At 41.5% G+C, this 550,364-nt stretch overlaps 3 protein-coding genes and 1 non-coding gene across 6 annotated transcripts; all 4 read right to left on the bottom strand.

The window, feature by feature from the left end:
* Nucleotides 1-24,913: 24,913 nt before the first annotated feature.
* On the bottom strand, nt 24,914-46,993 carry FXN (frataxin). 2 transcript variants are annotated; one of them, XM_047767741.1, is made up of 5 exons: nt 46,794-46,993; nt 41,666-41,763; nt 39,704-39,824; nt 30,732-30,829; nt 24,914-26,697 (listed from the first exon to the last, which is right to left on the bottom strand). In XM_047767741.1, exons 1-5 carry the CDS (start codon nt 46,959-46,961, stop codon nt 26,535-26,537), a joined length of 648 nt encoding a protein of 215 aa, XP_047623697.1. In that variant the 5' UTR covers nt 46,962-46,993; the 3' UTR covers nt 24,914-26,534. The 2 variants fall into 2 exon arrangements, with proteins under 2 accessions (XP_047623697.1, XP_047623698.1); XM_047767742.1 differs by lacking the exon at nt 46,794-46,993 and adding an exon at nt 43,370-43,793 and having other exon boundaries at nt 26,230-26,697.
* A 33,649-nt stretch (nt 46,994-80,642) lies between these two features.
* Nucleotides 80,643-430,850, bottom strand: PIP5K1B (phosphatidylinositol-4-phosphate 5-kinase type 1 beta). Of its 2 annotated transcripts, none has more exons than XM_047767738.1 (15): nt 430,323-430,850; nt 299,907-299,991; nt 295,417-295,485; nt 248,150-248,280; nt 233,751-233,868; nt 221,909-222,061; nt 215,471-215,770; nt 189,240-189,451; nt 187,569-187,652; nt 187,396-187,444; nt 182,371-182,455; nt 169,423-169,578; nt 163,505-163,649; nt 104,489-104,606; nt 80,643-81,395 (listed from the first exon to the last, which is right to left on the bottom strand). In XM_047767738.1, the coding sequence occupies exons 3-15, from the start codon at nt 295,483-295,485 to the stop codon at nt 81,393-81,395; spliced, it is 1,623 nt and encodes a 540-aa protein (XP_047623694.1). In that variant the 5' UTR covers nt 299,907-299,991; nt 430,323-430,850; the 3' UTR covers nt 80,643-81,392. The 2 variants fall into 2 exon arrangements, with proteins under 2 accessions (XP_047623694.1, XP_047623695.1); XM_047767739.1 differs by lacking the exon at nt 430,323-430,850 and adding an exon at nt 327,462-327,749.
* Nucleotides 126,430-126,559, bottom strand: LOC125121766 (small nucleolar RNA SNORA18). The gene has a single exon (XR_007133629.1). It is a non-coding gene; the product is annotated as a small nucleolar RNA SNORA18 (small nucleolar RNA).
* On the bottom strand, nt 337,007-339,622 carry PABIR1 (PP2A Aalpha (PPP2R1A) and B55A (PPP2R2A) interacting phosphatase regulator 1). The gene has a single exon (XM_047767740.1). It carries the CDS (start codon nt 339,480-339,482, stop codon nt 338,619-338,621), a length of 864 nt encoding a protein of 287 aa, XP_047623696.1. The 5' UTR covers nt 339,483-339,622; the 3' UTR covers nt 337,007-338,618.
* Nucleotides 430,851-550,364: the final 119,514 nt, after the last annotated feature.

The following is a 550,364-nucleotide window of genomic DNA, read 5'->3' as shown; positions in this document are numbered from 1 at the left end:
AGAATTTTGTCTCTGAAATGAATATGGCAGCAAAATTTGGTGTGAATTGATAATGTAAGTCTATTTATGATCCTTATTTATTCTACTTAGTACAAATAATCACATATTTCACTAGGGATATATCCATGGGTTTAATTATGGGCCCGCCCACCCCAGGCTCTGCTGGGAGTATCATGTAATGTTAATATAGTATGTGCATCGTGTTTCTGAAAAATTCTGAATTCCCAAACATATGGCCCAAGAATTTCAGACAAAAGGTTGTAGACTTGTAAAATTAAACCTCGGAGAGATATGTGTAATTAATTGTGGCTTGTTCAACATATCACATTGTGCTTGCAGCCTCTTTATAAACTGCAGCGTCTTTTTTTTTTTTTTTTTGTCTTTTTAGGGCTGCACCTGTGGCATATGGAGATTCTCAGGCTAGGGGTCCAGTTGGAGCTGTAGCCGCCGGCCTACGTCACAGTCACAGATCTGAGCCTTGTCTTCGACCTACACCATAGCTCACGGCAATGCTGGATTTTTAATCCACTGAATGAGGTCAGGGATCGAACCGCAACCTCATGGTTCCCAGTCAGATTCCTTTCCACTGCATCATGATGGGAACTCCTAATCTGTAGCATCTTTGCTTTCCCTGCCCAAACACACAACATATCTAACTGCTGAATGCTATATCAGCCCAGTGGAAAAATTTTGCAAACTTAATATACACACACCCACATTCTTTTTTTTTTTTTTTTGTCTTTTTAGAGCCACATCCTTAGCATATGGAGGTTCCCAGGCTAGGGGTCTAATTGGAGCTGTAGCCGTCAACCTACACCACAGTTACAGCAACACAAGATCAGAGCCGCATCTGTGACCTACACCACTGCTCATGGCAACACCAGATCCTTAACCTACTGAGCCAGGCTAGGGATCAAACCTGAAACCTCATTGTCGGATTCTCTTCCACTGCACCATGATGGGAACTCCACACCTCCACATTCTTACATGGTGCATTTGTGCTGGTTCTGCCTCTGTTTGCAGGGACCACTCCTCCTTATAGGCAAAACAACTCCATTTCCTCTTATTGCTTCTTATATCAATAAGAAAACATGCATCCACCTAGGGCAAACATAAAGTTTCTCTGCATTCCAAGGAAAGCAAATTTGGAGAGCAACTGAAAGGAGGTTCAGTTTCTTTTGTGTATCCTTTCATTTCCTTTATGTGGCTGTAGCACAGGGCTTGGTTTTGTGACCCCTGTATTTATTACCATAGCAAGGTCATCTCTCAACTATCCAGATAAGTCAGCAGTCATGATTGGGATCTTTCATTGAACAAGAATCAGATGCAGAATGCAGAACACATAAAGGTTTCGTGGATGACAAATTATTAGATTAGCTGAACAGGTTAAGGTCTAAAGGTATTTCTGGGGACCAAGTAGAGGAGACACAGGAATGTCCCTGTTTTCCTCTGTACCTAGAAAAATGGAATGTACTCAGTAATGTATGACTAATTGCTCCTGTCACAGGGGAAACTTGTACCAACAAGCTAAAGGACATTCCAAAGGAAACTCATGACTCCTCACTCATATCTGATGGAAGAAAGTTCTTTAACTCAAAAAGGAAACTTGGTAGACTACACAGCCTCATAAATTTGCATTCACAACCACTACATGCTCTTTGATGCAGGATCCCAGCACAAATATGAAGCTTCTCTCCGTGATCAAACAACTTGTGGTTAGCATTGAAGTGTCTGTCTCTCCGTGGATCTGGGTTGGCAGCTCTGCTAAATGCATTACTTCAGGGAGAATAGTGACTCCCAAACCAGTTCTCTTTTGTGCTCTGGAGGCGGGCTTTCAGCTACACCAAACCTTATTACATCAACTCTCTCCTGGGCTTCTGACGTAGTCTTATCTGTTTCCAGGGCGTGGAGCACACTAACTCAGCTATGGACAAAGCTTGTTCTCTCTCACTTCATTCAGGCTTCTACTCAGATGCTAGTGTATTACAGATGCCTTCAACTACTCTATCAAAAAAGGTCCACCCTTGGAATTCCTGCCATGACGCAGTGGGTTAAGAATCCAACTACAGTGGCTTAAGTCCCTGTGGAGGTGCAGGTTCCATGCCAGGCCTGGAGCAGTGGGTTAAAGGATCCAGCTTTGCCATAGCTGTGGCGTGGGTTGAAGCTGTGGCTCGAATTCAATCAGTCCCGGGCCCAGGAACTTCCACATGCCATGGGAGCGGCCACAAAATGAAAAAAAAAAAAAAAAAAAAAAAGCTCCACCCAAAACAGTTCTAGAGATGGATGGTAATAATCAGTACAATGAGAATGTACTTAATGCCACTGAACTCTGACTTTAAACATGATTTTTTTTTTAATGGCTGCACCTGCAGCATATGGAAATTCCCAGGCTAGTGATCTAATCCAATCCAAGCTGTAGCTGCAACCTACATCATATCTTGCAGCAACACTGGATCCTTGACCCACTGAGTAAGGCCAGGGATTGAACCCACATCCTCACAGAGACGATGTTGGGTTCTTAACCTGCTGAGCCACAGTGGGAACTCCCAAACATGGTTAATATGTCAAATGATTAACATGGTCAATTTTACGTTAGGGACATTTTATCCCAATTTTTAGAAAGAGAAAAAAAAAATCTCCACCCAGCACACTCCACCCTTCTTGCTTGCTTCTTTTTTCTTAGTACAACAATACTGGACACTGTAGATTCATATGTCTATTATCTGTACTCCCCCAGATGAAGCGAAGATCCAGGAGAGCTGGTGCTTCATTTGTTTTCTTCACCCCTTTATTTGTGATGCCCAGAACAGTGCCTGGTGCATTGTAGATACTCCTAAAGACATTCTGAATGAATGAGTAAAAGGGAGTGAGCGAGCAAGCAAGCTAGGTCTGAAACTCATATTCCCACCTCTAGTTTCTCTCCTCTAATCCAGTCCAGCCTAGACACTGACCTTAGAGTTATCTGAATTTTCTTTCTAAAACATAGATCTGATCTCATTATTCCCATAACCCCAAATTCTACACATTTAGAAGAAAAATAAACTTTCTAAAAAGGGAATAAATAATAAACCACAGAATGTTACCTGAACAACCCTGAGAAATAGCATCCTAGTTTCTCTGCATGCTAAAGACTCATTTAATACTTCACATAGGGAATTCTCGTCGTGGCCCAGTGGAAACGAACCCGACTAGGAATCATGAGGTTGCAGGTTCGACCCCTGGCCTCATTCAGTGGGTTAAGGATCTGGCGTTGCAGTGAGCTGTGGTATAGGTCACAGATATGGCTCAGATCTGGCATTGCTCTGGCGTAGGCCGGCAGCAACAGCTCTGATTCGACCCCTAGCCTGAGAACCTCCATAGGGCCTAAAAAGACAAAAAACAACAACAAAAAAGACTTCACATAGGTTTCAGGTCATGAGCAAACCAACACCAAAAATCCCCCAACTAGTTGTGATTTACTTATCGTGCTAGGAGTTCGAAATTTAATAGATAGAATGACATCTTAATTTCTTTGTATATAACAGTTCTAGTGCAAAAATTAGCAAGTCATATAATTTATAAGCATGTCTTCCCTTCCCCCAAATCACTGTGTGGAGCAGGGATACAGGAGCACAATCCAACTCCTGAACTATGGAGTCCTGGCCTCTATAATCCAGCCCCTACCTGTCTTGTTCCATATCCCCTTCACCCCATTATAAAGGAACAAAATTTGCCACCCCAAACGTCTCTTTGGCATGAGGAGTAATTTAGGCTGATTTTTTTTTTTTTTGGTCTTTTTGTCTTTTTGCCTTTTCAGGGGCCACTCCTGTGGCATATGGTGGTTCCCAGGCTAGGGGTCTAATCGAAGCTGTAGCTGCCAAGCCTACGCCAGAGCCACAGCAACGTGGCATCTGAGCTGGGTCTGCAACCTACACCACAGCTCACGGCAACACCAGATCTTTAACCCACTGAGCAAGGCCAGGGATTGAACCCGCAACCCCATGGTTCCTAGTCGGATTCGTTAACCACTGTGCCACGATGGGAACTCCTAAGGTGATTATTTTTAAGAAACAGAAGATTCAGCAAGTTCTCCTTCTTACCTTCCCTCAACTGCCTAAATGAATTCCCCATAAAAGGCTTGTTCCTGGATTAGAGCTCTCACCAGAGATTTCTGCAAAGAATATGGGCTATGTATGGTGGGAGAAACTTAGCAGGGCCTAGAGATCAGGGTCATTGTCTGCACGGCCCAGCAAACATTTATTTACCAGTCATTTGCTTTTCCGTCTTCATGTGTATTACCCTCTTTCTTCCCCTTTGAGTTCCCAAACCACTTAACCCAACATACTCTTTTGTCTTTATTATTATTTTTTTTTGTCTTTTGTCTTTCTTTTTTTTGTTGTTGTTGTTGCTGCTATTTCTTGGGCCGCTCTCGCGGCATATGGAGGTTCCCAGGCTAGGGGTCGAATCGGAGCTGTAGCCACAGGCCTACGCCAGAGCCACAGCAACGCGGGATCCGAGCCGCGTCTGCAACCTACACCACAGCTCACGGCAATGCCGGATCATTAACCCACTGAGCAAGGGCAGGGACCGAACCCACAACCTCATGGTTCCTAGTCGGATTCGTTAACCACTGCGCCACGACGGGAACTCCTCTTTTGTCTTTAGTTGAAGATGACATTTAAGGTGAAGATTTTGGCCATATTGGTGAGTTCCTCGGTTTTCCTGGGTTTCTCCCCGTATGCATGTCATTAAATTTTTGTTCGATTTTTCTCTCGTTAATCTGCCTCATGTCAACTTAATTATTATTATTATTATTATTATTATTATTTTGTCTTTTTAGGGCCACACTTGCAGCATATGGAGCTTCCCAGGCAAGGGGTCTAATCGGAGCTACAGCTGCTGGCCTACACCAGAACCACAACAACGCCAGATCCGAGCCATGTCTGCGACCTAAACCACAGCTCACAGCAATGCTGGATCCCTAACCCACCGAGTGAGGCCAGGGATCAAACCCACAACCTCATGGTTCCTAGTCGTATTTGTTAACCACTGAGCCATGACAGGAACTCCTCAATTTAATTCTTAGACCAGCCAGAAAAACTTAGAAGGGTAGAGGAAATTATCTTCCTCCTTGACACCATGCTTCCCACACTCCAGCAAGAGTAGACTTTTCTAGTCCATTTGTCCACATCCATGTTTCTTCCCTGCTTATCTCTGCTCAAAACTCTCCCTTATCCGGAACACCCCACTTCCCCTCCAGCTGACCCCTTTGCACCCCTCTCCCCTCTCCACCTGCTACAGTTTTGCTCCTCTTTCAGGGCCTCCTCCTCCAGTCTTCCTTTAGATCAAAAGCAATTGCTAATTTCCTTGAGCTCTTTTGGCTTTTTATTTTAAGTGTCTGCATCAAGCAGCATTTTGGATTTTGGATCAAAGTCCCGTATGCCCCTGCCTCTCTTCCCAACCAGACTGTAAACTCTGAGAGGAATGTGGCAGTGTATACAAGAGGCACTCAAAGCACATCTGTCGGAATTGACTTCTTATCATGGCACATTACATTTTTCACAGCTGCAAACTCTACTGGGGCTGTTGTCTGTCAGCTTTAGGTGTGGGTGCCAGTGGCTGTGCCATGCTGGAACATGTGGGGCCAAGGGTGACTTCACTGGCAGAGAGAAGAAGCAGCCCTGTCTGTATTCACCTGACTGAGTCCTTGGGTCTGGTGGAATTTCTGAGGGAGTCACCAGGGCAGATATTTACTGTGTGTCATCACAGGAACAAGAGGGCTTCTGATAAGCGATTCTTGAAACTGTGAAAGCAGAGCTTTGTCAAGTGTTTGCCTTTGAGTCAGCATGGAGGGAGAAATCCGTGTTGACCCACAAACCTCTCTCTTGTCCTATCAGGGGCCAGTGAAAGATCAGTTGAAGGTGAAGTGGAGACTTAGTGTGCAAGCTGCAATTCTCATGCACAAAATTTGGCTGATTTCCCAATTATGAACTAAGAGAATAAACATTTAAAAATTTTTGTTTGCCAAGTTCCTTTGTGGCAGAGTAGGTTAAAGATTGGGTGCTGTCACACCTGTGCCACAGGCTGCAACTTTGACACAGGTTCAATCCCTGGCCCAGGAACATCCACATGTGGTGAATACAGCAAAAAAAAAAAAAAAAATTGTTACTTGAGAATTATGATAGATGGCACAACAAGCAAGCAAACAAAAACAAACTCAACAACTGTCCCAAAGAAACACAATTCTAGGGAGTTCTCATTGTGGCTCAGTGGTTAACGAATCTGACTAGGAACCATGAGGTTGCGGGTTCGATCCCTGGCCTTGCTCAGTGGGTTAAGGATCCGGCGTTGCCGTGAGCTGTGGTGTAGGTTGCAGACCCAGCTCAGATCCCACGTTGCTATGGCTCTGGTGTAGGCTGGCAGCTACAGCTCCGACTGGACCCCTAGCCTGGGAACCTCCATATGCCATGGGAAGAGGCCCTAGAAAAGGCAAAAAGACAAAAAAAAAATATATATATATATATATACTTCTATTTATTGCTCTGGCCACAGCCTGACTCTTTCTTTTCTAAACCCAGTGGCAGTGTCCTAGTCATCTTTCTCTTCTCCAGTATTTCCAAAAGAGCTTCACCAACCCTGAGCAGGAAGAAATACAAGGAACAGTGGATATGGGTATGAGTCCTGTTTTTTTTCTCTCCCATATTTGCCTCTAACTAGTTGTGTGACCTTGATTCACCTCTCTGGGTCTCAATTTTCTAATGTATAAAATGGCAGAGGTGGACTAGAGCAGAGTAAAATACCAGTTTTAGTAGAACTAATAGGTTTTCCCCAAAAGGATTCTGAATCCAGATGTCTAGGAAATTCTGGGCTGGAGAAGTTTCTGTACTGTAGGACTTCTCAGATGTGTGTGTTGTGTCTTTTCAAGAGAGAAGTGCTGGGTGTCCCAGGTTCCTTGGCCACAGAATTCTTTTCTTCCCATAGAACCTATGACTCCCATACACTCACTTGGGAAGATGCTGGAATGGAGAATATCCAAGTTCCCTTTCAGAGCTTACTTGCTCATCCTATGCCTGGCGTCATGGTGACTTCTCTGGATATGTTCTATGTTGTATCCTATTTTGTCCTATTTTGTTCCATCAGCTTGCCTCCCAATGATCATTCTCCCAGTACAATTGGAGTAACTTGGTTCTTTTCATTTCTCTGAAAATTAGATCCACCATTAATTGTCAGAATGTAAAAATAATATAACTATTTGAAAAAACATGCAATACAGGAAAGTACAAGTAAAGAAAATTAAAATTTGCACCTAATTCTTACCACCCAGCAATAATGCTAACAAAGTATTTTTTGAGTTAAAGGATTCTACAATTGGAAGAATGTTGTTATTTAACACTCGAATTACAAATATAATTGAATTACAAATATAAGGCAACATATTTAAAACATATTGATGTTATAGAATGCCTATGTTTCTGAAATACTGAGTGAAGATCTAATAATTGGGGTTGTTGAGATATTTTTTAAATGAGTTTAATTTTTTCCATCATAGCTGGTTTACAGTATTCTGTCAATTTTGTACTGTACAGCAAGGTAACCCAGTCATACGTGTGTGTGTGTGTGTGTGTGTGTGTGTGTGTATTCTTTTTCTCACATTATCATGCTCCATCATAAGTGACTAGATATAGTTCCCAGTACTATACAGCAGGATCTCATTGCTTATCCATTCCAAAGGCAATAGTTTGCATCTATTAACCCCAAATTCCCAGTTCATCCCCCTCCCCCTTGGCAACCAAAAGTCTGTTTTCCAAGTCCATGATTTTATTTTCTGTGGAAAGATTCATTTGTGCCATATATTAGATTCCAGATACAAGTGATATAATAAGGTATTTGTCTTTCTCTTTCTGACTTACTTCATTCAGTATGAGAGTCCCTAGTTCCATCCATGCTGCTGCAAATGGCATTATTTTGTTCTTTTTCACAGCTGAGTAGTATTCCATTGTGTGTGTGTGTGTGTGTGTGTGTGTGTGTACCACATCTTCTTAATCCATTCATCTTTTGATGGACATTTAGGTTGTTTCCATGTCTTGGCTATTGTAAATTGTGCTGTGATGAACATACCAGTGCATGTGTCTTTTACAAGGAAAGTTTTGTCTGGATATATGCCCAAGAGTAGGATTGCTGGGTCACATGGTAGTTCTATATTAAGTTTTCTGAGGTACCTCTATACTGTTTTCCATAGTGGTTGTACCAATTTCCATTCCCGAGAACAGTGTAGGGGGATCCCCTTTTCTCCACACCTTCTCCAGCGTTTGTTATTTGTGGACTTGGTAGTGATGGCCATTTTGACTGGTATGAGGTGGTGTACCTCATAGCAGTTTTGATTTGCATTTCTCTAATAATCAGTGATGTTGAGCATTCTTTCATGTGCTTGTTGGCCATCTGTATATCTTCTTTGAAGAAATGTCTATGCAGGTCTTTTGCCCATTTTTCCATTGGGTTGTTGGCTTTTTTGCTGTTGAGTTGTATAAGTTGTTTGTGTATTTTAGATATTAGGCCTTTGTCATTTGCTTCGTTTGAAACTATTTTCTCCCATTGTCTTTCTGTTTTTCTTTCTAATGGTTTTTTATGCTGTGCAAAACTTGCCAGTTTGATTAGTTTCCACTGGTTTATTTTTGCTTTTATTTCTGTTGCCTTGGGAGACTGACCTGAGAAAACACTTGTAAGGTTGATGTGAGAGAATGTTTTGCCTATGTTCTCTTCTAGGAGTTTGATGGTGTCTTGTCTTATGTTTAAGTCTTTAAGCTATTTTAAGTTTATTTTTGTGCAAGGGGTTGTTGAGATATTGGTGGAGGGGGTTGTCATTGGTTGAAGTGTGTCCCCAAAAAAGATATCTTGAAGTCCTAATCCCTAGTGCCTCAGAATGTAAACTTACTTAGAATTAGGGTCATTACAGAGGTAGTTACATGAAGACGGGATCATAGTAGAGTAGTACAGTGGGCATCTAATCTAATATGATTAGTATCCTTATAAGAAGATGGCCTTGTAAGGACACAGAGACATAGAGAAAAGAATGCCATTTGAGGAATTCCTGATGTGGAGCAGTGGATTCAGAAGTGTCTCTGGAGTGCTGGGATGCAGGTTCCATCCCCAGCCCGACACAGGAGGTTAAAGATCTAGCGTTGCTGCCACTTAGGTCACAACTATGGTTCAGATCTGATCCCTGGCCCAGGAATTCCATATGCCCCAGGTGGCAAAACAAAACAAAACAAAATGCCATGAGATAACAGAGGGAGAGATAGAACAAATTCTACCCTAGAACTATCAAAATAGTATGGCCTTGCCCAAACTATCAAAATAGTATGGCCTTGCCCGCACCTTGATTTTGGACTTCTGGCTTCCAGAACCATGAGATAATAAATTGGGTTTTAAACCTCCCAGTCTGTGGTACTTTTGTTATGGTAGCACCAGGAAACAAATATCAGGATGGCGGTAAATCAAGAGATGTTATGATCAACAGCCTGGCCATGTTGGCCCCTGTCTCATGGGTCAAGACCTCCCTGAGGCAGAGGTGTGTTGGAGTCTGTTCTCTTCAAAGCCTATATCATATACACTTCTCCTCCCTGTCCAGGGGAAGTGTTCATTGATATCATGCTGGGAGCTTGAAACCAGCCATTTGGGTGACCAACCACTCTGTTGCTTGGGAAAGGAAGGGTGTGCAGGGATTTAGGACTTCCAATGCTAAAACTGGGAAAGTTCCAGGCAAACTGGAACAAATTGGTTACCCTATCAGCTATGGTAGAAGTGTTACCACCACAAAGTTGGCAAATCCTACAAACCAGGGCACTGGCCCCTTGGAGAACTGCTGCTTAAATATTTGCCAGCACATTACTTTGGGTGGGTTTGGTTCCTCAGCACTGCTCCATTTTATTTGCACACCCAGCACTGGTTACCTGAAGCTGTTCCAACAGCTCTTTATCAAATCTGGATCGCGCAGCAATTATTGGAAGGGATGAGGACCTGGGAAATTACCCTTTCAGTTAGAAGAGGCAAGCCTTTGCTAGGTAAATTGTATAGTAACAACCCCAGCATTATGAGTCACTTTGACAAAGAACTTGAAGATTTAATGCTCTCTTCTAAATAACTCTTTATTTCTAAATCACTGTTTATTTTTTAAGGCCCGCACCTTCAGCATACGGAAGTTCCCAGGCTAGGGGTCAAATCGGAGCTGCAGCTGCTGGCCCACGCCACAGACACAGCAATGCAGGATCCAAGCCACATTTGCGACCTACACTACAGCTTACAGCAATGCCGGATCCTTTAACCCTCTGAGCAAGGCCAAGGGTCAAACCTGCATCTTCATGGAGACTAGTCAGGTTAGGAACCTGCTGAGCCACAATGGGAACTCCTTTTGTTGTATTTTTAAATTTATGTATTGCATTACCAAAATCAAAGTTGTTCCCAAATAGATACATAGAATTACAGAATCATAGATTTGAACACAAATTGGGAAATGCTAGATATGACAATTTTTAAGGACTTAAATTTTTTTCCCCTAAGAACTACATGACAGAATTACAGATGTTTAACATCATCCTATGGACTTACATACCCAATCTTAAGGCTTACAGCAAATTGTATTTGCCACAATAATTACTGAACACTAGAGCAGTGCTTGGCCCACCATATCTGCAATATAAATAAAATAGCTTCTCGGTGTTGCCCTAGCAGTTACATCACTCCACTTTTCCTCTAGAGAAATGCATGAGGGTGAGTGAATTGTCCATTAGATGGAGCACCAGCCTGGATGCCTCCCACTCCCAACCAGGCATCAATCCATGAAAATTCAGCAATAGCCTGTCCCTTCTTGACTCTCCTCCTAATTCACCCTTCACGGTTTCAGTTCCTCCAACCAATCGCTTGTTTAGAGTCAGAAAATCTGTTTAGAATGCACAGCTACTAGGTACTGTCCTCTTGAAAAGAAGGCATAACATAAGAACTGTGATTTGAGTTTATTCCATGTATTACTGAGGACTATAGCCTTGAGAAGCTTTTCTGAAGAGGTAAGGGAGGAGCCCGGGTGTATGTGAACTTTTTTGCTGAGAAAAACCTGTCAAGCAGAAAAGGTTAGCTGCTAATCACAAAGAACAGACATCACCAGCTAATCATTTTAGTGCTTTTCTATGTATGGGATCATGCAAGAACCTTGGATCATTGAAAAATTTCCTTAGATTTGTATGTTAACTCTCTAGGGGCTGGTATACCGAAAGTATAGAATGCTTCCTGTTTTTCTCTATTCTGAATCCCCCAAGGTGCACTGGAGTGGATAATGGCTTAATCCCTCTGGAACTGGATTGGCAGGGAATATTTTTTTCTTTACAATAGAATGCTTTCCAAGGTATATTGTGCAGTAAAAAAACAAAACATATACACAAAAAACCCCAAAATTGACTATACTTGAATTTTAAAAATAAATAAATCAGCGAGGAAAAAACCCTGAAGAGCTGGGCAGTTGGTATAGTGTAGTACCTTTTATAATTTTCAAATGCAGTCTTACATATATGCTTGTATAAATACAAGGTGGTCTCTGTATAGTACATACTCTATTTTTTCACAATGCATTTCGTTTGTTTACTTTTTGGGTTCTTCCAGGAGACCCTGACTTCCTTGAGGAGATGGAATGCCTTTGTTGACCTTTGTTGTATCCTAGAGTGTGGCTTGGATCCAATAAGCAATCAGTCAAAGTCACTTGAATAAAGGAATCATTAAATAAAGGCAAAAAGCTGCCTTTAGCAATTTCCTGTTCTCAGTTAAATTTGCTAAGCCAATATTTTAATATAAACATAGATACATCAAGGGTGTATGTCAATTCCTACATTTTTAAAGTTTTTTTTTTTTTAATCAGGAAGAGTCAAAGGCCAAAAAAAAAAAAAAAAAAGCCAAACCGTAAAATTAAACACACACACACACACACCCTACAAACATCTAATTAGACCAAAACAAAACCAACTTACAAGCCTTGGCTCATCATCTATGAGCTCTGATAGCTGTGTGCACTGATCCTATAATTTATGTCTACTAAACACTATTATTTTCCTTCTCTTGGCATTAGGCAACTTAGGAAAGGGTTCCAGAAAAATTTCAACACTACTAGCCCTCATGATTATTAATGTTATTAATACTGCTCATCTTTTTAAAAAAGCCCAGTCTTCTAAATCCCTGTATCCAATCTGAGAGAAGAATGTATTTATAGGACTGCAGCCAAATGCAGCCATGAATGTTTTCCGCTGGCAGTCTCCACCTTCCCAATATTGACATTGACCCTAGGAAGCTCCCTTTCCTTTCAAGCTGCCCTGGGGATTCTTTTTCTTGTGGACCTCCTTGCCATTGGCACCCCTAGAGCCAGGCAGTGAAGGTTTTCCCTCTGCTCTCTGGGTTCCTGTGGCAGTCTTGGGGGAATCAAGGCAGAGATTCCGGCCGAGGCAGGGGAATGTTAATAATACCTACTTCCAACTTCCTCCCTCCCTTCCCAGCCTGTCCACTTCCTTCTCCTGGAGTTGGCTGCCACTCCAGGAAATAATTGCCTTTTTTCAGCCCCCTCTCTGAGCAGAAAGAAAAGAAAGGTCTAGATTCTCCTCCTTTTTGGAATCCACCCTATTCTATGGTTTTCCAAATAACCCTCTGAGCATCTCTAAACCCCTTAATTTCTTTCCTGCTGCACTCAGATTATGGCTTATCCAAGAATCCCCCAGGGAGTTGGTTGAAGATGGACTGTTGGTACTGTGTAGTACCGTTTATAATTTTAAAACACAGTCTTACATATATGCTTGTACAAATCTCTGCTCTGCCCCATAGTTTGTCTGGGAGTTTGCTTGGTGAACTGAACGCTTCCTGGGAGTTAGGTGGTTTTACCTTTTTGTATGGCTTGCACTTTTTATCTTGGACATGGGGTGGTGTGGGCAAAACTTTTGTAAATATTGGTGGAAAATCCTGAAGGAGGAAAGAACAGCCATTTCAGAGCTGAAGTTCTACTGAGTCACTTAAGTTGTCCTGAACCACAAAGATGAGATCAGGTTCGTTGTGATGGGATAAATGCTGAGGCCCACTTCTATTCCAATGAGTGTCTGGAAAAACGTCTATCATGATGTTTTTGTGGCATCCTTCAGTCTTTCAGCTTTCTCTTTAGTTATTTTTTCTAAAACTCCTGTAAGAAGTTCCCGTCGTGGCTCAGTGGTTAACGAATCTGACTAGGAACCATGAGGTTGTGGGTTCGGTCCCTGCCCTTGCTCAGTGGGTTGACGATCCGGCGTTGCAGTGAGCTGTGGTGTAGGTTGCAGATGCGGCTCGGATCCCGCGTTGCTGTGGCTCTGGCGTAGGCCGGTGGCTACAGCTCCAATTCAACCCCTAGCCTGGGAACCTCCATATGCCGCGGGAGCGGCCCAAGAAATAGCAAAAAGACAAAAAATAAAATAAAATAAAATAAAAAATAAAACTCCTGTAAGATCCCACCCACCAGGACAGCTGTGGCTTTGGGACCGGGACCATGAGCCTACAAAGCAAGAAGCAAAGTCAGAGCACAAAGCAGAGCCCCCTACTCATCCAGTCACCACCAACAACCCAGAGCAGGGGGCAGGTTTGCTTTTCAGATTACTGCTTCCTCCTTCCAGGGGTGGGCACTTCCTGGTTAGGAGAGAGGAGTCAGGTCCCATCATCTTGTGGATAGCACACCCTGAAGGCAGATAAATGAAAAGGCTCTTCACTTTCTTCCCTCCTCCATTCCATATGCAAAATACATGTGTCCTCTTGAGTTGCAAAGGACTGGCTGTCAGATCTGGAAGAAGCAGGACCTTGCAGGTACCATACCACACAATTGAACAAAAGGACCAAAGAGCCTTTAAAAGGGGAATTAAAAATAGGAAGCCCAGATGGGGAGAGGGCTCTTGGATGACAGCTAGATGCTGTGAGGGGCCTTTGAAGATCTAGAAATTCAGAAAACCTAGGTGGGGTTGTAAGATCTCTAGTAGGATAGGATGGTGCAGTGGTTCCCAAACTGAAAAAAAAAATCTCAAGATTCCCTATACTCTTAAAAGTTACAGAGGCAGAGCACAGCAGGCTTCTAGGATAGTGTGCTACTTTGTATGATCCTGTTGTAGAAAAGGTGTACAGTTTTATTAATTTGCAATATGTTCATGGGGGCAGCATATGAAAAAAAGTGAATAGCCCCCAAAGCAGTGCTATTTGAGAGTTTATACATCTTCACTGGGGGGATGTGTCGCTTAGAGAAAAGCAAATAATTTTTAGAAAAGAATGGGCCCTTCGGAGAAGATATGGGAGGTATAAAAGTGTAGGAGAACAAAATTTGCCACCTCAAAATCTGTCTCCTTGGCATGGAAATTATTTCAAGCTGAAAACAAACATGGCTCAAAAAACTCAGGAATGGAGTTCCTGTCGTGGCGCAGGGGAAACGAATCGGACTAGGAACCATGAGGTTTGAGGTTTGATTCCTGGCCTCGCTCAGTGGGTTAAGGATCTAGCGTTGCCATGAGCTGTGGTGTAGGTCGCAGACAATGGCTCAGATCCTACATTGCTGTGTGGCTTGCAGCTGTAGCTCTGATTCACCCACTAGCCTTGGGAACCTCCATGTGCCGCGGGTGTGGCCCTAAAAAGCAAAAAACAAAATGGAACAAAAACAAAAACAAAACAAAAAACCTCAGGAAGAACTTTTGACATTCCCCCAACTGCCTAAAATAATTTATACAGAGACCCTCTCCCAGGAAGGGAGACATCGCCATAGGTAACTGCAGCACTGTGTGAACTAGGTGTGGTAGACTAGGAAGAACCTAGCAGTCTGGGTTGAAATTCCTCTCTGTGTCCCCTTGTCTGTGCATGGCCCCTGTGAACTGAAGTTTGCACTTGCCTCAGCCTCTACATGAAGTAAAACATGAGCCACTACAGCTACAAACCCGCAGCAGCCCCTGAGTGGAGCTCAGGGTGGAGACCAGGAGTGAGGCACTCTGGGCTCTGGGAAAACTGGAGAAAAAGGCCTTCAGATAGTCAGATATTTTTAGGAGAAGATTTCATGTGCCCAATTCTTGCATCTCCTCATATCTAGAAAAACACTAAAATCCTTCATGCTGAGGTCTGCTCCTTGTGACTGGTAGTAACCTTCAGGAGATCCACAACAAACTTCCGTAAACTGTGTGTGCGCATTGCAAAATGTATGTACGCTGCATGCACCTCCCCCTCACCTTCATCATAACCGGATATTCCCCCTTTTCCTCCTTGGGTGGTATTTCAGCCCAGGCTGTAGTTAAGGATAAAGAATGTCTCCAAGGGTGAGAGCGGGTGAGTCGGGCAGGCTGTGAAAACTCAGGATACTGGCCCTGATAGTGGAAGAGCATATCAAAGGAATGATTTCAGTGAGTCCAGGGCTCTTTTGTTCCTGTTCTCTGCCCTTTGCTGCAAAAATTCCTGTATATCCTAGCTTCTCCCTCTCTGTCTCGGAGCAGTTTCTCTGGGCTCCCTGAGATGCTGTTTCTCGGGCTTAAGCCCTAATTTTGCCCCAAATAAAACTTAACTCTCACCTTTCAGGTTGTGTATTTTTTTAGTCGACACCCCAAGCGTTTGTTTACCAAACACTTGCTCTTCCATCTCCATGTGAATTGCCTTCCTCCCCTTTGAAATCCCCAAACACTTAAGCCAAAGGTAGTTTTTAAGGTGAGGGTTTTGGCCATTAGGCTGAGTTACTCAGTTTTCTTGGGTCTCTCATGACCACACATTATTAAACTTTGGTTTGATTTTTCTCCTGTTAGTTTGTCTCATTTACTTCATCAGTTTAATTCTTAGACCAGCCAGAAGACTTATTGTTTACCTATTCTAAATGTAAGTTTGTATCTACTAACCCCATGCTTTTTTTTTTTTTTTTTTTTTAATTAAGGGACAGTTGATGGAATTCCTGTTGTGGCTCAGTAGAAACAAATCTGACTAGCATTCATGAGGACACAGTTTCGATCCCTGGCCTCAGTGGGTTAAGGATCCGGGGTTGCCCTGAGCTTATGGTTTAGTTTGCTGACACACCTTGGATCTGGCGTTGCTGTGGCTCTGGTGTAGGCCGGCGGCTACAGCTCCAATTCAACCCCTAGCCTGGGAACCTCCACATGCTGTGGATGTGGCCGTAAAAAAGACAAAAAGGGGGGAAACAGCTGAATTACAGTGTTGTGCTGCTAATTTCTGCTGTTGAGCAAAGTGACTCAGTCTCATATTTATGTTCTAGTTCTTAGAATTCTCACTGTGTTCATCTATTCTTTTCCCTAATTCAGTTAGCATTCTTATTAGTAATGTTTTGAGCCCTTTATCTGGTAAATTGTTTATTTCTCTTTCAGTAGTTTGAAAGAATTTTTCTCTTGTTCTTTCATTCAAAACAAATTCCCCTGTCTTTTCATTTTGCCTAATTTTCTCTGCCTCTATGGAATTAGGTGAAATAGTTACCTATTTTGGCCTCGAAGTGATGTTCTTAGGTGGAAGTGTCCCTATATATTCTGTGTCTGCCCCGAGGCTTTGGTGGTAGAGCTCCATCTGATGTTGTTTCGGCAGATACCCAGCAGCCCTGCACTGCAGTGTATCAGCTCTGGCCACAGCCCCGTGGCTGTAGCGTACCAGCCCTGGCAGCTCTGTGGCTGCAGTGGATCAGCTCTTTTACCCGGCGAGAAACCAAGCGAGCACTCGGAGAGTTGGAGAACTCAGGTTTATTACGCCGGCGGGCTCAGAGGAGATGGATCTCGAGAGTCTGAGCCCGGAAGAAGGGTTTCACAAGGCTTTTATGGGCTACGTCTTCCGGGTCCATGCTTGGCTAGTTGGACTGGAGTGACGTCAGGCAAGGTAATAGATGAGGAAACAAATTTACAGAAGCAGATGTGTGGGGGAGGACTGGTTGGGACAGTTGGCTAGACTTTGCTTAGTCATCATGGCCGGGGTCTCTCCTTTCTACATTTTTATTGGGATATTTTCTCCTACAATGTGAGCATAAGTCATATCTTCCCCCAGGGTGTGCTGATAGGTCTCATCTTGGTAGGAGGTGGGATGGAAGATGAAGGGGCTAGAACCAGAGCCAGAGCTGAGGTTTCTACTCTTCTAAGTGGCCTACACCACCCTATTTAGGGTAGGAATGGGTCATAAGCTTTTACTGGAGCAAAAGCTCTGAGGGTTGGTTCTGAGTTGATTCTGTTCCTTCTTGGTGTGCACTGTCTTTTTTACTAGCATCAGCACCCTCACCCCAGAAGGGAGTGGTGATGGAGCAAAAGGACCATAAGTGGGCACTTGGTATATGGGAGGGGAGTGGGCTCTCGTTGTCCTGGCCCCAGACTGTGTCCTGGACCCTTCCTGATTCACTGCCTCTGTAAGGTGCCAGCAATTCAGACCCCAGGCAGATGCTGTTCTGGGTCTGAGCCAACTCTGTCCCTCACAGCTAAGCACTCCCCTTGGCCACTGCCCTCAACCTAGTGTTTAGCTGCACCATGGAGCTGTAGGGGTTGGAGTGAGTGCTCAGTTCAGGTTGAGGCACATGTCAGGGTGGTCATGGGAAAAGGCGAGAGTGTCCAGCAGTTTCAATCTGCTTCCTCTCCCTGGTGTTAGGAATGAGCAAGTGTGTGTGCTCTTCAAGAACAAGTCTAGGTTTCTTAGAGCCCTCCTGTTAGTCCCATTGGTTTTCAAACCAACTAAGGGGATTATTCTTCCTGGTATAGGACCCCAGGGCTCGAGCACCCCAGATGTTGTATGAACTGCTTATTCCCTAGGGAGATTTTCTGAGACCATGCAACGCCCCCTCCTCTTCTGTCTCCCCTCCTGGGAGTGCAGGTCCTGACCTGATCAGTTCTCTTCCCTTCCTGCCCACTTTGGTGTGGATATTTCTTACACCCTTGGTTGTATAAGACCCTTTCTGACCATCTGCATTTGTTCTCAGTGAGAATGCTGCACGTGTAGATGGGTGTTTGGTGTGTGTGGGGTGGGCTCCATGTTCTTTTGCTCCCTTCCTTGGAAATTTACATTTATAAAGGAAATTTCCATGTGTAGACCTTTTTCCCTCCCCTTTGCCAGGAAGAGGGGGACTCTTACCAGCTCTTATCAATAGAGAAGGCAGCTGCTTAAATCTGCATAACAAACATTACTAAACAACCCTTGTTTATCATGCTTCTCTGGTCACTTTCCTACTACTTGTCTAATTACCCCAAACCCCTAAACTCTTTTGCCTTTGTTTGAACTAAGACAGTATGGTATATTAAGTCCCAATTCCAACTACCCTTTTAGGTTGCTCAGTACTGAGTACTCTCATGTGTCCATGTGTGTTGCATGTGTTCATGAACTTTTGTTTGTTTTTCTCAACTTAATATGTCTCTTGCCAGTCTAATTATAGCATCTCGCCTGAACAATCTAATATGGATAGAGGGACAGGATTTTTCCCCTCTCCTATACCCTCAAATGACACCTCCCAACCATTTTTCTATAAAATTAATATTTCTTGTTAATATGTTTAGAGCTGTGTTTATTTGAAATTTACTTGGGCTGCACTACTAAACACATAATACAACATGTTCATTCATTCGACGTTTATGGAGCTCTTAATGTGTTCAAGGAACTGTGTTTTTTACTGGGGCTACAGCAGTAAATGGGGGAGGCACAGTTCAGTCCTCATGGAGTGTATAGTCCAGCAGAAGTTAAAAGTTCTAGACTAGTTAATTCCCATTGCTATCAGTGCTGGGAAGGAGAAACGAGGTGCTGTAAGATTCTGGAACAATCCTGGGTGTCCAGGTCAAGACACTGAGTGGAGGAGAGGTCAGCAAGGCTGTGCCAGGAACATTTTTCAGGTGAAATGAAAGCCTCGGACAGAAAAGAGGGTAATAAGGATAGAAATAGATGTAGGGCTGGGCAAGTCTCAGAACCATGTCAAAGAGCATAGCATCTTTAGCAAGCTGGGGATTTGGACTTGTTTTAGTCAAATGTTGAGAGTGAAGTTTGAGAAAAGCTTAATTATACTGTGGTCTCAGTGCAAGCTTAGGCGAGAGAATTTCACTTTTCATACTGTGATATTTAGACTCGGCCATGTCTGATCTGGTCCTGCTAAGGTTTTTACAGAGGTAGAGATCATATTTATACTTTTGAAAGCTCATTCTGGAGGCAGCATGGATGATGGGCTAAAAGAAAGGGATCGAGGTAGAAGAAAGCTTTTGCAATGATGCAAGTAAGAAATGATGAAGATCTGGGAGTTCCCGTCGTGGCGCAGTGGTTAACGAATCCGACTAGGAACCATGAGGTTGCAGGTTCGGTCCCTGCCCTTGCTCAGTGGGTTAACAATCCGGCGTTGCCGTGAGCTGTGGTGTAGGTTGCAGACGGGGCTCAGATCCCGAGTTGCTGTGGCTCTGGCGTAGGCCAGTGGCTACAGCTCCGATTCAACCCCTAGCCTGGGAACCTCCATATGCCGCGGGAGCGGCCCAAGAAATAGCAACAACAACAACAACAACAACAAAAAAGACAAAAAGACAGAAATGATGAAGATCTGAATTGGGATGTGTAGGAGGGGGTGGATTTTAGGAATGGTGAAGCGTTTGCGGAGACTTGCTGATAAATTGGCAAAAATGAATTCCAGCAGGATGCGGCAGATATTCTCTCAACATTTTGCTCAGCTCTAATGGCATCATTCACATCATATTGTGGTTGTTGTGATCTTCATGAATAGTAATGCCTAATGTTGTGCAGTGCACAGCCTGGGCAGCCTTAGACAGCAACCCTGACTCTAAATTCATCTACTTCTATTACTTTTGAACCTTGTAGGTTTAACTTTTTTCTTTCTCTTATTTAATCCACTTTCTTTTGGAAAAATCTCAGCATTGAAAGGAGGAGTAGGAAATTAATATAATTGGAAGGAGTACTCCTTTATCTTTTATCTTACAACTTAACTACTTTTTTTTTTTTGTCTTTTTGCCATTTCTGGGGCCGCTCCTGCAGCATATGGAGGTTCCCAGGCTAGGGGTCTAATCAGAGCTGTAGCTGCCAGCCTACGCCAGAGCCACAGCAACGCAGGATCCGAGCCGTGTCTGCAACCTACACCACAGCTCACGGCCACAGAGCAAGGGCAGGAATCAAACCTGCAACCTCATGGTTCTTAGTCAGATTCTTAACCACGGCGCAACTCCTACTTTTCTACTTAACATGGTGAAAAAGGAGCTAAAAACTTTGAGGTCAAGATGTAGCATTACTAGTGCTCCTACATTCTTACAGAATAGAGATAATATACCAGAACTAGAAAGGTTAAGCCAGTAAGCCAGAGTAGACTTTTGAACTTTTCTACTGATGATTTATTTTATATGCTGAGGAAAACACCTGTACCCAGCAGGAAAATTGGCTCCAAAGTTCTTCTGCTCTGCAAAGACAGGTCCTTTGAAGTCCTATTCAGGTACAAATATTATTGTAAGATGGGCCTCTACTTTCCACTTGTGTTTCTCTTGTCGTTTTGATGAGAAACTTCTAATACCTGTGAAGTGTTATGTCATTTAATTGGCATTTCTCTAATGATTAGTATGTTGGGCACCTTTTCATAGACCTGTTGGTCATTTTATATCTTCTTTGGAAAAATGTCTACTTAGGTCCTTTGCCCATTTTTCATTGCATTATTTATTTATTTTTGCTATTGAGTTGTATGAATTCTTATATATTTTGGATATAAACTTCTGATCAGATAAGTGGTATGCAAATATTTTCGCCTTTTCAATAGGTTGCCTTTTCATTTTTGTTGAAGCTTCCTGTGTAGAAGCTTTTTATTTTTTATTTATTTATTTTTTTGTCTTTTCTAGGGCTGCACCCACGGCATATGGAGGTTCCCAGGCTAGAGGTCTAATTGGAGCTGTAGCTGCCGGCCTATGCCAGAGCCACAGCAATACCAGATCCGAGCCGCATCTTCGACCTACACCACAGCTCACTGGCAGTGCCGGATCCTTAACACAGTGAGTGAGGCCAGGGATCAAACCCGCAACCTCATGGTTCCTAGTCACATTCGTTAACCACTGAGCCATGACAGCAACTCCAGAAGCTTTTTAGTTTGATGTGGTCCCCTTATTTAATTGTACTTTTGGTCTTTTTTTTTAGCATCAAATCCAAAAATTCATTGCCAAGACCACTGTCAAAGAGCTTCCTGCTTATGTTTTCTTCTAGGAGTCTTATAGTTTCAGGTCTCAGGTTCAATTCTTTAATCCATTTTCAGCTGTTTTTGTGTATGACGTTAGACAGTGGCACTCTTTCATTCTTTTGCACATGGCTGTCCAGCTTTTTCAACATCATTTATTGAAGAGACTATCTTTTTCCTATTGTATATACTTGGCTCCTTTGTTGTAAATTAATTGACCATATATGTGCTGGTTTATTTCTGAGCTCTCAATTCTTTTCCATTGATCTCTGTGTCTAAGTTACATCAGTGCTGTACTGTTTTGATCAGTATAGCTTTAGTAGTATAGTTTGCAATCAGGAAGTGTAATGCTTTTTGCTTTGTTCTTCTTTCTCAAGATTGCTTTATTTGGGGTCTTTTGTCATTCCATATAAATTTTAGGATTTTTTAGGATTTATAGAGATTATATTGAACTTGTAGTTCACTTTGAGTTCTACTGATATTTTAACTATATATTATATGTACTGTGTGTGTGTATATATATATATATATATATAATTATTATTATTATTGACTGCCCCCACAGCATATGTAAGTTCCTGGGCCAGAGATCAACTTGGGCCACCGCAGTGACAACACTGGCTCCTTAACCCCCTGTGCCAGAAGAGAACTCCCACATTTTAACAATATTAATATGTGTATTTTCTTCAGTTTATTTTATTGATGTCTTATATTTAAGAATATAGGTTTTTCATCTTCTTGGTTCAGTTTATTCTTAAGCATTTTATTCTTTTTGATTCAATTGTAAATGGGATTGCTTTCTTAATTTCTGAGAGTTCATTGTTGGTATTTAGAAACACAACTGAGGAGTTCCTGCTGTGGCGCAAGGGCATCGGCAGCTTCTTGGGAGTGCTGGGATGCAGATTTTATCCCTGGCCTGGCACAGTGGGTTAAGGATCCAGCATTGGTTGAAACTGCAACTTGGATCTGACCCCTGGCTGGGGAACTCACATGCCATAGAGTGGCCAAAAAGAAAAAAAAGAAGAAATGCAACCGATTTTGTATATTGTATTCTGCAGCTTTACTAGAATCATTTATAAGTTCTAATAGTTTTTTAGCAGTCTTTAGTATTTTGTATATATAGTACCATGCTACCTGCAAATAGTGACAGCCTTATTTCATTCTTGCTCATTCAATGCCTTTTCTTTTCTTCTTGCCTAATTGCTCTGGCTAGGACTTCTAATATATGATGAATAAACCTGGTGAGAATGGACACTCTTGTCGTGTTCCTGATCTTAGAGGAACAGCTCTCAGCATTTCACCATTGAGTATTTTAGTTATGGGCTTGTCATCTATGGCCTTTTTTATGTTGAGGTACATTCCCTCTATACCCAGTTTGTTGAGTTGAAACAGTTTATACCTTAAATAATACATCCAGAGAAGGTGGACCATGTGAGCTCAGGTTCTGTTCTGTAGCAAATATCAGGGTATACGTGAGCTAAGTTTTATGTATTCCCAAGGGGCCACTATGTGGGCTCTTTAAAATATTGTAATATATTTGTTGTTAAAATAAATATCATAATTTGAAGTCAAACCAAGGATTTGAGGCCATTTCTTACTCTAACAGTAGTTACACAGAAAGACAGCGATGAAGTCATAGTTTTGAATAGCAGGGTAAATTTATGTGAAATTTCATACCTATGCCCTTCCTTCCCCTTCTGGTATGGAGCTGTTTTCATTTGCAAGATAAATCCATGCCAAGAATTCAACTGGACATGACCTAAAATCGCTTTAATCTTCGTGTGTACCTTGGAGGAATGAAGCTTGTTTTCCTTGGCAACCTTGAGTAGCTAATCCACGCAAACCTCACATTCATGAACATGGGTCTTTCTTTAGAAAGAGCAGTTCCTGTCGTGGCAAGGCCATTAACGAACCTGACTAACGTCCATGAGAATGCAGGTTCAATCCCTGATCTCGCTCAATGGGTAAAGGATCTGGCATTGCCCTGAGCTGTGGTGTAGGTCACAGACGCATCTCCGATCCCGTGTTGCTGTGGCTCTGGCATAGACCAGCAGCTACAGCTCCAAATGGACCTCCATATGCTGAGGGTGTGGCCCTAAAAAAAGAAAAAAAAGAAATAGCAATGAAGTTTATTAGAATACAGTGTCAGATACAGCTTGAGAAACATACAGTAAACCAGTTATTTAACACAGATGTCAAACATAAGGCTGGCCTTATTATCTTTAGAAGCTATGCAGAAGATGAAGTAAAATCTAAGTATTGCAGGGGCAAGAAAAATTATTCCAGGCAATCAGATTCTATTACCAGGAGAACCAAAAAGAGCATTCTGACTAAGTTTAGGGTTGATTTATGACTAAGGATGTCATAAATCATCATTAAAAGAAAGCCCCAAATTTGAATATGAAATCATGTTGTGTATGTGTATATTTGTCATGTGTTTGCTTTGCACGGGGCCCAGGTGCCACAGGTTAGGTAAGTCCATTTGACAGACCAGAAAAACGAGGCTGGAGTCAACAAACAAGTAGGTGGCAGAGTCTGGATTCAAAATTTAAAACTAATGTAAAAACTCAAGTAACTTCTCTGTATCTTCAGAAAGAGGCAAATAAATCATTCTGAATAGTGGCAAAGGGTCTACTCATTCAGGAAGTTTAACATATCGAAAGCTTTAAAAAATATTACACGTTTCCTTGCCTCCTTTAACATATGATACTGAACATTTACAATGTTTTCTTGAAAGCTCATCCTTGATAGAGCAATACCATAGGTGTGAAGTTCCCGGGGTCTGAGGTATGGGGACACTGGCCCCAGGCTGTGGTGCCTTTTCAGTTTGGTTGTCAGAACCTGATATTTATTCTTCCCCTGGCTGCTGTTCTTGTGCTTCCAGTCTTTTCCGCTGCCTTAAATGGGAATCTCCCGGGGCCTTAGAATCTAATTAAACCTGTTAGAATTGTATGTAAAGTAAAAGTAAGTAGGCTGGAAGGGCCACACAAGGAACAGCTTTATGAGCACAGATTCCCTGATTTCCATTTTCATGTTACTGCAGCCCAATTAAATGCTTCTTTGGGTAAGCGAGGGACAATGAAACTTTCATTAGAAGCAAGAGATAGACATACACAGTTTTTTTTTTTCCACGGGTACTTGAAAATTTTCCGCTGGACTAAAAAAATAATTTATTTTTGAAGAAAGACTATACTTTAAATACTCAATTAGCATTTGTTTCTATTGTCCTATTTGTAAGCTTTCTTCCCCATAGTGCAATGTGTTTCTGGTTCTCCCACTGCAAGAGCCTTTGCTACACATTTGCATAGACTAGTCACTAACAAACCTTTTTTTTTGTCTTTTGTCTTTTTAGGACCTTACCCAGGGCACATGGAGGTTCCCAGACTAGGGGTCTAATCGGAGCTATAGCTGCTGGCCTATGCCACAGCCATAGCAGCACCAGATCCAAGACGAGTCTGACCTATACCACAGCTCACAGCAACACTAGATCCTTAACCCACTGAGCGAGGCCAGGGATTGAACTTGCAACCTCATGGTTCCTAATCGAATTTGTTTCTGCTGTGCTACGATGGGAACTCCACTAACACATCTTTCCTTAGTAAGAAAGTAACACAATAGGAGCCTAACTTTGGGTGAGTTTGAAAGTTCTGAGCCCTGGTTTCTTCTTGTGTAAAATGCAGGTCAATAACAATTCAAAAGAGGTCATAAAATGCGGTGGGCTGTCCTAGTCCTTATGGATGCTGTAACAGAATACTATACACTGGACACCTTATAAACAAGTTTATTTCTCACAGTTCTGGAGGCTGGGAAGACCAAGATCCAGACCCCACAGACTGGGGATCTGGTAAAGGCCTGCTTTCTGGTTCATACACAGCCGTCTTCTCTCTTATAAGGGTACTAATCCCATTCCCAAGGGCTGTGGCTGGTGGTTGGATCAACAGCTAAACGTTCAATCCACAGCACAGGCCTAGCACAGTAAGGGCACAATAAAAGATGATTATATGAATATGAATTCAACTGAAATTCAAGTAGGAAAATATCTTAAACCATATATTTACTCTGTAACTTAAAAAACAACAACAACAAAAAAAACACTCCTGTTCATTGACATCTCCTCTACTGGAGGGAATTCAAGCTAGCCTGTTAAGATGCCGACGGGACCATTAAATGTCTGAATTGAGAATCAACTATATTTTATCCATTTCAGCCTTCTCAGTTAACATGGAGAGTTGTCCAGGAAGTTGGAAAAAAACTTGCCCAGAGACTGCTACTTTGGGGCTTAGCCAAGTGTAGGACCAGGGTTCCTTTCATTTACAAACATCTTTCATTCATGTGGTCCTTCACAGTTTAAGCATCTCAGCTCCATTACCTTATTATACTACACCTATAAGCTTATGGAGAGGGCTTTCTCCTCTCATCACTGGGAGATTTTTTGCATTTTCAGACCAGTGCTGCAATAGCTTATTGTACACTGACCCTTAAAAAAATATGTATGTATACACACAGGTAAATGTACGTACAAATATGTGTCCATATAGAAGACACAGCACCACATCTCCCTGTGTTACCCCGAGTGGACCACACCCTGCAGTCACAAAGCACAGAGAGAAAATGGTCTTGGGAGTGAGAATTCTCCAGTTGCCACTGATGCTTCAATACTAATGCATTTAGAAGTGTTTACACTTTCAAGAGGAGCAGGAACTTTTTAGGCGACCCTTTTTTTTTTTTTTTTTGCTTTTTAGGGCCACACGTGGCATATGGAGGTTCCCAGGCTAGGGGTTACATTGGAGCTGCAGCTGCCGGTCTACACCACAGCCACAGCAACGCGGGAGCTGAGCCAAGTCTGTGACCTACACCACAGCTCATGGTAACACCGGATTCCCAACCCACTGATGGAGGCCAGGGATCAAATCCGCATTCTCATGGATACTAGTTAGATTCGGTTCTGCTGCGCCACAATGGGAACTCCCTTAGGCCACCCTTTAATGAGTCTCATTTTGAGACAGGATGGCGAGGCTGGCCAGTCTCACTTCCTGCAGTTTTTGTAGTTAAGTCCTTCAAAGAATGAATAGTGAAGCCAATTCATTTCTCCCCCTGGTATTTGTCCTTCTTATTTTTCTTTGTTGTGTGGTTATACATAAAGTTATGGACATACAGACATTACAAGGGATCAGGGGTATCACATGAAGAAGGAAAGCAGACAAATCCAAAAAAAAAAAAAACTCTATGGAAATTAATCAGGGGCAGGGCGAGAGGCCACACAGTCTTTTCACAGAGCAGCTACACACAATATAACTGTCCTCAAAGGCAAGAATGGAAAAAACTAGCCATTTGGCTGAAGGCCAAAGCTGGGGTCTTGGCTGTAGAGCTTTTAATGTCTTTAGCACTAGGCTGGGCAGCAAGTGCCTTTCCCAGAGTAGGCCAGAGAAGATAAGTCCAGTTTGGTTTTTAAGGCCGTCGTCAGCTCCGTGGCCAGCAGCTCGTGGAGGGACACACCGTCGTGGGAGTACACCCAGTTCCTCCCCGTCCAGTCGTAGCGCTTGGGGCCACTGCAAGACAAAACACAAACAGAGTCCATGGGGACAGCCCTTTAGCAGAAGGTGCCACCAAGAAACTGACCGCAGTGAAGACCTAGAAACTTAACGACTGTGTATGTGACTTCTTGTCTTAGGGTCTATTTAAGAATAATTAGGGGCATTCCTGTTACGGCTCAGCAGGTTAAAAACCCAACTAGTATCCATGAGAATGCGGTTTTGATCCCTGGCCTTGCTCAGTGGGTTAAGGATCCATCGCTGCCATGAGCTGTGGTGTAGATCCCAGATGAGGCTTGGATCTTTCCTTGCTGTGGCTGTGGTGTAGGCCAGCAGCTGCAGCTCTGATTTGACCCCTAGCTTGGGAACTTCCGTATGCTTCAGGTGCGGCCCTAAAAAGACAAAAGACAAAAAAAAAAAAAGAATTAGGGATTTTCCTTGTGGCACACACAGCTGGTTAAGGAGCTGGTATCACTGCAGCAGCTTGGGTCGCTGCTATGGAGTGGGTTTGATCCCTGGTCTGGGAACTTCCATATGCAGTGGGTGAGGCCAAAACACAAACAAAAAAAGAGAATAATTACACCATTATCCTCTGGAACAAGTCAGAGGACAGTTATCAAGACCTAAAAACACCATAGCCCCATCGATGAGTCTCCATGTGTCACCTTCTGATCTTTTGCTTTTCCTGATTCACAATGATACCTGCTAAGCCAGAGCTGTGTCTCCTAGGTTATGGCCATAATGGTGACCGTTGTGGTCACCACTGACCTGGTTTGATTTGTCCCTTACCTGCATGATTATCATTTTCATACATTCCTAACATTGTGCAATCACTACTTCAAGCTATTCCAAAACATTTTCATCACCCAAAGGAAATTCCATACCCATTAAGCAGTTACGCCCTATTCACTCCTCTCCTCAGCCCCAGGCAACCATCTGTATTATTATTCTTTTGATAAATTCTTTTGGGGTCTTTTTAGGGCCACACCCATGGCACATGGAGGTTTCCAGGTTAGGGGTCCAACTGGAGCTGCAGCCGCCAGCCTACACCACAGCCACAGCGATGCTGGATCCGAGCCATGTCTGTGACCTACACCACAGCTCACGACAACACCAGATCCCCAAGCCACTGAGTGAGGCCAGGGATCCAACCTGAGTCCTCATGGATACTAGTCCGGTTCATTAACTGCTGAACCGTGACGGGAACTCCTGTATCATTATTTTTAAAAATAATTTCCTTAATTTAATTTTAAATCCATGAAATTGAGAGTGGGACGGGCTAGTTCGTCCACCTCAAGCTCCTCCAGTGAAGGGAGGAGTGCATGCCCGAACCGTCACACTGGGAGCGCTGTGTTTGCAAGGGCCCCGGTGTGCCGGATGTTGCTGTGTCTTGTACACAGCTTGTGCCCATTAATGCCACCTCCTCTCAGCCTAGGGGAGGGGCATGTACCTGAAGTTAATGGGGTACATGATGGCACCATGAGGGAGGGGTGGCAGAGGACACTTCCCAGGGGAAGGGCTTGAGTCTACCTGCACACTCAGGACAGCTTTTCCAAAGTCCACACTGGGAGGGGTTTGCCTGGGAGGAGGAAGACCTAGACAGGAAGCATCCTGGGGGTTATGCAAACATCAAGGATTTCTGTGCGATCAACCAAAGGCTGGGGTTTGAACACTTTCCTAATAACAGGGATGAAAGGGCCAAACCAAAAGGACTGGGCTTTTGTTTAATATGCACAAACAGCTGGACACATAAAAACATAATAATCTGGGCCAGATTTAGAGAACGTTCCCTTGGCTCTGGACTCCAGTTTGTTGCCTGGAGCCAGGCAAGCATGAGAAGCCCCAGGCTCCTGCACGCTGCCCCAGGGCTCTGCGCACAGCCCTGCGCACTGATGTCCAGGTGTCCACCCAGTCCTCTCCTTGACGCAATCCCACAACCTCCTCAAGCAAGGTGGCATTGCCACCGTTCCTACCAGACCTGAAAAGCTATCAATTTAAAAAAACCAAACAAACAGAATATCAGAAATGTAGCCCTAGGAAAGATTATTTTGGACCAAAGTGAAAAATTAAGTGGAAAATATATATATACTTTTTAAGGAACATAGTATCCATGACAGTAAATAGCTGCTTGGCGAATTTTCTTTCCAGATTCCCATCATGACTTACAAATTTAAAAAAAAAATGACAAAATCTTGCATTTCTCAAAATTTATTATGATCCAGAAGTAGATGCTTCTAAACTTGCCTGGGATAGGATCCTAATGCTGATAGGTGAGTCCAAAAAAGACAAGGACTTTTTCAGTCTCCAGATATAACACGAGGGGGCTGTCAGTGGAGCTACCATAGCTGGTTCTGATGTTCACAAAGCTACCGATCCCCAAAGCTGGATTTGAGCAAACCCATTCAGTTTCCCGTGCTGGTTCCTCTGAAGTTGGAGAAAAAGACTATACAGGCCGCATGCATGGTCATAGTTAGGGTCAGGGCCACTATTTAAGGCCAAAGAGAACAGGCTAATTGGCCTCCGTGGGGTAAACACTCGCCCCTCCCCCAGCCCAACTTCAAGTAAACTACCTGGGTCTAAAACGCAAGACACACTCTGTGAATAAGGGCCTTGCTAGAAATGACAGGGATTCCTTGGAGTTGTTTGTGTTGAATTATAACATACTTCCCAGATGAGGATGGAATGAAGGAAGCATAATACTTTATTTATTTTGAACAAAGACTCACATGCCACAGCACCATCAACAGTATATTATGAACTGCCTAAAAATGATGTCAAGATTGGGGCAGGAGAAGAGTTAAATACTTTTTTTTTTTTTTTAAATGCAAATACCATTATCCTTTCAAAGAATTCCTTGCTAGTTATATTTGGGTCTTTCTCAATTCACAGTCAGTGCATTCTCTTAGGAAAGGCTAATGAATGACCAAAAAGCCTGGTCCGAGAGCTTTTTTGTGGGCTTCTCTCTTTGACTTTCTTATAACCACGTCACCAGCAACTAGAGGGGTGAGGGACCCTCTCTCCCTGGCCTGTTCTCAGGCTTTGAGACCCAGCTCAGACCAGCTCCAATACAATCTTTTCTTCAGCTTGATTGAAAGCACATCAATGGGAAAGGCAGGAGAGATTCAATGCTTAGGCATGGCCTTTTAAAATGTTCTCCCACCTCCATAGAGCACATGGCCCAATTCTGCAAATGGAATGGAATTCAACCAACCTTTAACTGAGATTCTCAAAACAAACCAGAGGACAAACGTTAATGTGCTTTGAAGACAAAGTACAACTTGTTCAGATGCTGCAATAGCACAAGTGGCTTTGTCAAAGGGATGGCAATGATTTAATAGAGGAAAAACTGTGTAGGCTAGGTTCCCAAAACTTTTTGCTTCACATCTTGTTCATGTCCCAATATCTGCTTGTGGCAGCCACGTTATCACCAGACGGAAGTTACAAAACCAGAGTAAACTTCCCCACTGAGCCTGAGACATGCTGTAAAACATCAAGAAAGGTTTGCTTACATAGGGACTAACACACAAAGGTGACTTTTTTCTTTTTGGCTGGTTTTTCTTTTTCTTCTTTTTATGGCCATACCTACAGCATATGGAAGTTCAGCTCAGGGGTCAAATCGAAGCCGCAACTGCTGGCCTACACCACAGCCACAGCCACGCCAGACCTGAGTCACATCTGTGACCTACACTGCAGCTAACGGCAACACCAGATCCTCAGCCCACTGAGTGGGGCCAGAAATCGATCCCGCATCTTCATGGATACTAGTGCGGTTCATTACCACTGGGCCATGATGGGAACTCCTTGGCTGCCGTGTTTAGCAGCTTGGTGAAGGATCTCAGTTCCCAGACCAGGGGCTGAACTTGGGCCGTAGCGATGAATGCGCCAAGTACCAACCACTAGACGACCACCAAGGAACTCTCAGAGCGATACCTTTCTTTCTTTTTGGTTTTTAAGGCTGTACCTGTGGCATAGGGTGATACTTCTGAAATAATCCATAAGGTCATGTTTCAGAGAAGCTATACATAATGAGAAGTTTTGACTCCTGAACATACCTGGATGGTGAAGATAACCAGATTTGCTTGTTTGGGGTCTGCTTGTTGATCACGTAGGTTCCTAGATCTCCACCCAGTTTAATTGTTAAAACGCCACTCTGGTGGATCAGGTGGGAAAAAAAGCACGAGGAAAAAAAAAGACAAAGTTAAAATTGTGTCACAGTTGCCTCCTATTTTGTTGTATCTCCACACTCTGCATTTATACCAGTTCACAACATACAACATAAAGGACTGTCTTCAGTGTCTGAATTAGGAGATTAGGCAGAAAGAGCATGGTTCTCGGAATTGGATTATGATTAATCACAATGACACCCACATCGCAGAGGGCTTCCCCTCATTCCCTATGAGGTGGGCAAGGCGAGAATATCCTTATTCACCTCCCAAGGGGAGGTAACAGGAGCTCAGAGTGCTAAGTGGCTTGTCTGAGGGATTGCAAATGGCAAACGGGAGATCCACCTGCTGATTGGTGCCTCAACCCCTCAACTACCCACCAGAACATCCTAGGGACATTTAAAAATGCAGCTACAGCTCCGACTTGACCCCTAGGCTGGGAACCTCCATATGCTACAGATGTGGCCCCCCAAAAAAGACCAAAAAAAAATGTAGACGCCAACTCTACTGGACTCCCAGTCCAGTCAGCCCAATCATCAGGCAGGACAAGTTCATGACCAAAGAAAGGAAAAAAGGCAAGAGAGAAGGAAGGAATCAAACCACTTGCTTTGCCTGTCTCAGAAGAGCAATGGCCTGAGCTCTGCTGATAGAAGGCAGACAGTCCGGACTAGGGTTTTCACCCCAGACCTGGCCCCACTGGTCTCACCAGCTTCTTAGATGCCCCTCTCCAGCTTTATTTTCCTCTCTAGGAGCCTTGAATTCATCTAATAAATGCTTATTTAAATTTGAAAACCCTCTTTCAACAACCAGGACTGAGGTCTCTCTAGAATGCTCAGCTATGAAAGAACCAGCTTAAAGCCAGAGAACTGGGCACCTCTCTGCTCCCCATCCTGTGCATAGGCCACAGTCGCACGGCAGCCTTTCTCTGGGCCTTTTAGAGCCCCCGTCCACCAAGGGGCCCCCAGTGGTTCCTAGAGCATTTTGTGTTTGGTTCGCAAAGGTGGTAGAAGTCAACTGTGGGTTGAAAAGGTGGGGAAAGTGCCAATAATAACATAACTGATAGGCAGGGGATGAGGAAGACACTTTTTTGGGGGGGCACATCCACGGCATGTGGAAGTTCCCAGGTCAGGGTTTGAACCCACACCAGAGCAGTGACAATGATGGATCTGTAACCTGCTAGGCCATCAGGGAACTCCAAGGGAAGACACTATTGGATTATATATATTTTTTTTTCCTGATTTAAAAAGAAATGTAGTGAGGAGTTCCCACTGTGGTGCAGCAGGTTAAGGATCTGATATTGTCTCTGTGTCAGCAGTAGGTTCAATCCCCAGCCCAGCACAGCATTGTTGCTGAAGCTGGTGCGTAGTTTGCAATTGTGGCTCAGACTCTGGGAACTTCCACATACTGTGAGTGCAGCAAAAAAATAAAAAAAATAAAAAATTGTAGAGACAATGGGAATACAGATGGTATAATAAGCAAAATGAAAACATCAGGGAGTTCCCATCGTGGCTCAGTGGTTAACGAATCCGAGTAGGAACCATGAGGTTGCGGGTTCAATCCCTGGCCTTGCTCAGTGTGTTAAGGATCCGGCATTGCCGTGAGCTGTGGTGTAGGTTGCAGACATGGCTCGGATCCCATGTTGCTGTGGCTCTGGCTTAGGCCGGCAGCTACAGCTCCAATTCCACCCCTTGGAGTGGCCCAAGAAATGGCAAAAAAGACAAGAAAAAAAAAAAAAAGAAAACCAATAAAAATAGCATCTACTGGAGTTCCTGTCATGGTGCAGAGGAAACGAATTGATTAGGAACCATGTCCTTAACCTGGACTTGCTCGGTGGGCTAAGGATCTGGTGTTTCTGCGTGCTGTGGTGTAGGTCACAGACACGGCTCGGATCTGATGTTGCTGTGGCTGTGGCGTAGGCCGGCAGTTGTAGCTCCCATTCAACCCCTAGCCTGGGAACCTCCATATGGCGCGGGTGCGGCCCTAAAAAGCAAAAACAAACAAAAATAGCATCGACTATTTTTCATCATCTACTTTGTGCCAGACACTGTGCTTTGCACTTTGTATAAAACTGATCCCTCCGTGACCATAACCACTGGAGGCAGGAATCATTATCCCAATTTTACTGATGGGGACAACAGAAGGACAGAGTAACAAGGAAATCTTAGTAACTGGCGGAGCTAATCTTAAACCCAGGACTGCTTAGGTCTAAAAGATGCTGTTCTTTCCATGAGTCCAAGTGCATTCTCAATTCTAGTAATTAGCGGCAATATAAGCTGTTCACTCTTAGGTATCAGCTGCCAGTTTTTAAATGCATTTTTTTTTTTTTTGGTCTTTTTAGGGCCACACCCACAGCATATGGAGGTTCCCAGGCTAGGGGTCGAATCAGAGCTGTAGCCGCTGGCCTACACCACAGCCATAGCAATGCAGGATCTGAGCAGCATCTGTGACCCACACCACTGCTCACAGCAACACCAGATCCTTAACCTACTTATCGAGGCCAGGATTATGCACAGCTGCACTCAACCATGCCCACTCCAGTTCATCATGTGTAATTAGATTTCTTTCTTATGCATTCTCATGGTTACTAGTCAGATTGGTTTCTGCTGAGCCACAAAGGGAACTCCTTAAATGCATTTTTAAAAAAGGGCTAGGAACACAGTACTACCTAAGTTTGCTTTAAAAAAAATTATTTTCCTGAAACCCACCTGTACTATTTTGTTAGGACCACTTTTCATTTAAAATTTTTTTAAAAAACTATATAATTTAGTAGCTTTCAGCATTTCACAAAGTGTTTTCATAATGTGTGCAAACATCCTCACTATCTACTTCTGGACTATCTCCATCATCCCCAAAGGGCCCTGGTAGCCAGCAGCAGTCACCCCCTCCCCACCTCCGTATAGAGTTTATGGCTTTTCTTTTTTTTTTTTTTTTTTTTTTGCTATTTCTTTGGGCCGTTCCCACGGCATATGGAGGTTCCCAGGCTAGGGGTCGAATAGGAGCTGCAGCCCCCGGCCTACGCCAGAGCCACAGCAATGCGGGATCCAAGCCATGTCTGCAACCTACACCACAGCTCCCGGCAACACCGGATCGTTAACCCACTGAGCAAGGGCAGGGATCGAACCCGCAACCTCATGGTTCCTCGTCGGATTCGTTAACCACTGCACCACGACAGGAACTCCTATGGCTTTTCTTTCCATGTGATCAGGCTCAGGGAATCAAGATAAAATTTCTTCTATTTTGACCTATTTGTGGTCCTTAAATGCCCCACTGTGTGTGGACTCTACACCCAGCAGGTCTGTGACGCAGAGGAAAAGGCAGGGGGCCAGGTCTAAGATGCATGGTCTCAGTCCTTGGGACAACATCTGCTCCACCTCCTGCAGAGAGGTGCAAGGGCGAGGAGTGGGTGAGCTGAGGTGCTTCTGGGACGGTCACCCTGATGCCCCTCAGCTGGGACTAAGGCTTGTCCCCACAGCCTCTGTGCTTTCCTCACCCATCTGAGTTGCCGGCTCATTTGCATGGCCACCTGCCCCTTCCCTCTACTACTTTCAGCACCTTGAGAGCAGATTTGTCTTTTCATCCTAGCACTTTCAGTATATGTGCAAAATACCAATGGATTTTTTTTTTTTTTTAATTGTGGATGAGTGAATGGAGTGCACGGTAACCAGGCACTGTGTTAATACTGGCCAGGAAAGGCAAGATTATGCACAGCTGCACTCAACCACGCCCCTCCAGTTCATCATGTGTAATTAGATTTCTTTCCCCAGGAAGCCAGACACTGTTTCCAAAGGAAAGTGCCAAGAGGAGGAAGAAAACTAGCTGCTTTACCAGTTACCCAGGAATCCTTAATGCCTTTTCTTTTTTTTTTTAAGGGCTGTACCTGTAGCATATGGAGGTTCCCAGGCTAGGGGTGGAATCAGAGCTGCAGCTACCAGCAGTCACAGCATCTTGGAATCCAAGCTGCGTCTGTGACCTACACCACAAGTCACGGTAATGCTGGATCCTTAACCCACTGAACAAGGCCAGGGATTCGTTACCCTTGAGCCATGATGGGAACTCCCAGTTCTGAATGCTCTTGGAACTGTCTGCAGGTAGACCAGATAAAGAGAGCCTTTTCTCTTAGTATTATTACTAATACACATTGCTAACATATACATACTATATTAGTAATATAATTGTTAGTAATTTCTCTGTTAGTATTATTCCTTAAGGGGCAATCTGAGTTTCTATTTCAGGAGAATGGTGCAAGGGAGTGAGGAGGAGAGAGGCAATACTTAGCAGCTGCTGAGACCCGGGCACTGACCAACAGGAACAGCCCCTGGCCACAGCTGGTGAGGCTTGATTCCCCACGGTCAATATCAGTGGAAGCAAAAATAGCGATTTCTGCTGTCACCAGCTCACTTGTAGAAACAGACACATGGGGGAATGGTATGTGGAGTTAGGGGATTTCAAATATACGCAAGTGGCTTCCTCTGCTCCTAAAACAGATGCTGACTTCCCCTAAAGGAATAAGAAGAATGACTATAAATCACTTTTATCTACATTATTTCATGGAATCCTAATATAAACCTGGAGAAGTAGAAGTTACTGTCATCCGTCTTACAGCTGAAGGACCTGCCCTGACAGGTAATTCACTTAAGTTGTCTGGGAAATGGAGTGCAGATCCAGGATGCTAAACAGACCCTCTGTCACCAGATCCAAGAAAGTGCTGCCTCTGAGCTGGGGTCTGTGATCCAGGACCCAGAAGTGGTTTGCAAAGAGCCCTGGAAGCAGCATTTGTACTCATACATATGCAGAGAAGTTTTTCTTAGGAGGGTCCAGAGCACTCAGATTCTCATGGGGAGGGCGTGTATGTCTCCATCCCTCAAAGGTTAAGAAACCTTTGCTCTATGGCAATAAAATGCAGACAGCTAAGTGAATGAAGGATATGGCAGCAAGCAAATTCTCATTAAAGTATCTAAGAGGCCAGGGCTCCACCTAGAAAAAATAGGGAAGGTAGGTTGGAGCTTAACTCTTTAAATAAATAGCATGTTGCTTCTCAGTCTCCAGAGTCAAGTGCGCCAGACTCTGGGGTTGCCTAGTGACAGGAGGGATTTCTGGATCTGGCAGGCAGTCCCCTCTAATGACCAGTACCAATAAGGGGTGAGGCCTAGACCCAGACACTGACACCCACCACGACCTGCCCCCCATGACAGGATGACACAATAGCTGAGAAGCTGCCCACTTTCCCAGTCCACAGGAGGACGCAAAACAAATGTGTCCTGGGTGTGTCCAGGGTCCTGCTTTCATTTGCCTACTTGGCCAGCAGCAAGCTGAAAAAACACCTTTAAGTGCAGAGTGGCATCAATGAAAGCATGTTTTGGAAAAGCAGGTGGGCTCCATTCCATTTACTTAGTCCATCAACATTTATTAAATCCCTGCTGTGTACCTGGCAGTGTTCCAAGCATTGGGATACCAAGAATGGATGGTGTCCCAGCTGTCAATGAGCTCAGTGTAGGAGTTGATGTGTAAACAGATGCCTCCAACACAGGGTGAGCTGTGCTCCACAGAGTCAACCTTAGAGTGCTGGGCAAGGGTGGTGTCTGCCTGGAGCATTTGGGAGGGCCTCACAGAGGGCAGGGAAAGACTATATTCCAACCAAGCACAAGTAATGGTGTTGCAGGTGTTCTACTGTCTCTAATGTAATTTCAACTGATTTTTTTTTTTTGCCTTTTCTAGGGCCACTTCCCGCGGTATATGGAGGTTCCCAGGCTAGGGGTTTAATTGGAGCTGTAGCCACCAGCCTACACCATAGCTCACGGCAATGCCAGATCCTTAACCCACTGAACAAGGCCTGGGATCAAACCTGCAACCTCATGGTTCCTAGTCAGATTCGTCAACCACAGAGCCACAAGGGGAACTCCTCAACTGATCTATCTTAAACATGAAATACTTAAGTTAGCACCTGAAGGATTCTAGTCACCAGAGGGTAAATAGCATTTCAAAGTACTAAGAAGTCTAAACTACAGAGGCAGCCACTATAAGCCATTAGCCTTCTACATCGACACTAGAGAGTTTCCTAATTAGCAAATGATTGGCCAGAAAAAATTCTTCTCTAGTTAGTGGACTGACACCCAAGGTACAATGTATAAACACTCAGGTGCCTCTTCCCTTGCGAGAATGGGTTACAGACTCTGGAAAGTTCAGCAGCTGACTCACCCTTCCGAGAGACACTTGAAGGCAGGACCCACCAATGAGCAGAAGCTTTTGTTGCCTGACTCAGTGAGGTAAGCAGAATCCAGCTACTAGAATACTGACTGGCACTTTGCTTCTAATGAAACATTCTCGCAAAGTACAAGTCAAGCTGGGGCTTCACTCATCCTGTAAGAACAGATAGAGCGCCTGTTTCTGTGGCATGTTAATAACGGTTTGCATGTGGGGCAGAGTTTAGCTTGGACTTGGTTTCACTATAGTTATAGTGCCTGATAAGGAGGCTGGGGGAGAGGAGACCTGTAACTTCCCCAGCCTCTAATCAGGCCACAGATGGTGAGGCTGGGAAAGCCAGTTTGTAATGGTCCCCAAGGAGCTCTGCCTTCTGAGGCTGCCTGCAAAGCATCTCTATAGCCCGGCCTGGACACTGCGGCATTTTCTGCCGCTGACAGGGACCAATGAATCCACCTGGAAGGCATTCAATCCTTTCTTGCCCCATCACCATCAAGTCCCTCACTGTCCTTACAACCAGGCCTGACACTCTCTCCATCTGATGGCACCCCTTTTTTATCCAGCGCACCCAACAGCAACATCCAATACCATTTCTATTACTTTAGCCTGACAGCTGGTTGTCCTAAATAATTCCATGACTTAATCAAAAATGCACACTTCATGACATTTCCTGATATTAATTAATTGCTGCCAAGAGGATTAACCTCTGCAGGGGATTTGCTCCCACTGGCTAAAAAGAGCTGCTGCCTAAGGCCCAAGCAATAATGCTAAATCCAAAGGCAGACCCTTGCTCAAGCCTGCCACCTGGTGGCCGGCTGATACACACCAGCATCTTGGCTTCTAGGATATTGGAAGTTTCATGTAGCCTAGAGGTTCCTGCCCAGCTGCATATTCAGAATCACCAAGGAAGTGGAGTGGTTCTAAAAACTTAAAAAACTCCAATGCCTGGCCTAGGCCACACCCTAGACCAGTCAAATAAAAATCTCTAGGAGGCGGACCCAAGGATGCTTACTAGAATCTCAGGTGAGCTTTTCAAAAACATGCTTCTCAGGAGTTCCCAGATGCCCTAGCAGGTTAAGGATCTAGCATGGTCACTGCTGTGGCATGGTTTCAACTCCCAGGAACTTCTGCATGCCATGGACACAGCCAAAAAAACCAAAAAGCCAAAAACAAATATGCTTCCCAGAACTGCACCCTGACTACGACATCAGAATTTCCAGGAGTTCCCATTGTAGCACAGGTTAGGAAACTGAGTTGTATTCATGAGGATAGGGATTCAATCCCTGGCCCCACTCAGTGAGTTAAGGATCCAGCGTTGCCACAAGCTGTGGTGTAGGCTGGTGGCTGTGGCTCCAATTCAGCAACTAGCCTGGGAACTTCCATACACCTAAAAAAAAAGGAGAAGAAAAAAAAAAAAAGAATTTCCAAGGAGTGGTGGCTATTTCTAGTCTGAACACGGCTTAGGCAATCTCTCACCCTGCTTAACAACCAGGGGTCTAGTTCGTAACAGCACTGTTCACAGTAGCCAAGACATGGAAGCAATCTAAATATCCATCAATAGAGGAATGGATAAAGATGTGGTGTGTATATATATATATATATATATACACACACACACACCCCCATATACATACAATGGAATACTACTCAGTCATAAAAAAGAAGGAAATAATGCCATTTGCAGTAACATGGATGCAATCAGAGATTCTCATACTAAGTGAAATAAGTCAGAAAGAGAAAGACAAATACCATATGATATCACTTAAGTGGGAAATCTAAAAAAAGATACTTATCTATAAAATAGAAATATTCTCACAGACATAGAAATCAAGCTTACGGTTAACAAAAGGGAAAGGGGAGAGGGATAAATTAGGATTCTGAGATTAACATATATATACCACTACATATAAAATAGATAACCAACAAGGACCTACTATACAGCAATACCTTGTAATAACTTATAAGGGATGGAGCTCCTGTTGTGGCTCAGCGGAAACAAATCTGACTAGCATCCATGAGGGCACAGGTTTGATCCCTGGCCTTGTTCATTGGGTTAAGGATCTGGCATTGCCGTGAGCTATGGTGTAGGTCACAGACACGGCTTGGATCGCTTGTTGCTGTGGCTGTGGCATAGGCCAGCAGACACAGCTCTGATTTTGATCCCTAGCCTGGGAACCTCCATATGCCATGGATGTGGCCCTAAAACAGCAAAAACAAAAAACAAAACCAAAAAAACCTCTAAGGGAAATGAATCTGAAAATAAACAGACATATATATAACTGGATTACTCTGCTGTACATCTGAAACCAACAAAACACTGTAAATTAACTACACTTCTATTAAAAAAAAAGAACTAGTGGTCTAGATTAGTATTCCACATGACTGCATGATGAGATGCATCATAGTAGACAAACCTATGCCTGGGTCCCTCCCTGATTTACCTTCACGGATACCGAGGGAAGCTTGAGACTCACAGAGACTGAGTGACTTGCCCAAGGTCAATGGCCTGGTGGAGCAGGGCTGGAACCAGAACCCCCGAGTCTTTTGGGCCCACCCATAACTGCTTGCTGCTAGATGCTTAACTCCACTGGAGAGGAATTCTTTGTCTCAGTGAGTGAAAATTCTTAGGGAGGACAGAAGAATGTACAGAAGCAAAGAGGTACCCCAAAGGAGACATCATAGTCTTCAAATGTGAAAGGTTTGTCTGCAAGGTCTTCAAAAAACTCTGCTAAGGAGTCCAGCGTCTCCTCGGCCAGCCTTTCATAGGTGGTATCATCCAGAGAGCTGCAGGAGGAAGAGAAATAACCCCAATTGTGTGATCACCAAACCACTCCATTTTATTAACATCAATCGACACATTTATTTTTTTACTTACATTTAAAAAATTGATGGCAAGTATCTAACATGGACAGAGTAAAAATGAAAACAGCATGAAAGCATTTATAGAAAAGTAAGCCTTTCTTCCCAGAGAGGCAGCCCCTATCCTCAGAGTCAGCTACAATGAGCAATCTTTTCTGTATCCTAGAATTTTATACTTTTTAATTTACAAATGAAGCACTTTGCAGTTCTCATTTTATGTCTTGGAAATTGTTCTATATTAGCAGTTATGGATTTTCACAGTATTTTATCTAATTAATTCCGCTTTTCCCCTTCAGCTGGACACTGAGGTTATTTCCATTGCTTTTGTTATTAAATTCTTTTTTCTTTTTCTTTTTTGACCACTCTGAGGCATACAGAATTTCTGAGCCAGGGATCAGAGCTGAGCTATACTTGCAACCTAAGCCACAGCTGCAGCAACACCAGATCCTTAACCCACTGTGCAGGGCCAGGGATTGAACTGCATCCCAGCGTTTCAAAGACAATACTGATCCCGTTGCACCACAGTAGGAACTCCTGTTATTATAATTTATTATAATGTGCTAGACAAACCACTATCTAATTCCAAACATTTCTATCACTCCAGAAAGGTCAGAGCCATTCCTAGACCTGGGAGACAGGACCCATGTCACTCGGACATCTCAGCCTTCAAGGAGGGACTAGTAACTGTGTAGGCTGTGGCTGCACCTGGGGGTGTGTGTGTAGAAAGAGGGTCCCTGCAGATTAGGGGCAGAGAAGTGGGCTGCAGCTTGCCTGGCAGCTTCCCCCCAGAACCCATCACCTTCTCTGCCCAGGGCACCTGCTAGGCTACACTTTCCAGCCTCTTCTGCTGTTAGCTGGGGCCCTGGGACCGATTCTTTCCCACTAAAATGTGACCAAGGGACAAACGCCACTTCCAGGCCTTCCAATGCTTTTGTCCCTTTCTGTGGAGTAGAACCTGGAGAGGGTGACCCGGCCTCAACCTGAAGAGGGCAGTAAGGTGCCAATGAGCAATAGGAAAGGTGGAAGGCTCCCCAAACCACTTCTTAGAGGCATGACCAGCCTGGACTGATGGAGAAGAGACACAGACCACTCCTGGTTGGAGCCTTTACAGCTTTGGGTCTACTTGTTACAGGAGGTGGGTCTACCCTAACTCCTAAGACATCAAAGAGAATGACAACAGAACTTTAGAAACAACCTAAATGTCCAGCCATAGGGGATGGGTTAAATGAATTATGGTACATGCATAAAACATACTACTATTTCATTAAAAACAATGTGGTGAGTAGGTAGTGATGTGGAAAGATGTTTATAGAGTTCCTGTCGTAGCTGAGCAGTTAATGAGCCTGACTGGCATCCATGAGGACACAGGTTTGATTCCTGGCCTCGCTCAGTGGGTTAAGGATCTGGTGTTGCAGTGAGCTGTGGTGTAGATTGCAGATGCGGCTTGGATCCTGTGTTGCTGTGGCCCTGGCATAGGCTGGTGGCTACAGCTCCGATTGGACCCCTAGCCTGGGAACCTCCATGTGCCACAGGTACAGCCCTGAAAAGAGAGAAAGACAAAAAAAAAAAAAGAAAGATGCTTATGAGTGCTGCTGCTTAGGAAGAAAACAGATTGTATATGGATGGTTTTTTGGGGAGGTGGTTAAAAGCAAGAGGAAAGGGAAAAAAGATATTAAAGAAAAGCATGTATATGTCTGCAGATGTTATACATGGGGCGGGGGCAGAGGGAGGAAGAGATCTCTGATGTGGAAGGGGTTTTATTTTACCCAGCATTGCCCAAAGTTCCTGTTGTCCTCAAATTCATCAAACAGATGCTCTGCTTTTTGACATTCAGAATCTGGTTGAGGCAGCGGAGGCTCACACTCTAAAAGCCAAAGTGAAGAAGAACATTACCATTTTTCAGTATATTACAGTCCATTAATGCACGGTTTAAATTCCACTACTTCTACCTTCATGAGCAACCAGGTGAAAAGTTTTCAGTGTATTCATTTCTCAGGAATTTTTTCTACCCTCTTCTGGTACATTACACCGAGCTCTCCAGGGGTCTCTTTACGCCTCTGCTGTCCAACTCAGGAGCCACGAGCCACAGGCAGCTATTTAAATATAAGCTTATTGGAGTTCCCGTCGTGGCGCAGTGGTTAACGAATCCGACTAGGAACCATGAGGTTGCGGGTTTGATCCCTGCCCTCGCTCAGTGGGTTAACGATCCGGTGTTGCCGTGAGCTGTGGTGTAGGTCGAAGATGCGGCTCAGATCCCGCATTGCTGTGGCTCTGGTGTAGGCTGGCGGCTACAGCTCCGATTAGACCCCCTAGCCTGGGAACCTCCATATGCCGCAGAAGCGGCCCAAGAAATGGCAAAAATACAAAAAAAGAAAAAAAAATATATATAAGCTTATTGAAATAAGATAAATTTAAAAGTCCAGTGACTTCTGATGGAGCATGATGGAGGATATGTGAGAAAAAGAATGTATATATGTGCGTGTGACTGGGTCACTTTGCTGTACAGTAGAAAATGGACAGAACACTGTAGACCAACTATAATGGGAAAAAAAATCATTAAAAAAAAGAGATAAATTTAAAAGGTAGTTCCTCAGTCACAACAGCCATGTTTCGAATGACCTGTGGCATCCTGTGGCAAAGATAGAGAATATACCCACCATCACAGGAGGTGCTAGCAGGTAGCATTGCTCCAGGTGTGCCAGGGTGCTGGGCACAGGTGGGGTGGGCAGTGTCAGCAGAGCTCTTAGAATTCAACTAAAACCAGCAACAACAGGGAGTTCCTGTTGTGATGCAGCAGAAACAAATCCGACTAGTATCCATGAGGATGTGGGTTTGATCCCTGGCCTCGCTCAGTGGGTTAAGGATCTGGTGTTGCCATGAGCTGTGGTCTAGGTTGCAGATGCGTTGCCGTGGCTATGGTGTAGCTCCTATTCGACCCCTAGCCTGGGAACTTCCATATGCTGTAGGTGTGGACCTATTGAAAAAAAAAAAAACAAACAAAACCAGCAAAAAACGAAAAGCAGGATGTCCAGAAGAGAGGCTCTGGCAAATCTTATTAACTTGATCTGCAGGGGACACCATGACCTGCTGACATCTTTCCATATGTACCTACTAAGCATCCCGGTGCCCAGGTCTGCGGAGTGGGGTCTGCGCTGATGACCGCCAGGCCTGTGGACCAGTCAGAGCCAGCAGAGGGGATGGAGAGAGGGCAAGGAGAGCCCGGCGGAGACGGCAAGGGAGTGATGGAGAGGCAGGCTGTTGGACTCCATCCTTGGAAGGCACCAAAGGGCTTTCAGAGTGGGTGGCCAGGTTCATACTCTCCCCCAGGCACTGCGGTTGCCACTAAGAGAAGGGGGCAGCAGACATGGCTACTCTCTAGCCCTCAGGGCCTCGGGCAAGCTCAGAGAGGAGGCTGAGAAGTAAGCAGAGGAGGGGGAAATGGGGGAGTAGAATGCAGATGGGCTGCTTACCAACACTGGCTCTGAGGGAGAAGTGAGAGAGCGGCCACAGGACATTCTAGAGTGTTCACCATCTGCTGGGTAGTGTTCTCAGCCTTTACAGCAAGGGACTTGTTTAGTCCTCCTAAGAATCCTCTGAAGGAAGTACTATTAGAGAACCCTTTTTGCTAAAATGTACCCCCAAATCAATGCTCAGGGCACTTTCCTGGTCATTCTTGGATGTGCAGAGAGCAACAAAAAACGTGGGTCATCTCTGCCCACTCGTTTCAGCTCCCACGCTGGAAACAAGGGCCCTCTCCACAGTCTGTTTGGTGGCACATTTTTTTCACATCTTTGTGCCTTTTGTTGGTGATTTCACTGTTGAAAGTGGCCATCGAAGTGCTGAAGTGCCGCTGTTGGTGTTTCTCTGTGCAAGAGGACTGTGATGGGCCTTGGGGAAAAAACACGTGGGTTGGATAAGCTTGGTTCAGCCCTGAGTTCTAGTGCTGTTGGCTGTGAGTGCAATGTCAGGGCATCAGCAAAATATATTAACCAGGTGTTTAAAAAAAAAAAAAAAAAAAAGAGGCGTTCCTGTTATGGCACAGTGGAAACGAATCTGACTGGGAACCATGAGGTTGTGGGTTCGATCCCTGGCCTCACCAAATGGGTTAAGGATCTGGCATTGCCGTGAGCTGTGGTGTGGGTCACAGACGAGCTTAGATCCCGTGTTGCTGTGTCTGCGGCGTAGGCCAGTGGCTTCAACTCTGATTAGACCCCTTTCTTTTTCTTTTTTTTTTTTTTTGGTCCTTTTGCCTTTTTCTAGGGCCACACCCATGGCATATGGAGGTTCCCAGGTTAGCGGTCTAATTGGAGCTGTAGCTGCCAAGCCTATGCCACAGCCACAGCAACACGGGATCTGAGCCGTGTCTGCAACCTACACTACAGCTCACGGCAACTCCGGATCCTTAACCCACTGAGCAAGGCCAGGGATTGAACCCGCAACCTCATGGTTCTTAGTTGGATTCGTTAATCACTGAGCCATGACAGGAATTCCCTATTCAGCTGTTTTTATTCACATGAGGAACAGCGCCCCAGGTTCCCTGCCTCTGTCTCTTACCTCTTCTTCCTGATCTAACATTCCCTGGGTAACTGCTAAAAGTCCCAGCTTCTGCTACCTTCTCTGGAGGCCGGGATCATACAGCCTGGTTATGAGGATTCAACAAGAGGACACTGATACTCTTAACACGGGGCCTGAGGGTGTTCAATGTCTATATTTTTTTTTTTATTTTTTGTCTTTTTAGGGCCGCATGCACGGCATATGGAGGTTCCCAGGCTAGGGGTTAAATTGGAGCTGTAGCTGCTGGCCTACGCCACAGCCACAGCCACACGGGATCCTTAACCCACTGAGCAAGGCCAGGGATTGAACCTGTGTCTTCATGATGCTAGTCAGATTTGTTTCCTCTGAGCCACGATGGGAACTCCTTGATGTCTGTTTTGAAGCAGGTCAGCAGAAGTGTGGGGAGGGAAGAGGTCAGAAACGAAAATCTTGTCCTTGCCCCAAAGAGCAGCTGTCTTTCTCTGCCTGAGGGAAGCAGATGGAGTTCATGGGGGGAAGGCGGTATCATGAATGCTTCCCCAAAGCCACCCAGGTCACCCGGAGCCCTTGGACCATGTGTTGGCGGTATGTCTGCCTACTCAAGTCACCAGGGTTCAGTGATGCAGTCAGCTCAGCACAGGGCTGGCTCAAGGGAGACCTTGAAGGGAATACTAGATAGTTCTAGGCCCACAGGCTTGAGCTCAGGCCCTGGAACCACGTGACCCAACAAAGGAAGAATCCTGCTGAGGCCTAGCCTGATGGCCGGCAGGGAGGCCAGCCTTCCCCTGAGGGTCCCCTTGGTTCCCTGGGCCTTGTCAAACCACAAGCTTGAAGTGTGAATGGGTTGTCCTCCAGTACTGGGGAAGATGTATCAGTACAACCACTCTTTGCATCAAGTGAGTGGAACGTTTGCCAGCCCCTCGCTCAGCAATGCCAGGCTGAAGACTTCACCCCAAAGGCGGTTCTGTCCACTCACAGGAATGCCCACTGCAGCACCACTGTAAGAGCAGCCTGAAGGACTCAACCGGAGCCTGGACAAGGTGGAACATACTCACCCCACCGGCATGATCCAGCAGAGAAAGCAAATAAATGGACAGCTGTGTGCATCAACAAAATCTCAAAACTGACACTTGATCACAAGGAGCAAGCCTCAGCAGAATAAACACAGCAACAAGTCTGTGTTCTGCAGAAGGGGAGTGTGGGACCTGTGTGGCTATAACCACCTAGTTTTCCTGAGAAGAGGGGGAGATCCACGATCCCAACTTTGAGTGTTGGCAACCTACCCCAGTGTTTCTTCACAGAAGGCCAAATAACACATGCCAGTGGGAGGTTTAAGCAGAAAGTCCAAATTCCGGAGCTCCACCAACATTGTGTGTTGGATTTCACCTGCCACCTCCATCACCAAGTCCATCTGGTGACCAGCCACTTAGAGCTGATCTCTAGTCCGCTGCCCAGGCCTTTGCCCACACGGTCCTCTCCTAAAGGCCAGCACGGCTCCCTAACATCATCAGACCCGGATTAAACATCCTCCCATGCAGCCTTAATCCCACAGCCTTTCTTTGGGCTTCCTCCTTTTTAGTCGTGGAGTAACTGGGTAAGATATTTCTTTTGTATCCCCGGGGGAAGAAAGTGAACTGCTGAAGACTTTATATATGTTAATTAAACCTCATGCCTGCTTGGCAGAATGGGAATCTCCTCTTCATGGAAAAGGAAGCCACGCCTCAGAGTTCCCAGGGTCCCCCGAAGGGTCACCCACCATGCGGAGTCGAGGAAGGAGCTAGAATTTGGAAACCAGGCCCAATCTAGAAGCCCCGCTGCTCCAGTGACTGTGCTCTGAAAGCCTGACATCTTCACGTCGCTCGATGAAAGCATTTTTGTTCATAAAAGCCCATGCCTAAAAACATCACTCTGATAGTATACATATTTATATGATATACTATTATATTGATATATATTTTATTGAAATAGTCCTATGTACTGGGTACTAATAGTACAGATAATATACATAGGTATATTACAGTAACTAGCACTTATTATTACTTAAGTTCTCGCAAAGAGGTGACAAGCTTAGAGTTACCCCTGGTCCCTAAGAGCCGACCCCGTGCACCTTCCCTGCCTTTGCCCGCGCGGTTCCCGCAGCTGAATTGCAGGAAAAAAACAGTCTCTTTTCCCCGGAAAGCGGAAGCCAGTACAAAAGACTCTCTGAGAAACCAAGACTAGGGGTCTCCCCGCAAGGTGCCGCCGCCTCCCGCCCCCGCCCGAACGCGGCCCCAAAGGAGCGGGAGCGGGCGCGCGTTCCCGGCGTGCGCGGCCTCCTTGTTCCGGCGTGTGGCCCTGTCGGCTGCCTGCGCAGATACTCACCGACTGGTTGCGTGCGCGGGCCGCGGCGGTCCCGGTGCGCAGACCCCGGCAGCCATAAGGCTGGGGACCTTCCGTCGGCCGCGGAGCCCTGGCGCGGGCCTGGGCAGAGCCTCGGGGCCCGGAGCGGGGCAGGAGGCCGGCAGCCGCTCGGCGACCGAGTGTCCACATGTCCCTCGCGATCTGCAGCCGCTCCGCCCTCCTGCTCGGGGGAAGGCAGGCGCCACCTGGTGGTCACGGGTCGCAGCCGCAGGCGCAAGCTCCCCTTTTCTGTGTGCTTGGGAAACGGCCAGATAGTTAGACTTTAGGAAGAACTTGCCAGCCTTGCACTACCTCTGCATTTAACAAAAATAGAGAGGCTGCTTCGTGCAAGGCAGAGGGCTTATCCCTTGGGCAACATAGTGAATGCAATACTAACGTCCCCAACTTCAAGACCAGCTTAGTGACCTGCTGCTCCAGAATTTTATGCAGAAAGGATTTGGGAGCTGCAGTTTTGCTGTGAACTGGACGGAATTCAGGTCTTGAAGCTGCTCGGCCGCCCGTATAAAATACAGCAGAAGAGTGCAGACAGGAAACGGATTGCTTGGTTTAAATTTGAACTCTGCCTACTTCCTACCTGTGTGACCAGTGAGGAAGTTAATTAACCTCTCTGTGCCTCATCTGTAAAATGGGGTATAAAAGTCTCTACTTCATACGGTGGTTGTAAGGATAAAATGAGTTAATCTATGTAAAGTTTTCTTGGAAAGGCCCTTGATCCTGTTAAGCCCACAATAAATATTAATATGTTAATACATTTTAAAAGAAAATTCTAGGAGTTTCCATTATGGCTCAGCAGAAACAAACCTGACAGTATCCTTGAGGATGTGGGTTCAAACCCTGGTTTTGCTCAGTGGGTTAAGGATCTGGTGTTGCAGTGAGCTGTGATGTAGGTCAAAGACGTGGATAGGATCTGGCATTGCTGTGGCTGTGGCATAGGCAGCTACGGCTCTGATTTGATTCCTAGCCTGGGAACTTCCATATGCTGCAGGTGAGGCCCTAAAAAGACCAAAAATAAATAAATAAAAATAAAAGAAAATTCTACTTAGCTTGTGTATTGCAAAGGAATACAAATTATGGAAGTTCTTTTATATTTGAATATATGCTTTAGAAAATGTCAACTATGCATACTAGAGAATATCATCTTTATGGGAAAGATAGTGGATAGAGGAGATACAAAGTGTCAAATTTCTTCCAAAGCCATCTCAGTATTTCATGAACAGAGGAGATAAAACATCTGTATAAATAGGATAATGACAAGTGTTAAAGAAGAACATGAACTATGGGTGTTAGCGTTGCACGGGAGAGCATATACAAGTAGGAGTGGGGGCAATCAAGGACGTCGTCATGGAGGAAGTGGCAGGGCCTTGAAAAAATAGGGTAGAGGAAGTGGGATTTGACTGCCTATCTGACAGGGTATTCTTTTGGATCTGAGATGTTCTCCTGTATTCAATTAATTTTAAGCAGCCATTTACTGAGCACCTGTTATGTATACGCCAGGCATGGAGAAGTCATTTCTCCCCCATAAAGTATGTGGAAATATTTTTGATTGTCACAGTTGGGGGTAGGGTGCATGTGTGTGCTAACGGCATTAAGTGGGTAGAGCCCAGGGATACTGTTAGACATCCTACTATGCATAGGAAGCCCTCCCCCCCCCCCCAGAGTCATCCAGACCAAAATGTCAGTGGTGCCAAGTCTGAGAAGAACCCACTGAAGCCACATGGGAAGAATCCATTGGCGGCAAAGGGAAGCGTGTTGGTTGTTGGCCTTGGCCCCAGGCCCATCCTCACATACTCAGAACGTTGAAATATACTTAGAGAGTTGCACTCTGATTAACCAGCATGCTTAGCATGTTCTGGCATGGAAAGGTCCCAGGCACCTGCTCCAGCTCCTGGCAAAGTTGATACCATCGCCCTTGCCTTTTTGGCCAAGGAAACAGGCTCAGAGGAGCAGAGCAGAGAATATTAAAGCCTCCCAAGAATTTGTCCTTCTCCAGATCCTGAGAGGTTGTCAAAGAGAATTGGGATTACCAGATAAGAGGCTAAAGCCCCATGGCTATACACAGCTGTGGAGGGACCCTGTAGAACCCAGTGCCTTTAGGAATGCAAATTCTCAGGTCTTATCCAGACTTTAGGAGTAAGGCCCAGAAATCTGTGTTTTAATGAGCCCTCCAGGGAAATCTAAAGTGCCCTGAGTTTTGAGAACCCTGCAGTAGAGTACATTTTGAACACAAATGTGAATTAAGCCAGTGTCACAGAGTGATCTTTTTTTGTATGTGTATGTCTGCATCTGTGGCATGTGAAATTCCCAGGCCAGGGATTGAATCCATACCATAGCAGTAACCAGAGCCACCGCAGTGACACTGCCCCATTCTTAACCTGCTGAGTCATCAGGGAACTCCATGAGGTGATCTTTCTAAAAGTCTAAACCTTCAAAGTGAATCTCACCATTAGTTCCCTTTCCCCACTCTAAAGATATGTGCTTTTGGGGTTCCCATTGTGGCTCAGCGGATTAAGAACCTTGACATAGTCTCTGTGAGGATGTGGGTTCAACCCCTGGCCTCACTCAGTGGGTTAAGCATCCAGCATTGCCGTGAGCTGTTGTGTAGGACACAGATGCGGCTCGGATCTGGTGTTGCTGTGGCTGTGGCGTGGGCCAGCAGCTGCAGCTCTGATTTGAACTCTAGCCTGGGAACGTCCATATGCTGTGAGTGTGGCGCTAAAAGGGAAAAAAAAAAAAAATGCATGTTCTTTCCACACCCTTCTGTGTACCCTACTCCCTACCCTCCAGGTAATCTGAGTGCACCAGTTAGGTTTTGCTGAGTATAACAGAGAACAGGAAAATAATGTTTTAAGCAATTCAGAAGTTTATTTCTCTTTCACATCCAAAGATGTTGAGAAATCGGCATCCAGGGTTCTTGGGCAGTTCAGCCAAGTTATGAGAGATCCAGGCCCCTTCCAGCTTTCCACTCTGCCATCTGAGGTGTGGCCCTGGTCCCCATAGTCCAAAATAGCTGCTAGTCGGTCAGCCACCACTTGTGTATTCTAGGCAGCAGGGTGGGGAGAAAGGCATCCTCTCCCATTAAAGGACACATTCTGGAATTTCCACCTAATACTTTTACTTGCATCTGACAGGCTAGAAATTAATCATGTGACCTTACCAAGCTGCAAGGGATTAGGGTCATTTAGCAGCCAATGTGTTCAATGAAATTTTAGAAATCCTGTTATTACAAAAAGGGAGAATGGACATTAGAAGGCATCTGGACATCTTTGCCTTTGCAAACTACTCACAGTTCCCAGAACCTGCCATGCTTTCATTCCCTTCTAAGTCATCCCTTCTGTTGTTCCCTAGTTTTCCATCTCTTTGCCTGGTATGGGAGGCTGGATTTCCCAAGGAGGACCATGTCAATATTTATCCCATTTCACATGGACTCCAAAGGCTTTCATGCACCTCAGAAGGGATGCTGTATATCCCAAAGGATAAAGCTTCCTCTTAACTCTCTGACTTTGGGTTTTTTTTTTTTTTTTGGTCTTTTTAGGGCTGCACCCTCGGCATACGGAGGTTTCCAAGCTAAGGGTCTAATCGGAGCTATAGCCGCTGCCTACACCACAGCCACAGCAACGCAATATTCAGGCTGCATCTATGACCTACACCACAGCTCACAGCAACAGCAGATCCTTAACCCACTGAGTAAGGCCAGGGATCAAACCCGTGTCCTCACGGATGCTAGTCAGGTTCATTAACTACTGAGCCATGACAGGAACTCCTCATTTGGGGATTCTTGCTCTGGGGACCAGCCAATATGTTCTGAGGAAATCCGAACTAGCCGAGGCAGCGACCACATGGAGAGGTAGCGAGACCCCCAGTCAACAGTCAGCATCAACCACCAGACAAATGAGGGAACCTGTGTTCAGGTGATTCCAGCCCCAGCCTTTTTGGGTCATCTAGCCCAGGCTCCAGATACCACGCAACTGAGGCAAGGCATCCCCGTCGGGCCTTGTCTGAATTCCAGACCCACAGACTCTATGAGCATGCAAGATGTGGGCCTGGGTGTAAGCCAGTGTGTTTTGGGGTAACTTGTTACATAGGCATGACAGCTGGATCATGTGACTATCTCCTCCTCTTCCTCTGGGATTCAACCTAGATGTCCCATGTGACCCTTCCCACAGCCTTTTCTGAAACCAGCCTCTCTGTCCCCAAAGTGTGTCTTAGGCGCCCTCCTCTGTGTTTCCATAGCCTGCAGTGTCATTGCGACTGTCCCTTATTTAGCTAATATCTCTGACACATACTAGATACTCTTGGTGAGTGAATAGCCAAAGCAAACCTGAGAAAGAAAGGTGGAGCTAAAGAATAAGGCTCCCTGATTCAGACTGGAGAGAGTGTGGAAAAAAGGGAACCCTCCTACACTGTTGGTGGGAATGTACAATGCTGCAATCGCTGTGGAAAAGAGTATGGAGGTTCCTCAAAAAACTAAAAATAGACCTACCATATAATCCAGCAATCCTACTCCTGGGTATCTATCCAGAAAAAGCTATAATTTGAAAAGATACATGCACCCTAATGTTCATAGTAGCACAATTTACAATAGCTAAGACAGAGGCAAACTGTAGGCCCACAGCTGCAGCTCTCATTTGACCCCTAACCTGGGAATTTCCATATGCTGCAGATACAGCCCTAAAGAGCAGAAGAAGGAGGAGAAGGAGAAGAAGATAGGAGATTTTGGAGTTCCTTGTGGTGCAGTGGGTTAATGATCCAGTGTTGTCACAGCTGTGGGTTAAGTCAATGCTGTGACAGGGGTTTGATCCCCGGTTTGGGAACTTGTGCATGCTGTGGCAAAAAAAGAAAAAAAAAAAAAAAGTCAGGAGATTTAAAAAACGGTACTCAAAAGAGATCAAATAACCACAGTAAAGATATAATGAACATCCTTCCAGACAATGCAGTAGGTGTGTGAACTGGAGTCTGGAAGTTGCCATCAGCTTCTACATGGATTAAATCAGAAGTCACTGCAGCTTCCCACCTGCAGCACCCCCTGAGCAGAGCTCAGGGGGGAGATCAGGAGTGAGGTGCTCTGTGCTCTGAGAAACACATCAGATTGGCCTCTTAAACACTCAGCTCAGACCACTGAGTCTCTTTCAACTGAGCAAACCACAATATCTTTCCATCAAGCCTCCTAGTGTCTCCACTGACTCGGCATAATCCCAAGTACACTTTTTTTGGGGGGGTCTTTTTGCCTTTTCTAGGGCGGCTGCCGCGGCATATGGAGATTCCCAGGCTAGGGGAACAAGAGATCTGAGCCGTGTCTGCAATCTACACCACAGCTCATGGCAACGCCGGCTCCTTAGCCCACTGAGAAAGGCCAGGGATTGAACCCACAACCTCATGGTTCCTACTCAGATTCATTAACCACTGCACCACAACAGGAACTCCAATCCCCAGTATCTTTCAACCGAGCTCCCCCACAGCATCTCCACTGAGGAGGTATTCCTTCCCCTCAGTTTTCTTCACTGAGAGGGTGTTCCCCCTAGTATCTTTCAACCAGAGTCCCCTCAACCTCTGCCAAGTCTCTTTCAGCTGAGGGGGCAGCTATCTGTTACACACTGCCAAATAAAACTCAGGATTATCAACCAGTACGGGAGGTCCGAGATCCAGGAAAGACTCACCCAAGTTCATCTGGACTCCCCAGGGAGGCAGATGCACACAAGGGGCCTCTGGTGGTTCCAAGGCTCGTGTTCCTCCTAGAGTTCAGGCAAAGGAGAGAAGTCTGCTCTGGGTCCCTTGTTTTGTGGTCACAACTGTCGACTCAAAAAAAAAAAGCACAACCTGAAAGTTGAGGGTTAAGTTTTATTTGGGGCAAAATTAAGACTTAAAGCCTGGGAGTGGTTTGCTCAGGGCTACCTGAGATGTTGTCCTAATTTTGCCCTAAATAAAACTCAAATCTCAACTTTTAGGTTGTGCTTTTTTTTTTTTTTTTTTAATGGACAGTGTCCTTATTTGTTCTGTTGAACAAGGATGCAAGGCAAAACGAAGCTTATTCTTTTTTAAATGCATAACTCTACCCAACAAGAATACAAGTTATATGAGAAGAAGCAGCTTGTCTGTCTTTATTCCCTGATATGTTCCCAGAGCCAGATAAGGGCCTGGCATATAGACAGTCCTCTATAAATATCTGTTGAATACATAATTACCATGCACATATTATCCACAGCGAACCAGTTTTTATATTTGATACATTTCCTTTCGTGATCAGTTAAATGTTCTTCATGGAAATTTTAATCGCCTTATCCACACCACCACCACTTGCGTTGTCTGCCTTAATTGTGTTCTTAACATTTGTCAGCTTCCCCAGGATTGTATCAAATCCCTGGAATAGCCTCTTCCCTAGGGGACCCCTCTCTTGGATGGCTTCTTCCTCCTGCTCCAAACTGGACCCGTTCTCTTTAGGGCACAGATTGCATCCTGGAACTCCCCACCTGAATTCTATGTCTTCCCTTCTTCCAGGGTTACTCCCTTGTTTGGAGAACAAACTCCAGATATATCCTATGAAAGTGTATGGGAAAGGAAAGCACATCTCTGTCTTCCTGGGGAACGAGATCTGACCCCTGCTTACCCCTGGAGCTCATCCTGGACCCCTCCTCACCCACCTAACTGCTCTCCTTCCTGGTCCTTCCACTTGCCACACCTTTCCGTCTTTGCGTTTTCAGGCCTTTGCGCATGCTCTTCTTCCTCGATGCTCTTCCTCCAGCTCACCACAGGGGGCGCCTCTCATTCCTCAGGCCTCAGTTTGTGTGTTCCTGCGCTAAAGAGCCCTGCTCTGACTGAAATACCTGGTAGAGACCTCTCTCCCCACTTCTGTCTCCCTCCATCACTTCTCTCCATTGTTCGAATTTGTAACATGTATCCTAACTGGCAAGTATACTGTTGTTTGTGTCTTGCTAGTTCACTGGATGTCTCCCACTCTAGAATATTTTCTGTCCTGTTCATTTTTGTATCCCTTGTGCTAGATAGGGTGCCGGGTAAACAGCAGGTGCTCAGTAATTATTTGCCAAATGAATGAATGGATGAACAGCACCACTCCATCCTCTGCTGGATAAGCTTTATCTGTAGAGTAAGGCTAATAGTGGTATCTAGCACATGGTGTTGTAAGAATTAAATGAAAGGAGTTCTTTATGTGGCGCAGCAGAAATGAATCCGACTAGGAAACCTGAGGTTGCAGGTTTGATCCCTGGCCTCACTCAGTGGGTTAAGGATCTGGCATTGCCTTGAGCTGTGGCCAATCCTGCATTGCTGCGGCTGTGGCCGGCAGCTATAGCTCTGAGTTGACTCCTAGACAGGGAACTTCCATGTGCCTTGGGTCCAGCTCTAAAAAGAAAAAGAAAAAAAAAAGGCAAAAAAAATGAAATAAGGAATACAATGTTTAAAAATTATATTTGCACAGAGTACGATTTCAACAATTAAGATTTTCTTTTCTGTCTCTTCCTCTGAATTCTAGGCTCATCTATGACCCTGCTTGGGCAAACCCATGCTAATCACAGAACCTCCTGGGCTGCTCAAATTTATTCAGTCAGGTTTTTTTTGCTTTTTAGGGCTACACTTGGGGTATATGGAGGTTCCCAGGCTAGGGGTTGAATCAGAGCTACAATTGCTGGCCTATGCCACAGCCACAGCAACACAGGATACGAGCCACGTCTGCAACCTACACCATAGCTCATGGCAACTCTGGATCCTTAACCCACTGGTCGAGGCCAGGGATTGAACCCGAAACCTCATGGTTCCTAGTTGGATTGTTTCCGATACCCCAAGACGGGAACTCCTGCTTGGGTTGATTGATAAAAGAATTTACCAAGTTGTTCTTCTCTGACGTTTGCCAGGGGCAAATTTTTCTGTAATAAGGGATGAGAAATAGCAGTATGTCCCCAGGAGACTGATTATGGGGCCAGAATCTGAATCCCAGCTCTGGAATGCAATTTGATTCATGACCTTGAATTTAATATAGATTAAGTTCATATGATATTCAGCAAATTAATTGATCAATAACTCCAAATTTTTTTTTTGGTCATTTTTTTTAGGGCTGCACCCGCTGCATATGGGGGGGTCCCAGGCTAGGGGTCTAATCGGAGCTGTTGCTGCCGGCCTACACCAGAGCCACAGCAACACCAGATCCAAGCTGCATCTGCGACCTACACCACAGCTCATGGCAACTCTGGATCCTTAACCCATTGAGTGAGGCCAGGGATCAAACCCACAACCTCATGGTTCCTAGTCGGATTCATTTCCGATGCGCCATGACGGGAACTCCCCCAAAATGTTTTTGATGGTAAACAAGAAACATGTGAATTGTTTAAATAAATAATATGCTATATACTGAAATTTTCAGTGGCCAGAAAAAAGGAGATTTGGATTTATTTTCTGAGAAGGAGTCCCTGCAGCGTCCCTTGGGATCATGTGTGATAGTATTTGATCTTTGATCTGACAGATTAAGAAAGCTTCAGGCAGAGGACCCTTACTGTACAAAAAAACTCTTAATGGAGCCTGGCTGAGAGGACAAGAGGAAAGAAGCATATGGGAGTTTCCTAGTGGTGCAGCGAGTTAAGGACCCAGTGTCACTGCAACTGTGGAGCAGGTTACAGCTGCGGCACAGGTTCAATACCTGTCCTGGGAACTTTCACATCTTGCAGGTGCAGCCGAAAAAAAGAAAAAAAGGAGAGACACATATAATATATATGAAATATCACTTTAGAGAGTCATTCTTGTTGAATTTCTGTTCATGTACCAATAGCCTTCAAGGGCTACTACTTGTATGGCAGAAGCATGTAGACTTTGTGGACTTAGCTATTTTAGCAAGGTGTAATTTTTAAAAAGTTAAAAACAATTCTCATGCAAATAAATACTGAGCACGTGTCCAAGATTGATTAATCAGAGAGCTGTTAGGACTACGCTGTGCTCCCCCAAATTCACGTGATGGAATCCTAACCTTCGGTACTTTAGAATGTGACTGTATTTGGAATTGGAACTTTTATTTTTTTTAATATTTAAAATTTTTTTAAATTTTTTGCTTTTTAGGGCCGCACCCGCAGCATATGGAGGTTCCCAGGCTAGGGGTTGAATGGGAGTTATAGCTGGTGGCCTACACCTCAGCCACAGACACACAGGATCTGAGCCCTGTGTGCAACCTACACCACAGCTCATGGCAACGCTGGATCCTTAACCTGCTGAGCAAGACCAGGGATGGAACCCGCAACCTCTTAGTTACTAGTCAGATTCCTTTCTGCTGCACCACAATGGGAACTCCAAGAAAGCTGGAACTTTTAAAGAGGTAATTAAGGTTAAAAGAGTTTTCAAAGCTGGGGCCCTAATCCAATGTAACTGGTGTCTTTATAAGAAGAGAAAGGAGCACAAAGAGACCATGTGAAGAGGCAGCTCGAGGGCAGCTGTCTACAAGCCAAGGAGGGAGGCCTCAGAGGGAACCATCCCACTGGCCCCTTGGTCTTGGACTTGAAGCCTTCAGAACTGTGAGAAAATAAATTTCTGCCATTTAAGCCACCCAGTCTGTGGTATTCTGATATGGCAGCCCTAGAGAAATATGTGAGGGAATAAGCAGGAAGGTAAAGCTGGTTTCAAAGAGGGTGGAAGAGACTGAGCTACATGGAGGGCGATAATGAGTGCTGGAGTGGGAGTTCTCTTCATGGCTCAGTGGTTCACAAACCCGACTAGGATCCATGAGCATGTGGGTTCGATCCCTGGCCTCGCTCAGTAGGTTAAGGATCTGGCGTTGCCGTGTGCTGTGTGGTAGTTCAGAGACACAGCTTGGATCCTGCGTTGCTGTGACTGTGGTGTAGGCTGGCAGCCATAGCTCTGATTTGAACCCTTCCCTGGGAACTTCCATATGCCATGGGTGTGGCCCTAAAAAGCAGCAAAAAAATTAGTGCTGGAGATTGCTAAATTAGATCTATGGCTACTGAATGTTCTTCAGGTCTGTAAAACTAAAACCTTCAGGGGATTTTCCTAGATGAGAATCATTTGCCTTTTATCAGTTTTCTACAAGATGACTTTTTTTTTTTTTTGGTCTTTTTGGTTTTTCTTGGGCCGCTCCCATGGTACATGGAGGTTCCCAGGCTAGGGGTCTAATTGGAGCTGTAGCTGCCAGCCTACGCCACGGCCACAGCAACGTGGGATCAGAGCCTCGTCTGCGACCTACACCACAGCTCACAGCAACACCAGATCATTAACCCACTGAGCAAGGGCAGGGATCGAACCCGCAACCTCATGGTTCCTAGTGGGATTCGTTAACCACTGCGCCACGACCAGAACTCCCAAGATGACATTCTTGAGACCTAATTAATACCAAATAACAAGTCAAACTTGATAACATTGTCCTAGAGCGGAGTTTGTCAACAGTGGCATGATTGACATTTTGGATGGGACGATTCTTTGTTGAGGGGGCCATTCTGCGCATTATAAGATGTTTAGCAACATCTCTGACTTCGACCCAGTGTATAGTAGTAATGTCTGCTCCCCTGTCCACTTTTCACAATCGAAAATGCTTCCAGGGAGTTCCTGTCGTGACTCAGTGGTTAACGAACCCGACTAGCATCCATGAGGACATGGGTTCAATCCCTGGCCTTGATCAATGGGTTAAGGATCTGGCGTTGCTGTGAGCTGTGGTGTAGGTCACAGATGCGTCTCAGATCCCGCGTTGCTATGGCTGTGGTGTAGGCAGGTGGCTACAGTTCTGATTCCGCCCCTAGCCTGGAAACCTCCATATGCCGCTGCCGGTGTGGCCCTAAAAAAAGACCAAAAAAAAAAAAAAAAGCTTCCAGACATTGCTAAATGTCCCTTTGGGGAGGGTATGTGAGCAAGATTGTCCTCAATTGAGAATATACTATTCTAGTATAACTTCACATTAAAGACCCAAAGCATAATCTCATTTGCAGCAAAACATATGGAGCTAGAAATTATCATACTAAGTTAGACAGTGAAAGACAAACATCATATGAAATCACTTATATGTGATAACAGGATAGAAATGAACTTATTTGCAGAACAGAGACAGATTTACAGACTTTGAAAACAGACTCATGGTTACCAAAGGGGACAGTTTGTGGGGAATTGACTGGGAGTTTGGTATTGGCATATGCACACTGCGGTACATGGAATGATTGGCCAGTGGGGACCTGCTGTATAGCACAGAGAACTCTGCCCAATATTCCGTGATGATCTGTATGGGAAAAGAATCTGAAAGAGAATGGATGTGTGTACATATATAACTGAATCACTTTGTTGTACAGCAGAAATTAACACAACATTTTATATCAACTGTACTTAAATGAAACTTTAAAAAATGAAACAGACCCAAAGCCAGGAGTTCCCTTGTGACTCAGTGGGTTTAAGGATCTAGCCTTGTCAGGAATGCGGGTTAGCTCATGTCATGGTGTAGGCACTCCCCCCCCCCCCCACCGCCGCGTGCCAAAAAAATACACCCCAAAGCTATCTTTTTGCCTTAATTCCAAGTTTTAGATAAATGTCGTTAACCTTGTTCTCATCTCTGCTCCTCCCTATCTGTATGACTTTGGTCTCTTTCTAAACCTCTCTAAGTTTCAGTCTCTTTATCTATAAAACCATCTTTACCTCAGAGGTTTGTGTGAGGATTAAGCGAAACTATATGCACAAAACATCTAATCCTAGTCATGCGCTAGGCCCATGGTTGGCCGTGTTCACACACTGCTCACACCCAGAAGGCAGAAATCTCCACTTTGGCGGGAGACATCCAGTACCCATTACAGGGGCCAGCAGCTGATCTGCTGCTGCAGGCAGGGCAGAGGAGTGGGTGAGGAGACGAGAGGGGCTGGCCACCCACCTTTCTTTACCCTGGGCTATCACGATGTCACCTTCTCTCCTTTCCCCCGTAACTGGGTGCCGTTGTCAACCCCTCCACTGTTTCCTGCCAGGACTCAGGCCTGGTGCTATTTCTCAGGCAATCAAGGGTACCAGTATGGGGGCTGAAATTTCATATGGAAGTGTATCTGGCATCTTGGTGGCTATCCTTCTACTTCTGGTTTTCAGAGGTGAGCTTCTTGATCACCTGAATTGAGTTTATGTGTGTATTGGCAAAATATTTTATGTCTTGGTAGGATTTGAGGAAAAAGGGGCTTTAGCGGTCCCAGGCCCCTCTTCCTGAAGGAGGAGACAAGTGATTACCTAGGAAACCACTGTGAGACCAGCCCAGAGCCCTCCATGAGCCGCCGTGGGACTCCACTGTCCAGCAGGGGACGCCTGTGTGTGCGAGGCCCTGGGCTAGGGGAAGGGGTTAGGTGGGGTTCTTTTTTCTTTTTCTTTTTTTCTAAGCTGCTAAATGTGTGGCAACTTGGGCGGGGGGTGGGTGGGTGTTCAGAACTGGTTCATGCTGAGGTGATAGAGCCCTCTGACATTTCTTGGGACAACTGCTCCCCATTCCTTGCTTATGAAGCACCAACCGGGGGCAGCCTGGGCTTGAGGCTCCCTCTGGAGTGGAATGAAACTGCCTGCAGGGAAAGGAGTATGGAGTCAGAGCATTTGGTTGGTGCCTTCTCTTCGGGCTCCTCAGCATGGCCTTTCATTCCCACAATGCCAGGCTGCCTGAGTGAAGGCCATGAGAACCAATATAAACAAACTATTGATTATATGAAGCACTGTGAATTATTAGTGAACCAACCTTTGTGGATTGTGGCTTGTCAGTAAGGCTGAATGCTGCACGGGCCATAGGGAGGCCTTGGAGGGAGGGTGGGGGGGTAGCCAAGGGCAGGGCAACTTGTCCCAGACACATCACACCAATTGCTGACCTGGGGCAAGAAGACCCTTAATCTACCAGTATTTCAGTTTCCTCAAGAATGAAATGGGAAGTGTTCCCGTTGTGGCTCAGTGGTTAACGAATCTGACTAGGAACCATGAGGTTGTGGGTTCAGTCCCTGGCCTTGCTCATTGGGTTAAGGATCTGGCATTGCCGTGAGCTGTGGTGTAGGTCACAGACATGGCTGGGATCCTGCGTTGCTGTAGCTCTGGCATAGGCCGGTGGCTACAGCTCCGATTAGACCCCTAGCCTGGGAACCTCCATATGCCATGGGAGAGGCCCTAGAAAATGCAAAAAAAAAAAAAAAAAGAATGAAATGGGAGATAAAAACTCTGTCTTGTTTTCTTTATGATTGTGAGAATCATGTGTTAGAATTTCTTCTAGTAGGGGGTAGGATGCATGAGCTGTGATATTATGGGTGGGAATTTGGGCCCATTTCTTGTCGAAATGGTGCAGCTGTGTGGCTCATTATTCACCATTTAACAGGTTTGATGAAGCCCTATTGTGTGCCAGCACTGTTCTAGGGGCTGATGATACACCAAAGAGCTAAATAGGCAAAAATCCATCTGTCTTGTATTCTATTGTGAAGAGATTGATCATGAACAAAGCTAGTTAAATCACAGGTTAGTGGTGAGAAAAACACTATGGGGAAAAACAAAGCAAGGACGAGGGAGAGGAAATGTAGTGGCCAGCCCCAAATGGCCCCCAAGGACCCCTCCTGGTATTCTCACTCTTGTAGAGGTCCCTCCACGTTGTACCTGGGTTAGTCTGTGTGAACAATAGAAGATGGCACAAGTGGAGTTCCCTGGTGGCCCACTGGATTAAGGATCTGGTGGTATCACTGCACTGGCTTGAGTTTGACCCTTGGCCCTGGAACTTATACATGCCATGGGCAGGCCCCCCAAAAAAAACAAAAAATAAAAAACAGAGAAAGAGAGAGAATATAGCAGAAGTGATGGAATGCCACGACTGAGATTTGGATTTAGAAGGCTGCAGCTTCATCCTGGGCTCTCTCAGAATACCATTCTAGGGGAAGTTGGTTGCCATAGAGGACAGTCTGGCAGAAGAGGCCCACATGGCCAGGAGCTGAGGTAACCAGTCAAAAGTCAGAGAGGAAAGAGGCTTGCCAGCAGCCTACAACCTCGAGAGAGGTCCTGATGCAGAGCTTGGAGGAAGCCTTTTCTTGAAGTCTCTAGAGCTGAGAAGGTAGATGAATATACTTTCTGTTTGTGTTTCTTGGTTTTCTTTTTCTTTTTTTTTTTTGGCTGCACCTGTAGCATATGGAAGTACCTAGGCCAGGGATTGAACCCGCACCACAGCAGCGATCCAAGCTATAGCAGTGACAACAGTGGGTCCCTAACCCACTAGGTCACCAGGGAACTCCCTGAATGTACTTTCTGCTGTGGCTGCCAAGCCAAGGCTCTGTGCTAAGTACTTTATGTGTACCGTCTCCTCTAAGTCTCCTAACAGCCATACTGAGTGTACTATTATTATCTCCATTTTCCAGACCACAGCTCAGAGGCTAACTCATATGCTGAAATCCTCCAGCTCATGTCTGAGCTGGGACTCACACTTGGGTCCTTAAGCTATCCCAATATTCCACATCTCCTTTGCTCTTTCCAGACCTGGCTGGAGATGTAACAGTAACACCCTTTCCCCTTCCTTGTTTTATCTCTTGTCCTCCAAGCCCTTCCTAAATATTGATCTTTATTGAGCTCTCTGGCTCTCAGGCTACAGTCATTCCTCTGTTTCACCTCTGGGGTGTCAAATGGTGGCTCCAATATTCAAGAAAATGATCTATCCCAATCCAGTTTCACAGTTCCTGGAATCTTGCTTTGTAGGAACTTTTAACTTTTAACTCTTTTGACCATGTTGACGTGCCTCATGCAATATTGCCAATGACGCAGTGTTGTACAGCAGGCCTCTAGGCTTATTTATCGTGCATAGCTAACACTCTATATCCATTGAATAGCAGCTTCCAGTTTCCCCCTCTCAGGCCAGGTACAAACTTCCTTGATTCTGGAACTCACTCTCGGGTGCCATTACATACCTCTCTTTCTCCGCTGTTTTTCTCTGCTTTCTTTTGTACTAGAGAGCTCTCCAATCATTAAGATAATGAGAGGTGGGATCTTTCACTTCTCAGCTCTTTGTTCTTGGGCTAGGAGGCATGTTGGTGTTCCTGCTGGGAAAAGAGGCATTTCAGTGAAGGGCACAGGGCCAAGTGCTGTTGGGGCCCAGGAGTTACTGGAAGTGAGTGCCAGGTCCATTGGAATGCACGGCCCTCTCGGACTGTCTTTCTATGTCCTGCTTCCTCTGGAGACGACACAGAGATAAGCACCATTTCTCGTCTCCTAACATTGATGTAAAAAAAACACAGTGTAAGCTGGATGATAATCACAACTGTCATGGGCCCTGTGCTGAGGTGATAGTGGGGAGGAGGCCTGGGGAGGACTGTGGCATGCAGAGAACATGCTTGTGTAAAGTGTGGCTGCAACTGAGCCTGGTGGAATATGTCCTGTGGGAATGCAGACATGCTATGTACAGGTATCCCAACAGAAGACTGAAATTTGGGGGATTGGAGTATATAAAATTGACTAGGGAATTCCCATTGTGGCTCAGTGGTAATAAACCTGACTAGTATCCATGAGGGTGCAGGTTTAATCCCTGTCCTTGCTCGGTGGGTTAAGGATCTGTCATTGCTATGAGCTGTGGTGTAGGTCACAGATGTGGCTCGGATCCAGTGTTGCTGTGGCTGTGGTTTAGGCTGGCAGCTACAGCTCCAATTTGACCCCTAGCCTGAGAACTTCCAAATGCCACAGGTATGGCCCTAAAATGCCAAAAGAAATTGACTAATTTTTTCTTTTTCAATTGAAGTATAGTTAATTTACAATATTGTATTATTTTCAGGTGTACAGCAAAGTGAATGCAGGTATATAGATTATTTTTAATTTTAGTTTATTATAAGATATTAGAGTTCCCTGTGCTATATAGTTACTAAATCCTTGTTACTTATCTATTTTATGTATAGTGGTTTGTATCTGCTAATCCCTTTCTCCTAATTTATCCCCTGCTAAACCTTTTCTCTTTGGTAACCGTAAGTTTGTTTTCTATGTAATTATGGAAAAGTAATTAAAAATTTTACAAATACTGCCCAGGCCAGTATAAATAAATGCAAGTCAAACAAAACATTTGTGGGCTCATATGGAGTTCTAAACCTTGGCTGTACATTCATGTCTCCTGGGGAATTTTTAAAAGTTCTGATTCCAGGAGTTCCCATCGTGGCGCAGCGGAAACAAATCTGACTAGGAACCATGAGGTTGCAGGTTCGAACCCTGGCCTCACTCAGTGGGTTAAGAATCCATCATTGCCGAGAGCTGTGGTGTAGGTTGCAGATGCAGCTAGAATCTGATGTTGCTGTGGTTGTGGTGTAGACCGGCAGCTGCAGCTGCGATTGGGCCCCTAGTCTGGGAACCTCCATATGCCGGGAGTTCGGCCCTAAAAGGACAAAAGCCAAAAGAAAAAAAACAAATAAAAAATAAAAGTTCTGATTCCAAATCACACCCCTGGCCAATTAAGTCAGAGTCTTGGGAGGCAGAATGAATCATCAGTTTTTGTTTTGTTTTGTTTTGTTTTGTTTGTTTGTTTTGCTTTTTAGGGCCATACCTGAGGCATATGGAAGGTCCCAGGCTACAAAACAGCTCACAGCAACACTGGATCCTTGACCCACAGAGCAGGTCCAGGGATCAAACAAGAAACCTCTTCGTTACTAGTCAGATTCGTTTCTGCTACGCCACAATGGGAACTCCAATTCATCAGTATTTTTTAAATTGTCCCAGGTGATTCTAAAGTGCAGTTAAGGCTGAGAACGCCTGGACTTGATGAACATCAGTTGTGACCTCTGATTTCTCAGGCATGTTTTGGCAGGAGGATGTGGTAGGTGCTCTTTCCCACCTGGGACCTTTTCTAGGGTTAATTGGCAGGTGTGCTTTATCACCAGATGTCAGGGCAACTGGATGGGACATCCAGAGGAAAACATCAAGTGCTCTCCTGTTCTGTTTCTCTCGGGCCCCAAGTCTTTGTCATGAAATGTAGGGTTTTATGGCGATGGCAGAAGAGGTTCCTAAGAAGCTCACATGCTGTTTTACTTTAAATGGTTGCAAAAGTGCTTTTCATTGTCCACACTATCTGATTTAACATCTTGTCCTGGTACAATTTCTTATGCAGTCACCTGGCTGTATTGTTCATATGTTGTATGATAATGACCAGGCATCAGACATGAGCAGTCACATTGCAGCCATGTGACAGTGCCCGGGGCGGTGGGGGGGGGGGTAGGTACGCATAAGAAATTATCTTCAAGGTCTCAGACTCAGTACAGCAGGCCTTGCCATATACTATGGTGGTATTAATGGCAGTGGGCAAAGGCTGGGTCTGATGTTCCTGCCCCATCCTCAGATAGTGGTATTGCCCACAGTCCCATCCTTGACTCTGTCATCTCGTTTTTCTTGGATCACATCCTTTGTCTTTCACCCTCTTCCTTCTTAAATCTGTGTCACCAGTTTTTATTCTCTGCTGAGTTCCAAACCCATATTTCCAACTCTGTTAGACATTTCCACTTGAATGTTTTATAGGAACCGTGGATCCAAAGTGACCAAATCCTGGATTTATTGTTAATTTCTTGTCTTTCTTCCTCCCTTCCTCTCTCTCTCTTTCTTCCTTTCTTCCTCTTTTGTCTTTTTAGGGCCAAACCCGAGCTTCCCAGGCTAGGGGTTGAATCAGAGCTGCAGCCGCTGGCCTATTCCACAGCCACAGCAACGCCAGATCCGACCCACGTCTGCAACCTACACCACAGCTTACGGCAATGCTGGATCCTTAACCCACTGAGCAAGGCCAAGGATTGAACCAGAGTCCTCATGAATACTATTTGGGTTTGTTACCACTGAGCCATGACGGCAACTCCTATGGTTGTTTTCAAAAAATTTTTTACTCTCTCCCTCCATTTGTTTTGTTTAAAAAGAGGGCCTTTACTGAAAAGACACATAAAGAAAGAATTGATAAGCCAGGACTGAGGACAGGAGCCCAGGAAAGTTTTTTCACAGCCTCAGACACACATGGGCAGTCTTTTTTTTTTTTTTTTTGTCTTTTTGCCTTTTCTAGGGCCGCTTCCTGCGGCATATGGAGGTTCCCAGGAGAGGGGTCTAAATCAGAGCTGTGGCCACCAGCCTACGCCAGAGATGGGCAGTCTTTTAAGGTGCTGTTTTTGGAGGACTCATTTACAAACGCCTTCAGTCCCCATGTGTTTCTGCTCAAGGTTCAAATGCCTGAGCGAGATGAACTGATTGGCCTGTCTTGGGTCATGTGCCCGCCCCAGACTTTAACTCAGGTGGGTGGGGCCTGTGGTTGGAGACCCACCAGAATTAGGCAAGATAGGCTTGGTGCAGGCTCGCAGGGTGCTGTTACAAGGAGAAGGGGGAGAACTTGCAAGGAGGGGAAAAAGGATTTTATAAAAATTGTTCTCATCTTATTGATTGAAATATTTTGCAAGAAGCACATAAGTGAATGGGTTTGTGAAAAACCAAGTAATGAAGAATGGAGAATAATATCTTACTCCTCATCTTACTCTCAGCCCCAGAGGTAAGTACGGCCAAGTTATTTACAGGTTTTTTTCTGGTACATTTACATATGTATGTAAATATATATGTCAGCTTATATGTATGCACACAGTCATTTAACTATTTTCAAATGAACATGATGTACTTCCTTCGCTTAATTTACAGATCTTCACCATTTTGAAACCTAGAGCTCTATCTCATTTCTATTTTAACAAACTCATTCATGGTGAACATTAAGTTCAGAAGTTTATGAAAGGAGAAGTAAAAATCCCCCTCCCCTTTTTTCTTTTCCATTTTTGGTTGCCCTGCAGCATATGGAGTTTCCAGGCCAGGGATCAGATTTGAGCTGTGGTTGCTGTGGCAACACCTCCCTTTGTGCCACCGTGGGAACTCCATACGTTCCCTCCTTCTAATCCATGTTTCCCTAAACTCCTAGTGCTATTATTCTTCAGAGGTAACCACTGTGCACAGTTTCTTTTGTATCAGAAAAAGTACTTTCAGGTGAACAAGTGAGTAGGGCCTGTTTCTAGGACTGCTCCCTTTCTGTATCCTAATAACCTTACCATGCTGATGAGCATGTTTATCAGCCCATTTCCAAAAACAGAGCCAAATCAGTAGGATCGATGGATGGATGGATGATTGCCAAGATTTTTGTTAAGATATGTAGTACTTGTCAAATTACTATCAGTAAGCTTTCTCCATCTTCTAAACTTCCTGACACTCCACATATATATGTTTTGTATAAGAGGTCATGCCAATTTTTAAATCAACACTTTATGGATATCCTTGCTGCTGATAAATCAGACATAGAAACTAGTGTTCAAAGACCTTCTTCCACACTATTCTAATAGGAAATAAACTAGAAGCTGGTTTGTCAAAATCCGGTTATGATACGTTTTTCTCCCTGGACCAGAACAGGTGGAATTTCGTAAATAAATCTTGGGGAGATAGACATTTGCAGTCTTTTTCCTTATTTGATTTTGGGAGAGTTCTTTGTTCTCATAAAATATTTTATGGATAGAAAAGAAGTGAGAATTGACTGAGAAAATCCTTCTTAAAACTATTAGCCTTCTGGAAGCAACTATGGAAGCAGGAAGAGGAGAGTCAGCTGGGATGACTGCTAGTAAGCAATTCTGGGGACAAGAAGAATATTTTGATTGGTTTCAGATGGCCGCACAAGGCAGGGTTGGCTCTTACCTCTTCATTGAGCTCCAGAGCCCACCTCCAAGCAGGACATTCTGGGCACAATGAATGCAGGATCTCTTCCAATGAAAGGTTTCTCTGAATGCAGAGGGCTGCTCGTTTCCTTGGGCATGCCAAGAACTCCCCTGACCTCTGAGATCATGAGGAAAAGCAGACCAGAAAGTGGAGAGAAGTAGAGGGTAATTATTCTGTGGTGCGTCTGGAACTAAATACATGATGTTCTGACATGTAAACAGGTATGGAGCTGTTTCTTGTATGCAGCTTTTGCTTACTCTAGACCCCTGTTCCATCTTTCTTTTTTATTTTTTCATTTTTTTTTGCTTTTTAGGGCTGCACCCGCAGCATATGGAGGTTCCCAGGCCTATGCCACAGCCACAGCAAGGCGGGATCTGAGCCGCATCTTCAACCTACACCACAGCTCATGGCAACACCGGATCCTTAACCCACTGAACGAGGCCAGGAATCGAACCCTCAACCTCATAGTTCTAGCCAGATTCATTTCTGCTGCGCCACAACTGGAACTGTTGGAGCTGTTTCTTGTATGCAGCTTTTGCTCACTATAGACCCCTGTTCCATTTTTCTAACTGAACTTCAGAAGGCAGCTTAGTAATTGTTCTTTGTATATCAGTTCTATGGGAAAATCAGGAGATAATTCAGAAATGGACAGAGTTTTAGCAGATTTACTTTGGAGAAAGCAAAGAGGGGATTGCTGAGGTTGTTCTATGGAGAAGACTTAGAATTCCCATCTGCCAGGGCACTGCCTTAACCCAAAAATCCAGAGGGGCAGTTGACCCTCTGCTATATTCTTCTTGAGGAAATACTGTTTCGTTTTTGTGGAAGTTGGGTGGCTCTTGCTGTCAAAACTTGATCTTTCCTCCGTCACTTTCCCTCCAATTGGACCCTCTCTGAATATGTAGTCAAGCCCCATTTACTGGCCCACGATTCAAACAGAAGCTCAGAACCTGGCCTTGCACTCAGTAGACACTTGCTTAACCAACATTTGCAAAATTGTAAAAAAATTCACAGTTATAGTAGAAGCCTTCGACTTAGAGTCAAGCAAGTGGGGGTTTCTCTTTATCTTGTTTGCTTCCAGCCTGCAGGACTGGGTGAAAGGGTGTTGTGTTTACTTGGAATAGCTGGAGGTGTCGTACCAGGGTAAGCAATCACAACCTTGGGTGAGCCGAACAGACTGTCAAGTTTAAAGGGCAGGATGAAGAGAAAATGGGAAAATAGGAGTTTGTGTCGTGGCGCAGTGGTTAATGAATCCGATTAGGAACCATGAAGTTGTGGGTTTGATCCCTGGCCTTGCTCAGTGGGTTAAGGATCTGGCGTTGCCATGAGCTGTGGTGTAGGTGGCAGACATGGCTCGGATCTGGTGTTGCTGTGGCTGTGCCATTGGCTGACATCTACAGCTCTGATTAGACCCCTAGCCTGAGAATCTCCATGTGCCACAGGAGTGTCCCTAGGAAAAGCAAAAAAAAAAAAGGGGAAAAAAAAAGGGAAGATAAATGGCTATGTCTGCAGCTAGGTGTTTTCAGTAGGGGATAATATCTACTGTATGGAATCAACAGGGGAGGGCAGTCAGGACATACTGGCCATTTTCTGGTAGGTGTTCTTTTTTTTTTTTTTTTGTCTTTTTGTCTTTTTAGGGCTGCACCCATGGGATATGGAGGTTCCCAGGCTAGGGGTCGAGTCAGAGCTGCAGCTGCCGGCCTATGCCATAGCAACACCAGATCTGAGCCACATCTGTGAACTACACCACAGCTCATGGCAAAACCAGATCTTTAACCCTTTAATGAGGCCAGGGATGGAACCTGCAACCTCATGGTTCCTAGTCTGATTCATTTCCACTGCACCATGATGGGAACTCCTCTGGTAGGTGTTCTGACATGGTGGCCTGAGGGAGTGATGAAGGGCCCATTACTTAACACACTCTGACTTCTCATAAGTTCCTATAGTATGGTTTTAACCCACTGAGCAAGGCCAGGGATCGAACCTGCAACCTCATGGTTCCTAGTCAGATTGGTTAACCACTGAGCCATGATGGGAACTCCCTCTAATCCTTTACTCTGTCTTTGATCTGCTCTACTCTACTACAGATGATCTCTATTGCATTTTGAATCTCATTCATTGAATTTTTTAACTACAGAATTTCTCTTTGGTTCTTTCTAAAAAACTTATATTTGTTTCTATGAGTAAAGAACTCATTTTGATCGTTTTTTCGAGATTTCATTGAGTTATTTTATTTATTTATTTATTGCCATTTCTTGGGCCGCTCCCACAGCATATGGAGGTTCCAAGGCTAGGGGTCTAATCAGAGCTGTAGCCGGCGGCCTACGCCAGAGCCACAGTAACATGGGATCCGAGCTGCGTCTGTAACCTACACCACAGCTCACAGCAACGCCGGATCGTTAACCCACTGAGCAAGGCCAGGGATTGAACCCTCAACCTCATGGTTCCTAGTCAGATTTGTTAACCACTGCGCCACGACGGGAACTCCTGAGTTATTATTCTGAGGTTTCTTATAGGTCATGAATTTCTTCAAAATAGCCATTTGGAATTCTTTATCAACTAGATGATGATACTTTGTTCTTTTGAGTTTGGTTTCTGGGGAAATACTTATCTCCTTGGGGGCAAAATAATTTCCTTGATTTTTTTTTTTTTTAAATGTTCCTTGTAGTTGTGCATAGCTGTTTTCACAATTTGAAGTAGCAGACATCTCTTTAAGTCTTTCTTGGTTGCCTTCGATGGGGTACTGTTCATTGATGTTGCGGTCTGTGGGGTTTCCTCACCTTTTGAATGGGTAGACCAGCCCCATTCTTCTTGCCTCCCTCTTTGGGCAGAATTCTTAGACTTCTATATGTTTTCTTGTTAGAATTCACAAGGGTGGCTGCTGGAAATGTCTCTTTGGTTTTCCAGAAGGTGGCACTATAGCTCCAGCTTGTGTTTTCTTGTTTGGCCCACAGACCTTTGTCCATTTTTCTGAAAGCACTCTGATTACTGGATCTGCTTCACTGCCACACTCAGGAGCATGCACAAGGATCTTGGCTCCAGAATTGGTGGAGATATAGCCTTAGCACTCAGGGTTTTCGGGGGAGGGGGCATGGACCCCGTGGGAAGATCTTCAGGTAGAGGTACTCCCAGAACTTCCAGATGGCCTTCGTGCTGAAGTCCTTAAGCAGCAGAAGGGACTATGTGCCCTTGACATTTTTCTGTTTCTTACTCTTTGTCCTTGCTCCTTCCATTCATGGAGCTCCCACCTTAGTACTCTGGGTGCAGCTGGAGGAAAATGTTTCTCTATCCATGACGCATATAAGTTTGGGTTGCTGAGCATTAACTCACCAATTTCCACCTCCCTCACAGGAAAGGTCACCACTCTTGCCAGACAGTTATTTCTATGTAGTGCCCCCTTGAAAAGTGGGGCTTTAGCAGAGGTCCCCCATCTCCAGATTTGTATCCTTCCCACTCGGGTGCTAGAATCTCTCCTTAGGCAGGCTGGACTTGTGCAAATTCTCTTTTGCCTGTGAGTATGATTCCAGGTCAGCATATTACAGGTATTTCCCCCCACCTCATCCCCACCACAGTGAGAGGGGGATGGGGCAGGTTCACTGACTCAACAGCCTTTGCAGAGATCATTCTGCCTATTTTTGGATGCACCAGGGGATGAGAGTCCTCCTGGGTCCTTGGCATATGGTAGGCACTGTGTCCCACATCCCCCACTCAGGCAGTTTTTTCATGGATGGACGATAAGCTTAAGAAAGGAGGAACATTTTATGCTTCCATGATGCTGATGGTACCCTCATAAGCTTTTAAATTTGATGTAGTCTGACTCGTTTGTTTTTTGTTGCCTTTTATTTTGGTGTGAAATCCAAAAAAACCATTGACAAGACTGATGTCAAGGAACTTACGACCTATGTTTTCTTCTAGGGGTTTTATGGTATCAGGTCTTAATGTTCAAATCTTTAATCCATTTTGAGTTGATTTTTTTGTCTTTTGTATGAGTGGTTCGGTTTCATTCTTTTGTGTATTTCTGTCCAGTTGTCTTAACACCATTTTTTTTTTTTCTTTTTAGAGCCACACCTGCAGCATATGGAGGTTCCCAGCCTAGGGGTCAAATTGGAGCTGTAGCTGCCGGCCTAAGCCACAGCCACAGCAACGTGGGATCTGAACTGCCTCTGCAACCTACACCACAGCTCACAGCAATGCCAGATGCTTAACCCACTGAGCGAGGCCAGAGATTGAAACTTCGTCCTCATGGATACTAGTCAGATTTGTTTCTGCTGAGCTGTGACTATTTATTGAAGAGACTCTCCTTTTCCCATTGTGTGTGTGTGTATGTGTGTGTGTTTTGGCTGCACCCATGGCATATGGAAATTCCCAGGCCAGGAATTGAACCTGCCACACAGCAGTGACATGAGCCACTGCAATGACAATGCCAGGTCCTCAACCAACTATGCTACAAGGAAACTCCTCCCCATTGTATACTTTTGACATCTTTGTCATAAATTAATTGACCATATATACATAGGTTTATGCCTGGGCTTTCAGTTTTGTTCCATTCACTTACGTGTCTATTTATAAGTCAGTACTATCCTGTTCTGATTACTATAGCTTTGTAATAAAATTTGAAATCAGGAAGTGTGATGTTTTCAGCTTTGTTTCTCTTAAGATTGATTTGGCTATTTGGTGTCTTGTGTGGTTCTATACAAATTTTAGGATCGTTTGCTCTATTTTTGTAAAAATAAATGCAATTGGAATTTTGTTAGGCATTGCATTGATTCTGTAGATTGCTCTGGGTAGTATGGACATTTAAACAATTTTCTTCCAATCCATGAGCATAGGGTATCTTTCATTTGTGTATATCTTCTGCGACTTCTGTCATGAGTGTCTTATAGTTTTCAGTGTATAGGTGAGTTATTCTTTTTGATGCAATTGTTTTTTTGGGTTTTGTTTGTTCGTTTGTTTTTTAGGGCCACACCCAAGGCATGTGGAAGTTCCCAGGCCAGGGGGTGAATTGGAGCTACAGCTGCCGGCCTACAGCACAGCCGCAGCAGTGTAGGATCCGAGCTGCATCTATGGCCTATACCACAGCTCATGGCAACGCTGATCCTTAACCATTGAACAGGGCCAGGAATTGAACCTGCGTCCTCATGGATACTAGTCAGATTAGTTTCACTGAGCCACGATGGGAACTCCAATTTGTTTTAATCCATTCAGCCATCTTACCTCTTTTGTTTAGAGAAATTAGAATAGTTATATTTAAAAATAATTATTGATAGATGTGGACTTTCTGCCACTTAAAAAATTGTTTTCAGGATGTTTTTTATTTTCTCGTTTTTTTTTTTTCTTGCTTTCTTCCTTTGTGATTTAAAGAATTTCGGTATTGGTAGGCTTAGATTCTTTTCTCTGTATTGTTTGTATACCTCCTGTAGGTTTTTGCTTTGTGGTTACCATATGGCTTACATAAAACATCTTAGAATTTTAATAGTCTATTTTAAGCTCATATTTTAAAATTGACCAGTTAAAATTTTTTTAAATTATATAAAGTTGAATCTTATTAACTTAGGTTAACAGTTCTCTGAGTGTTAATACATGTAGTTTTGGTTAACCACCACCACAATCAAGATAAAGAACAGTTCTGGAGTTCCCGTTGTGGCGCAGTGGTTAACGAATCTGACTGGGAACCATGAGGTTGTGGGTTCGATCCCTGATCTCGCTCAGTGGGTTAAGGACCCAGCGTTGCCATGAGCTGTGATGTAGGTTGCAGACGTGGCTCGGATCCCACGTTGCTGTGGCTCTGGCATAGGCTGGCAGCTACAGCTCCAATTCGACCCCTAGCCTGGGAATCTCCATATGCTGCGGCAGCCGCCCTAGAAAAGGCAAAAAGACAAAATAAATAAAAAAAAAATAAAATAAAACAAAATAAATAAATAAAATATATTATAAAAAAAAAGAACAGTTCTGTCACCACCCCCAAAGTTCCTCTTGTTGTTCCCTTTTCAGTTTGCAATCACTGACCTGTTCTCTAACCGTATAACTTTGCCTTTTCCAGAATGTCATATAAATTTATTCATACAGTAAGTGATCTGCAGAGTCACTCAATGTAATGCCTCACTCAATGTAATGCCTATTAGAGTCATCCATAGTTTTGAGTGCATCAGTAGTTCTTTTCTTTTTATTGCTGTGTATCCTTTCATTGTGTGAATAAGCCACAGTTCATTTATCTGTTCACCCATTGTGGGACATTTGGGTTATTTTCAATTTTTGGTGATTGTTAATAAAGCTGTTATAAGCGTCCATGTACAAGTGTTTATGCAAATGTAAGTTTTCAGTTTTCTAGGGTAAGTATAAGGAGCTGAATTCCTGGGTCATATGGTAAGGGTATACTTAATTTTCTAAGAAACTGACAAATTTTTCCATAGTAGCTATAACATTTTGCATTTCCAACAGCAAATATGAGAGTTAGAATTGCTTTGCTTTGGTATTGTCAATTATAAAAATTTAGCCATTTTAATATATGTGTAATAGCATGTCATTATAGTTGTAATTTGCATTTTTCCAAAGACTAATGATTTCAAGCATCTTTTTTTCTTATTTGTTAGCCATGTATATTCTTTGAAGTGTCTATTTAAATCTTCCCTCATCTCTTTTTCAATAAACATTTTTGAGAATATATTAGATTGATAGAGAATTTGCAAAAATAGAACAGAGTTTCTATATTACCATTTACTCAGTTCCTCCTAATGTTAACATCTTATGTAAGCATGTCTCACTTGTCCAAACTAAGAGACTAAGTTTTGTACAACACTATTAATTGTATTCCAGACTTTATTCAGATTTCACCACTTTTTTTTCTGTTAATGTCCTTCCTCACCCCCACCCCTTTGCCCCATGCTCCAAGATCTTCCATTATAGGTTATTATAAGATATTGAATATGGTTTCCTGTGCTATCTAGTAGGTCCTTGTTAGTAATCTATTTTATATATGAGTGTATACATTTTAATCACAAACTCCTTATTTATCCCTCCCCTCATCTTTTCCCTTTGGTAACCATAGTTTGTTTTCTGTGTTTGTGAGTCTATGTCTGTTTTGTAAATAAGTTCATTTGTATTTTTTTTTTAGATTCACCTATAAGAGATACCATATGATATTTGTCTTTCTCTTTTGACTTACTTCACCTAGTATGATCATCTCTAGGTTCATCCATATTTTCCTACATACCATGTGGAAAAATGGCATTTTCATTCTTTTTTTATGGCTGAGTAATATTCTGTTGTATATATGTACCACATCTTCATGCAGTCATCTGTTGATGGACACTTAAGTTGCTTTCATATCTTAGCTATTGTAAATAGTACTGCAATGAACATTGTGGTGCATGCATCTTTTCAAATCATGTCTGTCTCTAGATGTATGCCCAGGAGTGGGATTGCAAGATCATATGGTAGCTCTATTTTTAGTTTAAGGAACCTCTGTACTGTACTCTATAATGGCTGTACAATTTACATTTCCACCACCAGTGTGGGAGGGTTCCCTTTCTTCCACACCCACTCCAGCATTTATTGTTGGTAGACTTTTTGATGATGGCCATTCTGACTGGTTTGAGGTCATACTTCATTGTAGTTTTGATTTGCATTTCTCTAATAATTAGCCATATTAAGCATCTTTTCATGTGCCTTTTGGCCATCTGTCTTTTTTGGAGAAATGTCTATTTAGATCTTCTGTTCATTTTTTGATTGGACTTTTTGTTTTTTGCTTTTTTTGATACTGAGCTGCCTGGACTGTTTTTATATTTTGGAGATTAATCCCTTGTTGGTCACATCATCTGCAAATATTTTCTTCCATTCTGTAGGATGTCATTTAGCTTTGCTCATGAGTTCCTTTGTTGTGCAAAGGAGTTCCTGTGGTGGCGCAGTGGTTAACGAATCTGACTGGGAACCATGAGGTTGCAGGTTCGGTCCCTGCCCTTGCTCAGTGGGTTAACGATCCAGCGTTGCCGTGAGCTGTGGTGTAGGTCGCAGACACGGCTCGGATCCTGCGCTGCTGTGGCTCTGGTGTAGGCCAGCGGCTATAGCTGCAATTCAACCCCTAGCCTTGGAACCTCCATATGCCGCAGGAGCTGCCCAAGAAAAGGCAAAAAGACAAAAAAAAGTTCATTTGTTTATTTTTGTTTTTATTTCCATTTCTATAGGAGATGGATCCAAAAAGACACTGCTGCAATTTATGTCAGAGAGTGTTCTGCCTATGTTTTCTCTAGAGTATTCAGTTTTACATTTAGGTTTTTAATACATTTTGAGTTTATTTTTGTGTATTTTGTTAGAGAATGTTCTAATTTCATTCTTTTATATGTAGCTGTCCAGTTTTCCCAGCACCACTTATGGAAGAGACTTGTTTCTTCATTGTATGTTCTTGCCTACTTTGTAATAGTTGACGATAGGTGTGTGGGCTCTCTTCCGTTGCATTGATCTTTGTGGATATTTTTGTGCCAGTACCAAGCTGTTTTGATTAGCGTGGCTTTATAGTATCATCTGAAGTCTAAGAGCATTATGGTTGCTGCTTTTTTCTTTTTCTTCAGAATTTCTTTGGCAATTCTGGGCCTTTTATGGTTCCATATAAATTATAGGATTATTTGTTCTAGTTCTGGAGTAAATATCATGGGTAATTTGATAGGGATTGCATTAAGCCTGTAGATTACTTTGGGTTATATGGCTTTTCTTTTTTCTTCTTCTTCTTCTTTTTTTTTTTTTTTTTTAGGGTCACACCCACAGCATAGGGGTTGAATCAGAGGTATAGCTGCTGGTGTATGCCACAGCAACACCACATCCAAGCCACGTCTGTGACCTACACTGCAGCTCATGTCAATGCTGGATGCTTAACCCACTGAGTGGGGCCAGCAGTTGAACCCCCATCCTCATGGATACTAGTCGGGTCATTACCACTGAGCCACAAGTGGAACTCCTAAATGGACATTTTAACAATATTAATTCTTTCAATCCAAGAGCATGAATATCTTTCCATTTCTTTGAATCATCTTCAGTTTTCTTTATTAAAGGTTTATAGTTCTCAATGTTACCTTTTTAAAAATAAAAATACAACAGAAATAAAGATGGGTAGAAAGTATATTAAAATATTAGTGGAGGATCTGAACAGACATTTTTTTCCAAAGACATATAGATGTCCAACAGGAATAGCATTAATCAAGCTCTGATGTAGGTATTGCTATAAAAATATTTTATAGATAAGTTAAGGTCTTTAATCAGTTGTCTTTAAGTAAAGGAAATTATCCTAAATAATATGGGTGGGCCTCATCCAATCAAGTGAAGGCCTTATAGCAAAAGCCAGTTTTCAGGAAAAGAAGAAATTCTGCCTCAAGATTGCCCTGTCAACCCATGCCTGAGTTTTCAGATGGTCAACCTACTCAATGAATTTCAGAATAGAGTTTCCTTGCCATTATGTGGGTCAATTTCTTAAAATAAATCTATCATCTATGTCTATGTCTCTCTTATTTGATTTCTCTAAAGAACACTGACTAATACACAGGATAGAGAATTACAGGTTAGAAATACATTTCTCTCAGAATTTTAAAGGCATGGTTCCATTGGTTTCTAGCTTCCAACATAATCTTGAGAAATTTGATAGTTTTGAGTCTTGAGCCTTTATATAAAAATAATTTTACTCTCTGAAAGCTTATTAAATATCACCTTCATCCCTGGTGGTCTGAAATTATGTGATCAGGTTCATTTCTAGCCATTGTATTTGGCACTCAGAGTCCCTTTCATTCTGGAAATTCATGTCCTTTAGTTTTGGGAAGCTTTCTTAATTGTTTGAAGGTTTTCTTTTCTCCACTGTTTGTATTTTCTTTTTCTGGAGGTCCTATTATTAAGATATTGGATCTGGTGGGATGGTCTTCAAATTTTCTTGTTCCTTTTCTCCTATTTCTTTGTCTTGGGGCTTCCTCAAATTTATCTTCAAATAACTCTCTTTTGGAGTTCCTCTTGTGGCTCAGTGGTAATGAAGCTGACTAGTATCCATGAGGATGTGAGTTCAATCCCTGGCCTCACTCATTGGGTTAAGGATCTGGCATTGCCATGAGTTATGTAGGTTGCAGACATGGCTCTGATCATGCGTTGCTGTGGCTGTGGTATAGGCTGGCAACTGCAGCTCTGATGTGACCCCTAGCCTGGAAACTTCCATATGCCATGGGTGCAGCTCTGAAAAGACAAAAAACCAACAAACAACCCCAAAACCAAAAATGAACTTTTAGTTTCTATTTTCTACCACTATGCTTTTAATTTCCAAGCGTTCTTTCATGTTTTCAGAATGTTCCTTTTTGTGACAGCATCTTGATCATGTTTCATGGATGCCATGTAATTTATTATCTCTGAAGATGTAATGGTGATTTTTTGTTGTTGCTATTTCTTGGGCCGCTCCCGCGGCATATGGAGGTTCCCAGGCTAGGGGTTGAATCGGAGCTGTAGCCACCGGCCTAAACCAGAGCCACAGCAACTCGGGATCCGAGCCGCGTCTGCAACCTACACCACAGCTCACGGCAACGCCGGATCGTTAACCCACTGAGCAAGGGCAGGGACCGAACCCGCAACCTCATGGTTCCTAGTCGGATTCGTTAACCACTGCGCCACAACGGGAACTCCTGTAATGGTAATTTTTGTTTTTAAGTTTACTTCTTATCGTCTCTGTTTCCCCCAGTGGCAATTTTGTTTATATATTTCAGTCTCATTTTAGAGAATTTCCTTAGATGTCTTGGGATCCTTGGTTGGCTCTTCAGTGAGTGCGAACTAAATAACTGTGAGCACCATATGAAGGAGGTGTAGCTGAACTTCACTGTAGGGTGCCTTGGCTGAGGTAATTGTTGGAGAATCTCCAGTGTTATTCTTTGAAATCTTCCCCCTTGGTAAGGTAACTATGTAATTTGTAGTCAAAACCAGAACATTTTTGAGAGTGAAAGGATGCACTCTTATTATGTCTGAGTGTCAGGCATAAACTCAGACTATCCTTGGCAAACTAGGTGATGCTCATCTACATCTTGGAAACGATATTTTTCAGAGGAAATTGCTTCATACCCAGTTTCAGGATGCTAGAAGTCAAGTTGTCTGCATTTAGGAGCTAAGTGGAGTTAGAAGTCTGAAAAAAAAAAAAAAAATCAGAGTTCCCATCGTGGCGCAGTGGTTAACGAATCCGACTAGGAACCATGAGGTTGCGGGTTCGGTCCCTGCCCTTGCTCAGTGAGTTAAGGGTCCGGCATTGCCGTGAGCTGTGGTGTAGGTCGCAGATTCGGCTCGGATCCCGCGTTGCTGTGGCTCTGGTTTAGGCCGGTGGCTACAGCTCCGATTCAGCCCCTAGCCTAGGAACCTCTATATGCCGCGGGTGTGGCCCAAGAAATAGCAAAAAGACAAAAAGACAAAAAAAAAAGAAGTCTGAGGGTCTCATCATTTATCTTTCTCTGTGCCTGCTTATGACCCCAAATTGGAAGCTACTCAAATGCCAATCCAAAAAAGAGTAGAACATTGTGGAATAATTACACAATGGGTTATTACTTAGCAACGAAAAAGAATGTGCTTTCACTGTACACAATATAATAAATAAGAGTTCCCATTGTGGCTCAGTGGGTTAAGGCTTAGGTTACTGCAAGTTGTAGCTTAGGTTACAGATGTGGCTCAGATCTGGTGTTGCTCTGATGTGGTGTAGGCCAAAACTGCAGCTGATTCGACCTCTGGCTCGGGAACTTCCATTTGCCACAGGTACAGCTATAAAAAGAAAAAAAATGAATCTCATATAATGTTGAAAAACAATAACACCAAAAGCTAGATAAAGGGCATGTATCAATGACTCCATTTATATGAAGTTCAAGAACTGGCAAAACTAATCCATGGTGATGGGAGTAATAATAATAGTTACCTTTCGGGTATTGATGGGGAAGCATCAATCCCACCATTGGCACTGATGCGTAAGAGGGCATGAAAAGGCTTATAGGTTAGCTGGAAATACTCTGTATCTTGTTCTAGGTGCAGGTTACAAAGATGTGTATATATATATATGTAAAAATCATTGAACTATATAATTAATAATTGTGTCTTCTATTGTATCTAAGTTATACTTCAATTATTCAAAAAATTTACAAAATGTTGGGGTTTTCTGCGGTAAGTGAGATAACTACAAGCTGGCCAAGTGTGATGGTGATAGGGTGGAGGATTGGGAATCACAGACAGCTTCATGTCATTGAAATAGCATTTGTCTTAAGGCTGAAAATAGTGTTTCTTTTTTAAAAAATTATTTTATTTTTTATGGGTATAATACTAATTTATTAATACTTAAAATGCTGGATTCTTGAAATAGACATATGGACAGAGCTTTAAGGGTACAATGTGAAACACAGCATAATGTATAATTATACCTCTGTACACAAGTGTGGGGACAAGCCCTGCAAGGGGAAGAAAAGCTCGGGACTGAACAGAGGTTCTTGGTTGCTGACAGAATCTCCCCTTGACTTCAGACCTAAGACACACCAAGGAGTCTGTCTGACTTCAGGACCAACAGTAACAGGATTGGAAAGAACAGATTCAAGATTGTAGGGGGCCGGTCTGAAAGGAGGTAGGTTAGCTGGGGGCTGTTGCAGCTCAAGTCCAGGATAGGTAGATAGAATGGTTCATGAATTCTGAAGTCGCTCATTTCCAAACAAGTTCCCAAGATGCTTTTCCCCAACAGAGGAAATAGTGTTTCTTCACAGTTCTTGGGTCAAAGTCACTATGAAAAAAATTCACACACAAAAAAAAAATCTTTGTTTTTTTCGGGTCTCTTTTAGGGCTGCACCTGTGGCATATGGAGTTTCCCACGCTAGGTGTTGAATGGGAGCTGAAGCCGTCAGCCTAAGCCACAACCACAGCAACTCGGGATCCAAGCCACGTCAGTGACCTACACCACAGCTCATGGCAACACCGGATCCTCAACTCACTGAGCAAGGCCAGGGATTGAACCTGCATCCTCATGGATACTAGTCAGGTTCGTTAATCACTGAACCACGATGGAAACTCCAAAGTCACTGTGAATATGATGGAAAGTATAACTTTTTTTTTTTTTTTTAACAGAAAAAGCCCCCATATACCCAAAGGCATATCCAACTTGTGTATACTATTTCATGGTTCTATTAATACCCATCTATGATCCTCCTGAGAATTGGTGGGTCCTGGGGTTAAGGACCCCTGCTTAGAGAAATGTGTAGATTTACAAATGGGAGTCGGAAAAATGAGATTCTAGTTAAATAAACCCCTGTGATAAGCACAGACATCTGCTAGCACATGTGGATACTAGGGAGAGAGAGACAAGGAATCCTCCACCATCCACGTCAGTAAAATTTCTGACTGACTTCCCAACCCAGGATCATTCCCAGCACCAACTCTGAAAGTAAAATTACTGCTTGTACTGACTAACCATGCTAAGCTGCATTTACAAAAGTTAATACCATGTTTGCTTATGAGGATCAGCTTGCTTTAACTTGAATTTTACACTGAGCATCTTACTCATCAGGAATGTCTTTTTGCTTTCTAATGACTTTTTCAGCAATGTGCCTCTTACACTTCTTCTGCTTAGGATACTCATGAGATGGTTGAGAGGTCTTAACTGCTTAAAATATTCATTGCCCCTCTCTGCTAAGTCTATTCCCATGTGAAAAGTATACTTCCCAACACTTTGATAATCAGACTTGTTAATGTCACTTGCTTTGGCCTGCAGAATGTCAGCAGAAGTTCTATAAACCATATTTAAGCAGAAGCTTTAAAGCTCCCATCGTTCCACTACTACTTTTTTCTTCTGCCATAAAAGTAGCAGGAGTTCCTCCAGATCCCCTAAGCAGAGATTTGGGGATTGTTTTCCACAACACAATAAAGTGAAAGCTGACGGACACACCAGGACGTTGGGAAAGTCTCTTGAACCCGTTGAGCAGAGGCTGCCATTGAGTCTTTTCTCAGGGAATCACAGACAGCTTCATGTCATTGAAATAGCATTTGTTTTAAGCCTTTTAATTTCTCTCCATTTTCATCTATCATGAGAGTCAGAGTTTACTTAGAATTCCAGAATGTGCAAAAATGAGGCTCTAAGTTATTTCTTTTTATTAATAAAATACATGTAAAGACCAAAAACCATTGTAATTGATGTACTACCATAACTGAGAACAAAATATTTTATTTCTCTCGATAAAACTATAGTTTACAATAGTATTTACTAAATAAATTATATAATTTCTCTTTTACAAGCAATAAACTAAATCACAAATATTTCAAAGACAATATATGTACACGACATAAGGCCTTTTATAAATAGCTTTGCTTTTCTCATTTCACTAGTAAACAGTGAAAAAATCTTTATAGAAGCTAATTTTCTATAAAGTATATGCAGACCTATTACACTGATCTTTATGTGAAACCAATTTAAATTTTTAGTGACATGGGCTATGATTATAACTTTGCAAAAAAGAGCAGAATTTATACTTTACCATTTTGCATGGATGAATTTTTAGAAAATATATAAGCAGATTACATATGTTGCTCATGTATAATCACTGGATGCATGCAAAATGAATTAATGCAAGTGTCAATAGGAAAATAGCACTTCCAAGTTCAAAAAAGGTGATTGGCAATGGTATAGAAAGCAGCTTAAATAGAGTTCATGCAGTTCTTCACAGTTCAGCAAGCAACAGCAAATGACAGAAGAGTGTGGTATTTTTCACATCACATCTGCTGATCAGCCTCTCCGCCAAGGCTCCCTGACATCTCGCAGACTCCACGTCCCGTTGATTATGACCCTGTGTGTAGTGAGGCTCAGCCAAGTTTCCTTTGGGTAATTCTGGAGTGGAGAAACTTCTCTCCCACAACTGTGTTCATGTCTCATTCATCTGCTTAGGTGGTCACCATTTTCACTTACTGGGGGGAGAAAAGAAAACAAATATAAGACTAAGCTTTGGTATCCATTTATAATGGGAACACACTCGAGTTCCCTTCATGGTGCAGGGGAAACAAATCTGACTAGAATCCATAAGGAGGCGGGTTCGATCTCTGGCCTTGCTCAGTGGGTTGGGGATCTGGCATTGCTGTGAGCTGTGGTGTAGGTTGCAGACGTGACTCAGATCCCACAGCTGCTGTGGCTTTGGCCAGAAGCTGCAGCTCCAGTTTGACCCCTAGCCTGGGAACTTCCATGTGCCACAGATGCGGCCCTAAAAAGCAAAAGCTCATGCAGGTGGAAGAGTGGGAGCGCATCGGGATAGATTCTTCTGCAATGATGAGCATATGCTTCTCTGGACCTGCCACATGCACATTACACCAAGGTTTGCCAAGTTGCAACTACATCACAGAGCAGTGCTAGGGACTCAGAAGGAAACAATGCTGGCTAAGACACACGCTTGCCCTGCAAGTGCACAGGGCTTTGCGGGTATGTCAGGCCTGAAGCCAAACAAAGCCATTTGAGCATGGTCTGGAACTCATGAATGCTGTGTTCATTTTCAAATTCTATCCCTGTGACCAGGGGTTAAAGATAGGTCCAGCAAATATTTATCCTAAAATGGTAGCCACTTAAGGTTAGAGGCACTGAACGGGAACTTCTAACAGTCATATCAAGATATATATGGGGAAGTGGTACCATGACACAGACAGACACAATGGCTTAAATCTATTGATTTTCTAATTATTTATAGCTACTGGACACTATGCAAGTTACTCAACCATCTTTGCACCCTATTTTTTTTTTCTTTGTAAAATGAAAGTAATAAACACTATAAGTGAGAAATTTTCTCTGGGGAAATACAGTGGGTTTGTGTGTATACACACACACACACACACACACTATATACCCAAATTCTATATATCTTAGGGTCTGGCATATGCTAGTGTCTCCAAAACAGTAGTTGAGAAGGTTGCAGCTGGGATCGCAGCGATTGTGTGGCCCAATACATTCATTTGGAGGCTGAAAGACCTTGAGTTAAAACATTTGAAATGACTGAAAATTATTTGGAAAGAAACTCTGTCAAAGAGGATCCTGTTTAAAAGTGAGTATTTTCAGGCGTTCCTGCTATGGCACAATGGGATTGGCTGCATCTCTGCAGCAGCAGGACTTAGGTTCGGGCCCCGGTGAGGTGGGTTAAAGGATCCGTTGTTACCACAGCCGCAGCACAGGTTGCAAGTGCAGCCTGAATCTGAGCCCTGGCCTGGGGACTCCGTATGTCTCGGGGTGGCCGAAAAAGAAAAAAAAAAAAGTGAGTATTTTTTCACATAATTCGAGCCTACTGAGTTGTAACTTTTTTTTTTTTTTTTTTTAAATATTTTTAGGGCTGTACCTGCAGCATATGGAAGTTCCCAGGCTAGGGGTCAAATCGGAGCTACAGCTGCTGGCCTACCCCACAGCCATAGCAATGTGGTATCTGAGCCGAATCTTTGACCTACACCACAGCTCATGGCAATGCCAGATCCTTAACCCACTGAGAGAGGCCGGGGATTCAACCTGCATCCTCATGGATGCTAGTTGGGTTCATTTTCACTGCACCACAATGGGAACTCCTTGAGTTGTCACTTTTAATAACTTACGAATTTGTTTCACAGTTGATACTACGCCCTCTTACTAATCAAAATTGGAAATGTTTGCTTGCTTAAATGTACAACATACTCAGACTGTTATTCAAATAAACTTTCAGAAATAGCTTGAGCATTAGATGGTGTGAGCTACAGCAGTGGGCAAAGGTGAAGTGTCTCTGTTCAGGACAGATGTCCTAAATAAGGTGGACTTTATTTAGGCTCAGTCAGTGACCTTAAAGACCCCACATAAAACTAAAAGATGCTTCTCATTAGAGTTCTGCTTTCTTTTTTTTTTTCTTGTCTTTTTGCTTTATCTTGGGCCGCTCCCTCGGCATATGGGGGTTCCCAGGCTAGGGGTTGAATCGGAGCTGTAGCCTCCAGCCTATACCAGAGCCACAGCAATACCAGATCTGAGCCGTGTTTGCAGCCTACACCACAGCTCACGGCAACGCCGGATCCTTAACCCACTGAGCAAGGCCAGAGACCAAACCCGCAACCTCATGGTTCCTAGTCAGATTCGTTAACCATTGCGCCACGACGGGAACTCCTAGAGTTCTGCTTTCTGAAAATCTAAAACCAAAAAGAGGTGACAGTTCTCTACTTGTCCAGTAGATCATGGCTGGAGTTCTCTGGTTTCTAGTGCCAAACTCTGAGAGGGACATTGACCAATCTGAGCCCTGCCTAGAAAAATGTACCAGTGAAGGACTCTAAACCCAAAACCCCCTGGAACTGGCTAAAGACCTGGGTTTTTCGGTCTAGAAAACAGGAGATGCAGAGATGGAGCATGACAGTTGTCTTCCAATACCTGAAGGCTAGCCAAGGGGAAGAAAGGTTTAGGTAACTAGTTTAGCCCTAGGACACCTGAAAGTGTGACAGCTGTAGTGACACAGCTGGCTGTGACCCTCAGGATGGGGATGAGAACATCAGAATTGTGAGGTGAGTAGAATGGTAAAAACTTTACTCTCTCAGTGTCCCCCCTCCATCAAGCATCCCGATAGTCCTGTCCTCCCCTCCCCACCACCAGGCACAGGACCTCAATCTGCCATCTGTTGAGATCCAAGGGGTGAGACGAAATGGTTCCAAACCAGGACTGGGACAAGTTGGTAGAAGCCAGTTTTGATTCAATGAGGAAATGTTTTCTTTTTTTTTTTTTTTTTAGGGCTGCACTGGTGGCATGTATAGGTTCCTAGGCTAGGGGTCCAATCGGAGCTGTAGCTGTTGCTCTACACCACAGCCATAGCAATGCTGGATCCGAGTCGTGTCTGTGACCTATACCATAGCTCAAGGCAATGTTGGATCCTTAACACACTGAGCGAGGGCAGGGATCGAACCCACATCCTCATGGATACTAGGATTCCTTAACTACTCAGCCATGACGGGAACTCCAAGGAAATATTTTCTAACCAGAGTCAAGAGATGAGTGGTCACTGAAGAAGGGGCAGTTACTGTCACCGGGGGTGAGGCCAGGCTGACTGGTCTTTGGGTAGAGCTGAGGCACCCATAAGGTGGAGATGGGTGGCAGTCACAGGGCAGGGCATGTGGGAAGATCACAGGATTCTGTTACAACCGCAAGATTCTATTAAATACTGTTTGTAGATGTGTACCACCAAAGAACTTAGAATATTGAAAATAGTTCCTATTACATAAACCATTTGCTGAAAAGAAATGTAATATTGTGGTGTTTCTCATAAAACTGGTTAAAATCAAACAGGATATTATAATAAAATATAATCCCCTTACTATTAAAAATGAGTCATTTCCAGCTCTGGTCATAAAAAATCCTTTATATTCATTAAGGTTTCTGTTTTTTTTTTTTTTAAATTGAGGGTGTTGTAGAAATTTCTATAAACTTTGTTAAACACCCACTCTCACCCCCAAGGTACAACACTGTCAAAGCTGGGTGAGAAATGCCAACTCTGCATCCATGTTGTAATGTAATCCTGGGAGGTCACAACTGGTCACGGACCTGACCATGGATCTGAAAGCATCCATTTTTGTACTAACTTATAACCCTAATAAAACGGCATGGCATGACTTCTTAAAGTCTTAGTCTTCGGTGGGATCCGAAAGCAGCGTCTCCCAGCTTGTAAACTTGGCCACAGTGAGAAGACTGCAGAAGGGAATTTTATTACCACTTATTTAGTATAAAATGTGCTATAATTTTCCTTGCTACAAATTATAATTCATAGTCCTATATTATCCATCAATGAAGAGACAGAGTGTCAGCTGTTTTGTCTACTTAGGAAGAAAGTCACAGCTTGAGTTCATCCTTCAAAATGTGGCGTATATAGAAATCCCTCTGGCTCCCCAGCACCAAGGTGGGCTCCTCAAGTAGTGTTGGCCTGGATGCTAGCAACTTCTTCTGAGATGCTCTGAGATGCAACCCTCTCCTAACGTGATGACTTTAGAAATAGAAACCAGGAGTTCCCGTCGTGGCGTAGTGGTTAACGAATCCGACTAGGAACCATGAGGTTGCGGGTTCGGTCCCTGCCCTTGCTCAGTGGGTTAACGATCCGGCGTTGCCGTGAGCTGTGGTGTAGGTTGCAGACTCGGCTCGGATCCCACGTTGCTGTGGCTCTGGCGTAGGCCGGCAGCTACAGCTCCAATTCAACCCCTAGCCTGGGAACCTCCATATGCCGCGGGAGCGGCCCAAGAAATAGCAACAACAACAACAACAACAAAAAAAAAAAAAAAAAAAGAAAGAAATAGAAACCAGAACTGGTCCTTTGGAGATCGAACCCAGCCAGATTTCAGGGATGCGATGACAGGCAGAATGACATTTCAGTTCTGTCATCACCTGAACTGCTGTGTGCATGCACACGCACACAGTCATTCATCCACACAGATGCCAGGGTTTCTTCCTATGCATGTGATGCTCTGAGAATCCACGATACATTTGAAATTCTGAGTCCTGAAGGTAAAGGTGTGATAATAGTTGGTATGAAAAAAGGAGAGTATTTAGGTATTTGTGGCCTTAAACCCTAGCATTATTAATTCTACATATGTGTGTTTGTGTGTGAATGTATGAGAGGCTCTTTTTTTTTTTTTTTTTTTTTGGTCTTTTTAGGTCCGTTCCCCCAGAATGGAGGTTCCCAGGCTAGGGGTTTAATTGGAGCTGTAGCCACCAGCCTACACCACAGCCATAGCAATGCCAGATCCAAGCCGCATCTGCGACCTATACCACAGCTCAGGGCAACGCTGGATCCTTAACCCACTGAGCGAGGCCGGGGATTGAAGCCACAACCTCATGGTTCCTAGTTGGATTCGTTTCCACTGTGCCACCATGGGCTCGTATTTTAAAAATTTCTCTATTAAATTTATTATTTAAAAAATTTTTTATTTGATTAGATTACCTCTACGTAATTTATTCTTTTTTATATTACTCAATGAATTTATTACATTTGTAGTTGTACAATGATCATTTTTTATTCAAGTATGGTTGATTTACAGTGTGTTAGTTTCTGGTGTACTGCAAAACACTTCGGTTATATATATATTCAATTGTATTTTTTAAAAATAAAAGGCCCCTTTTTATTTTTAGTGTTTTTTATGGCTACACTACCAACATGTGGGAATTCTTGAGCCAGGGATTGAATCTGAGCCACAGCTGAGATCTGCACACCTGTGGCAGTGCTGGAACTTTTAACCCAATGCACCGGGCCAGGTGCTGAACCTGCACCTCCACAGTGACCTGATCTGCTGTAGTCGGATTTTTTTTTTTTTTTTTTTGTTGTTGTTGTTGCTATTTCCCGGGCCGCTCCCGCGGCATATGGAGGCCCCCAGGCCAGGGGTTGAATCGGAGCTGTAGCCACCGGCATACGCCAGAGCCACAGCAACGTGGGATCCGAGCCGCATCTGCAACCCACACCACAGCTCACGGCAACGCCGGATCGCCAACCCACTGAGCAAGGGCGGGGACCGAACCCGCAACCTCATGGTTCCTAGTCGGATTCGTCAACCACTGGCGCCACGACGGGAACTCCTGTAGTCGGATTTTTAACCCACTGCACTAAAGGGAGAACTCCATTATGGTTTAAATGCAGGATACTGAATATAGTTCCTTGTGCCATACAGAAGGACCTTGTTTATCCATTCTATATGTTACAGTTTGCAACTGTTAATCCCAAACTCCCAGTCCATCTCAACCCCCACCCCCTTGGCAACCACATATCGGTGCTCTATGTCTGTGAGTCTGCTTCTATTTTGTGAATAAGTTCATTTGTGTCATAATTGAGATTCTACAGATAAGTGATATCATATGGCATTTATCTTTGATTAACTTCACTTAGTATGATAATCTCTAGGTCCTTTCATGTTCCTGCAAATGACATTTCATTCTTTTTATGGCTGAGTAATATTCCATTTTAAGTATGTAACACATCTTCTCTGTCCATTTATCTGTCTATGGACATTTAGGTTGTTTCCATGTCTTGGCTATTGTGAACAGTGCTGCTGTGAACATAGGGGTGCACATATTTTTTTGAATTATAGTTTTGTATGGATATATTCCCAGGAGTAGGATTGCTAGGTAATATGTTAGTTCTATATTTAGTTTTCTGAGGAAACGCCATACTGTTTTCCATAGTGGTCGTACCTACTTACATTTCCACCAACAGTGTAGGAAAGTTCTCTTTTTTCCATACCCTCTCCAGAATTTGTTATAGACTTAAATTTTTTTTTTTTATCTTGGTATAGTCGACTTACAATGTTGTATTAGCTTCAGGTTTATAGCAAAGTGAGTCAGTTATACATGTACATATATATCTATTCTTTTTTCCCATATAGGTTATTACAGAACATTGAGTACACCTTCCTGTGCTATACAGTAGATATTCGTTAGTTATCCATTTTATACATATTAGTGCATATGTGTCAATCCCATCCTCCCAACTTATCCTTCCCCACAAGGTTTCCCCTTTGGTAACTTTAAGTTTGATTTCGAAATGTGTGAGGTTTTTTTTTTAATAACTAAATTATTTTATATTATTTTAAATTAGATTACACATATAAGTGATATCATATATTTGTCTTTGTCTGACTTACTTCACTTAGTATGATAATCTCGAGTTGCATTTGTGTTGCTGCAAATGGCATTATTTCATTCTTTTTTACAGTTGAATAATATTCCATTGTGTATGTATACTACATTTTCTTTATCCATTCCTCTGTCAATGAACATTTAGGTTGTTTCTATGTCTTGGCTATTGCTGGGTCATATGGCAGTTCTACGTTTAGTTTTTTAAGGAAACTCCATACTGTTCTTCATAGTGGTTGTATCAATTTAACTTCCCCCCAACAGTGTGGGAGGGGTTACCTTTTCTCTACAACCTCTCCAACATTTACTGTTTGTAAAGCACTTCTTTGGGCTGCACCTGCAGCATGTGTAAGTTTCTGAGCCAGGGCTCAAACCCATGCCAGAACAGCAACTCGAGCTGCTGTAGTGATAACAGCAAATCCTTAATCAGCTGTGCCACAAGAGAACTCCTGTTTGTAGACTTTTTGATGGCCATTTTGACTGGTGTGAGGTGGATACCTCATTGAGTTTTGATTTGTGTCTCTCTAATAATAAGCAGTGTTGAGAATCTTTTCATGTGCTTTTTGGCCATATGTCTAGTTTCTTTGCAGAAATGTCTATTTAGATCTTCTTACCATTTTTTGATTGTGCTGTTTGTCTTTCTGATAAAAAGCTGCCTAAGATGTTTGTGCATTTTGGAGATTAATCCCTTGTCAATTAATCAAATTAATCTTTGCTTCATTGGCAAAGATTCTCTCTCATTCTATGGGTTGTCCTTTGGTTTTATTTATGATTTCCTTTGCTGTGCAAAAGCTTGTAAATTTGATTGGGTTCCATTTGTTTATTTTTGTTTTTATTTTCATTATTCTAGGAGGTGGATCAAAAAAGATATTGCTGCAATTTATGTCAGATAATGTTCCTGCCTATGCTTTCCCCCAAAGAATTTTATAGTATCCAGCCTTATGTTTAGGTCTGTAACCCATTTTGAGTTTATTTTTGTGTTTGGTGTTACAGAATATTCTAATTTTATTCTTTTATATGTAGCTGTCCACTTTTCCCAGCACCACTTATTGAAAAGACTTTTTTTTTTTTCATTTTATATTCTTGTCCCCTTTGTCATAGATTAGTTGGCTGTAGGTGCATGGGCCTTTCTATCCTGTTCCACTGATCTATATCTCTGTTTTTGTGCCAGCATCATCCTGTTTTGATGACTGTAGCTTTGTAGTATAGTCCAAAGCCTGGGAGCCTGATTCTTCCAGTTCCATTTTTCTTTTTCAAGATTGCTTTGGCTATTCGAGGTCTTTTGTGTTTCCATAGAAATTAAAAAAAATTTTTGTTCTAGTTCTGTGAAAAATGCCATTGGCAACTTAATAGGGATTGCACTGAATCTATAGATTGCCTTGATTGGTACAGACATTTTGACAAAATTGATTCTTCCAATCAAATATCATGGTATGTCTTTCCATCTGTTTGTATCATCTTTGATCTTTGATTTTTTCATCAGCATCTTATAGTTTTCAGAGTACAGCTCTTTTGTCTCTTTAGGTAAGTTTATTCTTAGGTATTTTATCCTTTTTGGTGCGATGGTAAATAGGACAGTTTCCTTAATTTCTCTTTCTGGTCTTTCATTGTTAGTGGGTAGGAATCCAATAAATTTCTGTGTATTAATTTTGTATCCTGCAACTTTACTGAATTTTTTGATAATCTCTAACAGTTTTTTAGAGCATCTTTAGGATTTTCTATGTGTAATATCATGTCACATGCAAACAGTGATAATTTTACTTCTTTTTTTCCCAATTTGGATTCATTTTATTTCTTTTTCTTCTCTGATTGATGTGGCTAAGACTTCTAAAACTATGTCGAATAAAAGTGGTGAAAGTGAACATTCTTGTCTTGTTCCTGATCTTAGCAGAAATGCCTTCAGATTTTTACCACTGGGAATGATGTTAGCTGTGGGTTTGTCATATATGACCTTTATTATGTTGAGGTAGGTTGCCTCTTTGCCTATTCTCTGCAGAGTTTTTATCAGAAATGGGTATTGAATGTGGTCAGAAGCTTTTTATGCTTCTATTGAGATGATCCTATGGTTTTTATTCTTCAGTTGTTAATATGGTATATCACACTAATTTATTTTTGGATATTGAAGAATCCTTGAAGTCCTGGGATAAATCACATTTAATTGTGGTTTATGATCCTTTTAATGTACTGTTGGATTCAGTTGGCTAGTATTTTATTGGGGATTTTTGCTTCTGTGTTCATCAGTGATATTGGCCTATAGTTTTCTTTTTTGTGTGTGGTATCTTTGGTTTTGGTATCAGGGTGATGGTGGCTTCACAGGATGAGCTTGTGAGTGTTCCTTAACACTCCAAGTTGGGCTAAGTTGGAGAGTCCAAGTTCACTTTTTAGTGAGTCTCATTTTTAGGGTCATTTATATCCCTCCCCCTTTTTCAACCTTTTCCCTGAAACACACACATCCCCCCTCAACCCATTGTTTAAAAGATATATTTAATCAATAGGATTTCATAAGATCTGGAAAGTGCTGTGAGTGGGTCTTAGGACAGAGCTGAAACAAAGCAGAACTTGAGGGCAGTCAGACTGGCCAAGATGACCACACTAAATAGTCCCTGGGTTCTCCTCATTCTATGAGCTACTAACACTCAGGGGCGATGTTCTTTTTTTTTTTTTTTTTGTCTTTTTGCTATTTCTTGGGCCGCTCCCGCGGCATATGGAGGTTCCCAGGCTAGGGGTTGAATCGGAGCTGTAGCCACCGGCATACGCCAGAGCCACAGCAACGCGGGATCCGAGCCGTGTCTGCAACCTACACCACAGCTCACGGCAACGCCGGCTCGTTAACCCACTGAGCAAGGCCAGAGACCAAACCCGCAACCTCATGGTTCCTAGTCAGATTCGTTAACCACTGCGCCACGACGGGAACTCCGCGATGTTCTTTTTTAACTACAACTGCCTCATGGCCCCATGGAAGAAGACTCTTTCCCTGTCTGGGGTCCAAAGGCAGCCTCATTCTGATTTCAAGTTGAAATTCTTTGCCAGAATACCTCTGAGGAAAACACTGATTTCTCTACAGGCTATCATAGGTGGCAAGGCCTTTATTTTTCTTCCCTATACTGAGGCTGTTTTCCCTGGCCCTGCTCTGTTTTCTTGATATTTCCTATTCTTTTGGCCAGCATCCTCTCTGTGGTCAGGAGAGTACACCAACTCATCCTTCCTCCCTCCCCTCATTTTAGTCTAAACTCACAGCATCACCACAAATGCACATAAAGGCTTCACAATGCCCCACCCTAATCATGCCCTTGGGCCTGGGGTCCCCTCCATCCTGAGGCTCACTAGATGGAATTCTCAGAGATCCTTGAGTTTCAAACACCAAGCAGCCATGATATGTGCTCTGGAAATCTTATTTTGTCTTATTTTTACCTAAGGCTCTATACTTTTATTATAGTTATATATGGGGTACTTCACTAGGCATGATCAGTAAGGGATTTCTCTGTGAACCACAGTAGCAGGCATCCCAAAGCTCACCGTTTTTTAGGAGGCAAATAGATACATAAGCTAGTGCTATAGAAATCAGAGCATAGCATATGTATGGATGGTTTTATATGAGGTTTTTATAGCTGGAAGGAAGTTTGGAGGAGCTTGAGTCCAAATTTCCTAACATGACATTTTAAAAAATATTTAGACTCAGAATCAGCAGTGAAATTATTCTTCTCTAAGAACCAGGGACTGCAGGGCCTTAAGCAAAAAGCCTTGAGGCAGAAGGTGGGATTTAGAATGACCTTGAAGGGTACGTACAGTTTGGATGAAAACAACTACATTGTGCCCAATCTGGTAGAATGTTTGTTGAATTCTGAGGTGTTGGCAGCACATGGAGTGCCAGGCCTGCTGCCAGCCTTCAAATGCCCTATCAGAGCTTTCCACACCAACCAGCAGATAGATGGCTGATAAGATGAGAACAGACCTAAGAAAAAAGTTGGCACTGATCTTGGACGTCTCATGGGATGGATGAGGATTATGGCCTCTCATTTCAAAACTGTTAATGCAGCAGCAATATTTTAACACAGTTCCCTGCCTGATTAATTTGTTTTCCAAAGGCCCAAGAGAAGCCTGAGGGCATCAGTGATTTATACAGGCTGACAATTCTACAGGGGACTTTGCAGCAAGAGAGTGACTTCTGCTAATTGCAAATCTAAATGGCTACCTTATCATCTAATGCATCACAGAGCCCTGCGGCAACAACCACATTCACTCTGAAAAAATAAGGAGAGGAATATGGTACTGGTTTCATTTGAAAAGGAGCGCTGCCTTGGAACAAGGCCACTGGCTTCTCTCTCCCTATGGTGGAAGGGAAAGGGTAAAATGCCAGTGGCCTTAGCCATAGTCAAGAGTGAGGAGCTAAAAGCTGTACCCCCCCTCAAGACTTTCCCCTCTCAGCATGGTACCATTTCTCTTTACAGCAACACAGAGTAGCAGCATGGATTGAATTATCCCCCATCCCCACTCTTCACTCATACATTGAAGCCATAACCCCAAGTCCCTCACAATGTGACATTATTTGGACATAGGCTCTTTACAGAGGTAAGTTAAAATAAGGTCACTATGATGAGCCCTGATTCAGTATGACTGGTGTCCTTAAAAAAGGGAAATCTGGACACAGAGACAGACACACAGAGGGGAGAAACAGGGAGAAGATAGACATCCATAGGCCAAGGAGGGAACCTATCCTTCCCTTACAGTTCTCAGAAGGAAACAACTCTGCCAACCTTGATCTTGGACTTCTAGCTTCCAGAACTGTGGGACAATCCATTTCTGTTGTTTATGCCACCCAGTTTGTGGTACTTTGTTATGGCTGTTTTAGGAAATGCCCAGGAGCCTTTACTGGGATTTGGAAAGTATTTTTTTTTTTTAAATAAGGATCTATAGGAGTTCCCACTGTGGCTCAGTGATAACGAACCTGACTAGTATCCATGAGGATGTAGATTTGATCCCTGGCCTCGCTCAGTGGGTTAAAGATCCAGTGTTGCCATGAGCTGTGGCATAGGTCACAGACACAGTGTGGATTTAGCTTTGCGGTGGCTGTGGCATAGGCTGGCAGCTGCAGCTCTGATTTGACCCCTAACCTGAGAACTTCCACATGCCGTGGGCATGGCCCTAAAAAAGCAAAAAAAAAAAAAAGAAATCTATATTGTACTTAATCCTATCCTCTGTTGTCAGTTACTGCAAAAGCTATAGTCCCCTGGGGTGGCAAGGCTCTAAGGAACAATCTGTCAAAGACTGAAAGTGAAAAACGGGCTTTTTCCACCCATACTTGTTGATACTTCATTAAAGCCGCTGCCTCAGCAGTAGAAATACTGTCTGTCCTAATCCCCAAATGGCCGAGGGACCTTTTCAAAGAGGCTCAAGTGGAACTGGCCCTGATGGGGGAGAAGGGCACGCTAGGATCCTAGGCAAGTTCAGCACTTTCACTGTTGTGCCTGATTGTAACTGCCACCTCCAGTCCACCTTTAATGGTGGTAGATGCTGGGTCTGTCAGAGTGCACATCCTTTGCCACTTGAAGAATGTGCCCTGCTCAGCATGCTACACAGCACTGAGAGGCTACCATAAAGTACCCCGGGGTTGAGACCATCCTCTGAGCCTCGCCCGCCCACTTAATAGGGGATTTCAATTCAAGGACCTCAATCACTTCTTACCAGGTTGGTCAGAGGCGCCTTCCAACCAGCAGGTGGCAGTAGGGTCTGCTGCAGGAATTCAGTCCCAAACCCCGTTCATAAACGTGACTGTGGTAGGGTTCACCTTAGAACCAAGTTCATTTTTCCCCTGATGTAAAGCAAAGCTAACTGCCAACCATTATACCAGGGGATCTTAGGGGTCTGACATAGCTTTCCCTTAAATCCAGCACAGGAGAATTTAACATGCTCAGAGCTCAAAAACCCTGTCAACAAGCTGACTGGATCTCAGCCTTGGACATGTGAGGAGTTTTTAAAAAATACAAATGCCCTGGTCCATCCTCAGGGATTTTCTTTCTTTCTTTCTTTTTTTCTGTCTTTTTGCAATTTCTTGGGCCGCTCCCGCGGCATATGGAGGTTTCCAGGCTAGGGGTCTAATCGGAGCTGTGGCCGCCAGCCTAAGCCAGAGCCACAGCAACGCAGGATCCAAGCCGCTTCTGCAACCTACACCACAGCTCACGGCAATGCCGAATCGTTAACCCACTGAGCAAGGGCAGGGATTGAACCTGCAACCTCATGGTTCCTAGTCGGATTCGTTAACCACTGCGCCACGACGGAAACTCCGGGATTTTATTTCTGTTGCACAGTATGTCCCCAACAAGTGACTGTATCTGTTACAACATTCATTTACTGGACGCTTTTTTGTGAGGAATCAATAATAACTTTTTTTTTTTCTTTTTAGGGCTGCATCCTCGGCATATAGAAGTTCCCAGACCCGAGGTCAAATCGGAGCTGTAGCTGTTGGCCTATGCCACAGCCACAGCAATGCCAGATCTGAGCCATACCTGTGATCTACACCACAGCTTATAGCAATGCTGGATTCTTAACCCACTGAGTGAGGCCAGGGATTGAATCTGCATCCTCATGGATACTAGTTGGGTTTGTTACAGTTGAGCCACTCTAGGAACTCTGCAATAATTTGGAAACATCTACTCAACCTCACAGTGACTTAGCCAGGGAGAAGAGAAGTGAATGGGGCCAAGAGCATGTGTGTCCTTTTCCATGTCCTCAGTAAGACAGTGTAGTTGGTAGAATAGTGTCCCCGAAAATTCATGTTCACCTGGGAATGTGACCTTATTCAGAAATATGGCCTTTGCAGATATAACTAGTAAAGATGAAGTCACACTGGAGGAGGGTGGGCCCTAAATCCAGTCACTGGTGTCCTCATAAATAAAAAGGACTCAGAGAGTCACAGGGAGGAAGGCAGTGTAAAGACTGGGGCAGAGATTAGAGTTTGCAAGTCAGACCACACCATAGACCACGTGGACCACCAGAAGCTGGCAGAAGCTAGGAAAGATCCTTTCCTCGAGGCTTCAGAAGGGGCCGGGCCCTGTGAGCATCTTGACCGCAGAATTCTAGCCTCCAGGCTGGGAGACCTTTCTGTGGTTTAAGCCCCAGGCTGTGGTACTTTGTTGAGACAGCCTGCAGAGCACAGGCAGAGAGAAACCAAAGGGAAGCCAGGTCCTCATGTCCCACTCCAGGCTCAACTGCACACCACCCGTCCCACGTGGGGAGGCCTGAGTTTTTTATGAAGTGGACAGTATGTATGCATTCTCCTTTTCACTCATTTTCCCCATTCCTCCTCAGATCCCAGGAGAGTGAACAGTATAAAAGAAGACAGCCCTGCTCACGAGGTCCACGGTAGGATTTCGACTTGCTTTCCCTACAGTTCTCATGTGTCCCTGACCCGGTTCCTTTTGAATATACTAGCAGTTTCCTGAAGGCTCAGGGCCTGGTGGAACCCAAGTTCATACATTAGAAACTGTTCCTCCTCAAACTCTCTGTTTCCAAGAGTTGGAAATGTTCAGGAGGCTAGCGGACACTGGCTTCCTATGACAAGGGAAAAGATGGAGATGAGGATCAGAAAGAGAAGCAGCAGGCAGAGCCCAGGGAGAGTGGAGAAGGAGAGAGAGGCCAGGGTTAGGAGGTACGGAAAGAAGAATAATGGGACCAGCAGGCTGGGAGCTGGGATGGACAGGAGACTCGGGCAAGCTGGACGCAGAACTGGCCTTGAGCAAGGTGGAAATCCAGCTGGCCCACGAGGCCACAATTCATTGCAAAGCTAGGACAAAACAGAAAAAAATATCCACCGAAACCCTGCCTGCCGTCACTCAATTGTTAATTCTGGGTCTCACCTAACTAAAAAGCCAGTTATGCCTTTATAATTCTGACTCCAATTACCTACGCTGATCCTTAAACCATAGTTTCATACTGTTTGTTTTAAAAAAAATTCCTACGGTGACCTCCTAAATCCAGACAGACAGGTTGCCTCATTAATTTGAAGCTGGCGTCATTCTTGTCTGAGCACAGGAATCCCTTCTAGGTGCCACAGGGCTCAGGTAGCCAGGTCTTTTTCAGCCCTTTCACATGTCTTAGAAACGGTATTTGTTCAATGACTTAAGAGGGTCATCCTTCCTGGAGATTTAAAAAAAAAAAAAAAAGAAAGAAAGAAAGAAAAAAAAGGGTCCTATTTTGCCCTTTCTGAAATCTCTTCATTTCTCGATATGGTCATACCAATGGAAGGGAACGGCATTCTGGTGAAATGCCTTCCAAACCAAAGGCAGCCTCTGCCTCTTCTCTTCCTATTTTGCTCTAAAACCTACCAAAACCTTGAGCAGCATCTTTGGTTGATGGGGAATCTAGCTCTCTGCTGAGCAGGGATAGAATTGCCACTGTTTCGAATAAATATCTTGGGCAGCAGCCAATGCTGGCTCATGCAAGGAGTGATTAAAGAGACTTGATACTTTACATACAGGTCATTAACTTCGATGCCAGCCAAGTCAGGTCGGAGTCAAGTCCAGAAATGCAGTCTGTCTTGCCACAAAGTCTCACTGAATTTTCTAGGACCCCCGTGACCTAATTTAGAGTGTTTTTCTTCTTTTTCTCAGGCTTTTCTCCCACTTAATAGTATGATAAGCTGTTAATTCAATCATTTTCACTTCTCTGCCACCCTTCATCCTATGATCAAAGAGTATTATTAACCACCCTAAAGACACACTAAATAACCAAGCTGTCCAGCAGCTGCACATCAGAGTCCTAATCTCCCAGACTGGCATGGCTGAAAAATAAATGGCTTAACTGTTTCTTTGCTCACAGCTATTTCTGCACTTCAAACAGACATCTTGCAGAAACACTTATCTGGATGCAAGGACATATTATTGCAAGGCTGTTAATATGGAAAGTGTAAAAAGAAAAGGGGCATAACCTCAGGACTAAATAAGAGAAGAAAATCGTTGTTTTCTGGCAGCCCTCTTTGAAATGTTTATATTATTTTAAAAAGCAATCCCATTATCTCCCACTTACCCACCCATTCCCAGCTACTCATAAAAAAGGACATTCTTGCCCACGACATTTTTCAGCTGCAGTGCTTTTTGTTGCTTGTTCCTCTTCCCATTAACACCAAATTACATTCGTATCAGGCAAAGAAGCTGCCTGAGGAACTGACATAACAGCTACAGTGATTGGTGCCTTAGAATAGCTGAGACCATTCAGAAAGTGGAATCTGGCTCTATTATGAAGACTGTGTGATTGCCCATTTAAAATCAATAGAGCCTGCTCATTTCTGTTGTATTCTTTTAAATACCCTCATCTGTGTCGTCAACTCAAAATTCAGTGGAAAACACATCTTTGGTCACTGGATAAAATCATCTTCAAAACACTTCCCTTGAGTTGAATATCTGAAAACAAATCAGATAGCCTGGAATGATTAGTGTGAAGGTGAATGAATGGCCTTTTCCAGGTGATAGCTAGGAACCAAATGCCTGAATAAGGATGATGGAACAATTAGTGGCCTTTTCAGGTAACCTATCCTTTTAATTTCATGTCAAGTCATTGGAAAAAGCAGGAAAGCTGGTCTGATTTACATGCACATAATGTGAGTGGATTTTTTTTTTTTTTTGTCTTTTTACGGCCATGCCTGCAGCATATGGAGGTTCCCAGGCTAGGGAGTGAATCGGAGCTGAAGCCGTTAGTCTATACCACAGCTCACACAGCTCATGGCAATGCCAGATCCTTAACCCATGGAGCAAGGCCAGGGATTGAACCCAAGTGCTCATGGATACTAGTCGGGTTCATTAACAGCTGAGCCACAGGGGGAATTCTGTGAGAGGGTCTTTAAAAAGGAAGTTTCTTATATTATCTGATGTACATGAATCACTTGAGTTTAAATCATATTTTAAAGGGATATATAAATAGCATTGTCTATTAGTATACAAATAATAGCATTACAGGATTCATTGCACCTACCAATTCTTAAAGGAGAACATTACAGGAGAAATCTGATGACTATGTTTGGTTACAACACCTAACACAATGTCACCACAGAAATCTTCAACTGCCCTTTCAGTAAGGATGGCTGTGATAAAGAGGATTCTAACGAGGTCAAGAGCAAGGAGAACAAAGGTACAGGCAAGATTGGTTTTCCCTTCTGACACTTTCTCTGCCATTCACTCTTTTGCAATGTGGAGGCAAATGAAAATATTGAAGGGAAGGCAATGAGCTGTATCTTTTCAGATTGGAAAAGCATGCAAAATAAAAATCTCCAGCATGAAAATACTTCCTGGAATTATAAGTTAATGGGGCAGAACTTCTAGATGTATTGCCACAAAAATTAAATACTGTGAAGGTTGATGGTAGAATATGCGATGAAACAGGGAAATTTGGGGAAACAGCTCTAGCTATTCTGGAAAAAAATCCTTGACATTTAGAATAGGTCATGCCCAGTCAGAGCTGGAGGGGTCTTAAGAGGGGGTTTAATGATCCATTTCATGGATGAAAAAACTGAGGGCTAAAAAGGGTGACTAATACAAGATCAATGATTAATGAGAGGCAGAGCTATAGAATATAGGGTATGTATGTATATAACTTATAGTATATAAAATATATATAGAATATAGAGTATATAGTATATAATATAGAGTATAGAATCCAAGGCCTATTTCTAATTAATTCATGTCCCATTTGGTTCTGCAAGAGGTGAAGAGACTAAGGTAAAGTATTAGAACAATGGTGTGGGGAGGCCCATTTTGGGGGATCCAGGAGGAAAGACTATCTTCCTATAATACTGAGATGTTACTTGCCTTTTGGTCTTTCCCTCTCACAGGTGCACGGTGGAATACAGTGATGTGCCCGAGCACACCAGACCAATGGAGAAGCAGAGCTGAGAATCCAGCTTCTTCTCCTCGGTTAGACAAGGGGATTGCAAAAATGTGAAATGGTGAAATGATGTCACTCTTTTCATTAAGTTTATTTTTGTTATGGAAAATAACATTGTAGAGTTATTATTTTGAAAGAATGAATGACTTTTCTCATTTTAATTTTTAAATTACAAAGTAACCCACATACGCAAAAGCTCTTTGGATCCTCAATTTTTAGAAGGTAAAGGGATCCAGAGATCAGAAGGTTTAAGAACTGCTAGACTAGAACCTCAAAAAAAAAAAAAAAAAAAAAAAGAGAGAAAAATAAATGACGATGAAAGTGGAATTTTATAAAAATTTCTCAAAATAAAACCCTCACTTCTTCCTTTTTAGATCCATCTCTCACTTTCATCAGGAGCATAATTCCAATGAGACCGACTTGGTGGTCAGTAACAACGACAGTGATGAGCTCCCTCCTGGTTAACACTACAGTGATAACTAACACCCTAGTGATAGTGTGTTGAAGTTGGAGCTAGATTTGAATTTTGGCTCTGCCATTGACAAACTCTGAGAACTGATCAGGTAAACCTCAGATTCCTTATATGTATGAAGGGAGACAAATGCAACACCTGCCTCTTGAAAGCGCTAGCATAAGAAAAGCACTGGGATGGTGCCTGCATACCTTATGAGCTCAGTGTGGCCATTATAATTATTATTCAAAACGCTATGTTACAAATGATGTGACCGACCAGGGCTTAATCTCCAAAATATACAAACAACTCATGTAGGTTCAATATCAAAAAACCAAACACCCAATCAAAAAATGGACAGAAGATATAGACATTTCTCCAAAGAAGACATATAGACAACCAAAAAACATATGAAAAGATGCTCAACACTGCTAGTTATTAGAGGAATGCAAGTCAAAACTACAATGAGGTATCACCTCATTGTCACCTCACACCAGTCAGAATGGCCATCATCAAAATACCTACAAACAGTAAAGGCCAGAGAGGATGTGGAGGAAAGGGAACCCACCTAGCCTCTTTATGGGAGTGTAAATTGGTACAACCACTATGGAGAATAGTATAAAGCTTCCTTAAAAAACTAAAAACAGAGCTACCCTATGATCCAGCAATCCCACTCCTGGGCATCTATCCAGAGAAAACCCATAATTCAAAAAGATACATGTACCCCAGTCACTACTGCAGCACTATTTGAAATAACCAAGACAACTCTCTTTCTTTCTCCTCTGTGTGTATGTTGTGTGTATGTAGATGTATACACACACACACACACACCCACCCACCCTGATTAAAAAATGGGCTCACCATCACTAATCATGTGTAAACATCAGGAAAATGCAAATCAAAACCACAATGAGACATCACCTCACACCTGTCATAATGGTTATCTTCAGAGACAACAAACAGTAAGTGTTGGCAAGGACGTAGAGAAAAGGGAACCCTAGTACACTGTTGGTGGAAATATAAACTGGTACAGCCACTATGGAAAACAGTACGAGGTTCCTCAAAAAATTGAAAAAAAAAAACCAATGCAATTATCATATGACCCAGCAATTCCACTCCTGGGTATATACCTGAAAAAAATGAAAACACTAGATCAAAAAAATACCTGCATGTATATATTCACTGCAGCATTATTTTCAATAGTCAAGTTATGGAAGCAACCTAAATGCCTATCAATAAATGAATGAATGAAGATGTCACACACACACACTGGAGTACTACTCAGCCATAAAAAAAGAATGAAAATTTTGCCATTTGCAACAACATGGATTGAGCTGGAGGGTATTATAATTAGTGAAATAGACAAAGAAAGACAAATACTCTATGTTTTCACTTGTATGTGGTATCTTAAAAAAAACAACAACAACAAACAATTGAATATAACAAAACAGACTCACAAATGGAGAACACATTATTGGTTCCAGAGGGGAGAGAGGTGACAGGAGGGACAAGATAGGTGAAGGGGATTTAGAGGTATAAACTACTAGATATAAACAAGTTACAAGGATGTAGGTAATATATATATTGCCCAAGGAATATAGCCAATATTTATAATAACTTTATATGGAGTATATATATCAAATTATCTGAAACTAACATAAGTCAACTATAATTCAGTGAAAAACAAAATCCTGTGCTCTTCCAACAATACCCAACTCTTTCCCTTACACCATTCTTCTTGAACTTTCACATTCTGTATTAAATTTTAAAAATAATCAATGTTTATTATAAAGTCAAATTTGTCTGTGTCCTTTTATCTGTTTTTCTTGCCACATCACCTTGTTGTCTGATCGAGGGCAAAAGATAGTCTCTTCAGCAAATGGTGCTGGGAAAACTGGACAGCTGCACGTACATCAGTGAAATCAGAACACGCCCTCATACCATGCACAAAAATAAACTCAATATAGCTTAAAGACTTAAACATAAGACACGATACCATAAAACTCCTAGAGGATAACAGAGGCAAAACATTCTCTGACATAAATCATACAAAAGTTTTCTTAGGTCAGTCTCCCGAGGCAATAGGAATAAAAACAAAAATAAACAAATGGGACCTAAGCAAACTTAAAAAGTTTTGCACAGCAAAGGAAACCATAAATAAAACTGACAAGACAGGAGTTCCCGTCATGGCTCAATAGAAACGAATCTGATTAGGAACCATGAGGTTGCGGGTTCGATCCCTGGCCTCGCTCAGTGGGTTAAGGATCTGGCGTTGCCAGGAGGTGTGGTGTAGGCCACAGATATGGCTCGGATCTGATGTTGCTGTGGCTCTGGCATAGGCCGGCAGCTACAGCTCCAATTAGATCCCTAGCCTTGGAACCTCCATATACCGCAGGTTCAGCCCTAAGAAGACAAAAAGATGACAAAAACAAACAAACAAAAAACCCAAAAACTGAAAAGACAACCTAGAGAATGGGAGAAAATATTTGCAAATGATGCAACTGACAAGGGCTTAATCTCCAAAATGTACAAACAACTCATATAATGCAACAACAGCAAAAAACAACCCAATTGAAAAATGGGCAGAAGACCTAAATAGACATTTCTCCAAAGAAGATAGATGGATGGACAGCAAACAAATGAAAAGATACTCAGCATCTCTAATTATTAGAGAAATGCAAATCAAAACTATAATGAGGTACTACCTCATTCCAGTCAGAATGTGGCTGGAATGTCATCTGCAAGGAGGCCAGAGTAAGGGAGGTGGTCTGCAGGGAGGCGACCAGACAGGCATAGGGCCTTAAGGACTCTGGATGTTGCTCTGGGAGAGGGGAGAAGGCACTAGCTGGGTTTGGGCTGCAGTGTAACAATCTGGGTGACTGGTGTCCTACAGAGTACACCTGAGGACATAGAGTGTGAGGCTGGGGGATACGGGGAAGCATAAAATGGGGCTGTGGAGATGTGCTGCTATAGACACACACCCCAAGTGGTGGTGATGCCCAAACTTGAGCCTGTACACTGAGAGGGATGGAGAGGGTTTGCTTAGGCTCAGCAAAGCTTTAAAAAGTAGAAAATCCTGGAGTTCCCATCATGGCTAAGTGTTTAACAAACCCGACTAGTGTCCACGAGGATGAGGGTTTGATCCTTGGCCTCACTCAGTGGGTTAAGGATCTGGTGTTGCTGTGAGCTGTGGTGTAGATCACAGACATGGCTCGGATCCCACACTGCTGTGGCTGTGGCATAGGCCAGCCACTGCAGCTCCAATTTGACCCCTAGCCTGGGAACCTCCATATGCCATGAGTGTAGTCCTAAAAAAGACACACACACACACACACACACACAGTAGAAAACCCTCCATATGCCATGAGTGCAGTCCTAAAAAAGACACATACACACACACAGTAGAAAACCCTGAACCAGCACCTCCCATTTCATGAGACTTCGTGCAGCTGTACAAAGAGGTGGAAAATGAGCCTGGGATGTACTTTGTAGGGTAAAATACTCAGTCTCCTCTTTTGCAGTCTAGCCCTTCGGGGGATCTTTCTGGGCCTCATCTTTTCTTTTTTTTTTTTTTTAATTTTTACTTTTTATTTTATTTTATTTTCTGGCTGCACCCACGGCATATCGAAGTTCCCAGGCTAGGTGTCGAATCCGAGCTACAGCTGCCAGCCTACGCCACAGCCACAGCAATGCAGGATTCAAGCCATGTTTTCGGCCTACACCACACCTTATGGCAATGCTGGATCCTTAACCCACTGAGCAAGGCCAGTGATCGAACCTGTGTCCTCATGGATGCTAGTCAGATTCGTTTCCACTGAGCCATGACGGGAACTCCTGGGCTTCATCTTAACAATTTAATCGTGGCTCTATGGACAACTTGACGAGCACTCAAGGGTGTTCCCACATGTGATCACTCAGGATCCTCCGCACAGCCTTGTGGGGCAGTGAGGACAGGTGTTATTTCCCTCCTTTGGCAAATAAGGACAGAGAGTGTTGCCAGGGCTGCTCCAGGACCTTGCTCAAAACTTGCCAACTTCTAACTTTAACAGGAATTAACATAAATCTTTAAGTCACATGGGCCAAGGTAAGAACAGAAGTTAAAAGGAGAAACAAACCAAGAAACTAGATGGAACCAGCTGGGATGGAGAAGGTGACAGATCTGACCTCCAACAGACCCTCAGTCTCCTTATGAGCTGGTTTTACTACATTAACAAATTAAATGACACACTTACTGGCGGCCATGACCAGAAATTAAGGACCAAGAAAAGATAAAAAGAGGGTGGCACCCCGCTCCCTCGGAGAAGCCCCACCCCTTCTCCAGTAGACTAAGGCACATGCCTCCCCATTCTTAGCATCACTCCCCCTCCCTTTGTCTTTACTCTTTAAAATCTAATCCTTCTCATTATGTGGGTTGATCTGTCAACTAAGTTCTTGCTTCTCCATTCTTCGGCCATTGAAGAAAGTTGCGCAGCACTGATCTCAGCTTCGGTTTCATTATTTGGCTCCATGAACCCAAACAAAAAGGATCTTCCCTCGCCAAGGCAGAGGGCGATAGGCCAGGTCAGGGCCCAAGCAGTGTCCACATGGCTTAATTCGATAACATGAGAAATTTCTAAAGAGATCATGCAGCCGATTGGTGACAATTGAGGGAAGGTGGGAGCCATGATTACCTGGCACTGAATTCAGGTTTTTTCCACAGCCTGGTTCTCTACCTCTTAGGCTTCCAGTTTTTCAAGGGAGTAAGCCCAAAGCAAAGATGATTCACACAGAGGTGGATCCAGTTGAGTCAAAGAAGACAGTTGTTTGTGGGTAATGACCCCGAGGAGCCCCACTTGGTTTCAACATTTGGGGATCAGTTCTCATCACATATGGTGATTTAACATTTTATCCTAGATGTTCTGCATGCTGTTCTACAGGAACAGAGGGATGACACACTTGTGAAAAGACACACCATTTGTATAAGTGACAGAGTGCCACTGTCTCTTTTAAAACCCAGGCAGGCCTGATCTTATAGAACCTGTTCTTGTATAAACTATGGCCTGGGTCCCTTTTTAAGCCAGGAGGGGAAGGGGAAACAACGAGAGATTTACTTACTAAATAGACGTCAAGCACAGAAGCATTATCATCCTGCATTTCCAGGGTGTTTGGCTCAGAAGTCAAATAGATGGTCCCCTCTTCCAAGGTAAAGGTTGAACTGGAAGGTAACCCTTTACTGGAAAAAGAAAGAAGAATGGTAAGCCAGTGTCCTTCAGAACAAAATCCTAGGACCCCTCCAAAATTATGGTTAAGGAGGCTGAGGTGGGAAAGCTTTTGGGGAAGAAAACAAATTTGGGGAGTTCGAAGGAGATATGGTGATACCTAGAGGTATGCTCACCTGAGTTGAAAGAATTTGGCCTTATGCGCAGTGCCTTTTCTCTGTCTGCTTCAGCCTATGAGACACTTATTTACATTTCTGAGAGGGGGTTTGTGGGCCCCACTCCTTTTGAGGGTGGACTGCTGGGAATCTCAAGGCCCACCAGTCATCTTTGACTTTGAATAGTTGATTCTTGTTGTTTACATCCTTCTCTCAACAGTATTTGTGCTTTGCTAGTATAGAAGATAATCTTGTGTCTCATTAGCATTGATGACTTCTTTCCATTTTTTTCTTGGCATGAAAGGTTCAGTTACATCCATGGTTCTCAAACTTAAATGTGTGTGGAGTTCCTGATGTGGCATAGCAGGTTAAGAATCTGACTGCAGCGGCTTGGGGCTTGGGTGTTGCCATAGCAGCAGTGGCTCAGATTCCATCCCTGGCTGGAGAACTTCCCATATGCCTTGGGTGTGGCCATAAACAAACAAAACCTCCAAAACACCTAAATGTGCATCAGAATTCCTGGGGTGGGGGGGGGGGGAGGCGGGGCTGGTAAAAGCCCAGTCTCCTGGGCCCCAGCCCCAGAGTTTGATTCATTGAGTCTGAATGGAGCCCAGGAGTCTGCACTCCTAACAAGCTCCTAGGTGATGCTCTTGCTGCTGGTCCAAGGCTGACACCTGGAGTAACAATGAATGACATCAATACTGATCACTCTGTTATGTGCTTTGTGAGAACTGTCTGGGTGTACCTTTAGTAACAAGGGCGACAACATGATATTGTCCTGATATGATTGTCATGATATGATAATGAGGGTTTTTTTCTTTTTTTTTCTTTTTAGGGCCACACCCATGGCATATGGAAGTTCCCAGGCTAGGGGCTGAGTCAGCTACAGCTGCTGGCTTACACCACAGCCACAGCAACTCGGGATTTAAGCCCTGTCTGTGACCTACACCACAGCTCACAGCAACACCGGATCCTTAACCCACTGAGTGAGGCCAGGGATTACACCTGAATCTTCATGGATCCTAGTTGGGTTCGTTAACCGTTGAGCCACAAAGGCAACTCCCGATAAAGTGTTAAGTGTTGAAGTAATGGGTACATCTTGATGGTACTGGGAATTAATTTAGTGGCTCAGGAATGTACACTGAAATAAAAGCTATGTTTTTACCATGTGGAAACTTTCCATGAGATGGTTTTTGTGAGAACAAAATATCTGCAAGCAGGGATGGAAGCGTGTGATGGTGGCATTGTGGAAGAGATGCTGGCCAGCAGACACATAGGACAAGCCAGGCGGTGGGCTTTGGCTTTGCCTGGGCATGAGGCCTGGGAGCAGGAGTGCAGAAGACTGGCTTCAGCTCCGTGTTCCACAGGCCCGCCACCCTTGGGGCTGAGCTCTGAGCTCACCCTTTTGAAAACTCCCCATCTGAAACCATCCTCCGGATCTTGTCTGAGTTTTCCAGCTGGATAGGTGACCACCAAGGGCTTTACACTCCTCTGTCCTCCCCTAGTCTGGGAACTACATCTAATTCTACTTCTGTACACACTGGCTTATTCATTGAAGATACGTGAAATAGTTAGAAAACCTGAGCTTCTGAATATTAAAAAAAATCTGACAAAACAACTGCATGGGATCTTAATAAAGAAGGCTCATTTGCATAACATATAATGAATAAAGCTGAAGAATCCAGATGAGTAGTACGAGGAAAGGGAAGTGGGGCTCTTTCATAGGTCTTCCATCTGGTGATATTTGAGAATGTGGAGATTCAGGGATGAAAACCATCTCACTCTGGCTTCTTATATTTTCTCTTCAACTCTGGACACAGAAAAAAAAAGTCCTCTTGCTTTTCAAAAACCCAAGATGGGTGACACAACATGGGAAGCAGGCTGTCCTGACTGATTTTAAAGAGCAGAGTGAATGCGGCTTCTTTCCCTCAAGTTGTTGGCTTTATATTGTGAACCTTCACAGATTTCTTAGGTTAAATAAACCATCAGGTTTCAAGGGGTGCCGTCTGGAGAGGCACTACGTGGTAATGAACATTGCCCGGGTTATTTTTCGGATCAAGAGCAAAAATGCTTTTGCCTTTTAGCTGCTAAGATGCCACTCATTCATTACTCCTGTGGGTAGAGAACATTCCTGCCTGGTTAAGCCTTATGAGGGAGATGAACTCTTTACCTACTTAAACATCAAAGCAAGAAACAAAGTGGTCAGAAAATATGTAAGTGTGGCATGACTTTTGTCTTTTACCCCCCCCCCCCACTTTTTGGTTTACATTTTATACAATTAAAAAAGTCTCTAATAGCTTCTGAATTATTTTGTAAGTGTAATTTATTTGATGAAATTCAAATTTAAGTTTAACTCTTCTTGTCTGAGTTTTTATAGCTATGACTTTTTAACTATTTCCACCCTAAGATTAAGGGTATGGCCAAGAATATTCTAAAAGTGCTTTTTCCTTTTTAAAATTTATTTTTTTAAATAGCACATTTAGTATAAAATATAGAAAAAAATAATTCTCCTCTTTTTCCTGTCCTTTTGTGATTCAGAGTTCACCTCCTTAGGAGTAAATCCATTTTGCAAATATTTTTCAATCTAATATTTATGTTTCACTTTTGGAAACTATGAGTGAGCCACTAGTATAGTTAGGATCAAATTAAAATAGAAAAAAAATAGAATATTCTTCAGGATTTAACAGGTACATTTATCAATTATTTTAGCTAAAATATAACAGGATTACAGGGGAAAAAATACCACATTTCTTCAGTATCATATGGTCACATTTGATAAAATCAAATAAGCATCTTAAAAAAACCTTCTGTTACTTATGTTGTTTCTCACATATATTATAATTTCTTAGTAACAATATTCTGAGCATCCTTAAATTTGGGGGATAAAAATGAGGGTCACAGGGACTTATATCCAGATAATATAAAAACTCTTGTAGTACAACAATAAAAAGGCAAATAACCCAAATAAAAATGGGCAAAGCATCTGAACAGACATTCTCCAAAGCAGATATTCAAGTGGCCAATAAGTACATGAAAAGATGTTCAGCATCACTGGTGATTAGGGCAATGCAAATCAAAACCACAGTGAGATACCACTTTACACCCCCAGGATGGCGATAATAAAAAAGACAGATAATAATAGAATCTGTTGGGACAGATGTGGAGGCATTGGAGCCTTTCTTCACTGCTGATGGGCATGTAAGATGGTAGAGCTATACTGGAAAACAGTTTGGTGGATCTTAAAAACCATATGACCCAGCAGTTACACATGTTGGTATATATGTAAGGAAAGAGAAAACATACGTCTACATGAAAAACTTGCACACGAATACTCATAGCAGCATTACTCATAATTGCCAGCAAGTGGAAATAACTCAAACGTCCACCAATTGATGAATGGATAAATACTTCCCACAATGGAATATTATTTGGCAACTAAAAATAATAAAGTATTGATATGTGCAATTAACATGGATGACCAATGAAAACATGGTAAGTGAAAGAAGTTGGTCATAGAGGACCATGTGTTGTATAATTTCATTTAGGTGAAATGTATAGAATAGGCAAATCTACCAGATAGAAAGCAGGTTGGTGGTTGCCAGGGACATGGGTGAGGAAGCAACAGGGAGTGAGTGACTACTTTGAGTATGGGATTTCTGTTTATTCTATTGAGAATATTCCAAATTTGGATTCTGGTAGTAGTTACATAACTTTGTAAATATACTAAACCCACAAAACTGTATATTTTAAATGGTTGAATTTTATAGAAATTTCATGAGGCATCTAGGGGTCATGCTTCTTTTTTTTTTTTTTTTAGTTGAAATATAGTTTATTTACAATGTTGTGTTAGTTTCAGGTGTAAAGCAAAGTGATTTAGATACCTATATCTATATTAAAAAATATACATACACACACATATATATACAAAGATATACTTTTTCAGATTCTTTTCCATAATAGGTTATTGTAAGATATTGAATATAGTTTCCTGTGCTGTATAGTAAGTCCTTGTTTATATAATTTATATACAGTAGCTTGTATCTGCTAATTCCCAAATCCTAATTTATCTTTCCCCCCTTTCCCCTTTGGTAACCATAAGATCGTTTTCTATGTCTGTGAGTCTGTTTCTGTTTTGTAAATAGGTTCATCTGTATCGTCTCTTTACCTTTTTTTATTTTTTTTCAGTGGGTTAAGGATCCGGCATTGCCGTGAGCTGTGTATCATCTTTTTAGATTCCACAAATAAGTCATATCATATGATATCTGTCTTTGTCTGACTTACTTCACTAAGTATGATAGTTTCTAGGTCCATCCGTGTTGCTACAAATGGCATTGTTTCATTCTTTTTAATACCTATGTAATATTCCATTATATTTATGTACCTCATCTTCTTTATCCATTCATGTGTTGATGGCCATTTAGGCTGCTTCCATGTCTTGGATACTATAAATAGTGCTGCTATAAACATTATATCTATGTATCTTTTAGAATTAGAGTTATTTGCCTTTTCCAGATATATGCACAGGAGAGGGAATGCTGAATCATATGCGCCATATAACTCCATTTTTAGTGGTTTTTTTTTTTTTTTTTGAAGGAATCTCCGTACTGTTCTCCACAATGAGTATTCTCCAGTTAACACTCCCACCAACAGTGGAGGAGGGTTCCTAAGGGCCATGACTCTAAATTTGATGTCTTAGTACATAGTAATAGAAATACCAGAAATTTGATGGAATAGATATTTTCGGTCACATACATTTTGGACTTTTCTGTTTTGAATCAATCCTGATTTGTTTTCCAGTCATTCAGAAAACAGTTTCTTTTTCCTAAGAGAGAAAAAAAATCTAGTTGACCTGACATGAGAAAGCTGGGCTCTGCAATTTCAAGGTGTGAAGTGGAGAGAGAGTGCAAGCAGGTTGGGATAAGCCTGGGGACCATGTGCAGTGTCACAGAGCCAGCATGGCTGATGCATGAGCAGAGGTTAAGGGGGCCTTCATCCCAGAGGATGCTTTACCTACAAGATTGCAAACTGCTGGCCCACAGACCCAGTCTATCTGTGTGTTTTGGCCCAACTAGTTTTTTTTTTTAACTTTAAATGATTGCTATATTAAGAAACAGGAAATTCCCACAAAAACCTTTCTTATGAGAAACAAGAAGAACTGGCAACTCTGAGCCCACATTTCTGAGTAGCAATGAGATTGCGGCACGTCCTCGCCAGTTCCCCAGGGTCCCCACTGCTTTCTTCTGCGTCACACCCGGCCTGTTCGACGCATTTGCATCACCTCTGCCTGGCCCCTCTGTTTATGATCAGCTCATCATCTCTACTTCGATGATGAGGAAACTGAGGCCCAGGGAGGCCCAGTAATTTGCTCAAGGTCACACTGCAGTTGAAGAGGGTTAGGATCTGAACTTTGTTGTCCAATTAAACACCTTTTATATGGTCATCTCAGCTCAAAGTTTAGAAATTTGCCACTGCATAAACCTCAGCTTAAGAGCCTGAAAATAATGATATAAACCAGCAAAAAACAAACGCAGTATTTGGAGCTTGATGTGCACTATGGAGATCTTATGTTTGAGAAGAGTGATGATGGCCAGAAAGGTTTGGGCAAAATAGGCTTTACAAAGCAACCCATTTTTCTTTCTCACAAAGTTAAAATAGAATTACCATATGAGGCAGCAATTTCATTTCTGGGTGTATACCCCAAAGAATGGAAAACAGTCTCAGATATTTGTTCAGCTAGTGTTATGGGCTGAACTGTGTGCCTCCCTTGACCCTCTGTTTATATCTTGAAGTCCTTAATCCCCAGTACATGTCTGTCTTTGGAGACAGACTATATATTTATTTATTTTGGGGGGGCACACCCAGGGCATATGGAAGTTCACAGGCTAGGGGTTGAATCGGAGCTGCAGCTGCCAACCTATGCCACAGACACAGCAACGCCAGATCTGAGCCATGTCTAAGACCTACACCACAGCTCATGGCAACACTGGATCCTAAACCCACTGAGGGGGCCAGGAATCAAACACGTATCCTCATGGATCCTAGTCTGGATTGTTACTGATGAGCCACAACGGGAACTCTGGAGATAGGCTCTTTAAAGAGTTGATTAAGTGAGATCATCGGGGTGGCTTTCATCCAATACAATCCTTATAAGACGAGGAGGAGGTGAGGACACAGACATGCACAGAGAGCAACCTCAGTGAAGATAGGAAGATGGCCATCTACAAGCCAAGGGGAGAGGCTTCAGAGAAAACCAACCCTGCTGACACCATGATCTCAAACTTCCAGGCTCCAGAGCTATGAGACAATAAATTTCTGTTGTTTAAGCCACTTAGGCTGTGGTACTTTGTTATGGCAGCCCTAAAACTAACATACCATGTTCACAGTAGCATTATTCAGAGTAGCCAATAGGTGGTATAATTCCACTTACTTCCTCAAATAAGTAGTCAAATTCATAGAGATAAAGTAGAAGGGAGGTTGCCAGGGGCTGAGAGGGGGTGGGGGGAAATGGGGAGATGTTTAATGGGCAGAGAGTTTCAGTTTTGCAAGATGAAAAATTCTGGAGATTAGTTGCACAACAATGTGAATGTACCTAACACTGCTGAACTGTGCACTTAAAACTGGTTAAGATGGTAAATTGTATGTTATGTGTATTTTACCACAATTAAAAAAGCAACAGGAGTTCCCTTCATAGCTCAGTGGTTAATGAACCAGTCTAGCATCCATGAGGATACGGGTTTGATCCCTGGCCTCGCTCAGTGGGTTAAGGATCTGGCGTTGCCATGAGCTCTGGTATAGGTCGCAGACGTGTGGCTCAGATCCTGCGTTGCTATGGCTGTGGTGTAGGCTGGCAACTGTAGCTCTGATTTGACCCCTAGCCATATGGGAACTGCCATATGCCATGAGCACGGCCCTAAAAAGCAAAAAAAAAAAAAAAAAAAAAAAAAAGCAAAAAAAAAGGAACATAGTAAAAATATCTAATATATAACAAGAACAATAAAGCTATTTAACTTTCCAGTGTTTCAATACTTAAAACAACATATAAATATATAGCCCTATATAAATAACCAGGCATTTATACTGTAAAGCCTCCCCAAATGCACTCATAATAATCTGACATTAAATAGCAAATCTATGTAACCAACTCATTAATCTTTTAAAATGTTTGTTATCTTCATTATTCAGTATGTACTGAGTGAGATCAGAGTATAGAAATGGCATTTAACCGCCCTAAAAATCTTAGCTTAGGTATTGCCCAAGAAAGGATGAAAATACATTTTAGGGAAACAGACACTTGAGCTGATAAGATCTTAAAGTCAGGGCACGAACTTGGGAATCAGATAATTTGGCTTTGAATTCTGGCTCTTCCTCCAGCTGTGTGATACTGGATGTGTTTCTTAACCCCTCTGAATTCCAGTTTCCCACGTGTAAAATGAGAATAATAATAACATGTAGGGTTATTGGCATGATTAGTGATAACGAGAATGTACAACACAAACACTCATTTTTGCACCTTGTATTCTAGGTGCCAGGATGTAGCAGAGGTTAAAGTAAACAGAAATCTCTGCCTCTTGGAACTTACATAGAGCACTGAGGAAGACAGACAATAAAAAAAAAACAAACTTAAAATATGTATTATGTTGGTCACAAGCGCCAAGGAGAAAGATCCAGCACAGAAGAGAGAGACGTGAGTGGTGCAAACCAGGTCCAAGTAACACACTTTCCTTGTTCACCTGCTGGAGTTAGGGGTTTCAGGCATGAGTCAGACACCAAGGGACACATCCAAGTCCCTTATACTCCATGAGGCACTCAAGCTCTCAGAAGCATCCCACCAAAGCCCCTTTCCTTAGGCTGGACAGGCACCCCCCACCCTGAGGGCTCTCTCTCTTTAGATCTAAATATTCCAAGTTCCCTTCGTGGCTCAGCGGTTAACGAACCTGACTCAGATCCATGAGGATGAGGGTTCGATCCCTGGCCTCACTCAGTGGGTTAAGGATCTGGCATTGCCGTGAGCTGTGGTGTAGGTTGCAGATGCGGCTCAGATCCCGAGTGCTGTGGCTGTGGTGTAGCCTGGCAGCTGCAGCTCCAATTTGATCCCTAACCTGGGAACGTCTGTATGCCAAGGGTGAGGCCCTAAAAAGCAAAATAAATAAATAAATAAAGACGACATTCCAGCTGCCAATTCTTCTTAGCTTCTCTAGCTTTTTTTAAACATTGGAGGTGGGTGGTCAATGAAGCTTTTTGGACTTCCTTTGCACATCCTGCAGTTTCACACCTTGCTTTTGTTTGGGGGTCTCTGCTAAAACTGATAGTAAGAATATTTAATTTAACATTCTGTTATGTTGTATTTAGCAAAGGTTAGTAAAGGTTATACATGAATATGCTTCACATAAACACCTAAAATATTATCTGGGCTTTAAGAACTTTTGTAGTACATATCTGAATGTGTATGTCTAAGTCCATTGCTACTTAAAAAAATTAACGAAGTGCAATTGTTAAAAGAATAGGAAGATAATGCAAGAATAAACCATCCAGATGGACCATGATGAAGATAAGAAAGGGAATGTTTATATATGTGTAGCTGGGTCGCTTTGCTATACAGCAGAAATTGACACAACATTGTAAATCAACTATAATTTAAAAATGACAAAATGATGAATAAAAAAAGAATAAACCATCCAACCTAAATCAATGCATCCATAGCCTATAGTAACTTCCTTCTTTGAAGATGCCTTAAGTAGTAAAGGTAAGATATGTTTGCAAAAGGACTTTCACTTAAATGTTTACATCATGGATCAATTTCATGTTTTGTTTCTCTTTGGTTCTGACATTGGGGAACATTCTTGCTATTGCCCTGTTATCTTATTTCACTATTGTTTTCTGGGCACAAGCCTATTTGGAATCAATTTCGAATTTCTCTGGCTGAGAGTTTTCCAGATTCTGTCTTAAGGCTGACTCATAAGTGAAAGCCTCTCTCAGGAGTAAATGCCTTCTAACCCAGTGATCCCGTCAGAGGGCCTGCCATTCCTCAGTTTGCAGCTTGGGAAGATCCCATTTCTGGAAGCGATTTGTAAGTGAATGGGTTTAAGCATCTGGCCAGCTGCCTGGGTTCCGTACCAGCAGGTTTTGCCACAATTCCCTCAATTCAGACTGTCTGAGGGCTAATTGCACCTGATTTGCAACAAGGCACTCAGGAAACTGTTAATCTATCCAGTTCTGTTCTTCCCTTGTCAAAGCAGGGGAGCTGCCAATATTCTTCCGCTGCCAAGTGCTCTGGTCTCTGCACACATCACAAACTTGTCACAGGTGAGAGCAGTACAAGGAGGGGGAATTTCACATCCTCCCAGCTCTCTCTGGGGGCTGACGTTAATGGTTCTCTGACGCCGCGCAGGCCTCTCTGTCATTTACAAAAATGTTCCTTTCTGTTACCAGCAACATTAGTTTGGCTTCACTGGACAGCATTAGCCTGGCTGGACTGCTAAAAACAGTCATCGATAATTTTATAGCCTGGAACACTCTGATTTCTGTTTGCAGACCTAATGAGTGTTTTATAGCTAATTCTCAAGGGGGCATTTGCTCAGAGCACATATGGTACAAAGCACATTTTTTGTCTTTTCAAAGTCATCCTCTCGCTGCCTTAATATTGTTTTGTCAAAGTAATAACATGATACATCACACCATAGAGATGACTGACGATGAAATAAACAACCTCCTGCTCTCACCTGCACACCAGTCATCTCTCCAAGGGCAGCACCTTTTACCATTTCTCTTTTTAGCCCTTCTGGTGGTTCTCTTTGTGTCTTTTTGATAAATCAGGGAATAAAAGATATTCTCAACCCAAGACAGCATCTATTGATTCAATATAAAAGATGTTTGCCTTCCCCTGTTTTGCACTTCCTCCCAACATTTGCTATTTATTTTTTATTTTGTCGCTGTAAATCACATACTTATAACCTTTTCTATTCCATCAATCACATGCCATATAGCCTTATTTTTTTCATATTTTAAAATCTTGTCCCTGCTTTCCTCTCTCATTTTTGTATTAGGTACGCTTAAAAAGATTTTTAAAAAATCTCTACTTTGTCATGGCTGTTAATATTTATATTTCTTTATTATTTCTTTAACAATTCTTTATTTATTGTTATTTTGCAGCTATAACCCGTTTTCCTTCTTTGTCCATGAACTGATTCTAAAATTAGAAAATCTATACATAGATTTATATTATTTATTATGACTATGTAAATACTGTTAACGCCTGGCCGACAGTGAGTTAGGGTTACATTTCCCTCTATGGATTCAAAATCATGATTGCTGGGTCTTGAAAAGAAAAATATTCCCATCGTTAAGGTTAAATGGAGTCTTTTTTTTTTTAACTTTTGCTTAAATTCATACCATGTTTAGGTTGCTTCATGTTTAGAAGTCTTTGCCCTTTAGAAATGGGATAAAACCTAGGGAGCCTCTGACTAGGGATGGGGTCCTGACTATGAGCCCCGTTTCTTGAATTATGGGTTATAATGCTGGGAAATTCATGATGCTGAGCTCCTGGGTCCTCCTTTGTAAATAAGAATGTCAGTCCCGGCCCAGCCCACTTCCCAGGCCCATCAAGAGGACTAAGACCATGCAAGCGCAAGAAAGGCCGACAGAAGGTAAAGCTTTTCTGTATAAATCACTGGGAGTATCACTATGACTTTTACCTCTGGGACTCTGCCATTTCCTGGGGGCGGGGGTACTTGAGGAGGTCTGCTTGAATAGAGATGAAAAGAATTCTTTTTCTGCTAGTCTAAATTCAGCTACCGGAACAGTCACTGATAACGAATGTGGACAGGAAAGCTCTACTTGCAGAGAAAATCCACAAGTACAGTCTAGCCTCACTTAAAGGCTGCAAGTACTTGTTCAGTCCTTGCGACACATCTGCATAAGGGCAGGCCGATTCCAGCACGAGTGAGGCACTTCTGATGCGCTGGTCAAGCTGACACCCACTTCTGCTGAGATGGTCAAGCTGACACCGTGAGCCCATCTTGGAAAAGCTTGTCTCCCTCTGGGGGCATGGAGGGGGGTGGTGGTGGAGGCTGCTCTAGGGTGTGGAGCTCCAGAACTCGGGCACTGAGGTTCCCATGTGCAGCCTGCAGTGTCGGCCTGCAACTAGTCTCATGCCCTTGCTGGGATGAGCGTCTCCTTCACATCCAGTTCCTTGGGTAAGTGTACACCCATGCGTGCAAGACACCCAGTGTGGACCAGGGAGGTGGGAAGCCCTTGGCCATGGTCACTGCATCCAGACTGCTTTACCACCCACCTTCCAACCTGACAGGAGGCTTTCAGAGGGAACTGCTTTCTTTTTGTGTTTTTTCCTTTACAGCCATGAGCAGGGCTGCTGCTCCTCCTTGCCCTCCCACTTCAGCTATTTTTAGCAAGGAGGCTGCTGTTTCTAAGGGAGGCGAGCAGAGCAGCAAGCTCTCTTTTTGGAATCAAACAGTGGCTGCCTTATGGGTCTAGCACTTAGTTTAACCGTCCCCTCTCTCCCCACCTAAGTGACGCCCAAGGCACGGAGCTGGCTGCAGACACAGCATAGGGAGCAGCACTTTGAACTGGCAAAGAGAAGCAAACAATGTGTGGCCAGGCCTATTAGTTCTGGGGACAGGAAGCCGCAGCTGCTGAGAGAGCTGGCAGCAATGGAGCTCCTGCCACCAGCAGCCTCAGAACCAAGCAGAGGAAGGAGGCAGGAGGGCCTCCCTTGGAGGAAGGCATGTTTATGTATGGGGGTGGTGGCTGGAGGGAGAATGCTTTCAAAAAGGAACCCCCATCCAAGTTCGGGGAACTTGTTCGTCGTATTTTTCTAGGAGCTTTATTTTCCTTTTCAACACCTCCCACACACATTTAAAGCTAACAGTCCTCACTGACGGTGATATTTATACAGTGATGATTGTGTTACAGACATTATTTCATTTAATCATCAAAGATAGCCATGTTGGGTTGAGTCTCTTCCTGTTTATACCGTGCATATGAGTTTTAAGGCTAACGTGTCTTACCACAATTAATAAATGGGGCCACACGGGATTTGAACCCAGGCCTGACTCTGGAGCAATGCCACGTGGTGCACCTATGGCCCCAAGCTGTCCAACCAGAGCAGAGAATTCGCCCTGTGCTGTGTTCACGGGGTTCAATTATAAGAGAAAAAGGGATTTAAATAAATTTGCTTTCTCACGACAAATCTATTATTACAAATAAGTCTTGATTAAAACTATCAACTTTCAGAGTTCCCATTGTAGCGCAGCAGAAGTGAATCAGACTAGGAACCATGAGGTTGCGGGTTCCATCCCTGGCCTCACTCAGTGGGTTAAGGATCTGGCGTTGCCATGAGCTGTGGTGTGGATTGCAGACACTGCTCAGATCCGGCATTGCTGTGGCTGTGGCATAGGCTTCAGCTGTAGCTCTGATTACACCCCTAGCCTGGGAACTTCCATATGCCACGGGTGTGCCCACAAAAAGACAAAAGACAAACCCCCCCCCCCAAAATAAAAAAAAAGTGTCAACTTTCCAAAAGAAAACAAAGGGGAATATCTCCTTGACCTTGGGAGGTCATGACTAGGAAGGGGCAGAAGGGAACTTTCTGGTGTGATGAGAACATCCTTTTTTTTTTTTTTAGGCCCACACCTGCAGCATATGTAGATTCCCAGGCCAGGGGTTGAATCGGAGCCTGGCTGCTGGCCTACGCTACAGCCACAGCAACGCCAGATCTGAGCCGCATCTGCAACCTACACCCACAGCTCACAGCAACACTGGATCCTTAACCCACTGGGCAAGGCCAGAGGTTGAACCTGCATCCTCATGGATGCTAGTCAGATTCGTTAACCGCTGAGACATGCACAACGGGAACTCCGGAATGTGCTTCATCTTGATTTGTATGATGGTTACTCGAGTGTACACATCTGTCAAAGTTCATAAGAACTGAATGTTTTATTATACACAAATACTTCAACAATGAACTGTCAGCATCAAAAAGAGTGTGTTTCTACTCGCAAAACTGTAACTCCTCCACTCAAATGTCTACTGAGTGCCCATTTCATTTTTTTATACTAAAAGTGAAAAATAAGTTGGTAAACAGTTCACACATGGCTGGGTCACTAACTTAAGGAGGTTTCAAAAAGCTGGGGACATGATAAATATTAAAAAAGAAGAAAACAACTATGACTATTATAGAATATAAAAAGGCAACCCCCCACTCAAAATATTAAAAACCTTCACAATCAATGTGATTTTGAGTGGACTTATGAGTACTAAACAGTTTCTGCTCTTGTGAAAACATGTTTTCCTGTTTGTATTTGGCAGAGTCTAATACCACGATTAGTTCTCTTCTCAGAGCTCTTCTTATCCATGGAGTTGAGAGACGATATAGTTAAACTGGCCCCAGAGGTAGAGCTTAGGGGGATTAAAAAAAACTAGAATGTAAGCAGTCCACAAACATCCCCCAGATAAGTGGCATGTGCTGAAAACAGTACTCTCTAGCTAGAGAAAAGCACCACAGAGGCCACAGCAACTGGGGGCCTTTAAATCACAGGGGACCCACAGCCTCCATGGTGTGTAGAAGAATAAGTGAGGGGCAGAAGAATAAGAGGCAGGATAGCTGATTTCTGGTACCAGCCTGGTCCTAAGTAGTGGTGTATGCTGTATTTGGATAAGCCATTTAACTGCCTTGAGCCCCAGTTTGCTCCTCTGTAAAAATCGGGGCTTTGAGCGTGGTGAGGGCCTTCCAGCTTCCAAAAGCTTTGATCCTTAGCCTAGTTGGCCCTCTTTCAACTTCCCCAGAAAACCACATTTGAGATCAGAGCAGCATATCAGGGATACAGTCTCCCAAAATGGAAATGCCCATGCTGTGTAAGCTAAGGGAACCAAAAGGGTTTAAAATAAAATGAGCAAGTAATTTCCAACCACAGCACCATTATCCCCTCTACTGCACTTCAATGACATAATTGAATGGATGGTGGTTTGTAATAAGATACTCTGAAATCTCTTTACACTGGCTTCCTATCAGGACTGGGGGAAAAAAATCCAGAAAAAGAAAGCTTTATTTGGAGATATGGTTCTATAGGTTAAGTTGTGTCCCCTAAAATTCGTATGTTGACATCCAAGCCTCTGGAACCTCAGAGTTTATTTGGGAATAAAGTCATTGCAGATGTAATTAGTTAAGATGAGGTCAGACTGGAGGAGGCTCATAATGGTAGGGCCCCACTCTACTTCAGTATTACTGCTGTTCTTTTGAAAAGGGGAAATCTGAACACAGACATGCACACAGGAAGGATGCCATGTAAAGACGAAGGCAGATTGTTTCCATGTCCCGGGTATTGTGAATAGTGCTGCAGTGAACACAGGGGTACAGATGAATGGATTAAGAAGATGTGGTACATATATACAATGGAATACTACTCAGCCATAAAAAAGAACAAAATAATGGCATTTGCAGGAACATAGATTCAACTAGAGATTCTCATACTAAGTGAAGTCAGAAAGAGAAAGACAAATACCATATGATATCACTTATACATGAAATGTAAAACATGGAACAAATGAACCTATCTACAAAAGAGAAACAGACTCACAGACATAGAGAACAGACTTGTGATTGCCAAAGGGGAGGGGGAGGAAGTGGGATAGACTGGGAGTTTGGGGTTAGTAGAGACAAACTATAACATTTAGAATGGTTAAGCAACGAGGTCCTATTGTACAGCACAGGGAACTATATCCAATTTCTTGGGATAGACCATGATGGAAGATAGCATGAAAAAAAAGTATGTATATATATGTATCACTGAGTCACTATGCTATACTGCAGAAATTGATACAACATTGTAAGGCAACTATACTCTAATAAAAGTAAAATAAAATTTAAAAAAGATGAAGATAGAGATCAGGTGATGCCTCTGTAAGCCAAGGAATATCAAAGATTAACAGGAAATCACCAGAAGGCAGGTGACAAGCATGGAACAGATGTATCCCTATGGTCCTCAGAAGGAAGCAATACAGCCAATATCTTGGACTTCTGGCCTCCGGAATGGTGAGACCATGTATTTCTGTTATTTAAGCCACCCAGTACATGGTACTTGTTATGGTCGCCCTAGCAAACTAATACAGGTGGTATAAATTCTTAAAGGGAAATCTTGCCTTGGCCAGTAGGCTGGCTCACTAACTTTCCTGCCCTTTCTTCAGCCCTTAATACTGGTAACATTAACCTACAGGAAATTTATAATTTGGGTAGCTGAAAAAAATGACATTCCTATTCTTTGCTAAATACAACATTTCCTGTTTCCTGTTTGCTTTTTTTGGCTGCACCCACAGTGTGCAGAAACTCTAGAACTAGGAATCAAACCTGTGCCACAGCTGCGACCTGAGCCATAGCAGTGACAGCGCCAGATTCTTAACTGCCTGCTCCACCAAGGGAAGTCCAACATTTCTTGTTTTTAAAAAGCCACAAGGGATCAGGAAGAAGCAGGATGGATGTGGAGTTAAGGGATGGTAGATGAAAATTATTACATTTGGGATGGTAAGCAATGCAGTCCAACTGTACAGCACAGGGAACTATGTCCAATCTCAACTCTTGGAGTAAGGATGTATATACATATGACTGGGTCACCATGATGTATGGCAGAAATTGACACAACACTGTAAATCAACTATACTCTAATAAAAAGGCATTTCAGTAAAATCCACCAAACATTTGTTGAGCCTTTATTATCTACCAGGAATCTTTTTTCTTTTTTTGTCTTTTTGCCTTTTCTAGGGCCACACCCCAGGCATATGGAGATTCCCAGGCTAGGGGTCCAATCGGAGCTGTAGCCGCCAGCCTATGCCAGAGCCACAGCAATGCAGGATCCAAGTTGTGTCTGCGACCTACACCACAGCTCAGCAACGCTGGATCCTTAACCTGCTGAGCGAGGCCAGGGATTGAACCCTCGACCTCATGGTTCCTAGTAGGATTCGTTAACTACTGAGCAAGGATGGGGACTCCCCTCTACCAGGAATCTTTAGAGAGTGTTTGTGTCTTAGCTTTTGGACTTGACTCAGGTCCTCCTCAGGTCAATGTGCTAAACATGCATGGGTTGAAACAACCACCCTCAGCATGTAAGTGGCATCACTGAGTCAAAATCCAAATTACTATCAAGTCTGCAGAGGCTGCTGGAAAAAAGTAATAGAAGAACAGATTACCAGGCAGCTTTGCTATCACAGATGAACACTGTAATCATCACTGTTCAGGGCTATTGGAAAACCATAAGCAGAATTGATTTTTAGTGCACCTGCTAGCTTTCAAAAGGTGCAGGATGACAGCAAGTTTTCTCATACGTGGCTAGGCCAACACCAAACTAATTACAAGCTCTGACTTGAATAATCAGAAAGTGTCACAGAAAGCACTGGTCTCTTTTGGACAGGTCAACACTCTGTCCTGAGTCATTAGGAGCATAAGCAGTTTAGGAAGTGAGAAATCGAATAAAGCTCCAGTTTGCAAAGGATGGGAGGTGGCTGGCTGACATGGGAGGTATATTGGATTGATGTCTCTGAGAACTGGGATTCATTCTGGTTTCCAGATCATGGCTCAGCTTTAATATTTTTTTTTTCATCTTTTGTCCTTTTTTAGGGCCACACCTGGGGCATATGGAGGTTCCTAGGCTAGGGGTCTAATTGGAGCTGAAGCTGCCGGCCTCTGCCACAGCCACAGCCACAGCCACAGCAATGCCAGATCTGAGCTGTGTCTGTGACCTACACCACAGCTCACTGCAACGCTGGATCCTTAACCCACTGAGCAAGGCCAGAGATAGAACCTGCAACTCATGGTTTCTAGTTGGATTCACTTCCACTGCACCACAATGGGAACTCCTTTTTTTTTTTTTTTTTTGCTTTCATAATTTCTGACTGTGGTCCTTTTATATACAAAATCCTGCCTGTAAATTAGGGAACAAAACTAAGTGCTTTATAGTCAAAGGTCAGGACACCCCATTTGCTTCAAGAGTGGTTCACCAACTTGACTGTGCACTAGAATAGCCAACAGGTCCAGGAAGCTGCATTTTTACCAACTTGCAGTTTTAAAACCTATACTTTAAGAAATATGGCCTCACAGACACAGGAAGAAAAATACTGCATGATTTCACTTATATGAGAAGGTTTCCGGTGCTCTCACTAAACACACACACACACACAGACACAGACACACACACACACTTCCAATCTGAAGATAAAATAAGTCCTGGGGACGTAATATACATGGTGACTATAGTTAGCAATACTGTTTGTACGTTGGAAAGTTGTAAAGAGAGTAGATCTCAAAAACAAAGAAAATCAAAACAAACCAACCACAAAAAAGAGACACAAAATAGTTCCTACTTTCTCCTAAGAGTCAATAATCTAGTGAAGGAAAGAAATAAGCTAACTTTGAGTAAATAAAACCAAGACTTGGTTTCAAAAAAAAAAAAAAAAGGTAACCCTGTGAGGAGATGGATATGTTAATTAGCTTGCCTATAGTAATCATTTCATGATATGTATCAAATCACCATGAGATACGCTTCAAATATATACCACTTTTATTAAAAATATATACTGTAAAAAATGTTCTGGCGGAGAACAGTTTGTAATCACCTGTGCAAAACAACCACAGGAAATATAATACATTCCAAATATATTTAGGGTGAGAAAACTTTGATGCATTACATATGTATATTTCTTATGTAATTTTTTGGAAACCAGTATTTTGGAGAAATTTGCCATAGCCTTTCAAGTTAATGTATCAGGTGGTCATAAATAAATACTAAAATCTAAAAACAAAAAAAAAAGAAAGAAAAAAGAGAAATACTGGCTTAAAAGAATGGTAAGGCAGTAGGATGTGCAGCCTGGCAACAGTGTGGGTTGTGTTCACGGGTGATGGAGGACCAGAAGGGTCCATCCTGGGAATTCAGCAAAACAGGAGGAGGATGTTGGTCACTGCTGAAGTGCCCTGCCCATGCCTTTGCGGTTGGATGCTGGCTCTGCCCTGCAGCTGGTGTTGAGAGTGACTAGAAAGGTTGGCATCCAGCTCCACAGGCTGTACTTGGCTGGTGTTTAGGAGCTTTGAAATACCACTGACTTTACTGGGGTCAGATATGTAGCCCTTTATGATGTGTCACCATGAAGAAATTCTATCTTCCGGAAAGCACACATAAGTCAAATGAGTAGGCACTTTGTAAAACACTATAAAAGAGGCTACCCGGGAGTTCCCACTGTGTCTCCAGGGAAATGAATCCGAATAGGATCCATGAGGATTTGGGTTCAATCCCTGGCCTCACTCAGTGGGTTGGGGATCTGGCGTTGCCGTGAGCCATGGGGTAGGTCGCAGATGTGGCTCAGATCCCAAGTTGCTGTGGCTGTGGGGTAGGCCAGCAGGTGTAGCTCCGATTTGACCCCTAATCTGGGAACTCCCACATGCTGCAAGTGTGGCCCTAAAAAAGCAAAAAAATAAAAAAAGAGGCTACCCATTGTTTTCCACTGTTCACATAACGGATGTCTTGTTATGTGTCAATGTGTTTAGCAATCTGTCAATGCAAATATTAATGCTTATAAGTTGTCACTGTAATTATACGCTTTTTCATTTATTCTCCCTACTCTGGAGAAGTCTAAATTATCCATTCTTGGAGTTTGATTTAAGCTCTAGTTATTTTGGATAATGCCTATCTTTCATAAGCATGTCTACATCCTCTTAATGTGAAATTTCTCAATGGCTATTAATAAAGATGCTCTCAGAGGATTTACCATTTAGAGTCCTCCCCAGCAGGTCCTTAGATGATGTCGTTATATGACATCTGAAGTGATTTAGGAAGAGGCGCTTGAAAGCTTTGGTTCTGCCCTAGTGGTTTCCTCTTCTAACCAGTGTTACTTAGCGGGGACTTAGGTGGTTACTCCATCTCACCGAGCTTGTTCCTTATCCATATAATACTGACACAATCACTTTCCTTATTTATCACAAGGTTGACATGAATAATTTATATGCAAGTGTCTATCATGTGCCCTGCCCTTGGAAAGTACCTATTAAATGTCTCCTTCTCCACTAAAACTGGAGGTGTCTGATTTTACTTTCCTCATTGTCTCTTTTTCTCTAGCAATATAACAGCATTTGTGAGGATTTAGTGAGGTGACTTATAAAGTCTATACCTTGTATTGAATACATTTTAGCTGTTATTAGTATCAGCACTGAAGATAATTATAATAGACATTCTATGGACTTCAGTAGCACATAAGGAGTGGTGTGCTAGTACATGTTTAATAACCAGGATTTGGGGAAAATGTGTGTGTATATATATGTTTATAATAAATTTTACTGATGGAGAATGTGTAGTACACAATTTACAAATAATAAAATATGCCATATTCTTGACTGTAAATTCCATATAACTCATTGATTGTCTTAGAATGCTTTGTTGATTTTTGTGGACTTTTTGCATCCACGGACAACTTATGAATGACACTAAAATGAAATAAATTAAATAAATCTATTAGAACTTCACTCATTTTTGTCAATGATGAGAGCTACTTCTCTGATGAATGGAAAAATCGTTTTTAAATAATAGAACAATACTTGCTCATTTTTTTTAAGCTATTGATAATGCAGTGGCTATACATATGACACACTGAAGTTTTAAAAGTAAATGATTAACAAAACAACAAACCTAGCCCTGACTTAACAGCACTTGACAACTGCCATAGAATAAATACTTCTACTTCAATTTAAATACTTCTACTTTAGGCATTCCCATCATGGCTCAACAGTTAATGAATCTGACTAGTATCCATGAGGATGCAGGTTTGATCCCTGACCTCACTCAGTTGATTAAGGATCCAGCATTGCCATGAGCTGTGGTTGTAGGTTGCAGACGTGGCTCAGATCCAGCAATACTATGGCTGTGGTGTAGGCTGACAGCTACAGCTCTGATTTGAGCCCTAGCTGGGAACCTCCATATGCTCTGGGTGCAGCCCTAAAAAGACAAAAAAAAAAGTATAAATACTTCTACTTTAATTTATCGATGTTATGTGGCTGAATGAAGAGGTGGAAGGAAATGCATCATAGCAAACCATCATATAGCACCCACGTGATACAGATCCAATACACATAAATAACCTCAGGGCAAATAATAGTAGATATGTAGTAAAATAACCAGGAAGGGATGATTTTTGAGTTATGACCTTTAAAAAATATATAACTCATTTAGTTGTAAATTTATGTAATTTAATCTCTATTAATGGTTGTGCTTAATAACTGGCTCACAGAATTTGACAGATGACTCTCAAGAAACAGGAGGAGCAGGCTCCAGCCCACCACTGGACAAAGGCAAAAGGAAAACCTTAGGAGGCAGTGTGGACACAATCTATTGGAGTTGCTGCTTCCATTGGAATCCCTGTGGCTGCTGGCAAAATGTTACTGCTTCCATTGGAATCCCTGTGGCTGCTGGCAAAATGTTTCTAGTTAATGAGCTACAGAGCCTGGTGGGATTCCAGAACAATCAACAAAGGGCTCTCAGATCCATATTTCTATATGTAATTTTGTAATCAACAGACACTAAAAACACAGTTACATGAATGTTTCGACTTTGAAGAGTTAGAGCCCACTTCTTTCAGTTCTAAAAACTAAAAATCAAACAAAAGTGTATACCTTCTTGCATGGAAGACAATATATAATAAGAGAATTAAATCTACATTTGGATGAACAGAGGCTCATCTATCTTGGTATCTATCTTAGTATTAACGACCTACTTTATTTTACAAACACTTTTCCTCACACAGTGGGAAAGATGATTTCAGACAATCCACTTGGTGTGATATTACCGTGTAGGACAATTTCCTACTAACTGCCAGGAACAGTCAGCAGTAATTGTAAAACAAAGCTTTGGTCAGTCCTGTTCCAAGTACATAATGAATAAGCATCCAAAAGACTTGGCACAGTGCCTGGTCTTGACAACCCATAATTAACCCCTGCTATAATTCTAGAAGGTACAAAGTTTCAGGGAAAAAATTTTTCAGGGACAACAAATGCTCCTTTAAACAAATTTAGACTTTATTGGTCAATGATTTCAGGAAGTCAGTGTCATCCCTTATAATATTTACGAAAAGATCAATGGATAAGGTCAATGGATTCAGGGTTGAAGGATTCAGATTCTCATCTTGATCCTGCTCTTACCTATCTTGAGTGATCCTAACTAAATAATGTCACCTCTATGGACTTTAGTTTCCTAATTTTTATTACTTATTTACTTTTGTAAAGGTTTTAAAAAACATTACTAACACAGACAAAATTATTCCAATGTTTGAGTCATTATCTTCAAGGTAGCCCTTTCAAAAAGAATTTTTGCACAAATCATGTCATGTCAGTCAGTCCACAGTTCTTTTAGTTGGGTTTCTTTGATCTCAAATGGAATATGGGCACACTTCAGAATTCCCCACCTATAATCTTTGGGATCCAATTTACTTAAGCAGTTCACTTTAGGTAGGACCCTGTTTAGGGTCAGAAGAGATAGACCTGCCTGGTTCTGAATTTTAGACACCCTCTAAATAGGCATTAAGTTCATATCATATTCATTCCTAGCTATAAGACACTGGAACAGTACAGATGCTTGAGATATGCCAATACCTAAGATAAAAAAAAATTTGACTGTTAGGTTTTTCATAGTTTACTTAGCAGCTCTGTCTTGTAGTTCTTTCCCACAGATCTAACATGTAGTTCTATCAGTAAAGGAAACCATACAGTTACTCTATGAGGCATTTCCAATGATGTAGGTTTATAAAAAAAGCCCCATCGGATGGACCTCAACAGTTTCCTAAATTTACTCATTTATTTATTTATTTATTTATTTATTGGGTTTACTGCAGCACTTTATTTCCTCACAATGACACGTTGCTGGAGCCTAATGTTCTCACGTGACAGTAGAAAACCAAAATCTGTTGTCATCTCTTAAAGAATTGAGAATTGCGTACAAAAACCTTACATAAATTAAAAGGATGAATACATTTACAGGTGTGAATGCAAACTTTTCCAACTGAAGGCAAGTTAACAACCCACGGTTTTCTGGTGGGAAAACATTGCCTAAGAAAGGACAGTGGGTCCTAAGGCTCGGACTTTCCCAACCCCGTCAGACCGGCAAGACAGAAATGACAACTGGTTCAGGACTCTTGCCAGCCTCGAGAGAAAACCTGGAATAGGAGCTCGGACACATGAATACCCTGCACAGATCAGAGAGACTCAGTCTCAGATTCTCAACCAGCCAACAGATTTCTCTTCCATAATAAACATGCTCTCACCTCAGCCACAAGGTGACAGAGCAGCATGTAACTAGGGGTTTAAATCAAGATATGCACAGGGTATTAAACATATACCAAGGGAAGAGTTGACTTGAATACAAGGTCTGGACCTGGCTGGCCAGGACCTGACCCACTACCTCAAGAAGATTCTCAAGGAGCAGCTTCACTGCCACAGCCGAGGGGGAGATCGTTCGTGACATCAAGAAGCTCTGCTACGTTGCTCTGGACTTCGAGCAGGAGGTGGCCACTGCTGTGTCTTCCTAACTTTTAAAGTAAATGTCTTGGGCTAAATAATGGCCAGTTTTTTCCTTAATGAGGAAATCAACTTTCATAATTAAAAGCCCAGCATGTCCCATAATGAATTAAAAATAACAAATACATCCTCCATGTTATTTCCTTGAACAACCATTAAGACTTCTTACAGAGTTTCATTGTCACACTCCTCTTTGTTCTCATGAACACACACTGTGATTCCTCTAGCTTCCGAATGTACACTTGACCTTCTTTCAAATGTGTATTCTCAGTTTTCCCTTTTGAAGTCTGTTTACTCATGTGAACAAGGCTCTCTTTTCCGGTCAATCATAGAGTAATTCCTGGAAGAGGCTGGGGTGGGAGGTATAGGATATGTCAGGTACAAAAGATATCATATAATGTTGATGTGTTAGGAAGACAGGGTGTGGTGGTCTCTTCTTCTACCTTATGGCAATGCAGTTTTTATCAATGGCTAAGTCTTATTTTAAAATTCTGAGTCTGTGGTCTTTTATTCAACACTGTCTGATTAAAAAATTCTACTGTTGTGGAGTTCCCATCATGGCGCAGCGGAAATGAATCCAACTAGGAACCATGAGGTTATGGGTTCAATCCGTGGCCTCACTCAGTGGGTTAAGGATCCAGCATTGCTGTGAGCTGTGGTGTGGGTTGCAGACATGGCTCAGATCCTGCGTTGCTGTGGCTCTGGCGTAGGCTGGCAGCTGTAGCCCCGATTGGACCCCTAGCCTAGGAACCTCCATATGCCACAGGAGTGGCCCAGGAAATGGCAAAAAGACAAAATAAATAAACAAATAAATTAATTAAAAAAAGCAAAAAAAAAAATTCTGTTTTAAGGATATTGTTCCTGAGATTAATCAAAAATTACCACCCATAATAATAGTAACAGTTGCCCCGTACTAAGGCACTGAATCTGGCACTTTACATATATTATCTCATTTACAATTTTACCAATGCATCAAGGTGGGTATTAGCCACACCGTTTCATACATGAAGCAAATAAGGTCCCGGGAAACTAAGTAATGTGCCCGAAGACCCAGGTTTGACAGACTAGTTAGTGTATGACCTCCCTTACACTACCTGCCACTGCACATTGAAACCCTAGCATGACCCAGGTGACACTGATGAGAATCTTGGTTTCTAACAGGGAAGAGAGCAGCAGAACAACATCATGTCCCATCACAAGTGATTAGATATAGTTGCCTATGCTATACAGCAGGATCTCATTGCTATCTACTCCAAATGCAATAGTTTGCATCTACTAACCCCAAAATCCAGTCCATCTCATTCCCTCCCTCTCCCCCTTGGAAACCACAAGTCTATTCTCCATGTCCATGAGTTTGTTTCTTTTCTGTAGATAGGTTCATTTGTGCCATATATTAGATTCTGGATACAAGTGACATCATATGATATTTGTCTTTCCTTTCTGACTTACTTCACTTAGTATGGGAGTCTCTAGTTGCACCCATGTTGCTGCAAATGGCATTATTTCGTTCTTTTTTATGGCTGAGTAGTATTCCTTTGTGTATATGTACCATGCCCATTTTATTTTTTATTTATTTATTTGTTTATTTATTATTATTATTTTTAAAGGCTACACCTGCAGCATATGGACGTTCTCAGGCTAGGGGTCAAATTGAAGCTGCAGCTGCTGACCTACACCACAGCCACAGCAATGAGTGATCTGAGCCATGTCTGTGACCCACAGCACAGTTCATGGCAATGCCATATCCTTAACCCACTGAGCAAGGTGAGGGATCGAACCTGCATCCTCAGGTTCGATACTAGTCAGCTTCATAACCCAATGAGCCACAACAGGAACTCCCTAGAATGCCCATTTTAAAGTGGCCAATGTGACAAACTTTACCAAGCAAGGCTTTATCATCGACACACGCAAAAAAAGGATCCACAGTAAGGTCTGCCCAACACACTGTCCAACCTGTGTCCATGCTAAGATAAAAACCATACCAGCAGAATGTATTGAAATAACATTTGTTACAAAGTCATGGAAAATATCTGAAAACACTAAGCCTATTTCACAACTATGTGAAAATACAACTAATTTTATTAAGCAACTGTCACAACAAGTTCTCAACTGGCTACTAAATATAATCCAGATTTAAACATCAAAACAATTCTATGATAATGCCCAACAATGGAAAGGTTGTGATGCAGAAAGAACTGCTATACCATGGCTGGGTACAGTGTATGTTGAAAACGATATGAGCACTTTTTGACCTAGGAATGCCAATCCTAGGTATAGACCCCACTGAAATGTATTCCTCTGATGCCAAAAGTCATGTATAAGAATGTCCATAGGAGTTGATATAGTAGCTCTAAGCCAGAATCAACCCAAATGTCTACTATTAATAGAACAGATATACTTATACAATGGATACTATTCAGCAATGAGAATTCATAAATATAGCCACACCAAACAACATGGATGAAACCTACAAACATGATTCAGAGCAAAGCAGCTAGAGATAAAAGACTGCACAGTATGATTCTGTTTATGCAATGTTCAAAATCAGGCAAAACTAACAGACAGTAAGAGAAGTCAGGAGGGTGGTGACATTTGGGAAAAAGGGGGTAATGACTGCAAAGGGCCTTAAGAGGGCATCTGAGATAAATTACAGCAAATACAATTCTATGAGGTAGGGACTATTATTTTGACTTTATACAGATGAGAAAATAGGGACTTTTAGAGGGGTTATGAAGACACATCTAAGGTTATACTTATTTATTTACAAGTAGCTTTAGTCAGAATGCTAAGCCACATCAGAGTCTTCTCATTCCTTTCTTCATAATATTAGTACTAAATACAGTGGACTTCTCTTTTTGCCCACCTAGTGCTCCTCTCCTCTGTTGGTAACAGCAGCCCACTCAGCCTTGGGAGAACTAGCCTTCCCTCATTCCATGAGGTCCTGTGGGGGAATACGCTTGACAGCACCTCAATCTCACCTTTGACGAGCCTGTGCTCATTGGATGTTCTGCATCTTGGAGAGTGTGATGAATGATGGATGAAAACTACAGGAGCTCAGTAATAATATCAGCAGAGCCAAATGTGAAGCTGTCTGTGAGTCTGACATCCTCTGGGAGCAAGCTGAATGGAAGCAAGAGCCTGATAGATTGCCCATGCTGCTATATCCTCACCCTGGACTCAGTGCCTGGGACATTACAGATGCTTAGTAAATATCGCTCAATGAATGAGTGAATCCTCTGAGCTGCGGCATTTCATATTCTTCCCTTGGCTTGACAGCTTAGCCTTTTCTTTACATTCTGTGAACAACTTCTGTTTTCCCAGTGCAATGCCAGCCTTTATTTCTTTTGCAGTGCCAGCTTCCTTTGCTTTTAAACAAAGAACATTATCTGACACATATTTTTTTCCACAGGATTGTTACGTGTGCCATAATATTTGAAAACACAGCCCTATAACATTCTCTTTTCCTAGAGCGATGTATTTTCCCCACTGTTGTCATCCCCAAATAAGGATGCTGGTAGACAATTCCTCAGCTGGAGCATCAAGGCACTATATAATCTCATAAGACATATTTATTAAGTAAGTGGCATCCAGATCTCTGTGAAAAAGACCACCTACACCATGTGAGGAGGTAGTTTATTTCTACACTGCATTTGATTCATCCTAAACTTGGACCAACTTCTGCACATTTATCCAGGGACAGTCATGAAAATGAAATCAATGTAAATAGCATATGCATTCACAGGAAATGTAACATTTTCTCAGGAAGAGATGGGCTGTTTCTGAGGAAGGGTAATACGGAGGAGGTTCTCAGATATAAAAACCAATAGTGTGCACAGAACCAATTTCAGAGAAATCATATGCTTTTTTCATCTCCTTGACAGTGGGAAAGGCTGGAGGTGATGTAAAAAGAGCACCTGAGAATAATGACGATGACAGGTGTTGCCGAGTCAACATCTCTGAGTCAAGTTTTCAAAGCCTGCAATAAGTGGGATGCAGTCTGACAATATGTACCTTTCCCTCAGGAGATACACAGCCTGGTTTTCCCTATTTGGGACATAAAGAAATTATGGCTGTTTGTCCGATATAGGCAGCTAAAGAGACCAAGAAATTTCCCTTACCCTGGACACATATGCATGGAAAATGTCTTTGGTCCAATCCTAAATTCTACAAAATGAGGAATTTGAGCTCTAGGAGCCAAGGTTGTCCATATCCATTCTTATACAGATTGAGGTTCCATGGCAGGTTAAAATATAATCTGTATAATACATTAATCACAGTTAAGCCTGGCTGCCTAAAGACCTATACTAATCAACAGATTACTTATGTCCTTGTGTGTAAAACATGTACACTGAGTACACCTCATTTCGAGTAAAGATGCAAGAGGATGTTTTAAAACATGATCACTGCAGCACTATTCACAACAGTCAAGACATGGAAGCAACCTAACTATCCATAGACAGATGAGTGGATTAAGAAGATGTGGAACACACACAATGGAGTACTACTCAGCCATAAAAAGAACAAAATAATGGCATTTGCAGCAACATGGATGCAACTAGAGACTCTCATACTAAGTGAAGTCAGACAGAAAGAGAAAGACAAATACCATATGATATCACTAATAAGAAACAAACTCATGGACATGGAGAACAGACTTGTGATTGCAAAGGTGAAGGGGGAGGGAGTGGGAAGGACTGGGAGTTTGGGGTTGGTAGGTGCAAACTATAGCATTTGGAGTGGATAAGCAATGAAATCCTGCTGTATAGCACAGGGAACTATATCTAATCACTTGTCAGGGAACATGGAAGATAATTCGAGAAAAACAAGGTGTATATATATACATATGTGTGTGTGTGTATATATATATACATATATATATATGCATAACTAGGTCAGTTTGTTGTACAGCAGAAATTGACAGAACATTGTAGATCAAGTATAATAAAAAGGAAAATAAGAAAAAAGAAAAAAAATTAAAACATGATCCCCAACACTCACATGATAAGAAATGCCACTATAATGCATGATTGTTGTGTAGGTTTTGGTGACATCAGTTTGAGAGAAGAAATACCAACCACTTTACCTTTTTTTTTTTAGGGCCACACCTGTGGCATATGGAGGTTCTCAGGCTTGGGGTCCAATTGGAGCTACAGTTGCCAGCCTATGTCACAGCCACAGCAATGCAGGATCTGAGCCGTGTCTGCAATCTACATCACAGCTCACGGCAATGCCAGATCCAAACACCAACCACTTTAAACAAACAAACAAACCACACTCCATATGATATTCAGACTGTGTACGTTTTCCCCAATGCTTTTTTTTCCTGTTCCAGGGCCCCATAAAGACATCACCTTACATTGAGTCATCATATATGCTTGGACTCCTATAGACTGTGATGGTTTCTTAAACTTGCCTTTTTTTTTTGAAGACTTGGATAGTTTTGAGGAGTACTTATTAGGTGTTTTGTAAACATGGTTTGTGTTGGGCTGATGTCTTCCTCATGGTCACAGTATTTGTAGGTTTTGAGGAGGGAAGATCACAGAGGTCAAGTACCATTCTCATCACGTCCTATCAAGGGTATATGTTATTAACATGACTTATCACTGGTGATAACCTTGATTACCTGGCCAAGGTGGTGTTTATCAAGTTGCTCCATTATAAAGTTACCCCTACCTCTCTTTCCATACTATGTTGGAAGCAAATCACCAAGTGTAGTCCCCAGTTAAGGGATGGGGAGTTATGTTCCACTTCTTAGAAGGCAGAGCAGCTACATAAATTATTTGGAATTGTTCTGTATGGAAGGTTTCTCCCCCCCCATTCACTTATTTATGTAATCATACAATAATGTCAGTATGGATTTCTTTCTTTTCTTTTTTTTTTTTTGTCTTTTTGTCATTTCTTGGGCCAATCCCGTGGCATATGGAGGTTCCCAGGCTAGGGGTCGAGTCAAAGCTGTAGCAGCCAGCCTATACCAGAGCCACAGCAACACGGGATCTGAGCCACATCTGCGACCCACACCACAGCTCACGGCAACGCTGGATCGTTAACCCACTGAGCAAGGGCAGGGATCGAACCCGCAACCTCTTGGTTCCTAGTCGGATTTGTTAACCACTGCGCCACGACGGGAACTCCTGGATTTCTATATTTATTTATTCTTTGGTTTATAATTCCAATGGTATGTTATTTCATTGCTCAAATTGTTCCAGTTGTACTCTTGAGAGTTCTTTCAATTGGCTCCCATGCCCTCCTGACATATCCCCATCGTTTTGCTGTTTGAACACCTGTTACTTTTTCTTTTTGGGGGGAAGGATAGTTAGCTGTATTTCTGGATGGCTTATGCATGGATCCACCGAGGGACTAGGTTCAATCTTCTAATCCTTTGTAAATACTGAGCTCTGGTATAATTTTATAATTAATTCAAAGGTTTGAGACTGGCCTCATTTACTTTGTCCTTCATTTACTGGGCAAACTTCATACAGGGATTTGGAAATAGGCTACTTTCCTTAAGCCATTCCTAGACCATGATTGGTATTAATTCACGTTGAAAGGCTAGGTCTTTCAAACTAGGCTGTCTATCAGTGGTGGCAACGGTAAAGTAAACTTTGCTAGAACATTCGTCTTTCTTGGGATACCCTCCGCCTCTCTGTCCTTCACACTGAACTTTCAAATTAAATCACATCTTCACAGCCACTGGTTTGAGCCAGTCCACTGGTTTTTACTAGTTGGAACCAGCTTCTAGATTTGAGGCCTCAGGTAATATAGACAGAATACGAAATTATTTGTCCTTGGGGACCCAGCAGAGTTCTAAGTGTCCTATGATCCTGCTAGTTGGGCACAGTACTTGGCACATAGTATGACCACAAAAATGTCTGAATGGTTATCTTACTAAAAAAAAATATACATTTGAGTAAATGTTATATTCTAGGCACTGAATAGTCATATACATTTTCTCATCTTATCCTCACGATAATCTTATAGGCAGATACTATTATTCTCTTGACAGAGGTGAGATTGAGGTCTGGGAGGTGAAGTCACAGAGCTGGTGAATGGCAGAATGGCATTCTAATTCAAAGGCCTCTATGCTAGCTTACCCATCCAAACTGAAAATTATGGCTATAGAATCTTACAGTTTCCTCAAAGGAAGCATGCCGTGCCAAGTGTGGGCAGTGTACGCCTCAGGTCTATTTAAGGCCACATGCTTGCTGGTTTGGTTTCACTCTGTTCAAAGAAAGGACAAAGAGGGGGTTATACTTTCTTCCCATGAGGCTCTGTATTTGTTGTAATAAAATATTACATGTAATCCTCTCTTGGGAGTTACCCTAAGAGAAACCCAGAACTGCAAGGTTGCAGGAAAACCGAAAAGCAGTCTAGCTAAAAAAGGCATGTTTCTCTGTCCCAGCAGCTCTCCCAGTTGGTTGTTCAGCTCCAGTGAGAGGCTTAGCATTGTCAGAGGTAGCCTATTTCTTCTTTAACCACGCTACTAAACGCTTCCTCCTAGAGAACAATCATCTCTTTGTAACTTGTAGGCACGGGTTTTGACTCTCTCCTTTGGGAAGAAGAGCTTTTAGCCTCCTTCCACATACCAGCCCCATCAGTTTCCTGGAGTGCATGGGGAGTGAGGTTAGCCTGGGGTCAGGTACTGCTTATTTTGCGGTGGAACCAAGCAGGGGTGGCATCCTTCACAGCAAGGCAACCACAGAACTGAGATGCCAATGTATCCAAAGTCAGCATATTAATACGTGCCCCCCTTCTGAGACAACGAAGATCAGACGTTTACTTGTGATGAATAAATATCAGCTCTTCATCTTCCTTAGACTTTTACTTTGCTTCATGGCATCGCAATCATCCTTCGGTAAACCGTGCAGAGATATTTTGTCCACTGTGTTCATGTCAAGTGCCCCTATAGTGAGAATGGAACCACATACATTTCTATGTGTCTATCAGATTCATAGTTCAAAACAAGTAAGTCAAGGAAATCTTAGACATGCCTGAGTACAAAAGCAGTCTTGAAGAATGATGACTTACTGGCAAAAAAAGAAGGAAGTTTAAAGACTGCCATTGGGGAAAAAAAATGCACTTGATTTCATTTCCTTCTGATATGAATAGCAGGTGCTCAGACATACTGAGCTGAAAACAAGGGAGATGAGGGAATATAAGTAGTTCTAACAACTGTCAGGGGCTGAGAAATAGAAGAGGTTTTTTTTGTTTGTTTGTTTGTTTGTTTGTTTGTTTTTTCAGGTTCCTTTTACCTTGGGGATCAGATCTTGAGTTTTAATTTAATTTGACTTGAAGAATTTGACCCACTGCAAGCTACTATCAGAGCAAGAAGAAACACCTAAAAATTACCACCACCAATTACTGAATGCCCACAGGGGGAAGCATGCAGTCTAAAGGAGCTGAACTGTAAAACGTAATAGCTGTGTGACTGAACTCCAGCATGTACCTAAAATGCGGTTTTAGGCAACCCTGAAAACGATTATTGGAGGAAACATCAATAGTATCTTCCTTCTAAAAGTGGGAGTTCCCTTGTGGCTCAGTGGGTGAACGATGTGGTATTGTCACTGCAGTGGCTTGGATCACTGCTGTAGTGTGCATTCGATCCCTGCCCCAGGAACTTTCACATGTCATGGGTGTGGCCAAAAAAAAAATATCCTCCATCTGGAAATGGTCAATGTGTCATTCTTAGTGGGGCTCCTTGCTGGTTGAATGCTTTGCAGTTGCTCTCTTGAAACTGTTAATAGTTTTTGAACAAGGGGCCCCACATTTTAATTTTGCATGAAATTCTACAAGTTATGAGTCAGTCCTGAATGACTGTGACGCTTTGGGAAGGTCAAGTACTTATGAATAATAATTTAAATAAGTTAAAGATTCTTTTTCTTTTCTTTCTTTCTTTCTTTTTTTTTTTTTTCTTTTTAGGGCTGCACTCGTGGTACATGGAAGTTCTCAGGCTAAGAGCTGAATTGGAGCTGTAGCTGCCAGCCACACCCACAGCAATGTGGGATCTCAGCCGTGTCTATCACCTACACCACAGCTCATGGCAACGCTGGTTCCTTAACCAACTGAACAAGGCCAGGGATTGAACCTGCAACCTCATGATACTAGCCATGTTTGTAACCTGCTGAGCCATGACAGGAACTCCCTAAAGATTCTTTTTACAAGTAAAAGAAGGGTGGCATTTTAGGTTGAGAAACAGAATCATAAGGTTTCAGAGACTGTGGTTATATTAGAAATCACAGTTATTATCAGGCAGAACTTGCCCAAGGTTGTACTTTACTGAAATGTTTACTTGGAGGTACAATTTAGAATTGCCTTGAGGTTGTCAATATATATCACAGTTGTGCTTTTGACTACAAATGCTTCCTCCTCCTATTCACTTGAAAAGCTTTAAGAAATGTTAACCAGATACCAGGTGGAATTCTAGGTGCCAGAAATGGAGAGAGGAATTAAGTCAGCCCCTGGACTCAAGGTCAAGCACTGCAGAGGATGGTAAGCTTTGCCAATGTCCTTCCCATCATTTTAATACCCTGAGCTCCAGATTTAGTTTTGAGGGGCTGAATGGCTCCCTTCAAATCAAAGAACCACGTAACAGCATTTTTTTTTTCTTTTTTGGCTGATCCTGTGGCATGTGGAAGTTCCTAGGCCAGGGACTGATTCAGAGCCGCGGCTGAAACCCACAGCACAGCTGTGACAATGCCAGATATTAATCCACTGTGCCGCAGCAGGAACTCCCCACATGAGAGTATTTATGACAATTAATTTTACCTATGGAAAATTAACAATAAAATCTACCTAATCTTTATAAGGCAGTCAGAAGTTAAGAACCTTGGTTACTTGATAAAGCAAGGAAATGCTTCATGACTTAAGGAGCTTACTTCATCTATTTATATCAAATCAGTTCAACACAAGCCTAATAATGTTTTTTTTTCATTTTTAAAAATTATAGTTGATTTACAATGTTTGGTCAATTTCTACCATGCAACAAAAAAGCCGAATAATGTTGAATGTACTTAACTGTTTCTCCGACCTCAGAGAGGATTGATTTTTCTATTTGCATATGAACAATAGTATATACTGCTCTGGTAGCAGAGAAGTATCTTCAAATCTTAGATTCTGCATAAAACAGGAGTAATTTGTCCAGAAGCAAATGTTTAGTCTCTGTTTTATTTTTTCCCCAAATAAGAGTTTTAAATAAATATTTTCAGTAATGAATATTGTTTACTGAAGAAGGCAAAAGGTATATTTGTGTTCAGGTAAAACACACAGTTCCACCTTTGCTTTCTACCCAAGAACTCATAAAATTGAGAGAAAGCCCAAGAACCAAAATGACTCACAGAACCCTCAAAAAGCTCAGGAATTAGAGGCACCAGAAGTCTCTGAAAGTATATATGGTTGCCCTCAATATATATATGTGAGGTGAGGGGCAACCTAGATAAGTATGCTTGGTTCCAGGTCTGATTCAGAAGCAGGCTGATCATCATTCCCACTTCTTACCATGGGGCAACTGTCTTTTTTTTTTTTTTTTGTCTTTTCTAGGGCTGCTCCTACGGCATATAGAGGTTCCCAGGTTAGGGGTCAAATTGGAGCTGTAGCCACCAGCCTACACCAGAGCCACAGCAACACCAGATCCAAGCCGCGTCTGCGACCTATACCACAGCTCGCGGCAATGCCGGATCCTCGACCCACTGAGCAAGGGCAGGGACCGAACCCACAACCTCATGGTTCCTAGTCAGATTCGTTAACCACTGAGCCAGGACAGGAACTCTTGTCCTTTCTTAATCATGGTGCAAGTGTGCACAAATGCACGTACACACACACACACACACACAAATTCTCTGCAGTGGGCAGAATAGAGGGTCTCTGGACTAGGGGCCACCTGGCATCGTGGAGACCTAAGAGACCTGAAAATGGGGAGATGAGTTGGGTGCCAGCTTGCTGGATTCAGAGACAGTCGTCTTCCCTCACTCAGCCACCAGAATGCTGGCAGAGAGCCTTTATCCTCCAGGCTGGAGAGGTTGGTAAAGTCTTTCCTGGGAATCAATCAGCCCAAGAAGAAAGACAAAGCTACTGATTATCAGAGGTTCCCTCAATTAAACAGCTTTGCCAGATCACTGCACAGTGAAACACCCGATGACAACCCCCCGCCACACATATGGAACTTTTAATTACCTTGTAGCGCCCCACATTTTGTTTGAAATGATTTCATTGTAATATTAAACACAACATACAACTGATCTGTTCAAAGTGTATAATCCAGTGTTTTTAGTATATTCAGACTTGTGCAACTATCACAATGAATTTTAGAATATTTTCATCACCCGAGAAAGAAAATCGTACCTATGTTCAGACATTCTTCATTTCCCTGACTCCTTTAGCACTAGATGACTACTAATCCACTTTCTGTTTCTACAGATTTGTGGTGATACCCTTTTCAGTATCAACAGACAAGCAAAGATGACCAGATATCTGAGAAAAGTCACTATTTTGATGTTGAAAGACAGAGATCGAAAATACAGAAATAACTCATTGGAGAGACACTAAAATTATGTAGAGAGAAGAAAAGGCTTAAATGGCCACATCCCAACTATCTTCTATATCCTCAGATAAGTAACTGTATCTATCTATCTATCTATCTATCTATCTATCTATCTATCTATCTATTTACTTATTCTGCCTTTTAGGGCCACACCTGTGGCATATGGAAGTTCCCAGGCTAGGGATCAAACTGGAGCTGAAGCCGCCGGCCTATGCCACAGCCACAGCAATGCAGGGTCCAAGCCACATCTGGAACCTACACCACAGCTCATGGCAATGCCAGATCCTTAACCAACTGAGCAAGGCCAGGGATGGAACCCACATCCTCACGGATCTTAGTTGGGTTTGTTGACCACTAAGCCACAAAGGGAATGCCCAGTAACTGTAATTATGACATAAAAGGATATGATACTTAAAAATAATAAAGATAAGAAAGAGGCCTTCGAACATAAAAATATAATGGTAGAAATAATTTAATAATAGGGTTAAACAAAAATTTGAGGAAATCTCACATACACAAAAAACAGAGCAAAATCCCAAAGAGATGGGAGATGGAGAAAAACAACGACGACAACAATGGAAACAGGGATGGCCAGTCCATTAAGTTTTGATTTTCAAATGAGGAAATACAGAGAGAGCAGAGAAAATAGAGGCAAGGAAATCATCAAGAAAATGTCCTAGAAAAGAAACATTCCTACACTGTTGGTGGGGATGTAAAATGGTGCAGCCACTATGGAAAACAGTAATGGAGATTCCTTAAAAACCTAAAACTAGAGTTAGCCCATGACCCAGCAATCCCACTCCTGGGCATGCATCTGGAAAATATGAAAACTCTAATTTGAAAACATGCATGTACCTCAGTATTCATAGCTGCACTATTTACAACAGCCAAAGCATGGAAGCAACCCAAACATCCATCAATAGATAATGGATAAAAAAGATGTGGTACATACATGCAATGGAATACTACTCAGCCATAAAAAAGAATGAGATTGTGCCATTTGCAGCAACATAAATAGACCTAGAGATTATCAGGTCAGACAAAGCGAAGTAAGTCAGACAAAGACAAATACTATGATATCACTTATATATGGAATCTTAAAAAAATACATATGAACTTATTTACAAAATAGAAACAGACTCACAGACATAGAAAAAAACTTAGGTTATAGAAGGGGAAAGGGTCTGGGTGGATGAATTAGGCGTATGAGATTAACAGATATACATCACTATATATAATATAAAACAAGGATTTACTGTATAGCACAGGGAACTATATTCACTATCTTATAATAAATTATAATGGAAAAGAATCTGAAAAAGAATATATCTGAGTTACTTTAATGTACACCTGAAACTAACACAAAATTGTAAATCAACTATACTTCAATAAAAAAGACAATGTCATAGATCTAAAAACAAAACAAAAAGGAAAAAATAAAAGAAAAATGGAAAAGAAAATTTCCTAGACCCAAAGGAAGTGAGTGTACAGACTGAAACGGCCCATTGAGTACACTTTACAATGGATAAAAATAAGACCCACTCCAAAGCACTTTATCAGGAAAAAGTGAAAATCTGAAACTTTCATGGAGGGAAGACAAATAGGTCACATGTAAAGAATCAGGAAGCAGAATGATTTTGAACTTCTCAAAAAAAGCCTGGAGAGCCTGAAGACAATGGAATATTGCCTTTAAAAATCTAAAGGAAAACTCTCCAAAATAAAATGCTATACCTTGCCAAACTATAACTTGTAAATAAGCTTAGCATAAAGACAGTTTTAGATATGCAAGATCTCAAAAAATTTGCTGCTCACAAGTCCTTTTCTGAAAAAGACACTGGAGGATACACTCCACAAAAACAATGGAACAATGTCCAAAGAGGGAGATTTGAGAACTATTAAGCCGGGGAACTAATATCAGAGATGAAGGTGAAGGCAGTGCCCAGGATGACAGCTGTGCACCAAGTGGGGAGGGCAGACTGAATCAGGTCAGAAGGCTCTGGGGAGAGAGACTTCAGGTGGACAGTGATGCATCTGAACCAATTACTCATGGTGGATAGCTTGAGATTCATTTAGTAAGAAGGACTAATTAGTAAGAACTACTGGACAACTAAGTAAACAAAAAGGAACAGGCCACTTTATTTTCAGGAAAAATATAAGGAAAAGTAATGAGACTTTACAATAAGGGGTAGCTGTGAACTGTGATTATGACATAATAAGGTAAATAACACTCAAAATTATGATGCAATTCTACTAGGGGGATAGAGGAGGAGAGAAGGGTTAGTGTCAAGGTATTTTGTATAAATAGAAGGGAGCTATACTATTCTCTTCCAAAATAAGAATACAGAATAGCAACACAAGCATTTTGTTCAGAGAGATGGAGAGAAAGAGCCACAAAATCAGATAAAAAAGGTGAAAGTGATTTGCCTTTGGGAAGGAAGAAATGGGAATAGGCAGTAGATGAGTTAGTGGTTTTTCCTAATAGCACCTAAAATACTATTTGACACTAAAGTATATTTTTGAAAAAATAAAACCTAGAAAAATATGGAAAAAGGTATGAGGAGAACGGAGCCATAGAAATATGCATGACATAAAGTGGCATTTATGCTATGATTACAATCATATTACAAATCATATATGTATGAAAAGAGTTTGGTTGTGGTTTTACAAAGGCATTAACAGATATGTTATCAGCAACATTCTCTAACCAGCTGAGCCAACCAGCGACTGGTTAACCAATATGTTAAAGAGGTAGGATTAAGAATATAATTTAGGAGTTCCCCTTGTGGTGCAGTGGAAATGAATCTGACTAGGAACCATGAGGTTCTGGGTTTGATCCCTGGCCTTGATCAGTGGGTTAAGGATCTGGCATTGCCGTGAGCTGTGGTGTAGGTTGCAGAGGTGGGTCAGATCTGGCGTTGCTGTGGCTGTGGTGAAGGCCAGTGGCTACAGCTCCAATTAGACCCCTAGCCTGGGGACGTCCATATGCCACAGGTATGGCCCTAAAAAAGGACACACACACAAAAGACAACAACAAAAAAGAATATAATTTAGAAACTTGTCTTATAACTTCTAAATCTTATAGAATTGTCATCAAATAAACTAAAACAAGTTGCTTGACCCTGAAAAAAAAAAAGAGTAACTGCTTTCTTTTCCAAACTCCCTACCCTATAAAGTTCTTATGTAATTTTTATAATCAGGAAATGAATTCACAAAGTTAAAAAAGTGCATTCCTTATCATGGACTGAAAATTGGTTCAGAATTAGTTCTACTTTCTGAAAGATTTTAAGTTATCAAGGAAAGCTCTTGAGGGGCTGGTGTTTTCTCTCTTTCTTCCAAGTCAGTATTGGGAATACCATGAACCAAATATCTAAAAATTTTCAGTTAATCAAAGGTAATGATTATGTTAATTTTTCTACTCGGTGCCAGGAATCTGAGATAGAGCCTCTGCAATGCAGTAAAAACCATTGTTCTGTCAGTTCTGAGGAAGTGAGAAAAAAATATTTCCGAATATCCAACTTGAACAAAGAAAAGTTAATCTTTTAAAATTTGTGAGACTCTTGCATTACAATGAATTGTTAATGTTTAAGAAATGAAATGAAACCAGCTCTGTGGTCCATCTCTGGAGACATCTCAGGCTACATTATGAAGATCCCATCAGATTTAAAAAATAATTAAAAATAGTATGTGAGAAAAAGAATGTGTATATGTATGTATGATTGTACAGTAGAAAATTACAGAACACTGTAAACCAGCTATGATGAAAAAAATAAAAATCATTTTAAAAAAGAAAAGTTAGCTAAAAAAAAAAAAACCAGTAATGCCTTTTCAGTGCATTTGTGATATATGATGAAATTTAGTTAACCTCCAAATAAGAGAAAAAAGGTAAAAAAAATCATACCTAGTTCTAAAGCTCAAAGCTACAAAATCTTAAATGTTGCATGGATGTCTCTGAATGAAAATGAATATGGAGAAAACTGAATTTCTTTGACTAATATTTGCATAAACCTTTCTCTTACCTGTAGGATGCTCTGTTTGAAACCCATTTCCACAGAGGAGGCTTTTAGTTTCAGGGGTAAGTGATCCTGTGGGTGGTATTTTAGCTGAAACAGTCCAAGCAATTACTTAAGAGGCAGAAAATGTCTCATTAAAAAAAAAAAATACTGCTTTTTTTCCTAACAGGCTGTGTCTGGCACTACCACTGGTGCCTACATAACTACCATAGTTCCCTGTGTTTGCTAAAAGAACTCCATATTTTGAGTTAAGGCAGTGGGTGGAGATAGGTAGTCTCAGGGTAGGTAGGCCTCTTCCCAGACTCCTTTGGAAGAAGAGGTGGTCCTGTGATCTAGTTCTGGCCATGAGCTTTTAGGAGGATGCTGCTAGGGTCATGACTGGGAAAGCTTCCCTGCAGACCCCCTACCCACTGGATAAAAGAACAGACCACTGCAATAGGCAATAACCTCTCACCTTTTTTACTTTGCTTTTTATGTTTCCTTCCTGCATGGATCTCTGGAGTAAGGACATGATGTCTGAAGCTGTGGCAGCTACTTTGTGACCATGGGGCAACAATATGGAAAGAGCCTGGATCCATGAGAATGTCACTGGGCAGCTGTGCCCACCTTGGCCTGCATATTCCTGGACTTTATACATCAAGTAAATGACAAATACTCTTTGTTATATTTTAAGCCAGTACTATCCAAACTTTTTATTTTTTTATTTTTTATTTATTTTTTATTTTTTTGTCTTTTGTTGTTGTTGTTATTGTTGTTGTTGTTGTTGCTATTTCTTGGGCCGCTCCCGCGGCATATGGAGGTTCCCAGGCTAGGGGTTGAATCGGAGCTGCAGCCACCGGCCCGCGCCAGAGCCACAGCAACGCGGGATCCGAGCCGCGCCCTCAACCCACACCACAGCTCACGGTAACACCGGATCGTCAACCCACTGAGCAAGGGCAGGGACCGAACCCGCAACCTCATGGTTCCCAGCCGGATTCGTCAACCACTGTGCCACGACGGGAACCCCTATCCAAACTTTTTAAATGTTATAACATATAGGACAAGATAATATTTATACTGCCCTACATGGAACATGGAAGACTGTTGGCACCTGAGGTATCTAACCCTGGGGCTTTGGCTATTCTCAGCTCCCCCTCTCACCACCCTGAATAATATCTCTGCTAACATTTTTGTAGCTCACAAGTAAGCCTCACCATATAGGTTGGAAAGTTCTAGTTTAAGCCTTGCTTACTAGTGGGTAGTCTGTTACTTGGGCTTAAAGGATTTCTAACTAATACTGGGCTCACTTCTACTTCTTAATGCAAAGTGACAAGATTTCATATCTCATACATTCTTCAGCAACATATAAATACATAAGAAACACTGATCTAAGTCTAAATCACATCACATGATCTCACTGACTGGACTATTTGTTATTTAACCTGTATTCTTTTTTGTCTGTCATGGGGTCACTTCCTAATTGACTAGGATCACATTTTCATGAGATCCCCAAACAGGAATGTTTTCAAATGATGCAACCAAAAATATACTCATTGTGATTGAAGAACCATAGATTTTAGAGGAAAAAAATCCATTAGCACCTGGACGTTCATTTTATGTGTCAAGTTACTATTTTTTTTTCTTTGATACCGTCTTAAGTTTGGATACACAATGGCCTTGGTAGTAACTGATTTTTATATGTTCCTAAGCAAGTCCCTTTAACCAACTCCACTAGTGCTTACCTCAGAGGGTTGACAGGTGCATGAAATAAAATAATCTCTGCTTGGCAACAACATGGTATAGAGTAGGCATCTAATACATGGTCTTAAAATTATGATCAAAACAAAAAAACATAAAAATTATGCATCAATTCATGGTAGCGATGTAACTCAGTTTTCAAAAAAACATCTTCCATATTTAGTAAAAATTTTTATAAATATTATTACATTACATAAGTGCTACAAAAGTATGAAGCTCTCGCCACCCCCTAGAATTCATGTAATTATTTCAATCGGCAGCCAGCTCCCAGGTGACCTGTCTTCCTGTCTTGGCAAAGAGGTGCCATGCTCAGGTTACAGCTGAGAGCTGCATGTGCTTCAACAAAAATATCCAGTTCCCTTGTTCTCCGGAGATCATACTGAGGGCTTTATGTGGGAGCCCCTTGTTTATTAAGGGCTGTTTTTATGTCACTAGGCAAGGAAATGAATTTTAAATCTGTCCCAGTCACAGAATGATGCACAGGACTGAATGACAATCACGAGCAAACTGGGGAACTCAGCTCTTTCACAGCACCCGGGTGATGGGTTCAATGCCTCTGTCTGCACTTGAAAAGACAGATGTACTAATTGTTGTTACAAATAAGGCTAGAAGCAAGTCATCAGGATACGTCTTCCTGGAATTAAGCTTTTTAACAAAATTGCATTTCCCTTTTGGGGCTCTCTTCTTGGTTCAACAAGGATAAGCATCTCAAAGGTTGCATTTGGATAAGGAAGAAACATTTTCTGAGCACTTATAATACCAGCAAAATGGACACTATCATTGGGACATGGGGCTTTTTGCTCCTTAGCACTCTTCCTTTGCTGCGGGCACCACAGTCTGCTCTGGGCAAGTCATCTTTCCTAACTCTGTTCTCCTAATTCACTTTGCATAGATTCTTCATTGAACTGAATACCGCTTGCCTTCCATTGTATCTATTTATGCAAATATTACAGTTGAAGAGCGAAGATTTTCCAGTTTTTAATCCTCTCTAGCATCTTATATAATGTCCGGTGACTAGAAGGTCTTCCCCAAATGTCTACAGATATTAAGTTAAAGTATGTGAGAAGGTATAGGATCTATGTTAATTATGTGGTAAGGATTCCAGCCTGAGATGCTGAGATGAGACAATGTCCATTTTTAGAACTTCGATCTGTTGGGTAGGCCCGTAGGGAAGGTCCAGTCCAAGTCTATTTGCTGAGGGTTGAGGGAAATCTAAGAAAGTAAATGAACTGCATCATGTCTTTTAATTATATATATATGTATATATGGCTGTGCCCAAAGCATGCATAAATTCCAGGCCCAGGGATTGAACCTCCACCACAGCAGTGACAACACCAAATTCTGAATTGCTAGGTCACCAGGGAACTCCTGAATCAGATCTTAGTTATCAGACAGGATGTCTAGCTCAGGAGCAGGCTAAGCCCAAGGACTCATGCTTTACTCCTAGAGTGACAGACACAGAGAAAGTCACAGCGTGGGGGCTGCTTCCTGATTTGCAGTCTTCTTATGGGCTAACAATCAAAGCAAAAATACAAAGGACTTATTGCACAATACACCTTTTGTTTTTCTTTCTTTTTAGGGCTGCACCCGTGGCACATGGAGGTTCCCAGGCTAGGGGTTGAATCAGAGCTGTAGCCACTGGCCTACGCCACAGCCACAGCAACATGAGATCCAAGCCACATCTGCGACCACACCACAGCTCACGGCAATGCTGGATCCGCAACCCTCTGAGTGAGGCCAGGGATTGAACCTGCATCCTCATGGACACTAATCAGGTTGGTTACTGCTGAGCCACAATGGGAACTCCTGAAGAATAGACTTTTGAACTCATTCATACCCAACCAGGCATGTACTCATCATAGAGGAATCCACTGTTGATGACTGTGTCTATTTGGAGTGAGGCTGCTCGGAACAAGTGGGAGGAAGGGTAAGTCCTAGTACCAGTTGTACTGTTAGGTTATGCTGCAACCTCAGAATTCTTACTCAGCAACTCTCTGGGCCTCTCAATTTCTAGACAAAGAAGAAGAGGCTGACGGGACACATCCCAGCTAATTGTACTGCTACCTTGAATCCCTCTAAGACAACAATAAAGAGTTAAAAAAGACATAAATTTATAAAAAGGTACGAAGATGGGGAGAGAGTAACAGAGAAAACATTCTGGAGCCTAGAAGGTCTAGAGACAGGTACTAACTGATTGCAAACCCAAGAGAGCTGAGCCCTAAGCTGCCACTGTGGAAAGCAGAGAGACACAGCCAGACAAATACTCCAGCTTATTTCTGCAGAAGACGGGAAGGCTTTCCCCCCTACTCTGATGAGGATACAGGACAGAGGACATCTGGACCCAGAGATACCATAGGCAGTTGAGGGAAAAGACAGTGATGAGGTGAAGTGTGTCTATTCGATGCTGAGACACAAAGCCCTCTTCCCTACCACAGGTGGTTCCAAAAGGCTGACATCGAGGCCTTTCCTTTTCAAGCAAGAAACTGGAAGCATCTTCTATAGGGAAGTTGTTCAGGTCACAGCAAGACAGGGAGACACCAAACTTGGTTCTACCATCAAAGAGTCCAGCTGGATACCCTTTAGTGAAACCTGATTAATTCAAATGCTTAAGCTTCTAGTCAGATTTTCAGTTTCCCATTCAAACACGTGGTTGAGCAACAAATAAGGATCTCTAGAAATTGGAGGAAGACTTTCAATATGAAAAAAATGCAGATCAAAACAAACAGAAAAAGGCAACCCACATGAAAATTGAAACCAAAAGGTGAGAAGAGACAAAAAACAGAGCAAACCAAAAAACAAAATCCTGCTATCTTCAGAGAGAAAATAGAAGAACTTTCAACTGTGCAATAAGGTAAGATTGCTAAGAACGAACAAAAAAGAATTCTTACGCAATATGGCAACAGACATGAAAATCTCCATGGAAGGATTAGGAGATAAACTAGAGAGGCTCTCTCAGAAAGTAAAATAGAAAGAACAATAGATGTAAGTGAACAGAGAAAGATAAACTGGAGGATAAACCTAGAAGGTTCTATATGCATAAAAGGAGTTGCAGAAATAAGAAAGAAAACAGAGGGAGGGAATTAAAAAAATAGTTATGAAAATTTCCCCAAACTCGAAAGCACGCCTTTGCAGATCAGAAAAGCCCTCTGACTGTTCAACACAATGGTAGAAAAGAGACCTGCACCAAAGCCTACCGTCATGAACCACTGAGACACTAGGGGGAAACTGAAGAGATTATTAGCTTCTGGAAAAAAATACTGGCCATACACAGAAGATCAGGAATCAGAATAGCACTACATTTCTCAATAGTGACTGGAAACTGGAAAATAATGGAGCAAAGCTTTCCAAATTAAAAACAACAACAAAAAAGATTTACTGTGTAGAGTTCTATATCAGCTAACCTATCAATCAAGTGTTAGAGTGAGAATAAAGACTTGATTGGAGGTACCAGCTCACAATGGTCAGAACGGCCATCATTAGTAAGTCTACAAATAACAAATGCTGGAGAGTGTGTGGAGAAAAGGGAACCCTCCTACACTGTTGGTGGGAATGTAAATTGGTAAAACCACTATAGAAAACAGTATGGAGGTACCTCAGAAAACTAAATATAGAACTACCACATGATCCAGCAATCTCACTTCTGGACTCATATCTGAAAAAAACTTTCACTGAAAAGACATATGCACCCCTATGTTCACTGAAGAACTAGTCATAATAGCCCAAGGCATGGAAACAATCTAAATGTCCAATGACAAGAAGACGTGGTACATATACACAAAGGAATACTACTCAGCCATAAAAAAGAAGAAAATAATGGCATCTGCAGCAACATGGATGCAATTAGAGATTATCATACTAAGTGAAGTACATCAGAAAAAGAAAGACAAATACTGTATGATATCACATATCTGGAATCTAAATGGCACAAATGAACTTATCTACAGAAAAGAAACAAACTCATGGACATGGAGAACAGACAAGTGGTTGCTAAGGGGGAGAGGGAGGGAGTGAGACAGACTGGGATTATGGGCTTAGCAGATGCAAACTATTGCCTTTGGAATGGATAAGCAATGAGATCCTGCTGTATAGCATAGAGAACTATATTTAGTCACTTGTGCTGGAACATGATGGAGAATAATGTGAGAAAAAGAATGTGTATATATATGAATAACTGGGTCATTTTGCTGTACAGCAGAAATTGACAGAATATTGTAAATCAACTATAATAAAAATATTTTCTAAAAAAAAGACTTGATTGGACATGCAAGGCCTTGACTATTTTGCCTCCCATGAATCCTCAGGAAGATACTGGAGGACATGCTCTACCAAAATGAAGGAGTAAGCCAAAACAAACGAACAAACAAAAAACAGGCAGATACAGGATAGGATAAATGGGGAACCAAAACAGAAAAATGTGATTAGGATTCCAGGATGCTTGAGAAGGGAAACACCAAGATAACACACATGCTTCAGCCCTAGAGGACAACTGTTGCAGACAGGAGCAGAAGGCTTTGCAGAAAACTTATATAAGACAATGAAACTAACAGAACATGATGTGTCTAAATAGTTGGGGAAGCAATTAAGGCAACTGGTGGAGAGTTTAGGTTTCCATTAAGTACAAACACACAGAAAGCTAAGAAAACAAAATAACAAGATGATTATTTACTACAGAGAAAACAATTATACAGAAAAGAAACCCAAACATAATATTTATGAACCTATAATAATAAAATCCTAGATGTAGATCTAAGCACAAGCATGATGTAACTACTCTGGGAGGGTGGGTGGGGCTGAGTGGGAAGGATGCATATATGGGGTGGGTGTGGAGTGGGGAAAAGATAGCTAAATCTTCATCTTCTATAGTGAGAAGTTATTAACTAATGTCTAAATCGGAAAGATCAGGAAACAGCAATATAAGCATGCTATTTAGAGATATGGAATTAACTACCAAATGAATCAGCTAAAAGAGTGGAAGTGGTGGCATTTGGGGACAGAAAAGTATAGGAGAAGGTAAACAAAGACCTGCCTTTTTTTCTAATAAATTTTATAGAACTCTGGTAAACTCAGTGCACAGAATTTTAATATAAAAAATAAAAAAAGTAAAAATCAAAAGACCTGGATGACATGATGTCAAAAGGACCCTTCTATTTCCAAACCTCCATGATTCTTTTAGGGCAAATTTTGCTACTAGGATTAGAAAAGTGCCAGGATGGTGGGCAGGGAAATTCACAAATTAACCTTGGCATGCCTGTTTTCTCACCTGTCATAACTCAGTGATGACAAAGAAATGGCCAAGAAGAATTAGTAGGATACACCCAGATACACTTAAAAAGATTAAACACCTATTCCCAGATGAAGTGCTTAAACTCAGAAATATTCTTCCAATGTGATGAGAAACAACAAAAGACATAAAAACTAACACATATTTTCTCCATGTAGCCATCAGTTTGACATTTTCATTTTAGCCAAATCCTTTGCTGAACTTCTAAGCACTATTTTTTAAAAACTGAAGTATAGTTGATTTACAATGTTGTGTTAATTTCTGCTGTATAGCAAAGTGATTCATATATACGCTCTTTTTAAAATATTCTTTTCCATGATAGCTTATCATAGGACATTAAATGTAGTTCTCTGTGCTATACAGTAGGATCTTGTGGTTCATCTCTCCATGTATAATAGCTTACATCTGCTAAACCCAACCTCCCACTCCATCCCTTCCCTAACCCCCTTCCCCTTGGCAACTAAACACTAATTTTTCATATGGCTGGCCAGAAAAGTAATGAGCTCATTTATATCATTATATATTTCATTTTTATTACTTTATCTTTGAAAGTAGGTTATTAAATGATTACTTTTTGGATTAACATTATTCTGATTTGAGATTTTATCATTGCTTCTGGATTCTCTCATTACCCTTATCTAAGTCTCCTGATACCCAGACTATCTCGAGCTGCAAGAAAAGGCTGCTGTGTAGTCTCTTGATACCCAGAGTATCTTGAGCTGCAAGAAAAGGCTGTTGTGTAGATGTGTTTAGTCTGCCTGTGGGGAGGGTTTGGGGGGGATCTGTCAATTTCTCTGAAATTAAATAGCCCTCAGTAATGAGCCCTCAGTAGCAGGTTTACATTTGTGGACTTGCACAATGAAAGTCCTCTGCCTCCAGAGATCAAAAAGTCATTCTAAATTGCAGGGAAATAAAGCTACTTACTGTAGAGATAATTCTACAGTTAACAAAAGATTAAACAGAGGATGGTGGGGATCCATTTCCTTCGAGTTTTGCAAGAAATGATGTTGGTTACTTTGTTTATATTTGAGGTATATCACAGAAGTAACATTAAACTTGGGATCCTGGCGGAGCCTGGCAACAAGGGGTCCTTGGGTGGAGGAAGAAAGGCGGGAGCTGGGAGAGTCTGGAAGGAGTTCACCCATCACCATCTCAGGCTCTGGCAGTCACCACTACTTTGTATGTGATGTCAGGAGAGGCCACTGCTCAGAAGGCAAATGGGAATGCAGGGGGTGCACCAAAGAGAAGCCATGGCAATTGAAGTGATGTGGACAAGCAAGCCTATGGCAAGGCCCTCTGTGGGGCAACTTGGGCAAGAGCTGTCTAGGGCATGCCAACTTGCATAAGACCAGCTTAACCAAAAGGTGGAACTGGAGTGTGGTGCTGTCAAATCAAACAGAGAGAAATGGTCAGGATTAAGAGGGTGGCTTCTAGGGGCAAAGAAGGACCAAACTGACCTCTAAGGCAAAGTGTCATGAAAGCCATGAAATCTTAAAGAGATGGCTTTGATTGCCCACTGAATCAAGGATCTCTGCAGACTCAAAGAAATCAAGAATAGCTGCTGAGCAAAAATGTACTTTGGCCTCAGGTCACAGAGACTGAGCTGTAAAGTACGTTTGGGGTAGGCTGGAGTCTCTCCAGAGGTGTTGCTAACTTCCTTTAAGGCAAGGGAACCTTTGGTTAAGATATGTCCAGGTAGGTCTGAAATACAAGGAAGGCACTGAGGTCCTGTTTCCTCACTATAATCTTGAAAATCCATCCACTTCGCTATGGTTTTGTGTTTAGGACATTCCATGTTATGTCCTCTTAATTCCTTGAACGAGCCTATCTGTGTTTCATCTGAACCATGAGGCAAAGAAATGGTTTCACTCCTCAGAAAGGAGACAAAGAGTGGAGCATTCCCAAAGAATTTTTTTTTTTTTTTTTGAAAAAACCTCTAGCAGCATGCCTAAGGTTTCCTTGAGCAAAGGGCTAAAACCTACATGGAGGAACGGATCACACTCTGAGAAGCACTTCTCTAGAGGTTCCATGGAGGAAAGAGGATTGGGGAGGGCCTGCAGAGGTATATGCACCACCAGCAAACCATTCTTCCAGAGATGCTGCATTAGTGGCTGAAGTCAAGGGAAAGAGAGATACAGCTTTCTGGTTCCAGAACTATGAGGCAAAAAATGGATAAAAGAGGTTATTTTTGATCAGTTAGGATATCCAAGGGCTGGGCAACATTTGTTCATCTTTTTTTGCCCCATAAGGCTTACCCATCAATTGCATCCATGAAAAATATCTTAATAATGCACAAAAAGCACCTAGAAATATTACCATTCCCCAATTCATCAAATCCTGTGAGCATTCTTTGAATTAATGTTGAATCCTAAATTATTCTTCATAAATGTCAGGTATCTGAAAAATTCACTTCAATTTCCTGCCTGGCTGAAACATATGAGGGAATCATTTGAAAAGTTAATCACTTCAGAAATAATTCTATAATTTGTCAAAAAAAAATAGGAGAGAGAGGCATCTAGTAAAATCCAGGTGTAGACTATATGATGTAAATCTGGGTATTTTGGCTGGGTTTGGGGAGGGGCAGCTAAACTAACAGGCATTTGACTAAGCTGCTATCAGGCTCCAATTTCCTCTGCAGGTGCTCCAGTCACAACCGGAGAAAAGATGGGGTACGACTCTTAGGTTTGTCTATAATCCCAGCATGCCTAACATGGTCCTCATTTCTAATATGAGATATTCTTCTCTTCGGAGGCTGGGTAACAAAGCAGGCTCCTGCTTCAGGGTTGTGAGGAGGGTTATTCTTTCCAAACATGTACCATCATTTGTTTTTGGTGACCTAGTTTCCTACATTGGAGACTAAACCCTTCTCTTCACTATAAGGAGGACGGCAGTGACATCGCATCCCTCCACCTTCCAAATGCGTGTTTGCTCAAACTTAGTTCTAGTCAGTGGTTGAGATAGGGTGGGCTGGGGCACTCCAATATGGTGTCTCATTAGGACATGGGTGATGGCTATCTTGCCTCCAGACTATATGGGCTGTTCTATCACCTGGATCCCCCAAGATTACAAACTTCTTTGTGGAATTCTTGAGCTGAGGAATCTTATCTACCCCAGGTGCTTGGAATTAGCTAAGACAATTCTATGAGGTTTTTTTCTTTTCTTTCTTTTTAGGACCACACCCACGGCATAGGAAGTTCCCAGGCTAGGGGTTAAATTGGAGCTGCAGCTGCCAGCCTATGGCACAGCCACAGCAATGCTGGATTTGAGCCACGCCTGTGACCTATACCACAGTTTATGACAACACTGGATCCTTAACCCACTGAGTCAGGCCAGGGATCCAACCCATATCCTCATGGACACCATGTCAGGTTCTTAACCTGCTCAACCACAATGGGAACTCCTTCTCTGAGTATCTATAGCCAGCATCTACTCTAGCCCAGGGAAAGCATTATTGTTGGTAAATACTGGAGTACTGCACAAACCATTAGAAAAAAAAAGATTACAGCTACTTTACATTCTATTATTGCCTTGGCATGGCAATAAATTTGCTCTATGAGTCCTCTTATAAGGGTCTAAACTGATTCTTGTTCTTGCACACACACTCTACCTTTGTAAAGCTTTGATCTTTGTAATTCTATCTTATGAAAGATTTTACATCTATCTAGTTTTTGCTCTGGGTGCTGTGGCTGTTATTTCTATCCTGTTTGAATTCTTCTTTGCAATGTTGGGCAAACCACATTACTCAGGCTCCTTGGCTAGGTTCTGCAGTTGTGGACATGGGCAGGAGAGTGGGCGGGAGGAGGAGAGAAGACTTTGGCTTCCTTCTTTCTCATTTTTCTTTCTCCCTTCTTTGGGTGATGTATCTGGAGCCAGCTGAGTCCCTGCCACTATCCTAGCTCTTTTTTTTTGTTGTTCTTTTTTTTGGGGGTGGTGGTGGTGCACTGCTGCATGTGGGGCATATGGAAGTTCCCAGGCTAGCAGTCGAATAGGAGCTGCAACTGCCAGCCTACACCACAGCCACAGCAATACAGGATCTGAGCCATGTCTGTGACCTACACCACAGCTCATGGCAAGGCTGGATCCTTAACCCACTGAGCAAGGCCAGGGATTGAACCTGCATCCTCATGGTTACTGGTTGGGTTTTTGTTACTGCTGAGCCACAATGGGAACTCCAATGCCAGCTCTTTAGATGACATCTTACTCCACTGTCCCTGCTCTGAAGAGGACATCCAATCCTCAGGTGGGGCCATCCCTCATGAGTTTCGGTTCTGATAACATGGCCGGGATCATGCTAGGAGGTGCTTCCTGAAGTTATTTTCCCGTGTTTCTACAACTTTCCCCTTTCACTTTTCCAGCTTTCCATGCTCTGGAACCAATTCTCTTTCCTAAATTCTCTTTGAAATTCCAAGTGTGTTTTCTGTTTCCTTGACAGGACTCTGACTAATAAAGTAGTCTCAAAGGGCTTTTTGCCAAAAACAACTACATCTTGCCCCTTACAGTGGAACTTAACAGGGAAGCTGCAAGGTGTTAGGGTCTGGAATCACTTGGTTATTTTAACAATTATTTGGAGGCTTCTTACTAGGTGCCAAGAGGTATTATAAGTGCTTTCCAATTCTCATTTCATTGAATCTTTATTACAATGCTTTGGGGCAGTAGTATCATAATCCACATTTTACAAATGAGGAACCAAGGCATACAAAGGTAAGGTGACTCACCCAGTGTTCAATAGTTAGAAGTGGCAGTTGGAGGGCTGATGTCCTAACTGATGATTTATAATGATGAAAGTGAAAGTGAAACCAGCCTGGGGTTGCTGGTGGCAGTGGTGGTGGTAAAATGGTCTGTCTGCAAGGTAGGTGTAGTTAGATTAAGAAGTATAAAAGCATAGAGAGTCAGGAGAAACCAGATTCGATATTTGGCATTGACAGGAGGGCTGCAGAGACCTTCCATGGGGCTGGTAAAGCCCGAGATTGGCACTGAGGTACAGTAGGTAGGTATCTGTTTGCAGAGATACTGCAGGCACATGCTGTCCCTCCCTGGAGGTTATTATGGTTAGAGAATTGGAACTACCAATAAGTTTTTGCAATCAACTTTTTTTCCCTTTTTCTTGTAAGTAATAAAGGTTCCTTCTAACCTTACTATGTCAGCAGAGTATATGGTTTTTTTTTTTTTTTTTTTTTTTTTTGCATTTTAGGGCTGCACCCACAGTATGTGGAAGTTCCCAGGCCAGGGGTGGAATCGGAGCTAGAGCTGCTGGCCCACACCACAGCAACATGGGATCTGAGCTGCAGCTGCAACCTACACCACAGCTTACGGTAATGCCTGATCCTTAACCTACTGAGCGAGGCCAGGTATTGAACCTGCATCCTCATGGATCCAACTGGGATTTGCTAACCCTTGAGCCATGAAGGGAACTCCTGGGATTTTCTAAATCAAGCAGAAACATACCTAACACAAGTCTCTTCTCAGTGAAATTCTGCCATTTGCAACACTGTGGATGGACCTAGGGGTACTATGAATAGTGAAATGTGTCAGAGCAAGATAAATACTATATGATATCATTTATATGTGAAATCTAAAAAATAAATGAATGAATATAATAAAACCAGAAACAAACACAGGGAGATAAATTAGTGGTTACCAGTGAGAGAGAGGGAGGGGTAAGATAGGGGTAGGGAATTAATACATACAAACTACCATGTATAAAATAAATAAGCAGCAAGGATATGTTGTATAGCAAAAGGAATCTAGCCAATATTTTATCATAACTTTAAACAGAGTATAACCTATAAAAATATTGAATCACTATGTAGTATACCTGAAACTAACATAGTATTATAAATCAACTACGCTTCAATTAAAAAAAAAAGTCTCTTTTCAATGATCATATAACAATTTGGAGTCAATCTGGAAAGCTGGAAATAAAAATGTAAGGAAATAGCTATTTTAGGTTTTTTTTTGAATTTAAATTTATATGTCATTTTTAGCGTTTGAACACTGACTCTAATATCTTTGAAAGTGAAAATCTTCGCTCAAAATCACATGGAAAACAGAAAAGGCAAAACAGAGAAGAGAACTTGTGCAGATGTTACTGAATTTCCATTAAAAGCATCATCCAAAAGTCATCTTGTCTGAGATGTGACAATATGGACGAGGGCAGCTGTTGAATAGCTGAGGCTCTGTCTTATATTAATTATTAGAGCTGTGGGTGGAAATCATGGCTCTACTTTTTAGCCATCTGACCTCAGGAAAGTCAGCTAATGTTGCATCCCTCATCTGTAAACCGAAGATAATAAGTATAATGACCTTGTAGGTTTGCTGTGAGAATTAAGTGGCTTGAACCATGTTAAGAACTTAACATGGGAGTTCTTATTGGGGGCAGTGGAAATGAATCCAACTAGTATTCATGAGATGTGGGTTTGATACCTGGCCTCACTCAGTGGGTCAGAGATCTGGCATTGCTGTGAGCTGTGGTGTAGGTTGCAGATGTGGCTCGGATACTGAGTTGCTGTGGCTGTGGCACAGGTCAGCAGCTGTAGCTCCGACTTGACCCCTAGCCTGGGAACTTCCATATAGCTCAGATGTGGCCCTAAAAAGCCAAAAAAAAAAAAAAAGAAATGAACTTAATACAGACTCTCAACAAGGTCCAATAAATAATTAGCTATTATTGTAGTTATTAATGGATTATTACTGATGGTTTGAAGTACAACTAGTACTACGATAAAAAGTTCCCATAGCTATCATTTTTTAAAAATAAACAAACTTAGCCAAATGACTTCTGTATTAAACATCATAGGTAGATGCTAACATAAGCCCAGCACTTTGCCTACTGGAAATACTTTAGTTATTAAGCAGCACAAAATGGTTCAAACACAGAGCCAGAATTCATATTAGGAAAAACAATCAACTAATTAATCTGTGCATAATAGACACATTAAGGATAAGAAGTCTTTGGAGGCCATAATGAAAGGCACAGTAGAAAGAACATGAGGCTTGGACCTCAGACCTGTGTTCCAGTTTAGACCCTATTTGCAGGCTACATGACCTTGAATGTGTCACATAATACATGTCTCTGCATTTCTCTTTCCTCGCCTTTCAGACACATCTGTAAGATAATGGGTCTCTAACATTTGGGATGGCTCTATTTGTATGTCTTTAAATTTGAATGGTAAGCAATTTGTGGGGAGGAACAGGTGGCAAGAGACAACTGTTCCACCCTCTCCTAGGGTTACCGGACTTAACTGGCAGGAAGAAAGGGGCACAGAACTGTGGCTGGAACCACCGTACCAGGCTCTGAGATCTAGAATGTTGGATTCATCATTTAGGGAGCCTTTGCCAGCTGTCCCTCTGTGTACAAATGACCAGTGGTTTTCCTCTGGCCTATCTGCCCTTCTCATAATACTCCAAATGTCTTCAGGATGAGCCAACTATTAGAAATAGCCACCAGCAAAACATGAGACTGAACAGGGTGGTGAGGCTGGTGAAGGTGTCTTTGATGGGGAGAGGATAAATAAATTGGAATGCAGTAGGGCTTTTGAACCTTAATGTACAATCAGAGCATCAGCTTTGCTACCAGGGGTGCAGGAAATCATGAAAAGAATTAATATGCATGTGCGTACCCAATTTTTTTTTTTTGGTTGCAGCACGTAGTGGCTTGAGGTCAGATCTCAGTTCCCCCACCAGGGCATGAACCCAGACCACAGTAGGGAAAGCACTTGAGCCCTAACCACTAGACCATCAGGGAACTCTCAATTGTTTATAACTTTGAGATAAAACACATTTGCCTCTGTATTTCTTTACTTTTTTCTTTTTTGGCTGTATCTGTGGCATGTGGAAGTTCCTAGGCCAGGGACTGAACCTTTGCTATAGCAGTGACCAGAGGTACATAAGTGACAATGCTGAATTCTTAACCTGTTGAGGCACCAGGGAACTCTGCTCTCTATTTTTCTTTCTCTCTCTCTTTTTTTTTTTTTTTTGGTCTTTTTAGGGCTGCATTCAAGGAACATGGAAGTTGCCAGGCTAGGTGTCAAATCAGAGCCACAGTTGCCAGCCTATACCACAGCCACAGGGGGTTGAATCAGAGCCATGGCTGCCAGCCTACACCACAGCCACAGCAATATCGGATCTGAGTCACGTCTATGATCTACGCCACATCTTGCAGCAACACGGGATCCTTAACCCAATGAGCTACTTCAGGAACTCCCTCTTTCTCTTAGTGCTCAATTTATACCTCCTTTAAAAGAACATTATTCTTTTTTTTTGGTCTTTTTAGGGCTGCATTCAAGGAACGTGGAAGTTCCCAGGCTAAGGATGGAATCGGAGCAGTAGCTGCTGGCCTATGCCACAGCCATGGCAACACCAGATCAGAGCCATGTCTTCGAACTATACTACAGCTCACGGCAATGCCAGATCCTTAACCCACTGAGCAGTGCTGGGGATCAAACCTGCATCCTCATGGATACTAGTCAGATTTGTTTCCACTGAGCCATGATGGGAACTCCCCTAAAAGAACACTATTCCTTTTTTTTTTTTTTTGGCTTTTTGCTTTTTCTAGGGCCGCTCCCACGGCATATGGAGACTCCCAGGCTAGGGGTCTTATCGGAGCCATAGTCACCGGCCTACGCCAGAGCCACAGCAACTCAGGATCTGAGCCGCATCTGCAACCTACACCACAGCTCACGGCAATGCCGGATCCTTGACCCACTGAGCAAGGCCAGGGATCAAACCCGCAACCTCATGGTTCCTAGTCAGATTCGTTAACCACTGCGCCATGATGAGAACTCCTAAAAGAACACTATTTTTATTAGGAAAGAAAAACTTAAGATTCAAAAATCAGAATCTAAATCTCACTATTTAGAAGCATTCACCCACCAGAGTTTCTCTTTATTCCTATGAATTGCTTGCTCTAACACAGGACTGTAGAGTAGAACTTGAAAGTATGTACTTTCAGCAATCAGGTTAAATATATACTTTAAAAAATGACACTGATTTTTCTTTGCTTCCTAGTCAATTTTTGGAGTACACTTAAAAAAAAAAAAAAGAAGAAATTGCTATTGGAGCTTTTGAAGTTACAAGAATAATCCTTTAGGAAAGGAAATAATTGTAAGAGAAAGCAGTGTGCAACTGCAGTATATAATTTAGGTGTGGTGACATCCAGGCACTAACTGACACTTTTCAAATTTAAGGATTCTGAAAAGTTTGTCAGAAATGACAACTGCTAGTCGAAGTATTTACAGTGTATTTAAGTGCAGATATGTATAGCATAATGTGGAAATGGGAAAACAGACCTTTTCTGCCTTAACAGAAAAATGATTCATAGGATTAAGAAAGAGAACAACCTAACATGGGAATTATAATGTCAGTTTTCTTTCCAGGCTTTCTGGATTAGGTTTGAAACCTTAGGGCCAGATGAGACTAAGGATACTGTCTATCTATTGTCTCAAGAGACACCACACAGGACCAGAAGGACTCTAAAGGAAAAAATGATAGGAACAAAATACGACAACTTCAAAGTTCCCGTAGTGGCTCATCGATAACGAGCCTGACTAGTATCCATGAGGATGTGGGTTCAATCCCTGACTTCACTTAGTGCGTTAAATATCCAGATCCAGGAGTTCCCGTCGTGGCTCAGTGGTTAATGAATCTGACTAGGAACCATGAGGTTTCGGGTTAGATCCTTGGCCTTGCTCAGTGGGTTAAGGATCCAGCGTTACCGTGAGCTGTGGTGTAGGTTGGTGGCTACAGCTCCGATCAGACCCCTAGCCTGGGAACCTCCATATGCTGCGGGAGCGGCTCTAGAAAAGATAGATAGATAGGTAGATAAATAGATAGATAGATATCCAGATCCAGCCTTGCTGTGAGATGTGGCATAGGTCACAGACATGGCTCAGATCCCGCATTGCTGTGGCTGTGGCGTAGGCCAGTGTCTGCAGTTCCTATTCGACCCCCAGCTTGGGAACTTCCATATGCTGCAGATGTGGCCCTAAAAAGAAAAAAAAAGAAAAAAATTTTAAAAAGATGGCAACTTCCGTTCAGTCTGCTGGTAAAGGCTTCCTCATTGAAAAATTAGCAGGGGGCATGGTGGGTAGGGAAGCAGGCATATTGATTCCTGGGGAATCACAGGCCATTATTCCTCTTCAGGATTCTTCAACACCTCTGTGGCCTTTTTTTTTTTTTTTTTGCAACTTTTCCTATGATTTCCCTAAGGTAGTTGTTAAATTGAGATCTGTGGCATGACTTTGGCTGCTCTTATACATCATGGCTAAAAGCAGAAAGGCCCACAGAAGCAGGCAGGCAAGAGAAGAGGTGGACAAAGCAGAAGGTGTTGTCCTTGGAGGGTCTAGTCAGGGTCTCCCCTCCAGGTGATAAATGCTAAGAAGCACTGGAGCCAAATGGTGCCAGAACTTATGATTTTTCAAAAGCATCTGGGTATCTCAGTGAAAATATACCATTTAGAAATGTGAGCTTCAGAGCTCCCATCATGGCCCAGTGATTAGTTAACAAACCCAACTAGGATCCATGAGGACGCAGGTTCGATCCCTGACCTTGCTCAGTGTGTTAAGGATTCGGCATTGCTGTGAGTTGTGGTATAGGTCACAGACATGGCTAGGATCTCCCGTTGCTGTGGCTGTGCCCTCCGATTTGGCCCCTAGCCTGGGGATATCCATATGCCACCTAAAAAGACAAAAATCAGTTTCTTTGAAAAACATTCTTGGCTCACAACATGCTTTTCTTTGGCTTGCATTCCTTTGGCAGGATGCCTACTTGGTTGTGACAAAGGCTGCAAGGTGGCTGGTGGGCCAGTTCGGTGGTGTGTACTGAGAGTGATTTCCTGATGTTCAGCCCAGAGTTCACTTCTCAAGCCTTTTTACAGACTTTTGTGAATTCCCTGTATCGAATCACTTTCTGCTTAAGACAGAGTGGTTTCTTATTCTTTTTTTTTTTTTTTTTGTCTTTTTGTCTTTTTAGGGCCACACCTGCAGCATATGTAGGTTCCCAGGCTAGGGGTCAAATCAGAGCCAAGCTGCCAGCCTAGTGTCTGTGACCTACACCAGCTCACGGCAATGCCAGATCCTAAACCCACAGAGCGAGGTCAGGGGTCGAACCCGCATCCTCATGGGTACTAGTTGGGTTTGTTAACCACTAAACCATCATGGGAACTCTGATTTCTTATTCTTGCAACTGAATCTGGACAGAGAGCTAAATATAAGATATCAAATGCCACAGAAGATTTATTTCAAACAATTCACTGCAAAAAGAAAGGGAAAAATACCATAGGTAATATTGATGTTTTCCCCATCTGAATATACATGACAACTAGAATCCACATAAATAAAAGCAACAAGAATTATACCATAGCTCTGGAGCACACAGAGGAAACACTGAGCTGGCCAGGAAGGATTGGGAGTCAGAAGGAGGCAGTGTCAGACCCTGGGGAAATCTTATTAAACACTCAAGAATTGAACACCTCTGGCCAAGAAACTGGGTACTTAACCACAAATACTGCCATCAAAACCAAACAAAACTCTTTTATTTTTGTGCTGACAATTTCAGAAACTAACTTAATAGCATACCCAACTATCCGTCCCTGATAATGAGAACAGTAGCAGAACAGCGGTATGAAATCACCACGGCTTCACATGAGAATTGTTTTTGACCTTGCAAAGAATGTAATGTGACTTTCCAGCCATCTTTTGAGCTGCTATTTATATTTACGAGCTAAAGAACCGGGTTCAGCTGTACTATAAAGACAGGAAAAACTGTTGCTTGACTCATTTACATAAATCTGAACACGGTACATGTTAATGTTAGGTATAAGTCACTTTAAATTTTTCTCATCTGAGGAAGCGAACCAAATGACTTTTTATAGTTCAGGTGAGTTGAATAATTTACAATGGAGCCTTGTTTTTTGGTCCTATTACAGAGCTATCCAAATGGAAGCCCAGGCAAGATCTGTGGCTCACCTTGTCATTTGTTCCTGGGCTGTCTCACCTGCTAGTATCTAACCTTTATCTAGCCAAGAGAGAATGTAACAGCAACAAAAACGAATTTCTACAGAAGCTCCAACTGCAAAACCACAACTTGCTAGAATTTATAAATACACATACATTAAAAATGAATCCACCATACTGCGTCCTCTTTTTGGCAGTGAACCAAATTGCTAGCCTGGATGTGGAAAATAATGTAGAGTATAAAAAGTATTTCACCTGCACAAATCTGACCTTCATTCTCAAGAGCTGAATTTCAATAAGAACTGGTTCAACATTTAAGAGATCATTATTGAGAACATATACACAGTAGTCCCTGTCCTGTACTTGAAGCAAGTTACAAAACTGTTTATATAAAAATAGAAAAAACAGCTAATCCCACAGTGTTGTGATCTCTTTGACAGGCATCATCTTCTATAACTAGCACCGATGTTTGAGGACATTTTGTTTAAACAAGAAAAATGTCAAATAACAAATTAACTTTCTTTCTTTTTTTTTTTTTTTTGCTTTTTAAGGGCTGTACCTATGAAAGTTCCCAGGCTAGGGGTGGAATCTGAGCTGCAGCTGCTGGCCCACACCTCAGCCACAGCAACGTAGGATCCAAGCCTACATCACAGGCCATGGCAATGACACAGATCCTTAAGCCACTGAGTGGGGTCAGGAATCAAACTCACATCCTCATGGATACCAGTTGGGTTTGTTACCACTGAGATGATAGGAACTCCACAAATTAACTTTCTATCAAAGAAATTTCAGTGCCCTACCCCATATTCAGATTAACATTAAATGTTCAAGAGTCACTGTATTAATTTCCTCTTGCTGCGATGATGAATTGTCATAAATGAAATGGCTTAAAACAATACAAATTTATTATCTTGCAGCTTTGGTGGTCAGAAGTCCCAAGATCCCAGGTGCAGGGAGAACTGGGTTCCTTGGTGGGTGCTCTAAGGGAGAATCTGTTTCCTTATGTGTTTTGGTTTCTAGACTCTGCCTGCACTCCTTGGCTCATGCCCCATCCTCCACCTTCAAAGCCAAGAGTCTTCAAACTCTCCTCTCTCTCTAACCTCTGCTTCTGCCATCACCTCTCCTTGCCTGACTCTAGCCTTCCTGACTTCCCCTTACAAGGACCCCATGATTACACTTGGCCTGTGTATATCATTCAGGATACTCTTCCCATCTCCAGATCTTTCACTCGGTCGCGCTGGCAAAGCCCCTTTTACTCTAGAAGGTAAGAGAGTCATAGGTGCCAGGGATTAGGATGTAGGCAACTTTGGGGGTTATTCTGTTTACCATAGGTGTCACTCATACGAGAAGAGAATATTCAAAGATCTTTGTAGTTATTTGTGTAAATATGAACCAAGAATGCTTGCTAAAAAAATCCATTCATAAGAAATTATTAAAATAAAAATGATGCAAGATTTGTCTTCTTCCATAGAAGCAAGTATATAGTTTCTACAGAATATAATAGTTAACTGTAAAGAAAATATCAGCAACATTTTCCCTCAGGTGCACTTCCTGCCACAGTAATAATCCAGCCTTTTCTCTCTTCCTTTTACTTACAGGGCAGGTGACAGTCACATCCTGGTTGTTAGGGATGACTTGTTCTCATTCAGATACACAGGTAACAACCAATTGGTAATTTGACCACACTAAGTATTACCTGTTTGAATAAAGCGTTGTCCTATCATGGGCATAATGTTCATTGACGTATAAGGAAGAAGATGAAATTGTGGTCGCCAAGGAAGTGGCTTCAAACAGCGACGGGGTGCTAGGCACCAGGTCTGGCCTGTGTCGGGATCCCAGCGCTGGGTAACAAAAGGCAAAAAACACACTCATGAATCTCACTAACAAATGCTGCTTTAGTGTCTCTAATAATTTAAACAAGTCAAAAGCATTAATTTTACATATCAGGCTGCAAATTAAATTATGAATTAACTGTGCTTTTCTGAACTGCAGCAGAAATGTAAAATAGCTTCTTGCAAACAGGTTAAACAGAAAGGAAACGGCTTTAATTTACAAAATGGCTTATGGAAATGACATTATGAGTGTTCTTTTAAAAACCTAATAAAGTGATTTACTGTTTCAAAAGATGACATAAAACCTCCTAGGAGCATAAGGGAATAATTCGACAGAGATTAAAAGGATGACTGGCAAATGTATAAACAGACAGAATCTGCTTTCCCCTCCTGAGGATAGGCACTTATCTGATTCTCAGGGCAGATCTAAGAACTCAGACTTTTTCAGAGCCAGGAAATGCTTCACAGAGTAACAGCCAGCTATACCTTAACCCTGTTTCAGCCCACATATATCTTTAAGTATTATCCACAGCTCTTCCTGACATTATATTTTAACAGCAAGGCTGCCTCTTTAAAAATGAGGGATTTCCTGTTATGGTGCAGTGGAAATGAATCCAACTAGTATCATTAGGATACAGGTTCGAACCTTGGCTTTGCTCAGTGGGTGGGGGATCTGGTGTTGCCGTGAGCTGGGTGTGCATCACAGATGCGGCTCAGATCCCGTATTGCTGTGGCTGTGGTGTAGGCTGGCAGCTGTAGATCCAATTCGATCCCTGGCCTAGTAACTTACATATGCCGCGGGTGCAGTCCTTAAAAGAAGAAAAGAGAGAGAAATCCCTTATTTTTCTTTAAATTGTGGGCACCAGTGAAAACACCTATGCAAGAGCCCTCCTTCATCAGGAAAGTGGAATAGTCAAGGCTGAGCAGGAACTCATGCCCGTTTTCTCTGAGTTTATGTGGATTCTTTCTTTCTTTCTTTTTTAAGAGTTGAATCTGGATCATTTTAAATCATCTTGTCCTAAACTTTGGGCAAATTCACATCCATTATTGGCCGGCCTGTCAGTGATAGTGTTTTGATGAAAGGTCCAGCCACATAGAACAAAGCTCCCTTAAAAAGAGACACTAAAAAAAAAAAAAAAAGAAAAAAGAAAAAAAGGGAGTTCCTGCTGTGGCTCAGAGGAAAGAAATCTGACCAATATTCGTGAGGACGCAGGTCCGATCCCTGGCCTGGCTCAGTGGGTTAAGGATCCGGCATTGCCGTGAGTTGTGGTATAGGTCGTAGATTCGACTTGGATCCCACCGTGCTATGGTGTGGTGTAGGTTGGTGGATGCAGCTCTGATTCAACCCCTAGCCTGGGAACTTCCATTTGCCACAGGTGAGGCCCTAAAAGACCAAAAAAAAAAAAAAAAGACATGCAGAGTTCCCTTGTGGCACAGTGGGCTAAGGAGCTGCTATTGTCACTGCAGTGGGTTGGGATGCTGCTGTGGCACAGGTTCAATCCCTGGGCTGGGAACTTCTGTATGCCTTGGGCATGACCAAAACAGAGAGAGAGACATGCAAGTTCTTAGAGCCAGAACATCACTGTGGGTGAATCCTGTCTATAGTTAGGCTCAAGCGGAATTTTTCTTAACTTATGGAGATATTTTGTTTTTTAATTTTATGGAACTATAGCTGATATATTTAACACTGTATTAGTTTTAGGTATACAACATAATGATTTGATATATGTACATATTGTGAAATGAACATCACAGTAAGTTAATACCCCATCACCGCACATCGTTACAGCATTTTTCTCTTGTGATGAGCATTTTTTAGACCTCCTCTCTTAGCAAATTTCAAACATGCAATACAGTATTATTAACTTGAGCCCCCATAGAGTACTGTGGATTCTTTTTCATTAGTTCCTGAAACTAAATTAAAACAGATGATGGGAGTTCCCGTTGTGGCTCAGTGGTTAATGAATCCGACTAGGAACCATAAGGTTGCAGGTTCGATCCCTGGCCTTGCTCAGTGGCTTAAGGATCCTGCGTTGCCATGAGCTGTGGTGTAGGCCGCAGATGCGGTTTGGATCCCGTGTTGCTGTGGCTCTGGCGTAGGTCGGCAGCTACAGCTCTGATTCGACCCCTAGCCTGGGAACCTCCTTATGCCGTGGGAGCAGGCCCAAGAAATGGCATAAAGACAAAAAAAAAAAAAAAAACCCAAAAACCCCAAAACAGATGATAATAAATACAATATAACCTTAAGCTGTCTCTGGTATTCCTTTATAGGCACAATAGACTTAATGTTATATACTGTCTGGAAGTACATGAATCACTTGAGTGTGAGGCTTTGGACTTTGGATTTGGAAAGGTATAGATGGAGAGGTGGGGTAGGGCGAGGCGGAAAGGGGGCAAGTACAGAAGGCTTGGATTCTAGACTGCCCAGACACGCATGAAAATGCATGAGATGATTCAGCTTTTTGTCTGATTTAGGTCAAAATAAACAACTGCTATGATGAACAACAGATGACAATCATCTAAAAACACAAAGGCTTGACATGCAAAAATCCTGAAGGCTTCAATTTAAATGACAGGTGGCTAGTCATCTCCAATACACTTGATCCCTATCTTTTTATTTAATACAGAAAAAAGGATGAAAAGTCTCAGTGACATAAAAAACTGGGTCTGAAAAATAACCTCACTTCAGATTCCAATGGATCACCACTAAATACAAGGCAGCTAGAGCTGGACTGAAGACTACTAATGTAGACTCAGATCTTGGGCATACTCAGCCTGACTTCATAAACCAGAGGCTCCCTGAGGGGTGGAAGATAGGAACACACTACCTGTACAGTGCCTCGGGCCCAGTTCATACAGCACCTGAGCACGGGGAAGCTGACCCCTTCCTCCTTTAGGTTAGGAGTCATTCTTTGAACCCGAGAACTGTTTCCTTACCAGCTCTTATCCTCCAATTAATTTCTTTCTTTCTTTCTTTCTTTCTTTCTTTCTTTCTTTCTTTCTTTCTTTCTTTCTTTCTTTCTTTCTTTCTTTCTTTCTTTCTTTCTTTCTTTCTCTTTCTTTCTTCCCTTCCTTCCTTCCTTCCTTCCTTCTTTTTTTTTGCTTTTCAGGGCAGCACCTGTGGCATAAGGAAGTTCTCAAGCTAGGGGATGAATCTGAGCTGCAGCTTCCAGCCTACACCACAGCCACAGCCATGCGGGATCCCAGTCATGTCTTCAACCTACACCACAGGTCATGGCAAAAACAGATCCTTAACTCACTGAACAAGGCCAGAGATTGAACCCGCATCCTCATGGATACTTGCTGGGTTTGTCACCGCTGCACCGCAATTGGAGCTCCCACTTATCCTTTAGTTTTTAAAGAAACTATGTGCTGAGCAGAATTCTAGGATGACCACAGTGACCTGCACCCTTGTGTGTGGGTAGAAGCTGTGAGAATGATGAACCACTACTCCTGTGATTATATTATCTTATGTGGCAGAAGGAATTTTGCAGATGTAATTAAGACCACTAATCGTTAACACTTAGTCAAAGGGGAGAGTATCCAGGTGGGCCTGGCCTTATAACGTGAGGCCTTTAAATCTGTGTCTAGAAGTCAGAGAAGCTGATGTCAGAAATTCCAAGTGTGAGGGGGACTGATTTGCAAGAAATTCTCTGTTTGAAGATGGAGCGGGCTGCATGGCAGGGAATGAGGATGGTCTCTAGGGGCTGAGGCTGGCCCACAGCTGTCAGACAGCAAAGACCTGGGGACTTGAGCCCTGCAACTACAGGAGGTGAATTCTGCCAACAACAGGATGAGCTCAGAGGAGAGGTCTTCTCCAGCACCTTCAGACAAGAACTCAGCCCAACTGACACCTTGATTCTAGTTTTCGAGACCCCGAAAAGCTGTGTCCACAGAATCCAGGTAAGCCTTGCCACTCCTCTGACTTATAGAACCTTTAGCTGCTAACTTTCTGGGAATCTATTACATGGTAATAGAAAACTAATACAACTTGGACATACACAGAGTGACAGAAAAGAAGTGATTAGAAACTAGAGGGAATTTGGTAATGACTTGGTGCATGATGAAAGGGGACATCCCCAAGTACGGAACTTTATTAAAAGGCTGGACCTTGCAGTACACTTTGTATATCCAGAGAGTTGTTAAGACAAACTCATTTAAAAACAGTATGTGAACAGTTTCAAAGAATATGCTTAATGGGTTTTCCTTCCAACTTCAGAGGCCTTTTCTGGTGAAGTACCTGTATTTTATTTAATTTTTAAAAATCTTTTATTTTATTTTAATTTTTTTAGGGCCACACACCCGTGGCATAGGGAGGTTCCCAGGCTAGGGGTCAAATTGGAACTACAACTGCTGGCCTGTACCACAGCCACGGCATGGTGGGATCCAAGCCGCACCTGTGACCTACACCACAGCTCATAGCAATGCCAGGTCCTTAATCCACTGAGCGAGGCTAGGGACTGAACCTGTGTCAATCTGGGCAAAAGTTGGTTTATAAGATGAGCATGGTTATAATGAAACCCAACATGCCACATAAGGATAAGTGCTGCAGAAGGAAAAGGATGAACATACTACTCGAAAGACTCTGAGGGGGGTAAGTGCTCTGAGGAAAAGAAAACTTCAAGAACAGACCTAATCTTCTATAGGAAGTAAAAGAAATTCTCAGGAAATACAAGGATTCCCAAAGGAATATTCTGGTAATAAAATCTGAAATATCATTTCCTCTTACAGGATTAGAAGAAAAAAACCCAAATGATTAACTCAATAGAGAAAAATATCTGACAAAATGCAACACTCATTCTTGATAAAAACTTTAGAAAGCAGGAACAAAAACGAACTGCCTTGACCTGATTATGGGCATCAAATATAGCAAACTTCTTTCTCAGCAGTGAAACATTAGAAGCATTCCCTTTAAAATCAGGACAAGACAAGGCTGCCCACAATCACTACTTCTATTCATCAGTGTGCCAGAAGTCCCAGTCAGCAAGAGAGAAAGAAAGAAAGAAAAAAGATGCAAGGCCTATGCAGTAGCAACAATCAGCCAGAAAAACCAAATCTTAAAAAAATACACTATTTGAGAAGTTCCTGCCGTGTGGTGCAGCGGATTAAGGGTCCAGCATTGCTGCAGCTGTGGTATAGGTTGCAGCTGGGGCTCAGATTCGATCCCTGGCTTGGGAACTCCCACATGCTGTGAGTGTGGTCAGAAAAGACAAAAATACTATCTGAAAAGACATAAAATATATATCTATGTCTCTATCTCTATAGCCATTCAAGGAATAAATTTAACAAAAGCTAGGAATATATGATAAGCCGGGAGAAAATTTTTATTAAACTTCTTTTTATTAAACTAAACCTTTATGAAACCTTTATGAAACTTATTAAAGAGGACCTAAAAAATTGAAAATTCACTGTTACATTGTGTATGTAATTTATATTTGTGTTTCAAAAAAATATATATATACAAGCAAAGAACAAGGTCTAATAGTAAAAATACCAAAAATCTTCAGATTTGTTATCTTCAAGCAATGGAATTATATTCCTTTGCTTTTGAATATTTTAGTATGTTCTAATTTTTTTTTTTACCATGAACCATATACAGTATTGTCTATGTGTTTTAAAATTTTTACATTAACTGTGTCATCCTGTAAATCTCTGTTTAAAAATGAATTTGGAGACTTTATCTCTTAGGGCAAATATTTTCTAATTTTTCCACCATGGGTTCACATTACTTATATAAATAAAACTAGAATTTTCTTTCTTATTTTGAGTTCCATGTCTCTACCTTCTTCATCAAGGCTGCTAAAACTCTGCCCTTCGGTCAGCAAGTCACGCTTCTCATCCTTCCACTCCTGGCTGATTGAGGACACAATCTCCTGTGAGGTTGCCTTTAGGGCGGCAATGGAATTGCACCGTTTTTTAGATGGCGAGGACTTCAAAGCTAGACAAGAAGAAAAAGGACAGACAATTACCAGTTATTGAAAAACTACATTAATATTTCATTCATTACATTAAAATTTGACTTATGATTTATTAACATTTTAGTCATTATTTGACTAGGATGCAAGAAGCTTTGTTTTATATACATGAGGAAAGGGAGATTATGTTATGTTTTGGCAGTTTTATTTTATTTAATTTTAATTTTTTATTATAGTTGATTTACAATGTTCCATCAATTTCTGCTTGTTTTGGCAATTTTATTTGTCCAAAATGACTGGACTTAAATCAAAGTATCTTAGAATAAATTTGGGTTGAGATCTCTCTCCATATTTTGAAATATAGTCTTATTTGAGGTGAAATTCCAACATTTCTTGCTAAAGAATTATTTTTCCTCCTCTGAGCAATGTTTTTCTAGTGCTGGGAGGAGGCTGGGTGGGTTGATAAATGCAGATGTAAAGTAAGGAGAATTCTCATGACCCCAGTTTTATTAACTTGGGACTGGGAATTTCTAAACATGCCAATGTTTAATCTTATACTCATGTTGCCCAATTTAGCTAAGTTACTTCTGGTTGCTTTTTTTTTCAGTGACTTTCCACTGAGATTCCTGCCCTCTGGGTCTTTTCTAGGTCATGGTTACATTAGATGTATAATTCACTCCTGATCTTTGTCCAAACATCATTCTAAAACTTCTGAAGTGTACAGGAAACCTGAACCAAGGTAAGTATACCTCACCATTCATCACACTCCCTGAAAGCTGTGACTTTACGTCTGATACGTCAGTGGGAGCTGCTTCAGCTACAGCCAGACTGTCCCCATTTGTATTCACTCTTTGCTGCAATAATTCTTCCTGACTTATTACTGTTAGAGAATTTCCTTGGAGGGTAAAGGGAGAGGGAAGATGAGGCCTGTTTACACTTTCCCCTGAACTTGGTTTTAGTGATGTCTTCAGAGTTTTTCATATAGGGGTAACCTGACAGCAGATGCATTAGAGTATGTTGGCTTTGGGCATCTCAGAGTTTAGATTACACTGCTCATCGGGGCCTTGCATCGGCGGCTTGCAAGAACTTAATTGGAAAAGGACTTTGGGACACACAAACGAGGAAAGAATAGAGGGCAATCTCCCCACTTAAAGAGAAGGGAAGGTCCGTGCGTCCCATGAGCACCTTATAATCATAATAACATAGTCATCATAATTAATAACACTTGTAGAGGGCTTTAGAGTTTGGAAGCCAACATCCATATTCTGTATCTCAAACTATCCAGACGATCGTCTGAGGGCGGTAAGCCCTTTTATAGGTCCAGAAACTGAGAACTGAAAAGTTGTAAGCTGCTCAAGGTCACAGAGCCAGAAGGCATGAAATCCCAGGTGTCTTTCTTTGAAGTTGCCTAACTGGAGGTTCATTTCCTAGTTTTTTGACATTCTATTTTCTGTTAAAGTGAGGGGAAAAAGGATAAAACAAGATTTTTTTTCTCTTTGAGGGGAGGAGATTTTGAATGTTTAAAAACTGATCAAAATGGATTAATGGTAAATAAGTGGGCCGAATAAGTCACTTTTTAAAAAGAGTTTTATTGGAGTATAGTTGACTTATACTGTTAATTTCAGGTGTACAGCAATGAGAATCAGTTATACATATGTGTGTGCATATGTGTATATGTATGTATATACATATGTATATGTGTGTGTGTATATATACATATAGTCATTCATTTTTATATTCTTTTCCCATATAGGCTATCACAGAGTATTGAGTAGATTTCTCTGTGCTATACAGCAGGTCCTTGCTACTTACCAATTTTGAATAAAATAGTGCATATCTGCCAATCCCAACCCCCCAATGTATCCCTCCCCCCAGCGTTTCCCCTTTGGCAACCACAAGTTTGGTTTCAAAATCTTTGAGTCTTATTGTGTGAATAGGTGACATTTTTTAAAAACTCCTCATCCCACTGAAACAGTAGTCATACTTGCTTCACAGCTGTGAAGGAATTATCCACACACTGGCTTTGGCTTTAACAGTTTATCAGTTAACTTCTATAAACCCTCAACTCTCACTTTTTTTTTTAGTATAGTACACTTGACCCTTGAATAACACAGGTTTGAACAATGTGGGTCCGCATGTGTAAGGATTGTTTTTTTTGTTTTTGTTTTTGTCTTTTGTCTTTGTTGTTGTTGTTGTTGTTGTTGTTGCTATTTCTTGGGCCGCTCCCGAGGCATATGGAGGTTCCCAGGCTAGGGGTCCAATCGGAGCTGTAGCCACCGGCATACGCCAGAGCCACAGCAACGCTGGATCCGAGCCGCGTCTGCAACCTACACCACAGCTCACGGCAATGCCGGATCGTTAACCCACTAAGCAAGGGCAGGGACCGAACCTGCAACCTCATGGTTCCTAGTCGGATTCGTTAACCACTGCGCCACGACGGGAACTCCAGGATTGTTTTTAATAGTGAACGCTATAGTACTACATGATCTGGGGTGGGGTGAATCCTTGGATGCCAGGAACCACAAATACAAAGGGTCTACTCTAAGTTATACGTCAATTTTTGACTGTTGGGGTAGGGGAGTTGGCACCACTAACACCCCATAATGTTCATGGGTCAACCGTATTTTAAAATTTCTAAGTCTGTCAGAGTACCTCAAACGTCATCCAGGGACTGTTAGGAATCTCTGAGACTCTCTTAGAAGATCTGTGATGTTAGGACTGCTTTCGTAAAAATATTAAAAAGTTATTTACCTTTCTCACTCTCATGGTCTCCTGAGTTTTCTAGATGTTACTTGACCTGTTGTATCACCATAGACTGAATTTTTCAGAAGCAGACATGAAAATCTAGATGTCTTCAATTAAGTCAGAATTAGGGACTTTCAAAAATATAAAATAATACCACTTTTGGGAGTTCCCACTGTGGCTCAGCAGTTAACGAACCCAACTAGTAACCATCAGGTTGTGGATTCAATCCCTGGCCTTGCTCAGTGGGTTAAGGATCCAGCATTGCTGTGAGCTGTGGTGTAGGCTGCAGATGTGGCTTAGACCTGGCACAGCTGTGGCTGTAGCTGGCCAGCAGCTGTAGCTCTGATTTGACCCCTAGCCTGGGAATCTCCACATGCAGCGGGTGAGGCCCTAAAAAGCAAACAAAACAAAACACTTTTCTCACTCAATTACTTGTTTTGGAAAAACATAATTATTTTTCATAATCACTATTTTGTTAGAAATTTTTTTACTTTTTAAAATTGACTTATGAACAGGCAATTTTTTATTGTTACCTTGTAAGAGTTAAAGAATACTTCACATTTCCCTCAATTTTAAATCCTAATTGGTTAAATATAGATAGGTACATGGCACATAAATAAAAGCTCTTTGGAGTCCTTAATCATTTTTAAGAATGTAAAGTGGCTCTGAGACCAAAAGGTTTGAGAATCACATAGCTCTTGGGTCAATGCTAATTCTCTAACCCGAGGAGGTGCCAGGATCAGAAGAATGTTGACAGTATCACAGAAACATGAGAGAGGGGAACACACTCAGAGAACTGTCTATACTTGTAGTTTATAATGGACTGATGGTCAAGGGCCTCCAAAAGAAATAGCTCTTTGTTCATTATCAGCATCACATACAGTGAGAAGCAGAGAAGACCCAAAATCAAACTCCTGCCAGGACCACACAGCACCTAAAGAAGGCACTTTTACTTTTGTCTTAAATAGTGAATCTTCCTAAAAGGAATTATCTGAGCTTCACTCAGTGAATAAGGACTTGAATGAATTTTGCAGAAATTGAATGCCTCAGGGACTTCTTTTGACTGGATAATCTCAAAGGATGGTTTGGGTTGCTGGTTACTTTCTTTTTTCTTTTCCCCTTTGGCCACACCATAGCATGTGGAAGTTTCCCCCAGGCGAGGGATCAAACCTGCACCATAGCAGTGACAACATAGGATCCTTAACCACTAGGCCATGAGGGAACTCCTGCTGGTTACTTCTGTGCCACAGAAATTCTTGGATTTTTCTTTGGCTAAACAATGATTGATAGGTATCCTGTGTCCATTCCTAGCCCTCTGTCCTGCTACTTCACTGCTCAATCCCAATTGCTTTTCAGCTCATCCATCTGCCATTCCCCGAACCTACCATGTTATTCCTAACCCTGGGCCTTTGCACATGCTGCTCCTTCTATTTGAGATGCCCTTCTTGCACCACTTCTTCATAAATGCAGGCTTAGATTTTCGGGACTTAGTTTAAATATTCTTTTCTCTGTGAAGCTCCCTTTGGGCAGATTGGTCTTATTTCTCTCTGCTCACCTACAGTAGCATATTCAGAAACTCTATTAACAGTGTATTATTACATTATAAATCTGTTACAGCTTCCAATCCCTGACACAAAACAGACTATAAAATTAGGGAGGAACTAATTAAATTTTTTTTTAAAAGCTTTCTATATTATTAATGCTTAGCATAGTGTTGGGTACATAATAGGTACTCAAAAGTTGGTTGAAAGAATTAATTATTGTTTTGAAATTTTAGGACCACTGATTTTTTTTTTTCTTCTTTTGTCTTTTGTTGTTGTTGTTGTTGCTATTTCTTGGGCCGCTCCCGCGGCATATGGAGGTTCCCAGGCTAGGGGTCCAATCGGAGCTGTAGCCACCGGCCTACGCCAGAGCCACAGCAACGCTGGATCCGAGCCGCGTCTGCAACCTACACCACAGCTCACGGCAATGCCGGATCGTTAACCCACTGAGCAAGGGCAGGGACCGAACCCGCAACCTCATGGTTCCTAGTCGGATTCGTTAACCACTGCGCCACGACGGGAACTCCAGGACCACTGATTTTTAACTAATTAATGTACTATTCTCCTTCATTCAGGAAACTAAGTTTTAGTACTTTTTTTAAAATTTTATTTTATTTTTTATTTTTTTGTCTTTTTGCTATTTCTTTGGGCCGCTCCCTTGGCATATGGATGTTCCCAGGCTAGGGGTTGAATCGGAGCTGTAGCCACCGGCCTACACCAGAGCCACAGCAACTCGGGATCCGAGCCGTGTCTGCAACCTACACCACAGCTCACTGCAACGCCAGATCATTAATCCACTGAGCAAGGGCAGGGACCGAACCCACAACCGAACCCACAACCTCACGGTTCCTAGTCGGGTTCATTAACCACTGCGCCACGACGGGAACTCCAGTTTTAGTACTTTAGATGCATTATCTGGGTAGAGAATTTCAGTTGAGGTTTCAACATTACAGTGACTAATATTTACAGAAAGAATGAAAGGATTTTGCATACATTATTATATTGACAGTAATGACTCATTCTGGGGTGGGATAAATGGATTTAAGAAAGTCAGAAATATTGATTAAAAAAAAAGGAAGTTGAAGATCAGGTAGTATTTTCCTGGGGTGGGGAGGGGAAGTTTTCATCTACAAAGAATGTATACTTGTTGCCAAATGGCTGAGTTGAACAGAGCCCCTGACAACCTGTATTGCAGAAGTATGAACAAGGAATAATCTTTTATTAAGCCACAGAGAATCCAGAGTTAATTTACTGCTGCAGTAAAACTTAGCCAACATAAGTAATACACTATTTTTTAAAAATAAAATCACAACAAAAGGGGTATGTGAATGTGTGTGTATGTGCTTAGTGAAATATTTGGAAATATATATTCCAAAGTTTAAACTGTGACTTTCTCTGGGTGATGTATTTTCATCATTGTAATTTAATCTGTACTTTTCCCCTGAACTTTCTACAATAAATATGTATTACTTTCACAGCCAGGAAAAAAAAAAAAAAGTATGCCTGTAGGAATTAGGGGCTTTAACTTAATCACAGTTGATAAAGTATCTTGAGTTTGTATTTTAAACTGTCAACTTTACTAATTAAATTGCCACACTTTGAAAAGCTGGTAGTAGATGAAAAGTCCACCCATTCATTCAATTATTCACCAAGTAATGACTGAGTACCTACAATGTGCCAGGAAATGTGCTAGGTTTTAGGAATATATATAAGAACCAAACACAATCCCTACTTTTTAGGAACTTGGAGTCAAGTGTGGGAAATAGAACAGCAGCTCATTATGGCAGAGAATGGTGAGTGCTCTGAAAGAAGCATCATTTGAGCTAAGATGGGAAGGAAGAACCAGGTGGAGGATGGAGATTATTACAGGTAAAGAGACAAGAAAATGTATGGATATGCAGGCAGCTTGGACTGTGAGGGGTAACTGGAGGGAGCTCAGAGCTGCTATAGCCTAGAGGATAAGGTACAGATGAAATGGAGTGTGAGAGACATCACAGGGGAGAGAAAAAGAGGCCACATCACAAAGAAGCTCAGAAGTGAATTTAAGGATTTTTGTGTACTAGAGAATCCACTGAGACTGTTTTTTTAAAGTATGGAAGAGTTTTCATAGGGAATTGGCAAGAGGGTATGTGTGTGTGTGTGTATACAGCAGCAACCCAGGCTGCTGCAATGACAACGCCAGATCCTTAACACACTGAGCCACAAGAGAATTCCTAAAGAGGAGATTTATATTTTAAAGTGATCTCTCCGGCTGCAATGGAGAGAGAATGAATTGGATGGGGATATGACTGGAGGTAAAAAACCAATGTGAAAAGTTCCCGTCGTGGCTCAGGGATTAACGAATCCAACTAAGAACGATGAGGTTGCAGGTTTGATCCCTGGCCTTGCTCAGGGGGTTAAGGATCTGGTGTTGCTGTGAACTGTGGTGGGGGTCGCAGATGTGGCTCAGATGTGGCGTTGCTGTGGCTCTGGCGTAGGCCAGTGGTTACAGCTCTGATTAGACCCCTCGCCTGGGAACCTCCATGTGCCACGGGAGCAGCCCTAGAAAAGACAAAAAGACAAAAACAACAACAAAAAACTCCAATATGAGAGCTACAACTTTATGCACACACACACACACAAAGCAAACACATCCAAAACCAGAATCATAAAAAACACAGTAGTTGAATTAGGAGAGTGAGGCATTATGACAGAAGGGCTAAGAGTGAGAATAGGTGTCACTGAGGGACTACACGTGGGTAGTAAGCAAAAGAAAATCAAAGATTGATGTCAGCACCTCTGGTCTGGGTAACTGAGTATGTTGGGGTGGCTTTCAGTGAGGCATGAAGGCAGGTTCTTGAGCAACCTGGGGGAGATCCAGAAATTCATCCCAATATTTGTGGACAACTGATTTTAAACAAGGGAGCCAAGATAATTCAATGGGGGAAAGAATAGGCTGTTCAACAAATAGTGCTGGGACATTTGGATACCCAGATGCAAAAGAATGAAGTGGGACCCTACCTCATACCATATACTACAGATTAAATCAATATTTGTAAATCATATATGTGATAGCAAAAACTTCCGTCGAGAATATGTATAATGAGCTCTTACAACTCAGTAATTCAAAGCAAATAACCCAACTAAAACTGGACAAAGGATTTGAATAGACATTTCTTGAAGGAAGATAAAGATGGTAAAAAAAAAAAAAAAGCACTTAACAAGATCTCCAAAATCATTTGTCATTAAATAAATGCATATCAAATACACACTAAGGTACCACTTTATACTCACTAGGATGTCTAAATTAAGAAAGACAGACAGCAACATACACTTCTGAGGATTTGGATACATTGGATCCCTCATATATTGCTGGTAGGATTGCAAAACTGTGTAGCTGCTTTGGAAAAGAATCCAGCAGTTCCTCAAAATGTTAAATAGAGTTACCATCTAGCAATTCCAATCCTAGGTATACACCCAAGAGAAATCAAAACATGTCCACAAAAACCTTGTGTGTGAATGTTCACAGCAGCACTGTTCACAGTAGCCAAAAAATGTAAACAAATATCCAAAAAATGTAACCCAAATATCCATCAATTTAATTAGCAAATAGATAAACAAAATGTGTTATATCCATACAATGACATATTATTCAGCAATAGAAAAGAATAAGGTACAACAAGATGGCTAAAACATCAAGAGAAAAAAAGTCAAACACAAAAGACCACATACCATATGATTCTATTTACGTGAAATATCCAGGATAGGCAAATCCACAGACAGAAAATAAGTGAGTAGTTGCCAGGGAGAGGAGGGAATAGAGAATGACTGCTAATGAGTATAGTGTTTCTTTTTGAGATAATCTAAGTGTTCTAAAATTAGACAGTGGGAGATCCTGTCGAGGTGCAGCTGAAACGAATCTGACTAGGAACCACGAGATTGCAGGTTTGATCCCAGGCCTCACTTAGTGGGTTAAGGATCTTGTGTTTCTGTGAGCTGTGGTGTAGGTCACAAATGCGGCTTGGATTCCGTGTGGCTGTGGCACAGGCCAGCAGTTGTAGCTCCAATTGGACCCCTAGCCTGGGAACCTCCATAGGCCATGGGTGCAGCCCTAAAGAGCAAATAAATAAATAAAAAATAAAAAATAAAAATAAATAAAATTAGGTAGTAGTGACAGTTGTATAACTTGGTGAATATACTAAGAATCACAGAATTTCACTTTAGAAAGGGTGAATTTCATGGTATGTGAATCACATCTGAATGAAGATGTTATTAAAATCAGACTGAAATATTAAAGTGGGATAAAGTCAATAGATTTGGCTACTTGAGAAGTGAAAGACTTGTCACATTAAAAACACGATAAACTATACAAACTGAAAGATTTACAAAACACGCCATATTTCCTGGAATTGAGGATGCCATTGATTGTACCATTAAATTCTATACTACTGAGAAAGCAAAAACTCCCAAGGGGGGGAAATTTCATGGAGGAACCTCACTAAAGCTGGAATCCCAAGGGCTACACCTTCATAAACTGATCAGGGTTCACAAGGAAGCTCATATTTCTCAACCATAGCAAAAGGCTAAGGGAGGTAGAAAATCTTCTTTGAAAATTTAAACCACAAGTTGGTATTCACATAGGATTACAGGCTGAATAAATACTATCTTATGGTCAATCTTTTTTTATTTTTTTATTTTTTTTAAAATTTTTATTTATTTATTTTTTGTCTTTTGTCTTTTTTGTTGTTGTTGTTGTTGCTATTTCTTGGGCCGCTCCCGAGGCATATGGAGGTTCCCAGGCTAGGGGTTGAATCGGAGCTGTAGCCACCGGCCTATGCCAGAGCCACAGCAACTCGGGATCCGAGCCGCGTCTGCAACCTACACCACAGCTCACGGCAACGCCGGATCCTTAACCCACTGAGCAAGGGCAGGGACCGAACCCGCAACCTCATGGTTCCTAGTCGGATTCGTTAACCACTGCACCATGATGGGAACTCCTCTTATGGTCAATCTTAAGCAAAAAAAAAAAAAGACCTTAATCAGAAAATTTAATTTATACTGGTCTCAATTTGAGACCAATTTAAGATATACCACTGAGATAATCAAATATAAAACAAAAGGTTTTCTTAGAATAAAATAAAGTTAAAAAGGAAATGATTTCCTAATATGTGGAGTTCATATAAATCATTTGGAAAAATAATAAACACCTAATATACACAAGCAAAGAGCCCAAAGCTCAAATCTCAGATGAATTACAAATGGCTAATAAACATGATTAACGGTTGAACTTCACCGGTACTTAAGAAATGCAAAATACTAAGTAAAGTAAGAAAGAGAAAGACGAATACCATATGATGTCACTTATATCAGGAATCTAATATATGGCACAAATGAACCTTTCCACAGAAAAGAAAATTATGGACTTGGAGAACAGACTTGTGGTTGCCAAGGGGGAGGGGGAGGGATGCACTGGGAACTTGGGGTTTAATAGATGCAAACTACTGCATTTGGAATGGATAAGCAATGAGATCCTGCTGTATAGCACTGGGAACTATATTTAGTCACTTTTGACAAAGCGTGATGGAGGATAATGTGAGAAAAAGAATGTATATACATATGTGTGACTACGTCACCTTGCTGTACAGTAGAAAACTGACAGAACACTGTAAACCAGCTGTAATGGAAAAAATAAAAACCATTTTTAAAAAAAGAAATGCAAAATAAAACAACCAGATAACATTTTTTACTTGGAGTAACATAATTTAAAAAGAGTAATTCTGACTAAGGGCTAAAATAATACAGACTCTTGCTGAAGTCTAGAGTGGCATAATGTTTCTGTGCAGTTATGTGCATCTTAACTCCCCAGTACTTCTTCTTGAAATCTATCCTAAATAGTCAATCATAAGCTTGGGCACAACATTTATCTGAAATGATGTTCATAAAAATACTATTTTTTTTAGAAGGAGATCAAGGAGAAAAAATTTAAGTGCCCAATAATGAAGGAATAGTTAAATACATTATAGCATATTTATATAACTTTAACATTGTATTGTAAGTAGTATCTTTTATGCCATACAATGATATGGGAAACTATTCATATAATAAATGAAAAATAGAGGACATATACATAAACTCACACATGATTATGCTACCATTTTTATATAAATATACAAAGGACAGGAATAAAGATGGGTAGAAAGTATACCAAAATATTAGTAGTGGAGGACCTGCATAGACATTTTTCCAAAGAAGACACAGAGACAGCAAATAGGAACGGCCACTATCAAAAAGACAACACAATAACAAGGGTTGGAGAGGATGTGAAAAAAAGGGAACGGTTGGTGGGAATGAGAATTGGCACAGCTACTGTGGAAAACAGTAGGGAAGTTTCTCAAAAAATTAAAACTAGAACTACCATATGATTTAGCAATCCCACTATTGGGTATGTATCTGAAGGGACTGAAATGAAATCACTGTCTCGAAGAGATATTTCCACTCCCATGTTCACTGAGGCATTATTCAATAATGCCGAGACATGGCATCCAACGTGTCTACTGATGGATGAATGAATAAAGAGAATGTGAGACAGATATATATATATATAGATATAGATATATAGATATAGATAAATAGATATAGATATAATCAACATGTATATAATATATGTGAACATTATTCACCCACTAAAAATGAGGAAATCTTGTCATTTGTGACAAGAGAGATGGACCACCATGACGGCACTATGCTAAGTGAAATAAACCAAGCAGAGAGATACAAATACTGTGATCTCACTTACATGTGCTAAAAATGTTGAATTCATAGAAACAGAGTAGGAAAATGGTTACTGGAAGCTGATGGGGGGTGAAATAGGGAGATATTGGTCAAAGGGTATCAACTTCCAGTTAAAAGATGAAAGAGTTCTGGGAATCTAATATACAGCATGGTGATACATGAATCCCTATGTTCACAGCAGCACTGTTTACAATAGCCAAGACATGGAAGCAACTTAAATGTCCATCAATAGAGGAATGGATAAAGAAGAAGTGGTACATATATACAATAGAATATAACTCAGCCATAAAAAATAAAACAATGCCATTTGAAGGAACACGGATAGACCTAGAGATTATCAGACTACGTGAAGAAATCAGACAGAGAAAGACACATCATATGATATCGCTTATATGTGGATTCTAAAAGCATGATACAGATGAACTCATTTACAAAACAGAAATAGAAATCAGACTCTGAAAACAAACCTATGGTTACCAAAGGGGAAGGGTGGAGGGAGGGAAGGACTGGGAACCTGGGATGGCATATGCACAGTATGGTATATGGAATGGATGGTCAATGGGGACCTGCTGTATAGCACAGGGAAACCTACTCAATACTCTGTGATAACCTATAAAGAAATTGATATGTATATATCTATAACAGAGTCACTTTGCTGTACAGCAGAAATTAACACAACATTGTAAATCAACTATACTTCAATAAAATTAAAAAAAGAATAACTATTGTTAACTTTGGGCTCAATTTGTTCTTTTTTTTTTTTTAGTTCCTTATGGTTTAAAGTTAAGGTATTGATTTGAAATCTTTTTTAATGTAGGCATTTATAGTCATACATTTCCCTCTGAGCACCGAATCTGCAACAGCCTTTAAGTTTTTGGAATGTGTATTTTCATTTCTATTCATCTCTAAGTTTTTTCTAATTTCTCTGTACTGACTTCTTTGATCCATTGGTAGTTTGAGAGTATATTACATTTTCATATATTTGTGAATTTTTCAGTTTTCATTCTTTATTGATTCATTCCATTGTGATTGGAAAAGGTACTTGTATGATTTCAATAGTCTATCCTGAAGAATATTCTATGAGAATAACTACTGTTAACATTTTTATATATTCCATTAGAATTATTTAGGTACATAAACCAATAACTATATATATATATGAATAAATCTAAAAGGGCTAAATATACCTTTAATACTTTTTTTTTTTTTTGCTTTTTAGGGCCTCACTTGTGGCATATGGAGGTTCCCAGGCTAGGGATTAAATCAGAGGTGTACCTGCTGGGCTATACCAGAGTCACAGCAATGCGGGATCTGAGCTATGTCTGAAACCTACACCTCAACTCATGGCAACACCAGATCCTTAACCCACTGAGTGAGGCCAGGGATTGAACCTGTGTCGTCATGGATGCTAGTCAGGTTTGCTAACCACTGAGCCACGATGGCAACTCCTAATACATCATTTTTTATTTGTTGTGTATTACCTCATTATTTAATTGTATTATAATATACTTAACCAGTACATTATAGGGTTGGACATTTAGGCAGTTTATAATTTTTCCCAGCACAAAATTGGACTCTAATGATTATGGCACCATTAATAAATACCTGACTAGGATACTTAACCATAATCACTAAGTGATTAATGCTTTGGGGAGATAAATAGTCCAAACTCTTCCAATAAAAATCTTGCAAAGATGCACAGAGTGAAGTCAGCCAGAAAATGCTAACAGTTAAAAAAAAAAGTCATAAAAATCTTACCTTGAATTTTCTTGAAAACTCTGGAATTCATAAACTTTAGAAATCTGTCTGCATAAAAGCTTGGTCTATGAACCGAAACAGTGTCCTGAAAAGACAAATCAGGTATCACAGGTTTACCTTTCAGGCAATTTGTTCCAAGCTAGAAGAAAGCTCTATGCAATTGACTCTCTATTGGCCAATGTTGTTAACGAGAAGGTGTGGATGTCGGGAGCCAGGAAAGAGCGATGCCCTGTGTGCTCTGTGCCCTAAAGCAGGGCTCAGGGAGGGGGCACAAGGCTCAATCTGAGTAAAGATTCCAGGTACTCATGGCAAAAGAGAACATTAAGAGGGGCAGGGAAGAGATAGCAAAAGACTCTGCTTTATAAAACAAACAGCTGATCCCTGTTCCACTGTGTGCCATGGGAAGCTTTTAAAATCCCCCCCCCCCTTTTTTTTTTTTTTAACATACAGGCAAACAGTGCCTCAAGTGTCCTCTAGAATGAAGACATATTACTTTCAATCAGGAACAAAAAAATGGAGACACAGGAGCTCCCTGGTGGCTCAGTAGGTTAAAGATGCAGCGTTGTCACTGCTGTGGCTCTGGTTATAGCTGTGGCGTAGGTTCGACCCCTGGCCCAAGAATGTCCACATGCTGAGGGCACAGCCAAAAGAAAAAAAAAATTGGGGACTTAAACAAGCAAATGAAAGAGTGAGATCAAAGGCAAAAAAACAAACTTTGCTGATTTCACTTCCCAATAATAAGGAAGAATAGAGCTGAGGTGAATTGACTCATGCTTGGTGGGAGTCTTTAGGACTGAATGGGCATTTTATTACAAATCCTGGAAGGGGAATGGATGAAGAAGAAAATTTTATACATTTATTCTGTAGTTGTATATATACTATCCAAGATCAACATCCTTGGAAATAGTAAATTTGCTTATTTAGTGCTCCATTTTGATTCCAGATTTATGGATTCCGACAGTGAAACTTCTAAAAAACTTATGTTTAGATCCTATAAAGTGCCTATAGTGGGTTTGGAAGAAAAAACACACATTAGACCAGAATCCGGAGACCTGGTTCTAGTGCTAGCTCTGATTTTAAAAAGCTGTGTGATCCTAGGTAAAGACAGAATCTCAATGCCTCAGTTTTTTCATCTGTGAAATTGAGTGTTACAGGAGGCACAAGGTAATTCTATAATCAGCATGTTATGAAGGGCATAATATGGAGGAACCGTTTGGGGGCGAGTTATAATGAATGGTCCTCCAGACTATCAGTGGTGCTGTAGATGTGGTGGATAATTTCCCACTGGTCTGACATGCACTCTCCCCCATATTCTGGCAGCTCCTGTCAGAAATGGACACAAATTGGCAACAAGTACGGTTATTTAGAATTATGGGAGTTTCTGTCATGGCTCAGCAGAAACGAATCTGACTAGCATTCATGAGGATGCAGGTTCAATTCCTGGCCTCGCTCAGTGGGTCAAGGATCCAGGGTTGCCGTGACCTGTGGTGTAGGTCGCAGATGCAGCTCAGATCTGGCTTTGCTATGGCTGTGGTGTAGGCCAGCAGCTACAGCTCTGATTCTACCCCTAGCCTGGGAACCTCCAAATGCCTCAGGGGCAGCCCTAGGAAAAGAAAAAAAAAAAAAAAAAGAAAAGAAAAGAAAAGAAAAGTAGGACGGAAGATGATTAAGACTCAGCCTTTGCCTTCCAAGAGAAGTGAGACTGTGGGTCTTTTTTGATATGAAGAAGCATTGTTTAAAGAGGCACACTTGTAAACACATAGTCTTAATGACTGCTTACAATTACACAAATATGTAATCAACACAGAGGCTTTCTTAAAAAAGACACCCCAAGAGTTCCCATCATGGCTCAGTGGTAATGAACCCAACTAGTATCCATGAGGCCACGGCTTTGATCCCTGGCCTTGCTCAGTGGGTTAAGGACTGGCATTGGCTGTGCTGTAGGTCACAGACAAGGCTTGGATCTGGCGTTGCTGTAGCTGTGGTGTAGGCCAGCAGCTGTAGCTCCAATTTTACTCCTAGCCTGGGAACCACCACATGCCTTGGGTGTAGCCCTAAAAAGATAAAAAGAAGAAAGAAAGAAAAGAAAAGAAAGACACCCCCAAACAGATGGTACGGCCAATAAGACAAAGATAGAGCTCCTTAGAAGAATCTGACCAACAGAGGACTAGGCCTTTTGTTTTTGCTTTGCTTTGCTTTTTTTTTTTTTTGTCTTTGACTTTCGTCTTTTTAGGGCCACACCTGTGGCATATGGAGGTTCCCAGGCTAGGGGTCTAACTGGAGCTGTTACCGCCAGCCTACAGCACAGCCACAGCAATGCAGGATCTAAGCCAAGTCTGCAATCTACACCATAGCTCACGGCAACACCAGATCCTTAACCCACTGAACGAGGCCAGGGATCCAACCTGAAACCTCATGGCCCCCCATAGGATTTGTTTCCACTGCACCACAACAGGAATTCCTATTTTTTCTTTTAATAGACTTTATTTTTTAGAGCAGTTTTAGGTTCACAGCAAAACTGAGCAGAAATTGCAGAGCCATCCCACATACCTCCTGCCTCCACACAGGCACAGCTTTCCCCAGTATCAACATGCTGCACTGGAGCAGTATACTTCTTACAATCAATGAACCTACACTGACATATTGTTATCACCCAAAGTCCACAGTTTACATTAGGGCTCACTGTTGGTGTGTACATTCTATGGGTTTAGATAAATATATAACATGTAGCCACCATTACAGAATCATACAGAGTAATTTCCCTGCTGCCCAAGCCTCTGGGGTGTTCTTATCTCCCCCTCTCCTACCTGGGACTAGGCCATTTGGATCAAAAATCTCATCTGGCAACAGGGAATTGAAATTGTCTCAGAAAACAGAAGGAGAATGAAATAGCAGGTGTTAACACTCTCCCTTTCACATCATAGCGCTGCTACTTTTCTCAGCTAGAAGGGAAGAAAAATTAACCCACCATCTTGGCCTTTCCAAAGAAAGAATCTTTGATTTGAATACTAAGCCTAAGTTGGATTCTCAGAAACCAGCCTGTGAACCTGTTGTTTAAAAGTGGATTCTGACAAAGGTCACTGCTTAGCCTGTGGACAAAACGCAGATCTTTCATGCTGAAAGGTCATTACCAGTCTTCCAAAGAATTGAGAAAGTGGATGTGCTTTTCTAAGAAAGGAGAAGAATAGCAACAATAATTCATCTGTTTTCAAAGGAAGGTGTCTGCTAACATTTAAAAAAAATGTGTGAGCAATTCTTTGATCAATACATTCTTTGGAAGTGTCACTTCAAGTTATTAACTGAGGGGGGCTGAGGCCATAAATGTTCTGTCAGCAGCAGGAAGTTTAACTCTATTTTTTTTTTTTTGTCTTTTTAGCTATTTCTTGGGCCGCTCCTGCGGCATATGGAGGTTCCCAGGCTAGGGGTCGAATCGGAGCTGTAGCCACCGGCCTACACCAGAGCCACAGCAACGCCGGATCGTTAACCCACTGAGCAAGGGCAGGGACCGAACCCGCAACCTCATAGTTCCTAGTCGGATTCGTTAACCACTGCGCCACGACGGGGACTCCAGGAAGTTTAATTCTAACATCTAGATAGGAAGTTGTATGTGTGTGCAAAGAGTGAGTGAGACAGAAAGAGAGGCTGTTCTTTTTTTTTTTTTTTTCTTAGGGCCGTACCTGCAGCATATGGAGTTTTCCAGGCTAGGAGTCTAATTGGAGCTGTTGCTGCCGGCTTATGCCATTGCCATAGCAACACCAGATCCGAGCCATGTCTGCGACCTACACCATAGTTCATGGCAACACCGGATCCTTAACCTGGGATTGAACCCTAGACCTCATGGTTCCTAGTCGGATTTGTTTCCACTGTGCCATGAATGGGAACTCCAAGATTGCTCTTTTTATTTTTTTCATTTAGATACAGATTTTATCATACCTCAAGTCTTACGTATACATGAAAAGAAATATGGAAGAGAAATAAAATGGCTAAAATGTCTTCCTAAAACGTCTTCATATTTAGTGTCTAATTCACTGAATCACTTTTAGACTCATAGAGGTTGCACTTTTGTTTTCTTCGGTCAAGCCAATTCTGGGTCCAAAAGCCATTTTCCTATTAGGCATCCTTTGTCATGTATAAACCCAATAGGACTTACAAGTTTTTCCTTCCTATGTCCTTATTATGTGTTAGACTTTGAGTTTAATACTAAAGCATGTTATTTGATTGAACCCTCACATCAGTCTATGAGGCAAGGTCTCGGTACTATTACTAGGCTCCTGCTACAAATGGGAAACCAGGCTCAGAGAGGTCAAATGAGCGATGTGTCTGGGTCAAGTGGTCAGTAAAGTGGTCTGAACAAAGGGTTTAAGCCCAGGGTTGCTAACCATCAAAGTCAGGTTTGAACCCATCTAAAGCCTGGTCTTGGGAGGATTTCAGTTCAACCATCCTACTGGTCTTCCCAATGCCCATGAAAGTTTCTTCCTTTTTTGGAGTTCCTGTTGTGGCGCAGTGGAAATGAATCCAACTAGGAACCATGAAGTTGCGGGTGTGACCCCTGGCCTTGCTCAGTGGGTTAAGGATCTGGCATTGCTGCGAGCTGTGGTGTAGATCTCAGATGAGGCTTGGATCTGGCATTGCCGTGGCTCTGGTGTAGGCTGGTGGCTACGGCTCCGATTAGACCCCTAGCCTGGGAACCTCCATATGCCTTGGGTGTGGTCCTAAAAAAAAAAGAAAGTTCCTTCCTTTTTCTCATCACCTTATAATTGGGCCCTTCAGATTGCACATAAAAACAAGACATCCTTTTGTTTTCCTGGCCTCTACCAGGCTGGATGGTCTCTATTTGAAGAACTACTTACATTTCTGTTGTCTTTGTTCTTAGATCTGAACTAAACTGCTAGCCTAAGATTCTGAGTTCATAAAGATCTTTGTTTTCTCTCCTCTTTAAGTGATACGGCTTTTTAGACACACTTTAAAGTCTCTGATAAATCAGAAAAATATCCAGTTTAATAAGGAGCATGATAAATCACTTACCCCATCATAAACAAGAGCTTTCCAGGAATGTTCCAACTTTTTCATTAACCTAAACGGAAACAGACAGAAAAAGAAAAATAAGAATTTAAAATCACTCCCATTTGGGGAATTTTCAGACTGTTTTATTGATTTATTTTGAAATTTATAAAAGGCTATCTCCCCAGCTTTCTTACCTATATGACTGCAGAATGTCAATAATGCCCATGAATAAAAGTAGTTTTTCTCCCTTATGACTTTTAGCTGGAATGCCTCCCATTCTGTGGATAGGGCAAAAGAGAAAACATTCTATATGAATAGGAAGTTAAAAATCATTTCTAATAAATAGACTACAAATTCAAATGAGCAAACTTTATGAATTCTTGAATATCTCTCCCTTCATCATTTTTTGGGCTTTAGCTAAAGTCTTCCTGGGAATACAGGATATTTTTTCCCATGGAGAAGAATAATAGTATAGCTATCAATTCTGAAGAGTTGGATGGGAAAAACCCAATTTAAAAATTCTTATTTTATAACCCTGAGCAAGAATTTTAAAAATATTTTAAAATATTGCTTATTAAAATTGCAACAGTTTGGAGTTCCCATCGTGGTGCAGTGGAAACGAATCCAACTAGGAACAATGAGGTTGCGGGTTCGATCCCTGGCCTCACTCAGTGGGTTAAGGATCTGGCGTTGCCATGAGCTGTGGTATAGGTTGCAGACGTGGCTTGAATCTGGTATTGCTGTGGCTCTGGCATAGGCTGGTGGCTACAGCTCTGATTAGACCCCTAGCCTGGGAACCTCCATATGCCATGGGTGCGGCCCTAAAAGGACAAAAAGACAAAAAAAAAATTGCAACAGTTCTACATATTCACTGTGAGATTTTAACATAAAATATAGAAAAGCACAAAGAAAAACATAGAAAGAATCCATCCCTAGGATGTGGAGATAACCACCATTAACATTTGGCACACCTTTCTGTGTTTGTGTGTGTGTGTTTATTAATCCAAAAAAATGTTTATTTAATTTGTTTTACAACCTGATTTTTTCACTTCTTGCTAAAGTATTGAAAATTTCTTCATATTCAATGCTAATGTGTTTTTTAATGACTTTGTGGGACTTCACTGTACTGATATAAAATAATTCAATCAATCACTGGACATTTAGATGGATTTATAGCAAGGATTTTAAAAAATCCTTTGTATGTATGGATTTCCTTTATAAAGTGAAATATGCCTGCACTTAGTCATTGTTGGAGAATCTTACAAGGCAGGCGCTTACAGAGAATGATTTCTTCCAGGCTTCTTGCTCAGCTAGTTCACACACGTGATACATTCAACCACTTCAATAATTTCCTTTGGTTGTTGTTGTTAGTTGATACACTCTCTCTACATGCAAACTAATCTTGCAGTTACTATCACATCTGGCTGAAGCAAGAGACCACATCTACCAGTGTGTAGGAGTAGGATAACAGAATCCTCTTATGAGATAAAAAGCTCTGAACTGCAGACATAATTTCTAGCACGTATTTGCTGAAATACATGTTTATTCAAATTCAAAGTATATTCCCGCTGTTGGGGTAGATATTTTGAATATGTAGTAAGTGGATAAAAATATTTTTAGCCATTGTTAAAAAGGAAGCCATTTGAAAAGAGCAAACATGTAGATGAAAGAACCATAACTCAAAAAACTGCCACTCATCTAGTTATCCACAGATGAATGCAAATAAGGTCTGGCTTAATCCATTTTAGCACCAGGTAGGAACCTATTCCTAAAGAGCCACCATGAAGGGAACATAATAGCATTTAACTCCCAATGATGTTGGCTGCCACCATCAAGGCAATGTATGGGCAGATGGCTGCACTTACGTGTCTGGGTTCTCTGTGATGATCCCATCTCCAGATTTCCCTGGCCCCTGGATGGATTCCATTGCTGTTGAGTAGAGAACTTTTTGCATCCCAGGACGCTTAGCATCAGGCACATTTTGTGAAGTTTCCTCTTCTTTCTCTTTGAGGGAATGGTCCAAGACGTGGATTCCCAGCAAAAGGCTATAGTCCATAATCTTGAAGCTTTCTAGCACCTGATTGAGAAAAAGAACCAGGAGACCAGTCATTCCAATGGTTTATAAGCCTCATCTGCATGGAATCAGAGGGCTCTAGATATGCCTACACAGTGTTCCTGTTTCCCTCCTTTGGGGGGGGGTTGATAGAGGAAGAATCAAAATAAAAACATGTGAGGTTATCATTAGGTCATAAGCAGTAAGGATTATCACCATGGCTCCAAGATGATATTTTTGTGCAAATATAGAGGACGCACATCTTTCCTTAGAAATCTATGGATGTTTCACTAATAGCATTTATTGAACACATTCTGTGTACCAGGTGCTAAGTGGTTCATTAGGAGTCAATTCTCAAAACTCTTTGAGCTAGGTGCTATTATTGTCTCTATTTTGCAGATGACAAAAATTGAAACAGAGAGAGAATATATAATTTGCTCAATATCACACAGCTTGTAAGTAGCGCTGCTAGGTTTTAAACTCAGGAAGTCAATTCCAGCATCCACATTCTTAAGCACTAGAGGTGAGAAACCAACAGGGCATGGTCTCTACAAGCTTGACCCTCCTCAGCAGAAACACCCAGCTGGAGAGGGTTTTTGCCTGGATTCTGTTCTCAAAATCTTCATCTTGTTAGAGTTTAGTCATCTCCTTTTCAAAGCCTGTCTTCCAAAGTTATCGTTTGGTTCCCTGTGCAAGTCTTTTAAATGTATGGTCTCAACAAAGAACAGGACTTACTGCGTGATTATCCAGTCAGCAAACAGTAGGCAAGAGAAGGAATTAAAAGTAGCTGGATGCAGGAGTTCCCTTGTGGCATCGCAGGTTAGGGATCCAGTGTTGTCACTACAGTGGTTTGAGTTGTTGCTGTGGCACGGGTTCGATCCCCAGCCTGAGAAATTCCACATGTCGTGGATGTAGTCCCCCCCACAAATAAAACTAGCTAGATGCAGCCAGACAAAGGAATAGCAATGCTCTGACAAGAAAACCATGGGGACAAGGTTGAGATATGAGGCAGGCAGTCAACACGGCTCTCGAGTGTGGGTGGGTCTTTGATACTCAGGATGCTTCTTCACCTAGGGAGGAGTGTTCAGGAGGGAAGATTTCCTCTAGGATAAATTTCTTTTTTTAATAGATTGTCTAGGATTCCTCTCTACAACAGATTTTTTTAATTCCTGGCATTTCTCACACAAAGCTGCTCAGGAATCAAAACAGCCCAGAAAGTAAGACAAGCCTGGATGGCAGAATAACTATCTCTGAATGAATCAACATGATAATGTCTCTGTACTCAAGTCAGGAGATGATGCCCTTGGGGATCAGAGTCTGTAGACTATCAGTTAACCAGGAATGGAATATACACCTAGAATTTTTTATGCTTTTCATTCTTCCTTAGCCCAAGTGCATTTCAATCGACATTTTTTTTTTCCTTTTTAGGGTCGTACCCTTGGCATATGCAAGTTCCCAGGCTAGGGGTAGAATTGGAACTGTAGCCCCCAGCCTACACCATAGCCATAGCAATGCCAGATCAAAGCCAAAGCTGTGACCTACACCACGGCTCACGGCAATGCTGTATACTTAATCCACTGAGCAAGGCCAGGGATTGAACCTTCATCCTCATGGATGCTAGTTGGATACTAGTCAGATTCATTTCCACTGCACCACAATGGGAACTCCCATCATCCGACTTTTTTTTTTTTTTTTTAACTTTTTGGCCATACCCATGGCATATGGAAATTCCCAGGCCGGGGATTGAGTCTGAGCCATAATGCCAAAAATGCCAGACCCTTAACTCACTATGCCACAGTGGGAACTCCCTTCATCAGACATTTATGGCAACGTAAAGATGGGTCAGGCCTGAGGATTCAAATGTCTGTGCCTGCCACTTCCTGGATGCCATTTAACAGCAAGCTTTGTGAACCACGGCATATACGCCTTCAAAAAACATGGTTATTCCAGGGTCTTATGCCTCTTTGCCAGCAGTGAGGAAAATTTAAGTGGATAGGAACTGAGTTTCAACTGTTCCAGGGTGCCCAGCCTTCAGCTTTCAGTATACTAGGGTTGAGTACTTTCAGAAAGGGGGCAGGCATAAGATGAGAGTAGAATCTTATTTAAGCGGTTTAGGCCCTGCACTTTCGAACCCGTGAGATCAGAGAATGGCTTCACAGTAGTGTGGAACGGGTTCCCCCAACCTAAGAAGCAGTGATGTTGTCAAGACTAGAGAGGGAAGGAAGGGCGACAGGAAAAGCCCCTCACTGCTGACCCAGTGCTGGGCATCCAAGCCACTGACTGGTCCCCATGGAGGCATACACAGGTCTCACCCTTCCAGAAAGCACCATGGAGCCAGGTGGGCGATGAGATAGGTTTGCATCAGGGTTGCCAAGGACAGCCTCTTTAAAGAAAACACTAATGGATATTGGGTGCTTTCTTTAAGCAGGAAAAAGCAGTCGAGGATCTTAGCCTTCCTAACTTTCCACCATCCTTAAAGCACAGCTTGGGGATTGTGGGCGCTGCCCTCCCCCAAGTCAATGACAACCCTGTACAATGGTCACCATCTGCAGAGGCCAGGTTTCCAACTCTCATTCATCAGTGCTGGCATGTCCCTGCTTAGAGAGACTGCTGCAGAGGGACATGCAGATTATAGAACACAAACCCTGTGACCCCAAGTGGGTTATATCACCTCCCTGTGCCTCAGAGTCTCCCTCAGGAAAATGGTGAGAGTAACATTAACTACTGTACAGGATGTCTATGAAAACTAAATACAATAAAGCAGATGAAGTCCTTAAAAAATTCTTGGTACAAAGAAAGTGTTCAATTAACTGCTAGTTATTACCGCTGTGATTATAATGTATGGCGACTCATTGCTCATCACTGAGGTGTCAGCTAGAAGTTGACACCCTTGGGGTTATACTGCTGAAAAGAGAAATTCATAAAAAGCCAACAAAAATAGGAATGCACTTCTAGCCTGCTTCCCAGTGTCCTTTTGGCACGTCTGGATTCCTTTAAAAGTTCTAGGTTGGAGGTACCCAGGAATACTGCTTGCTTGTTCAGCAGGAAAAGGTTGGCTGACATGGCAATTCTGGTCAATGGGCTATAAAACAATGGCCTCATGATTTGCCTGAGGGAACAGTCCTGTGTTCAATGGGTAAAAATCACAGCCTTGTGAGCTTTAGAGCCCAAAGTACCCGTTAGTAAACATTCCAAAAGCAATGAACCAGCCTCAAAAGCAAATTCTAATCAGGTCCTGCGACAACGTTGTAAATGTTCCTAAAAGGCATCCAGAGTTGTAGAAACGGAAAGGCACTTCTGGACACCATCATATTTGTTTCATTTTTCTCTGCAACGCATACAGATATGAATTCCACATGTTAATAGTCTTTCTTTACATAATAATTTTTATTATAGTTTCTTATAATAATTTTTCATGCATTATTACACCCGAACTGGTTTTTGCTGTTGTTGTTGCTTTTTAGGGCTTCACCCATGGCATATGGAAGTTCCCAGGCTAGGGGTGGAATTGGAGCTACAGCTGCTGACCTATACCACAGCCTGAGCAATGCAAGATCTGAGCCGTGTCTGCGACCTACACCACAGTTCATGGCAATGCCGGATCCTTAACCCACTGAGTGAGACCAGGAATTGAACCCACATCCTCATGGATGCTAGCAGGGTTTATTACCACTGAGCCACAATGGGAACTCCCCACCTGAACTGTTTCATTTGCACTTGTAGTCTCCTTTCTTGCCCAAGGATAGTCCAAAGAGAACATATGCATTTTATAAGCAGTAAGAAGTCAGGCTCTGGTCCAACTTTAACTAGTGGACAAAGCAAGAGACGAGGTCAGTATTTTAAGTAATCAAATATTAGTTTGGGTTTATTTAAAAACATCCAAACCAAAACTTTGAGAGAGAATAAACTAAGAAAAAGTTACAAATAAATTTTAAAAAGAGATTCTTTTCCTCTGCACTTTAAAATTGGACTGCCAGGGAGTTCCCGTTGTGGCGCAGTGGTTAACGAATCTGACTAGGAACCATGAGGTTGCGGGTTCGATCCCTGCCCTTGCTCAGTGGGTTAACGATCCGGCGTTGCCGTGAGCTGTGGTGTAGGTTGCAGACGCGGCTCAGATCCTGCGTTGCTGTGGCTCTGGCGTAGGCCGGTGGCTGCAGCTCCAATTGGACCTCTAGCCTGGGAACCTCCATGTGCCTCAGGAGCAGCCCAAGAAACGGCAAAAAGACAAAAAAAAAAATTGGACTGCCAGCATCCTTGAAGGGGGCTGGTGGTCCTCAGGAGGTCCAGCTTCTACTTTCTGAGTGAAAGCCTTAAAAAAAAAGATAAATTCCATTCCTGTCTTGTGTGGAGGGTTGTGCATGGTTGTTGAATTTTAGGTTGGAGAAAGTCACTATCCATAAAAAAAAATGTTAAGGAAGAAAAAGATAGCTATACGGACATATATTTTAAGTGAAATTCCCAAACCTGTGTAAAAGGAAAGATTCTGGGAACAGATTTTAGTCACGTGCATTGCAGATCTGCATCCATTAGGAACAAAAAAGTTCTGTTTCTCATATCCTCTCAGATATTTAATTAAAGGAATCGATAAATCTGCCAAAATCTGAACGTGTGAGCGTTGAGAGGGTGCAATATCCTGTGACAACAAGACAGACTGGTGTCTAGTCTGTCACTCAGGCATGTATTTTTTCCCAGGATGTCTTCCTGACCTCACTGTTGCTGGTGGATTTTGTACCTATGCATTTGCTATGCAAATGTCAGCAGCAATGCAAATACAGGTGCTTTTCCACCCAGCTTGGTTAAGACTTTACTCCCTCACCTGCGAAAAAGCAAAAGCAGAAAGGATTCCCAGGTGTATGTAAAACTGAAAGCAAGCTGAAATACCCCAATGCTTTTTATTGTTAGAACCAGCTTATTTCTTGCTCTTCTTCCTCAAGGACCATTTTAAGTCAGTAATAATACTGGAATGTGGTTAAAAAGTCAATGTCAAAACAGCTGGTACAACATCCTGAAGATGAGATTAAAACTATCTGTTCCTGAAATGAAGCATACCCTCTAGGCTGTCACGGCTGGCGATGCATCGGGTGCTCTCATTCACATGTGATTTCTATAGAATTAGTGAGTTAATGTAGGAGTTGTCCTATCATCTTAGAAAGAGAGGCACTGCTATCTTCTTTTCACAGCCGACATTCATAAAGATTGGCTGGTCTTTTTCCCTTTTTGTCTTCTGTGCCATAGTCCTTAGCCTGCTGCACACTGCTTTCTGTCCCTCTGCTAAAAGGAGCCCAAATGGCTACCCTATAGGATAGACTCCATGCTCTGGGGCCAGCTGCCCCAGGGTGACTCATGGCTCCCCTATTGCTTTGTCCTTGAGCAGATTATATAACCTTTCTGGGCTTGGTAACCTCATTTGTAAAACAGAGATCATAGGGACACCTATCTCACAGAGCTAGTATGAAAGTTAGTTCATCCGTGTCAAGTCTTAGGACAGCCGTGGCATACAGAAAGTACTTAATAAATGCTAGTTCTTCTTACGGTTCTTGTCCTCCTCCACTTGTAGAATCCATCACTGCTGACCATACCCTCTGAAATCTCCACTTATCCTCAGCTATGGTGGCCTAGCTTCTCTTGGTTCTGTGCCAGGCACCATAGAAGTTGCCCGATCTTTGGGGGAGGTAAAACAGACAACTAAACCATCCTGAAAATGGCACAAGCCTGGACCACAGCTTGGAATAAAGCCTGGAAGGAAAAACCTGGGTGCTGTGGAGATACCGCCCCCCCACACACACACAAGGGGGACCTTCTTTTGACTTGGGGGTATCAACAGTGAAGGTAAGAGATGACAGTACTCGAAAAAGGGGCCAATTCGGGAGCTCCAGGGAGATGTGGACAGATTTAATACTCTTTTAGGGAGAGATTCCAAATATCATCTCTCTACAGACAATTCCTAAAATGTTATCTTTAATAGGAACTCACTCCTAAGCTCCGGTCCTGTATATTTCCCACGGCCTCTGGACACTTCTAAACTTCTGGATACTTCTAAACTCGCTGCAACCCCAAACTCATTTCCCCCAAAGCAGTTCTTTCCATTTTTCTCTTTTCTCTAAAATCATTCTAATGTGGATTTCAGACTCTATGACTCCTTTTCCTTTCATTAAGTGACCCAATCCTGTAGCTTCTATAATCAAAATGATCCTTCTTACTAATGCTTTGATTTCAACTCCCCCCCTTCCCTTTCTGATCCATTCCCAACACCGTTGCTTGACAGGTGACATCAACCCCTTCTCAAAGCCTGCTGCACACTGCTTTCTGTTCCTCTGCTAGAAGGAGCCCACCTCTCACCACAGCTTAGGTGACCCTGAAGATCCTTGCTACAGTGGCCCCAGCCAACATCTCTGTTCCTTAATACCTGTCTAGAGACATCTCCCAGCCTACTCAAACTGAAATCCTTTAATTACCCCTAAATGTGCCCAGAAGAGGTAAGACCAACAGCTCATGCTGTTTCTTCCAGAAGGTTATTCAAATGTTTTTTTTTTTTTTTCCAAAGCCTATTTCAATTCTTAACTCCATGAAGACTATACTCATGATGTTCATAAAATATTAGGAGGACATCTCCCCTCTGAAAAACCAAGCACATTATCAGTGTCCTTCTATGGAATAAAATTTGACTCTAGGTTTATTTACATTTTTCCTATCATACACATAAGACTATTCCACTCACCAAAGGCTTATTTTACTTTTCACTCCATGCTGTGTACTCTGATCATAGCAGAAATGTGCATTTACATTATTGCTTTCCATGTGAACAAGCAAACTCTTCAGCAGCAAAGAATGTATAGCACTACATCTTATATCTCAAATATAAGAACTTAGATATTCTGCTTCTAAAGTCTATGATTACAATACTTATGTAAAATCTTTAGCACTGAAAGCATGTGCTGTGATCCTGTGCTCTACATTGTCAGAAAAAAATATAGATAATAGCCTACAGTATTTTCAAACCTTCCCACACCAGAGGTATTTATATGCACTGTGTCAAGGACAAAAATCAAGCTGTTATTTAGAGACTCTTAATTTACTGCTTAGTAGGCACACAACTAAATGCCAGATAAAAGGCAAGCTTGTTTGCTAAAACTAGGCTGAGCTTGGAATCTGGTAAGAATATCACATTTCTTTTTAGAAAGCCTTTGCAAAGCAATTCACAGGCTGGGTCAAGAGTGCTTGGGGCTGAGTTTAAGATGGAGGCTCTGTTCTGAAACACATCTCAGGGCTTCCTTAGCATTCCCGCCCTCTGTTTCTCTGTTTTTCCAATCTGTAAGGAATAAAGTTAAGTTGGCATAAGACTGTGAAAGGAAAAATCATCAGATGAGTTCAAACAACCAGTGAAAAACAGATGCCTTTACCAAGGCAATAGAAATTTAAAAAAATAAATCAACAGGATCTAATCAAACTTATAAGCTTTTGCACAGCAAAGGGAACCATAAAAAACCCACAAAGACACAACCTACAAAATTGCAAATGGTGCAACCAGCAAGGGCTTCATCTCCAAAATATACAAGCTCATACACTCAATAGCAAAAAAACAAACAACCCAAATAAAAAATGGGCAGAAGACCTAAACAGACATTTCTCCAAAGAAGACATATGGATGGCCAACGGGCACATGAAAAAATGATCAACATCACTAATTATGAGAGAAATGCAAATCAAAACTATAATGAGGTACTACCTCATACCAGTCAGAATGGCTATGATTAATAAGTGTACACAAACAAGTGCTGGAGAGGGTGTGGAGAAAAGGGAACCCTCCTGCACTATTGGTGGGAATGTAAATTGATAAAATTACTATGGAAAACAGTATGGAGGCTCCTCAGAAAACTAAATATATATAACCACTATATGATATGCAGTCCTACTCCAGGGTATATATCCAGACAAATTTTTCATTCAAAAAGATACATGCACCCCTATGCTCATTGCAACTCTATTCACAATAGCCAAGACGTGGAAACAACCTAAACATCCATCAACAATAGATGAATGGAGTAAGAAGAAGTGGTACATACACACAAAGGAATACTACTCGGCCATAAAAAAGAAGAAAATAATGCCATTTGCAGCAACATGGATGGAACTAGAGATTTTCATACTAAGTGAAGTAAGTCAGAAAGAGAAATATACCACGTGATATCACTTGTATATGGAATCTAAAATATGGCACAGATGAACCTATCTATAGAATGGAAAGACTTGCAGATCTGGACAGCAGACTTGTGGTTGCCAAGGGAGAGGGGAAGGAAGGTGGATGGACTAAGAGTTTGGGGTTAATAGATGCGAACTGTTACATCAAGAATGGATGGACAATGTGGTCCTGCTGTATACCACAGGGAACCATGTCTATCACTTATGATGGAACATGATGAAAGATAATATGAGAAAAAGAATGCATACATATGTATGACTGGGTCACTTTGCTATACAGCAGAAACTGACAAAACAATGTAAATCAACTATAATGAAAAAATTAAAAAAAAGAAAAACAGGTGCTTTTAAAAACTGGTACCCAGCATCAGAATACAATAAGAGTAGCAAAGATAATGCAGTTCAAGTAATCTGTAAATGATGCCTTATGCAAAGTGGAGAAGGATGGTGTTTCTAGGAGGGAAGGGATGCTCTTTAATTACATCTTAGGCAAGTAAGGTTGCTAACAATTTCCCATGTCTCAGGGGCTCTTATGGACATTAATCCATTCATGAAATATTTTATTGAGCATCTATTAGGTGCTTGGCACTCTCTTGTTAGAAATATTTTGAGCATTCTAGTTAAAGTGTGACAAAACAAGACCATCACCATTTTACAACCCTTAAAGAATTAATGGATCTAGTCCATGGTCATCAATGCCGTTAACATCACAGAAAGAAAGGCATTCTGACACTATGTGCCTCTGGTTGGGTGGAGAAAAAAAAAAAATCAAACCTAAATTTGACCAAATCCCTAGATCCAACACCCAATCTACATGAAAAACCAGGGGAGAGGGCATTAAAAGAAATTATGGGTATGTTATTAGTCAAGCATAGATAATGGAATAAAAAAACCAATTACTTCAATAAATATTCCCAATGAAAAAATAAGTGACCAAGGTGAAGGAGGGTGGTTAACAAATAAACCCGATTTAAATCCTGATCAAAACTATATAAAAAAGTTTTTTCCCCCTAAAACAACTAGAAATGTGAACATTTACTAGTGAGAGTTATTAATTTTGTAAAGGCATGATAAAGGGGTTATAGTCACTTTTTAAAAAAGGAGTCCTTAATTTGTAGGGATTGTAACTAAAATGTTTGAGAAAAATGATGTGAGGCTTGGGATGTGCTTCAAATTCGATGGGGGGTAGTGGGATGAAACAAGATTGGCTATAAGCTGAAAATCCTTGAAGCTGGTACAGAGTACATGGGGGTTCATTGTCATATTGTCTACTTTTGCATATGTTTGGATTTAAAAAAAATAAAGTTTCATATACTGCTTTAAAATGCTTAGATGAAATGCATTTATATATCTGTTTAGAGTTAACTTACCACCATCAATGCTGATGACAGGCAAGAGATGGCACAGACGAAAATAAAAAAGTTATTTGGGATCTCAACTAAAATGATTAAATCAGAAAAGTTGCCATGTTCTATGCTCATCTCGCCTGATCATTCTTTGATGGAAGATGTAAAGAATAACCAACTTAATAAGATGTGGGGCTGATCGGAAGATATATCAAGGTCCTGGAGTAATTGTTCCAACTGGCCTAGTCTAGTCCCTGAATAAAAGGTTAAATGACTGGCAAAAATATTTGTGTTAATTCAACAATACAAGGCAATTCAAAATAGTATCCTGAAGATTTTATGCAGAGACATTTCTGGATCCATTGGTTTAGGGTAAAATGAACCCAAGGGTCTGCCATTTCTCCCAAAGTCAGCTCCCTGGAGTAGGGCTCCAAAATTCCTTGCATGTTCAAGTTCAGTTAAAGAGGCATGATGTCTTTTAAATTTAGTTTAATTTCCTCAGTAAAGCTCAGAGCGTTCTTTGCTAATATAATAAAGGGAAAAAACAGGTTGTGAGACAAGCCATACAATTTTGGCTGCTAAAGCAGACTGAAATAAATATTCAATCCTTAGCCTAGTGATGGCAATAATGTGTTTTTCACTGTGTCTAATGCAGTGATTTAGAATTCTGGGCTGTGCTTGATTAACCTATACCAAGGCTTTTTTTTGCTCACTTAAAGAGCTTAAAGTAATAGAAGTGTACCTAATAGGCATGAGAACTAGTCATCTATTATTTTAAACGCTCTATCTATGAATATATAGATGAATGAACTATGTATACATATATACACATATATATTCATCAGCTTCTATATTAGAGGGGTTGTGGATCTTTTTCTTTATATAAACCTTGTTTCCACACGTAAATAAGTCTTAATAAATTATCTTGTAAACACCTTTAAAAGTAACATAATAAAAATTCAAGTACTTCCCATTCCATCTTCTAGTTGCTTCACCATAAATGATTTGCTTCATTGTGGTTTCACTAGCAGGACAGTTGTGAGCCTGGGGCTGTCCATAGGTGAGCCTCAGAGGCCATGTGTGGTCCAAGTTTCTGCCTGCACTTCAATGCATGAGGTGAAATTCCTGAATCCTCTTCCCTATCTGCTATTCTCCATCCCCTGTGGTGGACTGCCTCTCTGGGTAAAGGGGAAAAAGTCCTCATCCCTTCCCTCTTCCCTTAAATGAATAAGCAGAAGGAAGAAGGATGAGAGCGTCTGTCCATGATAAGTAAGGTATCAATGGTTTGCCTTACGGTTTAAGCTCTAGGTTTCTTTGAGGTGAGGGCCATACCCCACAGACTTAGCACTGAGCCTTATTCAGAACAAGAGTTCAAAACTATTTGTTGAATGACATGTAATTAGTTTGGTAGGAAGGTAAGGTAGCATTTGTCAACTGAGATACCTGTGGTGGTTTCAAGCCAGACCATGCTCTGAGATCATTAAAGTTTCCTCAGGGCAGGAAGAATCTGGACAAGTCACCATTAGTACTGAAAAACTTAACAGTTTCTGAAGAGTATCAAGCACCTACCCATATAGTAAATTTTGAGAAGTGATAGAAGACCCAGGCTGTGGAAGCTAATAACACTAGCAAGGAATTCCTTTAGGATCTTGAAGTAAAGAAAATATATGAGGGTAGCTCATTTCCATGTCCCACACAGCACGAAGGAGATGATTTAAGGTGGCAAGAGAATACAGTAAGTGGAGCCCCTGCAGTAATGTTCTGGTCTCTGTGTGTCAAGATGTGATCAATAACCTCCATTTCCAATGTGTTTACCTAAAAAGATGGAGTAATCAAGAGGGTCAACCTAGGCCCATCCTGAGGGGGGCTCCAACTTTGACTAAGAAGAATAATTACATTGAGGGATGACTGTTTAAACCTGAAGAGCCTGAAATAGTATTAATTGCTAAGTTCAAGACTGGGGAAGTGGATTTTTGTGGGCAAGAGTGGACATGGAAAATTAAAAGACTCTATTTTCTCTATACAACTAAGTATAGAGAAAATAAATTTGCAACCTGGAATCACTGCTTTCTCTATTCCTGGAGAATTAGGTTGTTGACATAGTCTCTGAAATGGCTAATAATATAGAAAAGGTTGTATGGCTCTTTTGCAAAGAGAAAAATCAGAAGACGGTGAATCTCCCCTCCAGAGAACACGCATTATCCTCTGAAGCCAGATTACCAGATGCTGGTAAAAATGCAGCAAACAATGCGCTGGTGTCTCAAATGCTCTGTCTTTGGAACAGCTGGAATTGGCAAAACATGGGCAAAGTTTGCAAATGAGGTCTTGATATGGGGAAATGAAGAGGGGAAGGTAGTGAGAGACAGACTCCAGCAGGGCTCACTTTCAGGCTAGATGAGGATATTCTAAATCAACATTAGGTTTTAACTTCCCTGCATCCTTAATAGCTCTGACCATGGATGTATCCATTGGACCCTGTATCCCTTTAAAAATACTTTTTTTTTTTTCAAGTATACATGCAGAGAAGTGCACAGACATATCCTTTTAAATAAAAAGTTGAAATTTAATACATAAATTCATTAATAACAGATTATCCTTGGCCATTTCACTCTTATGGGGGGAGGGGTGGGGAATTCGTCCATGGAAATTTTCTACCTCACAATACAGAAGTGCAGAAATTTGAGGAACAGGAGTTCCCATCATGGCGCAGTGGTTAACGAATCTGACTAGGAACCATGAGGTTGCGGGTTCGGTCCCTGGCCTTGCTCAGTGGGTTAACGATCCGGCGTTGCCGTGAGCTGTGGTGTGGGTTGCAGATGCGGCTCGGATCCTGCATTGCTGTGGCTCTGGTGTAGGCCGGTGGCTACAGCTCCGATTCGACCCCTAGCCTGGGAACCTCCATATGCCGCGGGAGGGGCCCAAGAAATAGCAAAAAGACGCACACACACACACACACAAAGGAAATTTGAGGAACAGAAGTGAGGAAGAAGAATTATGGATGGAAATACTAAATTAAAAGATGTCTATGAGGAAGGACACTGATGAAGGACATTCACTTGCAGGAGAGGGGAGGCATGTAACACTGTCGACTGAGAGTGGCAGAGAAGAGCCATGTACATGAGCCTCTCAGAAGTCAGTATACACTCATCTTTTTGAAAAGAATGAGAACCAGTTGTGTGGTCCAAGAAATACCTGGCCTTTCACAAGGAGTCAAACAGTCCCCATCCTCCAGAACATGGCTGCTCAGTAAATGTGCACTGAATGGTGAATGCATAATATAAAACCCTATAAAAATCAAAGTGATTTTCCCCTTTAAAAAGAGGAAAGTGTTTAAAGGTGTTTCCACAAGGCGCAGTTCTAAACCATTTTCTACATTCTGCAACATTTCCCAGACCTTGGAAACTCTCAAATAGGGACTGTGACTCAGTCTTTCACCAGATTCCAGAAGTTTCTCCTAAGCTATGGAACCTCATGCCCATTTTGCAAGTTTATAGGGTTCGCCACCCCTCTGTGTCCTGTGGCTCGGGTATTTACAACTCTGCTCTGTTTCACAGGGTCATTCAAGTGACAAACTGACACTGGCATCGCAAGTGGATCCACCCTCACCAACCTCAAAGTCTTTCCGGGAACATCTTGAAAGCCAGGGTTGCTACCCTCATGCCCCCCGTGGCCATGTCCCCTTCTTGCTAGAGCTCTCTGCTCTGGTTTCCCAGGATCCTCTGGGGCAGGAGGAGGTGGCCCATGTGGACATGCCTTTCCCTTTGCTCCCTGCCCTTAGAGAGCCTGTGAGTCCTCCCATTTGGGGCCCACAGTGACCTCACCTCTAGAGCTGGGGTCAACTACAAAACCAAAGACAGGTAGGTTCTTCTCACACAAGAGCAGAAAGCCCTCATGTACTATTTCTATTTCATAGAGCCCAAAGACTTCAACTTCCTTTAAGTGGGCTTACTATGTATGTTTATATTTATAAGGGACAAGTTACTTAAAATGCAAGCTAGCTAGACACATCACCACCACCACCACCACACCTCAGGAAATACATGAGTTCTCTCATCTTTTATTTTTTTTCCTTTAAGGGTTGCACACGCGGCCCATGGAAGTTCCCATGCTAGGGGTCGAATTGGAGCTGCAGCTGCCAGCCCACACCACGGCCACAGCAACTTAGGATCCAGGCCATGTATGTGACATACACCATGGCTCATGGCAACACCGGATCCCCGACCCACTGACCGAGGCCAGGGATCAAACCTGCAACCTAATGGATACTAGTCGGGTTTGTTACTGCTGAGCCACAATGGGAACTCCAAGTTCTCTCATCTTTAGGTAGTATTTCTTTTAGGAAGAAAAAGGAGTTTATTTCTTAGGGTCAAGTAAGATATTTTCATTCTCCATTTCCATTCTTTTCTGTAGACATTTTTATAATATTCCATTTGGTTGGAAGTGAGGGTTAAAAAAAACCCCACTGACTATGGGGGAGTTCCCTTCACAGCTCAGCAGTTAACAAACCCGACCAGGAACCATGAGGTTTCGGATTCGATCCCTGGCCTCACTCAGTGGGTTAAGGATCCGGCCTTGCCATGAGCTATGGTGTAGATCGCAGACGCAGCTCAGATCTGGCATTGCTGTGGCGCTGGCATAGGCCAGCAGCTGCAGATCAGATTAGACCCCTAGCCTGGGAACTTCCGTGTGCCGCAGGTGCGGCCCTAAAAAGCAAAACAAACAAACAAACAAACCCATGACTGACTCCATCATACTTCCATTTCTGTAGTTAATGAGAAGTCTCGAAAGCTGCTCACACAGGATTCAAAAGCGTACATCTAGCCCCCATCTCTCCCACCAGCAGATACAAAAAACAATCAACTCCACTGTAACCCCATCACATTTCTCAAAAAGAAGTTTGCTTTTAAGTTAATAGGATTTCATGTGCACACACATTGGGAACAGTTGGCAAGTGCCAATGGGCTTGATTATGCTTTTCATTAAACTTTCAAAATTAAATGTTTGGATTATTAATTTTCCTTTATGTTCCTCGGTCACCTGGCACTGTTTTCCTCTCTCCCTCCTCCCTTGAGGTAGGTGATGAGATTAAGTTAACTCATTGCCTCGTCCAAGCCACGCTGTCTACTTTGTCGGAATCTTTTCTCAACTCCTACAGCACCTTCTCACCAGCTTCACGTCAGAGCTAGAAAACCAGTCACTGGGCCCTTCCATCCCATCCTGTCCATACCCATCTACTACTTCATATTTTCATTTCCCCCAACTTTCCTTCATCACACCTATAAGCCCCTTAAGGAGAGGGAAGAGATGAAATAACCTGGGTTTTGGTGTAAATCCTGGCTCTGGCACTATAAGCTCTGCGGACCTAGGGAAGCTTAACCTCTCCTGCGTCTCCACTTCATCCATCAGAATGGAATAATGGCACTCACTCTGCAGGGCTGTTATGAGGCTTAACGCAATAATCTACCTATAATGTCAAGCACTGGCTGGTATGGAGCAAGTCCATAGTAAACCTTAACAGAACCAACCTATGGATGAACTGAGCCTTGGAATGTGTTCCTGCTGTCCACAAAATCCTATATTAGGTACCACATTGAGCCTATGTATTTCATAATCATGTATTATATAGGATATGCTTTCAATGTTAAGCTACTTTGTTATCTATAGGTTATAGCTAAGATAGAACCCTCTCTATCCCAAACTGGAATAGCAGGTTTTGAAATATTGAAAACTGCTTATTTGGCTCAAACTAAGGTATACACACTAAGCAGAAAGTCAGGCATGAAAAACACCACAGAAGAGTATCTTGATTTTTGCTGCTGCTCCCAATTCTCTGGTACTGACCATCTTGTCCCTTCTGTTACTGCTGGTTGGAGCTCCTTTTCATCACCCGCCTGCATTAGAGCTGAACAGCAGCAACTGCCAAAGCTGGACAAACATCAGCCCCTTTCCAGGACTGATGAACAGCTGTGTTGTACAGATAGTCTTAAATGGGGACAACCATCACCACCTAATAACTGAGTAGATTGAGGTCAACACAGTCGCAATTTACTGATTTACTGGTCATTAGCAGACACTGGCCAAATAAATAATACAAATGTACTTCAATTATCCACCCATTCACAGAGCTGATAGGATGATTTACTCTGGTTGTATTTCACACCAAACCATGGGTAGGCTATTATCAAAGCTTGCTTGTGTTATGTTCACTGATTAGGGAAGATTTACCCTATCAAAAGTGTTGTTGCTATTGCCTTAGCTTCAGGAAAAGACAACACTGAAACAACTGCTATTAAGTGTGAAGTGATTTGAAGGGAAAGACGATGAAATCACACAATTACTGCTCTCCTAGAGAGCAGAGTTTAGTTGGCAAATGTAAAATGCATACTCACATAATTACAATGCCATGTAGAAATACCAATGGCTATAGAATAGAGTTAGATGAGCATTTAAAGTCTCTTAGAAAGACTTATTATTGGTGTTAAAAGTCCTGCACCTCAGGCCTCTACTTCTTACAAACCTCTAGCAATTACATTAAGACCCACAGATAAATGATCAGCCATTAGACTTAACTGAGAGTTCTTCTGCTTCATTTTCCTACTCCTCTTTCCTTGATCTCCAAACTACTCTTTTATTGGATTTATTTTTTGCTTTGCTGGTGTACACACTCAAGTAAATTTTTAACAAGAGACTTAAATATATACATATCAGAATGGCTAAAATAAAATGTAGTGATAAGAGCAAATGCTTGGTGAAAATGAGAAGAAACCAGATCACTCATACATTGCTGGTGGAAATTCAAAATGGTACAGCCACTCTGGAAAAGAGTATAGCAGTTTCTTCTGAAGCTAAACACGTTCTTACTATACAATAAAGAAGCTGCATGCATGCATTTACACCAGAGAAATGAAAATTTATGCTTATACAAAAACCTGTATTGCAAATATTCATAGCAGCTTTATTTGTAACAGTCAGAAACTAGAAAACACCCACATACTATTCCACGAGTGAATGATTAAACTGTGGTATGCCTATACTATGAAACACAACTCAGCAATAAAAAGGGGGCAAACAATTGATATACAAATTAATTTGGATGGATCAAAAAGGTATTATGTTGAATGAAAAAAAGCCGATCTCAGAGGTTACACACTGTATAGTTCTTTTTTTTGGTCTTTTTAGGGTCACACCCACGGCATATGGAGGTTCCTAGGCTAGTGGTCCAAGAGCCAGATCCTTAACCCACTGAGCAAGGCCAGGGATCGAACCCACATCCTCATGGATGCTAGTCGGGTTGGTTAACCACTGAGCCATGATGAGAACTCCTGGTTCTTTTTTTTTGGGGGGGGGGCTGCACCTGTGGTATATGTAGGTTCCCAGGCTAGGGGTACAATTGGAGCTGTAGCCCCCGGCCTATGCCACAGCCACAGCAACATGGGATCCAAGGTGCTCTGTGATCTACACCACAGCTCACAGTAACGCTGGATCCTTAACCCACTGAGCAAGACCAGGGATCGAACCTGCAACCTCATGGTTACTAGTTGGGTTCATTAACTGTTGAGCCATGATGTGTCTGGTTCTTGAAATAACAAAATTATAGAGATGGAAAACAGATTGGTAGTTCCAGGGGATTAGGGAGGGGTGGGATGGAGTTGGCTGTGGCTACATATAAAAGGAGGGGCAGGAAGAATCTTTTTTAAAAAATGTTTTTTTCATACTTTTCCTCAAAATTTTATTTTGAAAAATTTGAAATCTGTAGAAGAGTTACCAAGTTCATATAAGTAACACCCATTAAAAATTTCTTATGAAAAAGAATAGAATAATGTCACTTGCAGCAACATGGATGGAACAGGAGGGGTCTTTGTGAAGGAACTGTTATATACTTGATTGTGGTGGTTTCAAAAATTTACATAAGCATACAATTGAATAAACTATACATACACACCCATGCCCACACTCACATGAATGCATGTAAAACTAGTGAAATCTGACAAAGATCCCTAGATTGTCCCCATGTCAACTTCCTAGTTATACTAGTGTACTAAGGTTATTTAAGCTATTACTGCTGGGAAAACTAGGTAATGAGTATATGAGATCACTCTGTATTTTCTCTTCATGCGACTCTATGATTATTTCAAAATAAATTGTTTTTATAAAAGAAGATTTATAGGGAGAAAAAAATTTCCTTCCACATATGACAATGTCTTCTGTTCTCATAAGGAAATCTCTCTTGGCTAGGCACAGACATCTAAGATCATTTTCTCTCAGACCACAGCACAGAGTTCCACTGTTCCCCAGGAACTTTATGATTCTTTCCAGCTCAAATAATCTTTAACTCCATTAAGCTGTTTTTATTTATTTGTTCACCAACTTGTAACTTTGCTTTATGTTGATAGTACCATGTTATCAAAATAACACATAAGAGATAACAAAACAATATGATTTAAAATAATGGAACAAATAAAATATATCATGGATTAGCATATCTTTAAAATATAATCTGGAAAACAGTATGTTTATCTGTATCTTTTCTGGTAAGTAATCTGCTAACAGAGAAGCAGAGTCAACGCTACCTCCGTCTCCTTATGCTGAAGTCAAAACAAAATCCAATTCCTTACTGATAAAGCAATAGCTTAGATCTAAGAGTTGTCATCAGGAAGAGATGTGTGTCATTTCTTTCTATTAAGTCTGCAGCATTTTTTCCCTCTTTAAAGATAACTGGAAGGCAACTAGTACATTTAAAAAAAGAAAAGAACTTGTCTATGCTAAATGCAGAAATATTCATGCTGAACAAAGTTATAGCTATAAGCATAAGCACTAGCCAGCATGCTAAATTAAGTATTATAGAAAATAACTTACACTGTAACACATACAAACATGCCCAGAGCTGAGCAGAATCTGATCTACAAATTTCGAGCCTGCCATACGCGGAAAGAAACCCCACTTTGCACATCAAAAAGTCTCAGTATTCATAAGACTGGTCTCATTAATATTTCATTGATATTAATATTTATGGTGACAGACATTTGTGTGAAAAAAGAAAATTGCTTCACCACTACATAAAAATTAATAACTTTGGTGCTCCACAAAAATAAGAATAAATGTAAAATAAGTCATTTAAGTCATTAATTATCAAGACTGTGTCTGATAAAACTCTCACATGAAGGAATAAGAACTATTTGAATTGCAAATGCAAGTTTTCACTAATATACTTTGTACCAATGTCATTTCCCCAGAGTTACCAATAAATATTGTAAGATGCAATAATTTATCAAATTCATTCAATGAGGCTGGGTTTAGACTTTTACTAAGTTATGTCAGAGAAGAAATAATTATAGTAAATTAAAAATGAATGCCAAAATAGTTCCTAACTGTTCTGCCAAAATTAATGCATAAATTTCAATTCAATTTTAACTTCATCATCTTGTAATATATCGTGCAAATACACAATAAGGCAGATATGCAGCTGCAGAGAGGTACAAGAAATAAGCTTTGGCCTTTCAGATATTTAGTTTAGCTAGGAGACAGTGCATAGACCTAAAGGAGGCAAGGATCAGTAGTAAATAAAATAAAGCCTAATGACTATTTACAACATCCTTTCTATGGGAAAACAATTGAAAGATAAAACTACTTTTGTTACACAAATGACTTTTAACATGGGACAATCAATACAGTTTTTCAAAAAATCCCAAGCGATTCAAAACGGAGAACATCTGCCTTATGAAATTTTCAGTGCTGTATCTGCAGGCATTGCAGTGAAACTGGATACTTCTTCCAAAACAGGCAGAACTTAAAAAACCGTCACCAAAGATTTTTTTTTGCAGGTATACCTAAACCTGTCTTCTTCTATCATCAGACAGTTTATTCTTTTGTTCAAATATGTGTTTCAATGAACAGTTTCCTAAGTACCTACTAAGCACCAGGCATCGAAGATAACAAGGACAGAATAAGGTTTGATCCTCAGACTCAAAGATCTACATGTGAATAAATAAAATAGTATGTTCGACCCCACAAAAGAGGTTCACCCTGGAGGCTTGGGGAACCACAGCAGGATGCTCTCAGGGGCAATGACACCTAGGTCGTCCTAAAATGAATAGGTGGGGGCAGGTGAAGGAGAGAAGAGAAGAATGGTCCAGCAGAGTAAGGCGTGCATGAAAAGACCAAAATCTTTAGAGAATGTGTCCAGTAGATCAGAATGGCTGGAGAGTGGGCATGCTCTGGGGAGAAGGGAGAGAGAAAGCTGAAGTGGGAACCTAAGAGGGCATCTGGAGAAGTGGCAAGGACCAGATCAGGAAGGATCTGAATGCTCCAAGCTAGGAAGCATGTATATAGGCTTTGGCCTCAAGGCAGTGGGGGATCTCAGCTAGAGGATCTCAGGGAGCTGGTGGTCTTCTGACACGAGAATCAGTCCCGCAGCAGCAGTGGCAGTGCTAGGCAATGGTAGTAAAAACTAGTGAAGAGCCTACTGCCAAACTCCAGGTGATGAAGGGTCTCAATCAAGGCAGTGGATATGCATCTGCGTAGGAGGGGGCAGATCCAAGAGCTATTTAAGAGGCAGGTTGGATATGATGATCTACTGAGTGTGGAGAAAGAGAACAAGAAGGAAGGATGAGGGTACTGATGTAAGCAACTGGCTTCATGCTGACCATATTCCCTGGGCCAGGGAAGACAGGCAGAGGAGAGGATGGGAGGAAGATGACAGATCCCTGGGAAGAACAGTTTACACACAGGATATGCCTCTCAGCCTCTCTGTCACATGGATACTGTGGGGGATGGTTTGAATAAATCCTTCCTGTTTTTTTTGGTGGCAAGTGACCTATGAGGTCCTGGCAGTACTTTCTGCTCCTTGACTCTTACCCTGGGCCAAGTTCCCTTATGGGTATAGACGGATTTTGCAGTAGGCAGAGGGTGAGGTCAGGAAAAGGAAGTGCTTCCAGAAAAGGAACCTGATTCTTCACAGGTCCATTTTCTATAGACACAGCCAATAGGGAACAGAGATGTGGGAGTCTGTGAGAACCCAAGGTCTGGATTCCTGATTTTGGAAAGCACCCTTTATCGGATTCTTGTGGGGAAATCGGCTCCCCAGGGTTGAAAGATAAAGTGGGTTCAGTTTTCTAGAAGAGTTCCCAATGGCCAATGTGCTGCATGAAGGAGTTGGCAGGATGGACCATTACAGGGGGCCAGGCTTACAGGCAAGGGCCTGGGGCTGGGCTCAGGAAACTAGGGGAAGAGACTTGGTGGCTGCTCAAGGGATACAGGAGAAGATGGCATTTAAGAGGCTCAGGCCATTCTGGATGCTGAGTCCAAAGCAGCAGCTCTGATTGGGAGTTAGGGAAATGGTCTGTGGGGAGCAGGGTGCAATGTATGCAGGTCAAGCTGGGTTAGTGAGTCAGGCAAGTGTCTTCCAGCCAGCAGTCACGTGAGGGAAGTGGAGTCCTGGGGTCTGAGATGTCAAGCTGAAATATGAAAGAGGTGGGGGCAGGAAGCAAGAAGAGGTCAGCAAGAGGTTAGGAGGCCTACGGTTTCTATTTGGAAACAACAGACAAGCTGGGGTCTGAAAGTCTAGAATTCTTGGATTTGCCACTCTAAGCTGTTAGGAGGACTTGGCACCACCCACAAGGGTCTTTGGACATCATTTGGCTCCTGACTGCTTCTCTCTCCTACCTCACATGTTCCTGTACTATTATCATAACACCAAACAAATCTTGTTCTTGGAATGCGTAACAGCATGTCATGCTTAGCCTATTCTCTCTTCCTCGATATATGCTTTCACTTCTTTGCCTACCTGGAGAATGCTTCTCCTTGTTCAAAACCAAGATATGATGCTACCTACTCATCATATGGCATTCAGCATATGGCATTCAGCATATTAAGTGCAATGATCATATTCTAAGGCATTAAGGGTAACATCATAGCTTGGTTTTGAACGAGGAGTCAGCACCTGACGTTGGTACACAGTAGGTCTGGAATACACATCTGATATGTGAGCAAAAGGACATATCCTAACATGGGTCTAGTTCACCTTTCTTTTTTTTCTTTTCTTTCTTTCTTTCTTTTTTTTTTTTTTGTCTTTTCTAGGGCCACACCCCACTGCATATGGAAGTTCCCAGGCTAGGGGTCGAATCAGAGCTGTAGCTGCTGGCCTACACCAGTGTCACAGCAACACAGTATCTGAGCCTTGTCTGTGACCTACACCACAGCTCACAGCAATGCCGGATCTTTCACCCACTGAGCAAGGCCAGGGATCAAACCCACAACCCCATGGTTCCTAGTCAGATTCGTTAACCACTGAGCCACGATGGGAACTCCCTTTTTAAAAAGTTAATTAATTAATTAATTAATTTTAGTTTACCTTTCTGTGGTTGGGCTGCTGCCACAGAAATGCAGTCCCTGCCTGATGTGTTTCTAGAGCCTTCGCAGTACTGCCTCACTTAGAGGAATATTAACAGCAGAGATTCCTGATCATGAGCCTGAGAGTGATGTCACATCCTTCCTGGATCTCTACAGCACCTCAGCTGATGCTAAAGCTCAGTTCTGCACAGTAAGGGAGATATCAGGGTAAGATATGCTGTAGGTAATTCTAACCACACATCTGATTCCAGCCCTTTAGAGGATGATCTGAAGAAAGACGGAGATGAGTCTGCCTGGCTCTGGGATGGGGGTCCTCAGCCTAGGGTGCAGTGGAGTTAGGAGGGGGATGATGGGCTTCAAGGGATTCATGAACTGTGTGTGGTAGGCATTTTTCAGGGGAGATGGTTCACAGCTTTCATCAGTTTTGCAAAGAGGTCTATGCAAATATTATTAAATACTAAGACCTACTATTCTAGAAATGTGCCTTCCTCAAAACAGTTCTACTCTGAGAATCAGCTGCTGACTCCAGATCACAGAGGCCTTGGTCATGGTCAAGGCATATCACAGAAGGGGTATACGTTCCCTCCAAACACAGCTTCTACACGCTCTAGTACCACCCCCAAGAAAAGCCTTTCCAAAGACAAATGTGCACAGTTTAAGGAAGCTTCATGATCTGTGTCTTGCACAAGTTCAAATGTAATGAAAGAGAGGGAGTTAGCCTCAGGGTACCTCTACACTGACCTTTATGCTCCTAAGAACAACAAATCTTCAAAAAATAAAAAGGCAAATCTCCAGGGTCTCATTCCCGAGGAAGAATCATGTTTGATCTGGTTCTATCAGGACTGGGCTCAGGAAATGCTAATAAACAGACAAATCCTGTGCAATGGCTTTTTACATTTGACCTTTCCTTTTTTTCTGGCATAGGAGCCTGTGGTTTTGGAAGACAGCAGAGAAAAGGCTTTCCATATTTAAGAGGCAAGAAACACACATACACAAAGAGAAAGCAAATCTAAAACTGTATTAAACTCTGGGGGAACTGAGAGTCACTTTTCACCCACATCCTGTCAGGGTAGAAAAGCACAGGAAAAGGTTTCTACCAAAAAATGCGTATGTTTTGTTTTTCCTTCTTTTAAAAGAAAACACGAATCCCTCGTATGCACCCAGATATCTGAATAGCTTCAGCTGGATATTTTTTGTTGTTTTCTTGGTTCCCACTGTTCTTCCCATGACTTCTGAAGAGATAGTTTAAAAAAATCTTACATTGAATCTTCACATTTCAATTGCTAAAAGCACATGCTTTGGCCCCAAATAGGTGTGGGCTCTGTCACTGACATGCTAGGTGATGCTGGACCGTTTTTTTTTTTTTTTTTTTTGCTTTTTAGGGCTGCATCCGCAGCATATGTAGGTTCCTAGGCTAGGGGTCTAATAGGAGCTGTAGCTGCTGGCCTACGCCACAGCCACATCAACCCTAGATCCGAGCCGCGTTTGCGACCTACACCACAGCTCACAGCAACGCGAATCCTTAAAGGCCAGGGATCAAACCCACAACCTCATGGTTCCTAGTCGGATTAGTTTCCGATGCTCCACAATGGGAACTCCGGGTTTCTTGACCTTTTTAAGAACCTAATTATTCTCCAATTAAAATGGAAGTCTGAATGGTATTGACTTCAAATGGCTATTGAGATCATTAAGTAAAATAATGCATCAAAAATCTTAGGCTATTTAGTGAAGTAAGATGAAGACAAATATCATATGATAACATGTATATGTGGAATCTAAAACAGCAATACAAATGAACTTACTTACAAAACAGAAATAGACTTCCAGATATAGAAGAAGAACTTATGGTTACCAAAGGGGGTATCAGGTAGAGGGGGGAGATACATTAGGAGTTTGGGATTAACAGATACACACTACTATATATCAAATAGGTAAACAACAAGGACCTACTGACAGCACAGGGAACTCTATTCAGTATCTTGTAATAACCTATAATGGAAAGTAATTTTAAAAAGAATATATATAGAGGAGCTCCCCTCATGGCACAGCGGAAATGAATCCGACTCAGAACCACGAGGTTGTGGGTTCAATCCCTGGCTTTGCTCAGTGGGTTAAGGATCTGTGTTGCCGTGAGCTGTGGTGTAGGTTGCAGACATTGTTTGGATCTTGTGTTTGCTGTGCCTGTGGCATAGGCTGGCAGCTGTAGCTCTGATTCGACCCCTAGCCTGGGAAACTCCATATGCCTCAGGTGCGGCCCTAAAAAGCAAAAAAAATCCCAAAAGAATATATATATATATATATATAACTGAATCACTTTGCTGCACACTTACAACTAATACAACATTATAAATTAACTATATTTCAATTTAAAAAAAGGAAAAAAAAATCTTAAGCTAGTTTGGCCCACTCATTCTTTGGCAGCTAAAGAATAGGAACTGTGGAGTAAATCCTCTACCAATGAAATAAACAACTCCAAGGACACATCTCTGTGTGTTATCCCTACACGTTCTAACACGTAGAAAGAAAAAAAAAAAAAAAAAAAGGAACAGTGGGATTGCGTTTCTCGGTGAGGATTCTCCACTTCATAATTCAGATGGGGCAGTGAACCTGCCTTTTTCACCTGCAGGTGAGCTCACGTCTGGCCAAGAAGGAACTCGCTCTCCCTGCCACAATGTGGGTCATCTGACCAGGTCCACAGAAGGCCAAGGCACACCCCATCTTTCCCAGGGTTCAGGCTCTATGTGTCCTGTTCACCCTCCAGGAAGCCCTGGTCAGGCCTGGACCGAACCCACCAAAGCACGTCATCCGCCTGTGTCCAACATGTCCAGCTCAGCTGAGAACCTGCATGGTTCTCCTACGTTCAACAGGGCCAGGAAATAACATTCCTGAGGATTTGTTATCAAATGATCATCATCCTCTAGAACTCAGCAGAATTGTATTTTCATCTGTTTCTCCAAAAGGGCTTTTACCTACTTTCTGTAAATTTATCAAGTCAGAAAAATTTATCCTGGACTTTTGTTTCTTTCCTTTTTTTTTCTTAAGCATTGCAGACTAGGGGGACTTCAAACTGTGATTCTTCCTCCTTTTGACTATCGATCGCTCTGGCTACTTTACATGCAATTGTGTTTGTTCTGGCATTGTTCTTTCTTTCTTTCTTTTTTTTTTCAATGACCACTCTCGTGGCATATAGAAGTTTCTGGGCCGTGGACTGAATCTGAGCCACAGCTGCAACCTATGTCACAGGTACAGCAATGGGACCTTTTAACCCACTATGCCGGGCTGAGAATCAAACCTGCACCTCTGCAGTGACCCAAACCATTGCAGTTGGATTCTTAACCCACTGTGCCATGGCGGGAACTCCTTAATTCTTGATCAAGCCTCATTCCCAATTGCCCTCTATTCAGATCCAGATCCCATAAAATGACTTCAGCAAATGGGCCCACCCCATGGTTCTGCATCCACACTGGATTTCCATGGATCCACTTATCAATCCCACCAAGTTCATCTTCTCTAAGCTTCTCTTCCCTGTTGGAATCTTATGTCCTCCAAGTTTTGTATATGGCTTTTCTTGCTCATCATTGTGTTAGATCTACATTTCCTTTCCCTCCAGTTTCACTACCTTCCCTACAGGAGAGGCTGAAGAGGGGAAAAAAATCTTGTTTCATTTGATCAAAGAAAGCGAATATAGATAATCAGTAAAATCAAGAGACAAGAGACTCTAGACAATTCCCTTATCATCCACAAGTTCCTTCAACTCCAGGGAAGCCTGGATCAGTGCCAGGACTGGGAACTATGGGATTTCACATGCTGGCTTTTAGATCTTCCTTACAAAGGTCCATTACCACAGACAACTTTTTTTTTCTTTTTAGGGCCACAGCCATGGCATATCGAAGTTCCTATGCTAGGGGTTGAATCGGAGTTACAGCTCCAGATCTATGCAGCAGCCACAGCAACGGTGAATCTGAGTGGTGTCTGGAACCTACACCACAGCTCATGGCATTGCCGGGTCCTTAACCCACTAAGTAAGGTCAGTGATCGAACCAGCAACCTCATGGATCCTAGGTGGGTTCGTTAACCACTGAGCCATGAAGGGAACTCCATTACCACAGACAACTTTTCAAAGTCCTTCACAGCAAGAGCATTTCCTTACCCGGCAGTCTCTCTGAAGCGTCTTCATGAGCGCATTGTATGTTTCTGTATCAAAATACAACCCTTCGTGCATGTCTTGCAGGAAGTCTAGGTCCTTAAATGTGGGGTTGGATTTCTCCCTCTCTTTTCGGGATGCTCTGCGCTTATAGGTGGAGCCTTTCAGGTCATAGGTAAAGTGCATTCTCATGGAGCGGGGTAAGACGTTGTTCATGACTACAATCCTGATGTTGATGCCCCCCGACTGCATGCAGTACAGTCCATAAAATTTTGGCAAAAGAGTCCTCGGATTCTGGTTTAAATTCTAAAAAGAGAAAAAGGGAAAAAAATGTTTAATGTCTACTTTTACAACATAATCCTCCACTAAGACTGGTTTTCATCAAAAATGATCATTAACACTGGAATGGGATTATATTTGTGAATGGTCATTGTTAAAATCTTGCTGTTCCTAATCTAGTTCTTAAACTGACTTATGGGAACAGCAGTTTCGTCATTCTGAACTCAGGGCATTAAAAGTGGCTGAAGTGACAATGGACAGAATGTCTCAAATTAGCTCCATCTAAAACCAGGTAAAGACGTGATCTGGGTGATTATTCTCCAAGGTAGCTCAAGAGAAAATTAATTGCCAGGGTACACGGGATGAACGTTTTAAATTTTAATAGCTCCTGAGGAACTGTATTCCAAAAGTCCAGGCCCATTCACAACCACACTTTGTAAGGTTATATATTTTCTACCACTCTCAACAATGCTGAATACTACCCAAGTAATACCCAAGTTTACAATCTTCCTAAGCATACTGAAAAATGAAAACTTGTTTTTGATTTGATTTAAATGTTCTAAATGTTAATACATGTGATGACTAGAGAACTGTAATATTTTTATGTGTTTTAGCTACCTCAAAGATGATTTTGTATTACTATCCTTTGGTCATTTTTTCTTTGGGTTTTTGTCCTTGTTGGAGTTCTTGATATACTCTGGATATTTATTATTTCCCCATTCTTCATTAGGTACATTTTTTTCTTCCAGTATGTTATCTTTTTGTTATAAAGATAAGGAGTATATGCCTATTTTTGTTCCAAAAGTAGGTGAGAAATTTAAAAAATGGAGAAAAATAAAAAATAGTTTACTAAAGGGTGTTTATATAATGAAAAGTCTACTATCCCTAATCTTCTCCCAACTCCCAACTTCTTTGAAAACTACTATTTCCACTTTCTTTGCATTATTTTAGAAATATTCTATGTGCTTATGTAAATTTTATATTTGGTATTTTTTTGTTAAACAGATGTCTTGCCTTTTCATGTAGTCACATTTATGTACTTGTTTCTTGTACTTTTTTTGGTTCCTTATTTAGAGAAGCTTTTTATACCCCAAAGTTATAGTTCTTCTATCTTCTTACAAATTTTTGATAGTTTTTGATAGTTTTGGTAATTATATTTGGCTTCTAGTCCATATGGAATTAGGTTTTTTTTTCCATTTTTTTTTAATATAACTGACGGACAGCACTGTATAAGTTTAAGGTGTACAGCACGATTCGATTTACACGCATGAAATGAGCATCACAGCAAGTTTAGTGAACATCGATCATCTCCGACAGATAACAAAATTAAAGAAACAGAAAAAAAGGTTTCCCTTGTGATAAGAACTTTGCGGATTTACCCTCTTAACAGCTTTCATATACACCATGCATCAGTGTTAGTTATATTTATCACGTTGTATATTACACCCCTAGTATGTACTTACCTTTAACTGGAAGTTTATACATTTTGACTACTTACATCTAATTTCCCCTTCACCTCCACCTCCTACCTCTGGTAACCACAAATCTAACCTCCTGTTCTATGAGTTTGTTCTCCTTTTTTTTTCGAAGTATAATTGATATGTGACACTGTGATAGTTCCTGTTACACAACACAGTGATTGATATTTCTATACATTTCAAACTGATCACCACAATAAGTCTAGTTAAAATGTGTCACCATACAAAGATACTACATAGTCAGTGAGTATATTCCCCACACTGCACATTTCGTATCATGACTCATTTATTTTGCAGCTGGAAATTCATACCGCTTAATCTCCCTCACCTATTTCTTTCCTCTCCCTATCCTTCTTTCCTCTGGCAACCACCTCTTTGTTCTCTGTGTCTATGATTGCTTCTGTTTTGTCATGTTTGATTATTTGTTTGACCAAGTGAAATCATACAGGCTTTCTCTTTCTCTCTCTGACGTATTTCACTTAGCCTAATTCCCTCTAGGTTCATCTATGTTGTCCTAAATGGCAAAATTTCATTCTTTATTATAGCTGAGTAATATTTCACTGCATATGTGTACCACATCTTCTTTATCTATTCATTTACTGATGGGAATTGGAGTTGCTTCCATATCTTGGCTATTGTAAAGCAATGATGCAATAAACATGGGGTGCATCTATCTTTTCAAATTATTGGTTTTGTTTTCTTCAGGTAAATCCCAGGAATGGTTTTACTGGATTATACAGAGTTCTATTTTTAATTTTTTTGAGCACTCCCCCCCATACTGTTTTTCATAGTGGATGCACTAATTTATTACATTCAACCTGAGGATTCTCTTTTCTCCACATCCTTGCCAACGCTTATTATTTGTTGACATTTTGCTAACACCCATTCTGACAGATGTGAAGTGATAGCTCATTGTGGTTTTGATTTGCATCTCTTTGATGATTAGTGATATTAAGCATTTTTTTGTGTGCCTGCTTTTGCCCATTTTAAAACTGGGTCATTATTTATTTTTGATGTTGAGTTGTACGAGCTCTTTGTATATTTTGGATATTACATCTTTATCATGTATATCATTTGCAAATATTTCTCCTATTTAGTAGGTGACTTTTTTGTTTTATTGCTAGTTACCTTCATTGTGCAAAAGCTCTTTAGTTTGATGTAGTCCTATTTATTTTATCTTTGTTAAGTTTTATTGTAAATTATGCTTTAAGTATTTTATTTTATTTTATTCTTATCGTTTTGCCATTTCTTGGGCCACTCCCACGGCATATGGAGGTTCCCAGGCTAGGGGTTGAATCGGAGCTGTAGCCGCCAGCCTACGCCAGAGCCACAGCAACGCGGGATCTGAGCCTCGTCTGCGACCTACAGCACATCTCACTGCAACACCAGATCCTTAACCCACTGAGCAAGGGCAGGGATCGGACTCACAACCTCATGGTTTCTAGTCAGATTCGTTAACCACTGCGCCACGACGGGAACTCCTCTATTTATTTTTGCTTTTGTTTTCTTTGCCTGGAAGTAATTTTTTGTATGTGAAAGATCTGAAATAGGGGACTTAATATTTTTACTAAATGGATAACCATTTATTGAACAGTGTGTCCTTTCTCAATTGAGTTTAAGTCCCTCCTATACAATATAATAAGTTAAATACACATGGGTCTATTTCTGGACATTGTTTTAATTCATTGATTTTTTTGTCTATAACTATACAAATACATTTTTAATATTTGATTTATATATTTATAGATTTTTGGTATATGTTATGGCAGGCCCGCTATTTTTCTTCTTCACTACAACCTTTGCTTTCCATTGTTCATTTTTTAAACGCTCTTAAAATAATACTTATTTTCACTTTTCAAATGAGCCAGCTTTGCCAAGTTCAGGGAAACAAATTCTATTGGAATTTTTGATAGAAGTTAGACTGGACTTATAAGTTGATTTGGGGGGGATTAAATCTTTATAATACTGAGTATAGGACTGATACACATCTCTTCATTATTTCAGAAATATTTAAAAAGGATTTTTATTTTTTTTACTATCGTTGATTTACAATGTTCTGTCAACTTCTGCTGTACAGCAAAGTGACCCAGTCATACATATATACATATCTATACATTCTTTTTCTCACATTATCCTCCATCATATTCCCTCACAAGTGATTAGATACAGTTCCCTATGCCATACAGCAGGATCTCATTGCTTATCCACTCCAAATGCAATAATTTGCATCTACTGACCCCAAACTCCAGTCCACCCCACTCCCTCCCCTCCCCCTTGGCAGCCACAAATTTGTATTTCATAATTTATTTAATGACCTTCAATAAAATTTTGCTGTTTCCTTCACATTGGTCTTGTACACTTGGTTTCTTTTAAAATTTTTTACTAAAGTATAGTACATTTATTTTTATAGACAGTATTGAAATCTTACTACAAATTTTTTTTGGATTATTGTTCATTTGTTATACTTATTATATCTTGTTTTCCCAATTAGACTTATAGTATGTCATTTATTTATATTTGTATGGTTCTCTAATAATAATCATTATATATTATTGTCATCATAAATGGGATTCTTTTTTTCTCCCTTATATTTTCCAACATTACATGATCTACACCATAGAATATGGTAGATGTTGTAGATTTATCACATATCCTGCAAATCTACTAGATTATCATTACCTCTAGAAACTACTGGCTTATTTTCTTGAAGCTTTCATTTTCAATTGCATCATCTGCAGAGTACTGTGTTTATACTTTTTCTCTATTTTTCTTTTGTACTCAAAAAATTATTGCTAGAAACTCTAGCAGATATGTCAGAAAGGACCAGTGACAGAGGGCATCCTTACCTTTTCCAACACATCAAGGGAAAGAGCTCTTGTTCTCCATAAGACATTATGCAAACTCTTGGAGACTAATAAATGTATAATATATGTGTTCATTTATTCACTTACTATGTTAAAAACTTCCAAGCCGATTTTGGGAATTTTAATTAAGTTCAGACGATATTGAACTATGAGTGCCTTAGTTTCTCCATATCTATCTATATGGATAACCACATAATGTTCACATTTTATTCCTATTAATGGGATGAAATTATATTGTTTGTTGTACTAGCTTAAATGATTGAGATAAAATTACTTATTCAGCTAAATTTAAAAAATTCACTTTAACTAATTTAAATTTAATAGCCACATATGGCCATGGCTACCATATTGGGCAATGCAGTTCTAGAAGCAGCGAGTCATCTGTCTAAGCCTGGAACTATAGAAGTTTAAGATTTACTCACTTAGATGAGCAGAGAGGGCTATGTCAGTTTGATTCCAATTTTAAATTACTTAAAAATGTGTATATGACAAGAGCACATTTGAAAGGATATATGACAAATATGTGTTTCTCTGGTTTCCCACTTTTTTTTTCTTTTAAAACATCTATGTGCTGTCCACTAAGATTTTTGTTTAGATTCTTGATTCCTTTATTTATATGTTATTTTACTGGACTTTGGAGTGAAACAATGTTTTTACATACTAATGAGTTGTGTGGCATAGCTCATCAATTTTGAAACAAAGATGACCGTTATCATCTCTCAAAGCAAATGAGGGTTGGAACTGGGGTTTTTGAAATCCAAACTTCTTGTAGCCATTCCAATCACAGAAAATTAATAACTGCTATGAAAGCACAAAGAAACCAGAGGTATGAACATGACCAAACCACTGAGAAAAGTGAATATTTCTTTAAAATTGGGTCTATGATAGAACATGATGGAAGATAATGTGCGAAAAGGCATGTATATATATGTACACATACATATGTGTGACTGGGTCACTTTTCTGTACATAGAAAATTGACAGAACACTGTAAACCAACTATAATGGTAAAAATAAAAATCATTTAAAAAATTGGGTCTAAATGTCTAGCAAATCCACCTTGGCTGCATTATTGTTTCTTGTCTCTAAAACAGGACATGGAAAGTGATTTTTACATCATATTTAGCCAATGGAAACTTAAATTCAGAACTGTAGTAGCTGAGACTAGACAATACTGAATGCATGCCAGTATATGGTGCACAGGTTAAAAGATGCAGACTCTGGAACCCTGCTGCTTATGTTCAAGCCCCAGTTCTACAGCCCACTAGCTAAACAATGCTCAGCAAGTCATTCCATTTGTTTCTGCCTCAATTAGCTCTCCTATAAAATGGCAATGACCGAAACATCCACAGTTCTGTGGGGACTAAATGAATCACTGCGTGCAAAGGACTTACAGCTGCGTTTAAAAACATAGCTCAGCCCTCAATGAACATTAACCACTCATACAACTACTACTACTATGTAATAGGACAAAGAGCTCTGCAATGCCCTGCTTCCTTTATCCTACAGCCTGTATCCTTTCTTTATTCCAACAACCATGGAACACAGGTGCTTCCCAGCCTTTCTCCAAAGGTTAACTGAGGCTCAGAGGTTACCTTATTTACTCATGGTCACAGTTTGTTGATGGCTGAGTGGGATTCGAGCCCAAGACTGAGTCAGTCTGCAGCTATGCTTTACTACTCAGTACTACTTGCTTTTTAAAATCTATATGGCGAATGCAAGATGAAGCATGCTAAAGAGTCACTGAACAAAACATATAAAAAAACTGTTGAGGAAAGTAATTAAACCTTAAGTAGAAGCTTTAATTATGTGCAGTTACTTACCATGTAATAGCCTGGCAGCAGCTTCTGAAGGAACTCTGCTTCTTTATGTTGAACTGTTTTGATGATAAATTCATCATCACTGGTCACAAAAAACAAGGATCCACTGGCTCCAGGGTTAGACAGCTCTATTAGAGGTTCACTGCATATGGAATACTACAAATAAATACATAGTAAAAATACATTTAATGGGTATGATGCATCCAAGGAAGAAAATCAAAGCATTGCATATCTTGGCCATTTAGAAATAGGAAGCCCTTTTGCACAGCTTTAAAAGGAGACTCCACATATGCTAAAAAGACTCTTCTGAGATTTCTAAAAATATAATTATCTCAATTCCTAGATGAGGAAAAAACATGCCCTCCTTCACCCTCAATAGGACACAATCACCAATCATTGGATTTGTCTAATGAAATAACTCACACAGTGCTGCTGACTAACGTGCTTTGTTTCCAGTAAGTGCCCATAAAATAACAACGGAAGGTGTGTGATCCACACTGTGCATGTGTCACTTGAAAGCCAACACCTACTCTCTTCTCACTATTTACTCTCCCAAGGGAGGTCTCATCCACTCAATGCTTTCAACAAGGAGATGATTTAAACCTCTGAATCATCAGCCCAGAGCTCTCTCCAAACCTGTGTGCCTGACTTTTAAACAGACAAGTCTACTTGGTTATACCACAAGCACTTCACATGTAACAAGTTCAAAAGGAAGTTCATCTCAGGGTTGTGGTTAGCCCATTTGATGCCTTTATAATAATTAGAAAGAGGTCTTTTTTGTTCTTCTTTTTCTAATTCATTTAGGTGGAGGGTTAAGTTGTCAATTTGGGATCTTCTTTTTTGAGAAAGGCCTGTATCGCTATAAATTTCCCTCTGAGCACTGCTTTTGCAGCATCCCATAGATTTTGAGAGGTTGTGTCTTCATTATCATTTATTTCAAGGTATTTTTAAATTTCCTTCTTGATTTCCTCATTGACCCATTGGTTTTTTAGTAGCATGTTGTTTACTCTCCATGCAGTAGGTTTTTTTCTCATTTCTTTTCCCGTGGTTGATTTCTAGTTTCATGGCATTGTGGTCAGAGAAGATACTTGAGATAATTTCTATGCTCCTAAATTTGTTGAGGTTAGCTTTGTGTCCCAATATGTGGTTGATTCTTGCGAATGTTCCATGTGCATTTGAGAAGAATGTGTATTCTGATTTTTTTGGATGTAGTGTCCTGAAGATATCAATGAAGTCTAACTTTTCTACTGTTTCCTTTAGGATCTCTGTTGCTTTATTGCTTTTCTGTCTAGAGGATCTGTCCATTGGTGTGAGTGGGGTATTAAAGTCTCCTACTATGATTGTATTCCCATCAATTTCTCCCTTTATGTCTGTTAATATTTGTTGTATGTATCTGGGTGCTCCTGTATTTGGGGCATATATGTTGATGATAGTAACATCCTTTCCTTTGATGAATCCCTTAATCATTAAGTAGTGTCCTTCTTTGTCTTTCTTTATGTCTTTTGTTTTAAAGTCTATTTTGTCTGATATGAGTATTGCAACTCCTGCTTTCCTGTCATGTCTATTGGCATGAAATATTTTTCCCCACCCTTTCACTTTCAATCTATATGTATCCTTTCTCCTGAGGTAAGTTTCTTGTAGGCAGCATATTGAAGGTTTTTGCCTTTTTATCCACTCAGCCACTCTGTGTCTTTCGATCGGAGCATTCAGTCCATTGACATTTAAGGTATGCAGATGACATGATACTATACATAGAAAACCCTAAGGACTCAACCCCAAAACTACTTGAACTGATTCATAAATTCAGCAAAGTAGCAGGATATAAGATTAACATTCAGAAGTCAGTTGCATTTCTGTATACCAGCAATGAAATATTAGAAAAGGAATACAAAAATACGATACCTTTTAAAATGGCACCTCACAAAATCAAATACCTCGGAATACACCTGACCAAGGAGGTAAAGGACCTATATGCCGAGAACTATAAAACTTTAATCAAAGAAACCAACGAAGATGTAAAGAAATGGAAAGGTATTCCATGTTCCTGGATTGGGAAAATCAATATTGTAAAAATGGCCATACTACCCAAAGCAATCTACACATTCAATGCAATCCCTATCAAATCACCCAGGACATTTTTCACAGAACTAGAACAAACAATCCAAACATTTCGATGGAACCACAAAAGACCCAGAATCCCCAAAGCAATCCTGAGAAACAAAAACCAAGCAGGAGGCATAACTCTCCCAGACTTCAAGAAATACTACAAAGCCACAGTCATCAAAACAGTGTGGTCCTGGTATCAAAACAGACAGACAGACCAATGGAACAGAATAGAGAACCCGGAAAGAAACCCTGACACCTATGGTCAATTAATCTTTGACAAGGGAGGCAAGAACATCAAATGGGAAAAAGAAAGTCTATTCGGCAAGCTTTGCTGGGAAGCCTGGATAGCTGCATGCAAAGCAATGAAACTAGAACACACCCTCACACCATGCACAAAAATAAACTCCAAATGGCTGAAAGACTTCAATATACGACAGGACACCATCAAACTCCTAGAAGAAAACATAGGCAAAACACTCTCTGACATCAACATCATGAATATTTTCTCAGGTCAGTCTCCCAAAGCATTAGAAATAAGAGCAAAAATAAACCCATGGGACCTCATCAAACTGAAAAGCTTTTGCACAGCAAAGGAAACCCAAAAGAAAACAAAAAGACAACTTTCAGAATGAGAGAAAATAGTTTCAAATGATGCAACCGACAAGGGCTTAATCTCTAGAATATAGAAGCAATTTATACAACTCAACAGCAAAAAAGCCAAAGACCCAATGGAAAAATGGGCAAAAGACCTGAATAGACTGTTCTCCAAGGAAGATATATAGATGGCCAACAAACACATGAAAAAATGCTCAACATTGCTGATTATAAGAGAAATGCAAATCCAAACTACCATGAGATATCACCTCACACCAGTCAGAATGGCCATCATTAATAAGTCCACAAATAACAAGTGCTGGAGGGGGTGTGGAGAAAAGGGAACTCTCCTGCACTGTTGGTGGGAATGTAAACTGGTACAGCCACTATGGAGAACAGTTTGGAGATCCCTTAGAAATCTATACATAGAACTGCCATATGGCCCTGCAATCCCACTCTTGGGCATCTATCCGGACAAAACTCTACTTAAAAGAGACACGTGCACCTGCATGTTCATTGCAGCACTATTCACAATAGCCAGGACATGGAAACAACCCAAATGTCCATTGACAGAGGATTGGATTCGGAAGAGGTGGTATATATACACAATGGAATACTACTCAGCCATAAAAAAGAATGACATAATGCCATTTGCAGCAACATGGATGGAACCAGAGAATCTCATACTGAGTGAAATGAGTCAGACAGACAAAGACAAGTAGCATATGATATCACTTATAACTGGAATCTAATATCCAGCACAAATGAACATCTCCTTAGAAAAGAAAATCATGGACTTGGAGAATAGACTTGTGGCTGCCCGACAGGAGAGGGAGGGATTGGGAGGGATCAGGAGCTTGGGGTTATCAGATACAGCTTAGAATAGATTTACAAGGAGATCCTGCTGAGTAGCATTGAGAACTATGTCTAGATACTCATATTGCAACAGAACAAAGGGTGGGGGAAAAAATGTATACATGTAAGAGTAGCTTGATCCCCATGCTGTACATCGGGGAAATAAATAAATAAATAAATAAAATTTTAAAAAAAGCAAAAAAAAAAAAAAAAGAAAGAGGGACCTCTTTTTCCTGGTAGATACAGTTCTGGGCCAGACACAGGCTGATGAATAGATGAAGGGATGGATTCTAGTCTTCATTCCTTCACCTTAGCCAGGTATTCTTGGGCAGCGCACACCCTGCACAACTATACATGCTGACTTGAGATCATCTCCCCCCACCCCCCTCATCTTCCCAGTCCATATCTTAGAGAATGGGAGCATCATTTACTTTGTTCCTTAAACCAGAAACTTGATGCCTCCCATTTCTTCACCTTCCATATCCAGACTATTGATTCTATCTGCCCCCTTCATGGTATCTCTTTTTCTAATCCCCCAAATTCAGTGGTTTCATCGTTTCATGCCTTGATTACTATGGTAAGCCCCACCTGTTTTCAACTATCCACTCTTGACCCCTCCTTGCTGTTCCCCACCCAGAGATCTTTCTAAAATGCACAGCATTCCACACCTTCACACCTTTTGATGGGTTCTACCATCTACAAAGAAAATGACATCCAAGTTTCTCAACAAAGCATTCAAGGCCATGAATAGCATAGCCCAGTTCTCCTGCCTCCTCTCCCATCACCACCCTCCTTAAAAGAAACTCTACCTCCGGCCACAAAGAACTGGTTCTCATTTTCTCAAGTGTGCCACATGCTCTTTTTTTTTTTTTTTTTTTTTTTTTTGCTTCTTAGGGCTGCACCCGTGGCATACAGAGGTTCCCAGGCTAGGGGTCTAATAGGAGTTATAGCTGCCGGCCTACACCACAGCCACAGCAACAGTGGATTTGAGCCATGTCTGCAACCTATACCACAAATCACATCAGATCCTTCACCCACTGAGAGAGGCCAGGGATTGAACCTACAACCTCATGGTTCCTAGTCAGACTTGTTTCCACTGCACCACGATGGGAACTCCGTACCACATACTCTTGACTTTTGCATTTCCCTCTACCAGAAATAACCTCCATGCTACCTTCACCTATCTGATGATCATTTACTCATGCATTCATTCAACACTTAAAAGATATGTGCTGAGCATCTGTACTGCCCCAGTGACATAGGAGGCTTATATCCTAGTAGGAGGAAATAGCCAACAAGGAAATTAATTATATGTTGGAATGTGCTAAGTGCTAGTGAGAAAAATGAAGCGTGGAAAGAGGGCAGGGAGTCCCAGCAAGGAGGAGAATGGGGTGGTCACCAGAAGCTTCAATGGGAAGGTAGCATCTGAGGAGGGGTCTGGGGATATCTGGGGAAAGGGCATACCAGGCAGAGGGAAGGGCAAATGCAAAGGTCTTAAGACCTGAAGAGTTCACAGCCATGCAAGGTGGCCATGGCTAAAGTAGAATGAGCAGGGAGGAGAGCTGAAGAAGCAAAGGAGGGTTGGGTGAGCCAGACCCTGTAGGGAGCCACAGGCCACAGTAAGGACTCTGCTCTTTTCTTTATGGGAGCTGAAAGCTACCGGAGGGTCTGGAGCAAAGGACCACCCCATCTGCTGTGTAGAGAGCCCACTGCAGGTAGACCAAAGAAAGACACAGTGAGAAGGCTGTTACAGTGACTTTGGCCTTTAGTGGCTGCTGAATATCACTTGCTCTGGAAAACTCTCCCTGGTTCTGTGAGTCCCAGATCAACTGCTTCCTAGCACTAGATGTGCTCACTGTGAAGTTACCACAAAAGACCTTAATTTCTTATTTATTTATTCCAAGTTCTCATTAGACTGCCATACTCTGAGGGCAGAAACTCTATCTTTTTTTTCCCCCACTGTACAGCATGGGGACCAAGTTTTACACATACATGTATACATAATTTTTCCTCCCATTGCCGTGTTGCAATGTAAGTATATAGACATAGTTCTCAGTGCTACACGGCAGGATCTCATTGTAAATCCACTCCAAGAGCAATAGTTGGCATTCGTTAACCCCAAGCTACCAATCCCTTCCACTCCCTCCCCCTTCCCCCGGCAACCACAAGTCTATTCTCCAAGTCCATGATCTTCTTTTCTGTGGAAAGGTTCATTTGTGCTGTACACTAGATTCCAGTTAGAAACTCTACCTTACACTCTGATGCAGTTCAGGACCTGTGCCTTGTACTTGATCAATTCTTGCCAAATAAATGACTGAAATTTACCAATACCTGAAGGGCTGTCTCACCAAAAACTACCTAAACCCAGCAGAGCAGTAAATTTTCAGTTAAAGAGCTCAGTACTTATTAACTAATAATCCCCATTATTGACTAGAGAAAGGTTAAGGGCAGAGAAAAAGGCCAATAAGCTAATGTATGAGATCAGACCAGCCCTGTTGAGGGGGAAAAATAGGGATTTCAGGAACCATATTTTGAGGATGGAGGCATCTGACAACACCAGGGCTGGCATCCTCCAAAGTATTTTATCTCGGCTTGTGAATATTTAAGTCCTTATCATAGCAAAATCTGAGAGGAGGTGAGGAAGAGGAGGAGAGAGTGGAGTAGGGTAGAGAAGAGAGAGAGAAATTGGGAGACAAATGATTAAAAGGCAGTATCTAGATGTCACCTTTTAAATTATCCTGCTTTGGTGCCACTGCAGGTAAGGGAAATAAAATTCATCAGGAGATAGCAACTTCCATCTTCTTCTTCCTTTCTGCTCTAGCCTTGCTGCCTGAAATTCTCTTGCTTAGGAGCATTACAACCTAAGCTCCCTTTTATTTTCTGTCTTTTTAGGGTCCGCACCTGCGGCATATGGAAGTTCCCAGGCTAGGGGTCGAATTAGAGCTACAGCTGCTGGCCTATGCCACAGCCACAACACCACCACATCTGAGCTGCATCTGTGACCTACACCATAGCTCATGGAAATGCCAGATCCTGAACCCACTGAGTGAAGCCAGGGATTGAACCTGCATCCTCATAGATACTATTTGGGTTTGTTACCGCTGAGCCATATCGGGAACTCCGTCTAAGCCTTATGCATGAGTTGAGGATAAGGATGAAAAATGAAAATAATCATCAGGATGCTGTAACAGCCAAGAAGAAGCAGAGGGCATCTTCCCTGCTGTGTGCAGGGTCCATGTGGAAGGAAAGCCTGGGACTTGGAATCAACTGATGTTTGGAAAATCATGGCTCTGCCAGTTGCTAGTTACGCGACCTTGAGCAAGTGACTCAGCATCATGGAGTCTTAGGAACCTCATCTCTAAAATAAAGATGGTAATATCTACCTGACAGCAGCTTGAAGTTTTAAAAATAAATGCTTCTGAAAATCCTGCCACAGAGTGACCACTTAGTCACAATCATACACACACTCCAGAGATAGCTCTAGGAGAGCCAACAGTGCCCTATGACTGTTTCAGCCTAATTCCCATGACAAGAAGGCTATCCAGAGGTACACTAAGATGCTCTTGGTAACACAAGAAAAAAGATGGGTAGTGGGGGAGGATAAATTAGGAGTGTTGGAAAACACATACACACTACTGTATGTAAAATGGATAACCAAAAAGGACCTACTGTATAGCACAGGGGACTCTACTCAGTATCTTGTAATAACCTATAATGGAAAAGAATCTGAAAAAGAAGGTACATATACATATATATGTATATGTATGTATCTCTATATGTGTATTTATCTTTATATCTATATATCTATATGTATCTGTTTGTGTATATACATAGATTTACAGATACCTATATATGTGTATATATAGATATGTGTATGTATGGATATATTCAGGTATATATAACTGAATCACTTTGCTATGCATCTGAAACTAATACAACATTGTATATTAAATATACTTCAATAAAATTAATAAATAAAATTTTTAAAAGATGTAAAAAGGTGGGTCTTATGTATACTCATGAATTCCAGACCCTAGAAAATAAAGGTGTGAACCCCACGTTCTCATAAAAGGTGAAGGCAGACCCCAGGCTCTCTTTAGAATTCTGAGTCTTTATTCCATGGGGTTTGAGCTTCTGGCACAGAACCTTCTTGTGGATAGGAGTAAATGTTGTGAAAGTACAAAAACACTGAAAAATGCAGAAATTAGGGACTGCAAATAGAGAAATTAGGGGGTGATTCAGGAAGAGCTGTCTAGAGAAAACTGGATTCAGACCCAAACATCTGCTTCCAATTAAAGTCTCAAGTTCTTCTATATGCAGTGACACAACTGGAGACTATTTCATTGGTTACTTAATTGCCAAATACTCCTTTATTATGTAACTTATAAATTATTATGAATGGAAAAATCAGTTGTTCTGACCTATTTTAGTAACCACTTGGGGGTCATTCTTAGCACAGCAACAGTCTGCAATAAGCTGGCATCATGATGCTGAACTCCCAGAACTATTACCATCATCTCCATAATGCTATGGTTTCTCACTCTGCATCCTGGTTACCATGTTCTCTTCTAAGCAATCTTCTCTGAAATGCTGCCTTTTAAGAGCAAATCAACAGAGGCTATGGGAACATTTGAATTAGCCATAACCAACAAGCCCCCCCCACCCCACCCCCCGCCATAGGCACCCCTGGGCTTATGCACCTCGCTGACACTCATCTGTGCAAGCTGTTCCAGTGTGTTTATTCTCTGCCTTCTATTTCCTTCAAGGCCTCCCTATTGTAGCCACTGGAAAGAATGCAAAATACAACCCAGCTGGGCTCTGCCAAGGCAAATTAGTGTTGCAAACTTGCACAGTGTGGTGGAGATCATTTTTCCTGCTATCTCTTCCTTTCCATGGTGTTAAATATTCACCCCACTCTCTTTCTTAGGGGTGTTGGTGGGCCTGAAAAACACCACATAAATCACCTTATATTCACGAATACCCAGGCACCTGGTAAAGAAGGAAGTGAACCAAAGCCTTGCTTCCTAAGCAGAAATGGGAAAAAAATGCTCTGGGGCCTCTTGGCCTTCCCCTGGGAGGCATTTATTTCGGAACAAATAAGGAAGAAGGAGTGCTTGCATTGCTGTGTGGGGCACATGGATACACCTTCACTGTGCTGTCTTGCATCCAAATTATTTCATGTTTCAACATGAATTTGTAATCAGCATGCGCATGGCGAATTTTAATGGTACTGAGAACGCAATCAGAGTAATTCAGGCTGAAATGCAGATGCAACAGCACAAGACTAAGTAGAAACACACATACCAAGGGGATCTGCCATCAGATCTAGCTACAGAGTTAACCAGTCATTACTAGAAGTTACCCTCTCCTCCCTGCTCCCATTTAGGTCAGTATATCCTCACAAATGTGGGGTTAGATAGCCCCAGAATGCCAGGATGCATCTGTGATTTGTAACACAGCCTTTTTTTCTTCACACAGTTTTTCAGGGGACATCTTCTTTCATTTTTCTGTGCTTTGTTGGACCTAACTCTTCCAAAATGTGCTTTGTAAGGGGATTTTTGACCTCTTTGGCTATATTCTTCAGACTGGATAACCACAGTTTACAGTTTGATGGGCTAGGGAATGGCCACCTTGAGATCACATTACTTTTGTTTGTTTTTTTTTAGGGCCGCGCCCTGAGGCACATGGAAGTTCCCAAGCCTAGGGGTCGAATCAGAACTGCAGCTGCCAGCCTACACCACAGACACAGCAATTCGGGATCTGACCTGAGTTTGTGACCTACACCACAGCTCATGGCAACACCGGATCTTAACCCACTGAGCAAGGCCAGGGACTGAACCCCCGTCCTCATAGATACGTAGTTGGGTTCCTTACTGCTAAGCCATGACAGGAACTCCAAGATCACATTTAATGAGAGGTCTGAGACTCAGTGTTGGGAAGCGTGAGGCCACCCAGTGAAGGCAATGAGTACCAGGGAGGGATGTGAGACCACTCACTCCTCTGGCCTGGGCTCTGCTTTCTCTCCCCAGCATCAGGAACATTGGGCCCCTCCCTTCACCAGCTTCAGATTTCTCATCCACAATGAAGAGTTTGGCAAAAGTCTCTAAGGTTCTACCTGACTTTCTGAAGCATGCTGTGTCAGGTGAAAAGATCCTTTTCTCATCTACCCGCTCCACGGCACCAGGCAGGGTCCTCAGATGTAGCGCTTTGGAGGTGAGCTTCCAGAAGCTCCAAGATCAGTAAAGGGAGCTGACTCAGTCCTGGGCTGTGGATGGCCCTGGCCAGTGGTGAGCAGATGGCCATGGTTAGCTAGAAGCCCAATGCCCTTGTTCTGCTTCTTGCAGATCCCCGTGATGGGCTTCCCAGCCTGCAGGTCAGTGGCCATAAGAGCATTAAAGGGAGACCTGTTCAGGGCAGACAGCCATCTCATCTCACTGATCAAATCTGTGTTATGAAGTGCAAGTCTGTGGCATCTCCTTGGCTGGCAAGAAGCTCAAGCTAAGTCAGAGGAGAATTTGTTCACTTGTAATGTATGGCAGAAGATGAGGTATCGATCTTATTTTCAGTAAGAAAATATCAAGACCTACCAGGGTCCTCCAGATCCTGAATGACAGTGTTTCCTGAATGATAGTGACCTTCAGTAATTACCGAATGGCCAGAAACTAAAGATCCTTTACTAATATATATTTCCCCCCAACCCTGCAAATGTGTTTGCGTACATGAACGGTTGGAGGGCAGGGTTGGTAATGCTAGATCCAGGCACCCAAACTCTCCCTTAAAGGGTGGGGTGAGGCAGAGACTCACATGGATGTGCACACTGATGGGCAGCAGGACGTTCAGGGACTTTCTACTAAGATCTTATACTCTGTGAAGACTTACTAATGTGTCTTTTTTATTACTCAATGAATGTATTACATTTATAGTTGTACAATGATCATCACAATCCAATTTTATAGGATTTCCATCCCACAACCCCAATTAATGTGTCTTGGGGAGTCAGTATTCTCTCACTCATCAGCAGAAACCATGTAATTTTCTTGGGGTCCAGCTAAAGAAGAGGGTCATTCATGGGTTTTCATCAGCCCAGCACAGAACCCAGCTTTGGATTTTATCATTTACAACCCTCCTCAAATTATAAGATGTGTAGTTCCCATCATGGCTCATTGGTTAACAAACCACACTAGTATCCATGAGGACACGGGTTTGACCCCTGGCCTTGCTCAGTGGGTTAAGGATCTGGCATTGCCTTGAGCTGTGGCATAGGTGGCAGACACGGCTATGATCTGGTTGCAGACATGGCTTGGATCCCGAGTTGCTGTGGCTGTGGCGTAGGCCAGCAGCTCTAGCTCCGATTTGACACCTAGCCTGGGAACCTCCATATGCCACAGGTGCGGCCCTAAAAAAAAATTTTTGTAAGATGCCATTTAAATACTCTCTGTTAAGAAGTAACGCATGTTACTATATATCCTCTGCAAAGGGTTATTCCAGGATCTGCCTCAAATCTTACTGAGATCATTCAGAATAGGATGAACAATAAATATTTGATGATATCCTTCCTACAGCCTCTCAAAAAACAATTTTCAAGAGCCCCAGGGTGTTAACAGTGAACATATTATGAGATAAACCATTTTCCTCTTGAAACAGAAACTTAGTTCCTGGCTTATTGAACAGGAATAAGGTAGAACTCTGAGGTCACATCAGACTTTTTCACAAAAAGCCTGCTGTGTTTTGTACCCGCTATGTGCCAGAAGGCAGATATCGAGAAGACAGGCCTAAGGATAGGATGTGCCCTGGTACCAAATAAAAATACATTTGGAAAGAGCCTGCATGAAGAGCTGCTGAGAACAAAACTACCCAGCTTCTTTAAAATCATATCCAAATTGTAGGTCAAGGTGAAAATGGCTGTGGGCCAAAGCAAGTTTGAGATGAATGGTATAAATAAGGCAATTAAAATAGGAAGGCTTTCAAACAGAATCCAATCAGCAAAATTCACCAGAGTATTTAAAACTAACTATAATATATCTGTTAGAATAATTATCTGAAGCAGCAACCAATACCATACTTATCGAAACATCAATTACCACAGCAGATGTTGCTGCTATCCAGCAAAAGCTGCAGACTCAAACCACATTCCCTGAAGCTAAATTTATAATCATTATAAAACCTGAAACTTCTACAAGGCTCCAGAGCCTGATCAAATAAGACACAAAAGACACTTGTCGCTGTTGCAGTAAGACAAATGTTGACATCATACATTTATGAAGAAGGAAGGAAAATGATAGGTTCTTACCAAGTAATCATCAGGCTTGATACCAAAAAGTTCTCTGAAATATCGGAATGCTAGTGGAGCATACGTCTTAAATCTGAAGTCTGGGTAGTGATGTGCTGGGGTCAGATTGCTCCCTTCACTGCAGTTAAAATAGCAAATAAGAGAGAGAGAGAGAGAGAGAGAGGGAACATTAGCAAAGACAATTGTGATTTCAAATTCTGGCTCCACATATCCTGTGCTAATTTCACCTCTAGTATGACATCCCTTGAGAGTGGGGCTCTAAGCTCATGTCACAAAGGCCAAGGGCCATCAGGTAAAAACACATGCTATTGCATCAAGGGCCACTCCAAGTAGGCAGCCCCTGCCAATCACAGTGTGTCTGGAGCATGGAAATCCTTCATCATTCCCCCATGACTCCTTCCTGGGAAAATCAGTCCATTTTCCCCAGTGAAACCATTCATAACGATGTGAATGTAAGATCCAGGTTTTAGTACATGGAGGAATTTCAAAAGTGCATTTTGCGGGCTATGAGATTTGAATATTGTGATATATACTTTAAATAGGAATACATAGAATAACTTCAAAAATATCTCACCAACAGAGAACCATCCCACTGGGAAGACATGGGTCCTGAATGTGAACCTTTCTTATATCCACAGCACAGGAGAAGGTCCTTTAATATCTTGGGGATTTTAAAGCATGATTTTCATTCCCACATACATCATTATCATTTTTTCCCCTCTTCTGTGTTCGTCTTTGAAAATTTCTATGCAAAATTTATGCTATATAGGAGTTCCAGTCGTGGCTCAGTGGAAACAAATCTGACTAAGAACCACAAGGTTGTAGGTTCAATCTCTGGCCTTGCTCAGTGGGTTAAGGATCTGGCATTGCCGTGAGCTGTGGTGTAGGTTGCAGATGCGGCTCGGATCTGGCATTGCTCTGGCTCTGGTGTAGGCTGGCGGCTACAGCTCTGATTGGATCCCTAGCCTGGGAACCTCCATATGCCATGGGTGCGGCCCAAGAAAAAGACAAAAGACCAAAAAAAAAAAAAAAAAGAAAGAAAAAAATTTATGCTATATAAAAGGTATAAAGAAATTAGTGAATACTCATGAATCTAAAATACTGCTTAAGAATATTATTCATGAATCTCCCTCCGTACTTTTACTGATCATGAACCCTTCTTTCTCCTTAGAAGCATCCGCTACCCTGAATTTTGATGTTTACGGCGTCTACCATTCATTTTATTCTTTAACTACACATAATACATTTCACATGAAATGGCACCTAATCATACAAGACACCTAATCTTTCACCGTAAAAAATTACAACAATGCAGGAGAACAGCATATACTTTTATGTAGAGGTTCAGGGTTTCCTTTCACCACATTCTAGGTAGGTCATTAAGGCTCCATGTAAGTTTATCTTGTTACTACACAAATCAACGGTGCAAATAAAAAGGCTCAGAGCACTCAACACACACGTGGAATCTACCACAAGTTAAGTTTGCTGAGGTCAGTCAGATTTATTTATAAGTATCTGACACATGGTAGCCCGTAAGTATTTTTTGGAGTAAGGGAACGAGTTTTCATGATAATGCTAATACAGCTAAGTTGATTCTTAGATGAAGCTAAGGTCTAAAAGTCAACATATAAAATATGAGAAAAAGAACATGTCATACATATGTATACATATGTTTGACTGGGTCACTATGCTGTACAGCAGAAACTGACACAATGTAAATCAACTATCCTCTAATTAAAAAATAAATAAATAAAACATGAAAAAAAAACCCACAGTTAAAAGTCATTCTTGAAAACTGGGAAATTTTCTATTCAATATATCCAGTGCAGCCAGTTTTCCTCTCGCCTGGTTTCCGATGACTGTTTCTTTGGGTGAGTTCCAGAGGAAGCAGTTGGCTGGTGATATGAGGGGCCATCATTATCATTATTATTTTTTTAGGGCCATACCTGTGCCATATGGAAATTTCCAGGCTAGGGGTCGAATTGGAGCGTCAGCCTGCACCACAGCCATAGCAATGTGGGATCTGAGCCACATCTGTGAACTACACTGCAGCTCAAGGCAACGCCGGATCCTTAACCCATTGAGCAGGGGCCAGGGATTGAACCTGCATCCTCATGGATACTAGTTGGTTCATTACCACTGAGCCACAATGGGAACTCCAAGGGGCTGTCATCCTATAATATGTCTTATCTGGAAAAGTCCAGGACTGCACTCGGGCAGTAGCATGGTGGGCACAGCAGGGGAGTGACACAGGGATGGAAGCTGACCAGGAGATGGGCCATCATCTCCACCTCAGCTCATGGACAGAGGCCCCCAAATCTCCCACATGGTTAATGTTGCCCTGGGCAAGTAACAGGTGAACATTTACAATGTATGTATGATGCCCAGACACAGTATTCAAACATTTCCTCATTCCATATTTTGGGATTTTTTTTTTGTCTTTTTGTTGTTGTTGTTGTTGTTGTTGCCATCTCTTGGGCTGCTCCCGCGGCATATGGAGGTTCCCAGGCTAGGGGTCCAATCGGAGCTGTAGCCACTGGCCTACGCCAGAGCCACAGCAACGCGGGATCCGAGCCGCGTCTGCAACCTACACCACAGCTCTCGGCAACGCCGGATCGTTAACCCACTGAGCTAGGGCAGGGATCGAACCCGCAACCTCATGGTTCCTAGTCGGATTTGTTAACCACTGCGCCACGAGGGGAACTCCCCTATTTTGGGATTTTTAAGGAGACATGCACTCAGTTACAGATCTCACAGGATTGCCAAAAGGAATGACATGATTATAACTTGAAAACACGGGCCCAAACAACAAAAAGAATAAAAGCAAAGAGGCCCAAAGTGACCTCTGATATCCTTACTCACTGCCACAAGCAAGTAAAAATAATTACAATGCCTTGGGTTCTAAAACAGGCTATTTTTAGTGGGCTAAGAGTGTGGGCAAATTTTTTATTTCATCTACTTTCTTTTTTCCTTTCTATCTCATGCATTCTGAGTAACTCAATCCATTACAGCAGCTTACCTTCAACATTCAAGAGCATTCCATTGTGTATATTCTTGAATGTTGAAGGTAATACAAAAGAACAAAATAAAGCCATCTGCAGCAACATGGATGCAACTAGAGACTATCATACTAAGTGAAGTAAGTCAAAAGAGAAAGACAAATACCATAGGATATCACTTATATCTGGAATCTAATATACGCACAAATGAATCTTTCCACAGAAAAGAAAATCATGGAGAACAGACCTGTGGTTGCCAAGGGGGAGGAGGAGGGAATGGGATGGATTGGGAATCTGGGGTTAATAGATGCAAACTATTGCCTTTGGAATGGTAAGCAATGAGATCCTGCTGTATAGCACTGGGAACTATGTCTAGTCACTTATGATGGAGCATGATAATATGAGAAAAAAGAATGTATACATGTATGTGTAACTGGGTCACCATGTTGTACAGTAGAAAATTGACAGAACACTGTAAACCAGTTATAACGGAAAAAATAAAAATAATTATAAATAACCCCCCCAACCCAAAACATTCAACAGTAAATAAAACAACAGTTCCACATGCGTGGAATTACTCTGAGCTTCTTGGGTTGTTCACCTTTCCTTGGAGCTACTATTAATTACAATAGTTTCCCTTGGATTCACATCTCCCTGACTACCATGGTTCATTCAACAATGGTGTTAAAAAGGATATTAGGTTTCCTTGGAGATGAGGCAGGCAGGCAGACAGGTGTGCACGCATGCACACACACAGAGAACATCTCCAGTCAGAAAAAGGGAACACTTATTTCTGTAGATATCTAACCTGACCTGACAGTTGGTTAAAAAAAAAGTCACTGCATCACTAAAAATGAAAAAGAATTGTGTCTAGCTAACCTTGGGCCACAGTAAGATATAGAGAATGGTATGGTTCAACTGAGACAGGCTTGCCTGTATGGCGTCATCAGTAACTTATATTTGTATAAATGGAGAAGATGAAAAGAGGGCAGGGATAATACTTAACACAGGCATCATAGAAGGTGGCAATTTCTTCATGGCACAATTAGCATATATTAATAATTAACTCTGAGGTTACACAACCTTGAACCTCTCCATTTGCCTGAATGGAGAAGACCATTCCCTAATATTGGATCATAACACATGAACCACTTTTGTTTGTTTTTCTTATGAATTCTGCTTTCATTTGACTAATATTAAGACCTTGCATTCTCTTAAAGCATACTGGAAATCCTGTGTGGGAGTTAAGATCCTCCAAACTCCCTTACATCCAGGTAGATGTGGGTTCAAGTTCCATCTCGGCCATTTAAAGTTGTGTTCTCTGAGGTCTGGTACTGAGCCTCTGGCAATGACATGGCAAAGTGGATGGAATGGGAATGGCCATGTGCTTGGCATTGAGTCTGGATGACTGAAGCTGTATGATGATGGAAGGCATTCCAGGGCCGAACATGTCACATGAAGAATGGGGTGACTACTTAGTTTAAAAAGAAAAAGTCAAGGAGTTCTCTTGTAGTCTAGGAGGTTAAGGAGCTGGTGCTGTCACCACCAGCTGATTGGGTTGCTGCTGTGGTACAGTTTCGAGCCTTGGGCCAGGAACTTCCACATGCCACAAGTGTGGCCAAAAGAAAAAAGTAAAGAGAAAGTGACAAAATGGAAAATATGTGCAACTGATATCACAAAGGGATAATCTCCCAATACAAAGAGCTTCACTACACAGCAAAGAAAAAGACCAAAAGGTTATATATTTTCAAAAAATAGCCAAGGATACGCTTAGGCACTTCACAGAAATGGAAGTATAAATGACTTAAACATATGAAAAGATTTTTCAACCTCATTCATAAAAGAATGCAAATTAACTCAAGGAGAGATCATTTTCTTTATCAGATAGGTAAAAATTTTAAACTTTGATATAGCTCAAGGGAGACTGGCACCTTGAAACATTATTAGTGGGAAAGTAAACTGATACTTTTCCTTTTCTGGACATTTTCACAACTTTTGTCACTAGTACAAATACACTTAATTCCCCCCCCCCCCAAAGTGAAAGCAGGTTTATTAAGAGAGATATACATTCCATAAGCAGAATGTGGTCTGTCTCAGAAGGCAAGAGCAAAGCAAATGTGTATAACTCTTGATGCAACATGTACACGACTGTAATTTATGCTACGATAAACTAGTGTTTGCACAAAATGACATATGTGTACCTGGTTATTTACTATAGCACCATTTGTAAGGACAAAGGATTGGAAGCAACTTAGATGTCTCTCAGAAGAGTACTACTCAACTTAATTATGGTTCAGCCACAAACTGGAATACTATGCAACTGTTAAAAAAGAACAAGGAAGCTTATATACTGACATGGGGAGATCTCTGAAACAAATTAAGGGAAAATGGGTTAATGCAGAATACAGTGTACAGCATATCACTATTTGTACACAAAAGCAAAAAAAATCTTTGGTGTGTACATGTATAAAAAAATCCTTGGAGGATGTACAGGCTCCTAGAAATAGTGATCAATAGAGCTAGACACTGGCTAAAAAAGGCACAGGAAAGAAAGGAACACTTTTCATAGTACTTCTTTTAAAAGCATCATGAGGATTAAACCTTCTGTGTATTACATTTCACAACATTAAAAAAAATTTTAAGTGAGGGGTAAAAGCCATAACCCCCAAACAAATCTCTGTACATTTGGTACCACAAAACAGAAGGGTTTGCTTCTGCTTATTCAGCTGCTCCAGTGAATAACAAATACCATCTTAACATAAATGAAGCTCTACTGAAGGAAATGCAAATTAGTGGGCTGTTGGCCCTAGCTGGGGTTTGTCAGGGGTTACGTGGCACAAGATCCACACCAAAAAGCAGGTGCAGTGAGGATCAGCCAGCAGACTCCAATCTGGGTTTTCTGAGCTTGCATATCAGCAGACCTACTGGGTGTGGGTACAGATGCTGGTCCATAGACATCCAACACAGAGGAGGCTCTTCTGCATGCACGAAATGCTGAGCCAAGGCAGGAAGCACAATTACAATCAGCATTAGTCAACTGCCTGGTGGAAGAGTTCCACCAAATATTCCTGTGGGCTTTCCTTGCCTGAGCCTGGGTGGCAGCCATCAGGAGACTGTCCAGCACCTAGACTTACTCCATAAAAAGGGAGTCTGCTATAGAGCCGAACTCTTCACAGCTCAAGATTTATATTATGTTTCTTCAACACATTTATGTAGTGCTCAGGGGGGAAAAAACCCCATTTTCCTGTCTTGGCATAAAGTGGAGGTTTTAGAAATTTCACCTTTGAGGTTTGCAGCAGTGGTTTGAGATATCTGCATCCCATGAGCCAGTAAAATTTCAACAATAAAAATCTGGAGGCCATCTATGGGATTTCCAACTTTATTTTGCTGAGCAAGAACTTTTAAAAGTAAGCAAACACACAGTAGTATCCTATCAAGTTGTTAAAGGGTTTGTTAAATAATTCCACAAAAGAAGGAAGAAACTTTGAATAAAAAATAGTACTTTCTCTTGCCCTTTTCTCCCTCATTTCATTTTTATTTATTTATTTTAAAATTCTTTTAATCCCTTTTTTACTTTTTGGGGGGGGGGGGTTTACATCCATGGCATCTGGAGGTTCCCAGGCTAGGGGTTGAATCGGAGCTGTAGCCGCCAACCTATGCCAGAGCCACAGCAACACTGGATGTGAGCCGTGTCTGCGACCTACACCACAGCTCATGGCAATGCTGAGCAAGGCCAGGGATTGAACTCACAACCTCATGGTTCCTAGTCAGATTCGTTAACCACTGAGCCACGACAGGAACTCCTCCCTTAGTTCAACAAAAAGTAAAGTTTGATTGTGGATCGGCTCTGGCATTTTGATATTCACTATTCTGAGGAGGGTCAAAATGTTTTTCTTTTAGAGTCACACCTGTGGCATATGGAAGTTCCCAAGCCACGGGTCAAATCAGAGCTGCAGCTGAGGCATACACCACAGCCACAGCAACACTGGATCTGAGCCACATCTGTGACCTATGCTGCAGCTTTTGACAATGCCAGATCCTTAATCCACTGAGCAAGGTGAGGGATCAAACCTGCATCCTCACAGAGAAAACATGGGACATGGGGTCCTTAACCCACTGAGCCACAACAGGAACTAGAGGGTTCAATTTTAAAGCTCAAGTTAGTGTTTACCTTAAGTCCCAAAGCATGTTCTTTCTTTTTTTGGCCACACCCATGGCATGTGGAAGTTCCTGGGATTAAACCTGCACCAAAGCTGTAACCAGAGTCACAGCAGTGACAACACCAGATCTTTAACCTGCAGAGCCACCATGGAACACCCAAAAGTACATTATTTGTTAATGGCAGTAAACGTTTAGGATTATACAGTGCTGAAGCTTGAGGAGGCATGAGCCACCATTTGGAATTTCCCATTTAGCAGATAAGGAAATCAAAGTCCAGGGAGGCAAAGTAATGACCTAAGCCACTCAGAAACAAACAAGAGGAGGAGATTAAATCCACACCACAGCAGTGGGAAATTACAAGCAGTCAGGTTTGTCTTAACTTCAACTTTATGTTCCTTAGTTAGTCTTCCTTCCCTGAATTCAGTTATAGGTTTCAGGGTACAACTTGCCCAAATAGCCTAATTACTTCTCCATAAAGGCATCACTGTTGCAGTGTCATGGGGGTTGAGTTTGATCAGCCACCTGTGCACACCCAGCTTTGTGTGTGGATGTGGTTTTAGAGCCTGATAACCAAGTGCTATTTTTGGTGGCACTGGGAGAAGAGGTGAAACTGATTTGGTATCTCCAGGGCATTTGAAGGGTCCAGCTTTGGTGCTGAGATCCAGAGTCTTGATGTTTTAGAGGCAGTATTTTATATATAGTGACCCCTATGATTTCAAACTATAACCAACAGTTAGTAGGTTTGGGGCATCTTGGCAAAACAAGTGGGTGAGCAACTCCTAGGTGACGGATTTACTATGAAGGATTGTAAATCTATGTGATTACGGAGGCTGAGAATCCCATGATCTGCCACATGCAAGCTGGGGGCCCAAGAAAGCTGGTGTATAATTTTCACCCAAACCTGGATGTCTGAGAACCAGGGGAGCAAATGCATATGTCCCAGACCAGGTCTGAAGGCCCAAGAACGCTGATGTCTGAGGGCGGAAGATGGCTGTCTGGCTCAAGCAGGGGGTGAATTAGCCCTTCTGCCACCGTTTTGTTCTATTCAGGCTCTCAATGAATTGAATGGTGCCCACCAAAATTGGTGAGGTGATTGTCTTTACTCAGTCTACTGATTCAAATGCCATTTTCTTCTAGAAATGTCCTCACAGACACACCCAAAAATAATGTCTTATGACCTATCTGGGCATCTCTTAGCCAGTCAAGTTGACACAATGGTTAAACTTAACCATTACATCTCCCAGGAGGCAGGATAAGTGAAGGGGTCCTTTGTCCTCATGTACATACGGTGACACTGAGGCAAAGAAAATTTAGTCCAATACAGTTGGACAAGTGATGCTATAGTCCAGTAACAAACTCATGATGGCACCCAGTCTTCGAAGTGGACCTTTATTATTAGTCAGGGTGTGTAAAAGCATCCTTACACATTATTAATTGCCTTTGCCGTTCAGGCAAGATGAAGATGGCTTAGTTTTCACATATGACTCTTTAACCTGTAAAATATAAATCAGTCCTCTCTCTTGCCAAATTAGACAGTGCTCCTGAATGGAAAAACAAACATAACAAAACCAAGGGGACACTCTCTGCTGGTTCCATCCTCCCTCTCCTGAGCACATCTGTCATGGGTACATCTGAGCTGCCTTGTGCAATACGAGGCTGTATCAGCTTTCGAGGCCAATCCCCTGACAGCCTGTCTTGAAAAGTCTATAGCTTAAGACAGCTTAAATTCCAAAAACCAAAGAATGCATTATGGGGTATCATTTACTGGGAACACATGGTATCACTATTATCTAAACATTAAACTTCTCAGGTAATTATTACTACACTGGGAAATTACATTTTCAAGGCAATTTCAAGTAAGTTAAAATGTTATATAATATTCAGTGCATGCAATATACCCTTCATTTTTGAATTAGCGATTAATAATCTCCAAAATATATAAATATCTCATGCAGCTTTATATACAAAATACAACCCAATCAATAAAATGGGCAGAAGATCTAACAGACATTTCTCCAAAGAAGACAGATGATGGCCAAAAACACATGAAAAAAGATGCTGAACATCACTAGTTATCAGAGAAGGGAAGAGGTAAATAACTTTTATTGATAGGAAATCATATTCCCCATTCCCACTACATAAACGTTAAACAAATATTTAAAGAGTTTCGACTTGAAGGGACCTCACATTATTGGCTTATCCAGTGACAGCCACGCCTCTCATTTAATCCTGAGAAGAATATTCTGTCAACTTTGTGTTTGATCCACATCTATATGAAAGCTGGTGCCATGTCTATGTAGATCAGGGATTGGTAATCATTTGTTGCAACTACTCAACTCTGTTCTTGTGGTAGAAAAGGTGCCATAGATAAAATGTCAGTCAGTGAATGTGACTCTGTTATAACTAAACTTTATTTACAGGAAGAGGCAGGGAGCTGGATTTTTCCTATGAGCTGTAATGTGCTGACCCATGTTATACATAGATTTTTGAATGAAGTTATGTCAACAATACTTGAAATGCAGGTGGTTGGCTCGTCTGTCAAAACCCTAACATCTAGCACTGAGCTTACGTCAACTTCTGACATATATGTTTGCTTGTCATTTACAGTACTGTTTTAATCTTATTGTAACCACTACTGTAGTTCTGTGGAACTCTCTTTCCTCTCTGAGGGTATTCCCTGGCAATTCAAATAAACCCCACAGAGCACAGCCATGAAATTTAAGGGCAAAGATCCTCACATCAAGCTAAACTCCACATCATAAGTGTGGAGATGGAAAGGCAAGAGACTTTTATAAATTCTCCAATTAGATAATTATTCTTGAATATAGAAAGATACATAAGCTTTTATTGCCAGCTATCAAGCCATATTTTCTGTCCCAGAGAAGGCAGTGATGATGTCTCCCAGAGGGAAGCAGACAGATGGATTCAAGCTGGTCGTCAAGGGGCCAGACAGTAGATTTAGTTTCATAATCCTAGATCTTTTTTTTTCTTTTTATGGCTACATATGTGGCATACGGAAGTTCCTGGGCTAGGGGTAGAATCTGAAGTGTAGCTACAGGCCTATGCCACAGGCACAGCAACACCAGATCTTTAACCCACTGAGGGAGGCCAGGGATTGAACCTGCATCTTCATGGACACTATATCAGGTTCCTTACCCACTGAGCCAGAAAGGGAACTCCTAGATGATTTTTTTATTCAAAAAAGCAAAAACACTGTTCCTCTGCTTTAATACCACAGTGTAGGGAAAACAAAACTTTGGAGCCAGCTATCGCCAAGTTTAAGTCCTGGCTTGACCATTTACTGGTTGTATCACTGTGGATTAAGTTCCTTAACATCTCAGGGCCTTAGTTACTTCATATGTAAATTTTTTTGGTAAAGATGAAATGTAATAACAACAATTTAGTATTTGTATATGTCATATAGATTTATATTAGTAAAGCTGTGCTTGATTTATAGTTGGTATGTAAACTTTGCCTCCTATTGACATCTCAGGTTCATGTTTACATGGTAGAAACACTATAAAACACCCACTTTCTTCCTAATCCCATATACATATGAAAATTTATCTATAATCTTGAGTTTGTGATCATGGCACAGAATGTGGGGCCAAAAGATTAAGATGTGGTCTTGGTTCTCTTTACCAACTTCGTGATTTTCTAAGATTATGGAACTAGATAGTATTCAAGGATTTTTCATCATCCTTCACGTCTTAAACAGGTCCAGAGAATTTTCCATTTACAAAATGAAATACTCTATAGTGCAAATACCTAATACCTAGCAAGAACTTTGAGCCACTTTAAAATAATAAATTAAAAAATACCCAACGTACTTTGTTGCTAAGGGCAACAGATTCTGCTGCATCACAGCAGTAGTAAATTAAAACATCTCAAGGCACTCTAAGCAATTAGTTCTATGATCCAGATAAACGAATTGAATTTGAGAGCTGCCAGAGACTTCAGGATGTTTCACCTGCTTGCAGCAGGGCCAGTTCTGCTCACCTTCCTCTACTCTCATGCCCAGGCATATGTTCAAGTATTAGAGTAGGGGAAGGGAGCATTCTCTGGCCGCTGTACTGAGTTATAACTGACACACAATAAAGTATACAGTTTGTTGATCTTCATATATGTATACACCACTGAAACCACCATCACAATCAATACCCTGAATTTATCCATCACTTTGTGGGGGCATTTTGATCACTATGGTAACAAGGATATATTACTGGTCTGGCCTGGGGATGACAAATGTGCAGTCTTGCACAAAGAATTATCTCATCAAAAAACAAAAACAAACAAACAAACAAAAAAGCCAACAGCACCTCTGTTGAGAAATACTGGGGCCAATCCCTTTGCTAAACCAGTGAAGAAACTAAGCCCAGATGAGGAAACTGTTTTCATGTAAATGCATCTGAAGCACATATGTTCTTTAAACAAATGAGATAGGAATTTCTGAAAGAAATTCCTGTCTGAATCAAATGTTTAATGTCATATTGACATTTAAAAGCTATCATACTTTAAAATGATGTATTTTCAATGTGACAGTGAATTCCTCTAGAGAGGGTAAGTTAGCTGGGTGCTCCCCTCCCCAGCGACTAATGTGCCATTCAGCAGCAGCTGCTGCTATCTTGGCATACAGAGAAAAAGTCAAAGACACAGAATCCAGGCAGGTATAACTTTGGTTTCCTACTCCTGAAGAAAAAAGACCTCACTTTATCTTCATCACAAAAATGCAGTATGCCTACGATAAACTGTCCATGAACAAAAGGAATTAAGGCACTCAGCACCTGTAAGTGCCCATGAAGTCCTTTATGTGCTCCCTTGTTGTAAAGCATCTCGTACAGTCTAGTGTGTAATTATAACATTTATATTTAAGATATTAACTTAAAAATCATTTGGGGCTTTATGAGCTCCAAGACTCATGTAGTAACCCCAAGAAGAAAATCTGGTATCTTCAAAAACAACTAAAGTGGGAAGTAATGTGCTAGGTCAGTGGTTCTCAAACTTTTATGTACTTAGAATCAGCTGGAGTGGTTGTTAAAACAGATTCCTGGGTCCCAGACCCAGAGGTTCTGCTTTTGTTGATCTGGGGTGGAGCTCAGGAAGCTGCATGTCTAAGTTCCAGATGATGCTGATGTTACAGGTCTGGGAATGATATGCTTGGGCCATAACTTCCCCTGCCCAACCCCCAGGGACATCCATGACTGGCTCTGTTAATGGGACACTGTGAATAGAAAAGATGAGCAAGGATGGACCACTGCGCCCTTCACTGTACACCTGTCTTCAGCTGTAACTGCTCCAGTGCCCTGAACACACCGCCAGCCACCCTCCCATAAATGGCCACCAAAGGAAAAAATTAGATTGAAATGTTTGGGTAGAGCCCCTAGAAGACCATGAGAACTAGAATATTCTGGAAACACATTTACAGGAATTTAAGACTAACAGAAGATGACCTCCTGACTTTAAAGAGAAAAAATGATTAATACATACTTTTTTGGAAGGACAGACTGTTAAAAGCAAACACAACAGACAATTTCCAGCTATAGAAAGAAGACTGGTCTCATGAACAGATAGGATTATATCTTAGGGCTTGGGGTTGTCCATTATCTGCATGGAAACTTCCTGGCTGCTCAGGAAATCCGGAGAAGTAAACTTCAGAATTTCTACAGACCAACTTTGGTTTTTTTTTTTTTTTAATTACTCTGTGGATTTTATTACATTTATAGTTGTACAACGATCATCACAACCAACTTTTTCTTTAGCCAAGATCATTTAAAGCCAAATGAGGCTGTCAGGGTGCATAGCTGACTTTCTTTTATGAATGGGCTCTGTTGTGACTACATGTGCACACTCACCTAAAGGTTTTATTTCTAGGCAGTTGACAGCTGGCCAAAGAAATAAATATAAGTACCATTTCCCTGAAGGTTGTTTGTTTTGTTTTATTTTTAAATAAGGCACTGAGAACACTGAGAGGAAAAGTGTCATCTCAGCCATTCTCACTCAAGCCTAGTACTAAATGATAACCAAATTTGTTTATTTTGGAGAAACAATTATTTTAAAATATAAATTTCTGCTAAGTCAACCCTTATAACCCCAAAGATAAAATAATTACCCCAAGCCCCCAAATCAACTTTATTTTTATTTGCTAGATGACTTTTTAAAATTTTTTTTGTGTGTGTGTGTCTTTTTGCCTTTTCTAGGGCCGCTCGCGCAGCATATGGAGGTTCCCAGGCTAGGGGTCCAATCAGAGCTGTAACCGCCAGCCTACACCAGAGCCACAGCAAAGGGGGATCTGAGCTGTGTCTGCAACCCACACCACAGCTCACGGCAACGCCAGATCCTCAACCCACTGAGCAAGGCCAGGGATCGAACCCGAAACCTCATGGTTCCCAGTCAGATTCGTTAACCACTGAGCCACAACGGGAACTCAGAGATGATTTTTTTTGAAAAATACTGTCATCAGTAATGACATTTACAATTTAATAAGGAGTACTTCTCTTCCTATACTAAGCTAGTCTTAGATTTTTGAGTTATTTATTTATTTTGGTAAAGAATACATATTAAAAAGATTACCATTTTAATGATTTTAAAATGTCCAGTTCTGTGGAATTATGTACGTTCACACTGTGATTTAATCACCACTACCATCCATCTCAGATTTATTTGTTGCATTTATTTTTTTCCCCTGAACATGATAAAGTTAGAGGTGACATATATGGGTAACTTGGCTGTTTCTGCAAATATGTCAAAATAGGGGGCTCCCCATAAGTTTGCAGGAGGAAATTCCCAGAGGAGATGCATGAGTGTACTCAGATACAGGGCCCAATTGTGGGCCTCCCCAACTCATCGTTTAAATTAGGGACAGCAAAATCTTGGCAACAGTTGCTGCTTCTTAGGTGCCTTCCTTTTTTTAAAGCTATGCAGACATTCCTCTGTGATTACTGTACTCTTTCCCACTGAACCTCTAAGTCTTTCTCCATATGGTCTCCCAGGCATTGTCACAACTAATTAATTACAACTGGCCCATAGGATGAAACCTATTAACCATCTCCATAAAAACTGCAAGCCACCCAATGCAATGGAAAGTAACAAACATTTGGGTTGCTTTGGGGCAAGCAAAAAGTCCAATATGAACATCAGTACATGGTATACACATGCATGGGTAGAAAAGTCTTTACTATGGGGATGTCACAAGGAAGGTTCCTTAGCATGGACGTCCATCATAAATAACAATGTTCTTACCTGGGTAGGAACACACTTTCCACCACGTAAAAATCTTGCATGAGAACATCTCGATCTGGCTTGGAGGTGAGGTTACCCACTGTGTAGCCTATTCCCAGCTGAATAGCACCTTTGATGGCAGATGATGCAGTCTGCAGAGAAAACAAGGATTTCAGTGTTAGCCTTAGTAGTTGGGGCTCTGTTCAATGCCAAAAGCAGCAAAAACAGGACAGTGGGGTTAGATTTTCTTTCTTATTCCTAAGCAACGAGGAAGCTAGGTTTGAAAAGATGATAGAGGAGTTCCCATTGTGGCACAGCAGAAACAAATCCGACTAGGATCCATGAGGTTTCGGGTTCAATCCCTGGCCTCGCTCAGTGGGTTAAGGAGCCAGCGTTGCCGTGAGCTGTGGTGTAGGTCGCAGATGTGGCTCAGATCCTTTGTTGCTGTGGCTGTGGCTGTGGCCAGCAGCTGCAGCTCTGATCTGACCCCTAGCCTGGGAACCTCCATATGCCGTGGGTGGGGCCCTAAAAAAAAAGACGAAAGACAAAAAAAAAAGAGAGAGAGAGAAAAAGATGATATGTTCCTTTTTTTTTTTCTTTTTATGGCAACACCTGCAGCATACAGAAGTTCCTAGGCTAGGGGTCGAATTGTAGCTGCAACTGTGGGCCTACGCTACAACCACAGCAACATCGGATCTAAACCTATACCGCACCTTTCAGCAACACCAGATCTCTAACTGACTGAGGGAAGGAAGGGATCAAACCCACATTCTCAGAGAGACAACGTCAGGTCCTTAACCCATTGAGCCACAGTGGGAACCCCTAGGTTGCTTTCTTTTTTTTTTTTTTGATGGAGAGCCCATTCCAAATATTAAGGACCCTTCTTGCCATGAAATTTGGGTGGTGATCTTTCCTATAAATGGTTCTAAAGTCAAATTAAAATCCCCAATCTCCATCTTTCTTTTATTAAGAACTCAGAAACTTGGTAGAACACTTTCAGTACACAGCATTATAATTTCTACCAAAAGGCAATTGGTATGGACACATCTTTTAAAAATCAGAAATTCTGTAACATACTTATGGATCAAGAAGAGTATTTAGTAGTCTTGCCATGGATCCATAATAAAAATTTCCTACATTGATTTGTGATAAAATGCATAGCATTGAAACATCACTATTTCCATTTTAACATTTTTCCTAATATCATTCCATAATTATACTGACATAACTTTAACCTGAGGGACTTATGTGTGTGTCTTAATACTTTAAATCAACATAATTGCAGAAATAGCAAAAGAACTCAATCTCAGAAAATCAGAATGCATCCTTCTCAGCAGTCAAAGTGTGGCATATTTTTAGGCCCTGCACTGTCTCATGTAGTGCCATGTACACAGTAGGAACCAAATATATACTAAGAATTAGTGGTTCTCAACCAGAGAATTCTGACATTGCCCGAAGACATTTGTTGGTTGTTATAACTGGTGGTGGAGGTGTTAGTACTGGCATCCACAGCAGGTAGAGGCCAGGGATGCTGCTAAAGATCCTACAATGCACAGGATAGCTTCTCATGACAAAGAATTGTCAAGCCCAAATTATCACTGGTGCTGAGGTTGAGAAACCATGACTTAAATGAACATAACCAAGATCATCAGTTTTATAGAAAAAATATTATTTTTGAGCTAACATTTTTCACTTAGCAAATCCACGACCCATTTCCACCTTCCCGCATGCTTTATTCTTTTTTTATTTTTTCATGCTTTTAAATCTATATATCTCTATCTATCTATCTATCTATCTACCTACCTACCTACACACACATATATATAGATATATATCTTCTTGAAAAAAGGTAACCTCTTGATTTCTGGGATAGAACATGGTTCTGGGTCCATTCTACTTTTCTGAAGGTCTCTCCTTTCAATTCTTCACTAACTGCTCACATTTTATCTGCTACAATTGCAGTGTCCCTAAACGTTTGATCCTTAATTCTCATTTATTTCTTTAATTTATACAGATAGTTAATCCATTCCTAATGGCTTCAAATACTGGCTCTATGCATGTGACTCTCAGATCTTCTAAACCTAATTTGCATGCTGTTCTATCATCACAAACATAGTCTACAGAGCACCAAACTATTATCTTACAACCAATCTACGCCCTCGCCCCCAAGACTGGTTTCCCTTCCCAAGGCTCTGTAAACCTGTCACCTAAGACTGAATCCCAAACAAACCACATCTTGCACAGGACCCCAGTAAATATTCGCTGACTTCACAAGAAATGGCTATCAGCATTCATACTGCTTGGTCACCTCCCCTATACAACCAGTAACACACTTTACCATGGAGTGATCATTGAATCGCTTTACTCACTTCCCAGCAAATATTTCATCATCCTTAGTGTGAGGACCATGGCCCACTCCCCCTCCCAGCAGGACATGGAGAAATGTCTTCGTGTTTTTCTTTTTTTCATATACCTTTTTACTTATAATCCCAGAGAAGCAAGATGGCAAAGGGCTGAGAGTCAAGCCCGTACAGTGTAACTAGCGCTTAGAAAAAAAAGTTGCTATTTTAATACACCACCAATTGGTGTCAGTAACCTTTTGTACTTACAGCTGACTTCTGAAAGCTGAAATGAATTTTTCTTTTTTAACCTCACATAAAAATTCAAAAGATTTCTCTGCACAGTGAGGTATACAGAGACCTCAACAGAGGTTGTATAGTACAGGGAACTCCACCCAATAGTCTGTGATAAACTATACAGGAAAAGAATCTGAAAGAAAATGAATGTGTGTATATGTCTAACTGAATCATTTTGTAATTTCTATATAGCAGAAATTAATACAACATTGCAAATCAATTATACATCAATAAAACTTAAAAAAAATTCAGTTTCTCTTCTCTGATCCATTATTCACAGCAGTATGGCACAAGACATGACAATGGCACTTTCCAGAGGACCCAGCTCCCCAAAATGTGCTGTTCCAGACGCTGTTCCAGACCGATCAACAGACTCACGTGCCCTCAAAGTGCCTTTTTTCCCCCAGCTCCCTACCCCTCACCCTCCTTCCAGAACTAACTGTATTTCTTCTCAATTCATTCATTTGGAGTGTCTTTGGCTACAACACCTGTCCAAGAGATGTTACCCAATTCTGTGCTGATCTCCCAACCTCCCAGCAATAGAAAGTGGTTAAAGTTGTAGGAGTCTATATGTAGCATTTTCAGACTTTAAAGACGTATAAGAATCACTGGGACACTTGTTAAAACAGACTGAAAGCAAGCCTACAGAGACAATGAAAAGATCAGTGACTGCCAGGGGTTGGGGGAGGGGAGGTGGAGCACAGAGGATTTTTCAGGGCAGGGAAAATACTCTGTATGATACTATTATGATGGATACACATAAGTATGCATTTGTCTAAACACACAATGTAAACCATCAAGAGTGAACCATAATGTAAACTGCAGACTCTGGGTGACTATGATGTATCCATGAGGTTTTGTTAGTTACAACAATACACCACTCTGGTGGGGGATGTTGAAACTGGGGGAGGCTGTGCCTCTGTGGGGACAGGGGGTGTATTGGAAAATCTCTGTACCTTCCTCTCAATTTTTCTGTTAACCTACAACTACTCTAAAAAAACAAGTCATAAAAAAAGTCAATAGGCATTGAAAATACCAAAAAACAAAACCAAAAATGACCTATGGGTTGCAGCTCCAGAAGGTCTTCAGTGAAGCTTAAGAATCTGCTCTTGCTCTAAGGAGCACTGAAAAAAATCTTTCTCCTATGGTAGAAGATTCAATCTTGAGTCTCTGAAGGAATAAGATCTTGGAAAGGACTCCGCTGACATCTGTTTAGTTAAACCCAAAAAACAGACTTATAATACTATTACTTTCAATTTAGGCTCCTTAAAATTCAAGTGCTCTCAAGAGAGAAATAACAGAAATCATAATAAAAGTTAATCTTTTTTATCAACTATTTGTGCCAGGCACTTGATATATGGATAACAGCAACAATAACCATAATCTATCATAATCATAGCACATACTTACAGTGTTTACTAAAAGGCAAGCACTACTCTACAAGCTTTTGGTTATATTAACTCTTCCATCTTCAAAATAACCCTGTGAGGTAGGTACTACTATTATCTCCATTTTATTGACTCGGGAATGTCCAGTAGCTTAAACTAGGTCACACAACTAGTAAAGAGGTGGAGCTAGGACTCAGAGCTGGGGAGTTTGGCTTCAGAGTCCCAGTTAGGAACAAGTGCAGTGCTGCCTCTAACCTCAGAATCTCTCACCTCATTTAACCCTTTCACGGACACTGAAGAGTAGTGACAATCACACCCGTTTTACAGGTAGGGATTTTCTTTTTTTAAACTGAAGTATATAGTTAATGTACAATGTTGTTAGTTTCAAGAATACAGCATGATTCGGTTATGCATACATAGATATCTATTTTTTTTCCAGATTCTTTTCCTGTATAGGTTATCACAAAATATTGTTTGCTGTGCTATATAGTAGATCCTGGTTGTTTACCTATTTTATATATAGTAGTGTGTATATGTTAATCCCAAACTTCTAATTTATCACGCCCCTCAATTTCCCATTTGGTAATCATAAGTTTGTTTTCTATGCCTGTGAGTTGTTTTATACATAGAATTATTTTCATCTTTTTTTAGATTCCACATATAAGAGACATCATATGGTATTTGTCTTTCTCACTTCATTTAGTATGATAATTTCTAGGTCCATTCTTATTGCTGCAAATTGCATTACTGCATTCTTTTTTATGGTTGAGTAACATCCTGTGCGTGTAAGTGTGTGTCTATATACCCATTTCCTTTATCCATTCCTCTATCCATTTGATGGACACTTAGGTTGCTTCCATTCCTTGTCTTGGCTATTGTAGATAGTGCTGCTATGACACTAGGTGCATATATCTTTTTGAATTATACAGGTAGGGATTTAAGGCTCGGCAAGGTTAAGTGACTTGCCCCCCCACACATTGTTAGTGTGTGGTAGAGAGTCTGGTTGCAAAACCCATGCTGCTTTTAAGCCCTTTTTTTTTTTTTTTTTTTCCAAACAAACCTGGAATCAAAGTCAGAAGCTCTCTTTTATGTCTGACTGTTTGACCTCAGGAAAGGAAGCAGCTCTGGGGGAGCTATTCCTTTTAATGAAATAGGTATAAAATGTTTTATTTGCTTCTAATCATACCCAACCATGGGCAAGCCTAATAAAAACTTGTAAACCACTTGGTAAACCAGCATGAACACCACTGTTAATGTCATTACTAATAACATGAAGAGGTAGAAAAGGAAGGAGCTATTTTGCTGCCATGGAAGAATCACTGCCTCAAGGTTTCCTCCTCTCCATCTCTGTGTAAAATTAAATGCTTTAGCACTGGTGTATTTGGGTATAATTAATAAAAAGCATCTCCTGTGCTTCATAGAAGGGTCTGATTGTACTCACTGGGGGGCACATGGTTTCTCAAGTCACCAGCAGTAAAAGCCCCATCACCTGACATTTTCCCACTGGACATTAGACACAGTGGCTAGGATGAAAGAAATGATAGTATTTTCTGACACAATCACTCTTGAGCAAGATGTGCTTTAAAACTGCAACAAACTTTGAAATGCTATTTGGAGAGTCTCTGATCAGCAGATTCATAAATCATGATGGCAAAGAACCTGCTGTGTGTAGTGCTCGTGTTTGTTCTTCTAGAACCAGCAGTTCTTCCCGTGCAAACTCTGAGCCTCCAGCCCTCTCCTCCTTCCTCCGGAATTCCACCATCAGACCAGTGAGTCTGCAATGAGTCGGTGGCTCCACGGGTGCGCGCGCGCACACACACACACACACACACACACACACACCGGTCCCTCCGATTTTCACACACACACACACACACACACACTTGGTCCCTCCGATTTTCCTTCTTGGCTTTGCACATGCTCTAAATATGCTGAGACATGACCATTTCTGCTTTGAACTCCAAAGGGGACTCTTGACTCCTTTAATACATACAGGTTTGGAATTCAGAATACAGCTAAACAGGAGCTCCCACTGTGGCTCAGTGGATTTAGAATCTGACATGGTGTCCATGAGGATGCAGGTTCCATCCCTGGCCCCAAGCAGTAGGTTAAGGAACCGACATTGCTGCAAGCTGTGGTGTAGGTCTCAGGTGCAGCTCTGGTGTTGCCATGGCTGTGGCATAGGCCTGCAGCTGCAGCTCCAATTAGACCCTTAGCCTGGGAACTTCCATAAGCCACAGGTACTGCCCTAAAAAGACAAAAAAGAAAAAAAGAAAAGAGAAAATACAGTTAAAGAGAGTCTCATTTTATTTATTTATTTATTTATTTGTCTTTTTAGGGCTGCACTCATGGCATGTGGAGGTTTCCAGGCTAGGAGTCCAATCAGAGCTACAGCTACTGGCCTATGCCACAGCCAGAGCAACGCCAGATCTGAGCTGCATCTGCAACCCACACTACAGCTCATGGCAACGCCAGATCCTTAACCCACTGAGCAAGGCCAGGGATCGAACCTGCAACCGCATGGTTCCTAGTCAGATTTGTTTCCACTGTGCCACAATGGGAACTCCCAGACTCTCGTTTTAATTCAGGCATTTTCAAGGGCTCAGGGGTGACAACATTTTGCCTGAATACCAGGAACACATTTAAAGCATTTGCTACTTGTAGAAAGAACAAGGTAACATCACACAAGCAAACCACATGCATTTTCTTTCTTCCTTTTCTTTCTTTTCTTTTCTTTCTTTCTTTCTTTCTTTCTTTCTTTCTTTCTTTCTTTCTTTCTTTCTTTCTTTCCTTCCTTCCTTCCTTCCTTCCTTCCTTCCTTCCTTCCTTCCTTCCTTTCTCTTTCTCTCTCTTTCTTTCTTTCTTTTTATTTTTAATATTTTTAAGGGCGGTACCCTGGGCATATGTAGGTTCCCAGGCTACAGGGGTTGAATCGGAGCTAGTCACCAGCCACAGCCATAGCCACAGCAACACCAGATCCACAGCTCATGGCAAGCCAGATCCTTAACCCACTGATCGAGGCCAGGGATCAGACCCACCTCCTCAAGGATACTATTCGGGTTCATTACCACTGAGCCACAACAGGAACTCTTTTGCATTTACTTTCATAGCTTCTTTTTACTAATCCAAATCTTTTCAGGGATGATGATAATCCTGAGAGGAAAATTAGTGTCACCTTGCATTTGGATAATATGTTCTACTTCTTAATAATTGCAATTAATTGTCACAATGTTGTGTAAGGAGGTAGGGTTTTAATGCCTAATTTATAGAGAAACTGGGGCTCTGAGAGGTTAACTTAACCAAATTCCTTGGCTAGTGTGTGGCAGAGCCAGCAGAGATCTCTGGTTTGGAAGGTACCAGTTCAGTGCTCACCCTTGCTCACTGCTTCACCTGCCTGCATTTTCTCTGCAAGAGGTGGATCTGACTCAAGCTGAGAAGCCCTTGAACAATAAGATAATAATGATGACACTATCAGTGAGACAAAACATCTATGTAAATCTATTAGGGGAGCAATGATGGTGACAGCACTAAGGTTTTAATGATCTTACAGTGGTCACAGGAAACTGATTTCTACAGCACATCGTCTATGAAATTAGATCATTTAATGTGCAATCTGATTATCACTGGTTTTAAAAGGGAGTATTAAAACATTTCAAGTCAACAAATTTCCCTCCTCCAAGGTGAAATGATGACCTAATTGTAAGATTATAGCCAATATATACATTGCTATATATATGTATACACACACACACATATATATAGCCAATATATACATGATGACCTAATTGTAAGATTATAGCCAATATATACATTGATTTTTTTTTAAGTACAGATCTAATTTTGTCATCACTTGGCTTGAAATCATCTAATGGGTCCGTGGTACCCTCACTGCAGGATTATGTTCAAAAGCCTTAGCTTGACAGAGAAGCCCATCTTATGATATTAGTCCCTCCCTACCTCCCACTGACTTCTGCATTCCAACAAAAAAAGAAAGATCAATAATTCACACACACATACTATCCTTTGAGCAAGGTGACCTTATAGGTTCATGAACCCTTAACAACTACATGTGAAATATCCTGCTTTGTGCGTTTTTCTCAAGGAGGCAGTTCAGGGCTGTCTCTTTTTTCAGAAGATCCATTCTCCCAAAACTACAGATGGAGAAAGTCTAATTCTAAATAAGCAACGTTCATTGAGGAGTTCCTGCTGTGGGTCAGCAGGTTAAGAACCCGACTAGTATTCCTGAGGCTGCTGGATGGAAAACTGACTGGAGAGAATACATGAGGAAAAATGATTAGGAGGCAATGGTCATGGCTCATATTGAGATGTGGATGGCTGAGAGTGGGGTGATGAAGAAGATGGACACAAAAGTTGAGGGAGGTGAACAGAACTTGCTAGGAGTTAGAAATGAGGGAGAGAAAAGTACTGAAATGCCTTCTGGTATTTTCCTTGAGCAATTAAGGGGACTGAGGTTGCTTCTGAGTTGGGGAGATTGAAGAAGGAACAAATTTTGGGGGGAAGATGAAGAGTTCCATTTGAGATGCCCATGAGACATCCAAATGGAGATGTCAAGATACAAGTCTGGAGCTTAAAACAGAGGTTTGGGCTGAAAATTGGAGTGCTTTCACCATATAAATGGTATTTAAAAACCAAAGGGCTGGATGAGTAATATAGGGAGAGAGGGGAACATTTTAGAAGGTTCTTGAGCATGGTTAACAGAGATTAGAAAGAGAAAGGAGAACCCAGGGAGATTTAGGAGTGATGACAGGAGTGGGAAGAAAATCAGGAAAACATAGCTTCAGAAAAATCTTAGTAAACCAAAACAAGAATTTGAAAAAATATGTGACAACAGTCACAAATGGCTCCTTCATTTGATAATATGAATGTCACAACTTAGAATATCTAAAGCTATGCATTAAATTCTCTGTTCTTTTCTCATTTATATCAATTCATAATCCAAGCCTAGATCTAGACTATTTGACATTATTTGATAAACTCCAGTCAATTTATGCCTTCGTTTAAACCATATTTTAGAAATGTTCCATAACATAAAAAATTACATTAAAAAAGTATGATAAAAAAAAATAACTCACAAATGCTTTATACACATCCACAGAGGAAAACAAGACAGGAAGGAGATACATCAAACTGCAAGATGATCTCTGGCTTGTGGGATATTGGGTGATTTTTACCTTCAGGCTTTATACTTCTCAGATTTTCTAAATTCTGTTATATGCAGGAGTGGGAAACGTCCTTCACTAAAAGTACTTTTACCGTGTTTATAAATACATTTTGAAGGCTGAAAAAGACATGTTTGGGATGTGCTCATTTTTTAAAATCTCATTTTCTTTTAGGTCAAGGCCTCCACCCTAGAAACCCATGTGACTGTTAGGCAACTACAAAGTGTAATTATAATCAACTTTATTTTTGTCACCCACTGTCCCTCTAAATTCATTCTGGGGTTAGATCTTCCCCTGTCCTAGGATGAAATTTAGGGAAGGTCTATGACCCTTTTGGTGACACCAAGGATAAAGGTCTCTGCTCATATCTGGTCACAGGTTAGTAAAAAAAACGGTCTCAGGTATTTGATATGTATAGTCCACTTCCTAATAAAAAAAATATACTGTCAGTAACCATCTCACCTCCCCCCATCTTTCCTGGCATGAGTAGCCACCAGCAGTGGGAAGGACTAGCGGGCTCTTTTCTCTTTTCTGACTGATTGCTGGAAGGAGCAAGAAAGGTCTGACTTAAGGAGAGGCTTACAGTGGTAAGATGCCTAGGCACTCAAGGCTTGCCGGGTGTATATGTACACCTCTTTATCTTGTGGGCTGCTCTCATAGGATTAGCAATTACTTCTCCAAATGGCTGTTGCATTCTCTCTTTCAGGGGGAGACCACATCCCCTCTGGCTGGTAGTTCCCTGTTGTTCCTCCGGGTCCTCATTTGGACAGGCTCAGTGATGACCATGCATCAGTTTTATCTCTAGCTCAGGGCCCTCAACTAATCACAAAAGTCTGGGAGTCCCCCAACACTCGCTAAGTACCCTTGCTTATTGGCTTTGCTACCATCAAAGCATTTGACCAAGACTTCTCTCATTCTTCCAGTTTCCTAGAAGATGCTGTAGTCCATTCATCCCCTAGGCTGCAGGGATTGTGTCAGATTCCCAGTGGTCTCAGTGAAGCCACTTCCTTAGGCTTAAAGTGACAGGTAGATCTTCTCCTAACCCTCCCCTTTGTAGGAGTAATGCATGACCTATCAACAACTCTCTCCAAAATTTCTTTTCCAGCCTCTATGTTTCATGTGGGCTAGCCAAGGTCTTTCATAGATGGAACTAGTCTTAAACCACGTCCTTCTCCAAGCTCTGCATGGTGGGCTGGCACTCAACCTTGGAACGTGATTAAAATGCTTGCACCTTTTCAGTTCACCTTGTCCTCAAGTAATTCACAGGTCCTGCTGATAAAAAGTGAGGTTTTGATCAATGGCATCAACTGGTTTCTCACTTGGTTCCATTCCACCTGTCATATGACTGCCAGACTCATCATTATCAGGCTTAAAAAAAAAAAAAACAAACCCACCACCCAGCATGAAAACTTTTGCTGTTTTTTTTTTTTTTTCCCAATGTCTGCAGAAGTGAACCTCAATTATGGTCTTTAAGATTTTCTACAATCTAATTCCTACTAATGCTAATGGCAATATCAAATAAATTTCGAAATGCAAAGTCTGTGAAAAACACAACCCTAGAATCTCATGTTGTAATTCGACACAAGTTGATTTCTCAATCAGGAATATTCAACTGTGGGTGTCCTTGATTGGTACTCGGCTTTTCTCTGTTAAGGTATCCTGCACCCTCATGGCTCTGACATCCTTTAGGGTCTCAGAGTCATCCAAATCCAGCTGGCTGATAGGAATGGTGAAGCAACACCCTCTTTCCACTTCTGACTACTTTTGCCAGAAGTCACCATGCAGGATTTTTACCCCAGGTGTGCTACTCAGCCCTTCACCCTACTCTGGGTCCTGGGACAGGCCCGGTACAACATTAAAGGGCTTCCTACCCTTCTGGATTTGGCCAATGGGACATCTGCACAGGAGACTGAAGAGAGGTTAGAGGGTGACTTTAGGGTGTCCACTCCCTTTCTTCCCTAACTGCGGGTTTGGCTCAGTCTTGTGTGTTCTTCCGAAGGCTCCTTTCCTTTCTTGGGAGCCTCTCTAGGTAACTCCTATTTGGGATTCTAAAAAGAGTACCTTTCATTTATCTCTCAGACCCAAGAGAGGTAATAGGGCAGAGTTTGGCTTCATGATGCTACTACACTGGCCTTTGTAGTTTCCTTATTCACTCCTGCATCTCTGCAAATAGCACCTTTCTCAAAACTCTCTTACAGTGCTCTAATGTGAATGTGCCAACCATTTCCTCTCCAGATCCTCCATATAAGACCCCCCTCATAGTCCATTAGCAAGGAGTCACAGGGTCTCAGCAAGACACCAGGAGGGCTGGCCTTGCAGCTGCTTTCCAGCTCCAGCTTTGCTATGGAAGAGGGACCACAAATTCTGGTGGACAGTTTGCTGTCTTGGCCATACCTCCGATCCTAGTGCCCTCTAGACAAATCCACACCTTCAGCCAAACTCTCCTGCTGAAATGTGCATGTGATTCCTGGTCTCTGCACACACCGATCCCCTGCCTTCCACGCTGTCTCCATTCTCCTTTGCTTTCCCACCAACTCCAGTAGTTCTAGTTCTATGGTTAGTGTCTTTGTAGTCTTTGCTCACCCAGCAGCTCCCTTTTCCCAGCATGAGTGGTTTCATACTTTGGGAATATTCTGTTACTTTCAGAGCCGGCAACTACTCTTCTGATACAGTTTCTGCAGCCATCAGCATTTTCCAAAATAAGAATATTGGAGGACCAATATAATGATGTCCTTTCATGAGCCTGCATGGCCCTTCTGTGTGGTGAAATTGCCTCTTAACACGGTCACTCTGACACGCTAGGCACTAAACAACCTCGGAAGAAGCCCAAGGCAGATTCACTTTCTATTTAATTTTCCCTTATTACTAACCAGCCTTCATAACAAGATCCCATTGTATCTACTTGTTTGGAGGACAATTTGATGCCCTAAATGTGGTAGAAAAGGCAGAACAAAGAAAAGGTGTTTCATGCTTTTTCTTAAATTATCTCCTTCCTTCCTTATAGGATTGGCAGTGAAGTACATACTCTCATTGAAATGGAAAAGCATGTTAAGCAAACACTTCTCATTAACAGAAAAATACTATGCACTCAAGGTATTCAGCAGTGGTAAATTATGCACACTTAATTGCTCTTAGAAGAGACATGCGATTGACTGCAGATGAAATTTTTTATTTAGGGCAGAATGGTATTATGAATGCTGCTATATTAGTTTTTTAGAAATATTACAGTAGACTGAGACACTCATCATAAATGTGGCAAGTACAATACCCTTAATGCTACCCCACACACTAGGGAAGATAGTTTCATTTGTTTGTATATTCAAATAAAAATAATATTTATTTGATACAAACAAATTTAGATCCAATAAATGAAAATAAGAAAGCTCTGATTTTTCATCATTCTAGAATCAACAAAAACTTAACTTCACATCGTTTAGAGTTACTGAACTTACTGGTAAGGGGTGTCAATTTTAAAGGTAAACTAGTATAGGGATTTCTCAATAGAGGATATACAGATGGCTAAAAAAAAACACATGAAAAGATGCTCAGCATCACTAGAGAAATGCAAATCAAAACTACTATGAGATATCAACTCACATCAGTCAGAATGGCCATCGTCAAAAAGACTACAAATAACAAATGCTGGAGAGGCTGTGGAGAAAAGGGAACCCTCCTGCACTGTTGATGGAAACGTAAGTTGGTGCAGCCACTATGGAAAACTGTATGGAGGTCCTTTAAAAAACTAAAAATACAGTTACAATATAATCCAGCAATCCCACCCCAGGGCATACCCAGAGAAAGCCGTAATTTGAAAAGATAATGCACCCCAATGTTCATGGCGTACCATTTACAGAAGCCAGGCCATGGAAGCAACCTAAATGTCCATCAACAGAGGATTCGTTCAAGAAGATGTGGTACATATATACAATGGAATATTACTACTAAAAAAATGAAATAATGCCAAATGTGGTAACATGGATGGACCTAGAGATCCTAAGTGAAGTCAATTAGACAAAGACAAATATCATATAGATCACTAATATTTAGAGGAATCTAATAAAAATGGTACAAAAGAACTTATTCACAAAACAGAAACAGACTCTACAATTTTAAAACTAATGTTATGGTTACCAAAGGGGAAGCATTAGGGGTGGGGATAAATTGGGAGGTTGGGACTGACATATACACACTTATATACAAAACTGATTGATAAGTAAGAAGGACCTACCATATAGCACGGTAGGGAAATACAGGGAAAAATCTGTCCAATACTCTGATAGCCTATATGGGGAAAGAATCTGAAAAAGAATAGATATATTATCTATACACACATGACTGATTCACTTTGCTGTACACCTGAAACTAACACAACATTGTTAAGTCAACTATAGTCCAATAAAATTTATTTTTAAAAATAAAGATGAACTATTCCATTGGTGATAAGCACTGCTTTGGGGGGATGCTTAACACAATGCTTATAGTAATTGCTACTAGTTGTCTCCAGTACCTTTTCCTCTTTCTCATTTAGCAGTTGTTCTCAGTGAGGGTTGCTTTTGTCCACCAGGAGACACGGAGCGGTATCTGGAGATGATTTTTGGTTGTCGCAACTGGGGAAGGTGACTGACATCTATTGGATAGAGGCCTGGGATGCTGCACGTACAAGCACAGGACAGTCCTCCACAGCAAAGAGTTAGCAGGCCCCAAAGGTCAATAGTGCCAAGGATGAGAAGCTGTTACACAAGTGAATTGGGTAGTTTGGTTGGTGCTCTTGCAGCTAAGTGTAATCACGTGTCTAACTTCTGACCACTGAGAGATGAGAGAGAAAATGATGTGTCCACCCTCCAGGTCACACAGTTAGTCAGAAGGTGAGTGTCCTCTGCGGCTGTGATGGCTGGAGCTGAAGCAGCCCCCTTGATCTTATTTAGAAGTTGGACACTGAGGACGACAGAAAAACAAGGTAGAAACCTGGGCCCCTGATGACTCTGTAGAGAAGTAAGTTAACTCTGGACTGTTATGTGAGCTAGAGAAACATCAGCTCACATAACAAAGCTGATGTTTTGTTTAAGCCACATTTATTCAGATTCTTGCTTTTACGCCTAACAGAATCTATATTCCAAGTACTCTTTACCTGAAAAGTGATGCAGACTCAAACAGATCTCAAAGTGAAAGAAATGTCCTCACAGAAATTGTGTAGTACTGCTTAATAAAAAAAATTGGGGAGTTCCCGCTGTGGCTCAGGGGTAATGAACCCGACTAGTATCCATGAGGATGTGGGTTTGATCCCTGGCCTCGCTCAGTGGGTTAAGGATCCCGCATTGCTGTGAGCCATGGTATAGGTCGCAGATGCGGCTTGGATCCTGTGTTGCTGTGGCTCTGGTGAAGGCCAGTGGCTACAGCTCCAATTCGACCCCTAGCCTGGGAACCTCCATATGCTATGGGTGCGGCCCTAAAAAAAAAAGAGAGAGAGAGAGAGAGACAGAGACAAAAAAATTAAATTGTAGCCCATACTCATTGAGAGGAAGTCAGACAACTCTAAACCAAAGAAAGTAAAACAATAAAGTGCCCTCCTCAATCTTCTTCTTCAGGGTTAATTACTGTCACTTCTTTGGCCCTGTATCCTTCTAGATTTTTTTCTCCACACAGTGTATATCTATTAGAAAATATAAAAACAGGGAGTTCCCTGATGGCCTGGTGGTTAGAACCCGGTGCTTTCACTGGGTTTGATCCCTGGTCTGGGCACTGAGATCCTACATGAAGCTGCTGCACACCAAAGCCAAAAAAAACCAAAAAGAACAACAACAGAAAAAAAAAAACTCAACTAAAATAAAAACGGAATCCTTCTATTCATACTCTGTTACAGTTTATTTTATGCATGTCTTCCATGTCTATACAGATTCTCATTTTTAATGGTTACATTAGATCTTGATAGTTTGTATGTAAACACAACTGTTTTAACTACTCTCCTAATGATAAACATTGAGGTTCTTATTTTCTCTTTTTAATAACCAAAAATGCTGTTAAGAATGCCCTTGCTCATATAACTTTGTACACTTCTTTCCTGCATATTTCTGCAGCAGATTCCTAGAAAAAGAACTGCTGTGATAAAGGATATGCACATTTATACTTTTGTAGGTACTGCCGAAATGCCTCCAAAGAGAGATTTCATCAGTTTGTATACTCATCAAAAGAACAAAACAATGAATTTGCCATCAAACCTTCATTCACCAACACTGGTATCATTAATATTGTTAATTTTTGCTAATCTTGCTGTTTTAGTTCCCATTTTTCTGGTCACTAGCAAGGGAGACCCTCTTTGTGTGTTCACTGTGTTATCTGCCTTTAACTTCATACTTTTCTTTTTTATGGTTACACACTAATAACCGTGTGCAATTATTTTACACCAATTAATGTTAAATTGCATTTATAAAATAATTGCCCTGGAAATGAAAATGAGTAAGATTCCATGCTTGTGTGGAAGAGTTTTTATTACTGAACTTGTAAGCTCTCACAGGGCAGAAACTACAGCTATTCTTTATCATCTACCACACATTTCTTCTTTATTCTTTTTTACTATAATAAAATTCTACACTTCTCTAGATGGCTTTTGAAATTTGAAATGGTACTTTAGAGAAATTTATACCCATATTCCAAATTGTTTTCTGCAATAACAAATAAGAGATGTATTCTATAATTGGCTCACTGGGACAGAGAATTCTTTTAGAGAAATATATAACAACACCTGGAGTGTTTGGGGGGTTGAGAAACATACTTGGGCAGAGAAAGATACAGAGAAAACTGTCAAAGTGCTTCTTTACCTGTCCCATTAGACTCTTACACTGTAGGGTTGGAAAGGACCTTTAGGATTAGCTTCCCTGTGGTGGGAAACAATCAGGTCTTTTTAGCTGGCATTATTTCACTTTATGATAGTATCTTTCTTGCCATACCATGCTGCAGTCCTTTTTTGTGGGGAACAAATGGAGCACACTGAGACCACTTTGCTATTCTACTAGCTACCTGGCATTTTTCTGAGGGTTTACTGTCACCGAGGCTTTGTCCTAAGTGTGTTAGAGAGGCATTTTCTCCTGTTTATGCATTTAATGTCATAACAACTCTACCAGGAAGGTAAAACTATTACCCCTGATTTACCTAAGATGAAACTGGTTCAGAAGACAAAGAAGCTTATTCAAAGCCACACAGCGAGGAAGTGACAAAGCTGGTCCTTTAACCCAGATCTGTAACCCTGAGTCCAAACTCATCATCTTCATATCTGACATCATAACTGGACCCAGAAATACAGAGGTATCAGCTTTGCCAACTGTGCCTTTCAATTTAGCACAGGCCCAGCTAAATACTACTGTTAGTTTAACTATGTGTTTCTTGGCAGTATGGGCCTGTTTCCAGATAATGCCAAGCCAGCTTCTATTATTTTTATTTGTATTCTCCACTGACCAGCAAGTTCATGGTTAACTCTCTTTGCCCAGAGGTGTGGAGGTGGTCAGGGCCAAGGCAAGCCTCAGTCCTCTGTGGTCTCAGGAGACCTTTTCACAGAACTCTGCCACTTCAGATACGCAAAGACATAGGTACTTGACTGACAGGCTTACAACGGGGCCCAAGTAGAAAGGTTTCACTGCAATGCTGGCATTTTGGAATCTTTAGAAAAGGAATTAAAATCTAGGCTTGTTACCAGCTTCCCATAGGACAGGTGTAGGACAACCCACCAACCCCTTTCCCACAAAAGAAGCCCTTTAGGAACCGCCACTCTCTCGTCCATCCTTCCCAGCTTTTATTTTTTTATTGTTATTTTTTTGCTTTTTAGGGCCATAGATAGCCACAGCATATGGAAGTTCCCAGGCTAGGGGTCGAATCGGAGCTACAGCTGTTGGCCTACACCACAGCCACAACAACTTGGGATCCGAGCCACATCTGCGACCTACACCACAGCTCATGGCAACTCCAGATCCTTAACCTACTGAGCAGGGCCAGACACTGAACCCACATCCTCACAGATCCTAGTCAGGCTCCTTAACCACTGAGCCACAAAGGGAACTGCTTTTTTTTTTTTTTGTCTTTTTAGGGCTGCACATATGGCACATGGAGGTTCCCAGGCTAGGGGTCGAGCTGGAGCTACAGCTGCTGGCCTACTTCACAGCCACGCCAGACTGAGACACATCCGTGACCTACACCACAGCTCACCACACCACTTACTGAGGCCAGGGATTGAACCCGCATCCTCATGGATACCAGTTGGGTTCTTAACCAGCTGAGCCACAACAGGAACTCCCATCCTTTCCAGCTTTTAGCTTGGTCTACTTTGAGAGGATACTAAGCCCTAGCCCTCCCTATTAGACTCCTGCTCCCCAGCCCCAGCTCTTGCTGCATATGAAGACAAGAGACATAGACTGACACAGACAGACACACCCGCTGCTGTTGCTGTTTTAAGGAATGGGAGGGTATAATTACAATTCCTTATGGCAGACTAAGATCTGCAGGGAAATTTAACATAGCTCTGGAACTATCAGCGGTATATAAAGTCCTGTTGTTCTATCTTTTATCACCTACTCCAAGAGACCTCAAACCTCTCCTTTTTGTTCCACTAACTTCTTCAGTTTTTAACAGAAGAATGTATTTAATTAAAGAGGGAAAAGAGCCAGAACCTCTCAGGGCTCCCAGTCGAGCATTAGCAAGGCCATTGGTCACTATTCTGTGGTTAATCCAGAATTAATAACTTTGTAAAAAACAGAAGGGCTTAATTGCTACACATTTACTCGAAGAGAATAAACACAGAAATGACCTGGGGCAGGGGTCACTGGATTTTTTTTTTCATTTATGCCTCAATTTGTATTAGTCGCGTAATGATTTTAATAACAGTTTCTTGATCTGTAAAAGATAAAATGAGAAAAACGATAAATGGCATAGAATCAGGCCTAGAAGAAGTAAAAATAGCTTTTCTTCTTTCAAATCTCTTCCAGTTTAGTTTTTTCTCCTCTTATTTAATTTTGATGATAAACTCTTTATGTGGGTCAGAAGGGATTTTATGAATATATGTATCTCATATATGCATATGATGACATATACATATAACATACATATCCCTACATGTTTATAAGAATAAATAACATTTATGGGAAAATATATACATATATGTATGTATATTTTTGACAGGAATAAATAATATTTATGGAATAGAAAGGGAAAGCTCAAGGATCCAAAATTTAGAAGAAAGGGGATAGCTTATAATTGCTAATGAGACAGAATCATACATAAAACAAAAATAATTTTACAAACTGAAACTACAGTGATTTCTACAGATTGACAATGAAGAGCATCATTTGCTAGAGATGTGCTCTTTGTCATTCTTTGACTCTTCTTTGACTGGCAGGCCCTAATCCTATAGAACAGATGAATAAACTATAGTAGACGTCAGGTCTAAGAACGATGGATGCAGACAATGGATGAAAAAAAAAAAAAAAAGGCTTCTCTTTCAATTCCTATGATACAGCTCTCTTTTTTGAAAGAATGAGAAGTGACACTAACCCTCCTTTCACAATTAAGTTACTTAAGTAACTGTTTTATTTTATTTTTTATTTTATAGCTGTACTTGTGGCATATGGAACTTCCCGGGCCAGGGACTGAATCCAAGCCATAGCTATAAACCTGTGCTGAAGCTATGACAATGCTAGATCCTTTAACCCACTGTCCCAGGCTGGAGATTGAACCTGCACCTCCACAGCGACCTGAGCCACTGTAGTTGGATTCTAATCCACTGTGCCATGGTGGTAACTCCACAACAATAATTGTTAACAGTGTTATTACTACCTGTTTGGTAGTAACAGTGTTATTACTACCTGCTTGCCAGATTTCTAGTAAACTACAGAAAAACACTGCCAAGAGAGTTTTAAACAAAAAGATCTGAAATATAAATGTTAGTATTTATCTGATGGGGCTCTAAAATTTGGACTTTACAAGCTTTCTTAATATAAAACCATGGGTTTTAAGTATTTAAAGGCATTAATAATTTCTTTTGTGAGATAAATAAGCACATACATTTTTATAATACTGCCTTAGATTCTCCTGCAAGTATTTTAAGTGCTTATGATAGGTCAGTCAGGTCAAGTTATTTGTATTATTGATTTCTCACCATAACCCTATTACTTTCCTTTTATAGATGAATAAACTGATTCACTGAAGTTCTGGATAAGTGCACATCTGAAAGATAAATCCTTGGTCGTTTTCCACAAAAGACTAAACACTTCAAATGTAGAGATGGAAGTATCAGAGGTTATTTATAAATCTTTCAAGAATCTCCATAATCAGGTTAAAGTAACAAAGACTGGGGATTAATCTGAAGTATTATGCATATTTTCAAGTACGGATTAAGCATTCTTTGCCCACATAACCCCTATGTTTTAAGATTTAGGATTACACTGCATTCAAGATGTGATTTTCCCCCTACACACTTTCTCTTTTAGAATCATGGAATCATTTCTAAAATCCTCTTAGAACCCTGTAACTTTGAACAACAGCAAACCCAGCCATTTTAGGAGCTCAGGACTCTCCCATCTGCTTGAAGCTTCGGTGAACCATATCCTACGGCTTTGCCTCCTTAGCCTCTGGATCCCTCCTATCACGGACCTTTGAAATTGCTGCAGTTTTTCTGGTCCCAGAGGTTGGATCAGCTCATTCTGCCAGAAAAACTCCTTAGGTCACTGGAATAGAAGCAACTGGACACCCAGGCTGCCACAGGGATGAGTACCTGGCCAAGAAAGTCTGGCTAGTACCTGCCCCTGCATCCCTGAGAAGCTCTACCGTGTGGCCCTGCCTGCCTAAGATGCTTCTGCAATTCACCATGGCTCTGGGTCACTAGAGAAGCTTCTCCCAGATTCTTTCCAGAGCACCATGCCACCATCTTACTGTTCCAAGCACTCTTCCTCCTCTCATCTAGCTGGACGCTGGGGGTGCAGGATGAGGCCCAGAATCAAGTGACAAGACACTTGATTGGAGGGTCCCAGCTCTGCCACCAAAGGTAGAAAAAGAGAAGCAGAAGCATTCACAGGCAGCAACTCCTGCCCTCATTTCATAAGGTCCACCATAATAATGAGCAAACATGAACAGACATTTGGGATCAGTGATAGGCAGAAAAACCTGAGTTTGGGGCCCCTTTTGCTACTGGGTGGCGGGGCTGTGAAACTGAGAAAGTGCTATCACTGGGCCTCAGTTTCCTTCTCTATAAAGTTGACTAGACGACTGTCAAAATTTCTTCCCTATCTAAAATTTTCTAAGTCTTCTTTCTAATTTGATTTATTCTTCTGTCTGACATGCAGTCACCAACCATAAGTTACTTGTTTTGGAAGGCTGAACATATTTCACTCCAACATTTTCTCTTCTCTCCCCACCCCCGGCCCCATTATAGCCGCTCCTTAAAACATACAACATAAAGTAACTACATTTTGCCTACTCTGGATTACACTTCTTAAAGTAAGTCAGGATGAAAACAAGAAAGGAGAACAGGGTAGTCGTTTTTCACAAGAGAAGCAGGAGGAAGCAACCTTGCTTCACCCATGTGCAATTTCCAGAAGTGCCAGTCAGGTAAATGTTGAGGGTGCTGCCTATGCATTTCGGTCCTTTTCTCTTGAACTCAGAGTATTATTTAATTGATCATGACATTGCCTACGATCATAAAAGCTGGTGTCAGAGTTACCAACAGATAAACACCCAGTTTGAGATTCTTCCCACAGGAGCTCACCCCCAGACCAATGCCCTTTTTGGATTGTCATGTGATGTGGCTGTTCTCAGCATGTTTCCTAGAACCACTCGATTTGATCCCAACAAACCAGCTTTCCAGTGGCCCAGCTCAAAATGATCAGGGCAGGCCCAGCTGATGGAGGACCTGCTGTTATAGTGAAAATGCCTGACCCACAGTCCATTGCTCAATAGAGGGCTGCTTCCTTCCTCCTTCCTTGGTAACAGAGGAAACCATGGTAGGTTTCTGCAGCCCAGACCCCTGACCGCTCCCTCCAACTATGCTGACCTGTCGGTCATCCACTCACAGTGCTTCGCTGAGCACTGGCTGAATGAGTGAGCAGATGTTATCGGATGAGTAAATCCATCACAACACTAAGATTCTATGATGCTCTGGAGACATCAGGCCTAAGGTGGTGCTCTTCCTTTTTGGGCGTTGCAACAGCTAACTCTCAGGATGCATATAAGCAACAGTTTTCTGTCCATAAATTTTAGTGTTATGTTCTCTTATGTATTCTTTACATCTGCTGTAGAAAAGGCCTGGCTCACGCTCAACCTGATCGTGACCTCTTACAGCCTCCACCTGTCTTCTGACCTATACCCCCAACTCCTGCTCTTCCAGGTCACAGTACCTAACACTCGGCTTTAGGCAGCTACACGGAGGGATGCTTAGAAACAGCCTGGCTTGTGAAATAGATATGCCTGGTACAGTATGCAGCTTTGGGGAAAGTTCTACAGTCCAGCTGGGTAAGAGAATAGCTTCTCCCAAGAGGGACAGTATCTCATTGTGAACTGAAGGGAACAAAAGCGTTCCCAGGCTCTTCGATCAACCGCTGCCAATCAGGGCTGCTTGACAAAAGCACAGGTGGTCCTGACACCAAGCATCACAGCCACTCATACCAGGGTTTGCCAGGTCAAAGAGTGTTCATTTCATGGGACGGGAACCGCCTGCCATCAGCTCCACAAAATAAGCAGGATTGGAAATACCTGTGACTCTCCATCCCATGATTTAATTCATCTGGAATTTAACCAGTTGGTAATGGGGGGAAACCCAAACAATATGGAAATTTTTTTTCAAAGATTCAAAAAGGAACAAGGAAATACAAATCATTCTTATTACACTCAGTGCCCAAGTAAAACACAGTATACAGGCAGGGCTCCAACAGCCTCCCTTCTCCCTTTTCAACTACAGCTGCCATAGCCGACTTTGCCAGGACTTGACCATGCTGAGGCCTAATCCCTCACCTGCCACAGGGTGCCCTGGTTGGGCTGTTTTGGTAAAGCATGGATAAGGTCTTAGTCTTTATATTCTGAATATCTTCTTTAAGACTATGCTTGGTTATCCAAATTACATCCTGATCTCCAAACCAAATCACACGACATCTAAATCCTCAACCACAGACTCCACAGAAGTGAAGAGCAGAGGGACTATGATTCAATTCTAGTCACTGAGAACAGAGGCCTGAGCAAGAGTGCAGAGGGCAATTCTGGAACTGTGGGGGCAAACTTACTCCTTTGCCCAACTGGACTAAGGAAATTTCCCCAAGCCATACCTTATCCTGTTAGGTTTATTCCCCAACTAAGCTGTTTCTACATGAATCACCTCTCTACATAGTCTTCTAAAGCCAGGTATCAGATAAGTCATAGACTGATTCCCTTAGGCCAGGGTTTCTCAACCTTGGCACCAATGACATTTTATTTATTTTTTAATTTTTATTTTGATGGTTTTTATTTTTTCCATTCTATCTGGTTTACAGTGTTCTGTCAATTTTCTACTGTACAGCAAGCAAGGTGACCCAGTTACACATACATGTGTACATTTTTTCTTTTTTTTTTTTTTAACCATTGACATTTTAGATTGGCAACTTCTTTGTTGTGCATGTGGGGTCCATCCTATGCATTATATGATATTCAGCAGCCTCCCTAGCCTCTACCTACCAGATACCAGTAGCATCACTTCCTCTAAATGTGACAACCAGAAATGTCTCCATATATGGGCAAAGTTTCCCTGAGGGCAGGGAGACAAAATTAGCCCTGGCTGAAAACCCCAACTTCATCTAAGTGCAAAATGCTCATAACAGACACCAAGATAACACACCCTCCTATCTACAGGTGAATATATCACAGAGATGCTTATTTAGTTGTCTGCATATATGGCGTCCACGTCAACAGAATGCCTTGTATGTTACACTTATCAAGAGCAACGTCTTAAAGTTTAACAGTTGTTTTAACTCTTATTTTGGGGCATCAAGCCAACAAACTAATGAAGTGTTTTACAAACAAAAAAACCCAGCGATGGAGAAGTAGAAAAGGAAAGTGCACTCTGTTCCCCTTTGCCATGATCCTCGTCCTTAAAAATGCAGCTGGCATAGTGTGTGTGCAAAAGAGCCTGCCCAGCCTCCCTGCCTTCCACGTATACTTGCACACATACACACAAACAGGCTATGGTGGCCCACACCAGAGGACTCTCCAGTTCTCAAAGGTAAACTGCACAGGGAACATTTGGGTCACCTGCTCAGGAGAAATGAGCATGAAGGGTGGAAATCAACATGAAGGGTGTCTCTGGGGCAGATGGCTTGCTCTGGTCACCACAGGGCAGCTGCCAAAGGCTCTGGTGACAACTGCAGTATGCCGAGAAAGGCTGAGGATCCAGAAACTTGCAACTTAAGCTCTAGCTCTGCTTTCTGACTCAGCACATTCTTGTCCAGAGACTGAAGTATCTGGGCTTCTATTTTCTCACATGTTAGTGAGGAATTTTATTAGAGGCATTTCCAACTCTCAGAGTTTAAGTATCTAAGAATATAATGTAGACAAATGTCACTTCCACCTACCCCACAATCCTTCTTCTTTCTAAATTAATCACTTCTGCTATTTCCACCTCGAGTGATGATGACTATTCTCAATTTAACAGAAACTGCAAAAATGCCTGTGTTATCCAACTACTTTCAAGAAAAAGAACTGATCCTGTCATCAGAAGTGATGAACTTATTCCTTTTTTTTTTTTTGGCCCAAGATAAAATCTCTGTGGATAGCTAATATTCCATTTTCAATAACTACTAAAATGATCCACTGACGTTTATCTGAACTGTGTGCTGAAAGATGGAAAATACCAGTCCCATGGTACATATGAAGTCAGCAGAGTATTTATAGCCCTTAATTCCAACCTAGGGATCACCTGACTCCATACCCCATGGCAAGATTTTCCATATGTAATTTCCTTCTTCCAGACATGCTTCATAAACACGACTTGCTTCTGTAAACAGCAAAGAAATCACATGGAGAATGGTACTGTGGGAGATGCGTAACACTGCAGGAAATGAAGGACACCATCTGTACTATCTTTGATTTCCAAAGCTGTGTTCAAAGACCGTTTCATGTCCCAGTAGTAACAGAAGCCATATTTGCTTTCTAGTCATATGGAATAACATCAGTTTCATGCCTCCACCTTGTAAAATTTATTACAGAAAGATTTAGGTCCTGGAGATTAATTTATTATGCTTACTGATTTGAAGGAGGGAGTTAAATAGAAAAGGGGGCGGGGAGAGAGGAAGAGAAAGAAAGGCAGACAGGAGATAGTCTCCACACCTCAGGACCTCCACCGAGGTCTACTGAGAGTCCTAAAGAGACTAATGGGATATGAAAAAGGGATGACAAACTGCTCTAGGTATACCAAGGAGGACACTGAAATTACATTAAGGCAGACCCCAAAATACACCCAAGTATTAATCCCTAGAACTTATAAAACCTGAGTAAGTCACCTTGGAAGGCATAATGTTACCCTACAAGTTTCAGATGCAATCAAGGATGCTAATCAGTTGAATCAGAGATAGGGAGAGGTCCTGAATTATCCAGATGGGCTCAGTGTGGTAATATGAGTCCATAAAAGTGAAAAAAGACACAAAAGAGAGGGTGGTGAGTGAGATGTGAAAAGGACTCAACTGTCATTGCTGGCTTTGAAGATGGAGGAAGGGGCCACAGATCAAAAACTATAAGCGGCCTCTAAACAGACCCTAAACGACTGTTTGTTGAATGAATGAATGAATGAATGAATAGATGAGTGATAGGTTTGACATGGATGAATATCCATATGGCCGTTGAAATGGGTGATGGTCTTTACAGGAACTCTGTGGGCTAGAGATGACCAAGCATGGACCAATAGGAATATAGCACTCTGGCCTTTCTCCCTTTTCTTTCCATGAGACGAATCCTACATCTAAAGACTCTGGTTCTGTCAAGATTCTCGTAGGTTTAAAGAGCAAGTGGTGTCAGGTTGGAGTGCCATGCTTTATACACACTTTAAGTTTAGACACACTTCCATTTATTTTCTTATAAGATTGTCCTGTAAGTCTCATGACAGACTTTCAATAATTTTCTGGTTACTTATTTTCCTTCAGCCATGGAAAAGGGGGGAAAAAAATCTCTACTTTTTCCCAAAGAGGATTAATCTTTTTAAACCGTAAGAGTCATTTAAGTTTCTAATCCACAGGGTATTTAAGAAAGGGTGGGAAAATATGCAAGGTATTATTACCTTTGCACCAAAGGAAAACCAGCATGGACTCTCTTAACACAGCTAAGGAAAAATATGTAACCTCTCCCCAACCTTTTACCTCCTCCTCCTTCACTTTTCTATAGCATCCTGCATGCCCTTAATAAAGAAATTACTGAAGGGGGTGATCATAGAATCAAAACCAACCAAAAAACAACACTAAAATAAATTAGGCATTTTACAAACTCATGGACATGGAGAACAGACTTGTGGTTGCCAAGGGGGAGGGGGAGGGAGTGGGATATACAGAGAGTCTGGGGATAGTAGGTGCAAATTATTGCATTTGGAGTGGACAAGCAATGAGGTTCTGCTGTATAGCACAGGGAACGATATCCAATCACTTGTGATGGAACAAGATGGAAGATGAGAAAAATAAGGTATATATATGTATAACTAGGTCACTTTGCTGTACAGCAGAAATTGATGGAACATTCTAAATTAACTACAAAAAAGAATAAAAAATAAAATACTAATATAAAAATAAATAAATTGGGAGTTTGGATTAACATCTACCAATAGGTAACCAACAAGAACCTACTGTATAGCACAGGGAACTATACTCAATATCTTATAATAACATGCAGGGGGAAAGAATCTGAAAAAGACAGATATATGTATATGCATAGCTGTACACCTGAAACTAACACAACATTGTAAATCAACTGTACTCCAATAAAAATTTTAAAAAACTAAGCAACTTTATTAAAAGGTATTTAGTTGTCATCCTCATCTCCAATTTATAAATCAAGAAACAGAGCCCAAATATAAGGTAAAATTATACTCAGAAATAAAACTGAGATGAATAAACAGAATTTCAGGCAGAAAAAAAGTCACCCTTCCCATTTTTTTCTCCAAAATGCAATTTCTGAGAATGATTTAAACAACTTACCTACCCTCAGAACAGTTTGGGAAGACGTTAAATCTTAGGATAATTCCCACACAGCTTACTCTAGTATGGGGTAAAGATTGACAGGCCTATAGGAAAAAATTCTAAAAACTGTCCCAAACTATAAGGAAATAACACAATTACCCTGCCCATCTGGACTGGCACCAGAACTAAATTAAATAATATTTTATGAAAAACATGGCTTTAATATTTTCAAGTACTTAGAGGATCTCAAAAAGAGAAGTGTTTTTCTAATGACTGCCTTTCCACAGTCTACTCAAATCAATTTTATAAAAATGTCAATATCTGACTAAGGTTTAAAAAGAACTTTTAGTAAAGCTACAGTCAGGAAGAAACTTTGTTAACAAAGAAAACAATTCTTGAGCTAAGTGACAACACTGTACTACTGGAAGCACTAGAGCGACACTTCCCAAGCATATTTGACCAAGGGATTTGTATTTACATTATCTACTAATAATGTGTGTGGCAAAGAATGCACTCCAAGAAACAGGGCAAGAGCCATTTGCCCTTTGACATAATGAACAAGACCAGGTTGTCCTTTTATTACAATGTTTCTTTGATAGTTTTAAAAGATCAAGTCAGCAGTTTATAAAATAAACTCACACCAATAAGATCTTATATATTTCCAGCTAGAAAATGCAATGGAAAAAAAAAGAATCCTTTCGCCACAGGAAAAAAAAAAAAAAATCCCAAAAGAGTAACAACAAAAATCCCACATTAAGTTATTCCTAAGTATATTTAACCAAAATAGGTACAAAATCTTTGAATAAAAATTTCTCGAGGAGCCTAAAAGACAATAAATATATAGACATTTCATTCTTAGAAGGGAAGAATAAAAATGTTACTTCTCCCTAAATTCATTAATGAATTTAATATAATTTCAACAAAAATCATAATATAAATCTTTTTAGAGGAAGTGAACTTATAATTCAAAAGTTCAATTAAAGAATAAATACAATATTCAACATAGTTTTGGAAGTCCCAGCCACGGCAATCAGAGAAGAAAAGGAAATAAAAGGAATCCAAATTGGACAGGAAGAAGTAAAACTATCACTATTCGCAGATGACATGATACTATACCTAGAGAATCCTAAAGACTCCACCAGAAAGCTGTTAGAGCTCATCCATGAATTTGGCAAAATCGCAGGATACAAAATTAATACACAGAAATCAAGGGCATTTCTATATACTATAACAAACAAAGATCAGAAAGAAAAATTAGTGAAACAATCCCATTTACCTTCACATCAAAAAGAATAAAGTACTTAGGAATAAACCTATCTAAAGAGACAAAAGACCTGTACTCTGAAAACTATAAGATGCTGATGAAAGAAGTCAAAGACGACACAAACAGGTGGAAAGACACACCATGCTCTTGGGTTGGAAGAGTTAACATTATCAAAATGACTATACTACCCAAGGCAATCTACAGATTAAAAGCAATCCCTATCAAATTACCAAGAACATTTTTCACAGAACTTGAACAAAATATTTTAAAGTTTGTTTGGAAGCACAAAAGACCCAGAATAGCCAAAGAATCCTAAGAGAGAAAAATGGAGCTCTAAGAATCAAGCTCCCTGACTTCAGACTATACTACAAAGCTGGTCATCAAAACTATACAGTACTAGCACAAAGACAGAAATATAGATCAGTAGAACAGGATAGAAAGCCCAGAATTAAACCCATGCACCTACAGCCAACTAATCTATGACAAAGAAGACAAAAATATACAATGGAGAAAAGACAGCCCCTTCAATAAGTGGTGCTGGGAAAACTGGGCAGCCACATGGAAAAGAATGAAATTACAACACTTCCTAACACCATGCACAAAAATAAACTCAAAATGGATTGAGGACCTAAATATAAGACCAGATACTATAAAGCTCTTAGAGGAAAACATAGGCCAAACACTCTCCGACATAAACCACAGGAACATCTCAGATCCACTTTCTAGAGTAATAACAATAAAAACAAAAATAAACAAATGGGACTTCATTAAACTTCAAAGTTTCTGCACAGCAAAGGAAACCCTAAACAAAATGAAAAGACAACCCACAGAATGGGAGAAAAACTTTGCAAGTGAATCAATTGACAAGGGATTAATATCTGAAATTTATAAACACCTTCTGCAGCTCCATACCAAAAAAGCAAACAATCCCATCAAAAAATGGGCAGAAGATCTAAACAGACAATTCTCCAAAGAAGACATACAGATAGCCAAAAAACACATGAAAAGATGTTCAACATCACTCACTATTAGAGAAATGCAAATCAAAGCCACTATGAGATACCACTTACACTGGCCAGAATGGCCATCATCCAAAAGTCTACAAACAGTAAGTGCTGGAGAGGGTGTGGAGAAAAAGGAACCCTATTACACTGTTGGTGGGATTGTAAATTGGTGCAACCACTGTGGAAAACAGTATGGAGATTCCTCAGAAAACTAAAAATAGAACTACCATTGGATCCAGCAATCCTACTCCTGGGCATCTATCCAGAGAAAAGATATATGTACTCCAGTGTTCATTGCAGCACTCTATGCAATAGCCAAGACATAGAAACAACTTAAATGTCCATTGACAGAGGAGTGGATCAAGAAGAGGTGGTGCATATACACAATGGAATATTACACAGCCATTAAAACGAACGCAATACTGGCATTTGCAGCAACATGGATGGACCTAGAAATTATCATGCTAAGTGAGGTCAGTCAGACGGTGAGACATCAACATCAAATGCTATCGCTGACATGTGGAATCTAAAAAAAGGACACAATGAACATCTTTGCAGAACAGATACTGACTCACAGACTTTGAAAAACGTATGGTTTCCAAATGAGACAGGTTGGGGGATGGAGGAATGCACTGGGGGTTTGGGATAGAAATGCTGTAAAATTTGGTTGTGATGATCGTTGTACAACAGTAAATGTGTTAAAATTTATTGAGTAATTAAAAAAATAAAAAATAAAGAGTAAACACAAAAACATCATGAAATTTTTTAAAATTAAAAATAACATGGGAAGTCTTGCATTATGAATAATGTAATTAAAATAAGGCATTAAGGAGTTCTTGCTGTGGCACAACAGGATTGGCGGTGTCTCTGCAGTGCCAGGATGCAGGTTCAATCTGTGACTGCACAGTGGATTAAAGGATCCCCAGTTGCCACAGAAGCAGCATAGGTCACAACTGTGACTTGGATCTGATCCCTGGCCAGGGAATCATTGCTGCAAGGGTGGCCAAAAAAATAAAATAACATAAAATAAGGCAATTAACTAGCACAAAAATAAGAACTGAAGAGTTCCCGTCATAGCTCAGCAGAAACGAATCTAACATCCATGAGGATGTAGGCTTGATCCCTGGCCTCACTCAGTGGGTTAAGGATCCAGTGTTGCTATAGCTGTGGTGAAGGCTGCAGATGACGCTCAGATCTGGCACTGCTGTGGCTGTTGTGTAGGCCGGCAGCAACAGCTCCGACTGGATGCCTAGCCTGGGAACCTCCATATGCTGCAGGTGTGCCCCTAAAAAGACAAAACACAAAAGACAAAAAAAAAAAAGAAAGAAAGAAAAGAATCGAAAGCAAAGACAAAAGCTTTAAAGGAAATATTAAAAAAATCTGATTTTATAAAATCTTGGGTAAAAAAATTAAATAAAATTAAAAGACTAATTTAAAGCCAGAAAAACATTTGCCACAAAAATTCAAGCCTCTGACAGATAAAAGTAGCTCTAAAAACAGATAATCTTCAAAGTCAATAAAAATCACCCGAAAAAAAAACAGTCAAACTTACTTGTGATAAAAATAAATGCAAATTAAAATGAAAATTATGGCATCTTCACCTATCCTACAGGCAAAGCTTTTTTTGTTTTTTTTTACAAAATGTGTAACATTATAGTTATATACAAAGTAAATACTCCATAGGACATATGGGAAAAGGGAATAGTGGAAGAGATTTGTCTTCAAGTTTAAAATAATTAAGTTAAAAATAAGGAAATAATCTTGGGGAAGGACTGTGTTGATTGTGCTGCTTAGTTTTTCCTTGATTTTCTTAAAAATGCATGTAACACAAAGCTGGATTTTCCCTGCCCAGCTGTCTTCCCCCCCTCCTGCTGTCTTCAATGACACATATGCATCCCATTCTACTGCATTCTGTGTCCTCAGAGAGAATGACATTTCATCTCCCCAAGAGAATTCTACTGGCCCAGAATGAGCAGCTAGAACACATAAAGGCAGATACAGATGGGGAGAAAGGGCTCTTGGAACCCAATAGTTTCTTCAAACTATTTCAGACACTGGGAGATGGTAAAGCTACAATAGAAAACATCAACCTTTTTTTTTTTTTTTGGGCTTTTCTTGGGCCACTCCCGCAGCATATGGAGGTTCCCAGGCTAGGGGTCGAATTGGAGCTGTAGTCACTGGCCTACGGCAGAGCCACAGCCACACGGTATCTGAGCCATGTCTGTGACCTACACCACAGCTCATAGCAATGCCGGATCCTTAACCCACTGAGCGAGGCCAGGGATCAAACCTGCAACCTCAAGGTTCCTAATGGGATTTGTTAACCACTGCGCCCCGATGGCAACTCCAAACTTTTTTTTTTTTAAATGACGGAAATCAAAGAAAACATTTTCCCTTTCTGTTCGTATTTTTTTTTCTCCCAAAAGTTTCTGTAATGGACAGAAGTTAGATTTCCTTTTGCCACAGAACTCCACTACTTTATGAAACCAGACTGTCAGATTAGGAACCACCATCAAGAGAGGACGAGGTCCCAACCTACTTGAAATTCCAAATGTGAGCAGTGTCCTAGTTTGGAGAAGATGGAAGCAGTATATGTTCCTTCACTAAGTACTAAGTTTTACTGGTCTGCCAAGTCCTTGATCTCACGGGACTTAAGATCCATTGGGGATGAGTGGACATCCAGCAACAATAGTGGAGATTTCATATGTATAGAGCCAACTACCAGCAACAATAGTGGAGATTTCATATGTATAGAGCCAACTACCACGTTCCAAGAGCTTTCTCATACATTCTCAGATCTAACACTCAAACTATCCTGTGATGCTGCTGGGCTCTGATATTTACTGTCTTGCATGAGGCTGAGTTCATAAATGGCAGTCAGCCTGACCACCCCAGCCATGCCCCCTTCTCACCTGCTGCTGGTGACGAAGGATGAGCTAGGGCGGGTGCTCTCATCACTGCCAGTCATTGGGTTCTGAGTGCAGACTGAAAGTCTGCACCCCTCCACAATTGTGTGAGGGATATGCTACTTTAAAACTGTTTTTATTCCCTCTCTCTTCCTTTGAAATAGCAAACCTGAAAGATCGTTGATCTTGTTTCTTTTATGTTACCAAAAAAAAGGTGTTTTCTATGCTCCTGGGTGAGAAAAATAGGCTGCCAGCCAACCCCAAATCCTGATTCCCCCCCTGACAATTACTGGCATCTCTCTAGGGCAGCCTTTAATTGGGCCAACATCTGGAAAGAACAGAACCTTTATGTGACAGGGCTGGGAAAAGAATGTCATTTAAAATTCATTGCTGAAGTTCTCCCATAAGCAGCCGATCATAAACAGTCTGCAGATCACAGACAAGGGGACTTGAAAATGCTGTCATGAAGAGCCAACTTTCAAACATCCATTCAGTGACCTGTGATACAGATAATCACCATCACCTTTGACCAGAAATGGCCAGAAGTGATCTGAGTTCTTTCAAATTGTTTATTCTACAATCTGAACAGTCAAAGCCCAAATTCCATCTCCTTCGTCTCCACCCCCCTCCCCCCAAGGGATCTCACCTCTAATTGCAGATCCGGAACTGTAGGCTCAAGAACATATCTCTCCGGAAAGTCTATAACAATTTCAGAATTAAGAAAAAAGTGATACATCTCTTGAACGCTATGTTCTAGGCACTGTTGTGGGGCCCTATGGATGTCAAGATGATTAGGCAAGGTCCTTGCTTCCAGCTGCTCATGGTGCCCTTGACAGGACACAACTGCAAACAATTACTACAAAACAAAGTCATCCGTGATATAACAGAGTTAAGTGCAGGGTGCTGCAGGAGGCCTGGGAAGCAGTGACTAATAGTCACTGCCTGGGAGCATGGGGAAGGGCCTTGAGAGAGTTGTTTCTGGAATAAGGACATTCTATTGTGATCAGCATAGGCAAAGAGCAACAGGGATGGACACATTCAGTGGGGCTGAAGTCAGGTATGCATTGAAGGTAATGGTGGGGGTTGAGTTAAGACACGCCCAGTGGGGTGAACTATAAAGGATTTATAGGCTTGCTGTGGAGTATGAGTCTTCTCTTTAGGTAACAGAAGGCCAATGGAAGATTTTAAGGGTATGACATGGCCAGCTTTGTTTATCTCAGGAATATAATTCTCTGGAGGAAGGTGTTAGAAGGTAACACTATTCACAATAGTCAAGACATGGAAACAACATAAATGTCCATCAATAGATGAATGGATAAAGAAGATGTAACACACACACACACACACACACACACACACACACACACACACACACACACACAGGAATACTACTCAGCCATAAAAAAGAACAAAATTACGCCATTTGCAGCAACATGGATGCAACTAGAGAGTCTCATATTAAGTGAAGTAAGTCAGATATATGTGTAACTGGGTCACTTTGCTGTGCAGCAGAAATCGACAGAACATTGTAAATCAACTGTAATAGAAAAATAAAAATATTTTTTAAAAATTAAAAAGTGAAGTCAAAAAGAGAAAGACAAATACCATATAATACCACTTGTATGTGGAAGCTAAAACATGACACAAATGAACCTACCTATCTATGAAACAAAGAGCCTGATGGACATAGAGAATAGACTTCGTGGTTGCCAAAGGGGGGGGGAGGCGTTGGAGGAAGGATGAGTGGGAGGTTGGTGCTGGCAGATGGAAGCTATTCTATACAGGATGGATAAACAACAAGGTCCTACTGTAGAGCACAGGGAACTATACTCAACGTTCTATGATAAGCTATAATGGAAAAAAATGTGGGTGTTCTTCAGTTCTGGGGCCTCTCTTCCATCTATCTCACCAGTTCCTATGAATCTACAGCATGATGAGGTAAAGCAGAAGCCCAGACCTCTCCCCTGAGTCCCAGATTCATACTTCCAACTGTCTACTTGATTTTCCCCTTCAATGGTTCACTGACTCCCCTATACTAACAGGTTCAAACTGGGGACTGATTTTCTCTCACCAACCTTTCCCCACACCTTTCCTTTCCATCTGAATAAATGGTCACAACATCCACCTGGGTGCTCAAGTTAGAATCCCAGGATAATCAGTCATTCCTATCATGCCCTCACTCCCACATGCAGCCATGAACTGGTCCTAACTCTGAAACACACCTTGAACTTCTTTCCTTTCTCTCTTCCTCCTCCTAGCCTGCCACCCTAGCTTAGGCCACTGCCTATTTCTCTAACCCAGGGTTTCTCGCATTAGCACTACTGATGTTTGGGGCTGGACAGTTGTTTTGGAGAGGACTGCCCCGTGCATTGTAGGATGTGTAGCAACATTCCTGGGCTCCAGCTGCTAGATGCCAATAGCACCTTCGCCCTAGTTGTGATAGCATTGTCTAATGACCCTTGGGGACAAGCCAGCCCTAGTTGAAAGCCTCTGCTCTCACTCCACTCGGCCTCTCTCTTCCATGCTCAGTACCCTCCCCATCACGCTGGCCTCTCCATCAGCTCCTTGAATGCACCCTGCTCCTTCCTGCCTCCAGGGCTCAGGACATACTGTTCTATCAAGAATGATCTCGCTTCCACTCTTCTGTCAGCTACTTCTTTCCCAAATTTGTGACCCAGCCCTGTGTCACCTCCCTAGGCTCTTCTGAATACCTCATCTAAAGGTAGAGGCCCTGCCTGTGTTTTTTATCTTCATAATACTTTTAAAGGTAGTAACAATTTTATTATGGTTACTTCTTCTGGTCCATCACTATCACAAAAATGAAAGCATGTTTAGAGCCAGAATTATAATTGTCTTGGCCTCTGCCCTGCTTCCAAGGCCTAGTTTAGTGCCAAGCTAAATAAATATTCATCAACTGAATAAATGAGTGAACACACAGATACACAATCAAATGTATATCTTATAGCCCAGACACTGACCATACTTTATTTATTTTGCTTTTTAGGGCTGCAACCCAGGGTTTCTCAGAGCCACAGCTGCCAGCCTACACCACAGGCACAGCAATGCCAGATCCGAGCCACGTCTGCGAGCTACACCACAGCTCACAGCAACGCCGGATCCTTAACCCACTGAGCAAGGCCAGGGATCAAACCCACGTCCTCATGGATACTAGTGGGGCTCATTAACCACTGAGCCAGGATGGGAACTCCCTGACCACACTTTAAAATGACAAAACCACCATGTGAAAACTTAGCTCAGGAGAATTAGAATGTCCCCTAGAAAACCTACATTTCAGCGCTGTTCTCACTAACCAAATGTCCCCGATCCATAATGCAAAGCTGACAATGGTATGTCTTGGATGAGGCACCAGCAGAAAAGAGAGAGGAGCTCATCTCTTTTCCACTGGGAAATCAGACCCCATGACTGAACCCTATTCCTTTTAATTCCTTATATTCCTTATAATTGAACCCCATTTACATCTTTGGGGGTCTGAGGGTATATATGCATCAGGAGTCAATCAAAATAGATTCAGGAGGACGGAGAATCTTACAGTCCCCAGAGACCACAACCTCCCAGTCTGTCACCTCTGCCTAGTGATATGCTGTGTGTCTCAGGGGGGAGGGCTTCCAGGCAGAGGGTGAACTCCTCATGTTCCTCTCGTGGTGTAAAAAAGTTTCAGTGAACTGAACTTGCAAAACAGACGAGCCATTTGGGGGAACTTGATTCCCATGGGGGAAAAGAACTTCTAAAATGGTCACCCTCTGACCCAGTGCTTTCTTTATCAGATCTTTTTAGCTCTTAAGCAGATTACTGGTTATTACTCCTCCTGTGACAGTCTACCAAACAGCTTTTAAAATGTGCCCTAATTTGACAGTTCAGAATATGTTATCCCCTCCAAGTAGATGTCATCCCTTCTGGTCAATGTGCAGTCTGGGGTTAAGAGTAATTTTTGCAGTTATGACTTTGTCATTTTCTTTCCAGGGTTCGGCACAGTGCCCAAAGGATCGATTTGTCTTTCATTTCAAAATTGCTACACTCTTTCTAGAGAAAAGCATTCTTGAGGCTACAGTTCAGATCTATCTTCAGAGGTGAGACACTGTGGAGGAGGAAGGATGGCTTGTCAATCACCGAATTAGGGAAATCGTAATTAAAACTGTTGAGTTTTGTGCATTTGCCCTGTTCCAGAGATGTCTGGATTTATCTGCGCCACTGGCCCCCATTATTCTACTGGATAATTGAGAATTTTCCATTTTAATATCACAGGCACCACAGTGTTCAGAGGAGAGTATACTGGTTAGGGTCTGACAGACCCTAGAGAGAGGCAGACAGGGTTCAAATCCCAGCCTTATTCTGCCACTGACTTGCTGTGTGCCCTGGGGCAGGTTACCTAACTCTCTGTACCTCAGTTTTCTCATGTGTAAAATGGAAGTAACAGTATTACCCCAAAGGTTGTTTTGAAAGTGAATGAGTTAACAACACTAAAGTGCATAGAATGGTGGCTGGTACGTGCTCAGGAATTAATAAATGTTAGCTCTTGTGAGTAGCAGAGCTTTAAAATGCTTCCAATTGGTAATAATTACACTTTAATTTGCTGAATTAATAAGTTTCTGGCTGGAGTGGGCCCAGTGGTATTTGATAAAGAAGATTCTTCCAGCAATCAATGACTCTAACTAAATAATACATCAAAAGTCCTGAGTAAGCCCACACTATATGTCCTGTGAACGTCTCCTAAGTAGACATAAGCTTGAACCTCATACACGGCCTGTTGTCTTTTTTGGAATCCAGAATTTTAAATTTCTATGATCGTATGCAATGTCTTAAGACCTATCTTTACAAAATCCTGTTAAGTATCCAGGTAAGGGTAGTGGGACAACAGTGATAACAATGGCCAAGCCGTAAACATTGGGACAGGTGCCGGCTGACCGGATCAGAAGCCATTTGGCCAAGCTGTGCAGGGAGGTGTACAGATCACCTGCAGGTATTATTCCTTTTGACTTCAAAACAAAAGCATCTTTGTGCCCTGAGACTAGGACCTTCAGCTCAGATGGCACAAGCGGCTGCAGAAGCACTGGGAAACCCAGCCTCCCAGCCCGCCATGAACACCAAATGCAACAATGCAATGGTTCTTGCTGCCCCTGAAGGAAGCTGGACAGCAAATCTGGGATGTAGAATGTCAGGGTTTTGGGACTTTCCATGGCCAACCAGGGTGCAGAAGTGCAGCAAACCTGGGTGGCTTAGCGCACAGATGTTCCTTCCAAAGTGAATGCTAAAAGAGGTCACTTCAAAATGGCCAGTTCAGGAGTTCCCATGTGGTTCAGCACTTAGCGAACCCAACTAGCATCCATGAGGACGAGGGTCCATCCCTGGCCTTGCTCAGTGGGTTACATGTCCAGCATTGCTGTGAGCTATGGTATAGGTCGCAGATGTGCCTCAGATCCCAAGTTGCTGTGGCTGTGGTGCAGGCTGGCAGCTACAGCTCTGATTGGACCCCTAGCCTGGGAACCTCCATATGCCGAGGGCGTGGCCCTGAAAAGACAAAAAAAAAAAAAAAAAAACTAACAACAACAACAACAAAAATGACCAGTTCAGAGAAACACCCCAAGGGAGTGTGGAGTTGGCTTCTCTACCTATTTATTTATTTACTGATTGATTGATTTTTGCTTTTTAGGCCCACACCCGTAGCATACGGAGGTTCCCAGGCTAGGGGTCAAATCATAGCTGCAGCTGCCAGTTTATGCCATAGCCACAGCAATGCAGGATGTGAACCGCGTCTGCGATCTATACCACAGCTTACAGCAACACAAGATCCTTAACCTATTGAGTAAGGCTAGGGATCGAACCTGTGTCCCCATGGATGCTAGTCAGATTCGTTAACTGCTAAGCCATGATGGAAACTCCTTCTCTACCTATTTAAAAGCTGCTGGTGGTTTTTACTTAATTATCTGCCACCTCTTGCTTAAAGGTCATCAAGGCAGATTTGAAATCACTTGCTTTAGGCCTTTTCGAGGAAGAGAGCACCGCTGATCCTCTATAGAAGCCGAGGGATCTGGAGGGAAAATCTGTACAAAAAAGGAGGGGATGGCAATGGTATATGATTCTACATGCTTCTAAACGGAGCGAGATTATTTAAAACCCCCCACTCTGGTGCAGATCATCTCCTTGCTGCTTAATTTTAAAAGCACAAAGGCAGCTCACCATTAGAAGCACATCTTTCTCTCTTCCTTCCAAAGCCTGCAGAGAAGGAAAGAATATTTGTTCCAGCACTCTCCACCTACTCTCTAATGCCCAGGCCAGGCCAGAGCCAGCTCCTGGATGCTAAGAGACAGCTCTCACTAGGAGCCCAGCTCTGGGGCAGGCAGTCACATTGGCTGCCATGCTCAGTTGTAACAAAACTAATCTAATTGGAAATCAGAGGCTGAGGGTTCCTGCTCTTGCTAATACAACAGTGCCTTCACTCGCTAGCATTCTATTTATTCCAGGATGTCTTCACATTTGTCAAATCATTTGATCCTCACAGCGTTGGGAGCCGGTCAAGGCAGGTATTCATTATATTTCATCCACGAGAAAAATTAAGATTCAGATCAATTACGGAAAATGGCTAAGATTGTACATCTAGTATTTGAGTTGGACTCATACTTACTGGCCCCTTAAAGGCTTGGTTTGGCTTAAAAACCCTGTCACTACTAACATTTTGAGAATTCTTTTTTGAGGGCTCTGCCCCGGGCATTGTGGGGTGCAACACTGCCGGCATCTGCTTCCTAGCACCAGCCCCCTCATTGTGACAACCAAAAGGTCACCAGACGTTGCCAAATGCTCTCTGGGCACTGGGTGAGGGTTAGGGTGATTTGGATTAAGGTAAAGTAGGAATAACACTTGGAATGCCAAAGAACCACTCTGCCTCAGATCAGTGTAGGCTACTCAATGCAATGTGTCTGTTAAGCTACAGAGTGTGGTACCATCAGAGCAGAAAGCAAGGGTCTTATTTTTGGAAGTGGTGGCATTCTAGAGTTTGAAGGCAAGAAAGAGCAGTCAGGGCTTGGGACATATGCCAACCCCCTTTTTCCCACCTTAAGATGTTATTTATTTGGTTTTTGAATAGGCACATCATTCCTATGGTTCAAAATTAAATAATATATATATATACAAAAAAGCTTCCTTCAACTCAAGATTCCTACCACCTGGTTCTCCCCAGAGGCAGTCGATGTTGACAGCTGCCTGTGAATCTCACCAGAGAGGTTTTAAAAAAGAGCGTGCATTTAAATAAATCCTTCCTCCTAGTGCAAAGCAGCTCTGAGTCATTACTTTACTCATGTTTAAAAAGTCATAAAGGATATCTTTCCCTGCCATGTGGTTAAGAAGCAGGCTTTGTACCTCCCACCTCATCACTGCCTTCCTCCACTGGGCAGGGATACTGGCTGAGAGAATGGGTTTACATGACAATCTATATCTTTTTTTTTTTTTTTTTTTTTGCTTTTTAGGGCCAGTGCACTCAAGGCATATGGTGGTTCCCAGGCTAGGGGTCAAATTGGAGCTACAGCTGCCAGCGTACATCACATCCACAGTAAAGCAGGATCTGAGCCGCATCTGTGATGCACACCACAGCTCATGGCAACGCCAGATCCTTAATCCACTGAGCAAGGCCAGTGACCGAACCTGCAACCTCATATTTCCTAGTTGGATTTGTTTCCACTGTGCCACAATGGGAACTCTGACAATCCACTTCTTTCTTTAGGGCTGTACTCGCAGCATAAGGAGGTTCCCAGGCTAGAGGTTGAATCAGAGCTGTAGCCGCCAGCCCACGCCACAGCCACAGCAACGCCAGATCTGAGCCATGTCTACGACCTTCACCATAGCTCACGGCAACGCTGGATCCTTAACCCACTGAGCAAGGTCAGGGATCGAACCTATGTCCTCATGGATACTGGTTGGGTTCGTTAATGGCTGAGCCACAATGGGAACTCCAACAATCTACATCTTAAAAACAAAACAAAATGGAAAAAAACTGGGGAACTGGGGTCAAGGACCCTGTTTGTATCCACAGAGGTCAGTTTCCTACTAGGGCACTTGGAGTGCCGTCATCAGGCATGTCCACCATGGTGGAAATTGGTCAGTGAGATTCAGGGCACATTTGAACTTGTGTTGGTGCCAAAGATAGGCCCTCCAGACCTATGGAAGCCTGTGGAAGTCATCAAAACAAGTCCTAATGAGGACTTGTGAGCAGGCCTAGGATGAAAGGAGTAGAGGAGGGAGATGTGACAGGCCTGGAATGACAACCTTTGGATGGAGAGGCGAAAGAGGAAGAAAAGCAAATGGCAGGATTAAAAACTTTCCACACCTAATGGAAATTGGTGCAGCCATTATGGAAAATAATACAGCGGTTCCTCAAAAAACCAGAAAAACAGAATTGCCATATGAGCCAGCAATCCCACTGGATTTGGGGCATATATCACCACAAAAGTGTAATTCAAAAAGATCTGTGCACTCCTGTGTTTGTAGCAGCTCTATTCACAACAGCCAAGACATGCAAACAACTTAAATGTCCATCAACAGATGAATGGAAAAAGATGTGGGATATATATATAATGGAATATTACTCAGCCATAAAAAAGAATAAAATAATGCTATTTGCAACACTCATACTAAGTGAATTAAGTCAGCAAGAGAAACAAGTATCATGATATTACTTATATGCGGAATCTAAAATATGACACAAAGGAACTTAACTATGAAACAGAAACAGACTTAGGGACATAGAGAACAAACCTTAGGTTGCCAAGGGGGACAAAAGATGGGGGAAAGATGGATTGTCGAGTTTGGGACTAGTGGATGCAAACTATTATATATAGAATGGAGAAACAACAAGGTCCTATTGTATAGCACAGAGAACTATATTCAGTATCCTATAATAAACCAGAATGGAGAAAAATAAAACACAACAACTTCCTATGCCAGCTGACTGGGAAACACTGATTCTGATGGATAAGTCACAATATTAGCACATGATGTGGCTGGAGCTTTACACTATTTTCCTGACCAAGAACTGCTAGGTGACTTGGCATAAACCACTGAACCATGCTTACATGTTGGTTTTGGAAGGGTAGGGGGAGGAGAGGTGGGCAATTTCTTCACATACAAAATAGAGAAAACTCAAGACTTCTGGCATCAACATTTTACCCAAATTTAAACCATTCAATTTTTTTTTTTTTTTTTGGCCTTGCCAGCAGCATGCAGAAGTTCCTGGGCCAGGAATCAAACCTGTGCCACAGCAGCAACCCGAGCCATAGAAGTGACAACACTGGATCCTTAACTTGCTGAGTCACAGGGAACCCCCCCCTTTTTTTAAACCATTCTTAAAGTGAGTTGATGTCCTTCTTTCTCATTCCTTCCATCCTTATCACCTTGTTAAGAACCATCTCTTCAAACTTCTCTAGTTCCACTAATGGCAGAAAATTTCTAGTAGTTACTCTAATTGGAAACATCTAGGTCAGCTTTGATTGTGATTTGCACTGTCATTTCATCATGTCACTCATCTCTAAATCAGTGGTACCTCACCACCTAGAGCTGTGCTGTCCAACATGGTAGCCACTGGCCACACATGCTTATTTAAATTTAACTAAAATTAAAATTAAAAATTCTTTCCTCAAACACAGGGGCCCCATTTCAAATGCCCAACAGCCACACACAGCTTGTAGCTGCTGTGTTAGTACAGATAATAGAACATTTCCATTATTGCCCAGGGTTCTAATGGGCAGTTCTGGCTCAGAACATGAAATCCTAACTCCTCCAACCAGCAATCCATGCTAGCTGTCACTTAGAGCTGGCTCATACTTGCAAAAATGCCTCTGCTCTCCCCAAAGAATGACACTTAGCTTTTTCTAGGCCAGACTCTCTTGTCCCTCCAATGAGTCACATTCATCCCTGATTCTGTGCCTGTGGCCACCGGATTCCCCATCACTGAGACAAAGGTGTGGGTGGATCAATGTACAGTCACCTAAGGAGTGTGATTTTCTGCCATGACAAAAAGCAATGAGACATCTATGAAATTTTAATCCCAGGAAAATGTTCTGCTAACGAACAAACCCAAGAAAAGGACTTTTCCGCAGAAGCCTGTAATGAGCTTTGGGCTTGCTAGGACTTGCTCTTAGAGGATTAAGTGAAATGCCCCTTGTCTTGACACTTAATACCAATTCAAGTTGTTATTTAATGTTATCATGTAAGCCTCTTATCTATTTTTTCCTCTTAAATAAGCTGTATGGATATAGTAAGCAGGGACTAGTCCAAACATGCATTTCTTTTGCATCTTCCTCTCCTATCTCACTTTTCTATCCCAACAGTGCAGAGGCTGCAAACTGGCCATCCCATGGGGGCCAGATGTGATTGCCATAGTGTGTTGATTTTCCAGAGTGTTTTGCTTTTTTGGCTTTGGGGTTTTGGGTTTTTGTTGTTGTTGTTTGAATAGGAACAGAATTGCTTTATTCAGGAGGCCAGCACCTGGGGAGACGGCACACTCTTGCCCAAAAACCAACTACAAAATTCTGCTCCACCATGAAAGTTTTGAAAGGGAGACTCATATGGGGAGGGGGCCAGAGTCTTCATCATCTTCCACTGTGTACAGACTTTCTTTCAGAGTGTATTTTTGAAGTATTTTGAATCAGTTGCCAGTCTTGAACAATTGGGAGGCTTCCTATCAGAATACACATTTTTGGTTCTTGAAAAATCAGTTATCTGGCAAACCTGGGTGAGCACTCATGCAGAGCTCTATCAGCTGGCACTGAGGGCCACCTGCCCCTTTTAAACATGGTGTGTACTCTCCTGTTTACCATCTTCCCCCTGCTTGTTTCACACCCTGGTTACCTGCCTAGCCCCTGGAGGCTTTTGCATTTACAACTCTTGCAGAAGACACCCAATACATGAACTGAGAACAGAAGTACTACACTCTGTAACAAAGCCAGGCAGCCCTAATGCCTATTTAATGGGCAACATGTTTGTTTTCAAGCAGCTGAAAAACAAAAAATTCTTATTTCAGCCATTAGTAAAAGATATTAACCTCCCCAGCTGATTTTAGTGTTTCTTCTGGGCTTGTCAAAAACTGATAGTGGATTAGGGAAATGGTCAACCGGCAGAACAAAAAGCAGCCAGCCTAAATAATCACATGCAAATAATTGAGACTCAGAGAGCATAACATTGTTCCATGAACTCTGAATGTTCCCTAACAACACGCGGACGTCATCGGTCATCGCTCTCCTGATGCTGAGTGTTGCTGGCAGCTGCCCAATGAATCTTGATACAGAAAGCCTAAACCTACCCATTAACTCCAACCCATACTGATTTCTCCTCTTCTGAGCCCTGTATTATAGACTACTGTATTCTAAAACTGTTTTCATGTCTTGGCTCTCCCATTCAACTGGAAGTTTCTCATAAACTCCTTTGAAATTTTTCCCACGCCTAGCACCCTAGACCAGGGTGTTCTTAACCTGGACTGGCTTCAGTCACAGGCAAAATCCAATGGGTCATCAAGTCCTTATTAAAAAGGAGCATACCCCAAGGTCAGGGCTTCCAGGCTGGGGAAGAAATTTAATTTTAGGCTATCTGTAAAAGGGACAATAGTTAATGAAATTCATGGTGGCCTTGATGACACCCATCTAGTCTGTTAGCATTCCCTGTTTCCTGTCATTTGCACGTTTGCAAAGTATAAATTTTATGTCTTTTTGAAGGTCAAGCGTAAAAAATATGAAGCTACACAGGGTCAACTCATGCATTATGTTAGTAGAGACTAAGTGAAAAAGGAGAAAAATTGCTATTCTTTGGAAATACCAGTCCAACCAGGTACACGTCCATTAATTATAACATCTAATCCGTACTTCTCCACCGTGTCTGAAAGGATGCCACAAGAATGTTCTAGGTACCTTTAAATCAAGATTCATTAAACTTGAGAATTCTCCTTATCTGCAATTAAAATCTTTCATCATAGGAAATGTAGTTTATGTGACAAACTCTTTACGGACCTCTGCAGGTTTGTGAAAGACATGCGCTTCTTCTCCAAATGTACACAGCCATATATTTACTCACACATGCTCAAATTCTGCTGAGGAACTGTCTCACGTCTGGTTTCCAGAAGGTACCTTTCTCTCATGTTTGAAAATAGGGATGATTTTTGCTTATCTCTTGCCTTTTTTTTCAATTATAGTTGATTTACAATGTTGTGTCAATTTCTGTACAGCATGGTAACTGAGTCATACATATGTGTATATTCTTTTTCTCACACCATCTTCCAGTGTCTTCTATCCCAAGAGACTGGATATAGTTCCCTGTGCTGTACTTTAAGGACCTCACTGCTTACCCATTCTACATGTAATAGTTTGCATCTGCCAACCACAAATTCCATGTCCATCCTACTCTCTCCCGCCCCCTTGGCAACCATAAGTCTATTCTCTATGTCTGTGAGTGTGTTTTTGTTTTGTAGGTAGGTTCATTTGTGCCATATTTTAGTTCCACATATAAGTGATACCATATCGTGTTTATCTTTCTCTTTCTGACTTACTTCACTTTATCTCCTGCCTTTTGATAAGTCTTCCCTTCTCCTGATTTTACAAAGCTCATACTCAGTGGTTTCCCTACTGTAGCTGCAAGTTCTTTCATCTGCGAAATGGTTCAACTGGGCCTAGAGACAAACACATTTGCTGTAGCTGATGGAACTCTTTATCATCCCCTCTCCTAACTCCGCCATTAACACCTCCAGCTTAAAGAACTGTTGCTTAATGGAGAGGAATTAAATTGAGTAGTTCAGCTGAGCTGTTAGCTGTTAGCAAAGCAACACTTTCTCTAAGAGATCCCTTCTTCCTGCTTTGCATATCAACACCATATTTATTGAGAGCTATAATTCCAGGCACTGCGTTGCCTCTGTGGTGCTTTTCTTACAGAGAGGCTACCTCCTCTTTCACTACTAATCTTCCTTTTAAAAACAGAGATCATCAAAAAGGTCCCTATGCCATTACGCATTTTAAAAAATCATTGATTTTTTTGTCCTCTTAAGTTACTCCATCTTCTCTTATTAGAATTATTTGCTATATCAGAATCTGATTTTTTTTATAACCTTCCCAACACTGCTGAGTCAGATAGCCTCTTAGAAGTAGCAATCATAGAATCATACCTATAATATTATTAAAAACCTACTTAACTAATTCTTGGGCAAGACCCACTTAGCAAACTCCAAGATCACATGGTCACATTATTTTTTTATTACTTTTGCATCACTACAGAGCTTCTGTAAATCAGAACTCAGTCAAGAATTGCAGTGCACAGGGAACTATATTCAATATCCTGTGATAATGGAAAAGAATATGAAAGAGAATATATACGTATAACTGAATCACTTTGTACAGGAGAAATGAACACAACACTGTAAATCAACTATACTTTGACAAAATTTAAAAATAAAAAAGTGAACTGAAGCAAGCAAAATTATATATAAATATATATACATGTTCTTTTTTCGTTTTGGCCACATCCATGGCGTGAAAGTTCCTGGGCCAGGGATCAAACCTGGGCCACAGCAGCAACCTAAGCCACTGCAGAGACAATACCAGATCCTTAACCTGAAGCGCCACAAGGGAACTCCAATTTTGATGATATATTTAATCTCAATATATCCAGAATTTATTATCATTTCAACATGGGTCCCCAATTAAATTTTTAATGAGAAAAAAAATTGCAGTGCATCTTGATGCTGACTGAGAAAACGCCCTGAAACTGATTAAAAGTCATAATAGGTTGGGAGTTTGACCATCTCTGTGTTGGTCTCATGTTTGAATTTACGAAGAGTCTTGGGTAAATGAGATAGGATTTGGTTTTCCACCTGTGTCTAAAAATAAATAATAATGCACTGTTGCCTCTGTCCATATTCATGAGTTTTCTGAGCTCTCACAGGACCTTTGTGAGCTCCTGAATCTTCACCCAACTCCTCTCCAACCACATCATCACTTTGGATGGCAACCTTCCTGTCTATACTTCTAGGTTTGGCTGGGTAGCAAAGGGCATATTATTCCACATGAAAATGGAACAAGAAATACATCGTGTTAGCTCCATGACCTGAATATGTGGGTAGATCACATGGCTCATGTACTTTATGACAAAACCTCACTAGTTATCCATTAACGAGTATAAAAGGCAAAAGGAAATGTTAAGATATAATAAACCTTCAATACACAAACTTCCTACTCCCAAGAGAGAAGGAGGGTAAAGGCTTTTAAAAGCTAAACTGTCAAGTCAATTTAAAGTCAGGAGCAGTTGTGCCTGGGAACATATATTACTCATTAATGCTTCTGAACATCAGCTTGGTTGCTAGGAGCCAAGAATGTATCGAAATCAAAGGGTGGTCAGGGAAGATACTGGGAAGTCTGAAAAGAGGTCTTTGTGAAGTGGGCTGAAGACATAGAATATGAACGGCTTAGAAAGAGGTAAGATAATATTTCCTGTTAAAAAAAAAATATATATATATATATATATTTTTAGGGCTGCACCCACAGCATATGGAGGTTCCCAGGCTAGGGGCCCAATCAGAGCTGGCCCTCACCATAGCCACAGCAATACCAGATCCAAGTTGCATCTGTGACCTACACCACAGATCATGGCAATGCCAGATCCCCAACCCACTGAGCAAGGCCAGGGATCGAACCTGAGTCCTCATGGTTACTAGTCAGATTCATTTCCACTGAGCTACAACAGGAAACTCCTAACAATATTTTTAAAGGTAAATTATTTTTAAAATTTTGGTGGCAAGTACTCAAGTCAATTGAAAGATTCTCTTCAGTGGACACAGAACACTGCACACACATAAGGGCCTTCTTCTTAGGAGTAAAAAGGGTTTTCAAAGAACTAACCTCTGACAATGTTTTATATCAGAGCAACTATGGTGGGCAGAAAAATACACACCCCAAAGATGTCTGTGTCTTCAGATCTATGACTATGCTGTGTTATATGATAATAAGGAGTAAGGGTGGAGAGGAAATTAAGGTTGCTAATCAGATGAATTTAAAATAAAGAGATGAGGAGTTCCTGTTGTGGCACTGAGGAAACCAATCTGACTAGTAACCATGAGGTTGCGTGTTCAATCCCTGGCGTTGCTCAGTGGGTTAAGGATCCAGCATTGCCGTGAGCTGTGGTGTAGGTCGAAGATTCAGCTCAGATCCAGCAATGCTGTGGTGTAGGCGTGGGCAGCTGTAGCTCTGATTGGACCCCTAGCCTGGGAACCTCCATATGCTGCAGGGCAGCCCTAAAAAGCAAAAACTAAAAATAAAATAATAAAATAAAGGGATTATTCTTGATTATCCAGAAGAGGCAATGTAATCACAAACATCCTTTAAAGTCTCTGAGTAAAAGAGTAAAGTTTCTGAGTAAAAGACTCAAATAGCTTTTACTGGCTTTGAAGTTGGAAGGAAATCATGATACAGAAAACGCAGGAAGCCTCAAGGAAGCTGGAAAAGACAAGGAAATGGACTCTTCCCTAGAGCTTCCAGAAAGGAAGGCGGCCCCATAGGCACCTGGATCTTGACTCAGTGAGACCCATATCAGACTTGGGACCTACAGAACTGTAAGATAGAAAATTTGTGTTGCTTAAGCCATTAACTTTGTGTTCATTTGTAACAGAAGTGGGAAACAAATGTTTGGAGGAAGCCAAGGCTTATAGCAATATCAGCATTCTAGGCAATAAAATTATTCCTCTTTCTGAGCTGAAGAAAGAAAAGAACACACTTACCTTTTTATAGGTTTTTTCTTCGTTCGGTTTCCCAGGTGCTGCATCTCCATTTTCAGCAGCAGATGACATCTACAAGAGAAAAATGTACCTAATTGAATTTAGAAATTCTACTCCGAAATACAATATGCTAATAATATTGTCACCTAGAGAAGCTGTTTTGGTTAATTACATTTTTGTTGTTATGGCTGTTGTCTCCGAGAAAGAGCGAGATTTCTCAGAATACTAAAACAAACAAAAAAATCTGTGTTCTTCAATCTTTTCAAAAGAAAGCTTTACTTATAAATCATTTTGGTAGCATATTTTATTCTGTATCCTTTAAGAGAGGTGCTATGAAAATCCAAGCTCATACTATGTGTATAAGTTTCTTTCCACAAAGCCTTTAAAAAAAAGCCCTTTTCTGTTTACAGACGCTTCCTATAAAAATATCTGGAAAGTACCAAAAAATATGAATCAGAACAACAACAACAAAAAAAGCCACTCAATTCTACTGTCCTTGGGCAACCCCACTCTTCATATTTTGGTATATTTGTTTCCACCTTTTGTTTCATGCACTTTCATGTTAAAAACTTTTTTTTTCTTTAAGATTCTACCCACAGCATACCGAAGTTTGCAGTCTAGGGCTCGAATCAGAGCTACAGCTGCAGGTCTACACCACAGTCACAGCAAAGCGGGATCCGAGCCATGTCTGTGTCCTACACCACAGCGCACGGCAATGCCAGATCCTTAACCCACTGAGCTAAGCCAGGGACTGAACCCTCATCCTCATGGATCCTAGTTGGGTTCGTTAACTGCTGAGTCACATGGGGAACTCCATCACAAATTTTATGATACCATCTTGTTGCAATATTTTTCACTGAACATTTATATAATAAACACTTTCTCATTTGACTATAAAAATCACATTGTAACAAGAACTTTTTCTAGTTGCCAGAGACACCACTGTGTGAACACAATTCTATGTTAATATTTTAGCTAACAATGCCAACACTGAAGGATAGTTACGGTGGTTCAGGGGTTTGGCTTCTACAAATAACGCAACAGGAATGATTCTGTGCTTCTATCTTTGTCCAACTTCAATGTTGTCTTGGATTAGTTTCCTAGAATCTCTAGGTCACTAAAAATTGAAAGCTCTTACCACATATTGCTTAATTTTTTTCCAAGGAGAATACAACCATTCACATTACCAGCTGTGAGTAGGAGCTGGTTTCATTACATGCTTAGCAATGACAATTATCATTTTAACTACGTTTGCTAATTTAACAGGTGAAAGAAAGTACCTCCTGATTTTAATTTGCATCTTTGAAAATTATTAGCAAAGGTTAACATTGTTTGCATATCTTTTTTTGGCTCTTTGAGTTTCTTCTTTTGACTTTTATTTTGTCCATTTATCTATCGGGTACTTAATATCTTAGGTATTGGTTTTTACCTATTATGAGCAGTAATATCAGTGGTTTCCATATTGATTTTTATGTATTAAGGTTATTAATCTGTTTATAAGCACATTGTTAGTATTTTCCATTCTGCTGTCTTTTCATTTGTTTTATAATTATGACAGAGAAGTTTCACATTTTTCATACTTAAAACTATTGACTATCTTTGTAATTCCTTAAAATGATTTTAGAGAAAATATTTTTTCTCTAAAATATTTGGGAAGTATCAGATGTTTATACCATTGGGTGGTATCAGATGGTTAAACATATTCCTCTCACCTCTTAATAATAATATTTTTGCATTTTACGTCTTTTTTTTCTTTCTTTTTTTTTTTTTTTGTTCTTTTGTATTTTCTAGGGCCTCATCCATGGCATATATAGAGGTTTCCAGGCTAGCGGTCGAATCAGAGCTGTAGCTGCCGGCATATGCCACAGCCACAGCAACACAGGATCCGAGCTGAGTCTTCGACCTACACCATAGCTCACGAAAACGCTGGATCCTTAACCCACTGAGCGAGGCCAGGGATCGAATCTGAAACCTCATGGTTCCTAGTCGGATTCATTTCCACTGCACCACAATGGGAACTCCGCATTTTACTTCTAATTCATCTGATTTTTAAAGCCAGTTTCTTACATGGTAAACAAGGATAACTAAGAATCTGGGAGCCATGATATTTAAAGGTCATATCTTAAACTGCAAAGATGAGTATTCTATATGCTATGGGGAGGAAAGCCCCTGACTTTCTCATAAGCCTTTGAAGCACAATTTAAATCCTGTGCTTGGAGTTCCCTTGTAGCTCAGTGGGTTAAAGATGTGACTTTGGTCACATCTGTGGTGTGGGTTTAATCTCTGACCTGGAAACTTCTGTGTGCCACAGGAGTGGCCAAAACAAAACCTGTCATGCATGGCTCAGTGGTTAACGAATCCAACTCATTTTGGTGAGTTTTGAGTAATATATGAGTGGAATTAGAATATACCTGCAAGATTTTATAATATCAGGCTCAGGGTAAAAACCAAACCAATCCCTCTATCATTCCCCTTGAAAGCTCCAATTACATAATCACTTTAAGAATACATAGGGATTAATCTGATATTTGATCTCTATTTTTCTATTAGAATATGCTTGTGTCTCCAATTTTGTTATGTACTACTACTAATAAACAAGGGTAGGTTTGTCTGGCCTTCCCACTGTGGCTCAGCAGTAACAAACCTGACTAATATCCACGAGGATGCCGATTTGATCCCTGGCCTCACTTAGTGGGTTAAGGGTCTGTCACTGCCGTGAGCTGTGGTGTAGGTCGCAGATGCGGCTTGGATCCCAAGTTGCCATGGCTGTGGCACAGGCCAGCAGCTACAACTCCGATTTGACCCCTAGCCTGAGAATTTCCACATGCTGTGGGTGTGGCCCTAAAAAGACGAAACAACAACAACAAAAAACAAAACAGAGTAGCCTTTTCTTTAAGCTTCAACTGTTTAATAGAGCCAAATAGAATGAAGACCTCCCTAAAGAATGCAATAATTTCACTGCTAAGCCTCTGCAGCTTTTAAAAACAAAAACCTTTAAGAGCAATGATGAAGGTGCTTGAAAATACAACCTTAATGAGGGGTTGACAAATTGGCATGAGTGAAGGACAGAGATGAGGTGGTCTTTTTTTTTTTTTATTACTTTGTAAATTATTCCTGACTGGACAGTAGGAAAGAAGAGGAGAGATATAGGTAAACGTAATCTATTTTTAATAAACGATTCTCCTTAGGCAGCACAAAACAGATAATAATGTTAAAGGGAGGCCATGAGATGTCACCTGGATTCAAAGTTTTTTCCCTGCAGGATGATGTTTAATAACACTCATACAGACCTGCTGACCAGAACATCCAGGTAGGGGAGGCAAACCAGATGCTTAGAGATGCTCTGGTAAACTGCAAATGGCTATTAAAATGGTCACAGTGGTAATTACTGTTTTTCTCCCAAAATTGCTATATTCTGCACCAGTTAAGGTGCATAAGTTTTAACTATGAAAACTGGGGTAAGTGTGGATTAAAAACTTTTTTTTTTTTTTTTGGTCTTTTTGCCATTTCTTGGGTTGCTCCCGCAGCATATGGAGGTTCCCAGGCTAGGGGTCAAATCGGAGCTATTGCTGCCAGCCTACACCAGAGTCAAGCAGCATGGAATCTGAGCCACATCTGCAACCTACACCACAGCTCACAGCAACACTGGATCCTTAACCCACTGAGCAAGGCCAGGGATTGAACCCGAAACCTCATGGTTCCTAGTCAGATTTGTTAACCACTGAGCCACGACGGGAACTCCTAAAAACATTTTTAAAAACATTATAATCACATATATTTCTACAGACACATAAAAAGGAGGAGGGAAAAAATTCACAGAAGTACCGGTGATTATCTGCCAATGATGAGATTGTGAATGTTTTGGGCTTTCATGTTAATATTTTGCTATACTCTCCCAAGTATTTTGCAGTGACCACTGCTACATTCAAAAAAAAGAAAAACAGGGAGTTCCCGTCATGGCTCACTGGTTAACGAATCTGACTAGGAACCATGAGGTTTTAGGTTCAATCCCCGGCCTCGCTCAGTGGGTTAAGGATCCAGCGTTGCCGTGAGCTGTGGTGTAGGTCGCAGACATGGCTCAGATCCTGTGTTGCTGTGGCTGTGGTGTAGGCTAGCAGCTATAGATCCAATTTGACCCCTAGCCTGGGAACTTCTGTATGCTGCGGGTGCAGCCCTAGAAAAGACAATAATAATAATAAAAGAGTAAAAAATAAAAATAAGAAAAACACTTTGCCATTCCAAACTTTAACCACACACAGTAATTAAGAGCAGAGATCACATCTCCTGAGTTTTGCCCCCTTTGGCATGCCAACATCCACAAAATTTCCAGTTTCTATTTGCTTGTTTTTTGCTTTCAATTTGATAATGTCAAAGGTCATGAGGTAGATATGTATGTGATTTAGAATAATTGTAAATAAGTATAAAATAAAAGAGGTAAGGGTTTATAATGAGTCAGGTGGCGTTAATTAAAAATAGAGACTATACGTCCTTACCTTTATAAATGAAATGGCAAGTCATCTGCAGTTGGTTGTGATGAGTGGCTTATTCATTGTCGAGACTGTTTTCCTTCCCAGATCCCTGTTAAAATAGAAGAAATCACTGGTCATTATTTACTCATGCCTCTTATTTCATCTCCCAGAAAGAATCAAGGGTAGCTATAGGGGTACATACAACACAATCAGTTAAAACTAAAAAGAAAGGAAGAATGTTTGTGAAGGGAAGATCAAGATGAGGAACAAGATGGTACCAGCAGAATGCGCTGAGCACAGAATAGGAGCCATGTGATCCAGTACCGTCACTGAGGACCCAGTGTGACTCTGAGATTCCTAGGGGCCACAGCAGAGGAAGAAATTACTAGTTACCTAAATGTCTAGTGTTCATAGGTCAGTTGTTGAAATGAACCACATCAGGGATGGTAGCTGGAATGGAAATTCCTTCTGTGGGTCCTCATAAAATAGATCCCATGTGATACATGAATAATTTTCAATATTATCCCTGTGATAAATCAACTGTGATTTTCTTTTTTTTTGCTTTTTTTTTTTTTTTTTTTTTTTTTTTTTGCTTTTTAGGGCCGCACTCAAGGCATAGGGAGGTTCCCAGGCTAGCGGCTGAATCAGAGCTACAGCTGCCAGCCTACACCACAGCCACAGTAACGCCAGATCCAAGCCACATCTGTGACCTACACCACAGCTCAGGGCAATGCTGGATCCTTAACCCACTGAAAGACACCAGGGATCAAACCTGCAACCTCATGGTTTCTAGTCGGATTCGTTTCCTCTGTGCCACAACGGGAACTCCCCCACTTACTTTTATCAGTGTTTTTTAGATATTTTGTCAAGTTTATATTATATATCTATCTCACTTTAAAATAACTGTATCATAGATCAGAGAATGGACAGATCATTGTTTAAGCAACTGCTTCTTTATGGATGAATATGCAGAGTGTTTCTGGTTTGGCTACCATAAACGCAGAAGGAATAAACAGACTGAAACATCTATAAAGTTCTAGTACTTCTATTTCTGTGAGAAAGGATCCTAGAAGTTGAGCAAAACTGGATTAAATGCATTACTTTTTTGAAGGACCTTTGTTACATTTCCTTCTATAAAAAAGGTACAAGCAATCAGTCTCACTGTGCATATGGAGGACCTGCTAATTAATGTACTCATTGGCATGAGATGTTCACCATCTTTAAAATGTTTGCCAATCTGATGAGAATGACACTGCAGGTTTTTTGTTTGCTTGTTTGTTTCTTTGCCTGTGCCTGGGCATATAGAAGATCCTGGAACCAGAGATCAAACCCGTGCCATAGCAGCGACCTGAGCCACTGCAGTGACAATGCCAGGTCCTTAACCCACTGTGCCACAAGGGAACTCTGACATTGCAGCTGTTTTAATTCACATTCTCTTGCCACTAATGGGGCTTTTCCTCATCACAGGTTTATGTGATTTACATTGCCAGTTCATGTCCTTTGCTTATTTTTATACTATTGTTTATGGGTTTTTTTGTTTTGTTTTGTTTTTTGTCTTTTTAGGGCAGCACCGGAGACATATGGAGGTTCCCAGGCTAGAGGTCTAATCGGAGCTGTAGCCGCCAGCCTACGCCAGAGCCACAGAAATGCCAGATCCAAGCCGCATCCGTAACCTACTCCACAGCTCACAGCAATGCTGGATCCTCAACCTACTGAGCGAGGCCAGGGACTGAACCCGCATCCTCATGGTTCCTAGTTGGATTCGTTTCCACTGTGCCATGACGGGAACTCCCTTTTTTACTTTTGTAATCAATCTGTAAGGTCTCCTGGTTAATTAAACATTAACTCTATCATATGAGCTGCAAGCTATTGTTCATCTTTTGGCTCTGTTTACGATGTCTTGTCAGGTATACATTTTAAATATTTATATAGCCAAATCCATTAATTTTTCCTATATGGACTATGGATTTACTGTCTCACTTAGGAGAGCTTGCCTAAGCCTAATGCTGTACTACATGTATTCTCCTATATTTTCTTCAAATACCTTTATAGTTTCATTTGCAACATTAGATCTTTACTTCAAATGGAATCTAACCTCATCTTCTCCCAGATGGATAGCTAATTGCCCCAACATTTTTTTTTTCACTTAACTTTGATCATGGTTAAATATTAACATATTTTTTTATTACTCAAATGAATTTATCACATCTGTAGTTGTATAATGATCATAACAATCCAGTTTCACAGAATTTCCATCCCACAGCCCAAGCACATACCCCCAACCCCCAAACTGTCTCCTCTGGAGACCATAGGCTTTTCAATGTCTGTGAGTCAGCATCTGTTCTGCAAAGAAGTTCAGTCTGTCCTTTTTTCAGATTCCACATGTCAGTGAAAGCATTTGATGTTGGTGTCTCACTGTATGACTGACTTCACTTAGCATGATAATTTCTATGTCCATCCATGTTGCTAAAAATGCCACAAAGACACATGTACTCCAATGTTCACTGCAGCACTATTTGCAATAGCCAAGACATGGAAACAACCTAAATGTCCATTGACAGAGGAGTGGATCAAGAAGATGTGGTACATATACACAATGGAATATTACTCAGCCATTAATTACCCCAACATTGATAACTTTCTCCTTACTGGAAAGACATGGCTCCTTTAGCAAATATTAAATTTTACTACATACCTCAATATATTTCTGTACCTTCTGTTCCAAAGACTGACTTGTTGATTTCTGAGATAATATGTTGTTTTAAATGCAGTAACATGACAATATGCTTTGATTGCTGCTGCTACGGGTTTCCCATTCTATTTTTACTAAGTTTAGCAATTTTCTCACGTTTACATTATTATATGGACTTTAAAAATCTCATTGCTTGATCTGAAAATATGGCTACCTCCAACTCGCCCACCAAGATGAGATTCTGACTGGAATTATACTGAATTAACATACCAAATTGGGAAGCATTAATATTTTTGGAATGTTAAGTTTTCTTATTCAAAAACATAGTACAGTTCTCTATTTTTTCAAATGTTACCGTCTTTTACTACAACCATATTTTTTGTTTATGTCTTATGTCTTACTAAGTTCATTCCCAGATAATTTAGTTTGTCACTCTCTTAAACATGGATTTTTCTATTTGCATTTCTAGCTGGTTATTCATAGAAAGAAAATGACTGGGTTTCATCTATTAGCTTTCACCCAGTCATTTATCAAATTTTCTTACAGGGTTTCAAAAGATTTTAGGTAGAGTCTCAATCACATCACCTGCAATATTTATACATCTTATTTGTATTTCTTATTACATTCACTGAACTTCTAAAAAAATACTGAATAATAGTGGGTGAGTAACAGCAGTATTGCTTGACATAACATAATCCTACAGTAGTCACCATCCTCCATAATACTTTTGTTTGGTACCATAGTAGCTTTTTCTTCTATATTCTACTTTGCTTTACTTTTTACTATGAATATCTACTGAATTATATCAAATACATTTTCAGCATCAATTGATATAATCAAAAAATTGTTCTCTCTTATTCTGATGTACCAAATAAAACATTGAGAAATTTCACAATGCAAAATTATGTATTTCTAGCAGTTTCTGTCGTGGCTCAGCAGTTAACGAACCTGACTAGCATCCGTGAAGATGTGGGTTCAAGCCCTGGCCTTGCTCAGTGGGTTAAGGATTTGGCATTGCCATGAGCTGTGGTATAGGTCACAGATGCGGCTCGAATCCTTTGTTCCTGTGGCTGTGGTGTAGGCCAGGGGCTATAGCTCTAAGTGGACCCCTAGCTTGGGAACCTCCATATGCCGAGGGTGTGGCCCTGGAAAGACAAAAAGAAAAAGGAAAATTACATATTTCTAGAAAAACTCTAACTTGGATTTGACTTGCTACCAGTTTAAAAGGATATTTTCGTAAGTGAATGTGAATAACTCTTCTTCCATCTTTTATCAGGTTTTGGTATTAAAAATTAGTATTTTTCATAAAATTGGAAGGCTTTCTCTCTTTATATGCACTCAATTTTTGCTTATTTGTTTCTTGGAATTTATAACCTCTCTTTGAATCAAATTTTAGTAATTTATATTGTTAGAAAGCCATCAATTTCCTTTAGGTTATTAAGTTTATTGTACTTAAGTTGCACATAATATTCTGTTACCGAATCCTTTTCATTCTTTTGGGATCCAGGTAATGTCCTTTTCCTTATTCCTGATGGTGTATGTACATAGATACAGATACACACACACACACACACCCCATATGTATTATATATTGCATATATGTATTACGAATATGTATTTTATTAGTCAAACTTCCCTTTTCTATCATTTGTTTTTGTGGCCATTTCTATTAATTTTAGCATTTAATATTTTCTTTCTTTAGGCTTTTAATTAATTTCTTCGATGCACTACTTAATTTTCATTCTCTCTCTTTTTTTTTTTTTTCGCTTTTTATGGCTGCACCCAGGCACATGGGTGTTCCTGGGCTAGGGGTCAAATAAGAGATGTAGCTGCGACCCACCCACAGCTCACAGCAATGCTGGGTCCTTAACCCACTGAGCAAGGCCAGGGATTGAACATGCATACTCATGGTTACTAGTTGGGTTCATTATTGGTGAGTCACAACGGGAACCCCCTTCACTGTTTTAAAAAATAGTATTAAAATCGCTTAGGCTATAACGTATTCCTGAATATATTAATGATTTCCCCATAAATTTTGATGTCAAGTATTCTGTTAATTTCCAAATAATTCATCCAAGAATGATATACAAGAAGTTTTTTCTTAATGTTGAATATTTATATTTTAATTACTAATCTTTCATTCACTGCTATATTCTTGCTTATCTCACTGGGATCAAAATACATGACGAGTAAAATCTTCCCCTCCGCCCCCATTGCTGGCAAATTCATTGTTTTTTTTCCTACAGCCATAGAAAAATTCTTTGTACATGTTCCATAAACACAAGAGAAAAATGTGCCTTTCATGTATATATGGCACTATATTATTACTCCTTATAACATTGTCTTGTGAAATTATGAAAAAATATTACAATTCTGATATTTTTATAATCATATGCTCTTACATATCTACTTTTCCTCTTTGCCTTAAAATTTCCATAACTATGCTGGTCCGTGTACAAAGGATATGTATATAATAGTGTCCTTGTGAACTGTGCTCTTTAAATGTATCTTTTTTTCTTATTTAATAATTTTGGTCTTGGGTTCCATCTTAGTTGATGCCAATATTCTCACTTCTGCTTTCCTTCTATTTGCACCTGTTTGGTATCTCCTTGTCCATTCCTTTATCTTCAGCTTTTTTAGCTGCTGTCCTTTTGTTTTAGCTGGGTTCCTGACAAATAGATGAAAACTAGATTTGGGTTGTTTTAATGTCGTTTTTATTACTTAATGAATTTTATTACATTTATAATTGTACAACAATCATCACAACCAAATTTTACAGCATGTCCATCCCAAACCCTCAGTATATCCCCCCACACCCCTAACCTGTCTCATTTGGAAACGTAAGTTTTTCAGTCTGTGAGTCAGTATCTGTTCTGCAAAGTTCATGGTGTCCTTTTTTTAGATTCCACATGTAAAAGTGATAGCATTTGATGCTAGTGTCTCATTGTCTGGCTGACTTCACTTAGCATGGTAATTTCTAGGTCCATCCATGTTGCTGCAAATGCCGGTATTGCGTTCGTTTTAATGGCTGTGTAATATTCCATTGTGTATATGTACCACCTCTTTTTGATCCACTCCTCTGTTGATGGACATTTAGGTTGTTTCCATGTCTTGGCTATTGCATAGAGTGCTGCAATGAACATCGGAGTACATGTGTCTTTTCAAGTCATAGTTTTCTCTGGATAGGAGTGGGATTGCTGGATCAAATGGTAGTTCTATTTTTAGTTTTCTGAGGAATCTCCATACTGTTTTCCACAGTGGTTGCACCAACAGTGTAATAGGGTTCCTTTTTCTCCACTGTTTTTTTTTTTTTAACCTATTTAAGAGTCTTTATAATTTCAAAGGAGATTTCAACAAATCCACATCTACTGCGATAAGTTTATATTTGATTTACTCCCATCATTTCTGTTTACTATTTCTTTTTGCCATTTTTTTTTAGGGCCATACCTATGGCATATGGAGGTTCCCAGGCTAGGGGTCAAATCAGAGCTGTAGCCGCTGGCCTAAACCACAGCCACAGCAACTTGGGATCCAAGCCGCATCTGCAACCTACACCACAGCTCACGGCAGTGCTGGATCCTTAACCCATGAGTGAGGCCAGGGGTTGAACCTGTGTCCTCATGGATGCTAGTCAGATGCATTTCCATTGAGCCATGACAGGAACTCCCATATCTGTTTACTATTAATTACATTTATTGTTACTGCATTTATTTTTATTCATTCCTTCTTTCTGTATTAATAAAATTTAAAATTCTATTTTTCCTACTAATTAAAAATTTTCATTCTACATTAACTTTGCTCATAATTACCTATTTTTAAATCATGAAAAGTCCTTATATTTCCATTAAAAAATAATTTGACTTTATGCCATCCCATTACCCTGCCACTTTTCCTTTGGTTATTGTACTGGTCTTGGTTCTGTGCTACCCAGATCCCCCCTCAAGGAGGGGAGGTTGCTTGTCATTACGAGTGTGGTCAGCAGACACCTCTGGCTGCCAGCCCTTTCAGGGTCTGCCTCTGCAGAGAGCCACCTCACCCTGGGCCCTGGCCTCCTGGGGCTGCACAAAGCCCACGAATGAGTGATGGGCTAGCTTCCCACTGAGTTGGCCTGGGCTTTGGGAGTCCTTCACAGAAGTCTGAGTTCTTCCTTTACTTGCCCAAATGTGCTTCCTCTTCCCTGCTCTCAAAAGGTGTGTTAGTCTCTAAACTGCCTGGCTTAAAATGACAGAAATTTATCCTCTCACAGTTTTGGAGGCTAAGAGTCCAAATCAACATGTTGGCAGAGCCCTGCTCCCTCAAGGCTCTGGACTGCATCCTTTCTTTCCTCCTCCTAGCCTCTGGTGGTGGCCCTTGCGTCCTTTAAATAGAGCTGCCTCACTCCAGTCTCTGCCTCTGTCAGCCCCCCATGCATCTCTGTTTCCACAGGCCATTTTCCTTTTATATGGACACCTGTCATGCTGGATCAGAGTCCAACCCAATGACCTTAGCTCAATTACCTCTGCAAAGACTCTATTTCCAAATAAGGTCATGTTCACAGGTACTGGGGGTTAGGACTTCATATCTTTTTGTGGGACACATTTCAGCACCTAACATGGGTACTGACCCCTAAAAACATCTTGCACCCCAAATTCTGTCCCAGTGCCTGCTTCCTGAGAGCCCAAACCAGGACATCTCTTCCTCATCCCCAAGAGGAGATACAGGGAATATTTTCACTGTCTCACTGACTGCTCCATCTTGAACCACTAAATAGCTCCTCTTAGGTGACATGGCTCTTCTTATTGATCAATTGATAGTTCATGGTCACAATATCGTTAGACTTGACTGTAAGTATTACAAGGTTTGCTGCTCATCATCATTTCTTTAGCTCTTCATCTCCTCCCATCTGAACACCTTTGTTCTGACTCAATTTTCATTCTGTTGAAACCCTTCTCAAGCAGTTTCCTCAGAAGTGGCACATGGATAGTCCACTTTGCATCACTCTGTCCAGAAATGTCTTTCCTTTGTCCTCATATGTAATTAGATCTCTTGGATTCTTGGCTCACAGCTCTTTTCTAGCATCTTTCTGTTGATATGATACTGCTGTCTTCTTGCTTCCTGGCTTACAGATGAGTTGCTTCATGCTAGTTTGATGCTCCTGTCTTGGTAAGTTATTGATTTTCTCCATCTAGAAACCTATGAGAGTTTTCTCTCTTAAGACACAGTTCAAACATTCCATAAGGACAGATGTGTCTTTTTTCATTAATCCTGCCCAGTGAAGGGAAACTGACAAGAAGCTATTTCAGGAGATCTGATGACTTAAACCATGAATAACAGGTAGGCTATCTAGCTGAGGAATGAACGGACTTCATATCCTTCGGCAGTGCTCAATGAAAATTATACTCCAATTATTTCTCATAACCAACCTCATGACAGGAATTGGACAGGGTAGCACATCAAGTTATAGTCTCTGGCAAGAGCCTGGAATGTAGAAACTCTAATGGCCAAGTAAGGACATGATCACAAGCTTTAGGTCTCCTTAGGAAACATGTTAATAAGTAATCTGACGCGAGACTCCCAGTTAAAAGATATTTTCTTAGATCATTTCTGACATTAAACAGAGCCAATTGATGGTGTCATATGATTAGACTGTTGAGACACCAGCTTGACTAACAATGAAAAAATTTTTGACTAGTTGATTGCATATCTCCCCTTTATGGGATTTAATATCTGGATTCTGTTAGCAAAAGGAATAAATAATTTACACTATTTCACAGCCTTCTGCATTTCTATGCTTTCACTCAATGTGAGGGAAGGAAACACACTATCGTTTACTGAGCAGCAACTACAAGTGAGATGCTGTCACATACATGATTTCATTTCATCCCTTGGCATTCTCTAACTTAGCTTGTGCTGTTCTGACACTTGTAAATGAGTGCCTTTAACATCCTTAGGATGCAGTCATTTTTAATTTTGCTCAGTCTCTTGCATGAGGCTTGTTTGCAGAAGTGAAGCCCTTAGTGGTGAATAAATACAGCCACCCCAAGCCCCTCTTCTCAGTCTGGCTTTGCTGTTCTCTATACCGGTGCTGAGCATCAGAACCACTGGGGAGTTTTTTGAACATTTAGGTTCTCAGGCCATGCACGGAAACAACAAAATCACTCCCTCTATGTGCTGGGTCTGGGGAATCTGTATTTTCAGTCTGCTTCAAGGGCTTGGGATCATTTAAGTTACTCTGAGTAGCAAAGGCAATAAAAATGTTCTATCACTTCAAGGGAGTCGTCAGGGCCCATGAGGGAACAGAACCCATTCTGGGTGTGTTAAAGAAAGGGAATTTAAGACAAGAAATTAGTTATAAAAGTAACACGTGAGCTGAAAAGCTAAGCAAAAGATGGTGGTGAAATGCTGAGATCAACATCAGCACACTGAGGCCTAGAGGGACAGCAAGAGAAAGGGGTGTTACTCTTTCAAAAGCTGGAGGTATCTGTTGGGGCCAGAACATCACAGCAATGGTTAAGCAGAAGTGGTTGGAACTACAGAAGGAGGGAGTGTATTTGGAGGCATGGAGAAGAGAGTCACTGGCAGGGATGCCACTCATGATGGGGGGTGGGGGCAGCCTAGATTCTCCCTCACTGCCTCTACCCACTAATCCCTTCTGATGGCTTCCATGGGCCAGCCTCCTGAAAGCCATGTGACATGGGGAGCCTGAGAAAGGCATCTTCTGTGAATGCTTGCCCTGTGATGCAGAACAGAAGAAGAGTAAGGAATGGCTCCGAAGACAAACAGGCATGGGCCATTGTCTTTTGCCCCCCACTTTTTTTTTTTTTTTTGGCCACCCAGCTACTCAACAGAAACCCTTTCAATCTCTGACTCCCCAGCTAGGGCCACAGAAGCCAGTATTTTTAATTGGCCACAGAAGAGTTGGCTCCCCATGCAAGGCCCAATGAGGGGGAAAATGACTAGTTACCTAATTACCCAACTATGAAGGCCAACCTGTAGATGCAAGAGGTTAGAGACCCCAGCCATGAGTCCTTAATGATCTTCCAAGTCACCATTTGACTGAACACTGACAAAGCAAAGCAACAAGGACTCATGGGAAGAACAGTGGAATGGGCCTCTGAAGGTTTGGGTTTTACATCCAACTCTGCTATTAATTCTCAGTGACCTTGGGCTCGCATCCACTTCTTTTCTACCAGGAATCCTACTGACTCCATTAGATGATGCTTCTGGTTTGGTGCCATTGCCTCAGACCCTCACTGGAATGAGGAGGAGGCTCATTAATTACTTGAGCATCATGAGTGCAACCTGCCCTGTGGGAACTGATCTTCCACAAGATAGCCACATTTGAAGGTTTTCTTGCCATTCAGGCTACCTATGGTAACATTTCCTAGATCATTTTCCAACAGAGAAAGCAATTAAAACATGATTTGGGCCTTGGGCATGCCTGCATGTTAATGTTAATCATTTTTGTGTAAATCACGCTCTTCTGAGTTCATTTTATCTGCCAGAAAACCAATTCACTCTTTCGTTCATTCAACTAACATTTATCGGCAGCACATATCGTGCTATGAGCTTGGCCCTGCAGCCATAAAGACAAAGGCAGATCTTAGTCCTCAAAGAAGTCCTATTGACAAGAGGGACAGGTAGGGGGACAGGTACAATACAATTTGACATGTGCCTTCCGTGGGTTCTTGGAAGAAGAACTGCCCAAGTCAGCCTGTAGGGACCATGGGAAGCCTCATTTATTTATTTATTTATCTTTTTTAGGACTGCACCCACAGCATGTGGAAGTTGCCAGTCTTGGAGTTGAATCGGAGCTCCAGCTGCCAGCCTATGCCACAGACACAGCAACGCCAGATCCAAGCCGTATATATAACCCACACTACAACTCATGGTAATGCCGGATCCTTAACCTACTGAGTGAGGCCAAGGATCAAACCCAAGTCCTCATGGATACTAGTCAGGTTCGTTTCTGCGGAGCCATGATGGGAACTCTGGAAGCCTGATTTCTGAGGAATACTCAAACTAGATTTAGAGCAGTTTTCAGGGGACACAAGGTTGAGAGGCAGAGGGTGAGGAAGATGCCAGGTGCTGTGGCAGCTTAAAGAGCCAGCAGCATGAAGGAGCATATAAAACACATTTTCATGGGAGTACTCTGAGATTTTGAATCTTGCATTTTAAAAAATTTACCCAGAAGAAGTTCAAGGCTTTACGTTGTTACTTAAAGGGTTACAGACAGACATCCAGATGGCTCATTCCACCTGTGATTACAAGTCCCTACTCAGTCCTTTGCCTGAACAAAAATACATTTGTAATAATGTATATAGATTCAAAAACCTGGAAAGTCATTCTTAGGAAAATGTCAGCCTTGTAAACAGTTTTGCTGGGAAGGCTTAGAAGTATTGCAGTTCTTCCCCTGTAGTCCTTCCTGTGCACTTAACAAGAAGTTTGATACTCTTTTAAAGCTGCTGGGGCAGTTATCAACAGCATTAACAAAACAGGTAAACCAAAGGCTTAAAAATGTGATCGGTTATTTCCCAAGGCTAAAATATAAGCAACAAAGTACACCAAGTTGAAAGTAATTCTTGATGTATTTTCCAAAGCAGAAATGCCTATATTTTTCAGACTGGAAAAAATTTTTTTCCATTATATTAAGAAGTCATAGGCTCATATTTCTTTAGAATATTTGCATAAACTCTCAAAGAATTGCAGGAGATGTGCATGTTAAGTATTCACACAAAGGAGGCCACCTATACACACATATGTTCAGACATATGGTATGTTACACATTTGTAAGCTCAGAAGCTGTAAAAACAGAACCCTGGTGCTCTTACATTCAATGTAAGGCCCCCCCATTCCTCCTGATGAAAATAATTTAAATTAGGTTTCATTTCATGTATCTAATGTTTGTATAACCAAACTGCTGCCAAAACCAATTTGAAATGATGGCACCTGCTCGCTATGAATCCAAATGAAGACCAATCAAAACAAATTGCAGGGCTTACATTCTCTCGTAAGACACATTCATCAACTCTCAGAATGGCTCTCACAAAGTGAATCAATAGAACAGCTATAAACAGCGCTAACAAAAGGCTCGGCATGAAATGAACCACTCGTAATTCATTTTCCCAACAAAGGTTGTGCTAAAAGAATTCATACGTCTTTTCAAACCAGGCCTTCACTGTAAACATTAGACAGAAGAAAGTAGTCCATGCAAACAACTGAGGGATGTGTTGTTTCGAGAACAATGTAACTCACAGCCTTTCAGGAAAACACCACCATCGCACAATCTTCTCCTGCCTGAATTTTCATTTCAAATACACAAAACCTACTGTGTCATTGTGTGTATTGGAGGTTAGTGTTGGGTGGTGGAGGAAAAGGCTGAGACTCAGGAGAGCAAATTCGTATGTGGTCATGATGCCTGGGCTTCCATTTGTACCCAGAAAAGCCTCCATGAAGACTTAACAGTTTACCTTTTTGTCTCTTCCCAGAGACATCTGGGTTAATCACTAAGAATCTCAGATGGTTGGACTCTTGGCCTCTGTGTAATGCTATCTTTTCTTTCCCCATCTTTACTAGATATTTGCTATCACATAGATATCACAACATTATATTCTCACTACAATGGAACAATTTATTTTTTAATTTACCAGATTATGCCTTCTGTCCACATTTTATTTCTAAGCTAGTTTCCTCTTTTTCTCCCCAAGAGTACATGCTTCAGCAATTATTCAATTACTACAATAATTTTCTTTTGATCTTTTTAGGGCTGCACCCACAGCATATGGAGGTTGCCAGGCTAGGGGTTCAATCGGAGCTGTAGCTGCTGGCCTACACCACAGCCACACCAACACCAGATCTGAGCCTGTCTTTGACCTACACCACAGCTCACAGCAACGACGGATCCTTAACCCACTGAGTGAGGCCAGGGATCGAACCTGCGTCTTCATGGATCCTAATCAGATTCATTTCCACTGAGCCACAAGGGGAACTCCTCAGTTATTACAATAATATTGTGTAAACCATATATGAATGAAAGTCAGGACCAGAAGAAAAAATATTTGGGCTCAGAAGTAAATAACCAAAACCAATTTGGTTTTGCTCCTGAGGTGTTTGCAAAGTATTTCTGGGCTGATTTCCTCTTCTTTGGAGAAAGCCAGAGCAACAGAGATCTTTTATATGCCCCATCCCCACCCCCAACAAAAGAGAGCTAGTAGTTTACCAAGAGCACTTCCTCTTCGCAGTGCGCATCTGAGGGGAAATCTGAAAGAAGGGCTAGGGGTAGGTAGACCCTGAAAAAAATCACTGCCTGGGGGATGGTAAATGCTCCAAAAAGAGACTGAGCAGGAGACAAATTCTGTCCAATCAAAAATTTTCTAGAGTTTTAGCCCTATAACCTGCACTGCCAAGAAGTCACACAAGTACTTTCTTTTCTTTTCTTTCTTTCTTTCTTTTTTTTTCTTTTTAGGGCTGCACCTGCAGCCTATGGAGGTTTCCCAGACTAGGGGTCTCATCAGAGCTGTAGCCACCAGCCTACACTGGAGCCTCAGCAACGTGGGATCTGAGTCGTGTCTGCAACCTACACCACAGCTCACGCCAACGCCGGATCCTTAACCCACTGAGCAAGGCCAGGGATCGAACCCACATCCTCACGGATGCTATGGGCTCGCTAACTGCAGAACCACGAGGGGAACTCTCCACACAAGTACTTTCAAACTTGGCACAAATATAAGTCTGGATAGAAGGAGAACAGTGGTAAGATGACCGAGTACAGCCCACTCCTCACCCAGAAAGGTAATCATTTACCCAAACACCAATTCCAGCACTTCTATGGAAGGTACTTTGGGGGAAAAGAACAATGAGTAAGATGGTCCCTATTGTCAAGGCGCTTCAAAGAGAGGCCAAAACCAAAGCACAGAAATAATGGCCAAGTCTTTAACAGGATTAGGAGTTAATACCTTTTACTTGGCTTTGCCTCCAACAAGTGTTCAATTATCACAGTCAAAGGGCTCACATGGCCTGTTCTAAAAAAAATGCAATTAAAATTAAAAACAAATCCCCCCCAAAAAAACCCAAGGTCATGAGATCATAAATCAGTTATTAATCCTGAAATATTAAATTTCCCAAGTTCTGATATGTGCTTGGCTGAATGCATGTTTTAGACACCCCGACCAAGAAGTATTTTCTACAAACCAACAATTTAAAACTGGAGAATCAAGATTAAAGGAGCTGTTCAGGGAGGGGAGGTGACCGGGTCTGCAGTAAGCAATCCTAAAGGATGGGAGAGCTGGCAGGGAGTGAGGGAAGGAGCAGGAGTCAAGAAGGAAGCACATCTGGGAAAGTGCATCTGGTGAGGGAAGATAATCCTGACCTAAGAGTGGGGAATGGGAGTTCCTGTCCTGGCGCAGCAGAAACAAACCTGACTAGAATCCACGAGGATGCAGGTTCGATCCCTGGCTTCACTCAGTAGGTGAAGGACCTGGCATTGCTGTGAGCAGTGGTGTAGGTCGAAGACGTGGCTCAGATCCCACGTTGCTGTGGCTGTGGTGTAGGCCAGTGGCTACAGCTCCAATTAGACTCTTAGCCTGGGAACTTCCAAATGCTGTGGGTGCAGACCTAAAAAGACAAATAAAAGGCGGGGGGGGGGGGGGGTGAATGAAGATGGGGACAGTGACCAGTCCCAGGCTAGATGGCCTCAGGAGGCAATCACAGATATGACCAGTCAGAGAAGATCTGCTGAAGGCTTTTGAGTAGGAGGCCAATAAGACTAAAAGTAATCATGATATCGCTTAAGCAGAGACAGGACGGGATGGGATGGGGAGGACCAGATGGAAGGAGTGAATGCAGCAGCTGCTGTGGTGGTCATGGTAGTGAGAACCTGGAAGGCCAGGGTTGAGCTGGAGACTAAAAGTGCAGAGCCCTGCCTGGTGATGACAACAAGGACACAGTCAGAACCTGGATGCTGCCAGGGTCTGCAGGAATGTGGGGGTCAGTCAGGGTGACTGCGTTTTCAAGCTTCACTAGCTGTGGATGGTCATGGAGCTGTAAGAGCAGCTGTCGCCCTGCCAGTGGTACCCTCCCCATCTCCATCCCAGTCTCAGGATGGACCCAGGGAACACCCAGGCCCAGGTTGAACCACCAGATTATTCATATTAAGAATTTTCTTCCAATACAGGGACTGAATGGTCAAGCAGTCTTGGACTTTTTGTTGTTGTCGTTGTTGCTGCTGCTATTTCTTGGGCCGCTCCGCGGCATATGGAGGTTCCCAGGCTAGGGGTTGAATCGGAGCTGGAGCCACCGGCCTACGCCAGAGCCACAGCAACGTGGGATCCGAGCCGCGTCTGCAACCTATACCACAGCTCACGGCAACGCCGGATCGTTAACCCACTGAGCAAGGGCAGGGACCGAACCCGCAAACTCATGGTTCCTAGTCGGATTCGTTAACCACTGTGCCACAACGGGAACTTTTTTTTTTTTTTTTTTTTGTCATTTTAGGGCAGCACCTACAGCAGATGGAAGTTCCCAGGCTAGGGGTTGAATCGGAGCGGCCTATGCCACAGCCACAGCAACATCATATCCAAGCTGCATCTGTGACCTATATCACAGCTCACGGCAACGCTGGATCCTTAACCCACTGAGAGAGTCCAGGGATTGAACCTGCATCCTCATGGATATCATTTGGGTTCATTACTTCTGAAGCCATGACAGGAACCCCCTGATCTTGGACTTTTCAGGTCTGGTAGAGCCGGGGCCAGCCCAAGTTTTAGGAGAGTGAAACTAAGAACTTAGCAATTTAATCAGTCTGCAAAAGGATGCATGGACAAGGGCCAGGCAGAGACAGTACTACTGCCTGACAAAACCCAGCCATGAGAATTCAGCCACACTGCCCTAGTGAGCAGCTGGCTTCTGGGAGAGCCCTGGATCTTCATAACACACCCACCATTCCCTTGTGCTCTTAGGATTAGCATCCTTATGGCTAAACCCTCCTTGACTAAGACAGAAAATCTCCCATCAGTGAGCTCCATGGGCTTAGCCGAGGTCATCACCCCACCCTCCACCTGTCACCCTTTCCTCCAAGCCACTCCCAATGGGAGAGGTGGTGACAACGAGGTAGTCAGAGGAACAGGGGGTGAAGTCAGGCTGCCTGGTTTCACCAGCTGTGTAACCTCCTCAAGTGACAATCTATGTGCCGCCACCTCCTCATCTGAGAAAGTGGGGGAAATGACAGTACCCCCCTACAGGGCATCTGTGAGGAGTGACCAGTACATGCATAAAGCACTCACAGTGTCCCAGGCACAGAGAACACACTCCATAAATGTAGCATTATTATTATTATCACCATCCTCATCTTCATCCTCAGGTGCTCTCACCAGCAGGAGCCTGTGAGACAGAGCAGATCCTGACATTGCTCTGCTTCCAATTATTCTGTGGAGACAGAGCAGACCCCCAGCATTCAAGGCCGTGCAAAGTCCAGGGCTCACCCCTATGCTCTGTCTACCCATCCCTCCCTCACTGGAGGCAGGAGCTGTTACACACACACGTTCCCCCCATGCCTCTCTGGATCCTCTCAGGTCTCAAGAGAACATCCTCTTCCAAACCTTCTGCCTCAGCCCAGAGTTTGTTCTGCTTGAGATAAACTCTCCATGACCCTGTGCATCCATTAAGTATCTCACGTTCCTGAGGGCTTCCTTGATTTCTTCTGTCCCAGAAGAATGCTGTGCTTCCTTGGCTGTGCTCACAGAATCGCCATCAACTACTCACATTTTGCTGTTTCTGGGATCCCAGACTGCCTTTGCTCTCAGTAATGAGTATATATATATAATATATAGTGAGCACTTTATTGAGCCAGGCACAGTTATAAATACTACATTATCAACTCATTTAATCCTCTCAACAACTCCAAGTCAAAGACTTACTACCCTCATTTCACAGATGAGAAAACCCAGGCACAGAGAGGTTAAATAACTTGTCCAAGTTCACACAAAGAGTTAAATGGCAGAACAAGGATGTGAGTATACAGGTTTTCCAGTTCAAAGAAGGGCTCCTAACCACTCTGTGAATACTGCCTATTTTAAAACTTCACTTATTTTCTTTGGTCACCTACCTGATATATGGAGTGATTGGCCATGGGAGGAACTGCTAAATAGCACAGGAACTCTACCCAATACTCTGTGATCATCTATATGGGAAAAGACTCTTAAAAAGAATGGATGTAGGAGTTCCTGTCATGGCACAGTGGAAACAAATCCGACTAGGAACCATAATGTTGTGAATTCGATCCCTGGCCTCGCTCAATGGGTTAAGGATCTGGTGTTGCCATGAGCTATGGTGTAGGTCACAGACACGGCTCAGATCTGACATGGCTGTGGTGTAGGCCAGCAGCTACAACTCCGATTCGACCCCTAGCCTGGGAACTTCCATATGCTGCAGGTACAGCCCTAAAAAGATTTAAAAAAAAAAAGAAGAAGAAGAAGAAAAGAAAAAAAAGAATGGATGTGTATATATGTATAATAAAATGACTTTGTTGTACAGCAGAAATTAGCACAACATTGCAAATTGCAAAACAACTATACCTCAGTAAAGCTTAAAAAAAAGTCCCCTACCCAACAACCTCTGTGTCTTGCCACCTGCTTCACAGATGGATGAAGTGTCCCATCACTTGTTACCTTTCCTCCTGTGAACTCTTGAGCACTGATTCCCACCCTTCTCTATGGTCTGGGACTCTCTCCTCCTCTCCCAGGCACAGTTAAGGTATGTTTCGTGTCCCTTCCCACACACACCTGTCTGGAGCCCTCTCTCCATCAGTTATCCTTTGACTCGGATATTCAGCCTCCTTTTCTCATCTGGCTCCTTCCCAGGGGAATATGAGCTCATTAACTTCTTTCCCGGGACCCTTCCTCCTGACACCTCCTCTTCACACTGACGCTCTCCTCTGGCTGCAACCTTGTCTCACTCCCCTTATGTTCAAGGTCAAATCCTCCCAAGACTAGTGTACACTCCCTGAACTTTCCAGACCTCTTTGAAGCACAGACCTGAGAGGGGCCTGCATACAGTTGGCTCTGAAATTTGTGCTGAACTGATGAATAACCAGTCCTCCTTCAGTGAGAGTCCCTCTTCCCTTGGCTACCTCACACGGCCAATAGTGGCCATTGCCTGCCCCAAATCCCTTTCCTCATGGTCCTTACTAACAGAGCCCTAATTTTCTTTGGGGAGGCAATATGTCCAGTTAAACAATTGAAAAGAAACTCATATTCCAGCCATTCTAGCAAAGAAAAGTCAGTAGACATTTTTAATCCACTTGCCATTTGCTCTTTTCTCTTTCTTCCATGGCTGGCAGAGTTGAGAGGGAGCATGGACCAGGACTATATGGATATGGTTTTCCCTTCCTGATATATCTGGCTTCCCCTCTATCTCTCTGAACACATCTTGGTCTCTGGCAGGCTCGCTTTTCTTTGGTTTCCTCTTAATCATTCATGTTCATGGTCATCTATATCCTTTTCTTCTTACTCCCTCTGCATAATCCTTTCCACTTCTGAAGGGTTCAATTGCAACCTATTTATGATGAGTCCCAGTAAGTCTTGAGCCTACTCAATCTAGTCCTCAGTAACTCTTGAGCCTGCTCAATCTTTCTTGAGCTCTAGATCTATGTTTTCAGTTGCTTTCAGGGTTCTATAAGATGCTAGAATTGATAGCATCTTATGGGCACTATCAATTCTACAGTTTATCACCCTCCTCTTGGCTCAGAGAATGCTACCTACCATCAGCCAGCCACCTAGCTGTTCAAGCCAGAAATCAAGGGGCCATCCTGACTTCTCCTTAATCCCCATCCCACAGCTCATCAATCAAATTCTTTGGAATCAACCTCCTTCATGTCCTTTGTTTGAATCTTTCGCATCATGTTCCCTGTTACTTTCTCAATTGAGACTTCATCATTTCTTGCACAAATTATTGCCTCAGCTTCCTAATTAGTCAGCCTCGCTGGGGCACACTATCGCTGCACGAATCTTTCTATAAGGCAAATCCGTCTGTGCCACTCTCCATCTTTAAAACCCTGCATGGCTTCCCACTGCTTCAGGGCACAACTCAAAGATTTCAGCATAGCACATAACCTCTCATGACCTGGCCTCTTCACCTCATCTCTCCTGGCTCCCCACCCCCAACATGACTGCACCCCTTTGGGAAGACTTGCAGTTCCCAGAAGCCACAGCATTTTCCCGCCTCCTTCCTTTGTATCCACTACATAGCCTGACAGACCACTTCTCTCCCTCCCCCTCCCCCCGCCTGGTGTTCTTTATCCTTCAAGATGCAGCTCAGGCATCAGTTCCTTCTATGAATCCACTCCTACTCCTCCCAAGTCAGGGCTCAGTGCCTCTCTGCCCTCCCAGGGGCCCTGGTCCTGCCCTATTGTGACACTTACTATATTGTAACCAGTTTAAATTTCTTTTCTTCCCACTACACTCTCAGCCCCCTCAGGCCAAAAACCTCCATGTATTTTTCTGTAAATCACAGAACTTTGCACAGTGCCTGGCACATGGACTTAAAACTTGAAAGTTTAATGAATGTACATATGAGAATGTCTGCCATACTTCTTAGATAAGCTTTTTTGGGGGAGGGGATCTTTTTTTAGGGCCATGCTCACGGCATACGGAGGTTCCCAGGCTAGGGGGTGAATTGGAGCTGTGGTTGCTGGCCTACACCACAGCCACGGAGATGCCAGATCCAAGCCACATCTGCGACCTACACCAGCAATGCCGGATCCTTAACCCACTCAGTAAGGCCAGGGATCAAACCCACAACCTCATGGATACTAGTCGGGTTTAACTGCTGAGCCACAACAGGAACTCCAGATAAGCTATCCCAATTTCAGAAAGAAAGCCTTATTTTCGGCCCTTGCTTATTTTCCATTAGGTCAATGCTTAAATAAGTATTTTCTTCTTCCTTCTTTTTAGCATTGAATAATGAATGGTTTTCAGAGTGAGAAAACAAGATGAAAAACTAGGACAGTGATATAAAATCCCAGATATTTCTACAAGAGTTCTCTTTCTTTCTTCTCCCTTCCTTCCTCCCTCCTTCCTTTTCTTCCTTCTTCCCATCCTTCCCTGTTTTAGGTTCATTTCACACATTATTTCCTTTCCCTTTTTTTTTTTGGTTTAAAAGTTGAAGTATAGTTGATTTAACATGTTGTGTTAGTTTCAGATGCACAGCAAAGTGACTCAGTTACATATACTTTTCCCAGATTCTGTTCCATTATAAGTTATTACAAGATATTGAATAGAGTGCTATACAGTAGGTCCTTTTTGTTTATCTATTTTATGTATAGTAGAAGATGTCTGTTCAACACAAACTCCTAGTTTATCCCTCTCCATCTCATTTTCTTCAAATGGATCTCTTTTTGAGTATTTAAAAAAATATGGGTATAAATGCAACTCATATCTACTACAGAAATGAAAAATCATAAAGAAAATAAAAGTGGCCAGCCATCTCACTGCCCAGAGGTGCCCACAGTTCTTCCTCTGGAGTCTTATCTTTCAACTGGCTTCTGATGATGCTCAGACTTGCTTTGCTTTTCATCCCGTTACTGCTTCTAGAATGGCACAAGGGGCTGAAACCGGGTTGTGTTACCCTGGGGCAAGACTACGTCATTCGTTCCATCAGAATTCAACATGGCATTAGTCACAGAACAAAGTAAGAAGACCCCGTGCAGCAGCCTCCCTAAGGAGTGAATGTCAACCTGAGACTGGGCTTCTCTTGAGGCAAACTTCTTCATCTTTAAACCTACATGGGTACATCTCAGGTACGAAGGAACCTGAACCTTTAAGTGAAAACAGTCTGGATTTTCACTTATTGGTTAGATGAGACTAAGTCCACTCTGGCAAACACTTCTCGTCAAGTAGTATATTAAGTTCACAGGAGTAACTTTTAAGCTTATGATCAAACAATTTCAATTCCTATGGCCTTGAAAATAGAGGGGAAAAAAGTCCCCAGTCTTCAGATTTGGGATTTATTTCAAATCCCACAAACCTGGCAGGCTGCCTCGAAGCTCACCACTGCATAGGTATCTCAGTACTAAATATACATTCTTAACGTTAAGGAAAAGGATAAATCTATGATGCTTAAAATCAGCCCAAATGAATGCAACCCAGGAAGGGGGCAAGCATTTTGAGGATTATTAGCAATCCACAGGAAAAATGTGTGCCCTTTCCCTAGAATACCACCAAGTCTCTCTAGAATTCTTAGTTCTCTGCTGCCTAGGCTGATTGTTTTCCCTTGAAGAGCCCTACTTGAGGAGTTTCCATCAGAATCTCAGGGCAACTGTGTCTTGGCTCAAGGGAAAGCAGCCAGCTCCTCTCCCCTGTACATACAATTTCCATTCACCTTATCAGCCTGCAGGCAGAGGAGCTTGGGAACAGTGATGGCTTAAAACATGCTACACCATCTACTTGTATGGCAGCAGCAGCTGCTAGAAGAGGCCTGGGAGCACTGGGAATGGGCACAGACCCCAGTGACTTGGGTCAAGTTTTCTGTCTGGGATTTTGGGGAGAGGCTGAAGAAGGAGATACAGATATGGAGACAATAGCTCAAAATGTTCAGACACTTGGAATGCTTAGGGCTTGAACACCTCAAGAACTTAATGTAAGGGAGAATTTGGAGCCAAGGTACCCAAATTTCCTACCTTGCCACAACCTTTGGAAGCTTTATCTGAATAATTAAAAAGTACCCCTCCTCTTAGCAAAAGTTCACTCAGAAAAGTTTTCTCAGAAAATGAGAAAAAGATATGTCCTCTGGGCAGCTTCCACCTTCCAAAGAAAAAGGCCCTCTTCTACTAGCAGGTTAAGGGATTGGCAGCTGAGTGTGGGCTGGAAAGCAGCCTTGGTTTGCCCTTCAATGGTGCACCTTTGTAGAACCACATAGAGCAGTGCAGTCCTGTACTCTCAAGACACAGATCCCAGCCACAGACAGTGGAGGGTGGGTCTTCAAGAACAATGCTCTATCAATAAGGAGGGGGTGGTGGAGATTCAAGCCCCCTCCTCCTTCACCATCCCCAGGCCAGAGAATCCTTGGAGGACTGAATGAATCCTTCGCTTAAAGAACATCTGAGCAGGAGTTCACATCATGCCTCAGTGGTTAACAAACCTGACTAGCATCCATGAGGACATGGGTTCTATCCCTGCTCTCACTCGGTGGGTTAAGGATCCAGTGTTGCCATGAGCTGTGGGGTGGTCTCAGACATGGCTGGGATCCTGCATTGCTGTGGCTGTGGTGTAGGCTGGTGGCTACAGCTCCAATTCGACCCCTAGCCTTGGAACCTCCATAGGTTGCAGGTGCAGCCCAAAAAAAAAAAAAAAAAAAAAAGGAACACCTGAGCTTGTACAGGCCCTGGGCTGTGTGCTAGGGGAAAGGCCTGGCCCTGACCGACCATGAGTGCTAACCATCTAAGGAAAAGCCCGCCCCCAACGCTTGCAGGGTCTGGGGGAAAGAACAAACAAGGGCCCATACGCCATACGCTGTGAGGTTCCTCCTGATTCACCAGCCTGGGCACCCACTGCCCACAAGTACCTCCACCCACCTCAGCATCAATGTTTCCAGTTCCTTAAAGGAACCTGATGTATAGGAAGGTTGGGATTTGGATTCAGAATTCCCAGACTCCTCAGAGGAGGTGACACCCACCTGAATTATATCTCAAATGACTTGCAGATAATAAGGTAGAAAAGGTTGGAATGGGTTTTTCCAGGGCATAGGAACATCGTTTGCAAAAGCATGGAGGAGAGACAACATGGTGCCTTCTGGAAATTACCAGTTATTTCTCACAGTGAAAATAAAGAGATACATGTTGGGGAGGGGTCTGACATGAATCTGGAAGGTTCTGCAGGGAAGGTCTTGTGTGCCATGCTAAGGCATTTGGAGTAAGAGTCACCTAGGAGGAGGCCTTCATTCATTTTCACAACTGGCGTGTGCCCTAAATGGAGCCAATGAGGAACAAAGGATATGTACTAGAAATAGAGGGTTTCGGTATTATTAATTATACTCCAAATGCTTTTTAAAACGTCTATGAAAGCTAACAGACGAATGGGCAGTGTGGTCATACCAAATATAATTTTAGCTAGAGTGCAGACCTTTCCTTAGTTTGGGCTCACACATCCAAGCGACATCTCCCTTTGGGTTTCTCACAAGTTTGTTAGACGTAATACACCCTTAAACAGAACGCAAACACCTCGGCTCCTGCTCCTTCCAATCTCCCATCTCATTCAGTGTCACTCTAGTCCGCCCTAGAGTAATCCAGTCAGGAAACTAGGAGCCCTGCTTGCTCCCTCCCTCCACCTCACCAGCCCCCCTCAAGTCCTGCTGACGTCACCACCGCCTTCTCTCCATCCTACTGCTACCCCTCAGCCTCGTTACTTACAGCTCTTGCCTAGAGGAAAACAACAGCTTCCCAGTGGGTTTCTCGTTTCCACTCTCCACAAGTCAAGAATGACCAGTAAGAGGAAATTCATTCAGATTAGTCCCTTGTGTAAATACTTTCCCACTGCATTAAGAATAAAATCCCAGCTCCGCCCGCCCTTAGCCTGTAGGCTCTGATGCTGAAAGGTAACCTCATCTCACACTTCTCTTCCTCTTACTCATTAGGCTTCCGCCACACTAAACTTTTTACAATTCCTCGAATATGCCAAGCTCTTTCTTGTTCAAGAGCTCTGCACATGTGACTGCTGGTCTGTAATGCTTCCCCTGACCACCCTGTCCAAAACAGATGCTTCTCTCCCATTCAAGTTCTCAGTCTCTTGCTTATTTCCTTGGTAATCTTTAACTGCAATTGGCCACAATTCCATTATTTGTCTCTTTCTCTTTCCTTCCCTTCCTCTCTGCCCCTCTCTTCTTCTTTTTTTGATTTCCTCTTACTGTAATTTAGACTCCAGAAAACAACGGAGTTAATGTCTTTTAGAGACTAGGGATAAAACTGTTAATGAAAAGGTCAGTGTCTGGCCCATAGTAGGTGCCCAAGAAATATTTACCAAGTGAACAACGTTACAACCGTATTAGAAATTCACCCCAATTATCACTCTCCAAAATTTTGTTAATTAGGTTTCCTAACTTAAAAAAAAATCTTGCTTATAAAACAAGATTAAAATTTATAAAGGAATCACTATATGGAAGGAAGCGTAATTCAAATCTGGATCCCCATGGATTATTTTCTTCAAGTATTCATATTAGTTATTTTGTGGAACTTTGTGGGGAATTTAAAAAAAACTATCATGGATGCAAATTCATTTATTTTAAAAAATCATAGCAGTAACAGCAGTACTACATGCCTTATTTAATGTGGAAAGTATTTAAATAAGGTCATTATGGCTCTCTTACAACATATCTATTTAGTCTAAACCTCTGGTTCCTTTTCCACTATAAATCTACTTTGTTTGAAGTCTCAGAATGTACAGCCCAAGGCTTTTCCAATGCAAGACCAACAACAGTACACAGTGATTTCGATCATATTTTGGAGTATTACTAAGAGCATGAAAAAATTAATAGATAACATGAACTGCATATTCTTTGTCTATTCTCTTTTGATCTCCTCATCAATCTACAGCCATAATTTCTAAGCTATTACATCCAAGACAGGAGAAAAAGAATGTCATTGGGATGCAAGTAGTTACAAGAGCACCCTGAGAAGCCAAATTCACTTCATTTACTCTTTTAGGATCAAATGATTTCACAACTCCCTAAAAAGGAATAAACAATTAGTTTTTTTTTTTTTAACCCATAAGTATGGAAAAAGAAGAAAACATTAAATTAGTAAAAAAAAAAAAATTAACTTAAGAATGACTTGTTTTAGGAGTTCCCATCATGGCTCAGCAGCAACAAACCTGACTAGTATCCATGAGGATGTGTGTTCAATCCCTGGCTTTGCTCAGTGGGTTAAGGAGCTGGCATTGCGATGAGCTGTGGTGTAGGTTGCAGATGCGGCTCAGATCTGGCATTGCTGTGGCTGTGGTGTAGGCCAGCAGTTACAGCTCCCTAACCTGGGAACTCCCATATACTACAAGTGCAGCCCTTAAAAAAAAAAAAAAAAAAAAGAATTACTTGTTTTAAAGTAAATTGCAATTGTTATTGGCCAGAAATTGCTAGAATATGAGCTGTTCACTATAGATGTTACATGACCTTCTTCATGTTCCCCTGGGAGGACGACATCTCTTCACTTATCAACTTGCTAAAGTGTTGTTTCTTTTGTTGGGTTGGTTTGTTTGTCTTTTTAGGGCTGCACCTGCGGCATATGGAAGTTCCCAGGTTAGGGGTAGAATCTGAGCTGTAGCAGCCAGCCTACACCACAGCCACAGCAATGCCAGATCCAAACCATGTCTGCGACCGACACCACAGCTCACAGCAACACCGCATCCTTAACGCACTGAGTGAGGCCAGGGATTGAACCCACATCCTCATGGACACTAGTCAGGTTCTTTACCACTGAGCCATAAGGACAATGCCACGTTGTTTCTCTTATAAACACCTTTTATTTCCTTCCTCTGGATTCCTATGGCATCTTGGAAATATGTCTAGGAAAGTATTAGAAAGCAATGTGCACTTTAATTTCTATGCATGTATGGCACCAAGAGCAGCTTAAAGACTTATCCACCCTGCCCTGCATCTCCAGCCCCCAGCACAGCGCCTGGAGCACAGTCAGTATTCACTGAGCATTTATTGCAAAAATTACTTTTTTTTTTCCCCCTGCTTTTTAGGGCCACACCCCAAGGCATATGGAGGTTCTCAGGCTGGGGGTCAAATCAGAGCTATAGCTGCCAGCCTACACCACAGCTCACAGCAACACCAGATCCTTAACCCACTGAGCAAGGCTAGGGATCAAACCTGCAACTTCATAGTCCCTAGTCGGATTCATTTCCACTGTACCACAATGGGAACTCCTATTGCAAAAATGAAAACGTCATCTCTATTATTCCTTTTCCTAAGACCTACAAATTTGGTGACCATGTTTTACAATCCTAGTATTGACAAACATGATATCGAAAAGGATTTTTGTGGTTTTCCTAGATGCCTGAAACAGAAATATCCCAGTTTTAATGTCAAGATTTCCAAGCCATTTCAATGGGCAGCTAGAGGCAATGTTTGATGTCTTAACTAACCTAGAAGCTGTGAGATCTCAAGTTGCCATAGTTACGAAAGAAGAAAATGGTAGGGACCCTAAGTCTGTGGGGCAGATAGGTGTCTAACCCTGGTCTCCTCCTCCACCACCGCTGCACATGAAATCCACCCCTCCCCCACACACATGCTCAGACCTCCCTTCCACTGAAATGACAGAACGATAATAACTGACCTGACGACCTCACTAACCCTGAATTACAGCTACATCTAGTTTAGGAGATAAAGACCTCAGCAACATTTTCCCAAAGACGTTATCCAAACTCTCTAGTTTGGGTTCAATGAGTCAAAGGCTGTCTCAGATTCATGAAAAAAATCTAGAAATACAGATTATTTTCAGACAACTACACCTTTTTTTTTTTTTTCCCCAGTCACACACAGGACCTCCAAACATGAACCATCAAATAAATCACTCAAAGCTGATTTGGAATGACTTGGAAGAATGTTTTAGAAGTGGACAAAACTGAATTGAAATCAATCTGCCAGCTATTTCTAATTGGGAAGTCCAAGAAAGTGTTGTTCTTTAAATTTTAAAAGTTGTTCACATGTCCATCAGAACACTGTAATTGAGAAAAAAATTGGAAACATCTGAGAGAGCCAAAAGCAGTTGGTTACTATAACATGGTACAAACACAAGAGGGCAAAATGAGGCAAAAGTATATTTAAAATACTCACTGTACATTACTTGGAAAAAAGTAGTTTGTGGAGCTGACTATACAGTTAAGTACATCTTTGTGTAAAAATTACATGCGCATATTTAATTACAGAAAAACCCGGAACAATATACAGGGGTAGTTAAACAGCAGCCTCTTAGTGAAGTGTACTTATTGGCATTTTCTAAAAATTCAAAAATGAATCTGTATTGCTTTTATCAATAGAAAGTGTAATTTCCTTGTTTTAGCCTATTTGGATTTTTCCTTTTACTCTTTTTTTTCACATTATTAAAATGCATGGCTTATGAAGGTTTGCATAAAAATAAATGTCATCTAAGCTCCTTTCCTAATTATAAAGAATTTGATAGATTATGTTAAAATTAAAGTAGATTTCTGAATTCTACGCTGTGTAAATAAGCATGAAAGGGAAAAAACCCCTGCAATTTTCACAAGTGTTAAGAAAACTAAAATGAAAGCATACTGACTTCCTACACCATGAAAGTTGCAACATCACTTCCATAGCCTGTGCATTGCAAGGTTTTGAGTCTGGAAGAGTTCCTAAAGCCTGAAGCACTCACTCATGTGCAACAATGAAGCACTTTAGGACATGTTTATCACAGGCTTCCACAAGTAAACATTCTGCCTTTCCTGAGCACCATCTATAATCATTGATAAACACTGAGTTCTTTCTATAGAGATGAACTGGTATTAGCAAAGATATACAAGCCATTGTCCCTTTCTTTCAGGAAATCTGTCATTAAGACAGGAGAGTATTTCATATACTACATATATTCTTTAGGTTTCCATTTATTCAAATTACCCATTTTCTGCTAAATAATTTGACCTGCCTTCTCCCCTCTAATTCTTATGGACTTCTGTGATAAGAACTACGCTCATTTAAAGATGAAGTAATTTGCTTAAAACCTGAAGCAGGGAAGTGGGAGGGCTAGGTCTGGAATGCAGTTCTCCCAGTCTGTAGATGCAGTGCTTTTATACCCCTTCCGCTCTGGCCCCGGCTCCCACCCCCACCCCCACCCCCACCCCAAACCCTGTCCCCAAACAACAAAGGGCTACAGGCAGTAGGGAGGGTAATTAGGAGGAAACCAATACTACCTAGAGGCAGGAGAAGCAGAGGAGACTCCATGGAGTGAGCAGGACTTGAGAGGAGTCTTGCAGGGCAGAAATATAGTATCAGGAGAGAGAAGGAATCCCAGGAGACAGTATTCTTCCCTCCTGAGTACGGCTTGGATGTTCCCTAGTCCTCTTGTAGGAAGGATTGGGACAAACTGCCCAACCCACAAGAATGAACCTGACAGTATTTTACAATTAGAATGAAATCGTAGCAATTCACAATAAGGAAAGCATTCCTTCTTTCTTATCATTACTGGCACTCTCCTCTCCCACCGTTCAGCAATAATTTTGAAAAGGAATTAGGGAACAAAAATCTGTCCCTAAATAAAACCTAAGAGGACAATGAACTACTTTAAAAAAAAATTCACAGCACTCACTGAAGAGGAAAATGTCTCTGGGTTAAGAAACTGGGCCAGACGTGCAGAAATAATTGTGTCATCGGCGTGGAACTCAATTTCAATTTATAAGTGGAAAAAAAGCCATTAAGAGAAATAAAAGACAAAGGAATAAAATGGACCAGATGAAATTCATGAAGGAAGTGAATCAGTAAGCCCTCTGCTTGAACAGTCTACTCATATTTGGAGTAAAAGCATTTACTTATAGATTTTTTTTCTCACAGCAACGCAAAAAACAAAAAAAAACCCACACCCCAAGTGGAAAGAAACTAGTTTCATTTGGCCTTGTTTTTTTTCCCCAAATTATAATCATATATATATATATGTGTGTGTGTGTATATATATATTTATATATGTATTTATACGTGTGTGTATATATACTATTTATATATGTATGTAAAGGGATATTTCTTGTGAAATGCTTAATAACAATTTACCAAGAAGAAGGGGAGCAGACTGATCTTTTACTTTAGCTCCTCTTTATCCTCAAGGATCTAGAATAACTCAATCTCTTTCTTCAGCCCATCTGGCTGCCTCCAGTTCTCTTATCCTATTCTCTCTTAAACCTCCTCTAATCAGGCTTCCACCCACCACCCCAATGAAATGTCTCTCACCAAGATGACCTGTAACTTACATGTTACTAAATCCAAGGCTCAATGATCAGTCCTCACTTACTTGTCAGATCAGGGGCAACTGATGACACTTAATCATTCCGTCCTCTTTCATATGTTTTCTTCCCGTAGTTTCTAGAACCCACACTCTCTTGGTTTTCTTATCTCCTTGGTTATTCCTTCTCAGTGTCCTTTTCCAGACCTTCTAACATTATAGAGTGACCCCAAGGTTCAGTTCTTATTCTTTACACACATTCACATGATCCTCAGTGATTCTGACTTTAAATATCACAGGCAGATGGCTCTCTATTGTGTATTGCCGGCCCTCTTTCCTGAACTCCAGACTCAGGTACCTAACTGCTTGCTTGACATCTCCACTTGAATGTCTAATAAGGATTGTTTATTTAACATATCCAAAGTTGAACTCCTGACTCCCTCCACCCTTCTCCCCTCCCCCACCAAACATGCCAATCAACAACAGCAGAAACGAATAAACAAATAAAACAAACCCACCCCCAAACCAAAAACTCTCCCGTCCTCACGGATTTTCACATCTCAGTTGACGGCAACACCATCCTTCCAGTTCCTCCTTGTCTCTCTCTCCCCCACCCCCACCCCAATCTCATGCCTACCTTAAATCTGTCAGCAATGTCTACTGGCTCTACTTTCAAAGTCTATCTAGAACTTAACCACTTCTCCCCACCTCCAATGTTACCATCATATCCATTCTCAAGCCACCATGATCATCACTTACCTGGATTGTTGGAAAGCCTCCTAATTTTCCCCTGCTTCCCCCCTGCTCCTCATGGTCTATTATCAAGACAGTAAGAACACTTAAAACCTAAGATAGGTCACATCATGTCTATGCTCAAATCCCTGCAATGGATATTTCTCTAAGTCAATGGCTTTTAATGGCACTCTAGACTTTATGCTACCTGTATTTGCAACAATCCCCAGCTCCACCCACCTCTCTAAGCCCCTCCAACTAGCGTTTCCTTCAATAACTCTGCTCCAGCCACCATGACGTCCTTGCTGTTCCTCACTGTATGTATTTTGTAATTTACTTATTTATAATGTTTCCTACCACTCCGCTTTCTATCCTGTTAGAATGTAAGCAGAACATGTGCTTCACAAGCGCAGGAGTCCATTTTGTACACTGATATATCGACTCACAGGTGCTCAGATCAAAACTGCTTAACGAGGGAATTCTTGTTGTGGCGTGGCGGAAACAATCTGACTAGGAACCACGAGGTTGCAGGTTTGATCCTTGGCCTTGCTCAGTGGGTTAAGGATCTGTTGCCCTAAGCTGTGGTGTAGGTCACAAATGCAGCTCGGACCTGATGTTGCTGTGTTGCTGTGGTGCAGGCTGGCAGCTGTAGCTCCGACTGGACCCCTAACCTGGGAACCTCCATATGCCGTGGGTGCAGCCCTAAAAAGCAAAATAAATAAATAAATTAATTAAAATTAAAAAAAAAAACTGCTTAATGAATGAATTTCTAGTCTCTTAGCAAATAAAGAGCCCCATCATATGACTGCATTTGTTCCACTAAGAATCTTACTACATTCGTTTCTCTGAAAAACAGTCTGTGCCATTTGTTCACCTACTTATCCGTCTCTCAATCATCTACTTCATATAAATTTGAGTAAGTATAATGTTCTATGCACAGGTATTAGGGACAGAAGTAAAAGAGGTTTTGTTTTTAAACAGGTTAAAGAGGCAAGAAACCATACAAACACATGTCAGCCAGTTCACTGCCTTAGAGAAGGAAGCCCTGGGTATATAACAAGATCGCAGAAGAAAGCTTCTAACTGACCAGGGCTGGAGAGGCAGAGGCCATCAGGAAAGGCTCTCCAGAAGCTGTGCTCACTTGGGCTAAGTTTTTAAGGAGTTACTTAAGGAAAGAAGTTGGTAGGGAGGGCAGAGGAGGAAGGCAGGAAGCAAGCGTGGATCTAAGCAGAGGACACAGCTTGTCAAAGCACAGTCAGTATCTGGAAGCATGAAGCTGGGGGGAACCCCAGGCAGCTCAGAGTGGCTACTAGAGTTCTAGGGTTCTGGGGTATGTGGGGGTATGCAAATTATCATAGTGTATAATTGGATTTAACCCTGAAGTTAAGGGGTAGCCATTCAAGTTGAATTTCATATTTGCATTTTAGAAATACTGGTAGTAGTGTGATAAAATGAGGCCTTGAGAAAGATTATTAAGATAGGTATAGAATTTTAATTGAGTTAGAAACCTAGTTTAAATTGATAAGGTCAAGAGCTCCAAAAACTTCAATTCTTGACTTAAAGTAACCTTTAATAATAATGAAAGATAAGTATTAGTATCCCTATTATTTACCATTTTTTTAGAAGACTCAAAAGAAGTCCTCTAAAAAAGACTTGGAAAAAAAAAACTTTTTTTTTTTTTTTTGGTCTTTTTGAGGCCACACTCACAGCACATGGAGGTTCCCAGGCTAGGGGTTAAAACAGAGCTGTAGGCACCGGCCCATACCTCAGCCACAGCAATGCAGGATCCAAGCCAAGTCTTCGACCCTCACCACAACTCACACCAACACGGGATTCTCAACCCACTGTGCAAGGCCAGGGATTGAACCCAAGCCCTCAGGGACACTAGTCAGGTTCTCTATCGCCGAGCCACAAGGGGAACTAACTCCTTGAAGAAATTCTTAAACACAAACTGATTCAACCCCAAATCACCAATGAGGAAGGATAAAGAGTAAGCAAACATTCCTGAAGAAAACCACCAGCAATGTCACTCTCCACAGGGAGCTGACAATGAGAGACCCAGGGCTCATGTGCTAAAAGGAATACCCAGTCCATTCATCATTTCCTCACTCCCATTCTCTCAACATCTCGAATTTTCCTTTTTAAAACACATCAACACTCAATGGCTACTTGACACTTTGGAGTTCCAGTAATTCTCCTGGCATTGCCACAATAAAATCATTCTTTGTCCATAAAGTAAGGGGGAGGGATTGTCTGAATCTCAGGAATGGTTATCTCAACCTATCATTCTCCTCTGCAAGGGCACAAAAGATCTTTTTCAATTGTTTTCTTTCACAACCTGCCTTGCTAGCCAAGCCATAGATGTCAGTTTGTTTTGGAAGATTGTTGTAGGCAATTGGAAAAGAACCAGAACCATCCTTGGCATTGATACAGAACTGAACTTCCTTCCACAGGTAAATAAAAGCAATACATTCTCTGTTCTCTAGTCTGAGTCATACCGCCTTAGAATTCGCTAATGAGTGATTTTCATGTCTCCCCAAGTACTTCTTCCAAAAGTTCAAAAAGGACAAATAGAAAGCAGGCACAAAGAAATCCCAGGTATAAGAAACAAGTACCTATTTCTTTTTCAGGGCAGCACGTAGAACTTGGAAAAGTCAATGCAAAATCAAGGCACAAAACACTTGCCAACAGTGTTTATATACATATACATGTCTGTGTTGTGGGGTAAGTATAATTTACAAAGTCTAAACTACCTAAGAAAACCAAGGAAGGAAAAACGAGAGGAAATCTAAAATGGGAGGAAAGCTAAATATGGCTTCAAGCACCCAGAACAAGGCTTATAAAGTAGGTCATGTGTGTATGTGTGAAGGTGTATGTACATTTAGTTGTATGTGCACAAGACTAGAGTATTTGATGCTATTTGCCTACCCTCCCTGTTACAAAACTATTTTCACAAAAAAAGCTACATATAGAACCAAAAGTCACTTTTGAGGTTAAATATTTATTGCACTCCCAAAAATGATTCTACCCTTTTGGAACAAATTGTGGCTTTGAATGGTTTGTTTCAAAATATCGAATGCAGGGACATGACTCTGAAACATGAAGTCTAAGTAAGCAGCAATTCTAAAATATGTTCAAAGGGAAGATTTCCTTTTTAGGTCCTCTTGCTCAACAGTGAAGTGATTTTCTAGGAAGTAAAGTTAAAAAAAAAAAAAACTTCACAGAGATTGCCCAATTGTTCTGAATTTAAATCTTTAATCTCTGGGCAGAACTTCTTATAGAGAAAGAATGTATGTTTGTTATTTAGGTAATCAAAGAGTTTGGAACATTCCTTAAATCCTGCTGTTACTTTTTGTTCTAAAATATGATACATTTTTAACTTAGAGTTTATTGGGGGGAAGCATTCAAATGGTCTTGCTTTTGTATCCCTCCGAGTGATAATCTAAGGACAACTGAGGACACCATATATCTCAACTATAACAAAGCATATGTAATATATATACATATATATTTGTAAGCAATAATCTAAAATTTGTTTGTAGTTTGGGGCTTTATTTCCCAACATCAAAGCCATTTTCAAAAAATATTTAAAGCATGATTTCCTTCTATACTACTTTAATTTTTTACTATGATGAAAGAAAACAATCTCCCTCATAGCTTTCTCTAATATGATAATAATATTTAAAGCCTTCATTTTGAGGAATCGTATCATTTTATTCAAAAAGTGGCAACACTAGCAAGCTAGAAAATAAGCTTTATCATCTCAAAAACAAAAACTCTGTTTATAAGGAAAACACAAAAAGGACCTAAATTCAAGGAAAAAAATAATAGTAAGTAATAGAGACTTGATAAAATGTATTTGGTTTTCTCACCTGTTAAAATGTAAATACAGCATTTACCTCACAGGAATGTCATGAGGATTAAATAAACTCATACACGCAAAGCACCGAAAATAATGTATAGGCCCGTACTGAATACTCAATAAATATTAGTGCTAATTAATATTATCAGCAATGGCCCATGTTACTAGACCATCTCTTGCAAGTCAACAATCTTAAAGGGATCATAATCTTGTGAAAATCTTGACTAGCAAGCAATGATAGCCCTATTTCACATAGGAAGTACACTGCAAAAAATTGCTCAAGAGTTCCCAAATCCAGAAGCAACAAGGTAATTACTGAGGGATCAGTGTTTCTGATTTGTGAAGGGAAGGCTAGCATCTAAAAAGGCTTGTTCCACATTTTCCAGAGTCAGACTTGAATTAAGTGGTGGAAGTTAACTGAGAGAAATGCCTGTTCAGTACAAGAAAGACTCCCAATGTAAAAAACACTCACCTCATAAAAGAACAGGGTAGAAAGTATACTGTGACTGTGTGAGAGGAAGAGTTTCATCAGTGAAGGATGATAAAGGGAAGATTCCTTAGCAGGTCCACACTAGATGACAATAATGACAACCACCACCACCACAGTGATAGTACCTATAGTTGATACTTCTACAGAATCTCCCCAGCATTGCTGTAAGGATTTCCATATAGTCACCCATCTAATCCTTACCTCAGCCACCTGGCTCCACAGTCTGCTTTTAACCACTACAATACACTGCCCACCTCCCAGTTTGGGAAGTCATATTAACTTTTAAGAAAACCTTTCTATTTAGATGGCAAGTTAGGGCATAAGGAATTATCTTGGGTACACCGAGCCATCTGACTTAAATTTTTTTTTAATCAAATAAATGGAACTTAAGACTACTGACATAGGACTCTCTGAACAAAATCAGATATGGAAAACATGGACAAAACTGCTAAAGTGAGAGTTCCATGGGGAGATCGGATTCTATATATACTTTGTTGTGACTGAATATAATGTAAGACCTTGAAAAAACAGCCTAATCCATGACTGGATGATTTTTCTTACCACCTCCAAAGTCCTGGCCACTCAAATCCACTTTCAGCAGAATCCAAATTGTTTCCCACATTGGGCTTTATTCAGCACCTGCTTAACCAACTCACAAACCTAGGTTAATCCAATCTACTTTGTTTGCACCTACCACTCAACTGCAATCTGACATCCAGTGAGGCCTAATAAACCTCCTACTCACCCTTGTCACTCCTTTATAGATGCTCATAGAGGCGGCATTAAACTTTTATTTCACTCAAGCTTTCAAATCTACTCCTGCCACACCCTCAAATAACCTAGACTCCTCAATAACTGGAAAATAGAATTAATTAATACAAACTCTTCTAATTTTTCATCCTCCACACCCCTAAACTCCTGTACTGCTATCTTTGCTTAGCCTTTTCACTCTTTCCTGTTGCAAAAGAAAAAAAAAAAAAATGCTTCCAGACTGCCTTTCCAAGATCAACTCTTTTTTTCTACTTTCTGATGCTATTCAGGAAATGTCAGTTACATCATCTTCTTTGGTTTGTTGTTTTGGCAACTGTTCCCCCAGTCTCCCACCTCTCGGATATTCAGGCTTTTTCTACTCATCTAAAAACATGCCTTTAAGAAAGCAATTCTCAGTCCTTTCTGCCTCACAAGCTTTTCCCCATTATACTGTCAAATATCTAAGAGTGGTCTCTTGTTGCAAGTATGTGGCTGTCTGAACTGATAAATGTGAACCACCGGAAGTCAAACCAATATAGGTTATTCTTGATTACAATCAATCTTTTAATGTGCTTAGAGGTTCTGACATCCAGAAGCCATGATTTGGTGATCATTGATTATCTTTTCCATTTACAAGGGTAAATTTTTTAACAAACATAATAAAGGAAAATATACAATGGAGGTTTGTTATATATGACAAACTATAACTAGATGTTGATATGTGCCTTGGGACTTCTAGTACAAAGTTTATAGATCAGCAACACTAGTATCTTAAAAAATGTTCTTTAATGAATTTTTTGTCTTTTTAGGGCTACACCCACGGCACATGGAAGTTCTCAGGCTGGGGATCCAATCAGAGTTGTAGCAACCAGCCTATACCACAGCCACAGCAACGCCAAATCTGAGCTGCGTCTGCAACCTACACCACAGCTCATGGCAACGCCAGATCCTTAACCCACTGAGCGAGGCCAGGGATCAAACCCACAACCTCATGGATCCTAGCCGGATTCATTTTCGCTGTGCCATGACAGGAATTCCCTAAAGGATAATTCTTACATGAGCTAAGCCCGCATTCTAGAGTAAGGACTGAAGTTACGAACAACAATAAATAATGTAAATTGTCCATATAAACTCTTAGAGTTTATCTCATTTAAAACTTACCACCTACATAGAAAAATAAGCTTAGAGAAATAAAAATTTCTCTATACCTTCAAGGGAAAAGATCTCATAAAAGGCCCTAAGATAGGAGAGAACAAGATGTACTTAATAAGAAGAAAGCAAGCCAGTGAGGGTGGAGCACAGAAAACAAGGGGAGAGGCAAGGGCCAGAATGCACAAGGGCACCTAGGCCAGAATTAATACATTTTGGTATACCTTAAGAACAAGAGGAAACAAATGAAAGGCTTGAAGCTGGGAGATTGAAGGGTCAGATCTGCAATTTAAAACGGATTACTCTAGCTGCTGTAGGGAGAATGAATGGGTAGCCAACCAGGGTGAGTGTGAAGGGACAAGTGGGAATTAGGAGGCCTACGAGGGAAATGATGATAGGCTGGATCAAGGATGAGGGCGGTAGAGATGAAAAGATGATAGATTCTGGAAGATAAAATCACTAAGATTTGGTGAATGATTAGATATGAGGGAAAGAAAAGAGAGAGATTATCAAGACATTGGTTTCCTGAATTTATATAATACATACAGGGAATACAGAGTACTATCTTGTACAATATTTACTGAATTATTATCAGAAACTCCCTAGGAGAAGGGAAGATGAATTTTACATAATAAAAGGCAGACTTTCATTTTTTTAAACTATATAGCTATCTGCATTGTTGAAATATGTTTCTAATCAGAAAGTATGTATTATTTCATGGTTAAATTCAAATGCCACAAAAAGAAACATTTTCTTGGCTGGAAAGGGTAAGGATGGCATTTAGGGAGAAGGAACAATTTAATCAAAGGCACAAACACGTGAAAGTACATGGCATATTTAAAGTGTATCCAGCGGTCTGTTATTTACAGAGTAAGAAGGAAGGATGTGTAATTGAGACAGATGAGCAGAGGATTAAAGCTGTGTTAATTACGACTGTGGCCAGTTCATGAAGGACCTTATTATATGCAGGCTAAAGAGAGTATTTTCTAAACTAGAAAATGGGGAAGCATATAAAATTTTTAAACAGGCGGCTGATAAAATCAAATTTACATTTTATAAAGAACACTTGAGAAGCAGTGTGAGGACTGGGCCAACAGGGAATTAAGAAAACAAGTTGAGAGATCACTTAGGCCAGAACTTAAGCTAAATCAGGAGCAACAGAGACAGGGAAGGGGAGAGATGAGATTCACTTCAAAAGTAAACAAGACTTGGTGATTGAGAGCTGGATATGAGGGGGAACCAGGAAAAGTCAAAGATTCTTCCTGTGGTTTCCAGTTTAGGAAATTAGATAGGATGACATCAATTTAGGCAATTTAGGAACAGGTTAAATAAAAACAATAATAAATTTTGTTTTGGAGATGCTGAGGTTAAAGTACCTCTGGAAGCAGGTCAAAGTACCCAAAAGGAAGTTGGATACACACGTTTGAATTTGAGGAACAAGGTCAGGACTGGAGCACATGAATAAAATTACCCAGAAGAACTTTAAACCTGTGGACACACTCTTACCCTTGATGTAATTCACTGAATTCTTGAGGCAACTGTCAAAATTTGGCCAGTTCCATTTATTCTCATACTTGTAAAAATTCCACATAATTGTAAAAGTCTCTGTAGGCAATAACTTAAAGCAAGCTGGAACTTTTTGTCTTGGTTTCTTGGTCTAAAAGTCTTTTTTCTCCCCTTCCTCTTTTGTTTGCCATTCTATCTACCTATCTAGCTAAGGAAGATACAGAAAATATCATTAAGGAAGTGTAATATAAAAAAATTGTTATTGAATACTTTCATATTTTGTCTTAATTGTAAAAGGCAAAAAGAAAAGAACATTCCACAATTCTACCTTAACAAAACCTAATCATTTCCCCTGATTTCCTCTGGCAAGTCACTGACCCTCAGTTAACAGACACTGCCCCAGGCAGTTGACCCCAGCTGTAGCTTTAACCACAGAGGTTCCTCAAACAAATCCACAGTCCTATTGTTGCTTACTGTCAGAAATTTGAGTCACACTGTATCTCTGTCTAACCGATGATGCCCTGGTTTCTTAGGAGGTGGAGAGGAAGGACCTGTTGGCAAGGAAACAGTTGCTTCCTTCCTGAGCCAAGGAAAACCAAGAAGGTGACAGATGGGCAGAGCAGAAAAGCAGCCAAAAGATGCTCTGGCTCCTTGCTGGCAAGGATTTTCACTGAGGCATGACTGGATATCATAAAGACTATTAATGATTGAGAGCAATTCATCTGCCTGGGTGTTCTGCTGAAGTTCAACAGGGCTTCCCACACATTTTCTGTATTGAAAAAATTTAATGTTTGCAGTGGTACAAAGAACCTGGCCTCAGCCTATGTACAGTGGGCCAAGACTGTAAGGCACTGTCCCATTTCACATTAGGATTATGCCCCAAAGAATGCCTTTTTTAGCTTAAAAAAAAAAAAAAAAAGGAAAATCCTGTATAGGAGTTATATTTTTATGACTTATGGATTTACTATTAAAATTTCATTAGAAAATGTTTTTTTAATATTTACTTTTATATATTTAATTTTAAAAGATTTGGTGCAAATTTTTGTATTTTGTTCCTTTATCACCCTCTCCCAATCCACTTCTGTACTAGAAAATTAAATATTCAAGGACTCCTGGGTAAAAGAGACAACCACTGGATGGATATAACTAACAGTTAAAAAACAAGTGTACATAGGTAAGTTACTGTACTTCATCAAATAGAAATTAGCAATCACTGAAAATAACATTAAAAATTAGTGTGGGCATGAAGTATGGAATTTTAAAACATCAGTTTACTATGCTGATTAATTCAACATTTATATTTGCATCAGAACTTAATAATCCCATAAATAAATAGAGCTCTCAGTTATTTTAAAAAATCAAGGGATAACATATGTATTTAGACATATTAGCAGCATAAAGATGTATGCTTCAACACACTTATTGGGAAAACGTCTGAAAATATTACTACACTGAAGTCAAGGGCATCTGCAGGAACCTGACATAAAGTTCTCTAGAATAACAACATTTCAGGAAATTCCAAAAAAGGAAAAGGGTCAAATAGGAAATAGCCTCAAATTAATCGACAAAGTTCAGTGCTTGCTCCAGCTTGATTTTTCTCTCCATTGCAAAGACAAAAACAAAACCGAGTCTCAGGATGGGTGGGTGAATCACTTAGATGAAAGTTCATCTACTGGAATAAATGGAGAGGCCGCTTGGGCAGGCGATACAGGAGAGTCGGTGGTAGTGCTGACTTTCGCTGGTGAGTTACAAGAAGATCCGGCACTGCTGCTGTTTCCATCAAGGGTATCGGAAGATACACACACACCAGGATCTGACAGTTGTGCAACGTCAGAAGAAAGCATGTTGGTGATGCCCTGGAAAAATCTCTTTGGCTGATATTCAGTTTCCATTTCACATTTTCTTTTCAATGGTCCAAGAACACTTGGTCTAATGCAATTAATGGGACTCTGGCTTCTGCGGGTAGTAAATCGGGTCGTTGGGCTGGGAATAGGACTTGGAGGCAATCCATTGCTACTCACAAAACTTTGCAAAGACGGTGAAAAACACTGCTTTCCAATTCCCCGGGTGGGTGACGGTGCTGGTGACACTGGAATGAAATCAATGCGTTTCGGGGAGGCGGATTTCTCCACGTCGTTGTCACTCAGGCTGAAACTTTCCTCCCAGGAGTGGCTTATCTGCATTGCGTTCTGCACCTCGCGCTCGTGGACCGTCTCTCGGTTGATCAAGTCCATGCCCTCCTCTTGTTTGATCTGGTGCAAGCGGCTGCTGTGCATGCGGACGGGGGAGGCTGGTAGCAGCAGGCCGTGGCGGTTCGGGAACGTTGTGCTGTTCCGCCTGGCGCTCGGCGCCTCGGCCTGGAACACCGGCGAAGTGTCACTGAGGCCGTGGATGAGGGGGGCGCTGTTAGACCTCCTGAGGCCCCCGCCGCCACCACTGCCGCCGCCCTCCGCCGGGCTCCCACCCGTGCCCGGAGGCAGCTCCAGGTCTAGCTCCATCTTCTCCTGAGCCATGTCGGGGGCAGGGAGGCGGGGGCGGTGCTCAGTCAGAGACCTAGGATTCCCATTCCCCGCAATACAGGGCCGCCGCCGCCACCACCGCCACTGCGAATCTGTCAGCGGGCTCGTGCCTTGCGCATGCGTGTCTCTTCGCGCAGGCGCCCTGAGCTATCTCTCCTCACAGCGCCTGCTTAATGCGTAATAGCCGCGCCGCAGGCCTAGCGGGAGGGGCGAGGAATGTTTGGGCAGCCAGTGGGCACGTTCCTTCCGCTAATAAGCACTGGGCGCAAACTTGCTTTAATGCCTGTTAATGTTAAGGAGTATATACTTATAAAATATAAATAAACATATTCAGGAGTATATTTTTATAAAATAAGAGCTCTGAGAGAGAGGCCCTTGGCGGTGTGGGATTGTATGATGAGGAGTAGAATTTGGCCTAACAAGAAAGGGCTTCCCTGAGGAAGGGACATCTCCTGAGATCCCAAGAAGCCTGAGAAAAGGATGCGGTGTAGAACTGCTTGGGAAGCAGAGAAGAGAGTGGCTGGCAGGAACCAGGAAGGAAGGGAGGGAGGGAGGGAGTGTGGCCTGGAGTGGAGAGTGAGCTGGGTGGGACCTAAGGTTGGTAGAGCAGGGTCGGTCCTGAGAACAATGAAAACGTGGAAGTTTTTCCTGCATGGAAAACTGAAAGTAACTGAAAGAACGAAAGGACTCCAGTCCGGAGAAGACATTAAAATCTTCGGAAAAAAGCCAGAGAGGAGGCCACCCTCTAGGCTCTAGATGATGGTAATCTGCACCAAGGTGGTACAGGTGGTACGTGGAGAGGAGTTGGAGAGAATGGTAAATCAGAACTGTTTAGGTCACAGGGGAAGAAAACCAACGTGTGTGTAATTCTATTAACTATTTACTATTGTTTTACTTATAGTCATTTCTGGCACAGGCATATGTGCTCAATCATGTTCATAATGAGGGATGAAATGAAGGGAAAACCAACGGGTCCTCAAATGTAATGAAAACACAATAGTTGGCTAGTGTGATTAATATAAACTTTCATATCTCATTACAAATCGGTTTGTATTTATTCTTTTTTTTTTTTTTTTTTTGGTTTTTAGGGCCATACACATGGCATATGGAGGTTCCCAGGCTAGGGGTCAAATCGGAGCTGTTGCTGCCGGCCTACGCCAGAGCCACAGCAACGTGGGATCTGAGCCAAGTCTGCAGCCTACACCACACCTCACTGAAACACGGGATCCTTAACCCACTGAATGAGGCCAGGGATGGAACCTGCAACCTCATGGTTCCTAGTCAGATTCGTTTCCACTGCGCCATGATGGGAACTCCAGTTTGTATTTATTCTTTCATGTACTCAGTCATATTTTTTTCTATGTACCAATTATGTGCCAGGCACTGCGGTGGTAGGAATTAGGCCCTAATGTTTAGGACATTTAATTTCTCCTGGAGGGTGGGGAAGGATAAATGTGTAGGCTATTTTCAGATAGTGGCAAATCTTAGGAATAAATGGAGTGGAAAAAAATAGAGCAGCACTGGTAGGAAGGAGGGGCCAATCAGATAAAACTGAGATCTAAATGATAAGAAGCAAATCATGTTGACATCTGAGGGATAAATATTCCAACCATAGAGAATAGCAGGTGCAAAGATCCAAGGCAGACATGGGTGTGGTCAGCTGGCAAGAAAAGTAAAAAGGGCCCTACAGCTGAAGTATAGGGGGAGAGTGGTATGAGGAGGTAAAGGAGTTTGGATCTTACAAGTGTGATGAGAAGCAACTGAGGAGTTTCAAGCAGGAGAGTGATATTATCTGGTTTAAGTTTTAAATATCACTTTGGCTCTGTGGAAGATAGGCTGAAAGAGGGCAAGAGTGGAGACAGAAAGATGGATTAGGAACCTATGGCAACATTTCAGGTAAGAGAGTATTGGGTTCTATCTAGGATTCTACCTGTGATGACAGGGAGAAGTAGATGGATTCAGGATATGTTTTGTAAAGCAAACCAATAGGATGTGCAGACAGATTAGATTTAGATGGCAAAAGAAATAGATAATTCCAAGGCAGCTCATGGATGTTTTACTTAAATTGGGTAGAGGGCAGTATAATTTACTGGGATAGAGAAAGTACATTTAGAGGAGTAAAAATTAAGTTCCGTTTCGGTTGATTTGAGTTGGAAGTGTTTATTAGATATCCATGTGTCTATCTGAACTGAAAGAGAGCTTAGTGATTTTTGTTCAGCCCTCTTTTTGCAACTGAAGGAAAGTAAGATCCAGGGAGGCTGGCAGTCAGCATCACATAGCTTATTTAATAGTGGAAACCAGTACTAGAATCCAGTATGAGAATCCTAGTCCCTGCCCTTTTCACTGTATCTCAAACAACTTTTAATTTGAAGGCCCTGTAAAACACAGATTCTGCTCATGAAATAAGGTAGATTATTCATACCTATAATTAATAGAAACTGACTTAAGCTTTCCAAGTGCCAGACACTATTCAAAGTGGATCACCTATAGAATCTCATTTAATCCCCACCATAACCCTATCAAGTAGGTATCACTATTCCACTTTGCAGGGGAAACTGAGACGCAGGGATTAAGTAATGCAGCCAGGGTGACAAGACATAGTGGGACCTGGTCTTTCTGCCTGCAGAGCATGGACATGAGGTAGCACCCTCGACATGCAGACTAGGAGAAACCACATCCAGACTGTTCATACCTTTGTGAGTACAATAGTATTTCAGACAGAATTTGAAGGACAGGTATGATTTTCATAGAGAGATAAATTAAAGTTGGAGTCTGAGAATTGGAGTTCCAAATGGCAGGCAAAAGTTCTGAATGCCAGGCAAAAGTGCCTGCATTTAACATGTGGGGCAATAGGGAGCCAATGAAGGTTTTTGACAAGAGAAATGACACAATAAGAGCTATGCTTTAGGGCCTGCCAGATGGATCACAGAGAGAGGAAGGATGTAATGTAGAAAGAACCAACCTTTTCTAAGTGCCCAATGCTTCCAGGCTCTTTAAACACTCTCTAGTCCCACTTCTCACTGTAATCCTGTAAAGCAGATACTGCTGCTCTCATTTTATAAAGAGACAACTGAGTTTCAAAAACTGCAAAAGGCCCTACATGGAGGAACACAGATCTGGACCAATCAGCATCAAGATCTCACTTCAAAACCTATATTCATTTTGTTGCTTTCCCTCTGAATTAAAGATGAAAATCTGCAACTTAATTCTGAGATGAAAGGAGGGTCTAAAGTTGAAAACAGCAAAAACTGAAGAGGATGTGGAGAGAGGAAGATAACAACCCTGACTGCTTGGATGTACAAAGGATGAAGAGAGAAGTCACAAATGACTGAAGTTCAGGAGCAACTGAAGAATGGTACAAACATTTTAAATAAAAACAAGAGCTTCCAGAAGAAAATCTGTATTAGATGGGTAGAAAAAAAGCATTAACTATAGAGCTTATTTTTATAATATCCATAGCATATTGCTAATTTGTATATTACTAAATCATTTCTACTGGGCCACCATTGTTCATGTCTGGATAAATACAATGGTTATCTTTACCAACAAAGTACAGAGATGGTGATAACCACAAAGTCAAACATCTATGCCATTTGGTTCTTACCTGAACATACCTGTTGGAAATCTTCACTCATTTTTGTGTGTCTACCCTTGTTCCTACAGTCAATTCCATACCCAACGTTCAAGGTCATCCTTGAAATAAGACTTGAATAGTCACTTCCCTCTTCAAAACCCTTTGGTGGGTTCCCACTCAGAGAAAAGTGCAAGGCCATTACAAGGACCTACTGAGCCCTATCTGGGTCCCTGCCATTCCTCTGCTTGCCCATTTCTAATTGCTCCGCCGCCCCCCCCACCCCAACCTCAATGCCTTCCTTCCAACTATAGACGCCTCCTTACTGTCCCTCAACCGGCCAGGCATGCTCCCTCCTTCACTTAGCTTACCCTCCTTCAAGTGGGCATCTACACTACTCCATCCCTCAGCTCTCTGCACAAATGTCACTGACCAAAAGGCTTTCCCTGACTTTCCCTTTATAAAAAGCAACATCAATTCCCAACACCAAACCTATACTCCCATACCCCTTACTGTTTTCATTTCCCTTCAGAGCCCATATGACAGACAATAGGTATACAATATTTTTCTTTCTTGTTTATCCTTAAGAAGGCAAACTCTATGAAAGCAAGACCTTTGCTTTTTTCCCTGCTATACCTCTAGTATCTAGAACAGAGCTTCGCACATAGCACTCAGTAAGTTGTTGTTGAATCATTGTGCAAGTGAAGGATGGATGAATGAATGAATGGACTGATATAGCTTTGTCTAAAAGGGAAGAAAATTCTAGCATTTGAAAATCCAGCGTAACAGGCTTTTCTAGACTGATTCTAAGTGCTCTTTGATAGTTCTTTTGCTCATATTGAGAATATCATTATTAGCTGTAGCACCCTCCAGCCCAAGCAGGTAGGCTACTTGAATGAACCATTTTGTGAACTAAGACGTTTAAGTCCTAAGTTTCCATTCTTTTTTAACCAAATGCTATATACACAGTTGACAGAATTAAAATGCTCAGTGCTGATGATCTAGGCAGTGTTTAATATATTGAGGTATTGCTTCCTCTCAAAGGATACAGAAGAGAAAACAGCAGCCATAAAATGCAATTTAGCCTATTGCAAAAATAACACCAGATACAGTATCTAGATCTTCCCTGAGTTAATTCATACTTCTGGTTCCATTGTGCGTATGAATTAAATACCACACTTAGGAGTAAGTCATAAAATCAAACATCTCTAAATAAACTTTATTGTGATTAATACTGTATTTTTTCAAACAAACAGGTAGTTTCCTTTTAATTCCTAGGAGCAATTTTGACTATTAAACCCCCAAACATATGACAAGGCAAATATGCACCTCTGAATCCTCACTGAATGAATGTGAAATGCAACAATGGGTGTACATGTATAATCTGAGATGAGCTAGAAAATGTCTCCACATGCACATTAATATCACCAAATCTAGAATAAAAATACTGCAGAGGAGAAGTGTACTTTCAAAGCATAGGATCTCAGGAGTGTTAACTGGTACAATAACTTAGGAAAAATATTTGACAATACATCATACTGCCTACCAAAAGAAAATATATGTTCTATGATTAATAAATTCCACTTGGATATATATATATATATCTCCAAGAGAAATGAGTGCTTCTATCTACTGAAAGACATGTTCAAGAATGTTCCTTGTGTTATTATTCATAATAGCTACAAACTGGAAACAACCCAAATATCCATAAACAGCACATCAAAAGGGTGAACCCAATATACAATGGAATTCTTTACTCAAAAACATGGATGAGTTACAGTATTATGTTGAATGAAACAAATGAAACACAAAGAGTGTATACTCTGATTCCCTTTTTCTGAAGTTGAAGAACAGTCAAAAGCAATTTATGGAGGTAGAAGTCAAAACAGTGGTTACCCTTCAGACTGCTGACTGAGAAGGACACGAGGAAATGGTCCATGTCCTGTTCTGGGGGGCTAGTGACACAGGCATACACATATGTACTAAATTATTAAATGAAATACTTAAAATGTATACACTCCATTGTATATGCAGTTAGTCCTCAAAATGTTACTGATACAGAAAACTTGACAGGAGAAAGAGAGGAGAAACACACACACACAAAAGCCACATTTCACAGGGGCTCTAAACACCAATAGACTCCAGCAGCCTGACACAAGCACTGCACACTTGTCTAAAGCCAGTTACAGTTCACCAACAGAACTATTGGTTCTACTTGGCCCTGTTCCCCAAGAGCCCTCAAAGTTAGTTATTTTTAAGAAGGAAGGCATGAAGGAGGAAATGAAGCCCATATTATAGTCTTTGACATTCTCAGCTTCAATCTTTGCATGTTCTGTTCAAAGTTGGTTCTGCAATATCCTTCTAAGAATAATTCATGAAACGAAACAGAGGTAGAGTAAAATCAAAAGAACTCGACGGGGGCTGTTATTACAAATGGAAGGAATCAGAATTGTGTTTGAGAACATGATTTTGGCCACAAGCAACTTATTTTGTTATCATAATGAAAGAAAAATAATAGATGACCTCAGAAACTGTTATTAACCATTTACTGAACAATTATTGAGCCATTAAGTGTGGATACTCCTCATAGCACCTATCGTGGAGGTTGCTTAAGCTAATCCTTAAAACCTTAAAGCAAAAGCAAGGATTAGAAAATCAAAGCACAAGCTACTAAGGGACTTGTGACTTCGTCCCCTTCGGTTTTCAGTAACAACTAAAAATCCTCATGCCACTTGCATGGAAAAAGTTAAAAAAGGGGCCTCAAAGGTCTGATATAAGGAGCTTAAAGACTAGGCCCTAAGCAAAGTTCAAACAAACAAATAAATGTGAACTGTAGTTATTTTGTTCAATTTTCTTCAAGGGAGAATATCAGGGAAGATGTTAAAAATAGCCATTCGGTTCCTGCTAAGTCCTTTAAATGGAACAGAACAAGTTGGTGTCATTTTTAGTTCCTTGGCTATTTTACACATTTTAGGTGGTGTCCATTTTTTTTTAGTTTAATTTTTTTCAGGCTTATTGATGTATAATTGACAAATAAAATTCTAAGGTATCTAAAGTATACAGCGTGATTATTTGATATATGTAAACAAAAAGATTCATTCCATCCTTAACATATTAATCACCTCACATATTAATCTTTTTTTTTAATGAGAACACTTAAGTTCTACTTTCTTAGCGAGTTTCCATCACACAATACAGTGTTAGCAACTGTAGTTATATGTTAGATCCTCAGACTTTACTCATCTTTTTGTGCCCCTTTGCCAACTTCTCCCTTTTTCCTCATCATACTCCACCCCCCACCACAGGAAACTACTTTCTGATTTGACTGTTTCTATCAGTTTGACTTTTTTTTAAGATTCCACATATAAGTGATATCACACAGTATTTGTCTTTGTCTGGCTTATTTCACTTAGTCGAAGGCCCTCCAGCTTCATCCATGTTGTTGCAAATAACAAGATTTCCTTCTTTTTTAAGGCTGCCTGATATATCTTTGTATACATACCACCACATTTTCTTTATCCAGTCACCTGAGAATGGGTGGCAGTGTCCATTTCTTTTTCTTTTTAGGGTGGCACCTGTGGCATATGGAAGTTCTCAGGCCAGGGTTGACTTGCAACTGCAGCTGCTGGCTTATACCACAGCCACAGCAACGCCAGATCTGAGCCGCATCTGCGACCTATGTCGCAGCTGGCAGCAACACCAGATCCTTAACCCACTGAGTGAGGCCAGGGATCTAAACTGCATCCTCATGCAGTGATCATTTTTTACTGCTTTCTCTTTGGCATCAAACTTCTCCTAGGCCATAAACCAAGGTTATCATCAGTGTCCTTTACTGTTCATATGGTATATGTTTCTCTCTGCTGCTCTATCTTCTTAAAAGATTAATCCACCTGGCAAGAGGGAAAAAAGACCTGATGCTTTTATGGATAATGTATTAAGTCAACTTCACAACATGCAAAAGTTGCATATCCAGTTGGAATTATATACCTGGGCCATTCAGCTGGGTGTTTGAGCAACTTCCATAAGGGCTCAACATGTTAGGGTCAGTAGGACTATGGCAAAAAAACAAAACTCAACAAAACTTGGAGTCAATCAACCATACTTCCAACACTGCGACCTTGGACAAGTCTGTCAATTTCTCTGGTTTTTGTTTTCCTCATTTATGAAGTGGAGACACACCCTCTTTGGTGTAAATATCAAATGATACAATGTCCATAATGGGCCCTGCAAATAGCAAAGGCCCTATACCAACAGGCTTCTCTCAATGAAAATACTCCAAGCTATGACTGCGAAATGATCCTGCCTACTTTTCCATATACCCTCATCAAAAAACTTCCTTTGTTTTTTTCTTTCAGGATTCCATGAAAGAAAATTCTCCATCTTCTTCCCTAAGACCACAGTAATTTTCACAAGTACATATTTTCTGTGGTCTAAAAAGTTCATCTTCCATCAGACAGTTGGACAGTTTCTAAGAAGGAAAAATAAGAAAAACCACACTTCTGGGAGTTCCTATTGTGGCTCAGTGTGTAACCAACTCTACTATTAACCATGAGGTTATGGGTTCGATCCCTAGCCTTGCTCAGTGGGTTAAGGATCCAGAGCTGCAGTGAGCTGGGGTGTAGGTCAGGTTGCAGATGAGGTTGCTGTGGCTGTGGTATAGACCTGTAGCTGTAGCTCTGATTCTACCCCTAGCCTAGGAACTTCCATGGGTCATGGGTGTGGTCCTAAAAAGCACACAACACACACACACAAAGGAAGAAAGAAAGAAAAAGAAAAGCAAAGAAGGAAAGAAAACCCACAATTCTAAAAATTTCGCTCTCTGAATCTGTGTGAGAAGAGGCAGACCCCATGGGGTAGAGGCTATCAGGAGCTAAAAATGTGGCTGATGAGTGAATCCTATTCCCCAGAGCAAGCCATTTGTCTGTCCCCAGCAGCAGCAGCTACCCTCCCTAATGGCACTGTACTTTTCAACTGGGACTAATCCCAGTGGCTTAGTCTCATTTATTCATTTTAAACCCTGTTTTGAATTCCTGCTGCCATGCTACTGTCCTTCCTGGCATATAATAAACTGCAGAGACACACATTTGGCTGAGCCCGATAAACAAGATGAACCCAGCCCCTCTCAGACCAAACCAGCAGAGGAAAGGGGAAGAGACCAGACAAAGATTCAAGACATTTCAATAGTTACCATTCCTCAGGTAGCTGATACTTTTAGGTTCTGAGGAGCAGAGAAATTTGAAGGTACTGCCCTCAACCTAAAGACGGATAATCTACATGCTTTAGGGAAAATTTTTTGGCTTCGGAAGATGACAATGACACAGCCAAGAGTCACCTAACCTCTAAGACACTTGCAGACCGTGAGAAAGAGAGCAGTTTCCAATTTGTTCTTTTCCTTTCACCCAGATTTGCTTGAAGCTAATATGACTAGGAAGTGCAAGAAAAACAGTATCAATAGGAAAGGGTGCCCTATTCCCTCCTACCTGATACTAGGTAATTTATAAACTGAATGCAACCATAATTCAGTATCTGCATGCCTTTTTCACCTGCAGTTCAAAATTTGTTAGTAGGAAATGAATTTATACCATCCTTGGAGTTCAGACATCTGAAATCCCACATACTTTGTTTGTTTGTTTGATTTGCCTTTTAGAGCCACACGTGCAGCATGTGTAAGTTCCCAGGCTAGGGGTCAAATTGGAGCTGTAGCTGCCTGCCTAGGCCACAGCCAAAGCAACACAGGATCTAAGCCATGTCTTCGATCTACACTACAGCTCACGGACAACACTGGATCCTTAACCCATTGAGGGAGGCCAGGGATCAAACCTGCATCCTCGTGGATCCTAATCAGATTCGTTACCACTGAGCCACAAAGGAACTCCTGAAAAGTCCCACATATTAGGAAGTGGTACAGATTTTTCTTCTTGACTCATCCATTTGAAAAGTAAAAGTCTAAGACAGGAGAATTCTTCAGTATTTCCAGTTAAGACTCTTTTCACTAGACAACGTTGTCATCATTATCATCACCATACACTTGGAGCTTGCATTTACTGAGGGTATATGTGCCAGGTACCCTTCTAAGTACTGGGTATGTATAAACACATTTAATCCCTACACCATTTCCAGGATTCTTATCCTCAGAAAGGAGAGAGAGAGAAAGGAGAGAGAGAGGTTAGCTAAGTTGCCAGTTAAGGGGTAGAGGAATTTAAACCCAGGGGTCTGGCTTCAGAGGCTGAGCTCATGATATATAGGTGGATTCTTCAAACTTGTCAGGTTCATGGTGCTCCAGGCTATTTCCAAAGAAAGATGGTGGACTTGCTATGTATAGGGTAATTGTTCTCCTTCTCAGAAAGACAGAGGGAGGGACCAACCTAATTGCACGGGCTTATAAACACTATTGAGGTTACAAAATTAAGCAATTAATTAACTCCCTACTTGTGTCAATGCAGTTGTAAACACTAATGCCAAGGATGAGAACCACAGAAGGTCAGCTCTGAAAGGAGCTTTAGAAATCCCCTACACTAACCTTTAGCAGCAAGGGAATAGGTTCGGCGAGAGCTGGGGATTTCTTCTAGGTTAAAAAGGCATCCAGGATAGAGACAGGATGCTTTATTAAAGTCTGAGGAATTGCTTCTTCACCTTTGCTCTCTGGGTTTCCCTCTTACTTCCCTCTCTTTCTCTAAACAACAGCATCCATTTCCATTGCTTCAACTACGACCAATGTGCTGACATTTCAGATCCATACCCCTAAGTAAGGCGGACCTATCTCCAGACGGTACTCATTAACTACCTACTAGACAGTTCCACTCTGTGCTTCACAGGTCCTTCAAATTGTCTATGAACAAACCCACTTATCCCTATCCCAAATCCGCTACCTCTCTTGAGAACAAATTACATAGCAATCTCTCCAGAAAAGCACATCGAAACACCATAGATTCTAGATTTCATCACTCCTTCATGTCTTCCATCTAATTATCACAAAATAGTATAATTTTACTTGCTTAACATCTGATAACCCCCTCTTTCTTTCTGCCTCTATTATTAAAGCACTCTGTCTGCCTCCAGCTATTCCAATAGTTTCAATGGAATCTTGCGCATATTAGGATGGCTCCAGTCCTCCCCAAACTTGCATAAATGCTGCCAGAGTCGATTTTCTAAAATAATCTCATCAGGTTATACCCCTTTCCTTTTGCTAAAATTCTTTCATTACTGAGCCCTGTATGGTAGGGGAGCAGGCAGACAGGCAACAGAGAGAAAGATGGACTCAAAGAAGAAAGGTGGGTAGGAGGGAGGGAGGAAGTGGCAAACCCTACTATCTGCCCAAATTGCTCCAAAGCTCTACTCCTTTTGAATGAAAAGTGCTACAGCATAATATTTAAGAAATCATGCTCTGAAGTCAGAGAACCCGGGCTTAAATCTTGATTGTGTAACTTACACACGTGTGACCTTGGAGATCAAGTTACCTACCCTCCTTGAGACACGGGATGGATTTTGGATTATACTCATCCCAAAATGAGTATAATATTTAGTTTTCCAAGGCACCTCCATACTGTTCTCCACAGTAGTTGTACTCATTTACATTCCCACTGCCAGTGTGGGAGGGAATGTAAATTGTCTCCACATCCTCTCAAGCATTTGTTATTCGTAGACTTACTAATGATGGCCATTCTCACTATTGTGAGGTGATACCTCACTGTAGTTTTGATTTGCATTTCTCTAATAATTAGTGATGTTGAGCAGCTCTCCATATGCCTCTTGGCCATCCACACATATTCTTTGGAGAAATGTCTATTTAGGTCTTCTGTCCATTATTCTGTCCGTTTGGGTTGTTTGATTTTTTTTTTTTTTTTTTTTTTTTTTTTTTGCTGTTGAGTTGTATGAATTGTTAGTATATTTTGGAGATTAAGCCCTTGTCAGTTAATTCATTTTTATTACTGAATAATATTCCATTGTAGCAATATAAAACAATTAGAATGAGGGTAATACTCCTTCTGTCAAATAACTGTTGTGAATATGAATTGAGGTTATGTGCATGAAGCTCTTAGAACACAGCCAGACATGAGATTTCTCAAAACAAATCCTGGAACCATAACCAGTACATCTTATTTAACTAGATGCTTACCTCACTTCTCTTTCCAAGGCACCAATCACCTAGCCAGGTCTTCCTTCAATATCTATTGAGTGCTGAATCTATAAACAGTTCAGTTAGGAGATTGAACAAATACTGGTAACAAAGCTTCTTTGCTAGATCCCTGAGCTAGATCCCTGAGATTTCTGATTCCCTCAAGCCACAAAACATTCAAAATCTGTTACCTTTAAGTCTCTGTAGAGGATAATATAGAGGTGAAAAAGATCTCCAGAAATTTGCAAATCCAAGAAGGAAGGAAGCAGCATATTTTTCACTATAAGCTAGACTTCATGTCCTCAGCCTTAAGCGGGCATTTGGATGATCTGTGGAAATTTTAAAACAAATGCAACAGAGCCCCAATACAGAGATACAGAGATTCTCACTCAATAGACTTGGGGCATGGCAGTAACTTTTTTTTTTTCTTTTTCTTTTTAGGGCTGCACCAGTGGCATATGGAGATTCCCAGGCTAGGGGTCCAGTTGGAGCTACAGCTGCTAGCCTATGCCACAGCCGCAGCAGCATCAGATCTGAGCCGTACCTGCAACCTATACCACAGCTCACAGCAAAGGCAGATCCTTAACCCACTGAGCGAGGCCAGGGATCGAACCTGCAACCTCATAGTTCCTAGTTGGATTCACTGCTGCTGTGCCACAACGCAACTCCTGGCATTGACATTTTTATTTAAAAAATATTCTCCAAGTGAATCTGATAGGCTCCGAAGGTTGTAAACTACTGGGTAAACAGTATCTCTATTGCTCATAAGTACATATTCAAGTATTAACATTTTAGCAGATGAGGAGACTGCTTTCAGCTGAATGAGAGGATGAAGAAGTAGTCTAGGAAGAATCCTTGACAAAAGCACCCCAAGGGAGGCTGTTCTAATCTGCCTGATTTGGAGCATGAGGAGCCATCTTACAATCATCCCAGTTGAGTGAACCTTCGACTGAGAAATGTTTTCCTGTGACCTGGACTCCTTTCTATCCCGGTGCTGACCTGGAGAGATCACGACACCAGCAAGATAGACAACGGCAAGGAAAGGGGAGGAGAGCCACACCCCTCTTCAGGAGCTGAGACTTTCAGCCAACAGCTGGCATTAGCTCAGGAGGGAAGCAGCTGAAGTAAAGTTAGAGGCTCTGCCAATAACATTAGAGATACCAGCCGCAAGCAGTGATTTAAAGTGACACTAGGACATTTTATCATCTAAGAGTGAACACAAAGGTTCCTGAGTTTTCATTCAAAACTAGTGTAGATCTTTCCCCTTGGAATACATTTACAGAGAAGCAAAAACAGAGCTCTCATTACATCTGATGAGTGTTGCCTCTTATACACAGGAAGACACTTGTCAAATGTGGCAAAAATGCTGAAGAATATAAGGACTGTGAGTTGTTTTGTTTGGGGGGAGGGACGATGAAGTCTGGGAGACACTTGAGGATCTTAGAGAACGCCTGTAGAGACAGAGGGAATGATCGTGCAGAAAGAAATAGGGAGGAGCTGCACCTCAAGTGGAGAGTAAAAAAATTAGAGGCAGCCAGTAGACTATGCTTTGAAAAATGTGGCTGTTTCAAGTCGAGAAAGCATTTTTCAAGTTCTGACTGGGTTCCAGGTGCTTCCGTATAGACTCAGAGGAAAGCAAGCAATAAAGTATCGGCACAACGGGTCATGGAAGGGTTCTTAAGGACAGGATTTTCCTAAGCTTTTTCTATTTCCTGAGAAGTGACTAGTGGTAAGAGAAATACTAATAATATAAAAAGAAAGAGAATTGTGACAGAAAGTCCTAGAGTGGATGGAGGACATGGAGTTGGGGCAGGGGGCACAAGCAATAGGTTACAAATATTTATTTAAAGTCTAGAAAAAAAAACCTTTAGCTTTAGAGCAGTCAGATCTGGGAGAATTACATTGTTCTTTCTTGATAAATAATAGCTAGTTACAGTTTCAGAGGGCTGCTTCCATTTGATGTAATCCATCACTGACAACATAAAAACTTCCACCTTTCTTCAGCAAAAGTGAAGGGAAAATGCAATTAATGCTATTGCTTCTATTATACCTAACAGATCTGGCAGATATAGAATATAAGCTAGGAAGAAATCCACAGCATAAGTGACAGTGAAAGCCTGTCCCATTTTTCTTCCTTCATTTACTTTTGGAATGTGTTACATCTAAAGGCTCAATTACGCCTAGTGATGTGGCAAAGAACAGAAAAATTTCCCTGGGCTAAAAAAAAAATTCTGCACATGGTGCAGAATTTGGAAGGAAGAGCGCATTGAGGACGATGTAGACCACGGCCAGCTCCCCGCAAAGATGGCTCCTTGATCTTTTACTTTTTAAAATAAGCATTTTTCCAAAATAAAAATAAGATGAGGGAGAGAGAGATGTGTCGGTAGATATGAGGAAGTTGTGCATTTAATGAAGCAACTATTTTTTCATTTGTTCCAATGCTTCCATCACTCTTCCCAACAGCATGACTAGTCAGCTGGCTATTAGTGCACCCAGTGTGTCTCTTTGGTTTATTGTCAACAAGTGAAATGCTTCCAAGGGCAGACAGATAGAAGGTGTGATAATGATGAGAGAGCCTGGGAGCCTCTAAAGGAGGACAAGAGCCACTGCACAATTCCGGCCAACTGTTGCCCTTTGCAGAAAAGGGTGTCATTCACTGCTGAAGTTTCTGATTTTTCAAGAGAGCTTGAACATTCAAGTTTTTTAAAATGTGGACTCTCCCAATTTGTAGATGTTAAATTTTAAGGAAATTAGAAAGCTAATGCACTGGCTGGGTCTATCAACAGGGTATAAAAGCTGGCTTAGGCTCTATAGCATGAGTTCAAGACCTCTGAAAACCCATTCTTTTTTCTCCTTATTTCATAGGTCTTGGCCAACCAGGACTGTCATTCCTGCTCTGCTGCTTGATGACCCCTCTTTGTTTTATCAGTTTTCTTCATACTCAATCTAGTCTCTGACCACAGACTAAGAGATGGCAGCAGCCATGTCTTAGAGGTAAAGGGATGCCCTGCAGTGCCTGACATGGGGCCTGGTGTTACTACGGGAACTCTGGATTTTTCTTTTTTGATCTAATACCGAGGCTAGGTTCTCAAATACTGAACCAAGCTTATATTCCTGTGATGCACTCCACTTGACCATGGTATTTATTTAATGTACTAAATTGTATTTGATGGGTTTTATTGAAGGGTTTTGTATCAATATTCATAAGCCAGGAGTTCCCGTCGTGGCTCAAAGGAAACAAATCTGACTAGCATCCATGAGGACGCAGGTTTGATCCCTGGCCTCGCTCAGTGGGTTAAGAACCCAGCGTTGCTGTGAGCTGTGGTGTTGGTTGCAGATGCACTTGGATCCTGCATTACTGTGGCTGTGGCATAGGTCATCAGCTACAGCTCTGAGTTTACCCCTAGCCTGAGAAACTCCATATGCCATGGGTGCGGCCCTAAAAGACAAAAAAAAAAAAAACAAAAAAATTCACAAGCCAAATTGATCTTCAGTACACATGTACATGTCCACCATACTATCTGTGTTAAGTTCTGACATGAAGATCTTTTTGGAATGATAATTTAAAAAGAAAAACCACCTTGAAAGTTTGTCTCTTGCTCTCTGCTTAGAAAAAGCTGTAATAGTAATGTAGCTATTTGTCTAGGCTGACATGGGACAGCTCCAGTTTACATCAACTGTCCCAGTTTAGCCCCTTTTAATCAATTATATAGTCACTGTGCTTAATAAAATTAATATCCTTGAATGCTGAGAGAATTTACTGAGGCCATACTGGCACGTACACTTATAGCAAGTACCTTCTGATAACTTTTTCACTTCTTTCTTGGTTATTAACTTCAGGTCTCTCTCAGACACTGATACAGTAAATTTTCTTGCTCCCTCTATCTCTATGGAATTTCACATAGTAGCTCATGATATCCTTTGGTTATTTCTTCCTTTTAGTCTCTAATTTTGTTGATTTTTACTTTCTCTAGTAATGAAATCTTTGCTTACCGTACAAAATTTTAAAAATAAAAAACACAAAGAAGTTTAAAATCATCCATAATCCCATCACTCAGAAATAACTGCTACTGACACCGCACATGAAACATTTCAGACTTTTATCTGTCTATACACCTACCTACACACAGTGTTTACTAACCTGCCTCTTTTGTTATATGATGTGAACATCTTTCCCATATCAATAGATATAGATTTACATCTTCAATCTCAATGGCTATGAAGCATGATTTTACTACGATTTTCCTATTTAAATTCCTGGCAATAGAGGATAGGTAGATAATTTTTAACAACGCTGCACTAAACATTATCTAACATCATTGCATGTTCACCAGTTATACTGGTAGGATAGATCATTAAAAGGATAAGTGCTAGTCAAAAATACATTTAAAAGTAATTGTGGGATGAGTTCCCTGGTGGCCTAGTGGTTAGGACTCAGCACTTTTCACCACTGCTGCCTGGGTACAATCCCTGGTGTGGCAACAGAGATCCCATAGAAAGCTGCTGCAGGCTGTGGCCAAAAAACAAAATAATTTTTTTGCTTGTAAAATAAGTTTCCCACATCAAGCTGCTACACACTGAAGTCAAATAAATAAGTTTTTCACTTATTAAAAGCCTGTATTTCTTATAAAAAAAAATTAGCAAAGGACAAAGCAATCATTTCCTGCAGTCCATTTCCCAGTCATACTTCTGCTAACATTTTGTTAGCTATATAGCCACCAAGGTTTAGTGCACACTGTTTTGTTGGGGTTTTTTTTGTTTTTTTGTTTTTTTTTTTTGTTTTTGTTTTTGTCTTTTAGCCATTTCTTAGGCTGCTCCTGTGGTATATGGAGGTTCCCAGGCTAGGGGTCCAATCAGAGCTGTAGCCGCTGGCCTATGCCAGAGCCACAACAGCGCGGGATCTGAGCCGCGTCTGCAACCTACACCACAGCTCACAGCAACACCGGATCCTTAACCCACTGAGCGAGGCCAGGGATCCAACATGCAACCTACTGTTTTAAACCATAAATATTATACATACTAGTTTGTAACTTACCATACTATGACATCTTTGTATACCTCATTTTATACATACAGTTCTACACAGTTATAAAATATGCAATGGATAAAATAAACATAATTTGATTATCTGCTCATGGAAATGTGAGGTGTTTCCAATTTTTGCTACTAGAAAACAATGCTACAAAGAATATCACTGTCTTTAGTTTTTGCGCCATTGTTCAATTATTTCCGCAGGCTAAACTCTCAGAGGTGGAACTGCTAGATCAAAGGATTTATACTTCAAGGCTTCTGATGAACAAACTACCCTTGAAAAAGTCTCGATCAACTGGCATTAGCAACAGAGTGTAAGTGCTCGTTTTCAACCTCAGTACTGTTCTTCTTAAACTTAGATAACAAAAAGTGCACCTTGTTTTTGCATTTAAAAATTATTAATAAATTCGACTTTTTTTGGCCCTTCACAATAAGTTATCAAATCTCTTTATATGATCTAGTATCTATCTATAACCAAAACAGCCATAATAAATTGTATTTATTTCTTAAAATCTTCAGTCCTATTTTGGAGAATTAAAAAAAAAAAAAAAAGAAAGAAAGAAAAAGAAAAACATGCCTTGCATTTTCAGAAATAGCTCTGGTGCTCTGGTTGGAATTCTGCTCTAATTTTATTCCAAGTAAGGGAGAACAACCACTTTCTCCATGTTGTATTAACATAAATAGGTACCAGAACACTATAAAATGTTTTGCTAACAGTACAGAATTCAGCATAGCACAGGTACACACCCATCTCTCCATTATAGTATAAACATTTTAATAGATGGTTCATTTTAATACAGTCTCATCTCTAACTGCTCCATGGAACAGACTGTTAAAATATTACCAGAGGCAGGCTCTGTTTTGTCACAATATCAACATCTGTAATGTCTGAAGCATTAAAAAAAAAAAAAAAAAGGGAGCGCAATCTTTCTCAAAGCTTTCCTTTTTTTTTTTTTCTTTTTTACAGGGCTTTCATTTTTAAATAAGCACCCATTCTGAACAATGGTGACTGATTTCCTTTGGAGCAAAACTGTGGTGAACATTCACTTTAAAAAAAAAAAAAAAACTGTTAAGAACAAATGACCTGCAAGTGAATTCAAAATAATGAGCAGTGATTGTAGCATTCCATCAAAGCATTTGTTCTTAAGTGTTTAAAAACAAGATTCCGAGCACATATTCCAAAAGGCAGCAAATTTACATGGGCCTTCTCCCCTTTTTTCTAAATTCTAGTTTTATTTTTAAGTGCACACATCAAACATATGTGAAATGTTGCAGGGTTTTTTTGTTAATAATCATCATTAAAAAAATCAAGGTAATTATAATTTGAACCATAAAATCAAATTTTTTGGATATACTGACATTTATGATCAAGAGATCACATAAATAAGGGTGAGGGCAAGAGAAGTTTACTTTATTAAGTATAATTAGAACAATTTCTCTGTCTTTTTAGCACTATTATGTTTTGTTTTGATTTCATATTGGTTAATCTATCTGACCTTGCAATGCTTGATGGAACACATAAAGTAACACTATAATATTAAATGAAAATTCAGTTTATGGAAAGCAATATAAGAGACCTATGGGATAATATAAAGCGGGCCAATCTACGCATAATAGGAATTCCAGAAGGAGTAGAAAAAGACAAGGGGATGGAAAATATATTTGAAGAAATTATCGATGGAAACTTCCGAAATCTAAAGGATACTGGGTTCAAGATACAAGAAGCACAGAGGGCCCCAAACAAACTGAACCCAAACAGACCCACAGCAAGACACATCATAATAAAAATGGCAAAAGTTAGTGATAAAGAGAGGATCCTAAAGGCAGCAAGAGAAAAACAGAATGTTACCTACAAGGGAACCCCCATAAGAATATCAGCTGACTTCTCTACAGAAACACTACAGGCCAGAAGGGAATGGCAAGAGATATTTAAAGTGCTCAAAGGAAAAAATATGCAACCTAGAATACTCCATCCAGCAAGAATATCATTTAAAACAGAAGGGGAAATAAAAATTTTTTCCAACAAACAAAAACTTAAAGAATACTGCAACACAAAACCCAGGGTAAAGGAAATGTTGAAAGGGCTTCTCTAAACCAAAAAGAAAGGAAGGAAAGGGAAGAAAAAAGAAAAGAAAAAAAAAAAAGAAGAAAAAGAGGAAGAACTAGGACTGAGGAAACCGCAATCAGAGAGCAGTCACTCAAATAAGCCAGCATACAGATTTAATCATGAACAGGACTCAAACAAAATAAAATTAAAAAGAAAAAAATAAAAAAGAGTCATCAAAACCATAAAATGTGGGCAAGGGATGTCAGGAAGTAAATAACCCTTTTTGTTTGTTTGTATGTTTCTCTTCTTAATTTTAATATAGTAATGAAGGGTTTGAACTTACAGGACCATCAGGCTAAAACACACAATTATGGGAAGGGGTTAGCATACTTAAAAAACAGGGCAACCACAAGCCAAAACCAAATATTGCATTTGCAAAAAATGAAAAAAAAAATAAATACACTCAAGCAGATAATAACAGGAGACCATCCAACCAAAAAAAAAAAAAAAAAGAAAGGAAGAATGGAGAACCATAGAATCAACTGGAACACGAGGTTCAAATGGCAATAAATAATCATCTATCAATTATCACATTAAATGTCAATGGACTGAATGCCCCAATCAAAAGACACAGAGTGGCTGAGGGGATAAAAAGGCAAAAACCTTCAATATGCTGCCTACAAGAAACTCACCTTAGGACAAAAGATACATATAGATTGAAAGTGAAAGGGTGGGGAAAAATATTTCACGCCAATAGACATGACAGAAAAGCAGGAGTCGCAACGCTCATATCAGACAAAATAGACTTTAAAACAAGAGACCTAAAGAAAGACAAAGAAGGACACTATTTAATGATTAAGGGATCCATCCAAGGAGAGGATGTTACTATCATCAACATATATGCCCCAAATACAGGAGCACCCAGATACATACAACAAATATTAACAGACATAAAGGGAGATATTGATGAGAATACAATCATAGTAGGAGACCTTAATACCCCCCCTCACATCAATGGACACATCCTCTAGACAGAAAACCAATAAAGCAACAGAGATCCTAAAGGAAACAATAGAAAAGTTAGACTTCATTGATATCTTCAGGACACTACATCCAAAAAAAGCAGAATACACATTCTTCTCAAATGCTCATGGAACAGTCTCAAGAATCGACCACATATTGGGACACAAAGCGAATCTCAATAAATTTAGGAGCATAGAAATTATCTCAAGTATCTTCTCTGACCACAACGCCATGAAATTAGAAACCAACCATGGGAAAAGGAAAGAGAAAAAACCTACTGCATGGAGACTAAACAACATGCTACTAAAAAACCAATGGGTCAATGAGGAAATCAAGAAGGAAATTAAAAACTACCTTGAAACAAATGATAATGAAGACACAACCTCTCAAAATCTATGGGATGCTGTGAAAACAGTGCTCAGAGGGAAATTTATAGCAATATAGGCCTTTCTCAAAAAAGAAGAAAGATCCCAAATTGACAACTTAACCCTCCACCTAAATGAATTAGAAAAAGAAGAACAAAAAAGGCCTAAAGTCAGCAGAAGGAAGGAAATTATAAAGATCAAAGAAGATATCAATAAAATAGAGACTCAAAAAACAATAGAGAAAATTAATAAAACCGAGAGCTGGTTCTTTGAAAAGGTAAACAAAATTGACAAACCCCTGGCCAGACTCACTAAAAAGAGGAGAGAAAGAACCCAAATAACCAAAATTATAAATGAAAAAGGAGAAATCACAATGGATACAGCAGAAATACAAAAAACCATAAGAGAATACTATGAACAACTATATGGCAACAAGTTTGACAATCTGGAAGAAATGGACAATTTTCTAGAATCTTACAGCCTGCCAAAACTGAATCAATTAGAAACAGACCAACTGAACAGACCGATCACTAGAAATGAAATTGAAGAGGTCATAAAATCACTCCCTACAAATAAAAATCCAGGACCAGATGGCTTCACAGGTGAATTTTATCAAACATATAAAGAGGAATTGGTGTCCATCCTCCTTAAACTCTCTCAAAAGGTTGAAGAAGGAATACTCCCAAAGACATTCTATGATGCCACCACCACCCTCATTCCAAAACCAGACAGAGATACCACCAAAAAAGAAACTATCGCCCAATATCATTGATGAATATAGATGCAAAAATTCTCAACAAAATCTTAGCCAACCGAATCCAACAACATACCAAAAAAATTATACACCATGACCAGGTTGGGTTCATCCCAGGTTCACAAGGATGGTTCAACATACGCAAATCAATCAGCATCATACACCACATTAACAAAAGAAAAGTCAAAAATCATATGATCATCTCAATAGACGCAGAAAAAGCATTTGACAAAGTCCAACATCCATTCATGATCAAGACTCTCGCCAAAGGGGGTATAGAGGGAACATTCCTGAACATGATCAAAGCCATTTATGAGAAACCCACAGCAAATATAATCCTCAATGGGGAAAAACTGAAAGCCTTCTCACTCCAATCTGGAACAAGACAGGGATGCCCACTCTCACCACTGCTCTTCAACATCGTTTTGGAAGTCCTAGCCACAGCAATTAGACAAACAAAAGAAATAAAAGGCATCCATATAGGAAGAGAAGAGATCAAACTGTCACTGCATGCAGATGACATGATACTATACATAGAAAACCCTAAAGACTCAACCCCAAAACTACTTGAACTGATTAATAAATTCAGCAAAGTAGCAGGATATAAGATTAACATTCAGAAGTCAGTTGCATTTCTGTATACCAGCAATGAAATATTAGAAAAGGAATACAAAAATACGATACCTTTTAAAATTGTACCTCACAAAATCAAATACCTTGGAATACACCTGACCAAGGAGGTAAAGGACCTATATGCCGAGAACTATAAAACTTTAATCAAAGAAATCAAAGAAGATGTAAAGAAATGGAAAGATATTCCATGTTCCTGGATTGGAAAAATCAATATTGGAAAAATGGCCATCCTACCCAAAGCAATCTACACATTCCATGCAATCCCTATCAAATTACCCAGGACATTTTTCACAGAACTAGAACAAACAATCCAAACATTTATATGGAACCACAAAAGACCCAGAATCGCCAAAGCAATCCTGAGAAACAAAAACCAAGCAGGAGGCATCACTCTCCCAGACTTCAAGAAATACTACAAAGCCACAGTCATCAAGACAGTGTGGTACTGGTATCAAAACAGACAGACAGACCAATGGAACAGAATAGAGAACCCGGAAAGAAACCCTGACACCTATGGTCAATTAATCTTTGACAAGGGAGGCAAGAACATAAAACGGGAAAAAGAAAGTCTATTCAGCAAGCATTGCTGGGAAACCTGGACAGCTGCATGCAAAGCAATGAAACGAGAACACACCCTCACACCATGCACAAAAAGAAACTCCAAATGGCTGAAAGACTTCAATATACGACAGGACACCATCAAACTCCTAGAAGAAAACATAGGCAAAACACTCTCGGACATCAACATCATGAATATTTTCTCAGGTCAGTCTCCCAGAGCAATAGAAATTAGAGCAAAAATAAACCCATGGGACCTCATCAAACTGAAAAGCTTTTGCACAGCAAAGGAAACCCAAAAGAAAACAAAAAGACAACTTTCAGAATGGGAGAAAACAGTTTCAAATGATGCAACTGACAAGGGCTTAATCTCTAGAATATATAAACAACTTACACAACCCAACAGCAAAAAAACCCACCAATCAATGGAAAAATGAGCAAAAGACCTGAATAGACATTTCTCCAAAGAAGATATACAGATGGCCAACAAACACATGAAAAAATGCTCAACATCCCTGATTATTAGAGAAATGCAAATCAAAACTACCATGAGATACCACCTCACACCAGTCAGAATGGCCATCATTAATAAATCCACAAATAACAAGTGTTGGAGGGGCTGTGGAGAAAATGGAACCCTCCTACACTGTTGGTGGGAATGTCAACTGGTACAGCCACTATGGAGAACAGTTTGGAGATCCCTTAGAAATCTATACATAGAACTTCCATATGACCCTGCAATCCCACTCTTGGGTATCTATCTGGACAAAACTCTACTTAAAAGAGACACGTGCACCCGCATGTTCATTGCGGCACTATTCACAAGAGCCAGGACATGGAAACAACCCAAATGTCCATCGACAGATGATTGGATTTGGAAGATGTGGTGTATATACACAATGGAATACTACTCAGCCATAAAAAAGAATGACATCATGCCATTTGCAGCAACATGGATGGAGCTAGAGAATCTCATACTGAGTGAAATGAGCCAGAAAGACAAAGACAAATACCATATGATATCACTTATAACTGGAATCTAATATCCATCACAAATGAACATCTCCTTAGAAAAGAAAATCATGGACTTGGAGAAGAGACTTGTGGCTGCCTGATGGGAGGGGGAGGGAGTGGGAGGGATCAGGAGCTTGGGCTTATCAGACACAATTTAGAATAGATTTACAAGGAGATCCTGCTGAATAGCATTGAGAACTTTGTCTAGATACTCATGTTGCAACAGAAGAAAGGGTGGGGAAAAAAATGTAATTGTAATGTATACATGTAAGGATAACCTGACCCCCTTGCTGTACAGTGGAAAAATGAAAAAAATTATAAAAAAAAAAATTCAGTTTAAAAAAAATTTATTTCTAAAGCATTCGGTAGAGAGATACCAAAATTCTAAGGTCCTTCACTAGTTCTTTGATGAAAGAAATACTCTACAAATATACCAACTTTGGGAGACTTATCTTTCCAACTCATTCACTGAGCTACAGGCCCCCAAACGTAATGGATTCCAAATTCTAGTATAAAAGACAATTAAAGCAATAGGTTAGGAAAATAAGACGATACTAAGACATGGAAAGGCCATTCTATGTAATTTATAGTACTGTGAATTCACTCACAATGGATGGACTTAATGGACAAAATATTCCCAGAAATAACCCACCATTTAGCTCCTGAATGCAATGAACAAGTGACCACTATGGAGGTTATCCCTGAGATTAACATCATCAAAGAGCAACCAACTTTAAAGAGAATCAAGATAAACTGGAAAGTCCTAAGATCTGCTGAAAGCCTACTGAGACAAAGACGATGATTTTTTTTAAAATCAGGGTGGGGTGGGGGAAGAGTGTCCAAAAAGAGGGATATATGCAAAAAGGAGAGAGAATGGAAAATCAGTGTCTCTGGCATTTCCAGAGAAGACAGTGCCCTGGGCCAAATGCTCTAAGAATTCTCATCTGTCTGGCAGACATGGAGTAAGTGACAGAAGCTAATCTGCCAGGTTGGCATCATCTTTTGAAACTAGCCCTTCAAAGCACTCACCTGCATTTACTCTGACTCCTCAGCCTTACATATGAGACCATTTGATGTTAACACAGGAGCCCAGGAAAGCTGACCACTTTATGGGAAGAAAACCTCTGTCCCAGCATGCAGAGAGGTTTCCATTTTGAGTGTCAATTGATAAAAGTGGCATTTTTCTTCATCAGTCTTTCTGATGATTTTGAGTAGCAGGAATCGAATCACCAGGGAGGGTCTAATCGGCCTTGCAAAAATAATGACAGGGTTTGAAAAAACCCTTCAACAATTTCCCCATGCCAAACAGTACAAAGTCAAAACTCTTCAGTATGGGCTGTGCAGGCCCTCACCTACTTTTTCAGCCACATGTAGTATGATTGTGAGCATCATCAACAGCTGACCTTGGTGAAGTTCTTTTTATACGTTAAGGCCCTGACCCAAGCAGGGCCTTTACTTATGAGACCTCACTCTTTAAACCCCACAAGGTAGCTAGTGCTGTTTTCTTTGTTTTACTAAACAGGGAACTAAGGCACAGAAAGGTTAAATGCTTTGCCTCATCACATTCCCACATGAACCCCACACTTCAGCCACACTGAAATATGTGCAGGTCTTGCAAATGCCATGTGCTTGTGCTCACGACTGGCTTTGCACAGAACACTGTCCCACTTTTTCTCATCTGACCCCTTCCTACTGAATCTTCAAGACAGTTTAGTCAGGGCCGCCTCTGAGAAAATTTCTAGATCCCCCCACTTTCCTAAAATAAGTCAGATGCTCCCTCTTCTGTGCTGCTTTTGCCAGTCGGTATCCACTCACACAGAACGTGGGGATTTTAAGAGTCTGTAGGTAAATCTGCCCTCTCCCTGCCCCCCTCCCATCCACCCAGGCTACAGGCTCTCTCTTGGGCAATGTCAGGGTCACTGCATAAGGCCACAGTCTTTCACTGCACAAATCTAGGGGGCGCCATTCACAGACTACAGAATGATGGAAATGGTGACTCTCAGAGGTGTCTGGTACGGCAGTGCTAAGGCAAGTATCCCCTTTGCCTTCCGAAGAATTTGGCACAGGGTACACACTCATAACCATGTCTAAGTGACTGGCTGGTACAGACCTCACAATACATGTGAAATGGTGTTTGACCACTCAGGTCTCCCAACCAGTTAATCACCCTCCACATCAACACTTCATAAGGTAAAGTCTAAACAACACTCAACTTAAGATAGTGCTAGTCTGTCCCTCGACACATGCAGAAAACCCCTGCCTTATCTCTTCTACATCAGCCCCTTGTACATTTGCTCTAAATGCTGACATGAATTTAGATTTCCCTCTAAGCCTTTGACAATGGCATAATTAATCTGCAAATAAATGTAGCATTTTCACCAAAGATGAAAATAATTTTTATTTATTAATTTTTTTGCTTTTTAGGGCTGCGCTCGCGGCATATAGAAGTTCCCAGGCTAGGGGTCAAACCGGAGCTGTAGCTGCCGGCCTACACCACAGCCACAGCAACTCGGGATCCGAGTTGTGTCTGCGACCTACACCACAGCTCACAGCAATGCCGGATCCTTAACCTGCAACCTCACGGTTCCTAGGCGGATTTGTATCCTCTGCACCACAAAGGGAACTCCCAGAGATGCAAGTAATCATTTGTGATAGCCAGATAGAAAAAATCGACTCAAAAGAATGGACTGCAATGCAAATTAATACAGTCCAATTTTTCTATTAATGAGCATGTTCAAGAGGGCACTATGATTTCATATTCAGAAAAACAACATTCCCCAATGTCCAACCACCTGCTCAGTAAAGAGAAAAAAATCACACACTCAACTTTGGCAAGCATTTATAATATCTTTGATTAGAGGTTAAAAAAAAGTTTAGGCAATACATTCTTATTTTCTTTGGAAGGACACAGTTTCAGTCTTTCCATGGATGAGAACATGGTCCTTGGTAAAAGGACCTTCTACACACAATTAGTTTTAAGAAACTGCTGGAGATTGAGGCAGGCTTTGCTGAAGAGAAATTCTTTAGTCATTCAAGGTCACTACTTAGCCCTAATTCCTTCCATTAACTCCTACTTTCCATTGGCTGATTATGCCTACCTCAGGGTGCGAAAAGGGAACAGAGGCAAAAACAACTTGCTCTGAACTTACTCAAAAGAACGATGAAATCTAAGAGATATGGCAATGTGGTGGGCAGGAAACTGATGCCCCAAATCTGTCCAAGTCCTAATCCCCCAAACTTGTGACTATGTTGTGACTGTGGGAATTAAGATTGCAGGTGGAATTAAGGTTGCTAATCAGCTAATCTTAAAATAAAGGGCCTTTAATGGGAAGAGGGAGGCATAAACTTTGCCGAGTGATGCAGCATGAGAAAGACTGAACCAGCTATTGCTGGATTTGATGGTGGAAGGAGGTCATCAGCAAGGAATGCTCTGACCTCTGGAATCTGAAAGACTCAAGATGACAGATTCTCCCCCTGGAGCCTCCAGAAAGAAAGTAGTTCTGCTGACACCTGAACTTTCACCCAGAGAGGCCAATTTTGGGCTTCTGACCTCCAGAATTTAAGATAATCTGACCATTCAGCCATAAAAAAAGAACAAAATAATGCCATTTGCAGCAACATGGATGCAACTAGAGGCTCTCGTACTAAGTAAAGTCAGTCAGAAAGAGAAAGACAAATACCATATGATATCACTTTTATCTGGAATCTAATATATGGCACAAATGAACCTTTCTACAGAAAATAAACTCATGGACACGGAGAACAGACTTGTGGTTGCCAAGGGGGAAGGACTTGGAGTTTGAGGTTAGAAGACGCAAATTACTGCATTTGGAGTAGATAAGCAATGAGGTCCTGCTGTACAGCACAGGGAACCATATCTAATCACTTGTGATGGAACATGATGGAGTATAATATGAAAAAAAGACTGCATATAAATGTATAACTGGGTTAATCTGCTATATAGCAGACATTGACAGAACATTTGTAAACCAACTATAATAAGCAAATTTTTAAAATAAAAAAAAATAATCTGTGTTGTTTCAAGCCACTAAATCTGTGGGAATTTGTTACAGGAGCAACAGCAAAAACATACAGGAAATTTCACCCAAGAGAAGACATATATGACTTCTGTAATTTCTACGGCAGGTAAACATTTATTTCCCCCCCAAAGGCAAGCCAAGAGCTCCTGCAGACAAGCAGATCTAATGTGGTTGTTGCTTTCTCTGCCCTCACCTAAGCCTTATCACAAAATCCTCTTTACTGCTAGCTCTTTTTCAGAAATGACCTGAAATACATTTGAGTTGGTGTGGCATTTTGAGACTCTGTGCGTAACAAGAGTCATAACATTTTATGAGTGCCAGAGGGATCTCAGAGAACATTTGGTCCATTCCCTGTAATTAGGCTCTAAGTGAAGACATCCAGGCCAAAAGGCCTCAGGTAGTATCATACTACAGGTTATACAGCTAGGTAATCACAAAGCCATATATGCTCATGCTCTCTCCCTCTCTCTAGGGCTCTTCCAGTGCCCTATGCTATTAGTAACTAAAATTAAGTGCTGTGCATAAAACTAAATGGCATTTGAGACGTATGCTATTAAGAAGATGTTTTTTTTTAATTTAATTTAAATTTAAAAAAATTTTTAAAACCTGATGTTTCTGTTGTCGGGAAAATCTTAGGTATGTTTGGAACAACCTGGGAAGTGAGTCTACTTTTTCAACTGTATAGCTTACGAAATCCAAATATCAAGTATTTCTAATGAAAATCTAGTGTCTGGACCTGCTATCAGTGTAACATAGACACTAACTTAGAAGGTCTAGTCAGAAGAAAAAATGTATTCTTAATTTTTCATATGATGAAATGTTGAAATGACAGAATTTTTGACATATTAGATTACATGTGGCTACTATAAAATTTTAAATTACACATGTGGCTCTCACTATATTTCAGTGCCATTCTAAAGGAATGGATTGAGACACATGAGTATTTTAATCTGACATTCTAGAAAAGAAAAACAGTAAAATTACCAGATATTTGTTCGAGGCAAAGAAGAAATTATAGAGGGACTATGTCTCAGAAGAATATATGTATACATGATTAGAATCCTCAAACTTTGTAACAAGGTCACAGACAAAAGAAAATTTTTTTCTAATTTTATTTTTAATTAATTGGAATACAAGAATGATTTGAACAAAAAGATGTTAAAAAAATTACTCTTCTTAAAGCATCTCTTGTTTGTTGGTTGGCTCTTAATTTACACATGACCTTGTAAAACAAAAACTGTAAACTAGGAATGAGTACACAGACTGCAGGAGCAGCCATTATACATTTTTAGAAATCTATTTTCTCCACAAACATGTCAAGCTGACAAAATAAGAATACAAGCAATTCACAAATTCTTCACATTCAGTTTCTAATTCAAGCTCTCCCTTGTTCTGGCCTTGGTAACGGATCAGCTCAAAGTTTTTAGAACCTACTATTTATTATACCACGGAGACAGAATCTGATCTGTCAGACGGGGGTCTTAAAAAATGTTTATGTAAAATATCACAAGGCCAGAGGCCCTACAAAAATCCCTGGAATTTGGCCTTAGGAGTAAACCAGTTAATCAGACTTCATGTGATTCTTTATGCACAACGGAATGAGCCTATACTAGAAATATCCCCGTGTGCCATCTGATTGATCAAAGAAATCCCAGCAGTCTACACTGCAGCTCAGAGGAAGCCAGCTTCCAGAAGCCACCCAGCTGCTCAGAGCAAAGGAGTGTTTTGTTCAGGTGACCCTAAGCCTCCCAGAGGTCACACAGGATAATCTCGGCTTTGTTTTCTAGGCTCTCTGAGGATACCTAGGGCAGTGACTGTTTGAGGACCTTAGCAGAACTTGCTGAGGTCATCCTGGGATTCATCCTCAGGACTCTGGCCATCTGTAACCTGAGTGGATCATCTCATTCTCCATTCCCACAGCCCCACGGTCCAGCTTTCCTATTTAAATGTTCCACCTTCAGGGAAAACACACATGATTATAATGTTTAGATAAAAGGACACTACACAAATGTATATACGCAGTGTGATAGCAATTACACAAACACAGGAAAAACAGCCGCAAATGCCAACAGTGTTTATTTCTACTGGAAGGATTATATTCCTTGTACTTTTCGCTATTTTCCACATTGGGGGGGCAACTTACACTATTCGAACAGGCCTATTTCTTTTTTGCAGGGGTATAAGGGAGTGTTAAATAAAAAGGGTCCATGTTACTAAGGCACTTGAATATATTCTGAATTAGCACGCTCCTTTGAGATTAGTGCCTAATATATTTTGTAAATTGCTTATAACACCATTAAGCAGATGTATGCTCAGAAGTGTACTTTCTTTTTTTTTTTTTGGCTCACATTTTTGGCACATGGGGTTCCCAGGCTAGGGGTCGAATAGAAGCTGTAACTGCTGGCCTACATCACAGCCACAGCAGCGCCGGATCCTTAACCCACTGAGCGAGGCCAGGGATCGAACCTGCATCCTCATGGATCCTAGTCGAATTTGTTAACCGCTGAGCTACGAAGGGAACCCCCAGAAGTGTACTTTCAACGTGCTCCCCTGCTAATCCAAAAAACAGGATCAGCGCTAAAAACAAAAGTGGATCCTTTAGTAAAGTAGTCTCCAAAGTAAGATAAAATAAACCTAAAACATCTCTTCTGTGAAGTATGAATTTAAATTTCAACCATTCAATGATACTGAACATCTAAGATCTTGATAAGACTGCATGAAAAAATAAGACTTTACATGAATTCTTTGATTCTTTTCTAACTTGAGTGTGATATATTTCAAATTATTTCTTATAGATTTTTAAAAGTTCAATAGGGCAGACAGAAAGGTACTAATCACTTAGAATCTAACATAAAAGGTATTTATTAGAATGATATATATTACCTTTTAGATTCAAGCAAATGCAAAGCCAGGCAAATGTAGCTGCCATTTGCACAGAGTTTAACTGCTCTCTCTCTGTATATATATATATCAAGAAGGCCATACATAAAACATTATTAATTTTTTTTTTTGGTCTTTCATCTTTTTAGGGCCATACCCGCAGCATACGGACGTCCCAGGCTAGGGGTGGAATCAGAGCTGTAGCCGCCAGCCTACGCCATAGCCATGCCAGATCCTAGGCACGTTGGTGACCTACAACTCAGCTAAGCTCACGGCAATGCTGGATCCTTAACCCACTGAGCAAGGCCAGGGATCGAACCTGCAACCTCATGGTTCCTAGTCAGATTCGTTTCCACTGCTCCACAACGGGAACTCCCACACCATTATTAAAAATATCTTATTTGGAGAGGAAAGAGCCTGGCATTGCCAAAGTACTATCGGAAGAGATCCATAAATCATGTATGATGGTCAAAGACTTCCTTTAAAGTCAGAAATCTGACCAAGATGCCTCACATCCCCTCCGTTACTTTAATATTATTTTTCACAAGTGGTAGCCAAAGCGGTAAAAATTACAGATAATGGAAATGGAAAAAATAATTAACATGATTTGGAAATGACATGATAGTTCATTGATAAAGCCCTGTAGAAATGCTTAAAAAAAATTCAGACTCAACATACAAAATTCATAGCTTTCCTAATTTCCAGAAGTAACCAGCTGGAAAGTACAATGGGGTAAAAGTCACACTTATAAAGGACAAAAAATATAGTAAACAAATAGGAATACATTTAAAGAGAGGTATGCAGAGCCAACATAAAGAAAACCATACAATTTTACTGTGGGACACAGAAGTAGATCTGAATTAACGAAATGAGGTACTATCCTGCTGAATGTGAAAGCTTAATATGAAAAGATTAGAATTTCCTTCCAAATAAATTTATAAATGTAATGCAGTTACAACTAATACTTCAGTAAAAAGTTGCCTTTAAAACTCAACAAAATTACTCCGAAGTTCCTTTAGCCAAGAATATTCATGAAAATTGGTGGAAAAGGGATGAGTAACTAAATTGAGCTTGTACTTTCAGATCAAAATGTTATAAGCTACAGAAATTGAAACCTGTTTTGTTCTCATCTGAAAAGATGACCCAAATACAGTCTAAAATTCAGCATACAATTAAAATGACATTTTAAATTAATGCAAAAAGGATGGATTATTAAATCAGGTCTGCCAACTAATTATTCATTTTGGAAAAGATTAAGTTAGATCCAGATCTCTCACCTTACAAAAAAATAAATTCTGGATGCATTAAAATTTAAATGTGAAGGAATTCCCATTGTGGCACAGTGGAAATGAATCTGACTAGTAACCATGAGAATGCAGGTTCAACCCCTGGCCTTGCTCAGTGGACAAGGATCTGGCATTGCTGTGGCTGTGGCATAGGCCAGCAGCTATAGCTCTGATTTGACCCGTAGCCTGAGAACTTCTATATGCCATGGATGCAGCCCTAAAAAGGTCCAAAAAATATTTTAAATGTGAAAAATGAAACCACAAAAGTACTAGAAGAAAATTAAGGGGTTGGAAAAAAAATAAGCCTAATATACACCGAATTCACTAGGAAAAATATTAGATTTGATAGCATAAAAATGTTAATCTTTGAGAAAAATAAAACCACCAAACAAAACTGAAAGGCAGGCAAATTAAACTAAATATTTGCAACATATGGTAGAAAGGGAGTTAATATTCTTAAACAAGACAGAGTTTCTGTGACTTGATTAAAAAAATCTTGCTTTTGGGAGTTCCCGTTGTGGCGCAGTGGTTAACGAATCCAACTAAGTACCATGCAGTTGCGGGTTCAATCCCTGGCCTTGCTCAGTGGGTAATGGATCCGGTGTTGCCGTGAGCTTTGGTGTAGGTTGCAGACATGACTCAGATCCCGAGTTGCTGTGGCTGTGGCGCAGGCCATCGGCTACAGCTCGGATTCGACTCCTAGCCTGGGAACCTCCATGTGCTGCAGGTGCGGCCCTAAAAAGGACAAAAAGACCAAAAAAAAATCTTGCTTTTAAAAATAGTCATATATATTCTTGCCTCCTTTGTCATTGATTAGTTGACTGTAGGTGCGTGGGTTTAACTGCTTTTAAAAATAGTCAAGTGACACAAGACAATTTACAAAAGAAATCATACACAAAATTAAAATATACCTAAAATCAAGTATGTGCAAATTAAAACACGATACAGCACTTTCAATATTAACATGTCAAAGACTTTTAAAAGGTGAATCATAAGAGTTTGGGTCTTGGCTCAGTGGTGATGAACCCAACTAGTATCCAGGAAGACAAGGGTTCTACCCCTGGCCTCACTCAGTGGGTTAAGGATCCAGCATTGCTGCGAGCTGTGGTCTAGGTCACAGGCACAGCACCGATCTGGCAATGCTGTGTCTGTGGCACAGGCCAGTGACTGCAGCTCTGATTCGACCCCTAGCTGGGAACTTCCATATACCCCTGGGGTACAGCCCTAAAAAAGAAAAAAAAAGTGAATTGCATCCAGTGATTTCAAGCAAACAGGGGACTGGCCACTCCCACTCTTGGTCTGCATCTATGTAGGCATCACTTTCCTAAGAGAAATATGGCAATGTACATTTAAAAAAAATCTAATATTTAACAACCTCATTGACGCAGTAATTGCATTTCCAAGAATTTACCCCAATGAAATGACTGTGGATGTTTAAAGCATATTTATAATATTTAATGATTAAAATACATTTCTAACACTAGTAATTTGTACACATTATGCTATGTCCATTAAAAATGCAATAATACTATTGGAGAATACTTAGAGACAGAAAATAAATTCAAGCTGTCTTTACTTTTTAGAAAGCAGATTCTAAAGCAGTATATCCTCTATGATTTTGTTTTTAAGAAGATCTGCAATCAATGGAGATAGAAAAGATGGAAGGATACATACCAAAATTGTTAACAATGGATTTTCTGAACTGTGGGGCTGTGAGACATTTTACCTTCTTTCATCACCTTTATTTTCTAAACTTTTTACATGAGCAATGTATTCCTTTTATACTATATTTTTATATGTCTGTTTACTCCTTTATTTTCACTGAAAAAACAAAAAATTACCTTATTTGGTTTCTTTTGTCTGTTTGTTTTTGCCTTTTTTTTTTTTTTTTTTTTTTAGGGCCCCACTTGCAGCATATGGAAGTTCCCAGGCTAGGGGTCGCATCAGAGTCAGAGCTGCCAGTCTATGCCACAGCCACAGCAACAAGGGATCTGAGCTGTGTCTATGTCCTACATCACAGCTCATGGTAATACTGGATCCTTAACTCACTGAGGAAGCAAGGATCAAACCCACATCTTCATGGATGCTCATCAGGTTCGTAACCCACTAACCCACAAAGGGAACTCCCCTACCTTGTTTATTTTGGACACAGTGTGCCAGCCTTGTTTTTATGTCCCAGGAGTTAATGATCCTGCTTCTTACAACCCTCCCCCATTCAAAGTTTCTAATCTCAACCAGCCACATTTTATTACACTGAACTGAACATACAATAGAATCCTTGTCTGCACTCCAGACGTGACCCTCTTCCACCTCTTTCACAGAATATCCACTCCTCCTATATCTTTTCTCAATGACTATCATGAAAACAGTATGAAGAATAGTTAAGAACAGTATGAAGGATAGTTATAAATGGAAGTTGCAATAGCCCCTCACCTTTAAGTCAGCTCAAAGCAAGCCTGCCAACTAATCACTGATTAGGGACATGAAATCAAGAGGCCTCAAAAGTATATCTAGTCTGGCCCCCAGCTCTCGGGACAGGCAAAAACACTACTCTTCCCCTCTGATAGATGAGGAAAAAAAAAAAAAAAAAAAAACAGAAAAGAACTGGCTACAACACACTGGTATCTAGGGGCAAAAGGAGGAATGAAACCCGGATCCTATAATCCTAGAAACAACTTTTCTACAGCGTCAGGTTACATGAATCATAGAGAGGGAAAAGGGGTGGGAGAAAGAGAGAGAGAGAGTTAATTGACGGGAATGTAAATTGGTGTAATTACTATGGAGAACAGTATGGAGTTTCCTTAAAAAACTCAATATAGGAGTTCCCGTTGTGGCGCAGTGGTTAACGAATCCGACTAGGAACCATGAGGTTGCGGGTTCGGACCCTGCCCTTGCTCAGTGGGTTAACGATCTGGCGTTGCCGTGAGCTGTGGTGTAGGTTGCAGACGCGGCTCGGATCCCGAGTTGCTGTGGCTCTGGTGTAGGCCAGTGGCTACAGCTCCGATTCGACCCCTAGCCTGGGAAACTCCATATGCCGCAGGATCGGCCCAAAGAAATGACAAAAAAAAAAAAAAAAACTCAATATAGAACTACCATATGATCCAGCAATTCTACTCCTGGGCATATAGCTAGAGAATATCATAATTTGAAAAGATACATGCACCCCAATGTTCACTGCAGCTCTATTTACAATAGCCAAGACATGGAAGCAACCTAAAGTCCATCGATGGAGGAATGGATAAAGAAGATGTGGTATATATGTATGCGTGTGTCTATAAACACACACACACACACACACACACACACACACACGCAATGGAATATTACTCAGCCATAAAAAAGAATGAAACAATGCTATTTGCAACAACATGGAAGGACCTAGAGATCATCATACTAAGTGAAAGAGACAGAGAAAGACAAATATATGATGTTGCTTACATGTGGAATCTGATTTAAAATGATGCAAATAAAAATGGGTCACTTTGCTGTATAGCAGAAACTGACAGAACACTGCAAATCAACTTTTAATAAAAAAGATAAAAATTTTAAAAAATAAAAATAAAAAAATAAAATGATACAAAAGAACTTATTTAAAAAACAGAAACAGACTCTAGATTTCAAAATCAAACTTATGGTTACCCAAGGGGAAACATTTGAGGGTGGGGGGAGAAATTAGGAGTTTGGGACTGACATATACTCTATATAAAACAGATAATCAAAAAAGACCTACTGTATAGCACAGGGAAATCTACTCAATATTCTGTAATAACCTATATGGGAAAAGAATGTGAGAAAGAATGTATATGTCTGTGTATAACTGATTCACTTTGCTGTACACCTGAACCTAACACAACAATTTAAGTCCACTATACTCCAATAAAATTAAGGAAAAAAATCCTGGAGGAAAAAAGAACTCTTGTGCACTGTTGGTCAGATTCTAAATTGTTGCAGCCACTACATGGAAAACAGTATGGAGGTTCCTCAAAAAATTAAAAATAGAATTACCATATGGTCCAGCAATACCTCTTCTAGGAATATATCTGAAGGAAATGAAAACATTATGTTGAAGAGATACCTGCACCCTCATGTTTATAGCAGCATTATTCACAGTAGCCAAAACGTGGAAACAACCTAAGTGTACACAGATGAATGGATTAAAAAACTCGTGTCTGTGTGCACATGTGCACATACATACACTGGAATATTAATCAATCACAAAAATGGAAGCATCGTGCCACTGGAAACAGTACAAATGAATCCTGAAGACTATGCCACAGGTAAAGTTAGAGAAAGATAAGGACTATAGATTTTACATATATATGGAATCTGAAAAAAACCCACCAAACTCAAAAAAAAAGATATCAGATTTGTGTTCACAAGAGATAGGGGGTGTGGAAGGAGGAATTATGAAGGTGGTCAAAAGGTACACACCTCCAGTTATAAAATAAGTCATGACTGGAGATATAATGTATAGCACACTGCTGTGTGCTATATATACACACACATACACATACTATATATACATACTATATATACTATGTATATACACTCTATGTGCATATATACCATAGCTGTTAAGATAGTAGAACTTAAGAGTTCTCATCACAAGGAAAAAAACATTTTTTTTCCTATTTTCTTTTTTTTGGTATCTATATGAGACAGTGAATGTTAACTAAACTTAGTGTGGTAATCATTTCACAATGCATGTAAGTCAAAACATCACGCTGTACACTTTCAACATACACTTTCAACTGCTGTATGTCAACGCTAAGCCAGGGAAACTGGAGAGGGCAGGGAACCACCACTTCCTGGCCTTGCCCCTAGCTCTGTAAACGACCTTACTATTCTGGACCTAAGTTATTCATCTTAGGGCAAGTTGAACCTTAAGATCTCTATTAATGTACAGTTTAACTCTGCTTCCATCAACATTAGTACGTTAGAGGGGAATCACAATTTGACGCTGTACAGGAAGAATGAAATCTAATGCTAGGAAGCCAGCCCCCCCACTTTTAAAACTTCGTTTTATTGGCAGCTGCAGGGGGGGGGGTGTTTATTCCCCTCCCATGTTCTGCCATCACTTCCCAGCTGATGTGGTTATATCATGCTCCATCCTATCGCCTGGGGAGTTCAGAACATCCAAGATGCTGTGTGATATGGGTGCTTTGCCTCAGCTGGCATAGAAACTTGGGCCTATTGGAAATGAAATAATAATAATTCCAGCAAGCGTTTTAAGATGCTTATTTTATCAGGGATTGCAGAAAGGAAGAGACCGTATTCCAAATGATCTACTTCCTTTCGCATAAACTGTTTGCTTCAAATGTTGTGTTTAGCTTACTACTTCATTAAAATGATCTTTCCACAAAAATAATAAAGAGTAACAAAGGTATTTATCTCAAAAAAATTAGCACATTATAAAGTTATGAGCAACACAGAAAACAATATACATTCTGTTCAATGAACAGGTAGTGGGTGCCTACCATAGGCAAGATACCATGACAGATACTGTGAGGATATATAGCTTTGGCTTCTATCTAAGTCACCAACCTAGTGCCATAAAATTGTAGAGCTGAGCAGAACTGAATTTTATGAACTAGAAAACAGACACAAAATGTTGGCATATATTGAAATATTAAACTTTTACTACATTTGTAAAGTTATCTTAAACATTTCATTGAGTCCTTACAAAGGTTATAAGGAGACTGGACCTTGGGAAGGTTAGTGACTTGCCTGCAAATCATCTGCTTTATACTTAGCCAGAATTAAAAAGATGATCTATTTGATGTTACAAGTGGAAAAAAGTACTCTGATCTACTAGGCAGATTCCTTCCCTGAGACAGCACTGCCAATAATTATCCCTGAATCATTTCTGTGAAGAATTCCCACGGCAGCTGGGATAAACCAAAGCAGTCACATGGCTTAACTTTGAAAGATACTCCCAGGCAGTACCATAGAAAACGAGCAGAGGTTTAGCACCTATGAAAGACTCAGATGTTCCAACTACTTGTCATCAGCAGAAATACATTAGCAAACCTTGGTTTCAATCCACGTTAAAGATATTTTCACTTATCCCTTTGGAAATATTCAAAAATGTTCCTACCCTATGGCAAAACAGAACTGAGCTACAAAACAAAAACAGACTTAAAGACATAGAGAACAGACTTGTAGTTGTCAAGAGGGAGAGGGGAGGGAGTGGGATGGACAGGGAGTTTGGGGTTGGTGGATACAAACTATTACATTTAGAATGGATGAGCATTGAGGTCCTACTATACAGCACAGGGATCTATATCCAGTCTCTTGGGAGAGACCACGATGGAAGATGACAGAAGAAAGGGAATGTATATATATGTATGACCGGGTCACTACGCTGTACAGCATTAAATAGCACAACATTGTAAATCAATGATACTCTAATAAAAAATTTTTAAGTTCCTACTCTATTCAAGAAACTATTTTAAAATGTTCCTACCCTATTCAAGACCACATCTTGTCTCCAGTGCCATCTCCAGCACCCCCAATCCCCCTCACACTAGACTATTTGTTTTTCCACAGTTCTTATCACCAACTAACACATTACACCATTTACTTACTCATTGTGCATATTCTTCTTCTATGATAGAACTCAAGCTCACTAGAATGGGGGCATCTTTGTTTTATTCCCTGCTGTGTCCCCAGTACTAAGAGACACAATGGTCTAAACCACAGTTGGAGTGAACTTCTCTTTCTTACAAAAGTAGATGATGGTATCTATTCAAAACACTTTCTAACATTTCACCCCAAACTGCTAAACGCTGCTAAATATTTCACACATTTGAATGGAGACATTGACACATCCATAAATGAATTCAACAACTACGTCACTGACGGGAGAGTTGTAATTATGGAATAATAGAAATATCACTGACATCTGGAAGGGGGGTTTTCTTGTTGATACAGCTTATCCAGGGAATTATATGCAGAGTTCAGTGAGTGAGCATGACTGACAGGCGATCAGAGCATGCAAATCGAGCCATGATTCCTCAGCAATTAGGCACAGGGTTGGGGAGCTGAGGGGTAGGAGATCACAGCAATAAGAGAAAGACGTTTAGTTTCAGACACTGATCTTCAAAATAGAAGTTACTACTATTTGGAAATGTTTTCTAATGCACATTATTTCTTTAAAGGAAACTACAATAACGGTGTGATCGACTAGCATGGCACATCGCAGCTTCATAATTGTTTTCATTAAACACTTTATGAGACACCATGTGCTGTTCTGAGGCCTTCACATATATTATATCATTTGAATAACTTCACAATGACCCTGAGATGCAGGAACTATTACTATTTCATAGATAATGAAACAGGGTTAGGGTTAGGGTTAGGCTCAGAGGGATTGCCTTGTCTGCTTGGGACCACACAACTACTTTGTGATGGAGCTGGGGTCACATACTCCAGGTTAGTGGTTCTCATCAGGGAGTGCTTCTATTCCCCGTGTTCTATTTGGCCATGTCTGGAGACGGTTTTTGTTGTCACAACTGCAGGGAAGGTGCTGCTGGCATCTAGTGAATAGAAAAGCTGCACAACTTCCTACAAGGCAGAGGGCAGCCCCACAACAAAGAATGGTCTGGCTTCAAACGTCGACAGCACCAAGGTTGAGAGATCTTGCTATAGAGCTAAAACCCTTAACCATGTTCGCCAAGTTTGAGAAACATCACCTTGGATACAGGGCAGAAGGAGGAAAACTAATTGTAACATGGCAGTTATAAGTGACCTTATAAAATAAGTATATTTGTTTCCTGAGGATGTTGTAACAAATGACAACAAACTTGGCCACTTAAAACTACAGAAGTGTATTCCTTCACAGTTCTGGAGCCCACCAATCCAACACCAGCATTACCAGGCTGACATGGTGGTTGCCAGCCCTGGCACTCCTTGGCTGGTGGCCACATCATTTCCACCTCTGCCTCCACCCTCACATCCCCCTCTTTGCTCTGCATCTCTACAGGCAAGTAAGTCCCCTGCCTCTTTCTTTTTCTTTTTTCTTTTTTTTTTTTTCTTTGCCATTTCTTGGGCTGCTCCTGCAGCATATGGGATGTTCCCAGGCTAGGGGTCTAATCGCCACAGCAACACAGGATCTGAGCCGCATCTGCAACCTACACCACAGCTCACGGCAATGCCAGATCCTTAACCCACTGAACAAGGCCAGGGATTGAACCCACAACCTCATGGTTCCTAGTCGGATTCGTTAACCACTGCGCCATGATGGGAACTCCCCCTGCCTCTTTCTTATTAGGCCACTGTGATGACACTTAGGGCCCACCCAAGTAATCCAGGATAATCTCCTCATTGTAAGATCCTTAATTTAATCACATCTGCCAAAATCCCTTCCCCCCCCCCCGCAAATAAAGTAAAATTTAGAGGTTGCAGGGGATTAGGACATGGATATCTTTTTTCTTTCTTTCCTATTTTTTTTAGGGCCGCACCTGCGGCATATGGAATTTCCTGGGCTAGAGGTCAAATGGGAAATGCAGCTGCCAGCCCACACCACAGCCACAGCCATGCCAGACCCGAGCCACATCTGTAACTTACTCTGCAGCTTGCAGCAATGCCTGATCCTTAACCCAGTGAACGAGGCCAGTGATCAAACTCACATCCTCAGGAACATTATGTGGGGTTCTTAACCTGCTCAGCCACAACAGGAATTCCTGTGCATAGATACCACTGGAGGGCTACTCAGCCTACCATGCAGTAGGTATTACACACTATTTACCCATAAGGGAATGTTAAGTCATGTGCTCAAGGACAAATGGCTAACAAGCAGTGGAGGTAGGATCTGAACCAAGCTCTGTCTATCTCTCAAGGGCAATTTCTTTTCTTTATAGCACAACCCTCATGAAGGCTGAAGAAAAGCTCCTAAAGTAGCAAGTTTTAACCTCTGAGTGGGGACTAATGCAAGGAGACTGGAAAAAATCCACTTGTGTTCCAAGCACAGCACAAATTTTTGATACGTTTTGAGAATATTTGCATTAATGCATTATTTTCTTTAGATAATTTAGTGATCATTTCTTATTGCCTAGGAGATATCTTATTATACAAAGAATTACCTGAAATCCTTGCATAGAACAGCCTACAGCCTTCTTTCTGAGTGTTTAGTAATATGCAACAAATTACAGCTTTAACTGCATATACTCCTCCAGGATTTGTACATTATTATGGACTAAAATCCAACGCTTGTGGTAAGAGGAAGTTATTGTCAATAGAGGAAAAGATATGGTGGGTCTATTTGTGGATTTTTGCTATTAAAAATACTGGGTGGAGTTCCTGTCATGGCTCAGTGGTTAACAATCCGACCAGGAACCATGAGGTTGTGGGTTCGATCCCTGGCCTTGCTCAGTGGGTTAAGGATCTGGTGTTGCTGGGAGTTGTGGTATAGGTTTCAAATGCAGTTTGGATCACACATTGCTGTGGCATAGGCCAGTGGCTACAACTCCGATTAGACCCCTAGCCTGGGAACCTCCATATGCCATGGGAGCAGCCCAAGAAATAGCAAATAAATAAATAAATAAATAAATAAATAAATAAATAAATAAATAAATAAAAAAAAATAAAAATACTGGGTATGCAGCCATAAAAAGGAATAAAAAAAATTTTTTTTTTAAATTAAAAAAAAAAAAAGGAGTTCCTGTCATGGCGCAGTGGTTAATGAATCTGACTAGGAACCATGAGGTTACGGGTTCAGTCTCTGCCCTTGCTCAGTGGGAGCGGCCCAAGAAATAGCAAAAAAAGACAAAAAAAAGGAATGAAGTACATATACATGGTACAACATGGATGAATCTTAACATGCTAAGTAAAAGAAGCTAGATTTAAAAAAAGATATGTACTATTCCATTTATGTGAAATATCCAAAATAGTTAAATCCACAGAAACAGAGAACAGATTCCTGGTTGCCTGGGGCTATAGGGGGTGAAGAATGGACAGCATCTGCTTAGTGGTATGAAGTTTTATTTGACTTATTTACTTATTTTTATATTTTAACTTTATTTATTTTGCCTTTTTAGGGCCACACCCACATCATATGGAGGTTCTCAGGCTAGGGGTCAAATTGGAGCTATAGCTGCCAGCCTACACTAAGCCACAGCAATGTGGGATCCAAGCCACGTCTGCAACCTATACCACAGATCATGGCAACACCAGATCCTTAACCCACTGAGCGAGGCCAGGGATGGAACCTGCGTTCTCATGGATACTAATCGGATTCGTTAATCACTGAGCCACAATGGGAACTCTGAAGTTTTATTTTATTTTATTTGGCCATGTCCATGGCATGTAGAAGTTCCCAGGTGATAGCTGCAGCCTGAGCCACAGCAACACCAGATCCTTAGCCCACTGAGCCACCAGGGAACACCTATGAGGTTTTTATTTTAAAGAGACGAAAATGTTTTAGAATTAGATAGAGGTTGCAGTTGCCTGTTTTTCATTTTAATATGGTCAATTTTATGTCATGTGAATTTCACCTCAATATGAACAAAGATAAACAAATGGAGACCTCTATGCTAAGCAATCTCTAGGGTAGACAACCTATTTCTTTATGATGCCATGTTAAATCATAATCTAGTTCAATTCTTTAGAATAGTGGCACCTAGCCAAGAAACTATGATTTTTTTTTTGTCTTTTGTCTTTTGTCTGTTGTTGTTGTTGCTGTTGTTGCTATTTCTTGGGCCGCTCCCGCGGCATATGAAGGTTCCCAGGCTAGGGGTTGAATCGGAGCTGTAGCCACTGGCCTACGCCAGAGGCACAGCAATGTGGGATCCGAGCCGCGTCTGCAACCTACACCACAGCTCACGGCAACGCCGGATCGTTAACCCACTGAGCAAGGGCAGGGACCGAACCCGCAACCTCATGGTTCCTAGTCGGATTCGTTAACCACTGTGCCACGACGGAAACTCCAAAAACTATGATTTTTTTCTGTATGACCCCAGACAGAATTCATCTCTACTACTCTACTTTTAAGACTCTGACAAGAAGTCTTAAAGAATTAGAAGTCATAAAAATTCCAAGTTCACTTTGTTTATCATTTATTTATATATATATATTTTTTTTTCTACTGTACAGTATGGTGACCCAGTTATACTTACATGTATATACACTCTTTTTCTCACATTACATGTTCCATCATAAAGGACTAGACAGAGTTCCCAGCGCTAAACAGCAGGATCCCTTTTTAATTTTTACTGCTAATATAAGAAACACATGGTGTAAGAAATAGTTATATTATGCCAAATTTGAAAGTAAAGTAATACCTAGGATAAAAACTTTACCTTCCACTCTCCTAAAATAAGTTGCCTATGTGGGTTTTCCTACAAAAAAGCCCAAATGAGAAAATAAAATGAAAATGCTCTGCTCCTTCTGAAGTCCCTTTCAAATGGAAAGCATTGCTGTTAGTGTAAATAATGATAATCATGAAAAAGAATGCATCGAGTGAAATACTGCCACGTTGCAGTATGTGCTTTGAAAGGACATGGCAGTAATAACTAACCAAAGAAATTGGTGGTCTATTACCGTACAGTCAACAGACAGTCATTAAGCAACAAACGTCAACAGCTGCAGTTTCGATGTGATAATAACCAGATAGGACAGACCAGAAGAATGTGCATACGAGATAAGCTCCCCTCCTCCTGAAGTGAGTAAGGCAAGGTTGCCGCCTCAGGGAGTCTGGACTCCCCCAGGGGCCCGATGGGGAGTAACCCTTGTCAGAGGAAGAATGTAAAGCTCTCCAACTGTGGCCAGGGTCCCAGCAGTTTGTGGAGCAGTGGGGAAAGAATAAACAACGCTAAGGTGATCACGGAGCCCAGTTTAAGTCCAGCACCTTCCCTCAGAATCCAGCTGCTAGGGAGTTCCCTTTGTGGCTCAGAGGTTAACGAACCCAACTAGGATCCATGAGGATGCCGGTTTGGACCCTGGTCTTGCTCAGTGGGTTAAGGATCCCGTATTGCCATGAGCTATGCTGTAGGTCGCAGACATGGCTCAGATCTGGCGTTGCTATGGCTCTGGTGTAGGCCAGCTGTGGTAAAGGCTGCAGATATAGCTCATATCTGGCGTTGTTGTGGCTGTGGTGCAGGCCAGCAGCTGCAGCTCATATTCAGCCCCTAGGCTGGGAACTTCCACATGCAGCAGGTATGGCCCTAAAAAAAAAAAAAAAGAAAGAAAGAAAGAAAAAGAAAAAAAGAACCCAGGTGCTACTGTTCCCAGGGGGCAGGCAGATCCCAGTGCCCAGAAGACTCCCGCGATATGGGCGGAAGACAAGGAGAGGACATGCCACCTGTCTATGCGCCACGTCCATAAGGAGGACTCTTAGAAATACTCTCGCTCTGCACCACGTGGGAGAGATTCTAGGTAGGGAAGTAGTCTTTCCCTTCCAAATGGAGGCCAGGTTGCTGTCACCTCTGTGCCATTTGGAAGTGGTGAGCCAGGCCACGGCCTTGCTGCAAGGCCAGAGGACAGCTGTGATGACGGGGACAAGCCTAGGAGAGACCTGGCAGGACTGATTTCCAGTTGGCCACTTACCCCTTCCAAGATCTCCCGCCTAACTTCTCCTTCGTGTGGTTATCTGTAAAATGGGGCTGTAGCCCTGCCTAGCCCTGTCTGCCACAATAAAAGTCCCTGTCGAAGAGAATGAAAGTGAGAGTGAAGGTAACAGGGGGACAATAATGAAAAGTATACCACAAGTCAAGCCTTCTATCAGCACTTCTTAAACTCTGCCTGTGAACCCCATGCAACTAAGCTCCCAGATGTTAAGTGTTAATACGAAAGAAGCTCTGCATTTGGGAAACAAGGGCTTAAATCAAGCTGACTTTGTTATTCATGCCTTCCCTCATTTATTCAACAAATATTTAGTGAGCACCAGTTAGGTCGATACTACTGAATAAAACAGATACAGACTTTTCCTTTATGGGGCTTACAGTTTGATGGGAGAGAAAGACACTAAGCAGATGTTGTAAAGGAAATAAAGAGAATGCAGTGGCAGAAATCTAGGGGGAGATTACCTGGAGTGGAGGAGGAAGTCTTTTCTAGGGTAGCAACATGTAACAATCTCGAACAGCTCAGAAGGAGCCAGCAATATAAAGAAGGGATGGGAACCACGGAGGGGATAGCTGGGGGGAGATACAGGGTGAGCCCAGGACCTGGAAGGGAAAGGTCAGGAGAGGAAGCAACTAGGTCAAAGTGGGGGATACAGTTAGCAGTGCTGCCCACAAGGGCATGATAGGATGTCAAAATGGACACGGCAACCACTCAGCCACTAAGATAGAATAGATTCCAGACTGCAAAGTGAAGTCCCAGACGTGGATGCAATTCCTCAAAGGACAGCAGCCCCAAACCGTTTTCATAGATCTTGAGCTCCTCACCCACCGTGAGGGCACAAATGCTCTGGCTGGTGGTGGCTAAAAGGAGAGAATGACTGAAGCAAGGAGGCTGCAGCTCTGCGGTAGTGTAAAGGACTTCAGAAGAGGAAGGAGAACCAGCTCTCTTTCTGCTAGCCTAGCAAGTAGCCACAACTGGATGTGCCATTAGCCAGAGACTCCTGCAACTTGGGAGACACATGGATCTTGTTGGTGACTTCCGCCCGAGAAATCTGAAGGACTGGTAGTACGCTGGCTGGATGCTGACTGACAAGCCAAAGGAAATAATAGTTGCAGTGGGATCAGCCTGCATTCTCCAAGTTCATGGGAGCAAAGATGTCTGTGTCGTTCCCAAGGACCAGACATGAACCACACTGTGAGCATATGTATGGAGCTCTGTCAGGCTGTGCCCGACAAGGGCCACCTCTTGCACAGCAATGGAACCCAGCAGACAGGCAATCACATGGACCAGGGGGCTGGCTAGAGCAGCCACACCAAGCAAACTACAGGTAAGAGGTCCCCAGAGACGAGGTAGTGGGAAATCTCTGAAAAACCCACAGGAGGAGCCCATTAGAGAATAAAATCAATTCTAAATATTCACAACACTAAGTCAGCAGTCCTGTGATACTGCCTGCCAATCAGAATTTTCTTGCCCCTTTCCTGTCCTCCCCACCCCTCCGCAAGTCAAAAGCAACAGCTACTGAGTAAGCAAGAGGGTGGGTGTCTAATCACAGTCCCTTTTTCCTGCAGCAGGCCCTGCTGGAGGAAGGGGAGCAGTTCTAAGTAGGAATAAAGTGGAAGGTGGAAGCTCTGACAATGGCATATACTAGAACCTTTACAGTATTTGACACATTCATTACAATGGGGCTTTTTATTATATAAGAGAAATCAGAATAGTCATGGGATACATTTTCAGCTAAATACAGGGGAAATGAGGAGTTCCCACTGTGGCACAGTGGAAACGAATCTGACTAGTATCCATGAGGATGCAGGTTTGCTTAGCGAGGCCATGGATCCAGCATTGCTGTGAGCTGTGGTGTAAGTCACAGATGTGGCTCAGAACTGGCACTACTGTAGCAGTGGCATAGGCCGGCAGCTTCAGCTCCAATTTGACTCCTAGCCTGAGAACTTCCATAAGCCATGTGGCCCTAAAAAAAAAAAAATAAAAAAAAAATAAAATTAAAACATAACAGTAAAAACAGGGGAAGTGCTTTCCACTGAATAAATTTTAATGGGAGAGTGGGAGACTAGATCAAGTTGTTTTTGGTGTTATCCCATGGAATCTAATCCTTGGAGGCAAATTATACATGGAACTGCATTGCGGCAGCACATCTCATGGAAAATGTACTTCCCAAAAATGAGGGCCACTATGCCCCATCTTTTTAAAATTTTTTTAAATTTTTTGTCTTTTGTCCTTTTAGGGCCCCACCCACGGCATATGGAGGTTCCCAGGCTAGGGGTCTAATCAAAGCAACAGCTGCTGGCCTATGCCAGAGCCACAGCAACACCAGATTCAAGCCGCATCTGCAACCTACACCACAGCTCACAGCAACGCCGGATCCTTAACCCACTAAACAAAGCCAGGGATCGAACCTGCAACCTCATGGTTCCTAGTCAGATTCGTTTCTGCTGAGCCATGACGGGAATTCCTGTGCCCCATCTTGAACATAAAGATCCCTGCAGCTTCATGACCCTCTGCAGGGCCATGCAGAGTCTTCCGCAGCTGTAGCAACTGAGGCTACCGACCTTCCACGCAGAGAAGAGGGTCTTGTCCCCCACCCTGCTCCTCTCCCAGAAACATATTAATGGTTCAGGAAAGGATCCCTGCCACCAGGAGCCACCACCATGCTTAGCTCTGATCCGCATGAAATAGAGTCCAACTAAGCTCCCAAACTTCAAACCTCACAAGTCTTCTCCTTAGATGTCACCCTGATAGGATCCTTCCACTGAGACCCAGCTGAGAAGCCAGAGCCTGAACTGACACACACAGTAAACCCAAGGGAATCAATCCCAAGACAGCGGACTCTAAGTCCCTCCATTCATTCTCCCTTTGTCTTATGGGCCATGAGACACATATCTTAGAATGCAGAGCAGTAACCTCAAACAGAACTTATCTTCAATGAACTGGCACTTTGGCCAAGCAAATGTGCAAAGACAACATTTTCAGCATCATTATATGTTAGCGCTTTTTAGCAATTCGACACACACTGGCGAGTTTTTATATTATTGGAAATACTGCTACCAAATACATACTATACAAGATATAGGTGCCCTACTTTGGTGAGAGTTCACTTAAAATCAAGATAAATTTAAAAGATGTTTCTGGGCCTGCCATCCACTAGGTTTTGAGCTCCGGGAAGGCAGAGACTATGTCTCATCTGTTTTTGTGCCCCTTGGGGCCTAGCATGATACATAAGAGGGTTCAATCAAGTCCTATGGTTAAGTGAATGAACAAACATATATTCCAGTTTACATTTCAAGCTAGATTTATGTAAACATTGTAATTAAATGTTTCAAAAAAGGGAGAGACTTGTTATCATTTTTGACTACTCCATTCTACTCTCTACCAACAATTCTAGTGTGTCTATTTGAATCTTCCAAATGGATACTTTAGTGTTACTTGGAATAAGAGATTTTTCCAAGGCTGCTCTTTCAACAGGCCCCTAAAACCAGGTCAAGCGCCCACTCAGCCCCACTGAGCAACAGCAAAGATCCACCATGGTAGATCCATCCAAGGGAATCCCTGTTTCAGGTCTCTCAAAGGGAATAAAATACATACATTGAGGAGTTCCCGTGGTGGCTCAGCAGAAACGAATCTGACTAGCATCCATGAGGACGCAGGTTCGAACCCTGGCCTCGCTCAGTGGGTTAATGATCTGGTGTTGTCATGAGCTGTGGTGTAGGTCGCAGATGCACTTTGGATCTGCAAAGTGGCTGTTGCTGTGGCTGTAGTGTAGGCCAGCAGCTATAGCTCCAATTTGACCCCTAGCCTGGGAACTTCCATATAAAGACAAAAAAAAAAAAAAAAGTACATTGAAAAGAACTGACTTTCATCTCTGTGTGGAAGGACCTTTGGGGGTGAAGCTGAAAGAGGAAAGGTTCACTAGCACATGGCTGGGAGGCATCAGGCACCAAAGAAGAAAGGTCACAAAACTGGGAGTTGGACAGGTCTGCAGCCAGTCACATCTTATCTTAGCTCACCTGGGCTTCCTCATCTGTAAAACGGAGATCATAATGCCTACCTCAAAGGACCATGGTACAGAAAACAAGGGAATGTATAAAGACTCTGTTTATAGTACCAAACATAATATGGGCTCAAACAGTCGTTTTATTACCATTATCTACACATAAAGCAAGTTAGATACACCTACCTGCATATTTAAAGATGATTTTATATATGAGCGGTCCACAACTCTTAAAGGAATTGAGATCTAAGATTCAGCTGTTTGGAACTTGGAATGTATTCTCCCATAGGAACAATGACATAAGTCATAGAATTTTACAATTAGAAGGGGCCTCCAAGCTCATCTAGTGATGTAACAAAACTTCCCACTAAATGGAGTATTTCCTAATATCCGCTCTCTGGTATTTAATTTCCAGGGTAACTTAATTTCCTAATGTCCACTCCCTGAGCCACCATACATAAGCAATTTTTCAGGTTAAGTCCATCAAAGCCAGTATGACCTATAAGGTAGCTGAAATACTACACACAAGCAAACTAAAAATAGCAGAAAATGATTTTTAAACGTTGAGCAATAGTTCAATTTCACATGTTCTTCTAACCTTAGCTAAGATTATCTTCCCACTTAGAAATTCATTGGTATAGAAAGTGAGACAAGTTATTTCTTATAACCTACCCTTCCCTCCCCACACCTAAAAACTGTCACAAAAAAACTTCCAGTTAATATGAGACAGGAAGTTTATCTGCAGCATGAACAAAATGCAGCAGGCCCATGGAAGAGACAGGGATAACTGGGGGAGGACAGGAGGGGTGTCAAGGGGATGAGACGTGGGTGTGGAACAGGGCACAGGAAAGATGGCCCTGGTTTCCAAGGTCTCCTCCTTTATCACCCTGCCCAGCATCAGCCCTATTTCACATGGTTGTGCACAAATTTGAACTATCTGTCGAGGTCATTTGAGCCCCTGAAGGGCCTCCATGCATATGCCATTTTTTAGGGGTTATCTGTCCACACCTCAGTCATGCAGTGGACAGCACAAGCAGAGAATGCTCTGGGGTATTCTGTCCCACCTGTCTTTGGAATGGCAGAAGCTGGCTGCTTGAACTTAGAGGATGTTCACGAGGTAAGTGTATTTAGCTGAGCTGGTGTCTATAACGTTGTTTTCAATAAAGAAAATTCCAATGAAACTGCAGACATGACCAAGGGAACCTGGTGTTGCATAAAAGCTCTAAGCACTACTCAGATAACATGGGACAATTACTCATGATACAATGTTAAACGCAGTATGTCCTTTAATGAAATATACGTAACAGTATGATTTCAATTTTGAAATACATGTCTATGCCATGTTTTATATATGCTTACAAATCTATCCAGACCTTGAGGAAAAAGACTCTAAAACGTGAACAATTATTTTTGTCTATGCTATGTAAATACAGGGTGTGTTTGTGTATTCATGTATATATGTATGTGTATAAATATAATTTTCTGTATTTACCAAGTTTGGTTAACTGAGTAAATAATTACATTAAAAGGGGTAAAATGACATTTAGAAACTCTTAATTAGAGATTTTAAAGCCAAACGGATCCTTAGAAGTGACCCAATCCAACACTTTTCCAACTGCTCTGATACAAGGGAAGACAACTCTGGCCCCTCAGGTGACTTATGAGCTGGACATCTTACAACTAGTGGAGAACTAGCCAAACTGTGGCTTGAGCCCAGATCTTGCGACATTTATGGTCTGTGCCACTCCCATGATATCACGGGTCCTACAGTCAGGGACTAATGAACTTCAGAAGGAAATACTCCACAAGGAAAGAGCAAGTCTTACTGCGCACACCTACACTTCTCACTGGATAAATATTTGCCTAGAGTCATGTCATAGTTTTATGACATGCAAACAACTTGGTTGCTAAAGGAAGCCTGGTGACTTCATCAGAGCTACTGAACCAGAGTCCTAGTTACAAGGCTTTTAACTCCTGCACTGCACAGAAGCCCACCTTCAGAGACTTTTCAAGGTGAAAGTTACATCAGAAGGCACCTCTGTCCTCAGGCTAGGCATCTCTGTGATGTTGGAGAAGAAATGGCTTTATTTTTGTCTTGCACTGTTGCTAATATCACATATAATAGCCATTTAATATCCTTTCCACTGTATCATGTGGTATTCCCAATACTTAACATTTATCTAGTCCCAAAACACATAAGGAAAGCAAACTGAAAACCTTCATTAGAAGCACTCGTATCCTAAAGGCTTTAAGTACTTCCTATTTATAAACATGAAGCCTTGTTAGAAACAAAGCACCATCCAAATCTGACAAAAAGATCAGTTCTAAGCTCTTGCATTTCTTAAGGGAGAACATTCAGACATTTGATGCAAACACAGGTACAGAGCAGCCTTGGGCCACACAGAAGTGGCTTCCTATTTTGCTCTGCTTATCTTGAGCTGGTTGGGTTGGGAGAGCTTTTAGGCAAGAGGTGGGAAGGTGACCTCCAAGGACACAGTAGCTGAGGACTGGCCACAGGTGGCAGGTCAAAGAACTGGTTTTCAGATAAGACAAGAGACTCTACCCCTGGTCACAGGCACAGTGAGTAGCTGTTTCCTGCCTGGTATGTCAACCAGAAACAGTACGGAATCCAAGATATACTTACAGTGGGCAGAGAGCATGCAGGAGTCTGGACAATACATCAGTTGCCTGTGTTAAGTAGTAATTAACTTAGAACCTGCAGTTAGCTGTGCACATCATACAAAAGAAGACCAAGTCCAAAGCATGAATAGGCACAGCAGAGCAGGAAGTACCTAAAATGGGCTGTGAAAATGCTGATACTGGAAGAAATTTATGGTAGAAGAATCCAAGGAGAAATTTAGGAGGCTGAAAAGCACTGCAAAAAACCCATTTTATCTCAGGTTGCAAAACATTCCTCCCACCAAAATTATTTCAGTATTGGGAGAAGCCCTAGCAGGAGACTGAAATTTATATGTTGAACTGTAATTGTTGAAATCTTAAATATTTTAAAGTTTTAAGGAGAGAATGTGATGGGCTCAAATATCCTCTCATCTTTATTTTGTCAGTCAAAATAAAAACATCTATAATAGAACAAAGACCCCATCAATGGACCCCCTTGACCAGACTCTCAGACTGTGAGAATTTACTCTAAGTTGGTATGACAAACGAAGCAAAAGGTTAGGCTGTGTGAAGATGTGTAATACACTGTATTCTATAAGAGCAAAAATAAAAACACTAGATCATATTTCATGACTAACAAAAGGGAAAATTAGACGAGAGTAAATTAAGGGACATGAAATATTTTCAACCACTTTAGAAACAATAACATGATGATACCAATTAGGGAAAATATGAAGTTTAAAATTCAAAATTAAATGTTCATTATGATTGAAACTAAATCAAAAGAGTGGGGCTGGGGAAGAAGCTAGCAGAAGAGCCAAGGATCAGGAACTAGTGGTGGCCAAGATGGTACAGAGTAGGCTGATGAGGGCTGGAGATGCTGAAGGCAGCTACCCTTGGGTAAAGCCATGGAGAACTTTTGGGGCTGGTGAAGGAGAGGCTCCTGTCTCCTCTAGAAATTCCAAGGGGTGGGCCTGAGCCCTAAACAAAGATGTTGGTCTTCCTAAGATCAAAGGGGCCCAAGTATACTGCTTCATTACACTTGGACTGAAGGGTGAGAAACAGGGTGGGCTAACAGAACCCTGAAGGAGGGAGGACACCTGAAGGAATCTGTAGATTGAAAGAAAATAGAGCCCTTTTCAGAGATGGCCAGAAAGGGTCTATAATCCAGAAAAGTCTGGAAGGTTCCATCTAGTCCAGAAATTTGGCTCACTGACCAAGGAACACAAGGATGAACTTGTAACAGCCTGACGACAGAACATGAGAGCAGGAATGAGGCAAAGAGATTAGCTTCACCCCACCCTTCACCACCCTCAACTTTCAGATAAGAAGACTCAGCCCAGAAAGGTGATGTCAACTGCTCAGCCAAGATGGCAACTGGTTCAACAGCAGCACCAGGGTTAGCAGATCTTTTTAATATACCCAGCTCTTGTATCAACCATATTTATGGTCCACCACTCTCTCACCATATATGAATTAAACTCAAAATAATCTACAGCAATATGGATGGAACTAGAGACTCTCATACTAAGGGAAGTAAGTCATAAAGAGAAAGACAAATACTATATAATATCACTTATATCTGGAATCTAATATGTGGCACAAATAAACCCTTCCACAGAAAAGAAACTCATGGACTTGGAGAACAGACTTGTGGTTGCCAATGGGGAGGGGAAAGGAGTGGGAGAGACTGGGAATCTGGGATTAAAAGGTGCAAACTATTGCCTTTGGCATATATAAGCAATGAGACCCTGTTGTATAGCACTGGGAACTGTATCTAGTCACTTATGAGGGAGCATGATGAAGAATAATGTAAGAAAAAGAATGTATAAATGTATGTGTGACTGGGTCACTTTGCTGTACAGTAGAAAACTGACAGAATACTGTAAACTAACTATAATGGAAAAAATAAAAATCATAAAAAAACCTTGAAATAATCATTTTGCCCTCTAAGTACTATTGCTTCCTTTTTAATTTGAGGAAATTGAGGAAAGCCCAAAAAAGGAGGAAAATCAACTGCAGTTTCAATTCCAAAAACCTCAATTTTTAAAAGTTTTCATTATTTCTATTAGATCTATCTATTCAGTTTTTGGTGTACTTTCAGAGTTGGTAGATATTTATTTCATAGTGTGAATCCTTCTTCTATAGGTTTGGGAGTTCCTATTGCGGTGCAGAAACGAATCTGACTAGGAACCGTGAGGTTGCAGGTTCGATCCCTGGCTTTGTTTAGTGGGTTAAGGATCCGGCGTTGCCGTAAGCTGTGGTATAGGTCACAGACACCACTTGGATCCTGCGTTGCTGCGGCTGTGGTGTAGGTCAGCAGCTGTAGTTCTGATTCGACCTTTAGCCCAGGTACTTCCATATGTCGCAAGTGCAGCCCTAAAAAGCCAAATAAAAAATAAAAATAAAATATAGGTTTAGCTAACCCACTGAACCCATCAATCACATAACATATATGACTTTTTCAGATTTCCATCCAAGTCCTAAAGATCTTTCTTACGTTGGGCCCAAAGACAAATTTGAGGTCCTGACACTAGAGGGTTCTTTCCAGGCTGACACTCCATCATTAATTATGCTATGGTATATGAACAGAATCAGCTGTGAATTTAATTATTCCATCATCCTCTAATTTATTATGTGCATAAGGAGGCCTGTGGGAGATTTTTATCAAATGCTTCAATGTCTTTGGCATTCTCTTCCTCTAAAACCCCCATCTAAAAAAACTATGATGAATTGGTCACTATACATTAGTAAAATTATACTGGATCCTAGGGATCAGTGCAATGTCTTCTACAGGCTGATTAGTCATTTATATGATGACACTTCAGAATTTTTGCAAGGGAGCATTTCTCCATTGATAGTTTCAGGAATTCAACTTTTTTGAAAGCCATAGACAACATCTATATGTCTCTGGTCTCCTGGATCCTCTCCCACTCTACCAGATTTATTCAACAATCCCTGACAGTGACTCAGTATCTGTTAACACTTTCAACACCCCAAGATCTAGCGTGCCCTAGAGATGTGAACTCATTCAAATTACCTAGATGATCTTTCACTGTCTTCTAAGCCCCTCTTAACTGTTTCATTTTGAAGATCATTCTCTTTGATGGAGAAGCAAAAGCAAAATAGTTCTGTATATGTCATCTACTGATGCCAGCCTGATCCACTTACTTAAGCAAGAGTCTGCCTCTGTCTCTATTCTTCTAGCGGCATACACAACTAAAAATCAAAACAAACTAAAACACTATTCTCCAAACACAAATGCCACACCACACACATTACACACTGAGTCACAAACAGGCACACACACATACAGCAAAAATGTTCAACCTAGCCTGTGAAGATACTAAATGAACACAACAATGAAATGTCATTTTATAATAAAACCACAGAAACATACCTTTTAAGTGGTAAAAGTAACAATGCTTATGAGGTTGCAGGGAAATGGACATACTTATAGTTACCAATAAGGTAACTATGTATTTGGAGAGCAAATAAAGACACTCATGTCCTTGGCTTCACGAAGCCCACGCCTGCACATTTACCTTAAGGGACATGTTACAAAAGAAAAGAAGGTCCAAGTATACAAATAAATCTCCAGAAATCTCTTAATAGTGCAAAGTGGATACAGTCTGAATATCCAGCCACATCAATGGTTCAATGAACCACAACTGCAGGAGGTCAAATAAAGACATCCACCAACAAAGACATCCACATCCTAATCCCAGAACCCATGAATACACTACCTTACATGGTAAAAGGAACTTTCCAGATGTGAAAAAATTATGGGTTTTGAGATGGGGAGACTATCCTGAATTATACAGATGGGCCCAATGTCATCAATATCCATATAACAGGGAGGCAGGAGGGTCAAAGTCAGGGAAGGAGATGTGACGACAGAAGCAAAGGTGAGAGATGGAGAGAATGAAGAGGGTGGGAGGGAGGAGAGAGATGTGAAGGTGCTACCGGCTTGAAAGACAGGGGAAGGGGTCATGAGGCAAGTGTACGGCACCTTGAGAAGCTAGAAAAGGCAAGGCACCAGACTCTCCCCTAGAGCCTCTGGAAGTAACACAGCCCTGATAACAGCACAATTTCAGGAATTCTGACCTCCAGAACTTTCAGATAATAAACTCATATCCTTTTAAGCCAATACATCTGAGACAAATTTTTTTGGGCCACCCCACAGCATATGGAAGTTCTGGCCAGGGATCAAAGCCACGCCACAGCAGTCACCTGAGCTACAGCAGTGACCACACCAGATCCTTAACCTACTGAGCCACCAGGGAACTCCCTTGAGGTCATTTTTTTATAGAAGCAATAGAGAACAAACACACCAGCTATTCCGCAGCCCCTAGAAATTATAAATCTTAGGACTGTATAGCAACGAAAAAAATTAACGTACACATGGAAAAATTTTATGTATGCAATGATTACTATGTAAAATGTATATACAAATAGGTCAAGATTCATAAATTAAGATTAAAATTCTTCTAACAAATGAAAAGACCTCTTAACTGGTCTCACTGCTTCTGCCCTGGAGCCTCTAAGCACCCAGAGCAGTCAGAGCAGTTCTTTTTAAGTATGAAATCAGATTCACTTACTCCTCCACTCAAAAACTTCAATGGCTCCCACCTTCTTAAAGAAAAGGCCCAGTCACTTTGCTGTACAGTAGAAATCGACAGAACACTGTAAATCAACTATAATGGAAAAAATAAAAATCATTAGAAAAAGAAAAAGCTCAAGTCCTGAGAAGGGCCTACAAAGCCCAGGCCTGCAGCAGTGCAGGACTCTGGGGAGAGCCACTCACACGTACGGGATGTGACTGGCATCCCTGAAGGTGTGCAAGACACTCCCACCCAGGTGCAGGTTTGTTGCACTCACCCCATCGCCCTGGCCTTCATGCTTACAACTCTCTGTCTTGTTATACCACTCGAGCCTTGCCAGCCAACTCACTATTCCTGGAACGTACGAAGCACACCCCTTCCTACTTCTTGCACTCCCTGTTCCTGCTGCCCCAAGAACTCAATGTCATGGTATAGGTTTCCTGGAGCAAAGGGCACAAACATCTTATACATTTGCTCTCCACACACACAGTTACATCATCAGTAAATATCAGTGTCTCTGTTTCCCTCCCAGCTCAATAGCATTGCCTTTTCTCTCTTAAAAGGTCTGTCTCCATGGTGTGTTAGGACATTTTGTTGTCGTGCTCATTTCTTCACTGGCTGGGTTGAACCATTTTGGTCTAAGTGTGCATGTGTCTAAGTGTGCAGTGTCTGTAGTATGTCACTGAAATTCTGATGACTGATTAACTTGCTTCCTTCTACTCTCTACTTAAACATCACTGACTTAGGAAGCAGCTTTCCTTGGCCACCTTGCATTTAAAAAAAAAAAAGGAGTTCATATTGTGGAGCAGCAGAAATGAATCTGACTAGGAACCCTGAGGTTTCAGGCTCGATTCCTGGCCTCACTCAGTGGGTGAAGGATCCGGCATTGCCATGAGCTGTGGTGTAGGTCACAGACATGGCTTGGATCTGGTGTTGTTGAAGTTGTGGTATAGGCTGGCAGCTGTAGCTCTGATTTGACCCCTAGCCTGGGAACCTCCATATGCCTCAGGTACAACCCTAAAAAGCAAAACAAAAACAAAAACAGAAACAAAAACCCACTGCCCCACCCCAGAATTCTGCAGTCTCCTATTACTGCTTTACTTTTCTCTACAGCATCTATTACCATGCATCATACCGAAAAATACCTACTTGTCACTCACCTACCAGAATTAAAATGTAAACTCCACAAGAACACAGACTTTCTCTGCTTTGTTTGTTGATACATCCCCAGAGCCTAAATGAGCTCACGTGGTGGGTGTTCAATACATATTTTGCTGAGGAAGTGAATGAAAATGAGAGACAACTACAGAGAAATGAATAAACCTCCCATTTTAACAGAGCTGATTTAAAGGGGAACCCATAAAAAATAACTTCATTTAGTATAGTCACCAAATCATTTTCACAAACCAGCTGCTAAGTCACTTTTGATGATGCTATTTTTAGAAACTCTCAGTACAAGCACAAGTCTTCTGTGTTTGCATTTTTAACATCCAAATTAATCAAGTGTTCTCTGAAGCCACCTTAGTGCCTTTAGATGGTGTCTCCCCATCTCTCTTGTGAAGTTTCATCGTATTTGTGTGATCAGAATTTCATTTTTCAGAAACCGTCATCTCCTTTGGGTCACATACTCCTGAAAAGCCATGAGATCTAGTGCGTTTCCATTCAACATTTTGGTTTTTTCCCCCCCTCTTTTTACAGCCACTCCTGCAGCATATGGAAGTTCCCAAGCTAGGGGTCAAATCAGAGCTAGAGCTAGCTCCTGGCCTATACCACAGCCTCGGCAACACCAGATCTGACCCCTATCTGTGACCTACGCCACAGCTTGCAGCAACACCAGATCCTTAACCCACTGGGTGAGACCAGGGATTAAAGCTGCGTCCTCATGGACACTGTGTCAGGTTTTAAACCCAGTGAGCTGCCAAGGGAGCTCCTCCAGTGAATGTTTTTAAGTCTACTCTCCTAGTGCCCTGGTAACATGTCTTATGACAAGGTTACAACTATGGTTACAAATTCCCAGAGATCTAAGACAGGAAATATACCAAGTAAGCCAGGAGCATCTTGTAATGTTCACAAAGTAGCAGATATAGGGGCTGGCTACAAAAGGAAACCAAGCAGGGGTTCTCTGGTGGCTCAGCAGATTAAGGATCCAGCATCATCACTACTGTGGCACAGGTTCGACCCCTGCCCCAGGAACTTCTGCATGCAGCAGGCATGGCCAAAAACAACAAACAAAACAAAATAAAATACATTAGAATTAGAACTTTTTCAAAAAAAAAAAAAAAGAAGAAACAGAAAAGGAGTCCAAACTGGAACAATTTGAGAAAGAAAATAAAGTAGTATGGGATTGTAGCTCAAAGTATAACAAATACTTTCATTGTGATATAAATAAATTGTTGAATAAACAAACAAATGGAGAACAGACAAATCTCCCATGTGGAAAAATTCCACATAATTTTTAGAGACTCAAGGGAAGAGGAACCCAACTCCCTGCTCTTTAAGTATGGGCTGCACATAGTGACTTTCTTCTAAAGAGCATAGTATGGCAACAGAGGGGAATGAAAAGAGTGACATTATGGTGCAGAAACCTGGCAAACATTACTTCCACCAGGTAATTAAGCTCAACTGCAGCGGTGATGTCATATGAACAGCATGTCCCCTTGAAGAGGATAATGGCACAACATCTCCCCAAACCACATTACCCCACTCTGATCATGAGAAAAACATCAGACAAATCTCAACGGAGGGACAGTCTATAAAATACCTGAGAGTAATTCTCAAAGTTTTCAAGGTCATCCAAAACAAGAAAAATCTAAGAAACTGTCCCAGCCAATAGGAACTTACAGAGATATGACAGCTATAGGCACTGCGGTGTCCCAGATGAGATGAACAAAAACACAGTAGGGAAAAACAGTGACTCAGAATACAGTATGGACTTTAGTTAATAATAATGGATTGATATTGATTTATGAATTGGGACAAAGGTACTGTACTCATATAAGACAATGACAGGGAAGACTCAGTAGGAATACAAGAATCCTCTACATTATATTATTCAGAGTTCTCTAAAAATGTCCTAAAAATGTGCTAAAAATAATTTAAAGAGATCATAATCCTCCATATTCTACCTCTTAAAGTAATTCTTCCTTAGTGCTTATTGTTAAGTCCAATATAACAACTTCCTTTGTTTTTCTTCTGAGACGTGACCCCAAAAAAGGCCAAAAGGTCTTAAGATTTTTTTCAGCCCAATTACCCTGCCGGCAGAAGCTGAGATAACTATCTCCTACCGCCTAGTTTTGCATTTTGTGTCAACAAGGCATGTCAGCCTTAGCTTCCATCTGTCTGGTTAGCAGAATGTCCCCACAACAATCAGATGATTTGGTTTTGTTTTGTTTTTTTGGTTTTGTTTTTTTTCCTTTTAACTTCACCAAATGCTTTGCAGAATGGTTCCTCCATCAGACTAGATTTATAGATGTGTGTTCCTCTCTTTTGATCAATCCTGTTTCTCCTCTTTTGCAGTTGGGAGACAGTCCCATCCTTGTGAGTCTCAGGATCACGTGGGCGGGAAGCCATGGAAACAAGCATCAGTATCCACATCAAAGAAAAGAGGTATGGGGGATGGAGCAGGACCTTCTGTATCTGCTATCTCAGTACACTGTGGATGCACCTTCCTGCCACCACCAGTCCTCACTGGCTAAGTACTTAACTAAGCAGTGGAGATAGGCTGGGTGTAGCTTTGAGTCTTTGTTCTTGTGGTCCTTCCCTTGCCTGTGAGCCATTTCTCTATTCTTTGGTTTCTTCTAGCTTCATTATCTCTGTGTGTCCCACCCTCAAGGAGGTGTCTTCCCCTTCTCAGAATTCTCCTAAACCCCACCTACCTCATTTTGCATTTTTAGCACCAGGGGTGGTATTTCATGAGTGTTAGCTCTTCAACTGCACTGCAAGCTCCTTACCAGGGAGAACTTCAGCTACTCTTCTGTATACACTTTGCACACTGATCATTCAAACTGTCTGGTAAACATCAGCAAATATTTAAGTGCTTGCCACTGAGTTTTCAATCTGCCAACAATGAGGGAGGCACCTAATGACCTCCGTTTTAGAGCTAAAAACACCAAGGAATACAGGAGGTGGGTGACTTGACTAGGGCCACATTGAAGTTGCAGATTCAAGCTCTTGATAACCACAGTACATTCTGCTGCCTCCTAATAAATGCTTACTAGTTAAGTGATCCTTTACAGAGTCTAGGTATTTTAATAACCAGTTATCTCAGAAGGATAGTTAGGTCCCAAACTGACTAAGAAAAAAATTTTTAATGCTCTCATTTATTATTCAGTGTATTTTTACTAAATACCTATAACAGGATTTTCCCAAGGTTTTCTTTTATTTTCTAATTAAAGTACAGTTCATACACCATGTGTAAATTTCCTCTGTACAGCAAAATGACCCAGTCATACATATATATATACATTCCCTTTCTTATATTATCTTCCATTATGGTCTACCCCAAGAGACTGGACATTCACTGAGAAAAATTTTATTCAATCCCCAACCCCGCCCTGCCTCAAAAAAAAAGCCTCCTGAAACTCACACACATTTGGTATATAGCATAGGTAACAAGATTCATGAGAGACAGCGCTTTTAAGAAATTCCTTTAGGAAATAATAATGTGTAATTATTTGTGCAAATTTCTCTCCATGGAATTTTTTTGGCCACACCCATGGTATGTGGAAGTTCCCTGAGCCACTGCAGTGACAACACTAGGTCCTTAACCCACTGTGCCACAAGAGAACTCTTCCACTCTTCCAAGGGTTCATTTTATTTACTTATTTTTTTCTTTTTAGGACCACACCTGCAGCATATGGAAGTTCCCAGGCTAGGAGATGAATTGGACCAGCAGCTGAGGCCTACACCAAAACCCTGGCAACGCTAGAACCAGTGGCATCTATGACCTATGGTGCAGCTTGCAGTAACTCCAGACCCTTAACCCACTGATGGAGGCCAGAAATCAAACCCACATCCCCACCGACACCATGTCAGGTTCTTTTTTTTTTTATTCTCCTGGTTTTTTTTTTTATATAATTTTTTTTTATTTTCCCACTGTACAGCAAGGGGGTCAGGTTATCCTTACATGTATACATTACAATTACATTTTTCCCCCACCCTTTCTTCTGTTGCAACATGAGTATCTAGACAAAGTTCTCAATGCTATTCAGCAGGATCTCCTTGTAAATCTATTCTAAATTGTATCTGATAAGCCCAAGCTCCCAAACCCTCCCACTCCCTCCCCCTCCCATCAGGCAGCCACCAGTCTCTTCTCCAAGTCCATGATTTTCTTTTCTGTGGAGATGTTCATTTGTGCTGGATATTAGATTCCAGTTATAAGTGATATCATATGGTATTTGTCTTTGTCTTTCTGGCTCATTTCACTCAGTATGAGATTCTCTAGCTCCATTCATGTTGCTGCAAATGGCATGTCATTCTTTTTTATGGCTGAGTAGTATTCCATTGTGTATATACACCACATCTTCTGAATCCAATCATCTGTCGATGGACATTTGGGTTGTTTCCATGTCCTGGCTATTGTGAATAGTGCTGCAATGAACATGCGGGTGCACGTGTCTCTTTTAAGTAGAGTTTTGTCCAGATAGATGCCCAAGAGTGGGATTGCGGGGTCATATGGAAGTTCTATGTATAGATTTCTAAGGTATCTCCAAACTGTTCTCCATAGTGGCTGTACCAGTTGACATTCCCACCAGCAGTGCAGGAGGGTTCCCTTTTCTCCACACCCCCTCCAGCACTTGTTATTTGTGGATTTATTAATGATGGCCATTCTGACTGGTGTGAGGTGATATCTCATGGTAGTTTTGATTTGCATTTCTCTAATAATCAGGGATGTTGAGCATTTTTTCATGTGTTTGTTGGCCATCTGTATATCTTCTTTGGAGAAATGTCTATTCAGGTCTTTTGCCCATTTTTCCATTGATTGGTGGGTTTTTTTGCTGTTGGGTTGTGTAAGTTGTTTATATATTCTAGAGATTAAGCCCTTGTCAGTTGCATCACTTGAAACTGTTTTCTCCCATTCTGTAAGTTGTCTTTTTGTTTTCTTTTGGGTTTCCTTTGCTGTGCAAAAGCTTTTCAGTTTGATGAGGTCCCATGGGTTTATTTTTGCTCTAATTTCTATTGCTTTGGGAGACTGACCTGAGAAAATATTCATGATGTTGATGTCCGAGAGTGTTTTGCCTATGTTTTCTTCTAGGAGTTTGATGGTGTCCTGTTGTATATTGAAGTCTTTCAGCCATTTGGAGTTTCTTTTTGTGCATGGTGTGAGGGTGTGTTCTCGTTTCATTGCTTTGCATGCAGCTGTCCAGGTTTCCCAGCAATGCTTGCTGAATAGACTTTCTTTTTCCCGTTTTATGTTCTTGCCTCCCTTGTCAAAGATTAATTGACCATAGGTGTCAGGGTTTCTTTCCGGGTTCTCTATTCTGTTCCATTGGTCTGTCTGTCTGTTTTGATACCAGTACCACACTGTCTTGATGACTGTGGCTTTGTAGTATTTCTTGAAGTCTGGGAGAGTGATGCCTCCTGCTTGGTTTTTGTTTCTCAGGATTGCTTTGGCGATTCTGGGTCTTTTGTGGTTCCATAGAAATGTTTGGATTGTTTGTTCTAGTTCTGTGAAAAATGTCCTGGGTAATTTGATAGGGATTGCATGGAATGTGTAGATTGCTTTGGGTAGGATGGCCATTTTTACAATATTGATTTTCCCAATCCAGGAACATGGAATATCTTTCCATTTCTTTACATCTTCTTTGATTTCTTCTTAACCTGCTAAGCCACAACAGGAACTCCTGGATTTATTTTAGTAATTCCATTGTATATATTCTGACATCGCTAGAACCCTTATTTGAATTTTTACTGAAAAATTAATAATTTTCAGTGGCTGAATGGGAAAGCATGGATTGGTTGCAAAAGGGGCACCAGATAACGTTTAGGGTGACAGAAGTATTCTAAAACTGGATGGTAATGATGGTTGCACAGCTGTTTAACTTTACTAAAAGTCTTCCAAATACACACTTAAAATGAGTAAAATTTTTTGTATATAAAGTCAATCTCAAAAAAGCTGTTTTTAGGAGTTCCCGTTGTGGCTCAGTGGTTAACGAATCTGACTAGGAACCATGAGGTTTTGAGTTTGATCCCTGGCCTCGCTCAGTAGGTTAAGGATCTGGCGTTGCCTGAGCTGTGTTGTAGGTTGCAGATGCTGCTCAGATTTCGAGTTGCTGTGGCTGTGGTGTAGGCTGGCGGCTACAGCTCCAATTAGACCCCTAGCCTGGGAACCTCCATATGCCGCAGGAGTGGCCCTAGAAATGGCAAAAAGACAAAAAAAAAAAAAAAAAAAGGCTGTTTTTAAAAAATGATTCTTTAGGGAGTTGCCTGGTGGCCTAGTGGTTAAAGGATCCAGCGCTGTCACTGCAGGGGCTCAGGTCACTGCTGTGGCACAGGTTTGATCCTTGGCCTGGAAACTTCTACATGCCACCCCCCCCACTCCTCCCAAAAAAAAACCTAAAGCAGAAAACAATTCTTTAAGAAACACTGTGGTTAGCCATCATTCTGCACACACAAACCAGTTAGGAAGACTGATGGGCACAGAATTAACCAAGAGAGGAAAACAAAATATGCAAGCCTGTACAGTTTGGACTACAATGCCAGGGTGGCTCATATGCTTTGAGGAAACTGGGCAGAGACCAGGCCCCCTGCTAGAGAAGTAACCAGTGCCCAGCGCCACCCTCATGGGCACAGGCAACACACAGCGAGGTCCTCCTCAGCCATCTGCTTCTCATTTCCCACTGGCAATTTTGTGGCTGAATGATCAGCTTCTTAGGAGAGTTCTAAAAATAAGCTACCACCAATTCAATTATACACGAGTACACGAGTATTTACAGTCACCTTGTGGCCCCCACCTAAATTAAACCACCCTTTCCATTCTAGCAAGAGGGTGTTGAGCTCCTCAGCAGATGCAAAACATCAAAACCGGTCTAAGGCTCCAATTTCTTCTTCATCATCATCACCAGCAGCAGTATCAGACGATGAGCTTTTAAAGGATGCCTGCACACTGTGCCAGCAATCAACTGTAAAAAACCACTCCACCCACCCAAGAATTACCAGGCTTTGCCTAAGAGACAGGAAGACCTCTATGCCTGGTTCTTGCTGTCATTCTCATGACAGCTGCTACTTAGCTCTGAGCCCTCCCAGAAAGTCTTGCCCAGGGAAAATACTGCCGTTCCTACATCTGTTAGATGTGTTAATTACTTCTCTTTTGGGGCCCACTGGCTTCTGTTTACCAGAACCTCATGTCTGGTTTTAGCTATCAGACCCAGGATCAGTGTCTTCTCTTGAAATGTCCTTTTCACAAACCATATGCAGCCATAGTTGAGTTTCAAAAAAAAAAAAAAAAAGGAGTGCCTGTCACGGCTCAGCAGTAATGAATCCGATTCGTATCCATGAGGATGCCAGTTCAATTCCTGGCTTCACTCAGTGGGTTAAGGATCTCGCATTGCCATGAGCTCAGTTGTAGGTCACAGACATGGCTCAGATCTGGCATAGCTGTGGCTGTGGTGTAGGTCAGCAGCTGCAGCTCCAATGTGACCCCTAGCCTGGGAACTTCCATATGCTGCAGGTGCCACTCTCCCTGCCACCTCCCCCCCGCCCCAAGAAAAAAACTGAATGAAGGCTAAGACATACCATGATTGATCCCTACGTAGACAGAAGAGAAAATGCTAGCAGAGGATAAGTTGGAAATGGTGAGAGAATGAATTTCCTTTGAATCTCAAATATGCCCCAAGCCAAATGAATACATAGTTTCAGATACTTCTTGACCAGCACTATGAAACAAAAGTAATCCATGTAATAAAATCAGTCAGCAAGACCCTGGAATAAAGGGATTTGCTTTGGACAAATTTTATTTATTAAAAAAATAAACAAGAGACCCTTCTGCCCTCAAGGAACTTTCAATTCAGCAGAGAAGATAAGACACACCTGCAAATAACTGAAAATACATAGTGAAAAATTATAATTCCTGTCAGAGAAATAGAAATAAAATGCTTATCTTCTCCCCCTTACTATTTACTCCAGAGTCACAGGTTTAAGGAGCTTCTGGAAGAATTCCAACTTGAGACTAGTTCACAGGAGTCCCTGAAAGATGAGCAGAAAGAGCTGAAAGTCATCTCCCTCACTCCCCAGCCTCCTTTACCCATGTAATTCAAAATTCTGCAATTTGCTTATTATGAAATACTTCCTGAAATACAGGCAATTCTTTAAAGCAAAGAGCAAAATTCTAGCATGATCACTTTTTTTATAGTGTGACTCTATCTCAGAGCAATTCCATAGCTGTGTGAGCCCTGTGCACCAGGCTAAATTCAAACTTGGCGAGATCCAGATCACACACTACAACCTTGGAGCCTTAATTTGGAACCCTGGGGCTGGCTTTTATGCCAATTCAAACTCAAACCACATTCAGCACTTTTACCACCTTAGTTTTTCTCATTTTTATTTTTGTTTTTGTTTTTTTCAGCCTGGAGGCATATGGAATTCCCAGGTTAGGAATCAGATCAGAGCCACAGTTGTGACCTATCCAGCAGCTGCAGCAACGCCTGATCCTTTAACCCATTGCCCTGGGCCAAGGACTGAACCTGCGTCCTGGCACTACAGAGACGCCATTGATCCCACTGCACAACATCGGGAGCTCCATGCCACCTTCTTCTTTCTTTTTCTTTTTTATTAGAGTATAGTTGATTTACGGTGTTGAGTCAATTCCTGCTGTACAGCATAGTGACCCAGTCATACATACATACACACACACACACACATTCTTTTTCTCATACCATCTTCCATCATATACTACCCCCAAAAGACTGGACATAGTTCCTTATGCTATACTGTAGCACCTCGCTTCAACTGCATTATCTTCCCCTAAATCAGGCTGTCTGCCTGGCTCTCCTATCTATGGTAAACTCCTTGAAGGCAAGGAATCTGTTTTTGCTGTTGCCGCCCTATCCCACACCCCCATTCTGAAGGTTACCTCTTTTGTCCTTAGCACCTTACCAAAAGCTTTGCACATGAAAAGTGAAAGGTCACATTTACTTAGTTCCTACTACCTACATTCACTAATCCTCTCAAGAATCTATTGAAGGGGCACCTTAAGTAGACAAAGAGACTGGATCTTGGACCCTGTCCATTGTACACAAGGCAATGGGGGTTCAGGTTCACTTCTCCTCACTTTCCGCTGCAAAATAAATGCATCCTATCCAGACATCAGAAATATCACAAGTCATGCTGGTAGAATAGATAGTCATACACTGATGTTATTGAAAATTTTACAATTTCAATATGGCTGTAAAAAGAAAAAAAATTTTTTTTCTTTTTATAGCCATACCTGGGCATATGGAAGTTCCCAGGCTAGGAGTCAAATCAGAGCTGCAGTTGCCAGCCTATACTATACCACAGCCACAGCAACACCAGATCTGAGCCACATCTGCAACCTATGCCACAGCTTTCAGCAATGCCAGATCCTTAACCCACTGAGCAAAGCCAGGGATCAAACCTGCATCCTCATGGATACTAGTCAGGTTCTTAACCTGCTGAACCACAATGAGAACTGAAATATTACAACTGTTAGACATCAAGGGTTCAAAAACAGTCTGTAAGATTCCAAATCAGCATCCAAACAGAACCATGACCCTTGAAACTAAACTATCACACATATTATGAAGGATCCATAGGCATGTGCTAAAGGTAACTTTCCAATGATGGTGAGTGAGGTCATATCGACTTACTTGTTAATGATTGAAGGGTAAGTAAGGAGGAGCAGCTTTCAGCTATGACTGCAAGAAAAGTGCCCCAGCCCAGGCCCATCTCAGGGATAATCCTTTCTCCTAAAAAAAGGGAGATATATAGCAGCAACTTGCTGAATATAAAACATGCAAGAAGTCCACTATTCCTCTTTCTGTTTTTATTCTAGTTGCATTGTATCTATACTTAGTGTATACATAAAATGGGTAGGGCTCATTTTAAGGACCCAGTGAAATCCTTGGAATTTATTGCCCAGTTCCAATACAACCTGAGATGACAAGCTCAGGAGTTCTCTCAAGGTCAAATCCCACAATGACTCCTATGGGCTTACTGAATTCTCTGCTTTTCTGGAACCTAGTTGGATGTGATAAAGTGTGATATGGGTGAACAATGGAGAAATTTTATTTTATTTATGGAATTTAAAAATGTAACTGGATATGAGCTATGATAATAGATCTAAAACCTTCTTTGAAGTAAACTTCGAATCCAAAAATAAATCTCATCTGCTGATACTGGCTCTCTTTTTGGGAACAGATGTTCGTTCTAATTAGTCTTTTTTTTTTTTTTTTGAGTTTTTTGTTTTAAGTCACTCACTTTTTCTTTTCTTTTCTTTTTAGGGCCACACCCAAGGCATATAGAGGTTCCCAGGCTAGGGGTAGAATCCGAGCTGCAGCTTCGAGCCTACACCATAGCCACAGCAACAAGGGATCCAAGCTGCGTCTGCGTCCTACGTCTGTGACCCCAGCTCACAGCAACGCCCACCAAGAGAAGCCGGGGATTGAACCTGCATCCTCATGAATACTAGTCAGATTCGTTTCCACTGAACAATGATGCGAACTCCGGTTCTAATTAGTCTTGAGGAGTATTTCTTCAATTGCCTCAACCTCACCTTTACTGGAAGCAGAGTGGACCGTCACTGGTATCCCAGTTCCTGGCTGTTGGTATCAGGTGCTCCAAATCTTGTTGACTCTGCATATTATGTTCTAGATCTTAGGATATCCTTTCTCATGTGACTTATATTCTCTTATATTCTCTATTATATTCATATACAGCATACCAAGTAAACAAAAAAAAGTTAAACAAAAAGCACATTGCACAAAGTACTCCATGCTTTCTCATCCTTATCGGGGTACTTGATTATAAACTTTCATTATCTGTATTGTTTCAAGTTATTTTACCTAGGGTTTTTTTCATAGTGTTTTATCTGCAAATAATAGAATATTGTTATGAACTATTATAGTTCATTTAATTATTGCCCCAAATGTCAGATAATGAAGTTATTTTTAGTCTTTCATTATTAAAATTAACATTGTTCTAAAAAGATTTTGAGAGAAAAAAGAGGAATTATGGAATCAAAGGATATGTTCCCCAGTATGGCTTACCCTTCAGGAAGTATGCTGAAGGGCACCAATGCTCCTGATCACATGCAAGTATTTCCAATTTTACACAGCCACACACCAACACTGTAACTTACTTTAACTAACTTTTAAAATCTCAGTTTACCTCAAGTTGTATTTCTTTTATCTCTACTATGGATAATTATTTTTATACACCTTGGTCTTTCTCATGGTGTAAAAATGACAGAACTTAACCTTTGGCCATTTATCCAAATAAAGGCTAGTTGTAACACTGAAACATAATATGTGTGTCTTATACATTCTGGATACTAACGTGTGTGTGTGTAGCTATGGATAATGAGAGTTTCCCCATTTCATTGCTTTTTCTTTAAGTATTCACTTTATAGGAGTTCCCTTCATGTCACAACAGAATCAAATCCAACTAAAACCCATGAGGATGTGGGTTAGATCCCTAGCTTTGCTCAGTGGGTCAGGGACCTGGCATTGCCCTGAGCTGTGGTGTAGGTCACAGATACGGCTTGGATCCAGCACTGCTGTGGTTGTGGCATAGACCGGTAGCTGTAGCTCTGATTAGACTCCTAGTCTGGGAACCTCTGTATGCCGTGGGTACGGCCCTTAAGAACAAAGGTATTCATTTTATAATATAATTTCTTAAAATAAACATATTAAGAAATTATCTTCTTTTTATATTTTGGATAAGTAAGTTAGAGATTAATACCTCCCAAAAATAAACATACTTTTCTCTACACAATCAATATAAATCAATGTATTTTTTAAAATTCTTCAGAATTTTTAAAATTTTTTCCACTGTACAGCATGGGGACAAAGTTACACATACATGTATACATTCTTTTTCCTCCCATTGTTCTGTTGCGATGTAAGTATCTAGACATAGTTCTCAATGCTGCACAGCAGGATCTCATTGTAAATCCACTCCAAGAGCAATAGTTTGCATCCAATAAGCCCAAGCTCCCGATCCCTCCCACTCCCTCCCTCTCCCCCTGGGCAGCCATAAGTCTATTCTCCAAGTCCATGATTTTCTTTTCTGTGGAAATGTTCATATGTGCTGTATATTAGATTCCAGTTATAAGTGATATCATACAGTATTTGTCTTTCTCTTTCTGACTTATTTCACCAAGTATGAGAGTCTCTAGTTCCATCCATGTTGCTGCAAATGGCATTATGTCATTCTTTTTATGGTAAATTAATTATTTATACTTACTCTTCAATGAGCATTTAAAAATATATAAAACTTAAGTAAATAGGAAAAGTTCTTTTAGGAAAAACATACCTTACGATGACCTATAATGGAAAAGAATCTGAAAAAGTATATGTGTGTGTGTGTGTATATATATATATATATATATATATATATAATTAAATCACTTTCCTGTATTTGTGAAACATTGTAAATCAAGTGTACTTCAATTACAAAAGAAAGTTATAAAAAGCTGAAGATATTTAGATATCTAGTATCTCTAGTCATCCAAATATTTTATTTTTTTATTTTATTGTGTTGATTTACAATGTTGTGCTAGTTTCAGGTATAGGGTAAAGTGATTCAGATATACATGTGCATATATCCATTCTTTTTCAGATTCTTTTTTCATATAGGTTATTACAGACCATTGAGTGGAGTTCCCTGTGTCAAACAGTAGGTCTTTGTTGGTCATCGACTTTACATATAGCAGTGTGTATACATTAATCCGAAACACCTAACATCCAAAAAATATATGTATATATTTTTTGCTTTTTAGGTCCACACTCACACGTATGGAGGTTCCCAGGCTAGGGGGCCAAATGGAGCTACAGCTGCCAGCCTACGTCACAGCTCACAGCAATGCTGGATCCTTAACCCACTGAGAGAGGCCAGGGATTGAACCTACAACCTCATGGTTCCTAGTCGGATTCGTTTCCACTGCCCCATGATGGGAATGCCCCAAAATATTTTAAATTCGAGTTAAAATTTTCCTTTGAAATTCCTTACCTCTCCTTAGGCACCACCCCCACACAGTCCCCTAATATATCCTTGAAATTATTCATAGCTAAGAAAGACAATTATTTTTTGTCCTTTTGTCTTTTTAGGGCTGCACCCAAGGCCTATGGAGGTTCCCAGGCTAAGGGTCCAATCAGAGCTGTAGCAGCCAGCCTACACCACAGCCACAGCGACACAGGATACAAGGTGTGTCTGTAACCTATACCACAGCTCACAGCAGTGGTGGATCCCTGGCCCACGGAGCACGGCTAGGGATGGAACCCACATCCGCATGGATACTAGTAGGGTTCGTTAACCGCTGAACCATGATGGGAACTCTAGGAAAGACAATTTTTTACTGGTGGTTAAACATAAGAAGCTATCAGTAGCAGTGCCGTGAATTAGCATCTCTAAGGAGATGCTAACTTAACTACACAAAACTTAACTACTGCCCCAGCCAACTAATCACCTTAAGGAAGGTACAAGTGAGTATGGTAAACACACATACTTCCCCCTGTTCACAGAGGACTTCACTTCCATACCAGTTCCTTCATTTAAACCTTCCCAGACCAGCAAGATGCTCTTAGCTTCAAAACTCTTCTTAAAATACTCCCACTTCGCAGTGGTTCATGAATCCGACTAGGAACCATGAGGTTGTGAGTTCGATCCCTGGCCTTGCTCGGTGGGTTAAGGATCTGGCGTTGCCGTGAGCTATGGTGTAGGTTGCAGACATGGCTCAGATCCCATGTTGCTGTGGCTCTGGCGTAGGCCAGTGGCTATAGCTCTAATTAGACCCCTAGCCTGGGAACCTCTGTGTGCCTCGGGAGCGGCTCAAGAAAAAAGGCAAAAATAAAATAAAATAAAATACTGCCACTTATGGAGACAAAATGCTAGAAAATTCTTGTTGATACCCTTTCTCTTCCCTTCTCTCTCTCTTTTTTTTTCCTTTTTTCGTCTTTTGTCTTTTTCAGGGCTGCACCTGCGGCATGTGGAGGTTCCCAGGCTAGGGGTCTAATCACAGCTACAGCTGCCAGCCACAGCTATAGCCACAGCCACAGCAACACAGGATCCGAGCCACATCAGCGACCTACACCACACCTCACAGCAATGCCAGATCCTTAACCCACTGATCAAGGCCAGGATTGAACCCTCAACCTCATGGTTCCTAGTCGGATTCGTTACCACTGAGCCAAGACGGGAACTCCCCTTTCTCTTCCCTTCTCTTAAACCTCTACTGGCTTCTCATTATACTAAAAATAAAAATCAGTATCAGGTTTATAGGCCCTACTTCCCTAGGTGCCAAATACCCCCTCCACTCCCTCAGCTCTGGCCTTTTGTACAGATCCTCAAACAGGCCAAAGGAGCTCTGCTTCAGAGCTCTGCACTTACTATTTTTTCTGATTTTCCCAGTATAATTCAACAGATATTGAACAGTTCCCTTCTCTCCTTCATTTTTAGATCTATGTGTGCTATGGAATGAATGTTTGTATCCCCCCAAATTCCTATGTTGAAATTTGAATCCCCAATAGGATGATATTAGGAGGTAGTGTCTTTGCAAGGTAATTGGGTCTTAAGGGTGGAGTTCTCCTGAATGTGATTAGTGCCCTTATCAGAAGAGATCAGAGAGTTTGCTTCCTCTTTCTGTCAGCTGTCCTCCATATGAGGATACCATGAGAAGAAGGTCATTGGCAAACCAGGAAGGAGGTGCTCAACAGACACCACATCTGCTGGGACTTTCACAAATTGTTTTCGCTACCCAGCCCATGGTGCATTGGTTGCAGCAGCCTGAGCTAAGACCATATTCATGTATAATCCTCTCAGAGAGGTTTTCCTTGACCTTGCTTTGGACAATGACATTCCTCTACCACCGTTACCATCATTCTACTCCTTATTTTGCTTTATTTTTCCTCTGTAGTGTGTTATATTAAATTCCACATGTATTTTTCTTCATCATCAGCCTCTTCTACTAGCATGGAATAATTCTAGTTCCTAAAACCATATCAACAGACACTCAACTATCTTTTGAATTATGAGTGAACTAAAAGTTAAGTACATCTTTAGGAGGCAGCCTCAAAGAACAAGTCATTTTAGGATTAGCGAGCATGCACTATGGGGTGTTAACCCTCTTCCTATCATGAGCTATCACATACTATTAGAGCTAAGAGAGACAGCTCTGGAGCTGGACCACCTGGCTTTGAAACCTGGCTGTATGGCCTCAAATAAGATACCTTTGCTCCATGGTTTCCTCACTTATCAAACAAGGACAATAGTACCACCCTCACAGGTTGTGGTGATTATTAAAGAAGTTAATGCCTGTTTATTGTTTAGAAAATACCTGGAATGAAGTAAGCATCCAAATAAGCCTTAGGTACTTACAAGCAATGTCTGTTATTTTAGGGCCCCTCCTTTTGTTATATAGCTTTCTAAACATAGACTATTTCCTCAGTATTTCTTATTTTATAATATTCAGCTCTTACCCTCTACCTATTTTAGTTACTTGATGTTGCTTTTTATCTTTATGCTCTAATGACTGACACACTAATGACTTATTTTTATCAAAGAAAAGCACGCACAAGGTAATATATCAAATGATACAGAGAACCTCCTGAGGGTAACCATGTCTTGATTCTCCTATTTCTGCCATTAGGTCCATTCACCCAAGACAACCATTCTTAACATTTTCTGTTTTGGTTTCTTGATGGTTATCTCCATGATCCTTGCTAGCATACTTAAATTTCTTGTTCTTGATTCTTATCAGGGACTTTTTCCACTCACAATTTAATATATTATTGTTTTAATTCCTCTGTTCATGACCTTTGCAAATTTAATTACTCAAGTCTTCATTTGTGTTTCCATCAACTTTTTTTGAAGTAAAACCCTTATTCACAGACAACATGACTGTCTGTGTAAAAAAATTCTATGCGTGCTACAAAACCATTACTAGAATTAATAATACATGAGTTTAACACCTCACCAAAGAACCTATAACGATGGCAAATAAACACATGACAAATGCTCAACCCCATTAGCACATTAGGAAAGTACAATTTAAAGCCACAATGGCCACCACTACACACCTATTAGAATATCTAAAATGAAAGACTAACCATACCAAGTGTTGATGAAGCTGAAGAACAAAGGCAACTCTCATATGCCACCAATGGGAATGAAAAGATGGCACAACTCTGGAATTCACCAACTTTTAACAGCTATATCTTACCCACCATTTTAGCACATGAGAGTATTAGCACATTTAACTCTTTCTTCTCTGCTTCCACATTCCCCCTTCTGTAGCTACACTTTTATTCTGTTGAGGTTACTACCATTTGCAACCTAGCCTAGAGTCATAACCAAGTCCATCATACTTAGTTTATATTCTGATTCTAAGGGCATAAAACCAAGAAAAGCACCTACACTATTATGATTATGCTATAATGCTCATAGTCAGGCTAAGAAAGGAATAATGATTTCAGTCTCTTACAATGTCATGACTACAGATCCAATGTTGAGACCCCTATGCCAATAATGATAACTTTATATGAGTTCCCCTCATTTTTGATCAGGCATTACCTATGTTGGTAACTCTGGCCAAACCTCTCTGCCATTTGAAACAGGTCAATGGACTAAAAATATTTCTATTATTAACTCGATATTTTATTAGCATTGGACAAATGTTTGATTAACTTCAAACAGCCTTAAAGATTCCACAGGTCTTAAAAATGCTTCCTGAATGACTTCTAGGAGCTCCTCCCACTTCTTTTAAACAGGCACTAATTGAAACACTGATCATCTTTGTATGTGAGGCACAGTATTAGGTGTGATAATGACCACCACTTATCATTCAACCAAAACTGAATAAGCAATGAACTTGCTTAATAATTTGAGATATACTAGTTTGGACTCTATCATATGAATTATTTACTGCCCACTATTCTTTTTATTGAAATAAGGTTGATTTACAGTATTATATTGGTTTCAGGTGTGCAGTACAGTGAGTCAATATTTTTATATATACTCTATTTAAAGTTATTACAAAGTTATGGCTATATGTCCCATTCTGTACAATATATACTGTTGCTTATCTATTTTATACCTAGTAGTCTGAACCTCTTAATCCCCTATTCCCATCTTGCCCCTTGCTCTTTCCCTCTTTCTACTGGTAACTATTGACTTTTTTTCTATATCTGTGAGTCTGTTTCTGTTTTGCGGTAAGCCACAAGGGAAGTCCAAGTCTGTTTCTGTTTTGTACATACAATTGTTTTTATTTGTTAGACTCCACATGTAAGTGATAACATACTTAAAGTTATTTGTCTTTCCTGGTCTGACTTAATTTCATTAAGCATGTAACTCTCTAGGCTCATCCACTTAGTTGCAAATGGCAAAATTTCATTCATTCTTTTTTATGGTTAAATAATATTCCACTCTGTGGGGGGGGGGCTGTGTGTGGGGGGGTGTGCGTGTGTACACACACACATAACCATATATTTGTCCATTCATCTGTTGATGGCTATTTAGGTTGCTTCCATAGCTGGGCTATTGTAAATAATGCTGGTAAATGAAGAATGGGGTGCACGTATCTTTTCAACTTCACGTGTTGTTGTCCCCCCCGCCCCGCCCCCAGATATATACCCAGGAATAGAACTGCTGGATCATATGGTAGTTCTACCTTCAGTTTTTTGAGGAACCTCCAAACTGTTTCCATAGTGCCTATACCAATTTACATTCCCACCTTTTCTCCGCCAACATTTGCTACTTGTAGACTTTTTAATGATAGCTATTCTGACAGATGTGAAGTGATATCTCATACAGTTTTGATTTGCATTTCACTGATGATTAGTGATGTTGAGCATTTTTTCATGTGCCTGTTGGCCATCTGCATGTCTTCTTTGGAAAAATGTCTATTCAGGTCTTCTGCCCATTTTTTAATCAGGTTGTTTTTGATATAGTTTGGATATTAACCCCTTATTGTACGTATCATCTGCAAATATTTTCTCCCATTCAATAGGTTGTCTTTTAGTTTTGTCAACAGTTTCCTTTGCTGTGAAAAAGCAGGGTTTTTTTTTGTTTTGTTTTGTTTTTTTAGGGCTGCACCCACAGCACATGGAAGTTCCCAGGCTAGGGGTCAAATCAGAGTTACAGCTGCTGGCCTACAACACAGCGAAGCAATGCAGGATCTGAGACGCCTCTGTGACCTACACTACAGCTCATAGCAGTGCTGGATCCCTAACTCACTGAGCAAGGCCAGAGATAGAACCCAAGTCCTTATGGATATTTGTCAGGTTCATCACCGTTGAGCCACAAACGAAACTCCTTTTTTTTTTTTCTTTTCTGTGAAAAAGTTTTAAAGTTTAACTAGGTCCCATTTGCTTGTTTTTGCTTTTATTTATTTTGCCTTATGAGACAGATCCAAAAAAATATTGCTATAATTTATGTCAAAAGACTGTTCTACCTATTTTCTCCTCTAGGAATTTTATGGTTTCAGGTCTGACAGTTACATAATCCGTTTTGAGTGTATTTTTGTATAGAGTGTGAGGAAATTCTTTAATCTCATTCTTTCACAGGTAGCTGTCCAGTTTTCCCAGTACCACTTATTGAAGTCTGTTCTCCATTGTACATTCTCACCTCCTTTGTCATAGATTAATTGACCAGCATTCTTTTTCTTTAACAAGTAAACATGAGTTTTGCTTTCTTCAACAAACCTCCACATCCAAGATCCACCTCTTTTTAAAGATCCAAGTATGCTGCTCTCCTCATCCACACCAAGTGTGTGTTTAAATTCTGGAACTCTGATCAGACAGACTCTAGCAAAGAATCCCACTTGCATGCTTGGCCTCTGGGGATCAGGGAGGAGACTTATTTCATGGCAACCCCATCACAGTAGATGCTACACCCTTTGCTTAGATCTGCTTACCCATGGGCTAAAAAAGTGGTTGTCTGGAACCTGATCCCTTCTGAAATTGCTGTGAAATAAATTCTCTAACGTGCCCTATGCTTTTGTTCTAAGGACCATCATTCCAATCTAGCCTCACAACATGCATCTGAACTAGGCCAGGAACCAGGATACAGATTCTCATTCCATGGATGAAAACCAAAAGGCACAAAAGAGGTCAAGCCACTCCGCCAGAAGTCATCAAAGTGTCAGAAGAGGGGCAGAATGAGATAGAATCCCTGCTTCTAGGGCCGTATCTCTCACTGAACCCAGATTCAGCCCACGCAAATGTATGTGAAACAATATTTAAAAATACAGGAAGTGCAATCCAATGAAACCTGGAGATGAACTCTGCTTGTAATAAACCATGGTAAGTGCAGGGAAGCTACCCAAAGATACATTCTCTTCCTTTGAAAGTTTCAAATTGTGAGTATGATAAATGGTAAGAATTCTGTACTGGTTTTGTGGACCTTTTTGGTAACTAAGTTTCTTTTTTGTTAGAGAGACAGAACATTCTAGCCACAAACATAGGTAAGCAGGCACTTTCAATTTAGTTCAAGGTACCTCAATTGCTGCAAATCCTCAGAGAACTTTGAGTTGTTCACCCTTTCACCTTATTCCTCTAAAAGAGGAGAAAAATAAACAAAGAGTAACAGTAATAGAAGTGGTTAATATGTAGAAGACACTGGAGCTGTTAGGCTGGGTGGGAAACATGGAGTGAAGACATGGTCCTGGCTGTCAGAACTCCACCTCTGTGGCAAGAGAAGCTGAGAACAAATGAAAGGTCAGCCTCAAGCAAAAGTTCCATGAGGGTGACAAGAGCAAGAATGCCAAAGTGAGTGTGCACCTAGGAGATCCCTCCTGGGCCCGTGTGGGGATCAGAGGAGCCTTCCAGAACAGTGGGACACGTGTGGTGTTGTGAAAATCTGATGCCATTTCCCTAAACAGAGAAGAAAACAGAAGATTCAGTAAGAGAAAAAAAATGGGGAGTTCCTGTAGTTGCACAGTGGAAACAAATCTGACTAGGAAGCATAAGGTCTCAGGTTCAATCCCTGGCCTCGCTCAGTGGGTTAAGGATCTGGCATTGCCATGAGCTGTAGTGTAGGTCGTAGACGGGGCTCGGACCCTACATTGCTGTGGCTCTGGCGTAGGCCAGCAGCTATAGCTCTGATTAGACCCCTAGCCTGGGAACCTCCGTGTGCTGCGGGTGTGGCCCTAAAAAGAAAAAAAAAAAAATGGAATGAGCCAAGGCATAATGAAACAAAGGTGCAAATGAAGACAAGGGAATGATGTTGGTTCTCGGTCAGACATGTTCTCTTTTTAGTCTACAAACCCTTCCAGGGAAGTCTCATCTGATCTCATGGCTTTAATCTTTGGCGAGAGACCCTGACCCTGTCCCCATCTCGGGTCTCTCTCCTCACAGCCACACCCACCCGGCTATCCCAGAGGCATGGCAAATGCATGTTCAAAACTGGAATCATCACCCCAGCCCTCCCGCCTCTGCCACCACATACATGCTGCCTCTTCTCTGTACTCAGTTGATCATCATTCTCCAATCTCTCTGGCTACTCAAGCCAAAGCCAAAGAATTGTCATTATCTATCTTCTGTTCCCTCCAATCCACATGCAAGTAGTCACCACAGTTCATATTCCTAAGTCTCAAACCTGACCACCCTTCCCCATCCTCACTACCATAATTCAGGTCCTCATCACCTCCTTGTAGCTACAACATCTTCCACAACCTATCTCCCTGTCTCTAGTCCCTTTCCCTTCACATGCACCTACAAACCATAGTTCATGCTGCTAATCTAACAAAAGCATGAGCTATTTATTTTCTTGCCCATGAAAATCTTCTAGTTGTTGCCTCCCTGCCTACAGAAGAGAAGTTCAAATTCCTTTGCACATCTGACAAGTCCGTGGTCTGGCTCCAACACACCTCTCCCAGCCCTATTTCCCTCCATGCACGTGTACTCTACTTTTTATCAGATTATATAGCTCCAAAACACACTGGGAACATTTATGACTTCATGTCTTCTTATATGTTATGTTTGGTACAGAGTAAGTGTTTAAGAAATGGTACTTGCTGTCACTACTACACTATTACAAGGATGACAATGATACCAGCAGCAATGACCACGATGACCATGATGAATGGTCAACGAGGGCTAAACTGTGACCAAACTATGGGACTAAACTGAGCGACCAAACCAATTCATTTAGATTTCAGACAGAGCAAAGCATTTAAGGATTTGGGGGCATTGATGGTGATGAAATTATCATCTCAGGTAGGAGGTATGGTAACTGACTAAAGCAAGAGGAAGATGTAGGAGCCATCTGGGAAGCTGCTGCAAAAGTCCAGGTAAGAGGCGTTCAATGTCGGAAATACAAGTGAAAATGGAAGAGGACATTTTTAAAAATTCCTCAGGACTTGATTCACTGCACAGAACGATGAGCAAAATTGAAAGACTGCTAAAAATCGAAAGAAGGTTTCAAAAACCTGAGGATATCTTTGATGAAAATCTAGAATTTGGGAGGGGAGGTGGATTCAGGTAATTCAAAGGGTCACATACAGATTTCAGAATATAGGTATACTTTGCAGACAGGTAAAAGCTGGGGCTCAGAAGAGCAGATAAGGGGGGCTAAGAGAGAGTGAGGCATGCATGATTAAATTGTTCTAAATGTTACAGACCAAAAACCAAGACATGGAAAAAAAGACTAAAATTTGGCCACGAACAAGGCTGCTCATTGGGAAAGGAATCTGAAGGAGGAGGAAGGCAAGAAGCCAGGAATCAAACCTGCATCCTCATGGATACTAGTCGGGATTGTAACCTGCTGAGCCACTACAGAAACTCCCTAGACTCTTAACATTTTAGAAAGGAAGGGGGAGCTAGGAAGATGAGACAGTGTGGCTTAAAGTCATTTATTCATTCATTCAACAAATGGTAATGGAGAGCTGTGCTGGACACTTTCTGGGTGCTGGGGACACAGCAGCCAATACAGCAAGTCCCCTTGCGGAAGTTCCCTTTCCAGTGAAAGAGGCAGAAATGAAGAAAACAATAAAAAGAGATCCTCAGGGAGTGTGGCGACCATTTCTTAAGCTGCCAGGCGCACCTGGAAGATGCTTCACACTCAGTTCTAAAATGCTGCCAGAAGTCTCCTGACATATGTGGAAAGTGGCTCTTCCTCTACACAGTTTGCACAAAATGAAATGATGCAGCATGTTTACATGATAAACTGCCACGTAGGAGAGGAAGTTTCTGAGAAACTGCAAAACTAAACAGTGAAGCCCAATTCCATACAGATCTGAAAAGCTACATTTCCATTTTATCTTTTCATAAACAAACATAAGCAAAAAGTCATGTTTCTCTCTTAACCCTCGGCATGAGAGACTGATGTCCCATTTTCTATAAATCTTCACCACTCTGTCTCAACTACATGTCTTGGGAAAAACAGTAAAAGGGCATCATTTAAACAGAGCTTGCCAAAGCAATGATGCCTCTGTTTGTTTCCATCTGAAGAATTCATAAGCCCAAGAGCAGCCTGGTTCACATCACCTCTTAAAAATAAGTTAAATTCGGAGTTCCCATCATGGCTCAGCAAAAACGAATCTGACTAGTATCCATGAGGATGCAGGTTCGATCCCTGGCCTCACTCAGTGGGTTAAGTATCCAGTGATGCTGTGAGTTGTGGTGTAGGTCACAGACGCAGCCTGGATCTGGAGTTGCTGTGGCTGTGGTGTAGGCCAGTGGCTACAGCTCCGATTCAACCCCTAGCCTGAGAACCTCCATATGCCCCAGGGGCAGCCCTAAAAAGACAAAACAAAAACAAAGTTAAATTCTCCATATTCACCCTGTTTTTTGGTAGGTGCTGAAATTAGTTTTTCAATGGAAGATGGACATCAGAAAACTTAAGAGAAATTTCTATGCAATTTATCCAATGGAATGTGAAATATCTTTGGTAATCTATAATCTCTAAAGGTAAAAAAAAAAAAAATGTAAAAATGAAACTTTCCCCAAATATCCATAAACTACTTTTTTCATAAAATCCATTATAAAAATTTAAAAAATGATTATTTCAGCCCAAAAAGTAGCACTTTATTTAACTGAAGAGCCCAAAAATAAGACAAGTTTAAAAAAAAATGCTTCCTTATTGGACAATGAATTAAATGAGAAAGAACTGATGCTTGTTTGCTTGAGACCACTTTTTTCCTTCTTAAAAAAAATTTCAAGTCAATGCACAAGATGAGTTTATTTGGGAAACACAGTTCAGACCATATGGGGTGCTACCTGGCACCTAATATCACAACAGAGTTTCAGCAGCAAACAAAGAGTGAAGGTTTATCACTGCCGAAAGCCATAGAAAATGGGCCAAAAATAAATAAATAAATAAAACTGAGAAAAGGTAGATAAAAGATATTTCAAAAATAGCAATGCAAAGTGGGGCCATTTGGGTACAGGGCAAAGAGCAGTCTATCCTTGAATGAATCTGAAAGTTACAACTTTTTTTAAGTTTCATCGAAGCATAGTTTGATTTACACGGTTGTGGTAACTTCTGCTGTACAACAAAGTGATTCAGTTATACATGTACATACATCCATTCTCTTTCAGATTCTCTTTCCACATATCATCACTGAATATTGGGTAGAGTTTTCTGTGTTATGCAGCAGGTCCCCACTGGCCAATCATTAGTTATCACTTTATTATGGCATAAGAGACACACTCTATGCTGAATGATCTTTTAAAGAATCAGGGAAGGTTGTGGCAACTGGGGGGAAATTTTATACACAAAAAATTGGCTACAATAAATTTTGATACTTAAGCAAATCCTTAACTACCAGGAAATTTATTCTAGAAGTAAATCAGTCTGCCCCAAAGTTCTGAGTAAGCAAGAGTTCCCTCTTTTAAGCTCCTTTCATTTTGTGCTTGAACAGCCCATTAAAATTGGCAGGCTTGGTGTCTCAATGAATTTCAAGCAGGAAAAAAAAAAAAAAAAAGCCCTGCTGTCAAACTCTTCTTGACATGTTTTTTAAGTGAGGGTAATTTTTTTCCTACAGTACTCTTTAGGTTCTCACTAAAATAAATTAGTATGAACTATAGGGTGAGCATTCCATGAAAATATGTAGCCATGCCCCAGTTTAAAGGTCACATTTCATCATTGTAGGTTATTTATCCTGTATAATAGACAGGGCGGCCTTATGAGTTAGTTACCTTCCCTCAACGTCAAGTTCTATCAGATGCCTACTCCCCAAATTTCACAATGCATTTTGACATTAATTAAAACTTTGCAGCAGGAACCTTACAGGGTTAACTCACAACCCTTCCTGAACCCACAGGGATGGAAAGAGCACTGGATGAGGAGTCACGGGCAGCTCCTCAACAAAGGCACACCTCTGGTCTGAGCTTCTGCACAGCAGCACTCGAGGGCACAATAGAATAGATTCATGTTTTCAAAACTGCAGGTCTCAGCCCATCATGGGGAGCAAAACCAATATAGTGGATCATGATCAGTGTTTAGTAGAGGCTGGAGGTGGGATCAAACATATCAGAAAATACTAGAAACATCTCATGTAGTATAGACAAGTATTATTCTATGAAACCATTATCTTGGATAGATTTATTATTTTTATGTCTATGTCTGTATTGGCTTTTAACATACAATGTGCTTCTTAAAGGAAGTTGGCCATAAAGCGTTGTGCAATGGACTGAATGTGTCCCTCCACCTCAATTTCATTTGTTGAAATCTTAAGCCTCGGTGTGACAGTATTAGAAGATGGGGGCTTTGGGAGGTAACTGGGCTATGAAGGTGGGGTCCTTATGAATGGGGTTAGTGCTCTTATAAATGGGACCCCAGAGAGCTCTCTTGTCCTCTCTCCACCATATTAAGACACGATGAGAAATCAGTAGTCTGCAACCCGGAAGAGGGTTCTCTGACCATGCCAGCACCCTCATCTCAAACTCCCAGCCTCCAGAACCATGAGAAATAAGTTTCTGTTGTTTGCAAGCCACCCAGTCTGTGTTACTTTGTTTTAGCAGCCCGAACTAAAACAGTTTGGTACTTATAGTTCAAGCGACACTGAGTAACTGAAAAAGTCAGGCGCAAAGGTTTGATGCAAGCTTAGCTTAGGCTAATTTCTATTAACTAGTTTCTACTGGATTCCACAATCTTGTTCATCCTAAAGATACCTAGAGCATCGAAGACAATGCTTTTAGCCTCCAAGTAACTCCTTAATCAAAAACTGCTTCTCTCCTATCTAAACAGCAGTCTTGGGTTCCTGTTAGAATGAGTGAATTCACCTTGAGGATTTTGGGTGCTCTAAAAACTTGGTATTTGGTGTGGGTTAGGAAGGTCCCCTAGGATCACACTGAAGTCTTCCTCCTGTGCCTGTGAGAGCAGCTAACGAGTTATGACCATGGCCTGACCACATTCCAAGAAGCAAAAGCATCAAAGTAGGATGCTATTTGGAAGAATGAGTCCTCAAATTTTTGCAAGAGTTCTAAAGGCCACCACCCTGGAGAGCCCCAGGGGCCAGAATGTGCCTGCTTTCTGAAGGGTGTGGCTGGGGTGAGAGGTAAGGCTCCAGCCAGCCAATTCTAGGGTCCCTTCCAGCCATTTCAACTATTCTGGCTGTGGTATGGACGATGGTAGAAGAGGGCCAGGATGGACTCAGGAGCCCAGGGAGGTTATGGTTAGAATCCTGAAGAGAGAATAAAAAGCTGGACTAGGAATCAGCAGAAATGACGAGAAGCATAAGGATGGAGGAGATAGCACACAAAATCAACAGAAATGGGTGATGAGTTAGATGTGATGGACGGAAAGGATGGAGTCAAGGATGGCTACCAAGTTTCTGTCTCCTGTGACGTCGAGACTAGTGGCATCCATCACAGAGTTAAGCAATCCTGCAAGAGGAAGAAGTATGGAAAGTAAAGGTTAGGATCCTGGTCTTGGATATGAAAAATCTGAGATGCCTTTGAGATATCCAAGTGCAACATCAATGATGTAACCTAGAGTTCATATAGAGCCCTAGGTTAGAGATATAAATTTTACATTCACTTAGGTCTTTGTAAAACTTTTTTTTAAAAAGGGGGTTTTGGTTTTTTTTTCAAACCTTTTAAAAATGCTTTCTTCAAAACTACATTTAGAGGCACAACTGCATGAAGCAGAGGAAAGAATGTGGGCTTTAAAATCAGAAAAGCAAGAGTTGGAAACATCCCTTGCGGGCTCTGGGCCAGTGAGCATGAACCTGGCCTATTAGGTTTCCAATACCTCTTCTATCTGCGAGAATGCTACAGCCCACTTTAGGAATATGGTGAAAATGAAAATAAACAGCACTTGAGAAGTGCCTGGTAGAGAGCAAGTCCTCAGCAAAGTGGAGCCAGAATCAAGTTTGTACTTTTTTATATATTCCACAACACCTGGTACTGTCCTGGCTAAGGGGTCCATCAATATCTAGTCTATTGAAATGTCTTGAAATACTCAGAAATGTAGGTAAACCACTGTTTCCTCTTCCCTCTTCCTAGACAACCACTAGCTCTTGAAATCATTCCTCCACTTAGTATCCCACTGAAGCAACTCCCAAACATAAGCCATACATGGAGTGTGGCTTACCCCTCTTCACCCATATAATTTGATCCACCTCTCAGTCCTGGGAGTACCTATCACTTGGCAGGGCCAGTGACTCTCTGGAGAATTTTTTTTTTTTTTTTTTTTTGCTTTTTAGGGCTGCACCCATGGCACATGTAAGTTCTCAGGCTAGGGGCTGAATTGGAGATACAGCTTCCAGCCTACACCACAGCCACAGCAATGCAGGATCTGAGCCACATCTGCAACCTACACCACAGCTCATGGCAACACTGGATTCTTAATCTACTGAGCAAGGTCATGGATAGAACCCACATCCTCACCGATACTAGTTAACCACAACGGTAACTCCCTAGAGCCTTTTTTGTAGTAGTCCTGGATACCAAATCCAGTCATATCAATTTGATCTCTTTTGATCCATAGGATCTGAAAAAAGCCAAGACTGGTTTTATACCTCCTGCTGGTATTTCTGGTGGAGCACGCAGATGGCACCCTCTCAACACACCCTGACATTCACTTGGGAATACTAAGGAGGCTTAGGCTTTGAGCCATGGACTTAACATTTCCTGACAATATTGCATGTGCATTAGAATCACCTGGATGCCTGTTGACATTCAGACTGCTGAACCCCACCCCTGGAGTTTCTGACTCAGCTGGCTTGGGGTATAGTATGAGAATTTGCATTTCTAACAAGTTCTCAGGTGATGCTAATGCTGCTGGTCCAGGGGCCCCACCTGAAACCACTGCCCTGGCTTCTTCTCTGTTATGGGGCTATTGATATATCTCACATTTAAAGCAAACCCAGCTGAGGTTGGGAAGTTTCTACCTGGAGCATTATAGGATTTGCTTTGCATATTATCACCAAGATGCCTTAATTAAGAATTATATCTGGTTAAGATTTAGGTGCTTTTACCAGCCAGAATGGCTATCATCAAAAAGTCTACCAACAATAATTGCTAGAGAGGGTGTGGGGAAAAAGGAACCCTATTACACTGTTGGTGGGAATGTAAATTGGTGCAATCACTGTGGAAAACAGTATGGAGATTCCTCAGAAAACTAAAAATAGAACGACCATTTGATCCAGCAATCCCTCTCCTGGGCATCTACCCAGAGAAAACCATGACTCGAAAAGACACATGTACTCCAATGTTCATTGCAGCACTCTATACAATAGCCAAGACATGGAAACAACCTAAATGTCCATTGACAGAGGAGTGGGTCAAGAAGAGGTGGTACATATACACAATGGAATATTACTCAGCCATTAAAAGGAAAGAAATAACAGCAATTTTGGAGTGACATGGATGGACCTAGAAATTACCATGCTAAGTGAAGTCAATCAGGCAATGAGATACCAACATCAAATGCTATCACTGACATGTGGAATCTAAAAAAAGGACACAATGAACTTCTTTGCAGAACAGATACTGACTCACAGACTTTGAAAAACTTATGGTTTCCAAATGAGACAGGTTGGGGGATAAGGGGATACCCTGAGGGTTTGGGATGGAAATGCTATAAAATTTGGTTGTGATGATTGTTGTACAATTATAAATGTAATACAATTCATTGAGTATTTAAAAAATAAAAAATAAAATAAATTTGTTTGGAAAAAAAAGATTTAGATGCTTTTAGACCCCATTTTAGCAGTTTTGGAATGCTATGTTTTGTGCTTCATAACTTCTACCTATCTGTTCTCTACTATTCATTTTTGCAGAAATGAACAGGAAGGACTCTTTATGTAAACATACTCCTTCATACTCATGCCAGGACATAGTTACCTAAACAAGCACTGTTTCCTTCTCCTGGAGGACCTAGCTGTCATTCTCACGGAGCTGCCACGGCCAGCCTTTAACTAATCACTGTCTTCACAGCTCATCCTGCTTGGCTTGAATGAACTCAACAGTTCATCTTGATGGGATGGATGGAACCTATTCATTCGTTTACATGTTTACTGAGCACCTACTATATGCCAAGCCCTTTTCTGAAAAACAGTTTTAAAGAACCATGACCCTTTCCCTCAAGGAGTTTATAATCTTAGGTTGAGTGTGAATTTGAGCAGAACTGATAAAAAACAAAATGAAATACATGAATCCATTGTGATAGTTAAGTATCCATTGTGACAGACGAAAAAAAAAGCATATGAAGAAGGTCCCCTTTAGGTTAGATGACCAGAGAAAGCCCCTGGAGGAGGTAACATTTAAATTTAGAGAAGCTGGAAGTCCATTCCCATCTGTGTACCCTGAGCCAAACATACTCTTAAGGCCACTCTGGGAGCTTTAAAAATGTTTATCTGCTACTTATAAACAATAAAAAGAGTAATACATTTCAGGCTTAGATTACTGTTTCTATTAAGGAAGAGAAAAAGCCATTCCTAGGCATACTGGTTAAAGCAAGCTGGAGGTCTGGTGAATAAATACAATTTATAATGTAAAATGAAGGATCACTGTCCACTTTTAAAACTAGTGATCAGCCTGCCTAACTTTTCTAAAATAGTCTAGAAAATAATAATAAAATCCAGAAGTTCCCGTCATGGCGCAGTGGTTAACAAATCCGAGTAGGAACCATGAGGTTGCGGGTTCGGTCCCTGCCCTTGCTCAGTGGGTTAACGATCCGGCGTTGCCGTGAGCTGTGGTGTAGGTGGCAGACGCGGCTCGGATCCCGCATTGCTGTGGCTCTGGCGTAGGCCGGTGGCTACAGCTCCGATTCAACCCCTAGCCTGGGAACCTCCATATGCCGCGGGAGCGGCCCAAGAAATAGCAACAACAACAACAACAAAAGACAAAAGACAAAATAATAATAATAATAAAATCCAAAAAATTATGAAACATCCCAAGGTTTGAAAGAGTGATATTCATGTAAATGCATAAATTGTTCAGTACATATTTATTAAATTCTCAGAACTTCCCAAACCATAGGGATGCCTAACCCTTCCCACTGACAAATATTAGCTAAACATCTATGATGCACTTACCACTTCCTCAAGCTGGTCATAGTTTTGCTTCTTTTCACTACTGCCATTTCGCTTCCTTACTCTGCCAACAAACATTATGACCAAATGATCGGGAGATCATGATGGTGGGCATAGGTTTTTGTTTTCTTTTTTTTCTTACGTGTGCTTTAGATCTTGAAAATCCACTACCCTACAAGTTGCATCTACTACATTTCTTGCACCAGTCTATGAAGCAAAGCAACACATTTTTACAGCTAGCTATCACTAGAACTTCCTGCAAACCTCTTGCTCAATATTACTGGATGGCCAAGGCCTAAATATCATCTTTATCTTTCAAAATGGATGGATTTTCAACAGCTCTGTGTCTTCAGCCCTAGAATTTTAGTTCCAATTCCAGATAATTATACTTTCTAGATCTCTAGTGCCTGCAAACCCTTGTCTGAAGAACCTCAACTGAAAGACACATATGCCCATTTTTAGTGGAGCAATACTGCACAGGCAATGCTGTATAGTTCATACCAATTTTACCACTGACTTTCTAAAACTCTTAGAGGAAACAAGTCTCAAGAATTTGCTCATCCACTGCGTCAACTCCCCAAAACATACTGCATACCTACTGTTAATTCATCCCATAAACAATGCAGAAGACTTTCTACAAGAGGAATACATGGGGGTGTCCTTTCTAACACGTGTTTGTTTTAACTTAGAGTGATAATACCAGGGCACTACCAGTTGACTAGACCTATAACCATGTCTCAATTATTGCTTCAGGTCTTTCCAGAGGTAACCTAATTTGGGTAGGATTCCTGTGTTTTCCAGTGTCATCTCCTTTATATGCCTCTGAAGATGTTAGACAAAAGTGGATACAATTGAGAATGGAATACACAAAATCAAGCCTGTTTTCCCTGGCCTAATCTGTTATACTGAAAGGAATCTGAATAAAATACTTCATCAATGGCATACAATTGTGATTACACAGTACTTCAAAAATGTCATCAATATTGATTAATGAGAACCTACTAAATAACACAGGAAAATCTACTCAATAATTTGTAATAACCTATATGGGAAAAAAGAATGGATATATTCACATGTATGACTGATTTCACTTTGCTGTATACCTGAAATTAATACATTATAAATCATCTATAGTCCAATAAAATTAAATTTAAAAAAAGTCATCAATAGTTTAAGCTTACCATTTATTTTTAAAAAGAAAAATACTAAATAAAACAAAAGGCTAGGTTTCCTCCCTTCCTGATTTCCCCGGCATTTAGGAGGATTGCCATAGATAAGTCCACAAGTGAACAGCTGAGCTACATAATGTACAGTTCTAACTGGGCAGCTTCTAAAAAAAAATAGAAGGACTCCTTCCAACTCCAGTTAATGTGCTTGATACAAAGGGAACATGTTTCTGCAACAAACACATTTAGAGCTTGGTGTTTTACAGAGTAACTAATGAAGGCTCAAGCCATAGAAAAATTTATTTTTCCAGGATATTACATGTTCTGACTCACCATTTTAACAGAAGTACAAGTAAAATGAAAATGCAAATTAAACGTATACGTGTTTATGACTTAACCAGTATATGACAAAGCTACTTTTGGCTTCTGGCTTTATTAACCACCATACATTTGTATTTCTATTCAAGTAGTTCCCTCTCTCCAAGCACTGGTTGGAGCAAAGTATTAATTCTAAGTCCAGTAATACATATAAGCCAAGAGATCATACTGAATGGATGAAAGAAGACATGGTATCCTTAATTATCTGCCTGAACAAGATTTTTTAAAAATACCATCTCACATGTGATTACTCATTAATAATTATTGCAAACAAATCTTTGTTAACGTCTATGATTTCTAGAAATCAAAAATGCACTTTCACCATAGAAACTCCGGCCAACCTTGAATAAAAGCCTTCTTAAGAATTCCACATTAGCCATGGTCCTCCTTCTAAACACCTGTGCGACTGTGAGCAAGTCAGTTAACCTGTTCTGCAACCTGTTCAAGCCTGGGTTTCTTACCAATAAAAAGTGAGTCTCTGAACTAGTTAACATATGAATTCTTTGTAAGAAATCTACCTCAGTCCCCAATGGCTGAATCTGTTAATAATATTTAAGACCCATTCTAATTCTTTATCATCATTCCTCTAAACATAAAAAACATGACTTTGGGGCATATAGGAAGAAGCGTGTTAAGAGGTTTCTTAAAGGGAACAGAAACTAGATTGGTTTTGCTAATTAGGTTCCCCCTATGAAACCACCAGCCAGTATTAGCAGCTGCTGAAATTTACCCAAAGAGTGGTTTGTTTCTCCATCTCAAGACTTACTCTTTCATATAATGGCACAAGTCAACTTCTAGGAATGTATCTTTCAGCCAGTTACACATTACTAACAACAAAGGGTGGGGATGGGAGGCAAGCAAAAGAGCATTGCAGAGACTATGTGAGTCTACATTTACACAAAGAAAAACTCTTCTTTATATGATGTATTCAGGAGAGCTATGATGGGCACCTGCACCTGCCAGGTTCAGGAGGCACCTTTTGTAGGTAAATTATCTTATGGATCAGCAGATACTGGGAATTTACATGATAAGATGCAGTCTATGTATTATGGCAGGTGTTTTCCTTATGAGTGATTTCACTCACCTCCTTCATTCAACAACTCTTTATTGAGTACTTTCCATATGCAAACCCCAGAGCTAAAGAATGAATAAATAAAGATGAGAGTTGATCATCTGGAATATTCAAGTTAATCCTGACGTTCATTTAAGAGTAGTTCAGCCCCTCAGAATATTTCCAAGTCAAAAAATAATACTAAACAATCTAGATGCTAAGCTCAAGTGCCCTTGGATTTTTTTTCCCTTCCATTACATGGTATGTGGTAAAAGGGGAGTAAATTACAGGTGTGGTAGGTAATTTGCTAAATCCCTTTAGTTAATACAGGGTGAAAAGTCTTCTATCCCCTAAAGGAAATAACATTGGCTCACAAATATATTGATAAGCATCGCAGACTGCTAAAACCAGAAAAAGCAAAGTAATTCCATACCAACCTCTTGTTTTACAGGTGAGAGACTTGAGGCTCAGAGGTGGTATGATCTGTTCCAGGTTATACAGCCAAAAAAGTGCCAGAACCAACACCCAGGTCACCAGCAGGCACGCTTAACAGTCCCTAGTATATTGTACATGTTCTAGCCCATGACATGCCCTCAGTGCTAAAGGCATAATCCACAGAATGAAGGACTAGACATCAGGAACTCTGAGTTCTGGTCTTAGAAACATGATACCACAGAAAACTTGGATCACTTATCTAAGCCTCAGTTTCCTCATCTGTCGAAATGTGAACAGTAATTCATGGTGAAACAGTGCAGACCCCAATAAAGGCAGAGGTCTGGCCACAGTCAAAACATTATACAAGTACAGAACTGGTACTGGGTGAGGATAGCGGTGACGGAGATTTCAGAGAACCTGGCTCTGACTCTAATTATCCACTTGTAACCCTGAGATGTCACTGAATTTGTGAGCCTCCCATTCCTCCTGTGAACATGTGGTTAATAATCATTGCCCCGCTTCCCTCAGAAATGCTCAGAATTAAATGCTTTTCACTGTTCTCTGAAAAGCATTTACAAAGAGCAGGCATTGATGCAAATATAGGTATTCTTATCAAATCTCTAGTCTTCTTAATTTGGACAAACATGTAACACAGTTTCATTACTTATTTCTTAACAGTTTCCCTTCTTAACTAAAAGGTCATTTACATCAGTCTCAGACTTACCAGTCTTCATAAGTCCCCAAAGAACGCACCATTTCCCTCAGCCCAGAGATCATGCATGATGCTTACTCAACTTCCCACTGGCACAGACCTGGCTGAGAAAGGTTTATTTCCAGGGCCTCCTTTCCACTGGAAACACTCAGACAAAAGCTTCCATGAACACTATCCCACTTCATCACACTGGAGTGGTAATGAAACAAACCCTTTGGCTTTTCTCCACTCCCAACAACTGCGGAACACTTCAGCCTTTACACAGACCTAGACAGAGGTCTGAGTGGATGCTTTTCACAGGAGGGGCAACAAAGGTTCCCCAAACCCATGCTCAGCAGTACCAATGGGGAGACTGCTTCTTCTTTGCAGAAAACTAACACATTCTTAGGCCCAGCCGGCCATTCAAGGATCATCCATCCACCTTAGAGTTAGGGTGTACAGCAGGCTGAGAATGTCATAGAAAAATAGTGGGGGGGGGGTAATTCTGGTCTGCAACACTATCTTTAAAAAAAAGCATCACAGTAACCAGCATTTTCTTGCTGAGAGCCCTCATTTCAGTTGATCAGAAAAAACAATTCATCAGTCTATCCAAACAACTTCTCTGGAACAGGTTTCTCTCTAACCGCGACGGGTACCAGAGACTAGGGTGGGGGACGGTTAAGAATTGACATCAGGCTTATCTGCATAGATGAGCGATAAGCAGACATTTGTTGTCTCCCTGTTTTGACGATTCCTGGCATCGTTATGGCAAATCAAACTCCAGCATTCTCCCTCTCTGGTGCCCCCCCCAACCCAGCTGTTGAAGTGTCACGTTGACGGGGCTGGGGGAACAGAAGCAGGGGAAACGCAGAAGTCTGTTGCTGCATTTAGACTGGAAACACACAGCACCTGTTCAATCCGGCCCCGGCGCCAGAACTGACCAGAACACCGAACTGCAAGCCCCTCTAGAGATCCCAGAGGCGCCTAACAAGTTCGCCCGCTGATACCAAGGGAGGGTGGTGGGAGATTTCTCTGCAGCCAAACTCAACTGACTCCCCTGAAAAAAGGGAGGGGGCTCCTGCTTAACTGAACCCAGAGTGATGCTCAAGTGTCAGAGCGGCCCCAGGGGATCCGGGTGGTGAGCGGGTGGGTGCCCGCGGGGAGCGCGCAGCCGAGAGCCCCCGCGGAATGAAGGTCCTGCTTCGATGGCCACGCGCGCCTCCTCCAGCAGACCCCTAGCACGAGGCGGATAAAGTGCGAGCGTTGAGAGACCTCCAGGATACATCAGAGACTTAGAGCCCCCAACCAGAGCCCAGACTGAGGGTCGTGGGAGGACGGGCCCGGCACGCGCAGGAAACTTACCTCACCCGGACAGCATTCGGGCGCCTCCGGTGTCGAGACCAGTTGCGCCACAGTCTGCAAGTTATTGGGACGTTGTCGCTTCCCCCAGGCGAAGAGAGAGCTGTGCAAGCAAGGGGCCGGAGGGTCCGCGGGGCGGGGCCCGGGCTGGGGCGCAGCGAGGAGAGCGGGCAGGTGCCGGGCCGGAGCCGCGGGTCCAAACTCGCCCCGGACGCGCCTCGGCGGTGGCGCGCGGCTGCGAGTGTGCAGTGCGCGCGCGCCGCGGCCGGTGTGTGTGTCCCCGCTTTCCCCTTCCTTCCCTGCCGGTCCTCCGGCCAGACTGAGCCGCGGGCGGCCGCCAAAGCCCGCGGCGAATGGAGCGGTTCCACTGCGGGGCGCAGCCTGGCCGCGGCACGGTCGGGGGTCCGGGACCGAGGGGCGAGGAGCAGGGCGCCCCTAAGCTCGGGCAGGGGTCCCGGCGCTGAGCGCGCCGGAGTCAGAGCGAGGCGCGGAGAGAAAGCGGGCTGTGCGGCGGCGGCCGCGGTTCGCGGAGGCTGCAGGCCCCGCCCGCCAGCCGCCCAGGCTCTTCCCCTTTTCTCTCCACCCCCTCGCTCCATCCCCACAAGCCCTGCAGGGAAGCCAGACCGGTTTGCAGCAGCGGCGGTGGGAGCCTCCGCCGCAGTGGAACTGGGCGTCCGAAACGATGCTCGGGGACTAGGAGCTCTGTCCTGCCGCTGCGTACCTCAGACGGAGAGCGGGGATGAGGCGGGCCCCCAGATCGAGCCGGCTCCTCCAGAGCTCCAGGGCTGGCCAGGGGCCTCCCGGCAGTATTCAAAGTCTAGCTACCCGGCTAAACCCGGCTGTGTGTGGGCTAGGGCTCCCCGCTTCCTCAGGCCACCGAACTCTGCAGCGCCAGGTCGCCTGCCGGCTGGACTCCGCTTACTCCGAACCCTCACTTAAGTACATGTGACCCCTTCACCAGGAAGGGACAAGTCATTCTGAGAACAGCGGGTGTTCCCAGGAACTAAGACCTACCCAACAGGTAGAAGAAGTAGGTAGGGGTGCGGGGTCCTAGGAGAGAGAAGGCTGAGGGGCGTCCAGCACGATGATGAGAGTTCGGGCTAAATCTTACTGATAGCACTGAGTGGGCACAGGGCCTTTGTAATCTCACCTGAAGTCAGCCTAGCTGCGGAGAGGACAAGGGCCGGGTCTAAAGGACTCTCTTGCGGGGTGGGGGAAGGGGGAGGGGATGCTGTCGTAGAAACTATAGCTAAATATATTTAATTGAAACCGAAATGGTAGCGGATCTCAGCTGAACCAAAGCAAGCCGTATTTCTCATCCTCACCACGTCCTTCCACTTTAGCCTTATTTTAAACACACACACACACACACACACACACACCACGGGAAATATCCTGTCTAAGACAACATGTCATGGCCTCATTCTCAGATACCACCCGCTTGGCAAGCCAAAATGAATTTTTCCGAGAGGATGCTCTTCGTTCTCAGCAAATGAAACACCTCTTTTTCAGTTTTGGAATCTTTTTGTATCTCCATCACCCCCACCATATCAGCTCAGAATGGTGCAATAATTCCTTGGTAACACATGGCCGTTAAGACTGTTTTTCCAGCCGCCTTCCTCCAGATGTGTCTGACCATCACTGGGAGTTTTAAGGCACCCCTTGTTTAGGACCCTGTGACGTGTCTGGTTTTATCCTAGCATCCTGGACTCTTCAAAGCTCAGAGCAGGAACACACATCTAGTCCAGCATGCTCACATTACAGAAGTAAAAACTGAGACCCAAAGACATCAAGTGACTCAAGGGCCTTAACACAGGTTCCTTGACTCCAGAAACACTGGATTAACAAAGTTCATTTGGGGGTCTGAAGAGAGCAAGGTGGAGGAAAGAAACAGATCAAAGAACCTTTCATCTGCCTGGCGTGAATCACTGTGTAGAGGGCAGCAGCACACCACTGTAAGTAGCAGGCTAGCTGGGATCTGGGGGTGGTAATCCCAGTCTTTCTTCTGTACCTCAGAATATCTGCTCTGAAATCCATGGAGTATAAGACAAATCTGCTTCTCAGTGAGGTAGTGGTGAGTGAAAATGCAGTCAGTTCTCAGTTATATCCTGGCAATACAAAGTGAAAACAGGTAAAACCAACCTTTAAATACAGTGGATCAGAAGTGGTCATGCTACATGCAAATGGATGCATACAGATGCCAGCAGCCTTCGGTTTCCAGAGAAAAATCACAAAGCAGACTGCCCACTGGCACTTTAGAGAACTGACTCTAGTATATAGGATTCTAAGGAACTCTACCGAGAGCCTTAAGATCATCATTACTATAAATTAATGGAACAAGGGGCCACATACTGTGAGAAGTGATATTTCTCCTTGATTTTATCTCCAAATCTATGAACAGGGATTTGAGAAAGTTACTCTCTACTGGAAATAAAACAACATCATTCTCATTAGCAATAGTGGTTTGGTCGTAAAATCTGGAAATATTTAAAAATAAGATAATGATGGAGTTCCCATTGTGGCTCAGCACTGTGGTTAAGAACTGACACAGTGTCCGTGAGGATGCAGGTTTGATCCCTGACCTAGCTCAGTGGGTTAAGGATCTGGCATTGCCGCAAGCTGTGGTATAGGTCGCAGATGCAGCTCAGATCTACTGTTGCCATGGCTGTGGTGTAGGCTGCAGCTGTGGCTCTGATTTGACCCCTTGGCCCGGGGAACTCCATATACATGGGTGCGGCAGTAAAAAGAAAAAAAAAAAAAGATAATGTGTGTCTAATTGTTTTACTTGATTTTGAGGATAATTTCTCCAGTTGTTTTTAGATCTTAGTCCAAAATCTTAATAATGCTGTTTAATACTCTCCTATGAGAAATAGGGCTAGATTTCTTATAGTAGATTTAATAGCATTAATGGCCCTGATTAATAACCTCCCTTTATCCCCATCCTTTCTGTCTCACTTTGTAGTCCCTTCTCATTCTGCATTCACCCATGTGATTTATTTCAGTCAGTAGAAACCACACTTGGTGAAAATGAAGTTTTGTTGTTGTTGTCTTTTTTTTTGTCTTTTGTCTTTTTTTTAGGGCCGAACCTGCAGCATATGAAAGTTCCCAGGTTAGGGGTCCAATCAGAGCTACAGCTGCCGGCCCATGCCACAGCCACATCCATGCCAGATCTGAGCCACGTCTGCAACATACACCACAGCTCACAGCAATGCCGGATCCTCAACCCACTGAGCAAGGCCAGGGATCGAACCTGCAACCTCATGGTTCCTAGTCGGATTCATTTCTGCTGCACCATGACAGGAACTCCGTAAATGAAGTTTTGAAAAGTGTTTGGGCAACAAAGAAATACTACTACACAACTACTACATTTTCCAAAATTCAGAACACTGACAACACCAAATGCTGATGAGGATGTGGAGCAACGGAAACTCTGGTGGGATTGCAAAATGGAATGGCCACTCTGCACAACAGTTTTTCAGTTTCTTACAAAACTCAACATACTCTTACCACGTGATTTGGCAATAGTGTTCCTTGGTATATACCCTAAGGCACTGAAAAGTTATGTCCATACAAAAACCTGCATGTGGATGTTTATAGCAGCTTTTATCCATAATTGCCAAAACTTGGAAGAAACCCAGACATCTTTCAGTAGGTGAATGGATAAATAAACTGCAGTAAAATGGAATACTCTTTAGTGCTTAAAAAGAAGAGCTATAAAGCCATGAAAACACATGGAAGAAACTTAAATGCAGGTAACTAAGTGAAAGAAGCCAGTCTGGAAGGACTACATACTGGAAGACCCAACTATATGACATTCTGGAAAAGGCAAAACTATGAAGACAGTAAAAAGATCACTGGCTGCCAAGAGTTGGGAGGGAAGGATGAAGAGGCAGAGCACAGGATTTTTAGAGCAGTGAAACTATATGATTCTATAATGATGAAGACGTCATTATAAATTTGTCCAAAACCTTAAAATGTACAACACCAAGAATGAACCCTAACATAAACCATGATCTTGGTAACAATGATTGTGTCAATGTGATTTCATCAGTTGTGGCAAATGTGCCCCTCTGGATGGGAATACTGATAATGGAAGAGCTATGCAAGAATGGGGGCAGGAAGCATATGGGAAATCCCTGTACCTTCCCCATTGATTTTGCTGTGAACCAAAACTGCTCTTGAAAAAATAAATGTGGTTCATTTCTGCTTCTGTTCTTGGAATTTTTGCCATCACCAAGAGAACAAGCCCACTGGAGAATGAAGAACCCTGTGGAGCACAGCTGAGTCATCACAGCTGAGGTCATCCTTGACTAGCCAGCCCTCAGTTGACTGCAGAGGTACAAGCAGGTCCAAATGACATCAGCCAAGCTTAGTCCAGATCAGCAGAACCACCCATCCAACTCAGATTCACAAGAAATAATACGTGGCTGCTGTTCTAAGTCACTGCTTCAATTAATTCTCTATTGCTGCACAACAAACCACCCCAAAACTCATAGCCAAAACGAGTTACCATTTACTATTTTTCATGAGTCTGTGAGTCAGCTGGGCTCAGCTGGACATTGGCTAGGGTCACTCGCTTGGCTGCATTTAGGTGGCCACTGACAGCTAGGCTAAAGGAGAAGGTCTGAGAAGCCTTCACTCACACATCAGGCACCTCCATCTGTGTCCCCCAACCTCTCTCTTTCCATGTGGCCAGTTTGGACTTGCTCACAGCAAGTAGATCTTTCAGCTTTGTCAGATGTTTTACATGGCAGCTGGCTTCTAAGAGGGAGGAACTAGAAACTGCCAGTTGTCTTAAGAGGTAAGCTTGGGGGAGTTCCCGTCATGGCACAGTTGTTAAGGAATCTAACCAGGAACCATGAGGTTTCGGGTTCAATCCCTGGCCTTGCTCAGTGGGTTAAGGATCCGGCATTGCCGTGAGCTGTGGTGTAGGTTACAGACACGGCTCAGATACAGCATTGCTGTGGTTCTGGCGTAGGCTGGCGGCTACAGCTCTGATTAGACCTGTAGCCTGGGAACCTCCATATACCATAGGTGCAGCCCTCAAAAGACAAAAAGACAAAAAAAAAAAGTGAGCTTGGACATCCTAGAACATTACTTCCACTCGATTCTATTGGTCAAACCAGTCACAAGATCAACCAAATTCAAGAGAACAGGAAATAGATTCTAACTTTTTTAATTTGAGGGGCAGCATGTATGCACAGGAATAAAAGGGTCTTATCACAGCCATTTTGGGAAGACTACCTCACCTGCTATTTTGGGGTGGTTGTTGATCTAAACTAAGAAACTTAAAGCTAGTTACAGATCCTTTCTGGTTCTATCTATGAAATGAGGGAGGTCAAGTTTCTCCAGATTGCTAATGCATATTTAATTTTTCTTTGGTGTTGTCTCAAGGGCAAATTGAAGTCCAACAAATATCTAGAAAGGAGTTGCCAGAGGGAATTCTAAGCACAATGGTCAACTGTGGGTCCATCTAGCAGTTCGCCAGTTAATTATTTTTTAAGAAAAAATCCTCAAGAAATTATATGAAAGGCACGCACTACCTCCATGGACATCAAATAGTAAAGTAGAAGCTGAACATCATGACTCATGAAGGAACATCTTTTATCACCTTGTCTTCTCTTTTTAGAAACGTAATTTCTAAGCAGGTAAGAAAAGCTAAGTGCTTAGCTGACGCCCCTGCACAACTTGAGATGCTCATTTCAGAGGGTCCGTTCACCTATGCGCTCTAGTTTCATGTTTGTTCTTAAAATTAACAAAGACTTGAAAAGCTTACTGCCAATTTGCTTTCATCTCTTCTTTAACCTGTACCATCTTCTTTCCTTCTAGCTTTGCTTTCTTTTCCTGCTACATCTTTTCTTCCTGAATCCAACAGGAACTGAACTGGGAGACCTAGACCTGCTTTCTTACGTCACTTCTGTCCCTGCAACAGTGAAGTCTGCATTCTCTCTTGGCTTTGGAGTCCTTGGATTCAGATTCATGTCTGTATCACAACAGGGTAGCATGAGATGCTCTGAAAGTTCACTTATAAGCCTGAAGGTCTATCATCCTTAGATGCTTCTACAACACACACAGTAGCAAGACTTGGAGGGGGCAGAATAGTAAGGACTCAGAACTATTTAGAAGGGATGCACAGGGGTCTCAACCCTTCTCAAGAAATTCCCAATACCTCAGTACTTTTTCCTAAGGTTTTTTTTTTTTTTAATTAGAAAACATGCAATTCTACCCGCTACAAGCCCTATTTAACGCATTACTTTTTGCCCAGAGGGTGGTACCATCCTAGCTTTCCTCAAGACTAGATGATGTTTACATCCTATAGCCAGAATGATTTGAAAACTAGAGGTCCAGTGTTAGCAGGCATTCAGGTCTGACCCTAAAAATGTTCCTCAAGGAGTTCCCATTGTGGCTCAGTGGGTTACAAATCTAACTAGTATCCATGAGGATGCAGGTTTGATCCCTGGCCTCGCTCATTGGGTTAAGGATCCAGTGTTTCTGTGAGCTGTGGTGTAGGTCACAGATGCAGCTCGGATCCCACATTGCTGTGGCTGTGGTGTAGGCCGGCAGCTATAGCTTCAATTTGACCCCAAGCCTGAGAAGTTCTATGTGCTGTGAGTGCAGTCCCAAAAGAAAAAAAAGTTCCCCAGAATACCTGGTAACACATCTAAGAAATACAAGAAGAGCTAGAAAGCTTTCTGTAACAAATTCATACCAAAATATGAAAATTATATGCATTGAGATTATAACAATATGGGCAAATATGTCCATGAACAACTCCTGAAAAAAAAAACAATTAAAAATTAAAGTTCTGGAGTTCCTATTGTGGCTCGGCAGGTTAAGAACCTGACATATGGTCTGTGAGAATGTGGGTTCAATCCCTGGCCTCACTCAGCAGGTTAAGCATCTGGCATTGCCACAAACTATGGTGTAGGTCGTAGATGCAGCTTGGATCCCGTATTGCTGGGGCTGTGGCATAGGCCAGCAGATGCAGCTCCAATTCATCCCCTAGCCTGGGAACTTCTATATGCCACAGGTGGGGCCCTAAAAAGACACACACACACACACACACACACACACACACAAAACCCCAGGAAAATAAAAATTAAAGTTCTTGTGCTAGAGTAGGGGAATTATAAGATTAAAAAAGGTTTTGATGTTATGTTGTTTTTTTACACTTTAAAAAATGCATATGCCATTAAACTTCTTTTATCTAATTTCTGATAGCCTGTACAATCTATTTTCTTTTGAGTTCAGTTACTCCCTTTCTCTTCACATTTCTTTCTTGTTACAAACAGACTCACATGCATATCTTTTCAGTGAATTTTCACCTTGCCCAGAAGTTCCAAAAACAACATAAACTCAATAGTGTTCCATTCGAAGAGTGAACAGGAAACAAAGAATGAAGGGAAGAAAGAAGAAAAAATTCAGAAATGGTAGAATGGCACAGAGAACCAAGCTATCCTTCAGAAAGCATCCTAAACTAATGTAAAATTTATCCACTCCCCTCTGGTTGGAGAGGCTGGTTTAAAAGTTTAAAATAGAGGAAGAAGGCAGAAATGCATGAGCAGTGTTCCTCAAAACTTCACAAAATCTACTGCAATTATTATACCCTGAGGAACAGTGTCTTGAAATAATCTATCTAAAGTCACAAAAGCCAGCTGTAGAATCAGAAATTAAAACCCAGGCAATTACCTTATCCCTAGATTAGGAGGCAGTCAGCAGAATGGGCCCTAGACTCTTCATGACTAAGCACGTGTTTTTCATGCCAAATCCTTCTTCATTCTAAAATTGCAAAATATTTAGTTTGTATTCTACCTCCTTGCGATATTAAAACAATTTCTCATCAATAGCAAGTACATTTGACATGAAAGGGGCCCCAAAAAAGATAGATGGGTCTAGAAACAGTATCAGGAAATAATGGAGCCTACAAGGAAGGCAGAAAAAGAAGGAAAGGTAAGGAATTCAACAAAGACCCTTGAGCTTCCTAAATGGAGATGATGACTGTCCATGCAAGACGTCCTTGGTGTAACGCCTTTCTGTAGCCATGGGAGGAAGGACTCAGGTGCTTACAATGAGCAAGATTATCTCCCACTCTCTATGGAGGGGCAGCTTATGGGGCCAAGACTTGGAGTTTCTCAGCCTTGCTTTCTGAACGGAGGTCATGTGAATGATGCTGATGACACAAGAGATATTTGAAGAGAAATGAATGTTAACTTCAGTCAACCAGGGAAGCCCCCATTAAAATTTCTCAAGTCCTCTATGATGTTTTACCATGTGAATGTACCAGGGAGACAGTGTTGATTTTTCCTTTTATTTCTCCAAAGTTTTAAAGACTCTCCTGGACTTGGAACAATTTAGGCAGCAATGGTTAGCAAGTGTCTCCTCGGTGATATTTGAATTTGAATGCTTTGCTAGTGAATGGAGCCTTATTTTGATCTATTTTTAAAGACATTGTTACAAGCTATCAGAGCAACCTAGAATATTTGCTGGAGTGGAACATAGAAAAAGGAAATGTGTTAATCAGGCTATGAAAAGTAATGCAACATATAACCTTAATCCCCAATAATGTAAATTAACACACAAAATTCATTTCTAGTTCATGATTCCATTCAGCGTGGTTTAGTGCTGGGGTTGGCTTCCTGTAGCTATACAGGATCCTTCCATCTTGAGACACCATTATCATCAGTAAGTGGCCTCCAAAATACCTGCTGCTGAACTGGGAGAGAGAGCAAAGGATTTAAGATGCCTGGTATGGAAGTGGTGAATATCACATCCACCCATGTTGCACTGGGCAGAACTTGCTCCAAAACCCCATCTACCAGCATGAAACCTGGAAAGATACGTCTAAGGGCTGTGCTCAGGAAGAAGAGGAGAGCATGGGTTTAGCATTATATTTTCTTTCCAATGTACTGAATTAAATTTATTCTTACAGAGCTAAGACTGGAGGCCTGGGAGGGAGTTTCTGGCAGTCAGATTTATTCTTCTATGCTTGTGTCCTGTTTTTTTTCCCCTGGATTTTTAGATTGGAAGCACCATGTTGTGTGTATGTGCTTTGGAATAGCATTGCTGTCTTAGAAGTGTTTGTGGACACACAGGGGAGCATAAAGAGTCAACAATCGATACTGTTAAAGAAAATTGAACATTTGAAGCAAATGTATAAAAAAGTGTCTTTCTAGAGCTCTCGCCAGAAGGAGAGTGCTATTGATTCTATCATCATGGGAGATAATGGACTCTGTGCCATCAACTTTTGAAGTTGCTGAAACTGGAAACTCTGGAGTCTTTGAGAGGGAAAAAAAAAAGAGAAAAATAAATGTAAGTCATAGCTCTATCTGCAGTCAGCCTGTCTTGGTGGCATAGGTGATTTCAAGAGGAAGAGTTAAATGAGGGGGAAAGAAAGAGGATGGGGACAAGCAAGAAAAGTGTATGTATATATATATTGTACTATATATATATATATATATATATATATATATACACACACATACATATACATTGGCAAAAATACTCTGTAAGTAAAAATAGAGAAGTTGGTGGAACTGGGAGGGATTTACAAATACTTCAAACCAGAAGGCAAAGCCACACCATGAAGATATAAGTTAGAAAAGGCTGGAGAGTTGCCTTTTCCTAGGTGAAGTGGGGAGAGAACATCAGACTGCAGCAAAGGACCAGGCTACTTCCCATTCAAGTTCTTCTTGGCTTGTGTTTTCCATGGGTTGGGGATAGCGTGTATGTATATGACCTAACTTTTCCCCTTGATTTTTTTTTTTTCTTTTTCTGTTTTTGGCCATCCTGTGGCATAGTGGCATATGGAGTAGCCAGGCCAGGGATCAGATCCAGCTGCAGTTGTGACTTAAGCTGTTTGGGCCAGGAATCAAACCTGCATGCCAGTGCTCCCAAGATGCCACTGATCTCATTATACCACAGCAGGAACTCTTCCTCTTAATTTTTATTTTCCTTTCACTCACACCTGTGGCACATGGAAGTTCCAAGCTAGGAGTTGAATTAGAGCTGCAGCTGCCAGCATACTTCACAGCCACAGCTATGGGAGGATCTGAGCTGTGTCTGCAGCCTACACTGTGGCTCATGGCAACGCTGGATCCTTAACCCACTGAAGGAAGCCAGGGATTGAACCTGCATCCTCATGAACACTATGTTGGGTTCTTAACCCACTGAGCTACAACAGGAATTCCTTCCCCTTAATTTTTAAAGTAATCAGTATAAGAAAGGATCCCTCTTTCATGACCATTCTGCAAACCAAAAGATAGTGGCATTTCCTCTAGAAATTTTCAGAAGAAATGGTTTAAGAACTCTGTTTAATAGGCAAGGTCTCATTTGCTGTATCATGATAAGAATAAAAGGCATAATTTGAACTTGCACATATACTACAACCTCAAAAAGTATAGAAAATCTAGGCAATATCTCAGAGAAATCTGCTAATATATTAGCTCTTAGTGACTTTAGGTTAATATCATGTCTCCTTTTTAAAAAATCCCTCATGCTACTTTTTCAAATCAGAAAAAAAGATAAAGAACTGAGGGAAATGTTAATATTTATGAGGACTTAAAGTTACATATGTTTTTAAATTTTAGAAAAAAAAAGGAAAACTCAATTTTCTTTACACAGAGACTACTGTCTCTAACATTTGGTATTTGCTTACTGTGCTCTAAAGTATTTTATACTCTTCTTTAAAGCTGAAAATAACGTGCACAGTGCAAAGGATCTGAATAGACATTTCTCCAAAGATATACAAATGGCCAATAAAAGCACATGAAAAGATACCCAACATTACTAGCTATTAGGAAAATGTAAATCAAAACCACAATGAAATGCCACTTTATGCCCACTGGAATGGATAGAATCAGAAAGAATCACAAGTGTTGGTGAAGATGTGGAGAAATGAACCCTCATGTGTTGCTGATAGTATAAAAAGGGACAATTACTTTGGAAAAGAATCTGACAGTTCCTCAAAAGGTTAAACTGTGAGTTACCATATGACTCAGCAATTTCACTGCTAGATATGCCCAAGAGAAATGAAAACATGCATCCGCAGGAAGATGTGCATACAAATGTTCATAGCAGCATGGTTTATGGATAGCCAAAAAGTGAAAAAAAAAATCCAAATCTCCATTAACTGATGAATGGATACCACAAAACGTGGTATATTCATGTGATGGAATATTACTCAGCAGTTAAAAAGGATGAAGTACTGATACTTGCTACTACAAGGATGAACTTTGAAAACACTATGCTAATTGAAAATAGCTAAATAGAAAAGTCTACATGTTGGAGGTCCCACTGTGGTGTAACGGGATTAGCAGGATTCTGCAGTACCAGGATGCGGGTTCAATCCCAGGCCCAACCCGACATAGTGGGTTAAAGGATCCAGCATTGCTGCAGCTCTGGTGTATACTTCAACTGTGGCTGGATCTGATCCCTGGCCCAGGAACTCTATATGCTTTGGGACGGGGAAAAAAGAAAAAAAGGCCACAAGTTGTTTGATTCCATTTATATGAAATGTTCAAAATGTGCAAATCTCTAGAGAAAGAAAATAGATAAGTGGTTGCCTAGGGCTGGGGAGAGGGGCACTTCCTGGGGAAATAAGTACTGGATTTTGGGTCGGGGGACATGAAAATGTTCTGAAGTTGACAGCAATGATGGATGTACAACTCTGAATATACTGAAAAACATTGAAATGTACACTTTAAGTGGGTGAACGGAATGGCATGTAAATTAATCTCAATAAAGAAGTTTCTTAAAAAGGAAAAAAATTTAACATACATATGTCAAAAAATTTCAAACCATATAGGAGGCTAAAATTAAAAGTAAGATTTTCCTTCCTACTCACCATCCAACTTTCGGTTGGAGAGAATACCATTTTTAAGTTTCTGGGTTTTTGTTCTTCATATAGCTCTCATTTTAACATTAAATAATGTAGTTATACTTTTCTTAATTGAGCTATCATTTTAAAACATATCTTTGACATTTTTCTCTGAAAGAGAAGAAAATTAAGACAGTTTTACCAACTCCGACATCCTCTCTTCCTTTCTGTCTCCCAATTTTTGTGTTCCTTATTTTTGTAATAGTTTCCACTTTTATGACTTTAATAATATACTCAAGTCTCTATTTCTTGATTTATCAGTTTTAAACACCACCTAGTAACTAGAAGGAGGTAGACTTCAGATATTTCATAACTACATAAGCTGCATAGAAGAAATTCAATTAAATAAAACGCTAGGTCCTGCCCACATTGTTTAATCATGACATTCAGAACTTAATATGGGAGTTCCCATTAAGGCTCAGTGGGTTAAGAACCGAACATTGTCTCTGTGAGGATGCAGGTTCAATACCTGGCCTCTTTTAGTGGGTTACAGATCAGGCGTTGCCACAAGCCGAGGCATAAGTCACAGATGTGGCTTGGACTTGGTGTTGCTGTGGCTGTGGTGTAGGCCTCAGCTGCAGCTCTGATTCAATCCCTAGCCCAGGAACTTCCATGTGCCACAGTTATGGCCATAAAAAGGAAAAAAAAAAAAAAGAACTTAAAATGTTTCTCAAAGATGTTTCAAAATTTGGCTAAGTGATAATATAGTTATTTGAGAATTGATTGTAATGGATAAGAGTGCTGTGTTGCCTGCCTGGGTTGCCAAGAGTAGAGACCCAATTCTAGCCACACCATAAATTCATCACAGTATTTACCCAATAGGCATTATATAATAACTTTTAAGAAGAGTCCTCTTCTGCTGACAGGAAACTGTCAAGCACCCAAAGGAAAGCTGGACAATAATCATTGTGGCTTCCTTTAAACTCAGAAAGACTGTGATTCTGGAACTGTGGATTTGTAAGGATGATTTTCTGCTATGTCCTATTAGCAGTGTACCTCAAGTCTGGATGCTGTGGTGATGATCTTGGACCATGTAGCAAAGAGGATGATGGTCTAGTTCAAGCCTGGGGTGTCCTGTGGGACAGAGGAGATGGAGAAGAGTGGGGAGGGACAGTGGCTTTTAAATATTCTACAAGCATTCCATGGAGTTCCTGTTGCGGCTCAGTGGTTAACGAATCCGACTAGGAACGATGAAGTTTCGGGTTCAATCCCTGGCCTTGCTCAGGGGGTTAAGGATCCGGCATTGCCGTGAGCTGTGGTGTGGGCTGCAGATGTGGCTCGGATCCCGCATTGCTGTGGTTCTGACGTAGGCCAGCGGTACAGCTCCGATTTGATCCCTAGCCTGGGAACCTCCATATGCTGCGGGAGCAGCCCTAGAAATGGCAAAAAGACAAAAATAAATAAATAAATAAATACTCTACAAGCATTCCAATGATAGATAATTACCTTAAAAAAAATGCTTAACTTAGCAGTAATAAAGGGAAAGAGCAAAGTGAAAGCTCTAAGATACCTCTGAATCCCTGTGAAGGGACATGAGGTAGACACTGGCTGCCTACATACGTGTATCATGCCAGCTTCTTTGCCTGAACTGTCTCAATCACTCCCCATCCCAGAAAAGCAATCTTATTATTCACATATGAAGCAACTGAGGCAGAAGGGCTAAGTCACTAAGCTAACAGGGCTGCCCTTCATGGCTCCAAATACCTTAAATTGCCAAAAGTAAGGAATAATTCAAAACCCAAATGATAGGAGGTCCCTGGTGGTCTAGTGGTTAGGATTCTGCTTTCTTTTTCTTTTCTTTTTTTTTCTTTTTTGTCTTTTTAGGGCTGCACTTATGGCACATGGAGGTTCCCAGGCTAGGGGTTGAATTGGAGCTGTAGCCACTGGCCTACGTAAGAGCCACAGCAATGCTGGATACGAGCCACATCTGCAATCTACACCACAGTTCACAGCAATGCCAGATCCTTAACCCACCAAGCAAGGCCAGGGATCAAACCCACAACCTCATGGTTCCTAGTCAGATTCTTTTCTGCTGCACCATGATGGGAACTCCAGGACTCAGCGCTTTTACCTCTGTGGCAGGTTCAATCCCTGGCCTAGGAACTGAGATACTACATCAAGCTGCTGCACATGGCCAAAAATAAATAAAAAATAAAAAAGTCGCAATGTTGACAGCCTTTGGGGGAAAAGGCACATCAAATAAATACTGGCATAGACTTTCTAGAGAGATTAACAAGAAGCATACAGTTATTAACACCTATGTCCCAGACATCTTACTTTGAGTAATATATTCTAAAAAATTTATATAACTTCAAAATTAATAATTGTACAAAACTATTTGCTGCATTAATATTATTAATGGTGACAGGAAATAAACCCAACAGCTAACTGAAGACTGATTATGTCATAGACTATCACTAAGAGGAAATCTTACTTGGACTATATTGATGTGCAAAAAAATGTATATGAGATCATTTGACCAAAAAATGGAACATAATAGACAGCTGGGGAATAGTGATCACAATTATATAAAAAGTCTGTACAGCATCTATGTGTCATATTTGCACTGCTCACAAGTCATTTCAGATTTTTTGGTTAATTGGATTATTTTTCCCAGAAAGTGATGTGCATAATAATACATTGATTTAAAATTTCCCAAACTAATTTTGCATCCTATGATTAAATGTCCTTTTCTCAGAGTTCATAGGTGGCCTAGTGGTTAAGGATTCAGCATTGTCACTGCTGTAGCCTCAGTTCCAGGCCTGGGGACTTCTACATGCCACAGGCACAGCCCCCAAAAGTGTCCTTTCTTCTTTGGAGCTGGGATTCATTTGAGGGCTTGAAGAAAGGTATGAGAGACAGGGGAAGAATCATAATGCTTCTGAAAACAAAGATGCATTACCCCAAAAACATCTCTTGCATGTTCCCGAAGACTAAAGTTTGCTGTGATACCAGTAATATTCTCTGAGATCAGGGAAAATCAGCAAAGTCTTTGACCTGCCCCTGAATTGATCTCTTTATAGACATATCCATAATGTTGTTGGAGAAGAATTTGCCTTCAGAAAGGACTGAGTCATCTCATCTTAATAAATCTCCAAACCGATGGAGGTATTACCTGTGGTCTTGGCATTGGCCTTGTATGCACTGCGCTAAGCCTTCCGAAAAGACTTTCTTCCATGCTGAAATGCTCCTGCTATTTATATCCAATGGGTATTTCAAGACTCCTTAACTGTTCCAAGACCCTGTTAACTCTTCCTCTTTTGGGGGAGTCTTCACCAGAAGCCATTGCTACCCCTTGGGGTTCCCATAGCACTTAGATGATACCACTTGTTCTGCACACATTTCACAGCGAGATGGCCTTGGTTTTTGTAAGCCCATACTATATCAGTGCTTAATGGAGTGCTTTGAATTGCAGCACAAGCTTTCCATCAATATTTGTAAAGCTCTCGCCCATTTCTTCTAAAAGAAGCCTCTTTTGCCCAGGGTTCCTTCAGTAATACAATTAGCATTTCAAGCATTGGTGTTTTGAGCAGACAGATGGATCTAGGATCAAATGTTCCCACTCACATTTGTCTGGAGACTTCTGGGTGAATTTTGTAACTTTCCTGAGTCTATTTCCTCATTCATTAAATAGGAATAGAAGACATCTTACACGAAGTATAGTAAGGATCAAAACTACTCATTCTTCAAGTCTCAACTGCAATATCATTTTGTTTGGGATCCCTTTCCTGGCACCCCTCTTCCCCTCCAAGTCTACATGGGGTGGTATCTCTCCTCTGCGTTCTCCCAACTCCCTAAACCAGTGCTGCCCTGTAGAACCCAGTGCAATGATTCTGTTCTCCAATCTGTGCTATCCAATAGGTAGCTGCTAGTCACATGTGGTTGCTGAGCATTTAAAAGGTGGCTAGAGAGACTGGCAGGCTGAATTTTAAACGTTATTTAATTGTAATGAATTTAAATAGAAATTTATTTATTTATTTATCTTTTGTCTTTTTAGGGCTGCACCCACGGCATATGGAAGTTCCCAGGTTAGGGGTCGAATTGGAGCTGTTCCTGCCGACCTACACCACAGCCACAGCAATGCAGGATCCGAACCACGTCTGCAACCTATACTACAGCTCATGGCAATGCTGAATCCTTAACCCACTGAGTGAGGCCAGGGATCAAACCTGCAATCTCATGGTTCCTAGTCGGATTCGTTTCTGCTGCGCCATGACGAGAACTCCCTAAATAGAAATTTATTAAACATGTGGCTAGTGAACACTGGATTGGACCGCACAGTTCTCAGTAATCCCCATGATGGAAGTTAACACACCTTGGTTCACCAACCACAAGACTGAGATACACAGCAAAAGTCGTTTGGACTGTGATAATCACTGCTCCACTCACAGCACCAAGCACAAGCACAGGTAGGGTACAAGGAAGCTCTTGTAGGGCAGCTATCATCATATTCAGCATCATTCATCTTCTCACTCTTGGTTTCCCATAGCTTAGCCCAGCACATGCAGTAGGTGCTCACTAACTGCTGCTAATTGATTTAATTGATTTCTAGGCTTGCCAGCCAACCAATCATCTGCTCCTGGAAAATGTTCAAGCAAAGGGAGTTACAAAACCATCTTTCTGATAGATTTCTTTGTGTGCAGCATTGAAGTGAGATGCATCTGCTCAGATTCAAATCCTGGCTATATAACCTCTAGTATGGAACTCTTCTGTGCCTCAGTTGATAATTTCTCTGTAAAATGGGGACATTAATAGCCCTGCCTCATTGAGTTGCTGCAAGGATTATACGTGTCGAGGTTTATAACTATCACCTTACAGAAAGTATAGAGAACAGAGGACCATGTTAAATTACATCATAGGGATTCAATCAGCAAAATCCAGACTGTGGGAAACTCTAGTCAGGATACAGAGGCAGCCATCCTGTCTGTGGTCTTTAGGGAATAAATCCAAGAACCAAGACAAGGCTCTGGGATTGGTAACCTGGCTGCAAGGGAGACTGTCAGGGGAGGAAGAATTATAGAGTGGCTTTTGTGTAACAATCAATAATGTGGGCTCTACAGCTTATGTCACTATCAGTGGCAGCTGCCTTCAACTTAATGGGCAGGGGTTTGGCAAAGAGGGCCCCCTAAACTTCCGATTCCATCATAGGATGTTGACAAGCCAGGCACAGGAACCATGTCTGCTAGTGGTCCCAAGGTCTCAATTTTTCCGTGAGTGGCTGCTATAACCAAAGTTCAGTTACTTGCTCATAGCGGAATGAGAGGGTGAAAATAGGGGTTGGGTTAGGGATAGAATGAAAAAAAAAAATTACCTGGTTTTGCTGGAGTCTTTTTTTTTTCTTTCTTTCTTTTCCTTTTTATGGCTGCACCCATGGCATATGGAAATTCCCAAGCCAGGAATTGAATCCAAGCTGCCACACCTGAGGCAATGCTGAATCCTTTAACCCACTGTGCTGGGCTAGGGATCAAACTTGCACCTCTGTGGCAACCAAAGCCACAGTCAGATTCTTGACCCATTGCACCACAGAGGGAACTCCTGGTTTTGCTATTCTTAAGAGTTCCTTGGAGCTGTTAAGGGTTATCTTTCCATCTCCTTGGGATGTATTATCCTTAGTCTTCCCTGCTTGCTCTCCGATTTGGGTCTCCTGAAGTGTGGCTGATATGTTTCAAAATTCTATTTTAGAAGAATTTCCCAAATTCTTTTCTATAATATTTAATTTTTTAATTTTTAGTTTTTTTTTTTCTCTAAAATTAAGCAAAACAAAGCGGGCACACATACAACTACCAAAAGAGTAATACCTCCACAAAATCCTAACTCTCTCCACTTTCATTCATCTGTTCTGCCATTACCCTGACCCAATGAGCCATCACCTCTTGCTTGGATGAACTCAGGACACTTTTTTTTTCTTTTAAAGTATATTGGATATACAGTGTTCTGCCAATTTCTGCTGTATAGCATGGTGACTCAGTCGCACATATATGTACATTCGTTTTCTCATACTATCTTCCATCATGTTCTATCCCAAGAGATTGGACACAGTTCCCTGTGCTAAACAGTAGGACCTCATTGCTTATCCATTCTAAATGTAACAGTTTGTATCTACCAACCCCAGACTCCCAGTCCCTCCTGCTCCCTTCTCTGGGCCCCTTTGAAACAACAAGTCTGTTCTCCATGTCTGTGAGTCTGTTTTGTAGATAGGTTCATTTGTGCTGTATTTTAGATTCCACAAGAACCTTTTAACTAAGTCTTCTCAATTCTGCATTTGCCTCCTTAAAATTCATTTGCCAAACATGGTGCAGTGTGATCTTTAAACCAGTGGCAGGTCTTGTCACTCTGCTGCTTAAAATCTTTGAAAGCCTTTTTAATGTCTTAGAATAAAAGTTAAACTCTCCAAGAGTTTGGTCTGATCACAAAATATACATCTTAGAATCATTGCAGCTGACTCTGCCCCTTGCTCCTCACAGTTCCAACCACATTTGCTTTTTTCTTTTGTTTGCTTTTTAGGGCCGCACCCAGGGCATATGGAGGTTCCCAGGCTAAGGGTCCAATCGGAGCTGTTGCTGCCGGCCTATGCCACAGCCACAAAGCAATGCAGGATCAGAGATGCATCTGCGACCTACACCACAGCTCACAGTAACTCCAGATCTCTGACCCACTGAGTGAGGCTAGGGATCAAACTCGCAACCTCATGGTCCCTAGTCTGATTCGTTTCCACTGCACCACGATGGGAACTCCTGCTTTTTTCTTTCTATTTCGTAAACATGCTACACTATTTTGTACTCAGGGAATTTAAACTTGCTGTTCCTTCTGCCAGGAAAGCCCTTAACCTGGCTCTTCCCTTCATTCCTTCATCTTAGTCTTGACTTCTCTGACATTTCCTGCAAGAGGGCTTTTGTGACCATTGTACTGAAAGATTTATTAACTATATTTCACCTAAAACCCATACACTCATTCCCCACCAACACATATTTTAATACATATGAAATGAAGGACTTAGAGCAGCATGTTGTAAGTCTTCAGTATTGTTAGGTGTTATTTTTTTTTCCATTATACCACATGCGATCTAAATTTCTTTTGCATTTTTACATATTTACTTTGCTGTGTTTTTTGTTTGTTTGTATGTTTTGTCTTTTTAGGGCTTCATCCATGGCATATGGAGGTTTCCAGGCTGGGGGTCCAATTGGATCTGTAGCTGCCGGCCTATGCCACAGCCAAAGCCATGTGGGATCCCAGCTGCATCTATGACCTACACCACAGCTCATGGCAACGCCCGATCCCCAACCCACTGAGTGAGACCAGGGATCAAATCCTCATCCTCATGGATACTAGTCAGGTTTATTAACCTCTGCGCTACTACCAGAACTCCTACTTTGCCATGGTTGTTTTACCTTCCTCATTATTAGCTCCCTAAGGATAGGGACCCTGATTTTTTGTTTTGTTTTGTTTATATATCTCTAGTACCTAAAATAAAGCCTGGCCCATAGTAGGTACTTATAACAATTGCTGAAAGAATGAATTAACTGTAGAAAAAAATATATTCGACAAAGAAAAAAAAAAAAAGACTAGAAAATAACCATTAGGAGTTCCCGTCATGGCACAGTGGTTAACGAATCCAACTAGGAACATGAGGTTGTGGGTTCGATCCCTGCCCTTGCACAGTGGGTTAACGATCCGGTGTTGCCATGAGCTGTGGCTCGGATCCTGCATTGCTGTGGCTCTGGCGTAGGCCAGTGACTACAGCTCCAATTAGACTCCTAGACTGGGAACCTCCATATGCCACAGAAGTGGCCCTAGAAAAGGCAAAAAGACAAAAAAAAAGACAAAAAAAAGAAAATAACCATCAATAGCTGCATAGGGGGATCCTTGGGAGACTATTTCTAGCTTTTCAGATAGTCCAAATTTTTACAAAGATTATGTACTCCTCTGAAACATATAAAATGAGTTAATTTTTGCAAAAAGAATTATGTTGACCTGCAATATGAAATATGAATTGATTGATTTATGCAAGCATGTGGCAGGGTGCAATCTCTGGATCTGTACTTAACTACCTCTTAAATCAGAAGTCATCTGATGTTCTTCAGGAAGAAAATCAGTGCTGAGTCCCTTAGTGTGTGAACACACATGTGGGCCCTGGGGAGAGCCCAACTGGGAGGTCTGACAAGTCTCATTCCATCAGCGGCCACATACCATGTGACTGGCCACCTGCCTCTTTATCTCTAGCTCCTTAAGTCAGGAGTTCCGTTCAGCCACAGAGCTTGACACTGTGGAGGTCAGCCAAGGTCAGAGCTCTAGTCAGAATGACTCATGCCCTGCTCCATGCTTTCTGCTGGGCACAGGCTGGAGCACAATGAACATTGTAATTTTCCATGCTTGCCTCCCAGGCTCAGTCTCTGGAACACTGACCCATGACAAAAATCTGAAGTGGCCCCCAAGAAGGGTTTTCGGCATTTAGGAAAAAAAAAGAAGAAGAAGAAGAAGAAGAAATATATAGATTCCATTCTCTGGTCCTAACCAAGGTGGTTTTAATTCAAAGTTGACCACCCAGTGCAAACGAGCTTTTCAGATTTGTCCAAGGGAGGGAAATCATTATGACTTATTAAAACAATGATTGTGAAAGATTGCAAACATCAATACAAGTGTTAACAATAATATAGTAAAAAAATGCAATACCAGGATCAAGCTTAGTAAGATTCTTACATGCCTCCCTTGCATTGGAGTCTCTTGCCAAAAAAATAATATCTAGGTAGATAGATAGATAGATGGATAGATAGAGGTGTATAGATATAGTATAACTAGGCTCAACTCCATTTTCTCCCTCCCCAGTGTCAAAGAGTATCATGAAGTAGCTGCTTATCATTGTTCCACATAGTTTTATATATCCATGTATCCATCAGTTTTGTTAAATTGTTACGATTGTTTTAAACTTTTATATAAAGGTTACCATACCCCACATATCATTTTGCAACTTGTTGCTTTTGTTATTGTTCTGTATTATATTTCCAGGATGTGACTTTCTTGATACATGGGATGGTCAGTTTTATAAGTCACCTTGACTAGACAACAGTGCCCAGTCATTCAATGAAATACTAATTTAGGTGCTGGCATGAAGATACTTTGTAGATGCGGTTAAACCCCATAATCAGCTGACTTTAAGTAAAGGAGATGATCCTAGATAATTTGGATGGACCAGATTCAATAATTTGAAAGACATTAAGAGCAAAGCTGAGGCTTCTCTGATGGAAAAAAAAATTCTTCTGTGGACAGCAGTTTCACCTTCTGTTTGACAGTTCCAGGCTGCCCTTCCTGATGGCTTGCCCTATGGATTTTGGATTTACCTAGCCAGGCCCACAATTGTGTTAACACAATTCCTTGCAATAAACCTCTTACTATATATCCACCACTGGTTTTCTCTGGTTGGACCCTGACTGACGCAACACATGCACCTCATTCATTTATTTGTGTTGCTGTCTTGTGAAAACCAGACTGTCAATATTTTAGGCTTTTTGGGCTATGTAGTCTCTATTGCAACTACTCAATGATCCCATTGTAGCATGAAAGCAGCCTCAGACAATGCATCAAGGAATGAGGGTGGCTGAGTTTCAATAAAGGTTTATTTACACAAATAGGCATTGGGTGGAATTTAACCCATGGGCTATAGTTTGGTAACCCCTGCTATAATGTATACCATTGTATGAATAAGCCACAATTTATCTATTCTCTTGATGATGGATGCATTTCTACATTTTCTACCATTACTATGCAATGTTTAACATTCTTGTACACCTTTCTTTCTTTGTATACATGTTCAATGCTGGATCCTTGACCCACTGAATTAGGCCAGGGATTGAACTCGCAACCTCATGGTTCCTAGTCAGATTCATTTCCACTGTGCCCTGATGGGAAGTCCAGGTTTTGTTCTTTTATTATTAAGTTTTATAAACTCTTCTTATATCATAGATGAAAGTTCTTTGTTCGATATATGATTTGCAAATATTTTCTCCCAGTCTATAGCTGGTTTTCTCATTCTATGATATGTCTTTGGCAGAGCAGAAGTTTAATTCAAATTCATCAGTTTGTTCCTTTATGGATTGTGTTTCTTGTGACTTATCTAAGAAACCTTTGTTTAACCCAAGGTCACAAGGATTTTCCCCCCATGTTATCTTCTAGAAGTTTTATGTTTTTATGCTTTGCAATTAGGTCTATGATGCATTTTTAGTTAATTGTTGTACATAATATAGTGTATGCATCAAAGTTCAGATTTTTTTTTTCTTACAGATATCCAGTTGTTCTAGCACTATTTGTTGAAAAGACTACTTTGCATCTTTGTGAAAAATCAATTGACCATATATGTGTGGGTCAATTTCTGGACTCTCTGTTCAGTTTCATTGATCTCTATATGTCTGTCCCTTTGCCAATATCACACTGTCTTGATTACTGGAGATTTATAATAATTCTTGAAATCAGGTGGCATGACTTTTCAAGTTGGTTCCTCTTTTTCCAATTTGTATTGACTATTCGAATGCCTGTGCCTTCCCATATCAGTTTTAGAATCAGCTTGATATCTACAAAAAATTCTACCGAGATTTTGATTAGGACTGTGTGGTAAGTCTAGATTAATTTGAGGAGAAGTGACATTTTAACAATGAACACACCATGTGTTTTTTGATATATTTAGTTCACTGTTTCTTTTTATCAGGGTTTTCTAGTCGTCATCATACAGATCTTGCACATATTTTGTTAGATTTATACCTAAGCATTCTTTTTGAAGATACAGTTTATAAGCTGTATTTTTAAAAATCTTGCTTTCCAATCGTTCATTGCTAGTATATAAAAATATAATTGATTTTTTTTTTTTGTATTTTTAGGGCCACACCCATGGCATATGGAAGTTCCCAGGCTAGGGGTTGAATGGGAGCTGAAGCCGCCAGCCTACACCACAGCCACAGCAACTCGGGATCTGAGCTATGTCTGCAGCGACCTACACTACAGCTCATGGCAAGGCCAGATCCTTTAACCCACTGAGTGAGGCCAGGGATTGAACCCACATCCTCACGGATACCAGTTAGGTTCATTACTTCTGAGCCACAACAGGAACTCTCATAGAACTATAATCCATTTTTGTATATTGACCTTGGAATCTTGCAACCTTACCGAGTTCATTAGTTCTAGAAATTTTTCCTTTGCCAACTCACATACTGGTTTATGGGGTTTTTGAAAATTGATTTGCAAGTATTCTTTATATATTCTGTATATTTATTCACTGGACCAATATTTATTGAATGCCTGCTATGTGCCAGGTACGATAATAACACACTAATCTTGAGTAAACTTTGTTCACTGCAAAATTATTTAAGAAGTAATTCATCTGAATTATAGAAATATTTATACAGTACTCATCAATTAATCCACTTATTCAAAAAAATTTTTTTTGCCTTTTTTAGGGCTGCACATGCAGCATATGGAGGTTCCAAGGCTAGGGGTGAGATCGCCACAGCCACAGCCATACAGAATCCAAGCCATGTCTGCGACCTACACCACAGCTCACGTCAATGCCAGATCCTTAACCCACTGAGCAAGGCCAGGGATTGAACCTGCAACCTTCTGGTTCCTAGTTGGATTTGTTTCCACTGCAACAAGATAGGAACTTCCTCAAAAAATTTTTTGAGTACCTACTATAGGCCAGGCAATAGTTGGCTATTGGGGATATAGCAGAAAAGCAAACAAAGCAAACAAGCAAACAAAAAAACCCAAAAACAAAAAAGAAGAGCCCTTCTCTAAAGGAGGAGAGAGACAACAAATAGTAAATAAACAAGTTAATTTCAGGTAGTGAAAATGCTTTGGAGAAAATAAGTTTAGGTAATAGGATGGAGGGGAACAGGTGAGAAAACAGAGAAAAAGGCAGTGTTAGATGCAGTGGTTGTGGAAGATCTCTCCTAGGAGGCCAAAATCTGAGTGAGGAAAAATAAACTAAGGAAAGGGCCCTCCAGGAAGGGACAACAGCAGGTGCAAAGCCCCTGGGGTGAGAATGAGCTTGGCATGACTGAGGAACAGGAAGAGGATCAGACAATCTGTAGTTTTATTAAGCAAGGGGGACAGTAGAACAAGAGACTAAAGAGGCAGAGAGGGTTTGGAAGCAGGGAGAGACCATAAGACAGGAGTCCTAATTCTGAATCCTTAGGAAATAGCAGTGCCTGAGCCAAGCATCTCTGACACAAAGATGAGTATTACAGAGCCCTGCTCTCAGGAGGCTGTGATCTAGTGGAAGAGGCAAACATATAAGCAATTGCACTACAATGTGAAAAGCACTGATTGAGGTAGTTGTGCAGGAAGTGTATAGGTAGGAGACAAATGATCCCTTATTCATATTTTGTAAGATTTCTACAGCCTCCTATATTAAGCCCCAAAGTGGAAAAGTTCCTTTAAAATAATATATACACACATATCCGTATGTATATAATATATGGTACTATGTTATTTTCAAATTGTGATCAACAGGTAGCCATCCCTTCTTTGCTCCCATTGTACTCTCTGCCCTATATTTACTCGCTGCTCTGTCCCATCAGTCTCCAAGTTTCACAAAAGCAGCATCTGAGTCTTTTTTTTTTTTTTTTTTTTTGCTTTTTAGAGCTGCACCTGAGGCATATGGAGACTTCCAGGCTAGGGGTCTAATCAGAGCTACAGCTTCCAGCCTACACCAATGTGGGATCTGAACCGCATCTGTGACTTATACCACAGCTCATGGCAATGCCAGATCCTTAACCTGCTAAGCAAGGCCAGGGATCGAACCTGCAACCTCATGGTTCCTACTCAGATTCATTTCCCTGGCACCATCATGGGAACTCCAGCAGCTGAGTCTTATTCCCCATTATTTCTCCCATGCCTGCCACAGGGCCTTGGGCATTCTAACTGCTCAAATAGTAGTGCTAAACAGGTCCCAGCAACTCCACATCTTAATATTTGGCCAATGGATAGGAAATCACTATCTTGGAGAGATACCTGCACTCTTATGTTCATTGCAGCAATATGCACAATAGCCAAGGTATGGAAAGTACCTAAGTGTCCCTCAATGGATAAGTGGATTAAGAAGATGTGGTACATACATACACAATGAAATACTATCCAGCTGTGAGAAAGAAGGACATCTGCCTTTTGGAGTAACATAGATGGATCTTGAGGGCATTATGCTAAATGAGGTAAATCAGGCAGAGAAAGACAAACAGTGATGACCTCACTTACAGGTGGAATCTAAAAAAGCTGAACTCATAGAAATGGAGAATAGAATGGTGGTCACCAGGGGCTGGGGTGGGGGGAAGTGGGGGAGAAGGGAGATGTTGGCCAAAGAGGACAAACTTCCACTTTTAAGATGAGTAAATTCTGAGGATGTAAAGTACAGCATGGTTATTATAGCTCATAATTCTGTATTACATACTACAAAGTTGCCAAGAGAGTAGATGCTCTTAAATATTCTCCCCATAAAAAAGAAAAGGTAATTAATTATGACGTGATAGAGGTGTTAACTAAGGCTATGGTGGTAATCATTTTTGCAATACATAAATGTATCAAATCAATGCATGTATACCTTAAACTTACACAATGCTATATGTCAGTTATATATACAATAAAGCTGAAAAGATAGATTTACCAAATTATCTAGCAGTTCCACTCTTGGGTATGTACTCTAAAGAATGGAAAGCAGGGTCTCAGGAAATTATTTCTGCGCTCATGTTCACAACAGCCAAAATGTGGAAGCAACCTAAATGCCTATCAAAGGATGAATGAGAAAACAAAATATGCTATGTACGTATAATGGAATATTGTTCAGCCTGAAACAAGAAGGAAATTCTGATACAAGGTACAACATGCATGAATCCTAAGCACATTATGTTAAATGAAATAAGCCAGCATTTTCAAGACAAATATGCACTCAGATGTGGTACCTATAGTAAAAAAAATTCAAATTCATGGAGATAGAAAGTAGAAGGATGATTCCAGGGACTGAGGGGAAGGGGAGTTATTTAATGGATATAGAGTTTCAGTTTTGCAAGATGAAAAGAGTTCTGGAGACTGATTGCAAACCAATGTGACTTAACACGGTTGAGCTGTACACTTAAAAACAGCTCAATGTCAGTGTTCCTGTTGTGGTACAGTGGAGGCGAATCCAACTAGTAACCATGAGGTTGCGTGTTCAATCCCTGGCCTCACTCAGTGGGTTAAGGATCTGACGTTGCGTGAGCTGTGGTGTTGGCCGCAAACACAGCTCAGATCTTGTGTTGCTGTGCTTGTGGCTAGGCTGGCGGCTGTAGCTCCAATTTGACTCCTAGCCTGGGAACCTCCAAATGCCACAGGTGGGGCCCTAAAAAGAAAAAAAAAAAAAAAAAAAAAGCTCAGTGTTCGGAGTTCCCATTGTGGCTCAGCAGGTTACAAACAGATTCTATCTCTGGCCGAACTCAGTGGATTAAGGATCTGGCATTGCTGTGAGCTATGGTGTAGGCCGGCAACTACAGCTCCAATTCGACCCTTAGCCCAGGAACTTTCATATGCTCCAGGCTCAAGCCTAAGAAAAGGAAAAAAAAAGTAGTGCAATGTTTAATAGTTAAAATGGTAAATTTAATGTTATGTGTATTTTACAACAATTTCAAAAAAAAAAAAAAAAAAGAATAGGGCAAAGCAGACACACCTGAAGGGATGTGATAGATGGCCCAGCTGATCTAGGGAGCAGGGCATGGAGGAGAGACAGGCCAATGGCAGATAAAAGACAAGACCAGTTTCACCCAGATGAACTGCCTTTAGTCCAAGTGGCAGCAAGCATCATGATGGTGACAGCTCTCTTTTCATGCCACATTGCTCCATCTGGACTGGTAGCCCTTTCCATCTGTTGGAGAGCTGTCACCCCAAGCATTCCCTTTGCCACTTCCCTGGGGAACGCTTTCACTATTTGCTCTGACTGTATTTAGATCTCCTGTTTTTTTGACTTTCACTTTTCTGTATCTTTTTTTCTAGGTGTATTCCCTGTTTCAGTGGGGCATCCACAGGAAATTTCTTTCTTGAGAGCATATATAACAGAAAAATCTTTATTTTACCCTCATACACAATGATAACTTAGGTATGGAATTCTAGGGTAGAATCATTTTACTTTAGAATTTTGGGAGTAATGGCAGCATACCTTCTTGGTTCCAGTCTTGCTATTAAGAAGTCTATACATATTCTGATTGCTCTTCTGTGGGTGACCTATGTTTTTTCTCTCTGGATGCTTTTAAGATCTTGTATTTGTCTCCAGGGTTTTTGGAAACTTAAAACAATGTGCACTGGTGTGGGTCCATTCCCACTCGTTATGCCATGTATCCTTTGAATCTGGCAATTCCTCTTCTTCAGTTATGGGAATTTTTATGGAATTCTTTTATCACCGATTTTTATCTCCCCTGTTTTTTCTATCTTCTCATTCACAAAGTACTATGATATAAGCCTGAACTTCCTGGACTACTCCTCTATTTTCTTTTTTCTTCTTTGTCATTGTGCTCTACTTTCTGGGAGATTTTCTCAGATTTCTGCTATTAAAAGCTCTTTTACAAAAGCTCTCTTTGTTTTCTAAATCTATCTCTATTATTGCACCCTATTCTGACTTCATGGATATGCAATATCTTCTATCTCTCTGTGGATATTTGTTACAGTTTATGGAGATGAGTTGTTTTTATTCTCTCTGAATAGCCTGTTTCTTCCTAGTTCTATTTTTCTTTTTCATTGTGATCACTGAAGACTTTCCTAAGCTGTCTGGCAGTCTTGGTTGTCTGCTTATGCTGGGGAAGATGAAAGGCTGATTAGAGTCTCTGAGGTCATGGGTAGAGCTTATTAACTTTGAATATCCCTCTAGGGTGATGTAAGTAGGCTTTGGGGAGTTCCTGTCGTGGCTTGGTGGTTAACGAACCAGACTAACATCCATGAGGATGTGGGTTCCATCCTTGGCCTCGCTGAGTGAGTTAAGGATGCGGCGTTGCCAAGAGCTGTGGTGTAGGTCGCAGACGTGGCTCGGATCCTGTGTTGCTGTGATTCTGGTGTAGGCCGGCGGCTACAGCTCCTATTGGATCCCTAGCCTCAGAATCTCCATACGCTGTGGGTGCGGCCCTAAAAAAAAAAAAAAAAAAGAAAAGAAAAGAAAAAAAAAAGTAGGCTTTGGGGGGGTGGATTTCAGTGCTAGTATAGGAGTCATTCCTCCTAGGCTGGCCACACATCCACACTCCTTCCCCCCACCCCCACCCCTTACCTCTAAGGAGAAGTTTAAAATCCCCTGCCTACAGGTAAATGTCTAGCCACCAATGTTCTGGAAAACCAGTGGAAAGAAGGCTCAAGGTCTCTGATAAGTACTTAGCACACTTATGGTCACTCATTTCCCTATCATCCACATGGTACCCATTCTTACTTGGTTACCAAAAGGGAAATGTTGGGGGGAGGGATAAATTAGGAGTTTGGGATTAATATATACACACTATTATATATAAAATATATAACAGGACCTACAGCAAAGAGGAATCTACTCACTATTTTGTAATAACTTATACAGGGAAAAAAGAATGGATGTATATATGTATATAAGTGATTCACTTTGCTGTATACCTGAAACTAACACAACTTTTTAAGTCGACTATACACCAATAAAACTTTTAAAAATTAAAAAATAAAGAGTTCCTGCTGTGGCACAGTGGGTTAAGGATCTGGTGTTGCCGCACTGTGACACAGGTTGCAGCTGTGGCTCATATTCAATCCCTGGCCCCGGAACTTCCATATGCTGTGGTTGCAGCTAAAAAAAAAAAAAAAAAAGCAGTTTGTTTACTGGATGAATTACAAATCTTTGTCCATGAAGATCTAGCACATACAGAAATCACTTTTGTAGCCCAGGGATGCTGAAATGGCAGAAGGAGGGGAATTTACACTGCTGTCTAGTGGACACCTCCTCTTGGATCATCTCTCATTGGCGTCATTGGCAACCTTCAAAGTCCAATGCAAGAGGTTTCTTATATGACTAAGCACTTCATCTTTATAAGCTATAAGTGCGTGTCTTATGCTTATGAAGCTTCACGCCCACCTGTTTATTGTGAGCAGGTGAGGTGCACCAAATATTTACTATTGATGTGTCTCAGATTAACAAAGAGTGTGACTCAAGAATCCTATTTCCCCAACACGAACCAGGGATCCCTCCTATTTCCCAGAAGCAATATTTCCCCCCAACTAACTCTGGGCTTTGAAACATGGCTTTATAAGGAAGAATGTTAAAAATAACCAAACCTAATATGACTCTATGCAGAGTGTCACTAACCACCAAAAGATCTTAGGTGACCAGAGGGCTCCAGTAACACCTTTGGCAAACAAGATGAGGAATGAGGGCACAGTGGGTTTGCTTCCTTGTTTTCATTCAAGACTCAAATTCTGGGCCTCAACTTACTGCCTTGAAAATGTCACCCAGTCTTGAAAGATGAGAAGGTAGAGAAAGCAGGACAGAAGGAAAAGTGGTTCCAGACTGGAAGGAGTTGTTAGAGAAGTTGGAGGGTCTGAAGGTGAAGGGAGTTTGTGAGCCAGGTGGAGAGTGTACAGGGGTTGGCAAGTAATGAATGAGAAAAGCCAGCACAGGAGATGAGCAGAGGCAACAAGAGGGGGTAGGATGAAACCCCAACTGGAGTGACTTAGGAGATGGGTGAGAGCCAAAGGCCCCAAGTAAGGAGCCTGAGAATGATGACATAACAGCGACCAAATTATCGATGGCAATTAGTATGTCACATGCTTCAATACATTATCTCCAATCTTTATCCAACTTTCTAGCTAGGAAACATCATTTCTACAATACAGATGCAAAAGCAGGGTCCCAGAAACCCAGTGTGGCAAAGGTCTGGCTGCCTCTAGAGTCCAGCTGCCTTCTGTTATACCCAGCTGCCTCCCAATTCATGCCAAGTTACTCACACATGCAGCCACCCAGCCAGCTACTACCTACAAACTAGTAAACTGTATCCTGAACACAGCAAAAAAAAAAATTTGTCCCTTAAGTGGCAGAGATTCCTACATTATTTTATTTTATTATAGTTATTACAAGATATTGAATACAATTCTCTGTGCTATATAGTCGGTCCTTGCTGTTTATTTTATATATAGTAGTGTGTATCTGTTAATCCCAACTCCTAATTTATCCCTCTCTCCCCCTCCTCCCCTTTGGTAACCAAAGTTTGTTTTCTATGTCTGTGAGTCTCTATTTTGGAAATAAGTTCATTTGCATCATTTTTTTAAGATTTCACACTTAAGTGATATCATATGTTACTTGTCTTTCTCTCTCTGGCTTACTTCATTTACTCTGATGATCTCTAGGTCCACCCACGTTTCTGCAAATGGCATTACTTTGTTATTTTTTATGGATGAGTAGTATTCCATTGTGTGTGTGTGTGTGTGTGTGTGTATCATATATATATATACACCATATATATATACCACATCTTTATCCATTCCTCTGTAGATGGATACTTAGGTTGCTTCCATATCTTGGCTACTATAAATAGTGCTGCTATGAACATTGGGGTAAATGTATCTTTTTGGATTATAGTTTTCATATTTTCTGGATATATGCTCAGGATTGGGATTGCAGGATCATATATTAACTCTGTTTTTAGTTTTTTAAGGAACCTCCATACTATTCTTGCACCAATTTGCATCCTCACCATAATGTTGGAAGGTCCTTTTTTATGCACACCTTCTCCAGCATTTATTGTTTGTAGACTTTTTGATGAAGGCTATTCTGACTAATGTGAGGTGATACCTAAGTGTAATTATGATTTACATTTCTCTATATTACTTAGTGATGTTGAGTTTCTTTTTATGTCCCTGTTGGCCATTTGGCTGTCTTCTTTGGAGAAATGTCTATTTAGATCTTCTGCCCATTTGCTTCTTGATTGTTTTTTGTTTTTTTTTTAATATTGAGTTATATGAGCTGCTTGTCCATTTTGGAAATTAAGTCCTTGGCAGTCACATCATTTGCAAATATTTTCTCCCAGGGTTGCTCCTTCTTCTCTAAGCTTAGTGTGAACATCATGTCCTAAGCTAGCCTCTAGTTTAACCATCCTAACTAAAGTGGGTTCTTTCTGTAGTCTTCTTGCTCAGCCCCTTCTTTCCATCACAATATTTATTACAACTTAAAACAACTTTTCATTTTTCTGTTTACTTTTTTTTTTTTGGCTGTGCCCATGGCATGCAGAAATTTCCCAGCCAGGGATTGAACTGCACCACAGCAGTGACCTGAGCCATAGCAATGACATCGCTGGATCCTTAACCTGCTGCACCACCAGGGAGCTCCACTTTTCTGTTTACTTTTTAAGTTGATGTCCTTGCATTAGTGTGAGCTCCATAAAGGCATGAGGGTATCTTCCTTGGGTGCCATTTTATGCCCTGCACTCTCATAGTCCTTGACAAAAGAAGTTCAATACATATGTGACAAGTAAAGGAAAGACAACATTATGGGATCACAATGCATGTTCTAACATTGAACTGGAATTTCTTGAAGTCTTAAAATTCTAGGTAGATGTGGCATTCCCATTTCTGAAGTGGCTCAGCAGTATCCATGAGTTTTCAGATTCAATGCCTTGCCTTACTCAGTGGGTTAATGATCCGGTGTTGCCGTGAGCTGTGGTGCAGTTTGCAGATGCAGCTTGGATCTGGTGTTGCTGTGGCTGTGGCTAGGAGCTACAGTTCCAATCTGACCCCTAGCCTGGGAACTTCCATATACTGTGGGTGTGATCCTAAAAAAAATAAAAGGCAAAAAATTCTAGGTAGATGTATTTCTATGCAGAGGAATTTTGATTCTTCCTTCTGGAGTAGGATAATTTCTAATTACAAGAATTCTATCGAATAATGTTACTGATTTCCTCATAAGCAAGTGTCACCTACTGCTTTTTTTTATGTATGACATAGTAGGTGTTGCTTCAGATGAATCAACTGAGGAATTTGTTCTGAATTCGTAAACCACCGAAAAAGCAAAACTAAGTATCATGAAGCTCTTTCCCTACAAGTTGTCAAGGGTTTAATCCTTGTAGGTGTTTTAGCTCTTGATTTAATAAACAACCAGTGTTTGCTAGAAAACTGAATTATCTGAAGCCTGCTTCCTGAAATGGAAAATTAAAGTATTTCAGCTACAATGTCATCATTTTGCTTTGATTCTGGGATACAAACTATCCATGCAGATTATTAGAAATCTGCAGCTTCAAAGATTAGAGGCTGGCCTCAAGAAAACAGGATTTCCTAAAATTTTTCATAAAATCTGGAATTTGGAACCACCACTCTGGTATTATCAGACACCTACTGTTTTACTCCATTGCTAAGCAACAGGTGACATTATCCTTCCTTTAGCGTGTTCTGTTGTGATTCTCTTCATATTCCTCTATTTTGTCTTGCATAGCCTCCTTCTCTGGGAACCGTTTTCTCCCACTACTGCTTTGGTGTCAGTGTCTTCTAGACCTGGACCCTCACTGCCCTTCTCTGACTCTACTGTCTCCTTAAGCTACCTGGCCATACAATCTCAGGGCTTCAGTCCCCAGCTGGGTGCTAATAGGACCCAAATCTCCATCTTCAGCCTGAGAATCCCCCTTTAAGCCCCAGCTCTATATTCCCATTAACTTATTGAATAAGTTCTCTTGAATGTGCTTCCAGCAACTCATATTTGACGTGTCTTAAATCCAACTCACTAACGACCCCTGACCTTCATAGAAATTCCTGCTTCTCCCCCCTGTGAAAGATATCATCATTCGCCAGTGGCTCAAACCAGAAACCTGGGGATCACCCTCCACTTATCCATCTTCTTTACTCCCACATCTATCATACTCCAAATATTTCCAGCTTTACCTGCTAAGTATTTCTTGGGCTTCTTTCTTTGATTCTATGTTCTCTTCTTTGATTCACACTATCATAGAATAGGAAGAGTAAATACTTTTTTTTTATTTTTAGATGAGCACTGTTCTAAACATTTGTGTAAATTTCCATTTAATCCTGCACAGCTATCACATCAGTTATTATTACAACCCCACTTTCAGATGAGGAGAATGAGGCACAGTGACCTTGAGTGACTTGTAGAAGCTGGTAACCAATAGAGCTGGGATGCAGCTCTATGTGCTGCATCTACTTGCATTCCCAGCTGGGAATGCAGGAATCTATGTGAGTAACCACTAGGATATGCTGCCTCCATAGTCTAGCCTGGAATCCTATGATTGTCCTCTAGCTGTTCCTCCTGCCCTTCTTTCTCCTTCCTATAGCCACCCAAATGATCCATCAGGAATGCAAATTGGATTAAATTTGCTTCAGTCATTCAGTGATTCCTCATCTCCCATAAGGCAAAGTCCAAACTTCTTGGCATGACCTGCATTGCCCTTCATGATTTTGTCCAGCTAAGCTTTCTGACCCCATCCCTGGGATTCAGTCATACACATAATCTAGGGGTTAATCTTTCTCTCTGTAATGTACTCTCCAGGCCAATGGCCAACCCCTTATCATCCTGCTAAACACCAATCCAGTCTTCAAGATTCAAATATCACCCTTTCGTTATTTCCTTTTCTGAAAAATAAAGTAATGATAGCTTTGACTTCCCATATCACCTGTATTAGGTTAATAGCAAGTGTCTCATTGCAATATCATAAATTGTTATTGGCCATGTCTCTAACCTGGACTGTGAGATTCTTGAGGGAGAGATGATGCTACAGACTACTTTACACTCTTGGTGCACTGTACTGTTTCTGACACATATTTGATGTTCATCATACACTTAGCTATGGTTTAAGGGATAGCAAACTTGGATCTAAGAGTATGGGAAGTGATAGCTTAAATGGTAGAGCAGAATTGGCCCAAGGAATTTTATATGCATATTTCCTAGAAATTTCCAATCACCCATATAATACTTGATTCTCTTCTACAAAATTCACTCATTTAATAGACATTTCTTGGGTGTCTATTATGAGTCAGTAAACATGCTAAGATGCAGGAAACGAAAAGAAGAACAAGGCACAGTGTCTGTTTCAAATAACAAGTCCTTTCAGGGGCTTAGTCTTATAGAGTAGGGGACTCAAAAAAGAACAGGCAGTGCCCATATGGCAAGAACCGTGGTTAGAGAGACACAGTGGGCTGTGAGGGAACAGAGAAGAAGCACAAACCCAATGTGGTGAGAGGGAGCTTCTTGAATGATGGTTAGATCTTCAAGTGAAGAAGGGTAGGGCACCAAAATTCCAGAGAACAAAAAAAGCACTGATTTTTCTTTCCTTCCCTCCCTCCCTCCTTCCCTCCCTCCATTCCTTTCTCCCTCCTTTCCTTCTCTCCTTCCCTCCTTCCTTCCTTCCAATGGCTGCACCCATGGTATATGGAATTTCCTGGGTTAGAAGTCGAATTGGTGCCACAGCTGAGGTCTACGTCACAGCCACAGCAACTCAGGATCCGAGCTGCATCTGTGACCTATGCTGCAGCTTGAGGCAATGCCAGACCCTTAATCTCCTGAGTGAGGCTAGGGATTGAACCCGCATCCTCACAGACGCTATGTCAAGTTCTCAACCTGTTGAGCCACAATGGGAACACTTCACTGACTTTTCTGAGTGCTGATGTAACCTGATTTTGCCAAATAGCTAAGCAAGAAACAGAAGAAGAAAAGCTTTGTATATTATGCTAAGCATTTTTGGCTTTATCCTGAAAGCTGTGGGGTGCTGTGAAGGGCTTTAGATCAGTAACGTAACTGATATGTTTATTTAGGAAAAAACCACCCTGCAGTGGGAAGCAGGGGGACGAAAAGTGGTAATAACCTAGATAAGAGAGAACGAGATTCTGGCTGAACATCACTGCAGTGGAGAATTAACTAGAGGCAGATATGAATATGGTCACCATATTGAGATAAATGAGAGGGAGGAGTCAGGCATGGCTCCCAGGCTGGTGATATGACAGAGCGATTCATGGAGATATGGAGTGTGAGAAGAGACCAGATTCGGTGGGGGGAAATGACTCCATATTCAGGAAATATTTGAGATTGCAGTGCCATTGTTACATCCAAGAGGGAATATCCCATAGAATCTATCAAACGGGGGGGGGGGGGGGTTAGAGATAAAGCATGGAAAACCATCAACATGTGAATGTTAAATTAAAGAAGAAGGGATATAGAGGACAAATTAGTGGTTATCAGTGAAGAGAGGGGAAGGGGGAGGGGCAAGCCAGGGGTAGGAGATTAAGAGATACAAACTACTATGCATAAAATAAATAACAAGGATGTTTTGTACAGTACAAGGAAATACAGCTATTTAATAACAACTTTAAATGGAGAATCATCTATAAAAATATTGAACCTTTATGTGGCACACTTGAAACTAATATAATATTGCTAATCAACTATACTTTGACAAAATAAATAAAGGAAAAAAGAAGAAGGGGGAAGGACTAAGGATGAACCCCTGAAGAATACCCATGGAAGCATAAGAGGAAATGCTGGTGAAGTGACTAGACCAGGCCTAGACGTCCATATTCACAGAAGTAATGAAGTCACAGTACTCTTAGATACATATACACTGTTGGTTTTCTGGGGAGTGGGGTATGCTAAAGGTATTGAAGAGTGGGGTTGCTTTACAATAGCGATCTGCCTACCACTAAACCCATGGCTTCTCAGTAGCCCAAAGTAAGCTTTAATTAAGGCCATAGCTTTAGTGAATGAAGAATATGATTAAAAAAAAAAAATCTCTGGGGAATTCCCACCATGGCTCAGCAGTAACGAATCTGACTAGTATCCTTGAGGATGTGGGTTCGATCCCTGGCCTCACTTAGTGGGTTAAGGATCTGGCCTTGCTATGGGCTGTAATGTGGTTTGCAGACATGGCTTGGATCCCGTGTTGCTGTGGCTGTAGTATAGGTCTGAAACTACAGCTCCAACTTGACCCCTAGCCTGGGAACTTCCATATGCCAGGAGTGCAGCCCTAAAAAGACAAAAAAAAAAAAAATCTCGGATATAAAGCCTAGGAGATTAAATGTAGTTGAGGGATAGTATGAACACAGATATGGAAGCATCATCCCTCAATGCAAACTCTCCTTGAATTTGCTAGTATTTATATATTTGACTTCATCTAACCTTCAGGACATATATTTTCAGATTTTCACTTTTTGAGGAACACTGCTGTACCCTATGAAACATTAATAGTACACAAGTGAATTTCATTGGGTTTTATTACGTTTTCTAAGAGAGAGAGGGAGGGGAAGCATGCAAATGACAGCATTGGAACCTCTTCTAAAGACTTATTTTGCAGTCTTCTGCAGTTATTCTTTGGTCCTTGTGCCTGGGTATGTTTATCTATGTATTTATGGAATATGCAGTCCCATAGAATCCAAGCACCTGGAAAATCTAATTAGCCCGGGCTTGATTAACTGCAGGCAGTATAACTCTGCAGTCTTGGTCTGTTCTTCATCTCCTACAGCGTGCTTACTGATATGAATGTGAAGACACAGTAAGAGTTTCCATAAGCAGCTGCCAAACAGGCTTCTTATGGTATCTTGTCTGCACAGAATAATTGCCCAGAAATAAGAAAGTCTCTCCACCAATCAGGGGCTGGAAAGTAGATTGTACCCAAGGAGAAATCATAGCAGCAAGTATTACGACTATAACCCAGTTACACCATTAGCAGCAGAACAGTTTTCAAACCTGGGTGGGGACAGCCCACCTGCAAACTACATTCCATAGGCAGGGGCTACTGTGAAAACATCAGGAAGAGGAAATTTAAGACTTTGTTGTTGTTGTTGTTTTTCTTATTTATCAAAATGCTGCTCCACCTTTGGCACTGGCATTGAGAGACTTCAAAGTCCATCCTACAGAAATGATCTAAACCACCCCCTGCAAGAGTTGGGAGAACTTGACTGAGATGTTGATTAATGGATCAGAGCAGAGGGGAGTTTACCATGAGGATGATGAAACTTAAGCTTTCCAGCCCCTTACTTGCTTGGGCTATTTCCAAAGTCCTGAGTTCATTATTTTGTGGTTATTAGTTTGCATTCTTTATTTAAAAGGGGGGCCCAAGAGTTGCATAAGCTTCAGGCCTCATAAAATTTGGATTGACCCCTGGGCTTGGACCAGAAGTTGTTTGCTGCAGCTGAGCCCATAGTTTTGCAGAACTCATTCTCCACCCCCCATTCCCTTCATTGATCCAACCATCCATCCCCACTTCTGGTTTTAGCTGGGTGTGACTTCTCATCTAGAGACAGTATTTCCCAGTCTTGTTAGAAGCCAAGGTGGTGCCATGTGATGAGAATTTTATCTGTGGAGTGTACACACAAGCAATGTGAACAATTTTAAAGATGTACCCTCCTTGGAGTTCCCATAGTGGTGCAGTGGAAATGAATACGACTAAGAACCATGAGGTTGCAGGTTTGATCCCTGACTTCTCTCAATGGGTTAAGGATCTGGCATTGCCATGAGCTGTGGTGTAGGTGTCAGACACAGCTCAGATCCTGCTTTACTGTGGCTGTGATGTAGGCCTGCAGCTGTAGCTCTAATTGGACCTTGGCCTGGAAGCCCCCGTATGCTGCTGGCGCAGCCCTAAAAAGCAAAAAAAAAAAAAAAAAGATGTACCCTCTTCTTTTTCTCTTTTCTCCCTTTCTGCTGGCTGGAAAAAAGACATCAGTGGAGCAGCCACCTTGGACCCAGAGACAAGCTAAGAAAGAGTTCATGATAGCAGGTCATGGTAGACCACATACTTCTGGACTATTATTTGAGAGCTGTATGTTTGTATTTGCAGCTGGGCTTTGGGTTAGGGATCAGGTGGTACAAAGCTCAATAGCTTCATTTTCTTCATAGATCCTTCTTCTGACCCATTTCGATGCACCACAGCCCCCATGTCAAGCCAGGGGCACCAAGAAGCAATGCTCCAGCAGCTACCACTCTCACCCTGTGTCCATTGGGTTTCTGATTCTGAATCCCCTTTTACTCATGATTCCACACTGGGCTACTTGCATTTGTATTTCTCTCTGGCTTCTGATTCTTCAGTACCTTTCAAAGACTTTGCTCACCCTTCTTCTGCCAACTCTCTCCATTTCACATTGCCTCTAAAGCAATTCCTGACCCAGTGAGCCCAGTGGCAGTGAAGGATATAGGCTAAGCTGCTATAACAAAAGACCCCCAAAATATAGAGAAATACAAACGCAAGTAACAGATGTGGAATCATGAGTAAAAGGGGATTCAGAATCAGGAATCCAATGGACACAGGATGAGAGTGGTAGCTGCTGGAGCATTGCTTCTTGGTGCCCCTGGCTTGACATGGGGGCTGTGGTGCATCGAAATGGGTCAGGAGAAGGGTCTATGAAGAAAATTAAGCTATTGAGCTTTGTACCACCTGATCCCTAACCCCAAGCCCAGCTGTTGGACCCAAGGGTAAGGGACTGATCCTAAGCTATCACAGGCATCCTGTGATCCTCTATGGTTCTTCCTACTGCTGTGTTCTACTCTTAATGGGACTGACTATCCTAATCACACTCTTTTATCATATGGAGGGTTATTATTTTTTTGTTTGTTTTTTTAAGGCCACACCCATGGCATATGGAGGTTCCCAGGCTAGGGGGTCGAATCAGAGCTGCAGCCACTAGCCTATGCCACAGCCACAGCAGCGCCAGATCTGAGCCATGTCTGTGACCCAAAGCACAGCTCATGGCAATGCCGGATCCTTAACCAGCTAAGCGAAGCCAGGGATCTCACCTGCATCCTCATGGATGCTAGTTAGATTCATTTCCGCTGAGCCACAACAGGAACTCCTCATATGCAGTTCTAATGAGAGCCTTAGAAAGAGTGGGTGAGCAGTTGACAATGGAGGTATAAGCCAAAATACAGGAAGAAAGAAGATAAAAGAATAAAATAAAGCCACCAGGAAAAGAAGCAAAGAGAAGAGTCAGGATGGGCAGCAAGGGGAAGGCCATGCTGTGTCAGGAGCAAGACATTTAGTTTTATGATCCCAGGCCTTTCCATGGAGGATGAGAGCTAGGGCTGTACCCAACACTTTGTTAGTTCTTCTTAAAACGGCCTTGCTTTACAGCTCTGAAAAGATATTTCTCCCTATATACTTCCCTGGGTAACCCCCAATAAACCCCTTTAACTGAGATAAACATCTGATTTAAAGGTACAAAGCTGAGCTAGCCAAAAAAAACCTGCTCTAATTTCCTATTTCTATCTCCATCTGGATTCACTATCTTCATGAAAGAGCTACCAAATAAAGAAGAATACAAGCAAAGCCAGAGTTATGTTTTTGGGCATGAAGGTATGTTGTTGAAATTGGAAGAGTCAGGAAAGTGATGGACTGTGCATATCCCTTTTTGCATATAATTTGTCCAGATGAACCGCATAGCAGAATGACACTGTGTCATTGTTCATGTTCACAACAGATACAAATTTGGAAGAGTTTATGTGTATTTAGTCTCACTGTTGGAAGAGCTGTTAGAACATGACATGCTATTCTGGTTCCCTTCCATGAATGCCAGCTCTGTTCGGGGCAGGGGGGAGGTTTACACTGTGTTCTAAAAACATCTCCTTTAAGGAACTATTTTTCTGTCTGCAGAGGAAAGACGATACCTTCAATCACACCTAGCAGGCGTCTGCAGAGCTCACAGCCATTTCACCTTATCTGATTTGTCCTTACACCTCCTCGGAGAGAAAAATGAGTGAGCCAAAAGAGGTGTTCTCTTAGTTTCAGAGAATGAGATCCTCTAGTGTTCTGTCTTCTCTCTCCATTTTCTTTGACCCCATTCTCATCTTCAGCTCAATCAGCCTTGTTGACATCTCTGTTGGCACTTTGGGGCTACCTGCCTCTGTGCCATGATCTGTGCACTTGGACATCCATCCTTCTCCTATGTCCTCTCTGAGCTGGGGTGGCAGGAGAATCTTTCTTGAGCCACTAGTGCTGGCATGTACTTCATGTTGCCCAGAGGATGCCTGTGCAGATAACATGTTCCTACCTGGTGTTAAGTACCATTTCTCTCTCTCTCTCTCTTTTTTTTTTTTTTTTGCTTTTTAGGGCCGCACCCACGGCATATGGAAGTTCCCAGGCTAGGGGTCAAATAGAATCTTCAGCTGCCGGCCTGCACCGCAGTCACAGAAACACCAGATCCAAGCCTTGTCTGTGACTTACACTGCACCTCATGGCAATGCTGGATCCTTAACCCACAGAGCAAGGCCATGGATCGAACCCATGTCCTCATGGACACTAATGGGATTTGTAACCTGCTGAGCCACAACGGTAACTCCCAGTACCATTTCTATGGGATGGATTTCCTAGACTTCACTGCCAGTGCCAAAGGTAGTAGCAGCATTTTGCTAAATGATAAGAAAACAAAACAAAATGTGTCTTATATTTCCTCTTCCTGAGGCTTTCACTGTAGCCCCTGTCTATGGAATGCACCCCACTTTTCAATGGGAAGACTATGGCCTTTTGGATTAAATCTAGTGTGGCCTTGTGGACTAAATCAAACCTGCTACTTATTTCTATAAATGAAGTTTTATTGGAATTCAGCCATAATTATACTTCTACACCTATGGCTGTTTTGAGATTCAGTGGTAGAATTGTGAAGCTTACATTATGTACTCTCTGGTAGTTTCAACAAATTTTCTGATGCCTGACCTAGAAGAAAGCAATCAGGCCCAATCTAGCATCTGGCTCAGGAGAGACACTTGGGAAATTCTTACTGAAAGAAGGTTGGAAGGAGGTATAGGGAGAAAGAATGAATTGCCCCCAAATCACATTTCACATAATGAGATGTGAGGAAGAACAAGATTACAATCAGAATCAGGATTGGCACTATCAGATAAAGAGGCTGGGAGAGTGAAGGGCATGCAATTAAGTATTGCTGGGTTACCAACTACACTAAACATAATGGCTTAGCATAGCCATTTTATTGTATCTCATAATTTTGTGGACATGGCTTGGCTGCCTGATCCTTCTGTTCCATGTGGCATCAATGGAGATCACAGGCTGGTATTTAGCTGGCAGGTGGGCTACTTTAAAAGGGCCAATTCCGCTTTACTCTTGGTCTGGTGCATTGGTGGGAATGGTTATAAGGCTGGGCTCAGCTCTGGCTGTCCCCTATATCTACATACGGTCTTGCCAGCCGGGCAGCTTCAGTGTAGTCAGACTTCTTACATGGCAGCTCAGGGCTCCAAGACTGAGTGTTACAGTGAATAAGGCAAAAGCTTCAGCATCCTTTTTGACCCAGCCCCAGAAGTCACATAATGACATTCTTACCCTACTCTATTGGTTGAAACAGTCATGAGCTTGCCTAGATTCAAGGAAATGGGACATAGACCTTTATCTTTCAATGGAAAGAATGTTAAAGAATTGGTGGTTATGGCTTACAACCAGCATGAGGGGAAGAAAAGAGACTTGTTAGGGGCAGGTAACCAACATTTACTAAAGGCTTTTCATAGTTATCTCACCATAACCTCATAAGAAAGGGATTATTATTTCCATTTTATAGCTTAAAAAACACCACACACTCAGAATTCCTGTCTTGGCTCAGTGGTTAACAAACCTGACTAGGAACCATGAGGTTGCAGGTTCGATTCTTGGCCTCACTCAGTGGGCTAAGGATCCAGCGTTGCCATGAGCTATAGTGTAGGTCACAGACGTGGTTCGGATCCTGCATTGCTGTGGCTGTGGTGTAGGCTGGCCGCTACAGCTTCAATTAGACCCTTAGCCTGGGAACCTCCATATACCACAGGTGTAGCCCTAAAAAAGACAAAAAGACAAAAAACAAAACAAAACAAAACACCACACATCCAAAATTAAATGACCAAAAGTTAACTTACACAAAGTGACTGAGCTACTGAGGTAGAGTTGTGATTTCAACCCAGACCCATCTAATTCCAACCCTGGAGCTTTCAGCATTATATCATGATGCCTATCACAGATAAGGGAAGAAGACCTAACCATGGCAGACAGTACAATGGTGGGGGCCAAGGAGTTAAAGGGGAAGGACCATGGTCCTACTGTTTCACTCCTGGTGGCTAGAGGGGCCTGAGCATCCTTCCAGGAAGAGGGCAGGCAGCCCTCCTGCAAGCCCAGTCCAAGAGGTGCCAGATGTTCTCTCTTCTCCAATTTCTGGTCAGCTGTGCTGGGAAGTATCTGTTCGAGGTCACACACCTTTGACTGTCAAAGGAAGTGATGTTGGTGAAACAGCTCAGCCATTTCCTGTGTGGTAGGTTACTCTCACACCTGTGCCTTCAGACAAGGCACCTAGAGGCCACCTCCACTCTGATATTCCCCCACCACAGATTCAGTATATCAGGATACACAGTATCCTTTTCTCAGGGCCAGCTTCTGCTCCACATGCCCTCCTCAGTTGCCAGACTAGTGAGGAGACTTCCAGTTCCTGATCTTATAGGTATGGATGATGGAGGTCAACCCTTGATCCAACAACAAGTAGAAAGTTGAACAGACTGAAAAATCAATGACTCTTCTTGGATCCATAACAGAGGGAGGACACAGGGCCAATTGCTGCCTCCAAGACTGGAGACACAGGTGGATAGAGGGAGCTGAGACTCACACAGCAGAAAATACCACAGAAACCAGTGTGGAGTGTGGGTAGGGGAACCTGAGCTGTAATTGAAATATTGATGGAGACTCAGTAGGGACAACTGTGCAAGTTTAAAACTCCAGAAGGACCCACAATATTGTGAGCTGATCTCCAGGAGCTCAATCAATTTCCCACAGTAAATTTTGGGCTTCCAGCAAGGTGAGGAGAAAAGGAACCATTCTGAAATATCCCAGAACACTCTGTTCCTCTTAACTAGTTAGTCCTGCTTTCAGGAGAAACCAGTTGAGTGGAACTTAATCTGCTGGGGTATTATAAGAGCCTGACTAACCTAGGAGAAGGGAAATGCCCAGCTCTACCCCACTCTTTCCATCCTGTCCCATCGAAGTTGGGAGATAAAAACTGAGAAACACTTGTGAAGCTCACAGGCCAGAAGAAAAGACCAAAGACTGAGACCTAAGCATATGACCCAGCAATCCCACTCTTGGGCATATATCCGGACCAAGCTTTCCTTGAAAAAGACATATGCACCTGCATGTTCTTGGCAGCACTATTCACAATAGCCAAGACATGGAAACAACCCAAATGTCCATCAACTGATGATTGGATTAGGAGGATGTGGTATATATACACAATGGAATACTACTCAGCCATAAAAAAAGAACAAAATAATGCCATTTGCAGCAACATGGATGGAACTAGAGCTTCTCATACTAAGTGAAGTAAGTCAGAAAGAGAAAGACAAATACCATATGATATCACGTATATCTGGAATCTAATATAGGGCACAAATGAACCTTTCCACAGAAAAGAAAATCATGGACATGGAGAATAGACTTGTGGTTGCCAAGAGGGAGGGGAAGGGAGTGGGAGGGATTAGGAATTTGGGGTTAATAAATCCTATTGCTTTTAGAATGGATAAACAATAGGATCCTGCTGTATAGCACTGGGAACTATGTCTGGTCACTTATGATGGAGCATGATAATATGAGAAAAAAGAATGTATACATTTATGTGTGACTGGGTCACCTTGCTAATGCAGTAGAAAATTGACAGAACACTGTAAATCAGTTATAATGGAAAAAATCAAAATTATTATAAAAAATTTTTAAAAAAGCTGAACTCTGGGGAAAAAAAGAAATTACAAGTCATACTAAAAGGCAAAACACACAATATGAAGAGAAAGAGTTGCTAAGAAAATACTCCCTTAGCTTGAGTGATGTATGTACAAAGCCCTTCTGAAAAAACAAGGTCTCTTAGACACTCTGGGGTTCACTTAAGCGCTTCTATTGTAACATTACTTAAGTACAAGTAAACGTGGTTATGTTCTCATTGTGCTATAGTACCTACTAGATAAAGGTGAAAAAAATGTATAAATTAAATGCAAAAATAAAACAAGAAAACCGACCAATTTCATATTTATAATATTAAACTAATATTTAGAAATTATTGTTTGGCTACAACAAAATCGTGATTTAAGGTGAAATACTAAAAAGATAACTTTCAGCTCCACCTTCTGACTGCTGGCGAGGGGAGATGGGCTAGGGGGGTGAATCAACTGCCAGCGGTCGATGACTTAATCAATCACGCCTATGGAATGAGGGCTTCATAAAAATAAAAGGATGGGTATCAGAGAGTTTCCAGGAGGGTGGGTGCACCCCAGTTCCACAGAGATAGAAGCTCTTTTGCTCCAGACACTTATGGATCTTGCTCTGTGTACCTCTTCTTCTGGCTATTTTTCTGTATCCTTTATAATAAACTGGTAAATATAAAACAAACAAACAAAAAAATGAGCCCAGATCTATCTACATTTATCCCTCTCTGGCTTTTTGATTTCTATAAAGATCAATGTGAATAATGTCTATTTGTAAGGTATTTGGCACAGAATTTTATTAATAGCAATAAGTTTTGTTTGCTAATTCAGGGTAATCATACTATATATGTGTGTGTGTGTATATACATACACTTTTTTTTTTTTTTGGTGTTTTCCAGAGCAGTGCCCATGGCATATAGAGTTTCCCAGGCTAGGGGTCTAATCAAAGCTGTAGCCGCCAGCATATGCCACAGTCACAGCTACACGGGATCTGAGTCATGACTGTGACCTACACCACAGTTCACGGCAATACCGGATCCTTAACCTACTGAGCAAGGCCAGGGATTGAACCCGCAACCTCATGGTTCCTAGTTGGATTTGATAACCACTGAGCCATGACAAGAACTCCCATACTTTATATTTAAATAAAATTAAAAGGTATTTTTAATGTTGCATTGCTTTATAAACTCTGAAAAGCTATCATACCATATAATATCAATTTATTAGTTCTACTGAATTACCAAAATCTGGACCCAGTGTGTTCTTTAATATAATTATTGGTGGCTCTAGTATAGGAAAATAACATCTGAAGTTTTTCTTTTCCCCCAGCAGATGTCAAAAACAAATGTCTGATTTTATTACAGAGTTAACTATTAGCATGTTGACAGAATCCTGTAAGTGTTAGAAGTAGAATATTTTAATAACTTGATCTGAAGCCAAGATTCCCCCTTTTTTTTTTTTTTTGTCTTTTTTAGGGCCGTATTTGCGGCATGTGGAAGTTCCCAGGCTAGGGGTCAGTTCGGAGCTGTAGCCGCTGGCCTACACCAGAGCCACAGATCTGAGCCACATCTGCCACCTACACCACTATCTCATGGCAACACCAGATCTTTACCTCACTGAGCAAGGCCAGAGATGGAACCTCTGTCCTCATGGGTGCCAGTCAAATTTGTTTCTGCTGAGCCATGCATGATGGGAACTCCTGAAGCCAAGATTTCTTTATACCACAGCTTCCTTGACTTCAGCTTAGATGTTTAAACTCCTGTGAAGCCTTTGCTCAAGCTGAGGAGTCACATGTTCTTTCGTAGTCACTTGGCTCCAGCCCCTCACAGACATTTTACATCCTCTGCAGCAATCACAGTAGCAATTACTGTAAATCCCTGTCACTGTCATGAAGGCAAATTCATGTCTCAATTTACTAAATAACAGAGAGACTAAAGTCCTACCCTAAAAAGAAAGGTTTTCCAGTGAAAAATTATCACTGTCCAGGACTTTGACATGAGGACAGTGGCAGACACAGCACCACTGCTGACAGTCTGACATTGGGACATACCATCTAAGCGAGGTCACATTCTCAAGGTCAACAGAAGTCAAATTCACTAACATGAATTACTGTTTAGCAATATCCATGTACTCAAATGCCATATCATGCAGAATATACTTAAACTGGTTTTTGATTGTCATGATGGAGAACAATTACATTCAAGATATTCTTTTTTATTTTATTTTATTTTTAACGATTTTTATTTTTTCCATTATAGTTGGTTTACAGTGTTCTTCAATTTCTACTGTACAGAAAAATGAGCCATATATATATGTTTTTTTCTCACATCCTTCTCCAACATAATTGATCATAAGTGACTAGATAGAGTTCCCTGTGCTTTATAGCAGGATCTCATTGCTCATTCTTATTGAGTATTGAGGATCTCAAGAATCTCTCTGTCCATGAAGTCATTACTGTGCACTGTGAGTACCCATCCCTAAAAAGAGAGAATACCATTATGGAGGTCACGGTTCCTTTTACCTTTTTTTGTTTATTGGCTTTTATACCTTTTTAAATTGTGCTAAAATATACATAGTGTAAAATTTACCATTTTTACCCTCCCCCCCCACCCTGCCTTTGTCTTAGCTGCCCTGCAGCGTATGGAATTCCCAGGCCAGGGATCATATCCTCAATTGTGACCTATACCAGAGCCGGATCCTTCACCTGGAAGGGGGTTGAACCTGGTCCTAGTGCTGCAGAGACACTGCCGATCCTGTTGCACCACAGTGGACCCTCCAATTGTAACTGCTTTCAAGTGCATAGTTCAATAGCATTAAGTATGTTCACACTCTTGTGCAACCAGTATCCAGAAAAATTTTCCTCTTATAAATCTGAGACTCTATACTCATTAAACAGTAACTCCCCAGTCCCCCTCTCCCCAGCCCCTGGGAGCATCATTCTACTTTCTTTCTTTCTTTCCTTTTTTTTTGTCTTTTTGCCATTTCTAGGGCCACTTCTGCGGCCTATGGAGGTTCCCAGGCTAGGGGTCTAATCAGAGCTGTAGCCGCTGGCCTACACCAGAGCCACAGCAACTCGGGATCTGAGCCTCGTCGGCAACCGACACCACAGCTCACGGCAATGCCGGATCGTTAACCCACTGAGCAAGGCCAGGGATTGAACCCGAAACCTCATGGTTCCTAGTCAGATTCGTTTCCACTGCACCACGACGGGAACTCCTTTCATCATTCTACTTTCTGTCTCCATGAATATGACTACCCTAGGTGCTTCATATAAGTAGAATCATATACTTTTTGTCTTTTGTGATTGACACTTCTACTCTGAACATAAAATAAAACACACACACACACACACACACACACACACACACACACACACACACACACACACACACCAGGTTAGCCTTAAACAATCACCAGCCTTGGAAAGAGCATTTGAGGGCTGTATGTAAAGATGTTTCCTGCTCTGAACTCCCACACACGGGTACTTTCTTTGCCATCCCAGTTCTCCTCACACTGATCTGTCAACATGTTGAAATGTTGCCTCCATTCCTTTTGGTTTGCCAGGCTGAAAGCAATTAGATTATATCTGAAAGAAATAACTGCTCCAAGTTCCTGTTGGGGCATAAGGAGATCGGTGGCATCTCTGCTGCGCTGGGATGGGGTTCCATCCCTGCCAGGCACAGTGGGTTAAGGATCCAGCATTGCCACAGCTGTGGGCATAGGTCATAGCCTAGCTCAAATCTGATCCCCAAGCTGGAAACTCCATATGTCATGGGGCAGCCAAAAAAGAAAAAGCAATTATTCTCATCCATGAAATGATGAGCAGTGGTTCTTACCATTTTTGAGGATCAGATGAAAGCATGTACTCTTTTCCAGGGAAATGCAGAGGCGTGCACACTTTTGCACATAGTTTCAGGGCTTTATAAACACTGATTTAGGAGTTCTCATCGTGGCGCAGCAGTAATGAGCCCGACTATCCATGAGAACGCAGGTTTGATCCCTGGCCTTGGTCAGGGGGTTAAGGATCTGGTGTAGCCGTGAGCTGTGGTGTAGGTCACAGACATGTCTTGAATCTGGCGTTGCTGTGACTGTGGCGTAGATCAGCAGCTATAGCTCTGATTCACCCCCTAGCCTGGGAACTTCCACAGGCTGCAGGTGAAGCCCTAAAAAGACAAAAACAAACAAACAAAAAACAGAAAACCCAGATTTAATTTAGGTTCCCTCAAAAAATAGACCCTGAAGTAAAGATTTGGGTGTGAAGCAGTTTATTTGGCAATCCCATGGAATATGACAAGGAGGTGAAACAGAGAAGAAACCCAAGAAAAGATGTGTGAACTAGATGGTACCACTGTGGATAATAGAGGCTCCATTTTGCTGGAGGTTCTCTCAGACAATCCGCAGAACATACTTCAGAATTGTGGCCTCAACTCTCCAGCGATTCCAGCCTGCTATGCCCTGAAGCCAACATGCCCCTGCAGTTAAGAAAGCCCTCAGGTAAAGGAAACAAGTGTTTGAGAAAAAGGCTTCCAGGTGTGTGGGAATTTTCCACTGAAGCTGAAGGTAAATTCTGGGTGGGCCCAGGGGATGTGAGTGAGTCACTGACTCTGCTATGGGTCCTGGGAAGCTCATCAGTAAACATAGGTTAAGAGTCTATGGAGTTCTTGTCGTGGCTTAGTGGTTAATGAATCTGACTAGGAACCATGAGGTTGCGTGGTTTGATCCCTGGCCTTGCTCAGTGGGTTAAGGATCCGGTGTTGCCGTGAGCTGTGATGTAGGTCGAAGATGTGGCTTGGATCCCGCGTTGCTGTGGCTCTGGTGTAGGCCAGCAGCTACAGCACCGATTAGACCCCTAGCCTGGGAACTTTCATAGGCCGTGGGAGTGGCTCTAGAAAAGACCAAAAAACAAAAAAAAAACAAAAAAATAGAGTCTTTGGAAGAGGTTTACTAACTGCTCTTCCAGTTGCAATAGCCTATTGTTCTGTGTGAGCAGTGCTCAGCTTGCCTGTCCTCTCAGGCTTAATTTTTTTTTTGGGGGGGGGTCTTTTTAGGGCCATACACATGGCATGTGGAAGTTCCCAGGCCAGGGGTTGAATTGGAGCTACAGCGGCCGGCCTACGCCACAGCCACAGCATTGCAGGATCCCAGACATGTCTGCAACCTACAACCACAGCTCCTGCAAAGCTGGATCCTCAGCCCACTGAGAGAGGTCAGGGACTGAAAGCACATCCTCCTGGATACTAGTCTGATTCATAACTGCTGAGCCAAAACGGGAACTCCTCAGGCCTAGTTTTTTGAGCAGATATTCCAGCTAGCCCTCCCCGAAAAATACAGCCTGTAATAGAAATCTATGCTGAGACTGTACCCAGCCTGCACCGCTTAGCACAGCTCCATTTGTGCTCGTGATCCAGCCACCACTATTTACTCCAGATGCTCTTTCTGACAGTAGTGAACCGCAAGTCCTGACCCAGCAGGCTCATGTGCTTAATTCCATGGTTTATGAGAAGGACGCACACAGTCGGGATCTGCAAAGAGTTAAATGGGAATGGCCTCACTGCCACCTCAGATTAGAGTCTCTGCTATTCATTTCCTCTACATTATAATTAAGTCCCATAGAGGAGGTGGTCAATTTCATTAAGCAATAAACCAGCAACACATGGGGACCTTAATAATGAAATGCAAATTTTTAAAAATCCCAAGCACAAGCCTTAGGAGTTTTTTTTTTCTTTTTGTTTTTTAGGGCCGTACCTGCAGCGTATGGAGGTTCCCAGGCCAGGGGCCGAATTGGACCTGCAGCTTCTGGCCTCCACCATAGCCACAGCAACACAAGATTGAGCCATGTCTGCAACCTACACCACAGCCTATGGCAACACCGGATTCTTAACCCACTGAGCAAGGCCAGGGATCGCACCTGCATCCTCAGATTCATTAACTGCTAAGCCACAAAGGGAACTCCAGGACTTGCTGATAGTGGCTTTCCTGATTAGCACATGGGAGTTGGCGAGAGAAGAGCAGGAATAATTAGAAAAGGGCTGCAATCTTAGGTTCAGTTTAAGGTTGAATTGTGTTCACTCCAAAAGATGTTGAAGTCCTAACCCCTGGTACCTCTGAAGGCGACCTTCTTTGGAAGAAGGGTTGTAAGCAGATAGTGAGAAAGAGAACCAGGAGTGATTTTTTTCACTTAAGAGAAGTCATTTTTGGCCTAAGCCATTTTGTGATCCAAGCCTGGCCACAATGCTTGCCCTTGAATAGGTGGGAATAATTGATGATCTGAAGAGAACAAAGGAATGCAGGACAGAGGGAAAGACATTAAGACACAATAGCAAAAAAATAGAGTCTTAGTTCCTCTTCAAAGGGTATATATAACAGTATATATAACAGGAGCTCAGGCCCCCACCCAGGTGGAGGAGGGTAACTACATGCTAAGACCCCAGATTGAGTGGAACCTAAGGAATGATGATGTTGACTTTTTCTGACCCTCATGACCTCAATCAACTAAAGCTTGGACTCTTGTCAAACTTTGCCCCAACTCTACATGGAATTCTCCTCTGCTCAAGCCCCTTCATGAATATGCACATACTACCCACACCCCTTCATGAACACGCATACACCCTTAGCTTAAAATTTCCCTAATTTTGCTGTTTGAGGAGATACCACTTGAGGAAAGATCCTCAGCGTTTTCCTTACTTGCTGCAAGTCATAAATCCTTCCTTATGACCTTTGGCTTGGTTGGGTCTTTGGACCTGACACCCACAAAGAAGAGAACCCAGTTTGGAGATAGCAGAGTATTTGCAGATGATCAAGTTAAGAGGAGGTCACGAGGGTGAGCCCTAATCCAGTATGACTGATGTCCTTCTAAAGAGGGGAAATTAAGACAAGAGACAGGCACACACAGAAGGAAGATAATGTGATGATACAGGGAGAATATCATCTATGAGCAAAGAATGCCCAGGAACAGAGTCTCCCTCACAGCTCTCAGGAGGAACCAGCCCTGTTAACCCATTGATCTCAGATTTCTAGCCTCCAAGACGGGAAGACAATACATTTCTGTTGTTCAATCCACTGAGTTTGTGGTATTTTGTTACAGCAGCCCTAGCAAACCAACACAAGCTCTAATTAAGGAAATAAACTGAAATCCAAGTGTGGGGAGAGGGAGGGGATAAAGAAGACAAAGAACATAATGCGGTAAAGAGCAGAAGAAGTGATGCCGTGAGCCTGAACCATCACCTGGTGTGTCTTGAGTCAACAGGGATCAGGGATAAAATTCAAGAAAGTTGAAGACCTGGTAAAGGCAATTGCAGGACACACTCTCCACGAAGGAGCCTTGTTCTCTTTTCCTAGGAATACCCTCTATCTTCCTCCACCACTTGAAAGAGCTGCCCTTGAAGAATGTTGTGTTCTCTTTCCCCCTTTTCCTGACTGTATGGAAAGGCCGCCTCTCTACCCCCGACCCATGGACCTTATCCCACCAGTGTATTTGTCCCTCTGCATTAAAATTGTCCCCTCGATGGCCTCCCCACTAGGCTGAGACCTCTCTGAATGCAAGGACTTCTCCCTTATTTCTTCTGTTATTTCCCATTATTGCATTCCTAGCATCAGATACTAATGTCTAGTAGGGAAGCTCAATAAATGTTCCCTGAAGAAATGAATGGATGGATGGGTGGATAAATGGATGGATGGATGCATGAAGGCATAAAAAACATGGACTTGATAGTGAGACAAAAATCAGCTTGTCTCTTGGGGCAGTATTGTAGGTATTTCCTGGGCTCCAGGCAGTTGCAGGATGTAGCTGCTTATGTAAGAATTTGGTCAGCAGGACCAGCAGTTGGGAAGGGCTTATAGAACTGTGATGAGCCATGTGGCATTCATTCATTTATCCATTCATGCTCAGACAGTGTTCCAAACACTTCAGGATACAAAGATGGGGACAGCAAAATTCCTCGAGGGACTTTACAACTGGGTAGAGGGAGAGACTTTTAAACAAGGAAAGGCAAAGTTGTATTCTGAAAGATATTTGTTGCATCATGGTTTATAATAACAGAAAATTGGAGAAAGCCTCAGTGCCCATCTATAGGGAGAAATAGTTAAATATAGTGGTGTTTTAATCTGATGGAATACCATGCAGCAAAAATAAAAGAACAAAGACAACTTCAGGTCCTATTTAAGTTAAGACTAGTTTAGACTATGAGTGATAGAAAATTTGAAATTAGAATGGTTGCAATCGATATAAAACCTGATATTAGAATTGCCCCCCCCCAGATGTATTGTTTTTTCCACATACACAAAAGCCAAAAGTAAGCAGATTGTTGGCTCAATAATCATCAATTTGAGCTTCTTCTTTTGCTATTTCTCCATCCATGGACTGTGACTGTACCCTCATGGTCCAAGAATTGCAACTAGAGCCCTAGCCATCACCTCTGCACTCCAGGCAGCAGGAAGAAGGAATGGATGAAGAATGGAAGGCCTCTTCCCTCTATGGATACTTTACAGAGTTGCACATGTTCCTGACTTTGTCTGTATTCATCAGGGTTCAAGTAATTATGAATGTTATGGGATAAAGGACTTATTATGGAAAAAGAAACCCTCATTTTGGGAGAAGCTGCAGAAAGTTGGACTGTCAGAGGCCTTACCACCTGGTCATTTTGAGAAGCCAAGCACACTGAGCTGCTGAAGGGACTGGAAAGGGGGGACTCGTGGCAAGATCTATGGGATGATTCTGCCACATCTAGAGGTTCTCAGCCAAATGTGGGTGGGTCAGCATGGCCAAGAGTTGGGAAGAAGAGTTGGACATGCAGTAGGAGAGTAAGTTCCAGCTGGAAACTGTTGGACACCTCTGCATCCATCTGTTACCACACTGGGCAATAAAATGACCATTAGAGAATAATGGCTGCTGTCTCCCATCTGCCTCCTAAATTTCACACGAGTTCCTCTTTTGGCCAACTATAACCTGGAACTTCACACGAATTGTAATTCTGGGAAGTGTAGTTCCAAGTTTAACCAAGGTAACACAGCACAAACCACCAGGGTCCACCCTTTGTCAGCCTGGCGTACACGTTCTTTCTCTTCTTTTCTCTTTTCTTTTCTCTCTTTCTCTCTTTCTCTCTCTTCTTCTTCTTTCTTTCTTTCTTTCTTTCTTTCTTTCTTTCTTTCTTTCTCTTTCTCTCTCTCTCTCTCTCTCTCTCTCTCTTCTTTCTTTCTTTCTTTCTTTCTGCTATACCCAGGGCATATGGTAGTTCCCAGGCTAGGGGGTCAAATCAGAGCTACAGCTGCCGGCCTATGCCACCGCCACAGCAATGCAGGATCCCAACCATACCTGCAACTGCCAATGCCAGATCTTCAACACACTGATCGAGGCCAGGGCTTGAACCTGCATCCTCATGGATACTAGTAGGATTCATTACCACTGAGCCACAACAGGAACTCCCACTTTTTTCTTTAAACTGCATTTAATTTTAAAATAAAGACAAGAGTGAAATCATGCTTCCGCTTAACATGATGCAGGTATTCCTCATATAGCAGAAAAATGCAAACCCTTTTCCTAAAAAAGCCTACTCGGAAGCTCCTGTGTAAACTTTATCCAATATTGGATGATGTTGAGTACTCTTCTAGCTAAGTTACACTCTGAGGGCCTTCAATTTAAACACTGAGATATAAAGTTAACAGCTATTTACACACCCTGTTAATTAGATAGTAGGAGAATTGGGAAGAAAAAAATAAAAATGTATTTGTTAATATATATTTTGGATAAGTTCATATCAAAGCAAGGGAGAAACAGCCATTCATACGGCAGTCCTCATTTATACAACTGGTCATGTGGTCATAGCTGGTATTTATTACTTCTCACTTTCACGACTACATTTCACATTTTCTTTTCCCTCAGCAAGCGGTGCAGCTGATCATAACCTTGCATGATGGGAGTAAACCAAACCTTCATTCCAGTCTGTGCCATTGGCAGTCCCATTTATATTGAATATTGCAGTTTTCCATTAGCTTTTATCATAGGACCCAGGATGGCTAAGAGGCAGCCTAAGAGGATCTTCTATAGTCCAGACATACTCTTCCCTGCCCCCATTTCTCCTTGATCATCAGGATCAGTCATCCTAGTCAGTAAATACTGAGACCGTTGTTTTGCTGCTGTTGTTGTTGTTATTGGTTCATTCTTTGGCATAAATGGCCTAAAGTGATCAACGAGCATGTCAGATATCAGCTAACAACCCACCTTTGTGTCTCCCAGTGGAAGCATTTCTCCCTTGGGATTTAAGAACGCTAAACTAATAGTCCAAAGTCATGGGGACAAAAACAAACAAACAAAAAACAAAAACAAAAACCATTTTACTAATGGATCACTAGGGATAACAGAGAAAGAAGTCATTCTCCTTCTACACCTCGTGATTCCAGGACACATAAATCCTGGCTATGGGGGAAACTTGGCCTTATATCGTTGAAAATTAGAGTACATACTGCATCTTAGTGGCTATTACCCTGGCCATGAAAAGTGCTACCACAAAACTTTGTATCAGTTTAATTGAGGTATAGTTGACAATTTAAAATTGTGTGTGTATATATATATATATATGTATATATATATATGTATATATATGGTAAACAACTTGATGATTTGAATTACACACTGTGGAGACAGCCATCACAATCAAGCTAATTAACATATCCATCACGTAGTTACCATTCTGCATGTGATGAGATCACACTTGAGATCAACCCTCTTAGAAAATTTCAAGTATACATTATTTTCAATGAGATCACACTTGAGATCAACCCTCTTAGAAAATTTCAAGTATACATTATTTTCAACTGTAGTCATATTGTTGTACTTATCTCCAGAACTCATTTAACTTGAATAACTGAAACTTTGTACCCCTTAACCAACATCTCCTTATAACATTCTCCCCCCAGCCTCTGGTGACCACCATTCTCTGTTCCCATGAGTTTGACATTTTTAGATGCTGCATGTAAGTGAGATTCTTAGTATTTCTCTTTCCATATTTGGCTCATTTCATGGAGCATAATGGATATGTTACATAATGTCCATTAGTGGGCATTTAGGTTGTTTCCATATGTTGGCTACTTTGCCCTTTTGGACTCTCTTTCTGAGGGGGAGGGTGCTCAGCTAGATGTCCACTTTTAGGTGATGCTAGAACATTGGGCAGGATAATGTATAACCAGGCCTAACTAATGCTTCCCCAATAAACTGGTTTTAAGGAACATATTGTGGGGATGTGGATACAAGTACTTAAAGAAGGAAGGAGAAAGAGCAGGAGCCATTCTCAGCTACTCTTTTAGAAAACTTACTTCTGCTTTAGGATATCCTTGAGTCACTTCAACTTGATGGCATGAGTGTACGCTCAACTTCCTGAATTGACGTGTCAGGCAACACCGAGTTAATGATGGGTAAGTCAGGTCCCATGTGAACTTGGTGACCCATGGTCAAATCTAGAGATCAACTGCAAGTTAGAATCAATTTCTCAAAAGGAGAATAGTTACCTGCAAAGGATGGTGCAGATTTACTCCAAGATCCTAAATATATGCACTGGAATTCACCTATTGGGGTCTTTCCGAGGGCTCCACAAAGCATCTATATCTGTCACGACTTCAGGCACCAATAGGTTTGCTGGGGCATATTGCCACCCAAGTGGGAGAGTAGATTTTATGGCAGTCTGACATCCAGAAAAACTGGTAGCCTTTGGGTTATCTGGTATATTGGTTGGGGTAGCACTTCCACATAAGGTATATATAGCCTGGAGAATTCAAAGAGACCCACTAGACTATTTTATGCCTATTTCTTCATAGTAGGCATGTGTAGCAACTCACCCATCACCTTGGAAAGAGTATCCTGACATAGCTCAGATGGCGAGGTCCCTGGGAAATTCATCTAGGTAGCAGACACCTGAATTTTTTTTTCTTTTTAGGGCTGCACTTGTGGCCTATGGAAGTTCCCAGGATAGGGGTCGAATCAGAGCTACAACTGCCAGCCTATGCCTCAAAAACTGCAATGCGGGATCCAAGCCATGTCTGTGACCTATACCACAGCTCAAGGCAATGCTGGATCCTTAACCCACTGAGCGTGGCCAGGGATCAAAAACTGCATCCTCATGGATACTAGTCAGGCTTGTTACACCTGAGCCACACGGGCTGAGTTTTTGTCAGATGTATTTTTCATCCTATGGTGTGGATGTGTCATACTGTGTTGCCTAGGGTAATTGCTACTTCCCACTCCCTAGGTCCAAACAGCATGATATCATTAATACAGTGGACTGCTGCCATAGCCTATGGAACACAGAGGCTATGAAATCTGAATGGATTTTTTTTTTAATGTTGAGAAATGTAATTAACAGAACATATCATATGATATTCATATCAAACATTAGTTGGGCCAAATGCATAGACACCTTAAGTATCCCTAGATGATCTAATGAGGCAAACCTAATATATTCTATAAACTTTGACACCACAATCCTTCTCCAGAGAAAACATCCAACGCCTTGGAAAACATTTGATTCTGTGTTTAACCACACAGCTTCCCAAGATTCCCTGTCACATGAATCTATGAAATGATCCAGGAGGATTCCTTTCAGCTCCCTTTCAGTGAAGTCCCCATCTCTCTAACCCACTAGAGCCAGTGCCATTTCCCTGCTGGCTCCTCTCTGTGATGCCTAACTGACTAGACTTTGACAGAGGACTGGAAAGTTGATAGAGCCCGGGAGTAGGAGGGTGGAGGTTTACTTTGAGCCTGCTAGCTGAAAGCAAACAGCTCCCGATGGTCTTTACGAACGTGTGTGGAAAAGAATTCACTAGAGATCTTGTTATCCTCGAGCCCAGTTAAGGGGTGGGTTGTGAAACCTGCTGAACTTGAAAGACTCCAAATATTTTTCAAGTTGCATGCCTTGTTGGTATTTCCAAGGGCAACATGGAATGCCAGCTGATCTTTTACTCCTTGTTCTCAGCACAGCTTCTTGTTTCTTTCTTTGCAAAAAGATGAAGAATATTAGAGTCTTTTGGTTTCTAAAAACAAGACAACAGGTACTCAGTGACAGGAAACAGTGTTACTCTATGAATTCTGTTACATACCAGACCGTGGAAGAGCAAAGGCATGCCAAGCTTATAAGAAAATTCAGGATTCATTTTGGGTGATTTGCTGAGAAGATCTACATAAAAACAAACAAAACTTATATATAGAATCACACTTTCTCATTGACTTCCTACTGCATTTTGGTGCTGTATCAAAAGATACAAAGATGAAGGCAAGATGAAATCACCTGGAATGAGTTTCCTGGGCCAATAGCAGAGAGGTGATTTTTTTAAAATTAATTTTAATGGAATACAGTTGATTTACAAGGTTGTATTTGTTTCAGGTGTGCAGCAAAGTGAGTTGGTTATATATATACATATATCCATTCTTTTTTTCCCATATAGGTTGTTGAAAACTATTGAGAAGATTTTCCTGTGCTATACAGTAGGTTTTTGTAAATCATTTATTTTATATAGTGGTGTGTATCTGTAATTCTCACCCTCCCAATTGTTCCCTCCCCCCAACAGTTTTGCTTATGGTAACCATAGATTGGTTTTGAAATCTGTATTTCTGTTTTTAAAATAAGTTCTTTTGTATCATTTTATTAGATTCCACATATAAATAATATTATACGATATTTGTCTTTGACAACTTTATTCAGTATGGTCATCTCTAGGTCCATTTATGTTGCTGAAAATGGCACTGTTTCATTCTTTTTAATGGCTGAATAATATTTCATTGCATATATGTACCAATCTTCGCTATCCATTCCTTTGTTGATGGACATTTAGGTTGCTTCCATGTTTTGGCTACTGTAGATAGTGCAACAGTAAATACTGAAGTACATGTATAAGAAGTGATTTTTGAGTGAAGGAATGGGTGGCCTCAAGTTCTTGCTGGGGAGAATATCACTCTCTAATATGAGGAAAGTAGAAGCATAGAACAGCTGGCCTGGAAGGGGCCTCAGAGGCCGTGCAGTAAAAGTCTCTCATTGACAGATAAGAAAAATGAGACTCACTGTGTTGAAGTGACTGGACCATGACCATACAACTAGAAATTTAGAGTTTCAGTGAAGCTTAATATCCTGGTCCTTCTCCTTATAAGCTATGCATAACCATGAGCAAGTTACTTAACTTCTCAGTGTGCTGGTTTCCTCATCTGTAAAATGAGGATAATTATAGTACCTACCTTACAGGGTCATTGTGAGGACTAAGTAAGATATTTAACCTGAAGCACAGAGCAGGATGCCTGAGAGCAAATAATAAATAGGTGCAATTATTATCAGTTGTCTTAGGACAAGCTTCTGAGTCTTACATCACATGAATGCTAACAGTCTACGCCATCTTTGAAACGGCATTTTAGAATCCAAGTGCCTGTTGGAATAGGATGGTACTAATTTGTCTCAAAAAGGGATTAGTCCTTGAAAAACGGTCTTTTCAAGCTGTCTGTCATCACTTCTAACCAACAACTACCTTCAAAGAGTAACAGCAGCTGCTTTGCTTTCAGCTCCTAGATCTTGGACTATGTCATTTTTGGTCAGCTCTCACAATCAGCATGGAGAGGGCATTCTAGGAAGCCTATATCTCAGTGGACAATGGGCAGCACAATTGCTCATGCCCACAGGAAGTGTCCATGTAAATTCTCCCTCCTCTTGAAAATAAATGACTTAGGGTGCATTTTATTGTCTCCTGTACATACTGCTGGCATCACATGACATACTAGGTAATGAAAAAAATTTTTAATAGTATGAGAGGCTTGCTTTGTTTAGAGGCTTAAAAAACCTAGAACAGGTAGCTTCTTGAGAACTCAGTGGAACTACTTGAGATCGTTTTGAGGAATCAGCTGGCATCACAGAACAACTTGCATCATTAACAAGCATTTGATATATGTGTTGCCAAATTGAAATGTATAATGATGCATTCTAGCTCTTTTCATCTGGCGTTTTAAGAGAAAAATATGTGTGGAGAATTAGAATACAGTCTGTAGAATTTTTATGACATGTTAATTTTAACAAGTTGGTTTTAATCAAATAAAGTTGATGCATTCATTCTCTCCTGGTGGGTCTCAAGAATGGACATCATAATATAATGTATATATGATTTATATTATAATATCATATATAATTTTGTGCTGTATACCTGCAACTAACACATTGTAAATCAACTACAATCTTTAAAAAATAAATAAATAAAAGTATAAAATTTGAAAAAAAACACCAAAAACCAAAAAAAGGAGTGGATACCATGGAAGAATTAAGTCAGATCCAGACACAGGAATTTAGTTTCAAGTAGTTCTTGATATGATAATATCTCAGGTAGCTGAGGTGCATTCAACCCTTCCTTTTTTTTTTTCCACAGAAGGAGGTAGAAAGAGTGTGGTCTTTTAACTAAAGGGACTTGATAGAAATCCTTCTACTGCCTAAGCTGCTTTGGGACTTTGAACATGTTAGCACAGTGCAACTTGCACCCTGTCCCCATCTCTCCCTGGATAGACCCCTTCCTCTCAGCCTTTCCCAGTTCCTGTTTATTTTGCCAAATTCCTATGATTAATTAGTTCGTATTAATGTGTGAAAATTAGAAGATAAATTCTGACCTTTAGAAAGTCTTATTCATTCTCTTCTTCTCTCACACCTTCTGTTCTACTCCAAAATGGGCTTGGAAGATGTGCTTCCTGCTTTGATCAACATCCCTGCCAGTGACTGAGTGAAATTCCAGCGGACTCTAGATAGATTCTTAAACATTGCATGAAGTGGTGTGTGTATCTTTACGAATTTGCTTGCAGATGGAATGGTTTAATTACATGTGCCTGCTTGGGATAATATCAGCTTTTACTGTTTCCTTTACTTTAAAAAAATCTTTTTGTTTTGTTTTGTTTTAGGGCTGCACCTGCGATATATGGAAGTTCCCAGACTAGGTGTTGAATCCCAGCTGCAGCTGCTGCCCTACGTCACAGCCACAGCCACGCCAGATGCAAGCCGTGTCTGCAAACTACACCACAGCTCATGGCAATGCCGGATTCTTAACCCACTGAGAAAGGCCAGGTATCAAAACCACATCCTTATGGATAATTTGTTACCCCTGAGGTATGATGATATGAACTCCTTTCTCTCTTTAAATGCCCCCTCTTCTTCTGTAGCAGCCAGAACAGGGAGAGTTGGGGAGAAGAATGGAGTAGGACGTCAGCTCTAAGCACTCCTGAATTCCCTCTCCTCTGGCAATGGAGGGGTGTGGCTCTTCATTGAGATGATAAGTTCTGAGGTTCAGTGTCCAATATATTGAGTGGGTATCAGATGAAACCCCCCGACACCCAGACCAGCTCTTCCTCACTGAGGCAGTTAATCAAAAGCATCACTTTTTCTTGCTCTGTCTATTGTTTTTATTTATCTCTTTGAGGACCTTGTAGGGAAGGATGAGTGACAGGTCTTAGATAAGATACAGCACGTACCCCCAACCCCTTGCAAAATGCCATCTTAATTTCATCCTGGTCTGCATCCACTTCAGTTATATGGCTAATAGTGGGACTCCTCCCAGGAATGATGACACAAGCGGGGAGGGGGGTGTGGGTAGGAGGCCTTAAGCTAAAGAAATGGAATTTTTTGCAAAGATGAGTTCTAGACACAAAGAAGCGGAAAACAAATCCCATTAAAGACACATGACGTCTTCAGGGTCAGATGAAGAGCCCACCTCTGAGGGCGCTTAAAGTGGGCAATCTAGGCAATTGGGAACCTCCACGGAGGGAATGGGTCACAGGCCATCTGGAGGGAGGTAAACAGGTGGCCAAGAGCTAGATCATTCAGTTTGGCTCCCAAGTCATTTTAGCATGCTCTCATAATCTTTTTTTTTTTTTTAACATTTTTTTATTAAAGTGTAATTGATTTACAGTATTTCTTCAAGTTCTGTTGTACAGTAAAGTGACCCAATCATACACAGTTTCCTATGCTGTACAGTAGGGTCCCATTGCCCATCAATTCCAAATACAACAGTTTGCATTCAAACCCCCCCCCCCCCAAATCCTTGCCCAGCCCACTCCTGCCCCCTTCCCCTCTGGCCCCAAGTCTGCTCTCCTTGGCCATGATCTGCTTCTGTTTTTTTAGATAGGATCATCTGTTCCATATTTTAGATTCTACAAATAAGAGATATCATATGGTATCTGTCTTTTTCTTTCTGGCTTACTTCACTGAGAATGAGATACTCTAGTTCCATCCATGTTGCTGCAAATGACATTAGTTTGTCTTCTTTTATGGCTAGGTAACATTGCATTGTATATATATACACCACATCTTCTTAATCCACTCATCTGTCGATGGGCATTTAGGTTGTTTCCATGTCTTGGCTATTGTGAATAGTGCTGCTATGAACATAGTGGCGCATGTATCTTTTTCTTTTTTTCTTTTTTTAATGATGATTTTTATTTTTTCCATTATAACTGATTTACAGTGTTCTGTCAATTTTATGCTGCACTGCAAGGCAACCCAACACACATAAATGTATACATTCTTTTTTCTCACATTATCATGCTCCATCACAAGTGACCATAGCTCCCAGTGCTATACAGCAGGATCCCATTGCTTATCCATTCGAAAAGCAATAGTTTGCATCTATTAACCCCAAATTTCAAATCCCTCCCACTCCTTCACCCTCCCTCTTGGCAACCACAAGTCTATTCTCCATGTCCATGATTTTTTTTTCTTGAAAAGGTTCATTTGTGCCCTATATTAGATTCCAGATACAAGTGATATCATATGGTATTTGTCTTTCTCTTTCTGACTTATTCCACTTAGTATGAGAGGCTCTAGTTCCATCCATGTTGCTGCAAATGGCATTATTTTGTTCTTTTTTATAGTTTAGTAGTATTCCATTGTGTATATATACCACACCCTCCTAATCCAATCATCAGTTGATGGACATTTGGGTTGTTTCCATGTCTTGGCTATTGTGAATAGTGCTGCAAAAACATGCAGGTGCATGTGTATTTTTTAAGTAGAGTTTTGTCTGGACATATGCCCAAGAGTGGGGTTGTTGGGTCATATGGTAGTTCTATGCACAGTTTTCTAAGTTACCTCCATACTGTTTTCCATAGTGGTTGTTAACAGTGCAGGAGGGTTCCCTTTTCTCCACACCCTCTCCAGCAATTGTTATTTGTGGACTTATTAATGATGGCCATTCTGACTGGTGTGAGGTGGTATCTCATGGTTGTTTTGATTTGCATTTCTCTAATAATAAGTAATGTTGAGCATTTTTTCATGGGCTTGTTGGCCATCCATCTATCTTCTTTGGAGAAATGTCTATTCATGACTTCTGCCCATTTTTTAGTTGGGTTGTTGTATTTTTTTCTGTTGAGTTGTGTAAGTTGTTTGTATATTTTAGAGATTAAGCCCTTGTCAGTTGCATCATTTGAACCTATTTTCTCCCATTCTGTAAGTTGTCTTTTTTTTTTTTTTGTGGTTTCTTTTGCTGTGCAAAATCTTGTGAGTTTGATTAGGTCCCATTGGTTCATTTTTGCTTTTATTTCTTTTTTTTCTTTTTTTTGTCTTTTTGCCTTTTCTAGGGCCTCTCCCATGGCATATGGAGGTTCCCAAATGGGTCTAATCTGAGCCATTGTTGCCAGCCTATGCCAGAGCCACAGCAACGTGGGATCCGAGCCGTATCTGCAAGCTACACCACAACCCACGGCAATGCCAGACCCTTAACCCATTGACCGAAGTCAGGGATTGAACCCCCCAAACTCATGGTTACTAGTCGGATTCTTTAACCACTGAGCCTGATGGGAACTCCTATTTTTGCTTTTATTTCTGATGCTTTGGGAGACTGGCCTGAGAAAACATTTGTAAGGTTGATATCAGAGAATGTTTTGCCTATGTTCTCTTCTAGGAGTTTGATTGTGTCTTGTCTTACATTTAAGTCTTTCAGCCATTTTGAGTTTATTTTTTTGCATGGTGTGAGGGTGTGTTCCAGTTTCATTGATTTACATGAGGCTGTCCAGTTTTCTTAGCACTAGTGGTGCATGTATCTTTTTCAATGAAAGTTTTGTCTGGGTATATGCCTGGGAGTGGGGTTGTTGGATCATATTGTACTGTTGGTATGACAAGATAGTCTAGGTTTGTTTTGGATATTTCCTGACAAATCTTGAATAAGTCATATCCAAGGAGGCCTGGTTATAGTGCAAATTGGTATTTAGTGCATTAAAAAAAAAGGATGCTAGGGGTGCTTATTGTGATGGAATTTCATCAGTTTCTTAGAATTTTAAGTCAACAAGCTCTGTGATTTTTTTTATTTTTGCCTTTGGTATTCTCCAGTTATACTATGACCTGTCAAAGTGTCCTGCTTTGAATATTGCACCTCTCCACCCTCTATTCTGTTCTTCTGAAACTCCTATTACATGTATGTTATACCTTCTCATTCCACAAACACTAGTTCCCATGCTCACTTTAACATTTTTAATCATTTTATTTCTCTATGCTGCCATCTAAGTGATTTATTATGATCTATATTAAAGTTTGTTCAAGTTCTTTTCAGCTGCATCTTTCTTGTCTTGTTGTTTCCTTGAGTTTCTAATTTCACTGACCACATTTACATTTTTAGAAAGTCTTGTCAAATTTCAATTCAGCTTGTTCATTTTTCATAGTTGTTCTTTTCATCTTTCTTTCCTTTAAGTCTTAATCACTTCAAAAATTTACTTTATAGTTTCTAACAGATACTTCCATTATCTAAAACTCTGGGAGTCTCATGCTGCTGTGGGTCCCTCTGGAGAGGCATTGCATGTGCATCTGCTAGGGACCACAGGTATGCCTACCAAAAACCACTTTGACTTTTATTTCTTAGCTTGAGACTTCCTGAGTCATGTGAGTCACTTAGGATTTGAAATCCTAACCTATGCCTAACCCACGTGAGGACATTCCTGTGATTACAAATTCTTAGAGAATGTACTTTTCCCCCCACTGATACCTAGATTGAAACTGAGCCATTTCCTGGTTGTTGCCCTGTGCCAGTGGGGAAAGTTGTACTCCTTTAGGAGTCTTGGCTTTTCAAATCCCTACCTTGAAGGGGTCCAAAGCCATTAAAATACAAGAGCCTAATTAACTGAGAATAAGCTTCCATAAAATAATATCTATTTCCTTATCACAGTAGTTGTCAACTTCCTCTTTATTTTTGGTCACTGATTATTTCCTTGTTTGTTTTTATTTACTTATTTTTCTATAAGAACTATCCATTTAAGAAAATGTTTTAGGGAGTTCCCATTATGGCTCAGCTAGTTATAAACCCAGCTAATACTCATGAGGATGTGAGTTCAATCCCTGGCCTCACTCAGTGGGTTAAGGATCCAGTGTTGCTGGGAGCTATGGTGTAGGTTGCAGGTATGGCTCAGATCTGGTGTTTCTGTGGCTGTGGTATAGGCCAGTAGTTGCAGTTCCGATACAACCCCCAGCCTGGGAACTTCCATATGACACAAGTGTGGCTCTAAAAAGCGGAAAGAAAGAAAGAAAGAAAGAAAGAAAGAAAGAAAGAAAGAAAGAAAGAAAGAAAGAAAGAAAGAAAGAAAGAAAGAAGGAAAGAAAGAAGGAAAGAAAAAGAAAGAAAGAAAGAAAGGAAGAGGAAGAGAGAGAGGGAGAGAGGATGGGAGGGGGAGAGAGAGAGAGAAAGAAAGAAAGAAAATTTTTTGTAGTTTATCTGAAATTTCAGTTTCTTATTTATTTATTTATTTATTTATTTATTTATTTATTTATTTATTTTTGTCTTTTTGCCTTTTCTAGGGCCGCTCCCATGGCATATGGAGGTTCCCAGGCTAGGGGTCGAATTGGAGCTGTAGCTACCACCATACGTCAGAGCCACAGCAATGTGGGATCCGAGCCTCGTCTGCAGCCTACACCACAGCTCATGGCAACATCGGATCCTTAACCCACTGAGCAAGGCCAGGGATCAAACCTGCAACCTCATGGTTCCTAGTTGGACTTGTTAACCACTGCACCACAATGGGAACTCTTCAGTTTCTTATTAAAAGGGTTTCCTGACTATGTAGTTTGTCATAGTGCTAGATAGAGAAACCCACTAATTCCACTTTTTCCTAAAATCTTATTTATATCTATATTAGTCCAAATATCTAAATCCACAAGCTAGTCAAAAAAAAAAAAAAATCAAGCTTTCGACTAGAAAAATATTGGTGTATCATGTGGATCAGATATTCTGAATGTCAATTGATAGCATAATTAGACATTATGATATCTGTGGCAAAAATAATTGAAGGAATTCTTTTTTTTCCCCCTTTTTAGGGCCATACTTGCAGCATATGGAAGATCCTGAGCTGCTGGTCAAATTGGAGCTGCAGCTGCCAGCCTATGCCACAGCCACGGCAATGCAGGGTCTGAGCCATATCTGTGAACTTCACTGCAGCTTGTGGGAACACTGGATCCTTAACCCACTGAACGAGGCCAGGGATTGAACTCCACATCTTCAGTGACACTATGTTAAGTTCTTAAGTCACTGAGCTACAATAGGAATTCCTAAAGGAATTCTTGAGAGTGAAAATGTTGGTTCTTAACTCCATTTCACAATCAGATGTCTACTCTCAAACATTTATATGATTACTGGCACATCAACACACTACTTTAACAGGCATAGCTCCCAAATTGATTTCCTTCTGACTACCCTTATTTCTAGTACAGTGGTTCTCATATCTTGTTCCCACAGAACACTACTTTTCAGTGATCTGAACCAAAATGTCCTATCATCAATATAAAATAATGGTCCCCCCGTTTGCAGAAAATTCTTAGCAAATGAATATCAATTTTTGCAATTAAAAAATTTCCCTGCAGTGTTTTTCTAATGTTTGTATACTCAGAATTACCTGTTGGCTACTATTCAAAAATGGATGAATTTATAGGAAAGTTCTAACCACAGAAAAGAACTCATAAACTCGACTTGTTAGAATATTGTATATACTCACGGCTGTGAAGATGAAGAGACCTGCACAGAGTTTGTGTAATAAAGTCTTCATTTCTGGAAGTCAACTTTTCTATGATTCTGAGTGTTTCTAATTCTTTACTTTCCCATCTCTCAAATTCCATTAATCTATTTTCAGCATGATGGATAAATTTTAAAAGTTGTTCTACAGGACAGTTAGACATACCAAGATTTCATGGCCTTCTACAAAGGGTACTGTAATATCTAGGCACACTGACCAATGAGAAATGTTAAGAAACACCATCTCAGAACAAAGTTTTTCAGAATTTGTTGTCTTGGAGTTCCCTTCATGGCTCAGCGATTAATGAACCAGACTAGTATCCATGAGGACACGGGTTTGATTCCTGGCCTTGCTCAGTGGGTTAAGGATCTGGCGTTGCCGTGAACTGTGGTGTAGGTCACAGATGCTGCTCGGATCTGGCATTGCTGTGGCTGTCAGTGGCTACAGCTGCAATTCAACCCTGGCCGGGGAACCTCCATATGCCATGGGTGCAGCTCTAAAAAGACAAGAGACAAAAAAAGTAAAAAATAAAAAATAAATAAATAAAAATTGTTATCTCCAATGGTATAATATTGCAAACAACCACATAAAATCAGGAGAGTTATGATAAAGTTACAATGTTTTAAATATACATCCACGATATTTAAAAGTTGTTCATCCACATTGTCCAACTTAAAAGCCTCTCAAAGAAACCCAGTCTGGCATCCAAAATAATCTGCCAAAAATAACTCAAATATTTACTTGTCTTTTGAAACATGAGTACCTCTCAAAATGTCTCTTTTCCCTCATCTGTGTTTGATAGACACTGCAGCAAACCCTACAGTGCTTTTCTCAGCACTTCTCTAACTCCTCCCACAATCGTAACTCAGGTTTCTCTTATTCTTCTCTGGATCCAACGGTTTACCCATCTTGCAACATAATGGACCTCTGGCAAGCTGGGATCTTCCTTAGGTGTTAGAGGAGAAGAAAGGAGGAGGTAGAATCAGATCCTCTTGGTTGTAAAACCTGGAGACTTAGGTGCTTGATCATTTTCCTCCTGACACCTGTGTATGTGCATATCTGCAAAGTATCATACATGTTTATAGTAAGGACTAAGTTCCCTGTGTTACCTACACTCTCTGGGTATCAGTTTCCTCATTTTTAAAAGGGAAATGAAAAACAGTATCTGTTTTCTGACATGGTCTTGAAGCTCAGATGAGCTCATATTTGCAGAGCATTTAGGAATAGTGCATGGTACATGGTGAGTGCTCAGAAGAGTAATTATTACTTCTTGATAGTAGTAGTCATTGTACATGTGGCAAGGAGTAAAGACAACTTATACTGGCCTATAGGCTTTATGCAATTCATCTTAAGCAAAAGCCTTGGGTAATAAGTGAATAATAAAAGTAGTAATTTTGGTGATGGGAAATGTAGTAAAATTTTTCACTTTTCAAGTATTTGTATATTCAAACCATGGTAAAGTCATACTTGTTGCCTATCAGTTGAAACATTGGTGTAATTTCAAAAAAAAAACCAGGTTATATTGAGTGTTTATGATGCACTGGGCACTCCACTAAAAACTTAATACATATTTTCTCATTTAACTCCTACAACTGTGTAAGACAAGGGTTATGACTGTTACCTTCATTTTTTTTCAGGTGAGGAAACTGAGGCTTCTGAGAGGATCTTTCAGAGGAGTGAAGATATTTTTCTTTCCTTGACCATCTCTGACTATCCCGTGCCTCCCATAGTTTGGAACTGCAAGATTTGTTGAATGGATGAAAAGAATAGTTAAATCTTCCTAGTCTTTATTTTGGTCTTGGGCCTTACACTCAAAACAGGTTTTTAAAATCCATCATGAAAAGTAGACACAACCATACTTTGGGGACAAATCCGTTGCCCTAGACCATTTTAGGAGGGAGATAAAGAATGAAAACGAGAAGCAACGTGGTTATCTGGATGGGAGAAAATGGTAAATTGCTCAGGTATTAAGATTGCCAAGGTTATCAGACACTGGTGGGTGGTGAAAATCACAGAGGAAATACTTCCCCTTTATAAGGTGTCATGGAGAGTTAAAGTCAAGTGAGAGATATCATCCTGCTTTCTTCCTGTTCTCTATATTTTGAAGACCAGGACTTGTTGGCCTGGGCTAGTGGGGCTGCTGAAATGGAGAGTGGAATGCAGGCCATCTGTCAGCACATAAAGCTGCTGCCAAGGTCTTAAGAGCCACAGTCTTAGGACAGGGTAGTTTCAGGAGTCTGGGCAAGCCATTCATCCACTCAGGGCTTTCCCACTGAGGGTCAGTGGCTTCCCTTCCTTGTCACCCACAGGGTGACCCGCAATGGCTCAGTGGATCTCAGGATCATCACAATTTCTGTTTTGTCCTGGGTAAGCTAGAAATTAGATTCAAGTTGACATGTTCTGCAGGTTGGTATTAAAAATGCAGAGCAGCAAATTTATCAACTGCTGGATTCCTTTAAAGAAATGCATCCTCTTTCCTTGAGGGGCCACTAAAATGGATTCTCAAAGCACATCTGAACCAGTAGCATCAGCAGCATCTGGGATTTTATGGTTGGGAGAATCAAATTAGATACAGAAAGCATTTTTGAGGTTGTGTGTCTGTGGGTTTGTATGTGGTGGGGTTAGATGGGGGGAGCACTGTGTGATGCTAAAAGTGAACATATATTTTGGGTAGCGACAGACCAGTTGAAAAATTCTTAAAATTGCAATTTATTTCTGATGTTCAAGATCTAAATAAGAGAAAATGAGGTCACAAACTCGGGTGACTATTTAAATGGATTAGAAAGAATTGATTTTATGTTGAAGATTTTATGTTCAAAAAAGGGTTTGCCCCTCTTTAAGTATCTTATAAAGTTTTTGGTGACTGAAAATGAGAAAATTTACATGGAATATTGCAAATCAACAACACTTCAACAAAATTTTAAAAGATTAAGTCCCTACAAAAAAATACAGGTTTCCCTTGATATCCAAAAGTAGAGCATCCCTATGAAAGCTTTTGTGAGCCAAATGATGTAAAGTGAAGAAGAAATTACCCTAGGGCACATCTTACTCACGGAAGCACAAAATAAACCAAGATAAAGCACAGATGCTCACAGACTCAGTCAAAGCTATGGCACCTGGATGCTGAGATGCTGAGTGCAGTGTGGTTCCCGGGGAAGGAGCTTGGTGGTGCCCCTCTTGATGTCCAGGGTATGCATAATTAACAGTGAACAATATTTTTACTTATTAACCTTTTTTGTAAAAGCGAAGATCTCCTTTGGATTTCTTTTGGTTAGTGAAAACAGGTGCTAATGGAGGTCTTCATAAAAGTGAGGTGGTGTAAAGTGAACTTTCAAATCATGGAAGCTATCTGTACTAAGAAAATGTTGAGAGTTTTAACAAAAGAGTGATTGAGGCAAGAGAGAAAGAGGGGAGTGGAGATACACTATGAAAAAGGGACTGAAGGTCTTCATTCATTGATTCACTTGACTATTAGCTATCAGGCATGAAATACAAGCATAAGTTGGAGATATTGTGAGTTTGCTTCCAGACCACAGCAATAAAGAAAATATTGCAATAAAGCAAGTCACATGAATTTTATTGTTTCCCAGTGGGTTTAAAAGTTATGTATACACTATACTGTGGTCTATTAATTGTACAATGGCATTGTCTAAAAGTACAATGTACATACCTTAATTAAAAATTACCCTAGGAGTTCCCTTTGTGGCTCAGTGGATAATGAACCTGACTAGGATCCATGAAGACGCAGGTTCGATCTCTGGCCTCACTCAGTGGGTTAAGGATCTGGCGTTGCCATGAGCTCTAGGGTAGGTCACAGACACAGCTCAGATTCTGAGTGGCTGTGTCTGTGGTGTAGGCCAGCAGCTGCAGCTCCGATTTGACCCCTAGCCTGGGAACTTCTGTATGCTGTGGGTGTGGCCCTAAAAAGACAACAAAACAAAACAAAACAAAAAACCCTATTGCTAAAAATTGCTAACCATCATCTAACCCTTCAGTGAGTCATAGTAACAACATCAAAGATCACTGATCACAGTTCACCATAACAAATACAATAATAATGAAAAAGTTTGAAATATTGCCAGAATTACCAAAGTGTGACACAGAAACATGAAGGGACCAAATGCTGTTGAAAAAATGACACTGATAGACTTGCTTGATGCAGTGTTGCCACAAACCTTCAATTTGTAACAAATGCAGTATCTGCAAAGCACAATACATCAAGGTGCAACACAATGATGATATGTCTGTGTATGCATGTATTGTGCCTAATAGATATAATGTTTATATATTATAATATATATTATATATATTCTATGTGTATAATGTTTACATACTAATATTTATATATTATATATATTTATGCACACACACCCAAGGAATGTGCCACATTCTGGGAATAAAATTTTGAACACAAATAGACATGGCCTTTGCTTTCATAAAGTTTAAATCTAATAGGGGCCACAGGTATTTATCAAATAATTATATAAATGAATGTCTAATTACTGAACTTAAGTATCTGAAGCAAAAGAATATAGTTCCCTGACAGATACAGCAAAAGATCCTGGTCTAGGCTGGTGGAGGGAGGGTGTGAGAAGAGGAATGTTCAAGGAGGGCGTCCCTAAGAAAGTTGCCCTGAGATCTGAAGGATGAGTAGAGATAAATTGGGTCAGCCTGGAGGCAAAGGGTCAGGAAAGAAAGTCCTATAGACAGAAGAGCCTATGAAGGCCCTGTGAAGGAAGGCCCATGTGATGCAGTTGAACAACTGAATTCAGGCCAGTATGAATCGAAGACCATAAGGGCAAAGGTGAGGCCAAAAGAAGCTGGTGAGGTTGAGAGACACCAGACCATGTAGGGCCTTATAAATCCTGTATGTATCAATTAGAAATTGAATTCAACTCTTAAAGCCAGAAATTCAATGGTAGGCAGTTTAAACAAATCAGGTTTTTGTTCCCTCATAGGGAAGAAGCCCAGAAGTAGAGTCAAGTCCTGCATAGTGGTTTCATGAGCTATCAGGGCCCAGGGTTTCTTCATCTTTCTGCCTTACCATCTCTAGGACTAGCTTCCATCTTCAAAGTCTCAAGAAAGCTGCTGAAGTTCCAACCATCACATCCACAATCCAGGCATGTAGAACTGAAAAGACAAGGCTTCCCAAGTCACTGCACCTAAGAACTTTTGCTTGCATCTTATAAATTATCCGTCTCTGTAAGGGAGGCTAGGATATGCCTTTTGTGTGTGTTTGTGAGATACAGTGCCATTTATAATATTATTTTTGTAAGAAAGAAGGGGAAAAAGATACTGTGGAAAGGCGGTCTTTGCCACACTAGATTAAGGGTTTGAGCCATTTTTGTGTGACCAATAGGAAGTCATTGGCAAGTTTCTGGAAAGACATCACATGATGGATTAGTTGTAGTATGTCAAAGGAATGGGTCTGGGAAAGCAGAGTAAATGGGGGAAGAAATAGAATAAAACAGAGAGAACATGATGACAGCCTAGCTTAGGGTGATGGCTGTGGAAATAATAGAATCAGGATTGTTTTGAAAGATTTTGTAGGTGAAATAGACAGGCTTTGGTGATAAATTAGGTATGGTGATGAGGAAAAGGAAGGTGGCAAGGATGCTACACACTGGCTGGATAATGGTGCCATTCACTCAGACAGAGAACAAGGAAAAGGAGATTTTCTGGGAAAGATCATGAACTTGGTCCTGGACATGTTGAAAAAGAATGTGTTCCAAATGGAGATTCAATACACAGTTGGACATCTGGGTTTGCAACACAGAGAAGCAGTCTGGGCTGGAGAGAAAAGTTGGTATCCACTGACATGTAAGATAATACCTAAGATCATAATTGATAATTATTTCCTGGAGATAGTGCATAATGTGAGGAAAGAGTCTAGAACTGAGACTTGAGAAACCTCAATGCTTAATGAAAGGAGGAGGAGAAGAATAAGCCAGAAATGGTGACAAAAAAAGCAGCAACCAGAGAGAGGGAAGGAAAATGGGGATGTAATGTCTCAGAGCCAAGAAAGGCCAAGCAAGAGGAACCATGTCCAATGCAGATGAAGAATCCATGAGATGAAAGCTGAAAAGGTCTTTTAGATTTAATGACATGGGGAGCATTACAGGTATTAGTGAGGATACTTGAAAGAATGTTTGGGCCAGAAACCAGATTATAATGGGCTAAAGAGCGAAGCAGTCATGAAAAAAACCAAAAAGGCAGCAATGAGTACCCAATTAATTAAAAGTCTGGCCCTGAAGAAAATGAGAGAAAAGGAATAGAGGTATGGCCTGGGGAGGTTATTTTCTAATCTTTACGGGCTTAAATACAGATGGGGAGGACCTAATGGAGAGATTATTCATGAGGTAAGAAAGGATAATTGATGCATTGAAGATTTCTAGGAAGTATTAGATGCAAAGCACAGATCATACAGTGACCCTAATGAAGCTGAGAAGGTACAGTTAAAATTGGAGCACAGATATGGATTTGGGGGCAGAAAGTAGGACACTACAGTTCAGAATGAATGCATATCTTGTCTTTATCTTCTCCATGGTGGCATATCTTAGGAAAACTGAAGTCACACAGGTATGATAATCTTTAGGGAAAGCACATTTCCCATAAAAGTTTAAGCATCTCCATTTTATCTTCTTTCTCTTGGGCATCTCATTCAATGAGAACTCAATTAAAACCCATCGTGTGAGTTAGGGCTTACTGAACCTTCATAAAATCATGTAATCCTCCCAACATCCCTGTGAGGTTGATGCTTTTGCATAGTTTCAATTTAAGAGATCAGGAAACTGAAGGCAGACAGGTTAAGTAACTGACCTGAGGTAACACACTAGTCAGTAGTAACCACAGGGTTCAAATTCAAAGCCTTATCTGTGACACTAGTCAGTAGTAACCACAGGGTTCAAATTCAAAGCCTTATCTGCCCACTGCAGGGTTCCTACTGCAATGCTGGGCTACATGCCTTGCCAGAGAGGATGCTGATCTACAAATCAATTTAGATACAACCAGTGTGAGCAGCGAGGCAGACACCTTCCCATTTAAGATGAACACCAGTGTCTGTGGCTTGAAGGTAGTCACAGCATCATCCTTTAAATGTTTTCTTGAAGGGTCACAGAGAGAATGAAAATGATTAAGAAATAGAAAGGGGAGAAAAATCAAGAGAAATGAAACCCCACAATGTCCCTGAAAAAAGGGAACAAGTTTATTTAAGGTTAAACTACACAAACAGAAGGACACGTGTTGATATGACAATAAAAATGCTCAGGTAAATATGTAGCAGGTGGAACTTCCAAGCTGCTGCTCTGGGATTTCTAGGCTTTTACCAAGCTGCCGGAGGGCAAATATTTGCCAGGGACCGAAAGGCAACTTCTGTTTCTACTTCACCACCAAGCACTTTCCTTCCTTGGGTTATATGGTCTTTTCCAGAAGGGTTTGCTCACTTCAAGGCAACACCATTCACAACCAAGACGCATCTGGAACTACTTCACACTGGATCAGAGCTGCTTCCTTGAGACAAAATGGCTGCCCCGAGTTTTTCCAAGGGGCAGGTATCGGGTCATTTTAAACCAACCGGAGTGAAATTTGACCTATGGCTGCAGGTTACCAGGATGTGTGCATGAATTTACTTCCTTATTTTTATGTTCCAGTGACTCTGCCAGTAAAATGGAGGATCAATAATTGACATCTGTCTGCTTGGGGGAAGACTCTAGCCTCTCCTGGGAAACACCCGGAGCTTTGTTTGTCCAAAGAGAAAGGAAGTTTCTAGGGTGGGGATTTTTCATCCTTGCTTCTGGAAATCCAAGAAATACTTTTTAGCCTCTTTCTTCCCTTTTTCCACTTTATACCCAAAGAAAATCTTCCCCCAAACCCATAAAACTTGAAGATGTTTAATAAGATAACACCAATAGGCATTTTTATTGAAGTTCCTTTTTTTCCCTTCACCTTCTTTGTTGGAAGGAATTCATGGCCTTTGGAGGTTGAATCAGAAAATTTCATTTCTTTATTTTTTTGGTCTTTTGTCTTTTTTAGGGCTGCACCCACAGCGTATGGATGGTCCCAGGCTAGAGGTCAAATCAGAGCTGTAGCTGCCAGCCTACACCACAGCCACAGCAACATGGGATCTGAGCCGCCTCTGCGACCTACACCACAGCTCAGGGACATGCTGGATCCTTAATCTACTGAGCAAGGCCAGAGGCTGAACCCAAGTCCTCATGGATCTTAGTCGGTTTTGTTAACCATTTAGTCAGGTTTGTTAACCACTGAGCCGCTACAAGAACTCCTTTTTCTAAATAAATAAATTTATTTATTTATTTTGCTTTTTAGGGCCGCACCTGCCCTAAAGGTTCCCAGGCTAGGGGTCAAATTGGAGCTACAGCAGCCGGCCTACGCCACAGCCACAGCAATGCAGGATCTGAGCTGCATCTGTGACCTGAGCCACAGCTCATGGCAACATTGGATCCTTAACCCACTAAGCAAGGGCAGGGATTGAACCTGCGCCCTCATGGATCCTAGTTGGGTTCATTAGCCACAAAGGGAACTCCTGATTCAGGAAACTTTAGATGACTTGTTATGTATTCAAGTGTGCTTTTGTTGGGGGATTCCAAAGGGTTGACTTTAGGCTTATGGAAAGCCTGGAAATTTGAGGCATTTCATAGCAAAGACAGTGATCACCACACACAAAAATGTGCTCTATCCAATACTCTCAAATGAGAGACTATAGAATATAAAATTCTTTTGATGTCATTTATTCATGATCCCCCAAGGAAAATTACCTCTGCCTTAATATATGTTTTTCAATTTGGATTAGTGGTGAAAATCCTGGACCCTGGGAAGATGATGCTTCCAGCTTCTTGGCTAATAGCTTTTAAGTGACTTTTGGTTCATTGATTTCACTAACCTTTTCCAAGGCCTTAAACATATCTTTCTAGGATACTGAACTTTAACTGAAAACAAGTGTTTCAGGGGATGAGACTGGTAGAAGATCAGAACTGCAGAGTATTTATAAATATAATAATAATATTAATAATAGTCTACATTCATTTCCCAGCTACTGGGCTCAGCATTTTATGAGGATTGCCCTATTTAAATATTGACAATAACTTTGTAAGGTTAGTTCTATTATCATTTTTCTCCTTTCTTTGCTTTTTTCCCTCAATTTCCTGCTGAGGAAACAGTTTAGAGTACTGAAGAAATCTGTCATAATAAGAACTACGCCAATCCAGACCCTGGGTCTTGACAGTGAGCCCCCGGGAAATGTCACTTCTTGGGTATGGAGAGTCACATGGAGGAGGAAACTGCAAAGCTCATAGGGAGGAAAAGTGGCAAGACCACTGTCACTGAACAAGGGGACCCTTGAGCCCAAAACTGGATAGAATTCTGGATCCCATCCATTACAAACATGACCCTCAGACATAACTATGATCCGCTGTAAAAGGAGCACTAGCCAGTTCAAGGCTTTTGAAATGAAGAAAACTCTCTAGCTCCCTTTGTCCTCTCCATCTGTGAGGCTGTCTCCATCACTCAGGCCTCTGTGATATCTGCTCCCTAACACCCAAAGGAATAAGCCCTCCATGAAGACATTTCTAGTGTCTTCCAGCATGTTTATATAATTAATTCATTTGATCTTCACTGAAACTTGTGAAGTCAGCTGGGGGCATACATTAAACTTTCACTTTATTATTTCTTTCTTTTTTTGGTCTTTTCTAGGGCAGCTCCCATGGCACATGGAGGTTCCCAGGCTAGGGGTCGAATTGGAGCTGTAGCCACAGCAACATGGGATCCAAGCCACGTCTGCGACTTACACCACAGCTCACGGCAACGCCGGATCCCCAACCCACTGAGCAAGGCCAGGATCGAACCCGTGACCCCATGGCTCCCAGTCGGATTCATTAACCACTGTGCCATGACGGGAACTCCCTCACTTTGTTATTTCTATTCTGTCAACCAGGAAATTGAGTCCTGGAGTTTCTATTGTGGCTTAGTGGGTTAAGAACCTGACTAGTATCCATGAGGAGGTGGGTTCAATCCCTGGACCTGCTCAGTGTGTTAAGGATCCAGCATTGTCATGAGCTGTGGTGTAGGTTGGCAGCTGCAGCTCCAATTCAACCCTTAGCCCGGGAACTTCCATTTGGTGCAGGTGCAGTCCCCCCTCACCACAAAAAAAAAAAAAAAAAAAGAAAAAGAAAGAAAGGAAGGAAGGAAGCATGGACAGAAGGAAGAAATTGAGTCCCAAAGAAGTGAGGTTAACTTGCCCAGGACACTGAGCTAGCAGAGCTCAGCAGGGTAGAGCTGGGACCATAACTCAGGGCCTTGAGCCCCAAGACCTGATTTGTTCTATGAGACCCTGCCCCTCCTTTTGGGGTCAGGAGATGTTTGCCCAGCGCCTACTAGGCATAGACTTTTGAGCAAAGCGCTTTGGGTGGGAAGATGATAATTTTCCCCTTTGGAAGGATTACTGTTTTGCAAGATGGCTCTTATTTTCATCCAATAAGTAACACATGAATTGTTGGTGGTTTTTTCAGAATTCCTTTGGTGGCATAGTTAGTTTTATACTTCTTTCTGTCTCCCCTTACACACAGCAGGCACTCAATATGTGTTGGGGTCAGTGCTGCTTGCATTAGTGACCAACAGTAGCAGCTCAGTGGAAAGAATAGAGACTTTGGAGTCGGGCCAATCTGCACGCAAGGGCTGCCTCTGCCCGTTCTGGTTGTGTGACTTCAGGAAGGTGCCTGAAGGTGCCTCTCAGTGCCTCAGGGAACCTCAGCCAAAAAGGAAGATGACAGACAGAGTGATGACAGTGAGGAGTCTGAGATCAAGCAGGTACGGCCTTGAGTGCAGGGCACAGAGGAAGCAGGCAGGAAGTGCTGTCTCTGTAGTTGACACTGTTATCCTTATCACCTTCCAAAGAGAGTTTTGCCTTGTCACTGCTAAGCCTGCAAGGCTTCCTTTGTATATTTCAGCATGTGTTTCTGTTGAATCTGTAATCACAGGCGGTTCTCTTTTATCTTCACTCAGGCGAGGAGGATGACCACATTTAAAACCATAGCTCAACCAAGTGCAACTCAGCACTGTGACCTCCCCAGCTGCAGGATGCATATTAATAGGATCAACCCAAGACCCTCTTGGCAGGTGTCCACCCTACCCCCACCCCCCTACCTTGTTCAACAAAAACACAGTTAAATTTGGAACAGGAGCCTTTGAACCAGAACCCCCTTTCAGCTATTTGTGGCACCCTTAAGCTAAGTATGATGGCTGGGGTAGCTTCATTTTCGTGTTATCAAGCGCTTCTAGCAGGACTAGAAACTGAGTCATTAACTATTGGAAGAACTCCTGGAGCCCACTTAGGAGAGCCCATTAATGTGAACCAAAGTAATTTCTTTTTAATTTTTATTAAATTTATTTTTTTAATCAGGGTATAGTTGATTTACAGTGTGGACTCAATTTCTGCTGTATAGCATAGTGACCCAGTCATGCGCGCGCGCGCGCGCACACACACACACACACACACACACACACACACACACATATTCTTTTTTTTTTGTCTTTTGTCTTTTTTAGGGCTGTACCTGCAGCATATGGAGCTTTCCAGGCTAGGGGTCTAATTGGAGCTACAGTTGCTGGCCTACGCCACAGCCACAGCAATGCCAAATCCCAGCTGTGTCTGCGAACTACACTATAGCTCTCGGCAACACCAGATCCTTAACCCACTGAGCAAGGCCAGGGATCAAACCTGTAACCTCATGGTTCCTAATCAGATTTGTTTCCACTGCACCAGGATGGGAATATATATATATTCTTGTTCTCATGTTATCTTCCATTATGTTCTACCAAGTGATTGGATGTAATTCCCTGGGCTAACAGTAGGATCTCACTGCTTATCCATTCTAAATGCAATAGTTTGCATCTACCAACCCCAAACTCTCCATCCATCCCACGTCTTCCCCTCACCCTTGGCAACCACGAGTCTATTTTTTAGATCCGTGAACCAAAGTCATTTCCCAAAGAGGTGATTTCCTCCCTCCTTTGTGCCAGTCTGGGACAAAACTGCTCCCCAAACCAGGCTGCTGTTGCACAAGATGCCTCTGAGGCTGGGTGATTCCAGCTCAGTGATATCAAATCTCACCACTTGTTTTGCTGAAAGCAATCTCAGAGTAAGAAAATTTTGCTTGTGTTGAAATGGGGCCTCTGTTAAAACAACAACAACAACAACAAACCCCACAGTTCCAAGGCAGTTCAGTGTACGCAGCCCTCCACTCCTCTCGTGACAGAGTACATAGCAATTAAACTCCCGGAACTCTGTCACTTTATGTGTCTCCAATTTACTCCTGCCCGAGATTCGGGTCAGAGAGGACAAGAAACAGCTTTGTCTTCCACCTGGGCCTTTCCAAGCCCAGACGCAAGCTCCCTTCCATTCTTCAGTTCTTCTTCCCTCTCCCCTGCCCCACTGCATAGAGTCTAGCAGGGGCACAAGAGACTATTTCTACTGTGAGCTATGTATTGAGCATTAAATGTCTTAAAAATAATTTTAAGCTGGGCTGTACCTGGAATATGTCCAGGTGCGCCTGTTGAATATAAGATGTTTGTTGTTCCACCCTCGCATCTGAATAATTGCTCTTCCCATTTCTGAACCTACCTATAGCTAACTTTGAGTTCTTGGAAGATGCCAGGCTCTGTACTGAGCCTGACTTGCATTATCTTGTTTAAACCCAATAAAGACCCCATGAAGTAGGTCCTACTATTATTCCCACTTTACTGCTAAGAAAAGCAAGGGAAATTAAGTAACTCAAGAACCCATGCTGCTAACCTCTCTGCCACATCATCTCTCAGTTACAAAATACTGTCAGCTTTGTTCTCTTTAGGGATGCAAATACCTTGCATGTAGAGGCCCAAGGCTTAAAATTCTGTGCCAAGTTCTCCGTTTGGTCCTTGCTACCTCACTTGTGTTTCAGAAATGCCACAATCAGTTCAGTTTCAACAAGAATTTATACAAAGCCCTGTTGGTAGGAATGTAAATTGGTGCAACCACTGTGGAAAACGGTATGGAGATTCCTCAGAAAACTAAACATAGAATGACCATTTGATCTAGCAATCCCTCTCCTGGGCATCTATCCAGAGAAAACCGTGACTCGAAAAGACACATGTACTCCGATGTTCATTGCAGCACTCTATGCAATAGCCAAGACATGGAAACAACCTAATGTCCATCAACAGACGAGTGGATCAAGAAGAGGTGGTACATATACACAATGGAATATTACTCAGCTATTAAAAGGAAAGAAATAATGGCAACTGTAGCAACATGGATGGACCTAGAAATTATCATGCTAAGTGAAGTCAGTCAGACAATGAGATACCAACATCAAATGCTATCACTGACATGTGGAATCTAAAAAAAGGACACAATGAACTTCTTTGCAGAATAGATACTGACTCACAGACTTTGAAAAACTTATGGTTTCCAAATGAAAAACTTATGATTTCCAAATGAGACATTTTGGGGGGTGCACTGAGAGTTTGGGAAGGAAATGCCGTAAAATTTGGTTGTGATGACTGCTGTACAACTATAAATATAATAAAATTCATTAAGTAATAAAAAAAAAGAATTTATACAAAGCCCATCTCTAGAGCCTCCTATATTGTCACCTTAGTATCAAAGTAGACAAAGGAAGTTCATAAATCTATTTCAGGGAGATTAGTCCTTATGAAACACAGAAATCAATGTAAACTGAAAATAAATGTTTCAGCATCTAGGGAAGGGAGAGGCCAGGTCATGAGGAGGTCGGGGGATTTTAGCTGACCCCTGAAGAATGAGGCCAATGTCAAGAGGTGGAGAAGGAGAGAGAGGGGAAAAGGTGTAAAAAAATTCTTGGGGGCAAGAACCCAGGGAGTTAGTCTGTAATATAATGTGTACATGGTAGTTTCTCTTTACCATCAAGTCTGGGAATTCTAGGGGCTTTACTGTCTCTGCTCCTGATAAAAACAAATATTTCTTAGCCCATCAAACAGATTTTTCTCTAGAGCCTGGAAGGGAGTCAAAGGACCTGCGTGCGGGGTATGTTCCAGAGGCAGGAGGACCGGTCTGTCTCTTTCTAGTTTTCATGGTGTCTCTCTGTCTGTCCTCTACTATTCCTGATGTCTTCTCTGAACTTGCTTTTTTTTTCTTTTTTTTTTGTAAACTGAACATAAGGAAGTTTTATAAGTGGAATGCAACAAGAAGTTGTCCTGGCTCCACTCCCCCCTGCCCCCCACCCCCCCCGGCTGTATATGGTCTTGGAGGAGGGTAAATCTTGTTTGGACATGTTTCCTGTGACTGGTCCTATGCCACACACTTTGCCTGTGCTAATTCCTTATACCATCCCAAGAAAGATAATTCACAAACTGCTACCATCCGCATTTTATAGATGACAAAATGGAGGTTTAGGGAGATGAACAACTTGCCCTAAATCACACTGCTGGTCATGAGCGAAGCTGGGACTCCACACCACATCCATGTGACCACCCAGTCTACAGTCTTAGCCCACTAGTTATACTTCCCAAGGCAGGGGACTTCTTGGAGCCCCCAGTTTCTTCATGTGCAAACTGTTTGTAACAGCGTGTGGTGTTGATGTAAGCGCTGCATCCATCCTGTGCCCCAACATTTTGGGTGGTTGAGTAGGGGGCCTCGTTTAGTTTTCACGATTCAAAAGCAGTGAATGTTTCCATTAGCTTTGTCTTGTGCCTTTCCGCTTCCTCAAGGATTTCATAAGCACTCAGTAAGTACAAAAGGCTCTAACCTAGTCTGGTATCTTTCTCAACCTTTGTGATACCACACACAAAAAAATGAACACTCAATTCCTTCATTTTTAGTTCTTCTCTCTCTCTTTCTCTTTTTCTCTGTGGCCTATCTTTGCAAATCTCATTGAGGGTGGAACTAGGAAAGTACAGTCATCCCTCGGTATCTGAAGAGGACTGGTTCCAGGAACCACCCCCCCCCCCCCCCAAATACTGAAATCCAGGATGCTCAAGTCCCTTAGAAAAAATGATGCAGTACAGTTAGGCCTCCGTATCCCTGGGTTCCATATCTGCCAATAGGAGAGCAGGCTGTACTTCATTCAGGTAAGTCTGTAGGTAATGGAAAGATGGAACAAAGCTCTATTGTCCTTGGGTGCAGGTGGGTAAGCCTGGGTACCTTAGGTTTGGCATTAAGTACTGTTCTATCAAATACATACTGGGCAGGTGTTTGAGCAGGTGGGGTTGCTCTGGGGCAGGTGCTGAACAGGTAATTACACTTTCATAAAAGTGAATGTTGGACTTTCTCCTCTGCCAGGTCTTAGCCACAGGGACTAAAAACAAACAAACAAACAAGCAAAACAAACAAACACACAAAAACATTTTAATTGGTTTCAGCTTCCAAGAGTCTTAGCAGGCCAGACTTCCAAATCTGCCTCCTCCAGGGAAAGCACTTCCAAATCACATCATTTGGCAACAAAGCCCTCTAAAACAAAAACCCAAAACCAAAAATCCTATTTCTAACTAAAGCATAACTGTACTTCTTAGATGGTCAGCTTGGTTATGCATTTCGCAGCTTGGAGTGACACAACCTTGGGCAGAAGTGGAATCAGGTCCCATACCATTTAGCAGTAACTATAGAATGTCAGTATTAAAGCACAATAGAAGTCCTATACACACCACCTCCTCAACTGATTTTTTAGAAAAAACAAAACAGAGGTATCCCACAGAGCTTAAGGTACTTAAATATCTAACTAGTTCATAGTGGATTCAAGGTAAGTCCTTTTTTCTTTTCAAAAGAGTCCACATGTTATAATACTTGTCCATGGCTATCACCATCCTATGAGGGAGATACCAATATTCTTCTACAAATGAGGAATCAGGGCTGAGAAATGACTAAGTGACTCACCCAGAATCACAGCCAGCGCTATTTACCATGACCAAGTCATGGAAGTAACCTAAGTGTTTATCTACGGATGAATGGCCCTGGACTCAAATGGTCTGACTAGCTTTCTCCTCATCTCAGTGTTATAACCCCAGGGCCACTTTGGAACAATCGAAGACAAAATGTAGCATAGGCATGAAGTAAACAGTCTTGTTAAGAAACTGCATAATTCCTATATTACAAAGCTATAGTAATCCAAACAGTATGGTACTGGCGCACACACACAAAAGAAATATAGATCAATGGAACAGGATAGAAAGACCAGAAATAAACCCACACACCTATGGTCAACTAATCTATGACAAAGGAGGCAAAAATATACAATGGAGAAAAGACAGTCTCTTCAAAAAATGGTGCTGGGAAAACTGGACAGCTACACATAAAAGAATGAAGTTAGAAATTCTCTAACACCACAAAAAAAAAAACAAAAACCAAATGGATTAAAGACCAAATTATAAGACATGATATTATAAAACCCTTAGAGGAAGACATAGGTAGAACACTCTTTGACATAAATCACAGAAATCTCTTTTTGAAGTCACCTTCTAGAGTGATGAAAATAAAAGCAAAAATATCAAATGGGACCTAATTAAAATTTCAAATTTTTGCATAGCAAAGGAAACCATAAACAAAATGAAAAGATAACACACAGAAAGGTAAAAAATATTTGCAACACCAATAGAAGATTAATCTCCAAAATACACAAACAACTCATGTGGCTCAATATAAAAAACAAGGAACCGAATCAAAAAATGAGCCAAAGATCTAAACAGACATTTCTCTAAAGAAGACAGATATATGGCCAAAAAGCACCTGAAAAGATGCTAAACATTGCTAATTATTAGAGAAATGGAAATCAAAGCTACAATAAGGTGTCACTTCATACTGGTCAGAAAGTTTACTAACAATAAATGCTAGAGAGGATGTGAAGAAAAGTGAACCCTCCTACACAGTTGGTGGAAATTTAAATTGGTACAGCCACTGTGGAAAATAGTATGGAGTTTCCTCAAAAAGCTAAAAACAGAACCACCATATGATCCAGCAATTCCACTCCTGGGCATATATCCAGAAAAAAATGTAATTCAAAAGATACATGCACTCCAGTATTCACAGCAGCGCTATTTACCATGACCAAGTCATGGAAGTAACCTAAGTGTTTATCTACGGATGAATGGATAAAGAAGATGTGGTACATGTATAAAACTATTCAGCCATAAAAAAGAACAAAATAATGCTATTTGCAGCAACAAGGATGGACCTAGAGATTATCATACTAAGTGACGTAAATCAGAAAAAAACAAATACATAATATCACATGTGGAATCTAAAAAATGATACAAATGAACTTATTTACAAAAGAGAAACAGATTCACAGACTTTTAAAACAAACTTATGTTTATCAAAGGGAAAAGGTGGGAGGGGCAGGATGGATTGGGGTTTGGAACTGGTGTATGCACACTATTATATATGAAATGGATGGTCAATGAGGGAACTTAATATTCTGTGATAACCTATATGGGTAAAGAATCTGAAAAGAGTGGATATGTATAGATGTGTAACTGAATCACTTTGTTGTATAGGAGAAATTAATACAATGTTATTAATCAACTGTATTTCAATAAAATTCTTTTTGGTCTTTTGCCTTTTAGGGCCGAACCTGCGGCATATGGAGGTTCCCAGGCTAGGGGTTGCATCGAAGCTGTAGCTCCGAATCCAAGCCACAACTGCAACTCTGGATCCAAGCCACATCTGGGACCTACACCACAACTCGCAGCCACATTGGATCCTTAACCTGCTGAGTGAAGCCAGGGATCGAACCCACAGCCTCATGGCTAGTCAGATTCATTTCCACTATGCTACATCAGGACTCCAAGAGGGACTTACTTTAGAGAAGTGGACAGGAAGGACCTCTTGGCAGAGATGATGCTTCAAACAGCTAAGAATAAGCCAGGTAAGGTAGAGCAATGGGGAATGACATCCCAAATAGAGGGCATCAAAGGCATGAGGTGGAAAGATCTTGCTAGTTTGGCAAACAGAAAGAAGACTAATGGTCCTACAGTAGACTGAGGGAAGAGGACAAGATCACCAGATCATATGGAATGGTAGCTTGGAAGCAGATCACACAGAACCTTGTAGGCATTTGGATTTCATTCTAAGACCAAGAGCAAATCCTACAGGCTACAAATAGGAAAGACCACCCTGACTGCTGGTGGTAAAAGACTCAAGACTCGGGGAGAAGGAGGCCTGTCTGGGAGTATGACTCAGAATCATGGCAGCCAGATTGGAATGAGCAAGTAAAAGAGGACGGGTTTCCTTCGTGGCTCAGCAGTTAACACACCCGACTAGGGTCCATGAGGATGAGGGTTTGATCCCTGCCCTTGCTCAGTGGGTTGGGGCTCTGGTGTTGCCTTGAGGTGTGGTGTAGGTCACAGACAGGGCTCGGATCCTGCGTTGCTGTGGCTGTGGCTGTGGTGTAGGCCAGCAGGTATAGCTCCGATTCGACCCCTAGCCTGGGAACTTCCATATGATGCAGATGCAGCTCTAAAAAAAATAAAAAAAAGAGGAAGACTTGATGAGGTTAACTCCTACTCACTCTTCCCAACCTCCCCACCCACACACCCCCTGCTGCCCCAGGGAATCTGGTGGATTATTTAGGCCAATTATGCTCTTAAGAAATAAACCTTTACATTGTAACATTTTTTTCACATATTCAAAGAGCTTTCATGTTTCCTCCTCTGTTGCCATAAATGATCACATTTTTATCTAGGTTAGTTTCAGAAGAGACTGTGTTCAAGGATTTCTGGGATAAAGAAACAGTTTTTATTTTATTTCTTTGCTTTACGCAGCATTCAATGTACAAATACTCCTCTTTCTTAAACCCCAATAAAGTTTAACTAAACTTCCAAAATCAGAAAATGTTATTTTAATTTTAAAGGTGTACCCACAAAATTCTTTCAAGCCGTTTACTTTTCTTGGTATTCATTTATTTATTGGACAAATCTATTTTGAGATCCAGCAATGTGCCAGATACTGTGTGCTGTACGTATGATGCTCTGATGCTCACTAGTGGGTTCTGGTGGAGACATATGTAAAATATACAAGTACGGTGCTGAACTGGATGAGAGAATAACAGTGGGCAGAAGAAAGTGAATTGATTTTGAGTGGTCAGTGAAAGCTTCCCTGAGGAGAGAACATTTATATTGGGAGTGGATGGATATATGGGGCAGCTAGGGAGAGTGAGGAAAGAAGAGGAAAGAGAGGGAACATATTCCTAGAAGAGGGAACAGCATTTGCGAAGACCCTGAGGTGGCAACTTCAAGAAACAAACACCATGGCTGGAGTGTAGAGAGCAAGGGGGCAAATGGTGGAAGATGAGGTGGGCCTAGGACAATGTTTAATCTTTTATTTATGGATGATTACTTCACAGAGAATTCAGGAAGAAAGCTATCATATTGTGAGACACTGTTCCTGTAAGAACGGTCAGAAATGCAACTGAAAATTTCCCCCTGAAATTATAAAATTATAGTCAATGAAAAACGGATTCAATTTTCATACACTTATTTTACTCTATGACTGGGTAAGATGTACCACACCTTTCTGTGTAAGTTAAGAACTTGTTAGGTGACTTACTAAAAATTTTTCTCAATTTTTGGGAATAATGTGTGGGGGAAGGAATTCCAAAGGGACAACTGATAAGCTGAATCTGGTCCATAGACTGGCTTCTCTGACCTGGACAGTGTTTTACAAAGTCCAAATAGGTTACAGTTGCAGAAACAACAATTTCCTTTTGTACAGATGTGCAACTATAGGGCGTTTCCCAGTTCCCCTGGGCCTGGAGGAGCAACCACGTGACTACAATCTGCCAATGGAATTCAGGCAAAAGGGTTTGCCAGTAAAATCCTTCTCTCAGTGCTTTAGGCTTTCTCTCTTTCTCCATCTGCAGCTGAATGTGGAAGAAAAATGCCATAGGAGGCGCAGAACCACATGGGAAGTTCAGGGAGACAATTTAGGTGGTTCTGTAGAGCTATCCCAACTGAGAGGTGGGGAGATTGGGGTATTTATGCACTTCCTCCATGTCTGTCTTTGGTGGAGAGCTGCTTTCAAGAAGTCTAACTCTTTGGCATTTTCATCCTGCCCTGCATGAAGGCCAAGTTTTGCACAACGTCTTCAGGCAGTGAGTTCAAGGCATTCACTGGAGGCACCCTGGCAGAAGCAAATGCTAAGTGGGGCACCGAAGTATCTGCTGAGAACATTTAGCCTACACTGACTTATATGGGTGCCAACATTTAAAATTAGATGACTTCATGACTTCACATAAAAATGTGAATTTCTGACTTCTCTGAAAAAATGAGGTAGTAAATATTGGGTCTACATTTCTGTATGACAATATCTGGCTGGAGCTGACTAGTGCTTGATGCATTAGAGGGAGTAGGGTCCTTAGATATTCACAGTCCCCACTATACCCTATTGTGGCCTACCCCCAACCTATTTCCCTTATTTATATTACTTTGATGGTCCTTGTGGTAGGCATTTGATTCTCTAACCCTTGTGTTCTTCTAGGACAGTTTTGTTTTCTCTCTTTCCACCTTTCTTTCTTTTTTCCTTTTTCTTTTTAGGGCCATACCCGAGGCATATGGAAGTTCCCAGGCTAAGGGTTGAATTGGAGCTGCAACTGCCGGCCTACACCACAGCCACAGCAATGCCAGATCTGAGCCGGGTCTGTGACCTATACCACAGCTCAGGGCAATGCTGGATCCTTAACCCACTGAGCAGGGCCAGGAACTAAACCTGCATCCTCATGGATACTAGTCAGGTTCCTAACCACTGAGTCACAGCAGGAACTCTCACTTTTCCTTTTTTCTTTTTTTTTTTCTTAGGGTGCACCCATGGCATTTGGAGGTTCCCAGGCTAAGGGTCTAATTGGAGCTACAGCTGCCAGCCACAGCCACAGCAGCAGAGGATCTGAGATACATCTGCAACCTACACCACAGCTCCTGGCAATACTGGATCCTTGACCCACTGAGTGAGGCCAGGGATCAAACCTGCAACCTCATGGTTCCTAGTCGGATTCATTTCCACTGTGCCACGGCCATGCTAGGAACTCCCCCACCTTTCTTTTTCAATCAAATTGAATTTTCTTTCCTCCCTAGCCCACTTCAAGTACTGCTTAAGATATATCTTGTTGAGAATTTCCCTGACCACCCTCACCTAGGTCATTTGCCAGGCTTTTGCAGTCATCTAGATGTGGCTACATGTGGCTTTTTAAATTTAAATTTTAGTTCATTAAAATGAACTAAGTTTAGGTAACATTTAAAACACAGTCCTGGGAGTTCCCGTCGTGGCGCAGTGGTTAACGAATCCGACTAGGAACCATGAGGTTGCGGGTTCGGTCCCTGCCCTTGCTCAGTGGGTTAACGATCCGGCGTTGCCGTGGCCTGTGGTGTAGGTTGCAGACGCGGCTCGGATCCCGCGTTGCTGTGGCTCTGGCGTAGGCCGGTGGCTACAGCTCCGATTCAACCCCTAGCCTGGGAACCTCCATATGCTGCGGGAGCGGCCCAAGAAATAGCAACAACAACAACAACAAAAAGACTAAAAAATAAAAAAATAATTAAAAAAAAATAAAACACAGTCCTTTCATTGCATATTTCAAGTAGTCAATAGCCATAGAGGTTGGGGGCTATGATACTGGATGGCATGGACATCACACATTTCCATAACTATAGAAAGTTCTATTGGACAACATAGACCCATAAAATATATGCTATATCTTAGCTGTGGTTTTTCTTGTAGCTGTTCTTATGTTTTCCATAAGTATTTACTCTTTAAGGTGAAATCTACCTCAGAAATAAAAGAGCTTGTTCTACATACTGCATTCTTTTCTCACCATCTAATACCTAAGCAATTGCCGGCAGTAATACTGAGAATGGTTCTCTAGTTCTTAAATGATGTTCTGTACCAGGGTCCCCAGTGGTCTCATTCAAGGAGACATCGTGTCTTCTTCTGGCCCCCTCAGGCTCGTATGGAAGATTGAGAAGGTGCTCAGAGTGGAAAAGGACAGAGAATGTCAGGTATGATTTCAACAGCATACCCTCTTAGGACTGAGAAGAAACTCATTAAGACCATGTACTGCCTTGCACTTAAAAAAAGAAAAAAAAAAGCAATATATATATATATATATATATATATATATTTATTTCATGTCTTTATTTAAAATTTCATACTGGGTTAAGAATCTGACTACAGGGGGTCAGGTTGCTGCAGAGGGATGGGCAGTCTCTGCCCTGAGGACTCCCATATGTTATGGGTGCAGCCATTAAAAAAAAAATTCCACAATGGTTGGAGCAATAGAGCGTCAAGGTACCATAGAGCACTCTGACTTGGGAGACTGACAAACTGTGTTGACAGTCCAGCTCTGATCCTTATTACCCCGGGGCCCTTGCACCATTTACTTGCCTTCCCTGAGCCTCAATTTATTCAAAGGGAAATCATAATGATACTTGCCTAACAGAAGTTCTGTGAGGATTAAATGAAATAAATGCCCCAGGAAGTGCTATAAGTGCTAGCCATTGTTAGTATTAGCAAAAAAAATCAAATTCAAAGGAAAAACAATCAAGATAAGAATCGGCTTCCAGTTGTGCACCTTGTTGGAAAGGACCAAAGTAGATAATGTATCCAGAAAATTCCCTCTGATAGAAACATTTGCAAAGTCGCAGGAGATCCATTTTGACACACTCATTTTTCTTGGAAAATGTGAATGTATTTCCATTAACATAAAGACTCCGATTATTAGGCAAGCATTGCACGCTTCCCTTGTCCTACTCTGCCACACAAATAATTCTCAAATTAAAGCTACTATTCAGTGGGGGAAAAATGATGATAGAAATAGGATGACCAGGAAGAAAAAGACTACAAAACTTTAATCATTCAGTTCTAGGTCAGAAAATAAAATCATTATAGAGAGTATTTCTCTCTTTTTCTGTCTTTTCCATCCAAATGTCTTTGACATTTGAAAAGAATAGAACATTTTGAATGCTTTCCTTTTCCAAAGAGGTAAACAATGGCTGGAATGTTCTCAAGCACCTCTGAGGCATGGCTCTGAACTCTTTGCCATCAAACTGAAAAATCATCACACAATTCAATAACCTCACCAAGAAACAGATTAAAGGCACTTCCTGGTGAACAGAATGGATCATGCTAGGCCTATCTAGGAATGGCATTTTGGCCAATGGCCATGGCATCATGATAGAAACTCATTTGGGTAGAAGCTCCAAAGCAGCATTGGGTAGATATTCCTTCTTTACCGTGCATAGTTTATTGTTAAGGGAAGATGCTTGAAATCAGTTGCTAAGGGAAATAAGGTAGATTTAAAAAGGGAATATGTGGTATGATCACATTCTGGTAAAAGAATGCAGTCTCTGCCCTGAGGACTCCCATATGTTATGGGTGCAGCCATTAAAAAAAAATTCCACAATGGTTGGAGCAATAGAGCGTCAAGGTACCACAGAGCACTCTGACTTGGGAGACTGACAAACTGTGTTGACAGTCCAGCTCTGATCCTTATTGCCCACTTTGGTCACCTACTTTGCCTGCAGAGGACATGACATCTGAATTGGCTGCTCGACTAGCAATGACATTCCATTGATGGAGTGGCTATCCCTAGAGCAAAATGTGGGTGTGGCTTGAATCCTGGTACCCACACCAACATGGGCTCCGTACACCAAAGTGACAGAAGTACCATAGGCATGGTGGATTTATGGAAGAGGTTTTTTTGTTTGTTTGTTTTTTATTTTGTTTTTGTTTGTTTTTGTTTTTTGTCTGCATGTATTTCTTAAATTTCTAGGTACTTTGACCTCAGGTATTTTTTGCCTTAGCTCTCTTCCTCCCCCCCTTCTTTTTCTCCCCCCCTCCCCCTCCTTCTTCTCCTCCACACACGTGTACACACACACAGACACACACCACTTCCCTCTCATTCCAAAAGGAAAGTGCTTTCATTCTCTATCTTCTCATCTATAAAAATGATAGGAGAGATTGTCTCCAAAATCATTTTGACTTAAAAGTAATGGATACATGCATAATTCTAATTTATCAACTAAATTATTTTATACGCTGTTTGACACTTTCTCTTCATCCCAATATACTATAGCTTAGCTCTTAAATCTTCTTTGGAGAGAAAGATTTTCTTTAGTGTCCCTCTTTTTGGTCCCCATCACCTGAAGTTGATATGCCAGTCAGTTGGAAGACCACAGACACCTAACAGGTGTCGTTCCCTACCTGCGGAGGGCTCCAAACTCACGCTTTACTTATTAGAAATCTGTCCCTGCAGAAAATATCCCTTCTTACCTTCTACAGTACCCAGACACTTATGAGAGAGAGAAAGAATTTTGTGTTAGTGTATGCTTACAGGGGCCACTGACAAGTGGCTTTGACCTTGTGGGTTGGACTTAGGGTAGCTAAAAACCAAAACAAACCAAAACAAAACAACCAAAAAATTCCCCAGGATATTCAGCTAAATCTGAGCTTCAGATAAATAAGAAACAACTTGTTAATATAAGTATGCCCCATACATTCCAGATATTGCCATTCTAAACAGGACCAATTAATATTAAGTATGTATTTATTTTTATCATCAATTCAATTATCATTGGCTAAATCTGGCAACCTCAGTTAGATTTCTAATGTTATTTGTTCTTCTAAAACCATGCCACCCTCAGGCACAGAGGAAATAAACAACCTGAACCAGACTTTGGCCAAAGACCCAAAACTTCTGTTTTGAAGCATCTGAAAGAAATCATGAGGGAAAACACTTTGCAGAAGGATATTCCTCATTTCCTATGGTCATGACAGTCTGGAACAGGAATTCAAGTCTGGTTCTAAATTCAGGGAAAAAGTAATTCTTTTCTTTTTTTTATTTTTCTTTCATAAAAGTTCTATAGCTGCAGTATACACCCACATGCATGCACACATATTTAAAAAAAAAAAAACAAGCAAAATCTATCATCAGCCAAAGGTAGCTCATGGGAGGCCAAATGAGACATCTCCTCAGAACTTCAAAAAGGGAAACGAGATCAACACTTCAACTCCAAGAGGTGAATTAACAAAATTGCTCATAGGCTCCTCAAAAATTCCCAGAACAGCCATGTGACTGCAGGAAAACCTTCGACTTTATCAGACGCATGAAAGGAATCGATAATAAGAAAGGGAGTAATGAACTACTGAGCACATGCAAGGGAGAGAAAGGTAGAGGAAGACTTTGGCAGTGCTTGGCTTGGGGGTACCAGTCAAAGTGAGGCAAAGATAAAGAGAACAGGGGAGAACTCAGAACTGGAAAAGTTCTGGTTCAAGGATACTTTGAATTTTGTTGTTATGTTCAGCATAGGGAGAACTCCAGTTCCTTTAACACCCCATCTGCCCTGTGCACAAACAATGATGGTACCTTCCAGGAGAAAAAGGAGAGAGAAATATACTCCAACTTTGCACCCTTCCCCCCACCCAAACTTCATTGAGGCTTCATGTAAATGAAGGAATGGCAGTTGTTTTCCCCTCATTCATTGTACCTTTGAACAGGATTCAGTGTAACCACAATTTAATGTTCATGTCATCCTGGCACTAATGAGGTTGGTCTATTTTAGCATTTATTGACAAAGAGGAAATGGCAGGCAGGCAGGTGTCCAGAGCACCAACCACTAAAAGGACAATTTCCTCTGTGTTTGTAACAGGTGGAATGTTTCAGCTGATAGGACTCTATTCTTTGGAGATATTTCCTCAACAAAGCCCAGTTTGATTTTCAAATTTGCCAAGCAGATCCACTCCCCTACCTTTTGTTGATATTCTTTCCTCTGATCCGTCCAGTTTTAAAACCCTAGACTCAAGGTCAAGTTACTTCATTTATTTTTTTTTTGTTTATCAAATGCCTATGGAGCACATGTTGTGGGCCAGGCACTGTTTTAAAACAGTACCTCATTTAAGCCTCCTGTTAGCCGTATGAGGTAGGGGCCACTCTCATCCTCGTTTTACATCTGGGGAAACTGAGACATTGAGTGGTTAAGAAACCTGACCAAGTAAGCGGCAGATGCAATAGTCTTGACCACTTTGCTGGGTGCTTTCCTTTTAGGTATGTGCTGATGTAATCTGCACCTCTTGGTTGTACCATTGTTAATTCTCCCGATCTCTGGGGGAATACGTTTTCCTGAGTGGGAGAGGCAGGGATGGAGTTTTAAGGCGATGCATATTGCTAAGTGGGATGGAAAAAGAAAATGCACCATGGCTACTCTGTTAACCTCAAGACATGGTTGAAATCAGTTGTCTCAAGGAATCTAGTTCTTAGTTCCCTCGTATGAAGTTTGAGGGCTCCCATTTCAAAAACAGTTATGCAAATTCAGAGAGGAAAACCCATGTTAGCAGTTATCTCATCCCCTGAAATACAGCGTCTGTAGATCTGAAATGTCCAGAAATGTTGTGGATTTAACTGAAATCAAGGATAAGTTCCTTTTTGGGAGTTCTCTTTGTGGCACATTGGAAAGGAATCTCACTAGTATCCATGAGGAGGCAGGTTTGATCCCTGGCCCCACACAGTGGGTTAAGGATCCAGCGTTGCCGTGAGCTGTGGTATAGGTCGAAAATGATGATCAGATCCTGAGTTGCTGTGGTGTAGGCCAGCAGCTGCAGCTCTGACTTGACCTGTAGCCTGGGAACCTCCATATGCCACGGGGTACAGCCCTAAAAAGTGGAAAAAAAAAAAAAAAAAGAAAAAGAACAAGTTCCTTTTCTGATGTTAAGAAAATTTCTCAGAGTTCTATGAGGAGGCAGCTTTGATCCCTGGCCTTGTTCACTGGGTTAAGGATCCCGTGTTGCCATGAGCTGTGGTGTAGGTTGCAGACACGGCTCGGATCCTGCGCTGCTGTGGCTGTGGCATAGGCCAGCAGCTAACTGGTCTGATTTGACCCCTGGCCTGGGAACCTCCACATGCCCAGGTGCAGCCCTAAAAAAGACAAAAAGCAAACAAAAACAAAAACAAAAACAAAACATAATAAGTTCCTTTTCTGATGTTAACAAAATTTCTCAGAGTTACATTATGGTTCAGAGGTAACAAACCAGACTGGGATCTATGAGGAGGCGGGTTTGATCCTTGGTCTCGCTCAGTGGGTTAAGGATGGGTTAAGGATCCGGCTGTGAGTTGTGGTGTAGGTTGAAGACATGGCTCCGATCTGGCATTGCTGTGGCTGTGGCTGTGGCATAGGCCAGCAACTGCATCTCTGATTCAGCTCCTAGCCTGGGAATTTCTATATGCTGCAGGTGTAGCCCTTAAAAAAAAAAGAAAGAAAGAAAGAAAGAAAGGAAAAATTTCTTTACGTGAAAGAGTTATTATTACTTGTATGTGATTAGTGGGTTGACCATACAGGTCATCATCCAGACTGCAACATTTTTAAGAGTAAAGGGGGCATTATTAATAATTATGTGAGGACAAACTGGCATTAAACCAAGACACAACTTGGCAAATGGGAGATATGGTTACTCTAATGATAAATGAAACTAGAACTAGCATCTTGGATGTATATGTATATGTCTGTTAATCCCATACACTTAATTTACCCCTCTCCCCAGAACTAGCATCTTCAAGCAATGACAAAGGTTTTAATCTGGATAAGCCCAACTAGGATATCATGTGGCACCCTTGCTGTGCTTGTCCTGGGTTGGCACTGATAAGTCAGCCAGGTTTTGTAAGTGCTGTGGGAGCTCGTGGTAGTCCTGATAAGAACTGCATGGGGCCCCTGCAGACCTGCTCTGTGAGTCACTGATAAGGTCACTTAACAGAGCACCTGAAACCCCACAAAGCTAGGCCAGGTTAGTGGATGAACCCAGGGGCTTGCTAATTTTCAACAGATGACCAAGTGCCACCTGAACATCCACATGGATTTTTTTCTGAGCCCACTTGATATGCTCTAGCTCAGTGGAGGGTGACAGGATGTCAAGGAGACTTGAAACCCTGTCAACCGAATGACAGCTGAAGAAAATGGGAACATACTGCTTGGAGAAGGAAAACAGGGGGGCCCTCCAGGGGTGGCATCAGATAGCTGACTCCCTGCAGTGTGCAAGAAGGAATAGGCTTATCTTGAGTTGTTCAGAGAGTGGAACAAAACGGAAACTCCGGGCAATCAGATCTTGGCTCAATTTAAGTGAGTGAGCCTTTTTTGTTGTGCTGGTGGTTTTACTTTTGGGAGAAATGTTTTAAAATGGCATGTATTCTTTAGGAAAAAAAAAAAAAACCCACAAACTATAACGAAACACACATGGTAAAATGTAAAAGCCTTCCTCTTTCCTCCTGTTACTATTGCCTGCTTTCCAACACCATCCCCCTGGAATAGCCTGATATTCATCCTCCCACAGCCCTCTCTTTGCACGTGCAAACACACTATCTGTATACATACATACGCATACTCTACGTTTGCAGGTAATCCTGCTCTATTTTTTATTCTTTTTTGTTTGTGTGTGTGTGCTTTGTCTTTTTGCCATTTCTTGGGCTGCTCTTGCGGCACATGGAGGTTCCCAGGCTAGGGGTCGAATAGGAGCTGCAGCCACCGACCTACGCCAGAGCCACAGCAACGCGGGATCCGAGCTTCGTCTGCAACCTACACCACAGCTCACGGCAATGCTGGATCCTTAACCCAATGAGCGAGGTCAGGGATCGAACCCGAAACCTCACGGTTCCTAGTCGGATACATTAACCACTGCGCTACAAAGGGAACTCCCAGATTATTATTTATTTATTTATTTATTTATTTATTTTGCTATCTTTTGGGCTGCTCCCGTGGCATATGGAGGTTCCCAGGTTAGGGGTCTAATCAGAGCTATAGCTGCTGGCCTATGCCAGAGCCACAGCAACGTGGGATCTGAGCCGTGTCTGCAAACTACACCGCAGCTCATGGCAACACCGGATCGTTAACCCTCTGAGCAAGGGCAGAACCTGCAACCTCATGGTTCCTAGTCAAATTCGTTAACCACTGCGCCATGATGGGAACTCCGACTGTACATTTTTGAAGTGTTCCACAATTTTAGTTAACAGGTTTTGACCTTTTTTTATTGAAAGTTTCTTAATAGGTGCCTTGAAAAACAAGTTAATATTTTGTTCCAGTTCTTGTTAGTAAGAGGAAAAATGTTCAAACAATTGAAGCTGTTTGAAAATGGAAAGACTGTCTAGGAGTTTGAACCACTGGCTATGTTTAAGCAGAGGGTAGAGGACCCTCGATTGGGACACTGCAGGGGAGATTAAAGCCACAGATTGGAAGGCGGGGAGAGAGGTGGACTGAGCACCATCCAAGATCCATTGCTGCATGCTGAGTCCCTGAGTTCCCGCACATGCTCACCTGTGCTGTGAAACAGGTCCAGGAGGAGCGCTGTGAACAGGAGCATCCAAATGGCCCCCGGCCCCTACCTCCACCTGCAGCAGGAACAGCAGGTGCACGCACAGCCAGGCTGGTTCCGGAGGCCGCCCACTGACAGAGGGCTGGTAGACAGGAACGCCTGCTGGTAGCAGTGCTTGTTCCAGCTGCTCTTTAGACTTTGGGAGCTTTCAACTTAGGTTCCTTGATTTTAAAGAAAGCAAATTCTTCTCTAAACACCGCAGGTTCCTAATCGACAGCAAATACTGTACATTCTTTCTTAAGAGCCTGGCAGGGCAGGAAATTACTCCTTCACCTGTTTCCTGTTTGGATATTTCATCAAGAGGAAATTTAGTGGCTGTGAAAGGTAATATTATTTTGGTTGTCCTTAAAAAAAGAGACACTGTTTAGATTTTTTCAGTGTTCAGAACCCCCTATACTTGTAAAGGGGCTTGTATAGGTATTTTTTTTCTTTTTATCTTGAAAAAAAATACCCCTGCAAAAGACAACATTGAATACTTATATAATCTTACCATTTCACCAATGATTAACATTTTACCACATTTGCTTTATCTCTCTATATACAAATATACACATTAATATTATTATCAGGAACTATTATGGGCTGAATGTTTGTGCCCCTCTATCCCCCAGTACACATGTTAAAATTCCAACCCCCAAAGTGATGGTATTGGAGGTGGGACCTTTGGGAGGTGGTTAGGTCATGAAGGCAGAGCCCACATGATTAGGAGCTGTGCTCTTATGAAAGAGATCCCCTAGAGCTCCCTCGATCCTTTGACTCTTCCCCTATGTGAGGACACAAGGAGAAGCCAACGTAGAAAAGTACCCTTACTCAAACATGCTGGCACAATGATCTTAGACGTCTAGCTGCTAGAACTGTGAGGAATCCATTTCTGTTGTTTATAAGTCACCCAGTCTATGGTATTTTGTTATAGCAATCCAAATGGGCCAAGACAGGAAATATTTGATGTAAGTTGCACACACTGTGATACTTCCCACCTGAACATATAGTCAAGGGTCTCCTAAGAACAAGGGTACAGTTTAATGATCCAGTTTAGGACCCTTGACAGTGTATAATACTGTTACTGAATGCAATCATTTTCAAATTTTGCCAATTTTGGCCTTGAGAACATGTTTTCCCAGTCTAGGATTGCATGGTTATACTTCACTGTCATCTTTATTTAGTCTCTTTTATTGCAGAATGGTCCCTTAGCCTTTGTCTTTTATGAGACTGATATTCTTTTTTTTTTTTTTGTATTTTTGTCTTAATAGGGCTGCACCCACGGCATATGGAGGTTCCCAGCCTAGGGGTCCAATCAGAGCTGTAGCTGTCAGCCTACGCCACAGCCACTGCAACTCCAAATCCGAGCTGCGTCTGCAACCTACATCACAGCTCATGGCAACACCGGATCCTTAACCCATTGAGTGAGGCCAGGGATCCAACACACAATCTCATGGTTCCTAGTTGGATTTGTTTCTGCCGCACCATGACAGGAACTCCAGAGACTGATATTCTTGAGGAGTCCGGGCCAATGGTATTCTATTGCGTCTTTTGATTTGGGTTTGTTTGGTGTTTCCTTTGGACAGGAATCAAATTATGCACATGTTATGTCCTCCTTAGTCTCTCATTGAGAGGTACCTGCTGTCAGTTTTCCTGTTCTTGGTGACAATGACTTTTATCATGGGGTTGAAGTGGTGCCCTGATGATTTCTCCACGTTAGAGGACTTGTTCCCTCTTCATAGTCAATAAATAATTGATGATTAGACATTGGCAGTGTTACCAGATTTTTTCCACTCTAAAGGTAACTAACTTTTCCCCTTTGATGTAATAATCTATGGAGAGATGTTTTTAGACTGTATAGATAGCTTGTTTACAAGTAAATTGGTTTTAGCCTCCATTGATGACCCTTGCCAGAATCAATTACAATATTGCTATGGTGGGTAGATGCTTTGGAAAAGGGACTGCTGTAATACTGAGGTTCCTTCTCTGCACCCTCCCTCCATTATTCCTCTTCTAAGATCAAAAGGGATGCCCCAGGAAAGCCACTTGGGCCAATGTGACTAAATGTCCCTGACAGCACATGTCCCCACCATCGCAAAGTCTGAGCTATGCCTGGAATATGAGGCAGCCATGGTCCAGCAGCAAGAGCCTGAGATTGAGAGTCGGATGAGCAATGATCTGGTATCTCCACTTGGAGAGGGTTTCTCTAAATGAACACATCCTAAACTGAAACCATTTGAGGAGGTTACACCCTCAAACCTGTGCCTCCCTCAGAATTCCAATTTCAATGAACATCCACACTATCTACCTAGTTGCCCAAAACAAAAGTCTGGACAGCATAGTCTACTCCGGGCTCTACCTGACTCTTCACATCTAAGTAATAACCATCCTGTGTGATGCTACCTTTCAAACATCTCCAAGAATTCATTGTCTTCTCTGCACCCCTGCTACACCAGCTGGTCCAAGCCACCAGCATCTTTCACCCACTCTTCTGCAAAGGTTCTTGAATGTGACTGTGCCTCCAAGATTTTGTGTGCTACAATCCACTCCCCTCACTTCATTCAGAGTAACCTTTCAGCGGTATAAATCTGATCACATCCCCTTCCTCCCTTCACCAGGAAACATTTTGGTAGCTCCCCATGGCTCTAAGGATCATTTGGTTAAAGTGATAGATCTCAACTCCCTAACACGGTACTCAAGGCCCACAACTGAGAGTTGGCCTACTTCACCAGTGATATTTTTCATCATGGAACCACCTCATACTTACTGTCCTCAGACCAAGACAGACCAAGACAGGAGCAGTGTATATAAAACGTGTTGGAAAAAAAACCATGCAACTCCTCAATGCAAACACACAAAGTAATTCCTCCCCCCCTAGGAAATCATGGAAGCAGATTTGACCCAGCCATTTCCAGGACAGAAACTTTAGAAAGCCGCCTCATAACTGTAGATCCTCCTCCTTAGTTGAGGAGAGGTGTACTCACCAGGAGAGAGTTCCTTACAAGTTTGCTCATCAGGGTGTGAAGCCACTGAAAAACATAGGCCACCAGAGGGCGCACCATGACCCCTCAACAGGCTTGAGGAGGGCTGGGTTCCACATTTACCCTAAAAGATATTGGAAGCGTATTAGATACATTACATTTGTTTATGCTTTCAGACTACCACAGGCATCTCAAATCCCAAGGCAGCCACATTCTTTTATTTTTGTGCTGTATCCATGGTTTCAGGACAAACATGCTAAGAAAAACCTTCCCATCACTGAAAGGAAAAGGAAATATGAAAGCTTGGGCTATTTTCTTCCTCCAAAATCAGACTACATTTTAAACAGTCTCTCATTAGGCAAGAACTCTTGATTCATTGAAGAAACTTCTAAAACTCTCTATGGCACATTACTCAGAAATATTGGAAAATTCTCCAGAATATTGAGGATCAGGCAAAATGACAATGAAATACAATTAATAGCGATCTCTTATTGAGCGTTTACTATGTTCCAGATACTATACTAAGACTTTGGTATGTATTAAAAAAAGTCGATATAAAGATGTGCAACTCACACAATAAAGTCTAAAGCTAGGTACTATTGTTCCCATTTTGCAAACGAGAAGACCAGGCCCAGAGCACTTCAGTAGCGTCACTAAGATCACAGAATTAGGATCTGAATGGGAGACCATCAGATGTCAAAATCTGTGTCCTACTCTTTGTGCTGTGTCCTTGGCGACTTCTCATCTTTCTCTTAAAAGCCCACCATCTCCATTTCAGGACCCTCCCTCTTTCTTTTCTTCCTCCCATTAGTACACTCAAAGTGCCAGGTGTGACTCCAGAAGACAGCTACCAAGTCTAGATCCAAACTACCCACTGTTTCCTAGACCTCACCTTCAATACCAATCAAAAGTGGGCTATCCTGTGTCTTATTCCTTCAGGACTGCTGTTTCGTGTTTGAGTACATTTTAGAGCCTTGTAGTATAATTTTTTTTTTAGTCTTTTGTCTTTTTAGCAATCACAGCATATGGGAGTTCCCAAGCTAGGGGGTGAATGGGAGCTGTAGCTGCCGGCCTACTCCATAGCCACAGCAGTGCCGGATCCTTAACTCAATGGGCCAGGTTAGGGATTGAACCTGCATCTTCATGCATGCTAGTCAGATTTGTTTCCACTGAGCCACAGTGGGAACTCCTAATATTGACTCAGTATGAGTACTGACTTACATGGGACTTGGTAAATGCTTGTTGGATGGATGGATGAATACTAACACACAGAGACAAGAGAGGAAGTGTCAGAGAACGGAACACGAGTTCTGGAATAAAAAAGATTTGTATTTTGACTATCATTTGGGTGGTCCTTAGTACTATGTAATCACCAAATATTTCTGGCTATGGTTATTTCAGGCCCTTAGTAGTTCTATCTCCCACTCTTAGTGTTTCTATATCTTAGTGTTTTTATTTGGGAATAAAAAAATCAGAATTCCCAAGAATTCTCAGGAATTATGAAACTATAAATTTTCAGGATTTTTTCATGACATTTTATTTACATGTATTTAATAATGGGTAGCCATAATAATGAACATTGAATCATTTTTTTCTGTGTTAGGGCTATACTGCCAGAAGTTTTCTGTAAAAATGATGTAATAATAAATGCATGGCTTATTATTTTTATGAGTCAATTTCTTGTGACAAGCTTATATATTCCAATAACATATAATTTTTTTTTTTTTTTGCTTTTTAGTTGGCATATGGAGGTTCCCAGGCTAGAGGTCAAATCGGAGATATAGCTGCCGACCTATACCACAGCACCGCAGCATCTGAGCCATGTCTGTGACATACACCACAGCAATGCCAGATCCTTGACCCACTGAGCGAGGCCAGGGATCCAACCTGCAAACTCATGGTTCCTAGTCGGATTCATTAACCACTGAGCCATGACAGGAACTCCATATTTCAATAACATATAAAAAGCTCTTCCTTATATAGACATTTGATAATAAAAATATTAAAAGAAGGGGAGAGTAACACAAGATAAATAACCAAGAAAGTTATTATAAAAATGGAATATGGAGTTCCTTGGTGGCCTCATGGTTAAGGATCTGGTGTTGTCGTTGCTTTGGCTTGGGTCACTGCTGTGACGCGGGTTCAGTCCCTGGCCCAGGAACTTCTGTGTGCTACAGGGGTGGCCAAAAAATGGAATATAACACAACAAATACTTCTATAAGGTATTATTATTACAACAAAAACTTAGCACACACAAAGTATTAATTGCCTAACCCATCTCCTTTTTTGCCCTGACATTTGTTCAGTTTTCAGGACTGTATCCAAAAGCAATTTCAAGTCAAGTGTTAGAGTATATATTGCTTCATATAAGTTCATTTTCTTTTTCAATGATGAAAATTTAAAAGATTTGTTTTTCTCTTCTGCTTGCCCTGGTTTTGCCTTTGCTGTTGCTATTGATATTGCTTTTGCTAATTCAGACTGTTGTTGTTTCTGATTTCCTGTCAGAGTGTTCCCCAACAATTTTCACATCATCTGCTCTTTGCATTGCTTTCAGCTAAAGTTTTTACAAAGAACTGTAGCCTAGAGGGAGTATTCAAACACTGGAAAACACCAGTGAATTATTGGGTTGTGTTCAAATAACGGAATGTTCAGATCTCCTAGCAAAGTTAATCGCATTCAATAGGAGCCTGTATTGAATATTTCCAAAACTTACTTCTTTGAAAATCACTCAGAGGATTTGTATGAAGCAGACTAAGCAAACAGATTTATTAATATTTGTTTGAAAGGATGGTTCACCCAGTTGACAGGGCCATGAACACAAACTTACAACCTGGGAACTGCTGCTTGCAAGACTGTCTGATTAGATGGTTTTGGCTTCTGGGGTGTTCCTGTCCTGATTCCTGAAAAGTCAACCTTAACCTTTGATTCCACATATCAGTGTTTCTTGGTCTTGCTTTCAACCTGACATGAGTGAGTCCTTTGAACCAGTAACATCTCTAGGTTAATTCCTTTTTTTTTTGTCCTTTGTCTTTTTAGGACCACTCCCACAGCATATGGAAGTGCCCAGTCTGGGGGTCGAATTGGAGCTACAGCTGCCTGCCTATGTCACAGCCACAGCCACATGGGATCCAAGCCGTGTCTGCAACCTACACCATAGCTCACAGCAACTCCGGATCCTTAACCTACTGAGCAAGGCCAGGGATTGAACCTGCAATCTCATGGTTACTAGTCGGGTTCGTTAACTACTGAGCCACGATGGGGACTCCTCTAGGTTAATTATTTATGGTTTAATTCTTTGAGGAAAATCAAAAATTCTTCCTGTTTTCCCAATTTCTTGACTGAATTTTATTGAGACTTGGGATTTGGAAAAGCACATGCATTATTAGAAAAATTCCAAGCAGGCATTCCCTCACGGAAATAGTACCAGGTGTAGCACATGGCAGGCTTTAGCCAATGGAACATGCTGCTTCCAAGCAGAAACTGTGAGAACCATTATGAGATTTGCCATGTTCCTTCTGCTGCACTAACTGTACAAGTTCATGTTGCATTTGACATTCTAGAACCAGGGTTCCTGAGTGGCTATGATGAGGAGAGCCCACCAACAACTCACATAAAACCTGTAACATCCATGAGAAACGTTGTGAGATATGGGCGTTGTCAATGCAGCATAAGTAGAGCCTATAGTGACACACTTTCACGTGTTGGGTAAATTACTTACCCTGAGTCTCAACTCCATTCTTTAAAAAGAGAAATTCCTATTTCAGGGCATTGTTTTTAGTGAAGACTAAAATAAGATAAGCACATGTGGAGTTCCCATCCTGGCTCAGGGGAAACGAATCTGATTAGTATCCATAAGGACTCTCGCTCAGTGGGTTAAGGATCCAGCATTGCCATGAGCTGTGGTGTAGGTCACAGGCTCAGCTTGGATTCCACATTGCTGTGGCTGTGGCGTAGACCAGCGACTATACCCCTGATTTGCCCCCTAGCCTGGGAACCTCTATATGCCATGGGTGTGGCCCTAAAATAAATAAATAAAATAAAATAAGCACATGTAAGACCTCTAATACAATGTATAATATGTAATAGGTGCTCAATATATGCTTATCTTGCCAAGGAATAAAGAGGATATCCTAGAAATTGATCACAGAAGAAAAAACAAACAAACAAAAAAACCCCAGAAATCAAGACCACATCAGATTTCCCAAATGCAACATCGGAAGCTAGAGATGTCAAAGGAGCAATGCCTTCAGGATTATGGAAGGAAAGTCTTCACCCAGCCTAATTACCAGGTAAGTATGAGGGTAGAATACAACCATTTTCACAAAATATTCTGTATCCCACGCATCCTTCCTTAGAATAGGGTATACTCATACGAGTGGGTTATTGATCCAAGAGAATGTAGGGTTAGGAAACCCAGGAATCCAACCCAAGCTAGAAGGACTCTGTTGAAGGGCACCCCCAGTGTGATGTCTGGGAAGAGCTTGGCGAGCACTGGCCAGCCTGGAGCAAGAGGATGGGGCTGTGGGGAAGGAACAATATTAAACTGAGAGGAACAATATTAAACTGAGAGGAAATCCAGTGTATGTGGAAAACAGTGTCGGAAGGAGGGTACATTCATGAATTCATGACAGCACCTGAATAACTGGGGATGGTTAAAAATATAAGGCAATTATCCACTGTAAGAACAAGAAAATCTTGAAAAAGGAAATCATAATTATTACTTGACTTAGCAGGCCAGAATATTTCCATGGCTGTAATAATTTATTTGCTGATTATCGATTAAAGCAGAATTTTTAAAATAACTGCCAAAAATAGGTGGGGCAAGGGAAGAGAAATCAGGGAAGTGTTAAATCTTCATCTTGCAAATTAGGAGATCAATAGATAATGCTTAAAGTTGTAAATCAGGAAATCTAGTCTTAGCAGATTATTTAAAAACATGGAGGCACGTGCCAAAGGAAACATGACAGATTTGGAAGTGGGGTTATGAGGCAGAATAATAACTCAGATAGTCAGTGTAGGAGCATGGGCTTCCATGCATTCTCTGACACGGCTATTGATTAACATTTGTGGCTTAAGGGCTCCAGGGAGTAACATCCCCACAGGCCTTGTTTACTATAGGGAGTGTACCTACACCCAGATGGACATTAACCCCTAGCCCCCCTGTGACTCAGTTTACAGGAAGAGAAGGGCAAAGAAACCATGAGACTTACCAGACATTGCCACCCCTAAGACTCCTATTGGACAAGAACTGATAAAGGTAATTGGGTAAGGCCAATGGGAGAAAACCACATTTTTCTGGACCCCACATTGGTAACCCCCATCTTTAAGGGATTAAAAACCCCTATAGGACAATAAAGAGGGGGACTCTTCATCCCCCTCCCAGCTGTCCTGGGAGCTGTTTGCTTTCCTGTAATACTTTCCTTGCTTGCTACCTGTGTGTTTGTGAAGTTCATTCTTCAGTTCTGTGAACAAGAATCCGGATTCCAGTAACATCTTTCCGGCATCAATTACTTCTGAGGTGTTGCATTCAGGGATGGAGACTACTTATAATCTGGCAACAGCTGCTGGCAAGACTACCTGAGTAGATGGTTTTGGATTCTAGGGTGTTCCTGTTCCAGTTCCGGGAAAAGTCACCAGCATGTATGTGATTCTCCTGCATATCAGCATTTCTTGGTCTTGCTTTCAACTTGACCCGAGCGGGTCCTTTGAACTGGTAACATCTCTATGGTGATTCTACAATTTTTGTTTCCAGGTACAATTTGAGTTATGCTGTTTGACTCTTTAAATTATATACATATCACTCAAATAAAGATGAGTTACTATTTATAAATACTATTTACATGAAGCCCTGGGTTGCAGTTGGGGGTCAACCACAGGCAAGTTTCGTGACTCTGGGTAAGTCTTTTGACCTCTCTGAGCCTGTTTCCTCATCTGCAGGACAGGTGGGAGGTTTGAACTCATTATCTATTACCCCTGAAATCTCAAATGCACTCTTGTCAAAATGCAAACTTGTAAAGCACCTTTAAAAAGACCACTCCTGATTTTCACAAACACTTTTTCAGAGATAAAATACTGAAACACACCATTTTAGGTTTAAGCAAAAAAAAAAAAAAAAAGTACAAAGACTCTGACATACTGGCTGCAGTTTTCATGGAGCATTTTTAATAGTCCGGCAAGCTTTGTAAAAGATACATTTTCAGTTTATGCAATGTGCAGAAATAAATATGACCTTGAGTGTTCTTGTTTTCGCATGCTCCATTTCCCCCCCTCAGGACAGTTTCAAGAGTTACTAAACCAGGATTTAGTGTCTAGATAAGTCACCACCAAAAATAATAGCCTCCCTGGAGATATCCCCACATGCTCCTTACAGGTATGAGCTGTCTGTGTGGAACTAATGAAGCAGGTGGTTGCATTCGAGAGAACTTCATTTCCATTTCCCCTCAAACTCCTATGTTTGAGGTGGCCTCCCTGTGCTAAACTCCCCAACAAGGAACAGCAAAGAGCTCACCATTTCCAGAGGAGAGATCAATCAGAGTCACAGCTACACCCAGACAGAAGATCCATCCCAGTATCAGCCTCCTGCTCCTTTTCTTCCCACCTGTTGCCAAAACTCAGCTTCTGTCCTCTGTTGCCAAATGGAAATGTGAAGACAGAGTTTTGGGTGAAGGAGAAAAAGATAGCTTTACTACTATGCCAGGAAAAGAAGGGAGACATTAGGAGGTGGTTTTATAGTTTGGGGAGTGGAAAATAGGGCCATAGATAAGGATCAGGGTAGATGCAAGATTTCATTGTTTCTCAAAGCTGGTGTTTAGTGGCCCCAGGATTGGTTGGGGTGGTCTTCCTTCTTCCTGGAATGAAGAATGCTTCATCAAATAGTTCTTGCATTTGTTGGGGGTTTTAGTACTAGAGAAAGGCTCAAAGATATTGTTATGTATATTCCCCAGGAGGAACCAGGACCCTGCCCTAAGGCTGCACTATTGTCTCTTGACTGCTCCTCCCTGGTCTCTGCATCCCCTCCCTTCCCTGATTAGCAACTGTTTGAACCTGACCTTTGGAACTCAGGGAATGTCCTGGAGACTGAAGCTTATTCCCTAAAAACAAGAAATGGAGGCCACAGAAAGCCTTGTGTGCCCAGGAACCTCACAGGGCCCTGCTCAGTTACAAACCCACATCATCCTTCCCAGAGATGTGAGGTTCTGGTGATCAAACTTACTTTCTCCCTTGGCTCCTCAGGCACAATTTCTTCTCCAGAGTCAGAGCTCACTTCCCCAGCATCAGGTGGGCTGGCTGTGAGCTGGTGACATTAGCTGGGTGTAATTTTCCAAAACCCCCTTTTATTTATCTGCACGGGTAAACCCCTGTCATCTGCCTCCATTAAAACTTTGATTCAGAGAAGTGAATCGGACAGCCCCAGACTCCTGGCCTCAGAGCACTAGGTTAATTTCCATGCTTGAAGTTTTAAAGTTCAAGATGAGGGAGGGATTTCCTGGGCAAGTGTCAGAGGTCCATCCACAGACAATAGCTACGCTTGCAGCCTCTTCACTTGATTACGTGGAGATGAAGTTCATATCTTGCATATGCTAGCTCATTTAGTGCCTTCAGCAGCCTTATCACCATTTTATAGGTGAAGGTACTGAGGCACAGGAAGGTGAAGTAGCTCACCCAAATTTGCAATTAGGAGTTGGTGGAGTCAGATGTGAACTGAGGTCTGTGTTACTACAAAGCTGGTGTCTTTTCCCCTTTGGTGGTCTCTCCATCTCCCTGCGCTGGGCTCCAAGATCAGGATGGAGGTAGAGATCTGGCTGGATTCCAATGCCGGAATTGGCTGAGGGTGACAGCAGCTCAGAGGTTTGGTGGCCAATGTAGATCACCTTGAAATGTCTTGGCTGTTGAACGTTTTCTCTCAGTTTTGGTTAACTTTGGCCATTCATGGTCTCCATCATCTCTCTGAGTCCCAGAAATGGCCAGAGGGGACCTTGAGGACACACCAGGATAGAATTCTGGTCTGACTTGGTCACAACATGGATGTGCTATGGGTCAAGTTATTGGGCATGCAGTCTGAGGGCATAGAGTGACTTTGCTGCTCTTAAATTGTTTCCTTTTTCATGCCTTCCATTTCTATTCCTCCATCCCTGTCTTCCTGCTTGTGGGGCATGGGGTGGAGCCAGGGTTTCTGTGTAACCTTGTTTCCAAGTCTGGTCTACAATCACATATCTTCTTGGGCCCCATGCCCTAAGGACTGGCTTAGAATCTGCAGCTCAGTGTTCTGGTTTGGGAAAAGAATTGGGCCATCTTCTAGGCATCAGGGAAGTTGCTGAAATCTCCATGGGGGCCTCTGGGTCCTAGTGCAGAGGTCCTGCCTTCATTGCTGCAGACAGATTCCAACCTTGGCTGAATACTCTGCCTTGGATCTTACATAATTATTCTTACTTACTTTTCAAAAGGCCCTGGTGAGGGCTAAAAATGTTTTATTTAAAAATAACATTTCTTAGGTAATTTTTTGGTCAAATATTGCATATGCGTCACAGAAAATTTAAGAAAAAAAAAGCAAAACAGATATAAGAAAAATTAATAATCACTGTAATCCTACCACCTGGAGATAGCATTTAAGAATATATAGAATTCTTTTTTTTTTTTTCAGGGCATATGGTCACTTTTATTTCTAAAAGTGGGATCATATTACAGTCACTGCATCACCCAGCTAACAGCCATCTCTCTTCTTTCTCCTTTGTCAGCAAACCCTGATTTTGTTCAAATAGAGGGCAGCCATGTGCCTGAGGGAAGGCTGGGACCATCTCCAGCCTGAGGGAATACAACTTAACTGGTCTGGGTCATTCTGGATAATTCTACTCATCTTGCCAGTGATTAGCTTGGGAATAAATATATAACATGTTGGCGCAATGTGACACGAGGGAAGTCTAGGGAGCTTCTGGGAAATTTCCTTTGCTCTTAAAAAGAAAAAAAAAAATCCAGCACTGCTGCAGTGGAAAATATAGATTGATTTGTTATTTCCTTAAATACTGGGGTAAATGTTATGAACAAGTTTAAGACTTTTAATACATATTCTAAATTGCCTAGGAGTCATTATTGGCATGTTTTCTACTAACCTTTAAAAACTCTTTATGGAAGGTCTATCATGTCTTTTTTTTTTTTTTTTTTTTCTCTCTCTCTCTGTGGCATATGGAAGTGTCTGGGCCAGGGATTGAATCTGAGCCACACCTGTGACCTATGCCACAGCAGCAGCAATGCCAGATCCTCAACCCACTGTTCAGGGCCAGGTATCGAACCTGTTCCCCAGCAGCAACCTGAGCTGCCGCAGAGACAACACCGGATCCTTAACCTGCTGCACGACAGCAGGAAATCCTAGCGTCTCTTTCTTAGCAAGGAACTATCAAAAGAATCATTATCAAAAATTATTATTCGTACAAGTGCAAACATTTTCCAAAATGTGTTCAATTTATGCAAAGAATGTCTTCTAACAAACATCAATACTTTATGTTCTTCAACCAAGTCAAGCTAACTCAAATAGTTAGAATCATATGATGTTTAGGTCTCAGGGCCAAGTAAGGTTATATGTCTGCGCTGATGGCTCTCAGCTTTGGCTGTTCATTTGGAATTACCTAGGGATCTTTCAATAAAGCCAAAGCCTTTATAGAGGCATAATGGGTATACAATAAATTGCACATATAGCGAGTAATACGCTAAGTTTTAATAGATGTACACATCCACGAAAGCATCACCAAAATCTAGATAATTAACATATCTTTGACCCCCAAATTGCAAGGCTCATTGTCCTTGCTGTTGCCTCATGTCCACTGACTTGGAAACAATTCCTTCATATATTTTGTCTGTGTTGTTAGTTGTCTCAGGTGTAAGGAGAAACCCACTCCCTGTTACTTCATCTTGGACAGAAGCAACTATTCCCCACTTGAGGAGCTCTTGTAAAAAATCTCTCTGTTTGGAGTTCCCGTCGTGGCGCAGTGGTTAACGAATCCGACTAGGAACCATGAGGTTGCGGGTTCGGTCCCTGCCCTTGCTCAGTGGGTTAACGATCCGGCGTTGCCGTGAGCTGTGGTGTAGGTTGCAGACGCGGCTCGGATCCCGCGTTGCTGTGGCTCTGGCGTAGGCCGGTGGCTACAGCTCCGATTCAACCCCTAGCCTGGAAACCTCCATATGCCGCAGGAGCGGCCCAAGAAATAGCAACAACAACAACAACAAAAAGACAAAAGACAAAAAAAAAACTAAAAAAAAAAAACCTCTCTGTTTCACCCCCTAATAAATGAAGGATAATATGTTGGCAGATAAACAAATCATTTTATTTTCTCATTAAGGTATAACTTACTTGCAATAAAATCCATCCTTTTGATGCACAGTTTTGTGAATTTGGGCCATTGTAGACACTCATGAAACTATCACTGCCATTGTGATACAGTTCTACCCCCACTTCCAAATTCTCTTATGACTCTTTGTGGTCAATCTTCCTGCTCCCAGCCACTAGCTCCTGACCACCATTGACCCTGCCCCTCCCTGCAGTGTGGGTCCATGGACCAGAGTGGATGTCTGGACAAAGGAGGTAGGCAGATGAAAGGTCTAGAGGCAACAACACATATGGGTTCCTACAAAGGAACCCCAGAACAGGCACACTTGGCCAAGCTGTATGTTACCCTTTAGCCTGATGAGCATGTATGGTTTTCAGCTGTGTTTCTTGGGCAGGGAACTTATGGGAGCAGAACGACCATCATCACTGGGGTTAGTTTAAGGCCTTATGAATATTGACTATGCCATGAATATAAGACACTTCTTGGTCCTTCCATCCTTTCCTCTCTCTGTTCAGCATTTACATGCTTTGTATGCCCTATCATGTCCTCTGGGTCACCAACTTATATATCCACACTTCCCATTTGTTTTTCTTGTCTTCTAAAGCAGCACTGTTTTTTCCTAAATAATCCACAGATGCACATGTTGGGCACACTTCAATGCCATCTGTCATGTGTAGCCATAGAAACAAAAATCAATAAATGCCCCTTCAAGTGAAGTATCACTCAGATGTGAAATCCAGGGATTGGATCAGTGAGGACAGGAGTTGTACAATGACAACATTATAACTGCAGGAAATAACAGTGATAATTACAAGTTATCTTGTTTGGTTCTCCCACAAGCCCTACAAAGGGGTTATTCTTAGCCCATTTTCCAGATAAGGAAACAAGCACAGAGAAAGTAAATAATTGGTCAAGGCACTTAGAAGCACTCTTTCTTCCAGCTTCAGGCTCAAACCCTCTCTTTACATATTACAGTGGGAATTAAATCATTTCCACTTCCTCAAGTTCTTTAAAAAGATAAATGGTCCTAGGATAGCAAACAGTGTCTAGAGACAGGGTTGATGAGGTGAAAGGGAAGAATTCTCACGCTTTTTCCAGTGCATGTGGTCAGATTCACAGAACACCAATAACTCCATCCAAGGAAATTCTCTCTCCATTTGGCAACTTCCCCTCATCCGGTTTAACCTATAAGGCTTATTAAGAATAAGCTGCTAGAGCTAAGTGATCAGCTGAGAAGGGAAAAACTGGTTCTCAGTCATCCTTTTTTTTTTGGCCACACGGGTGGCATGTGGAAGTTTTAGGGCCAGAGAATGAACCTGAGCCATAGCTGTGACAATATCAGATCCTTAATCTTCTGAGCCACCAGGGAACTCCTCAGCCATTTCCTTTGCTTAGGTGGTCCAGAGCTTAGATTTGAAATGGGGAAGTGGCTCTCAACCCAAACTGAGCACAAAGATTTCTTTTTTCTTTTCTTCTTCTTTTTTTTTTTTTTTTGCTTTTTAGGTCTGCATCTGTGGCATATGAAAATATGCAAGTTCCCAAGCTAGGGGTCAAATCAGAGCTGCAACTGCCGACCTACACCACAGCAACTCAGGATCTGACCTGGGTCTGTGACCTATACCACAGCTCACAGCAACACCTGATCCCCGACCCACTGAATTCAGCCAGGGATGGAACCCGCGTCCTCATGGATACTAGTCGGGTTTGTTACCACTGAGCCACAACAGGAGCTCCCCGAAGATTTCAATAGAACAATCTATTTCAGACTTGAAGAATTCTCAGCCAAAGTCCTGCTCGGTGAATTACAGAGAAACTTCCATCCACTTTGGAGGTTGACCATCCTTCAGTCTCCTCCCCTCTTGTGCTGTAGCTCAGGGCAATGGGTCTCCAAGTGAGCTTCCTGGACCAGCAGTACTAGCATCACTTAGGTGTCTTTTTTTTTCTTTTCAGTTGAGGGAAAATTTACTTAAGATCAAATTAACCATTCTAAAGTGTACAATTCATTCTCATGTGGCACATCCTCCGTGTTGTGCCACTATCCCCCCTCTACCTAGTTCCAAAACATTTTCATCATTCCAGAAGGAAAGCCTGTATGCATTAACAGTCACTCCTTACCTCCCCTCCCTGGGCTCTGGTTCCCAATAATCTGCTGTGTCTATGGGTTTGCCTATTCTGGACATTCATAGAAATGGAATCATACAGCATAATACGTGATGTTTTGTGTCTGGCTTCTTTCACTTAGCATAATGTTCTTGAGGTTCACCCAGGTTGCAGCATAGGTTAGTACTTCATTCCTTTGTGTGGTTCTAGGATCTTCTTAGAAATGCAAATTGCTTGCTTCACTCCCCCTCCCCCACCCTAGTGTATCAGAAACTCTGAGGGTGGGGTCCGGCAACTTTATGTATTCCCAAGCCCTTTTGATTACTTGAGTGTATCCTAAAGTTTAAGAATTCCTACGCTGTTAGACTCAGAAGGAAGTTGTTGGGTTCCTGAATGCAGGATTTTGTTATTCTGCCAAAAACTCCAAGTCAGTGTAGAGGTTTAAAAAAAAAAATGTTTTTGCTGTTTTCTTGAGTTGTAGGAAAGGGCTGTCGGGATCTGCCAGATTAATTTCTTGTCTTTTTTGGGTTTTTTTTGCTCTTTTTTGGGGGGCCATAAAAGAAGTTCCCAGGCTAGGGGTTGATTTAGAGCTGCAGCTACTGGCCTACGCCAGAGCCACAGCAATGTGGGATGTGAGCCATGTCTGTGACCTACACCACAGCTCATGGCCATGCTTAACCCACTGAGCAAGACCAGGCATCAAACCCTCATCCTCATGGATAGTTGGGTTCATTACCACTCAACCACAATGGGAACTCCTCAAATTCATTCCTTGTCTTAAAAAAAAAAAAAAAAAATCTAGAGCACATTCTTTCCATCATCCCAGACTAGTTTTTATCTCTCATGTTAACTTTAACCTTTTCCATTTTGTTTCTGTCCCATTTATAGAATGGCTACTTTCTTCTCAAACAGCTCCAGATGTGCCTTCCATTACCAAAGTTGTACATTGTAGGTGGCTGCAAACAGGACCATCCATCAGGGTCCTTCCTTCGTTCCCTCATACGCAGTACAGATTCCTCCTTTAAATATGCTACCTCTCTGCCCAAGAACCCACTTAGGGGCTCTCAGCTGCAATGAACCTGAAGGAATTTCTGGAGTTTGCCACCCAAGCTCCAAATTTCTTCTCTGGTATTTCCCCCTCATGGTGGCTTGTGTAGCCTACCTGACCCTCTGCTAATAACCTGTAGGTTTCAGAAGAAGTGTTGTCTTGGGCAGTGTGGGAGCCTGTGGTAGGAAATGCAAGGAACTAGCACCTGAATGAATGGGTTCCTGTGCTGACTTGATTCATGCTCTTGTTTATTCAACAAACACAGAATTTATTGAAGACCATGTAGGCTGTCTACTGGGTAAGAAGAAGGCAGTGAACAAGATCTCCACTGTCCCTCTCCACCCCCACTTTGGGGAGCTTAAAGTCTAGTGCAAGATCCAAACAACAGAGAGGGCATTTCAGCATTGTCAGAAGAGCTATGGATGGGCAGTGTCTGTGAACTACACCCTGGAGGATATGAGAGGTACTTACTCTGGTGGTGGTGGTAGCAGTGGTGGGGTGTGTGTGTATATATGTGTGTGTGTGTGTGTGTGTGTGTGTAGGGGGTAGTCAAGGCAGCTCTGAAGAGAAAGAGAGGGATACGTTTAGACAGGAAGGATGAGTTTGCAAAATTGGGCATCAGGTGGGGCAAACGTGGTTTCGTTGGAAAGAGCCTTCCAGGCAGACGAAATGGCATTTACAGAGGTTGCGGGGAAGGGGTCATGCTAGGAACTAGAAGGACTGTGAAGCTGTGGACTCTAACCCTGGGGTGGGTCTGGTGTGACAGAAGCTTAACAAGAGAAGAGGTTGTAGAGCTAGGTTAGGGCGAGGACGCTGTGTCACCTTGTCGGGAAGCTCAGTGGAAACTCATGGAAGGGCATATGTCCACTGTGGCATGTGGAAGGTCTGGCCAACGGGGACTTGCTGTGTAGCACAGAGAACTCTACCCAATAACCTGTGTGGGAAAAGAATCTAAAAGAGAATGGATGTATGTGTATGTGCATATCTATCTATCTATCTATCTATCTATCTATCTATCTATCTATCTATCTGAATCACTTTGTTGTACAGCAGAAATCATTGCATTGTAAATCAATTACATTTTAATAAAACTTTAAAAAATGAAAAAAAAAAAAAACCCAAGAAACAAACCTGAGCTGTGATTTGGCCTGTTGTGTGTGTCTGTGCTCACGTGGACTAAGTCAGCGGAGCAAGCTGGAGGGAATGGAAAAAGACACTGGGAATCCAGTCAAGAGGCTCTTCCATGGGGCCTCTCCTATCACTGCTAAGGGGCGTGGAACTTAGATAAAACTTGGGAAAACAGTTTGGGAATGTCTAAAGTCAAAGGTATGTGTGCTCTGTGATCCAGAAATTCTGTTCACCAGAAATTATAAGCAAGATTCTCATAACTGTATTCTTTGCAATAAAAAAAATTGGAAACGATTTAAATGCCCATCAATAGGAGAATGGATAAAATGGGGTACATAAAAATGCTATATTTATACAATGGATTTTTTAATGCAGTAGTTCAGATGAATGACCTGGGACTGGATTTATCAAACTGAAAAATCTCAAAAGCATAAAATGTAGAACAAACAGCCATGGTTTGCAGAAAGACAGGTACAATTTGACACTCTCTCCTTAAAGTTTATAAGATCTATCATGACTTTATGTACCACTAAAATAGAAAAACTGCTGAGAACTAAACGCTGACAAGATGCTTTCGTGTCACTTGTTATTTTATACTTTATACCTGATTAGTCAATTTTTTTTAACCATATATGATTCTTGTGCATATATAAAAAGGAAAATAAATTGAAATAAATCGGTTTAGGTGTTCCCCCAACTTTTTCCCATATAAATTCTGACCCTTCTCAACAAAAAAAACAAACAAACAACCCAATCGAAAAATGGGCAGAAGACCTAAATAGATATTTATCCAAAGAAGACATACAGATGGTCAGCAGGCACACACAAAAATGCCCAACACCACTAATTATTAGAGAAATGTGAATCAAAACTACAGTGAGGTAACGCTTCATACCAGTCAGAATGACCATCATCAAAAAATCTACAAAAAATAAATCCTTCACTGTTGGTGGAAATGTACTTGGTAAAACCACTATGAAGAACAGTATGGAGGTTCTTCAGAAAACTAAATGTAGAACTAGCATATTATCTAGTAATTCCACCCCTGGGCATATATCTGAACAAAACTACAATTCAAAAAATATGTGCATCTGTATGTTCATAGAAGCACTATTCACAACAGGCAAGACATGGAAGTAACTTAATGTCCACAGAAGGACGAATGGATTAAGAAGATGCGGTATATATACACAGTGGAATACTACTCGACATAAAAGAAAAAAGAAATAATGCCATTTGCAGCAAAATGGATACAACCAAAGATTCTCATACTTAGTAAGTCAGAAAGAGAAAGACAAATACCATATGATATCACCTATGTGTGAAATCCAAAATACGGCGCAAATGAACCCATCCACAAAACAGAAACAGACTCATAGCCATAGAGAACAGACTTGTGGTTGCCAAGGGGGAAGGGAAGGGAGTGGGATGGACTGGGAGTTTGGGGTTAGTAGATGCAAACTATTACACTTAGAATGGATAAGCAATGAGGTCCTACTGTACAGCACAGGGAACTCTATCCAATCTCCTCTGATAGAACATGATGGAAGATAATATGAGAAAAAGAATATATGTGTATGTATGACCGGGTCACTTTGCTGTACAGCAGAAATTAACACAACATTGTGAATCAACTATATCTTAATAAGTTTTTTTAAAAAACATTCTGACTCTTCTAAATTATTTTGACTTAAAGTCACTAATGTCTCTATGTTTCCCACATAATTAATCCTCCATCCAACTAGGGGATTGGTGATAGAACTGAAAGTAACTCACAGTTGGTGGTGCTGGGCTCTTAGGCTCATTTTGCAGTTAGGTAGAGCTAAGCTTTAGCGTCTTCCTCCCGGAAAAATGCTGGGCAGTTCTCATTGACCTCCCCGACTATCTCCTCACAGTCACTTGGTTTCTGAAGGGAAAAGGGAACCCACTGTTGTCTCTACCATCTTCTGCGCGTTTAGTCCTGCTACTTTTGGTGTCAGAGGATGTGCAGGCTGTGGGGCACCAGTGCCACCTGGCTGACAGCTACAGGAAGGTGTCATCAATGCTAAGAGCAGGGTCCTGATTCCAGAGATATGAAAATGTGAAAAAAGAGGTGTGCTTTACATTTTGAAGGATAAGGTCAAAGCAGGAGGGTCCTGGCAAACCCGCTTGTCTTCACGACCACACCACACCCTTCAATCTAGTTTTGCAATGGAACGAACATTTTGGTGTCACTTACATGTGGAATCTAAAAAAAAAAAAAAAGATGCAAATGAACTTATTTACAAAACAGATGCAAAAGCTTTGCTAAAAAACTAATGGTTACCAAAGGCAGAAAGGAAGGGGAGGAATAAATTGGGAATTTGGGGAGTTCTGGTTGTGGCTCAGTGGTTAGCAAACCTGACTAGTGTCCATGAGGATGCAGGTTTGATCCCTGGCCTTGCCCAGTGGGTTAAAGATCTGGCGTTGCCGTGAGCTGTAGTGTAGTTTGCAGATGTGGCTTGGATCCCGCGTTGCTGTTGCTGTGATGTAGGACAGTGGCTACAGATCTGATTGGACCCCTGGCCTGGGAACCTCCATATGCTGCAGGTGCAGCCCTAAAAAAGACAAAAAGACAAAAAAAAAATTAGGAATTTGGTATTAGCAGATACAAACTACTATATATAAAATAGATAAACAACAAGACCCTACTGTCCAGCACAGGGAACTATACTCAATATCTGGTAATAAACTATATGGAAAAGAAAAAAAAGGTGTGTGCGTTAGAAATATGAAACATGATAGATATTATTTATGGATAAAAAGATATATAGAAAATGTCGGAGTTCTCGTCGTGGCTCAGTGGTTAACAAATCCGACTAGGAACCATGAGGTTGCGGGTTTCATCCCTGGCCTTGCTCAGTGGATTAAGGATCCAGCATTGCCATGAGCTGTGGTGTAGGTTGCAGATGCAGCTTGGATCCCGCGTTGCTGTGGCTCTGGTGTAGGCTGGTGGCTACAGCTCCGATTCGACCCCTAGCCTGGGAATCTCCATATGCCGTGGGAGTGGCCCAAGAAATAGCAAAAAGACAAAAAAAAAAAAAGATATATAGAAAATATAAAACCTATGCATGGAAGTGATGACTACCAAATTCAAGGCGGCTGCCGTCACTGAGGGTGGTGATGTGGACGTGGAGGGCGTGTGACTGGGAAACGATGCAGAGGGCACGGCGAATGCTCCCGTTCCAGTCCTTAAGCTAGGGATGTCACAGGGATGGGTGTTTGTATTACCCTCTGCCCTTTTTGTAGGACAGATATTTCATAACTCAGAAAAAAAGGACACAGTCACTCTAGTGCAATTCTCTTAGTAACTGCTGTGTGAGTTAGGGAATGGGTGTTAAACTTAGCTTCCTTGTCTATGATGTAAAGACGATACTACCTTTTCTTTCTGCCTCAGAGGAGCTTTGGATGTTGTGAAGGTCAAAGCAGCAAGGGCTTGTGCATTTTTGTTAAACCATAAAGCACAGGAGAGAAATGTTACCGAGACAGTCATCTCACAAGTTTACCCAATGTTTTACCAAGGATGTGTGGGAGATGCTTGTGATAACGGCCTCCAGTGGAGCAGGCCTCCCTTGGTCTACACCCCCTATGGCAATATGACTCAACCCCTCCTCCTATCAAATAGTGCAGCCTATTTCTCCCCTCCTAGGGTCTGGGTCTGGCCTTGTGACCTGCTGTGATCCACAGAATACAGCGAAAGGGACACTGTGAGTTCCGGAGCCCAGACCTCTGGGGTAATGTGTCTTTCACTGCAATGCTCTGGATTCCTGAGACCCTCACTAGGCTGGGAAGCCCAGTCTAACCTGTTGGACGATGTCAAGGTAAGAAGAACCAAGAAGCCCAACAAGAGCCAGTACTAACTGCTAGACCTGAGTGATGCCATTCGGGCCCTTCCAGCTTCACTGACCCTCCAGCTGAATGCTGCTGACCACCAGAACTCCCCAGACAATGCAAAGAATCCAGAGAAAAAAGGAACCATCTGGGGTCTTGAGGCCACCATGTTTAATGGTGGTTTGTTTTGCAGAGTTAGGTACAATGACCTATGAGTGGCAGTTGGGTACTGTCTATTTTGCAGATGATGAAACACCCCTATTGCCATTTTGTAAGCTGAGAAGTAACTATTAAGCACCTACTGTGTGTAGGTTACAGGACAGATGCTGTGAAGACTACAGAAAAGTACTATAGATAAATGACTCAGTCGTAGCACTTGAACGAGCTGTAACCTTGTTAGGAAGATAAGATGGAAACTATAGAAAGTTAAATAAGAATACACTAGATTGAAAAATGAACATTTAAGGAGAAAATGAACATTTTCTCCAGAGAAAAATGAACATTTAAGAAGTCCCTACTATGTGCCAGGAACTCTGGCTTAGCTCATTTAATTCTCGCAACAGCCCTTAGAGGTAGGTGCAATGATTACTCCCATTTTACAGGTAAGGAAACTGAGGGACCTGTGGGTAAGTCAGCTGCCCAGAGTCACACAGCCGGCAAATGGTCCAGCTGGCCTGCAGCCTGACTGCAAAGCCCACGTGTGTCCTGGACTAAATGAACAAGAGAGAGGCCAGAGCTGTGAGGATGAGGGGACAGATGCTCTGGGGCTGGGGCTGGTCAGGAAGAGCCCTGAGGGAGAGAGACCTCAGCTGGCCTTGGAGGATGGATGGGCGTTGGAATGAATCAAGATAGAAAGTTCTAGGCAGGGATTGTGACATGTGCCCTGTGGGAAAGAGAAGGAAAGCATCCCAGTGAGACCCCAGCTGCCTGGCTGACGGGAGGCCCTGACAGGTGGCCTGGGAGGAGTGTGGAAAGCTGGAGAACATGGCAGTATCACTGGGGGCCAGAAAACAACCAGGAAATGGGGATGGGAGGGTGTCCTGGGCCACCGAAAACTCTTCGCAGGGCATGGAGAGGATACAGGGCCCCCGAGTGCCCTGTGAAGCCCCAGGTCCAAGTCTGGGACAGAACAGAAGTGGGGCAGGACAGCTGTGCCAAGCAGGAGGATGGTTCCTTTGCACCAGGCCTGTAGGGCGGAGGTGCCCCTCACTGCCCCACAGGTCATGGTACACAGACCATCTTTCCCTTGCTGTCTTGTACTAGCAGCAGCCGCCAAAATCATTTCTGCAAAAACCTTTGCTGTGACTTGAGAGGGAAAGGTGTGTTCAGATACACTTCTGAAATTCCCCTAAGCCATCTCTGAATTACAATGAACATCTCAGTATGAGCCTATTCTTATCGGTTGCAGGTGGTTTTGGTTGAAATATGTCACTTCACCTTACAAACCCCAATGGTACCTGTGGGGTAGGGGCGGGGTTTCTGGTTGTCTGCAGAGGTGGTGATGGTTCATGGGAAGGATTCACGCAGAGGAAAGATCACAGGAGCAGGGTCAGCCTTCCTCACTCCCTCCCTGCATCCCTGGATCCCTCACCCCTGTGGGATTCCGCAAAGGCTTGGAGTGAAGACGCATCTGAAATAGGCCTTGAGGGACGGAGAAGATTTTGATAGATGAGGCCAGAGGAAAAGATTTACCAGGTGGTAAACTGAGCAAAGGCCTGTGCATGGCAGGGGACAATCAAGGAAAAGGAAAAGCTGTGGAGTAAGAACAGAGCTTGGGAAGCAGAGTTAAGACAGGACAGGTATGATGGTTGGGGCAGCCTTGGGGAGCGAGAGCCTTGAGTGTGGACAGTTGGGAGACAGGCGTGGCCTTCTGAAAGCTAGACAGCAAATATATTACATGGAAGCAGCAAATGTTCCTGGCTCCTTCCTTTTATTTTATTGTTTCCCTTTTTACGGCCGTATCTGCATCTCCAGCATATGGAAGTTCCCGGGCTCGGGGTCCACTGGAGCTGTAGCTGCCAGCCTATGCCACAGCCATACTGGATCTGAGCCACCTCTGGAGCCTATGCCACAGCTTATAGTGATGCCAGATCCTGAACCCACTGAGTGAAGCCAGGGATTGAACCTGTACCCTCATGGATGCTGTGTTGTGTTCTTAAACTGCTGAGCCACAATGGGAACTCCCCTGGCTCGTTCGTAATTCAGTCTCGTGGATCTAGGTGAGCACAGATGGATGACAATTGCATGATTCTGAGAACATCCTTCTCAAAAAGATCAGAAGGCTCTACCTGAACAAACCCTTGCAGAGCAATTGATATAAAGCGCATAACTTGGTGCACTTAAAACTGTACTTGTGGAGTTCCCGTCGTGGCGCAGGAACGACGTCGTGGCATCGTCGTGGTTAACGAATCCGACTAGGAACCATGAGGTTGCGGGTTCGGTCCCTGCCCTTGCTCAGTGGGTTAACGATCCGGCGTTGCCGTGAGCTGTGGTGTAGGTTGCAGACGCGGCTCGGATCCAGCGTTGCTGTGGCTCTGGCGTAGGCCGGTGGCTACAGCTCCGATTCGACCCCTAGCCTGGGAACCTCCATATGCCGCGGGAGCGGCCCAAGAAATAGCAACAACAACAACAACAACAAAAAAGACAAAAGACAAATACAAAAAAACAAAACAAAAAAAAACTGTACTTGTAATACACATGTACAATTGGGTAGAAATGGGTAGAAAAATTTGAAAACACAGTGAAACAAAAGGAAGGGGAAAAAAAGAAGTATCACTTATGATTCTGGCACCCAGAGATAATGAATACATCTTTCAGACTTGTTTCAATACACGTATATAAATCTATTTTACACAAATGGGCTCGTACTGTTTTAGAACCTACTTTAGAAAACTTAATGCCTTGTGACAATCTTTCCATATCAATAAATATACTACTCAGCATCATTTAAATGGCCATTTATTACTCCACATTGAAAAACATCTTGAACCGTCTCCAATCTCCCACTTCTATTGGTGTAAAAACCTTAACTGTATCCATTCAAATTATGTGTTCTCAGCCACATGTACAAAAGCGAGCACTTAAAAAATCAAACCCAGCGTAATCACCATCATTAATGTTAATAACTCCAGAGCTCCTTTCTTTCTTTTTTTGTCTTTTTGTCTTTTTAGGGCCGCACCCACAGCATGTGGAGGTTCCCAGGCTAGGGGTCTAATTGGAGCTATAGCCGCCAGCCTACGCCACAGCCACAGCAACACCAAATCTGAGCCGGGTCTGTAACCTGCACCATGGCTCATGGCATCCTTAACCCATTGAGCGAGGCCAGGGATCGAACCACAACCTCATGGTTCCTAGTCGGATTTGTTTCCGCTGTGCCATGACGGGAACTCCCCAGAGCTCTTTTCAGTACATACCTGATGGAGATTCTGCAGTCTTTCAGAAGAGTCTTCACATGAGTGATTAGGTGGCATCATTCCCTCAGAACACAGAGGACTCATTTAGGGACTGTGTGGGCTACTTTTGGCCAGACGCGACCCCTTCTGTTGTCTTTAAATTTCTGTATTCAACTCCCTCAAAAAATAAATGACAAGAACCAGGTATCTTGCAGTTGTTTGTGATCCACATGCATTTCAAAGGGGGAAAAATTTACTGGATTTAATATATCCTGCAAAATGTTATGAGTAGACTGTGCCGAAGAAAATGCCATTTCTACTAGGTAAGCTATTGCTGGGGCCTCTGGCGAAGTTATTTGCTGATATCAGACTCTCCCTGATGGGATGGAAATGCTGAGTTGAAGTGTGC

This window comes from Phacochoerus africanus, chromosome 2 (genome assembly GCF_016906955.1).
Source record: "Phacochoerus africanus isolate WHEZ1 chromosome 2, ROS_Pafr_v1, whole genome shotgun sequence".
Lineage (NCBI taxonomy): Eukaryota > Metazoa > Chordata > Mammalia > Artiodactyla > Suidae > Phacochoerus > Phacochoerus africanus.
The sequence above is the reverse complement of the archived record's forward strand: the minus strand, read 5'-3'. Positions and strand labels throughout refer to the sequence as shown.

Bases quoted from the DNA above. Each gene is read 5' to 3' on its own strand.
- FXN (XM_047767741.1), bottom strand. From the start codon at position 46,961: ATGTGGACACTCGGTCGCCGAGCGGCTGCCGGCCTCCTGCCCCGCTCC. The intron at 41,764-46,793 runs GTGAGTATCTGC...TTTGGCTTTTAG, and splicing joins CCCGCGCACGCAACCAGTCG to AGTGTGAGCCTCCGCTGCCT. The intron at 26,698-30,731 runs GTATGTTCAGGA...TTTGTCTTGCAG, and splicing joins TGGTTATCTTCACCATCCAG to TGGCCCCAAGCGCTACGACT.
- PIP5K1B (XM_047767738.1), bottom strand. From the start codon at position 295,485: ATGTCATCTGCTGCTGAAAATGGAGATGCAGCACCTGGGAAACCGAAC. The intron at 233,869-248,149 runs GTAAGAACATTG...TTTTAACTGCAG, and splicing joins GAAAGTGTGTTCCTACCCAG to TGAAGGGAGCAATCTGACCC. The intron at 187,653-189,239 runs GTAAGTGCAGCC...CCCTATCCACAG, and splicing joins ATCACAGAGAACCCAGACAC to AATGGGAGGCATTCCAGCTA.
- PABIR1 (XM_047767740.1), bottom strand. From the start codon at position 339,482: ATGGCTCAGGAGAAGATGGAGCTAGACCTGGAGCTGCCTCCGGGCACG.